The following is a 576,716-nucleotide window of genomic DNA, read 5'->3' as shown; positions in this document are numbered from 1 at the left end:
ATGGACCTCATTAAAAGCCAGCTGAAAAAATGATGTTTACCGGAACGTAATATTACCGGGGCCGTAAATGTTCATCTCACTTAGTATTTTCAAGTTACCCCAAACAATTAAATTAAAAGTTTAATTTCGATAGAATACACTCCTGGAAATGGAAAAACGAACACATTGACACCGGTGTGTCAGACCCACCATACTTGCTCCGGACACTGCGAGAGGGCTGTACAAGCAATGATCACACGCACGGCACAGCGGACGCACCAGGAACCGCGGTGTTGGCCCTCGAATGGCGCTAGCTGCGCAGCATTTGTGCACCGCCGCCGTCAGTGTCAGCCAGTTTGCCGTGGCATGCGGAGCTCCATCGCAGTCTTTAACACTGGTAGCATGCCGCGACAGCGTGGACGTGAACCGTATGTGCAGTTGACGGACTTTGAGCGAGGGCGTATAGTGGGCATGCGGGAGGCCGGGTGGACGTACCGCCGAATTGCTCAACACGTGGGGCGTGAGGTCTCCACAGTACATCGATGTTGTCGCCAGAGGTCGGCGGAAGGTGCACGTGCCCGTCGACCTGGGACCGGACCGCAGCGACGCACGGATGCACGCCAAGACCGTAGGATCCTACGCAGTGCCGTAGGGGACCGCACCGCCACTTCCCAGCAAATTAGGGACACTGTTGCTCCTGGGGTATCGGCGAGGACCATTCGCAACCGTCTCCATGAAGCTGGGCTACGGTCCCGCACACCGTTAGGCCGTCTTCCGCTCACGCCCCAACATCGTGCAGCCCGCCTCCAGTGGTGTCGCGACAGGCGTGAATGGAGGGACGAATGGAGACGTGTCGTCTTCAGCGATGAGAGTCGCTTCTGCCTTGGTGCCAATGATGGTCGTATGCGTGTTTGGCGCCGTGCAGGTGAGCGCCAAAATCAGGACTGCATACGACCGAGGCACACAGGGCCAACACCCGGCATCATGGTGTGGGGAGCGATCTCCTACACTGGCCGTACACCACTGGTGATCGTCGAGGGGACACTGAATAGTGCACGGTACATCCAAACCGTCATCGAACCCATCGTTCTACCATTCCTAGACTGGCAAGGGAACTTGCTGTTCCAACAGGACAATGCACGTCCGCATGTATCCCGTGCCACCCAACGTGCTCTAGAAGGTGTAAGTCAACTACCCTGGCCAGCAAGATCTCCGGATCTGTCCCCCATTGAGCATGTTTGGGACTGGATGAAGCGTCGTCTCACGCGGTCTGCACGTCCAGCACGAACACTGGTCCAACTGAGGCGCCAGGTGGAAATGGCATGGCAAGCCGTTCCACAAGACTACATCCAGCATCTCTACGATCGTCTCCATGGGAGAATAGCAGCCTGCATTGCTGCGAAAGGTGGATATACACTGTACTAGTGCCGACATTGTGCATGCTCTGTTGCCTGTGTCTATGTGCCTGTGGTTCTGTCAGTGTGATCATGTGATGTATCTGACCCCAGGAATGTGTCAATAAAGTTTCCCCTTTCTGGGACAATGAATTCACGGTGTTCTTATTTCAATTTCCAGGAGTGTACATAACTCCTCTAGTTTGTGAACGTTTACTGTGATTGTTCACTTATAACTTTACTTCATTTTTATAAAATATAGCTGTCGACTCGTTTCCCATTCGTTTAGACACATTTTCGAAAATTTCTAAATATTCAAACTTCGCAGCCTGTACTATTCCATCCCAGTCATTACGCAACAAAGCTACACATCAGATAAATCAAGTCCATTTATGAGTATTCGCCAAGCTTGCACGACTTCATTATACATTGACTCGTTGTCTGACGTCGTGTTTGTTATTTGATGACTGAAATAAATTTCTCCACCTTTTTCGTGATTTATTAACGACAGATAACCTGTTCACGACACGTCTTCTCCAGAAAAGTGGTACAAATGACAAACATCTTCACACGAGCCGCATAGTAATTCTTAAATTGCATGTCAATGACAGACTGACGCATAGTGTTTTTACAGGTTAAAAGCTAAACATAGCCAGGCAAATTTGCAGCGCAACAACCACATTTTCAGTGGCGCATTCTCCGCGAGAATTTTCACGAAACAGAAACTTTTTACGTTGGAGGACCGAAGAAACTGGTATAGGCGTGCTTTTTCAAATACAGAGATATGTGAACAGGCAGAATATGGCGCTGCGGTTGGCGGTTCATATGTCGGTTTTTTAAATTATTTTGAAGATTTAGCTCACGAGGCCATTCAAATTCTAAATGGTTACGAAAACACACTTGACCTCTTAGTCACAAATAATCTTAAGCATCACGACGAATACAGGGATTAGTGAACATACAGTCATAGCGAGGCTCAATTCTGTAACAAAGAAATTCACCAAAACTAAACGCGAAATAAGTTTCTGGCGCAGTTGTTAGTTCGGTTACTACTGCTACAATGGCAGGTAATCAAGATTTAAGTGGGTTTGAATGTGACGTTTTGTTGGCGCAAGAGCGATGCGACACAGCATTTCTGAGGTACCGATGAAGTGGGGATTGTCCCGTACGACCATTTCACGAGTGTACCATGAATATCCGGAATCCGATAAAACATCAGATCTCCGACATCGCTGCGGCCGGAAAAGATCCTGTGAGGATAGGACCAACGACGAGTGAAAATAATCGTTCAATGCGAGAGAAGTGCAACCCTTCCGCAAACTGCTGCAGATTTCAATGCTGGGCAATCAACAAGTGTCAGCATGCAAAACATTCAACGAAACATCATCGATATGGGCTTTCGAAGCTGAGAGCCCACTCGGTGTGCGGACATTTGCCACGCCGGACATTTGCCACGCCGGACATTTGCCACGATTTTACGTGCTCCGAAGGGTTGGGTCCCTTGCCTCCCCCTCCTCATCGCTTACTGAGCCTTTCCGCTGGTTTACTTAACATAGAACCAGAATCTCTTTGGATTTTCCGCCACATGTCTTGAGAGAGTTTCGTTGTGGAAACTATTAAATGCATCTCGCATTGAAATCCGTACCAAATTTCGAGCCTCAGTAAAACTTCGCCAATCTTGGAGATTTTGCGTTCGTCTAAATTATACGTGCCTTTTTCGGTGCTCCTGCAGCAGCTTTCTGTCGTGTTTTTTGTACCATGGGTGATCAGTTCCGTCTGATATTAATTTATTTGGTATGAATCTCTCGAGTGCTGTTGATATTATTTCTTTGAACTTAAGCCACATATGGTCTTGACTTACATAGTTTAGAAGGATTGGAGACTGTTTCTTAGAAAGATGTCAACCGAATTTTTAGTTGCTTTTATAAATAGATATATTTCTTTGTTACACAATTGAGCCACGCTAAGACTGTATGTTCACTAATCCCTGTATTCATCGTGATGCTTAAGATTATTTGTGACTAAGAGGTCAAGTGTGTTTTCGTAACCATTTTCAATTTGAATGGCCTCGTGAGCTAAAGCTTCAAAATAATTTAAAAAAGCATTTAGAATAATTACGGAAGTTGTTTTCTATCTACAATAGGGTCTAAAAATGTATTTTTGTCGACATACGGAAGGTAGATTGAAGTCACTGCCAACTATAACTGTATGAGTAGGGTACCTATTTGTGATGAGACTCAAGTTTTCTTTGAACTGTTCAGCAACTGTTTCATCTGTGACCGGGGGTCGGTAAAAGGAGCCAGTGGTTAATTTATTCCGGTTGTCTAATATAACTCTGCCGATAATAAGTCACAGGAACTATCTGCTTCAATGTCGCTTGTTAGCTGGAACAGACATCACATTATTTTGCCTTAAGTTGTGCTTCTTGTTTCTATTGTAGTGCAGGTCATTACAATTACGGCTTTTCCCTCCAACAGCAAGGATGCTTACTCTGTGACACTGTAAATAGCAGATCTAAACAATGTAGAACAACAACGTACGTTACAAGCATAGCATTCTGTTTCACTTCATTTCCTTATTTCTAATATTTTAAAATTGTACGTAGACTTTAGATGACATGTCAATCATAGGTGTTCTAATCTCTATTTAGTAAACGTATTTTCAGTCATGTTTTGAACATTGTCCCGCTACACTTTATTAACTAATGCTTCACCGTAAGGGATATCGCATTTTAGAGACAAAATTAATATGTAGTATGTCGTTCTTCTTTTCAAACATTCACATACGCATTTCTTCTTTCCTTGTTGCCTTTTAGGCATGCAGTTGTAGTAATTAAAGTAGGCACAAATGCAGTGATCAAAAAGAAATGATTACCGTACTTTCGCATTCTCTTTACATCGTTCCTTTCTTGTTGCTCCCATGGCGATGGACTGTTTCTATCGCAATCAGTAAGTGTGAAAGGAAGCTACCATGCAGACAGAGGAATCTATATTTATACTTGGCAGAACTAATTACATACTTACATAATCGTCGGTATTGCTTTCGTTTCCCAAAAGTTATAAAAATTTCGATTTCGGAAAAGAAGCTCTGTATTAGTCCAAGATGTCGAAGAAGAATATCCCTTACGTGCTGGTTGTATCGAGTAAGATGTGGAGACGGCGGTTTGAAAGCGGACAGAAGAAGTACGAGGAAGGGCGTCCCTTACCTGAGGGATCGCTACCTGGAGAAGGGGCAAGTGTGGCAAACGTCCGGCGTGGCAAATGTCCGGCATTCAGCCCACTCATGTACTGCCTGACACAAAGCTTTACGCCTCGCCTGTGCCAGTCAACATGGACATTGGACTGTTGATGACTATAAACATGTTGCCCGGTCGGACGAGTGTCGTTTCAAATTGTATAGTGGGGATGGACCTGTACGGATATGGAGACAATCTCATGGATCCACGGACCCTTCATGTCGGCAGGGGACTGTTCAAGCTGCTGGAGGCTCATTAATGGTGCTGGGCGCGTGGAATTGGAGTGATGTGGGACCCGTGATACGTGTAGCCCTTCGAGTGCTGCACCGGCGCTTGCGGCCGGCCGTGTCATGGCAGCCCTTGGGGCCGCCTAATCTGTCTACCTCCCCTGGCAGCCACTTCCGCGGACCACTCTATACTTCGGAGCTCTCCGCTCGGCCGTCCTCACCCTGGCCTCAGTATTTCTGGAACCACGGCGGTCCTGACATTCTCGCAGTTGGTGTGATCGCCGACGTTACAAATAAACGCACGATATCTGGATACTTATTCCGTAGCTTTGAATCTGGAGATGAATAGCTCGGCTGACCTAATGTACACTGTAACTGCTTACGCTGCTAACATGTAACTCCTCACCAGAGGCTTTCGTTCATTTGCAAGTAGTTCTTGAGAACCGTCATAAGGTCTCAGTATACATCTGTGTTTTATTTGGCATACTGATACTTAATTATCAGATTTTTGTACGCAACTTACGATGTAAACTCTGTAGAATCTGTAACGACCAAATGTTGACGTTATTCTGTACGAGCGCAATAATTCGCCCGTAAACAACCTTCGAGGGAAGCGTGTGGATCCCGAGACACACTTTTGAAGCTAATCACTATATTTTGAGAGCATTAACCCAATAAATTTTCGCCAACGAAACTTCAGAATCAAAAATTCAGTATTTCTGAATTGTTTTTATGTGGGACGCAATTATTATTGCACAGTAGAAATAAACAATGATTTATAACTTTTGTTTAAGAATTAGGTATACTCAAATTTCTAAACTACCTAATTAAACGTCACCTTTGCCGGCCGGAGGGGCCGTGCGGTTCTAGGCGCTACAGTCTGGAGCTGAGCGACCGCTACGGACGCAGGTTCGAATGCTGCCTCGGGCATGGATGTGTGTGATGTCCTTAGGTTAGTTAGGTTTAATTAGTTCTAAGTTCTAGGTGACTGATGACCTCAGAAGTTAAATCGGATAGTGCTCAGAGCCATTTTGAAACGTCACATTTAATTCCTAATGACCTTTTGTGCTTCAGAAATGGGCCAGTGTGTGCAGCTCACCAACGTGTGCTGAGACGCCCTTTCCAAGTGTAGGCCTAGAATTTTTTCACAAATCCAGTGTCCTGGAAAAATAGGACAGCAATCCGTTACTGAATATTACTAGAAAATTGTAGCCTGGATTGCGGTAAAAGATATTTATTTAAGCGGCGACTAGTTTCAGGCGAAGTCCATTTTCAAACAACCATGTCAAAATGAATATGACAACCACATTATAGCTGTTGATAAAACCATAGAATGTCGATAGCTATCCATCTTCTATGGTTTTATTAACAGCTATAATATGGTTCTCACCGTCTTTGTTTTACAAGGTGGTTTGCAAATGAACCCGAAACTAATCGCCGCTTAAATAAATATCTTTTACCGCAACCCAGGCTACAATTCTGTAGTAATAATAATTCTAGAATTTTTTCTTTAATTAATGATATTTGCACTAAGTTCAAGGTTTAACTCTACCAAGCAGTTATGGAAGAATCCATAAATCTGTGCTAAGTTTTTATTTTTGCACCTTCTGTACGAACATTTGAAGCATCCAGTCTGTGCTGGCCGGAGTAGCCGAGCGGTCCTAGGCGCTACAGTCTGGAACCGCGCGACCGCTACGGTCGCAGATTCGAATCCTGCCTCGGGCATGGATGTTTGTGATGTCCTTAGGTTAGTTCGGTTTAAGTAGTTCTAAGTTGTAAGGGACTGATGACCTCAGACGTTAAGTCCCATAGTGCTCAGTCTGTGTTTGTCAGCAAAGATTGTATGTTTCACAAATTCGTACATAAGGTGTTTCTCAGCAAAGTAATTCATCTGGAGAGGCTCTTCAAGCTCATATAATTCCGTGTTTTTTCGCAGTTATATTTCCCATCCTTCTTTCTCATCCGAGCTTTGGACCGGCAATGGCGAAGTTAAAAATATTTTTTTAAATTTTTGTAATTGTTTTTATTTTTCTAGTTTTTAAGTAATTTTTTTCAGATGTGCGGGCTTCATTTCATCTTCCAGCGGTAACAACTTGGCTAAAAGTTCTTCTTTGTGTGGTATGTTTCAAAACATGGGTCAGCGCACAAAGGTAAATTGCATGTTGTGCAGTCATATTTCGTTTCTCGACGCACATTCTGTTTCGAGGAGACTGCCCATCTACGCCATAATCCGCTTTTCTTGGACTGATCTCTTGGAATGACATGCGTAAAGTGCCTCCCAGTAAAGCGAAGAGGATTCTCGTCATCAGACCGTCTTCCTTCCCTATCTCTTCACCGTTCTGTAGCAAATTTTTCCACAAGTTGTCGTACCAGACATAAATGAAAATCTGCTAATGATATTTTGCTCCATGTCACCGATCTGTGAATACTATGAGCAATCAAAACACAAAGGTGCATAGCATGAAAAAAAAAGTTCCATTTACGCGCAGATGCAAATAGCATATCGGAGTGGTCTACTGCTCCCATATTTGCATTGTAATCAACAACACATTGTGGCTTCATTGCTTTCTCGCCAGTTGTCCTGTTTGTCCTTCCTGTGTCACGCATTTCTGTAGTGTTGCAGGGAGTCAGTGTGAACACTTCCCTCTTGTTGCAACACTTGATAGCAAGCATTGCGTCAGTTGACATAAACTCAGATTCTACTCGTTTAAGTTTCTTTTGTAGCTTCGGAAAGTTGCGCCTGTTCCTACGAACAGTACCGCATGCTGCTGTTCTCTGGTTGTGAAGCCAGAGGAACGAGGCTGGACTTGTACACCAATTGTCGACATACAGGGTATGTCCACGTTCAACGTATGGCTTCATTAGTGTTGCCACAATATCACCAGATTTCCCCAAATTATGGACTTCAATTTCTGTTGTTGTGCCTGTGTGTACAATGAAATCCAAGACGTATCCAGTTTTACAGTCGCACAACACAAATGATTTGATTCCAAATCTACTTCATTTCGAAGGAATGTATTGTTTAAAAGATAAGCGACCTTTGAACAATAATAGGCTTTCATCGACACAGAGTTTTCTGTATGGATTAAATGCACTGCGGAACGCCACACGAAATGTATCAATTATTTTCCTAATTTTAAACAAACTGTCATCTCCAGGATTGGCCGAGTCGTCAGTAAAATACAAAATTCTCAAAAGTAACATAAAACGGTCACGGGACATAACTTCGCCAAAAATTGGATTACTCAGAAGTACCTCTCTGGACCAATATTCCTTTATTCTCAACTTTTTAACACGAGTCATGAGAAGCCAAATACCAATGAAGCTATACAGCCGGCCGGAGTGGCTGAGAGGTTCTAGGCGCTACAGTCTGGAACCGCGCAACCGCTACGGTCGCAGGTTCGAATCCTGCCTGGGGCATGGATGTGTGTGATGTCCTTAGGTTAGTTAGGTTTAAGCAGGTTTAAGTCTAGGGGACAGATGACCTCAGAAGTTAAGTTCCACGGTGCTTAGAGCAATTTGAACCATTTTGAAGCTAAACGTTTCCTCAAAACATGTATCTTTCGAGGTGGATACTTGAGAACGAAGACATTCCGACGTATTGTCATGGTGAAAGTGAAAAATCTGTTAGTTTCAAGCGCTATAAATTTCAACAGATCTTCTGATAGATAATGCATGAAAAAGGACCGAACGCTTGAATCAGGCGCTAGTTGGCAATTATGTCCTGAAGATGAGTCATCAAATGCATGAAGTGCTGGTCTGAAATCACGTTTTTGCCAGTCAAATTTCTCATTCTCACTATGGTGTGGCCTTTTATGGATCGATTCGTCTTCACTTTCAGAATCTGAAAAAGAACTGACCTGGTGAGCTCTACTAGGTGAAGTACGTGGCGGTGTATTACTGAGAGATTCTTCGGATGAATCTTCATCGTCTCTAAATTCATTGAAGATGCCACACTCATTGTCATTGTCACTCCTTGTCAGTATCTCCAGTATCTCTTCGTCAGTGCAACGACACCGATGTGCCATTTGTCTGTGGAACTCAAAAGTGGCAGCACTCTAAAATCCTGATGAAACGGCAGATAAATAAACGACACGAGAGAAGCAGAATGCAGAAGATAACATGAACCAGCTACCACGAATATCGAACAGCAACTGCGAAATCCCTAGCAGAGTGTTCCCGAAATAGCAGGGACAGCGGCACAGAACAACAAATAGGGTACATCCATCCCAGGGAGCGCCCTGCACGAAAGAACTTGCGACTGGCCAGCGTGCAGTGGAACCGGCTGCGGTATAAGCCAACTTTAGGACTCAGGTACCGACCTGGCCGCGCGGCGAATGCCGTCTGCAGGGCCCACGGGAAAGCCCACTTCAGCGGCAAATAACGGCCCCGCGGCAAGGTGAAGCACCGCGGCATATCACGTCTGCAGTACTCTTACACGTGACACGTATGCAAGCATCCTACCTGATCACTTTCATCCATTCATGTCCACTGTGCATCCCGACGGACTTGAGAAATTCCAGCAGCACAATGAAACATCCCGCACGTACAGAATTACTACAGAACGGCTAGAGGAACACTGGTTCAAATGGCTCTGAGCACTATGGGACCTAACTTCTGAGGTCATCAGTCCCCTAGAACTTAGAACTACTTAAACCTAACTAACCTAAGGACATCACACACATCCATGCCCGAGGCAGGATGCGAACCTGCGACCGTAGCGGTCGCGCGGTTCCAGACTGTAGCGCCTAGAACCGCTCGGCCAACCCGGCCGGCTAGAGGAACGCTAACGCTCTTCTGAGTTGAAACACTTCCGCTGGTCACCAAACTCCCCAAACGTAAACATTATTGTTCATATCTGTGATGCCTTGCCACGTGTTGTTCAGAAGAAATCTCCACTGTTACGGCTTAACGTCAAGCGCCGGTACAATAGTCGGGAACGTTAGAGAGGACTGTGAGAAGACATCAGACAATCGCATGCTGTCCGACCCCTCTCCAGGACGACAACGTGACAGCAGCGGCCCCATGCGAAGAAGACACAGGCGGCGCTCTCGACTGGTTGCGGCCCAGTTGAAGAGTAGCTTCAAGATTAGCGAGTTATATAGCAGCATTTACACTATTTACTTTGCTTGTACAATCTGTATAACACGGACTTGTATTTGTCTGTACTAAAGAAGATTCATTATTTTGTATGTCGCCCTTTGCTTGCAACACATTGTGTTACACGAAGTATCAATTCCCTCCAGCACTACTTCACACAATAGTCGAGTCGATGCACTTCTACATGGTCGCAGAGGTCCTAACGATATTAGGCAGGTGTTCTTACCTAATCTATCACAATTACATTAATTTTGAAGAAAGTACATATTTTTTAGAAGTCTGAGAACTACGGTTTGAATAATGAAGTATAGTGTATTCAAATGTTATCAAATTTTGTGAAGGAGAGTTCTAGAATGCAGAAGTTTTTACCATCAATCCCTTAACAAAAATAAATAAATGTATAAACTGGAAAAAGGAAATTGTACTTTCAAAAGTGGGGAACAGGAGGTTTCTGTTGACGAAGAAATGTTAGGTAATAAATACTGTGTAAGCATCGTAATTGTATCGTGTTTCTTCAAGTAAAATATTTTTAATAAAACTAACTACACTATTACAATCCGTAGGCAACGTCTCACTTTACTGACGGCTTCAAAAGAGGCCACTCCGTTGGAAGTGCATACTATATACCATGTTTTCAGAAGTCTTGGTTATTCAGATTACCATTAGAGGTAAATGTCAAGAACGCGGAACATGGTGAGACACCCAAAGCCCATCGTTTCTTCTCGCTGTTCCCCACTCGTGGTCCAGTAGCTAGCATCGCTACTCCTTGATCAGGGGGTCCAGGATTCGATTCCCGGCCACATTTGCGATTTTCTCTGCCCGGGGACTTTGTGTTGTCCCCATCTTTAGTGAAGGTGGCTAGATTGGACTGTGTTCACATTGGGAATTTGTACGGGCGCTGATGATCGAGCAGCTGAGTAGCCCACAAACCAAATATCATAATCATTCTTCTCACGTAGTAGGACAACACCACGACATTTCCTATTAAGTGACCCTTCATGTGCTCTAACAGTACTTCATAATTTAGCACGTGTTTGACTGAAAAACCCCACTGTAGGCATGATTACCGCAGCGTTGGCATCGATGCATGCAGAAGGGCATTATTTTAATTTTGCTTTGGTGAAATCATGCAATGGTGTTGTAACTGCGACCAGGACGGTCGCGGGGTGGCACTGACGAAAGGCGCGGCGGGACCCGCGAAGAGGCCCGCGAACAACAGCACAACGGGAGAGGACGGACACGACCAACGGAGGACGGAACGAATACGACAGGACCGAGCAATGGAGTCACAAGGAAACAAACTCGAACACGAACCAGAAAGAAAGCAGTCTAGGTGTAAACCGACGTAAGCGAGATTAGACTGACTGGATGAGCTTTTCCTTTTTTATTTATTGATTTTCAATTCCCCCCGAAGGGGGCTGGCCGGCAGCAGCTTACTACGCTGCTCTACAGCCTACAGACTTTTTTTAAATAAAGGAAGAAGAAAGAAACAAGGAAAAGCAGGCGATAAAATGGCGATTTAAAGTGTAAAATGGCGTAAAATTGCGGAAAATTAAAACAGAAAGCTAAAGGGGTTGGCAATGTAGATAAAAGACACAGGAATCAGACAAGTAACATAGTAGACACACAATTAAAAAAAAAAAACATGGCGACAGTCTGGTTTCTGTTCGCAAGTGATAAAAAGCACACCCAGCGACAGTATGATGGCTGTTCGCTACACTTCCCAAAAGACACAACACGGAGCACGCACTGGAAAAACACTCTGTAAAACACTGTACGAAAAAGGCGGCACAAAGATGGCACAACCGATCCAAGGCAGATGGTGGGGGTGGGGGGACCTGGAGTAGGGGGAAAAACAAGGAGGGAGGAGAGGGAAAAACGAAAAGGGGGAGGGAACCAAGGAGGGAGAGGACTAATAAAGGGGGAGAAGGGCAGACGCGAGAGGGAATGAGAGGAGGCAGAAGAGGGAAATGTAAAAGGACGCGGGGGAGAGAAGGGGGCAAAGAGAGGGGAACTGGATGAGCGAGTGGCCGGTGCTTAAGTACGCTCTCGGGGGCGCCGCTATTGGCCGCTGGGACCATGTGTTCCACTGGTGGCGCCCCCACACTAAGGGCGGGCCACGAGGCGCGCGCCGCCACAGCATACGGTGCAGGGACCTCTATGGGTCTCCGACGTCCATGACGTCTGGCGCGGATTCAAATTCCGCGGCGCGCGGTACCAGAAATGGGATCACTCCCAATGAAGCTGTCGACCGCTTAGCCCTACAAGCTGTGGTAGCAGCATATACCACCCGGACTGCAGTCTCAAGTCCTACATAGATACATGATAGAAGACTAGCAATGACAGTGGGCGAAAACAACAGTACACAAAGGCAAGAAGTACGCAACAGTTCACCCATCGATCTCTCATTCCATGTAATCTTCTACCAATTGAATACCTAGGCTGTCTGATGTCCTCGGAAGGCGGCGCGTGGGTCTCCCCCAGTGATCTGCAAAATAGGTCGAATGAAGGAAGCGAGTAGGAGCAGGGGAGGTAAAGCACTTCGGTACTGCAGTTAAAGTTAAGGATGTTTACTATAAGCAAGAACAAGTTAATAAATGGTTACATAACTTTACGATGATGAGCACGTAGGTGCGCAGCCGAATTCCCGTCGTAAGTAGTACAAAGTCTCAACAGCCAGCCAACACACTCTGAAGTCAAAGCGATGTTTCCAGGCCGCCTGCTCTTGAGGAAATGGGCCAGAAAGCAGAGCGGCGCTCGTAGAGCTGCACATCGTCGGCTGGAGGGCGCTGTGGTCGGCGTAGTTCTTCCGCTCTCGTAGTGCCAACCTACGCTGTGGCATCGGAACTATCGATACCACACGTCCTAAGTCTAGGGGACTGATGACCTCAGATGTTAAGCCCCGTAGTGCTTAGAGCCAAGTACCGAGGCATCTCTAATAGGATAAATTTCGTCAACGTCTTTACAGGCTGCACATCGTAGATACACCTTTCTGCTTTTGAGAGGAAGAATATGCAGACCACCCTTTCTTTGGACACCCTAGACCACAATCTTGTGACACCTGGTTGGCGACATGGTGTCACAGACTTTTCTACATGATGTACAGGTACGCTGTTACCGCAGTTATCCGAATGTAAGACCACTGACGTATCACGGAAATTGACTGCACAAAAGTGTTCCCAAGCATTTGATTTTACAATAATTATACGGTATTGGCCTGTTGCGCGTATGTATAAACTTCGGTCAAATGAAAGGCAGGCAGACGAAAAAAGGTAAGTAAATGTTTTATTATTTCAAAAATAATCGCCATAATCGTTAATATATTTATCCCACTGTGGGACAAGACAGTCAGTTTCTGTACAGAACAATGTTTACGATTCTGTACGGAAAGATGATTGTAAAAACGTGGGCGGGTGTTTTTTCGGCAGGTTGTTTCAACTACGCTCCAAAGGTCTGATTGGGAAGCCTTTACACATCTTCCACGCAGTCCCGATTCCTCCCGATGCGATTTTCGTGTTTCTGGAGCCCCGAAGAAAGATCATCATGGCCGTCGACTAATTTCGGACGAAGAGGTATACACCTGGGTACAACGATTGTTCTGTAGGCAACAGCAAACATGAACGCATTGGCCGTCTTGTCCCACAGAGCTATAAATGTATTAACAGTTATGGCGATTACTTTCGAAATAACTAACAGTTTACCTACTATTTTTACAGATGTCTCGTTTTCATTTGACTGCCCCTGTTATGTACTGTACAACGTGCGTGTCGTCGAAAAAAAAAATTCTGAACATTAAATTTCGTTGAATACCTGTATATGTTATGTAAGAATGTGCTGGCTGTAAGGTTTAAGCTAGAGCCCAATAAATTCAGATTAGATTTAATGATAATGTTTAACGCGAAACATCTTTCCAAAATGTCAACAATTTATGAAACATATTGATTACACTTTATGTATTTAATAGATAGCATACATGAAGTATAAAATGTTATTTGGATAATTAGTTCCCCCTTTTCGTATTAATTCTTCTTTATTTGATAATAAATAATGTGAGACGAACAGTTGTTAGTGCAAGTTAAACATACACGTTATGCATAGCTATAGCTGGAAATAATTGCGTTTAGTAGTTACACCTTTTTCTTACTGAAATAATTACTTTTTTGTGAACATATGTATCACATAATTCTACTATTGTAGTAAAAATGTACCTTCCTCCCTCCCCCCCCCCCCTCAAACATTTCATCTAAACTTCAGCATGTGAAGAAATAACTGAAATATCGCCCTGGCCTGGAGCAACAAACAACTGAGTTTGAATACAGTGCAATGACTGACTCAGGGTGCAGTAATAATTGTCTCCTAAAAGAAAATCTGTTGCCTGCTGGGGCTGACCCATCTTGCTTCGCGATCATTTTACGCGACCCCCGTCGCATCCACACCAGTTTTCCGTGGACTCAGATTCCAGGTAAGCGATGGTGCGTGATGGCTCCAAAGGTTCAAGGCATCCAGCAACATGGAACATTTTTATCCATACTGGTAGCGAAAGAAATAACTAGAGCGTCACATGGTTGTAGTAACTGGTCTGAAACTACTGACAGGCACATACGGTACATTGCAGTCACAACAAGTGAGGCTCACCGTGTAGCCGATCGACGATACTTATTCTACTATATTCAGAACCTGGACTCGGATATTTTAAATACACCAGAGGAAGGGTAACTCACGCCAGCAACAGATCGCACACTAATCTCTTCTTCGGGCAACAAACGGCTGAGTTTGAATAGAGTGCAATGACTGACACGGGGTGCTGTGATAATTGTGTGGCTGTATCCATCAACCGCAACCCAGGTTCTTTAAAGAAGCCAACTCCCATGTGCAAAAGAGCGTCAAATGTTCGACTGTTTTACAAATGAGCAAAGGTCTTAAATATTTGACTTTAAGCTTCTGAAGTCATTACGGGTGAAGACACAAAACCCTAAATATGTTGGCTTTATTAGTTTCAGATTTTTCACTCATAAGCTAATGAAAAAGTCAAAACCAAAACTGTGACAATCCCTTCGTACGTTCAGGCGTCATACAGAAGTTTTGACACACAAACGAAGAGAATTTGGTACACCATAATGTTTTCGTTTCATTATTCTCTGGGGCTGTAAGCGAGAAAAAAATATAAAAGGTTTAAAATCATGTTTAAAGTTTGTTGAAAGTAGTTAAGTGTTCTCTTTATTAAACACTAACTAACTGAATACAGTGTGGGTAATTTGCTCTGCGTTTTAAGGATAGTTTATATAACGTGATGTCCACTGAATCATGTGTCGTACAATGATACGATTATTCAGGTACATTCAGTGGTATATGTAGATACTGTGTACAGAGTGATTGCGAATACAAATAAGTTAGTATCAAATGAGAAATAAATTCATATGTCATGCCTCATAGGGGCAGTTGTACTGCATTATCAGCGAAAATGTAGTAAGCGGTAAAGTTTCTTCTTTATATTATTTTGTGAGGGGAAGGGGGCTACCAGCAAGAAAAAGTTTCACCAAAGTTCTATATTTCATGCAAAGTTTGTTACAAATCGCTAAATTCCCTAATGCTCAAATACTGGATGAACAGAGTCTAAGTAGTTTTGCACGCCTTGATGTACGTACGTTGACTCAAGACGTACTGTACGAGTGTACACAGTAGGGTTGGTGTTCTCGCTGAAATATCTGGTTTTCGATTATACCAATTTTTTCAAACACCAGTCTAACCTGACTGTTCAAACCGCTCAGAATAACCGGTTTTTAAAACAACTGGTTTTCGGTTTTTTATTCGTATTATTTCCTTTAATAAACGGAGAAATCTAACAAAAATTGAAAAAAAAATTGTCTTCCTGAGTTTCAGGACACATAGAATGAACAAGTTAAATTAAATAGGCACATAAAAGAAAACTTAGTCCGTCCACTGTTTGCTTCTTTCCTCAAAACGTGATAAGTGGTTGAATACGGCAAAAAATAGCCAGTATTCTCCTATTTATTCTAATTTTTTGAAATGAAGTTACCTTCCATTAGGAATGTGCGTGCACTCAACGACAGTGATGTGACTTTCAAATGATGGCGCACAGCAACAGGGACGGTTAATGCTGATTGAGGATGACGCTGGAACCGTCGTCCGATGATGTCCCACATATTCTGGACTCGAGACAGATCTTGTGATCGAGTGGGCCAAGTCAACACGTCATGACTCTGCAGAGCATACTGGGTTACGACAGTGATATGTGGGCGAGTGTTATCCTCTACATCTACATCTATATCAACATGATTACTCTGCAATTCACATTTAAGTGCTTGGCAGAGGGTTCATCGAACCACAATCATACTATCTCTCTACCATTCCACTCCCGAACAGCGCGCGGGAAAAACGAACACCCAAACCTTTCTGTTCGAGCTCTGATTTCTCATTATTTTATTTTGATGATCATTCCTACCTATGTAGGCTGGGGTCGACAAAATATTTTCGCATTCGGAAGAGAAAGTTGGTGATTGAAATTTCGTAAATACACTCCTGGAAATTGAAATAAGAACACCTTGAATTCATTGTCCCAGGAAGGGGAAACTTTATTGACACATTCCTGGGGTCAGATACATCACATGATCACACTGACAGAACCACAGGCACATAGACACAGGCAACAGAGCATGCACAATGTCGGCACTAGTACAGTGTATATCCACCTTTCGCAGCAATGCAGGCTGCTATTCTCCCATGGAGACGATCGTAGAGATGCTGGATGTAGTCCTGTGGAACGCCTTGCCATGCCATTTCCACCTGGCGCCTCAGTTGGACCAGCGTTCGTGCTGGACGTGCAGACCGCGTGAGACGACGCTTCATCCAGTCCCAAACATGCTCAATGGGGGACAGATCCGGAGATCTTGCTGGCCAGGGTAGTTGACTTACACCTTCTAGAGCACGTTGGGTGGCACGGGATACATGCGGACGTGCATTGTCCTGTTGGAACAGCAAGTTCGCTTGCCGGTCTAGGAATGGTAGAACGATGGGTTCGATGACGGTTTGGATGTACCGTGCACTATTCAGTGTCCCCTCGACGATCACCAGTGGTGTACGGCCAGTGTAGGAGATCGCTCCTCACACCATGATGCCGGGTGTTGGCCCTGTGTGCCTCGGTCGTATGCAGTCCTGATTGTGGCGCTCACCTGCACGGCGCCAAACACGCATACGACCATCATTGGCACCAAGGCAGAAGCGACTCTCATCGCCGAAGACGACACGTCTCCATTCGTCCCTCCATTCACGCCTGTCGCGACACCACTGGAGGCGGGCTGCACGATGTTGGGGCGTGAGCGGAAGACGGCCTAACGGTGTGCGGGACCGTAGCCCAGCTTCATGGAGACGGTTGCGAATGGTCCTCGCCGATACCCCAGGAGCAACAGTGTCCCTAATTTGCTGGGAAGTGGCGGTGCGGTCCCCTACGGCACTGCGTAGGATCCTACGGTCTTGGCGTGCATCCGTGCGTCGCTGCGGTCCGGTCCCAGGTCGACGGGCACGTGCACCTTCCGCCGACCACTGGCGACAACATCGATATACTGTGGAGACCTCACGCCCCACGTGTTGAGCAATTCGGCGGTACGTCCACCCGGCCTCCCGCATGCCCACTATACGCCCTCGCTCAAAGTCCGTCAACTGCACATACGGTTCACGTCCACGCTGTCGCGGCATGCTACCAGTGTTAAAGACTGCGATGGAGCTCCGTATGCCACGGCAAACTGGCTGACACTGACGGCGGCGGTGCACAAATGCTGCGCAGCTAGCGCCATTCGACGGCCAACACCGCGGTTCCTGGTGTGTCCGCTGTGCCGTGCGTGTGATCATTGCTTGTACAGCCCTCTCGCAGTGTCCGGAGCAAGTATGGTGGGTCTGACACACCGGTGTCAATGTGTTCTTTTTTCCATTTCCAGGAGTGTAGATCTCGCCGCGACGAAAAACGTCTTTGCTTTAATGACTTCCATCCCAACTCGCGTATCATATCTGCCACACTCTCTCCCCTATTACGTGATAATACAAAACGAGCTGCCCTTTTTTGCACCCTTTCGATGTCCTCCGTCAATCCCACCTGGTAAGGATCCCACAACGCGCAGCAAAATTCTAACAGAGGACGAATGAGTGTAGTGTAAGCTGTTTCTTTAGTAGGCTTGTTGCATCTTCTAAGTGTCCTGCCAATGAAACGCAACCTTTGGCTCGCCTTCCCCCACAGTATTATCTATGTGGTCTTTCCAACTGAAGTTGTTCGTAATTTTTACACCCAGGTACTTTGATGAATTGACACCCTTGAGAATTGTACTATTTATCGAGTAATCGAATTCCAACGACTTTCTTTTGAAACTCATGTGGATCACCTCACACTTTTCGTTATTTAGCGTCAACTGCCACCTGCCACACCATACAGCAATCTTTTCTAAATCCTGTTGGAAAACACCCTCTGGAATGCTGTTCACGAATGGCAGCACAACCGCTCAAATACCAAATTAACGTACAAACTTGCAGTCAGGATGCGTGAGATAACCACGGGGGTGCTTCTGCTGTCGCACGAAGTCACACGTAGACCGTAATTTGAGGTGTGGACCCACTGTGTCTAGCACCCAGGCAGGTTGGTTGCAGTCCCCTGAACCGGCCTCCTGTTAAGCAAAACACCGCCATCACTAGCACAGATGCAGAACCAGCTTTCATCAGGAAACACAACAGACCTCTACCCCGCTCACCAATGAACTCTCGCTTGACACCACTCAAGGCGCAAGTTTTAGTAGTTTGGAGTCAGCGGAATGCACCGTATAGGACGCGTAGCTGGGAGCTGTCCTTGAAGTAACCGACGTATAACAGTTCGTTGTATCACAGTGGTGCCAACTGCTGCTCAGATTGCTGCTGCAGATACAGTATAATGCGCCAGAGCCATAAGCCGATCACGACGATGGCCGGTCGACTTGCGCCCACACATTCCCATGGCCACAGCTGCCAGCAATCATGCATAGTGCCTACAGCCTGCCAAGTATTCCTGCATTATCACAGAAGGAACATCCAGTTTCTCGTTTCCCTATTACACGACCTCGTTCAAACTCAGTGAAGTATTGACAACGGCGTCTTTGTCACTTTAAAGGCGATCTGGACTAACATCGTCTCACCACATCCAATATGAAAGGTCAGTGTGGTGTCACCGCCAGACTCCACACTTGCTAAGTGGTAGCCTTTAAATCGGCCGCGGTCCGTTATTATACGTCGGACCCGCGTGTCGCCACTATCAGTGATTGCAGACCGAGCGCCGCCACACGGCAGGTCTAGAGTGTCTTCCTAGCACTCGCCCCAGTTGTACAGCCGACTTTGCTAGCGATGGTTCGCTAACAAAATACGCTCTCATTTGCGAGACGATAGTTAGTATAGCCTTCAGCTACGTCATTTGCTACGACCTAGCAAGGCACCATTACCAGTTACTATTGATGCTGTAAAACATATACCGTCAAGAGCGATGTTCACCATTTATGGATTAAAGTTAAGTATTCCACAGCTACGTCCTTTTTTGCTAGTCTCATTTCCTTGACCTGTTCCAGACCTCACGCCAGCCTGCGTGAGCTAAAACGCGTGCCTTTCGGCTTCCTCTCATAGTGGGTTGGCTCCCTTGCCAATCCACAACAGTAACTAACGCTCACGACCATTACAGCGTGTGTTCAAAGCAAACGTGATTTTCATCCTCATAGTGGTGTCCCGGCTGCAAAATACTAACACAAATTCTTTACAGACGAATGGAAAAAACTGGTAGAAGCTGACCTCGGGGAGGATCAGTTTGGATTCCGTAGAAATGTTGGAACACGTGAGGAAATACTGACCCTACGACTTATCTTTGAAAATAGATTAAGGAAAGGCAAACCTACGTTACTAGCATTTGTAGACTTAGAGAAAGCTTTTGACAATGTTGACTGGAACACTCTCTTTCAAATTCTGAAGGTAGCAGGGGTAAAATACAGGGAGCGAAAGGCTATTTACAATTTGTACAGAAACCAGGTGGCAGATATAAGAGTCGAGGGGCATGAAAAGAAATCAGTGGTTGAGCAAGCAGTAAAGGAACCAAAAGAAAAATTCGGAGTAGGTATTAAAATCCATGGAGACGAAATAAAAACTTTGAGGTTCGCCGATGACATTGTAATTCTGTCAGAGACAGCAAAGGACCTGGAAGAGCAGTTGAATGGAATGGACAGTGTCTTGAAATGAGGATAGAAGATGAATGTCAACAAAAGCAAAACGAAGATAATGGAATGTAGTCGAATTATGACGGGTGATGCTGAGGGAAGTAGATTAGGAAATGAGACACTTAAAGTAGTAAAGGAGTTTTCCTATTTGGGGAGAAAAATACCTGATGTTGGTCGAAGAAGAGGGGATGTAAAATATTGACTGGCAATGGCAACGAAAGCGTTTCTGAAGAAGAGAAATTTGTTAAGATCGAATATAGATTTAAGTGTCAGGTAGCCGTTTCTGAAAGTATTTGTATGGAGTGTAGCCATGTATGGAAGTGAAACATGGACGATAAACAGTTTAGACAAGAAGAGAATAGAAGCATTCGAAATGTGGTGCTACAGAAGAATGCTGAAGATTAGATGGGTAGATCACATAACTAATGAGGAGGTATTGAATAGAATTGGGGAGAAGAGGAGTTTGTGGCACAACTTGACGAGAAGAAGGGACCGGTTGGCAGGACATGTTCTGAGGCATCAATGGATCACAAATTTAGCATTGGAGGGCAGCGTAGAGGGTAAAAATCGAGGTGGGAGACCAAGAGATAAATGCACTAAGCAGATTCAGAAGGATGTAGGTTGCAGTAAGTACTGGGAGATGAAGAAGCTTGCACAGGTTAGAGTAGCATGGAGAGCTGCATCAAACCAGTCTCAGGACTGAAGACCGCAACAACATTGGTGCCTCAAGCGTTACTGCGAAATGTGAGTAGGCATCATCTTTCATTTGTAGAAACACACCTACCACCTTTCATTGATGTCGCGGAACTCATTCTCGGCATTGCAATTTTTCCCGTCAGTGTACCCATAATATCAGAAATAAGACACATGTAGAAACACACCAGGTTTGTGGGTGGACTGACGTGTCACATGTTTTCATTATTGTAAGTCGATTTATCACAACCCGAGTATTCTTTGCCACCACCTAATAAATATTTAATACCGACTATGAGCGATACAAGTGATTTTAAAGATCCACCTGTCCTTCCTGAAATAAATTCCTTTCTTTCAGATAATAATAATAGTAGATATTTTTCGTGGTCATACTGTGTTGGTTGCATGAGCCAAGTCTTTGTACTCCTGTATAGGCGAGGCGGAGTGTTGGGTTGTTGACATGATAAAGACCCCAACTTCTAAACGTGGAACCGACAACAGGTAGGCACGAGGAGACGGTCAGACAGCAGGCCAGATACTCCGCGGAGTATATTCTTCGTCCAGCTGCCAGGATGAGAAGTCTTTCTGCTAGTGGTGGATGGTACAACATAATGCACGGCTCCATATACACTCATGCTCATAAATTAAGGATAATTTCAGAATGTAGTGATACACAACGTGGCACTACACAAAACGGGCGCTAATGGCATAGGCACATAGGGAACACACACGACATAAATCAATAAGTTCGCGGTATTGGTGACAAGTTGAGAAAACCGTCCCGAAACACATGTGATACAAAACGCCACTGTTTCCTGCGGATGTACCCCGACATGATATGCGATATGATTACCATGCACACGTACACAGGCAGCACAGCGGGTTGGCATACTCTGGATCAGGTGGTCGAGCACCTGCCTCCCATTCTTGCACCAGTGCCTGTCGGAGCTCCTGAAGTATCGTAGGGGTTTGAGGACGTACAGTGGAACGTCGACCGAGAGTATACCAGATGTTCTCGATGAGGTTTAGGTCTCGAGAACAGGCAGGCCACTCCATTTCCCTGATATCTTGTTTCAAGGTACTCCTCCACGATGGCAACTCGGTGGGCCGTACGTCATCATCCGTCAGGAGGAAGGTGGGACCCACCGCACCCCTGAAAAGGCGGACATACTGGTCCAAAATGACGTCCCCATGCACCTGACCTGTTACAGTTCCTCTGTCAAAGACATGCACCAATCATAATCCCACTCCATACCATCAAACCGCAACCCCCATGCAGGTTCCTTTCAAGGACATTAAGGGGTGGGTATCTGGTTCCTGGTTCACGCCAAGTGAAAACCCGGTGAGATTCACTGTTCAGACTATACCTGGACTCGTCTGTGAACGTAACCTGGGACCACTGTTCCAATGACCATGTACTGTGTACTTGACACCAGGCTTTACGGGCTCTTCTGTGACCAGGAGTCAGTGGAATGCATCTCGCAGGTCTGCAGGTGAATAAACCATGTCTGTCCAGTCGTCTGTAGACTGTGTGTCTGGAGACAACTGTTTCAGTGGCTGCGGTAAGGTCCCGAGCAAGGCTACCTGCAGTACCCTGTGGCCGTCTGCGGGCACTGATGGTGAGATATCGGTCTTCTTGTGGTGTTGCACACTGTGGACGTCCCGTACTGTGGCGCCTGGACACGTTTCCTGTTTGCTGGAATCGTGGCCATAATCTTGAGATCACACTTTATGGCACAGGGAGAGCCCGTGTTACGACCTGCTGTACTTGACCAGCCTCCAGTCGACCTAGTATTCTATCCCTGATAACTTCAGCAATATGTGTCCTCTGAGTCATTTTCAACACACAGTCACCATTAGCACGTCTGAAAACGTCTGCACACTTTCTAGCTGCACCATAGTCTGACATGCACCCACACATCTCTGCGTTTGTGGACTGCTGCCAGCGCTACCATGCGACGACCGCAGGTCAAATGCACCGGATGGTTATACCCCGAGGTGATTTAAACCCGCAAACCGCCAAGCAGAGCGTTGTTTCACCATGTTTCAGCATTATCCTTAATTTATGAGCATGAGTGTAAAAAGCCGAGAGCTTTGAGCCTGCGCAGAATGTTGGGTCTTTTACGAACTGAGTTAGCCACTCAGGACAAAGTAAGTTTCGGGTTCCCTGGGCGAGTGTCCCCCAAAAGAAAGATATTGTGAGGGGATAGCCAACAGATAGGATCTCTACTTGTACTGTGGGAAAGCCATAATTGCAGTACAAATTCTTTTAACTCTTTGTAAGACGAGGCGCCGCCTTTCAAGCGCCGGACCTAGTGAGGTGAATGATTTCGTATTTTGAAACATACCAAGAAGCGATGGCGTTGGCTGTTTCTAAAACTGTAAGAAGGAGTGGAAGCTTGGACGCAAGCTCCTGAGTACTGCGGCATCAGGAAGACGGACAATTTGCCGGCTTACAAAAATGCGTCTTTGAGTGAGAAATCAACCGTTTGTAATAAGTAATTTCGTTGGGGAAACTGCAACAAAATCCTCCGATCGGCAGACGATGGTTTTTCCGAGGGGGATTGCAGAGGAAAGGCTTGGAGCGAGAATTTGTGGAGTTTCTTTCAGTCTTTGTTCTTTGAGGAGAGCATTTCGGCCTTCGATAATGTGAGAAGGAACAAGAGTCTTGGCTTCGATCTGCAGTGGTGTTCACGTCACCTGCAGCTGCCTTCCTCCAAGTGACGAATTGCGGCAAGATTTCTCAGGACAAGCGAGTGAGGTATGAGGACTGACAGGCATATGTTGGTACATTGTGTTAAGCCGTAAAGGCAGTGGTGCGCGTATTTCAAAGTGATCGGGGACTCGGACATGACGAGACAACTTACGTCATTTTGTGTGGTAGTCCTCTGTCCCTCGGACCAAATACGGGCAATCATTGTACACCCACCGCGGCTAGGCGTCTTCAGGTATGATTCAGCCTTTTCCCTTTTACTTAAACCTCATCTACATCTACATCTACATTTATACTCCGCAAGCCACCCAATGGTGTGTGGAGGAGGGCACTTTACGTGCCACTGTCATTACCTCCTTTTGCTGTTCCAGTCGCGTTTGGTTCGCGTGAAGAATGACTGCCGGAAAGTCTCCGTGCGCGCTCGAATCTCTCTAATTCTACATTCGTGATCTCGTGTGGAGGTATAAGTTGTGGGAAGCAATATATTTGATACCTCATCCAGAAACGCATCCTCTCGAAACCTGGACGGCAAGCTATACCGCGATGCAGAGCGCCTCTCTTGCAGAGTCTGCCACTTGAGTTTGCTAAACATCTCCGTGGCGCTATCACGCATACCAAATAACCCTGAGACGAAACGCGCCGCTCTTCTTTGGATCTTCTCTATTTCCTCTGTCAACCCGACCTGGTACGGACTCCACACTGATGAGCAATACTCAAGTATAGGTCGAACGAGTGTTTTGTAAGCCACCTCCTTTTTTGATGGACTACATTTTCTAAGGACTCTCCCAATGAATCTCAACCTAGCAGCCGCCTTACCAACAATTGATTTTATATGATCATACCACTTCAAATCGTTCCGTACGAATACTCCCAGATATTTTACAGAAGTAACTGCTACCAGTGTTTGTTCCGCTATCATATAATCGTACAATAAAGGATCCTTCTTTCTATGTATTCGCAATACATTTGTCTATGTTAAGGGTTAGTTGCCACTCCCTGCACCAAGTACCTATCCGCTGCAGATCTTCGTGCATTTCGCTACAATTTTCTAATGCTGCAACTTCTCTGTATACTACAGCATCATCCACGGAAAGTCGCATGGAACTTCCGACATTATCTTGGGCGTTACCGGGTTTAATGATCATTAGTTTAGCTCATTGATCATGAGTATTGTTTTTTCACTCCTCCTTGTGTTCATTGGTCATACAAGTATTCTACGTTTTCAACTCTTGTTCGTGTTATCCCTCATGGAGATAATAATAATAAACGTAAAATTCAGTGGAAAGTAATTTATTCTTACTTCTCCTACCATGTTGTCTTCTACATTTTCCCACATCCTCTGTAAGTTCAGTAGCTGTTATGACCCACAACTGAAAGATGGAAGGTCACCGTCCTCATTCCCTGGCTAATCGTGTGAACCGTAATTCCTTTACGCTTTGAGTTAAACTTAATTGGGTCACACATTCTCCAAAGATTTCACAGGATGTTGCACATCAGTGGTGTTAATTTATACAGATGCCCGCCTACTTCCCATAAATAATATCGTACCTGCAAATAAGTCCAAGACGTATTATAAAAGGTACGATAAATGATACAGCTTCAGACTGCAGATATAAAGAGAGCAGGCATCTTTTACATGGCTTAAAGGCGCTACAGTCTGGAACCGCGTGACCGCTACGGTCGCAGGTTCGAATCCTGCCTCGGGCAGGGATGTGTGTGATGTCCTTAGGTTAGTTAGGTTTAAGTAGTTCTAAGTTCTAGAGGACTGACAACCTTAGAAGTTAAGTCCCATAGTGCTCAGAGCCATTTTTTTTATATGGCTTTCCTGAGAAGAATAATTAATTCCCCCAGAAGGGGCAGAATTTGACGAGGCTACGCACGCAAGAATCTTCGATATTGCGGAACTTTTGATTTGCAGTTACACTTAGTGATATGACCAATTTTTGTGTACTTTCAGCAGCCACGCAGCTTTGATTTGCGTGACGATCTGCATCACTGAAACACTGCGTTGCTTGTACAGCGTTGGGTGGTGCATTGTAATGTTTAATTGTGAGTCACTTTTAGCCGTGTATTCTGGTTTATACATTTAGTAGGGCATTTAAATCAAGCATTTATTTGGAATTTTCTATTCCTTTATGTGTAGGGCTACGTGCTCACAGACGAAAGAAAGTGGGGGAGAGCAACTATCACGAAATCTAGCAAACCACGGGGACTGTGCAACCTTAGCTGACGTCCCGGTGTCGTAAATTTCAGACTCTAACATTACTGTTTGGCCAACGGCCTTGCCGCAGTGGTAACACCGGTTCCCATCAGATCACCGAAGTTGGCGCTGTCGGGCTGGGCTAGCACTTGGATGGGTGACCATCCGGTCTGCCGAACGCTGTTGGCAAGCGGGGTGCACTCAGCCCTAGTGAGGCAAACTGAGGAGCTGCTTGACTGAGAAGCAGTGGCTCTGGTCTCGTAAACTGACATACGGACGGGAGAGCTGTGTGCTGGCCACATGCTGCTCCATATCCGTTTCCAGTGACGCCTGTAGGTTGAGGATGACACGGCGGCCGGTCGGTACCGTTGGGTTTTCCAAGGCCTGTTCGGACGGAGTTTTAGTTTTTTAACGTTACTGTTAGAAAAGTAACGTTCGGCGTGTCGTTTCTTCTCGAAGCGGGCGGCAAGCAGGCAACAGAATGGCCCCGCTGACGGCCAGAGCAGATAAAGCCTTTTTCTGACCCTGCGGCTTCGAAGGCGTGCATCGAGAAGTCACGTATACGGCGGGGCACTCTCTACCCAAAAGCGTTTCAAAATATCAAACTAGAACATTTATACAAGCTACAGAAGCTAGACGCGCAAACGGCGAAACTGGAGGCATGTATCTGAGAGAGCAAGTGAATTGCTGAAGAAATTCGAAGGGGTCTCAAAACGACCCAAATCGATTATTACTGGCTAGCAATTCTAAAAGATAGGAGCAGCAGATGAGGAGAGCGTGAACTACTCAAGAAATGTAATGTTGAAGTAGTTCAAAGTGTACTAAATAATACTTATGTCCGAAAGGAGACGCTGCGGCATAGAAGTTTTTCAAAAATAAGTTACTGAGAGCCTGCATGGCACTTCCGAATTAGATAATACAGAAAAAAAATGGTTTGATCAAGTTTCACGTGATCGGAAGGGCGAGCGGCGATGTTCGCGCCAAAAGTATAAAGGAAATTATCATAGTACAGCCGCCACAGGAAGAGTGTGCGTTACGAGCTACAGACTGTGACCACAGGACCCATCTGAGTGCAATACATGCTACCCCAACTTCGGAATGTATAGGGACTAAAATAGTAATGAGTAGGTGGAAGATGATCCGCGTTTAGAGATGGACGATGTGTTAATTTTAACCCCCAGTGATTTAGCTGCGAGCAGTACTGAAAGAAGATGGTGTGTTCACGCATGTGATGAAATACATATTGTGCCGAATGATGGAATTCCAATAGCAGATAGTGTTAACAATGACTGGTCGTTATCGCAGCTGATCACACTCTGTTTATCGCTCAAAGACTATACGTGCATAGTAAAGCTTAAGAGGCAGGAGGCAAAGCCGAGTGGGTCGTTAGCGGATTCATCGTTAGCCAGTGGCAGCGATTAGTGATGTGTGTGTGAAATTTTATGGGACTTAACTGCTAAGGTCATCAGTCCCTAAGCTTACACACTACTTAACCTAAATTATCCTAAGGACAAACACACACACCCATGCCCGAGGGAGAATTCGAACCTCCGCCGGGATCAGCCGCACAGCCCATGACTGCAGCGCCATAGACCGCTCGGCTAATTCCGCGTGGCTGATTAGAGATCGCTCAACCATAAGGTAGCTACAGGGACGATTAAAAAGGGTTCAGGTGCAAATATGGGTTGGAAGACAGAAGATCCGTGTCAATTCTTAGTAGTGTATGTGGTTTCCAGTGAGGATTTGAATATAAGTTTCGGAGCGGTTCATGGCCATAAGAGAATATCATGGAGCCGGGAGGGGCTTCAGTGTAAAAGTGTTTGAGCAGTTGTTCAGCAAGATGGTGGTGGAATCGATTGGAAGAGCGTGCGAATGAAGCAAAACTAAGGATCAGCGCTCAGAGACTGTTGATGATCTATTGTATGTAGATTATTGAAAACTGTATCTACTATACTATTTGTGTACTAGGTGTGAGTGGGTGTAAGGAGTATTTTAAGTTAGCCTGTTATTAATGCCCTTAACGATGTACATAAAATTTTGAAGCAGGGAGAAGTTGCTAGGAAAAACGGCGAGTCTAATGTTTACCAAGCTATGGAGGTATTGTATTACGTGAGAGAAAAAAGTAGTAGTTATTTCGTTGGCTGTGTTGAGAATGTCAGGAGACTAAATGAGCAATCGTTTCTGGGACAATCCACTGAGTTTTGCCGTATGAGGTTTGATGCTGTGCAATGTTTTTCTCCACGTGTGGAAATTGATGAAGTGAGACTTCTCATCTTTCAAGCTGGGCTCTAACCTGAGAGAAGTTAATACGTGCTTAAGCCTTTGGGTTGAGATATTATGGAGAATTTTTACAGTGGTGTTAACAAGAGAATTTTCAAGCGAAATTATTTTGTGGATTAATTGCTTCAGAAGTCTGAGGATTGACAACTGACGTGAAGGGGAAGCAAGTGCATACGGCATATTGATGGAAGTAGCCCACGTCATAATTTTTAACTGCTTTGGAGGTGGATCTTGTGTGTCGGTGGAAATTGTTGAAGGATTATCTTCGCTGACTGTTAAGTACTTAAAATATATCGTTGACCTTTCTTTTTAATGAGTATATCACAGTCGCCACGGAAATGATTAAGAGAACTGGTTAGAAGATAATTGGTTGAGAGAGTGATGGAATGGGATGGATGACTCTCCTTTTCCTGTTTTCGAGAATAAAGTTGATTGAGTTTTTTTCATTGTTCTCGATGATAGGATCTGTGGGTATCCGCTATCGTCTTTCAGCACTAGAATAATGAAGGAATTTTACAATGTAAGTATTAACTAATCGAGAGCAAAGGATGAATTTATTTTTATGTTCTCATGGTGAAGTTATTTTCTTATGAATGTTGTGAATTTTTATGTTTGTCATGGCCATCGGTCTGATTTACGACCCTTACGAGTAAACTGTGTTGATTTGACTAGAATCCTACTGGATGAAACATACGAAAGGCACAACATTGCCACTGGTTGTCGAAGTAGCCCGGCGGAGTCTCACTTTGTATTTCTTTGATATCGCTAGATTTAAGCGGTTCAAAATGATCATTGTACTGAGAACTACAATGCTTTCTGCCACTGATGGTATGATGAGACGGTCTAAGGAGTGCTGCAGTAATAATCTCTTTTCCAAAAGGCAACAAATTTTGTGGCACAAAAGGAGAGTGTGGTTTTGTCGGATATAACTAAATGAACTATAATGTCTTGAGTTTTATTCCTAGAAGTCAAAGCAGTGCGTTACGCTTGTTATCTCAATTTGAACAGTGGGATAAATACAGCTTACTGTTATGTCAGTTTTTAGCAATCATGTATACAAACGCTCGTTCTGCGAGATATCCGTATGTAAAGACTAGAAAGTTGCTAAAGTCACATAGTTTATAGATCTATATCACTGGCATCAATCTGCAGTAGCACTTTGGAGGATATACTTGGTTTCTGTCATTATGAAATACCTCGAAGAAGATGGTAAATTGACAAATAACAAGCAGGGATTCAGAAAATATCGTTCTTGTGAAACACGACTAACTTTTCATCCACACAAAGTAATTAGAGCCACCTCCAAGGAATCTCAAGTTGACTCCATTATTCCACATTTCTAGAAGGCTTTTGACACCGTTCCTCACTATCGACTTCTAATCAAACTGCGTGCATATCGTCTCTGTTCTTTGACTAGGTTCTCGATTTTCTGTCAGAAGAGTCACCATTCAAGGAACTTAACGGAAAGTCATGTAGTGAAAGCGAAGGGATGCCCGAAGAAGCTCCACAAGGAACTGTTTTGGGTCTTCTGGTTTTCTTAATCTGTGTAAACGATTTGCAGCCCTCTTAGGTCGTTTGCCGATGCTGCTGTCTTTTTTCTTCCACTAAAGTTACCATAAGTTGAAAAAGAATTGCAAAATGGTTTAGACAACACATCTGTACGGTGGGGAAAGTGGCAGTTCGCCCTATAAAATACGAAGGTCCTCCGCATGATTACTAAAGAAACAATTGCCCGCCCCGTTAGCGAGCGCGAATCCGCCCGGCGGATTAGTGTCGAGGTCCGGTGTGCCGGCCAGTCTGTTGATGGTTTTTATGGTGGTTTTCCATCTGCCTCGGCGAATGCGGGCTGATTCCCCTTATTCCACCTCAGTTACACTATGCCAGCGATTGCTGCGCAAACACTGTCTCCATGTACGCGTACACCATGATTACTCTACAGCGCAAACATGTGGGGTTACACTCGTCTGGTATGAGACGTTCCTTTGGGGGGGGGGAGGGGAGTCCACTGGGGGCCGAATCGCACCGGTGTGGGGCGGCGGTGGGGTGAGTGGACTGCTGTAGCTTGTTGGTGGGCTGTGAACCACTGAGGGGCTACGGCGGGGACGAAGCCTCTCCGCCGTTTCTAGGTCCCCAGTTCGATACACAATACACTAAAGAAACAATGTTAAATTTCAGTTACACGATAATTCGCACAAATTTAATGGCTGCCGATTTAACAGCACTGCCTGATAAAAAAAGTGAAATACCAACGAGACATGGCCAGTTGCTACTGGAGATTTGTACAGGCATACGAGTACACCATTGGTCGGTTGGTTGATTCGCGGTAAGGGACCCAATAGCGAGGTTATTGGTCCCATCGGTTGGGGTAGGAAGTGATGACGCTTTCTGAATGACCTGACCATCACTTTGCAGGACAATACTCAAGCACGTACAGTGCAAGCTGTTACTGATTTGTTTGACTGATGTAGGGGATACAACGTCATACCAAAGTGTCTTTTCAAAGGATTCATCCTGGCATTTGCCTGAAGCAATTTAGGGAAAACACAGGAGATCTCAATCAGGATGGCCAGCTGAGGGTTTTTACCGTCGTCCTCCCGAGTGGAGACCAATGTGCTAACAACTGCGTCTTCTCGGTCGGTACACCATTAGTAGGTACGAAGGTTGGAACTTTAATAGCGGCAACTATTTATTTACAGCTCGTACGAGATAGATACGTATTTCAAAGTTTTACTGATCTTCAGAGTAGTCACCAGCGTTGCGTATAACCCGTTGTCAGCGATGTGGAAGTCGTAAGATACTCTTAGCAGTGCCAGTTGTATTGACAGTTCGAGCGGCGCGGTCTATTGCCCGACGAATTTGTAGCAGTTCTGAAGCGAATGCCGTGAAGTGTTTCCTCCAGTTTTGAAATCGAGCTGAACTCACTATTTCCTCTAACACACCTCCAGCCGCCCCAAAGATCAATATTCTCATTAATATTTTTTGTTTATCATTTTCAGCAACTGGTTTTGAAGAATTCTAATGTGAAGAAAGAGCACACTAGTTGCGTTTAAACTGTTTTTTAACGGAACTGGTGTGCTATTTCTTCATATCGGAAATCTTGTTATTCTATTCACACAGCCACCCGTCCCCTAGAAAGGCAGTAGGTGGTATAGCACTTAGCAGCCCCATCACTTCTGTCTCTAGGCTGGTCATAGGTTGTGTTCAAAAACTGAACAGCATAGAGGCAGAAGAGATGAGGCCTTCTGCAGGACCTGACCACCAGTTTTCAGGACTATGCTCAAGCACGTACAGTGCAAGCTGTTACTGATTTGCCGCGCAGGATTAGCCGAGCGGTCTTGGGCGCTGCAGTCGTGGACTGTGCGACTGGTCCCGGCAGAGGTTCGAGTACTCCCTCGGGCATGGGTGTGTGTGTTTGTCCTTTGGATAATTTAGGTTAAGTAGTGCGTAAGCTTACGGACTGGTGACCTTAGCAGTTAAGTCCCATAAGATTTCACACACTTTTTTTTGTTACTGATTTGTCTGACTGATTGGGGGGCGGCGGCGGGGGGGGGGGGGGGGGGGGGGGAATACGACGCCATACCGATAGGTGGGCTCATACTGTCAAGTTCTTTGTAAATTTGACTCGACTTTGAAATCAACGAAACAACGTCTTATACCGTCTCACTCCATGCAGTCTCTTTTCGTTTCCTCGTTTCCTTCTGGATACTTCACTTTCTTGTCATGCAGTACCTATGAAACAGAATTAGGAATCATTTCAGCTGGGATCATCACATAGGGAAGGTCGTGAGATAAGCGAACCAAAGACTGCGTTTTACTGGCAGAACACTTAGAAGGTGCAACGAATGAACCAAAAAGCCTGTCTATATGATGATTACCGATGCTCGTCTATTGCTGCCCGATATTAGATAGATAGGACTGACGAGGGACAACGGTAAAATTCAAGCAAGGGCATTTCGTTTTGTGTTATCGCGAAATAGGGGAGATAGTGTCACGGATAAGACAACCGAATTGGGGTGATATCTCTTCAAAGCAAGGGCGTATTTCGTTGCGGCGAGATATTTTCCACGAAATTTTAATCAGCCACATTCTCATGAAATATTTTGTTGAGACCTAGGGCTGTTGACAGAATGTCGGTAGTCAATATTTCCACCAGAAAATGTCGATATACGTCAGCGATAATTACGTCTGCTATATATCGATATATCGATATTAAAATGAAACAACGAGTGCCGATGTTTTTATTTTATATCTTTTTTTTCGCAGTTATCGATAAATATTTCAAATTGTAGCGGAACATAATTTTAGTTTCACTGTGTGAAGGAGTCTTAACGTTTTCAGCTTTCATCACGTCCAGTCTTTCTCTCTGACTGTGTGAAGCAAGTATAGGTGTCACAAAGGAGGAAGTCCGATTCTAGAGGACGGGTGGCGGTGTGAATAGAATAACAAGATTTCCGATGTGAAGAAATAGCACACCAGATCCGTTAAAAACGATTTAAACGCAACTAGTGTGCTGTTTCTTCACACCAGAATTCTTCAAAAACAGTTGCTGAAAATGATGAACATAAATCTAAATGAGAATATTGATCTTTGGGGCGGGTGGAGATGTGTGAGAGGAAATACTGACGTAATCGGCGTTCGGCGGTACCAACAGAAACTGCAGCGTTTAGCTCCGCCACACAGTTTTCCTACATCAGCGTGAAAAAAGGTTTACTTCGACATGTCGTCAATGACATATTAAGAAAATAAGGCATGGAAGGTTAACTGGAATGAAATATTGCATGACCATCCACTACGTACACAATTGTTAATTAACAACGTAACAGTCGACCAAAAACTTATTGTAATACAGACTTTTCATCTGCACAATGTCCCAGTATTAATTTACAGATTTGCAAATTGTTTCTCTTTCAGTTATTGTTCTAAGGGGGATGGACTGGCTGCTAGCTTGCTGATGTGCAGAATTTCTAATAATAAATCAATATTTAAATACACAGTTCTAAAACCGGCAGTATAAATTCAATGTGCAGCCAATAATTTTATAGCACCATATGTCGATACATATTCTTCCGATATATCGATAGGTTCTGTCGATATGTAGCTGACCGATAGGGATATATTTTTTTATATCGATGTATCGGATTCCCGATACATTTAAAAATATCAGCAATCTTACTGATAGGAAGAAATGACAATCGTAATAAATGAAGAGATGTGCTTGCTGATGTGCAGAATTTCTAAAAATAAATCAATATTTAAATATACAGTTCTAAAACCGGCAGTATAAATTCAATGTGCAGCCAATAATTTTAATGCATCATATGTCGATACATCTTCTTCCGATATATCGATAGGTTCTGTCGATATATAGCTGGCCGGTAGGGATATATTTTTTTTATATCGATGTCTCGGATTCCCGATACATTTAAAAATATCAGCAATCTTACTGATAGGAAGAAATGACAATCGTAATAAATGAAGAGATGTGCTTGCTGATGTGCAGAATTTCTAATAATAAATCAATATTTACATATACAGTTCTAAAACCGGCAGTATAAATTCAATGTGCAGCCAATAATTTTATAGCACCGTATGTCGATACATCTTATTCCGATATATCGATAGGTTCTGTCGATATATAGTTGACCGAAAGCGATATATATTTTTATATCGATGTATCGGATTCCCGATACATTTAAAAATATCAGCAACCTTACTGATAGGAAGAAATGACAATCGTAATAAATGAGGAGATGTGCTTGCTGATGTGCAGAATTTCTAAAAATAAATCAATATTTAAATATACAGTTCTAAAACCGGCGGTATAAATTCAATGTGCAGCTGATAATGTTATAGCAGGACATGTCGATACAGCTTCTGTCGATATATCGATAGGTTCTGTCGATATATAGCTGGCCGATAGTGGTATATTTTTTTATATCGATGTATCGGATTCCCGATATAGAGATATTTTTTTCCAAATGCTATTCGAGCTTAGAGCGGTCGAGAAATAATCTGAAAGTGATTGCATAGTCCTTCCACTTCACTGAGTGATCAGCACGTCTGACTGCCATCCAGTGCACCCTGGTTCGAGTCCCGGCCGGGTGGAGATTTTCTCCGCTCGGGGACTGGTAATGTGCTGTCCTCACCATTGTTTCATCATCGTCGACACGCAAGTCGACCAATGTGGGCTTGCCACTTGGCGGCCATACTTTTCCAGAGCGGCTGCTCGCCATCAGTGCCACACGATCAAAGTGTTTCTATAAACCCTCTGCCAAATACGTAAGAGCGAGTTGCAAACAGACATACAGATCTAGATGAGTTTTGAGATATAAAAATTGATATAAACATTCTAGTTTCTGCCATGCTCGCAACGGTGCCGTGGGTATAAGATAAAGAACGCTTGTCCCTATGTTCTACTTACAAGGAGACGGCACGACCATGGGGTCCGGGATTTGTCCGAAAGTTTGTGTGGTGAAAGAGGACCCCTAACACCTCACGTGGTTAAAATATTAGGACGCACATCTCGGAAAATCCCGAGAAAAATTGATCCAAAGTTTCTTAGGTGCCGTATGAGTATAAAATGTTAGTCCATTGCCGAGAAGCGGTCTGGCATACGTGGTTAGCGCTCGGACCGTTACCGCAGAGGTCTTGGGTTCGATCCCTCCTCCGGAACATTTTTTTTTTTCTTCTGTCGCTTGCAAAATTGCAGCGCATTGTTACAGGAGAATCGTGAAATTAATTCCCGCAAATATTATATAAAAATTCATTCTATAAAACACCATCAATTATCGTCACCAATATTCCGAGACGTGATTCAATATGCCTGGTTTCCCTCAAAATTATCAGAATCTTGAAACATTTTCGTAAATGTTAATGGGTCATGTTTTTGTACAGATTTATTGCAAACGGCCAGTGATTGTAAAAAATCCGCTTTTATATGTTGCGCAAGATGTCGCGAAAATTATTGCTTTGTTTATTTTTACAATAATTACCATTGCCGTTCTTGTTTATAATTATTATATGTATAAAAATTGAATGTTTCACAATCGACTTTGCTATTCTGACTAAAAACCCAATGTTTCTCCTCATATACTTTACAATGAGAAGTGGAAAACCCTCCTCCATGAATTGTGTTGTTGGACGAAAATAATTTTTATTCAATAATGTAACTAATTTGTTAAAGATAGTGTAGGTTTGGGAAACTTTCTGAATAATTGGTGGAATAACAAAAGAAAATGAAAGAGAAGAAAAAAAAGTGCGGGAGGAGGAATAGAACCCGAAACCTATGGCATAAAAGTCCGAGCCCTTAACACCGAGGCCAGACGGCGGCTCGGCAGTGCACTAACATTTTATGCTCATAAGGCACCTAAGAAACTTTGGAACGATTTTTCCTGGGATTTTCCGGGCAGTGCGTCCTAATATTTTAAGCAAGTGAGGTGTTAGGGGTCCTCTTTCACCACACAAAATTTCGGACAAATCCCCGACGCCACGGTCGTGCCTTCTCCTTGTTAGCAGCGTAGCCCTAATACAAATTTGGCAAGCACTGTTTTCCCGTACGGTGACTCACCAGCGCGATACCCATAACTAAAGAACTCGTACAAATGTGCTTCCCGCGGCTCGCAGCCGTAAACCGCAACGATCTGCGGTCGCACCACGAGTTCGCGAGCTTCCCCTTCCGGCAAAGTGATGAGTTTTAATTTTTAGACCTTGCGCTTTGCGTGTACGCACATCGGCGTACGCAGACCCTTGCTGGCGTCTGCTGGGCTGCGTAGACTCGTAAACTCGACGAAAGATATGTCCGCTGGCCCTGCGACCCCTTTTTATTGTCATGTCGATTGTGGTGGCCGCGAGAGAGCGACTTCATCCCGCGCCTGTCGCTCTATCTCGCGCTGTATCGCGTGTCTCTCTCAGAGGTCGCGTTTGCCCAAGAACATCGACCCTCCTTTATTACGCGAGTAAAATGCGTGAAATACGGACACTTCTGCGCGTCCTCTTTCGGGCCGTGACGACTGCGCTGTATATTCGGCGGAAGTGTCTGTTTTTACGGGCGGGAGGCGCAGACGGTCTCTCAGAGAGATGGAAACACCGTGGCACGTTCGCAGTTTCTGCCGGCGGTTCGCTGGCGCCAGAATATTGCACGAGGAATGTGCACCTGTCACGCCATTGTTCCCTTTTCGTTATTGCCGGCAGTTTCTCAGAACGCTGTGTGTGAACCGCAGGTGTTACAATGTCAGTACCACAACTGTACAATTACTGTGGTGGTGGAATTGTGGAGTAGACACCTGACACACACAAAAAATAATAATACTATAAATACGTGCTCACGGAGGTCTATTTGCAGACTCATATTCTGGGACTTGGAGTCCTTATCGTTCCTATACCATATATGAAAGAGGATGGCCAAAGAGACAGGGTAGTAACATGTGCTACAGGCATATCTTCGGATTTATTGATGTATCTGACAAGGGAACCTCCCTATCGCACCCCCCTCAGATTTAGTTATAAGTTGGCACAATGGATAGGCCTTGAAAAACAGAACGCAGATCAATCGAGAAAACGGGAAGAAGTTGTGTGGAACTATGAAAAAAATAAACAAAATATACAAACTGAGTAGTCCATGCGCAAGATATGCAACATCAAGGATAATGTGAACAGAGCGCCGTGGTCCCGTGGTTAACGTGAGCAGCTGTGGAACGAGAGGCCCTTGGTTCAAGTCTTCCCTCGAGTGAAAGGTTTAATTTTTTATTTTCAGACAATTATCAAAGTTCAGGCACTCACACATAATCAACTTCGCTCTCCAAAATTCCAGGACATGTTCAGATTTGCTTGGACATATGCAGGATTTGACGGTCTACACACGGAAAAATCTGAAAACGTTAAAAACATATGTTTTGACAGAGCACAGGGAAAACTGTGCAACTGTGAAACTGTTGCATTCATTTGTTGCAGTTTATGTGACAAACTCTTATGTTTTCATCACTTTTTTGGGAGTGATTATCACATCCACAAGAAAACCTAAATCGGGCAAGGTAGAAGTATCTTTTTACCCATTCGCCAAGTGTACAAGTTAGGTGGGTCGACAACATATTCCTGTCATGTGACGAACATGCCCTCACCAGCGTCCTATAGAATATAATATTCCTGTGGAGGAATCGGTTGACCTATGACCTTGCGATCAAATGTTTTCGGTTCCCATTAGAGAGGCACGTCCTTTCGTCTACTAATCGCACGGTTTTGCGATGCGCTCGCAAAACACAGACACTAAACTTATTACGGTGAACAAAGACGTCAATGAACGAAGGGACAGATCATAACTTTGCGAAAATAAAGAAAGTAAACTTTTCACTCGAGGGAAGACTTGAACCAAGGACCTCTCGTTCCGCAGCTGCTCACGTTAACCACGGGACCACGACGCTCCTGAGCTCACATTCTCCCTGATGTTGCCTATCTTGCACATGGACTACTCAGTTTGTATATTTTGCTTGCTTTTTTCATAGTTCCACACAACTTCTTCCTGTTTTCTCGATTGATCTATGTTCAGTTTTTCAAGGCCTATCCACTGTGCCAACTTATAACTAAATCTGAGGGGGGTGCGATGGGGAGGTTCCCATGTGAGTCCATAAAGCGCTAAAAGATTATAATTTAAAATTACAGTCTAATATAAATGACTGAGAGAATTCCACACTTTGTCACTCCCCAGAGCGGCAGGGTGTTTCGCTGCAATCAAGTCTTCCATGTCACAGGGTTCGCTCAGAGTCCTGCCTTACTCACATACATAAAATTCGTCATCACTCGTATCCCACACCTTCGAATTAGTTTGCACCTTGTGTCTCTTGTTCTCGAAGTGATGATGATCTTTCGAGCTCCATATTGGAGAAGGCAGACGAGTAGCAACATACCTTTTGTTGCAGCAGATTCTGTTCAGTTTGGTCGGCTTCTGCCGAAGTTGGAAATGGTGCAGTAATAAGGTCGAGAATTTTTCTGGATTTCAGTCGTTCCGAACAACGGAAGAGTCGTATCTGTTTCTTGTTTCTTCTTTTTCATTCTCTGCTGTTGTCTGTCTCCCTACACCTGGCTGTACTGCTCGCGTGAGTGGGAAGATGTTCTTGAGTGTGGTTGGTGTTAGGGACCGTGTGGCTATGAGGCCTGTCTCATGAGGCGCCAGATCGAATTGATGAGCATGTACTCCACGGCAGACGAACGCAGGGGGACGCTCGCGCATCTCGTGGTCGTGCGGTAGCGTTCTCGCTTCCCACGCCCGGGTTCCCGGGTTCGATTCCCGGCGGGGTCAGGGATTTTCTCTGCCTCGTGATGGCTGGGTGTTGTGTGCTGTCCTTAGGTTAGTTATGTTTAAGTAGTTCTAAGTTCTAGGGGACTTATGACCACAGCAGTTGAGTCCCATAGTGCTCAGAGCCATTTGAACCATTTTTTTTTGGGGACGCTCGGCTGCGCTCCCCATGTGGTGTTTCTTGTTTTGGCGTTGAGGTTGTTCGTGGTGTATAGTTTCTGGCCGGTGTCTATGCAGTGTTAATGATAATGAGGGTATGGCATCGGTGGCCGGGAGATCCCTCGCGGGGCGGTTCGGCCGCCGCTCCACAAGTTCTTTAACGCCACTACGGCGACTTGCGAGTGAATGAGGATGAAATGATGATGAAAGACACACAACACCCAGTCATCTCGAGGCAGAGAAAATCCCTATCCCCGCCGGGAATCGAGCCCGGGACGCCGGCCGAAGTGGCCGTGCGGTTAAAGGCGCTGCAGTCTGGAACCGCAAGACCGCTACGGTCGCAGGTTCGAATCCTGCCTCGGGCATGGATGTGTGTGATGTCCTTAGGTTAGTTAGGTTTCACTAGTTCTAAGTTCTAGGGGACTAATGACCTCAGCAGTTGAGTCCCATAGTGCTCAGAGCCATTTGAACCATTTTTTGAACCCGGGACCCCGTGCGCGGGAAGCGAGAACGCTACCACAAGGCCGCGAGCCGCGGACTATGCAGTGTTGTTTCTAGGTTAAGGCACGATCCATATTTAATCCTAAGTATCTCGATTAAGCACAGAGATTTAAATTGCGTCCTTTCTAGGTGATGTTCAGCTTCCTTCTTACCTCCTTTCTGAGTATGTGGAACGCATACACTTGAGTTTTATCCAGATTGGGTTTAAAATGGTTGTCGTCATAGTACGTAGCATGTTCTTCGAGAGCAAATGTCAAACTTAATTTTACTTCTGCAAACGTCGCTCCCTGAACAGCAATAGTTGTCTCATCCGCATAGATGAAGGGATGGTTTTCGGAGTGGAGCGGCTGATCGTTGATATATATGTTAGATAATACCGGAACCAGCACGCTTCCCCGGGGAAGGCCATTCTTCTGCTTTTTCCATATGCTGTTCTTGTCATTTAGAGTGACAAAAAATAATCTGTCCTGTAACAGACGCTGTCTAAGCTGTGCCAGTCGGTAGTACCTAATTGTTGTGTGCAGCTTCTTTGTTAACCCTCGCATTACCAAGCTGGATGTTCTGACTACCCCAGGTTGATTTTTTCCCTATAAGGGCCACAGATATTAAAATAGGACAATCTTCTACCATTAGCCAAGTAAGTGAATTTAAATATCTCGGAAGCACAATAACTGAAGACTTGAGATGTCACCAGGAGGTGAAAACTCGAATTGCCATAGCGAAGGAGGCATCCAACAGAAAGAGGAGACTCTTATGTGGCAAATTAGATAAAGGACTAAGGAAAAGGCTTGCCAAATGTTTTGTCTGGAGTGTGGCACTATATGGGGCAGAAACATGAACTCTGAAACGAGAGGATGAAGAAAGGTTAGAAGCATTTGTGATGTGGATGTGGAGGAGAATGGAGAGAATAAGCTGGATGGAAAGAGTGAGTAATGAAAGAGTATTGGAAAGGATTGGTGAGAGAAGATGTCTGCTGAAGGTTGTAAGAGAAAGGAAAAAGAACTGGTTGGGACATTCACTGGGAAGGGAGTGCTCGCTAGTAGATGCTTTGGAAGGATTGGTTTGTGGGAGAAGACTGAGAGGAAGAAGGAGATACAAGGTGATAGACAACATAAAGAGAAGAGGAAATTATGCAGACCTGAAGAGGATGGCAGAAGACCGGACAGCCTGGAGAACTACCATGTGAAAACCTGCCTTTAGGCATACCACTGATGACGATTATGAAGCGCCACATGCCTGTGGTTTCATGACTTTGTACTAAAATGATTGACGTTGAATTCACACTCACGACTGTCTGATTTTTTTGGCTTTTTCATTGTTCCTCAAGTCATTTATTGGTGGGACTGTGAGACTACCCCGCTTGGAGTGAAACGTCTTATTTTCTTATTTGTAGAAAAAAGAAGATTTTGGGAAATATATCTGTCATTCATCTTCTTTGTTGAGTTTTGCCATAGATCCAATGTTTGTTATTGTTGCTGGTTACTATTGTAGAGTTGAATTTGACATTCAATGTTAAGCTGACATTACACGAGTCAGTATTTCATCTGCAAGTAAGGATGTCCAAAGGACTTTCTAGCGAAGAGATCATGGAAATTCTGTACAATTATCATGAGAGTCACAATGAAAATGAATGGGATATTGATAATGAACTGAATGAATGTATGGAACCTCTTGACAAAGACCATATCATAGCATCAGATGAAGCTGATGATGAAATATAAGAAGACACTACACATCCACGTGAACAAGTAGAAGAAGAAGAAGAGGATGAAGAAGAAGAAGATGAAGAAGAAGAAGACGACGAAGACACTGGAGATTTGTTTGTTTCTAGAAGTGGACTACAATTTTCTAGTGAACCACCAAAAGGTGGGCGGCGTCGACGTCGCAACGTTTTGAACGTAACACCTGGCCCAGTGAATGATGGAAAAACAATCAAAACAATAACAAAGTCTTTTTTATTATTTATCTCACCGGAAATCGTGAGCATTATTGTAGAGGAAACGAACAGGGAAGACAAACTAGTAATTTCTTTGTGGAATGCGGCTCATTCTTCGAACAAAACGATACGGAGATATGTAAGTGCAACTGAAGTGTATGCTGTATTAACAATTCTAATAGGAGCTGGTTGAACTCATGGACATTGCACAAGTGCTTCCGATCTGTGGGGAGGTAATGTTGCCTTTCGGCAACCATTCTTTCCTGCTGCCATATCAAGAAACCGATTTGACAACAGAAACACAAGAGAACAGAGAATTGAAGAAACCAAGGACAAGCTACAAGCCATCAGGGCAGTGTTCGACAAATTTCAGTCTAACTTGCGCAAGAACTTCTATCCTTATGAATACGTGACTATTGATCAGCGACTAGCAACGTACTGAGGAAGCTGCCCTTTTAGGGTTTATATGAAGAGCAAGCCTGGCAAGTACGGCATTAAAACTTTGGTTTGTGCTGATGTGAAGACATCTTACTTATTGTGGATCCAAATTTAGACAGGAATGGTGGACAATACTCGGGAAGTGAATCAAGGACAGAGAGTTGCTTTGGCTCTGATGGAACCATTTCTGAACAACGGTCATGGTGTTACAACTGATAATTTTTTCACCAGTTTTCCATTGGCTGCTGAACTACCAAAACGAAACACGACATTGGGTGGTACCTTGCGTTCCAATAAGGAAGAGATTCCGAAAGAATTCTTGCCAAACAGAAAGAGAGAAGTTCACTCTTCAATGTTTGGTTTCACAAATGACTCGACCCTAGACTCCTATGTTCCAAAGAAGGGAAAGGCAGTAATATTACTCTCTACTCAGCATAATGAGAGACAAGTGAGTGGTGAAGAAAGTGAACACAAACCCGAAATCATACTGCACTACAACAAAACCAAAGGTGCTGTAGGTAATGAGGACAAAATGACAAGATAATACAGTGGTGTTAGAGAAACGAGGCGGTGGCCACTAAAAATCTTCATGGAAATGACAGACATTGCAGCACTGAATGCATATATTCTGAACACGCAAAGGTTTTCTGAATGGCAGAGGAATAGCCGAAGCCGACGTAAACTCTTCACGACTGAACTGGCATTTGGACTCAGCAAAGGCGACATGGGAGAAAGAGCCAAAAATGTCAATGGTCCTCATAAAGATGTACAAGATGCACTGAAAGCTTGTGGTATTGCAGTTCCTATAGTAGTGATCCAGACCCAGTGTTCCAAATTACCAAAGCCACAACGATGTCATGATTGCAAGAGAAACGAAGATCGGAAAACAAGATTCTGTTGTGTAACGTGCAAGAAACCTGTTTGTAGTATACACAGAGAAGAAACTGTTACTGTGAAGTGCATGCAGCGCAAGAATGTACTTGACTGAAAAGTTGAAAAGTCTTGCGCTATTTTACTGCAGTGACAGTTGAGGTACATAGATTATTAATTTTCTGTTCGTTGAGTGCTGAATTTAGTGAAAGACACACATTTTTTTTTTACTTTGTATCTGTGATCTGATTAAATACTTCTAATAACCTGAAAAGCTGTTTTTCAATACTAAATAAACCCATTCAGTGGAAAAAACGAAGTATGAGAACAAACATTACAATAAAACACAAAACACTTTTGGGGTAGTCCAAATACCCCGCTTGGTAAAATAGAGGTGCAGAAAAGCTTGCTTGGTAACGGAACGGTTAATTTCTTATGGTTCACGGTATCATAAGGACCCTTATGATTGATAAAGACAAGTCCTGTATTGTGGTTTCTTTTATACTCCTCTTCGATGTGCTGAGTTAAATTAACAATCTGACCAATACATCATTTACATGGTCTGAAACCTGACTGTTCTTTAATGATTTTTCTGTCGATGGATTCAGAACTTAAGTTCAAAATAATTCTCTCCAGAAGTGAAACAGGTCTGAAGTTGTTGTGGCTATTCGTTTCTTTGTCTGGTTTAAGCAATGACGCTATATTTCACTTGAGCTAGATCCTTGGGATTATCGTTTCTAAGCGACACAAGTGTTCATCATTTTCACTATTCAGTTCATAGTTGCAGGGCCAAAGTTCCATACTCGCTCTCATCTCATGTCATCTAAACCTGCAACTATAAGGAAGGTAGCATCAAGGTGCTTTCTCGAACATTGCGAAATAGTCGGGTGTACACTGGGCAACGTTGAGGGTCACCACAATCGCTGACTCTTCCATCAACAAACGCTCTACAGCATTTGCAGATGGGACTCTATATTCCGCAAATCACCTTTCTGTGTATACCGGAGGGTACTTTGAATTCCATTTTCACTCCCGCCCCTCTTTTCCTGTTGGTGTGCGGAAAGGACGCGTCAGCTCGAATCTTTCTTCATTTTACCTGAATGATCTTTTTGCGAGGTATACGTAGGGGGAAGTACCATATTAACATTATTCTTATGGGAACGTGCAATCTATGAATTTTAACAGTAAATCAGACCGTGATGGAGAACGCCTTTCTTGTACCGCCTCCTACTGGAGCTGGCTCAGCATCTCCGGGACAGTTTCTACCTTCCTTAAGGAATCAACGTTTTTCTTTGGATCTTCTCTGTTTTGTCTGACGATCCTACACTCCTGGAAATGGAAAAAAGAACACATTGACACCGGTGTGTCAGACCCACCATATTTGCTCCGGACACTGCGAGACGGCTGTACAAGCAATGATCACACGCACGGCACAGCGGACACACCAGGAACCGCGGTGTTGGCCGTCGAATGGCGCTTGCTGCGCAGCATTTGTGCACCGCCGCCGTCAGTGTCAGCCAGTTTGCCGTGGCATACGGAGCTCCATCGCAGTCTTTAACACTGGTAGCATGCCGCGACAGCGTGGACGTGAACCGTATGTGCAGTTGACGGACTTTGAGCGAGGGCGTATAGTGGGCATGCGGGAGGCCGGGTGGACGTACCGCCGAATTGCTCAACACGTGGGGCGTGAGGTCTCCACAGTACATCGATGTTGTCGCCAGTGGTCGGCGGAAGGTGCACGTGCCCGTCGACCTGGGACCGGACCGCAGCGACGCACGGATGCACGCCAAGACCGTAGGATCCTACGCAGTGCCTTAGGGGACCGCACCGCCACTTCCCAGCAAATTAGGGACACTGTTGCTCCTGGGGTATCGGCGAGGACCATTCGCAACCGTCTCCATGAAGCTGGGCTACGGTCCCGCACACCGCTAGGCCGTCTTCCGCTCACGCCCCAACATCGTGCAGCCCGCCTTCAGTGGTGTCGCGACAGGGGTGAATGGAGGGACGAATGGAGACGTGTCGTCTTCAGCGATGAGAGTCGCTTCTGCCTTGGTGCCAATGATGGTCGTATGCGTGTTTGGCGCCGTGCAGGTGAGCGCCACAATCAGGACTGCATACGACCAAGGCACACAGGGCCAACACCCGGCATCATGGTGTGGGGAGCGATCTCCTACATTGGCCGTACACCACTGGTGATCGTCGAGGGGACACTGAATAGTGCACGGTACATCCAAACCGTCATCGAACCCATCGTTCTACCATTCCTAGACCGGCAAGGGAACTTGCTGTTCCAACAGGACAATGCACGTCCGCATGTATCCCGTGCCACCCAACGTGCTCTAGAAGGTGTAAGTCAACTACCCTGGCCAGAAAGATCTCCGGATCTGTCCCCCATTGCGCATGTTTGGGACTGGATGAAGCGTCGTCTCACGCGGTCTGCACGTCCAGCACGAACGCTGGTCCAACTGAGGCGCCAGGTGGAAATGGCATGGCAAGCCGTTCCACAGGACTACATCCAGCATCTCTACGATCGTCTCCATGGGAGAATAGCAGCCTGCATTGCTGCGAAAGGTGGATATACACTGTACTAGTGCCGACATTGTGCATGCTCTGTTGCCTGTGTCTATGTGCCTGTGGTTCTGTCAGTGTGATCATGTGATGTATCTGACCCCAGGAATGTGTCAATAAAGTTTCCCCTTCCTGGGACAATGAATTCACGGTGTTCTTATTTCAATTTCCAGGAGTGTAATTTTGTGAGGGGAAGCTAAAATAGTATGGCATTAAAAGTCTTCCCCTTGCATGGATTGAGTTGTACTTTAACTACAGAAAATGGAAGGTCACATTAACAAATGATAAGACAGGAATAAGATTAAACTCAAAAAGGGAGAACATAAAATATGGTGTGGCACACAGTGTTTGCTGCCAAGTCCACAAAAATGATTTACTTGGGGCACTGGAGGGCTTTGGAAAAACTCTAATGTTTTGCACTGTCACAAACTTATTGATGCAAGATCTAAACTCCCAGCCTGGCAAGCAGTATTCAACTACCTGTCGGATGAAGTTTGTAGATGCACTGTGCTTCCCGAAGATTTTTCCAATTGATGTCACCCTGGTATCAGCTTTTCCCACGATTTGTTTTATGTAATCGCTTCACTAAATTGCTCGCTATGCATACACCCAAATATTCAATAGATTAGGCTCTTTCTAGTAAATCCTGGCTATCATTAAAATTGAGATGAAGAGCGTGCTAAATGGAACGAATTGCGAAAAACGAATTTTGTTCGTGAAAACGGTCGTCTTCAACAAAGTTCATGGGTACATTATTCATTCCCACCTCTCGCCATGTGAGGACACGTCCAGCTTTGTGGAACATGCAACATGACCGTTGATGTGGTCCAGGTGTTATGGAGAGGGGGGGCGTAATATTGCATGGACATACTAACCTCCAAATCTTTGGGCACGGTACATTCACTGATCAATGTTATGGTGACACAGTACTGGTTCAAATGGTTCAAATGGCTCTGAGCACTCTGGGACTTCTGTGGTCATCAGTCCCCTAGAACTTAGAACTACTTAAACCTAACTAACCTAAGGACATCACACACATCCATGCCCGAGGCAGGATTCGAACCTGCGACCGTAGCAGTCCCGCGGTTCCGGACACAGTACTCCCTCCCCGTGTGTTTCAGGGCTGAATTCACCCTGATCTGTTTTTTATGGATGGAAATGATGACCTCATCGAACAGCGTACATGGAGGAACTCTCGGAAAGAGAGTATATACGGCGACGAATTGACTGGCCTGCCCATTCGCCAGACTTAAATACTGTAAAAGCACGTGTGGGACGTGATGGGGAGACGTACAAAGCAGGTGTGGGATGTGAGGGACAGACGTACAAAGCAGGTGTGGGATGTCGGGGAAAGATGTACAATGCAGGTGTGGGATAAGGGGGGCTGACGTACAAAGCAGGTGTGGAATGTGGGGGGGGGAGATGTACAAAGCAGGTGTGGGATGTGGGGGGGAGACGTACAAAGTAGGTGTGGGATGTGGTGGGGAGATGTACAAAGCAGGTGTGGGATGTGGGGGGGGGAGATGTACAAAGCAGGTGTGGCATGTGGGGGGGGGAGACGTACAAAGCAGGCGTGGGATGTTGGGGGGGGAAACGTACAAAGCAGGTGTGGGATGTGGGGGGGGAGACGTACAAAGTAGGTGTGGGATGTGGGGGGGGGGGAATGTACAAAGCAGGTGTGGCATGTGGGGGGGCGAGACGTACAAAGCAAGTGTGGGATGTGGGGGGGGGAGACGTACAAAGCAGGTGTGGGATGTGGGGGGGGGGGGGAGAAGTACAAAGCAGGTGTGGCATGTGGGGGGGAGACGTACAAAGCAGGTGTGGGATATGGGGGGGTGACGTACAAAGCAGGTGTGGAATGTGGGGGGGGGAGATGTACAAAGCAGGTGTGGGATGTGGGGGGGGAGACGTACAAAGTAGGTGTGGGATGTGGTGGGGAGATGTACAAAGCAGGTGTGGGATGTGGTGGGGAGATGTACAAAGCAGGTGTGGCATGTGGGGGGGGAGACATACAAAGCAGGCGTGGGATGTGGGGGGGAGACGTACAAAGCAGGTGTGGGATGTGGGGGGGGAGATGTACAAAGCAGGTGTGGGATATGGGGGGGAGACGTACAAAGTAGGTGTGGGATGTGGTAGGGAGATGTACAAAGCAGGTGTGAGATGTGGGGGGGGGGGGAGATGTACAAAGCAGGTGTGGCATGTGGGGGGGGGGAGATGTACAAAGCAGGCGTGGGATGTGGGGGGGGAGACGTACAAAGCAGGTGTGGGATATGGGGGGTTGACGTACAAAGCAGGTGTGGAATGTGGGGGGGGAGATGTACAAAGCAGGTGTGGGATGTGGGGGGGAGACGTACAAAGTAGGTGTGCGATGTGGTGGGGAGATGTACAAAGCAGGTGTGGGATGTGGGAGGGGAGACATACAAAGCAGGTGTGGGATGCGGGGGGGAGGGGAGGGAGACGTACTGCAGCAGCGCGTCCTCGTGCACCAGCGACCATCCAGCAGTCATCGCATCACTGGTGGTCGAATGGAACGCCCTGCCTCAAGAACTCCGTACCAACCTTGTAGCCAGCATCGGAGCAAGCTGCACAGCTCTCACTGCAGTTCGTGGTGATCACACACCCTGTTGATAACCGTTTAGCGCCTTTTATAATGTCCAGCGGACCATCGTAAATCGAGGTGATTTCAGTGTAATTTTTTGTCTTTGAGTTAAAGTGTCATTTCAGTCTATTTTACTGCGTATTTCTTTCAGTCACCTTCTGAACTATGCTGTAGCAATTCTTTCTATGAATGGTACCAATTTCCACGAGCTATTTTACTAATCAGAGACTCATCATGCGAAAGATACTTTAGACCTTAACTTTTGCACAAAAGTGTAGTAATGCAATGAAAATAGGATTCAGCATTTATGGATAGGCATATGTAACGTTTTTCTTTGGTAATTTTTCAAATAATTCCAAGCAATCTGAAATTGTAAATTTTTGGTTTATCAACGTATTATTGCAGAAATTCAGATTTATGCGTTTCAAATGATTACATACATTTCTTAGCAATATGATCATGAATAAAAACAATGGCAGTTGCAGATACACTACTGACCATTAAAATTGCTACACCACGAATATGACGTCTACAGACGAGAAATTTAGCCGACACGAAGAAGATGCTGTGACATGCAAATGATTAGCTTTTCAGAGCATTGACACAAGGCTGGCGCCGATGGCGACACCTACAACGTGCTGACATGAGGAAAGCTTGCAACCGATTTCTCATATACAAACAGCAGTTGACCGGCATTGCTTGGTGAAACGCTGTTGTGATGACTCGTTTAAGGAGGAGAAATGCGTACCATCACGTTTCCGTTTATGACAAAGGTCGGATTGTAGCCTATCGCTATTGCGGTTTATCGTATGGCGACATTGCTGCTCGCGTTGGTCGAGATCCAATGACTTTTAGCAGAATATGGAATCGGTGGGTTCAGGAGGGTGCTGGATCCCAATGGCCTTGTATCACTAGCAGTAGAGATGACAGGCATCTTATCCGCATGGCTGTAACGGATCTTGCAGCCACGTCTCGATCCTTGAGTCAACTGATGGGGACGCTTGTAAGACAACAACCATCTGCACGAACAGTTCGACGACTTTTGCAGCAGCATGGACTATCAGCTCGGAGACCATGGTTGCGGTTACCCTTGACGCTGCATCACAGACAGGAGCGCCTGCGTTGGTGTACTCAACGACGAACCTGGGTGCACGAATGGCAAAACGTCATTTTTTCCGATGAATCCAGGTTATGTTTACAGCATCATGTTAGTCGCATCCGTGTTTGGCAACATCGCGGTGAACGCACGTTGGAAGTGTGTATTCGTCATCGCCATACTGACGTATGACCCGGCGTGACGGTATGGGGTGGCATTGGTTACACGTCTCGGCCACCTATTGTTCGCATTGACGGCACTTTGAACAGTGGACGTTACATTTCAGATGTGTTACGACCCGTGGCTCTACCCTTCATTCGATCCCTGCAAAACCGTACATTTCAGCAGGATAATGCACGATCGCATGTTGCAGGTCCTGTACGGGCCTTTCTGGATACAGAAAATGTTCGACTGCTGCCCTGACCAGCACATTCTCCAGATCTCTCACCAACTTCTGGTCAATGGTGGCCGAGCAACTGGCTCGTCACAATACGCCAGTCACTACTCTTGATGAACTGTGGTATCGTGTTGAAGATGCATGGGCAGCTGTACCTGTACACGCCATCAAAGCTCTGTTTGACTCAATGCCCACGCGTATCAAGGCTGTTATTACGGCCGGAGGTGGTTGTTCTGGGTACTGATTTCTGAAGATCTATGCACCCACATGTCAGTTCCAGTATAATATATTTTTCCAATGAATACCCATTCATCATCTGCATTTCTTCTTGGTGTAGCAATCTTAATGGCCAGTAGTGTAGTTACTTGAAAATGACCTAAGGCCGAAACTATGCTATAATGTGGTAATAACCTAAAAATTAGCAGTTGCAGGCGGTATGGAATAACTTGAAAAATTCTTAGCAAAGAAAATCATTATAACGAAATCATTCTAATGAACTACTAATAGCAGATAAGTGGCGCAGTTAGTGTAAGTCAGGAGGCAGCGGCTTCTATCAAAATAGCTGCTTCCTTTGTAATTTACTTCATTGAATTTAGGTTCTGTAAGCTCTGAGTAGTGTATTGATAGTTAATGATCTTCCTGTATTTATTTTAATGTTGACCTTGATAAGTTCCGTATCCGTGTTGTTTTCCCTTCTTGACAGCATCCGCAGAACGTTGTGGATTAATGAAGAGGAGACCTAGTTACATGCACAGAACACGCACCTTGAGGATAGTCTGTCATCAAGACATAGCTGGATGTAACGGGAAATTTTTGATTGCAACATACACGAAAAAATGTATACTGGAGCTTCGAACCAATCTTCATTATTTTCGAATCCTACATGCAGAAAAGACATGTGACAGACGTTAGTGATCATGTATACCACGTCACGACTAATCTGAACTGAAGAAATCCAAAACTGTACATAATGAAAATTGTTTCCGATACCAGACTACTATCAAAAAGTCCTACGTACGTCCTTACACAAGGTCCAGTCACATTAACGTACATACCACCTAAGTTCAACGTCAACGTGCAACAACCAGTCACACACGACAGTAGCAGAGGAGGTGGAGCGATTTATCTGACGTCCAAAAGGACATAATAGTTGTGTTTCGAGGCAAGGGTGGAATCATTTCCAAAACGGCAAAGTTTCTAAACTGCCGTGGTTAAATTACACCGCACATGGCAAAATGGCGGTATCAATAACCGGCGGCAAGGCAACTGTGGTGCACGACTGTTGACATTTTTAAAAATATCAGCAATCCTATACATCGACATTAAAAAAAAATCACTGTCGCCTTGCGGTATACAGAAAAAGTATCGATATATTCACATATCGACGGAAAATATATCGATAAACCTGCATAGAAAATGATCGGCTGCACATTGTAAATAATGGTCGGTTTTAGAGCTCTATATTTAAGTACTGATTCATTATTAGATATTCTGTACATCAACAAGCTAGCAGCCTGCCTATCCCCCTTAGAGCAATAATTGGAAAGAAAAGATGCACGTTCAAGCTAGGCGATAACCACTTTGCTAACAATGGGAACTGCATGTAAGTGACACAATAAAAGGTGTCCGATTGGTCCATCGTTCACTTTCGTCACGTATCGTATTTGTCCGGAACACCTCGTGTCGACTTCCGTGTTTTTTTCATTTCTAACAACGCCAGCGACCTAGCGGTTGTGGTGCGGAAATTACATGGTGAAGCTAAACGTGGTACTGTCCGTCGGTAGCGCCGAGAGCCGATTACGTCAGCATTTGCCTCTTACACGTCTCTACCCACCGCAAAGACCAATGTTGTCATTCAGATTTTTGTTCATAGTTTTTGGCACCACTTTTCGAACAATGCGGATGTGAATAAGCAGCTCACTATTTGCGTTAAAACTTATTTTTTGACGTAACTGGTGTATATTTCTTCACACCGGAAATCTTGTTGTTCCGCTCATCCCCCTCCCCCCTCCCACCCCTGCAGAGCAACCAGACTAGTTAAAGAAAAAGATTGGATGTGATGAAAGCTCAAAAAATGCAGAGACTTCTTCACAAAGTGAAAGTAAAACTATGTTCTAGTAAAATTTCAGAAGAACAGCTTCAAATATTTACAAAAATTGTGAAAAAATATAATTAAAATAAATATATCGGCACTCGATATTGCCATTTTGATATCGATTTACTGAACCGCTGTTTCCCCTCCTTCTCTCGCATCACCACGTGAACCGCTTGGCGTCGTGTATTCTTGTCTTCCGGCTTGCCCGTCTCAGGGATGGAGCGAGGGAGAATGGCACGTAGACTTTCGGTAAGCGTGACTATTCAGTTAGTGTCCTGGCGTGGATTTGTATTATTAATTCAATTTTCGTGTTTTTTCTTTTAATTCTACAGGTATGTAGTGTACTGGCATTCAAAGTTCAAAAGATTGGTTTTACGTTAAGAAACTCTAACAACACAGAATATGTCGAAATGCGGTTTATTGATCCTTCTGAAATAAAACTGCAGTCACTCTGTAGCCATTCATCTTGAATAGTGTAATTGTGCTGAATGATTCATGCAACCTCGCAACGGAAACAATAAGCTACTCCGTTGTTGTTTTGTTTGTTGTGTTGTGGTCTTCAGTCCTGAGACTGGTTTGATGCAGCTCTCCATGCTACTCTATCCTGTGCAAGCTTTTTCATCTCCCAGTACCTACTGCAACCTACATCCTTCTGAATCTGTTTAGTGTATTCATCTCTTGGTCTCCCTCTACGATTTTTACCCTCCTCGCTGCCCTCCAATACTAAATTGGTGATCCCTTGATGCCTCAGAACATGTCCTACTCCGTATAGCCGATTATTTCAAAACTGGATTAATGTACCAATTACACAATGTAGCACTTTTCCCTTGAAATGATACGGACAAATCGCCAAGACGAATTATTGATTCACGCACACGTCTCCGTCCAACAAAACAGAATAAAGCAAAAGCGCTCTCTTCTCTGTCCACGGAATAAACGCGACACTTACATCTCACTTCGTCTAACGTGAAAATTCTAAACACTTCAATAAAGGTATCCATGCAGTTCAAAGCCAGACAAATGTCAAAACAAATATTCTACTGTAAATAGAATTATATCCCCTAATTAAATGACCATGTTGCAAAAATTTAATTCCGAGATCATCCAATTTGCAAGCAAGATCCAATTTGATGTTTCGGTACTTATCTCGAGTTCAATAAACTCTTTCTCGAAATTCATGTTAAATGGAGGAACTCAAAGTTTTATTGACTAGGGGACGGCACACTCAGTCACGTTATAGTACGAGTTATAAAATATCGTGGATAATTATCGATATACTTTTAAAAAAGTACCGATATATCGATGTTTAATCAAGAGTCCTACTGTGGTGTACCGCAGACCATAGAAGACAGGAATGAACGACGGCTGCGGAGATTTGTATGGGAGAAAATACGTGCAAGTGTTGGGCAACTGACCGCCTAGATTAAACAAGGGGATATCAACTGTCTCCTCAGTTACCGTTCAACGAACGTTGCTGCATATAAGCCTCCGCAGCAGGCGAGTGTTTCCTTCACCCGTGATGCCTGCTGTTTATCGGAGAAGAAGGCTGGTATTTGCACGCCAGTAACGCACAACTGCACGTCTGCTGAGTAGCGGCAGGTGGCTTTCTCAGATGAATCATGTTTATTCTCCATCGGGCAGATGAGCCTTGGAGTGTACCGCGAGAAACGCCGCCGCAACTCTATACAACATCGGGGGGTTACGTCTTGCGATCGGAGCGTTCTATACTAGTCCCCGTCGAGAGTCTTCATGCTGAAGCCGGTGAATTGCCACTAACCTACCGGCGCGATATACTGCTTTGTCGGTATGGCTGTCGGCTATTGTCAATGCCCGACCACCCGTCTTATCGTTTCTTTTTTGACGACTGTCTCGACCGTCAATACGGGTTGTATGTATCTGCCCTGCTACCCCCTGGAGTTCGCTTTCGTCGCCTCCTTCAGCACCTTGACTTTTCACTCCCTGCAACCTTTAGAGTGGGCAGGAGCCAATCGCCACCTTGGCTCCAGGCTCAGGTTTGCGTTCACCGTCACCTCAGCTCGCTCCCAAAGGAGGCTACCCCAGCTTCGGTATACCGCTCGCGGTTTGTCGTACTTCGAAGTTCATTCATGCGATCTTCATTTATACAGATGGCTCTAAGACCAATGACGGTGTCGGGTGTTCTTTTACTGTCGGGGCATACAGTTTCAAATACCGGCTCCATGGCCATTGTTCGGTCTTCACAGCTCAGCTACTTGCCCTCTACCGGGCTGTTCTTTACATCTGTCGCCACCGACATTCTATTTATGTCATCTGCTCTGATTCCCTGAGCGCCATCCAGAGCCTGTGATCCGTACCTGGTTCACCCTTTCGTGCACCGGATCCAACGCTCTCTTCAGCAGCTGGCGGACGACGGTTCTCCGGTTACCTTTATGTGGGTTCCTGGCCATGTCGGTATCCCTGGGAACGAAGCTGCAGATGCCGCGGCCGAGGCTGCGCTCCTCCAGCCTCCGACAGCTTCTTGTTGTGTGCCTTCCTCTGATTTTACCAGGGTCATTTGTCAGCGCATTTTATCGCTGTGGCATGCCGATTGGTCTACACTTACTGAAAACAAGCTTCGGGCCTCGAAACCTCTCCCCACGGCTTGGACGACCTCTTAACGCCCTTCTCGGCGGGAGGTGGTCGTTTTGGCCCGGTTACGGATTGGACACTGCCGGTTGAACCACCGCCATCTGCTGACAGCTGCGCCGGCGCCTTTCTGCCGATGTGGGCAATTGCTGACGGTACGCCACATTTTAACGTCCTGTCCGAATTTTAATGCACTGCGCATTGATCTTGGCCTGCCATGTACTCTGGATGACATTTTAGTGGATGACCCAGGAGCAGCTGTTCGCGTTATTCGTTTTATCCACTTGACAAACCTGTCTAAGGACATTTGATTATGCTGTTTTCTTTTAATCCCTTGCCTGTTAATGTGCCTTTTATAGTGTTGTCATTTTTAGCTGCTGTTTTAACCTTGTGTCTGGGCGCTAATGACCACTGTAGTTTGCGCCCTAAAACCACAAAAAAAAAAACAATAGTGGGAAGGTTCCAGACTGGAGTGCATTTCGTGGGTGATCTCATCGTTCTGGAAGACACAATGGACGAACACAAGTATGCATGTACCCTTGGGGGACCATTTTCAACCCTACACACAGTTCATTTCTCCTCGTCACGATGGCAGCTACCAGCAGGACAATACAACGTGTCGTTAGAAGAGCACCAGCATGAGTTTACCGTATTCCCTGACATAAAATTTCCCGGACATAAACCCAGTCGAGAATCTGTGGGCGCCCCTCGATCGGACTGTTCGCTGCATGAACCCTCAACAGAGAGACGTAGCTCAGCTGGCCACAGCACTGGAGCTTGCGTGGCTCCACAGCCTGTCGGTATCTTCCAGAACCTCCTCATTCAATCTCTTCCTGCACGTCTAGCAGCGGTCCGCCCTTCGAAACGTGGTTGAAAATGAAACGTGTGTGAAATCTTATGGGACTTAACTGCTAAGGTCATCAGTCCCTAAGCTTACACACTACTTAAATTATCCAAAGAACAAACACACACACCCATGACCGAGGAAGGACTCGAACCTCCGCCGGGATCAGCCACACAGTCCATGACTGCAGCGCCTTAGACCGCTCGGGAAACGTGGTTATTCAGGCTTCTGATAGGCGATCACGTTAATGTGACTAGACAGTGTATCTCCATTACAATAGACCTACGAACCGAGGAACACAACATACACAACATGAACACGTATGATTATCATAAAAACTGTGATTCTTGAGTGTCTCCCGCCGTATTTGGTAATCAAAATATCCACGATGCGAACCGTCGAGGATCGATGCCGTGAAGACCAGAGACACACTCGACTGATGTATCCGAGCAAGTCGGCGGTCGCTGAACATTTTTTGTCGGAAAATCACGCCATGGAGTATGTCCGCACGATGATTCTGGTACAGACGTTGAGATACTGGGACAGCGTTGTTAGAGAGGCCATGGAAATTCGCACCAATGACGACCTCATAAACCGTGACTGTGGCTATAATCTTAGCAAGGCTTGGGAACCAGCGATTGGGTTAATCAAGAGTAAATCGAGCAAACGTATAGTTGTGACGACCACGGCGGACAGAGTCATCACTCTGACGTCATCTCAGACGCCGTTGCAATCTGTTCTACCGCGCGACCGTGTCGCGGACAGCGGAGGGAGCGCGCCGCGGGCGGAGGGTATTTAAATCGGCCGCCGCCGCAACCGAACCCAGTTTCCTCAGAGCAGCCATAGCGTACGGTCTGCGTGCCGGCACGTTCACAGGAGCTCAGTCCGTCAGTTCACCAGATGATGGCGACATGTATGATCGCCGAAATATTGTGCCCGTTGGACACTGTAGACTGGTGTACACCCGTGGATATTTTGATTATCTTAAAAACTAGTGTAATTGAGGAAAAACAGCTTCCGTTGAAGAGGAAACACAGAATTAATATTTTCGTGTTGCACAACTCCAAGCCGAACGAAAATTGTATGTATTGAAACATCCCCATAGAAAAATTTAAAAATGACTGTGCTGGAAAACCTCTTACGTTATTTGATTTTCAAACAGCTGAGCAGAACTGAACTTACCCAGACATTTCCCTCTTTAATTATTCTGATCAACACTAAACTGACTCACAATATTTTTAGCGCAACGCAATCTGACTTTCAATAATCCCTACAAAACAGTGGCCCTGAATAACAATAACCTATACCTCTCATGAATCACTTGCCTCACAAAAATCTTCGTTAGTCGAACTACTGCAATACAGCGAGCGCCAATAATGCCAGCTAAATAAATGATTCTAACTACTGAAAGCACTAAATACTGATAGGCATAGTTAGCAAACGAAAGATTTTGATAGAGAACAAACAATGTATTTACCTTAATAGTGTTCAAAAGTCATTATATATATATATATATATATATATATATATATATATATATGTATATATATATATATCAGTCCATGATATACAGTATTACAAATTTACTCTTTCTGATGGACACGCGTCCAGATTGTTCACTCTCAAAATTCTATCATCTCTCTTTCCACATCCACCACTGCTGGCGGCTCACCTCCAACTGCGCAACGCTACGCGCTGTTCACATCCAACTGCCCAACACTACAATAGCAAATATTCCAACAATGCAAACCAGCCACAGACTGCTCACAGCACAGTCAGTGATTTTCATACAGAGCGCTACGTAGCGTTACCAACATAAAAACCTAAACAGCCTACTTACAGTTTCTTGCAGACACTGGCCTAATCTAGCTTTTGCGGGCCCCAAGATAGCTTGCTCCTGACCACAATTTTAACACTTTATTTTTCATTATTGGTGATACCAAGCAACACAAGATGTACTAGACAAATAATCGAATGTAAAGCATGTGATAGTTTATCGTTTACCAGAAAATAGACCACCTCAATTACGTAGTGTGGAACGTAAACAAAGAACTAATTAGCGATGCAGAAAAGTTCTGTCTCTCTCTCTCTCTCTGTCTCTCTCTCGCTGTGTGTGTGTGTGTGTGTGTGTGTGTGTGTAAGGCACTGCGGAGCCGCGTTGTTAGATGCACGCCACTCTGACCGTGGATGAAATGGGTAACGGACTGCCGGACGGGCAGCAGGCTACGCTGTAACTCCATTCGGTGCTTGTCGGACAACAGACAGGCAGGGAGCTGCGCCCAGTCGTTTTAAGTGGCAATCTTCCCAACTGCGTCAGCTGCTGCGCATTACACTACACTCTGCGGGCGAACTGGCGCTTCGTTGTAGCATCCCAGGCCAAAGGTGGCTCGTTCGCATGCTGTGTTGGTAGCCATGATTCGCGGAACTCTGTCTCAGAGCGCCAAGATTCAACCAACTTTTACCATACACAACATTATAATTGCTGTGGCGGTCTTACACAGCTAACAGCGCACAAAACTGAAAAGAACAACCAGCGTCATAATACTGTAATGTAACGTAATAATTTCTTTCACTGTAAATGAGCTATCTCTATCCAGTAGGGTGGAAACATAGTGAGGTGAAAAGTGATGGGATGCCTCCTCATATCGTGTCGGACCTCCCATTGCCCAGCGTAGTGCAACAGCTCAGCGTGACATCACATGCGCTCAACGAGTCATTGGAAGTCCCCTGCAGAAATACGGAGCCACGCTGCCGGTATAGCCCTCCACAATTGCGAAAGTGTTGCCGGCGCAGGATTTTGTGCACACATTATGTTCCACAAATATCCGACAGGATCCATATCGACGATCTGGGTGGCCAACTCATTCGCTCGAATTGAATCAGCTATTCTGAAAAGGGCACGAGTCACATTTTTTGCCATGTTGAGTAATGCTTGGATTCGGTATCTGTAGAGACAGATACATCGTTTTGTATGAAAACGGCATCAGTCCAATGTCTAACATAGGTAGGGAAAGGCAATGAGTTTGATGGATGTTTTGAAGAGGTTATTAGTCCTGGACTCGTGCCCCTTTCAAAACAACCACGCAGCAGCTATCTGGTGACCATTTTAGTAAACTCCTCAAGCAGCTGGTTGAGTGTAGTTTTATAGTTGATTTGCGTGCAAACATGGACAGTGATACTAATGAATCATCTCGAAAACGCACAAATGGTCAACGAAACCCGGAAGTATATAAACATAATAAGATTAAAAGGTGTAAAGTAAACGGAAATCAACACGTCAGCTATTCTGTCAAAGTCATTACAACCAGATCTACAGGACCCGATTGCAGGTAAGCTTCTAAACTAAACTATATGTAGGTTAAATCTTATTAAACGTCTAATCTAATACAAAATAAGCTTTCAACATAATGGTCAGCAGAACAACAAAAATCAGATTTGCATGGGGAAAACATTCACTTCATCTTCACTAATTAAAACATAAAATAAATATATCAAAATTTTAATGTAGGGTTATTCTGTTTACTGGAATCAATCAATGAATTTTACTCTAATTATTAATCTTCAACCACACAGCATAAATGCACTCTCACCTGTATTTAAGCTCAAATAAATTAAAAATCTACAGTAGGTACTAAATTTATATTTCCAAGGATTTATGCAGATAATACAGTTTGCTAAATACCCATTACAAATACTACAGCCAAAAATAGGAGCTTTTGTTTGATTTCAGATGCAGTATGAAGTGTCTTACAAAATTCAGTGACCTAGACAAGATTAAAATTTTGAAAAATTTCCATGAATTTGGAGCTCAAACGGAGCAAGAAATTTTCCTACAAGACCAGCTTACTGTGTCTGATGTTCATCGCCTTGGACCACGGAAGAATACTCCAAAGGCCAGACTCCACAAAGTTTTGTACAGCATTACTCTTGCAGGTAACAGACAGTATTTGCAAAAAAGCATTCATCAGTTTGTACGGGGTATCCGAAAAGAGAGTGAGAAGACTTGTTGACTTGCTGACTGCAGGGGAATCTCCAAATGAAAATCGAGGAAAATCAGAAAACTCTACAAACAAAGCTGTAGCAGTAGCTCTTTGTGAGAACATAAATTAGCATATTTCCTCTTTCCCCGTAAAGGAAACGCAAATAGAAATATCAAGTATTTGAATGCCAAGCTAACAGTGAGAATCATGCATGCACACATTAAAGTTACTTATTCATTTTATTTGAAGTATTACAAGGATAACTTCGCCTACACATTTGGAAGGCCACAATAAGATGCGTGTGCTACCTGTGAGGTGCTCGGCAAAAACGTAAAAGTAATTTTCTAAATGATAACGCTAAACGTGTTGCAGCCTCACAGCTGTTGCTACATAAGCGTATATCACAAAAGTTCTACAACAAAATGAAGTAAGTAACAGCAAATTGTGTTGAACGAGATGACATCGCATGTACGAGGGCTGGAACTTTAATAGTGGCAACTATTTATTTACAGCCCGTACAAAATTGCTGTTCATTTTTGGAACACAACCTCCGTCCAGCTTAGAGACAGAAGTGATGACACTTTTTGCAGGACCGGACCATCATTTTGCAGGACAATGCTCAAGCACGTACAGTGCAAGCTGTTACTGATTCATTTGACTGATGGGACTGTTAAGTGCTATACCACCTACACTGCACTTCCCTGACTTAAGCCCTTGTACGTTCAACTCGATTTCTAAACTGAAGGAAACACTACACGGCATTCGCTTCATAACTGCTAGAAAATTCGTCGGGCAGTAGACCGCCCCCCTCGAACTGTCAACGTAACTGGCACAGCTAAGAGTATCCTACGACTTCCACATCGCTGGCATCGGGTTATACACAATGCTGGTGACTACTTTAAAGGTCAGCAAAACTTTAAAACACGCATCTCTTCTCTACGAGCTGTAAATACGAGGGCTATCCACAAAGTACATTACGTTTTGGAATTAAAAATAAATAAAGTATTGGAAATTTTTTTTATTATATACAGATGAAAGCCACACTTCAATACTACTTTTCTACATAGTTGCCATTTAAATTAAGGCACTTATCGTAGCGATGGACGAGCTTGGAAATTCCTTCGTCGTAAAATTCGGGCGCCTGCGCCTTCAACCACGTGGTTAATCAGTAACCCGGTAGAAATACGATTTTTGTGGATTTCCTGGAAAGAGGCACTACAATAAACTCTCAAAGGTATTGCCAAACTCTGCACAACCTCAGAAGAGCAATACAAAACAAGCGCAGGGGAAAGTTGGGCTCAAAGATCTTGCTGATTCACGACAACGTCCGGGCCCATACGGCAAATGCCACTCGTGAAGTTCTCGAATCTTTTAAGTGGGAGTTGTTTCCTCATCCGCCGTACAGTCCCGACCTGGCACCGAGCGACTTCCACTTATTCCCAGCAATGAAGAAGTGGTTGGCTATGCAGCGTTTTGATGACGACGCACAGCTTTAAGAAGAGGTAACCACGTGGTTGAAGGCGCAGGCGGCCGAATTTTACGACGAAGGAATTTCCAAGCTCGTCCATCGCTACGATAAGTGCCTTAATTTAAATGGCAACTATGTAGAAAAGTAGTATTTAAGTGTGGTTTTCATCTGTACATAAAAAAAAATTTCCAATACTTTATTTATTTTTAATTCCAAAACGTAATGTACTTTGTGGATAGCCCTCGTAAATAGTTGCCACTATTAAAGTTCCAACCCTCGTATTTAATTTGATTACATGCAGAATTTGCCCTTCCGCACATTACAGTGCAAGACGTATTTTACGTGCAAGTACACCTATGGGTGTACTTGTTTTGAATCTATGATATGAGAAAGGGAACCTCAGTACATCATTTAAATCATGAGGGCTTGGTCTGAAAAGGACCCTACGACGTGTGCTCACTTCTTAGTCGTTACATATGTAATAACATACCTGCCAGCACCAAGGAGCTTCATTTATTTTCAGATTCCTGTTTTGGCCAAAACCGAAACCACACAGTCACATGCTTTATTATGAGTCTGGTTGCAACAGGAAGATTTGACAAAATTGTACAATACTATCCTACATGGGGGCACCCTTTCCTGCCATTTGACGGTGACTTTGGCGTAATTAACAGATATATAAAGCAGAGTGATCGTGTGTACTCGCCTACGTAGTATGCAATGAAAGTAGCTGAGTTAAGTTCAAAATGTAAATTCACTAGCGTACTGCATGAAAAATCGTTCGGTACTGATTAGAAAGGTTGGTCGGCAAAATTTTGCAAAAAGACAACCACGTCGACTGAATCTTTGGGAAATAGGGTGCCAAAATAGGACAAAACTGATTTTAATATATCACAGTATTTAATGTTGCAGTGTGAAAAACATAATCCTGGTGTGTAAAAAGTTTATGAACATATTGATGGGTTAATAGTACACCACTTTACTCTGGCTAAGGCAGGAAACATTTCCTTACCAACAGAGGAGGCTTACCATAATAAGTGCCCAATCAACCATAAGAAAGTTGAAGATATTAAAAATTTGATAAAGTACATTCCGTAGGAGCATTTCTCCTTTTATGGAGAAATATTTGAATCGACGGCACAATAAGGTTGAACTCAATGATCACTGAATATAAAATATAACTTTAAAATGCACATCTTTTTTTATATTTTCTATTGACAACCGAAATTAGTAATGATTTTTTGATGCAATGTTAACGTATTCAAATTCAACATAAAATAAAAACATATTTTCTTAGAAAGTGATATTATTCAAATTTCCTTTTTGGTTTGAAAAGGGCATAAGTCCACTTACTTTAATTTTTTTCTGCGGAAACAAAAAAAGATAATCACTTGCAACTTACGTACACAAAATATGTTCAACATATATATATATATATATATATATATATATATATATATATATATATATATATATATATATATATATATATATATATATATTAATGAAACATTCTTAAAAAAACATAAATCAAAAATCGCTCTGAGCACTATGGGACTTCACTTCTGCGATCATCAGTCCCTTAGAACTTAGAACTACTTAAACCTAACATCACACACATCCATGCCCTAGGCAGGATTCGAACCTGAGACCGTAGCGCCTAGAACCGCTCGGCCACCCCGGCCGGCAACATAAATAAAAAACTTTTTTTAAGAAACAGTTTTAATCGATTTACCGAAAATTGCTTCTTGTGGACTCGTACCTTTTTCAGAAACACTGATTCAATTATCCAGAATATACTTCAAATCAATGGCGAACAATAGGGTCCCAGTGACACGGAACATTATCACCCATCAAAATTACATCAAAATTGTATCCACGTAGGCGAACATAACAATTTCTAGTCAAATGTCGGTTGAGTTGTACCAGAGGACCCAGTGCATTCCACTGCCCGAAGCAGGATTCGAACCTGCGACCGTAGCGGTCGCGTGGTTCCAGACTTTAGCGCCTAGAACCGCTCGGCCACCCCGGCCGGCGTTTTACTTCTGTCTCTTCCGTCATTCATTGGCTGGAGTTCATGTTGCCTCCTTGCTGAACTGTGTATGTTAGCGCATTGATCTCTAATGTAGGAGAGGGGGGGGGGTTGTTTTGAATGCTAAAATTCTTTTATTATGACACTCCAGACGCTAATTTTCTTTTGAGATACACAGTAGAACATTATGTGAGACAATCCACAGCCTCCAAATATCTGAGATGATATAGAATTTATAGACTTTGTATAATGTGAGGGTTGGAACTAAAATAGTGGCAACTATTTATTCACAGCCGATACAAAAGAGCTACATGTTTGCACCTGTTACTGTCCTTCAAAGTAGTCACCAGCGTTGTGTAGAGCCCGTTGCCAGCGATGTGGAAGGCGTTGTATACCGTTAGCAGAGGCTGTTCTCTTATGGTGATTCTCGTATACGACTGTGATGGTGTTATCCTAACGCATTACGTTCCTCCACTGCAGACCGTCAATGCACAGTATTACTGTTCGTTTTTGGAGCAGCACCTGCGACCAGCTTTCCGAATGAAGCGGCGACAATTTCTGCGCAACCCACCCATCATTTTGCACGACAATGCGCGGGCGCATACAGCGCAAGCTGTGGCTGCTCTGTTCGGTCGGTGGGACTGGAAAGTACTGTACCATCCACCATACTCTCCGGACTTAAGTCCTCGTGACTTTTATTGTATTCCGAAGATGAAGGAATCACTTCGTGGCATTCGCTTCAGAACTGTTCCAGAGATTCGACAGGCAGTAGATCAATTAATTCATATCACAGTCATCTGCATCAATTAAGAGGCAGGTAACTGGAGGGATATGTAAGCGAAGGGCAAGCCAACCTTTAATTTTGAAACAGGGCATGCAAGAGAGAGAATCTTGGTTCAAAAAATAGTTCAAGTGGTTCTGAGCACTATGGGACCTAACAGCTGAGGTCATCAGTCCTCTGGAACTTAGAACTACTTAAACATAACTAACCTAAGGACATCACACACATCCATGCCCGAGGCAAGATTCGAACCTGCGACCGTAGCGGTCGCGCGGTTCCGAACTTATGCGCCTAGAACCGCTCGACCACCCCGGCCGCCCGTAATGCAGCGTCTGTGAGGCAATCGTGTGTGAACAGTAATATTCCTGAAATGGACTGGCCTTTCCAAAGTGCTCAACTGAACCCAGTGGAACACGTTTGAGATGCGTTAGAACGTCGACTTCGTTCCAGCTTCCAGCGCCCAACATCGCTACCTTTCCTGATGTGGACTCGTAAGGAAGCATGGAATTCCATTCTTCCGCAAACATTCAGACGCCTCACTGAAATTGTCCATACCACAGCTCATACGGTTGTAGAGACATAGGGTGGGGTGAACACCCCGTATTTATGCACTAATAAGTGGCCGAATATTTTTGATGGATAGTGTACGTCTCAAAGTTCTTCAACAGAAACATTTTATGACCTTCATTTAGTCGCTGGAGTGCTTTGACATTTTTTGTATGTGTATGGATTTTGTTGGTGGTAAGTAGGCTCCAGCTCCTCTGTATGTGTGGAGTGCAAATCGCGACCTGTTTCTCCTATGTAGAACGTGCAGCGTTACTGGCATGCTATTGTATGCATTGCAGTATCTTCATTTGGATAATGAGTACACTCTATATGTAAAAATTACCGAACTATCATTTTAATGGGTCACAGCTGCAAAATACTAACGCGAATTCTTCACAGACGAATGGAAAACTGGTAGAAGCCGACCTCGGGGAAGATCAGTTTGGATTCCGTAGAAATGTTGGAAGACTTGAGGCAATACTGACCCTACCACTTATCTTAGAAGAAAGATTAAGGAAAGGCAAACCTACGTTTGTAGCATTTGTAGACTTAGAGAAAGCTTTTGACAATGTTCACTGGAATACTCTCTTTCAAATTCTGAAGGTGGCAGGGGTAAAATACAGGGAGCGAAAGGCTGTTTACAATTTGTACAAAAACCAGATGGCAGTTATAAGAGTCGAGGGACATGAAAGGGAAGCAGTGGTTGGGAAGGGCGTGAGACAGGGTTGTAGCCTCTCCCCAATGCTATTCAATCTGTATATTGTGCAAGCAGTAAAGGAAACAAAAGAAAAATTCGGAGTAGGTATTAAAATCCATGGAGAAGAAATAAAAACTTTGAGGTTCGCCGATGACATTGTATTTCTGTCAGAGATAGCAAAGGACCTGGAAGAGTAGCTGAACGGAATGGACAGGGTCTTGAAAGGAGGGTTTAAGATGAGCATCAACAGAAGCAAAACGAGAATAATGGAACGTAGTCGAATTAAGTCGGGTGACGCTGATGGAATTAGATTAGGAAATGAGAGACTTAAAGTGATAAAGGAGTTTTGTTATTTGGGGAGCAAAATAACTGATGATGGTCGAAGTAGAGAGGATACCAAATGTAGACTGGCAACGACAAGGAAAGCGTTTCTGAAGAATAAAAATTTATTAACATCGAGTATAGATTCAAATGCCAGGAAGTCGTTTCTGAAAGTATTTGTATGGAGCGTAGCCATAATGGAAGTGAAACATGAACGATAAATAGTTTGAACAAGAAGAGAATAGAAGCTTTGGATATGTGGTGCTACAGAAGAATGTTGAAGATTGGATGGGCAGATCACATAACTAATGAGGAGGTATTGAAAAGAATTCCGGACAAGAGGAGTTTGTGGCACAACTTGAGAAGAAGAAAGGACCGGTTGGTAGGACATGTTCTGAAGCATCAAGGGATCACCAATTTAGTATTGGAGGGCAGCGTGGAGGGTAAAAATCGTGGACGGAGACCAAGAGATGAATACACTAAGCAGATTCAGACGGATGTAGGCTGCAGTAGGTACTGGGAGATGAAGAAGCTTGCACAGGATAGAGTAGCATGGAGAGCTGCTTTAAACCAGTCTCACGACTAAAGACAACTATATTACTTTTTAGTTTTTGTTGGACTTTATTTCCGATCCCTTTATTTGAGCACAAAGTAGTCATAAGTTCTGTATAGGTTAAGAGTTCGACGCTGCAACGGTGCCAGGGTGCCTCGACTGTTTATTGGTGTCGTTGCAAGCTGTTGAGACGTTGCAGGGTGGTCATTAGACAAACAGGTGTGTAGAACCAGATGTTCGGCCATCGTGTAATCATAGAGGACGTGAGACAAAGACGTTTATGTGGTATCTTGTATCGATACCACCCCACTAGCGCTCTACAGGTGGTAACTGAACTACAAGTTTTCATTAGAAGCTGATAGCGGTCGCACGGGACGGGATATGGTGGACCCATCGGTGCCCGACCAATGAGCTGAGCCCCCAGTGGCTCTGGGCTACGAGCGGACTCTGCCGCTGCAGTATACGACGGCCGGCGGCAGGCAGACGACCCACTGGTGCTCGGAGCGATCTCCCAACACGCGATGCTATGCAGGTGGCATCTGTTCATCGCTGCGAGACCGCACTCTGAGCTTAGTGCAGTGAGCTTCATTCATGCTGACATACACTACTGGCCATTAAAATTGCTACACCAAGAAGAAATGCTGATGATACACGGGTATTTATTGGGCAAATATATTACACTAGAACTGACACGTGATTACATTTTCAAGCAATTTGGGTGCATAGATCCTGAGAAATCAGTACCCAGAACAACCACCCCTGGCCGTAATAATGGCCTTGATACGCCTGGGCATTGAGTCAAACAGACCTTGGATGGCGTGTACAGGTACAGCTACCCATGCAGCTTCCACACGAGTAGTGACTGGTGCATTGTGACGAGCCAGTTGCTCGGCCGCCATTGACCAGACGTTTTCAATTCGTGAGAGACCTGGAAATGTGCTGGCCAGGGGAGCAGTCGAACATTTTCTGTATCCAGAAAGGCCCGTACAGGACCTGCAACATGCGGTCGTGCATTATCCTGCTGAAGGGTTTGGCAGGGATCGAATGAAGGGTAGAACTACGGGTCGTAAAACGTCTGAAATGTAACGTCCACCGTTCAAAGTGCCGTCAATGCGAACAATAGGTGACCGAGACGTGTAACCAATGCCACACCATACCATCACGCCGGGTGAAACGACAGCATGGCTATAACGAATACACTCTTCCAATCTGCATTTACCGCGATGTCACCAAACACGGATGCGACCAGCATGATACTGTAAACAGAACCTGGATTCATCCGAAAAAATGACGTTTTGCCATTGGTGCACCCAGGTTCGTCTTGGAGTACACCATCGCAGGCGCTCCTGTCTGTGATGCACCGTCAAGGGTAACCGCAGCCATGGTCTCCGAGCTGATACTCCATGCTGCTGCAAACGTCGTCAAACTGTTCGTGCTCTTGTCTTGCAAACGTCCCCATCTGTTGACTCAGGAATAGAGACTTGGCTGCACGATTCGTTACAGCCATGCGGTTAAGATGCCTATCATCTCGACTGCTAGTGATACGAGGCCGTTGGGATCCAGCACGGCGTTCCGTATTACCCTCCTCAAACCACCGATTCCATATTCTGCTAACAGTCATTGGATCTCGACCAACGCGAGCAGCAATGTCGCGAAACGATAAACCGCAATCGCGATAGGCTACAATCCGACCTTTGAAGTCGGAAACGTGATGGTACGTATTTCTCCTCCTTACACGAGGCATCACAACTACGTTTCACCAGGCAACGCCGGTCAACTGCTGTTTGTGTATGAGAAATCGGTTCAAAACTTTCCTCATGTCATCATGTTGTAGGTGTCGCCACCAGCGTGCTACAAACGCGAAATTTAACCGACGGGAAGAAGATGCTGTGATATGCAAATGATTAGCTTTTCAGAGCATTCACACATGGTTGGCGCCGGTGGCGACACCTACAACGTGCTGACATGAAGAAAGTTTCCAACCTATTTCTCATACACAAACAGCAGTTCACCGTCGTTGCCTGGCGAAACGTTGTTGTGATGCCTCGTGTAAGGAGGAAAAATGCGTTGCCATCACGTTTCCGACTGTAATGAGGTCGCATTGTAGCCTATAGCGATTGTGGTTTATCGTTTCGCGACATTGCTGCTTGCGTTGGTCGAGACGCAATGACTGTTAGCAGAATATGGAATCGTTGGGTTTAGGAGGGTAATCCGGAACGCCGTGCTGAGTCCCAACGGCCTCGCATCACTAGCAGTCGAGATGACAGGCATCTCATCCGCATGGCTGTAACGGATCGTGCAGCCACGTCTCGATCCCTGAGTCAACAGATGGGGACGTTTGCAAGACAACAACCAACTGCACGAACAGTTCGACGACGTTTGCGGCAACATGGACTATTACCTCGGGGACCATGGCTGCGGTTACCCTTGACGCTGCATCACAGACAGGAGCACCGGCGAAGGTGTACTCCAAGACGAACCTGGGTGCACCAATGGCAAAACGTCATTTTTTCGGATGAATCCAGGTTATGTTTACAGCATCATGTTAGTCGCATCCGTGTTTGGCGACATCGTGGTGAACGCACATTGGAAGTGTGTATTCGTCATCGCTATACTGACGCATCACCCGGCGTGACGGTATGAGGTGGCATTGGTTACACGTCTCGGCCACCTATTGTTCGCATTGACGGCAATTTGAACAGTGGACGTTACATTTCAGATGTGTTACGACCTGTGGCTCTACCCGCCATTCGATCCCTGCCAAACCCTACATTTCAGTAGGATAATGCACGACCGCATGTTGCAGGTCCTGTACGGGCCTTTCTGGATACAGAAAATGTTCGACTGCTGCCCTGGCAGATCTCTCCAGATCACTCACCAACTGAAAATATCTGGTCAATGGTGGCCGAGCAATTGGCTCGTCACAATACGCCAGTCACTACTCTTGATGAACTGTGGTATCGTATTGAAGCTGAATTGACAGCTGTACCTGTACACGCCATCCAAGCTCTGTTTGACTCAATGCCCAGGCGTATGAAGGCCATTATTATGGTCAGAGATGGTTAAAAGAAATGGTTAAAATTGCTCTGAGCACCATGCGACTTAACGTCTGAGGTCATCAGTCGCCTAGAACTTAGAACTAATTAAACCTAACGAACCTAAGAACGTCACCCACATCCATGCCCGAGGCAGGATTCGAACCTGCGATCGTGGCAGTCGCTCGGTTCCAGACCGTAGCGCCTTGAACCGCAAGGCCACTTCGGCCGGCAGAGATGGTTGTTCTGGGTACTGATGTCTCAGGATCTATGCACCCCAATTGCGTGAAAATGTAATCACATTTCAGTTCTAGTATAATATATTTGTCCAATGAATACCCGTTTATCACCTACATTTCTTCTTGGTGTAGCAATTTTAGTGGCCAGTAGTGTATCGTAGTACGAGAGCTATGACGGAGCCTGGCACTGCGCCATTTCCTGGGTCTACACGATCAAAAATGGCGTCCTGTCACAACATGGGTTGAGTGGCCATAAATACCGTTCACTCCAGCTAAGCAGTACCCGCTTAACAGTCAGTTCTGAGGCGTACTGTACGTCAGTCGTCTGCCTGATATGGCTCTCCTTGTCTAACTACTGCTAGACGACAATGTTCCAGCCTCGGCAGTGCTGTAAGTGACTCCGACAGTGATCTGGATGTATCGCAGCCGTCAGAGATCGATCATCATCTACATCTACATCTGCATCCATACTCCACAAGCCACCTAACGGTGTGTGGCGGAGGGTACTTTGGAATAGAAGGGAGGACAGATAGAGGTACTCAGTCTCGTATTGTTCACGGAAAGAAAGATTGTCGGTATGCCTCTGTGTGGGCTCTAATCTCTCTGATTTTATCCTCTTGGTCTCTTCGCGAGATATGCTGAGGAGGGAGCAATATACTGCTTGACTCCTCGGTGAAGGTATGTTCTCGAAACTTCAACAAAAGCCCGTACCGAGCTACTGAGCGTCTCTCCTGCAGAGTCTTCCACTGGAGTTTATCTGTCATCTCTGTAACGCTTGCGCGATTACTAAATGATCCCGTAACGAAGCGCGCTGCTCTCCGTTGGATCTTCTCTATCTCTTCTATCAAACCTATCTGGTACGGATCCCTCACTGGTGAACAATACTCAAGCAATACTGTAACATACTTCCTTTGTTTTCGGATTGTATTTCCTTAGGATTCTTCCAATGAATCTCAGTCTGGCACCTGCTTTACCGAAGATCAATTTTATATGGTCATTCCATTTTAAAGCACTCCTAATGCTTACTCCGAGATAATTTATGGATTAACTGCTTCCAGTTGCTGACCTGCTATGTTGTAGCTAAATGATAATGGATCTTTCTTTCTATGTATTCGCAGCACATTACCCTTGTCTACATTGAGATTCAATTGCCATTCCCTGCACCATGCGTCAATTCGCTGCAGATCCTCCTGCATTTCAGTACGATTTTCCACTGTTACAACCTCTCGATATACCACAGCATCATCTGCAAAATGCCTCAGTGAACTTTCGATGTTATCCACAAGGTCATTTATGTATACTGTGAATAGCAACGGTCCTACGACACTCCCCTGTGGTACACCTGAAATCACTCTTACTTCGGAAGACTTCCCTCCATTGAGAATCAAATGCTGCGTTCTGTTATCTAGGAACTCTTCAATCCAATCACACAATTGGTCTGATAGTCCATATGCTCTTACTTTGTTCTCTAAACGACTTTGGGGAACTGTATCGAACGCCTTGCGGAAGTCAAGAAACACGGCATCTACCTGTGAACCCGTGTCTATAGCCGTTTGAGTGTCGTGGACGAAGAGCGCGAGCTGGGTTTCACACGACCGTCTTTTTCGAAACCCATGATGATTCCTACAGAGTAGATTTCTAGTCTCCAGAAAAGTCATTATACTCGAATTAATACGTGTTCCAAAATTCTACAACTGATCGACGTTAGAAATATAGGTCTATAGTTCGGCACATCTGTTCGACGTCCCTTCTTAAAAACGGGGATGACCTGTGCCCTTTTCCACTCCTTTGGAACGCTACGCTCTTCTAGAGACGTACGGTACACCGCTGCAAGAAGGGGGGCAAGTTCCTTCACGTGCTCTGTGTAAAATCGAACTGGTATTCCATCAGGTCCAGCGGCCTTTCCTCTTTTGAGCGATTTTAATTGTTTCTCTATTCCTCTGTCGTCTATTTCGGTATCTACCATTTTGTCATCTGTGCGACAATCTTGAGAAGGAACTACGGTGCACGGCCTTCTGCGCAGGCGGCGCCACAGTCTGCGCGCGTTCACCACAAGCGGCGCTATCGGCATGCGCCAAGCACCAGGAACACATCATATCACGTGGTGGGACCTCATGATCGCCGCCTCTGTTTAAAGACGGAGCTCTCCAGCCAGGAGCTATCGGTTCTACTGGGGTCGCACTTAACGGAGTATTGGTACACCAGCTTGATATACTATAACGACAATTGGCTACATTTTTCTGATACAAGAAGATAACATTTTTTCTTTTGTGAGTTTCTCGTAGTGTGCGTTGCTCCGTAAATTGGCCCTCCATGAAGAATCCTGATAGGCTGGCTTTTGCTGATCTTTGCAAAATGAGAAACCCGAGCGGGCAGTACTAGATTAGATTTTTATCAGCTTTGTAAACGACAGTATGAATCCTACAAGGACTTGGTCACAGACCTTCAGTGTTTTACTCATTGCCATGTGTTTCTGAGGTTCGATGAAATGTGTCAAACATCGTATGAAGGCATAATCAATAAAAGTTCACCACATATCGATGTGCGCGCCTAGGCGGTCCTTCCTTAGAAGAATGCTTAGAACAGTTCAGGCTTTCGTATTCACACAAGAAACAGAAAGCTGTTGGAAGGCTTATTATTAACATCAGAAGTATGTGGGAAAGTGGTCACTTTTAGATACTTCATCATCGATCGTAATTAGTAATCCTATGTTGGACCAAGGTCCCCAACACGAAAACTGTTCCAAAGAAAAGTAGTTACGGTGTCCATTAATAGAAGTTCCACATAAACAAATTTCTAGGAGACATTTAATCTTGGTCTTTATTCCACTTGTGCAGAAAACTCACTTGGATTGGACGCATTCAAACAGTTTGGTTTCCCAGTGACCGGAAATATGCTTTTGGAATTATCTGAGATTCCGTTTCAGGGCACAGAAGATAAAACTGCCACATATTCCGATCCATTCACTCCAGGGTTAGGCAAAGCTACGGACGCGAAAGTGAAAAGGAATTTACAACAGGGGACATAACCACTTGCACGCCTGATCCCATCCATACTACAAGACGCTGTTAAAGCAGAATTAGACAGACTGGAGGAAGTAGAAGTGATTATCGTTGTCTCATGCAGCGATTGGGCTTCTTCCCTGGTTAGCATTAGGAAATGGTTCCCTAAATTTCAACTTGCTGTAAAAATTGAATTCAGTTTGAAATTTTGGGTTAACCTGCAGTTACCTTTACATCTGAAATCTTGAGAGCCGTTAGTGCAAAATTTTCCTTTTGGCTCCACCAATATAGCAGGTTGCATACTGATACTTGGAATGGTTACTAAGGGGACATTCCTTCACGCTACAATTATCTCGAAAACATCATCCTTACGGTCGCGCCCACATGGACCGTCTTCGTAACTTGAAGTCACTGTCCGCAAGTCTACGCGCTGCGGTACTCAAGTGTGATCCTCCCAGGGTGAAAAATCTTACAGCAAGCCGTTGAATACCTTGGTTTCATAATGAGCAAAAAGAGTACATACCTTCATACGCAGAACATCCATGCCCTAGAGAATGTGCATCAATCACAAAACCTTAAGAAACTTTCACGGGAAATACGAGGTACTACAGCCTTCTCATTTCCAGTGTGCCAAACTTTGCCACCTGCTCAACTCTTTGAGGAAGAAAAGGCAGAATTTTCAGTGTTGTCCAGGTGCTCTCTACATCAGGCCCTACAGTCAGCACCTCGTTTTCATCTTGTAAGCAATTTCTTCTCGCCACAATTGTTGCATTCCAATGACGCTCAACACCGCACAATAATATTACTCTCCAACGGAAAAAGTTGCTTTGTCTGTAGCGTTAGGGAGCAAGAAATTGCACATCCACCTCTATGGGGTAAAGCTCCACCTGCTAACAGGCCACAAACGATTGGTCACATTGTTTGGTCCCCGTACCACCCTCCTGGCCAGGGCAGCACAAAGACTGCAACGATAGGTCTTGGTCTTATGATTATTCAATTACTACGTAATCTATAGGCCGACAAATCTCCAAGCTAACGCCGACGCCTTGGCCCGGATCTCAGCAGGCCCAGACACCGATTTAGAAACAGAGGTAGTTTTCATTTTCAACTGGAGTCTGAATATTCTTTTGTTACTGTCCTACAATGTAGCGATGGCCGGGACCCAAACTGGAGAGAACCCTAAAGTCTGGACGATTGCCAAATTTATTTAGAAAGTCTTTCGCTCTGGGATGGTGTTCTCCTTCTGCAAAAGATATGAAAACAACTTGAAGTCGTAATTCCTCCGGCTCTCTGCCCATAGTACTTGAGCTCCTGCATGCTGGTCATTGGGGCATCTCCCATATGAAACTACTGACACAACATTATGCATATTTACCACCCATCGATCCTGAAGTGAGTGTTCTAAGCAGGGAACTGCGCCACCCCAAGATATTTTATCACTTATCATTGTCAGGTCCTTGGGAAAGTCTCCATATCAACTTCACAGTCTCTTTTTGAATAAGATGTGGCTCATACTGGTGGATGCATACTCTAAATTCCATATGTCAGTTCAATTTATACAACAGCGATCAACATGATGAAGCCCCTTGGCTAATGTTTTCCACTGAGGTCCTTCCAAAGGCCATTGTCTTTGATAAAGAGTGTGTCAGTTATCACAGTTGTGTGAGCAGCAGGAGATCATACAGTTTTTTATGGCACCATTCCACATTCAGTCCAGTGGAGAGGCGGAACACATGCCGCTTACTTCGAACAGAAAATGGGGATAGTTTCTAAATCCACACCATTGGAAAATGGCCTTACATCACTTTTAGTCATCTACAGAGCAACGCTGATAGCAGGGTAGAGCCTGGCCGAGTTGCTTCATGGGAGAGAGCCTTGGACTCCCTTCACTCTGCTGTAACATCCAGACTGGCAGCAGCTCCTGGCTACCGTCCGCCAGCAGTAAGGTGGGCCCCCCAGTGTTGGTGCAATCGTTCAGGTGCCATTCAACCTGGCTCCCAGTCATCATCTGGAGAGCACAAGGCCACTGGATGTATGAGGCCACTGCTGAGGGCCTACATTTGAGTTGACACCAGAAACAGCTACACTAAGGATCACCTCTGATAGCCTTACCATATCATACAACCTGTGGCCCTGACCACCTATACAGTGGCCCTACCGAAATCTCAGTCACCAGCAGTGGACTCCTCATGACGATTGGAGCATGGACTGGGCTAATGCATCCCCAAAACTCTCTATTTAAGGACCAGTGGTGGCCGACCAGCTATCCAGAATCTTGTGGAGCAGCCTGAGATCATCGAGGTTGAGTTGCAAGACAGTCCAGATTCAGCAACAATACCTCCACACTTGAGGTGAAGGTGGCACTAACCAGGCCGATTCCAAACCTGCAAACCGTCTCGGTGGGGAACAGAAGCTGTAACCAACTTCGAAAGTGACACCAATTTGTTACAACTGTCAGAGATCGACCACCACCTGTGCCTTCCCCGCTATTAAACTTAATTTCTGCCAAATAATTTCGCATCATGTATTAATAGAATCAAACTGGACGCACTGTAATCACAGCTTGTTCAGTATGGTTCAAATGACTCTAAGCACCATGGAACTAAACATCTGAGGTCATCAGTCCAAAAATGGTTCAAATGGCTCTGAGCACTATGGGACTTAACATCTAAGGTCATCAGTCCCCTAGAACTTAGAACTACTTAAACCTAACTAACCTAAGGACATCACACACATCCATGCCTGAGGCAGGATTCCAATCTGCGACAGTAGCAGCAACGCGGTTCCGGACTGAAGTGCGTAGAACCACTCAGCAACAGCGGCCGGCTCACAGCTTATTACTGTAGAGCAGCTGTAGGTAGTGATAGGTTGATAGTAATGTTATATATGTGGTTTCTGATATGTCTGCGTAAGCAGAAGAAACTAACGATCAAAGTCCGAAAACAATTTATTGGATTGTTAAATTAACCAAACAAATTCTCCAAGTATAACACCAACACAAAACAGTGATCCATCATCGAATCATAACTACATACAAGAATAATATAGAAAACAACTGAAATAATTTCCTACTAGTCTCTGCCAGAGACTTCTCCGATATACCAAGCCTAATCCAGAGATCAGCGAGAAGATCCAAGCTGGGCTGCCGGGGCGGCAGCTATCTATGTCTGTTGGCGGTCGATGAACTGCCAATGTGCGGCCGAGCGCCGGCCTTTATAGCGCTTCAGTGGATGAATACGTCGGAACTATTATCGATCATGTGGTTCGATGTGTGAAAATAGTTCCAGGATCTACAGTGACCTCTTCCTTATGTTTATGTGGGCCTGTAGTGGCCCCTGGCAGCCACTGGTGTCTTTGCTGTGTTGTTGTTGTTGTTGTTGTTGTTGTGGCCGTTCATAAATATTGCCTGTCGGTTGTGTAGTGCTTCGGTTTGCCTGCGAAGTGGGCAACCCGCGGCTGCAGGCTGTCAGTTTGGTTGCTGATACTCTAGGCGCCATGATGTCTGGTAGAGAAGGCCACAGCAGAATCTGTTCTTCCGACATGCCCAAAAGGACAGACACTACATATTTAACTAAGGCGATGACCGCCAATGATCCGTTCAATGTCGATGCACACCAAGCTCGAACTGTTGAGGGAATCGGCGAGGTGTTGCGAGTAATAAGGCTAATGAGCAGGGGCACTACATCAGTAGTCTGTGGTATAAACTAAGAATTTGGGTCTGAGGGTAAGCGTTCTGGGTACTCAGTGCGGTTGTAGTGACCACTGTTTCTGGGTGGCATAACGGTCAGCGCATGTGCGTAGTAAGCAGGAGAGGTGGGCTCCAATCTCTGTCTGGCACAGAGTCTTAACTTACTCCGTTAGTATAAGCCAATGTCCATTGGCAGCTAATGTCTTTTATTCCTTAGAGTCTTGATATTAATTTGTCTAAACCTTATGAAGCCTACAGAACCTGTATCATGTTTTACACAAGCTACATTCCTTGTCTAAATTAATTACTTTTGGTGGGTTCACTCTGCTAATTGAGTTTTTCAGAGAAGGGACACGACGCCCCCTCACAGCTTTGTTTCCGCCAGAACCTCGTCTGTTATTTCCCATCTGTGAGAACCAGTTGTGAATTATAAAGGAATAGCTAACTCATTCGGTACAGTAATTGTCCACTAAAGCGAATGTTTACGTTTCGGATCGTCGTACGTTACACAGTATTAATCTACCATGAACTTTAAAATTCAACAACATCTAGAAGGCTGTAAAAAGCACCTTTTTGCTTTTCTGGTACCCCTTGTTTTCCTTCTGACCGTCAAAAAACATCCAAAACCATTTTTCTCCTTAAAGAGAACTGACGTTTTCTCTGTTGAAACAATTTTCATTAACAAAAGTTTTTATCTATTTACCGTCTTACTCATGCACAGAGTGGACATCTTTTGGTTTATTTCGTCCAAGTATCGTAAAATGCACATCTTCATTGGTTTCTTACGTTTCGTGTTGCTTGTTTATTTATTTATTTATTTATTGCTCTTTGGGACCAAATTAATGGTCGTGGAACGAGTCAATACATGACATAATAAATCGATAGTAGAAACAGATAAAATGAAATATAAGAAACGTATTCAGGCGACAGATCATAAGTTTAAATAAAGAAAATCAACAATGTAACACTGTAATTTGCTTAATTTTTCAGCTCTTCCAGGAGCTCCTGGACAGAATACAGGGAGTGAGCCATGAGGAAACTCTTCAGTTTAGACTTAAAAGCGTTTGGGCTACTGCTAAGATTTTTGAGTTCTTGTGGTAGCTTATTGAAAATGGATGCAGCAGAATAGTGCACTCCTATGTGCACAAGAGTCAAGGAAGTGCATTCCACATGCAGATTTGATTTCTGCCTAGTATTAACTGAGTGTAAGTTGCTAACTCTTGGGAATAAGCTAATATTGCTAACAACAAACGAAATTAAAGAAAATATATACTGTGAGGGCAATGCCAGAATTCCCAGACTATTGAATAGGGGTCGACAAGAGGATCTCGAACTTACACCACATATAGCTCGAGCAGCCCGTTTTTGAGCCAAAAATACCCTTTTTGAATCAGAAGAATTACCCCAAAAAATAATACCATTTGACATACGCGTATGAAAATATGCGAAGTCGACTACTTTTGGTGTTGAACTGTCACTTATTTCAGCTACTGTTCTAATGGTAAGCAGGCCGCAGTGGCCATGCGATTCTAGGCGCTGCAGTCCAGAACCGCGGGACTGCTACGGTCGCAGGTTTGAATCCTGCCTCAGGCATTGATGTGTGTGATGTCCTTAGGTTAGTTAGGTTTAAGTAGTTCTAAGTTCTAGGGGACTGATGACCTAAGATGTTAAGTCCCATAGTGCTCAGAGCCATTTGAATCATTTTTTTTCTAATGGTAAATAAAGCAGCATTTACTTTCTGAACAAGATCCTGAACATGGGCTTTCCACAACAGCTTACTATCTATCCGAACGCCTAGGAACTTGAACTGTTCCATCTCGCTTATAATATGCCCATTCTGTCTGATCAAAATATCGGTTCTTGTTGAATTGTGAGTTAGAAACTGTAAAAACTGAGCATCAAATTATTTTCCACAAGCCACGAACTTATGTCATGAACTACATTATTTGATAATGTTTCAATATTACACACAAGATCCTTCACTACCAAGCTGGTGTCATCAGCAAACAGAAATATTTTTGAATCACCTGTAATACTAGAAGACATATCATTTATATAAATAAGAAACAGCAGTGGCCCCAGCACTGAGCCTTGGGGAACGCCCCACTTAACAGTGCCCCATTGGGACTGAACATCACTACCACTCTCAATATTGCGGAGAATTACCTTCTGCTTTCTGTTCTTAAAGTAAGAGGCGAGCCAATTGTAAGCTACTCCCCTTACTCCATAATGGTCCAACTTCTGCAGTAATATTTTGTGATCAACACAGTCAAAAGCCTTCGTTAAATCAAAGAAAACACCTAACGTTCGCAACCTTTACTTTAATCCGTCCAAAACCTCACAGAGAAAAGAGAATATAGCATTTTCAGTTGTTAAACCATTTATAAAACCAAACTCTACATTTGACAGCAAATTACGTGAATTTAAATGCTCCAGTAACCTTGTATATACAACCTTCTCGATAACTTTAGGAAACACCGATGGCATAGAAATAGGTCTATAATTGTCAACATTATCCCTGTCTCCCTTTTTATAAAGTGGCTTCACTACCGAGTACTTTAATCGACCAGGAAACTGACCACTCCTAAAGGAAAAGTTACAGATATGGCTAAGTACTGCGCTAACATACATAGAACAATACTTCAGTATTCTGCTAGTTATCCCGTCATATCCATGAGAGTTCTTGGTCTTTAGTGATTTAATTATTAACTGAATCTTCCTCTTATCAGTATCATGGAGGAGCATTTCAGGTAACAGTCTCGGAACACTTTTTTCTACAAGCTCTATATGATTCCCTGTTGGGACTAGGTTTCTATTTAGTTTACCTGCTATATTCAGAAAGTGATTATTAAATACTGTACATATATGCGACTTATCAGTAACATGGACATTCCCACTATGCACTGATTCTATATCCTCGACCTGTCTCTGCAGACCAGCCACTTCCTTTACGACTGACCATATGGTTTTAATTTTATCCTGAGACTTAGCTATTCTATCTGCATACCACAAACTTTTTGCCTTCCTGTGGCAGAATACTCGTAGGATAACTACCAAGTCCTCTGAAATCACTTGCAGTATGTCACGTAAACAGTGCAAAGAACGAAATAGACATTAAGAAAACAGAAAAGCACAAAATAAGCTACTAAGGCATGAGTGAACACGCTAACAAAAATCTCGAAGATAGCGAACGACATCACTTACACACATTTCTGCGCAAGCGTAGTCTCAGAATGTTCAGGAATTTGGAACTCTACACTCGGCACAAATCAAGCGATCACTGACGTCACCGCCCCACTCCCCATGCCGTTGGTGGCTACGGTACACTGGTACGCGACGCTAACGCTCAAAATGCGGTCGATATGGGCAAAGAAATGACCCATGTAAAATGTGAAACAAGAATCCGCAGGACATTGTAACCGGACTCCGATTGCAGCAATAAACAGTAACTACACTACTTTAGTTTTTCGCGTACGAACACTTGTTGTGAAATTACACGTCTGCCACGAAGCCTAACACACGAGCAGAAGGTCGCTGAGGCGTGCGGGCGGCCACTACAAATGGCCAAATTCCTTCGCCCTGCTGCCGGTATGTGGCAGCCTGGACGGAAGCAGCCCAGTGGACAATGTGAGCAAGCTATGCGGCGGGGCGCTGCACGGGTTGCATATTCATAGGCGCAGACTTCGCGCCATTAATTCTCCCAATAAAATCCGTTTAGCTGCGGAGTGCTTGTTCCGCCGCGCAAATCTCATTCCCTGCCGCCCGCTCTCTCGCTGCCGAGGATTAGGCGCGAGAACGCAGCGCGCCTCGTGTAGACCGACTCTCTGACCCGCCTACTCCAACCATCTCCCTCCCCCATCCTCGCTCCATTCTCGTCGCCCTTCTACCCCTCTCTCACACCCTCCGGCCTTACGCTCAACCTTTGGTGAAACAGTCGCTTGCAGAAGCTCTGAGGTGCGTTCTGGAAATGTGATAAGGACGCCAAGTTAATGAGGTTGCTGTGTGTATTATTGCCAGTCGTAATTGTGTCCCACAGCTCTGCTCTAATATTTGAATGTATGACAGTTATGGTCGCATTAATTAGCGCACGGAGCATACGTTTGCACGACCCGGCTGCTGCAGCCAGTCACTCGCAAAGCGAGTAACACAAAAAGTCGGACTCATATTCGTCCCTGCATGCTTACCAGATATATGAAGGCTACCGTTCTGCTGACGACATACAGTGTGAGCACTGACTGCTTTAGATGTTTGTCTGGAGTTTTCATAGCATTACGACTGACGCGGGCTTTACACAAGGACCTACACTATTTCAGTGTTCATCCTTGCTGTAACTGCAGCCAGCCAGAAGCTTTGCACTATAGCGCCACCGCTTTTCAAATTAGCGTGTACAACCTCCAGCCAAGTGAGCAGAAAGCTTGCACCAGATGTGTCGACCAAAATCAAAAAGGGGCAGAGCTGTCATAACGAGAGTCTCTGCCCTGTCACTAAAGTGAGTCTCGTTGCCAAACGAATAGTCTCACTACCGGCTGCTGTGATATGTGGCAAATTAGGAACACAATTTATGAAACATACAAAGTACGCAGACGGTTAAAACAAGTACATGCGGAGTTAATTAGACACTAAGTGAATACAATCAGATGAAACATGGTCTATGTACTGCCTGACAATTATTGAATTATTTGAAATAAAATCGTCATAACTTCCGAATCGTTTGCATTAGGACGTTCAAACTAAACGATTGGCTGCGGGGCATGATGCGATTTAGTATTCGCATATTTTTGGTTTTGTTTAGCGACGAAGTGCACTCTCATTTGGGTGGGTTTGTCACTAAGCAAAATTGGGGCATTTGGGGGGCTCAGAATCCGCATTTCGCGATCGAGAAGTCTCTTCATCCTCAGTGGGTGACTGTGTGGTGTGAAATGTCCAGTCACGGAATAATCGGTGCAAAATTCCTTGACGGCACGGTCACTACCGAACAGTATGTGTAGATTTTAGTGGATGATTTCATCCGCATTACCCAAAGTGACCCAGATTTTAACAACATGTTGTTCATGCAAGACGGAACTATATTGAAAACGAGGTGTACAGCAATAACCCCAGAACCGTTGCTGAGCTGAAAACAGCCATTCAGAGGTCATCGACAGCATCGATGTTCCGAGACTTCAGCGGGTCATGCAGAATTTCGCTATTCGCCTGCGCCACATCATCACCAATGACGGCAGGCATATCAAACATGTCATAACCTACATCCAAATATCTGTAGTGACGTTCACATGTTGAATAAAGAGCGTGAACGCCATAGTTTGTAACTAATTTACGTATTTTTCATACAGTTCGATAACTGTCAACCTGTAAGACCAGAAACGTAGCCAATTGTCGTCGTACAAATGATTCCAGAGGTGCAGGCCCAGTATAAGTTACCACTCCAGGCAGGAGAGCACCGTTAAACAATCAGCGATCACTAGATTCTGCCACTTGGCATGACATGTGGACCAGGGGCGTTAAGCATATGCTGACAGTGCTGCTTACAGTGAATTCGATTTGGCTCTAAGGAATTAAAGACACTAGCTGCCAATGGACATTGACTTATACTAACGGAGTAAGTTAAGACTCTGTGCCAGACAGAGATTGGAGCCCACCTCTCCTGCTTACTACGCACATGCGCTGACCGTTATGCCACCCAGAAACAGTGGTCACTACAACCGCACTGAGTACCCAGAACGCTTACCCTCAGACCCAAATTCTTAGTTTATACCACAGACTACTGATGTAGTGCCCCTGCTCATTAGCCTTATTACTCGCAACACCTCGCCGATTCCCTCAACAGTTCGAGCTTGGTGTGCATCGACATTGAACGGATCATTGGCGGTCATCGCCTTAGTTAAATATGTGGTGTCTGTCCTTTTGGGCATGTCGGAAGAACAGAAACTGCTGTGGCCTTCTCCACCAGACATCATGGCGCCTAGAGTATCAGCAACCAAACTGACAGCCTGCAGCCGCGGGTTGCCCACTTCGCAGGCACACCGAAGCACTACACAACCGACAGGCAATATTGATGAACGGCCACAACAACAACAACAACAACAACAACACAGCAAAGACACCAGTGGCTGCCAGGGGCCACTACAGGCCCACATAAACATAAGGAAGAGGTCACTGTAGATCCTGGAACTATTTTCACACATCGAACCACATGATCGATAATAGTTCCGACGTATTCATCCACCGAAGCGCTATAAAGGCCGGCGCTCGGCCGCACATTGGCAGTTCATCGACCGCCAACAGACGTAGATAGCTGCCGCCCCGGCAGCCGAGCTTGGATCTTCTCGCTGATCTCTGGATTAGGCTTGGTATATCGGAGAAGTCTCTGGCAGAGACTAGTAGGAAATTATTTCAGTTGTTTTCTATATTATTCTTGTATGTAGTTATGATTCGATGATGGATCACTGTTTTGTGTTGGTGTTATACTTGGAGAATTTGTTTGGTTAATTCAACAATCCAATAAATTGTTTTTGGACTTTGATCGTTAGTTTCTTCTGCTTACGCAGACATATCAGAAACCACATATATAACATTACTATCAACCTATCACTACCTACAGCTGCTCTACAGTAATAAGCTGTGAGCCGGCCGCTGTTGCTGAGTGGTTCTACGCACTTCAGTCCGGAACCGCGTTGCTGCTACTGTCGCAGATTGGAATCCTGCCTCAGGCATGGATGTGTGTGATGTCCTTAGGTTAGTTAGGTTTAAGTAGCTCTAAGTTCTAGGGGACTGATGACCTTAGATGTTAAGTCCCATAGTGCTCAGAGCCATTTGAACCATTTTTGGACTGATGACCTCAGATGTTTAGTTCCATGGTGCTTAGAGTCATTTGAACGATACTGAATAAGCTGTGATTACAGTGCGTCCAGTTTGATTCTATTAATATATGATGCGAAATTATTTGGCAGAAATTAAGTTTAATAGCAGGGAAGGCCCATCTGGCACACGGTTTCAAACTGCCAGGAAGTTTCAAGTCAGCACGCACTCCACTGGAGAGCAAAAATCGATTGTCGACTGTTGAATGTGTTTGGTTGCATATACACAGCCTGACAAAAGACGGTAAAATCCCATAAGGTGAGGACAAGGTGAAACAAAATGTCAGTTATTGTTATTTCAGTGACACAAAATCTGGTCAAATTTACAAAAAAATTGGTAGTATGAGCTCACTTGCAGCCCCTCTGACCTGGCGGCGTGCACTGATTCGGTTGGGAGGAGTGCCACAAAGCCGTTGCACTCTCTTCTGAGACAAGCTCGCCCACAGCTGTTGTAACTGGTCCTGCAAATACCATAAACTGAATCTGGAACGAGGTTGACAGCCGAGCTGGAGCCAGATTTTCTATCAGGGACACATCTGAGCACCTTGTTAGCCACTGGAATAGCTTAACGTCATAGAGACAGTTCGCAGAGAAACATTCCATGTGTGGACGAGCATTGTACTGCTGAAAAATGGCACCACGATTTTGTCACATGAGAGGTAACTTACGACGACGGAAAATGTCCTTTTCTCGCTTGATATATTGTGAACTATGAATGAAGGGCAACAGGCAGATTCCATATTTCTACATTTCTGGAAAGCGTTTGACACAGTGAGCCAGTGCAGGCTGTTAAAGAAGGTACGGTCATGTGGAATAGGTTCACAGATATGTGAGTCACTCGAAGACTTCTTAAGTTACAGAGCCCAGTATATTGTTTTCGATTTCGAGTGTTTACCAGAGATAAGGGTATCCTCAGGAGTGGCCCAGGGAAGTGTGATAGGCCCGCTATTATTCTTAGTATACATAAATGATTCGGCGACATGGTGTACAGCAGTCAGCGATTGTTTACTGGCGATACTATGGTGTGCGGTAAGGTGTCGATATTGAGTGACTCTGCGACGATACAAGATGACTTTCACAAAATTTCTGTTGATGTGGTGAATGGCAGCTAGCTTTAAATGTACAAAAATGAGAGTTAATGCGGATGAGAGGGTAAAACAAACCCATAATGTTCTGGTACACCATTGGTAGTGTCCTGCTTGATACAATCACGTCGCTTAAATATTTGTGCATAAAACTGCAAAGCGATATGAAATGGAACGAGTATGCCAGGATTGTGGTAGGTAAAGTGAATGAGCGACTTCGGTTTATTGGGAGAATTCTAGGAAGGTGTGGTTCATTTGTAAACGAGACCGCATATAGGACGCCAGTGCGACCTGTTCTCGAGTACTGCTGGAATGAAACTTCCTGGCAGAATAAAACTGTGTGCTGGACCGAGACTCGAACTCGGGACCTTTGCCTTTCGCAGACAAGTGCTCTACCAACTGAGCTACCCAAGCACGAGTCACGTCCCGTCCTCACAGCTTTACTTCTGCCAGGAAGTTTCATATCAGCGCACACTCCTCTGCAGAGTGAAAATCTCATTCTGGAAACATCCCCCAGGCTGTGGCTAAGCCATGTCTCCGCAATATCCTTTCTTTCAGGAGTGCTAGTTCTGCAGGTTCGCAGGAGAGCTTCTGTAAAGTTTGGAAGGTAGGAGACGAGGTACTGGCAGAAGTAAAGCTGTTAGGACGGGGCGTCAGTCTTGCTTGGGTAGCTCAGTTGCTAGAGCACTTGCCTGCGAAAGGCAAAGGTTCCGAGTTGGAGTCTCGGTCCGGCACACAGTTTTAATCTGCCAGGAGGTTTCATATCAGCGCACACCCCGCTGCAGAGTGAAAATTTCATTCTGGCTACTGCTGGAATGTTTGGAATCTTTACCAGGTCAGATTATAGGAGGACGTCGAAGTGGTTCAGAGGCGGGCTGCTAGATTTGTTATTGGTAGGTTCTAATAACACATATGTGTTACAGAGATGTTTCGGGAACTCAAATGGGAATCCTTGGAGGGAAAGAGATATTCTATTCGAGGAACACTGCTGAGAAAATTGAGATAACCGGTATCTGAAGCAGACTGGAGAACGATTCTGTTGCCTCCAATTTGAATCGCGCCTAAGGACCACAAAGATAAGATATGGTAAAATAGGTCTCATAGGGAGGCATGTAGATGCTTCTGTTTTCTCTCATTATATTTGTGAGTGGAACAGAAAAGGAAATGACTAGTAGTGGTACGGGATACCCTCCGCCAAGCGCCGTAAGGTGGGCTGTGGTCTATTGATGTATATATAGGAAATGCCTGAGTAGAGTCGTCAGAGTTTACTCAGCCACCACCAGGCGTGATCTGAAATCATATCTGATGCCTCCCAGAAAGTTAATCAGTTTTGGGGCTATATAAAAATAAAGTGATTGGACTGTATACAAAATCTAGTTTACTGACAACATTTATTTTCCAAAAAACAAAGACAGACATGATCTATGCTAAACATGTTATGATAGGTTATCATAAACAACTAACAGGTGGTATAAGACCACTATGGACAAGGATCCTGGGTGGCAGAAGTGAGTCAAGTACACTGGCCCTAATAACGTGGATAATGCGATCTGAGTTTATCTTACACTCAGCAGACTTTTATCGATAATCTACAGTAGTCTATATCGGTGCAGCTGAAAACAAGTGGCGATTGTGATTTGTACGCTCTGACAGGACCTGTTTGCTTCATGCAGCGATGTAACTTGCAGCTGGCGAGATGTGCGCAGCAGAGGCGAGGCGTTAAGGCGACACTTGTAAAACGATCGCGACTACGAAAGAAATGCAAAATCACATAGTCTAGCGATCAGGCAGACGGATCGAAATTTACTCTCTACCGGAGCCCGGATATCATGGTAGATTTCAGTTCAAAATGGTTCAAATGGCTCTGAGCACTATGGGACTCAACTGCTGTGGTCATAAGTCCCCTAGAACTTAGAACTACTTAAACCTAACTAACCTAAAGACATCACACACATCCATGCCCGAGGCAGGATTCGAACCTGCGACCGTAGCGGTCGCGCGGTTCCAGACTGTAGCGCCCAGAACGTTGGAGGAATGGTACCTCTGCCCAGGTCGTTGTCATGTTCGCCGACGATGGTCATCCAGGGTACTGGAGAACAGCGATTCATTGCTTACCACAATGCAACGCTGTTCATCAGCTGTCTATGCTTCGCAATTGTGGCACCACTCCAAAAGCAGCCTTTTTGTTTTGGTGCTAATTCCATAGTCTTGTTGCTGGTAGTCCCCGATCAGTGGTGTGAGATTACGCAGAATGATGCACAGAGTCTGTAACTTATTCTCAGATGGCAGATGTGGATGTGAAGGGGTTACGATGTGCTTCCTGGTCAACATGGTGATTCAACATTGTGGGGGCCAGTCGTGATGGACTGGAACCTTGGTGACGTGTCTGCTTTGCCTCTCGTTGTCATGCATCCTAACGTCTGTTCACCATCACATCAGAACGCTCTACAAATCTAGATATTGTACGATTCGACCAATCGATGAAATGGAGGCCCACAATGAATCCCTTTTCAAACTCCGTCATGCGTTGATGACACTGTCTAATGAGTACATAGCATCTGCGTGTCCTTCACGGTGATCATTCAACATCTGACTCTGTTCATGCCTGATGACGACAGTAAGCACTATCAACACCAATGAACTCTGTGGCCATTCTGTCTGTCAAGACAAATGCAACTCTCATCATTTTCATACGAGTCTATGTTATGTATGTGTATGACACTACATTGGCGTCCATCCGTTTCTCCCGAGTGCTTCACTTTTTTATATCAGGCAGTGTGTTCTCAGGGATAAATGAGTGTAGATGATATGAAATGTTTCACTGATACTCTTCGTACTCTTTCAGTTTTTCAGCATTATGGAGAATTTAGCATACGACCTCTTCCAAGAACATCCACTTTGCGTTGCTCATCACTAATCTCTGCAATCATCACTATCCCTTAATGCTGTTCATATATTTCTGTAAATATGAGCGCCAAACCGCACAGACAGTACTCGGCAGACACGTAATTTTGGCGTGAACACATGAAAAAAAAAGAAAGGAAAGAACGATACTAAGTGGCAAGTGAGTTTCGGTACAGGAATAATACGCCAGTGGCGCTGAGGACACTCACTCACAACGAGTAGGACCAGAAGCAAGAAAGTAGCTGATATAAAGTGCGCTTTAGAAAGATAATATTGGATTGCTTCCTTTGTCACGAAAATCATTTCAATTGTTGTTTGGTGTTGTTGAAATTAACTCTATATGTGCTATGCTCTCTATCCAACTATGCTCTTTTTGGTTGTTTGAAGAAACTGCAATGTTCGATAGAACAGGGTACACATATATGTGGTGATTGTGTATTGCAGCACCAGGATTCGTCTGATGTCGACATTCCTTTCTCCATTGTAGTTTCAATATTTTGTTGATGTAGGACAATGATTATGTTAATAGGGGGCACTCAAATGAGTGATATCTAAGATTACGCTATATTGGACAATATGTTGCCACTGGATTTTGTGTGTGTGTGTGTGTGTGTGTGTGTGTGTGTGTGTGTGTGTCAGAGCGAGAGAGAGAGAGAGAGAGAGAGAGAGAGAGAGGTGGGGGGTGTGGGGTGGGGGTGGGGCGGGGGAAAGCAGGGGGCAGAGAGCGTCCTGCGTAGTGTCCCTCCTGACGTCGCACTACATCAGCAACGTAAGAAGACGCTATTGGTCGATCCCAGAAGGCAAGTTATAAGTAGGCAACAAAACGGAGGGCTCTGATTGGCCCAAAGCACAAGGAAGCACTTTCCAACCATAGCAGTCGGGAAGAGACGGCGGAGGTGAGCGGTTCTGTGTCGGGCTTAGATCCCTCTGCTCACAGTAGAATATGGCTTATCAGTTAAATCGTAGCACTGTTTAGAGTTTGTTAAATGCGACTGTCATTGTTTCGGCGAGATGCACTACGCGACTGTAAGACCGTTGTAATCTGCATACTGCATAGACAGGTGATTAGTTGTTATATGAACATGTTTTGTAAATAACTACAAAGGAAATTACTAGAACTAAAACTTGCTTCTCTTCAAAAAACGTTCGAGCTGTTATTCCACCATTAACTCGTCTCAGATTTCACATCATTCTGCACTATTACAGCCATTCATGCAGATCCAGAGTCTGGCGAGTCCACGACCATCGTTTGCACTGTGCAGAGGGGACATCATCAGCTCCAAGACGCAAGTCAGTGTATCTGCGGTACACACAGCAAGATACGATGGTTGGACGTGTCTCTACCAGCAACCTTGTCGAGTTCAGATGATTTGTCACCAACAGGCGAGTGTTGAAAACTCTTATTCCATGAAGTGCTCATTACAGATCTGTTACAGTTGTAGCACATATATTTTGGCGACTTGTTTCGAACCGACTGGATCATTCTCAATCCAGATCCACTGATGTTTCACTGAAAGTGCCTGATCTTAATGACAACCATTTAAAATTGCCAATACATGCATCACAATGGCAGTACATAAATGTCACAATGAACAAATACTCACTATACAAATCCGAAGCAAACGCAATCGAACATCATTTTCCATAGCGCTTGGTGCACAACTTTTGGCGCGCCTTTCTCTGATGCTGCAGCAAGGAATGCTGTCACAATGACGCCATGCTGTAAGTATGTGTCGTGCCACGCGTCGTAGCACTGCCCTCATGGCTACTTGTCTTGCTCTCAACAAGGCCATATCCTGAATCAGTGTACATGATGCGCCTGTACGATCACACACAGTTCCAATGTACAATGTCTGACCTTTCTGGCGCTAGTCGCGTGGGGCTAGTGAGACGCAGCATGACGCTGAGTATGGCCCTCCTGAACCCATCGATTCAATATTCGTATGACAGTCGTGTTATCCTGACCAATGCGAGAAACAATATCACAGAAGGATAAACTGCAGCCTCTATAAGCCGCAATCCTCTCGCTATCGAATTGCGGCATGTGATGGACGACAATCCTCTCTCTTAGATGAGACATGACACGAGGAGATTTTCACTCTGAAAATCTCATTCTGGAAACATCCCCCAGGCTGTGGCTAAGCCATGTCTCCGCAGTATCCTTTCTTTCAGGAGTGCTAGTTATGCAAGATTCGCAGGAGAGCTTCTGTAAAGTTTGGAAGGTAGGAGACGAGATACTGGCACAAGTAAAGCTGTGAGGACGGGGCGTGAGTTGTGCTTGCGTAGCTCAGTTGGTAGAGCACTTGCCCGCGAAGGGTAAAGGTCCCGAGTTCGAGTCTCGGTCTGGCACACAGTTTTAATCTGCCAGGAAGTTTCATATCAGCGCACACTCCGCTGCAGAATGAAAATCTCATTCTGGAAATATCCCCCAGGCTGTGGCTAAGCCATGTCTCCGCAGTATCCTTTCTTTCAGGAGTGCTAGTTATGCAAGGTTCGCAGGAGAGCTTCTGTAAAGTTTGGAAGGTAGGAGACGAGATACTGGCAGAAGTAAAGCTGTAAGGACCGGGCGTGAGTCGTGTCTCGGTAGCTCAGATGGTAAAGCACTTCACCGCGAAAGGCATAGTTCCCGAGTTCGAGTCTCGGTCGGGCACACAGTTTTAATCTGCCAGGAAGTTTCATAACACGATGTATTACAAGTAACCGAGCCTCAAAGGCGATTTTTCAAAACGTAACTCATTATGTAATCTATCTCTACTTACCGAATGTAAATGGCTTTTCTCGTACCTGCTATTTCCAGTTCCACTGAAATGTAACTTATCATTTGCATATTCAAGCATATAGTCCATTTACTGTGAATCTGACGATTGTTACGTGCCGTCTTAGTGGTGATGCAGTCCTAATTGCTAACATCTTAAGTGCATGCTACCGGCTATTTGTAGATTTTTCTTTTACTTTCAGCAAGTAAATTTCAGATAAAGGCAACTACTTGCTAGATTCAAGTTTCTTTTTTTCTTTTTTTTTTTGACATTCCGTGGAGGAAAAGGTACAGCGCTACTATGAGCCCGTAGAATCCACAGTCATCTGATTTTTTTCTGTGTCAAGGAGAATGCAGACAAATGACAAAATTCAAGACGGAGTTTTGCGACACAAATGTAAGTTGGTACTCGTGTTTCTACCTCTGAAAGATTATTTCTATTAAAAATTCGCGCCAATCGCGTAAGGGTGGCGCCAGAAACATCAGTATGAGGATGAAAGTCAGATTTGCTTTAAATACACGCTGTAACTGTCGTGAGCGTTAGTTACCCTTTAGACTGGACGTGGAGAGTTGATGTTAGCACCTCACTCACTTTGAACGAGGTTCCGTAATAGGGCTACGAGAAGCTAGATGTTCCTTCTCTGATATCAGAAATATGTGGCAGGCATGTAGGCACTGTAAATGATTGAGCGGTGATCGCGAGAATGTACAGTCGCAAGAAGACCAGGCTGCTGACAGCCACGTGGCACTACCAAGACCATCGTGTTCGGCGTTCGGCTGTGGGGTATCGTACTGCATCTGCAGCAACAATCTGAGCAACAACTCTTATCATATTGACACAACGAACATTTACAAATCGGTTCCTTCAATGACAGCTCCGAACCAGACGCTCTGTAGCGTGCTTTACACTGGCCCCATTCCACCATCACCATTTTAGTGGTATCAGGGCAGAACCTATTGCAGTGCAGGGTGGAGGTCTGTTGTATTTTCTGATGAAAGCTGGTTCTGTTTCTATGCCATTGATGGTCGTGTGTCAGTTAGATGGATACCAGTTGAAGGCCTGCAACCAACCTGTCTGCATGCTAGATCTACACTTGGAGTTATAGTCTGGGGCACGATTTCGTATGACAGCAGGAGCACTCTCGTGGTTATCTCAGGCACCCTGACTACAAATTTGTACGTCAGTCTGGTACTGGACGTGTTTGACGCATTCATGAACAGCAGCGTAGGGTGCGTTTTCCAACAGGATAACGCTCGCCCACATACCGCTGTTGTAGCTCAACATGCTCCACATTGTGCCGACATGTTGTCTCGGCCTACTCAGTCACCAGATCTGTCTCTGATCTAGCACATGTGGGACATCGTCGGACGACAATAGCAGCATCATTCATAAACAACATTAACTGTCCCTGTATTTATTGAACAAGTGCAACAGGCATGGAACTCAATCCCACAGATTGCTACCCAGCACCTGTACAAAAAAATGCATGCGCCTTCAACATTCTGTTGGTATTAATGTACCACCATTTCACATTTGCAATGCCATATCTCATGCGTACATTAACCAGTGATCTTGCAACGTTAATCATTTAAATGTGTTAGCTAAACTAAAGTATTCCCGAAATTTCATTAATATATATGATATATTGTGGTGTGCGTACTGTAAGACCTTCGGTACACACACCATCAGATTATTTGACTTGTCGCTCTAGCGAGGTAGCCGAGTGTCAGCAATATGTCTCGTGGTCTTATAGTAGCGTGTTTATCTTCTGCCGTCAGCTCAGACGATATAAATGATACTTGCACGCTTAGAGTAGCAGATTGACGGTGACCAACTTTAAACAGAATTTGATTATTTTTCACACACACACTTATTAAAATAACAACAAGCATAAAATTACTTAACTTGGTTCTGGATGCTATTTACAATTGACAATCTGAAGTTCCTTTGGTCTTGGTACGTTAATCTTATTCTCACATATCTCTGATACTTGACAAAGCATCTATACATTTATCTTCATGGCTATGTACAGGAATATGGTAATCTTACTAAGCGCAGACAGAAACTTGTCTATAGACTGGTACAGACTAATGTAGACTGGTACAGACTGGTGCAGACAAATGCAGACTGACTAATCGCAGGTCTGTACACTCGTTATAATACCTCGCGCGTTCAGGTATCACTGCACGAGTGTGATCCGTGAGGAGAAAAGGTTCTACATTAGCAGCAATCTCATTGGCTGCGTTACATATTAATACGCGGATTGGCGGAAGCAGAATTTAGTCCGTCTCTAAGACAGCGCCATCTCGTAGTGCAGAGACGTTGGAGCGCTGCGCCTGCACTTTTGGGCTTAGCGGGGCGAGCTCTAGTGGGAAAGTTGTGTATGCGCTGACTACGCGGAACTGTGTACACAACAGATCTTTTCTAGTGTTGCGATTTTTTTACCGTCAGTGTAGTTCTGAGATTCATGGGAAGATTTGCTACAAGTCAAGATCTATTGTATCTTATCTATTGTTGCTCGTGATTACTTTTGGTACTCGTAATTTTACGCCGACATTACGTACAGGTGACGGTAAACCATTTCGTTTAGTCTTCTAGGAACGGGAAAACCCAGAGAGTATTTTACCCCTTTCCCCATCTAGCGTTTACGAACGCGCGAAGTCTGACGTGCAGTATTGCGAACCCGCCTTCTGGACGTTTGCGTTACTAGACGCTGCTCGCAGTCGTTTATTCTGCGCGTGTCCGCTCCCTGCTTTTTCCGCGGCACACACGTGTTGCAGCGAGCGGACCATACGTCTTTGTGACAAGGCCGCTCCGCAGGCAGCTGCCGCTGTGTAAACTGCGGCTGCACTCATCTGCGACTGGTCGGAACGGACGATTAACGCTCCGGAACTCACACGCAAATGTAGCCTCCAATATTTTGTCTGTCAAGATGTCCAGCCGCGCGCAAAAGCGGTAGAGTGAGGGGTACATTTCCTACACACACGTGTAACGACGTGCTTCAGCTTGTAACAATCCAGCTCGCAAAGCTATAAATATTCTTGTGTCCAAAACCGTGGCACGAATCACCGTTGTTGTCAAAATTTTTTTCGTTTCAGTCGAACTTAATTGAAGCTTAAGGACCTAGACGATGACAATTAATCGCTGCTGTTTGAATGCTGAACACAAATTTTCCTTACGCATTTAACACACGACAAACTTCAATAAAAAGTAGTTTCAGTCAGAGCAACGTAAAAGGGTGTGGCAATCTACGGGAAGTTTCCGTATGAACTTGCGAAAATTGAACAAGACATTCACTGAAATTTTTGCTGTAGGGAACCTGGGATCGGAGAAGCCAGTTTCAGGGGATAATAGGAATAAAACCACAGTACTGTGTACTTTTTATTTACACTGGTTACAGTTAACAGCCAATACCATCATTGCCTCAATGAACGTACAATTTTGACCGTAGCTAACAAAATGTGCTGAAACTGGAGGCCACCAACCTCAGTGCAAAGATGACATTGGCGAACGAGATTCTGACGCACCCTGACAAATATCACTAGTGTATTCGAATCACAATTCTGCCATCTAAGTCTGGTGATGCTGAGGGAATTAGATCAGGAAATAAGACACTTAAATTAGTATAGGAGTTTTGCTATTTGGGGAGCAAAACAAATGATGATGGTCTAAGTAGAGAGGATATAAAATGTAGACTGGCAATGGCAAGGAAAGCGTTTCTGAAGAAGAGAAATTTGTTAACATCGAGTACAGAGAGTGTCAGGAAGTCGTTTCTGAAAGTATTTGTATGGAGTGTAGCCATGTATGCAAGTGAATCGTGGTCAAGAAGAGAATAGAAGCTTTCGAAATGTGGTGCTACAGAAGAATGCTGAAGATTAGATGGGTAAATCACATAACTAATGAGGAGGTATTGAATAGATTTGGGGAGAAGAGGAGTTTATGGCACAACTTGGATTAGAAGAAGGGACATGTTCTGAGGCATCAAGGGATCACAAATTTAGCATTGGAGGGCAGCGTGGAGGGTAAAAATCGTAGAGGGAGACCAAGAGATGAATACGCTAAGCAGATTCAGAAGGATGTAGGCTGCAGTAGGTACTGGGAGATGAAGAAGCTTGCACAGGATAGAGTAGCATGGAGAGCGGCATCAAACCAGTCTAAGGACTGAAGACCACAACAACAACAACAACAATGCCATCTCCATATGCTATGGGGTCTCATACAGGAATGACTTTAGATTTCTCCGTAGAAAGTAACCAAAGGAGATCCAGGTCAGGTGACCTCACAGGCCATGGACCTCTTTCAATCCAGCGACCAGGGAATACTTCCTAGTAATCAGGCTCATCCTCTTAGTTTCCTTGCAGGAAATAAGAAATGTACATGTAAATAAAGAACATGGTACGTGTAAACTGGTATGCATGTTAGTTTTAAATAAGCTGGAAAACAGTAATGCTATACAAAGTGGCAGACGAGATCATTTCCATATCTGCATAAGATGGCTTCTCTGACCCCAGGTTCCCCACCTCAAATTGTTCGGTGGAGCATTGTCTATGTCCTGTTACATTTTTGCACGCTCTTCCGGAAACACCCTGTGTAAGTGGTTTACGTGGCTAATATCCTGTATGAACTCTAGTGTGGAAGCAATCCTAACTGTATGAAATAAAGGCAACAACCGCACTCCCTCGACTTGTACTACACTTTGGTCGTTGTTGATTTAATGTTAGTGTAAACAAACGCCGGATGTCTCACTCGGTGATTTGTTGTCTGGCGCAGTGCACAACACACCATACATGCACAGGCTGGTCCGATTAGCCGTGGTGTGGCCTCAATACTGCCTTACCAGCGGTTTCTGAGGCAACTCACCAGATGTGTTAGGCTGTTACCAGTAAAACCCTGATTGTTTAAAGAATCGAACTCCCACGTGTAGCTGGCCGGGGTGTCCGAGCGATTCTAGGCGCTACAGTCTTGAACCGCGCGACCGCTATGGTCGCAGGCTCGAATCCTGCCTCGGGCATGGATGTGTGTGATGTCCTTAGGTTTGTTAGGTTTAAGTAGTTGTAATTTCTAGGGGACTGATGACTTCAGTAGTTAAGTCCCATAGTGCTCAGAGCCATTTGAACCATTTTTTCCCACGTGTAAAAGAGCTTCGAACGTCCTGTTAGTTTATATAAGACTTAATGTGTTAAATACAGTGTGTTTCCGTGATTATGTTACAAACTTTCAGGGTTGGTGGAGAAGGATAGCCTCGGTCCAGAAACGACCAGGTCGAAAGGTATAAGCGAAAATAGTTCTGATACGTCTGACAGTGGAATTCATGTACTGGTGCTATTGTTAATAATATTATAGGATAGGTGGTAGTATGGATCGAAATAAAAGGAAAAATCGTGTAAATTTAGACCATAAACTGCGTACGTTTGGAGGTATGGGGACATATTCAGTTGAAGAGATGTGTTTCACAGTAGCGAAGGAGAACAAGTGCTTACAACTCCTAAGGTAAGCACTTTGAAGTCCATGTTTTTTGTTGTGGTGGTTGATACTGCCATACTAAAGTGCGCGTCATTTACGACGGCGGCCGAGTTTAGGTTCGTTCTGCGCATCTGACATCACAAAACACAGCCAGCCAATGAACAGAGAACGTCGTTGCCAGAGCTCGACTGCAGCGCAGAGCATGGACGAGTGTCTTCAGGTTTAGGAACGTTCCGTCATTAATAGAGTAATTGAACAAAAGCAATGTCTTGATAGCAGACTTTCTATAAAAGAAAGTTTGGAAAAAGTATTCTTTATACCAGCTGCTTCATATTCTATTAATTAATTAAACCAAACAAGCAATAAGCCTTCTAATTCAGGCGATAGCAAGGAAATTCATTCTCACCAACCGCTTTTTCGCAATAAAGAACAGCGGTAATTGTTTATTTCCTATTGTACTTCGACGAAACGTGAGTAATTCATAGTCATAACAACAGTGTTTGTTGGTATTTTGCGTGAATTTTTAAATTAGGGTAGACTGGGTACGGTTGTGCCAGGGTACGGTTGTGACAGTCGCCATATTAGCCAAACAAAAAAGAAAAACGTGGAAAGTGGGAGGGAGACAAAAGCGGCGTGCCTGTCTGGACTTGTGTCACAGTATTGCGTCAGCCGTCGCGCGACAATAACGCTAGCAGCGGTCTACATTACTTTTCAACAGTCAAAAAAAAGTTTCTTGATTCCATTTCCTTTAATGATTGTTGCTATATGTGTACTGATAAAGTAACGAGAGTTTCTTCTCGTTAAACGTTAAACATTAGTAGTTTAATATCAGTGATTACTTCGCACGTAGAAAATTTTGTATTGCCTTTGCGATGTTTTTCTTGTGGAGGAGTGCGTTGGGTACGGTTGTGACATATTTTCTGGGTACGATTGTGACATGTTTCAAGCGTATGGTTGTGACATATTTTCTGGGTACCGTTGTGACACGAAGATAATTATTTTTTCTAGATGCCCAGAAAGAGGTTGGGGAAGATTGATAGACGGCAGTGTGGCATTACAAAATATGAAGACGCTTATAAAGAAGTGAAAAACGGGAGTTCTATACGCAGAGCCGCGGAAATGCACGAAGTTAATCGCATGTCTTTGCTACGTTACATTCGTAAACGCGATGGAGTCACTGCAGGCCAGAATGAAGACAGCGTCAGCATGGGATATGTTACACATAATAAAGTGTTCTTTGAGGAGCAGGAACAGCAGCTGGCACTTTATATAACACGATGCGCAGAAATATATTTTGTCCTTTCTCCGAAAGAGGTGCGGAAGCTAGCTTTCGAACTTAGTACTAAATACAATCTGAAGCGACTTGCTACTTGGCTCGAGAATGAGATGGCTGGCGAGGAATGGTTTCGTTCATTCATGAATAGAAATCCTTCACTCTCTGTTCGCGTAATTCAAGCAACTAGCCTTTCAAGAGCAACGAGCTTTAATAAAACAAATGGAAAAGCTTTTTATGACAATTTGCAAACTGTTATGGACAGACAGAAATATGAACCACAGGATATATACAATGCCGACGAAACAGGCGTCACTACTGTCCATAAACCTGACAAGGTAGTAGCAAGACGTGGGGTACGCCAAGTGGGAGCTCCTACTTCAGCTGAGCGAGGCGCATTAGTCACAGTTGCTTTTGCAGTAAATGCCTTGGGGAATACTATGCCTCCTCTATTTATATTTCCACGGGTTCGTTATCGTGATCATTTTGTTAGGGATGGGCCTGTAGGATCAATTGGGACTGCAAATCCTTCAGAATGGATTCAAGATGAATCGTTCTTAGTATTTCTCCAACATTTTTAATAAATTCTCTAATGCTTCTCAAACGCATAAAGTGTTGCTATTGCTGGATAACCATTCCTCACACATCCACTTCAACACACTGGATTTCTGTAAAGAAAATGGAATCACATTGCTTTCACTTCCTCCACACTGTTCGCACAAACTTCAACCCTTGGATAGATCTGTGTTCGGACCCTTCAAGAAAGCTATAAATACTGCTTGTGATGGCTGGATGCGGAGTCACCCTGGAAAAACAGTGACAATCTACGATATACCAGGTATTATCAAAACTGCTATGCCTCTGGCTTTCACACAATCGAACATTCAGGCTGGTTTTTGCAAAACTGGTATTCACCCCTACAATCGTAATGTATTTCAAGAAACTGACTTTGCATCTTCCTTTGTTATGGACAGAGCAAACCCTGACACAGAAAAGAACACTTGTGCAACACCATCTCTTGAAATGCACACACCGAACCCTGAGACTGGGAAAAAAAATGCTGGAGTTAACAATGAAATACCACAGTTTTTAACACAAGAATTTGGCTTTTCACCATCGTCTGAAATAGAAAGTCCTGACTCTGGAGAGAACAATTCTGAACGCGATGATGAATTGGAGCCACTTTCAGCTTCTTTATTATGCGAATCTTCAATCCCAAGTTCAAGTAGTATTGAGCTAACTGCGTCATTCTCAGCCACTCCACCTGTTTTCTCGCCTGAAATTGTTCGGCCTTTTCCTAAGGCTCCGCAAAGAAGAAAAAGAGGTTCCAGAAATAAAAAGTCAACCATTTATACAGACACGCCTGAAAAAGATGCAGTTAGGCAAGAATATGACGAAAAAGAAAAACGATTGAAGGCTCAGCAGGTAAAGAAACATCTTACTGAATCGAGAGGAATAAATAAAGGAAAAGGAAAAAACAAAGCAAAGAAAAGGAAGATACCACCATCGTCATCGGATGAAGAAGATTATTTCTGTCTGGTTTGCTTAGGCCCATATTCAAAAAGTAGGCCTGGCGAAAAATGGATAAAATGTCAAGGAAAATGTGTGCTCTGGTCCCACTTGGAGTGCGCAGGTGGTAGTCGGTTTCACATTTGTCATAATTGTGATGATACAGACTAGAGCTCAGTGTCGCACTTTTGCACTTTTCGAACTAAGAATCAACCTTATATTTCTACTGTTCTTTGTTTTTTTGTGATCATATTTACACAAATGCTTAGATTTTCCTTGAATAAGACATTTTAAAATTTTTGTTTCACTGGTTTTTATAATGCCTATTTATTTATATGTTTTGCATTTCAAAACACTTATTATATTGTATAGTTTGATATTTTAGTTAAATTCTTTTGCTGATTGTAATATGATGACTGTTATAATAGCAGCTATAGATGCTAGAGTTCATTATTAATTACAAGCTATTAAAGTGTTCCAAGATTATATTTCTTTTGTTGCATAAAAGTTAAATTTTTACAGTAGAAGATTATGTTGCTATTATGTTAGATATTAGTTGCAATAAAACTGATTTTATATTATTTTGATGCAGTATTTAATGTGTCACTACCGACCCCAAGTACTGTCACAACGGCCCTGGGGTATGGTCGGTTGTGACATTTTTCATTTTTTTTCTAATTTGCTCCTATGAGATAACCATTGTAACTAGCGACAAAATTTTAATATTTTCATTTAGACAAATGTACACTGTACTATAAAAAACATTTTTACTCCATCTAACTCGCATAGTAACAACAATATAGGGAATCAAATGAAAATTGTCACAACCATAGCCAGTCTACCCTGCTTCAGGATATGCGTTAGCGTAACGGTTAAAGTGCTTGGCTGCTAACCGAAAGGTTCCGAGTTCAAATTTTGTTCGGTGCTTAATATTTTCTTTATTTAAAAAGAATATCGAAGTGTCTTACTTCATGAATTTTATTGGTTTGAATGTAATTTTTTGAAATTTCTAGTGGCAACTAGTGACAACCTCTGTTGTTCCTTATCTATATAAACGATTTAGGAGACAATCTGAGCACAAGTCTTCGGTTGTTTGCTGATAGCGCTGTCGTTTACCACCCAGCAAAGTCATCAAAAGATCAAACGAATTGAAAAACGACTTAGAAATGATATCTGAATGGTGCGAAAATTAGCGATTGAGCCTAAATAATGGAAAGTGTGGGGTCAAGCACTTGCGTGCTAAAAGGAATCCGTTGAACTTCGGTTACACGATAGATCTGTCAAATCTAAAGTCCGTAAATGCAACTAAATACCTAGTAATTACAATTACGAACAAGTTAAATTGGAAAGAATACATAGAAATTGTTGTGGGTAAGGTAAACGAAAGACTGCGTTTTATTGGCAGATCAGAAGATGCAACAGATCTACTAGAGAGACTGCTTACACTACGCTTGACCATCCTCTTTTGGAGAACTGCTGCGCCGTGAGGGGTCCGTACCTGATACACTAATGACCATTAAAATTGCTACACCGACAGCAAGAAGATGCTGTGATATGCAAATGATTAGCTTTTAAGAGCATTCACACAAGGTTGGCGCCGGTGGCGACACGTACAACGTGCTGACATGAGGAAAGTTTCCAACCGATTTCTCATACAAAAACAGCAGTTGACCGGCATTGCCTGGTGAAACGTTGTTGTGATGCCTCGTGTAAAGAGGAGAAATGCGTACCATCACGTTTCCGACTTTGATAAAGGTCGGATTGTAGCCTATCTCGATTGCGGTTTATCTAATATATCCGCCGTCCGCAGATAGGAAAAACTCAGAGTGTGAGTTATAGCGGTTTAATTTACTAATGTCTTTCTTCAAAATTTACAAAACGATATTCGTGAGGTAGGACTGATCCTCCAAGCCTACCAATAACTAAATCAGAGATTCTTCCAAACTTAAACTGTCTGTAGTAACCATACAACTTCACCAAACCAAGCACCGGGCGTCTCGTGAAGAGCGGCGCGGAGTCCACGTTGCTGTCACCTGAGTCCGAGGACGAGTAGAGGCCCTGCGAGGATGGCTCCGGTACGCTGGCGGCGGCGGACGATGACGCGGCGGCTGCGATGACACCAGTGGGCTCGCTCGGCGTGAACTGCCCCTCCAGGCTTTTTTTTTCCTTTATTGATTTTCAATTCCCCCCGAAGGGGGCGGGCTGGCAGCAGCTTAGTACGGTGCTCTACTGCCTACAGACTTTTTTAAAAACGGAAGGAGAAAAGAAACAAGAAACAGGCGTTAAAACGGTGACTTAAAGTGTAAAATGGCGAAAAAATGCGAAAAGTTAAAACAGAAAGCAAAGGGGTTGGCAGTGTTAATAAAATACACAGGAATCAGACAAGTAACATAGGAGAGACACAATTAAAAAAAATATGGCGACAGTCTGGTTTCTGTTCGCAAGAGATAAAAAAATCACACCCAGCGACAGTATGATGGCCATTTGCAACACTTCCCAAAAGACACACAACACGCAACACGCACTGTAAAACACTCACTGTAAAACACTCCACGAAAATGGTGGCACAAAGATGACACTCCCGACCCAAGGGGAGATGTGGGGGGAGGGGGGGGGAGACCTGTAGGAGGAGGAAAACCAAGGAGGGAGGAGACGAAAAAACGAAAAGGTGGGGGGGGCAAGGAGGGAGCGGACTCATAAGGGGGGAGAGGGGCAGGGCAGACGCGAGAGGGAATGAGAAAGGCAGAGGAGGGAAATGCAAAAGGACTCGGGGAGGAGAAGGGGGCAAAGAGAGGGGAGATGGGGAAAAAAGAGGATGGAAGGGGGAGAGAGGGAGCCCGGGAAATGGACAGAGGAAAGGAGGGGGAGTGAGGATCAGAGTTGATAGGAGGGATAAGTTCCCGTGGTCTAGGGTCAGTCTGCTTTCCGCAGCACTGCGGCGAGGACGTCTTGTTTACGTCCCGTCCGCGCGGTGGCGAGTGCCCGTAGTTGTTTACTACTGCGTTGTCGCTAGTTTAGAGTCCATCACTACCGACGCAACATGGCACATTCATACAGACAAACCACCATCAAGATCAGTTTTCAACCCGATCATGCACGACCGCGAGCTTTTGAAGTGGAACGTTTTCTCCGTGACGACGTTAAAATTGAACCGCGAGACATAATTGGTATCCATCTCTCTATCACGAGCAGTGTTGTCTACGTCAAGTTAGTAAGTGACGAGGTGTGCAACAGAATCGTGTGCGCACATGCGAACGATCTTAAATTCAAACATTCTGATGGCCATATTGGGGCGGTCTCTATCGATCACGCGGGGCTTGGCCTCCGTACGATACGCGTCTTCGAACTCCCTTTCGAAGTTCCACCGGACGTAGTCACCGCAGCTTTCCAGCCCTACGGCAGAGTGATCAGCCATATGGCCGAAAAATGGACCACCTTTACAACTTACCCCGTTCTTAATGGGCTACGACAGATCAAAATTGAACTGACCAAACATGTACCGTCATATCTTGTCATCGGCGGATGTAGGGCGATCATTATGTATGACGGCCAGCCACGCACTTGCTCTGGTTGTGGCCAAGAAGGGCACGTCCAATCGGATTGTCTCCGACGACGGCTTACTCAAATGCCGACAGGTGAATCTATAACTCCTTCTACAGTGACGACCCTTCCACTCAATTACGCCAAAGTTGCACGAGCAGCAACCCTTTCCGATGCTGACCACACTAGGCCGATAGCCGCCCCCGATAGCGAGAACATGATGGATTCTGCAGTATGGGATCCGGCCTCTACAACAGCGCCCCCAACTGAAGATACTCACCGACCGACCTTGCAAGAAGGCGTGGATGCCAGGATGGACATTGACCCACGGGTTGTGCCGACAGCGGCTTTTCTACCAGACTCCGGAGCAGCTGAAGAAATCCACCCACATTCAGATACGTCTGACGTGGACTGTGCACACTCCGAAGACAGTACCGGAGGTACAGAGGCCGCTGTACCATCAAACTCAGCAGATCGCCGTGGTGACGGCTTCAGTCCCTCCGACCCCACAGAACAGCAGGATCACAAGCAGACAGCCGCTGCCGATTCCCAGCCAGCAGAGCCGATGGAGTCAGCGCCGAGTGCCGCAGCAGCCACTAACAGCCACCAACAGCCGATGGTATTTAATGGCGACTGGGCGGACGACTGTGAGGAGAATTCCTTATCCATCGTGTCGGACGACACGCGGGGAAATTTACCCCACCAGTGTTGATCCTTTTCCGCCATCAGATACAGTGACGAGACGGCATTACATGGGTATTGATGGCCAACACGGGTGCTATGGATAGACCTCAAACTTATCGCGTTGCAACTATAAACATCAACGCTATACGGACGCGCGCTAAGTTATCCTTGGTTCAAGATATGTTGAACTCTGCTTCCATCGATATAGCCCTTCTCCAGGAAGTGTATGTCGACGACTTCCCAGGCATGTGCGGTTACGGTGCTTGCGTCTCTCCAGCTTCCCCTACAGGCAGCGGTGTCGCTGTACTTCTTCGGGAAGGGATAGTGGTGGACGATATCCTGTTTCTGCCTGGGGCAAGAGGAATGACACTCACGGTACTGGGTGTCCGCCTGATCAATATCTACGCACCTTCCGGGACGGACAAACGTCGCGAACGTTCACGATTCTTTGCGGAAGACGTCGCCCCGCTCTTCCAAGGCCGCCACGACCATCTGGTGTTTGGAGGTGACTACAATTGCATACTGGCGCCCAGAGACCAACTCCCACGACATAATCCGTGCCCGGAACTCGAGACGCTAATTCGAGACCTACAAATGGTGGACACTTGGGAAAATCTTCACGGCCAACGACCGGGATTCACACACTTCACAAGTCACTCTTCCAGTCGTATCGACCGGATTTGTCTCACGCTCTCTCGCCGCTGGAACACAGGATGCGGAACTGTGGCCTGCAGCCTTCTCGGACCACTCAGCTTACATTTGTGCCGTCACCTTGCAGCGGCAACAAGTTTGGAGAAGCCGCAGCTCGTGGAAATTAAACATCGCTCACCTGTCGTACCCGGATTGCCGCCAAGCCGTTGAGGATACGTGGCATTCGTGTGAAAATCGCCTCCGTGCATATCCCACAACGATCCGCTGGTGGTTGGACTGCGCCAAACCGGCACTGGGGCGAACGTTGATAACCTACGGTCGTGACCACGATACTTGGCGAAGACATACACTCGACTTTTACTCCAGGGTACTGCGCGACTGCGATGCTATGGCGCCGTCTCCGGAACGGCAAACGGCAGTCCTCCGTGCTAAGGCATATCGCTCATATGCGACGCCACCTAGAGGGGGTAGTCATCCGCTCGAGGACGCAGGATCAGATACCGAGCGAACGCCCGTCAATGTTCCACGTCCTTCGTGAACGTAAACGACGCCAACGAGCGCTGATACGCTTCATCGACACGGAGGACGGTCGTCGCCTCACCACGCAACAAGACATAAACACAGCGTTCTACAATCATTATTCCCAGCTCTATTCCGCTCAGACCCCTGATCCGACAGCACTGGAGGACGTCTTTCAGGCGATTTACGGCACCGTCACCCTGGTAATGGAAGCGGCCTTGATGGAAGAAATGACAGAAGAAGAAGTGATCGACGCCATTCGCAAAGGAGCTGTCAACAAGTCTCCGGGTCCTGATGGCCTCCTCTTGGAATTTTACCGGACTTTTCAATATTTATTAGCCTCCCGATGGACGGACATCTGTCGCGAATTACTATCCCCGGAAGTGCCGCTCCCTGCGGCCCTTGTGGAAGGGATGATTATTGCTATTCACAAACCGTCCGGTGGCTCACGACTGCAGGACTACCGCCCGTTGACGCTATTGAACTGCGACTTTAAGATCTTTTCTCGACTGCTGGCGGCGCGGATACGCCAGACCTTACGAAATGTTATCTCACCCGATCAAACGTCATTAGGAGGCGACAATAATATTCAAACAGCAATCAGTGAATATCGTGACTTGATCTCACAGGCGAGGGCATGTCGTCTGAAGGGTGCACTGGCGGCAATCGATTTTAGTCAGGCTTTCGACCGAGTGGACCACGACTATTTGGAAGCGCTCCTCCACCATATGCGGTACCCATAGCCATTCGTCACTGTCGTCATGCGACTACTCTGTGGCGCGACGTCCAAGGTGATCGTCAACGGCCGACCTACGCAGCCCCTCACCATTTCTCGATCGATACGCCAAGGCTGCCCTCTGTCCGCTTTACTTTAAGCTGTGGCCATGGAACCACTTCTCTGCGGCCTGCGTCAACGGCTAACGGGTATGACGTTACGAGGCCACGCTTTCCGATGTAAAGCGTACGCTGACGACCTGGTGATTGTCATCCGCAACGGTGACGACACCGCTAACGCACTGAATTGGATAGCGAAATATAGCATGGCCACTGGTAGTCGTATCAACGTCGCAAAATCGGTGGCGATGAACATCGGGGTCGGATTGTCTGAGAACAGTGTCACCCCCTTACAGCTCGGAGATAGTTTGAAATGTCTCGGCATTGATTTCACAGACGATATACGACGGACCGCTGCTCACAACTTCCGACGGCTTTTACGAAATGTTCGGACTGGAATTGCCAACAACCGCCTACGAGCCCTGGATATCGTCCAAAGAACCCAGTATGTTAACACACATTTAGCGTCACGCATTCCGCACGTCGCCCAAATATGACCAATACCGGTGATGTTAGCTCGCCGTATACTTGCGGATTTTGGGTCCTTCGTGACTTCAGGAATGCTTTTCAAGATCAAATATGAGACTCTCACCCTTCCCCCGGATCGGAGAGGGCTTGGCCTTTATCACGTTCATGACAGAGCGGTCGCCCTATTTGTGAGCACGTTAGTCAAACTATGGCACCGCCGTCCGGACAGTCTGACCAGTTTGTTAATAGAAGAACTAGCACCGCCCTCCCTGTTGCCACCTGTGCCGATACACCACGTCCCCTCCTCGCTCTGCTACATCGGTGTCTTTTACCTCGAACTCAGTTACGTTCGACTTGCCTTACCAGCGACTCACCTGGCAACGGCAAAGGCGGCTTATAGGGTCCTGCAAAGTGGACGACCCGATAACGTCGAGGAGAGGAAGCACCCGACCGTCAACTGGCGAGTAGTGTGGAGGACAATTCACCACGTAACACTGGACACTGACGTCACGGCGATGTGGTATATCACTGTCAACGGTAAGCAGGTGACCACTCTGTAGCAGTATTTCCCCCATTTCTTCTTTTTGTCCCCGGTGCGAAAAAGTCTTCGCAGTTTTAGTTTTCCCATCCGGTGCAAGATGTAGCACTGGTTAATGGTGGTATGGATGCCACCCCTCAGTTTTCTTTCATGGTTTCCTTAGCCCCACACTTTTCTCTCTTTCTTTATGCCTTTTTCTACAACTATTAGCATGGTTTTAGTTATGTGCGTCCCCAACTCGACGCAACGAGTGCACTTACCACTTTTCAGTTCCTTACCGTTAAAAAAAATAAATAAATAAATAAAAATAAAAAAATAAAAAAATTGAAACTAAATGAATAAATAAAATAAAAAAAATCACAATAATACACCAACTGCATCCTTTGTCACCCCACTACCTGATACCTTCTCTTTTACAAAAAAAAGGGGGTAGCGGCTTTGATTCATAATCAAAACGTCTTCGGTCCCGGGTTCGATCCCCGCCACTGCCTTAATTTTGATAAATAATCACCATTGGCGGCCGAAGACTCCCGGCATAAGAAGTCAACCTCATTCTGCCAACGGCCTTGTCAAAGAGGACGGAGGAGCGGATAGAGGTTCAGGGCACTCTCTTGTCCTAGGGGTGGGAAATTGCCCCTAAAGGCGGAAGAATCAGCAATGATCAACGACTTGAGGATGCAGAAGGCAATGGAAACCACAGCATTAAAGACACGTAACGTGTATCCACAGGACATGTGGCCTGTAGTTGAAGAAGTGTCATGATGATCTCTCCATTGGCAAAAGATTCCGGAATAGTGCCCCATTCGGATCTCCGGGAGGGGACTGCCAAGGGGGAGGTTACCATGAGAAAAAGATTGAATAATCAACGAAAGGATAACGATCTCCGAGTCGGGGCGTGGAGTGTCAGAAGCTTGAACGTGGTAGGGAAACTAGAAAATCTGAAAAGGGAAATGCAAAGGCTCAATCTAGATATAGTAGGGGTCAGTGAAGTGAAGTGGAAGGAAGACAAAGATATCTGGTCAGATGAGTATCGGGTAATATCAACAGCAGCAGAAAATGGTATAACAGGTGTAGGATTCGTTATGAATAGGAAGGTAGGGCAGAGGGTGTGTTACTCTGAGAAGTTCAGTGACCGGGTTATTCTAATCAGAATCGACAGCAGACCAACACCGACAACGATAGTTCAGGTATACATGCTGACGTCGCAAGCTGAAGATGAACAGATAGAGAAACTGTATGAGGATATTGAAAGGGTAATGCAGTATGTAAAGGGGGACGAAAATCTAATAGTCATGGGCGACTGGAATGCAGTTGTAGGGGAAGGAGTAGAAGAAAATGTTACAGGAGAATATGGGCTTAGGACAAGGAATGAAAGAGGAGAAACACTAATTGAGTTCTGTAACAAGTTTCAGCTAGTAATAGCGAATACCCTGTTCAAGAATCACAAGAGGAGGAGGTATACTTGAAAAAGGCCGGGAGATACGGGAAGATTTCAATTAGATTACATCATGGTCAGACAGAGATTCCGAAATCATATACTGGATTGTAAGGCGTACCCAGGAGAAGATATAGACTCAGATCACAATATAGTAGTGATGAAGAGTAGGCTGAAGTTCAAGACATTAGTCAGGAAGAATCAATACGAAAGAAGTGGGATACGGAAGTACTAAGGAATGACGAGATACGTTTGAAGTTCTCTAACGCTATAGATACAGCAATAAGGAATGGCGCAGTACAGTTGAAGAGGAATGGACATCTCTAAAAAGGGCCATCACAGAAGTTGGGAAGGAAAACATAGGTACAAAGAAGGTAGCTGCAAAGAAACCATGGGTAACAGAAGAAATACTTCAGTTGATTGATGTAAGGAGAAAGTACAAACATGTTCCGGGAAAATCAGGAATACAGAAATACAAGTCGCTGAGGAATGAAATAAATAGGAATTGCAGGGAAGCTAAGACGAAATGACTGCAGGAAAAATGTGAAGACATCGAAAAAGATATGATTATCGGAAGGACAGACTCAGCATACAGGAAAGTCAAAACAACCTTTGGTGACATTAAAAGCAACGGTGGTAACATTAAGAGTGCAACGGGAATTCCCCTGTTAAATGCAGAGGAGAGAGAAGATAGGTGGAAAGAATACATTGAAAGCCTCTATGAGGGTGAAGATTTGTCTGATGTGATAGTAGAAGAAACAGGAGTCGATTTAGAAGAGTAGGGCATCCAGTATTAGAATCGGAAGAGCTTTGGAGGACTTACGGTCAAATAAGGCAGAAGGGATAGATAACATTCCATCAGAATGTCTAAAATCATTGGGGGAAGTGTCAACAAAACGACTATTCACGTTGGTGCGTAGAATATATGAGTCTGGCGATATACCATCTGACTTTCGGAAAAGCATCATCCACACCAATTCCGAAGACGGCAAGAGCTGACAAGTGCGAGAATTATCGCACAATCAGTTTAACAGCTCATGCATCGAAGCTGCTTACAAGAATAATATACAGAAGAATGGCAAAGAAAATTGAGAATGTGCTAGGTGACGATGAGTTTAGCTTTAGGAAAAGTAAAGGGACGAGAGAGGCAATTCTGACGTTACGGCTAATAATGGAATCAAGGCTAAAGAAAAATCAAGACACTTTCATAGGATTTGTCGACCTGGAAAAAGCGTTCGACAATATAAAATGGTGCAAGCTGTTCGAGATTCTGAAAAAAGTAGGGGTAAGCTATAGGGAGAGACGGGTCATATACAATATGTACAACAACCAAGAGGGAATAATAAGAGTGGACGATCAAGAACGAAGTGCTCGTATTAAGAAGGGTGTAAGACAAGGCTGTAGCCTTTCGCCCCTACTCTTCAATCTGTACATCGAGGATGCAATGATGGAAATAAAAGAAAGGTTGAGGTGTGGAATTAAAATACAAGGTGAAAGGATATCAATGATACGATTAGCTGATGACATTGCTATCCTGAGTGAAAGTGAAGAAGAATTAAATGATCTGCTGAACGGAATGAACAGTCTAATGAGTACACAGTATGGTTTGAGAGTAAATCGGAGAAAGACGAAGGTAATGAGAAGTAGTAGAAATGAGAACAGCGAGAAACTTAACATCAGGATTGATGGTCACGAAGTCAATGAAGTTAAGGAATTCTGCTACCTAGGCAGTAAAATAACCAATGACGGACGGAGCAAGGAGGACATCAAAAGCAGACTCGCTATGGCAAAAAAGGCATTTCTGGCCAAGAGAAGTCTATTAATATCAAATACCGGCCTTAATTTGAGGAAGAAATTTCTGAGGATTTACGTCTGGAGTACAGCATTGTATGGTAGTGAAACATGGACTGTGGGAAAACCGGAAAAGAAGAGAATCGAAGCATTTAAGATATGGTGCTGTAGATGAATGTTGAAAATTAGGTGGACTGATAAGGTAAGGAATGAGGAGGTTCTACGGAGAATCGGAGAGGAAAGGAATATGTGGAAAACACGGATAAGGAGAAGCGACAGGATGATAGGACATCTGCTAAGACATGAGGGAATGACTTCCATGGTACTAGAGGGAGCTGTAGAGGGCAAAAACTGTAGAGGAAGACAGAGATTGGAATACGTCAAGCAAATAATTGAGGATGTAGGTTCCAAGTGCTACTCTGAGATGAAGAGGTTAAAAAAAAAAAAAAAAAAAGGAGGGATAACCCCTCCAGGCTCCTATGCCAGCCTAAATACTACTTGGCGCATGGATATGGCTGGCCCTCTTTGCAGTCACGTGTCGAGCGGAAGGAAAGGTCCACGGCTGTAGCGACCTCTTGCGGCGCCGTGGACGCCTCCTGGTAGTCTCTGGGACGCGTCTATGTTTCCGGGACGACCCGTCAGGCTGACCCCTACTCGGTCCGGGGCCCGCTGTACCGGTCTGATCGCGGGAAGCGAGAGTTGCAGGCGCTTAGTCTGGACAGTATTATCGTATCGCGACATTGCTGCTCGCGTTGGTCGAGATCCAGTGACTGTTAGCAGAATATGGAATCGGGTGGGTTCAGGAGGGTAATACGGAACGCTGTACTGGATCCCAACGGCCTCGTATCACTAGCAGTCGAGATGATAACCATCTTCTCCGCATGGCTGTAACGGATCGTGCAGCCACGCCTCGATCCCTGAGTCAACAGATGGGGACGTTTGCAAGACAAGAACCATTTGCACGAACAGTTCGACGGCGTTTGCAGCAGCATGGACTATCAGCTCGGACACCATGGCTGCGGTTACCCTTGTCGCTGCATCACAGACGGAAGCGCCTGCGATGGTGTACTCAACGACTAACCTTGCTGCACGAATGGCAAAACGTCATTTTTTGGGATGAATCCACGTTCTGTTTACAGCATCATGATGGTTGCATCCTTGTTTGGCGACATCGCGGTGAACGCCCATTGGAAGCGTGTATTCATCTCCAGACTGGCGTATCACCTGGCGTGATGGTATGGGGTGCCATTGGTTACACGTCTCGGTCGCCTCTTGTTCGCATTGACGGCACTTTGAACAGTGGACGTTACATTTCCGATGTATTACGACCGGTGGCTCTACCCTTCATTCAATCCCTGCGAAACCCTACATTTCAGCAGGATAATGCACGACCGTGAGTTGCAGGTCCTGTACGGGCCTTTCTGGATACAGAAAATGTTCGACCGCTGCCCCGGCCAGCACATTCTCCAGATCTCTCACCAATTGAAAACGTCTGGTCAATGGTGGCCAAGCAACTGTCTCGTCACAATACGCCAGTCGCTACTCTTGATGAATTGTGGTATCGTGTTGAAGCTGCATGGGCAGCTGTACCTTCACACACCATCCAAGCTTTTTTTTATTCAATGCCCAGGCGTATCAAGGCCGTTATTACGGGCAGAGGTGGTTGTTCTGGGTACTGATTTCTCAGGATCTATGCACCCAAATTGTATGAAAATGTAATCACATGCCAGTTGTAGTATAATATATTTGTCCAATGAATACTCGTTTATCATCTGCATTTCTTCTTGGTGTAGCAATTTTAATGGCCAGTAGTATACATTTGACGAAGTACATTGAGAAAGTTCAAAGAAGGGCAGCACGTTTTGTATTCTTGAGAAGTAGCTGATAGAGTGTTACGGTCATGATCCAGGATTTGGGCTGGACATCATTAAGACATAAGTGTTTTTCTTCACGTCGGAATCTTCTCACGAGCGACCGCTACAGTCGCAGGTTCGAATCCTGCCTCGGGCATGGTTGTGTCTGATGTCCTTAGGTTAGTTAGGTTTACTTAGTTCTAAGTTCTAGGCGACTGATGACCTCAGAAGTTAAGTCGCATAGTGCTCAGAGCCATTTGAACCATTTTTTTGAATCTTATCACGAAATTTAAATCACCAAATTTCTCCTCCGAATGGGAAAATATTTTGTTGCCGCTGACTTATATAGGGAGGAACGATTATCTTAATAAAATAAGAGAAAACATAGCCCGTACGCAAAGAAATATGTGTTCGTTTCTTTCGCGCGCTCTTTGGGAGTAGAACAATAGAGAATTATTGTAAAGGTGGCTCGATGAACCTACTGTCAGGGACTTAAGTGTAATTTGCACAGTATCCATGTAGATGTATATGGAAATGTAACTAAGCTCTTTATTGTTTCAAAAATGATCGCCGTAAGTATTAATATATTTATCCCACTGTGATACACGACGGTCAGTTCCATCACGGTAAAAAGTTTAAGGTTGGCTACAGAATCATGACTGTAGCCAGGCACGCACCTCTTCGTCCGAAGCAAATCGAAGCCACAAATGTTTTTCTTCCGGGCTCCAAAAGTATGGAAATCGCATTGGGAGAGATCGGGTTTGTATGGAGGATGTGTAAAAACTTCCCCGTGAAACCTCTACAACCTACTCGAAATTACCTCAGCAACATGTGGACGGGTTGTTTCGACTGTGCTGCAGGAGCTCCACTGGAAAGTCTATACACATCCTCCATAGAGTCCCGATCACCCCCAGGCTTTTGGAGCCCTGAAGAAAGACACTCATGGCCGTCGATTTGCTGCGGACGAAGAGGTGCATGTCTGACTACTATAACTATCCCTCTTTTAGCGTTCAGTGCTTCCATATGTAAACACAGTATAAAACTGTGGCACCGTAAACTCAAGCGTCCAAGAAACTGGTACACCTGCCTAATATCGTAAAGAGCCCCCGCGAGCACGTGGAAGTGCTTCTGAAGTAGTGCTGTAGGGAACTGACACCGTGAATCCTGCATGGCGATCTAAAACCCGTATGAGTACGAGGGGATGGAGGTATCTTCTGAACAGCACGTTGCAAGACATCCCAGATTTACTCAACAATATTCATGTCTGGGAAGTCTGGTGGCCGCGGAAGTGTTTAAACTCAGAAGAGTATTCCTGGAGCCTCTATGTAGCAATTCTGAACGTGTGAGATGTCGCATTGTTCTACTGGACTTGCCCAAGTCCGTCGAAATGCACAATGGACATGAACGCATGCAGGTGATCAGACAGGACGCTTACGTACGGTCGTGGACAAAACGAGCGAGACCCCTCGCCTTTTCGTTATGCTGACCCGCACAGCTATAAATTCTGCTACACAGCATAACAGGCAAGGCGACGAAGTGCTACCAACATACTATGCACAGGCGTGAAATTGAAAAACTATCAGAAATTTGTCAGATTTTTTTCGATCATGTGTAAGACTATACTAATGCTCATTAGTGTGTTAAACACAACACGTAAATATAAGATATAAATGAAAGAAGAAACGCTAATTAGTGTTAACTGTACTAATAAAAATGAATTTCAGATTATCGAGATAACATAAATATTTTAGTAAGACAAACTACCCCAGATCGTTACGAATTAGCAAAATATTATGCGCATTCGGCCGCGAAATGGCCTGTGTCAACGTTCAGACCCGTCATACTGGATTACCGTTGCTGACCTACCATGAAAGTGTGCAAATTTAGCAATGTGTGAAGATTCATAATGAAATTCAATTAAAAATCATTCAGTACGACACTTCAGTCAATTCAGTTATTGACAGAAGCGGAAAAAGTAGGCAGTAACAAGTATGAAATTCTACAAGAGTTTCATATCGACATCCACAGGGCGCCGGTACAGAATAAAGGTAGCAATAAAACGTATTGGGGGCGCGAGAATTTCTTAATACTCCTTTACTGATAGTCTATCTGCCTCCATGGAGATTAGAACCGAAAACAAACCAGACCTCCCTTGCATTAGCAAACACCTTTCACTACGCTAGCAGACAACCCAGGCAAAAAGCCCTCTATCATTACCTCAGACATGAATAAGCCGGCAATTTTGCAATAAAATGGCAAAATGATCCGCAGTTTCTGTTGCATAGAGCTTTCTGGACTCAAAAACATGAATTGTCTACCTTTATGTCACCGTTTATGTGACAATCATTCGGGATGTTTATCGAAATAACAAAAAACTGTTATTAGCGAGTAAATTTAGTAGGATAATTCTGCACCACCACAGGAAATAAACTGCGACGTAGCTGCCAGACGTATTCTACAATGTTTCGAATTCCCCATTAGACGTGCCACAGCCAGAAAACGTTAAGGTAGCTAGCAATGGTAATGATCCCACGTCTAAAACGCGGTGGCCTTAATAGTGGGATCTGAATTGCCACGTGTATAGGCAAATGTATTTTATTTGCATTCTAGTAAACGTGATTAGGATCTAAAGCGTAGCTACGATTAATATGCTGCTTTATCGACTGCAACTGGAACATTTCGAATAAAGAGTAGGGGAAAGTATTATGCGGTCTGAAACGTCCCCTTTTGAACAATTCTACAGGACTGTGCTTAAACTGACACACAATATTTTGCTAGCGCAACGCAATCTGACTTTCAAACTTCCCTACAAAAGAATGGCCCTGACTAACATTAAACTATACCTTTCACAAATCACTTACCTCACAAAAATCTTCGCTGCTCAAGCTACTGCAATACAGCGAGCGCCACTACTGCCAGCTAAATAAAAGATTCAAACTATGGAAGGCACTAACTACTGATAGGGATAGTTAGCAAATGAAAGATATTAATAGAGAACAAACAATGTATTTACCTTGATATCATCATATATAAATATAGCAGTTCATGACAAATTTCAAAACTCTGCCATCTCTCTCCCCACATCCACCACTGCTGGCGGCTCACCTCCAACTGCGCAATGCTACGAGCTGTTCACATCCAGCTGCCGCTGCCCAACACTACAATGGCAGACAACAATGCAAACTAGCCACAGACTGCACACAGCACAGCCAGTGATTTTCATACAGAGGTGGCGTTACCAATAAAAAAAACCTAAACAGCCTACTTACATAGCCCCCATGCTCCCCACAAAAATTTTTACAAATTGGATTGGGCAGTGGCCAATACAGATTTGAAAAAAATTTTTCATAATTACAATAACAAAGAAATCAAATGCACACACTTATTGATACAATGTTGGTCAAAAGCTAAAAATTTCTCACAGTCCATAAAGACAGTCCTCATTCTTCATCACAGTAAAAATGCAGAGTTTTCCTCAAAGTCTGAGCAGTAAAAGAAAATGCACACAGAAGTAGTGGATTTCCATGCAGTCTTGAAGTAGTGTTGTCCTTCCAACGGAAAAACAGTGCTGACTCTTGACATGCAGACAGGTAATGCTCCACAACAGAGCAAACCCACAGCAGAGTCATTCGACGTTTTGAAGAATATTGGTAGGTAGGTCATCACAGAACAGACCCACTGTAGTCCTGGTAGAGATTACGGTATTGGTGGGCCACCAGAGGTGCAGACCCACTGCAGGCCTTGTAGAAATAATGGTACTGGTGAGTCAGCAAAGGTGTAGACCCACTGTAGTCCTTGTAGAAATGGCCAGCAGCCATCTGTTGCGACTGTGCAGGTGCACAATCACCATCGAAGAGTCTTGCAGAGAATATAGCAAGTCCATAAACCACCACTTGTGCACTCACAACGTTTTTGGAATTGTCCTTAGAACCAGCAATGCTGTTATCCAGTCCCTTGCAGAATTATTAACACATGTGCAAACACGAACAGTCCCTACTTCTCACATATTGTCCATATAATATGACCAACAGAAACGTGTGCAGTGAAATGTAACTTAATTTGAAGAACTGGTGTCTGTACAATTATAAATTTACAACACGAAAATACAATTACAAAGGTACAAAATACAGCATTAAAGAACATAACAATACAGATAACATTTGTAGTAACATAGGCTTTACAAAAGAATAGAAATAAACACATACATCAGTGGAATTATGACATGAGTACATACATAAAGGATCACAATAACTTTTGAAACATCAACTTCACACATGAGCATTGAACAGAACAGAATTAATAATGTCTAACATCTTTACAAAGTAAATAACATATTATTAATGCCAATTATATTCGAGGATAACAGTATTCCTCATCATAGTGAATGTAGCTTAATATTAAAAGAAGAAAAAATTCTTTGAAACTACACAGAGACAGGAAGAAAACAAATACTCAAGGGTACACAAACACATAGTGGAATAACACCAATAGGAAAGGACAGGGTTCGTTTTCAGTGTAACATTTGGTACTGCAGTCCAACCCAAAACTTCATATATCTTTCCTCTTATTTCATCCTTTGTTTCCACCAAAAAAATTCTATCTAAGCATGCTTTCTGTATATATATGTTCACACATTTCTTACCTCAACATTTATTTCCAAGAAAATCCTACCTAAACCTGTTTTCTCAATGCATTTCTTCCAATTCATCGCAACTCATTCTCTTAGAGGCTACCCCCTCTTAAGCTAACTTAAATCTACTGAGCTCAGATGCTAAACTAAGGGACGAGGCAATGCAGCAGCACATAACACAATTAATATAAACAGCAATAAAAAAATGGAAAATCGCAAAGCAAGCTACAGTAAATATAAATTACCAAGCAATGCAACATTACAACTAATATGAGCCAATGTACAGTAGCAAGAAAAATAAGTCAGTAGTAAAATTAGCTTAACAGTTAAAATTCAGTAGCACTATGCCTGGCAAACAGCAGCAGCAAATATAAAAAATATAAAAAATATAAAACTTATATCTATACATGACAAAGCTCAAGCAGAAAAAATATTACAGCAAAAACGACAATGCAGATAAGGGAAATGTATATTCACATCTTAATATCTATGTAATTAAAGTGGTGCACCACAACAACTGATTGTAAAAAGAAATATTACCATGTACTTGAAAAGAAAATTATGTGTTACTGTTACTAGTTCCTTCTTATTGTTCTTTCCTTTCCAAGTGCTCCTTTTTTAAAGAATGTGGATCATAAAATAATTATTTAATAGATCTGTTGACAGAAAGTGTTCACATTAGCAAATGCATTTCATTTTATAAAAGCAATGCTGCAACACAGCTGGAAACCAGATATCAAATGAAATAAGCAATTACGCAAACCAAAGCATAAAAACATCATTCAATAGCTATGTGGCATTTCGTAAGTCAGTAGCTCTCAATTCCCGTAGAAAGACACTTGTCATTATCAGGTTTGCAGATGTAAGAATATTTCCGAGGATAGTGGCCTCCCCTTTTTTTTTGTTCTACCTGTGCCGCTGAAAAGGGCTCGCAATAATGGCTTTTTCTCCAGGCATCTGACACAGCTGGGTGCCCGCAACGCATTACGTGCAGGTGGTCACTTAACTTTCGTACGGAAATATTTACGACAGCAGTTTCTGCTACCGTTGCAGTCTCATATAAAAATATTTCACAGGTCAAGAATTAGCGTTGCAAATCTGTAGAAACAAAATCCTATAAATATAAGTGTCCAAAAAAAATATTCGTCAGCATTGTGATACAGTCACACATTTCATAACTCTTAAAGTACGTTTCTTGGTTTCCAACATCCTTTTCATAAATCAGAGTCCCTAAACACTACTCATTATTCCTTACCTCATTATACATATACATATTCGTCGACACTTCTTCAATATTTCATCGAGAGAAATACGTAGCATAATAAACATTCCTCAACAACATAATACACATCGTCGTCGTAATAATAACATCATAAAACTTCAGTCAAATCTCAAAATCGTCGTAACTTCCTCCAATAATTTCTAAGCCTAAAAAGAATTCTCTGCTCATTTAAATAGTGTCATCTACCTCAAACGTACTTTAAAAATCATGATCTCATACCAAATACATCATTCAAAGCTCTCATAGTATCACAATGGTTCCAAAAAATATGAACAGTTTACAAAGTACAGACAAAATACAGTTTCATAAGTGTGAAGTTATCCAACTGTGTAATTGCGTAAACATGTGTGACTGATGTAGTAAAATAAATGTTTGTCTCTCTCAGTTAAATGATCAGATAGCTGTGTAATTTGTGTGTTAGAGAAATATGGTACCGATGTGTAAAGTTCTATAAGCAAATACCATATTAGCTAGGGTTCCTTGTGCTTGCCAAACACATGGTACACAAAGTAGGCGTGTACCCCCCTGAGGATTAATGTAATTATACCCTCAGGTGTTACAGATTACACCAATGGAATGAAATATATCACGGAAAACTTTCTTTGTAATTCAAAAATCTTTAAAAATAAATGTTTTAAATATAAAATTGATCACTCAAATACGTGTACTGTAGCGCTAAATATGCGTCTTGCTGTAAGATAATCTCTGTGGAAGTGTCGTAGTTATCGTCCTCCGAAAGCTAAGTTCTGCAGAAGACAATGTACTTACCTCATGATAAACGAAAGTGAAATGCTTTGCGTATAGATATCTTAGTTATTACGCTTATTGTTGTGGTGAAGAACGTACTGTGCTGTAACGTATTGTTGTGCTATGGAAAACCCTGTCTCATTGTAGCTATACTACAAAAGTTACTACTAAAACATGTTTTACTTTCCAGAATAAAACAGAAAAACTGTGCAGATATAAAACAGAAACACCGCAAAAGCAACATTGTATATTGTCACTCATTAGTAGCGTCGTGATAAAATCGTGTAGCTATCACATAAACTAACCACTGTGTCATCTGGTATTTCACAGAAAGCACCTCAAATCCAGGATCCACTCTCAAGCAAACCAAAATGTTGCATGAAAATTTCATTAGCAGTGCTGGTATGTTCTAAGTATGTGAGCCTTATAGTTGTTGCATAATCGTGCAACTAACAAGCAAGAATGTACACACACAATAACACTGTGTCTCCTGTTCACAATAACAATGCATTCGTAATTTCTGTTTAAATAAGTACTCTTGTTTCTTGGCTGGATATTTAACTTCAAACATTGTTGCATGGTAACAGTTTCTAAAGCATACTAGTAACGTGAAGTGAAACGTTTTATGGCAAAGACAAAGTTAAAAGGCAGATTATCTGTCAATAAATGGTTTTACATGAGAAATGTGGTGTAAACCTTTACTCTTCCTAGTACTCAGAGTTTGAACTTGAATGCAATTGTCATATGGTATTCGTCGGTAAAGAATACTGGAATTTTTTTCTCAAGGTTAGCGCCTATGTTGTTTTTCTCTGAGCCAGCCGGCGCACGCGGCTGCCTGCGGTGCGAGTCATTGTCTGTTCCTTTGTTGGCGCGCGTCGTTATTGGGATTAGGAGACCTAGCTTCTACAAATTCACGTTGCCCAGATGGCCCAGCTCTGTTAGAAACCCGCCAGTTCTGATGAAATTCACGTCTGTCGTTTTGTCGGTAGTTTACATAGTTTCTTTCGTGTCGGTCATGTGGTAGAGAATTTCTCCCTGAATCGTAACTGCGCGCTGAACTGTTGCGTCTGAAATTATTCTGTCTCCCTTGATAATAATAGTTCTGATTACCATATTGTCTGTTTCTATGGTTATCTCTGTCATATTCATTACTACGGAAATGCGATCTTTCTCTGTAACTATTACTCTGCCAATGGTTGTCATATGGGTGGTGTCTGTTTTGGTCACGATTTGCGTTGTAAGAATAGGCTTGTCGTGTCCAGTTATTGTTTCTGTCGTCACGGAATTGTGACGGATGTGACCTGTAATTGTTGTGTCCTTGTTTTCGCGTTCCGCGATTATCAGCGTCAATTTCTAGTTCTTGTAACAGTCCCTGAAAAGCTTCAATGTCGTCTTTGCAACGTCCTGCCAAAATAATATGTCGTAAATGTTCAGGTAATTTGATTAAGCAAATGCGGATGAGTTCTGAGGGGCTGTATGGGTTTGACAGGTACTGATTCTTGTGCAACATGTCTTCAAAATATTTCACAAGACTGGAGAATTCAGATTGTTCGAAATGTTTCATCATTATGATACCATGTTTTACGCGGTCTTGTGTGGCTTGAGACCAATACGCTGAGAGGAAGGCATGGTAAAATTCTCCTTCACTGTGGCAATCGTGCATGACCGATCGCATTCTTACAGCTGGTTCATTCTCTAAGTAGCCACACATAAATTCTAATCTGTGTTCCAACGACCAGTTGGGAGGAAAACAATGAGAGAATTGATGGAGCCATGCTTGTGGATGAATGTCGTTGCCAGAATTCTTAAATGTTTTGAATTTACGTGCAGTAATGAACAGCTTATAGTCAAAATCGTCATGTCGGCGAGTCGCATATCGGTCATTGTTACGTCGTTTCGGCGGTTCCATTTCAAAATTCGGTGCACCTTGCCAATTTCTTTCATAACTTCCGAAATGCCCTATGTTATTATTTTGTGGCTTTTCCGTGTTTCTAAGTCCCTCTTCCCGTGTTGGAGCGCGAGTGTCCTCTGAAATACGTAATTCTTGTATTACCTGTGTCAGCTGATCTTGTACTTCCCGGATTTCTCTTTGGTGTTGTGTATTAATTTGATTCAGATTTTGTTTCAGTTTCCTAATTTGTTCGCTCTCTTCTGTGTTATTAAAGACTACCGGTTTTGTGTCATTCAGATTATCATCTACCTTCGTAGATAAATTATTTAGCTGATCCGAAAGTTCAACTACTTTCTCTGATAATGAACACATTTCCTCAGTGTGTTTTTCTGAACCAAGCTTCAGAGTGTCCATTTGTGTTGAAATCGAATCTACTGTGTCCTTTAAGTTTTCCTGAGTTTTTGCAAGTTGTGTAACCGAATCGGTAGATGCAACTGAGTCAATTTTAGCCCACAAGGTCTCATGATTTTCATGAACAATGGCTTGCAGTTCTTTTATGGCTGCTTCGTGATTCTGTAATGCATTTTCATGCCGCGAAAAAATAGGTTGAAAATGCTCACAAATTTGTGTTTTTACGTCATTACAGACTTTTTGACATTTCGATTCAATGTTATGTAACTCAGTGGTTAAATCTTCACGTGTTTGTTCAAGTGTAGTGTCTAACTTTTTGAGATTTTGTTCCATTGTGTCTAACTTTTGAAGCTTTTGCTGTGTTTGTCTCTGATTTTGTTCCATTGTGTCTAACTTTTGAAGCTTTTGCTGTGTTTGTCCCATTTGTTGTATTAACTGTAATAACAATGCATTGGTGTCTGAAACATGTTCCTCAGTGCTTTTCGGCAGTGAATTTGCACCGGAAACATTCACATTTTGACAAGCAGAAAATGTGTCTTGACTTATTTGAGAAAACGGTGAGGATCCAAAACCTGAATCTACAGTATTTGCGAAATCGTGTCGTGTCATTTCGGCTTCCTGAGGCGAGCTATTGCCGACCGATCGATCGATAATGCTTCCCTCTTCACTAATTGTTTCACTGTCCACGCCATTGTTTGCCGCCCGCTCCATTTCCCTATGCACAATTATCAAATTACTACTTTGAACATCAGTTAATTCATTACTCTGCGGCGCTAACACACTGCTTTCGTCTTCACTGTCATTTCTCAGTTTACTTTGGAGCCTAGTATTACGTTTTTCACACGCCATAATTGTCACAATATTTCACACGATAACACAGAAAAGCACAATTTGAAGAGCAAAATAAAATAACATAGCAATGGAAATAATGTCTACTTAATTGCCAGCGGAGCTGCGAAATACTTGGTGCAGATCTACATGCATGCCACAACTGTTTTACTGTACAACAATGAAAAACTACAACTACAAAGGAAATTCTCTCTATGATTACGCGCTATCAATAAACAAAATCTACACTACTTACACAAACTACAAGAAAAAAAATCAGAAGATTCCAGTGAGGTATCCCCTGGCAGGGTCGCCATATGAAACGTCCCCTTTTGAACAATTCTACAGGACTGTGCTTAAACTGACACACAATATTTTGCTAGCGCAACGCAATCTGACTTTCAAAATTCCCTACAAAAGAATGGCCCTGACTAACATTAAACTATACCTTTCACAAATCACTTACCTCACAAAAATCTTCGCTGCTCAAGCTACTGCAATACAGCGAGCGCCACTACTGCCAGCTAAATAAAAGATTCAAACTATGGAAGGCACTAACTACTGATAGGGATAGTTAGCAAATGAAAGATATTAATAGAGAACAAACAATGTATTTACCTTGATATCATCATATATAAATATAGCAGTTCATGACAAATTTCAAAACTCTGCCATCTCTCTCCCCACATCCACCACTGCTGGCGGCTCACCTCCAACTGCGCAATGCTACGCGCTGTTCACATCCAGCTGCCGCTGCCCAACTCTACAATGGCAGACAACAATGCAAACTAGCCACAGACTGCACACAGCACAGCCAGTGATTTTCATACAGAGGTGGCGTTACCAATAAAAAAAACCTAAACAGCCTACTTACAGGTCCTCATCTTCAGTAACTGTGGTAGCTATTTTCGTTGTTAGGATTTCGTCACGTAAATCGGTAAAAATGGAACCTTACTAGTCTCACTTTCTTGACCGTCTATCTGTCTACCCAACCCTTAAATCCCGTTTACCTCGAGTACGAGTAGACATAATAAATGGAAATGTGTCGCACTTCCTGCGGTATACGGTCCCTTGGCGGTGTAAAAAAGTGAGCTTCTATGTGAACGCAATCTAAACATACGGCCGTTTACGTAAATAAAATTTACGCGAAAGGTAAAAAAATTGGCTCTAAGAACTATGCCACCAAACTGCTTAGGTCATGAGTCCCCTAGATCTAGAACTAGTTCAACCTACTTAATCTAACACACATCCAAGCCCCGGGGAAGGATTCGAACTGACGGCGCAAGGAGACGCGCGGTCCGCGCTATGACGCCGTTGAGCGCACGGGTGACCCGCGCCGGCAAGGTGTTAATATCATCTGGTGTTGCTCAAAAGTTATTCACTTCTGGTGAATGATTTTCTGCGCAGTTCATATTTGATGTTAAGGATGAGGAATGACGCCCAATTCGTTTCCCCTTGTCTTTATTCATGATATTAGATTCGCAATCTGAGCATACGTACTACCCATAACCACATTTTAGATCCAAGTCATAGTCACAAATGTGCGAATACAACACATTGGCTTATACTTGAAGTATTTCGTTTCCCACGAAGTGGTGGCAGACGATGCTGTGGCGTCTTCGAAGCGAACTTGCGTAGTATGTTGGTAGCACTTTGTCGCCTTGCCTGTTATGCTGTGTAGCAGACTTTAAAGCTGTGCGGATCAGCATAACGAAAGGGCGAGGGGTCTTGCTCGTTTTGTCTACGAGTCGTATCTAGACGTATCAGGGGCCCCACATCACTCAAACTGCACAGGCCCCACACCACTACAGAGCCTCCACTAGCTTGAACAGCCCCGTGCTGCCACGCAGGGTCCATGGACGTCTCCATACTCCTACACGTCAATCATCTCGATACAATTCATAAAAGAACATGTACACGAAAATTTCAGTAGCATCTGAGTTATTATGGAACACACTTTTCGAATGAACATTTCTTTACACAAAGACAACTAGAGATCCACCCGAGGTTGGCATAGGTAGCACTAACGAGGAGAAAATGGCAAATGCCATAATCTGATTACCCAGAAACTTCGCTCAGTGGAAGAGTGATAAAAATAAGACATGTCTCGGCTTATCAGTAGATACGCGACCATTTCTCAAATAAAAAAAAAAACACCGTCAAAGTTTTGGAGGTCTTCTAGAGGTATTTTGTGTGCCTTTAAAGTCATGATATCATAGTGGGTCCGGAGGGAAATAGGGCCAGACACTGATACATTATCGCCCTTCCCAAAGCGCTAAGAAAAGAACCTTGAAATTTGGAGAGGATGTGAATACTGTAGGCGTCGTTTAAGCCGGGATTGCTCAAAATCCACTCCTAAGGATGTGAAATATGGGATTAAAAGCTTTTTGAACTGTTAAGACAGTTTTGAAGCTAGACATACGAAAACTGATTGCTATTTGATTTCTCAGTCAGAAATAAAGGAATACGTGTTTTAGCATTTGTAAATTCAAGCACTGAGGGAGTAAAAAAGTGGATGAAAATTTTTTGAAAATAAATTATTAAAGAACTACGAAAGCATTTTCAAAGCTATATCTACGAAAATTGGTATTTGACTAAACATTTAGACATTTAAAAAATATGTGTTTCAGTGTTTCCGGAAATTCATCCTCTGAAGAGAGTAAAAAGAGGATGGAAGGTGTTATGAAAAAATTTCATTGTTCAAATGCTCTGAGCACTGAGGTCATCAGTCCCCTAGAACTTAGAACTACTTAAACCCACCTAACCTAAGGACAGCACACACATCCATGCCCGAGGCAGGATTCGGACCTGCGACCGTAGCAGTCGCGCGGCTCCAGACTGAAGCACCTAGAACCGCTCGGCCACACCGGCCGGCATTTTTAAGAAACTATTTCGATGTATTAAAATTTTTTTGAAGCTAAATCTATTGACACTGAAATTTCACTTTTCGATTAAATATAAAGAAATACACTATGTGATCAAAAGTATCTGGACACCACCAAAAACATATGTTTTTCATATTAGGTGCATTGTGCTGCCACATACTGCCAGGTACTCCGTATCAGCGATCTCAGTAGTCATTAGACATCATGAGAGAGCAGAGTGGGACGCTCCGCGGAACTGTCGGACTTCGAACGTGGTCAGGTGATTGGGTATCATTTGTGTCATTAGTCTGTACGCGAGATTTCCGCACTCCTAAACATCCCTAGGTCCACTGTTTCCGATGTGATAGAGAAATGGAAACGTAAAAAGACATAAAAGCATAAAAGCGTACAGGACAACCTCGTCTGTTGACTGACAGAGACCGCCGACAGTTGAAGAGGGTCGTAATGTGTAATAAGCAGACATCTATCCAGACCATAACACAGGAAATCCAAACTGCATCAGTATCCACTTCAAGTACTATGACAGTTAGGCGGGAGGTGCGAAAACTTGGGTATCATGGTGGAGCGGCTGCTCATAAGCCACGCATCATGCCGGTAAATGCCAAACAACGCCTCGCTTGGTGTAACGAGCGTAAACACTGGACGATTGAACAGTGGAGAACGTTGTGTCGAGTGATGAATCACGGTACATAATGTGGCGATCCGATGGCAGGGTGTGGGTATGGTGAATGCCCGGTGAACGTCATCTGCCAACGTGTGTGTGCCAACACTAAAATTCTGAGGCGGTGGTGTTATGGTGTGGTCACGTTTTTCATGGAGAGGCCTTGCACCCCTTGTTGTTTTGCGTTGCACTATCACAGCACAGACCAACATTGATGTTTTAAGCACCTCCGTGCTTTCCACTGTTGAAGAGCAATTCGGAAATGGCGATTGCCTCTTTCAACACGATCGAGCACCTGTTCATAATGCACAGCCTATGGCGGAGTGGTTACACGACGATAACATCTCTGTAATGGACTGGCCTGCACAGGGTCCTGACCTGAATCTTATAGAACAGCTTTGGGATGTTTTGGAACGCCGACTTGGTGCCAGGCCTCCCCGATCGACATCGATACCTCTCCTCAGTGCAGCACTCAGTGAAGAATGGGCTGCCATTCCCCAAGAAACCATCCAGCACCTGATTGACTGTATGTCAACGATAGTGGAAGCTGTCTTCAGAGCTAAGGGTGGGCCAACACCGTATTGAATTCCAGTATCAGTGCGGTTATTGCAATAGGCTCAACTATACAAGAGTTATTTCGTCATTATTCTATCATGAATGACGCAGTGAGGTACACTAAACAGTTGAAAGTACTACCGTCTTTGCCAGTAACGGTGTTAAATGCTTAACTCTTGTAGTTCTTGTTTCAGATCTCACTGGACTGTAGTTCTCTATCGCTCGTCAGCCGCGTTCATATTGTCTTGTTCGTATGCACTGTGAAATTTTGTAAAGAGGCGCTTCGTGTTCTCTAGCGAAGCATAGGCTCGAAAAACGTTGAAATGGAGCTAGAAATAAATTAAGGTTAATGACTTCGATACGTTTGTGGGAAAAAGCATCTGTCGCTTTCGATAAGACAGATTTGAAAATTTACACATTTTTGCGCGGAGGGAAAAACAGAACACAAGTAATCCGTGTACTTTTGAAAAGTGGACAAAACAGATTTACTTTACACGTATCTCACGCAGGGTAAGACATCCTATGTTTGTGAAAGGGTTCTTGCTGCCCGTTCTACTATACGTTAATGCAGCAAATGTAATCTTGCCAGCGTGTTGCACTAAAAATAGCTGTTATTGTTAACAGCGGTTACTGATTTCACTGAAGCGCTCTTTTCCGTTATACTAGCGAACCAGGCAACGCTTCGCAATTGCTGGATGCGTATGAGAATTGGTTATACGTCCTAATTTCCTTCTCCTTCAGCGCCCCCCTCCCTCTCCATCTCTCTGTTCGTCTCCTTTTGCCCTCTCTCTCAGTCCATCAGCTTCTCCCCTCTTTCTCTATCCGTCTCCACTTGCCCTCTCTCCCCATCTCCTCCTCCTCCCCTCTCTATGTCCATTCTCCGCCCTCTCTCTCCATCTCCTCCTTCCCCCACCCATCCTTCCAACCTTGAGCGTTGTTTATTGCTACTGTTCCCTTGACTGGGAACTGAAAGTTGCTTAAAATGAACGGGTAAATTGGTTGGGTTCACTGGTGTGCTGGGCATGAAAGATAGGCCTCTCCAATTGCTGGGTCTGTGAGGACAGTTCCTTTAATGACAGTATTTCGCATAGTTTTAATCTTTGTACAGGCAGGATTACTAGGTTTTGGTCTGTAGTAGCATCATAAGCAGATGAGCAATAAATATAACTTCCTTTTTTTCCATCAAAACCGATTGCAAATAAACTACGAGAAAGATTATGAAACTACACATTTTGACAGCACAGCATAGTATTTTCTTTCTCTGAGACAGTTTTTACAGAACATCTGTACATGTTGTTGTTGTGGTCTTCAGTCCAGAGACTGGTTTGATGCAGCTTTCCATGCTACTCTATCCTGTGCAAGGTACTTCATCGCCAGTCCCTACTGCAACCTACATCCTTCTGAATCTGTTTAGTGTATTCATCTCTTGGTCTCCCTCTTCAATTTTTACCGGCCACGTTGCCCTCCAATACTAACCTTTTGATCTCTTGACGCCTCAGAACATGTCCTACCAACCTATCCCTTCTTCAAGTTGTGCCACAAATTTCTCTTCTCCCCAGTTCTATTCAATACCTCCTCATTAGTTACATGAACTGCCCATCTAATCTTCAGCATTATTCTGTAGCACCACATTTCGAAAGCTTGTATTCTCTTCTTGTCTAAGCTATTTATCGCCTATATTTCACTTCCATACATGGCTACGCTCCATACAAATGCTTTCAGAAATGACTTGCTGACACTTAAATCTATACTCGATGTTAACAAATTTCTCCTCTTCAGAAATACTTTCCTTGCAATTGCCAGTCTACATATTATATCCTCTCTACTTCGACCGTCATCGGTTATTTTGCTCCGCAAATAGCAATACCCATTAACTACTTTAAGCGTCTCATTTCCTGATCTAATTACCTCAGTATCATCGGATTTAATTCGACTACATTCAATTATCCTCGTTTTGCTTTTCTTGATGTTCATCTTATATCCTCCTTTCAAGAAACTGTCCATTCCGTTCAACTGCTCTTCCAGGTCCTTTATTGTCTCTGACAGAATTACAATGTCATCGGCGAACCTCAAAGTTTTTATTTCTTCTCCGTGGATTTTAAATCCTACTCCATATTTTTGTTTTGTTTCCTTTACTGCTTGCTCAATATACAGGGTTATTACAAATGATTGAAGCGATTTCACAGCTCTACAATAACTTTATTATTTGAGATATTTTCACAATGCTTTGCACACACATACAAAAACTCAAAAAGGTTTTTTAGGCATTCACAAATGTTCGATATGTGCCCCCTTAGTGATTCGGCAGACATCAAGCCGATAATCAAGTTCCTCCCACACTCAGCGCAGCATGTCCCCATCAATGAATTCGAAAGCATCGTTGAAGCGAGCTCGCACTTCTGGCACGTTTTTTGGTAGAGGAGGTTTAAACACTGAATCTTTCACATAACTCCACAGAAAGAAATCGCATGGGGTTAAGTTGGAAGAGCGTGGAGGCCATGACATGAATTGCTCATCATGATCTCCACCACGACCGATCCATAGGTTTTCCAATCTCCTGTTTAAGAAATGCCGAACATCATGATGGAAGTGCGGTGGAGCACCATCCTGTTGAAAGATGAAAATAGCTCCCTGCTTGCTTTATCCGTCGACTTCCACGGGCTACGCGTGAAACTTGCCCACACGCGTTCAACCGTTTCTTCGCTCACTGCAGGCCGACCCGTTGATTTCCCATTACAGAGGCACCCAGAAGCTTTAAACTGCGCATACCATCGCCGAATGGAGTTAGCAGTTGGTGGATCTTTGTTGAACATCGTCCTGAAGTGTCGTTGCACTATTATGACTGACTGATGTGAGTGCATTTCAAGCACGACATACGCTTTCTCGGCTCCTGTCGCCATTTTGTCTCACTGCGCTCTCGAGGGCTCTGGTGGCAGAAAACTGAAGTGCGGCTTCAGCCGAACAAAACTTTATGAGTTTTTCTACGTATCTGTAGTGTGTCGTGACCATATGTCAATGAATGGAGCTACAGTGAATTTATGAAATCGCTTCAATCATTTGTAATAGCCCTGTACAGATTGAATAACATCGGGAAGAGCCAACAACCCTCTCTCACTCCCTTTCCAACCACTGCTTCCCTTTCATGTCCCTCGACTCTAGTAACTACCATCTGGTTTTTGTACAAATTGTAAATAGCCTTTCGCTCCCTGTATTTTACCCCTGCCACCTTCAGAATTTGAAAGGGACTATTCCAGTCAACATTGTCAAAAGCTCTCTCTAAGTCTACAAATGCTAGAAACTTAGGTTTGCCTTGATTAACCTATTTTCTAAGATAAGTCGTAGAGTCAGTATTGCCTCACGTGTTCCAACGTTTCTACGGAATCCAAACTGATCTTCCCCGAGGGCGGTTTCTGCCAGTTTTTCCATTCGTCTGTAAAGGATTCGCGTTAGTATTTTGCAGCAGTGACTTATTAAACTGATAATTCGGTAATTGTCACATCTGTCAATCTCTTCCAAAAATATATATAACCTATGTCCGTTTGAAATTTTGTTAGGAAATCTAACTAAAATCTGTTAAAAATCGATCAGACCCTTAGAGACAATTTTGCTAAAGCGTTCATAAACGTCTCAACAACGTTTCGTGACTTCCATTAACAGCGTTTTATGTATGCACTGTCCACGTCCGTACAAATGTATGTTGGAGTATGATGCAAAAACTTAAGTAAAGTAGTAAGTAAGTATGTAAGTAGGTAACTTCTGGAGATCTTTGGAAACAACGTTTTTCTTTTATATGCTACCCTGGGCCGACAAAACACGTGGGATGCCTAATATATCATGTCGGACCACCTTTTGCTCGGCGTAGTGCAGGATGTCGACGTGGCACGGACTCCACAAGTCGTTGTAAGCCCCACGCAGAAATAGTGAGTCATCTTGACAATCTAGCCGTCCGTGTGGGATATGCACGTACACAGATGGATGGAGATAGTATCGCGTGCACAACGTATAAAAAGGTCGATGCATTGTCGGAGCTGTTATTTGCGATCAGGCGATTCATGTGAAACGGTTTCCGATGTGATGATGGCCGTACGACGAGAATTAACGGACTTTGAAAGCGGAATGGTAGTTCGAGCTATACGCATGGGATATTCCGTTTTGGAATTCGTTAGGGGACTGAATATCCCTAGATCCACAGTCTCTGTGCCGAGAATACCAAATTTCGGGCATTACCTCTCACAACGAAGAACGCAGCGACCGACGGACTTCACTGAGCGACAGAGAACAACGGCGTTTGCTTACAGTTTTCTGTGATAACAGATAGTCAGTACTGCATAAAATAACCGCAGATATCAATGTGGAAAGTCCGACGAGCGTATCCATTAGGACAGTGCGGCGAAATCTGCCGTTAATTGGCTATGGCAGCAGACGACCGACGGAAGAGCATTTGCCAACAGCAGGACGTCGCCTGCAGCACGTCTCCTGGGTTCGTGACCATATCGGTTGGACCCTAGATGACTGGAAAACCGCGGTCTGGTCAGATGAGTCCCGATTTCTGTTGGTAAAAGCTGATGACAGGGTTCGAGTGTGGCGCCGATCCCTCGAAGCCATGGACCCAAGATGTCAACAAAGTAATGTGCAAGGTGGTGGCGGCTCTATAATGGTGTGGGCTGTGTCTATATGAAATGGACTGAATTCTCTGGTCCAATTGAATCTATTATTGACTGGAAATCCTTATTTTTGGCTGCTTCTGGACAGTTTTGAGCCATTCACGTACTGCATGTTCCCAAACAACGATGTCATGCCATCGGACCACTATTGTCCTCGGTTGGTTTGAAGAGCGTTCTGATCAATTTGGGCTATTCCGTCTGGCATGAACCTCATCGAACGATTATCTCACATAATCGAGTTCGTAATTATGGTCAGGAAAAGAGGCAACATGGCTCGATATTTCCGCAGGGGACTTGCAACGACTTGTGGAGTTCATGCAACGTCGATTTGCTGCACTACGCCAAAGATAAGAAGTTCCGATATAATATTAGGAGGCTCTCATGACTTTTTCACTTCAGTGTCTATATTTTTTATATCACATTAATCTGAAGTAAATGGTTAACAACTTTTAGAGGCTTCCGTTATATCCTACACTACAGATCATTAAAACTGCTGCTCCAAGAAGAAATGCAGATGATAAACGGGTATTCATTGGACAAATATATTATACTACAACTGACATTTGTTTACATTTTCACGCACTTTGGGTGCACAGATCCTGAGAAATCAGTACCCAGAACAACCACCTCTGGCCATAATAACGGCCTTGATACTCTTGGGCATTGAGTCAAACAGAGCTTGGATGGCGTGTACAGTTACAGCTGCCCATGCAACTTCAACACGATACCACAGTTCATCAAGAGTAGTGAGTGGCGTATTGTGACGAGCCAGTTGCTCACCCACCATTGATCAGTCGTTTTCAGTTGGTGAGAGATCTGGAGAATGTGCTGGCCAGGGCAGCAGTCGAACATTTTCTGTATCCAGAAAGGCCCGTACAGGACCGTACATGCGGTCATGCATTATCCTGCTGAAATGTAGGGTTTCGCAGGGATCGAATGAAGGGTAGAGCCACGAGTCGTAACACATCTGAAATGTAACGTCCACTGTTCAAAGTGCCGTCAATGCGAACAAGAGGTGACCTAGACGTGTAACCAGCGGCACCCCATACCATCGCGCCGGGTGATACGGCAGGATGGCGACGACGAATACACGCTGCGTTCTCCGCGATGTCGCCAAACACGGATGCGACCATCATGATGCTGTAAACAGAACCTGGATTCATCCGGAAAAATGACGTTTTGCCATTCGTGCACTCAGGTTCGTCGCTGAGTACACCATCGCAGGCGCTCCTGTCTGTGACGCAGCGTCAAGGGAAACCGCAGCCATGGTCTCCGAGCTGATAGTCCATGCTGCTGTGAACGCCGTCGAACTGTTCGTGCAGATGGTTCTTGTCTTGCAAACATCCCCATCTGTTGACTCAGGGATTGAGACGTGGCTGCACGATCCGTTACAGCCATGCGGATAAGATGCCTGTCATCTCGACTGTTAGTGATACGAGGCTGTTGGGATCCAGCACGGCGTTCCGTATTACCCTTCTGAACCCACCGATTCCCAGTCATTGGATCTCGACCAACGCGAGCAGCAATGTCGCGATACGATAAACTGCAATCGCGATAGGCTACAATCCGGCCCTTATCAAAGTCGGAAACGTGATGGTACGCATTTCTCCTCCTTACACGAGGCATCACAACAACGTTTCACCAGGCAACGCCGGTCAACTGCTGTTTGTGTGTGAGAAATCGGTTGGAAACTTTCTTCATGTCAGCACGTTGTAGATGTCGCCACCGGCGTCATTCTTGTGTGAATGCTCTGAAAATCTAATCATTTGTATATCACAACATCTTCTTCCTGTCATTTAAAAATCGGGTCTGTAGCACATATTCGTTGTGTAGCAATTTTAATGGCCAGTAGTGTATTCTGTCTGGGTATTTATTAGAGCACAGTGAAAATCTGAAGTAAATCGTTCGAGAACCTTTCGAGACTTTACGAATCAACGTTAAACAACGTCATGTCTTTACATAATAGTGTAGTCCGCAGCCCTTGGTCTCGCGGTAGAGTTCTCGCTTCCTGCACGCGGGGTCCCGGGTTCGATTCCCGGCGGGGTCAGGTATTTTCCCTGCCTCGAGATAACTGGGTGTTGTGTTGTCTTAATCATCATCATTTATCCCCATTACCGTCGGAGGTAGGCAATGGCAAACCACCTCCGCTGCGACCTTGCCTAGTCGGCGGTGCGGGTCTGCCGCATCGTTCCCTACGCTCCTCGGAGTATGGGACCTCATCATCATCATAGATTACTTCTGCCCAACATTACCAACAATCATTTGCGTGAGGCAGTCGCACTGAGCACTCTCCAGCGTATAGTACACTGAAGGGCCAAAGAAACTGGTACACCTGCCTAATATAGCGTAGGGTCCCCGCGAGCACGCAGAAGTGCCGCAACACGACGTGGCATGGACTCGACTAATGTCACAAGTAGGGCTGAAGGGAACTGTCACAATGGATCCTGCACGGCACTCCATAAATCCGTAACAATACGAGGGGGTGGAGATCTCTTCTGAACAGCAAGGCATTCCAGGTATGTACTGTCACAATGGATCCTGCACGGCACTCCATAAATCCGTAACAATACGAGGGGGTGGAGATCTCTTCTGAACAGCAAGGCATTCCAGGTATGCTCAATAATGTTCATGTCTGTTGAGTTTGGTGGCCAGCGGAAGTGTTTAAACTGGAAAGAATGTTCCTGGGGCCATTGCGTAGCAATTCCGGACTTGTGGCATGCCGCATTGTCCTGCTGTAATTGCCCAAGTCCGTCGGGATGGACAATGGACATGAATGGATGCAAATGATCAGGCAGGATGCTTATGTAATTGTCATATATCGGAGTCGTATCTAGACGTATCTGCAAACCTGAAGACTGAAATCAACGTTTTGCTCAATGCCACCTTCCTGAATTCGACGACTATTTATACGGATGGCGCGAAGACCTTCGACGGCGACAAAGTAGGATGCGAAATACACAACCCTACAGAAAAATTATCGAACGCTATATTTCTTACTTGAGGACGCAACTATCTACTATGTGGAAGGTGTCGCAATTAGGGAAACAATAGAATACGGCAGATCTTGTATAACAAGCTGTATTGTGATACTACACAATTCACTAAGTGACTAATAGCCTAAAAAAGGGAACAAAAGTATGTTGCCTATAATTGTAGATATTATTAAGGAAGTCGCTTTCAACAAGGAAGCAAGAATAGTAAAACAGTTTTTTTGGATTCAGGGATGCAGTGACATCATTCATAATGAAACAGCAGATAGCTTAGAGAAGCGAGCAATTAAATCTTGACCTTAATCAATGTAAAAGCGAGAAACAACTGGAAGGTATGAGGGATTCAACCAAGGTTTCAGAAACACTATGACCAGCTGCAACCATGAAAGCATTATCTTCTTATTTTCCCAATTGCAAATGAATCGGACGATTCATAATAGCGATTACGCGTGTGCGCTTAATCTATGTCCATCTGTTGCGGATGGGATTAATGGGATCTTCATTACGCGATCTATCTAACGAAGAAAGAGACGTAAACTATCTGTTATTTTCATATACCAGATACAAGTCAACAAAAATCTTTTATTCGATCACCGGTTAAAGCAGAGGTTTCTCTTCCAATATCGGATACAATGTTGCTGTCAGACCAAAAGAGTGAAACAGTATTCCATGTGAAGAAAATTCACTTAACTATGTGTGGTCTAAGTATCTAGATATAATGTGCAATTGATGAGTGGATATTTTGTATGATCCTTCATTATTTTTATTATGGGGTAAATGTTTTATGAGTAGTTTCTAGTGGTGTTACATTTCAACCATTTGGTGGCACCCATTTTTTTTTAAATGGTGCTTAACGAAGTGCATAGTAGAATAACTATTAAAAAGGGTACTACGTAAATGTGAAGGAGGGCTGTACGGCGGTGGCCAAAAAGCAATAAAGAATAGGAAAAGGCGTTCATGAGCGTACAGCAGTAAGGAAAATGAACAAAACAGTGAATAAACGCTATCGTGAACATGACATTCTCCCAACATCCCAACTGTGCTTATCCGCTGCACCTCTGTAGAAGAAACTGATTAATGTGTTTTATTCCGTCTGATCAGACACCAGATCCACATATACACCTACATGGATACTCTGCAAATCACTTTTAAGTGCCTGGCAGAGGGTTCATCGAACTACGTTCACAATTCAATTCTCTATTATTCCGTAAGAGCTCTGATTTCCCTTATTTTATCGTGGTGATCGTTTCTCCCTATGTTTTCCCATTCGGAGTAGAAAGTTGGTGGTTGGAATTTCTTGAGAAGATTCCGTCACAAAGAAAAACGCCTTGTTTTAATGATGTCCAGCGCAAATCCTATATCATTTCAGTGAAATTCTTTCCCATATTTCGCGTTAATAGAAAACGTGCTGCCCTTTCCTTTGTACTCCGTCAATCCTGTCTGGAAAATATCCCACACTGCGCAACAGTATTCTAAAAGAGGACGGACAAGCGTAGTGTAAGCAGTCTCCTTAGCCGATCTGCTACATTTTCTGAGTGACCTGTCAATAAAACGCAGTCTTTGGTTAGCCTTCCCCTCAACATTTTTGTGTGTTCCTTCCTATTCAAGTTGTTCGTAATTGTAATTCCTAGGTATTTTGTTGAATTTATGGCCTTTAGATTTGAATGATTTGTCGTTTAACCAAAGTGTAACAGATTCCTTTTACCACTCATGTGGATGACGTCACACTTTTCGTTATTTAGGATCAACTGCCAATTTTTGCGCCATTCAGATATATTTTCTAAATACTTTTACAATTTGTTCTGATCTTCTGATGCCTTTTCTAGCCGATAAACGTCAGTGTCATGTGCAAACAACCTAAGACGTGTGCTCAGATTGTCTCCCAGATCGTGTATATAGGTAAGGAACAGCAAAGGGCTTACCTTGGCGAACGCCAGAAATCACTTCTGTTTTTCTGTTTTACTCGATGACTTTCCTTCAGTTACTATGAACTGTGACCTCTCTGACAGGAAATCACAAATCCAGTCACATGTTGTTGTTGTGGTCTTCAGTCCTGAGACTGGTTTGATGCAGCTCTCCATGCTACTCTATCCTGTGCAAGCTTCTTCATCTCCCAGTACCTACTGCAACCTACATCCTTCTGAATCTCCTTAATGTATTCATCTCTTGGTCTCCCTCTACAATTTTTACCCTCCACGCTGCCCTCCAATACTAAATTGGTGATCTCTTGATGCCTCAGAACATGTCCTACCAACCTGTCCCTTCTTCTGGTCAAGTTGTGCCACAAAATTCTCTTCTCCCTAATCCTATTCAATACTTCCTCATTAGTTATGTGATCTACCCATCTAATCTTCAGCATTCTTCTGTAGCACCACATTTCGAAAGCTTCTATTCTCTTCTTGTCCAAACTATTTATCGTCCATGTTTCACTTCCATACATGGCTACACTCCATACAAATACTTTCAGAAATGACTTCCTGACACTTAAATCTATACTCGATGTTAACAAATTTCTCTTCTTCAGAAACGCTTTCCTTGCCATTGCCAGTCTACATTTTATATCCTCTCTACTTCGACCATCATCAGTTATTTTGCTCCCCAAATAGCAAAACTCCTTTACTACTTTAAGTGTCTGATTTCCTAATCTAATTCCCTCAGTATCACCCGACTTAATTCGACTACATTCCATTATCCTCGTTTTGCTTTTGTTGATGTTCATCTTATATCCCCCTTTCAAGACACTGTCCATTCCGTTCAACTGCTCTTCCAAGTCCTTTGCTGTCTCTGACAGAATTACAATGTCATCGGCGAACCTCAAAGTTTTTATTTCTTCTCCATGGATTTTAATACCTATTCCTAATTTTTCTTTTGTTTCCTTTACTGCTTGCTCAATATACAGTTTGAATAACATCGGGGAGAGGCTACAACCCTGTCTCACTCCCTTCCCAACCACTGCTTCCCTTTCATGTCCCTCGACTCTTATAACTGCCATCTGGTTTCTGTACAAATTGTAAATAGCCTTTGGCTCCCTGTATTTTACCCCTGCCACTTTTAGAATTTGAAAGAGAGTATTCCAGTCAACATTGTCAAAAGCTTTCTCTGAGTCTACAAATACTAGAAACGTACGTTTGCCTTTCCTTAATCTTTCTCCTAAGACAAGTCGTAAGGCCAGTATTGCCTCACGTGTTCCAGTATTTCTACGGAATCCAAACTGATCGTCCCCGAGGTCGGCATCTACTAGTTTTTCCATTCGTCTGTAAAGAATTAGTGTTAGTATTTTGCAGCTGTGGCTTATTAAACTGATTGTTCGGTAATTTTCACATCTGTCAACACCTGCTTTCTTTGGGATTGGAATTATTATATTCTTCTTGAAGTCTGAGGGTATTTCGCCTATTTCATACATCTTGCTCACCAGATGGTAGAGTTTTGTCAGGACTGGCTCTCCCAAGGCCGTCAGTAGTTCCAATGGAATGTTGTCTACTCCGGGGGCCTTGTTTCGACTCAGTCACATAACTGAGACGATATTCCTAATTTCAGTACAAGCCGCTTGTGTGGTACTGTATCAAAAGCCTTCCGGAAATCCAGAAATACGGAATCAATCTGAAATCCCTTGTCAATGGGACTCAACACTTCATGGGAATGAAGAGCCAGTTGTGCTTTACAAGAACGATGTTTTCTAAATCCACGATGACTGTGTGTCAAGTGCGTCAATAAACTGTTTTCTTCGAGGTAATTCATAATGTTTGAACACAATACATGTTCCAAAATCCTACTGCATATCAACGTTAATGATATGGGCTGTAATTTAGTTGATTACTACTACTACCTACCCTGAATATCGGTGTGACCTGTGCAACTTTCCAGTCTTTGGATACGGATCGTTCGTCGAGCCAACGGCTGGGTATGATGGTTCAGTATGGAACTAATGCATCAGCATTCTCTTAAAGGAACCTAATTGGTATACAGTCTGGAACAGAAGACTAGTTTTTATCAAGTGATTTAAGTTGCTTCAGGTCTCCGAGGATACTTACTTCTACGTTACTCATGTTGGCAGCTGTTCTACATTCGAATTCTGGAATATTTAGTTCGTCTTCTTTTGTGAAGGCATTTAGGAAGGCTGTGTTTAGTAACTCTGCTTTGGCAGCACTGTCTTCGATAGTATCTGTATTGCTATCGCGCAGAGAAGTCATTGATTGTTTCTTGCCGCTAACATACGTCACATACGACCAGTATCTCTTAGGATTTTCTGCCAGGTTTTGAGAAAGTTTGGTTGTGGAAACTATTATAAGCATCTCGCATTGAAGTCCGCCCTAAATTTCGAGCTTCTGTAAAAGATCGCCAATCTTGGGGATTTTGCGTCTGTCTAAATTTGGCATGTTTGTTTCGTTGTTTCTGCAACAGTGTTCTAACCCGTTTCCTGTACCAAGGAGGATCAGATCCGGCGTTTGTTAATTTATTTGGTATAAATCTGTCAATTGCTGCCGATAATATTTCTTTGAATTCAAGCCACATATGGTATACACTTAAATTTGGAAGAAGTGGAGATTGTCTAGCAGAAAGGCGTCAGGTGAATTTTTATCTGATTTTTGGAATAGGCATATTCTTCGTTTATTTTTGAAGGATTTATGGGTTACAATATTCAGTCTCGCTACGACAACCCTGTGTCCACTAATCTCTGTATCTGTTTTGACGCTAGTTATTAACTCAGGGTTATTTGTTGCTAAGAGGTCAACAGTGGTTTCACAACCGTTTACTATTCGCATGGGTTCATGAACTAACTGCTCGAAATAACGTCCAGAGAATGCATTTCGCACAATTTCGGATGATATTTTATGCCAACCTCCGGAATTAAACATGTATTTTCGCCAACATATCGAGGGTAACTTAAAGTCGCCACCAACTATAATCGTATGAGTCACGTACGTGTTTGAAATCAAACTCAAGTTTTCTTTCAGCAACTTTATCATCTGAATTGGGAGATCGGTAAAAGGATGCAATTATTATTTTATTCCGGTTGCCAACAATGACATCTGCCCATACTAACTCACACTTCAATTTCGCGACAAGAAAAACTACTTTTAACAGCGACTAACACGCCACCGCCAACTGTGTTTAGTCTATCCCTTCGGAACACCGTTAGGTTCTTCGCAAAAATTTCGGCTGAGCTTATCTCCGGCTTTAGCCAGCTTGCAGTGGCTATAACGATTTGAGCATTAGTGCTTTCTATTAGCTCTTGGAGCTCTGTTACTTTCCCAACACAGCTACGACAACTTACAACTGTTATACTGATGGTTCCTATATCTACGTTCTTCCTGTGTTAGGCCTGCACCCTTTGTGACTGAAGCCGTTCTTGTGTTTTCCGAAGACCCTCTAGCCTAAAATACCGCCCAGTCCACGCCACACAGCCCTGCTACCCGTGTAGCTGCCTCCTGCGTACAATGGACACCTGACCTATTCAACGGAACCCGAAACCCAGCCACCCTTTGACGCAAGTCGTGGAATCTGCAGTCTACACGGTCGCAGAACCTTCTGAGCATCTGATTCAGACCCTCCACTCAGATCTGTACCAGAGGTCCGCAATCGGTCCTGTCGACTATGCTGCAAATGGTCAGCTCTGCTTTCATCTTGCAAGCTAAACTGGCAGCCTTTACCACGTCTGTTGCCCGATCGAAACCAGAGAAAATCTCTTCTGATCCAAAATGACACACATCATTGCTACTGACGTGAGCCACCACCTGTAACTGGCTCCACCCTGTGCTCTTCATGGCATTTGGGAGGACCCATTCCACGTCTGGAATGACTCCACCGGGTATGCACTTGATTTTCTTTTCCTTCTTGGCAGCCAGGTCCGCAAGGGGCCCCATAACGCACCTAACGTTGGGGCTCCCAACTATCAATAATCCCACCCTCTGTGATTGATCAGATCTTGCCGGCTGAGGGGCTTCCTCTGAAACAGGACAGGCGATGGCATCTGGCTCAGCGACGATGTCAGCCACAGACAGCATCTGGAACCTATTTGTCAGACAAACCAGGGAGGCCTTACGTGTGGCCGATTGGGAAGTCTTTCGCTGTGCACCAGGGCGATCTCCCACTCGACTATAAGTGAGCAGTCAACCTCAGCGCGAGCAGTAACTGGGCTGGCCATCGGTGAAGACCGATCAAAGAACTAAGACCTGCTGGATGTCCGTTGGATCCCCACGGCCGGCCCACAACAGTGGTGCCTATCCACTGAAGCCTCAAGCTGTGTAACTGAAGTCATCACAGCCTGGAGCTGAGAGCAAAGTGTCACCAACTTGGCTCGCATTGGCACACAACAATCGCAGTCCTTGTCCATAGTAAAATATTATATCCATTGATATGCACAAAAGTGTAACTGGCCTAGAGAATCGTTGGATGCAATACAGTATACTTGAGGTTTCAGTGTGAAGAACTTCATTGTGTGTTCAGCATTCGGTTTTACGAAAATTAAAGCGGAGCTTTAGCTAGGTTTTGGAAGAAGAACAGTTGTACCAACAAATATCACAGTTTGTTATCCGCCATAAACTGTTGTCAGTTAACTCCTGTGTTGACCACTTCGCAATACGCTATCGAAGGACTATGTATTATCAGCCGATCGGAGAAATGGATGTGAAGAGGAGTAATGTAGCCCACTGGATACTATCATTGTGGCACTGTTGCAGAAGAAAACATATGAACTAGTGAAATGTGAAAATTTCCATACTTGAAGAAACTAAGGAGTTGGCTATCTTTCAAAGTACCTGAACAGGATTAATTGAGCTGTAGTTATAGGAGTAAGAGGACGGAAGACATGAGCAGGGAAATCTTTATTTTTATATTTAATTGTAGATATGGGAACAGTATGCTAATTACGTTTAGGAAATCGGAAGACTGGAGAAGGTTACCTGCTATTATCAAAAATGTATATCGAAATCGAAGTTGTGGAAATTGACAGAAACTCAGATGTAATGGGTAACGCAAGAATTACACGAAAATAGTGAGGGACGGAGAGGCCATAAGCTGTGCGTCCTCTATATCACGAGACAATTGAGCTTTATGGAGTATTTCAGAACCGGAGGTGAATTGTTCGGCTGTCAGCGGGTGTTAGACAGTACACCGGTTGTGGAAGGCGAAACGCCGATACAATCTGTCCATTAGCAGATCTCGGATCTTTTCTCTTATAACCTCATTACTTTTCAACGTTTCCTCTAGTAGTCTTCAAAGATTCTTTCGCTCCTCTATACCGTCACTTGACGGTCTGCAACGAAAGATGGCACAAAAGGCACCAAAACCGACTTTTATTGGTATCGGCCACCCAAACTTTTTAAGCGGCACAAACCTCTGATGGAACTCTCTTGTGTGCAAGGACGAATTTGTACGCTGGGCCAGCTGGCAAAATGCAGTTCAAATCCAGCTTCCCGTGAGGTCTTCGCCAGGTGGAGTTGGTAGATCGTAAAATCATGACCGCTCCTTCACACTTGTAGGTCACATGGATGCCCCGTGTCCTGCACATCTACGTCCACACTCTGGAAAGCTCTGTGAAGTGGACTGCGGGGGACATTTTCCCCCGTAGCACTTACTAGTTACGTTCCCATTTCATTCACTTGCAGAGCACTGAAAGCGTGACTGCTTGAATACCTCTGTGCGCCCTTTAATTGAGCTAATCTTATCTCCGCGATCCCCATGGGAGCAATACGTGCGACACTGAAGTCTACAAAGAGCGGATGATGGAAGTTGGGGTGCCTATCATGAGGAGCATGAAGTATTTTCCACACCAGTAGTCACACTGTGTACTCCTACATTCCCTGTTACTGGTTTCTGCTACTTTGCAAGCAGCCCTGACATCTGTGTTTCTGCATTAATGTTGGACCATGCCTCTTTAGGCAGTTTGTAGTTTTAGTATGTTCCGAAGAAGGCGTGGTTATACGCGCCGAAACCTAGGTCAGCCTCCGGTTTTAATTTGCAGTCGAAGCGGATTTTTTATAATCATTAAATTATTCACGGTTGCTGACGCTCTGCAATGTTAAAAGATCTCTGTAATCCAAGTATATGAATGAGTTGACTGATTACAGCTGTGACTCACAGGTGTTATGGAATATTACGATTTTAAGTTGTCTAGATATTACATTTCTGAACGTGTAAAGCAAACTGCCAATTTTTTCACAGCACGGAAGTCTTATCAAGATCTGACTGAATACTTTTGTAACGCTACTGCAGATAACTTCATAATCTGCAAAGAGTCCAAGGCTACTATTAATATGCCCTACCGCATCAATAAAATACAACATGTTTAGCAACGAAAACGAAGTTTCTTGTGACGACGGTATTCTATAAACCAGTCAGGGTAAAACATCGAGCTTTCCACGATTACCTCCATCATATTCGTCAGGAGCAATTGACAGTCTAGCTCCATGCACTGCGGAAGTATGCAGATCTTCTGGTACTTCCGGCTGGCAAGGGAAATATAACTATTGCTCTCAATGCCACTGAATATCACGGCAAAATGGCATAGTTGTCGGAAGATAGCTCGTTCAAATATCTAAAATGGTAACTAACCTACAAAATTCTACCACGCAGCTTCCTCTTTCATTTCTTACCCCCATTCCATATTGACCTACTAAGTTTCCTTCTCTTTCTTTTCGTACTATCGAATTCCAGTCACCCATGACTATTAAATTTCCGTGTCCCTTCACTATCTGAATAATTTCTTTTATGTCATCATACATTTCATCAATCTCTTCGTCATGTGCGGAGCTAGTTGGCATGTAAACTTGTACTACTGTGGTAGGTGTGGGCTTCGTGTCTATCTTGGCCACAATAATGCGTTCACTATGCATTTTGTAGTAGCTTGCCCACACTCCTATTTTTTATTCATTATTAAACCTACCCCTGGATTACCCCTATTTGATTTTGTATTTGTAACCCTGTATTCATCTGACCAGAAGTCTTCTTCCTCCTGCCACCGAACTTCACTAATTCCCACTATGTCTAATTTTAACCTATCCATTTCCCTTTTTAAATTTTCTATCCTACCTACCCAGTTAAGGGATCTGACATTCCACGCTCCGATCTGTAGAACGCCAGTTTTCTTTCTCCTGATAACGTCCTCCTGAGTATTCCCCCCTCCCCCCCTCCCCCCAGAGATCCTAATGGGGGACTATGTTGCCTCCAGAGAATATTTTACCCAAGAGGACGCCATCATCATTTAACCATTCAGTAAAGCTGCATGCCCTCGGGAAAAATTATGGTTAGTGTTACAAGGCCAGATCAGTTAATCATCTAGACTGTTGCCCCTGCAACTAATGAAAAGGCTGCTGCCACTCTTCAGGAACCACACATTTGTCTGGTCTCTCAACAGATACCCCTCCATTGTGATTGCACCTACTGTACGGCTATCTGTATCGTTGAGGCACACAAGCCTCCCCACCAATGGCAATGTCCATGGTTCATGGGGAGAGGGGAGAGGGGGGAGCCTATACAAAATGATAAGGGTTGTTATCAGGAGAAAATAATTTTTAAAAATTTGCTTGGGCAATTTATACTTCTAAAGAGTTCTTGGCGGCCCAGGTTCTGTCTTCCCGTGGTCCAATATATGTATATATATATATATATATATATATATATATATATATATATATATATAATGTGTTTGTGTGTGTGTGTGTGTGTGTGTGTGAGACAATGTGTTATTACGACCAAAGAAATAATAGATCAGTGAAGCTATAAAGTCAGTGAGGAAATGTTATGCTGGTTGCGAATGTGTATAGGAGTTATGAAGACCATGCTCAACTACACTCCTGGAAATGGAAAAAAGAACACATTGACACCGGTGTGTCAGACCCACCATACTTGCTCCGGACACTGCGAGAGGGCTGTACAAGCAATGATCACACGCACGGCACAGCGGACACACCAGGAACCGCGGTGTTGGCCGTCGAATGGCGCTAGCTGCGCAGCATTTGTGCACCGCCGCCGTCAGTGTCAACCAGTTTGCCGTGGCATACGGAGCTCCATCGCAGTCTTTAACACTGGTAGCATGTCGCGACAGCGTGGACGTGAACCGTATGTGCAGTTGACGGACTTTGAGCGAGGGCGTATAGTGGGCATGCGGGAGGCCGGGTGGACGCACCGCCGAATTGCTCAACACGTCGGGCGTGAGGTCTCCACAGTACATCGATGTTGTCGCCAGTGGTCGGCGGAAGGTGCACGTGCCCGTCGACCTGGGACCGGACCGCAGCGACGCACGGATGCACGCCAAGACCGTAGGATCCTACGCAGTGCCGTAGGGGACCGCACCGCCACTTCCCAGCAAATTAGGGACACTGTTGCTCCTGGGGTATCGGCGAGGACCATTCGCAACCGTCTCCATGAAGCTGGGCTACGGTCCCGCACACCGTTAGGCCGTCTTCCGCTCACGCCCCAACATCGTGCAGCCCGCCTCCAGTGGTGTCGCGACAGGCGTGAATGGAGGGACGAATGGAAACGTGTCGTCTTCAGCGATGAGAGTCGCTTCTGCCTTGGTGCCAATGATGGTCGTATGCGTGTTTGGCGCCGTGCAGGTGAGCGCCACAATCAGGACTACATACGACCGAGGCACACAGGGCCAACACCCGGCATCATGGTGTGGGGAGCGATCTCCTACACTGACCGTACACCACTGGTGATCGTCGAGGGGACACTGAATAGTGCACGGTACATCCAAACCGTCATCGAACCCATCGTTCTACCATTCCTAGACCGGCAAGGGAACTTGCTGTTCCAACAGGGCAATGCACGTCCGCATGTATCCCGTGCCACTCAACGTGCTCTAGAAGGTGTAAGTCAACTACCCTGGCCAGCAAGATCTCCGGATCTGTCCCCCATTGAGCATGTTTGGGGCTGGATGAAGCGTCGTCTCACGCGGTCTGCACGTCCAGCACGAACGCTGGTCCAACTGAGGCGCCAGGTGGAAATGGCATGGCAAACCGTTCCACAGGACTACATCCACCATCTCTACGATCGTCTCCATGGGAGAATAGCAGCCTGCATTGCTGCGAAAGGTGGATATACACTGTACTAGTGCCGACATTGTGCATGCTCTGTTGCCTGTGTCTATGTGCCTGTGGTTCTGTCAGTGTGATCATGTGATGTATCTGACCCCAGGAATGTGTCAATAAAGTTTCCCCTTCCTGGGACAATGAATTCACGGTGTTCTTATTTCAATTTCCAGGAGTGTATAATTAAGGTACCAAAGGTACTATTAGGATAGTAAAGACCAGCGTCTGTACTGACGATAAAATAAAATACTCGACCATATAGTATTAAGTTACAAGCACTGTAATTTTTAGTAAGGCGAACATGATTGATCAGGAATATATTGTAAGGTAGATGAGAAGGAGTTCTCACCATCACTGTGTTTTGTGAAACTGGTTGTGGAATCAGCACTAAAGCGAAACACTTGGCTGGACTTGTAGAAGCAAGATGTCTTTAGGGCCATAGTGACCGTTATGTTAGGCTGATCGTGGCCATAAAAAGATCAGCTTTAATTGCTGGAGAGAAAAAGCCTTTTATAAGTTTACAGTAGAATCTTAATACGAGTAAATGTATTCATATAGGTCTCCTGCTCAGTTAAAGTGTATTTTACAAGGACTAACATTTGGAACTAAGTAAAGCAGTAGCTGAAATTAACTTCTTGCCTGTGATTAACAGTTGGGCTAAATGGACGTGGCTAGACACAAGCGTAACACATGTCTATTAATATGTACTTAATGATCGGAAAGTACTAAATTATAGCGAGGGTCACGTGACTACTTTCTAAGTATGTGAATGACTGTTTGTGTAAAGGAGGATTTTATGCTATTTTTGAGGCAACAATTAGGAAAATGCTTTGGGTTTATTTAATGTTATAGGGATAGTAACTTTAGTTACGATCCTGCAACAGTAATGCAATAGTTATAGTTTAAAATATCTGAAAAGATGTTAATCAAGGACGTAATTAGGCAGCAGACACAGACGTCAAAGCGCTCTCAGACGAGAACTACTGTAAATATTAATTGACGTGATATAGGACCTATTCACTACATAGTTACGTGCAATGAAAATGTGCATGGACCCTCTATTGACACGTATTAGCCATGTACTAAGGCTAGCCACATCTGAGTAATTAAATAACTAATCACTGCGGCACACTAATAAGTAACTGTTATTCTCGCAGACGAATGTTGTGTTAATAACCAATAAATCACCCAGCGAGAGGTTGTGGATATGTAAATTAATTATTTTGCCTGTGGAATGCCAGTGAAACATAATGCCAGAATATCAAAACCAATTGGGATTACTGTATATATAATGTAAATTGGTTGATAGAGAGCGTCAACACCCGAAATTGGGGTGCAGTTAAGGGCCTGCCGAACAGCAATTAAATGAGCATATTCACTGATTATTTTGCCACTAAGTTTTAATGAGAATAAGCAAGCAACTGCGACAGTCTTCCTGTCTACGTAGCATTAAGCAATTACGTCAGTAGTAAATTACATTCGGGGATCTTACAGGAAGGATCAAACTCATTTTGATGTATAATTTTGAAAGACACTGACATTTTGAATAATGCACTTACATGTTTATTTACATGCTGCAATAAAAAGGACAATGTGACAGTACGTACAGGCTTACACATAAAAACTGACCGCCGGCCGGCCGCCACAGAGAGAAGTCCGAGTCGTTCACTTAAGGTGGCCAATAAAAATGACCGCCCCTGACAACTCTAAGTCCGGCCATCTGCACAATCTGGCAACGCTGTAAGATGGGGAAGTGTCAAGAGGAAGTGTTGTCTACTTTCTGGATGTTGGCGCATTGTGTGAGCCCATTGTCTAATGGAAACCGTCGTGCATTGTAAACTTACGGTCGCCTGTTGGCGTCCAGCTCCATTTACTTTTTTTTTTTTTTTACATTTCGGTCCTCGTCTGAAGTTATGAGTGTAATTGATCATCGAACACAATTCGCTTCACATTCTACCCACCAGCAATAACAAGAACTTCCACAAACAAATCCGCAGGACAGCTCATGGTTACGATGTGATCACAACAGCTTACGCTCGAGGGTTTCCTCGCGCTGCAGCGGCTACCGGCCACCGGCCAGACGCCACCCGCCGCCTGAAATCCGGCGCCGCCCAGGTGAACGCGGCGCGACGCTGTCAGTGTATGTGTCAACTGTCATTTTCGAATTTGAAACTCTAGTTATCATCTTACGGTTAAGCATTGGATTTTGCATACCTGAAAATCATGAACTGCGGTTAAGCATTGTAAAATTGAGTCGCAAGTGGAAAAAGGTGTAACATCTGCAACACAATATATACTTTTGGTATAACAGAGGGGTGAATGCAGAGGAGACAGCTAGAAAGATTTGAACTGTGTATGGAGCGAGTGCTTTTCGGAAAAATACGCCAGAAAAAGATATTCTGCTTCAACAAAGATCGTTCTGGCATGAATGATTTTCCACATTAAGGAAGTCTCGACTACTGATATATGTGATGGATTACCATTTAACCATCATGCGACATTTGCATTCAACAGGTATAAAGTTCAGAAGTCTGGTGTAGGAGTACTGCTTGCTCTAATCCGAAACAACAAAAATCACCGGAGTGACTATTATTGAACGTCATCAGGTCGCTCATTGAGCATTCCTATGCAGTACTGTTACTGGTAACGAGTTATGATGCCTTTATCGTTAACTTCCTAAGAAGAAACGAAAGGCTGAGCCCCACCAAAAGACATAAACTCGAACAAAGGGTAGTGTGAACGTAATAGTTTATATCTGATGGCACCAAAAATGTGTTTTGCGCTACGAATTCTGCTCCAAGGGGTGTGTGCATCACAGCAGGAATTTGTTGGCAGCAACTGAGACACCTTTTGGCCGCAGTGTAAGAAAATCGACCGACGAAACTACGTCACCTGTGCCACTGCATGATAACGCACTCTATTGATTTGAGAAACAAAACTATCCAGGAGATTGATAGGAAAGTCTTCTTTCAGGCACTTGTATTGATAGGGAAGTCCTCTCTCAAGCAGTTGTCCCTCTCGTCATATACTCGTAGAATTTTACGTTTCCCACTCTTGATCGATCAACCGTCAAGGCAATTCATTTCTAGACGAAAATATTCTTCAAACTGCACTGATTTAATGACATCGTTAGAAGCAGTAGGTTTCTACGGGCGTGGAATTTGTAAACTACTTTAGCACTGTGAGATTGTTTTAGATATCGCGAAAGAAAATTCTACTGCTGATTAATTTCTCTTTGATGATTACTGTTGCGTTCAGTAAAATAATGGAAAACGCAGTTAAAATATTTACTGTACTAACACAAATTAAATTCCGCTTACTGCAGAAACATCACGACTGCAGTCTATCATAATAAAGCATTAAGTATCTGTAAGACGATTGAGCCTATTTTAACAATAATTAGTAGGATATTACCGACTTTTGACCTCAAAAAGGTCTGTATATACCTCATTTCCTGTACCATTCGCAAGTATTATGAAAATGTGGCAGTTCATAGATAAGATTATGTGTTCACAACAAAAAATATGTCGGCTGAAAACAAAAGTGGCATTATGAATTTTGCATTACCATAAGGTTTTCTCTCTAAGAGGTACTAAACGTAGCAAGACGAATTTTGCTTGAGCGTTGTCTTACGATTCCCTTATTGAGTTAGTATCTGCCTGCTTGTAGCTCTGATCAAAGGAATAAAAAATCTGGCTTTCAGCGAGTCTCCAAAGGCGAACGAAAGCAGCTTGCACCTGGTAGCCAAGCATGATACCTGAGCACTGGTTTTTCCTAAAGTGGGTAGACATCATTTTGAGGTTGAATTGCAGGCAAATGTCAGTCAGACGTGTACCGTTGGTGTAAGTGTTTCGGTGTGATGAATCTGTACCAATGATTTTTCTGTAGGTTTTTTCTGTCCCAAATAGAGAGTTTAAGTCTCCCATTAGTATTTTCACGTCTCTTGGTGAATTTTGTTCAGTTTTTTCCAGTGCGTTACAGAATTTTTTGACATTTTCGGTGTTTTTCTTATTTTCGATGTCGGTTGTTCAAATGGATCAAATGGCTCTGAGCACTATGGGACTTAACTCCTGAGGTTATCAGTCCCCTAGAACTTAGAACTACTTAAACCTAACTAACCTAAGGACATCACACACATCCATGGCCGAGGCAGGATTCGAATTTGCATCCGTAGCGGTCGTGCTGTTGATGTTGGTGGGGGCATGTGCATTGATGAGTGTCTATTTTTTGGGGGGCTCTGAATGAGCATAGTCATAAGAGGAAACGAAATATAGGCTTCCAAGACATAATATTTCCATGTGTGCTACTACTGCGTACATGAAAGCTCTGCAAATAGCTTTTGCGTCTTAGATACATTTTGGTATCATCTCACATTACTTTGTGAGAAAGTTCATGATCACTGAGGCATTGATATTAGTGATAAAATTGGCTATGACGTGGCATGCGTCCTGAGTAAAAGCCGCAGCGGTTAACACACTGCCGGCCGGAGTGGCCGTGCGCTTCTAGGCGCTACAGTGTGGAGCCGAGCGACCGCTACGGTCGCAGGTTCGAATCCTGCCTCGGGAATGGATGTGTGTGATGTCCTTAGGTTAGTTAGGTTTAATTAGTTCTAAGTTCTAGGCGACTGATGACCTCAGAAGTTAAGTCGCATAGTGCTCAGAGCCATTTGTTAACACACTCGTGCGGCTGACACGGTCAAATGCCTTGTCGAAATCGAGAAAAAGCAAGGCCTCCGAGACATTAGTGGAATTCGAGAAAAGCAAGGCCTCCGACATATTAGTGGTCGCAACCACCGAAGTGACATCTCGACATTTGATAACATAAGTAGTATCGTTCGTCCAGACGTACAACTTTGGTGAATGGCAAAGATTTTGTCGGGCAACAGACAGAGAGAGACGGGTGTTAAGAACTCGAGCGACAGTATTATACTCGAAGTTTAGGAGAGTAATCGAACGTAGTGAATCAGGTTTAGGTGAACACCTGGTTTTCGGGATGGGGACCATTTCACCTCCCTTGAAAGGAGGAGGAAGTGAGTCCTCCCTATCACTTAATTGACCATCGATGTTAGTGTGTCACCTGTGAAATACCAAAAAGGAACATAATTTGTTAGGAATATCACCCAATACAGGTAACTTGCGTGACTGAGACCAGGCAACAACATCTTCGTGGAAATTAGCCAGAAACACGTCATTCAATTCAACGTTGACGACGCAATCCAGCAAAGGGGAAAATTCGTCATGAAAATTTTCAGCCAGAACGTGGGCATCATTCAGTTCAGTAAAGTGGTTAAAAATCAAATAGAAAATGTCACGGTGGGACGTTGACACTCGACCGTCAGCGTTTGCGAGGGATGCAATGCAAACGCGTTTCCCGTGCGCCCGCATACGGATAAGATGATATAGCGAAGTCAGCTCATCCTGTAAAATGGAAACTCCTGTATAGGAGCTTGCCTAGCGCTGTCGTAAAGTTGACATAATACGGAGTTATAATTCTTAGGTCTGCCGGACGTCAGTCGTCCTTGCGGCACCAAAAGGCATGAGAGCTTTACGAATTTATGGCTTGGAGTGCAGTGTGCACCATTTCATAACAGTTAAGTACCGTTTCATACAATATTACCATGGGAATTTTCTTGCAGATAGGCTTTATTGAACATCCAGGGAAGACGATACAGCCGAGCGATTCTAGGCACTACAGTCTGGAACCGCGCGACCGCTGCGGTCGCAGGTTCGAATCCTGCCTCGGACATGGATGTGTGTGATATCTTTAGGTTAGTTACGTTTAAGTAGTTCTAAGTTCTAGGGGACTGATGACCTCAGAAGTTAAGTCCCATAGCGCTCAGAGCCATTTGAACCATTTTTGAAGACGATACAATTTTACCAGCTTCTGCATATAATTAAATGTGAATGCTACAACACAACGATCAGTGAAACACGCATGTATCATGTGAACCTTAAAAAGTTTCCCGCACAAGGAATCAGAAAGCTGAAAGCGAGTGCTAAAGGTGGCAGTAAAATAAGTGTATCGGACAAGTGTAGGAAATCGACAAACGCATGGGTGCAAGGAGCGTACCATGTCATCGAGTTTTACTGAATCTACAATTAGGATACTGATCCATCAGCCGGACAACACAATTAAAACCACCTCACAATAGAATCTATGTGTGGGATTAACGAAGTACGTGAATGATTTCGTCTTTGTAGAAACTGGAACGTTCCGTACTACGACCAGAGCCAGAAGTGTCATAGAGAAGAAGTGTATCCTATACCCCTAACATTATCTGGCTAGCATTTAGAAATCTCGTAATGAAATTACTTCTCAGTAAAACAAGGCAGTGCCCGCAGAAAGTTCGGAAGCCACATCAGCGAAGATCGAGACCACAGTAATTAAAAACAGGTCAAATAATACTTACTGATAGAAATACGTTTGCACCAGATTCATATATAAACTACCGCAAAATGGGGAGCCGGAGCTGAGCACCAATCCTGTTAATATTCAAAATAAGGAAAGTATATGCTTGCATAGAAAAATGAAGTGGAACAGAAACCAAAAAATTACAAAACCGTCATCGAACGGAGCTATGTGCCCGTATCCGTGCCAGAATCAACGGATGAGACGGAGAGAGAAGAAGTGTGAACGTCTCCCCGATTTTCCAACTATTTTTCTCCTTCCGTGATGCGACTGTCTCAGGCCGGATGCGTTGTTTACTGCGGCTGCTCGGAATCGTCGCTACCCCAAGCGGTTCTGTGGGTGGGTCATGCAGAAAATCAGTTTCACACTGAGAGAGGGAGACCACTTGTTGACGGACACAGGCTCGCGTATGGAGATTTGTTAAGTAACAACTGGGCCTCGTGCCCTTGGGAATCGATCAACTTATGCTCATCAAGAGCTTGTGACGTGGAGGCTGTGACTGAAGGTGCAGAAGTAGTTTTGGAAGCTGTGACAACAAAAGAGGTATTAGGTCTGCCCGATATTACAGAGAAGGCGTCCATCTTGTCTGTACGACGCAACTTTCCTGCAAGAACGGGTATACAGAGTAAAAGGCATATTACTATAAACAAAAATAGGTCTTCTTCTTTGCGTCTTTGGGTCGATTCCACAGTACCAAGTCTTGTAGGCGATGCATCTCGGTCGGCAAAAGATTCTAGTCCAGGTAACGATGCGTTCTCACAGCAGACAATTGCGAGTGTAAACCACCCACTGCCAGCTGCTCCACTTGTGACATTTAGTGAAAAGTTAACTCGACACCCACGGAAAATAATTGGTCCATTAAGAATAACAGATTGTGCAGTCCCATTCCCTCCAAGTTTATTTTCAAGGCTGATTATACACTGGCATGCGGTGGCTACGTAGACGATACACCCGTCGACGAGGCATAGTGCTTCAATGCTGTTGCAGATAGAGCTCAGAGCGGAATGGTTCCGCTGGCATGCACTGCCCGCTTATATAGACAGCGCATGACCTTTATTACGTAACGCGCTGATAACGGACTTAGGCACCAGCAGGCGAGAGATGTAGCGTACGCGCGCTGTGGTCGTGAGCGCTAGAACCCGCTGGTGCGCCGGCCTAGCTCCGAGCCAAGCGGGTTGCGTAACCGCCAGGCTAGGCGCTCAGCGGGCAGTGCGACACTATGTTTTGTAATTTTTTTTCAAATTGTTGCATCCTTGAGCCCCCGATTAGATCTGGGGAACACAGGTGGGACCCTGAAACAAATTCCTTAACAGGAGGCGCCGACGAGGAGGCGTGGATGACGGCAGAATCCCAAGATGACTTATAAGTAACAACTCGATCAGGTGAAGAAGCACCCATGGCATCACAAACTGAGGCCAGAGAAGAGGGTCCTTCAATGGAGGGCTATCTGAAGGGCGAACAAAAGGCTCCTCAATTGCATCATCGTCTTGTTTTGAATAACTAGGGCCGGCGAGGGCGTGCCAAAGATGGGTCACTAAAACATGTTGAGAGAAACGAGGCTGACCGTTAAAAACGATTATCATAACTTTTTACGTGTTGATGGTCCTACGTTTGATACATTACTGGAATTGGTTCTCCCATAAATGGGATTCCCCATGCACAGGCACTTACCCACCCTCTGAAACCCCTTCCTCTATCTAGAAAAACTTCTGTGGATACGCGGATCCCCATCAGCGAAAAACAAAATAACGCCCTGAGAGATGCAGCTCCATCAAGTCAGCCCTTATCTATTGCGCTTCGATACCTTGCAACACGCAATTCTTTCGAAGACTTGAAATCTACAAGTGCAGTTTGACCTAACAGTATTTGAAACATAGTTGTGAAAACGTGTGAGCCGCGCGGGGTAGCCGTGCGGTCTTGGGCGTCGTGTCGCGGTTCGCGCGGCTCCTCGCGTCGGAGGTTCGAGTCCTCACTCGGGCATGGGTCACAGCGTTGTCCTTAGCGTAAGTTAGTTTAGGTTAGATTAAGTAGTGTGTAAGCCTAGGCACCAATGACCGCAGCAGTTTGATCCCGTAGCCCTTACCAAAAATTTCAATTTTCAAAACGTGTCATGGAATACAGGGTGATTCAAAAAGAATACCACAACTTTAAAAATGTGTATTTAATGAAAGAAACATAATGCAACCTTCTGTTATACATCATTACAAAGAGTATTTAAAAAGGTTTTTTTTCACTCAAAAACAAGTTCAGAGATGTTCAATATGGCCCCCTCCAGACACTCGAGCAATATCAACCCGATACTCCAACTCGTTCCACACTCTCTGTAGCATATCAGGCGTAACAGTTTGGATAGCTGCTGTTATTTCTCGTTTCAAGTCATCAATGGTGGCTGGGAGAGGTGGCCGAAACACCATATCCTTAACATACCCCCATAAGAAAAAATCGCAGGGGGTAAGATCAGGGCTTCTTGGAGGCCAGTGATGAAGTGCTCTGTCACGGGCTGCCTGGCGGCCGATCCATCGCCTCGGGTAGTTGACGTTCAGGTAGTTACGGACAGATAAGTGCCAATGTGGTGGCGCTCCATCCTGCTGAAATATGAATTGTCGTGCTTCTTGTTCGAGCTGAGGGAACAGCCAATTCTCTAACATCTCCAGACACTGTAGTCCAGTTACAGTAGCACCTTCGAAGAAAAAGGGACCAAAAACTTTATTGGCTGAAATGGCACAGAAAACGTTCACCTTAGGCGAGTCACGTTCATACTGAGTTGTTTCCCGCGGATTCTCAGTGCCCCATGTACAGACATTGTGACGGTTGACTTTCCCGTTAGTGTGGAAAGTTGCTTCATCACTAAACACAATCTTTGAAACGAGAGATTCATCTGTTTCCATTTGAGCAAGGATAAAATCACAGAATTCGATTCTTTTAATCTTATCAGCTGCAGACAGTGCTTGAACCAATTTCAGACGATAAGGTTTCTTAACTAACCTTTTTCGTAGGACTCTTCATACAGTTGATTGTGGAATTTGCAGTTCTCTGCTAGCTCTGCGAGTCGATTTTCCTGGGCTGCGAACAAATGCTTGCTGGATGCGTGCTACATTTTCATCACTCGTTCTCGGCCGTCCAGAACTTTTCCCTTTGCACAAACACCCATTTTCTGTTAAGTGTTAATACCAACGTTTAATACACCACCTATCAGGAGGTTTAACACCATACTTCGTTCGAGATGCACGCTGAACAACTGTCGTCGATTCACTTCTGCCGTACTCAATAACACAAAAAGCTTTCTGTTGAGCGGTCGCCATCTTAGCATCAACTGACGCTGACGCCTAGTCAACAGCGCCTCAAGCGAACAAATGTACAACTAAATGAAACTTTATAGCTCCCTTAATTCGCCGACAGATAGTGCTTAGCTCTGCCTTTGGTCGTTGCAGAGTTTTAAATTCCTAAAGTTGTGGTATTCTTTTTGAATCACCCTGTAATGTGTGCACTATAGGATTATACAGCGTGATTATAATTAAAGTTGAACTCTCAAAACGCTGTAGAAGTAACACCACTGGTCAGAATGACGTTAAATTGCAACGGAGTATTATCGGGGAGGGGGGATAACGTATGGCAGAAGAAAAAAAAAATAGTGTGAAAATTGATCAATAGATGGGGCTGTATGTGTCAGAATACGTAAATGAGAACAGCTGTCATGCGCACGACCCATTGAAGTTGGTATAAACACGCCGGGTACACGGCTTTTTCTCCTTTCACGTCTGTGACGTTCGCCATGACTGTCTCAATGCAGGATCGCGCTCTGCTTGAAAAGCTATATTACGAGAAAGATGACTGTGCACACGTCGTTCCGCAGAAGTTCCGGACGCTGAAGTATCAGAAAAAAAGGCGGTTGTCGGCTGACTGCCGTGGGTCTGGAGAAAATGATTCGAAAAGACGGGTCCTTTCGGTGTGCAGCCTGGTAGAGGGAGGACGTCAGTGCAAGCAGTGGAGGACACGAGTGGTGGTGTGCAAACTTGTAGTGCACGGGAAATTGCCCGAACGTTGGACATACCCGTGAGCACGGCGCGTAAAATCCTACGAAACATCCTTCTGTGCGATCCATTCTAAATTACCCATGTGCACAAGTTGCTTCCTGTTGGCCTGCCAGCGAGAGAGGCCTTTGCTTTAGAATTTCTTGCTTGCATGGAAGTGGACAATGAACGACCGTGAAATATTTGTGGACAGACGAAGCCCACTTCCATCTGACAGGATATGTCAATAAACAGAATTGTCCATTATGGGCAATGGAAAATACATATGCAAATCAACCCGTACCACTTCATCCAGAAAAGTTTTACGGCATCATTTATCATAGGGCCATATTTTTTCGAAGAGACAGTTTCTTCTGCTCCTGTTACCTCTATCATCACTGGTAAGCGCTATGAGTGTCTTTTGCGCAATCACGTCATTCCAGCTCTCCAACAGCGTTGATGTGGGGATGAAATCATTTTTATGCAAGATGGCGCACCTCCGCGCATTGCAAATCCAGTTAAGCAGCCGCTGAAGCGCCATTTCGGAACTGCTAGAATTATCAGCCGCCATTTCCCTACAGCCTGGCCGTCCCGATCACTAGAGCTTAATCCGTGTGACTTCTGGCAGTGAGGCTATCTGAAAAGTGTTGTGTTCAGTGTTCCAATTGCAAACTTAGCTGCAGTGAAGGACGCATTACGCAACACATTCTGAACGTGACCCTGGAAGCACTTCGATCAGTTGTGGAACATGCTGTTCCTCGATTTGAACTTGTTACAGTAAACGTTGTACAGCATACTGAACACGTTTTGCGCCAGTCACACGGAAATTAATAATCTGATTTGATTTTGATTAATGCTTTTTATGCGGCTTTTGGCATCGGGACAGTCAAAAACTGATGTGGGTGATGCTCTTTATGCGGTTTTTGGCCTCTGAACAATCTATTGTACATTTTATACCTATTAATTTTTCTTCTGCCATACGTTTCCCCCTTCTTCGGTAATATTCCATTGCAATTTGACGTTATTCTGACCGATAGTGTTATTTCTACAGCGCTTTGAAATTTTATCTGTAACTATAATCAACCTGTATTTGGGTCAATATTGTTTACACAGAGCGAAATATCTATATATAGTTTTATTCGTAACTTTGAATTATTCATTTGTATTTAAACAATATCTGTCTTCATGATTGTTCGCTGCATTTTTGGATCAACAGACGATATGATCCATCATTCTTAACACTTCTGCATTCCTGCTCGTCTACCGTAACATTCCACACAGCCCACAATGATTTTTATGTTACAATGCACTCTAATAATAATGGTTTTTCGTCGTATTCTCATTTTTCCACACAACTACAATAAACCTAACCTAACCTACCCTGAACCCATTGGTCCGTGTAGCACATGATAAACTATCGAAGATATTGTAAATACTGCCCACAGACGGCGCAATATTTCCAGACAGCACAATATACACTCCTGGAAATGGAAAACAGAACACATTGACACCGGTGTGTCAGACCCACCATACTTGCTCCGGACACTGCGAGAGGGCTGTACAAGCAATGATCACACGCACGGCACAGCGGACACACCAGGAACCGCGGTGTTGGCCGTCGAATGGCGCTAGCTGCGCAGCATTTGTGCACCGCCGCCGTCAGTGTCAGCCAGTTTGCCGTGGCATACGGAGCTCCATCGCAGTCTTTAACACTGGTAGCATGCCGCGACAGCGTGGACGTGAACCGTATGTGCAGTTGACGGACTTTGAGCGAGGGCGTATAGTGGGCATGCGGGAGGCCGGATGGACGTACCGCCGAATTGCTCAACACGTGGGGCGTGAGGTCTCCACAGTACATAGATGTTGTCGCCAGTGGTCGGCGGAAGGTGCACGTGCCCGTCGATCTGGGACCGGACCGCAGCGACGCACGGATGCACGCCAAGACCGTAGGATCCTACGCAGTGCCGTAGGGGACCGCACCGCCACTTCCCAGCAAATTAGGGATACTGTTGCTCCTGGGGTATCGGCAACCGTCTCCATGAAGCTGGGCTACGGTCCCGCACACCGTTAGGCCGTCTTCCGCTCACGCCCCAACATCGTGCAGCCCGCCTCCAGTGGTGTCGCGACAGGCGTGAATGGAGGGACGAATGGAGACGTGTCGTCTTCAGCGATAAGAGTCGCTTCTGCCTTGGTGCCAATGATGGTCGTATGCGTGTTTGGCGGCGTGCAGGTGAGCGCCACAATCAGGACTGCATACGACCGAGGCACACAGGGCCAACACCCGGCATCATGGTGTGGGGAGCGATCTCCTACACTGGCCGTACACCACTGGTGATCGTCGAGGGGACACTGAATAGTGCACGGTACATCCAAATCGTCATCGAACCCATCGTTCTACCATTCCTAGACCGGCAAGGGAACTTGCTGATCCAACAGGACAATGCACGTCCGCATGTATCCCGTGCCACCCAACGTGCTCTAGAAGGTGTAAGTCAACTACCCTGGCCAGCAAGATCTCCGGATCTGTCCCCCATTGAGCATGTTTGGGACTGGATGAAGCGTCGTCTCACGCGGTCTGCACGTCCAGCACGAACGCTGGTCCAACTGAGGCGCCAGGTGGAAATGGCATGGCAAGCCGTTCCACAGGACTACATCCAGCATCTCTACGATCGTCTCCATGGGAGAATAGCAGCCTGCATTGCTGCGAAAGGTGGATATACACTGTACTAGTGCCGACATTGTGCATGCTCTGTTGCCTGTGTCTATGTGCCTGTGGTTCTGTCAGTGTGATCATGTGATGTATCTGACCCCAGGAATGTGTCAATAAAGTTTCCCCTTCCTGGGACAATGAATTCACGGTGTTCTTATTTCAATTTCCAGGAGTGTATTTCAAAAGTTTGTGATGATTTCAAATATTACTGCGCACCTCTCAAATTCATCCATACGCGTTCAAGATAACTTTGCACCAGGAAATGTTATGTACTACACTACTGGCCATTAAAATTGCTACACCAAGAAGAAATGCAGATGATAAACGGTTATTCATTGGACAAATATGTTATACTAGAACTGACATGTGATTACATTTTCACGCAATTTGGGTGCATAGATCCTGAGAAATCAGTACCCAGAACAACCACCTCTGGCCGTAATAACGGCTTTGATACGCCTCGGCATTGAGTCAAACAGAGAGCTTGGATGGCCTGTACAGGTACAGATGCTCATGCAGCTTCAACACGATACCACAGTTCATCAGGAGTAGTGACTGGCGTATTGTGACGAGCCAGTTGCTCGACCACCATTGACCAGACATGTTCAGTTGGTGAGAGATCTGGAGAATGTGCTCGCCAGGGCAGCAGTCGAACATTTTCTGTATCCAGAAAGGTCCGTACAGGACCTGCAACATGCGGTCGTGCATTATCCTGCTGAAATGTAGGCTTTCGATGGGATCGAATGAATGGTAGAGCCACGGGTCTTAACACATCTGAAATGTAACGTCCACTGTTCAAAGTGCCGTCAATGCAAACAAGAGGTGACCGAGACGTGTAACCAATGGCACCCCGTACCAGGGCCGCACCAGGTGCATGCACCGGTGCATCGCACAGTGCAGAGTGCAGAAGACGGCTGCGCTATGTTGACGACGGTGCAGACCCCCCACTCCTCGACTTTGCGCAACAGCGCTGCCTCTCACTTCCTTAGCTTGTGTCGCTCGCGCCGCCTGTCTCGGCCTGTTTCAAAGCTTTTACCCTGTTGTCTTCGTCATTGCCAAATACTAATGTACACTAGGTGGAGAGCTTAGTTTGGTGTACCGGTACAAAAGAGATTTATATAATAACTGTAATGGTAACAATTTTAAATTTGGTTTCAACACAAATGTATCTTCCTATGTGCTGTTTGTTTTATTTGCAATTATGCTACTAAGATCTGGAACAAGAGACTGGCTGACAGCAATTCTGAGAGAATTTTTTAAATTACAATTAGAAATACTCGCACGCAATCTAGTTTTTGTACGAGACAAAACAGATAAAAACCTTTCACATACACAAGTGGAACCAAACACAGAGATAATCTTCGCTCCTTCTCTGTGTAACGTGAGAAATTCTTCCTTCGGCAAATTCTGGTAGAAATGGAGCAAACCTTTTGTATTGTAAAACACATCCTTTCGGTGAACATCACTTTGCAAATCAATTAGTTCGAAATGTAAATCTGAAGGTGCACTTACAATATCCATCGAAAAAGGTTTCAGAAAAACATGGAGAATTGGCTGCAGGTAGGTAATCTCCTGAAACAATAACAAAGTCAATGTTAATAAATGAAAATAATGTAAGCCGTTGTTTCGAAGTACTAAAATGCGATAGATTTTAATAAACATGTAATGTGTACTATTGGTTTTAATGTAATGTTACACTTGCATATGTAATGCAATCTCCTTTATTTAGCTGTATGTCATATACCGGCACATTACCTGGAATCGGTCGTTAAACGCATTTTCAAGGGATCGTAGCGCCTCGACGTATTTTTCAAAGCGCGCTCCTTCCTGCACAGTTTTGATTAGAGCGGTTATAAAAATCAGGCTGTTTTAATAAAGGTGCAATTTATATCTCGCTTACCTAGTTCAGGAAAGTGCTGCGTATTTTTCTCTGAAAGGTTGTTTTTGAGGAGCTTCAGTTTATACTGGAAAGCGTTTATTTTGCTGACCATATCGTTGATGAGATTGTTTTCTTTTTGGAGTTTCAGACTTAAATCATTTAGGAGAGCCATAATGTCTGCTAAAAAATCCTAAATCAGCTACCCATTCAGGGTCATGAAAAAGTGGCTCCGTACGTCCTTTGCTCTCCAGAAACTGAGCCACAGTGTGGCGTAGTCGGGAAATCACTTTCCCTTTGCTCAGCCAGCGCACTTCAGCGTGGTAGGGAATATCTGGACACTCCTCTTCAAAGGAAATCTAAAATTCTTTGAATTGAAGATGAGTGAGTCCATGAGAACGAAAGTAGTTCATGATACGCACCAGTACCTTCATCCCATCTTGAAGACCGATAACTTTCGCACAAAGAGCCTCTTGGTGTGCAAAACAATGAACGGAAGGTAAATTCGGCATGTTAAGTTTTTCCGCAGTAGGCCACTAAACCCTTTTGCTTTACCGCACATTGCTGGTGCCCCGTCTGTGGTTACGGAAAACAGCTTTTCCCAAGGGAGTCCTATTCCTTCAACTGCCATTTCAACAGCTGCTAAAATATCCGCCCCTGTAGCAGTGTCCTTCAACGAAATCATATCCAGGTGCTCTTCCGTTACATGTAGGTCGTCGTCCACGCCACGCAAAAATATTGCTAAATGAGTCGTGTCGTTAATATCCGTGGACTCATCAAGTGCGATGGAAGTTTTCAATTTTGGCTGCCAGTTGTTCATGCAAATTCTCAGCAATGTCGTTGATTCTACGATGTATTGTCATTCTGGAAAGTGGTATTCTGCTGTACGCGGGAGCTAATGTGGCATTAATTGTCTCTACTACGTCCAACACAATGTTTTTTATTAATGGCCCGTCCATAAATGGCCTCCCAGCTCTCGCTAAACGTAGAGCAACTTTGTAACTAGCTCTGAGAGTCCTTTCGCAACACCCATCATCTTCTTCACCCTAAAGTAGAGCAAAAAAGATATGTTAGAAATAATTTATGCGAAAACGAAAACTAAGGAATCCAAACAAATGTTATTTCGTTTCGCATGACCTTTAACCAAAATATACATGCTAAAGTACTTGCAACAAACCTCGTTTGTAGATACAGAATTCTCTCCTGCAAGAGTTTGCAACTTCCGCAATTCTTCCTCTCTGGCATCCCCTGTTATATCACTATACTTTTCTGAATGCAATTTGCAGTAGTGCCTTTCAATAGACGATTTTCTGACACACGTAATTAGTGTACCGCAGATTAGACATTTGGCTTTGTCGTCACAACGCACAAAAAAGTAGGAGAGTTCCCATTCCGGTTTAAATGGACTTTCGGCAATTTTCCCTTTTTTCGGAGCAGATGGTTCCATTATTCCGGTAATTGTCTTGCGCTTACATATTCCAATGTTGACTAAGCCGTCTGGCAGCGCATTCGGCAGCGCACAGCGTCGGCCTCACCTAGCAAGCCGAGTTGAGGCGAAGTATGCCGAGTTGAACCGATGCACTGTCCAGGCACTCGCTGCACCTCGATTTGCACGCGTTGCGGTTTTCCGTGTGTGTGCGGCCCTGCCCTATACCATCACGCCGGGTGATACGCCAGTATGGCGATGACGAATACACGCTTCCAATGTGTGTTCACTGCGGTGGCGCCAAACACGGATGCGACCATTATGATTCTGTAAACAGAACCTGGATTCATCAGAAAAAATGACGTTTTGCCATTCGCGCACTCAGGTTCGTCGTTGAGTCCACCATCGCAGGCGCTCCTGTCTGTGATGCAGCGTCAAAGCTAACCGCAGCCACGGTCTCCGAGCTGATAGTCCCTGCTGCTGCAAACGTCGTCGAACTGTTCGTGCAGATGGTTGTTGTCTTGCAAACGTCTGTTGACTCAGGGATCGAGACGTGGCTGCACGATCAGTTACAGCCATGCGGATAAGATGCCTGTCATCTCGATTGCCAGTGATACGAGGCCGTTGGGATCCAGCACGGCGTTCCGTATTACCCTCCTGAACCCACCGATTCCATATTCTGCTAACAGTCACTGGATCTCAACCAACGCGAGTAGCAATGTCGCGATACGATAAACCGCAATCGCGATAGGCTACAATCCGACCTTTGTCAAAGTCGGAAAGGTGAAGGTACGCATTTCTCCTCCTTACACGAGGCATCACAACAACGTTTCACCAGGCAACGCCGGTCAACTGCTGTTTGTGTATGAGAAATCGGTTGGAAACTTTCCTCATGTCAGCACGTTGTAGGTGTCGCCACCGGCGCTACCCTTGTGTGAATGTCGTGGAAAGCTAATCATTTGCATATCACAGCATCTTCTTCCTGTCGGTTAAATTTCGCGTCTGTAGCACATCGTCTTCGTGGTGTAGCAATTTTAATGGCCAGTAGTGTATTATTGACTGTCTAGGGGACATTTTAAGGGGACTGTCTGTGTTACTTGGATGACGGAGGTGAGTATTGATCACTGACCAGACGGACGGAAACGCCCTTTACTGAAATCTGTAAAACCAGTTTCTCAATAAAATCTTGAAAACTGCAGAAACGCTCTCCTGATCATTTTTTGAAGAATTTAGGTTCTTCCGCAAAAAGTGATATGCGAGGACTGTAGTCTTAAACGTCTGAGTTGTGTTTAAAATTCCCACTATTTCTGGGATTTACGCGATTAGTTCCAGAGGCAGACAAAGGAAGCGCGGATGCCTGCAAACCAGCGATGAGCCACTGTCGCCCCTCGGCTGTTTCCGCAGCGCCATCGCCCCAGGCGCTCTTTTATGTGCACTTTGCCGAGGTGGAGGGGGGAGGGGGTTGTTAGTTGGGGGCGGACGGATGCCTGCCACGGGGAAAGTGGCTGCTGTCACCGCGCTTTAGCCGGGTAGCGAGCCAGCGCTGGTGCTGTCGTTTACTGCGCAGACGCTGGAGGTGCTCTTCATTTTCTGGTCCTCAGCTGCTGAGAAGCCGTCGATTTTGTGGGTGCCAGTCAGTGATCACACTTCTAGTGGTGGTGTTTACTTTCTGAAATCGGAATGTGGATTATAAATAGCCGGCATTAGATAAATGTATTTGAAACACGTAACTACAGAGTTTCAAAAATAATTCTCATATTGAGAGTCTGAGGTGGAATTGTGTGTGTGTGTGTGTGTGTGTGTGTGTGTGTGTGTGTGTGTATGCGTGTGTGTAGGCACGGTGAGATACGGGGCATAATTAAGACTTATGATGTTCGTTGATCCTGCATGAAATTCAGACACAAATTTGGTTCAAAATGGTTCAAATGGCTCTGAGCACTATGAGACTTAACATCTGAGGTCATCAGTCCCCTAGAACTTAGTACTACTTAAACCTAAGTAACCTAAGAACATCACACACATCCATGCCCGAGGCAAAATTCGAACTTGCGACCGCCGGCCGTTGTGGCCGTGCGGTTCTAGCCGCTTTAGTGTGGATCTGCGCGACCGCTACGGTCGCAGGTTCGAATCCTGCCTCGGGCATGGATGTGTTAGGTTAGTAAGGTTTAAGTAGTTCTAATTTCTAGGGGACTGATGACCTCAGATGTTAAGTCCCATAGTGCTCAGAGCCATTTGAACCATTTTGAACCTGCGGCCGTAGCGGTCGCGCGGTTCCAGACTGAAGCGCCTTGAGCCGCTCGGCCACACCGGCCGGCACACAAATTTGTTTCCATAGTATAAGCTCATCGTACAAAACGTTATTAACATCTAAACCTCCAGATGTCAGACACTCAGATCGGAACCGAAGCCTGTGTGTCGATAGGGTATCAACTAAAACACCGATGAGTATACGGTAGTTAAAAGAAACACCAGATTTACGGAGTGCAGGAAAAGCGTATCTGTGAGTAATTGTTAGGTAGATCTCGCAGGGGTGAGTTTGATGCCGGCACTGTAGCTCAGCGTGTTCGGTCGGAAGGATGGATGCTCTCTACTAACGAAAGGATCTACGCTGAACTTGAATGGGTGTCATGTGACGTCCGCCCCGACCAAATGCAATGAACAAAAAAGAAAGAAAAAAAACCAGAAAATAAGTTGGTAGAGCGTGAAGTTGACGTACCAAACGTCCTACGTTCAGACCTCACTGACGGCAATTTTTTTTTTTTTTTTTAATGTTTAGGAGTGAAATTATTAGTTGGCAGAACATTTTCCTGTCACGTAAAACGACTTTTCGCAGTTTGTAGCAATGTTCTTTTGGTAGTTTGCTTTCGCTCCGTTAGCTGAATGTAGCAAAACTATAGAGTACATTTGGTTGGCCGGTTGCCTGATTTTGGAGAGAGGGGACCAAACAGCGACGTCATTGGTCCCATCGGATTAGTGAAGAATAGGGTAGGAAATTGGTCGTGTTCTTTCAAAGGAAAATCCCGGCATTTGGCCGAAGTGATCTAGGGGAATCACGGAAGACCTGAATTAGGATGGTCGGACGTGGATTTGAATCGTCGTCCTCGCGAATGCGAGTCCAGTGTGCTAACCACTGCGCCACCTCGCTCGATACATTTGCATTGATAGGTGTGGTGTTCTGTCGGACATGTCTGACACACGTGTCTATACAAATGTGCTCTATAGGTCTGCTACTTTCAGCTAACGAAGCGATAGCAGACTGCAAAAGAACATTGCTACAAACTCCAAAAAGTCGTTTTACGTATCAGAGTGTGCACAAAAAAAAAGGGGGGGTGGGAAGGATTTCAACTCATCCAATTCCTTATCGATGGAAAGCGAGATATAAGATAATATTTTCCCATATAACAGTTTCACGCATTAACAGTAAAAGAAGTTGTCGGCAACGGTTTTTTTACGAAACAATTCGACGAACAATGAAAAATAAATAAATAATTAAATGTGGGCGTGATTCTACCCAGCGATCCACCGATTTCCGAGGTTTCTTTGTATTTTGTATTCGTCCTCCAAAGAACTTATTTAAGACAATCAATTAAAACTAAAACAAAAGAAGTCATTTCGACAAAAACAAAAGGGTTAAATCAGAAAAGACGTATATAAAGAAGTATGACTTTATTGACATCTTCAACTTTTTCTAGTCCTGTCTTCCTCAGTTGCATGTAACATTACGGTATATTGATAATTTTTACTTATGGACCGTCTGACAGCAACTGAATAAAACACAATTTTAGTGCCATGCGCGTTTCGCCTTTATTTTCTGCAAGGCGTCATCACTTGGAATATGTACATATGTTAGCTATTTAATTTACATTTTTGTCACTGTGCCTATAGGTTATAAACAGTTCTGGTTGTTGGTATTTCCTATTAAGTAGTAATGTTTTGAATTCTACTTACAGGTTGCGTGGACAATTTCTTACATATTACGCTCCTGTTGCATTTTATGTGTTGTTCTTCTTCTTATGAACGCCAATTTGCGTTTTTTTCCACATTCGACAGCACTGAACGCTTGTTTTAATGCAATGTTTTGGTTTCTGTTGCCGACTGTCAAATGTTTTTGCCAAAGATCGAATGTAATTGCCAACCCTATGAGTGTAACTATTGAAGTATTTGTGGTCTGTTCGTGTATGCATATGTGTGTACGTTTCTGTGTGTGTGTGTGTGTGTGTGTGTGTGTGTGTGTGTGTCTGTATGTTTTGGTGTGATATTAATTTTTTTTTGTGCTGTGTGTGTGTGTGTTTTGTTGTGATATATATTTTTTGTGCTGTGTGTGTGTGTGTGTGTGTGTGTGTGTGTGTGTGTGTGTGTGTTTGTGTCTGTATAATGATGTTGTATAATATTTTTTTGGCTGTGTGTGTGTGCGTGTGTGTGTGTGTGTGTGTGTGTGTGTGTGTGTGTCCAGATGGTGTGGGGAAGATTCTTTTGGTTTTATGTTATCATTCCCTTTACTAAGTGTAGTAGGGAGCCTGTGCTGATGTGAGTTTGTTCATTTATCACATGTTTCTTTTCTGCTATGGCTTTCTGGATGTGGAAGTTTTCTTGCATTTGTATAAGATGTTTGTCATGGTTGCTTATTCTCATTATTTTAATTTCTTGTTCCATGTTTGTAGGATGATGGTTATAGTGTTTTAAATGCTCTGCAAATGTGGAATGGTTTGTTTCATACTTCCAGCATCTGATATGTTCTTTATATCTTGTTTCAAAATTCCTGCATGTCATGCCTATGTATACTGCATCACAACTTTGACATCCAAGTTTATATATTCCTAATTGTTGGAATTTGTCCCTCGTGGTAGCTGGCTGGCTTAGGTGTGATTGAAGGGTTTGCCCAGGCTTGTATGCTATTCTGAAACCCTGTCTCTTTAGGATGTTTGCAACTCTGTGTGTTAGCTTATGTGTGTAGGTCATGGTGTACCATCTGGTTCTTTTCTGTGTGGTGTTGTCATTGTGTGTGTTTGTTGAGAGTGTTTGTAAGTTTTCAGCTTCTGAGTTCATTTGTATTCTGGGAATCTTGTGTTTGTTTTGTATTTGTGTTTTTATTTTTTGATTGAGCCTGTGTACCACATGTGTGTCATACCCATTGTTCCTAGCTATTTGTATGATTGTACTCATTTCTTGTTCATAGTTTCTCTTGCTGAGAGGGATTCTGTTTAATCTATGTAACATGTGTCTTAGTGCTGCAAGTTTTTGGCTGTGGGGGTGGTTGGATGTGGAATGTATTATTGTGTCTGTGGCTGTTGGTTTTCTAAAGATGTGAAATGTATGTTTGCCATTTTCTTTTTGAATTGTAGTGTCAAGAAAATTTATATGATTTTCTTTTTCCTTTTCAAGTGTGAATTTTATGTTCTGATGAGCTTTGTTTATTTCTGAATGGAGTTCATCAATTTTTTCACTTGGCTCATCTACCAAACAAATAATGTCATCCTCATATCTGTACCAATATATGATTTTTAAACTTTCCTTTGTGGTTATCTTTTGAAATATCTGATTTTCTAGGTGACTGATGAAAATGTTTGCTAGTGTTCCTGATATTGGGGATCCCATAGGCAGTCCATCAGTTTGTAGATAATATTCTTTCTCAAACTGAAAGTAGTTTGTTCAGTTGTCAGTCTGAGCATATCTGTTATTTCCTTTATTGCGTCTGTGGTGAGGTTGTTGTGGGATGAGACATTTTGTTCTATGATTTCTGTGGTGTCACCACCAGACACCACACTTGCTAGGTGGTAGCCTTTAAATCGGCCGCGGTCCGGTAGTATACGTCGGACCCGTGTGTCGCCACTGTCAGTGATTGCAGACCGAGCGCCGCCACACGGCAGGTCTAGTGAGACTTCCTAGCACTCGCCCCAGTTGTATAGCCGACTTTGCTAGCGATGGTTCACTGACAAATTGCCGAGACGATAGTTAGCATAGCCTTCAGCTACGTCATTAGCTACGACCTAGCAAGGCGCCATTATCATTTGCTATTTATCTTGTGATGCATGTATCGTCAAGAGCTATGTTCACCACTTATGGATTAAAGTTAAGTATTCCAGCAGCTTCGTACTTTATTTGCTAGTCTCAATTACTTTACTTGTCCCAGACCTCACGCCAGCCAGCGCGAGCTTAAACGCGTGTCTTTCGACTTCCTTTCATAGTGACTTGGCTGTCTTGCCAAGTCACAACAGTTTGGCGCTGAGGATTGGCGACGAGCTAAATCGCGTTCGTAACTATACAGACTGATTTACTTGTGTAATGGCTTCGCCACAACCTCCAGATGTACTGTCCGAATTTTATCGCTTACAGAATCAGCAGACGCAGGCCTTACTGGATGCCCTTGGACAGCTCGTCCAGGGTCAACGTGCACTGCAAAACGATGCGGCCGCCGCCGCTCCATCGCTTCTGCAGCCACAACACGCAGTTGCGCCAACTTTTCGTCCTTTTGATGCGGCACTGGAAAGCTGGACGGAGTGGTCACGCCAGTTTGGATTCCATCTCGCCGCCTACAGAATTCAAGGTACCAAGTGGCAGCCTTTCTTATTATCGTGCGTCGGCGTGTACATGTACCGTGTGATAGTCAAATTGTTTCCCCAACGCGACGTAGCAACTCTGTCCTACGACGAAATTTTGTCTGCATTGGATGCATATTTCAAAGAATCAGTCAATGTCGTTGCAAAAAGGTATACCTTCTCTCGTACAAAACATACGGCCGGTCAGACTAATAGGGAGTGGGTTGCAACTTTGCAAGGCCTTACTAGGGATTGTGCTTTTGAGTGTCAATGTGGACTCCCTTATTCAGATACTATGGTAGGTGATGCAATTGCACAGAACGTTTCTGATGATCGTATATGGGAACAGATTTTGAAACTAGTCAATCCCTCCCTTCAACAAGTGATGGACATATTGCATCGGCAAGACCCACTTGACTTTGCTCAGGAATCATTTGAAATTTCGCCATCCGTGTGTCAGGTTAACCAGCCCACCAGGCGCGCTGCACGGAACAGTAAACAGCCCTCGCGCCCGTCCGCGCAGCTGCCGCAAAGCTCTCCTCCACGTGTGCCGCGCAAGCACGCAAATGCAGTGCTAAAATCATGCCTGCGGTGTGCTACTAGACATTCGCGTGAGAATTGCCCATCATGCCAAGCTATTTGCTTTTTCTGTAATAAAAAAGTACATGTTCAAAGTGTTTGCCAGAAAAAGCTCGGAACGGACGCTCAAAACCATTCCAGGCCCTTTGCTTCGCGCCGGAATCGGAATAGAACCAAGGATACACAGACTCGCGACACTTCGCCTATGGAAATTCATGTAGTTCATGCCACTCCGCCCAGTGCTGCTCTCTCTAACAGTTGCCGTGTTCGTCCCACAAATAGTGTGCGTCGACATCGCCGGAAATCCCGTCCAGTCCCAAGTGATTCTGTACCAGTGTCAGTTCACGTTGCACGAGACAGTCGCTCTTGTCGTCAGCAGGACCATAAACTTTTTGTAGACTTGGCCATTCCAGCTCGATACCGGAGCTGCAGTTCACTGATCAATCACGACACGTACAAACAGCTGGGCACACCTCTGTTGCGTGCCGCCAATGTTAAGCTAACTAGCTAATCAGGTCACGGGCTCCCTGTGTTAGGACAGTGCAGCCTTCTTGCAACATACAAGGGACAAACAAAACTTGTGTCATTTTACGTCCTTTGTTCTTCTTCTGCAGTGAACTTGTTTGGTTTAGATTTATTTCAGTTGTTTAACTTGTCTATAGTAAATCAGGTCCTATCAGTGAACCAGACTGTGCCTTCAGCCAGTGTTTCTCATCTATGTGAAGAATTTGCAGACATTTTTGCACCGGGCTTCGGTTGCGCTAAGAACTATAAAGCACATTTGGAACTGAAAATCAACGCGCAACCGAAATTATTCAGGGCGCGCAATGTTCCCCACGCATTGCATGATGAGGTCCCAAGAACATTACACGATTTGGAATCACAAGGTGTAATTGAGCGTGTGCAGGCTTCTCTCTGGGCATCACTCTCAGTAATTTTGCCAAAACCTTCCGGAAAATTGAGACTTTGTGTGGATTTCAAGGCAACAGTGAATCCACAACTAGTGATTGCAACTTTTCCTTTACCCCACCCGGAAGATTTTTTTGACAAACTGTGCCCGGGTAAATATTTTTCGAAGTTGGACCTAGCACATGCGTACTTGCAAACACCGGTGGACGAAGAATCCCAGCGCGTTTTGGTGGTTAACACGCATCTTGGTTTGTATCGATTCAAACGACTGCCCTTTGGGTGTGCATCTGCCCCTGCATTGTTTCAGCAATATTTGCAAACAGTTTGTGCGTCGGTTCCTACTGCAGCAAACTATCTGGACGATATTGTGATCTCCGGAAAGACGGAAGAACATTTAGCCAATCTCAGAACATTATTTCAGGTCTTGCGACAACATGGTCTTCGCTTGCGGAAGAACAAATGTGTGTTTTTTGCTCGTGACTTACCCTACCTGGGCCATGTACTCAATGCCCAAGGCATACATCCGAGTCCAGAGCACCTCCGTGCCATACAAGACTTGCCTTCGCCGCAGAATTTGAAGCAGCTACAGAGTGTGCTGGGTAAAATCAATTACTATAACAGATATGTGCGCCACGCCTCTTCCATTCCAGCTCCACTTCATCGCTTACGCCGTAAAGGTGTTCCGTTCGTCTGGACGACGGAATGCGAACGCGCCATTCTCCAGTTGAAATCGGCGTTGCTTTCTAATACTTGCCTTACGCCATTCGATCCCCAGAAACCCCTTTTGTTGATGGTAGATGCGTCGGATTTCTGGATCGGTGCTGTGCTTGCACCCAAAGATGGATCACACGATCGCCTTATTGCCTTTGCGTCCAAATTGCTCTCGTCTGCACAAAGAAATTATTCACAGATCGAGAAAGAAGCTTTGGCTCTCGTATTTGGTGTTACTAAGTTTCATGATTTATTGTATGGTCGTCACTTTACCATCATAACAGACCACAAACCTTTGACATCCCTTTTTCATCCGAACAAGCCTGTACCTCCACGTACAGCGCAGAAATTCATTCGCTGGTCAATTTTCCTCTCGCAGTACCGCTACGATATCTTGTATCGGTCCACTGCTAAGCTCGGAAACGCCGATGCGTTGTCCCGTTTGCCTGTTGCTGAGGATAGAGCATTCGATTCCTCCGAACTTGCTTGCATGTTCATTGATTCGGAAACCGATGACGTAGTCGAATCGTTTCCGATTGATTTTCGTCGTGTAGCTACAGCAACAGCTGCCGACCCTGTCCTTGCTACCGTTTTGCATTTTGTTGCTACGCTATGGCCCTTGTCAAAGTTACGGATCGGGGATCCGTTGGTTCGCCGATTTTTTGCTCACAAGGAGAGACTTTTTGTACGACGTAGTGTTTTGCTGTTGCGTTCTGATAATGATCAGTCCAGGGTCGTGGTCCCACGTTCGTTACAGTCCTCTGTCTTACGGCTTCTCCACCAAGGACATTGGGGTATAGTGCGAACGAAACAACTTGCTCGTCAGCACTGCACTTGGTTCGGAATCGATGCCACGATTACGCATATGTGCTCTTCTTGCATGGCGTGTGCCGAACAACAATCCGCACTATCGCGGAAATTCTTTGCATGGCCAAAAGCCACTTCCCCTTGGCGACGCTTATACATCGATTTTGCTGGTCCATTCTGGAATGCTCGATGGTTGGTTGTGGTAGATTCATTCAGTAATTTTCCTTTTGTTGTCTGGATGTCTTCCACGACGTCATCTGCCACCATCCAAGCGTTATCTGCTATCTTTTGCATTGAAGGTCTTCGACAGACTATTGTTTCCGACAATGGCCCACAATTCATGTCCGCAGAATTTCAGTCATTAAGCAAGGCCGATGGTATTCAACATCTGACGTCCGCGCCGTTTTCGCCACAGTCAAACGGTGCCGCTGAACGATTGGTCAGGACTTTCAACTCCCAGATGTTGAAACTGAAAGAGTCGCATTCTCGGGAGGACGCGTTATTGCTCTTTTTGTCCTCGTATCGCTCTCAGCCCCGAGATGGTCGCTCGCCGGCTGAGTTGCTCCACGGTCGTCCTCATCGAACATTGATGTCTTTGCTACATCCGCCGCATCAGGTTCCTGTGCAGCGGCAGACACCTGCTTTTGTCCCAGGCGACATTGTCTACTATCGCAACTATCGAGGTTCACGGCGTTGGCTCGCAGGGCGCATTCTTCGCTGCCTCGGCCGCGCTATGTATCTGGTTTTGGGAGCCTCTGGTGAGGTGCGTCGGCATCTCAATCAGCTGCGCCTCTATCGTCGCACGGGTTCTGCCGCTCCCCGTCTGCTTTCAGCGACGGTGCCGTCCGGTCAGCGCCCTGGGGACCCATCTACTGGCTCGCCTCATCCCCAGGTGTTACCGACGCTGCCTTCCATTTTGCCCCATGGCGACGCGCCGCCACCGCCGCCGCGCCGCCGCCTGTTCTCCCGCCGGCGACGCCCGCAGTGGACGCGTCGCTGCAACCGCCGGTCGCCTCCCTGGGTCACGCGCCGCCGATCGCTTCCCGTGACCAGCTGTCCTCCGACATGGAACTCTTGCCCGCTCCCGACCACATGGCGTCTTCGCCCGTCGGGTGCCCCGACCAGATGGAGGTCGACCCTACGGTCTTTCCTGTCTCTTTGCGGGCACATACACCGCATGTTGGCGTGCACCCTGGACTAGGTTTTCAGGCGTTTCCTAGCTCCCCTCGGACCGAATGGCAGGGTGCGGGTGGCACAGCCTCGCCTGTTGTTAGGCTCCACACCTCGTCGCATACGTCAACATGGGGTCCTCCCCACGGCGGGCGGAAGCCTTATCACACAAGAGTGCGCCGATTTGCGTGGGAGGAATGTGGTGTCACCGCCAGACACTACACTTGCTAGGTGGTAGCCTTTAAATCGGCCGCGGTCCGGTAGTATACGTCGAACCCGCGTGTAGCCACTGTCAGTGATTGCAGACCGAGCGCCGCCACACGGCAGGTCTAGAGAGACTTCCTAGCACTCGCCCCAGTTGTACAGCCGACTTTGCTAGCGATGGTTCACTGACAAATTACGCTCTCATTTGCCGAGACGATAGTTAGCATAGCCTTCAGCTACGTCATTAGCTACGACCTAGCAAGGCGCCATTATCATTTGCTATTTATCTTGTGATGCATGTACCGTCAAGAGCTATGTTCACCACTTATGGATTAAAGTTAAGTATTCCAGCAGCTTCGTACTTTATTTGCTAGTCTCAATTACTTTACCTGTCCCAGACCTCACGCCAGCCAGCGCGAGCTTAAACGCGTGCCTTTCGACTTCCTCTCATAGTGACTTGGCTGTCTTGCCAAGTCACAACAGTTTGGCGCTGAGGATTGGCGACGAGCTAAATCGCGTTCGTAACTATACAGACTGATTTACTTGTGTAATGGCTTCGCCACAATCTCCAGATGTACTGTCCGAATTTTATCGCTTACAGAATCAGCAGACGCAGGCCTTACTGGATGCCCTTGGCTGTCTTGCCAAGTCACAACAATTTCTATTGTTTCTGTGATAGGGATGGAGGTATACATATTTTCTATATCGAATGAAATCAGTGATGCTGTGTGTGGTACCTGTATGTTCTGTATGTTTTCTATTAGGTTTCCTGTGTTTATCACTGTTCTGTTGTTTTCTACTTTATAGTGTTTTGTAACTAACTTTTGGAGGTGTTTGGCTATGCGGTATGTTGGAGCTTTCTTGAAGCTGACAACAGCTCTAATTGGCATTCCGTCTTTATGTACCTTTGGTTGACTACGGAGTGTTGGTGCTTGTGGGTTTTTCTGCGTTAAGTAGTATTTCTGTTTGTCTGTGAGTGTGTGTTCAATGTTTTTCATTGTTCGATTCACATTTACCTGGAATCGCGTAGTTGGATCTGACTTCAGTTTTTGTATGGCATTGGTGATAATGTATTACTGGGTTTTTGTGATGTATTGCTCTTTATCCATGAGTACTGTTACATTTCCCTTGTCTGGTCTTGTTATTAAAATGTTATCGTTTGTTAACTTTTGTTTTAAACTTTTCATAGTGGCTGCTTCTGTTTGGTTGTTCTTATTGTGTGTCTGCTGTGTTTGTTTTATTATGCCTTTTATTTCTTCTTTTACTAGTTCTCTTGTCAGCCTTATGTTTATTTCACAATTATTTAGTTGTTCTTCACGTGTACGGATGTGTTCAGTTTCTACTATGAGATTTTCTATGTAATGATTGTTTACTTTGCTATTGGTGAAGTGTTTCAAACCTTTTTTTCCAAGAGCATTTTTTCATTTTCGTGTAGTTCTGCCTCTGTTAGGTTAACTAAGCGTGGATGAAATGTGTGTTGGTGTTCATGTGGTTTCACTTTAAAATGTAAATGTATTTTTGCGTCTTGTTTACTGGTAGTTTCATTATCTTCTGTTTATGTTTGTTTTGTAAATGTTTCATTGCTGTGTATGTGTTGTGTTCAGTTTTTTCTACTAGTGCCATGAAAACTGCGGCGTTTCCCAGGTTTTTTGCCAATTCTAGATGAGTGTCATAGAGCATCATGTTTAGGTGCTGCTTTTCCGAATAGAGCATCTTAATTTCATGTAGTAACCAATATCGTTCTGCAAATGATTTCGACTTTTGTGCCACTGTAGAACTGATTTTAACCTTTACATTAATGTAACTTGGAATTAAATCGTTCTTTTTGCATGTTTTGTTGAATTTTATGTGCTGTATCGTCTTATGGAGTTTCAGATGTATTTCTTGAACCTGTTGTACACGCTGACAGGGAATGTTTGACATAGCTGTATCGACATCTTCAACTTTTTGTAGTCCGGTCTTCCTCAGTTGCGTGTAATATTACGGTATATTGATAATTTTTACTTATGGACCGTCTGACAGCAACTGAATAAAACACAATTTTAGTACCATACGCGTTTCGCCTTTATTTTGTGCAAGGCATCATCACTGGGTGGAATATGTACATATGTTAGCTATTTAATTTACATTTTTGTCACTTTGCCTATAGGTTATAAACAGTTCTGGTGGTTGGTATTTCCTATTAAGTAGTAATGTTTTGAACTGTACTTGCAGGTTGCGTGGACAATTTCTTACATATTACGCTCCTGTTGCATTTTATGTGTTGTTCTTCTTCTTATGAACGCCAATCTGCTGTTTTTTTCCACATTCGACAGCACTGAACGCTTGTTTTAATGCAATGTTTTGGTTTCTGTTGCCGACTGTCAAATGTTTTTGCCAAAGATCGAATGTAATTGCCAACCCTATGAGTATAACTATTGAAGCATCTGTGGTCTGTTCGTGTATGCATATGTGTGTCCGTTTCTGTGTGTGTGTGTCTGTGTGTTTTGGTGTGATATTAATCTTTTTTTGCTGTGTGTGTGTGTTTTGTTGTGATATATATTTTTTGTGCTGTGTGTGTGTGTGTGTGTGTGTGTGTGTGTGTGTGTGTGCGTGCGTGCGTGTGTTTGTGTCTGTATAATGATGTGGTATAATTTTTTTTTTGGCTGTGTGTGTGTGTGTGTGTGTGTGTGTGTGTGTGTGTGTTTGTGTGTGTGTGTGTGTGTGTGTGTCCAGATGGTGTGGGGAAGATTCTTTTGGTTTTATGTTATCATTTCCTTTACTAAGTGTAGTAGGGAGCCTGTGTTGATGTGAGTTTGTTCATTTGTCACATGTTTCTTTTCTGCTATGGCTTTCTGGATGTGGAAGTTTTCTTGCATTTGTATAAGATGTTTGTCATGGTTGCTTATTCTCATTATTTTAATTTCTTGTTCCATGTTTGTAGGATGATGGTTATAGTGTTTTAAATGCTCTGCAAATGTGGAATGGTTCGTTTCATACTTCCAGCATCTGATATGTTCTTTGTATCTTGTTTCAAAATTCCTGCATGTCATGCCTATGTATACTGCATCACAATTTTAACATTCAAGTTTATGTATTCCTGATTGTTGGAATTTTTCCCTCGTGGTAGCTGGCTGGCTTAGGTGTGATTGAAGGGTTTGCCCAGGCTTATATACTATTCTGAAACCCTGTCTCTTTTGGATGTTTGCAACTCTGTGTGTTAGTTTATGTGTGTAGGTCATGGTGTACCATCTGGTTCTGTTCTGTGTGGTGTTGTCATTGTGTATGGCACTAAAATTGTGTTTGATTCAGTTGCTGTCAGACGGTCCATAAGTAAAAATTATCAATATACCGTAAAAGTATGACTTTAATTTTAACGTGCCCATACCTTTTTTCCTCCGTCACTTCTACATGGTGTAACATTTAAATCCACTCAAGAGTGTCCACAGAAAAGGGGGGATTTAAACTCATCCAACTCCTAATCGATGAAAAACGAAATATAGCATATTAGAAAAAAGCTCTCGATATCGTTGCATCCTGAGCCACGTCCAATGGGCTGTGGCCATATTTTGGGAAAAGGCACTCGGATCAGCGTCATATCCACTCACCATCAAGTAGTAGACATAATGTCCAACAAGCCACATGATGGCATTGTTCTTCGATCGGGGAAAGAAGGTTGAATCGGGACGCACGAGAATCTCCCCCGAGATAGCCGACTCCGACGTCCTGAGAAGAAAAGCCAGTTGTCGGCGAAGCCATCTCCAGTGGCCATGACCGCAGGAGATCAACCGATGATATAATGTATCAGTTTCATGGTAGCGACTGCAGCGGTCCGTTACACTGAGGCCAATACGAAAAAGTCGCACGTTGGTAGGTACAATACCATGAACAACTTGGTACCACGTGGACGCCACTTCCGCCGGGAAAATCGGGAGGCTAACGTTAGACCAAACAATCTTCCAGTTATTTTCTGGCGACAGGGCTACCTCACAGGGAATACTATGAGGAATTTGCCAGCTGCATAACAGAATTTTTAGGGAGAGATTAGCTTGGGAAATGATATTTACTCCTAAATAACTGACTTCAAAAAATTCCTTAACGTGCCTTAGTTTATAACTAATCCTACCAATATCTACTGGAGGTGTTAAACTCGCCAGTCGAATACAGTCATGAAGGCGAGTTGTATGTGACTGTGGGGCGCGTAGAGTGTTAAAACGGTGCGACGGATGAATAAGGCAGAAGCCTTACCTCGAATGTCAGAGAGGCCCAAACACCCCAGCAGACGGGGGCGCGCCATGGCCCCATAACCCACGCGAAATACAGAGTTGCGCCAGATAAACCTGTCAGTTAAACTTTGCAACTTGCGGTACATCATCGCAGGAAGTGGAAAGATTTGTGTGATAAAATAAGCCTTACTTAACACATACGTTTCCATGGCCCGGAACTTATGAAGAATTGAGAGAGAGCGACGCTCGTGTTCAGTGCTTGGTCCCTGAATCTTATCCGTGACAGACTTCCAGTTTATCGTTGCCATCTTTAGAGGACAACTGTCAATTATAACACCTAACGATCGATATCGAGTGACCTTCAAAGTCCATGGAATTTCAACAGCATCAAATCCCCGTAAACTGAGTAAGCGACATTTCTGGTCATCAATCCGCGCTCCCCTAATAGAACAAAAAGCATCCAAAAGTTCAAAAATGGTTCAAATGGCTCTGAGCATTATGCGACTTAATTTCTGAGGTCATCAGTCGCCTAGAACTTAGAACTAATTAAGCCTAACTAACGTAAGGACATCACACACATCCATGCCCGAGGCAGGATTCGAACCTGCGACCGTAGCGGTCGCTCGGCTCCAGACTGTAGCGCCTAGAACCGCAAGGCCATTCCGGCCGGCTCCAAAACTTTCTTCAGCAGTGGTATATCATCATGGGTACGGAGAAGAACCATAACGTCATCAGCGTACGGTAAACCTTTCTCCCAACAGCAACCATCCACCCAAACGAGCAGCTATAGATTTCAATAAGGGTTACAGAAACAGAACGTAGAGCGACATAGATCATGGACTCCGTTGACGGACACCCTGACACACCGCGATGTGGGAAGTAAGACGGGCATTTACGTCAATGGACGCCCGAATAGCAGTAATTAGAGAGCTAAACAGCAGTCGTGCAGCATCGTTAAAACCAACAGTCATCAATACTCACATAATAAATCCATGATTAATGCCGTCGAATGCTTTGTGAAAATCAATGAAAAGCAAAGCGCTTGGCACCGGAATGGTGGAAGCAATCGCAATGAGATCTCGACATTCAGCAATGGGAGTCAGGAGAGTCCGACCCGGAAGACAACTTTGATGACTCGCGATGATGGTAGCCAACAGCACCGATAGTCTGCTATTTACCGTTCGCGCCAATATTTTATAATCATAGTTGAAGAGGGTTATCGGGCGTAACTGATCCACACGCAAACGTCCCTGCTTTTTGGGAATCAGGACAATTTTAGCAACCCCTAAAGCTGGGCGGGGTAATGCCTCCGTGGAATAGTTCATTCACCATAGAAGTTATCGTATCTCCTATCAGGAGCCAAAATCGAATATAAAATTCTTTGGGAAGACCATCGAAGCCAGGCGATTTGTGGGAGGGAGAACGAGCCACAATATCAAGCATATCATCGCGATGAAATACAGAGAAAAACTCTTCCTGGAGAGCTGGCGTAACAAAACTATCAAGGAGGGAGGTAAAATCAACAGACGGTGGACCGTCTGAATCCATTTCAGTATGAAGTTCGGAAAAGTACTGGTAAAGTTCACGCATGGTATCAGATTGGGAGGACCAATCACGCCCATCTAGAGAACGAATAGTAGTAAGACGAACTTTGAGATCGCTTGTGAAGCCGGAGAAGATGATAGAGAGAGGGCAAGTGGTCCTGTACGATTTAACGAGGCTGGAAACGCAATCGGACACCATCCATTTGCCTGTTGTAGAAGTTTTGCCTTCAACAAGACTCTCAAGGGGGAATCGCGAGCATTATCATAAAGATCGCCAGGGACAGCATAATAAATTTATCTAGTTCGTCTTATTTCAGCTGCTTTTTCAGCGCTAAAGTGCTTGAATGTATTTCGAATCCGATGTTTAGAAAAGGTAACCCACCATTCTAGAATTGAGGGATAACGCGCCTGGGACTGGATTGTCCGCCGCCATACGTCTGCGATGATGCCTTCCAGAGAGGGGTCCGTGAGATGCAGAGTGTTTAGCTTCCATAAAGGGCGCGAGAGATGGAGCCGCTGCGGGATGTGGTTAAAAGTCACTGAAACAGCACAGTGATCAGTGAAACTGGCAGGAATTACATCAATCGATAGAAGCTGGCTGCAGACGGGGGCAGATAAATAAAAGCGGTCCAATCGGCTACTTGAAGTGGCTGTAAGAAACGTAAACCGCACCAATATAGGGTATCTGCAAACCCAAGCATCTCAGAGATGCAAAGACGTCACCATATCAAAGTTTACGACAATATGCATAATTGGGAGTCTGATCTACACGACGTAAGACGCAGTTAAAATCGCCCATCAACAAAACCTTCCGCGGGTTCTGTCGGGGTAAATAAACAACTTCTTCCTTCTAAAACCGCGCGCGGTCGGATGAACGACCGGATCCAAATGGAGCGTAAAGAAAAATTGAGGTGAGGTCATAAAAACTACAAGGCCAACATCTAACGTTTCGAAGTCCGTCAGCGGGATTCCATCTCGATAAAGCAAAGCCATACCTGTAGAAGTTTCAGGAGCGACACTGTAAAACATAGTATCCAGGAAGACAAAACACATCAAATGATACCTCTTGTAAGCACACTATATCAGCTTGGGAATCGTAAATAAACTGGCGTAGTGCAGCAAGCCGTAATTGGGAACATATCCTATTGACATTGAGGGTGAGAAATGTATATGCCTGCATCCGTTAGCACATGTAAGGGCAATGAAACAACACTAAGGAAAATGCATGCACCACGCCCTTCTCTCCTCAACGTCCGGATGCGGTGGAAAGAAGGTATTCTTCTAATTGTCTCCACCGGAAGCCGAGGAATTCTCGTTTTTCTTTTTATGACGCGCCGCTGCAAGTGCAGGTTGAAAACGCTGTTTCACACCACTCCGTGAAGACATACGCTCTTGATGTGGAAGGGTTGGGGGCACGTCAAGCTCCGGTTTGACAGAGGAGCCATCGCCACTGCACTCATCTGTAATCGGGGAGCACAACTCAGAGCCATTTGCAGCAACAGCAGGTACAGAAGAGAAAGGTAATGCAGTGCCGGTGTCGGATTGCATCACCTGATCATCAGGATGAGAACCCGTAGAATCCCGGTGCCCCACCGTCTCAGCGTGGAGGAGGGGTGGTATTCCACTGGAACACTGCAAAGACTGGCCAGCAGACAACGTCTCTGCGGGAACATCTGAACATACGGGACCGAGCGAGGTAGCGCAATGGCTAGCACACTGGACTCGCATACGGGAGGACGACGGTTCAATCCCGCGTCCGGCCATCCTGATTTAGGTTTTCCGTGATTTCCCTAAATCACTCCAGGCAAATGCCGGGATGGTTCCTTTGAAAGGTCACGGCCGACTTCCTTCCCTGTCCTTTCCTAATCCGATGAGACCGATGACCTCGCTGTCTGGTCTCCTCCCCCAAAAATAACAACAACAACATCTGAACTCACGGGAACCGTTGCGTATAGAGGTGAAGTGGGGGATGCAGATACAACAAACATTTCAACATCAACAGAAGCAGCTACATCATCTCTGGTAATACTGCAATCACAATTAACGTCAGTAGACAACTCATTACCGCCAGATGGTGCACCCTCTGTCAACGCCGTATCAAAAGGAGGAGACCGCAGAGGGGCGCTCTCGAAATCTGTATCGTCCTCAGTCCGCTGGCGTTATACTTGCGCTGCAGCAGCCGTCGTCCCCTCACGGACAGAGGCAGCACGGTGGAAATTCTTGAGGAGTAGGGGTCAATGTTGCCCCAGCATCGCTTAAAGCTGGAGACTGACTGTCTGTAGACTGCTAAGACATTATGTCTGTTAACGTTAAAGGAAGACGTCAAAACAGTAGTACGGCGCGGACAATCGGATCTGAAATGACCACCTTCGTTACAAAGAAAACAGATTCCTTCTTGCCCTGCATACGTAACATGAATCCGGTAACCACAAACAGTTAAGTAAGCACTCTGTCTTCAGGCCACGAGTGGCCTACCGCGACCATCCGACCGCCGTGTCATCCTCGGTGGAGGATGCGGATAGGAGGGGCATGGGGTCAGCACACCGCTCTCCCGGTCGTAAGATGGTTTTCTTGATCGAAGCCGCTACTGTTCGGTCGAGTAGCTCCTCAATTGGCATCACGAGGCTGAGTGCACCCCGAAAAATGGCAACTGCGCATGGCGCCCTGGATGGTCACCCAGCCAAGTGCCGACCACGCCCGACAGCGCTTAACGTCAGTGATCTCACGGGAACCGGAGAATCCACTGCAGCAACGCCGTTGCGTACAAACAGTTCAGTGGGAAGGAATATTCTTTTTAACGCACATGTCCACAGTCCGGATACCATTATACTACTGGAAGCGATGTTGTGCTGACCAGCGTTCCCATCGGATATGCCGTATTACTCAAAACGAAAGCAACGCTGTTTTAAGAAATGAATCGTCCACCTAAGGAGGAAGGTTATAAACTCTAACCGGAGTATACTCGAGTGCCGCATTTTCAAGGAGGACTTGACTAACGCAACAATCTCGATGTGTAAACAACACTTTAGAACCAACCCGAGAGAGAAGCCGTCCTACTTGAACGGGACCATAAAAGTTCACAAAGAACGCATACAAATCAGAATCAAAGTAAGCAGTATCTACCTGATAACGTGTAACACGGATAACATCAGCCAACCAATCGTGAATTTCTAAAGAGCCGGGCTGAACACGACACGTACTCTTGTCAAAACTGAAACGAACAGTAGGTCGACGAGGAACAGACTTTGGAGACTCGACAGACACCACGGCGCGGGCAGGAAACACCGCCGCCAAGAGGAAAACGACAACAAACTCCGCTACGCAACTACGATGCGACTCCAGTCGATACACCATCAAGACCTAGTAGCTTCGACACCAGCGGCGCTGCGGCACAGGCGGAAGTTAACCACGCTCGACGCGCAGGGCGACACTGAGGGTTTGAACGCGGGGTCTTTCAAATGACGACCTCACGCTCCACATGCTTACCTATGCGAGATTTTCATCTCTTTCACTCACAATTACGCATTTCCTCTGCTCCGTAATTCTGGTGTTACTTTTAATAACCGTTTACGCATGTTTCACCGGACGACAGCAGACAGCACGATCTAAAGTGGTGCTTTGGTTGATCTCTATCGACATACAACATTTGGAACCGATCCGAGTTCTGCCATTCGGAGGTTTGTGTGTAAGCCCCTTAAAAGAGCATCTTTGCCACTGTGGAGTGCTGTAGATTGTGTAGATTTAAAATCAGGTGGTCATGTGAATCTCATCCTATGATGTATGTCTACATCTACATCTACATTTATACTCCGCAAGCCAGCCAACGGTGTGTGGCGGAGGGAACTTGACGTGCCACTATCATTACCTCCCTCTGCTGTTCCAGTCGCGTATGGTTCGCGGGAAGAACAACTGCCGGAAAGCCTCCGTGCGCGCACAAATCTCTCTAATTTTACATTCGTGATCTCCTCGGGAGGTACAAGTAGGGGAAGTAATATATTCGATACCTCATCCAGAAACGCACCCTCTCGAAACCTGGACAGCAAGCTACACCGCGATGCAGAGCGCCTCTCTTGCAGAGTCTACTACTTGAGTTTGCTAAACATCTCCGTAACGCTATCACTCTTACCAAATAACCCTGTGACGAAACGCGCCGCTCTTCTTTGGACATTCTCTAGCTCCTCTGTCAACCCGACCTGGTACGGATCCCACACTGATGAGCAATACTCAAGTATAGGTCGAACGAGTGTTTTGTAAGCTACCTGCTTTGTTGATGGACTACATTTTCTAAGGACTCTCCCAATGAATCTCAACCTGACACCCGCCTTACCAACAATTAATTTTATATGATCATTCCACTTCCAATTGTTCCGTACGCATACTCCTAGATATTTTACAGAAGTAACTGCTACCAGTGTTTGTTCCGCTATCGTATAATCATACAATAAAGAATCCTTCTTTCTATGTATTCGCAATACATTACATTTGTCTATGTTAAGGGTCAGTTTCCTCTCCCTGTACCAAGTGCCTATCCGCTGCAGATCTTCCTGCATTTCGCTGCAATTTTCTAATGCAGCAACTTCTCTGTGTACTACAGCATCATCCGCGAAAAGCCGCATGGAACTTCTGACATTATATACTAGGTCATTTACACATATTGTGAAAAGCAATGGTCCCATAACACTCCCCTGTGGCACGCCAGAGGTTACTTTAACGTCTGTAGACGTCTCTCCATTGAGAACAACATGCTGTGTTCTGTTTGCTAAAAACTCTTCAATCCAGCCACACAGCTGGTCTGATATTCCGTAGGCTCTTACTTTGTTTCTCAGACGACAGTGCGGAACTGAATCGAACGCCTTCCGGAAGTCAAGGAAAATGGCATCTACCTGTGAGCCTGTATCTAATATTTTCTGGGTCTCATGAACAAATAAAGCGAGTTGGGTCTCACACTATCGCTGTTTCCGGAATCCATGTTGATTCCTACAGAGTAGATACTGCGTTTCCGGGAATGACATGATACGCGAGCAAAAAACATGTTCTTAAATTCTACAACAGATAGATGTCAGAGATATAGGCCTATAGTTTTGCGCATCTGCTCGACGACCCTTCTTGAAAACTGGAACTACCTATGCTCTTTTCCAATCATTTGGAACCTCCCGTTCCTCTAGAGTGGTAGTGAAGTGGCGTGTGTGTGACAGTCGGTTGAATGGGCCCAACCCAGTAAGGCGGCTCGACAAGGCGACGTGGGCTGTTGTGGTCGAGCGGTTCTAGGCGCTTCAGTCCGGAACCGCGGAACCGCTACGGTCGCAAGTTCGAATACTGCCTTGGTCCTGGATTTGTGTGATGTCCTTAGGTAGGTTAGGTTTAAGTAGTTCTAAGTTCTAGGGGACTGATGACCTCAGATGTTAAGTCGCATTGTGCTGAGAGCCATTTGAACCATTTTAGGCGACGTGGAAGAATGGCCGTAAGGAGCTGTCGAGTTTGGACGTATTCGTGGTCACGACATAAATAATTGCTCGATTTATTGATGCATCAACATAGACTGTACAAGGTTTCTACAACGAAAGGTGCACCACTAAGCTTAAGAGCAGTGATCGTAAAAGAGCCTAGCCACCAGGGAACCGAGATTAGTGTCACGCCTTGTGAATGGCAACCACTTACAAACCCGACAAGAATTACGACTCTAAATGAACACAGGGCTGTCTCAACCAGTGTCTGAGTGAACATGGTGAAGATATCTGTATACCATGCAATTTCGCAGCTGGGTAAATCGCAAAAGGCCGTTGGCCGCAGCACGTCATATGTTGCACATCCTCAGTGGGCCAGATAACGCAGAAACTGGACAGCAGAGTTCATGTACCAGTACTATCGTTGTTAAGATTGTAGAGTAGTCAACTTTCAGAGGTATTCATGTGGGTCAAACTAAGAAAAAAATGTCCTGTAAATGTGGGCTCTGATGTGCATACGTTAAGTGTTATGAGAACTTGTTCACCTTCGATACTGAGTACCCGCGATAAATCTCCGGCACTGCCAGGGATTTATCTTTGGTATAAGAGCTGGAACTGGGTGCACTATCATCTTATCGAGGCCAATTGAGGAGATACTTGAGCGAGAAGCTGCTTGTTCAATATGCTTCTACTGCAAGCTCTCTGATTTCCACATTTTCTGAGAAGGTAGTATGGACCAAAACAAGAAAAAACAGTCCAGTAAATAAAGACTCTAAAATGCATACCGTAAGAGGTATGGGCGCTTCGTTAGCAGAAGATGCATGTTGCACGGTAGTGGAGTGCTCATAACTCTTGAGGTATGCATTTCAGACCCCGCGTTTACTAGACATTGTATCCTTGTTTTGGTCCATATTAACGCATCTGAAAGTTGTCTTCCCTCAAATCTTAGCAACAACAGTACCATTGTCAGATGTATCACAACGCTCTTCGTTTACATTTTACGATTCGGTCGTTGCCAAATCAGGGCCCCTTTAAACAGTTTTATACACTTACTCTTGTCCGTCATCCTTGAAAGTTGTAACATCATGACGGAATCACCCTGTATGATAGTCAAACACGCTGTAGATTCAGCAGCTGAAAGTATCCGTTAGCTACGAGGCAAATTGTCCGCCTCCGTAACTGACCGGTCTACAGCACCCGCGATAAATCTCCGGTACTGCCAGGGATTTATCTTTGGTGGAAGAGCTGGAACTGGGTGCACTATCATCTTATTGAGGCCAATTGAGGAGATGCTTGAGCGAGAAGCTGATTGTTCAATATGACAAAAGCTCCAAAAGAACTGGCAGTGTGGTGTAGTAAACCCACGCCCCTCCAATCCCCACATGACGCTGTATGGAGGAGGACGTCACTGTGGCTGGTCGGCTTTGCCGTGGCTCCTTGAGCCAGGCCACGGAGTCCATTTTAAATGGCAGTCTAATCAAGTAAATATTAAGGTGCGATTGTAGACATACAGCAGGTAATATAACTGAGGAAGCAACTGTTTTCTTCAAGATAGCAGTTTCAGTTTCTAATTTACTAGCTTAAATATCGCTGGCGTAAATGCAAACATTGCTAACTGGTACAGCGGTTGTTTTTATGTAGTTAATGTAACACACAAGTTAAGTTTGTATAATTTGGTTGTTCTCTATTATCGAATACGTTCACTCACTCCACATCCTTTCTGATGTGGTATGTAGAACACGATGACTTAATAAATGAATGAGAAAACGTGAATCTGCTATTTCGCGGATCATGAAATTCGTGCTAATGCTGTACCCAATGGGCACAGAGATTTTTTTTCCACGCGGTACAGCAGTGGTCTTTAGGTCGCCTGCTCGACAGGCGGGTATTCGTTTCTACAAAACCACAAACACTTCACGCTAATGTTTAGGATCATAAATCATCTCTTATGTTAGTACCATGTTCCAACTCTATATTCAGCTTTGACCGTAAAGTTGACGTAAACTTATTGTGGTGCGGCTGTTTCAATTGACGGCAAAGGACAACTCTTCGTGTCGATTATTTGGTAAATTTTCTATACGTGGGACACAGTGAACAGTGTCAGCTTCCCATATCTACGACAGCGTGTTGTACAGGTGGTTAAAAGCTGCTGTTAAGAAGTAATGAGATATAGTAACGACTGGTCAGTGTACTGTTTTGTTAGAGAATAATTTTGACAGGATATAACTTCTAAATAACACTTCATGAAAGTTTCCGTCTTCGGGCGTTGCTGTATCGTATATGAAACCTAGCGCGACTCGGTTGCGGGTATACAAGCACCGACATGTATGTCAATGGTTAGTTAGCTTTCGAACGAAAACTTTTTGATCGGCCTTTATAATTTTCGCTCTTATACACTGAAGAGCCAAAGAAACTGGTATAGGCATGTGTATTCAAATACAGAGATATGTAAACAGGCAAAATACGGCACTGCGGTCGCCAAAGCCTATATAAGGCAACAAGTGTCTGGCACAGTTTTTAGATCGGTTACTGCTGCTACAATGGCAGGTTATCAAGATTTAAGTGAGTTTGAACGTGATGTTGGAGTCGGCACACGAGCGATGGAACAGAGCATCTCCAGGGTAGCGATGAAGTGATGATTTCCTGACCATTTCACGAGTGTACTGTGAATATCAAGAATCCGGTGGAACATCAAATCTCTGACGTCTCTGCGACTCGGAAATGATCCTGCAAGAACGGGACCAACGACGACTGAAGAGAAACGTTTAACCTGACAGAAGTGCAACCCTTCTGCAAATTGCTGCAGATTTCAATGCTTGGTCTTCAACAAGTGTCAGAGTGCGAACCATTCAATGAAATAATAATCGATGTGGGTTTTCGGAGCCGAAGGCCCACTCGTGTATCGCTGATGACCGCATGACACAAAGCTTTACGCCTCGCCTGGGCCCGTCAACACGGACATTGGACTGTTGATTACTGGAAACATGTTGCCTAGTCGGACGAGTCTCGTTTCAAATTGTGTCGTACTGATGGATGTGTACGGGTATAGAGACAACCTGATGAATCCATGGACCCTGCATGTCAGCGGGGGACTGTTCAAGCTGGTCGAGGTACTGTAATGGTGTGGGACGTAGGAAACTGGAGTGATATGTGATCCCTGATATGTCTAGATACGACTCTGACAAGTGACAAGTACGGAAGAATCCTGTCTGTTCACCTTCATCCATTCATGTCCATTGAGCATTCCTATACACATGGCAATTCCAGCAGGACAATGTGATACCCCACACTTCCAGTATTGCCACAGAGTGGCTTTAGGAACACTCTTCTGAGTTGAAACACTTCCGCTGGCACCGAACTCCCCAGACACGAACATTATTGAGCATATCTGGGATGCCCTACTACGTACTGTTCAAAAGAGATCTCCACCCCTCGTACTCTTACGGATTTATGGACATCCCTAAAGGATTCATGGTCTCAGTTCCCTTCAGCGCTACTTCAGACATTAGTCGAGTCCATGCCACGTCATGTTGCGGCACTTCTGCTTGCTCACGGGGGCCCTACACTATATTAGGCACATGTACCAGTTTCTTTGGCTCTTCAGTGTACATTGCATAGTGAAGATTGGGCACATCACTTGTTAGTAATAGAGTAGAAGGAGCCATCTACTAGAGACTTACCTGTAGCCCGAAAACAAGAACATTAAATCACTTTTGTTGTTTCTAGCCATTTGCGTATGCTGTCATTGAGCGTGTGGAAGAACGAAGTTATTCCGTGGAATACGACATTGAATTTTGTTTTAAACTTGGATTTCATGTGATGTAGTTTAAGATTATAATCTTGTTTATAGTGTTTCACATGCAGTAACTTTAGCCAGGTCGGAGTTCAGTGTATAAACATTCAGAAACTTATGATTCTTGCATCTACATATTGAAAATAACTCATGAGTATTATTTGTTTAGGAGCAGCAAGGAAACAGGGAAATGAATTTTATACGTAAAATTGCGATAACACAGATTGATTCGGAAAAGGACGAAGTCCTGTGAGCACTTAGTGAAAAAGAATTGAAGTATAACAGTATTATCTAGTGCAATGACGTACCACCTCGTGATACTGATATTGCTTCAATTTGTCTGCATTCAACGAAATAAATAAATAACAGCTGAAATCACCACTGTACACATACTCACACTAAATAGCTCTTAAACAAAATAGCATTATTTATTTTCTGAGACATTGTAAACAATCTTGTATTCAAACACATTTAAAATCAGTCCAGAAACAATTATGTTTAAAGTGTAAACCATAAAGGTTTTGATGTGTTATTATCAGAAACATAACTCGAGAATGACAGGCAGACAGCACGCACGCACAAACGCGCATTCACTCAATCACTCACTCACTCTCTCTCTCTCTCTCTCTCTCTCTCTCTCTCTCTCTCTCTCTCTCTCATCACACACACACACACACATACACACACACACACACACACACACGCGTAAGTAGAATATGCAACGTTCACATTGTTGCAGATAGGTTCATTTTATATTAGTATTTTAGTAGCATAAAAACGCCAAAGAAATTCGTTCTCTTCAAAACAATTTTTGACTTACAGAAACTGCAATCATTTCTATACGTGTAGCGCATCAGTAGCGTTCACATTTTCACTCTGCCTTTCATCTTTATGAGTTTCTGTGTAACCGATATTAGCATCAAGAATGTTTTGAACAGTAATAACGTTAATTGTCTTCACTGCCTGATTATTTTCCTATTAGGATGCAGAAGAGTCAGATTTCGCACTTGATGAAACGTTTTCTTGTGAGAAATGAGGAAGATGATTTGCTTTTCTGTTTTGTCAAAGGATGGTCCCTTGAAAGGAAAGTACTTCTGTTTATTACTGATTTAATGTAGGCCGACCACACTTGCTCAGCTTCGAGCTTACAAGTGCGCTGTGTATCAGATATCCCACATTGGTCTCAAACATCACCACCTGACGGGTTTAGGTAAACCACAGTGAGGATGTGATTCTGAAGGGCTTGTTTGCTTGCTTTAGAGTAAAATCGACGAGGGGAACACTTGATTGGTTGGCGTAACCATTAACTAGCTGAGCCCTCTAGCATCGCCACACAGCGCAGTAACGAGTGTCAGTTTTCAAACATTGACGACGCGAGAAAAGTTAGATTTATCTAGACAACGATCTATAAGGAGGTAGCTAATGTCTTCTTCTTCAGACAAGACGTACGGCGTGGATAATACGGTGTAAAAAGAAGGAATTATCTGAGTGGAGAGAAATCGGCAGATTTCATTTGCACGTTCAGACAAAATAACTGTTACAATTTCAGATAAAATAGATGACGTATTCAGGAGAAAGAGCTTCACAAATTTAGCAAGTCAATAACGCCTTGATACAATCATTGGCCCTTACGCAAGTAGTTATTCGAGTTGTTGGATGTCTTCTGGAGGGATATCATGCCAAATACTATCCAGTTGGCACGTTAGATAGTCAAAATCTCAAGCAGGTTGGAGGGGTTGTCCATAATGTTCCAAACGTCCTCAGCTGGGGAGAAATCCGACTACCTTACTGGACGAGGTACGGTTTGGCAAGCAGGGGGCAAGCGGTGGAAACTCTCGCTGTGTGCGGACGGGAAATGTAAGCCCAGGATTGCTTCCCATGAGAGGCAAGTAAACGGAGAGTGGAAGATCGTCGACACACAACTGTTTTGTAAGGGTGCTGCGGATGACAATCAAACGGCTTCTGCTGTGACAAGCAATGACATCCCTGACTGTGAGTTCCTGTCGTCTGGCAATACGGCGGGCAACAGTCAGTCTGGTAATCACACCACTGTCAGGGATGTCTCCAGACAAATATTCGCTGGTATCGGGGTTCACTTCGAAGAGGGACTCCTCCCTGGAGACATCTACTCGAGTCAGTGAGATTCCAGGCTGAAGATATCTTGTCTCCGTGCTCGCCAAGCCTTACCTTGGCCATCAAGGTCGTCGGAACTCTCTGCAGTTGCGAAGCTAAAGTGCGTTATGGCCAGGGGCTTCCGACCGTCGAGATTTTGATGATCTAACACGCCCATTAGAGAGAATTCGGCACGATTCCCTCTGGAGGACAACCATTAACTCTCTCCATCGATGCCAACTGCTTGCACAGGGGGCAGAGATGGACCGACATGTTACTGTCAAGGGAACCTCCCCATCGCACCCCCCTCAGATCTAGTTATAACTTGGCACAGTGGATAGGCCTTGAAAAAACTGAATACAGATGAATCGAGAAAACAGGAAGAAATTGTGTGGAACTATGAAAAAAATAAGCAAAATATACAAACTGAGTAGTCCATGCGTAAGATAAACAACATTAAGGATAGCGTGAGCTCAGGAGCGCCGTGGTTCCGTGGTTAGCGTGAGCAGCTGCGGAACGAGAGGTCTTCGGTTCAAGTCTTCCCTCGAGTGAAAAGTTTACTTTCTTTATTTTCGCAAAGATATGATCTTTCCGTTCGTTCATTGACGCCTCTGTTCACTGTAATAAGTTTAGTGTCTGTGTTTTGCTACCGCACAGCAAAACCGTGCGATTAGTAGACGAAAGGACGTGCCTCTCCAATGGGAACCGAAAACACTTGATTGCAAGGCCATAGGTCAACCGATTCCTCCACAGGAAAACACGTCTGATATATTCTATACGACACTGCTGACGGTATGTGTGTCACATGACAGGAATATGTTGTCGACCCACCTAACTTGTACACTTGGCGAATGGGTAAAAAGATTCTTCTACCTTGCCCGATTTAGGTTTCCTTGTGGATGTGATAATCACTCCCAAAAAAGTGATGAAAACATAAGAGTTTGTCACATAAACTGCAACAAATGAATGCAACAGTTGCACAGTCGCACAGTTTTCCCTGAGCTCTGTCAAAACATATGTTTTTAACGTTTTCAAACTTTTCCGCGTGTAGACCGTCAAATCCTCCATATGTCCAAGCAAATCTGAACATGTCTTGGAATTTTGGAGAGCGAAGTTCATTATGTAAAAAATTAAACTTTTCACTCGAGGGAAGACTTGAATCAAAGACGTCTCGTTTCGCAGCTGCTCACGCTAACCACGGGACCACGGCGCTCCTGAGCTCACACCCTCCTTGATGTTGCATATCTTGCGCATGAACTACTCAGTTTGTATATTTTGCTCATTTTTTTCATAGTTCCACACAACTTCTTCCTGTTTTCTCGATTGATCTGTGTTCAGTTTTTCAAGGCCTATCCACTGTGCCAACTTATAACTAAATCTGAGGGGGTGTGTGATGGGGAGTTTACCTTGTGAGGTGCTCACTCTGTGAAGCTCTTTCTGCTGAATAAATGACGCAACTTTTCTGAAATCGTTATCGTATGTTTATGTGTACATGTACATTAACTCCACTGATTTCTGTCCCACTCGGATAGTTATTTCTTGGTGCGTTGTTTATAACTTTTTTTCTGTTGGAGAGTGTTTCGTGGCCTTCAGAGATGGTATGCCAATTTACCATCCACGACAGGTGCGGATGATGTGAGCTCGATTGCGTCTTAAAGCGCGTGAAATATTTTCCGGTCCGGTATCATTGTGCCCATTTCACGCAGTATGCCGTCCTCGGTCGACCCGCGATGGAATGCGTTCCGTTTGTGAGTGGCTGGACGAACACTGTAGCTGCCGCGGGGCCGTTGCCTCGGCCGCAGCCGCGACGGCTTGGTGTCGGCCCCTAGCCGTACGGCAGTTCCCGAGCGCCGCGACGCAACTCGCAGCCGGTGGGGGCGGCGTCCGGCATGCGGCAGTACGTCCTGCCTCGCACGTCCTCTTCGGGGATGCGCTCGTCCAGGGGCTGCACGCCCGATGCCGCCATCTGGTCGCGAACCTGTGTGCACACAAACCGGTGCGATTACTCTGACCGCATTACACAGAATCTTTGTTCGATTAACCATAACTGACACTCTGGTAGAAGACTATCAGTTTGGCTTTCTGGAAAATAAGAGCACAAAAGAGATAGTTCTCACGTTACGATTCATAATGCAAGCAAGACTTGCGAAAAAAAAAAAAAATAAGAATAGTTGGTAGGATTTCTCGACATGGAAAAAGCGTTCCGAAAACGTCAGTGTTGCAAAATGTGAATGTTGTGTACATAGTTCCACGTAGTCAGCGCGTACACTACTTTACTACTAGAGCACGCCCCGCTAAGCACAACCTCGCAGGCGCAGCACTCGTCCATCTCCGCACTACGAGATGGCGCTGCCTTAGAGATGGACCAAATTCTGCTTCCGCCTATCCGCGTATTAATATGTAACACAGCCAATGAGATTGCTGCTAATGTAGAACCTTTTCTCCATGCGGATCACACTCGCAGAGTGATACCTGAACGCGCGAGGTATTATAACGAGTGTACAGACGTCTGATTAGTCAGTCTACGTTTATCTGCACCAGTCTGTACCAGTCTGCATTAGTCTGTACCAGTCTATAGTCAAGTTTCAGTCAGCACTTAATAAGATTACCATATTGATGGACATAGCCATGAAGATAAATGAATACACACTTTGTCAAGTATCAGAGATATGTGAGAATAAGATTAACGTACCAAGACCAAAAGAACTTCAGATTGTCAATTGTAAATAGCATCCAGAATCAAGTTACGTAAGGTTTATGCTTGTTACTACTTTAATAAATGTGCGTGAATATTAATCAAGTTCTGTTTAAAGTTGGTCACCGTCAAGCTGCTACTCTAAGTGTGCAAGTGGCATTTCTATCGTCTGACCTAACGGCAGAAGATAAACACGCCACGATAAGACCACGAGACATATTGCTGACGCTCGCCTACTTCGTTAGAGCGACAAGTCAAATATTCTGATGGTGTGTGTACTGGAGGTCTTACAGTACGCACACCACAGTGAATTTTAAAATTTTCCTGGCGAATTGACTGTTCAAACAAATTTCGGGCTTGCAGCTGGTCGTCGTTCAATAATTCGCACGCTATTTCAACTGGGCACCTGCCAGTCATGTTCAGGTGAGCCGTCGCAGACTAGCGAAAACGTTCTCTGTTCCGCAATACATAGCGTACTGTAACTACAGGGTGTTTCAAAAATGACCGGTATATTTGAAACGGCAATAAAAACTAAACGAGCAGCGATAGAAATTCACCGTTTGTTGCAATATGCTTGGGACAACAGTACATTTTGAGGCAGACAAACTTTCGAAATTACAGTAGTTACAATTTTCAACAACAGATGGCACTGCAAATGATGTGAAAGATATAGAAGACAACGCAGCCTGTGGGTGCGCCATTCTGTACGTCATCTTTCTGCTGTAAGCGTGTGCTGTTCACAACGTGCAAGTGTGCTGCAGACAACATGGTTTATTCCTTAGAACAGAGGATTTTTCTGGTGTTGGAATTCCACCGCCTAGAACACAGTGTTGTTGCAACAAGACGAAGTTTTCAATGGAGGTTTAATGTAACCAAAGGACCAAAAAGCGATACAATAAAGGATCTGTTTGAAAAATATCAACGGACTGGGAACGTGACGGATGAACGTGCTGGAAAGGTAGGGCGACCGTGTACCGCAACCACAGAGGGCAACGCGCAGCTAGTGCAGCAGGTGATCCAACAGCGGCCTCGGGTTTCCGTTCGCCGTGTTGCAGCTGCGGTCCAAATGACGCCAACGTCCACGTATCGTCTCATGCGCCAGAGTTTACACCTCTATCCATACCAAATTCAAACACGGCAACCCCTCAGCGCCGCTATCATTGCTGCACGAGAGACATTCGCTAACGATATAGTGCACAGGATTGATGACGGCGATATGCATGTGGGCAGCATTTGGTTTACTGACGAAGCTTATTTTTACCTGGACGGCTTCGTCAATAAACAGAACTGGCGCATATGGGGAACCGAAAAGCCCAATGTTGCAGTCCCATCGTCCCTGCATCCTCAAAAAGTACTGGTCTGGGCCGCCATTTCTTCCAAAGGAATCATTGGCCCATTTTTCAGATCCGAAACGATTACTGCATCACGCTATCTGGACATTCTTCGTGAATTTGTGGCGGTACAAACTGCCTTAGACGACACTGCGAACACCTCGTGGTTTATGCAAGATGGTGCCCGGCCACATTGCACGGCCGACGTCTTTAATTTCCTGAATGAATATTTCGATGATCGTGTGATTGCTTTGGGTTATCCGAAACATACAGGAGGCGGCGTGGATTCGCCTGCCTATTCGCCAGACATGAACCCCTGTGACTTCTTTCTGTGGGGACACTTGAAAGACCAGGTGTACCGCCAGAATCCAGAAACAATTGAACAGCTGAAGCAGTACATCTCATCTGCATGTGAAGCCATTCCGCCAGACACGTTGTCAAAGGTTTCGGGTAATTTCATTCAGAGACTACGTCATATTATTGCTACGTATGGTGGATATGTGGAAAATATCGTACTATAGAGTTTCCCAGACCACAGCGCCATCTGTTGTTGACAATTGTAACTACTGTAATTTCGAAAGTTTGTCTGCCTAAAATGTACTGTTGTCCCAAGCATATTGCAACAAACGGTGTATTTCTATCGCTGCTCGTTTAGTTTTTATTGCCGTTTCAAATATACCGGTCATTTTTGAAACACCCTGTATTATGCGCATGCGTCGAAAACTTGATAGATGAACCACACTGCCCGCCGGCAGCGCCCTCGCTGGTGGAATAGCGGAACTCAGTCGCCCTCTGCGTTGCTGTTTGCAACGGCCATCGACACACTCTGTCGTGTTTGATTTGAGCAAATCGTGGAGATGATGGGATTCCATGCATTTTCCAGCTGGTAGCCGCTGTCACGGTTTAACAGATTTTTCGCCAGTCGTATTGCTACGGATTCTTTAATAATGGAGTGCCAGAAAGACGTTGCTGTGGACAAAATCATTGTTTTCTCATACTCCATTGAATGTCCAGTAGAAATACAATGTTCAGCAATAGCGGACTTGCTTGGCTGCAAAAGGCGGGTGTAACGTTGATGGTCAGTGCAGCGTTCTTTCACGGTGCGTGTGGTTTGACCTATGTCAGCCGTACCACATTGGCACGGTTTCTTGTAAATTCCGGCCTTTAGTGGTAACAGATTGTCCTTAACTGATCCCACAAGGTCCGCAACCTTTGATGGTGGGCGGAAAAGCACTTTTACCTGAAATTTTCGGAGGATTCTTGCTATTTTCTACATCTACATCCATACTCCGCGAGCCACCTGACGGTGTGTGGCAGAGGGTACCTTGAGTACCTCTATCGGTTCTCCCTTCTATTCCAGGCTAAACGAAGTGTTGCCAACGAAAGAAAGAAAAGCTAAAGATTGTTCCGACATGTTGTCCTCTTTATTCACTTCCGGCTTCTTAATTTTAACTGTTAGTGCCCTGTTAATCTGCTGGATGGAATGAATGCCCATTTTCGCTGAATACTGTCTTTAGATGGGCGAGTTCTTGAGGTAAGCTATCTAGATCTGAGACATTATGAGCTCTATCAACAAGTTTTTTAAGCGGCGGGCAGTGTGGTTCATCTACCAAGTTTTCGACGCATGCGCAGAAGAGTTACAGTACGCTATGTATTGCGGAAAGGAGAACGTTTTCGCCAGTCTGTGACGGCTCACCTGAAGATGACTGGCAGGTGCCCAGTTGAAGTATCGTGCCAAGTATTGAACGACGACCGGCTGCAAGCCCGAAATTTGTTTGAACAGTGTTGCAAAATGTTAGAAATTATTGGAAAAATACGACGAGTATGTTATAGGGAAAAACAGATAATACACAGAGGTGACAAAAGTCAGGGATACCGATATGAACACAAACAGTTAGCGGTAGTATCGCGAACACGAGGTATAAATGGTTAATGCTTTGGTGGAGCTGTCACTTGTACTCAGGTGATTCATGTGCAAAGCTTTCTGAAGTGATTACTACCACACATTGAACGCGGACTGGTAGTTGGAGGTAGACGCATGGGACTTTCAATTTCGGAAATCGTTATGAAATTCAGTATTCCGAGATCCACAGTGTCAACAGTGCGCCGATAATATAAGATTTCTGGCATTACATCTCACGACCGACAACGCAGTGGCAATCGGCCTACACTGAACGATTGCCAGCACCGGTGTTTGCAGAAGGTTGTCAGTGCTTACAGACAAGCAATACTGCGTGAGACAACAGCAAAAATCAGTGTGGGACGTCTGGCGAACGTATCCGTTAGGAGTGTCTAGCAAAATTTGGCAGCAGACGACCGACGCGAGTGCCTTTGCTGATAGCACGACATCGCCTGCAGCACCTCTTCTGGGCTCTTGACGGTATCAGTTGGACTGTAAACTGTGGCCTGGTCACATGAGTCCCGAATTCAGTTGCTAAGAGCTGATGGTAGGGTTCAAATGCGGGGCACGCCCTACGAAGTCACGGGCTCGAGTTGTCAACAAACAACTGGACAAGGCGGTGGTGTCTCCATAATGGTGTGGACTCTGTTTACATGAAGTGGACTGGGTCCTCTGTTCAAACTGAACCTGTCATTGGCTGGAAACGGTTATCTTCAGCTACTTGCACTCCATTTGCTGTCAGTCGTGGAGTTCATGTTCCCAAACATGTCACTCAGTCACTGCTGTTCGCAATTGATTTGAGGAACATTCTGAACAAGTCTAGCAAATGACTTGGCCACACAGATCGCCTGACACGAATCTCAACGTACATTTATGGGACATAATCGAGAGATTACTTCGTGCAGCCGCGCGGGATTAGCCGAGCGGTCTTGGGCGAAGGTTCGAGTCCTCCCTCAGGCACGGGTGTGTGTGTGTTTGTCCTTAGGATAATTTAGGTTAAGTAGTGTGTAAGCTTAGGGACTGATGATCTTAGCAGTTAAGTCCCATAAGATTTCACACACATTTGAACATTTTTGTTACGTCGTGCAGAACATCCTACACCGGCAACACTCTTGCAGTTACAGACCGCTGTAGAGGCTGCATTGCTCAGTATTTCTACAGGGGACTATCAATGACTTGTTGAGTCCATGCTGCTTGGAGTTGTTCCAACACGCCGGGAGAAAAGGAGGTCCGGCACCATAATAAGAGGTGTCCCATGACTTTTGTCACCTCGGTGTATACAGAATGTACAAGAACCAAGAGGGATCAATATCAATAGAAAACCAAGGACGAACTGTGGTCTAAATATGATGCGAGACTGGGACGTACTGTTTCACTACTATTATACAATATTAAACTAGTATCGATCAACGGCCTAAACCAGTTCTTTCAATTGGACGCCACTACGGCGACTTACGTGTCCATAAGATACCAAAGTTATCCTTTCAGGGAAACAGGGCTTGTGGTTTAATATGGAATCCGAAAGCACGTGAATGCCGGGTACTGTGAGTCTGAAAAATTTTCGTGGTTCAACAGGGACTCGAATTCGTGACCTGTCTGTTTCCAGTCACACACTTCAACATTTTATTCATTCTGTTGCCTTGTCAAGGATTGGTATCTTCTCAATAAATTTAGCATTTTTACTTTATACGATCTCTGTCCTACTTGGAGTGCTTAATTTACATATAAATACATTACTGGCCATTTAAATTGCTACACCACGAAGATGACGGGCTACAGACGCCAAATTTAACCGACAGGAAGAAGGTGCTGTGATATGAAAATGATTAGCTTTTCAGAGCATTCACACAAGGCTGGCGTCGCTGGCGACACCTACAACGCGCTGACATGAGGAAAGTTTCCAACCGATTTCTCATACACAAACAGCAGTTGACCGGCGTTCCTTGGTGAAACGTTGTTGTGATGCCTCATCTAAGGAGGAGAAATGCTTACCATCACGTTTCCGACTTTGCTAAAGGTCGGATTGTAGCCTATCACGATTGCGGTTTATCGTATCGCGACATTTCTGTTCGCGTTGGTCGAGATCCAATAACTGTTAGCAGAATATGGAATCGGTGGGTTCAGGAGCGTAATACGGAACGCCGTGCTGGATCCCAACGGCCTCGTATCACTAGCAGTCGAGATGACAGGCATCTTATGCGCATGGCTGTAACGGATCGTGCAGCCACGTCTCGATCCCTGTGTCAACAGATGGGGACGTTTCCAAGACAACAACCATCTGCACGAACACTTAGACGACTTTTTCAGCATCATGGACTATCAGCTCGGAGACCATGGCTGTGGTTACCCTTGACGCTGCATCACAGACAGGAGCGCCTGCGATGTTGTACTCAACGACGAACCTGAGTGCACGAATGGCAAAACGTCGTTTTTTCAGATGAATCCAGGTTCTGTTTACAGCATCATGATGGTCACATCCGTGTTTGGCGACATCGCGGTGAACGCACATTGGAAGTGTGTATTCGTCATCGCCATAGTGGCGTATCACCCGGCGTGATGGTATGGGGTGCCATTGCTTACACGTCTCGGTCACCTCTTGTTCCCATTGACGACACTTTGAACAGTGGACGTTACATTTCAGATGTGTCACGACCCGTGGCTCTACCCTTCATTCTATCCCTGCGAAACCCTACATTTCAGCAGGATAATGCACGACCGCATGTTACAGGTCCTGTACGGACCTTTCTGGATACAGAAAATGTTCGACTGCTGCCCTGGCCAGCACATTCTCCAGATCTCTCACCAACTGAAAACGTCTGGTCAATAGTGGCCGAGCAACTGGCTCGTCACAATACGCCAGTCACTACTTCTGCTGAACTGTGGTATCGTGTTGAAGTTGCGTGGGCAGCTGTGCCTGTACACGCCATCCACGCTCTGTTTGACTCAATCCCCAGGCCTATCAAGGCCGTTATTATGGCCAGAGATGGTTGTTCTGGGTATTGATTTCTCACGATCTATGCACCCAAATTGCGTGAAAATGTAATCACATGTCAGTTCTAGTATAATATATTTGTCCAATGAATACCCGTTTATCACTTGCATTTCTTCTTGGTGTAGCAATTTTAATGGCCAGTAGTGTAGCAGTAGACCAGCAAGTCCAACTTTCGCCGCTACTGTTCGGTCTATGTCTGAGAGAAGGAATGACGACATTGAAACAAAGGCTCAAGGGTAGGAATAAAATTCAGAGTGAAAGCATGTGAATGATAAGGATCACATATGATATTGAAAACCTCAGTGATCGTGAAGAAAAATTAGAAGAGGTGTTGAATTTAAAGAACAGCCTACTTACAACAGAATATAGACTGAGAATAAATATAAAGACGAAAATAATTCTGCTACGTTGGAAGCGACATGACGAACCAAGCAAGGAGAACATAAGAAACAGATTAACACAGGCAAAGATGGCATTGTAAGCCAAGAGAAGTCTGCTAATATCAAATACCGGCCTTAATGCGAGGAAGAATGTACTAACAATGTGCGTCCGGAGCACAGCACTGTATGGTAGGAAAGCCGAAAAACGAGAGAATCTAAATGTTTTGGAAGTGGTGCTATAGAAGGATGTTGGAAATTAGGTACACTGGTAACATGGGAAATAAGAAAGTTATACGAAGATTCGGTGAGAAAGGAACAAACGGAAAACATATAAGAAGGAGGGACAGGGTGACATCGAACTGGAAATTCATGGTACTTGATAGACCTGTAGAAGGTAAAAACTGTAGGGAAAGACAGACTGGAACGCATCCAGTAAGTAATTGACGATCTATGGTGTAAGTGCTACTCTGACATGTTGAGGTTGGTACAGAAAAGTCATAGAACCACATAGGAGACCCAAATAATAAAAAAGTGAGGTTCTATTAATTGAAGAGCAAGCCGGTGTTTCCGATTGGTGTGCATGACCTGGTTAAATTCAGCACTACCACAGGAGATGAGGTCAACAAGAAAGCGGCCTCAAGAAATGCAGAGGTTGGTGAATTTATGGAAGTGTAACTGATCAGCAGATGCAGTGAACTACGGAGTAAATCAGAGTTCTCGACTGGCGCTTTACGTCCGATTATCAGTACTAATGCTGCGTTCCTAACAAAAATTGCAGCATGAAGAAGAAGTTGTGCGCCATAAACGAAAGTTCGTAGGCGTGTTTCTACAGCTGAGGTCTATTCAAATTTCGCGCCAGTCGTATTAGAGTGGAGCTAGGAGCGCTGCTGTAAGGATGCAAATCAGGTTTGCTTTAAATGCCGGGTGATCAAAAAGTCAGTATAAATTAGAACAAAAGAAAACAAAGTTCACAAAATGTCCGACAGATGGCACTGGACAGCAAAACGTCAGTGACTGCGCATGACAATCGTGTATAAAAGGAGCTGTAATGAGAGAGAGAATCAGATGCGCCAGCAGTCGCAGCATGTTGACGTTACCTGAAAAGGCGCTTTTAGTGAAGCTGTATTATCAGAATGGGGAATGCGCTAGTTCAGCGTTACGATTCTATCGCCATAGAAAGGGGATTCGAACGGGTAAAGGTCCGTTGACAAATGCAGCTGTGGCGAGAATGATTTCGAAGTTTGAAGCCACGGGTTGTTTAGACGATAGACCCCGTAGTGACTGACCAAGCGCAAGGCTGCTGAGACAGTTCAGGAAGAAATGGAGACTGTAGCGGGTTCGTCTATGCACGGGGAAGTCAGCGCTCATGCAGTCACACGTCGCACCGGCATTCCATACACTACAGTTTCGTTGGCACTTAGGCGTACCCTCCGATGCTATCCGTACAAAATCCATCGGCATCATTACCTGCTGCCTGGGGATTTAGTGAAGTTGAGGGCATTTGCGGTGTGGGGGTTTCGAAAAATGGCGGAAGATGACGATTGGTTGAGTAACGTGTTGTGGACCGACGAAACTCATTTCACGCTCCGAGGATCTGTCAACGCCCACAACTGCAGAAATTGGGCTACCGAAAATCGTAGAATTGTCGTGGAAACTCCATTGCACGACGAGAAAGTCACGGTATGGGTTGGATTTACCACATCTACCGTTATCGGGCCTTTTTTCTTCGAGGAAATGCGTGATTCTGGTTTTGTAACTGCTACCGTGACGGGTAAGAGGTACGCTGATATGTTACAGAAACGCATCATCCCCAGCCTGGCTGATAAACACCTGCTGGAACGTCCGATGTTTATGCAGGATGGCGCTCCACCCCATATTGCTAGACGCGTGAAAGATCTCTTGCGAGCGTCGTTTGGTGATGATCGTGTGCTCAGCCGCCACTTTCGTCATGCTTGGCCTCTCAGATCCGTGCGATTATTGGCTTTGGGGTTACCTGAAGTCGTAAGTGTATCGTGATCGACGCCAATGCCTCACCATAACTCCGGACATGCTTTACAGTGCTGTTCACAACATTATTCCTCGACTACAGCTATTGTTGAAGAATGATGGTGGACATATTGAGCATTTCCTGTAAAGAACATCATCTTTGCTTTGTCTTACTTTCTTATGCTAGTTATTGCTATTCTCATCAGATGAAGCGCCATTTGTCGGACATTTTTTTAACATTTGTATTTTTTTGGTTCTAATAAAACCCCATGTCCTTCCAAACCTGTGTGTCGATTTGTACCTCTCTATCTAGATTATTCCGTCATTTATTCAGTTTTCAAATTTATACTGACTTTTTGATCACCCGGTGTACCCTGTAACAGTCGCGAGCGTTAGTTTCTATTGAGATTGGACGTGGTGAGCTGATGTCAGACAAGAATGCATTTAAGGCGGTCGACAAAGAAGCCATTATCAACGCCTCACTGACTTTGAACGAGGTTGTGTAATAGGACTACGAGAAGCTGGATGTTCCTTCTGCTATACTGCAGGAAGGCTTGGCACGATTTTAGTCACTGTACGTTATTGCTGGCAGCGGTGGTCACGAGAATGTATGGTCTGTTGGACCTACAACTGGAGTTATCGTCTGGGGTGCGTTTTAGAATGGCAGCGTGAGCACTTTCGTGGTAATCACACGCACCCTGATTGCAAAATTGTACGCCAGTCATGTTGTTCGACCTGTTTTGCTGCCATTCATGAACATCATTAGGGGGGTGTTTACTAACAGGATAACGCTCACTTACATACCGCTGTTGTAAGCCAATATGATCTACGGGATGTCAGCATGCTGCCTTGGCCTGCTAGATCACCAGATCTGCCTCCAATCCAACACATATGGGACATTATCGAAAACAACCCCAGCGTCATCTAGAAACAGCATTAACCGTCATTTTGTTGACAGACCAAGTGCAACAAGCAAACTGAGATCTGGCACCTGTACAACAGAATGCATCCACGTCTCCACGCATGCATACAACATTCTTACTGTTACATCGATTATTAGTGGACTAGCACTTCACATTTGTAGTGGCTTATCTCGCGCTTACATTAACCTGTGACCTTGCAATTTCAATCACTTAAATCTGTTACCTCTAAATTAATTATTTATGGGTGATGCGATTTTTTCCCGTTGGTGTAGGTGTATAATGTTTTCAGCTTCAGACAGTAGTTAATAATTCCTGCCATTTGGCATAATTACTTTTTTTTATTATGCTGCAAGAGTGATTGAGAATAATAATACAGCATGCACAATGATGAGCGAGAGCATTATGAGCACTGCCCATCCGGTGGCTGAATGCCTCCATCTGGTGTTGCGGGCAGGTGACGCAGTACTGAAAGAATGTAAGCCGAAGAGGGATGAATGGGGAGCCACTATAGCAAAGATATGGGCCGCAAGAGGTTCGCCGATGACATTGTAATTCTGTCAGAGACGGCAAGGGACTTGGAAGAGCAGTTGAACGGAATGGACAGTGTCGTGAAAGGAGGGTATAAGATGAACATCAACAGAAGCAAAACGAGGATAATGGAACGTAGTCGAATTAAGTCGGGCGATGCTGAGGGAATTAGATTAGAAAGTGAGACACTTAAAGTAGTAAAGAAGTTTTGCTATTTGGGGAGCAAAATAACTAATGATGGTCGAAGTAGAGGGGATATAAAATGTAGACTGTCAACGGCAAGGAAAGCGTTTCTGAAGAGCAGAAATTTGTTAACATCGAGTATAGATTTAAGTGTCAGGAAGTCGTTTCCGAAAGTATTTGTATGGAGTGTAGCCATGTATGGAAGTGAAACACGGACGATAAATAGACAAGAAGAGAAAAGAAGCTTCCGAAATGTGGTACTACAGAAGAATGCTGAAGATTAGATGGGTAGATCACATAATTAATGAGGAGGTATTGAATAGAATTGGGGAGAAGAGGAGTTTCTGGCACAACTTGACAAGAAGAAGGGATCGGTTGGTAGGACATGTTCTGAGGCATCAAGGGATCACCAATTTAGTACTGGAGGGTAGCGTGGAGGGTAAAAATCGTAGACGGAGACCAAGAGATGAATACACTAAGCAGATTCAGAAGGATGTAGGCTGCAGTAGGTACTGGGAGATGAAGAAGCTTGCGCAGGATAGAGTAGCATGGAGTGCTGCATCAAACCAGTCTCAAGACTGAAGACCACAACAACAACAACTAAGAGGTTTTGGAAAAGGCACATAGTTGTGGGCGCGCCCGGGTTCCCAGGTTCGATTCACGGCGGGGTCAGGGATTTTCTCTGCCTCGAGATGACTGGGTGTTGTGTGATGTCCTTAGGTTAGTTAGGTTTGTTCTGAGTCCTAGGGGACTGATGGCCATAGATGTTAAGTCCCATAGTGCTCAGAGCCATTTTTCAACATAGTTGTGGCGCTGCGGCTGGAAATGAGAACCTCTGAAATGACGAAACTGGACACCTGTTTGTCGTGTGCACCTATTGTCGTGAGCATCTAGGGAAAGTGGTTGAAAGATGGCGAAATAACGAGTAGGCCGTATGGTACTGGACTACAACGTCTCATAGCTGTGTAATCCAGGACAGGCAGCGATCTGTGGCAGATCTGGAGACAGAGTACAATGCTGGTGCACGCACGAGTGTACCGGAGTACACCGTCCAAAAGGCAGTGAACATGGAGCTCCAGACCACACGACTGCTACGTGTTCCTGTGTTGACCCATCGACATCGTCAGTTACGGTTGCAGTGGGCACAGCTTCACTGACTTTTCACAGTTGGTCGATAGAAACGTGTCGCCTGTCGAATGAATTGCATTTCTTGTCACACCAGTTCAATGGTTAGGTCCTTACACGACGTCATCCAGGCGAATGGCTACGCGAAACATGCAGCGCGTCACAGATGCCGCCCAGTGAGGGCAGAATTATGCTATGGGGTACTCCGAGATGGGCTTCCCCCGTGGGATTTGTGGCGGTAGTCGAAGGCATCATAACAGCGGTGAACTACGTGAGCATTATTGCGGGCAACCTGCATCGCTTTCTGCTTGAAGTCTCCCCCTACAGCGATGACGTCTTCCAGGATAACTGTCCCTATTGTAAGGTCAGCATCGTGCTGTAGTGGTTCGGGGGCATTATAGTGAACTCACATCGATTTCTTGACCAGTAAATGTGACTGATCTGCACGCATTGGAACACATACCGGGCGCCAGCTACGTGCCTTTAAACCACCATTTGCGGGAACTGCTTGACTCAGAGGGCCCTAGACACGGGTTCCCAGGTAGATGCGTGTTTCTTGACTTCCGCAAGGCGTTCGATACAGTTCCCCACAGTCGTTTAATGAACAAAGTAAGAGCATATGGACTATCGGACCAATTGTGTGATTGGATTGGAGAGCACTTAGATAACAGAACGCAGCACGTCATTCTCAATGGAGAGAAGTCTTCCGAATTAAGAGTGATTTCACGTGTGCCGCAGGGGAGTGTCGTAGGACCGTTGCCATTCACAATATACATAAATGACCTTGTGGATACCATCGGAACTTCACTGAGGCTTTTTTCGGATGATGCTGTAGTATATAGAGAGGTTGTATTAATGGAAAATTGTACTGAAATGCAGGAGGATCTGCAACGATTTGACGCATGGTGCAGGGAATGGCAATTGAATCAATGTAGACAAGTGTGGAAGACTCTGCAGGAGAGACGCTCAGTAGCTCGGTACGGGCTTTCGTTGAAATTTCGAGAACATACCTTCACCGAAGAGTCAAGCAGTATATTGCTCCCTCCTACGTATATCTCGCGAAGAGACCATGAGGATAGAGAGAGTAGAGCCCTAGAGCCCACACAGAGGCATAACGACAATCCTTCTTTCCACGAGCAATACGAGACTGGAATAGAAGGGAGGACCGATAGAGGTACTCAAGGTACCCTCAGCCACACACCGTCAGGTGGCTTTCGGAGTATGGACGTAGATGTAGATGCAGATGTAGACCTTTGCGTAGACATCTCGTGCCACATACTGCTGGAATCTTGCCAAGGGCTTGTAGAATCTCTGCCAAGCACAGTACCTGTTGTACAGTATTTGAAAAGTGGTACAACACATTATTAAATTGGTGGTTATAATGTTTTGGCTCATCGGTGTATGTAACGTATGAATGTTGGAATTTGTTGATAATTGATTTTGGATGAGCATGTAAATATTTGTGTAATCGTCCAGTAAATCACATAGAAGGTGTTACGGCGTAAAGTCAAGCGGTGGCACGCCAGTCGAGAACAATAGAGAAGGCTGTGAGAAGAAGTCAGCCAATTGCACGCTGACCGGACCTCCCTCCAGGACGACAACGCGACAGCAGAGGACATAAGCTCCGCGACCGACTAGTGACGGCCCAGTTGAATAGCAGCTTCAAGAGTGGCGACTTGGATAGAAGCGTCAACGCTCGTTACTTCGCTTGTACACTCTATGTAGCACAGAACTGGATTGTGCATACTGAACAAGACTTAATATTTCGTATGTCGCCCTTTGCTTGCTACACGTCTGTGTGATTGCGAATTTAAGTATTGTATCTTTTCTTTTTGTAATAAAACTCGTTAATACGATTTGTTTGAATGTGTGTCAAGCGAGCCGAGTACGCAGATTTCCCAGACACTGCACAAGGTGTGATGTGCTTATTGTGAAGTAGCAAGGAGTCTGGAAGCAAAATCCTTATTTACGTCCTTAAGACCAATAAAGAAGGAGCTATTTTTGTTTAAATGCTTTTTTGGAAAATACAAAGTTCTAAAAGTGCTTAAAGTAATGTCTGAGTTGCGGAATAGTCAAGGGGAAGTTACCGTGCCGTATATGAAAAGCATTGAAGCTGACTGTCTACAGCCGGCTGCGGTGGTCTAGTGGTTCGGGCGCTCAGTCCGGAACCGCGCGACTGCTACGGTCGCAGGTTCGAATCCTGCCTCGGGCATGGATGTGTGTGATGTCCTTAGGTTAGTTAGGTTTAAGTAGTTCTAAGTTCTAGGGGACTGATGACCACAGAAGTTAAGTCCCATAGTGCTCAGAGCCATTTGAACCATTTGACTGGCTACAGTGCGTGCCGGCCAATGAGCGAGGACAACGTTCGCGCTTTCCGGAAGGGAGGGAGGTTTGCTCGCGCTATTCTTGACGTGTCTAGTAGTATCTTTAGTGGAGTGAGGACTCACGTTTTAGTGTTATAGTAATTTTGTAAAAAAAGTTGTAATTTGCATTCGCTGAGAAGTGGAGTGGGTTCGGAAAACGATGAGATCAGATGTAAACAACGTTGGCGTACGTTTCCAGAGTTTTAGATAATTTTTTGACTTCGTTCCGATGAGCTGAAATTTCAATGTGGCATGCTACGCAGCTGTAGTTCCGAAACATCAGATTGCTAAATAGTGGCTAACTTTATAGTAATGAGTGAGCGTATAAAACTAATAAACATCATGTGAACTTTCCAGCTGTCTCTTGGCTGGTTGAAGTTGCAATTCTTTGGACAGCAGGTCGCGGGCTCTATGCTTACGCTTATTGCTGGTGAGAGAATGTGCTGTGAGGCTGAGCCAAATAGAATAAACGAAGATATAGTATTCATTTTGACATTACGAACCTTGTTTTAGGGCGAATATGATAACAGCATGTGTATTTCAAAAGTGAGATTACAAAACGGAAATATTAGCCAAGAACTTGTATCATTTAGTAGCTTCCGTTAGGTCCGGCACAATGAAAGCTCTTTCAAGCCGTACGGCAGAACGTTTTGTGCGTCCTGAAGATGAATATAGCGCTTCCTGTTTCTGAAACAGCTTTTCCAAGTTGAACCATATTCAACGCCGTTCCAGAGCGGGGAGTGCCTCTGAGAAGCTCACGAAGTAAGCCATTACATTCCAGCACCAAGTGCTGCCCTCTCTTCTGTATCTTCACAATGAGCATTATGTGGACGCTCTCATCTGCCAGGAAGACATCAGCCGTGTTTACAGGGCTGCGCGTGTTCGTTCCTGGTTTGGCGAAAAATCGGCCACCGTATCTCACCTCTGTTGGCCAGCTAAATCACTCGACCTTAACCCCATAGGAAACGTCTGGTACAGGAGATGAAACATAGCACTTGACATCAGTGACATCAATGAGTTGTTTCAGATGCATATGGAATATCTGATGAATTGAACCCGTTATCGATGTTTGGGGCGTGTTGTGCGGTTACTGAGTGACGTCTCCTGGCAGTCAATAATTTTGAAATGTGTGTTTAATTGACCTTTTAACTACGAATATTTTCATCACCTCGTGCTTCATTTCGAACACCTTCTAAAGGGTGACCAAATCAGGTGCCACACAGCACTGAATGTGTCTGCATGCTCTTGTCATGGAGTCCAGATCTCAGTTTGGTTATTATCAGCCAGTCGGTGTCGTCCGCACCGGAAACCGACGCAATCCTTGACAGACTGCAGTAGTCTCTGAAAGTACCTACCAGTCGGCGGTTTTGTATGCGTCGAGTGATCTGGATCCCGTGAATGGCTCTTTATCGAACGTACACTTGATCACTAACTACTAGTTGGTAGACTAGCATGATGAATCTGTACTCAGGTCTTACACCTAATTCTGCACAAGTGTTACACGGCCAAGGATTCAGAATTACAGTTCTTTGGCTGCATCAGATGCTCAGGGCGAAGGTTTCAACTTTAAATTTTTCAGGACGGGGTAATGTTACCGGTTTGATGTAATTGTTTCAGCGAGTTTGAAAACGAGTCATAGCTAAAAACTGAATTTGGCAAGAAGTACCCAAATCATTGTATCTCAAAAGACTATCCACTTAGTATTTTAAGGCAGAAAAATTGATACCCAAACAGTAACTATATTTCTACTGTATATGTTAAGTACATCTTTTCATGTTATTAATCCTAGAACACTAAAAGAGGAAAAAATGTTATATTCCCAATAAACCAACGTAAATTTTACCACCTCATAATTTACCAAAGAGAGTCACAATTTATAGTTTCTACACTAGTCAACTGCGGTTATAAGGTATCCAGTGGCATGTCACATACAAAATAAGCACAAAATATCCTGTTTTACATCCCATTACTGACAATACCAGATTGGTGGGAACCGCGAATTGGTACTAACTGCAATCGTCAGTTTTACGAGGGTTCATTGATCTAGGGTTAATATGGATATTCAGCGATCTGAAGTAGCGTACTCCCTCATATGATTCAATCCAAACTATCCAATCAGTTACGAAATACAGGGCGATTCAAAAAGAATACCACAATTTTAAAAATTTGTATTTAATGAAAGAAACATAATATAACCTTCTGTTATACATCATTACAAAGAGTATTTAAAAAGGTTTTTTTTCACTCAAAAACAAGTTCAGAGATGTTCAATATGGCCCCCTCCAGACACTCGAGCAATATCAACCAAATACTCCAACTCGTTCCACACTCTCTGTAGCATATCAGGCGTAACAGTTTGGATAGCTGCTGTTATTTCTCGTTTCAAATCATCAATGGTGGCTGGGAGAGGTGGCCGAAACACCATATCCTTAACATACCCCCCTTAAGAAAAAATCGCAGGGGGTAAGATCAGGGCTTCTTGGAGGCCGTCCAGAACTTTTCCCTTTGCACAAACACCCATTCTCTGTAAACTGTTTATACCAACGTTTAATACGCCACCTATCAGGAGGTTTAACACCATACTTCGTTCGAAATGCACGCTGAACAACTGTCGTCGATTCACTTCTGCCGTACTCAATAAGACAAAAAGCTTTCTGTTGAGCGGTCGCCATCTTAGCATCAACTGACGCTGATGCCTAGTCAACAGCGCCTCAAGCGAACAAATGTACAACTAAATAAAACTTTATAGCTCCCTTAATTCGCCGAAAGATAGTGCTTAGCTCTGCCTTTCGTCGTTGCAGAGTTTTAAATTCCTATAGTTGTGGTATTCTTTTTGAATCACCCTGTATAGCTCCAAAATAATCACATCATACTCTCTGATGATAACTTAAAACTGAATATTAAAAATCTGAAACGGAAATGAAAGCCAAAAAGCTTGAGAAAACTTTGTTGCATAAAAAACAATACATTGCCGGTGCAGGGCGTGCACGAACTGACCTCTCGATTGTGTCTCATAAATATTAGATGGGATTCATAACGGGCGATATGGGTGGCTAAATCATTCACTCAGTTGTCCACCATGTTCTTCAGGCCCATCGCTAACAACTGTCACGCGGTCATAAAAGTTCCATCGTTGTTTGGGAACATAAAGTCCATAAATGGCTGCAAATGGTTTCCGAGTAGCCGAACGTAACCATTTGCAGTCGACTATCGGTTGAGTTGGACTAGAGGCTCCAGTCCATTACATACAAACACAGCCTACACCATTATGGAGCCACCACCAGCTTGCACAGTGCCTTTTTTTGTCATCAGTCTTCTGACTGGTTTGATGCGGCCAACCATGAATTCCTCTCCTGTGCCAACCTTTCCATCTCAGAGTAGCACTTGTAACTACGTCCTTAATTATTTGCTGCATGTATTCCAATCTCTGTCTTCCTCTACAGATTTTGCCCTCTACAGCTCCCTCTAGTACCATGGAAGTCATTCCATGATGCATTAACAGATGTCCTATCATCCTGTTCCTTCTCCTTGTCAGTATTTCCACGTACCCCTTTCCTCTTCGATTCAGCGCAGAATCTCCTCATTCCTAATCTTATCAGTCCACCTATTTTTCAACATTCGGCTGTAGCACCACTACTCAAATGCTTCGATTCTGTTCTTTTCCGGTTTTCTCACAGTCCATATTTCACTACCGTACAACGCTGTGCTCCAAACGTACATTCTCAGAAATTTCTTCCTCAAATTAAGGCCTGTGTTTGATACTAGTAGACTTCTTTTGACCATGAATGCCCTATTTGCCAGTGCTGGTCTGCTTTTAATGCCCTCCTTGCTCCGTCAGCCAAGCAGGGCTCTGGGTGGACGTCTGTTCCCTAGCTGCTGGTGGGACGGCCATGGAGCCTCTTAACTCTTCAAAAACTGATCCCAGTGGATTGGGTGGGCCACTGGTGAGCACTGTTAAACTGTGAAGGTACCTCTTCTGAGCATACTCCTCAAAAATGCAGAATCTCTTATAGTAACAGGGTATAGGTGTGTCACTATGTTTTTGTGATAGATAAAAGAGCCGAGGGAACCTTTGCTAAGGTAAAATGCTTTTTTATTCCAGTCTCTGATCACAAATGAATTCCTTAGACGATGACCGGTTTCAGTCTGTTATGACCATCCTCAGATCTTTTTTACACCATGTCCTAAAGTGATACGGCCATAATGGCCCCATTCTACATCCAGAAAGGTTTAGATTGTATTAAAAGTAGTTTGAAGACATTTAAACGGCTACATAATGGCACATTGTTGAATGAAACGGCTGGTCAATTATAGAGACTTCTACAAGCAGCTGCATTGGGTGACTACCCTATTGCTGTTGAATTGTATAAAGCTTTAAATTCCAGCCGCAGTGTGGTAACGTGTGAAGTCGTCATGGATGAGGACATCAGCGTTTCACAACCGTAATGGGCAGACGACAGTGTTATGGAAGTTCAAAATCTGAAGAATTGAGTGGATGGGCAGTTTAAACCAACACTTACATTCATTCTGACTTTCAATACGCAAGACCTGCCCAGGCACATTAAGGCAGGTTTCTTACGATTACCGGTTCGCCTTTTTTTTCCAAATCCCATGCGATGCTTCAAGTGTGAAAGGTTCGGTCATACAACCGTTGCGTGTAATGGTCGTGTTAGCTGAGGGAACGGTGGTCAAGCGGCTCATGAACTAGGTGTGGAATGTTCATCTCCATCAGTGAGTGTTATTTGCTCTAATTCACGTCCAGTCTGGAGTAGAGAGTGTCCCTACTATAAGGAAGAAAAGAAAATTCAAGAACTTAAAGTTAGACGTCGCGTGTCATATGCCGAAGCAAAGAAGCTGTTTAAATCAATGCAGAGTACAATACGTTATCTGAATCACCGTGTACGTTGACAACTGAAGTCACCGTATTTAGCGTCGCCCTGCAGTTCAGCAAAGCCGCAGACAATCATTGCTAGAGATCTGTGTAGTGGATAAGAAGCCTGAACCCAGATTCGTAGACGGGTAGACTGCTCGAGTACCCCCTCTCGGTCTCCCCCCTTCCCCCCACTAACCCTCCAGCAATGACTGAGGTCGCCACACAGTAGAGATGGGTAGTTCACGAACGAACGGAACGGTTCACCAAGATGAACGAAAGGACCGAGGAACGAATTCGAAGAAACTATCGGTTCATAGTTCACTTCGGCCGCGGCGGTCTACTTATACTTCCCGGGAACGAGGAGCGATCGGTTCATAGTTCACTTCGGTCGCGGTGGTCTACTTATAGTTCCTGGGAACGAGGAACGATCGGTTCATAGTTCACTAGTTCACTTCTGTCGCGGCGGTCACTTCCGCAGTTCTCGTTCCAGCCTCGGTCGCGTGCTCGTCTCAGTCTCGGTCTCCCTCGGCCGCACTCGTCGTTCTTCGCATGACCACCTGTCTCAGTTCCACTGCCGACTGCTCCTAGTTAGTTCAGTATCCAGTTGTTCGTTTCGGTCACTGCGATCGTCTATTTTACATGTGTTCCAAACTGTTCTTGCACTTGTTTCTGGCTATTCAGCGTCCACAACCGGTAATCAAAAAGTATTTTATAATTAGGTAAATTACATAAAAATTACGTAGTATGTAATAGGTACGTCTTTTCAGGTAACAAAAGGGCATATTACGTCACTTCATTATATCGATGAACAGCAGAAGACATACTTATAACAAGGCAAGTTTTTTTTGTTATTCATATATTTTTTGGTTTCATTGACTTGTTTTAGCAGCTAACTTTCAATAATTTGCTTAATTTTTAGTGTAAGAAAACTCGTATAAAACGATTTTCGTGTATCTCTCATATACAAAACATTACATTTAGGAAGGCTCTAATTATTTTTAAGTTGGGTTGTTTCCAATTTGCATTACCTGGTAGTTTGGTTTCTTTGAAAAAAAAAGTGGGTTGTGGATCATTTTGGTTCAGTAGGAAATGCGGTGCATCTCCATTTGAAAAGACACAGATTGCCATAAAATCGTATTTACTTATTATCTCAAAAATATTTGTTCAGACGGAGCTTTCAAACCAAAAGCTTTATTACTGCGAACTTAATTATTATTATTATTATTATTATTGCTGCATTAACTTTAATAACAGCCACCAACAGGTTTACACGACTACATGAGCTGTAGCCCATGCGCGTCGCGTGAGATTTTCATGTTCTCTTCTCCAGCTCTCTACACATCGTCATCGATTGTATCGCAATTGTTTCTTGCATTAGCTTGTGATTTCTTCACCGCCTAATTATTACATGTTTGTCTGTTTGTTGTATCTGATCGTAAAGGGCAACACATCGCCCGTAATTGGCGAGCAGTCTGTACGCGGGGCCGGTTTTCCGTGCGTCACCCTATATTATTTTCCCTGCGATCAGCCACACAAGTCTACGGTTGGCTAAACGAGAGGTTCTGCAGAATCACAGAAAGTACTGCTAAAAGTGTATAAGTATTCTGTAATGAATAAAATATACTCCAGGGGGGAGGTAAGTGCCCCTTCTTGGTGCCTTCCATCCCTCAGTCACCTACACTACTAGTTTTCAGTTTTTCATAAGAACCATATACCAAGCACAAATGAACGGTGAACGAGTAAAAATGAACGGTTCCCAAAAAAGAACGATCAGCAGTGAACTAGTTCCCAAGGATGAACGAGTTTGCCCATCTATAGCACACAGGGAGCGCAGAGGCCCCCGCTCCCCGCTGTTGCCGCTGGGACGCTCACCCGCTCGGCCTCCCGGAAGACCCTGATGAGGTTCCTGCCGGCCAGCTTCTGCAGGTCTGCCTCGGTCCAGCCGCCGCGCGCCATCAGCTCGGCCAGCAGATGCGGGTAGCGCGACGAGTCCTCCAGGCCCAGCGGCGTGCTGCAACATCGCATGCACCCCTCTGTAGTGTCTGCTGCCAGTAAAGCCCACACTTGATCTATCATTTAGTGATGCTGATGGCAGCTGTTCAAAAGCAATAGACTCATTCGGTCGCACTTTTACATAATATTTGAATTAGTCATTTACTCTTTTGAGTGAAGCCAGTATGTGGAAGCAAGCGAATGAAAACATTCGACATAGCCCACTACAGTTTTGCTTACTGACTGCGCTTTTCATACTTTCATTCTGTCAGTTGAACCATGCACTTGCTCTTTCAACTGAGACCACTCTTTACTGAAACTTCCTGGCAGATTAAAACTGAGTGCCCGCGAAAGGCAAAGGTCCCGAGTTCGAGTCTTGGTCTGGCACACAGTTTTAATCTGCCAGGAAACTTCATATCAGCGCACACTCCGCTGTAAAGTGAAAATTTCATTCTAGATACACCCCCCGGCTGTGGCTAAGCCATGTCTCCGCAATATCCTTTCTTCCAGGAGTGCTAGTTCTGCAAGGTTCGCAGGAGAGCTTCTGTGAAGTCTGGAAGGTAGGAGACGAGGTACTGGCGTAAGTACAGCTGCAAGGACGGGGCGCGAGTCGTGCTTGGGTAGCTCAGTCAGTAGAGCACTTGCCCGCGAAAGGCAAATGTCCCGAGTTCGAATCTCGATCCAGCACACAGTTTTAATCTGCCAGGAAGTTTCATATCAGCGCACACTCCGCTGTAGAGTGAAAATATCATTCTACCACTCTTTAGTGTTTTAGCTGACTCAGATTAGATTAGATTAGATTCAGTTTTCGTTCCATAGACCCAAAAAATTGGATGATTCTCGCGGGTGTGGAACGTGTCAGAAAATATAGCATAAAAACATAAAACATTTGAATATAATACATACTACCATGATCATTTGTCAGGAGATTGTCGAAATACGTGAATACAATGCGGTAAACTGGAACATCTAATATTTAGAGAATTAACTTGCTGTCAGAATGAAGCACTGTTATGCACTATTAATAAATTTATGATACACAAAATACCTAATCTTGACTGTTGTGACCAAGTGCTGCCAAAACTGAAATCTAACAGATATGTTTACTTAAGCTGTCTTAACAGTCTCTGTAAAGATATTCATCTATGGAGTAGAAGGAGTTGGCTATCAAAAAGTCTTTCAAACTCTGTTTAAACCGTGCTTTATCGAAAACCAAGTTTTTAGTGGTTGCTAGCAATTTATTGAAAATGTGTGTTCCTGAATATTGGATCCCTTTTTGGACAAAGGTAATTGATTTTAAGTCTTTATGTAGATTGTTCTTGTTCCTACTTTTGATACTATGTATTGAGTTATTGGTTGGGAACTGAGATGTATTACTTGCAACAAATTTCATTAAGGAATGAATATACTGAGAAGCTATGGTTGAAATACAGGTTTCTACATGATGTTCTTGAATTTACACCACAAGTGATTCTCATCACACGCTTTTGTACATTAAAAACTTTTGCTCGGTTTGATGAGTTGCCCCAGAATAGGATCCCATATGACACAATAGAATGAAAGTAAGAAAAGTATGCAAGTTTTTCTATATTTATATCTCCTACATCTGGCATTATTCTCATGGCAAATACAGACTTGTTTAGGCGCTTTACCAATTCTGTGGTATGCCCTTCCCAACTGAATGTATTATCGAGTTGTAATCCCAGAAATTTAACACTGTCAATTTAACACTGTCAACCTCTTCGATCTGCATGTCTTCATATGTTACACACATGCTGGAACGGTCTCTTACAGTTTCTGAACTGCATGTAGTGGGTCTTCCCAAAGTTTAATGACAGTGAATTAGCTTTAAATCACTTATTAATGTCAGTGAAAATTTGATTAGCAGCTGTTTCTAAATCTGTACTTGACTTGCTACTTATTTCAATGATTGTATCATCTACAAACAAAAGAAACTTAGCATCTGTCAATGTAACAGGCGAGAGGTCATTAACGCACACAAGAAAAAGCAATGGACCCAAGATGGAACTTTGAGTAACACCACATGTAATTAATTACCAGTCAGATGAAGTCTGACTGCTTACTGCGCAGGTATTTCACAATGACACTCTTTGTTTCCTGTTATATAGGTAAGACTCAAACCATTTTGCAGCATTTCTTGTGACACCATAACAATTTACTTAAGAGAATGCTGTGGTTGACACAGTCAAAGGCTTTTGAAAGGCCACAGAAAATGCCAGCTCCCTCTAATTTCTTATCTAATGAATTAAGTACCTTCTCATTGAAAGTTTAAATAGCTTTCTCTATATCAGAACCCTCAGCTACCCTTCATCTTCCTGAATAAAACCAGACTGTATTACTTTCGTTAGTTGAAGTAAAACAGAAGTATATAACCACTGTAAACATGTCTTGAGAAGGCAACAGCACCCCCAGAGACATATGAAGACATCTCAGAGAATAAGCCAAAGTTAAAATAAACAATATATATTTCAGCCAGAACATTATGACCACCGACCTGGGACATCTATCCAAGCGACAGCACTGTCACCTGGAGAAAAATGGCTGCTAGTCAGACAAACCCGCGGTGCATGCAGAATAAGTGAGCGTGCTGTCAGTGTGTACACTGGGAGAGGCACGTGCGATCTAACTGATTTTGACCGAGAGCAGATTCTGATGGACCGGAGGCTCGACACGAGCATTTCGGAAACTGCACGGCTTGTTGTGTGTTCGAGGAGTGCCGTGGTGAGTATCTTCAACATGTGGCGAAACCAAGGTGAAACCACTTGCAGACATCGTGGGGACGGATGGCCACCCCTCATTACAGATCTCCGACATCGTAGGTTGGGCAGATACAGGACAGGTGAAACTAATATCACACTTTGATGTTGGGCACTGAACACTCCTAACTATGGGCCTCAGCAGCTGACGACCCATGCATGTGGCGATGTTAACACCACGATATGAAGTGCAAATCCCCATCTGAGGTTCGAGTCCTCCCTCGGGCATGGGTATGTGTGTCGTCCTTAGCGTAAGTTAAAGTTAGATTAAATAGTGTGTAAGCTTGGGTACCGATGGCGACAGCAGTTTGGTCCCGTAAGACCTTAGCACAAATTTCCGATTTGAAGTGCAAATCGGGAAGTACACTGCGATAAGCGACTTTGGCAAAGGGCAGATTATTATTACGCAGAGCCTGTGAACATCTCGAAAGCGGCGAATCTGATCGAATGTTCACGTGCTACTGTCGTGATACATCTACAGAAATAGATGGAAGGACAGTGAAATTGCTAAATGGTTGTACGTCGAGGACTCTTCACAGAACGTGGCATTCGCAAGATGGTATGCTCTGTAAAGTAGGACAGATGGTGATCTGTGGCATCTCTGTCGCAGGATCGCAGTGCTGATGCACGCGCAAGTGTTCCGGAACACTCTGTTCATTGTTGAACATGGAGCTCCACCACTCCAACCTGTTCATATGTTGACCAAACGACATCGTCAGTTACGATGTCAGTTGGCATGGGACCATCGGTATTCGACCGTCGATCAATGGAAACGTGCCGCATCATCGAACGTCTCAACGACCGCCGTCATCGAGCCGAACGACGGCTCGAAACGTGCAGCGCGCCACGGACGCAGGCCGGTGGGAGCAGTATCACGCTGTGGGAGACACTCTCCTGCGCTTGCATGGGTCCTGTGGTAGTAATCTAAGAATAGCTGACAGTTGCGAACCACCTGCATTGCTTCATGCCTCATGCCTCCTCGACGGCGCTGTCATCTTTCAGCAGTATAATTGTCTGTGTTTCGGAGCCATAACCGTGCGACAGTAGTTTGAGGAGCACTATAGTAAGCACACGTTGATGTATAGGCGGACAAATTCGCCTGACGTGAATCCTATGGACTCTATCTGGGTCGCTATCGGCCGCCATCACCAACTACGCAAATCAGCGGCCCGTTATCTACGCGAATTACGTGACGTGTGCGCAGACATCTAATGGAACAAACCTCCACAAAACTACTAACAAACTGCCGGATCCCTGATACACAGAGTCAGTGATGTGTTTCGCTCCAAAGAGGCACAAGAAAGCTACTAAGCAGGTGCTCATAATGTTTTGGCTCATCAGTGTAAATGATTAGAGCTGCAGTTCTGTGTTACAGGTAGAACGGCTACAAGAGTGCATTGGCGTGGTCCGTGTCTAAGGTTGTCACCAGACCTTCTGTCCACCCCGATAGCTCAGCGCTCAGCGTGACGGATTGCCGTCCTACGGGCCCGGGTTCGATTCCCGGCTGGGCCGGGGATTCTCTCCGCTCAGGGACTGGGTCTTGTGTTGTCTTTATTATCATTTCATCCGCATCCGGCTCGCAGGTCGCCCAATGTGGCGTCAAATGTAATGAGACCTGCACCAAGGCGGCCGGACCTGCCCCGTAAGGGGCCTCTCGGCCAATGACGCCAAACGCTCATTTCCATTTACCAGACCTTCTAGGGCATATAAGGGAAGCGAAAAGCTTCAGATGCCGGGTGATCACTGTGAAGGACGCGGAGAGGCCTCATATTCACTCGAGACTGAATTTCAGCTCTCGACAGAGCTCGAAAGGGGGCTCATTCTGGGTCTGTATCTGGTCAGCTGGTCTAATCTTGCAGTACTCAGGTTTGTGGGACATTCGAACGTGACAGTGGACTGATGACAGTGGACTGATGACGGGCTGCGTGGGAACACGAGAGCAGGTATACTTGTCGTGGAGCTTCGGGTCAACCACATCTGACCAAAAGTACGACAGCATCGCCATAATGCCCGCCAAGTACATCGAAACCCCTAGACATCTCCACCTGCCATCGCAGAGCAAATAATGGGATTCCTGTTTCTCCCGCACCATAGTGCGGAAACTAGGAGCAGTCTTACTAGGGAATTACCGTCCACGCGTAGGCTGCCGTATCAAAATAGCAAAACTGGCTTCCTTTTGAGTGCTGCCATGAACAGGACGCATGGAATGCTGACGAAGAGCATCGCATTTTGTTCAGCGATGAATTACGATTCTCCGATATCCCAGATAACGAACTTCAGCGAGAATGACGGCGACCTGGGGATACGACCCATCCTGGCATACTTTTGGGGGGTTTAAAGCGATGATGCTCCTGGCGGCATGGTGTGCGGAGCCATCAGGTAAAACATTCGGTCACGGCTGGTAGATACTGAAGGACGTCTAATGGCACAGGACCACATCGAGGACATTCTGGGTTCTCATGTGTTACCCCTCAAGTAATTTTTCAGTGACATAGTGCTTGTACACACGTGTGTCTGCGTGAACCCGACAGAACAGGTGTGAGAGCAGTTCGGACGTCAACTCCAGCACAGTACGAGAATAAAGTCCGCTCCCGGTATCTGAGTAGTCAGCGCGAAAGAATGTCAATCCCATGTGCCCGGGTTCGATTCCCGGCTGAGTCGGAGATTTTCTCCGCTCAGGGACTGGGTATTGCGTTGTCGTAATCATCATCATATAATTCCTATCGACGCGCAAGTCACCGAGATGGCATCAAATCGATAGACTTGCACCCGGCGAACGATCCACCCGACGGGAGGCCCTAGTCACACGACCACTGCTACTACCAAAATACAGAATATCAACGACCAGCTACAAATGTCGTTGGTCAGCTTGCATCTGGGGAGAGTGCAATGGCTGTATGATCCCATCCCCAACCGCATAAGTGCATGCATCCAGGACAGAGGGGGTGCAACGTCACAGTAATAAGTGGGCTCTTGCTGCCAAGTTCTTTCTAAATTAGACTCGACTCCGTAGCCACTGAAATAGCGGCACACACCGTCTCTCAGCCCGTGAAGTGACATCTAGTTTCCTCCTACCCTTGTGAATGTTTCATATTTGTTGTCAGATAGTGAACAATAAATAGCATTATAACCCACTAGTAAGTCATTGCGCAATTAGCTGTAATGTGATTCCTCGATTTATAATCTTAAGTATTGGTACAACTGGAAGTAACTTGGTTTTGAAGAAGCGTGAACTCACATGTTGATTCCATCGTAGCCAGCTCCGAGGCCCACGTGGTCGATCCCCGCCACCGACCGAATGTGCTCGATGTGCGCTGTGGACACGACAGGTATAAAACAAATTGTGACGAATTCTGTAGCGCTACCGTAAGTCGGACAAACTGCTTGTAAAAAGACAGCAAGTTAGTCCTCAATAAATGAAAAAGGAAATTATTCACTTGCCCAACAATTTGTTCCTTAGCGAATAAATACATATGCTTATTACATTTATTTTTATTAGACAATGGCACATGAGACTTTTATAGTAATACAGCACCGTGATGTCTGCACTGTAAATAATACCACAGAATACGACCATGTGAAGAAAATTGTTACGAAATTAATATTCAGATCGCTGAAGGAGCACTGTTTTCAGGTTGGCTGCAAGCTCCGGAGAGACAATTGTAAGAGGCGCAGCCTACGAACTGAAAGCCTGCTTATGTACGAGGGCAGTTCAATAAGTAATGCAACACATTTTTTTCTCGGCCAATTTTGGTTGAAAAAACCGGAAATTTCTTGTGGAATATTTTCAAACATTCCCGCTTCGTCTCGTATAGTTTCATTCACTTCCAACAGGTGGCAGCGCTGTACGGAGCTGTTAAAATGGCGTCTGTAACGAATGTGCGTTGCAAGCAACGGGCAGTGATCGAGTTTCTTTTGGCGGAAAACCAGGGCATCTCAGATATTCATAGGCGCTTGCAGAATGTCTACGGTGATCTGGCAGTGGACAAAAGCACGGTGAGTCGTTGGGCAAAGCGTATGTCATCATCGCCGCAAGGTCAAGCAAGACTGACTGATCTCCCGCGTGCGGGCCGGCCGTGCACAGCTGTGACTCCTGCAATGGCGGAGCGTGCGAACACACTCGTTCGAGATGATCGACGGATCACCATCAAACAACTCAGTGCTCAACTTGACATCTCTGTTGGTAGTGCTGTCACAATTGTTCACCAGTTGGGATATTCAAAGGTTTGTTCCCGCTGGGTCCCTCGTTGTCTAACCGAACACCATAAAGAGCAAAGGAGAACCATCTGTGCGGAATTGCTTGCTCGTCTTGTGGCTGAGGGTGACAATTTCTTGTCAAAGATTGTTACAGGCGATGAAACATGGGTTCACCACTTCGAACCTGAAACAAAACGGCTATCAATGGAGTGGCGCCACACCCACTCCCCTACCAAGAAAAAGTTTAAAGCCATACCCTCAGCCGGTAAAGTCATGGTTACAGTCTTCTGGGACGCTGAAGGGGTTATTCTGTTCGATGTCCTTCCCCATGGTCAAACGATCAACTCTGAAGTGTATTGTGCTACTCTTCAGAAATTGAAGAAACGACTTCAGCGTGTTCGTAGGCACAAAAATCTGAACGAACTTTTCCTTCTTCATGACAACGCAAGACCTCACACAAGTCTGCGCACCCGAGAGGAGCTCACAAAACTTCAGTGGACTGTTCTTCCTCATGCACCCTACAGCCCCGATCTCGCACCGTCGGATTTCCATATGTTTGGCCCAATGAAGGACGCAATCCGTGGGAGGCACTACGCGGATGATGAAGAAGTTATTGATGCAGTACGACGTTGGCTCCGACATTGACCAGTGGAATGGTACCGTGCAGACATACAGGCCCTCATTTCAAGGTGGCGTAAGGCCGTAGCATTGAATGGAGATTACGTTGAAAAATAGTGTTGTGTAGCTAAAAGATTGGGGAATAACCTGGTGTATTTCAATGCTGAATAAAACAGCCCCTGTTTCAGAAAAAAAATGTGTTGCATTACTTATTGAATTGTCCTCGTAAAATAATGAAGTTCAAGTTCTGTGGTAGTTTATTGCTGACGGTCTTTCTGTTTTCCAAACGTGATGTAGCACTATATTTTATAAAAAAGAAAATTAAAAATAAAATGCCTATTATCGTCAACATCAGCGGACATGTTAATATGGCGTAATTAATAAGCGGGACACTTATATGTAATTAATTCCCGAATGGATGTTTGCCGCTCACGATCTGTTTTCAGAGGAAATAGTTGCCTGCAGGGAAGCACTTAACACCATCATCGATGTTGTTGGGGGGGGGGGGGGGGGGGGTTGGGTTGTTTTAGGAAGGAGACCAGACAGCAAGATCATCGGTCTCATCGGATTAGGGAAGGATGAGGAAGGAAGTCGGCCGTGCCCTTTCAAAGGAACCATCCCGGCATTTGGCTGGAGCGATTTAGGGAAATCACGGAAAACCTAAATCAGGATGGCCGGACGCGGGATTGAACCGTCGTCCTCATCGATGTTGTGGTGACGAATCTTGTAATGCATTCTGTGCTCCAATTAGTGCCATACTGCAGGAACATATGTGGTGTATAATGACAGGTAGCGCATCTGAGAACTATCAGTATGTGTGATGCAATACTAGAACAAGAGACTATGGTTTGGTAAAACAAATATACTGCGGGCTCATAACCAATTGAAACGATAGCTATTATTTATACGTAGATTTATCTGAGACATCTGTAAGATAATCAGTTTTATTACTACAATTTAATCGTGTTGCAAGTAATGTAATTACTGTAATATTTGTTTTACCAAACCATAGTCTCTTGTTCTAGTACTGCATCACACATACTGCTGGTTCTCGTTTATCTGATTGCATCAGCAGTTGTACTGTTTACTTTTGTTTACAGTTTGTAAACCAGAGAGAAGATAGCAAATAAATAAAAGTAAAAGAAATTCTCTTCAACTTCCGGAGACAACAATTGCTACGAAGGGGTCGCTGACCTTATTTGACCATACTCTTCGTAATTGTCGTCTTGCCAGGACTAACGTACGTCGTCCTACATTACCTATTGTTGCTTGCCACCCATCATACATGTTTCGAAACTGAATATGTGATCGAACGCGGAACCTTGAATTTCGCTGGTAATGTTCCTGCCGACTGAGCTATCCAAACACAATTCACGATCTACATCTACATCTATATGGATACTCTGCAAATCACACTTAAGCGCCTGGCAGAGATTACATCAAACCACCTTCACAATAACTCTCTTTTATTCCGCTCCCGAACAGCGCGCGGGAAAAAACAAGAAACTATATCTTTCCGGGCGAGCTCTGATTTTCCTTATTTTTATTATGAAGAGTGTTTCTCCCTGTGTATGTCGGCGTCAACAAAATATTTTCACATTCAGAGGAGAAAATTGGTGATCGCAATTTCGTGAGAAGATTCCGCCGCAATGCAAAACGCCTTTGTTTTGGTGTCCACTCCAAATTCCGTGTTATGTCCGTGACACTCCTTCCCTATTTCGCGATAATACAAAACGTGCTGCTCGTATTTGAACTTTCTCGAAGTACTCCATTAATCTCATCTGGTAAGGATCCCACATTGTGCGTATTACTCCAAAAGAGGACGGACAAGCGTAGTGTAGGCAGTTTCTTCAGTAGATCTGTTACATTTTCTAAGAGTTCTGCCCATAAAACAGTCTTTGGTTTGCTTTGCCCACAACATTTCCTAAGTGTTCTTTCTAATTTAAATTGTTCGTAATTGTAGTTCGTAGGTATTTATTTGAATTTAAGGCGTTTAAATTTGATTGATGTACAGTGTAAACGTAGTTTAGCGGACTGCTTTTAGTATTCGTGTGGATGACCTCACATTTCCTCTTTCCTACTTTCAAAAGTTCACAAAATATCTCCTCTATAACTTTCGGGACTAGCACACCTGGAACAAAGGATGTAGTGGAGAAAAACTATAGTCACGAACTGGGTGTTTCTGGTCCCGAAAGGTATTCAGCTGAGGTTCTGTGAAGCTTGGAAAGTAGCAGAGAGGTGTTGGTGGGATTAAAGATGTGAGGGTGAGTTGCAATGGACTGCTCAGTTGGTAAGAACACTGCAAGCGATGAACAAGGTTTAGTGTTCGAGGCCCAGACGACACACTGTTTGAATTTCTCGAGAAATTTCAGAACAGCACAAACTCTGCTGTAGGGTGAAATAGTTATCCTTGAATATTACGCATTGCCACCGTCCTACGCACTTGCTACACCTAACCTTAAAAAAATGTTCAAATGTGTGTGAAATCTTATGCGACCAAACTGCTAGGATCATCAGTCCCTAAGCTTACACACTGCTTAACCTAAACTATCCTAAGGACAAACACACACACCCATGGCCGAGGGAGGACTCGAACCTCCGCCGGGACCAGCCGCAAAGTACATGACTGCAGCGCCCTACACCGCTCGGCTAATCCCGCGCGGCACATATCCACACTGCAAGCATTTGCACTCAGAGGAAGTAAGGGATTTCTCCTATTTCTCCCTCACTTTCCTTATTTTGCGGACTATAATACGCTACGAACCGTAAAATGCACATTACCTTTCAAGCAGTTTTTTTAAATAAATTTTTGCCATTATTATTACTATACTGAAGTCGAACAGACCTTTAAAATCTCTGAAATTCGTCATCAGAATTTTCGTCTTTTTCTTCTTCCTCTTCGTCGTCATCGTTGTCCTCTTCGTATGTAATATAGTCCTCGCTGCCATCGACAGTGTTACAAATCCAGCACTTCTTGAAATATTTGACAATAACGTCTTCTGTCACTCTAAATCACGACTGTTTTATTCACTGACACACTTGTTTGACTGCAGGTCGTTTTAAAGCTCCCTTCGGCGCGAATTCATGTTAGGTTTCATCCATCATCCATTTGTTCCATTTCTCTCTCATATACACTTTAAACGGTTTATTTATAGACGTATCAAGAGGTTGCTATTGTGAAGTAAGTCTTCCCATAAGAACAGTAAGCTCTGTATTTCCCCGTCTCAATTTTTCTGTCACAGAATTTTTCAAATGATTACAAAACTGATCTAGCACAAGAAAAACTTCAATAAAGCTCCTTTCCTTCTCTCCCACTTTCTGTTAATCCATAATTGAATGCCAGTCTCATCCACACAACCCCTGTCATGTACATAAACAACATCGTCTGGCCATGTTTCAGAAGATTTTGGCATTGTTTTGCCCTTGAAAATGATCGTCGGATTGAGTTTAGTACCGTCTGCACAACACGAAAGGATATCAGTGTAGTGCATTCATTCATGTCCAATCGTTTTTATTGTTACAGTTTTAGCACCTTTCATGGCAATAGCTCTGTTACTAGGCGCATAAAATGTCAGAGGAGGCTGAAATGGCTCTGAGCACTATGGGACTTAACTTTTGAGGTCATCAGTCCCCTAGAACTTTGAAGTACTTAAACCGAACTAACCTAAGGACATCACACACATCCAGGCCCAAGGTAGGATTAGAACCTGCGACCGTAGCGGTCGCGTGGTTCCAGACTGTAGCGCCTAGAACCGCTCGGCCACCCCTGCCGGCAAATGTCAGAGGAGTTTCATCCATATTCACTATCTGACATAATTCTTTCAATGTTGAATAGTGAAGCAGTGGAAAGATAATAGTTTCTCTTCATATTTTTGCGGCATTTTCTGAGACATTTTGTTTCTGGTTCGCATGCTAAGTCCATGAAACTTCATAAACCTGTAGCACCAATCAGTTATAAACTTAAAGTCTGTTAAGTTCCACAACAGCGCTAGCTTACGAGCGTGTATTTGAATCACTTTTGTATTAGTTCCAATGTCTTTTCGCAGTAGCCTTGAATCCATGTCAGTATGTCATCTTCTGGTTTTGGCCATTTTGCATTCAGTTCTCTATTTGCACATTTAGTCTTCCTCTTTTCCATTTCTTTCTTGCTAGCCCGCCAGTCAAAAACGTTTTTTTTTCTGCTGGTGGAAGCTGAAATGACGCTAGTTGCTCTGTTTCCATGTTCTGCATACGCTATTACTTTCATTTTGTAGCCCGTATATGAACACCTTTAATTTTTTTCAATACGAAACTAGCTAACTAAAATATAGTACTGTTACCAATAATACAAATCACATTCAAGTTCACTGGCACCGCGGACTGCAGTGACGCACCAAAGGCTAGACAGTGTTCTACGTTCGTGATGGTGGGAGGGGAGGGAGACAGTATTGGCAAGCTTGTGAATCTCCGCAACTCATGCTCGTCGCATCGGTGCACTGCTACTGTCAGTTGAATCCTATGTTGCGAAATGGAGATAGGATCCTCGCGGCATCGAATGTATGGCCTTTTATAAATACTGGAGTGATTTTAAATAAAACACTGGACTTACATTAATTTGGAGTATAAGACGCACCTGAATTTTGGAAGCAGTTTTCCGAAAAAAAGTGGGTCTTATAGTCCTTAAAATACTGAATTTCCAAACCTATCTCGAGAACCCGGTATCAGTTGCAAGATGACCATTTAATGGCTTCCAGAGACAATTTAAATTTTTCAGTTTTCTAATAATCCATTCATTAAGGGGTGTAACTTTAATTAAAAGTTGAACACAATAAGATAAGATTACCGTTAGAACTTGTGTTTCTCTTGAAGCAACATAAGTGACAGCGGATAATACCTCGAGTATATTCACCCGGTATTTGAGGATGGGAGTACTTAATGACTCGCAATAGACTTTAAACATAATTCCAAACCCTTGCAAAACTTTTTCTTTCTGACACCCTCCACAAATTATGGAGGGGTAAAGTTATAGATTACTACCTTTTTGCTCTTTATGCAGTCAGACATCGGCGTAAGGCAATTTCCAACTTCTTTACTACCGACTCTATTCGCAACATAAGTGATAGAAAGTAACTGCACAATTGTATCACTGCATGACGCATGTTTCAAGACGTATGAGGTCGTAAACACTTATATGCGTGAAAAACTAACTGCTGCTTAAAATGGAGCGTAAATTATCCAGATTATGTTCATCCAGTGTTTCATAATGGGAGCTCTTAGCGACTTTCAACAAACTTCAACCATAATTTCAACTTTTTCTCGCTTGCACGCATAATCGTATATTTACCATCTTAACTCATTTGTAGAGTAATCAGACATACGAACTTGTTTTATACGTGGAAGCTCGATTCCTCAAGGTTAGAGAAGTTTATTGGTGGACGACTATCGTCCATGTGCTCTTTTGTGGACAACGCATCAGAAAAAAAAAATTCTTACTATCGTACTCCATGCCACAGCCACATACTCTAAGTCATTTTCAGCAGCAGGAACACGATTTTGTAATGTTTTACCTCAGTATATCAGAGAAATGAATAATTTTACCTGCAAAAAAAAAAAAAAAAAAAACAGCTTATGACCTCTCTTCTAAACCAACATTAATATCTGTCTTTGTTTGTGTACGCAACGGTTATCTCATTAAAAATGACTGAACTTTTATCATTTCCGCAGTCCACAGATGATGCAGCCTATATATATATTTCTTTCTTTCAGACCTCGCTATTACATAATATCTCACTTATACAGCCAGTATACACTATCTTGAACTGTAAATATTATTGTTGTTAGTATTGTTACTATTATTATTACAGTTTATAATATTATAATTACTAGTAATTAGCTACAATGTAAAAAGAACTGTATGTATAAAACCCTGGTCCCTGTGATAGAGCGCCAGAAACACACGGATTGGCTCACGTCAGTGACAAAGGACAATCGGACTGAATACCGATTTGAAGACTACTACTCAGACATGCCGTTTTCTGAACCAGAGATTTCTCCATTAATTATACAATATATACATTCGACTCATGGTTCCTATGGCTATGGATCTCCGTTACAGATAATCCTAATACAGTACATCCTTTGGATGTAGTATCCAGAAAAATATTCTTTTGTGAAATTAGCTAAGAGCAAAAGGAAGAATATACTGCTGAATCTAAGTGTACATACTTTGTGTGGTGTCACCGCTAGACACCACACTTGCTAGGTGGTAGCCTTTAAATCGGCCGCGGTCCGTTAGTATACGTCGGACCCGCGTGTCGCCACTATCAGTGATTGCAGACCGAGCGCCGCCGCACGGCAGGTCTAGAGAGACTTCCTAGCACTCGCCCCAGTTGTACAACCGACTTTGCTAGCGATGGTTCACTGGCAAAATACGCTCTCATTTGCCGAGACGATAGTTAGCATAGCCTTCAGCTACGTCATTTGCTACGACCTAGCAAGGCGCCATTACCAGTTACTATTGATACTGAGTCATGTACAGTCAAGAGCGACGCTCATAATTAATGGATTAAAGTTAAGTATTCCACCAGCTACGTCCGTTTTTCTAAAGTCTAATTTCCTTGACCTGTTCCAGACCTCACGCCAGCCTGCGTGAGCTAAAACGCGTGCCTTTCGGCTTCCTCTAGTAACGGTGTTGGCTCTCCTACCAACCCACAACACTTTGCACCTTAAGCTATCTCTAACTATAGTGAGCTGACAAAAGCTGTGGGACATCTCCTAATGTCGTGTCGGACCTCCGTTTCCCTGCGTAGTGCGGCACCTCGAAGTGGTACGGACTCAACAAGTTTTTGAAAATCCCCAGCAGGGATATTGAGCTATGCTGCCGTCCATATTCGCGAAAGTGTTGCCAGTTCAGAATTTTGTGTACCAGCCGACCTTTAGATTCTGTCCCATAGATTTTGATGTTAGGCGATCTGGTTGAGCAGAGCACTGGCTCACTTGTCCAGAATGTTCGTCAAATCAGTCGCGAACAGTTGTGGCCCTGTGACATGACGTATTGTCCCCCACTAGAATCCCATGGTTTTACGGGAACAAGAAGTCCATGAATGGCTGCCGGTGGTCTCCAAGTAGCCGAACATAACCATTTACAGTCGATGATGCATGTTAACACAGCCCACACCATAAGGCAACCACCAGATACCACAGTGCCTTGTTGACAACATGCGTTCATGGCTTCGTGGGGTCTGCGCCAACACTCAAACTCTGTAATCAGCTCTCACCATCTGAGATATGAACTCATCTGAATAGGCCACGGTTTTCCAGTCGTTTAGGTCCGAACCGAGGTGGTCACTAGCCTAGGAGAGGCTCTGCAGGTGATGTGCTGTTATCATTGGTACTCTCGTCGGTCGTCTGCTGCCATAGCAATTAGCGCCAAATTTCGCCAAACTGTCCTAACGCATACGTTAGTCGTACGTCCCACATTGCTTGCGGTCGTTACTTCACGCAGTGTTGCTTGTCTGTTGGTCCTGGCAACTCTGCACAAATGCCGCTGCTCTCGTTCGTTATGTGAATGCCGTCGGCCAAACCGCTGTCCATGGTGAGACGTATTGCCCGAAATTTGCTATTCTAGATATACTCATTCCAACTGTGGCTCTCGGGATATTGAATTCCCTAACTATTTCCGAAATGGAATGCCCCATACGTCCAACGGCAAGTACAATTTCGCGTTCAAATTCTGTTAATTTCAGTTGTACGGTCATAATGACCTCGGAAACCTTTTCATACCAGCCACCTGAGTACAGGTGACAGCTCCGCCACTGCAGTGCCCTTTTACACCTTGTGCACGCAGTACTACCACCATCTATATACTGGTATATACCGGGTAATCAAAAATTCAGTATAAATTTGAAAATTGAATAAATCACGGAATAATGTAGATAGAGAGGTACAAATTGACACACACGCTTGGAATGACACGGAGTTTTATTAAAACAAAAACAAAAAAAACAAAAAAAAATAAAAAAATACAAAAGTTCAAAAATGTCCAACAGATGGCGCTTCATCTGATCAGAATAGCAATAATTGGCATAACAAAGCAAGACAAAACAAAGATGATGTTCTTTACAGGAAATGCTCAATATGTCCACCATCATTCCTCAACAATAGCTGTAGTCGAGGAATAATGTTGTGAACAGCACTTTAAAGCATGTCCAGAGTTATGGTGAGGCATTGGCGTCGTATGTTGTCCTTCAGCATCCCTAAAGATGTCGGTCGATCACGATACACTTGCGACTTCAGGTAACCCCAAAGCCAATAATCGCACGGACTGAGGTCTGGGGCCCTGGGAGGCCAAGCATGACGAAAGTGGCGGCTGAGCACACGATCATCACCAAACGACGCGCGCAAGAGATCTTTCACGCGTCTAGCAATATGGGGTGGAGCGCCATCCTGCATAAACATCGCACGTTCCAGCAGGTGTTTATCAGCCAGGCTGGGGATGATGCGATTCTGTAACATATCGGCGTACCTCTCACCCGTCACGGTAAACAGTTACTGACGTTTTGCTGTCCAGCGCCATCTGTCGGACATTTTGTGAACTTTTTTTTTGTTCTAATAAAACCCCATGTCATTCCAAGCATGTGTGGCAATTTGTACCTCTCTATCTGCATTATTCCAGGGTTTATTAAGTTTTCAAATTTATACTGACTTTTTGATTACCCGGTACAATTGCTATCGCCTGACTTTTGTCATCTCACAGTACTTTAGTTCCAAAGCACTGAAGGAAACAACATTTTCGTAAGCATACTGTAAAATAGGAGATTATCAACTCAAAATTGGAAGGTAATACGTTTTCGGTTACCCAGTGTAACTATCAGTTAAGAAATATGTGTTTGTCTCTGTTCCACTTCTCCTCCTAAACCAGTGGACCGATTTCAACCAAACTTGGTACACACGTCCTTTACTTTCAGTCAACAATCGCTGTCGGGGTAAGAAGCACACGCATATCATATTTCAGGAGAAACATGAAAACTGCCGCGTCAATCGGGACGTTTAAATTTATTACCCTCTGCGCAACTAACTCTATCCGCAAGAACTTCCGTAAAAAGTATTCACATATGCCGCTAAATGCATCTACAAAATTATGTCATTGTACCACGCATAGTTAAGGAGATCTGTCTTCTGATTTGATGCGACCAGCCACGAATTTCTCTCCTGTGACAACTTTTTCATCTCAGAGTAGTCTTCCTCTACAGTTTTTGCCCTCTACAGCTCACTCTAGTACCATGGATGTGATTCCCTGATGTCTTAACAGATGTCCTATCTCCCATATCGTTATCAGTGTTTTCCATATATTCCTTTCCTCTCCGATTCTGCGCAGAATCTCCGCATTCCTTTTCTTATCAGTCCAATAATTTTCAATTCTCGCCTGTAGCACCACATCTCAAATGCTTCGATTCTCTTCTGTTCCGTTTTCTTCCACAGTCCATGTTTCACTACCATAGAACGCTATTTTTCCAGACATATATTCCCAGAAATTTCTTCCTCAAATTAAGGCCTAAATTTGATACTAGTAGATTTCTCTTGGCCACAAATGCCCTTTTTGCCAGGGGTAGTCTATTTCTGATGTCCAGCTTGCTCCTTCCGTCATTAGCTATTTTGCTGCCTAGGTAATAGAATTCCTCCGTAACTTCATCTACTTCATGAGCATCAATCCTAGCTATTCTCATTTCTGAAACTTATCATTAGTTTCGTCTGCCTTCGATTTACTCTAAATTCCTATTGTGTACTCATTAGATTGTTTATTCCATTCAACATGTCATAATTCAAGAGATATGACGCCATAAACACTGAGAAGCGTGAAAAAATGGCTCGTCATGCATGAAATTTTAATACATTTATTCATTCCTACTGAGATACTCTTACAGTCGAGTTAACGTAAGGAAATCACAGACACCTGGCACCTTTTTTGACAGTTTTTAATTGAGAACCGTAAACAGCTGCGGATGAAACTATTAGCCGTCTATAGAACTATGAAGAGGCGTTACCATAGAGACGTATACAAAATAGCATTATAGACACACGAAACTACTGCGCCCAGCGCGCAGAAACTATTTTTCCTGATTTGCATACTGTACTTATACACTTGTACATTATTCATATTTCTTTGTACGATTGCGTCATAATTTCAAAGGTGAATACAGATAAATGAAATTTTTTCTATATTACATTAAAACGCATTTCAGTTTTAGTCTTAGTTTCTAATTGAACATAGGTAAAATGGGTACATGGCCAATGCCGAGTACGTCAGAAGTTACTCTATAAAGCTAACTTTCGAACGTCAGTAATAAAGTAATGACGTTACAAGAGACTGTATCATTATTATCTCGTCATTACGGTAAATCTGGAGTAAAATTTATGCTGCGTGAGTTGAGTGTTCGACTTAAGTATACGTTCACTGTGTTGCACTTCACTCAAGGCAAGTGACGTATACTTAGAAGGATAAAGAAATAACTTGTCGACTAGACAGTGGCCAATTAACAGCCTTACCTGCAACATCCTGGAGCGATGCAGATTCGCTGCAGCTGACGAAATGTGGGTAGAAGGCAACCATCACGATTCCTCCGTTGGCTGCCTGGAAACAGAGCACAACTGAAAAGACTTAAGTCATTGAATGTCGTAGTCAAAACTGTTACTAATGAGAAATTGTACCACATTTGTTAAACTGTATCCATGACACGTCGGTGGATCGAGCGCCGGGCGAAATACATGTGAAGAAGGTCGTCAGACCTCATGCTAACAGTGTTCTATGAAAGTCCAAGTTACCCCAGTTATGAAATATTTTTGCAAGGTGGTATTCCATAAGTGTAACACGTTTAACGAAAGACACTTATATATAGTATCAATGGCTTTCGAAATTAACTAGTTTCTTCCTATATTGACTATCTTACGGTAATGGAGAAAAAGTCGTTTTATAGTATTAATTTCCGATTTATCAAATGCACTTGCCTTAATATTGGCTGAAAGAGGCAAATATCAGTATTAATGTTATACATCACTAACGCACTTTTAGTAACCAGATACATCAGTATTCCTGCCTCGTGATGACTGGGTGTTGTGTGATGTCCTTAGGTTAGTTAGGTTTAAGTAGTTCTAAGTTCTAGGGGACTGATGACCATAGATGTTAAGTCCCATAGTGCTCAGAGCCATTTGAACCATTTTTGAACATCAGTATTCCCACTGGAGAGCCGGTGTACACATTGCTCGTACAGGTCTTGCAAGAGGTGTATATGCTTGTTTTCAGTAGGAGTAAAGATGTATCTAATTACCAAAAGTGTGTCACAGACGTATAAATATTGATGGCTACCTACTTAAGCCAATACTAATACAATTATGTTTAGCAAATAAAGTTGTCCAGGAAAATACAGGGTGTTTCAAAAATGACCGTTGTATTTGAAACGGTAATAAAAACTAAACGAGCAGCGATAGAAATACACCGTTTGTTGCAATATGCTTGGGACAACAGTACATTTTCAGGCAGACACTTTCGAAATTACAGTAGTTACAATTGTCAATAACAGATGGCGCTGCGGTCTGGGAAACTCTATAGTACGATATTTTCCACATATCCACCATGCGTAGCAATAATATGGCGTAGTCTCTGAATGAAATTACCCGAAACCTTTGACAACGTGTCTGGCGGAATGGCTTCACATGCAGATGAGATGTACTGCTTCAGCAGTTCAATTGTTTCTGGATTCTGGCGGTACACCTGGTCTTTCAAGTGTCCCCACAGAAAGAAGTCACAGGGGTTCATGTCTGGCGAATAGGGAGGCCAATCCACGCCGCCTCCTGTATGTTTCGGATAGCCCAAAGCAATCACACGATCATCGAAATATTCATTCAGGAAATTAAAGACGTCGGCCGTGCGATGTGGCCGGGCACCATCTTGCATAAACCACGAGGTGTTCGCAGTGTCGTCTAAGGCAGTTTGTACCGCCACAAATTCACGAAGAATGTCCAGATAGCGTGATGCAGTAATCGTTCCGGATCTGAAAAATGGGCCAATGATTCCTTTGGAAGAAATGGCGGCCCAGACCAGTACTTTTTGAGGATGCAGGGACGATGGGACTGCAACATGGGGCTTTTCGGTTCCCCACATGCGCCAGTTCTGTTTATTGACGAAGCCGTCCAGGTAAAAATAAGCTTCGTCAGTAAACCAAATGCTGCCCACATGCATATCGCCGTCATCAATCCTGTGCACTATATCGTTAGCGAATGTCTCTCGTGCAGCAATGGTAGCGGCGCTGAGGGGTTGCCGCGTTTGAATTTTGTATGGATAGAGGTGTAAACTCTGGCGCACGAGACGATACGTGGACGTTGGCGTCATTTGGACCGCAGCTGCAACACGGCGAACGGAAACCCGAGGCCGCTGCTGGATCACCTGCTGCACTAGCTGCGCGTTGCCCTCTGTGGTTGCCGTACGCGGTCGCCCTACCTTTCCAGCACGTTCCCAGTCCGTTGAAATTTTGCAAACAGATCCTTTATTGTATCGCTTTTCTGTCCTTTGGTTACATTAAACCTCCGTTGAAAACTTCGTCTTGTTGCAACAACACTGTGTTCTGGGCGGTGGAATTCCAACACCAGAAAAATCCTCTGTTCTAAGGAATAAACCATGTTGTCCACAGCACACTTGCACGTTGTGAACAGCACATGCTTACAGCAGAAAGACGACGTACAGAATGGCGCACCCACAGACTGCGTTGTCTTCTATATCTTTCACATCACTTGCAGCGCCATCTGTTGTTGAAAATTGTAACTACTGTAATTTCGAAAGTTTGTCCGCCTGAAAATGTACTGTTGTCCCAAGCATATTGCAACAAACGGTGTATTTCTATCGCTGCTCGTTTAGTTTTTATTGCCGTTTCAAATATACCGGTCATTTTTGAAACACCCTGTACATAACGCAACTTCTGGCAGGCAACTGGAATGCTGACGATGTAAGTTGTGTTGCCTATCATAAGGTACATGAAGTATTCTTTGGGCCACTTTTATTTTGTCCACCATGTACATAAGAAAAGAACAGTCACTTGTAATTGCTACTTGTATTACATTAAGTAATATAAAATCCATCTCCATTAGTCGCACTCTTTGAATCAGTAATCTAATGTCTCTTGGGGAACTTTACAACTAGATTTGGGAAGACTATGACTCGCGATTGTCATCTACTGTCTGGGGCCCACTCGCGCCCAACTATTATAACGCATTCAATACTTCTGCTCTGCGGTTCGATGCGGCACAAGCACTACTACGACTCCTTTACTCGTTATCCAGTCGATGAGTTGAAACAGTGTGTAGATGGGATTTGAACTTCACTTCTTGTCTTTTGCGATCCAGCAAAGAAAGCTGTACGTACGAACATAAGAAGCTGTTCGGCAGAAGAGAAGCTGTATATTAGGCCGTAGAGCGTACTGAATTGATTCTATCATATTCTGTGCCTTCGAATACTCTGGATCGAAGTTGTGTCACAATGAACTTTCAATCCCAATCGAACACTGACAACAATAAATTTTGCATTTACAAGTGAAAATAATCTTCACAGAACGTGCGATCACGTCGATTCTTGTGGAAGATGAAAATCTAAGATCCCCGCTAGAGTTTAATCAGAACATATGTGAATTATGATTCGTCTCTTGAACGATCTTCTAGTATATACACAGGAATTCAAAAGAGAGGTGTTCGTCACCTAAAAGAATATGGCTGCTCACTCTAAACAGTCAATGAGCGCCATATGACGAAGCTAAATAACTAGAAATAAATGTATTAATTAACATTCAAAATGTTATTTACACCGAAGCGTCAAAGAAACTTGTATAGGCATGCGTATTCATATACAGAGATACGTAAACAGACAGAATACGGCGCTGTGGTCGGCAACGCCTATGTAAGAAAACAAGTGTCTGACGGAATTGTTACATGGGTTGCTGCTGATACAATGGCAGGTTATCAAGATTTAAGTGAGTCTGAATGTGGTGTTATAGTCGGCGCATGTGCGATTCGACGCAGCATCTCCGAGGTAGCGATGTAGTGGGGATTTTCCCATACGACCATTTCACAAGTGTACCGTGGTTATCAATAATCCGATAAAACATCAAATCTCCGATATTGTTGCGACCGGAAAAAGATCCTACAAGAACGGGAACAACGGCAAGTTAAGAGAATCGATCAACGTGACAGAAGTGCAACCCTCCGAAAATTGTTGTAGATTTCAATGCCCGGCTATAAACAAGTATCAGCGAGAGAAAGATTCAACGGAACATCATCGATATGGGCTTTCGGAACCGAAGGCCCACTCGTGGACCCTTGATGACTCCGCAACACAAAGCTTTACGCCTATCCTGGGCCCGTCAACACCGACACTGGACTGCTGATGAGTGGAAACTTGTTGCCTGGTCGGATGAGTCTCATTTCGAATTGTATCGAGTGGATGGAAGTGTACGGGTATGAATCAATTTGACCCTGCATGTCAGCAGGGGACTGTTCAAGCTGGTGGATAGTCTGTAATGGTGTGGGGCGTGCCAGTTGCAGTGATATGTGACCTCTAGATCACCTGCATCCATTCATGTCCATTGTGCATTCCGACAGAACTGGGCAATTCCAGCAGGACAATGCGAGGCCTCGAACGTCGAGAATTACTGCAGAGTGGCTCCAGGAATACTCTTCTGAGTTTAAATAGTTCCGCTGGCCACAAAACATCCCAGAAACGAACATTATTTAGCACATCTGCGATGCCTTGCAACGTGCTGTTCGGATGAGATCACAGCCCCCTCGTATTCTTACGGATTTATGTTCAAATGTGCGTGAAATCTTATAGGACTTAACTGCTAAGGTCATCAGTCCCTCAGCTTACACACTACTTAACCTAAATTATCCTAAGGAGAAACACACACACCCATGCCCGAGGGAGGACTCGAACCTCCGCCGGGACCAGCCTCACAGTCCGTGACACGGATTTATGGATAGCCCTTCAGGATTCTTTGTATCAGTTTCCTCCAGCACTACTGTGGACGTTAGAGCATGCCACATCTTTTGCGTCAGTCCTGCGTACTCGCGGGGCCGTACACGATTTTAGGGAGGTGTGCCAGTTTCTTTGGCTATTTAGTGTATTAAAATATGGCATTACAGCACGAATGTGGCGCACTGCTATTAAAAGGAGATAGGCTTGAATCCTGTCGACAACGCGTTGATTAGAGACAGTGTGGCGCTATTGCTCAGTCGTCAGTGTGAAGGAAGTAGGCTGAAGTGAGTAGGGCGTGAGTAAAGACGACGTCGCTTAGTCACCACAGAAAGGTAACGCCTTATACCGGTGTCCGGCACTGGCAGCTGAACTTCATGTCTAGTGTTGTTGCAATGTTGCAGCAATAGTATTAACGTGCAGCTGTATGCGTTCGCAATACTTGCACGAGCCTATCGAAAAAATGTGATTCAGGCCAATGAGTTCTAGACGAGCTTGCGCTTTCGCTCCCCCACTGGAAAAAAAAAAATCAGCTAGTATGTAGAGTCGTACCACAGCAATCTTTAGCAGTTTTTGTTTGTTCATTGCGTGTTGATTCTCAGTGAAGTAGTCTATTACTCAATTGGAGATAAGACAGGAAGAATAAAACAAGAATCACAGAACACGTAAATAAAAATGGATGGTAAGGTAAATCAAGATTACCCTAACAGCATTAGGAAATAGCTTCTCTCTAATTTCAGTTTCAACATTCGACCTCAGGGATCCATACTTTGACAATGAGTAAAAATGGTCTTATTCATTTCAAATTACTCCTGTTACCCTGGACTGAATAGAAGATTGACTCTTTACGCCTATTTAAAGCTTGCGGTCAGGTGCTTTGAGACGCAGACGTAGTAGCCTATCATAGCCCTTCGGCCATATCCTGTATACACGTCTGCCCACAACGGATTTACTTTCTCAGTGACACAAACGGAATAACGCCTGACTCTTTGAGAGCTTCGGTGGACCCCTTTGCGGCCGCTTTCGTTTGGTCTTTGCTTCTATTTGTTTAGTGTCGCCCTTTGATCGTGCAGTGGGCTTTCTGCGGTCTTTGTGTGCCCGGGCGTTCTGTAAGAGCCAGAGTTAACGCCAGTCCTGACTTTACTTTTTTGTTACTTTCTGCAAATCTGAAGCAGCGTGACTTTTGCCGTAACGCAGGACATTTTCAAAATACGCTGTCTGACGTCAAAAGTGAAGCACTCCCTAGTGGTGAATGAAACGGAATGAAACTTCACAGGTTCTGAGGGTGTGTGATGTTATTTCAGTGATTACAATGTCGAGTCAAGTTTACAAAGAACTTGGCAGTATGGATCCACGTACTGTATCAGTGTGATGTTGCACCATCGCTTTGTGGACGCAGCCACTGATTCTCTTGAGGAAGGTGTTAAAAAGCCGTTGTTTTTATGATAAGGGAAGCTGGCCCACAACTGTTGTATCCCGGAAACTGGCAGTGGGGCGGAAATGATGTCCCACTTACTCCCATACATATTCCGTAGGCGACAGATTTCGGGATCTTGTTGGAAATGGAGAGGGATATGCAAAATAGTTTATTAAAAGTATTTATATTCAAAATGCAAATACTTATTTATTTATTTCAAATGTTGATGAAAAAAGGTTTCAAAAAAGAGAATTCAAATACAAAGTGCAAAATACATTGCTGTTCAAAATTAAAGCAACAATTGGAATTTTGCAAGTTTGTGTTTATTTTACCACAAAACAGTATTAACACTTGATGGTAAAGTAGAAACAAGGTAGAGAATACAGAACGTAAACAACTGCAACATGCATAGCGGTAGACAAAAAAGTTTTCCTTTTTTCCAGTTTAACGGATTTGCGCACACATTATGATTGCTGGTCAATATGCTCAGTACGGGGTGTGCTCAACTCTGGCAGCAATACAGGCATGAAAACGACGTGGCATTCTGTGAATGATACCATCAGTCTCAACTGAGGTAATAACACCCGTTCCTCCTGAAGAGCTGCTCGCGAGTCTTGGAAAGTGGTTGGTGGATGTTGACGCGATGCAAACCGTCACCCTAATGCGTCCCAGACAGGATTGAAAAAGGGAGAGCGAGCAGGCCACGCCACGGGTGCAATATCTTCCGTTTCCAAGTAAACATTAATCACCTGTACTCTATGAAATCGAGCACTATCGTCCATCAATTCGATGTCTGGGTCCACAGCACATCTCAAAAACCGCACATGATGTCCCAAGATTTCGTCACGATACGTGACAGCTGTTAAACCTTGGCTATTCGCCCGTATAATTTTGTGATGAGGTGTTCGTGTGGTTAACGCAATCCATACCCATACCATTAGTGGTTCTCTTCGATATAGATCTCTTGACACAGTGTTTGGGTCCCGAAACGGAGTTCCAAGTTCCCTCCGGATTCGAATTCGTCGAGAACCACTCCCCAGACCATATCGGAGCTTCTCTCTGTGAAGTCACGTCAGAAGTACAAATACAGCATGTCTCCGACAATAAAGGCTACTCTGCCGAAGCCTTCTGTATACCGTTCGCCTCGATACAGCACGTGCAGTGGATGCTGCGCGGTCAGATGCCAGTTGCCGTGCAGTCGTAAAGCGGCACCGTCGTGCCCTTACAGCCAAATAACGGTTCTCTCTTTCTCACAGGTGCTCGGCTCGGCCCTGGTCTTCGGAATACAGTTTCGGTCTCTATAAACTGTCACCACAACCGAGAAGCAACAGAACGATTCACGTTAAGCCATCGGGCCATATCAGTTTGCGGTTGTTCTGCTTCCATTCTTCCTATGGCCCTCCACCGCATAGAGAGTCGGATAGGCGTCTTCTCTGTGACATGCTGCACTGTCTATGACTGTGTACACAGCGGTTGAGGACGAGGGACTAACCGGCAAACACTACCCTGTTTGATACGTTCCCTGACGTCATCGATGGCATGGTTGTCCGTTGACCGGAATGTCACCTTCCGTGCACAACGGGATCGTAAGGATATGTTTTGACAGTTTGTAAGATTATATCTTGAATTAGACACAGAACGGGAAAATAGCGGTTTGTTGTTTTGGTTTTGGACACCAGTATACGTAATTTCAAAATGCCTCTATTCAAATGAAATACCTTTTGCTAGGAGACATTTTACACGCCATTTATTTCACACCAACCATTATTCAAATGTTTCCTCTTTCACGTTCCGGCTGTGCGGCCTCGTTTTAATTCCACAAAAGGAAAATTGTCGTTCAACAGGAACAGAACTTGGGAAACGAGTATTATATTTAAGGAAATTTTTTTGACAGTTGGATATCTGTTGAAGGTACGTAAAGTACTGTCTCCATCTTTTAAATATTTAAGTGTTTCCAGGTATATTGTAGTGACACTGCCTACAAAAGAATCAATGTACTCGACAAACTTATAATAAGATTCAACTTTTCCTTTTTTTTTTATAAAGGCTGAATGTGTCGTACGGTTTGGGTCAAACTATAGATTTTGAGTATCGATATCAAAAGAAGAACGGAATATTAAATTGGGTAAAAGTATGAGGAGCAGAAAGAATGACTAACGAGGAAGTAACATCAAGACGAAGGACTGATGCGGTGTTGACAAATTTGAAAGAAGATCGGTTAGCTGAGTGTGCCAGAATAGTTAAAATTCCGTGTCTCAGTTTGTTTTATTCTCATTCAAGTTCATATCCACAGCACAATTTCTCCTTGTGTATAGGTGTACGAGGGGTAGATGTGAAGCTTTAATTAGCGCTCTGACAACATGTATTTATCTAATTAAAATTTTGTTTTTTTGCCGGTTCATATATGCAGTCGTATCACACACTGAAATCCCCACACCAAAGTACCGTAGCACGCCGCTGGAGGGCCAGTGTGAAATGGCACAGCACATGGATAAAGTGGAGTATCGCACAATAACACATTTTTTGTATTTTTAGGGGAGCAACGATACAACAATCTATTCTGAGCCTATGGACGTGAACAGGAAGTATAGACCATAACATCATGAAGTAGTGGTTAGGTGGCGTAGGCACTTCCACTATGGTCAAACAAGTCTGAGTGACAAAGAATGGAGACGAATAATAAGAAGATAGGGACCCCTAGAAAACAAATTTTCTTCTGAACAATTCTTGCATTGCTTATCAGCCTGTGTGACCCATAACTACTCTAAATGAGACTGCGCACATAATACTGAATGACGAACGGCAGGGTTTGCTACTAATTTTTCTAGTCATTGTGAAAACATCTCAGGAATTTAAAAAACCTCCAGCAGCACGGAGTGCAACAAGAAAAATAATTTTTTCTCCAGCATACATGTCGTGTAATGATCACAACAGTAACATTATTTAATATTTGATCTATGAAGAGTTGTACACATGACTGTCGTCTTGTATAACTTCGCAAATTTAATAGGTGGGATATAGAATGAAAAAGAGGAAGTGATATTTCTGGTACACTGTGTAACCACAGTGTGTAAGGGGTTGCTCATGTTTAACAACAGAATGCAAAACACTGTGCTGAATGATTAAGATAATGCAGAAAGGCAAAAACTTTTATTGACTTGGGGGGAAAAAAAATCACAAAGGAAGTCCCTCAGGGTTTAATGTTGGGTCCGCTCTTGTTCCTTATAAATGTGAGTGGCCATCCACTTAACATTCAACAAGCAAAACTGAAAGTTTTTGCAGGTGATACTAGTATTATAATCAATCCCATTAGAGGGAAAGCAGCAGAAGAGTTGGTAAATAACATTTACCAAAGAGTTATTAAATTGTTCTCTGGCAAAGGACTCTCCCTAACTTTTGGAAGAACACACTGTATTGAGTTCTGTACAACAAACAGGGCCATATCAATAAATGATGCAGCACATGAGCAGGAGTGAGTAAGTCATGTAGAATGCTCCAAATTTTTGGCTGTACATACTGATGGAAAATTGAAGTGGAAGAAGCATATTACTGAGCTTCTCAAACAATTTCAGTTATTTTTGCTGCTTGTATAATTGCTGATATAAACTCCTAACATATTTTCCAAATTTACTTTCAATACGGGATTACAAAATAATTTTGTGGGGTAACTCATCACTTAGAGGGAATACATATTTCACAAAAACGAGCAGTAAGATTAAAACGTGGCGTTTTAACTGCACCCTCACAATACATATATTCGCTCGTTAAATTTGTTATAAACAATCCATCACAATACTGATGTCCACGCCTGCAACACCAGAGGAGAAAGTACCCTTATTAGTCTTTGTTAAAACTGGCAATGGCTCAGAAAGGAGTTCAACTTGTGGGAACAAAAATTTTTGAGCCATTGCCCAAGAAAATATCTGACAGCTAGCGGAGCAAGTTTTAAATCTAATTTCAAATCATTTCCCCTGAAGAACTCCTTCTATTCCACTGATTAATTTCTACTCCACAACTAGAAGCCAGTAATGAAGATGTGATTGTTAAGTAGAACTAAAAATAATGATATGTTAAAACTAATCATGTGTGCATGTCTTGTAGGCAGATTCTTTCCAGATCATTTCCATAAAAGAATCGTTAAAACGATCTACGGAAAATGTAGCTAACTAACGAAGCAGGGAAGAGTATAAGATATACTTTATCATAGAAACTAGACTTACGTTCAGAAAAAAAAAAACCTTGAACGACTCGAGATAGCACGTCCATATTCACAGAACATGGACATCAGTATGTTCTACAGAAACGATAAGCATTTGAACCACGTCGACCCGTGGGTGCAAGGTCAACATCAATATCCAGGTGCAACATTACCTATCGCCAAGACGTTCCTGCGGCTCTCGCTGTCGCTATGAATCGAAGGTAACGGATCAGTGTGACTGGAAGACGCAGTCGTGCGGCTGAGGAAGGAGGTTCGTGACGGCGAGGGGCAGCTGACAGCAGAGCTCTAGGCAGCAATTCAACAAGTCACGCGCGAGGGGAAGAAAACCCAAAAGAACAAAGTCCACCGCTAGCATGTTCGCATGTCGGCAGCAAGGAGTCATCGACAAACCGCGCCAGGACAGATCATAAAGACAGGAAACACCATGACACACCCAGCAAGGAACAGGAGGCAAGGCTGTGACAAGCTAGAACTCCACCATCCTCGGGCCAAGAATAAGGCCTGTCAATACAACGTCGACGTCAGAGTCAGCGTCAGCATGACTTGAACAGACGTGCAAGAAGCCTCGCAGGTGTATGCGCGAACCATACCATCAAATCAGTGAGTTTGAAAGAAGGAGTATTATTGGCATGAGAGAATGTGATGCATCCATCTGGGAAACTGCTGCTCGTGTGGGACGAAGTGTTTCGGCAGTGCGACGGGTGTGTGCAGAATGGTCCACAGAAGGCCTTAGAACAAGACCACTCGCGAATGGCATTTCAGGACAAATCTGCGTCCTCCTCGGCTCTGTCGCAACAGTGGAAGAGTGCAAAACATAGTGCACTATCTGGGGTAGAAGCCGTCGCCGTTCATTACGTCATAAGTTACATGCGTGTCGTCCGCTCCTCTGCCTACCTTTGACGAAAGTGCAGAAAGACGATGACCGGCAATGGCGTATGGAACGACATCGCTGGGGACAGGAATGACATCATATAGTGTTTTCGGACGAACCCACTTCATGTTTAACCTTCCTGGCAGATTAAAACTGTGTGCCCGACCGAGACTCGAACTCGGGACCTTTGCCTTTCTGAGCTACCGAAGCACGACTCACGCCCGGTACTCACAGCTTTACATCTGCCAGTATCTCGTCTCCTACCTTCCAAACTTTACAGAAGCTCTTCTGCGAACCTTGCAGAACTAGCACTCCTGAAAGAAAGGATACTGCGGAGACATGGCTTAGCCACAGCCTGGGGGATGTTTCCAGAATGAGATTTTCACTCTTGGAAGGTAGGAGACGAGATACTGGCAGAAGTAAAGCTGTGAGTACCGAGCGTGAGTCGTGCTTCGGTAGCTTAGATGGTAGAGCACTTGCCCGCGAAAGGCAAAGGTCCCGAGTTCGAGTCTCGGTCGGGCACACAGTTTTAATCTGCCAGGAAGTTTCATATCAGCGCTCACTCCGCTGCAGAGTGAAAAATCTCATTCCACTTTATGATTGTTTGAAAATGATGGTCGCATTTTGGTTCACCGCAGACAAGAGAGCGGCATCATTGACACAAGACATACAGCACCAAATCAAGACCTTATGGTGTGGAATGCTACTGGGTACAAGTATAACTCACAACTGGTATGTGTTGAGGGCACTGCGACCACCGTGACCTACGTGAATGGCATCCAGCGACCCATAGCCATACCCTTTATACACAACGTCCCAGACGCCATTTTTCAGCAATACAGTGCACGAGTACATATTGCTATACGAACGTGTGACTTCTTGGTGTCAGATGATGTCAGCCTTTTGCTCCGGATCGCCAAGCACCAGACTTGTCGCCAATCGAAAATGCGTGGGATATGGTGAAACGACGGGTGCAGCACTGTGACTCAGTGCCAACCACCACAGACGAATTTTGGAACCAGGTGAACGTAACATGAATGGCTTTACCAAGGACGCCATTCGCGCCTTATACGCATCGATGCTATCACGTGTGGAATAAGCTATCACGGTCCATGGCTAACGCTGTGGCAACATGACGCATCCTGAACTGAGGTGACTGCAATGCTAATCATTTCTACAGAACATACCAATGCACGTGACCTGTGAATGTGAACGTCCTATATCCAATCCGTCAAGGTACCTCTGCAAGAAGAATGCAACAAAAACTAAGAAGAAAGAGAAATATGAAGCAAAACTTGGTGCAATTTTGTAAGAGAGTGAGGAGTTGGTAGTGGAGTTAGTACGAGGTGGGCACTCACCAGCAGTCTGAGCACGTGGTCGGGCACGTTGCGCGAGCTGTTGCAGAGCGCATGCGCGGCCGAGTGCGAGAAGATGACGGGCGCGCGGCTGGTCCGCAGCGCGTCCAACATGGTGGGCACCGACGCGTGCGACACGTCCACCATGACGCCCAGGCGGTTCATCTCGCGCACCACCAGCTGCAGCACGAGGCGCCTGCACAAGTCTGACAGAAAACAGCTAACACATTTGTCAGAGAGTATCCAGGAAAATATTTTCGTTCATTTACCACTGTCACTTCCTCCCTTTCCTACTATACTCAGCTCTGCAAAACTTGAGGACGAGGTAGATAAAGTAACGTATCATATTAGTTACTCAGTGGACGCGAATGAATGTGTGACAGCATGCTGCCATGGGTCTCCCAGTCGTGCACGTAAAGCTAGACATCACATGATGTAACCGCAGCGAGACAATAGCACCAAATGGGGCTGGCCCCGCAACACGAGGCAGCTGAAGGAACGCGAAAAGACAGTGTTTATCAATCAGAGAGCAGTGACAGCGAGCTGCGGTGGTGTTCTTTGAAAAATGGCCTGGACACAACATTTGGATGGCTTCACAAGAGGAAGAATCATCGAGAAATTGGAAGAAGGACAAAATGGGAAGATTGTAGCCCAGGTGTTTGGTTTTGCTCACAGGATTCTTTCACGTGCAAGGGGAGCATCCGAAACCACCGTTACTGTTACCCGAAGGAGAGAAAGTGAACCATGGCCAACTACATTAACAGATGGCCGCTATGATATACCATGGGCAACAAGACACCAGCGTCGAATGGCGAGTGCAGTTGCAACCACATTTAACGGTGTACAAGGCCTGCAATCTCACGCTCCACAATGAAATGGCGACTGTATAGCGGTGGTCTCTTGACCGACGACGAGTACGTTGTGTTCCGTTGACACCCACACATTGGCGTATCCGATACGCCGTATCGCATATTCTTCTCGGATGAGAAGCTCTCCTGAGTAGCTATTCTGGACGTTCAGATTTCGAGAGGTGGGAACACGCAGTGCGTAATGTTGCCTGGGTGTTCTCACTTCCATATCTTTTGAGACGGTACACTCACAGGTCAACACTGCTGTGACGCTCTACTCCTTCCCCACGTGCTTCTTTTCAGGGATGTATTCGTCCCTGACTTCACTTTTATGGCTGATAATCCGCGATTGTGTCGATAACAGCAAGTGGAGGAGCTGTAAACACCCCACCAACAATGTGACCAGCATGGCAGCACGTTGCAGTTTACCATTACACATCCTATTAAGAACCAAGTCCCACCTTTTTAATGTCTAGGGGATCTTCACAAATCATCGCGACTTCAGTGAAATTACTGTCTTTGATTAATAGTGACATTTCTGTTCGTCTCATTGCGAACTTCTTTCGGTTACCTCATGTACCTTACAATACTCTACTGTAGCAGTTCTTTCTATGTATGGTCCGAGTTTAATCGATCTATGTTTCTTGACTGCGGCACATTATGTAAGCGTTACTTTCGTCCTTACGTTTTGCACACCAGTGTAGCTACGAACTGTGATCCCTCGAATTTCACCTCCGTGTTCCTATCGTGACACTGTGAGTCACAATGCCTCTCAAGCAGCATATTCCCCTGCAGCTACTCCAGCTATATAAGCATACTCTTGACGCTTTGGTACTTACTAATTAAACCTTCGACGAGACTCGCTGCTCTTCTTTGTATCTTCTCTAGTTCCCTTATCAGTTCTACCTGTTAGAGGACCCTGGTCGAGAGTCATACTTAAGTATCGGTGGCACGAGGATTTTGTTAGTGACATCCTTTTTTGGGTGGACTACAGCTCCAGAGGTTTCTTGTATTGAATCTCAGTCTTGCGTATGCATTTCCTGTGATTGCTCTCGGGTCATCACTCCACTTTCAGTTGTTCCACACGATAACACCAAATATTTAATACGTGTGACATCTTCCTGAGATTGTTCAGCAGTCACGTAACTGCAAAAGCAACAAAATAACAGAACTTTCCACATATCTACGTGCATTACGTTGCATGTGTTTACGTTCAGAATAAACTGCCAATCCATGAACTGAGCGTCGAGCTTCTTCTGCATTCCGCTACTATTTTGCAACGTTCTCTGGTGTCCACATACAGTCTCATGGCGCTTTTGACGTTATGAACTTAGTCTTCTCTCTCTCTCTCTCTCTCTCTCACACACACACACACAAATACACACACAGACACTCACTTTTCAGGGTTTCTCTCCTAAGAGTCGTCAGGCACATTTTCTCTGGTGTCTCGTCAGATACTTGCAATTTAGTTTTTGCGATATCTAGGCATAGTCAGTCTAAGCAAATAATGCTCATCTCGTGTTTCATGCGACGCCTGATGTCGACGATAAACGTCGGTTTGTTTCCTGTTATAAACAAAATGAATTTAAACCGGAGTTTTTGTGCGCTTTGGGTAGAGCAGTCACAGATTAGTCTAGTGCAATATTCGTTTCGTTGATATGTATTAACACGGACAGTAAAACGCGGGAAATAACCTGGGAGCACTCTATTAACCCGGCAGGTAAATTTCCGCCTTAAAAATCATTTTGCTTGCAACGGGATTCAAACTTCCGCTTTCCGTCGACGTTGAGAGTCGAATGAACGACCTGATGACCGATATTTATTTGGGCTGACTCCAGCTACGTACTGCTAAAGCTAAATCCAAAACATATGTCGTACCGCAAGAGAAAATGCGTTCAAGACTTAGGACAGACACGTTACTTAGGCGATATATAGGGTGTTCCAAAAATACATTCACAAACTCTGCGGACATGTTCCTTGCACCAAACAATAACAGAAGTTCATTAGACATGTTTCTGAAAATCCTTCGTTTTCGAGTTCTTCATGAAAGTTTACATTTAACGGCTTTCCATGTACGACGCAACAACTTCACTTATCTATGTCGTCATGTGTTCATTGAATCCCAGGTGGCCCTGTGTTGTAGACTTATTTACACTCCTCACCCCTCTGTCTTCAAAGTGTCCATTGGGTACATGTACCAGCTGAAAATGCTCATTTCCTACATGGCAGTGTATTCACTTTGGGAGCAGGCAGACATGGGCCGATAGCAGTCGTCCCGCTACAGTGCAGGCTAGATCTCAGCTTCAGTTTAACGTGAGGGCTGGTATTGTAGGTGACTATGTGGTATGGCCAAACGTTTTCCCAGCATGTCTTACAGGTGCTGTCTACAGCAATTTTATTCAGAATATTCCACAACAGCAACTAGAAGAAGTGCCTCTGCGAATAAGAGGACACATGTGGTCTGTGCATGATGGAGCTGCAGCACATTTCAGCCTGTTCGAGATGCACCGACTGGTATCCACCATGACAGATGGATAGGGAGAGGAGGACCAGTTCTGCGATCTGCTCGTTCTCCGACATCAGTCCTTTGGATCATTACGTCTGGGGGTACTTTACACAACTGGTATATGCACCAGCCAGACTACCACAATATAGAAACTGCTCATCGGCATGTCATAGAAACTCGCGTAACCGTTCGAAATCACCAGAGGATGTTTCAAAGGCTACGACATTTCCTGACTATAAAAGTTCATCTATGTTTAGAACTAACTGGAGACACGTCTCGAGCATTTATTGTGGGTTTATGTGTTGATGAGCGCCAATAACCTATAAACTAACACTAATAACTCGAAAAACAAAGGACTTTCGTACATTTGTTTATATAGACTTTTTTCTTGTTTTGGTATGAGGTGTTTTTGAAACACCTTGTATTTATACAATAATGTTTTAGCGCAACAGAGCGAACAACGGCTTGTCAATAAATAATTTGGCATTGTTTCCTATTAACACTTTGTGCTTTTTCTGAGACGCTTCCTGGGAACAGCTACTACAGAAACAGATCTGCCTTGCGTTGTGCTATTGATCAGGGCAAGGTGAGGCAATGCTGCTAAAATATTGAGTAAAAGCAATTGATAAAGAGCTATATAATATGATTTAAATATAGGTTTTCAAAATGTTTAATGTTAAAATCAGCTCTACAGATATCAACCGACGACTACGCGATGGCTATTTGATATCTTACTGACACTTTTGAGATGGAGTACGCAACACAGAATGCTCACTGCGTGTGTGTGTGTGTGTGTGTAACTTGCTGTCATATTTCTGACTTTGGGAAAGGTCGAATCATTAGAACGAGGGACATAGGAGCATCGTGTAAGTAGAGGTCCATCCAGGAAGACTACGAGATGGAAAGGTTATGATTATTCTCCAGGCAACAGGTGAAATCCGGGCAGAGGCTGTAAGCAGAGTGTCACTACTATCCACCAGGAGAAGATTGCTGGAAGCTGGGTTGAGATATAAGAGCTGCTACGCGTTCTTGCTGTTGACATCACTGAACAGATAACAGAGGCTTGCATAGGGTAGAGCCAGCGCCAACGGCGACATTGACTCTTCAAGGTGTTCAGCAATCAGACCCGACTCTGTTCATGGCAGTCCAGTAGACGACGAAGTGTCTTTAACTGGTCACAGGAAGCAGCCATTCTACAGTCCCATGCCTCTCCAACTCCTGGATCATGGCCTAGGGACTATCGGATCTGGCAGGAAGACTCATTTCGTAATTATTGAAGGGGAGCCGAATGGTCACGAATATGGAAAGATGGTGTAAACCATTATCACAGCCTCTACACCCAGAGTTCCATATGGCATATTCTAGTAGGATGATGGGAAATCCCATACTGCAGATCACACCACAAGTGCATTGATGAATGTACGGGTCCTTCACTGTCCTGGCCAGCATTCTGATTTGTTAGCAATAGATCATGTAAGATATGCGAAGGGCAGACGTACGCATTCATACTATCGTCCAGCCAGTAATATTGATGAACAGACACAGGTTGTTTTTCAGAAACGATAACAAGTTCCCCAAGTTGACGTTCCTGAGCTGTTTGCTTCCATATGATAGTGAATGCAAGAGTATATTTATGCACGTGCTGGTCACATCTCATGCTGATTTCAAAGATTGACATCAGTTCTGAATGGAATGAGAGTTCAGTCATTTAATACGCGTTATGTGATTATAACCGGCACAAAGTTTGAAAAATAAAATGGGCTGGTGATTCATGGAGTAACATTTTCTGTTTTTGTCAGTATTTGTATTATTTAGCAAGGGAAAAAGTGTTTTACCCTTTTCCTGTTGAGATCACTACTAGTCAACTGCAGGTTGCCTCGTCCCCTAGCTTGTGGCACTTGCTCAGAGCTCGCTGATTGAACAATAATGATTTATTATTTAATACTTATTAAACGTTTAATGGCAAATTAAACTGTCACCTGTTGTTAGTTATACAGAAAGCGTTCACTAATATTGTTGTTTTAAGGGTTTTATCTTTCTTTCAACGGTTAGAATTTTATTTTATGATTGGAATTTCTGCATTAAGCCATTTTCAAGCATTATATTTTGAAACCTAGATGTATCTTAGGTCTAAAGTAAACCTATATGTAAAAACCTTAGGTCTGAAAATGGCTTAATCGCAAAGTAGAATTCTACATCTGAAAGTAAGGTGGCATCCTTTAAAAAAATTATAGAAACTGTGAAACCATACTGCAAGAAAATAATTCACTAATATTGTGACACAGACATAAAGTGCGATTTTCATAAGCAGATTGTATATGAACGGTACTGCAGGAAATAATATCAGGCAGGAGACGATTCTGCTGAAGAATAAATTAGTTACTGGAATATTACATGTAAAATTTCATCATGGCGTTAACTTACCTTCCCAAAGCTCGAGAGGCCTCCCAGGATTGGTATCCTCCCAGGCTCGTCAACTATGGAGCAGTCTGCCCTAACAAAGAGTCGGAATTACTTCTGGGCCCAGAAGTTACCATCTACACAATGCAGAATAAGAAAAATTATGATTTCACATACACTGGGCATACCGCCTAATGGGAGCACAGCTGTAAAGAAAATTGTTTCTTTTTTTTTTGTTCTCTTCAGCCTCATACTATATAAATCACTAGGTAATCCGTTTAAAAAATTAAAGAAATTAAATACGGGGAAGAGTAAAATACTAAATTACGAACTCAAACAAATTTTTATATACAACTAACGGGCACTAGTGTATATTAGTTGCAGCTTGTCTAAAGGAAGTGTGAAGCAGTTGTGAATTTTGTGAGTAGGCAGACGGCATCTACTACTCTTGCATTGAATGTTTAGCTTACCTGTGGTATGCGCATTGTAAGACCTTCAGTACACACACCATCAGATTATTTGACTTGTCGCTCTAAGTAGGTGAGTGTCAGCAATATGTCTCGTGGTCTTATTGTGGCGTGTTTATCTTGTGACATTAGGTCAAACGATAGAAATGCCACTTGCACACTTAGAGTAGCAGATTGATGGGGACCAACTTTAAACAGAACTTGATTAATTTTCACACACATTTATTAAAATAAGAACAAGCATAGACATTAATTAACTTGGTTCTGGATGCTATTTACAATTGACAATCTGAATTTCTTTGTATTGGTACATTCTCACATATATCTCTGATACTTGCCAAAAGTGTCTACACATTTATCTTCAGGGCTATGAACAGGAATATGGTAATCGTATTAGATGCAGACTGAAGCTTGACTATAGACTGGTACAGACAAATGTAGAACTCGTACAGACTGTTGCAGACAAATGCAGACTGATTAATCGGAGGTCTGTACACTCATTATAATACCTTGTGTGTTCAGGTATCACTGCGCGAGTGTGATCCGCGAGGAGAAAAGGTTCTATGTTAGCAGCAATCTCATTGGCTGCGTTACATATTAATACCGCGGATCGGCGGAAGCAGAATTTGGTCCGTCTCTATGGCAGCGCCATGTCGTAGTGCGGAGACGGACGAGCGCTGCGCCTGCGCTGTTATGCTTAGCGGGGCGCGCTCTAGTGGGAAAGTTGTGTACGTGCTGACTATGCGGAACTATGTACACAACATTACCTAAACCAGCAATTGTGGTTTTCTCTCATTGCTAGTTTTTCCTTATGAAATGGTTGATACCCGATTTTTAAATTTAGTGGCTCATTTATACTCCCGTGCACCCGGATGGTCTTGCTAATGAGGGTCACACGTTGGTAGACGCCGCACCGCATCGAGCCTCGGAGTGGCAGGACAGCACAGCACAGAACAGTCTGCAGTGCTGCCGGAAGTGGCGACGTCGATTTGAGTCAGCATTGGAGGTCGCTCTGGACATGGGCTCACAAGTCGTGGGTAGGCACTGGGGTCTTGAATGGCGTCAGAGTGACTGGACCAAGAAACTGCCACGAATGCAGTTATGCAGTTGGAAGTACTCAACTGAACTGACCGCATCATCTGCAAGGCGGCTTTGGGGTCACTATGAGGAAGCGATTGACAATTTTGTATAGATCACCATGTTTATACGGATTGCTTGCGTAAGAGCAAGCAAAAATATAACAGGGCATAGAGATTGCTCCACTGATCAATTTGAGGCAGGGAAGGTGGGGTCGGAGAAGCCAGCTTAAGAAGATATGGAAGTAAATTTATCTACCGCTTTATCTAGCATTACAGTTTTCCAGCATATTTACAACTAACATGCATACAAGTCTGTATGTACCGTGCTGTTTATTTACATGTACATTGTCTATTTCCTTCAAGGAAACAAGGAGAACGAGCCCGTTTACTAGGAAGTGTGAATGGCCACCTGTACTTGAGGTTCGTGCAAAGACTTCTACCTGAGTTGTTGGACCACGCACCCTGGTCTGTTCGTGGGAGGATGTGGATACAACACGGCGGTGCATCGCCTAACTTCAGTGTGGAAGTCCTCAACCACGTCAATGCTGTTATCTCCTCAGGCCTGCGACGTCACCTGGCATCACTCCCCTCGATTATTTGCTCTGGGGCTATCTAAAGTCACCTGCTTACGAGACCCCAGTGCATACGGAGATGGAATTAGCTGCCAGAATTGTAGCTGCCTGTGATGTGATTCGAGACCACAAGGGTTTATTTGTCAGGGAGCGTCAGACTCTTGTTCGCCGATGTCGTCCTTGCATTGAAGCCTTCAGTTTCAGCACATTTTGTAACATACACTACAAATGGTAAGTTAATTGTGTCAATCATGGTACTTGCTGTTAACTGTAACCAATTTAAATATAAAGTACTCAGTAATGTGATTTTATTCGTATTACCTCCTTAAGCTGGCTTCTCCGACTCCAGGTTCCCTACTTCAAATTGTTCAGTGGACCATCCTCTATGCCCTGTCAAATTTTTGCATGCTCTTACGGAAACACCCCGTACATGTGCCATAATTGTAGTTGGTGCACATTTCCTGTTTTGACCGACCGATATAGAGAGCAGTGTTGTGCGTGTACATTGATGAGGTTGGCTTGGTATTGTTTGTTGTTGGGAAGAAGCACGGCGAGGTTGTGATGAATATCATTGGGCGTTTTTGCACAGTATGGCCATGGTGCTATCTGAATATGCCATTATTGTTTTGAATATGAACACACAGTGAGGCAGTAGCTATGTATTAGGCCGGCAGGGGTGGCCGAGCTGTTCTAGGCGACAGAGTCTGGAACGTCGCGACCGCTACGGTCGCAGGTTCGAATCCTGCCTCGGGCATGGATGTGTATGAAGTCCTTAGGTTACTTAGGTTTAGGTAGGTCTTTGTTATAGGGGACTGATGACCTCAGACGTTAAGTCCCATAGTGCTCAGAGCCATTTTTGAGCTATGTATTAGCGATAAGTCGCTGTACCTGCTGCTTGTTACTGCATTTGCTTGACGTTTTTATAGTACGTTATATATGCTTATACACTGTGTTGTCCTGTCGTCTGTCGAGGATGTGAGGGTGATGGTAATAGTGGACTGTAGATCATTCTAGTGAGGCATTAAACGAATTGGTGTTGTATTTCGTTATCGTCTTGTGAAGTCATTTGTGGGCAGAAGTAAAATGTAATAAGGATGAGTTTCTAGTTTATACTGTTATTGCCTACTCTGGAGATCAGATTATTTTATTACTGAGAGGTCAGTAATTTTTGTGCTTTTTCTTGTTTGTGATTTGATATCTGAAGTTAATTATTGCAAGAGGTTGAGAGCAAGGGTTCGCTGTATTCGTATATGATCTGGTACTGTAAAATTTCTTGTAATGAGAATAAAACAAACACTGATTAAAATCCCACCCCCATCGAAACAACGCTCCCACCACCCAAAATCAATTTAAAAACTAAAAATTTTGAAGTTTTTTCACCTGGTCTTTGTAATTAAAGACCAGCTACTCACGTAGATCGAGAGTGAGCTGTAATTACCGTGCGGCAGCGAAACTCAATAAATATGCTAATGAGTTAATGCAGAACCGATTTAAGTTGAAAAAAAAAAATGATTCAAATTTTGGTCGCCAAGTGAAAATTTGGTGCTGTGAATGGAAGAGGGATGTAAAGAAATGTGGACAGGAAAGGTCAAACTACAAGAAAGGCGTGATATTGGGTTTATTATTAACCACCGCTTACACAATTTGTTCAATATGAGCCCAGTGACGTCGACGAGGCGCTACATCCGTAAGACGACGTCATCAACCTTTGCTCGCAGCAGCTCCGGTGGAATCTGACAAACGTGTTCCTATACACTGGCCTTCAGATCCAGTAGAGACCGAATGCGTCCTTCGTTCTTGTAGACATCCCTTGAACCAAAAGTCACATGGATGCTGATCAGCTGTCTTGCAAGCCACGCGTCTGGAAAACCTCTGGAGATAACACGTTCGTGGAAGGTTGCACTGCACGAGCGACCTGAGGTGTTGTCCCATGTTGCGTAAAAACAGTGATTTCCACACAGCTGCGCTCTTCCAAAACAGGAATCACATGCTGTAGAAGATGGTCTCAATGAAATGTGTACGTGAAGTTACACCTGACAGCCCTCGCCGGTATATTCTCTTCAAAGAAGTACATACTGAGGATAAAGATGCTTCTGAATCTGTGGTGTCACCGCCAGACACCACACTTGCTAGGTGGTAGCCTTTAAATCGGCCGCGGTCCATTAGTACATGTCGGACCCGCGTGTCGCCACTTTCAGTGATAGCAGACCGAGCGCCACCACACGGCAGGTCTAGAGAGACGTACTAGCACTCGCCCCAGTCATACGGACGACGTAGCTAGCGATACACAGACGAAGCCTCGCTCATTTGCAGAGCAGATAGTTAGAATAGCCTTCAGCTAAGTCAATGTCTACGACCTAGCAAGGCGCCATTAGTAACATTGCATTTATCTACAGAGTCTCCCTTGTATAGTCAAGAACGATGTATACAAATGATGGATTAAAGTTAAGTATTCCAGCAGCTATGTACTTTTCTTTGTAGCATTCATTACGTATCCTGTTCCAGACCTATCTCTTGTCTGCGTGAGCTAAACGCGTGCCTTCCGTCTACTTCCGTGGCGTGGCTGTCTTGCTACGCCACGACAGAATCCATATCACACACTCACAAAAGGCGAGTGCAATGGCTCTTTGCGTTCAACATGCTGTTTGGCAGTACCCCGAATCCGGCTGTTTTGTGTATTCACTGTACGTCATACTGCAAAATGTGCCTCATCACTACATAGAATATAGCCTGGCCTCATATCATCGACGTCGATCCGTCCCAGAAACCGAAAACTCAGAACGTTGCTGCGGATCATGCGGTTTCAGTTGCTGCACTGTCTGCATCTTGCACAGGTACCAGTGTAATACAGAATGCAAAACTTCCAGCAGTGTTGACCATGGGATGGACAACTCTCTCGACACTGCACGAGCACTGGCAGTGCGTGCGGTAAGTGCTGCGCGTCTAGTTACAGCAACAGCAGTCTCTTTAATAACTTCCACGCCTTCCTCTACCAGGTGCCAGAACCAATTCTAGAATATCTTCTTTAAATCATTTAATGACATGGTACCTCTCCTCAGATCTGTCAATCGGCGATACTCTCTCAGTGCAGCACTTTAATTGCTGCCAATTCACATAAAATAGTTTCACTAACAGCGAACGACTTTGATAGCCGTACTGTTCGCTCGCGTTGTGACATGTAAAATGACAGCGTTGATGTCATACCTTTATACAAATAATGTACAGTGCCAGATTTTCAGTTGGTGGCAACAATTTTCAGCAGGAAGCGGTATTACACTAACGCATTAGCATATCTACCAAGTTTCGGTGCCATACGATAATTACTGACAACAGTGCACCTCTGTGAATAGACGCACTTCAATTGCAACCACCCGGAATTTGCTGTTTATGAGTTCCAGGCTATGTACCACTGTTAGCTGGAGCGTTTAGTTCATTCAATCAGTACGCAGATACGTACCATCTTAAGTGGTCCTCTTGGCTTGGTTTATCAAAGTGCTGCACACATTCTTTTGGCGAATCATTATACAGGGTGTTACAAAAAGGTACGGCCAAATTTTCAGGAAACATTCCTCACACACAAATAAAGAAAAGATGTTATGTGGACATGTGTCCGGAAACGTTTAATTTCCACGTTAGTGCTCATTTTAGTTTCGTCCACCTACGCTCAATGGAGCACATTATCATGATCTCATTCAGGATACTCTACCTGTGCTGCTAGAACATGTGCCTTTACAAGTACGACACAACATGTGGTTCATGCACGATGGAGCTCCTGCACATTTCAGTTGAAGTGTTCGTACGCTTCTCAACAACAGATTCGGTGTCCGATGGATTGGTAGAGGCGGACCAATTCCGTGGCCTCCACGCTCTCCTGACCTCAACCCTCTTGACTTTCATTTATGGGGGCATTTGAAAGCTCTTGTCTACGCAACCCCGGTACCAAATGTAGAGACTCTTCGTGCTCGTATTGTGGACGGCTGTGATACAATACGCCACACTCCAGGGCTGCATCAGCGCATCAGGGATTCCATGCGACGGAGGGTGGATACATGTATCCTCGCTAACGGAGGACATTTTGAACATTTCCTGTAACAAAGTGTTTGAAGCCACGCTGGTACGTTCCGTTGCTGTGTGTTTCCATTCCATGATTTCTGTGATTTGAAGAAAAGTAATAAAATGAGCTCTAACATGGAAAGTAAGCGTTTCCGGACACATGTCCACATAACATATTTTGTTTCTTTGTGTGTGAGGAATGTTTCCTGAAAGTTTGGCCGTACCTTTCTGTAACACCGTGTATAGCGTATTCACGGACGAAAACTGACAAGAGCGAAACCATGCAATGATAGGAGCAAAAAGATTCCAGTAAATATCGTTACACGAACGAACAGTCAACAAGATGGTTGTGAATGTGTGCTTGCGAGCTGCCATTGACGTTTGAGTGAAATATTGCCCTAGTTATCACAAATTACACCGCCGGAAAAAATTAGTACACTTGGAAAGGCAACATCGATTGTGATCCGATGACGGCATATGCCACCTGGGTGATAGTAGATGTACTGATAATCGTTTCAGCGGCGTCCGTCAAAAGATAGCGTAGTGGCATAGTTACCAGAGTGGCATCTGTGTCTACACTTTAGTAGCGGATGCTCAAACCAGAAGGCTCAGTGTAGTGTAAACGTATGAAGCAAGCTAGCAACCACTAAATAGAGAAGTACTCGTGATTCCTACAGCCAAATGAGGGCGTTTGAAACGGATCAAATTGTAGCTTTCCGAGTGGCGGGAAGGTCCTTTCGGAGAATTGCTACACACGTTGTACGAACTGCCTCTGTTGTGGAACGATGCTGGTATCAGTGGTCACGTGAACATTCTCACACCTGTAGATGGGGTTCCGGACGTCCACGCATCACAGACGCCCTCTAGGAACGTCGGATTGCAAGGATAGCAGTGGCAGATCGCACAGCTACCACGGAACAGATAAGAGGGCTTGTGAGCCCAGACGTGTCAACACGAACTGCTGTGAACCGGTTATTGGCAGTGTGACTACGGGCACACGCAGCTCCAGCCCGTCCTCCACACACGCCACAACGTCGACGTGTCACGGCTCGACTCGTGCCGACATAGGATCCCCTGGAAGGTGGACTGGCACGCCGTGGGCTTCAGCAGTAAAAGCAGATTCTGCCTGTGCGAAGGCACTTAGGATGTACATCTACATCTACATCTACATTGATACTCCGCAAGCCACCCAACGGTGTGTTGCGGAGGGCACTTTACGTGCCACTGTCATTACCTCCCTTTCCTGTTCCAGTCGCGTATGGTTCGCGGGAAGAACGACTGTCTGAAAGCCTCCGTGCGCGCTCTAATCTCTTTAATTTTACATTCGTGATCTCCTCGGGAAGTATAAGTAGGGGGAAGCAATATATTCGATACCTCATCCAGAAACGCACCCTCTCGAAACCTGGCGAGCAAGCTACACCGCGATGCAGAGCGCCTCTCTTGCAGAGTCTGCCACTTGAGTTTATTAAACATCTCCGTAACGCTATCACCCTTACCAAATAACCCAGTGACGAAACGCGCCGCTCTTCTTTGGATCTTCTCTATCTCCTCCGTCAACCCGACCTGGTACGGATCCCACACTGATGAGCAATACTCAAGTATAGGTCGAACGAGTGTTTTGTAAGCCACCTCCTTTGTTGATGGACTACATTTTCTAAGCACTCTCCCAATGAATCTCAACCTGGTACCCGCCTTACCAACAATTAGTTTTGTATGATCATTCCACTTCAAATCGTTCCGTACGCATACTCCCAGATATTTTACAGAAGTAACTGTTACCAGTGTTTGTTCCGCTATCATATAATCATACAATAAAGGATCCTTCTTTCTATGTATTCGCAATACATTACATTTGTCTATGTTAAGGGTCAGTTGCCACTCCCTGCACCAAGTGCCTATCCGCTGCAGATCTTCCTGTATTTCGCTACAATTTTCTAATGCAGCAACTTCTCTGTATACTACAGCATCATCCGCGAAAAGCCGCATGGAACTTCCGACACTATCTACTAAGTCATTTATATATATTGTGAAAAGCAATGGTCCCATAACACTCCCCTGTGGGACGCCAGAGGTTAGTTTAACGTCTGTAGACGTCTCTCCATTGATAACAACATGCTGTGTTCTGTTTGCTAAAAACTCTTCAATCCAGCCACACAGCTGGTCTGATATTCCGTAGGCTCTTACTTTGTTTATCAGGCGACAGTGCGGAACTGTATCGAACGCCTTCCGGAAGTCAAGAACAATAGCATCTACCTGGGAGCCTGTATCTAATATTTTCTGGGTCTCATGAACAAATAAGGCGAGTTGGGTCTCACACTATCGCTGTTTCCGGAATCCATGTTGATTCCTACAGAGTAGATTCTGGGTTTCCAGAAATGACATGATACGCGAGCAAAAAACATGTTCTAAAATTCTACAAGAGATCGACGTAAGAGATATAGGTCTATAGTTTTGCGCATCTGCTCGACGACCCTTCTTGAAGACTGGGACTATCTGTGCTCTTTTTCAATCATTTGGAACCCTCCGTTCCTCTAGAGACTTGCGGTACACGGCTGTTAGAAGGGGGGCAAGTTCTTTCGCGTACTCTGTGTAGAATCGAATTGGTATCCCGTCAGGTCCAGTGGACTTTCCTCTATTGAGTGATTCCAGTTGCTTTTCTATTCCTTGGACACTTATTTCGATGTCAGCCATTTTTTCGTTTGTGCGAGGATTTAGAGAAGGAACTGCAGTGCGGTGTAAATGTATCGAGCGCCGGCTCGCAGAGCGCATTCGTCCAAAACACACCAGACCCACTCAGATAGCCTTATGGTCTGGGGTGCGATATGCTACCACTCTCGTTCACCTTTGGTGTTTCCGGAAGGGACGCTAGCCAGCGCTCGGTATGTGCCCAATGTTGTCAGACCCGCTCTTTTGCCGTTCTTGCAACAGGAAGGTGATGTGTTGTTCCAACAGGATAATGCCGTCCCATGGACACTGCCCGAGAGACTCTACGTGTTTTACAAGACGTGCGGCAACTTGCCTGACCAGCGCGGCAACTTGCCTCCAGTCCAGCCCGTTTGGGGTATGATGGGACGAGGAGTGACTATTTCCTCTCGTCAACCTACAATTCTTACGGAACTACTTGAACAGAACGAACAGGCATGGGATAATGTATTCCAATACAGCATTCGCTATCTGTATGATCTATTGGATGCTCTATTCGGCGCCTGCGTTGCCGCCCATGGAGGCTACACCACGTACTAATGTGTGTGTTTCAGCAGGGGACAATATGTGGTAGCCCAGAACCACCTGTGCTACTGTTCTGCAAATGTAATCGTTTCATGTACTCCATATGCACTGTTGCAACAACAAATTACGACTGAATTGGCAACTTCTAAAAGGGTGTACTATTTTTTTCGGGTAGTGTGTGTGAGCTGCTCTATTAAGGTGTCGAGTAATATGGCTCAGATTTCATTCTTGGCCTACCTTCATAAGAAATGGAGTACTTCTGCAGTACCTTAGAATTTGCAGTCTGTCATAATACGCTCATACCTGTTGAAGCAGGTGTTCTATGTGACTTCCTCGGTTTTGGACGCAACACTGTACCTGTCTCGGCAATGAGTTATGGATTCTTTGAACCAACCCCGCATTATTCATAAATCTTGACAGGACTGTAGAATACACTGATCCAGTACTTCAGCCTTATCGACGGGAGTTCTGCATACGTAACTCCTTTTACTGCATACAGAAAAATTCAGGGAATCGGGATCAGCTGATCTTGGACGCTAAGGTACAGGCCCTGCTCGACCCAGCCGCCTTGGATTATATCGGCATGTTTGGTGAAGTCTAACGTCAGTAACAAAACGTGCTGGTGCCCTATGATACACATACAACATTCCCAAACCAAGCATCGTGAGTGAAATATGACCCGTGTTAGATGACAACCTAATCGGAAAGTTTGAATGTGAAGTAAATCTGCGCTAACCAGGACAATATTTCCAGTGAAGTCAACGGCGGCTGATAACCATACATTCGCAATTGTCACTCAAACGGATAGTTTGTGGAACCATGGTTACCGGATCGTTGTTGGTTCTCTTGTTGTTTGCTTTCACTCTGATCCGTGTCGCGAATAGACTATTGCACCAGGCTTTCGCGTGCGCTTATCTTTGCCTAGAGGAGGTTCACGGCGGCTCCTAAGAGTTCCCCGGCGAGCTCTCTCTCTCGTGGACACTCCACCACACGTGGTGTCTAGTTGGGAACCTCGTGGGGTGCACGGAGCACCTGCGGTCCGGAGTTGGCAGCTGTGATTTCGGCCCTGGCGTTTGGGCCGCGTTCCGCCGTAGTAAGTGATATCAGACGAAGAGGGGCCTTCATCACTGAGGCCTGAGGACTGGCACTGCAAACAGCAGTTTGTGCCACAATGCTCCACGTGCCACCACGGGACCGCAAGCTGCATGTTTGTCTCTCCTGTAATACATAATGAGGAGCATGAAGTTGTTGCGTTTAGCAGTGCAGCAGCGCTATTGTAATTGCAAATACGACACTTTTTACCAGCCGAGTGTCTTGCAAGGCGCGCTAACTTGCGTAATGCTCTTTGACTGGACGGACCTCTGAGAGAAGCCGACGCTCGCTAATTATCATCTCGCTATTTAAATCATTTCATTTGTTTGACAAGGTTCAGCCTCCCATGCTAAAACTTCCTTCTAGGTCCGCGATTGCTGTTTATTGCATTGGTCCTTTGTGAGACAAGTGGATAAGGACATAAAATCTTACGTTCAGTACATTTTGCATTTGTAGACAGCGTAAAGTTTTGGTGAGTCTTTTAACGCTCCTCATTTGTTCTTCAGGACCATCCTTATGGAGTTGCCCCAGCCTGGTCTCTCTGAGTATTAATGGCATTGTTTATTTAACACCGGTATCGTCGGTCTTGCTAAATTGTATTACCTTATTGTAGCTGTCTGTTGTATCACCTATTATAAGGAATTTTATTACTTGTCTTTTCTTATATTATGAAATAGAGTGGTATTGAAGGAAAGGGTAATTCCTAAATTTAGCTCCCGGAGTGTGAGATTCAGCTATTTGTTCCCACGCTATATTGCGCGTGTTAATTGTGTTGTGTTTGTAATTTTAGGTTTTTATACGTTTTTAGAAACAGTTAATTCGGACTACTTGGCTGCGTTATTGTGGAATGTCACGACTTCTACCACCTGGTGCGAACCGCCTGCAACACCATTACAGGTGCTGCATACATAGAAGCTTCACCTTCCAATTTCTGATTACAGTTGTTGTAAGTGTCTTTTCTTAAAACATTCTTTAATTTGTTGTAAATATGACTGGATATACCCAGTTAAGGTTCGGTTGGGTATTACTGTGAGTTTTTGTACATTATATCAAGCCCTACTAAAAGCTTTTAAGGGTTGTTTGATTTTATTTATGTAATTTTACCCAGAAAAGCTCACAGATGTAAAGAATACTTGGTAAATTTCATCATACGTAAATCTTTGACTTTCAATGCTCTTAATTTAGCAATTGTTAACTAAATCTCTTTGTTTTGGGGGCCATCCGTTTAAGTTTGCTGATTTATGTGGAACCTTGTAATCTTAATAAATTTTCAACTCAAATGTGGATTAACGACAGATATTCAATCCCGATTCGCCCAGGCCTAGCTTTTCTTCTTTACAGAGAAGTATTCAGATGTCTCTCACCCATGTCAGTTTTCACTGTTAATTGTGAATCCCACAGGGTGAACCCGACTCCAGTGACCAAATGTGAAAGGTTGTTCAGGGATATTTCCTGAGTGTATTGGTATTCAGGACCCATGGTCAGCGCTGCATCATTACAGGGCAGTAATATAATTATGATTTATATGGTTCCGCAACAGTGGGACTACAGTATACAAGGAATGCACAGCACAAAACATGGGGTAATGGAACACAAGATCAGATGGGTGAATGACATAACTAATGACGAAGTATTGGATCAAACTACGTAAAAAAGAAATTTACGGTACAGCTTGACTAAAAGATACACATCCTATGGTGTAAAGGGGTCGTCAGTTTGGTAACAGAAGGAAGTGTAGAGGTAAAAATCATAGAGGGACATAAAGGACTGAATAAAGTTTAAATGTATGTAGGTTGCAGTAGTTAAACAGATATGAAAACGCTTGAAGAGCACAGACTAGCGTAAAGTGCAGCATCAATCGAGCCTTCAGACTGAGTTCCCCAACAACAACCATGCCGCAACTCGTAGACAGTTTTGTCACATAGTTGACGTGATTGCACGAACAGCTCAGCATATCGTCGCTGCGCTGCCATTCCACTGGATTCAGTGAACTTATTCACGAAGTACATTTCATCCTGCTGCTCTTCCATGGAATTAAGTGAACCCATACATAAGGCGCATATTGGGAAATTCTTCATTAATAAAACCATCCATAACGCTGTGTAAATCTTTGATGATGTACAAGCTACGCTGCCAGAAAAACAAACCCATGTTAGATCCGAGCAGGACCAAATGAAAGCTTGAAGGTCAGCACTAAAGTGGGTATTACTGTTGTCAACAGCAAGTACTCCAGATGAATGGAACAAGTTTATATCCAAACAAGACACTCAGTGCATACAGTTGAGATTTGCAATGTTGTGGAGATGCAAAAATAAAAAAGGCTCAGAAATTAAATGAAATCCAACTACTGCATAACGAACCACCAGACATGTCAGATCTCTTGAACCAAAGTCTCAGAAAATATCGCTGAACAAGTTTCAGATTTTTTAAAATTTTGGATGTCTGAAGGAACAGACGTTTCTAACGATCACCAGCTGTGTTAAATATTACGAAACTTATTCACAGATTGGAAATTCATTTGATGTCAGCTGTGCTAGGTATAGATATGATCTATTAGTGACACATGAAAATTTTTGTTGGACCAGGAGTGAGTTCGAATCCTGGTCTGACACGAATTTTCTTGTGTCACTAATAGATTATCTCTATACCTATCAAGGCGATGTCAAATGGATTCATACACTGTGAATAAGTTTCGCAATCTCTTGAAACTTCGTCTATCGACTTTGAGTTCACCATGTACAGAAGTTGGTTTGAGCTTGTTATTTACTTTTGTAGACAACAAGCTCTCGACGATACAGGTTAATGTTGACCTGCGACTGTGTTTACGAAATATGTTATATATCACATTTGAAAGCTTGCTGCATTACATAAGTTTTACTCGTTGGAAACAGATTTTTGTCGACCTCTAGCTCCTTGGGATATGGCTCAGCATTTCCCTGAAGATGAAAGACTTGTGAAGGGATGGGAAAATCTTTCATATCTATCTGACAGTAGTGTTAGGGCCCACATTGACTTTTGGAGATAAAACATCAGATGCACAGTCTACCCTAAACGGGAAGTTTTACTATTCCCATCTTTTTATTGAAAAGACGATCTTACGATGACTTTACGTCAAAATTTCTAACGATACCATTTCTGTGACCTTAGTGATCAAATATTCCGTCAAATATATTTGACAAAGATCTTTGAAGTAGCGCTAGAAGGGGTATTACACTGTCATCATATTTTTCGCCAAAGTTCCAAGATGGCTGACAACAACAACTTGTTATTAACCGCAGCAGTAGCATGTACCACAATTGCACTGCATGCACATGTGGAAGAGAAGCGGGGGAAAAAAAGAAAACGTATCTGGGTGAAGCCGTGGGTTTTACGACGACACGATAAAAGCATTCAACAAAACTTGTTACGTGAGCTTATAGTGGAGGACGTCAAGTCGTACGTCAATCAGTTAAAAGTGGATGAGCATACATATCTGTATGTGCCCAGTGAAGTGTATCCTCATATCACAAAGCAGAATATTCATTTAAGGACTGCTACATATGCAGAAGACAGGCTTACTGTAACACTGCGATTCCTTGCTACAGGAGAGGGTTAGATTAGGTTAGGTTAGATTAGGTTAAGTTGGGTTACGTCAGGTCAGGTCTCCAATCTTCTTCATCTGTTTTTGTATTCAGGGTGCCTCGTGTTGTAAAGCGCCTCATCAGCTTCATACATCTCTATTAATTTTGTAGTTGTCGGCACACACCAATTGTATTTATCGGCACTGTTTATAAAAACACTACAGACGACAGAACGCTGCAGCGATGCCAGCGCTCCATGTGGTTACATGTCACATTGCGGTGAACAGAAGACAAGTGACTTCTTTGATCAAATCTACAGCGAGGCCCTAGATTTGATCAAATATTGGACGACATTGGACAAAGTTCCCTATTACACCATCAAACTTCTTTGACAAAGATTTTTGACATAGATATTTGACAAAGAAATTCGGCAGTGTAATACCGGCCTTAGGCTGGAAACAAACACTCAGAGAATGGTGAGAGCTAGTAATTTCATCGTCGAGCTTTCGTGCAGCGCGCGCCGCGCCGTGATGGGGTGGCGCGTGGCGCGGTGCGGCGCTCACCAAGGCGTGTTGCAGGCGTGCGTGAGCGTGAGGTAGCGCGCGCCGAGCGCGTGCAGGCCGCGCAGCACGGCCAGGCTGCTGCCCAGGGCGTGGCCCCCCTCCACGCCCACCAGGCACGCCAGCACGCCCGCCGAGTGCGCCTCCTCTATGCCTGCAACAGGACACACACGCACCGCGCTCAGCGTCACTCAGTCTGCGTGACCGGTTTCTCACACAGATGAGCGAGCACAGGCTGTAATTTCACAGTTTGTTACCAACCAGAGAAGCATATTCCAGATCTGGCCAGAGTGACAGCACTTTCGTTTTTTACATCTGGGCCATAGGGTTGGTTGGTTGGTTTAACAGAGGAAGGGAGGGGGCGGGGGGTGGGGAGGGCCAAACTGCGAGGTCATCGGTCCCTTGTTCCCGGTAAAATAATTACACGAGGGAAACAAGAAAAGAAAGGAGACGTACAGCACAGTAACAGGGGAAAGGAAAAACTAGAAGAACGACAGAAGGACAGCCTTTTTTTTTTTACAGCTTTATTGTAACATACAAAACCCACTATCTAGGTGACAAAAATGGGTATTACTTCTAAATAATTGCTACTTTTTACAAACAGTGATTTCTACTTTACTGATTTCTGCTTTACTATTTACAACATTCAGCCACTTAGCCGCTCTGGGTGACCAGGAGCGTTGCCCGTCCGTAGCCACGAGGAGGCGGACCGACTACTATCGCAAAGCCACTGCCATGTTGTATTTTTATTTTGTCATCCCTCCATCACCCTTGATGAAACGCTGTTTACAAATACATTTCTACATCTACAAAAAAAATTTTTTTTAGCCAATAATTGTTGTGTTGGCAGAAGAGCCAACACCGTGTTACTAGAGGAGACCGAAATGCACAAGTTTCAGCTCACGCAGGCTGGCGTGAAGAGGGAAGAACTATACTGACATTAGGTCTGGAACGTGACAAGGAATGAGAATTCAGAAAGCGGACATAATTAGTTTGATACTTAACTTTAATCCATTAATGATGAACGTCGCTCTTGACAGTACATGATTCACAATATTATCTGTTCAGAATACATTCATAGTAACTGAATATGGTGACTTGCTAGGTCGTAGCAAATGACGTAGCTGAAAGCTATGCTGAACTGTCGTCTCTGCAAATGAGAGCGTATGTAGACAGCGAACCATCGCTAGCAAAGTCGGCTGTACAACTGGGGCGAGTGCCAGGGAGTCTCTCTAGTCTAGACCTGCCGTGTGGCGGCTCTCCGTCTGCAATCACTGACAGTGGCGACACGCGGGTCCGACGTATACTAACGGACCGCGGCCGATTTAAAGGCTACCACCTAGCAAGTGTGGTGTCTGGTGATGACACCACAATAATAACGTGCGCTTCTGCTTAGTGTCTATCCACTACTAACTTCCCACAAAATAATAATAAAAATGGTTCAAAAAACGGTTCAAATGGCTCTGAGCACTATGCGACTTAACTTCTGAGGTCATCAGTCGCCTAGAACTTAGAACTAATTAAACCTAACTAACCTAAGGACACCACACACATCCATGCCCGACGCAGGATTCCAACCTGCGACTTAGCGGTTGCTCGGTTCCAGACTGTAGCGCCTAGAACCTCACAGCCACTCCGGCCGGAGATAATGGTATTTATAAAAATAGAAAACATCATGTTATGTACATAATCATAGAATTATAATACATGGAAAATAATGTTTGAGAAGTCGTCTAATATACATATATATGCATTTGTCTAGCCATGTTTATTGTCTTTATAGGAAAGTGGCTGGAGGATATGAAGGCAACACAGCCTAGGAAACACCCTTAGGCATCCCTCCTCTCTATGTCTCCATAGAGTGGGTAGCCCATCTACTTCTTCCACCTTGCCCTCAATACCATCCCCATGCATTGTAGTTTCCCCCCTGGAGTGGGCGGACAGCCATGCCCCACCGACGGACTTCCAGATGGTGGGACCAAGTCCGCCATTCCACCCTCCATGGGCCATTAATTATTGGTCTTCTAAAGTCCTGTTGCACAATACTCGTCAGCCCGGCTGACGAGTAAGGCTTTTCTTTATTAACTTAGTGTCTATTCAAAAATTAATCCCGCGAATTTAGAAACGTTATCGACCAGATCTTGCAATACTTCGTGTAAGGCAGGGTTCGTCAGTATTTCTACTATTTGTTTCTCTCTTAATTCCTCCCTCGCTTCTGAGGCAACTGGATCAAAGTCTGGGCACTCGAAGGCAACGTGCTCAGGCGTCACCTCTGTGGCGCCACAGACACATTCAGGTGTTGGCCAGCTACCTTACCTGTGAAAGGACGTCGGATAGGGGCCGTGTCCTGATAGAAAGTGTACTATACCTTGAGTTACTATCATGTGCCTTAACTTAAATCTTTCCCGTACACTGGGAAGGAAGTCAAAGACCCACCTACCAGTGTCGGAGTTTTCCAACTGCTCCTGCCATAATTGCATTGTTCTTTGTTCTTTGTTTGATGCCTTTTATGTTGTATAGGTAAGTTCCCATTATTCTTCTTACCCTCTCATAGTCTCTCTTATGTAACCAATAAGCTGGTGCATGCTGTCTGACTTTCAGATCAGGGGGACAAAGTCCCACGATCACACAAAGAGCGTCTGCAGGAGTGGTGTGGAATGCACCCACACACCGTAGGATGATATTCCTTTGTATGCGCTTAATTTGCATTGCAGGCTTCACCTGAACAAGTCTGCGGGCCCAGGCACTGGAGCCATACCCCACAAAGGGCACAAGGATGCAGTTGTTATACATTTGTGTTGCTCCCGGTGGCAGATGAAATCGTCGTTGTGCAATGCTTATAAGCTTGATGAATAGTGTTATTGCTTTAGAGGCTACATATCCAATATGTGGAGCATAGCTCCATGTTTCATCGATGAGAACGCCCAAGTACCTAGCGGATTTTGTTCTGACTACCATACGGTTTTCTAATCTTATAACCGGATCTCGTGCCAGGAAGGACAACCAACACTACTATGCAGAACGAGATTTTCACTCTGCAGCGGAGTGTGCGCTGATATGAAACTTCCTGGCAGATTTAAACTGTGTGCCGGACCGAGACTCGAACTCGGGACCTTTGCCTATCTCGGGCAAGCGCTCTACCAACTGAGCTACCCAAGCACGACTCACGCCCCGTCCTCACAGCTTTACTTGTGCCAGTACCTCGTCTCCTACCTTCCAAACTTAACAGAAGCTCTCCTGCGAACCTTGCAGAACTAGCACTCCTGAAACAAAGGATATTGCGGAGACATGGCTTAGCCACAGCCTGGAGGATGTTTCCAGAATGAGATTTTCACTCTACACCGGAGTGTGCGCTGATATAAGTAAAGCTGCGAGGACGGGGCGTGAGTCGTGCTTGGGTAGCTCCGTTGGTAGAGCACTTGCCTGCGAAAGGCAAAGGTCCCGAGTTCGGTACGGCACACAGTATTAATTTGCCACGAAGTTTCATATCAGTGCACACTCCGCTGCAGAGTGAAAATCTCACTCTGGAAACATCCCCCAGGCTGTAACTAAGCCATGTCTCCGCAATATCCTTTCTTTCAGGAGCGTTAGTTCTGCAAGGTTCGCAGGAGGACTTCTGTAAAGTTTGGAAGGTAGGAGGCGAGGTACTGGCGGAAGTAAAGCTACGAGGACGGGGCGTGAGTCGTGCTTGGGTAGTTCGGTTGGCAGAGCACTTGCCCGCGAAAGCCAAAGGTCCCGAGTTCGAGTCTCGGTCCGGCACACAGTTTTAATCTGCCAGGAAGTTTCAATATTACTGTGGACAAAACAGGAAAAGAAAACCGCAGAGAGAAGCAAGTAACAGGTAGATTGGGTAAAAAAAAGAGCAGATGACCGTGGCTGGCCGACCATGAGAATAAAAAGGAAAAGCCAGTCACTCTGCCACACATTAAAATATCCACCCTAAAAGCATTACAGTGCAGAACACAAAGGGACAACGGACATGCGCTAAAACTTATATAGTATGATAAAACACACTGTCACATATAAAACATAAAACCAAATTAGCCAATGAGGTGTTGTCAGCTAAAATTAATGGCAACGAATCCGGTATCTACATCTACATCCATACTCCGCAATCCACGTGACGGTGTGTGGCGGTGGGTACTTTGAGTACCTCTATCGTTTCTCCCTTCTATTCCAGTCTCGTATTGTTCGTGGAAAGAAAGATTGTCGGTATGCCTCTGTGTGGGCTCTAATCTCTTTGATTTTATCCTCATGGTCTCTTCGCGAGATAAACGTAGGAGGGAGCAATATACTGCTTGACTCCTCGGTGAAGGTATGTTCTCGAAACTTCAACAAAAGCCCGTACCGAGCTACTGAGCTTCTGTCCTGTGGAGTTTTCCACTGGAGTCTATCGTCTCCGTAACGCTTTTCTGATTTCTAAATGATCCTGTAACGAAGCGCGCTGGTTCTTCTCTATCTCTTCTATCAACCCTATCTAAAAATGGTTCAAATGGCACTGAGCACTATGGGACTTAACATCTGTGGTCATCAGTCCCCTAGAACTTAGAACTACTTAAACCTAACTAACCTAAGGACATCGCACACATCCATGCCCGAGGCAGGATTCGAACCTGCGACCGTAGCAGTTCCTTAGGATTCTTCCAATGAATCTCAGTCTGTCATCTGCTTTACTGACGATCAAATTTATATGATCATTCCATTTTAAATTACTGCTAATGCCTACTTCCAGATACTTCATGGAATTAACTGCTTCCAGTTGCTGACTTGCTATATTGTAGCTAAATGATCAAGGATATTTCTTTCTATGTATTCGCAGGACATTACACTTGTCTACATTGAGATGCAGTTGCCATTCCCTGCACCATAAGTCAATTCGTTGCAGATCCTCCTGCGTTTCAGTACAATTTTCCATTGTTACAACCTCTGAACTGAACTGAAGAGTCCGTCTCAGGGCAGCCAAAGACGGACAGCTCACCAAGATATGGGCCACTGTCAGCCGGGCGCGGCACCGACACTGAGGTTGGTTATCACGGTGCAGGAGATAGCCGTGTGTCACCCAAGTGTACACAAAGGAAGAGCCTTGCAGACAAACAAACATTACACGAAGCAAAATGTAACGTGATGAGGGCTGCGCGAGAGGCATTAAACGAATTCGAAACTAAAGTTCTGTGTACTGGCGTGGTAGAAACTCCTAAGAAATTTTGGTCTTATACCATAGCGGTAGGTGGATCAAAACAAAATGTAGAGACGCTATGTGACTAAAATGGTACTGAAACAGAGGATGACAGACTAATGGCCGAAATACTAAATGTTATTTTCCAACAGAAGAAGACTGCACTGTAGTTCCTTCTCTAGATTGTATGACAGAGGGATAGAAAAACAATTAAAATCGCTTAAAAGGCCGCTGGATGTGATGGGGTACCATTTCGATTTAAAACAGAGTACGTGAAGGAACTTGCCTCCCTTCTTGTAGCGGTGTACCGTAGGTCTCCAGAAAAGCGTAGCGTTCCAAAAACTGGAAAAGGGCACAAGTCATCCCCGTTTTCAAGAAGGACCGTCGAACAGTTGTAGAATTTGGAACGCGTATTATGTTCGAGTATATTGACTTTTCTGGAGACTAGAAATCTACTGTGTAGGCACCAGCATGGGTTTCGAAAAAGACGATCGTGTGAAACCCAGCTCGCGCTATTCGTCCACGAGACTCAGAGGGACGGGTTCCCAGGTAGATGCCGTGTTTCTTGACTTCCGCAAGGCGTTTGATACGGTTACCAACAGTCATTTAATGAATAAAGTAAGAGCATTAGCATTATCAGACCAATTGTGTGATTGAATTGAAGAGTCATTCTCAATGGAGAGAAGTCTTCCGAAGTAAGAGTGATTTCAGGTGTGCCGCAGGGGAGTGTCGTACGACCGTTGTTATTCATAATATTCCCTACCAGCCATTAAAATTGCTACACCAAGAAGAAATACAGATCATAAACGGGTATTCATTGGACAAATATATTATACTAGAACTGACATGTAATTACAAAAATGGTTCAAATGGCTCTAAGCACTATGCGACTTAACTTCTGAGGTCATCAGTCGCCTAGAACATTAAACCTAACTAACCTAAAGACATCACACACATCCATGCCCGAGGCAGGATTCGAACCTGGGACCGTAGCGGTCGCCCGGCTCCAGACTGTACTGCCTAGAACCGCACGGTCACTCCGACCGGCCATGTGATTACATTTTCACGAAATTTGGGTGCATAGATCCTGACAAATCAGTACCCAGAACAACCACCTCTGGCCGCAATAACGGCCTTGATACACCTGGGCATTGAATCAAACAGAGCTTGGATGGCGTGTACAGGTACAGCTGCCCATGCAGCTTCAACACGATACCACACTTCATCAAGAGTAGTGACTTGCGTATTGTGACGAGCCAGTTGCTCGGCCACCATTGGCCAGACGTTTTCAGTTGGTGAGAGATCTGAAGAATGTGCTGGCCAGGGCAGCAGTTGTACATTTTCTGTATCCAGAAAGGCCCGTACAGGACTTGCAACATGCGATCGTGCATTATCCTGGTGAAATGTAGGGTTTCGCAGGGATGGAACGAATGGTAGAGCCACGGATCGTAACACATCTGAAATGTAACGTCCACTGTTCAAAGTGCCGTCAATGCGAACAAGAGGTGACCGAAGCGTGTAACCAATGGCACCCCATACCATCACGCCGGGTGATACGCCAGTATGGCGATGACGAATACACGCTTCCAATGTGCGTTCACCACGATGTCGCCAAACACGGATGTGAACATCACGATACTGTAAACAGAACCTGGATTCATCCGAAAAAATTACGTTTTGCCATTCGTGCACCCAGGTTCGTCGTTGAGTACAGCATTGCAGGCGCTCCTGTCTGTGATGCAGCGTCAAAAGTAACAGCAGCCATAGTCTCCGAGCTGATAGTCCATGTCGCTGGAAACGTCGTCGAACCGTTCGTGGAGATGGTAGTTGTCTTGCAAACGTCCCCATCTGTTGACTCAGGGATCGAGACGTGGCTGCACGATACGTTACAGCCATGCGGATAAGATGCCTGTCATCTCGACTGCTAGTAATACGAGGCCGTTGGGATCCAGCACGGCGTTCCGTATTACCCTCCTGAGCCCACCGATTCCATACTCTGCTAACAGTCATTGGATCTCGACCAGCGCGATCAGCAATGTCGGGATATTGATAAACCGCAATCGCGATAGGCTACAATCCGACCTTTATCAAAGTCTGAAACGTGATGGTACGCATTTCTCCTCCTCACACGAGGCATCAACAACGTTTCATCAGGCAACGGCGGTCAACTGCTGTTTGTGTATGAGAAATCGATTGGAAACTTTCCTCGTGTCAGCACGCTGTAGGTGTCGCTGCCGGCGCCAACTTTGTGTGAATGCTCTGATGCTAATCATTTGTATATCACCGCATCTTCTTCCTGTCGGTTAAATTTCGAGTCTGCAGCACGTCATCTTCGTGGTGTAGCAATTTTAATGGCCAGTGGTGTATATAAATGACCTTGTGGATAACATCGGGTATTACCTGAGGATTTTTGCAAACGATTCTGTAGTATATCGAGAGGTTGTAACAATGGAAAATTGTACTGAAAAGCAGGAGGATCTGCAACGAATTGACGCATAGTGTAGGGAATGGCAATTGAATCTCTATGTATAAAAGTGTAATGTGCTGCGAATACACAGAAGAAAAGATCCTTTATCATTTAGCTACAATATAGTAGGTCAGCAACTGGAAGCAGTTAATTCCATAAAATATCTGGGAGTAGGCATTAGGGGTGATTTAAAATGGAATGACAATATAAAATTAATCGTCGGAAATGCAGATGCCAGACTGAGTTTCATTGGCAGAATCCTAAGCAAATGCAGTCCGAAAACAAAGGATGTAGGTTACAATACACTTGCCCGCCCACTGCTTGAATACTGCTCACCAGTGTGGGATCCGTACCAGATAGGGTTGATGGAAGAGATAGAGAAGATACAATGGAGAGCAACACGCGTCGTTCCAGGATCATGTAGTAATCGCGAAAGCGTTACGGAGATGATAAACTCCAGTGGAAGACTCTGCAAGAGAGATGCTCTGTAGCTCGGTACTTGCTTTTGTTTAAGTTTCGAGAACGTACCTTCACCGAGGGGTCAAGCAGTATATTGCTCCCTCCTAAGTATATCTCGCGAAGAGACCATGAGGATAAAATCAGAGAGATTAGAGCCCACACAGAGGCATACCGACAATCTTTCTTTCCACGAACAATACGAGACTGGAATAGAAGGGAGAACTGATAGAGGTACTCAAGGTACCCTCCGCCACATTGCGGATTGCGGATTACGGATGTAGATGTAGATGTAGAAGCATGGTCGATGTGAAGCTGGCGGAGTCTCTGTCTAAGGGGCTGCAGTCATGGACTGTGTGGCTGGTCCCGGCGGAGGTTCGAGTCCTCCTTCGGGCATGGATGTGTGTGTTTGTCCTTAGGATAATTTAAGTTAAGTAGTGTGTACGCTTAGGGGCTGATGACCTTTGCAGTTTAGTCCCATAAGATTTCACACATATTTGAACATTTTTTAGAGTCTCTGCGAGAGGCCCTCATGGACGACTGCCTCTCATTCATTGTCTCCTTAATGGCAAGCAGTTCGTTGTGCATGCTGATGTTATGCCATTTCGTCTCCCAAAGCTGCAGAACCTTGCAGCGTGGTACTGAACGCAGGACAGATGGAGAGAAGCCGATCTCCATTGTCGGTTTCCGCGTAGCCTGTTTTGCCAGCCTGTCGGCAAGTTCGTTGCCTGGGATTTCGATGTGACCTGGGGTCCAGACAAACACCACTGAATGACTGGATCGTTCCAGGGCATAGATGGACTCCTGGATGGTCGCTACCAAAGGATAACGAGGGTAGCATTGGTTGAGAGATTGTAGGCTGCTCAAGGAGTCAGTACACAGAAGAAACGACTCCCCAGGGCCTGAACGGATGTACTCAAGAGCACGAGATATAACCACCAAGTCAGTCGTGAAAACACTGCAGCCATCGGGCAAGGAATGCTGTTCAATATATCCTCCATGGTCATACGCGAGGCCGACGTGAGCATCAGACATCGAACCGTCAGTGTAAACCATTTTGTGGCCTCGGTACTTCTCAAGAATCGAGAGGAAGTAGCAGCGGAGAGCCGCGGGGTTAACTGAGTCCTTAGGGCCATGTGAAAAGTCCAAGCGAAGCCGCAGCCTAGGTGTGCACCATGGAGGTGTACGTGAATGACCTCAATTACAGGTGGTAAAGGCAAAGACTCCAGAAAGAAGGATCGGACATGAACTGCAAATGGAAGCCCTGACCTAAGCCACCGATGCGGGAGATGAACCACCGTGGGTGGGAAAAGGAGACGGTGATTCGGATACGCCGGAGAACTACGAACGTGTGCCACGTAACTGGCCAGCAGTTATGCACGCCTAACCTGCAATGGACGGACTCCGGCCTCCAGAAGGACGCTGGTCACCGGACTCGTCCTAAAAGCTCCTGTCGCTAGGCGAACGCCACAGTGGTGCACTGGGTCAAGTAAACGTAACGCTGAGGTCACCGCCGAACCATAAACCAGATTCCCATAGTCAAGGCGGGATTGAACAAGGGCTCTGTAGAGCTGCAGCAGCGTAGAGTGATCTGCACCCCAGTGATGCGCAGGGAGAGGAGGTATACCGTGCAGCAGTTATTCAGCAGTAGCAAGAAGTACCTTGGTCACGTAACTAGGTACACTCACATTGTAATTCACACATTTTTGCCACACGGCGTGAGCATGAAAACAGATCACGAGAAGTGATAAAGTAAAATACATTTGTAGGAAGCCATGACAGCTTGCTGTTAAGATCATTAGCTTTTGCTGACAAAGCGAATTGTGGTAGTGCCGACAAAGAATGTGACGGATGGTGCAAGCAGATGTTGATGAACCAATGTTACGTAAGTCAATGGTGTGCAAATTTCAGAAGGAATGACACGATGCTGTGTGCAAGAGGAGCCAGCTATTTGCCCTGAAGAAGAATAAGTAAACTCCACACACTGTACATTTCGTTAGTGCTATTGATAAATATATTATCAAACAGGAGTTTCGGCAACATTGTGAACAATGAAAGGATATGTAAAGTCATCTGTCAAAGCTTGACAACTTTTGTCGCATAGAGTGGGGATTCCAGATTAACAAATAAGCTCTTACATAAAGTGTTCCCCCCTCTACGAGATTTGATTTGAACATACTTACGATAAGAGCACATTACATTAGGTTTCTGAAAAAAAAAAGAAAGAAACAAGAAAGAAGACAGCGATAAGAGACCGGAACTAAAACGGCCACTGGTTTATTTGGACAAACTTTTTACTCATACAAACTCCACTCTGAATAAACGTGGAACTATGACAGTGTGCGAAGAGTATTGTCAATCAATAGTTCCATGTGACCTTTCATTGTTGCGAATGAAGAGTTTCGTTTCGTGTTCACTTCTCCTTAAAGACTATAACAGTGAAGCTTCTACCAAAATTAAAATATGTATAGACAAGTAAAAATGAACTTTTGGCGCTAATTATGCGGCACAAAATTTCCAGAAAAGGAAGCTTGCCATCCGTGTCGACCTCCATTCGTCGAACTTGGTGCTGGAGAAAAGGCAATGAAAACGATCCAAGGAAGCGTTAAAGCATTTAGCCCATGTTGCCACGCGATAAACATATAGTCGGTGTACCGTCAAGAACAGACAGTTTTTAAAGAAGCTGTCCCAGCGCCGTGTCTTCAAATTCTTCCGTAAATGAATTGACTATAACGGATAACAGACATCTCATATCCAGCCCGCTAGTTCATTCAAAGTATTTAACACTGAATAAAATATAAGTCGACGCCATGATCGATATCTCTCCGGCTAGCGGCCAAATTTGGCGCCTTTTATTTAGCACCAAGATTTTCAAAGTGTCTTTCCTGGCCATTTTTGGAACATACCTGTCGAGTTAAATAAATGTGCCATCAATGCTGCGCTTACTGGGACGAAAGTAATGGTGGGGGACAGTTTATTGAGGTGACTAGCTGATCTGTCAATTTACAATTATTACCTTTAGCTGGCCGATTTAAGTTTAATTCTCCAAGGATAAGTCATTTCTAAGAAATTATTTCTAGCGATTGGATTCGTTATAACCTGCCCATTACTTCCTTCAGTTGGCAATATCCTGCTAATTTGTACATTTAAAGTAGGTCTTTTTCAACAGTGGAGGACAGCTGAAGTGTATCGCAACTTTTTCGGGATGGAAGTGCTGCAATGTTTGAACAAAGATTTAAGAAACCTTTTGGCTATGTCGTCAGCCGCAAGTTTCTGCAGCTCTATAGAAACATTTTCTCGACAAAAGCACTCACATATCTGTATTACATGTCTTTGTACAGTGAGCAGGTATTATCAGGGAAGTGCAGCCACAAAGATAAATTCAGCAACGAGTCTAACCAATTATTCTGCAAGGTTACGCTCCTCCATAAGCAATGACACCTGCTGGCAGCGGATAAACGGTTCGCCCAGTACAAGTACAGTTATTCTACTATAGATGACATTACAGTATATGTCACTCATGGTCGTCAAAACCAAAATTTTATATAATTTATTCGTTAAAATGTTATACTAGTGCTCCAGTTACTAATGGTAGAAATTAATTAATAAATCCATCAATTGTAATGGGTATTACAATAACGAAAATTATTACACGTACGCGAGCTGTAATAATACACATAGTATCAGAGCATTGTGCAAAATGGTCTGAAGCTACTCTTAAACTTTCCTGAAAGTTCATACTCACATTGTAATTTCGCTGAAGAACAGAATATCGTTTCTTAGACTACGTCTTCTGAAACGTTTTTAGACAAGGTAATATATTTAACCAGAATTCTTAAAAGTGGAATTTTGTGTGTCTTTCTGTCACCAAGGATGCAACACTTTCATAGTTTTTATCACAGGATTCTGCACAATTACATCACCTAACAGTTACTTCTGAAATGTGTGAAATATAATCCTTTAGGTATCAAAACATGTATCGCCTATGTATGGGTTTTCCATGTTGTCGTATACTATCTGAAAATGTCATCGACGATTTCAAATCAAATTTCTTACAAATGGTTCAAATGGTACTGAGCACTATGGGACTTAACATCTGAGGTCATCAGTCCCCTAGAACTTAGAACAACTTAAACCTAACTAACCTAAGGGCATCACAGGCATCCATGCCCGAGGCAGGATTCGAACCTGAGACCGTAGCGGTCGCGCGTTTCCCGACTGAAGCTCCTATAACCGCTCGGCCACACCGGTCGGCAAATTTCTTATAGAAAGAGCCACTGAACTGCAAAACTACTAGTTTAGGTACGTGGATGATGTGCTATATTTGAATCACTGAGTTGCAAATTTAATTCAGATGTGAGGATCAAATGCTGTGTTTGTGGAACGGTACGTTATCACAATATGAAAACTCCCAACATAATAAAATTCAGTTCACAATGGAGATGGGAGGATTTTCTATAAATTTCTTGTATCTTAATATACACATTAGCATAAGAACACACTTATTCAGCATTTACATAAAAGCCATAGTTGTTCCCAGCACAGTCAAAACCATGCAGCTCTGCATTCGGTGGTGCAGCGCCTCATGCCTGTTTCATTATCTGAATCTGCCTTGCACACGGTATTACATACCATCAAACATATCGCTTCTGCCGATGGCTGCAGCTCTGAACTGATTGGTAATACACTACGAAAAGAGAAAAAGCGTTAGATTACACCACTTCTCAAATCTGGCAAACAGGAACCAGTCAGAAGTTGCAAAAACTGGAGCATCATCTCATTTCTTTGAAAAATTTCAGGTAATCTCGCAATTAGAGACCTGCATACCAATACAATATCAAAATTTTTATTCAATATTAAAGACAGACTGCAATTGTTGCCACATAGTGATGTGTAAAACATCGTATGCAAGCACTGTGGAGAAGTATATAACGACCAGTTGAGCAGAACTGTTGCAATAAGGTTATCTGAACATAAGAGAAGCTGAAAATCAAGAACAAAAGATTCAACCTTTGCCGATCACTTTTTAACAGAAAACAACTCATATGAAGGTCTACATTCCGTTAAGAACAGCAAAAAGATGACCCTACTGGAGATACTGGAAATGAACAAAAATATGACACGAACTGCCAGCTCAGTATTATACGATCAAACTTAATTCCGCTTTTCCATTTGTTAAATTAAGTAGATTGCAAAGTCCGCATTTCACCATTTTTGTATTCCCTGCGTAAATAATATCTAAGTAAGATGCACCCCACTTGTTTTTGAGACTTTTTTGGCCAACTGAAGACGGCCTAAGAAGCCGAAAGCTGCTTTGTGACTACATAAATCTAATTTTGCAGATTTGCAGACATTATGATGTGTTTCCTTTTTAATATTACGCAGTTGAATTTTTTGTCGAAGTAAGTGCGTTAATGACTTTCTTTTTCTGGAACTACAGTCATGTACAATGTTGGGAAAGATATTTCCCCCATTTGACTGGATATAGGCTGATGTTCCATATTTCGTCCTTAGGCCATTTCAAATGTTACAATGCCATAAACCGCCCGACTTGTCTTAATCGTAGTCGAAGAATATGTATCAGATTACATAAACCAGTAGTCTCGTATGTAACGGTGAGAACATATCTGCGATGCATAAAAAGACTGGAAACTTGAATGGCTGGCAAATGTAGTGAAACTGTGACGTAAATGAGACGTCCAAAACACAGATGTAAGCTTTATTTCACTTTAATACAGTGAAATGAAGTTTACAAAAGTGTTTTGAATGTCTAATTTACAACACAGCGTCATTAAATTTGCCTGTCATGTACATTTCCAGAGTTTTTATGCATAAGGCCGACATTTAGACAGTGAAATAAACGCACTATATACAACGACATTACGGAAATAATTTTTCGGAAAGTAATGGGTTAACTTGCTCTCTTGAGAAACACGTAGTACAACCAGGAGCTTACAGATGTGTACGGCGACTCTATTAAAATGTGCACAATTATCATCACCACCATCATTCATATGATACACATACACAGTACTTTTATAACATGTAATGAATGTCATTGCAAGAAACAAAAATAAAAAGAGGAGGTTTAAACACTGAATCTTTCACATAACCCCACAGAAAGAAATCGCATGGGGTTAAGTCGGGGGAGCGTGGAGGCCTGACATGAATTGCTGATCATGATCTCCACCACGACCGATGCATCGGTTTTCCAATCTCCTGTTTAAGAAATGCCGAACATCATGATGGAAGTGCGGTGGAGCATCATCCTGTTGAAAGATGAAGTCGGCGCTGTCGGTCTCCAGTTGTGGCATGAGCCAATTTTCCAGCACGTCCAGGTACAAGTGTCCTGTAACGTTTTTTTCGCAGAAGAAAAAGGGGCCGTAAACTTTAAACCGTGAGATTGCACAAAACACGTTAACTTTTGGTGAATTGCGAATTTGCTGCACGAATGCGTGAGGATTCTCTACCGCCCAGATTCGCACATCGTGTCTGTTCACTTCACCATTAAGAAAAAATGTTGCTTCATCACTGAAAACGAGTTTCGCACTGAACGCATCCTCTTCCATGAGCTGTTGCAAACGCGCCGAAAATTCAAAGCGTTTGACTTTGTCATCGGGTGTCAGGGCTTGCAGCAATTGTAAACGGTAAGGCTTCTGCTTTAGCCTTTGCCGTAAGATTTTCCAAACCGTTGGCTGTGGTACGTTTAGCTCCCTGCTTGCTTTATTCGTCGACTTCCGCGGGCTACGCGTGAAACTTGCCCGCACGCGTTCAACCGTTTCTTCGCTCACTGCAGGCCGACCCGTTGATTTCCCCTTACAGAGGCATCCAGAAGCTTTAAACTGCGCATACCATCGCCGAATGGAGTTAGCAGTTGGTGGATCTTTGTTGAACTTCGTCCTGAAGTGTCGTTGCACTGTTATGACTGACTGATGTGAGTGCATTTCAAGCACGACATACGCTTTCTCGGCTCCTGTCGCCATTTTGTCTCACTGCGCTCTCGAGCGCTCTGGCGGCAGAAACCTGAAGTGCGGCTTCAGCCGAACAAAACTTTGAGTTTTTCTACGTATCTGTAGTATGTCGTGACAATATGTCAATGAATGGAGCTACAGTGAATTTATGAAATCGCTTCAATCATTTGTAATAGCCCTGTATATCTAGTAGATCGTTTCACAACATCACAGTCACAACTCGGTGACTCAACGATACTCCATTTACAGAATGAGTGAAACACCGACTGTATCCATTGTGGATTCTACTTGATTAGACTCACAGTCTCCCGCCAAGTCCGATACTCACAGCATCACAGTTATATTACTCGAACTATTCTCGTTCCTGGTAATTTCTGACAGTTCTTGCTCCAGAGATCTCTTACTTCCGCATTACTTATAGCTAGCTCTTCAGCTTACAGTAGTGATGGGTACCTCGAACGAAGCCTATTTCTTCGTAAGACATGCATGTCGTGATGGGTGGGTGGCTCTTTATTCCCTTGTGAATTGTGGTAATCTCTAAGAAGGGCCTTAGTTCTGCGAAACTCTGGTAGGTGGATATTGCTTAGCTGGGAAAGCCAGGAAATAGGAGTTGGTCTGATTGTACCAGTGATTATGCACATCGTGTTGCTGAGCTGCGCATCGATGAGGGTGGTACGGCAAATATTACACCACGCTGAAGCACAATATTCTGCGGCAGTAAAAAACAGCGCGAGAGCCGAGATACGCAAAATCCATTGAAGCCTCCCAGGTTGTGCCAACAGTCTCTGAATGATGTTGTGACTTTTTATCTTCGCTGATGTGCTTTCCTGATTTTTATGAGATAGAGTGCGGAAGAGTGTAAAGCTTCTTTGTTGCTAAGGTGAAATGCACAAACCTCTCTCTTACTGGTACTAGAGATGGGCCTCCATTTTTTGAAATGTGAATTAAGGGGGCGCTAATGCTCTGTCAGTGTTCCCTTTGACTGACAAAACTCTTTTGATTGACAAGTCACACCGATATCGTCTCCATAACAATATTTCCTTGAAGATGTTTTTGCAAGGTCGGAAATATAAAGACTGGACGGCAGAGGTGATAGAATTGAGCCCTTATTGAGCTTTCATTTTCACGCAAGCTTGTAACCTCCTCTCAAAAAAAATTAAAAGAATGATAATGGACCATAAACCACACAATAATATCAATTAAATAATGAACCATGAACGAAATGTAACCTCCTAACAGAAATAATAATATCTGGTAAATTTTATAAGGACAGCAGCGCTGACCTTCGGCCCTGTATTATGAATAACAAAAGCAAAATTCTTACCTCAATAAAAACTGCAACTATATCTGCTCTTATTTATCGACACAGCTTCGTGCAATGCTGGCGTATATTTTTTTTTTTTTTTGATTCTTGGAAGGAATGCATAGGAAATATTCTTTAAATTGAAATGAATGCTTTTTCTTCAAAAGAGTGGAAAAATTCTTTAAATTGAAATGAATATTTTTCTTTAAAAGAGTTACTTTATAAAAAAATTATTATTGGGGCATTTTTTCTGAACAAATTAAATTACAATTAACATACATTATTAAATATGCGCAATGCTGCTTCTTTACCTTCTACAACAATACTCATCCTCCAGAGTCCTGAGCAGAGTCGCGAGCAGAGCACACAGCCGACGCATGCCGACACCCGCAGACTATTACTGTCCACTCGCTACTAAAGCCGACCGACTACTACTGCAGACTCGCGCAGACAAGCGCAGACTAGCGCAGACTCGCGACAAGCAACAACTAACAATAAACCACTCTCTGGTCAAAGATTCTGTCATGCTTCGCCCATCGCCGGCGAAGCATACACCTTACAAGCTGTTGTTCAGCATTTAATTATCTTCAGTAATTTGTAAATCATCCCTTCCATCCAGACAGTATCATATGCTGCTCTAAGGTAGATAAACACCACAGATGTTTTTAATTTCTTCTGGAAACCAGCCTCCATGAAACTTGCCAGAGCTAGTAACTGGCCGTTGCAGTTTCGGTGAGGCCTAAACCCTACTTGTTCTATAGGAATGTGTTCTAAAATACACTCAGTAATTCTATCGTAAATGAGTTTCTCCAAAAGGTTATACGTGCAGCTAAGCAGGGAAATTGCTCGAAAGTACTGGGAATAAATCCGGTGATTTACTACGTTTTAAGTTTGCCACAATTTTTGTATTTTTCAGTTGCTTGGGAAGTGTTCCTGTGCTCAAAATAATAGATAAGAACCGAGCCAGCCAGTGTTTGCCATTTTGTTCAAGAATAGATACAAATTCTGGATGTGTACTGTCAGACTCCACAGCATTACCACTTTTAACGTCTGCTAAGCCTACCTCTAATTCATCTGTGGTGAATGAGGAATAGAATTTGAATCGCTTGAAGACTGAGCTTTTAGATCTTTTAGCTCCTTTTTGATCCTGGAGGTACGCTGTTTATCCCTGGGCGATCAGGACGTTTTTATCATATGGTTAGCAATATGATTGGCTGAAATATCAGGCTTGTGTTCAGATTTATTAAATGAGCCACTCAATTTGCGGAACAAGGACCAAGCATTCATACCTGAATGTTCCAAATTCAAGATTTCCACTATCTCAGAGCAGCGCACTTTCTTTGCATTTTCAATACTGTGAATAAGTTCATCTGCAATATCACTGTCTCCAATTCGGTTAAACTGTTCATATAGGAGTCCACATCTCTCTTCTCACCCTGGAATGTATTCTCTCCTACATCCAGATGCAAAAATAGCTGCAACAAAACGGTTAAAGAGCTGGGATTCTGGTGCAATGAAACAAATATTTCTCTCCAGGTGGTCCGAGAAACCCTGTCAGTTTACCTTTCTAAATTTCCATCCCAGTCCTGGTACTCGCTTAACCAGTGGGATGGATAAGCCAATATTGGGGAATAAAAGATCTCTGTTGGCTATGTGGAATGTCTGACAAGACTTTTCTTGGTGTAGAAACTGGTTGTTCTTTACAAACATCGGAGACAAAAAGTGGTCTTGGTTATAGCCTCTCTGCCATGCAACTAATCTAAGGTTCTTATTCTTAGCCCAATCAACAAGTGCATGACCATAGAAGTTGTTCGGTGCATACTTCCACTGCTTGTAATGGCTGTATGTGTTGGATGGATAGTAATTGGTAGAATATTTGACTGCCACTCTACATTAGGTGTTTTGTATTTATCTTGGCCAGTAAACTCTTCAAGCCTTATCGAAACATTACGAAATTTGCTGAGACTGTATCCTCTTCTAGCACCTTCTGAAATCGCAGTCCATAGGTCAAACAGTTCCAGTTCTGCTCATCAACATTCTCTTGCTCCTTCCACTGCCTCCTATGTCGGCAATGTGACGCATTTCGCATTCTCATTGTCAGCAAAATTGATCAGGTGTACAAGTTGTCACAGCCTGTGCAAAGTTATTTTCCATGATAACCTTTCGCATTTGAGCTGCGAAGTAACAACACGCCCTACTTTGAATCGTAACGAAAATATATCTCAAGTTATTTTTCGCTTTGCTCAGGAGTCATTTTTAGCATTTCGTGTAATTGTAATAATGCTTACTGTAGCGACAGTTCTTATTTAAGAATGCATGAGACATACGTGCCACTGTCTTTGCCTCCCTTTCTTGTTCCAGTCGCGTATGGTTCGCGGGAAGAACGACTGCCGGAAAGCCTCCGTGCGCGCTCGCATCTCTCTCATTTTACATTCGTGACCTCCTCGGGAGGTATAAGTAGGGGGAAGCAAAATATTCGACACCTCGTCCAGAAACGCACCCTCTCGAAACCTGGACAGCAAGCTACAACGCGATGCAGATCGCTTCTCTTGCACAGTCTGCCACTTGAGTTTGCTTAACATCTCCGTAACACTATGACGCTTATCTTTGGATCTTCTCTATCTCCTCTGTCAACCCGGCCTGGTACGGATCAAACACTGATGAGCAACACTCAAGTATAGGTCGAACGAGTGTTTTGTAAGCCACCTCCTTTGTTGATGAACTACATCTTCTAAGCGCTCTCCCAATAAATTTCAACCTGGCACCGCCGGCCGGAGTGGCCGAGCGGTTAAAGGCGCTACAGTCTGGAACCGCACGACCGTTACCGTCACCGGTTCGAATCCTGCCTCGGGCATGGATGTGTGTGACGTCCTTAGGTTAGTTAGGTTTAAGTAGTTCTAAGTTCTAGGGGACTTATGACCACAGCAGTTGATTCCCATACTGCTCAGAGCCATTTGAACCATCAACCTGGCACTCGCCTTACCAACAATTAATTTTATATGATCATTCCACTTCAAATCGTTCCGTAAGCATACTCCCAGATATTTTGCAGAAGTAACTGCTACCAGTGTTTGTTCCGCTATCATATAATCATACAATAAAGGATCCTTCTTTCTATGTATTCGCAATACATTACATTTGTCTATGTTAAGGGACAGTTGCCACAGACCGTTGGGTGGCTTGCGGGTTATAAATGTAGATGCAGATCTTACGTTTCTCAGTTCCTAATTTAAGAAACTGCTGTTTCAGAATTCTCTCACAATTGCGTTTGCATATGTTACTGAAGTGACGCTGCGTAAATCTCCTGTGTTTCGGTAAAAGAAACAAATTTTGAGATGGCAACAACAGAAATATGTAGGTTTTACTCAACATTCGCCTTTCATGTTTTTTCTCTGAAAGTGGCAAATGCTTAACAAGTAAATCGAAAATAACACGGTGCGATTTCAGCGGAATTCTTTTTGGACACTAACCAAGGCAGAGGTGGCAGATCTTCTTGAATGGTCACTATGCAGTTGTGGGCATGAAGGGGCTCCCCTTAATATTTACAGAAAGGCATTGCCCCTACAGCGCCAGCCGGTAACCCCCACCACTACCGCTCTCCTTACGCTTGCCCTACCTACCGACTGTTCATGTAATGGTCGCGTATGTATTCTTCAGTAGCCGTCACACACATCTGGGGTCTAACGACGCAACAGCAAATCGTAATTTCACAATAGTAAAAGCTAACTGCCGGTGTTGGCTAGTAGTTGGAAATTTTGGCTAGTCTCATTCCGGCTGACCACTTCAAATTTTTCTCTAGTGTGGAAGTGGGTGCATTCAACCTTGAGCAACCAACTGGAAGATTACTATGAGTGTACGTGAAGAATCATCACTCAGACTAGATTTGTTCTCGTCTGAGAAGAGCGTGCGACCCCACACCTTGCTGGTCCATTCTCTAAGCTACATAAAAGCAGTGGAATGGAAGTAGCTTTACATCGAATGGCTTGCACCAGACTAGATGACGCACGACTTCTGTTTCGGACGAGGAAACTGAAAATATCATAATGTCAGACGGCATAAATTCGAACAAACGGTCAGCATTATCATTCGTAACTTAAACAGTAGACGATGTATCAACAGACACAACTGTGGAAAACAACACTCTCACTGGGGAAGGTGGCTTTATGGCCACTGCATGCGAAGCGGCGTGGGCATATAACATGAGATATGCTTTATGTTCTCTCGTTAAATGGGCACTTCATTCAGAGGCACGCACAGACGTATAGCGTGTGACAGTTCTCCGCTTGTAAGAATAGTAACTAGTTCGCCTTTCCGATTAGTACATATCGCCACATATTACATCTTCGCGCTTTCCTTGTGTAATACACAGTGCATGCTGCTGTAATACGCTGCCTGACAAAAAAGTGAAGCTTCCAGAGGGCATGGACGGATGTACACGTACACATCTTTGACGGTTAACTAAATGATTAGAGTTGCAGTTCCCTGTGACAGTGTTGGTCGTGTTTACTGTTGTTACCAGGCCTGGTAGGTTACATAATTAGCGTGAATGGGTCCGACGTTCAGTGATCACTGTGAAGGACACGTAGATGCCTTGTACTGGTGGGAGATGGCATTATCAGCACATGGCAGAGTTTGAGAGGGTCTTCACCTTTGGTCTCCACTTGCCCAGCCGATCGAATCGTGCAGCATCAAGATTATTGTGGCATTCGGATGTGACAGTGGCCCGATGTTGGACTGCATGCGAAAGTGAGGACAGGCAGACTTGCCACCGAGGTCCCCGTCGACCACGTCTGATCACCACAACGGAGGATCACCGTACAGTGCACCAAACACGTAATATCATTTTCACCTCTGCACCTCACATTCAAGTACAGGTAATGGACTCGGCACCAAACTCTGTGCCATCCCACACCATTGGATCGAGATTAGATCGAGTATACCGTGATCAAAGACTCGGAGATCAGTACGCACTTGCAACATTATGCTTCGCCACGCCATAGAAACTGAGCTGATGGTGAGTATCACATTGCGTGTCTATCAGTTGTGGTTGCAACTGCGGCCACTGTTTGACGTGGGTCTTTTCTTCTCTGTTGCACAATGTAGCGGTCATCTGCTGCTGTCATTGACTGTGGACGACTACCCCTCTGTCCTTCGGGCACCATTGTCAGTGAGTCCGAACGCACCCCAACAATGCTGTGAGCGATGCCAAACTCCTGAGCTATAATCGTCACACTTCATCCTCCCCCCAATTTCCCGATAATTCTTCCTCGTGTCAAGTTATCCGAATGTTGTCACTCAGCCATATGACCGAAGCCTGCGCAAACACCGATACTGCAGACCAATAACTCTACATGCACGCCCAATACGTTTCCGTGAGAAAATCAAATACTTCGGTGTCTGGCTGGGCCGGAAATTTCTCTGGGGGGGGGACCACATACAACACATGACCAACCGAGGAAGCGCGAGGCTCAAACAGCTCTACCCTATGCTCAACAGGCGTAGGACACTGAACAGAAGAGGTCCATGTACATGACACTTATTCGACCCCCAATGGCGTACGCAGCTCCTGTCTGGGGATACGCTGCACCCACACGCCTGCGCCGTCTGCAGCTCATACAAAACAAAGTACTCAAAATCATAAGCAATGCTCCACGATACACACGCATCGCGGACATTCACTGGGAATACCGACTTGAGACTCTCAAGGAGGTAATCCACAAACTCACCACAAGACTATACAGAAACTCCAGTCATTCGCAGAACCCGTTTATTCTGAATATGGGGAACTACGATCACAACCATAGATGGAAACATAAAAGACCAAAAGACATACTTGTAAGGACCTAACATCTATGGCCGAGCACACATGAACACAACGGTACAGGTGAGCCCCTGTTAATCAGACGCCATCGCTGGATATCCAGCTGGAACACACTGGCGAATAACTGGCACCACGCAGGGAAGCCGTAGCGTACACTACATGCAAACAAGCTCCACACATCCCCCACACAGTGAGATGATCTATGGCCGATCTTCCACTACTGTATAACGATCTTGATTGTTCCAGGAATGCAGCGGCTGCAGCAACTGGGATACATCGCCATCGCTTGCCACGGTAATGATGCATGATACCCATACTAACAAATCCAACCTTGCATGAACTATCGCAGCTAGTAAGCCACTACCACCCATCCCACTGTCGCAGAGGTTTTTGTCCACAGCACGAGCCTTGGCACTTTTTTTCCCTCTACTCTTCAAATGGCTACCCCCATTCGCGTTTCGTCCACTATCTATCACCTGATGGACCGTGTTAATGCGTAGTCTTACCCAGACCCACGGATAACATCACAGCCCAGCATCCTCTGATCCACTTATTAGATAACTAACATGTTGACGCAGGTGACGGTAGAACTTTTGGTCTGGTCACCACATTGGTGTGGGCGTGAAGGGGCCCCATCTCTATGTTTGTAGTGAAGAACGGCACCATAGTGCACCCCGACTGCTGGCTGATAGAGACACGCGGTCTTTTCCCAGTCTATCAGCTGCATTGTGTTCCGGGTCCATGTCCAATAGGCACTATAGTCGTACTGACCTCACGCCATGAAATGCGGAAATTTCTGTGCGCGATTGGGAGACCTCTGAAAAAATTTTCTCGTACTTTGCTTCATCTCCACCTAGTAGTTAATATGTAATGATACTTCAATGACTCGTATCTCGTGCTTCAGCTTTGCAAGACAGTGTATGTAGGTCGACTCGTAAGATGGTCGAAAGGCATCTGTCGGATGTTTCAATTAGGAGTTGAGTTGCCATGGAATATGGATCGGATTCATATGTGAAGGGCTTATTTAAATAGTGGTGCAAGTCCATTAGCTCCACTCTTCTGTCTATAATGCTTCTGAAATTAATGGTCCAAACAAACAGAAAGAAAGGTTCATCTCTAGCAAGAAGCCATATGCTTGAATATTTCTGGTATCTCAACAGCAGATTTTTCAGCGCTCATTTAACTTTAGGACTCTGTATCTCAGAATGAACAAAAATGGACTTGTACCACTATTGAAATAAGCCCTTCACGTGTTTCTAGGGAGCAGAACGTAGTTGTCGTCACATAGGTGGCTCAGCAATACACGTTTCTAATGAATACTTTCCGTAGCGAAGAGATTGGCTGTGATGGAGAATATTTTCTGCGGTAGGCAACTATTAGCAAAGGCCACGGCGTTCGTAAAACAGGCATCGACCGAATATTTATGACAGTAAAAGGTCGGGGAAGCCGCAGTGGGCATCTGCACTAAGATGCATTGTTCTCCAACCTCTGCCAGCATGAGAAGACACTTATTGCAAACTCTCTCTCTCTCTCTCTCTCTCTCTCTCTCTCACGCACAAACACACACGCACGCACGAATGCACACACACACACACACACACACACACACACACACACACACACACACACATACGCACACACACAAGCATGATACGGCTACTTCTCGCAGTGTAGCTCGCGTCGCACTATTTACAACTTTCGGGCACATTGGCTGTCTCTTCCGTATTAGAAAACTAACAGTTTAACGCTGTGACAAAGAAACATGACGAGCTTTCGGAGTAACGTGACAAAAAAACTGATGCCACATCTCATAACCTTCTTCTTACCAGAAAATCTGTATAGCGTTGCTACTAATCGGGCCTCTCTGGCCCGTGTTGTTTAAACTGACACTATTCCGACTACTTATGATGTGAACGACTTTTGAGGAATAAATACTTTTAGAATAATTTCATTTATTTATAGTTTACATTAAAAAAACTCAATTTTCATACTTTTAGTAGTGGCTTTTATTCGTATTGCGAATTTGGCAGGGTCTACAGACAATATCAGAATGTTCCGAGCATACAGGTTTGGTGCACTTATAACTAATTTGAGTTTACTATCTTTCCTCTCTACACAGTATGAGTATCTTCTCCTTTTCTTAGCTGGTGGTTTCACTGTCTTTCCTGGATCCTACTTTACCCCTGCTAGTTGCTTTCCCAAATTGACGCCTCATTTTTTTATCAAGCATTATCCAAGTTACGTATGCATTCATTACACTTACATCGATCATATTGAAGAAAACCACCAATGGGCAGTCCTTGTTCTTTCCTTCACACTATAGCATCGCATCTTCTGGTCAACGCCGCCCTTTCTGGCATTGTCCGTCATTGTAACTTCAGGCGTCTTCACTTATCATGATCACAATGTTGGTTGGTCGTGAACAGGACGGCAAGAACTTTGTTTTTCATAGGAACGTAAGAGGCTGTCATCACATCTGGTTGAAAACCAATTAGTGTAGAGTATACTTCACGTCCTCTATGTGAAATAAAATAGGCAGGTAGTTCAGCTTTATTTTCTCGGGTAGTACCGACTAGTGTCAGAGCTTTTAACAAAGAAATAATGAGCTAAATCGAGGGATGTAAAAAAATTATGACATGTGATATTAGCTCCAGACTTTTGAAGTTCAATCACCGGGGTTCTCATAACACACTCTGCCAGTCCCACTGCTCTGGTTTCTTCCTCCTTCTGTCATCTTCCAGCAGTAGCTTGTTCCACAGTCACACACTGCTCAGAACTTTATTCTGTACCAACCACGTTTTGGTGGGATGTATTGTCGAAATGGACAGCAACCTCGAAATGTGACCAACTGCTGATCCACGGCCATGCATCATCGTGGAATGTAAGCATCCCAAACAGTAATTTTCCACATCTCAAAAACTTCCCGGATTAGTTCCAATCTGCCACTTGACCTATGTTTAGATCGGGTTGCTGCATTGTCAAAGCGCATCACCCTCAGAATGGCACGGAAGCGGTTGCGAGACATAGTTTCATTGAGCAGTGGTCGTCCATTCTCAACACTCCAAAGTTAACTGATATCTCCATTTCTTGACTTGTAAACTCCCATCAGGATCAGAACATAAAGAAAGCTTTTCATTTCATTCATATCCATATTGACCCAGTCCTCGTAAACGATTGAGCGTTCCTTGTTGGTCCACATACACGCTTTGTGAATGAGGGGTACACGAATGAACAACATAAAACAAGATTCTTCATTATCACAGTTCCTAATCGAATAACTTGCAGGCCCCTGGTCTTCTTTCAACACAACCTCTTTGCTCCACCGGCCAGTAATTCCAGCTTCAGGAGCTGTAGCCCATATTTCATTACCATTACGAGAAAACAATAAATTACACTCAACAGAATTTGCTCAAAATTATCGTTCTCCATCTTCGTAAAAGGATTGTTCATTGATCACTGTCTTTGTGTAGTTCTGAGTTTTCAGCGACATCTGTCTCATTATCATGATCTCTGGAAGAATCACATTCACTATATGGGTTTCCAGAATCATAAGACTGCTCCAACAATTCCCCTATCGCTTAAACTGGTGGTCCTCCGTAACATTTTCGGTTTGTAGGAAAGACAAGTGTTATTAAATAATGCACCAAAATAAACATGTGCTTATTACAAGGAGGACTGTTAACCATTGAAAGAATAAGAGCGCGAGTCAAAAGTGGCACATGACGTTACAGAGGAAACGTGCACCAACACTTTAACACAAAGCCATAAGTAAATTTTTATAATTTTTCCATAATGATGGCTAACTTGAAAAATTAGGAAAACACATAAAACTTAATAAAAATAAAATTTATAGTTACTAACAGAGAAGATATTAAACATCGCGGACGAGCTTCTGAGGTCCGAAGATAGGTAGAGGGTTAAACCAGAAAAAGGGAAACAGTCTGCTCAAAAAATGGTTCAAATGGCTCTGAGCACCACGGGACTTAACATCTTAGGTCATCAGTCCACTAGAACTTAGAACTACTTAAACCTAACTAACCTAAGGACATCACACACATCCATGCCCGAGGCAGGATTCGAACCTGCGACCATAGCAGTCCCGCGGTTCCTGACTGCAGCGCCTAGAACCGCACGGCCACCGCGGCCGGCAAACAGTCTGCAGTGGCCCTGAGAGGAAGCAATCTTTGTCACTGCAGAAGAAAGGCATCGGAAGCTACAATGCCGGGACCAAATGTGAGTAGCGTTAACATAAGCTTGACAAAATTAATCCCTTTCGTTTAATTCCCTCTTCCTGCTAGTCAAGAGCTGAATAACTGTAATCGACATAACATGTGGAATAATCGGGTCTACTGCCGGATGTTTGTGTCGCTCTGGCACAATATTTCGGCCACGTAACTCGTTGTCTTCTTCAGGTGCTACCTGAGACTGCTGTGTCGGAGGATCTTGTCCAGTATTTATGCCCAGAGGGCGCTGGACGCTCTCTTTGCCGTCCGCGCCCGCTTGGCGCTGCTTGTAATGTGTTGTCTCTTCCCAGGTGCTCCCTCGGACGTCCGCGCCCGACTTGGACGCCATCTGTGGCAACTGAGGCCTGTCCTGTGTCGGGCGTTCCGTTCGCGGTCCGCGCCCGCCTGGCGCTGCTCGTGAAGTGTTGGTACTTCCCTGGTGCTCCGACGGTCGCCCGTGCTCGGCTCGTCCATCATATGCAGTCGTGACGGCTGTCAGAGGCCCGTCCTGCGTCGGGAGTTGCGTTCGCGGTACGCGCCCGCCTGGCGCTGCTCCTACGGTTTTACTAATTCTTGAGGAGTTTCTTGGTTCATTTCGTTCAGCCCCGATAAGCTCCAGAGACCCGTGGTCTAGGGGTAGCGTCTTTGATTCATAAACAAAACGTATTCGGTCCCGTGTTCGATCCCCGCCGCTGCCTAATTTTTGATAAATAATCAGCATTGGCAGCCGAAGACTTCCGGCATAAGAAGTCAGCCTCATTATGACAACGGCCTTATCAAAGAGGGCGGAGGAGCGGATAGAGGTTCAGGGCACTCTCTTGTCCTAGGGGTGGGAAATTGCCCCTAAAGGCGGAAGAATCAGCAAAGATCAACAACATGAGGATGCAGAAGGCAATGGAAACCACTGCATTAAAGACACGTAACGTGTATCCACAGGACATGTGGCCTGTAATTGAAGAAGTGTCATGATGATCTCTCCATTGGCAAAAGATTCCGGAATAGTCCCCCATTCGGATCTCTGGGAGGGGACTGCCAAGGGGGAGGTTACCATGAGAAAAAGATTGAATAATCAACGAAAGGATAACGTTCTACGAGTCGGGGCGTGGTATGTCAGAAGCTTGAACGTAGTAGGGAAACAAGAAAATCTGAAAAGGGAAATGCAAAGGCTCAATCTACACTCCTGGAAATGGAAAAAACAACACATTGACACCGGTGTGTCAGACCCACGATACTTGCTCCGGACACTGCGAGAGGGCTGTACAAGCAATGATCACACGCACGGCACAGCGGACACACCAGGAACCGCGGTGTTGGCCGTCGAATGGCGCTAGCTGCGCAGCATTTGTGCACCGCCGCCGTCAGTGTCAGCCAGTTTGCCGTGGCATACGGAGCTCCATCGCAGTCTTTAACACTGGTAGCATGCCGCGACAGCGTGGACGTGAACCGTATGTGCAGTTGACGGACTTTGAGCGAGGGCATATAGTGGGCATGCGGGAGGCCGGGTGGATGTACCGCCGAATTGCTCAACACGTGGGGCGTGAGGTCTCCACAGTACATCGATGTTGTCGCCAGTGGTCGGCGGAAGGTGCACGTGCCCGTCGACCTGGGACCGGATCGCAGCGACGCACGGATGCACGCCAAGACCGTAGGATCCTACGCAGTGCCGTAGGGGACCGCACCGCCACTTCCCAGCAAATTAGGGACACTGTTGCTCCTGGGGTATCGGCGAGGAGCATTCGCAACCGTCTCCATGAAGCTGGGCTACGGTCCCGCACACCGTTAGGCCGTCTTCCGCTCACGCCCCAACATCGTGCAGCCCGCCTCCAGTGGTGTCGCGACAGGCGTGAATGGAGGGACGAATGGAGACGTGTCGTCTTCAGCGATGAGAGTCGCTTCTGCCTTGGTGCCAATGATGGTCGTATGCGTGTTTGGCGCCGTGCAGGTGAGCGCCACAATCAGGACTGCATACGACCGAGGCACACAGGGCCAACACCCGGCATCATGGTGTGGGGAGCGATCTCCTACACTGGCCGTACACCACTGGTGATCGTCGAGGGGACACTGAATAGTGCACGGTACATCCAAACCGTCATCGAACCCATCGTTCTACCATTTCTAGACTGACAAAGGAACTTGCTGTTCCAACAGGACAATGCACGTCCGCATGTATCCCGTGCCACCCAACGTGCTCTAGAAGGTGTAAGTCAACTACCCTGGCCAGCAAGATCTCCGGATCTGTCCCCCATTGAGCATGTTTGGGACTGGATGAAGCGTCGTCTCACGCGGTCTGCACGTCCAGCACGAACGCTGGTCCCTGAGGCGCCAGGTGGAAATGGCATGGCAAGCCGTTCCACAGGACTACATCCAGCATCTCTACGATCGTCTCCATGGGAGAATAGCAGCCTGCATTGCTGCGAGAGGTGGATATACACTGTACTAGTGCCGACATTGTGCTTGCTCTGTTGCCTGTGTCTATGTGTCTGTGGTTCTGTCAGTGTGATCATGTGATGTATCTGACCCCAGGAATGTGTCAATAAAGTTTCCCCTTCCTGGGACAATGAATTCACGGTGTTCTTATTTCAATTTCCAGGAGTGTAGATATAGTAGGGGTCAGTGAAGTGAAGTGGAAGGAAGACAAGGATTTCTGGTCAGATGAGTATCGAGTAATATCAACAGCAGTAGAAAATGGTACAACAGGTGTAGGATTCGTTATGAATAGGAAAGTAGGGCAGAGGTTGTGTTACTGTGAACAGTTCAGTGACCGGGTTGTTCTAATCAGAATCGACAGCAGACCAACACCGACAACGATAGTTCAGGTATACATGCCGACGTCGCAAACTCAAGATGAACAGATAGAGAAAGTGTATGAGGATATTGAAAGGGTAATGCAGTATGTAACTGGAGACGAAAATCTAATAGTCATGGGCGACTGGAATGCAGTTGTAGGGGAAGGAGTAGAAGAAAAGGTTACAGGAGAATATGGGCTTGGGACAAGGAATGAAAGAGGAGAAAGACTGATTGAGTTCTGTAACAAGTTTCAGCTAGTAATTACGAATACTCAGTTCAAGAATCACAAGAGGAGGAGGTATACTTGGAAAAGGCCGGGAGATACGGGAATATTTCAATTAGATTACATCGTGGTCAGACAGAGATTCCAAAATCAGATACTGGATTGTAAGGCGTACCCAGGAGCAGATATAGACTCAGATCACAATATAGTAGTGATGAAGAGTAGGCTGAAGTTCAAGACATTAGTCAGGAAGAATCAATACGCAAAGAAGTGGGATACGGAAGTACTAACGAATGACGAGATACGTTTGAAGTTCTCTAACGCTATAGATACAGCAATAAGGAATAGCGCAGTAGGCAGTACAGTTGAAGAGGAATGGACATCTCTAAAAAGGGCCATCACAGAAGTTGGGAAGGAAAACATATGTACAAAGAAGGTAGCTGCGAAGAAACCGTGGGTAACAGAAGAAATACTTCAGCTGATTGATGAAAGGAGGAAGTACAAACATGTTCCGGGAAAATCAGGAATACAGAAAGACAAGGCGCTGAGGAATGAAATAAATAGGAATTGCAGGGAAGCTAAGACGAAATGGCTGCAGGAAAAACGTGAAGACATCGAAAAAGATATGATTGTCGGAAGGACAGACTCAGCATACAGGAAAGTCAAAACAACCTTTGGTGACATTAAAAGCAACGGTGGTAACATTAAGAGTGCAACGGGAATTCCACTGTTAAATGCAGAGGAGAGAGCAGATAGGTGGAAAGAATACATTGAAAGCCTCTATGAGGGTGAAGATTTGTCTGATGTGATAGAAGAAGAAACAGGAGTCGATTTAGAAGCGATAGGGGATCCAGTATTAGACTCGGAATTAAAAAGAGCTTTGGAGGACTTACGGTCAAATAAGGCAGAAGGGATAGATAACATTCCATCAGAATTTCTAAAATCATTGGGGGAAGTGGCAACAAAACGACTACTCACGTTAGTGTGTAGAATATATGAGTCTGGCAATATACCATCTGACTCTCGGGAAAGCATCATCCACACAATTCCGAAGACGGCAAGAGCTGACAAGTGCGAGAATTATCGCACAATCAGCTTAACAGCTCATGCATCGAAGCTGCTTACAAGAATAATATACAGAAGAATGGAAAAGAAAATTGAGAATGCGCTAGGTGAAGATCAGTTTGGCTTTAGGAAAAGTAAAGGGACGAGAGAGGCAATTCTGACGTTACGGCTAATAATGGAAGCAAGGCTAAAGAAAAATCAAGACACTTTCATAGGATTTGTCGACTTGGAAAAAGCGTTCGACAATATAAAATGGTGCAAGCTGTTCGAGATTCTGAAAAAAGTAGGGGTAAGTTGTAGGGAGAGACAGGTCATATACAATATGTACAACAACCAAGAGGGAATGATAAGAGTGGACGATCAAGAACGAAGTGCTCGTATTAAGAAGGGTGTAAGACTAGGCTGTAGCCTTTCGCCCCTACTCTTAAATCTGTACATCGAGGAAGCAATCATGGAAATAAAAGAAAGGTTCAGGAGCGGAATTAAAATACAAGGTGAAAGGATATCAATGATACGATTCGCTGATGACATTGCTATCCTGAGTGAAAGTGAAGAAGAATTAAATGATCTGCTGAACGGAATGAACAGTCTAATGAGTACACAGTATGGTTTGAGAGTAAATCGGAGAAAGACGAAGGTAATGAGGAGTAGTAGAAATGAGAACAGCGAGAAACTTAACATCAGGATTGATGGTCACGAAGTCAATGAAGTTAAGGAATTCTGCTACCTAGGCAGTAAAATAACCAATGACGGACGGAGCAAGGAGGACATCAAAAGCAGACTCGCTATGGCGAAAAAGGCATTTCTGGCCAAGAGAATTCTACTAATATCAAATACCGGGCTTAATTTGAGGAAGAAATTTCTGAGGATGTACGTCTGGAGTACAGCATTGTGTGGTAGTGAAACATGGACTGTGGGAAAACCGGAACAGAAGAGAATCGAAGCATTTGAGATGTGGTGCTATAGACGAATGTTGAAAATTAGGTGGACTGACAAGGTTCTACGCAGAATCGGAGAGGAAAGGAATATTTGGAAAACACTGATAAGGAGAAGGGACAGGATGATAGGACATCTGCTAAGACATGAGGGAATGACTTCCATGGTACTAGAGGGAGCTGTAGAGGGCAAAAACTGTAGAGGAAGACAGAGATTGGAATACGTCAAGCAAATAATTGAGGACATAGGTTGCAAGTGCTACTCTGAGATGAAGAGGTTAATTCGTGGCGGGCCGCATCAAACCAGTCAGTAGACTGATGACCAAAAAAAATGTCTCGGTTTATTAGGTTGTCTGTGACCTTGATCTCGAGGCCTCCTTTATGACACTGTCCCAAAATCTTGGCGTCTGTACCACAATTTTGGTGTTGTTATGGTCCATTGAGTGGCCCAGCTCCAGACAGTTTTCGCTATGGCAGATTTTGTTGCCTGTCCGAGTCTGGTGTGCCTCTGGTGTTCTTTACACCTGACGTCCACCGTCCTGGTTCTCTCGCCAATGTATGACTTTCTACAGTGGCACAGGATGTTGTCAATGCGTGGTTTACGTAGCCCCAGGTCGTCCTTCAAACTCCCAATTTTGGAGGGTGGAGATACTCTTTATATCATATTTTGAAAGAATTCTGCTGATCTTTGCAGAAATAGGTCCAGCATATGGCAGGTATGCCACTTGATTCATCGTAGTGCTGGGTCCAAATAAATTACCTAGAAAGAGAACTTTCGTTCTTTATCGTTTGTGTCTGCATTTATGCTCGACATACACATCGTGTTATGAATAAACTACACTGCCTGACAAAAAAGATGTTGTAGGATGTCAGTCTAACTTAGACCACGCACACATCATCGGCGGGTATGTAAAAGCTTGGAGTTGCGAATGTCCGGGATGGGTAGAATGGCTACCAGACTGCATTAGTGCCAGTTGTGTTTAGTGCTGTGACCAGGCCTGGCAGGGTATATAAGGGACGTGAACAGCGTAAGATGTAGAGTGGCCGCTGTGATGGACACAGAGATTCCGAGTACTCGTCTTAGGCAGCCTTATCAAAACTTGAAAGAATCTGAAGGGGACTCACTGTGGGTGTCCATTTGGCCAGCTGAACGAACCGTGCAGTGTCCAGTTTTGTGCCTTCGGGTGTGACAGTGGCTCGATGTCGAACAGCATGGAAACTTGAGACCAGGTATACTCATCGCGATGTTTCTGGTCGACCAGGTCTCAGATAAGTGAGACTCGTCACGTTGTGCACCAGGTACATTGTAACCCCTTCCGTCTGCGCCTATCATCGAAGAATAAGTAATGGACTCTCTGGATCGTCCGCTCTCATCTCGTCCTACTGGTCAGAAACTTGCAGCAGCTGCTGAGCCTTGCGCGGCTCGCCGTCACGCCGTTTATTGCTCGTCATCTTGGCTTTATCGTTCTGTCGCCTAGTTTTTTTTATTCGATTTACTAGCGTCACTAAGTTGCTGGTTTGCTTGCCCGTGAGTGGCAGCAGCAGCGCTTGTCGATAAGTGCACTGTCGTACTATCTCTGGAGCGGCCGCTAGTACACTCCTGGAAATTGAAATAAGAACACCTTCATGGAGACGGTTGCGAATGGTCCTCGCCGATACCCCAGGAGCAACAGTGTCCCTAATTTGCTGGGAAGTGGCGGTGCGGTCCCCTACGGCACTGCGTAGAATCCTACGGTCTTGGCGTGCATCCGTGCGTCGCTGCGGTCCGGTCCCAGGTCGACGGGCACGTGCACCTTCCGCCGACCACTGGCGACAACATCGATGTACTGTGGAGACCTCACGCCCCACGTGTTGAGCAATTCGGCGGTACGTCCAGTCGGCCTCCCGCATGCCCACTATACGCCCTCGCTCAAAGTCCGTCAACTGCACATACGGTTCACGTCCACGCTGTCGCGGCATGCTACCAGTGTTAGAGACTGCGATGGAGCTCCGTATGCCACGACAAACTGGCTGACACTGACGGCGGCGGTGCACAAATGCTGCGCAGCTAGCGCCATTCGACGGCCAACACCGCGGTTCCTGGTGTGTCCGCTGTGCCGTGCGTGTGATCATTGCTTGTACAGCCCTCTCGCAGTGTCCGGAGCAAGTATGGTGGGTCTGACACACCGGTGTCAATGTGTTCTTTTTTCCATTTCCAGGAGTGTATTTTCGGGTAGTCGTCTGTGAGAGTTTAGTCGGGGGATGGAGCTCCAGTGAGGTCTGCACAGCCAGTACTAGCCGACCGCTTGCGACACAAGCCGGCCGAAGTGGCCGTGCGGTTAAAGGCGCTGCAGTCTGGAACGGCAAGACCGCTACGGTCGCAGGTTCGAATCCTGCCTCGGGCATGGATGTTTGTGATGTCCTTAGGTTAGTTAGGTTTAACTAGTTCTAAGTTCTAGGGGACTAATGACCTCAGCAGTTGAGTCCCATAGTGCTCAGAGCCATTTTTGAGCTTGCGACACACATGCACTGTCCGACGGAGGGAGACTGGAGCGGGAACGAGTGTTGTTTGGTCGGTCGTCTCATCGGGCGACGTGTATTTGGTCTTTTGACCGTTTCTGGGCCTCGTCTGTTGGTCTTCTTGCCGGACGTGGGTGGGTTCCTTCAGTGTGCAGAGATGTCGGGTGCCCAATGGGCAAGTGTTCGCTCTGCATGGGTGGGTCCAAGCCAGTGTGCCCGGGTCGCCGTGTCTGCGAGTTCCGAACGGACATCGAGTTGAGTCGGCTTGGAGCTGCTGTGAGCTCCGGACAGCCAAGACTCACACGACCGTTGCTGACACACACAACTTGAGTGGGGACGACCTATGTTGGTCGTTCGGTCGGTCGTCTCGTCTGACGACGTGTATTTGGTCGCCAGCCGCTTACGGAAACTCTGTGTGTGTCGACTTGTCACTCCTTGAGGTTACACAGCGATCGGTTTTAGGATTCTCGGAGTTCTTGGTGCAAGTGTTTACATGGAGCTGTGTGTAGCTTCTGTGATTTCCACTGAGCAGATGAATGACATCTGCGTACTAGAGTAGGCAGTCGGTCGGTTCGGACAGAGCAGCGAGTAGGTGTTTCCTCCCCGTGTTGATGCTGTCCAGCACGGCGTGTTGTTCGACAGCCTTTGGTGTTGGTCATGTTTTTCGGTGGATATTCTGCCTCGGCTGTTTTTAGATGCCAAATTTGAAGATGTAGTGTTGTTGGTATATTCGTCCTCCGCTGATATATTCCATTGTCGTGTCGTTGATCGGGGAAGGGAATTGGTTAGGTTGTTGGTCGGTACTTCAGCCGTCCCTGGGTCGGGCTGCCATCTGATTACTTAATCTTATACTTGGCTGCCTATCTTAACTAACCTTACGTTAGAGTTACCTCCTGAGGCTGACCCTTGGAACACTTCTGAGCACCACTGATGTGTTGTTTTTTTTTTTTTTTTTTTAATTGTGAGTTGTAGTCTCAATTACTGTGCGAGGCCTTCAGCCGTCTATTAATTTAGCTTGTTTTAATGTTAAGATAAGGCCTTCAGCCGTCTTAAATTAAAACCTTGAAGATTCTTGCTTAAAATAAATTTTATTTTAAAAATGGGGATTTTGGTCATTGGAAATTATTATTATTTTTATCCAGGCCTTAAGCCTTGAGTTGTTCTATGTTCACTATGTGGCCTTCAGACGAACTTTTACATGAAATATTTTAAGATTAGGCCTTGTGCCGTCTTAAATTAAAATTTGTAAAGTCACTTGTGTAAAACCTCTTAAAACTGTCTTCTCTGAAATCCTTGTTATCCAGGCCTTAAGCCACCAGTTTTCCTATGTCCAGTGTATGTGGCCTTCAGAATTTGTGAAAAAGTTTCGTAACTAAGACCTTTATCCGTGTGTATTCCTTAAGGCAATGTTTGGGCCTTCAGCCATGTTGTTTTTAAATTCTTGTAAGCGCATGTGTGATTAAGTGTTTTTAGCATCCCGTGGATTTTCTGAATGAATAAATCGAAAGTTGTTATTATTCCTTTCAACTTACCGCTGCTAATTTTTTTCTGACCTAATAACCGTCATCAAGTGCTACGAACAGTGGAAAAGACTGAGACAACGTAGGGAGTAAGGAAGTAGGTCTTCCCTACTCTACGCTGGCCATGGACTCATAGAAAATAATAGTATATATTTTGTTTCTGTCTTTCTTTTATCTGTCTTCTGTAATCCTCTCGACTGCTACGGTTGCAGGTTCGAATCCTGCCTCGGGCATGGATGTGTGTGGTGTCCTTAGGTTAGGTAGGTTTAAGTAGTTCTAAGTTCTAGGGGACTGATGGCCACAGACGTTAAGTCCCATAGTGCTCAGAGCCATTTTTTTGTAATCCTCTACATACATACCTCCACCGCGGTTTCTGTCTGTACGTTCGAGCTAGTCTCAGCAGTGGTGTCGGAGATTTGATGTTTTGTCAGACTCCTCGTGAAATGGATGTACGGGAAAATCCCACTCATCGCTACGTTGGAGATACTGTGCCGACTATAACACTACGTTCAGACTCACATAAATCTTGATAACCTGCCATCGTAGCAGTAGTAACCGATCTAACAACTGCGCCGTCTTCTGCCTGTTTACATGTCTCTGTATTTGAATACGCATGCGTACACCAGTTTCTCTGGCGCTTCAGTGTTCGGGCGGAGGCAGCACAGAAGACTTTATCATCCCTCCAATACCTTAAAGCTGTTTCCCTGCATCTCACAGAGGTTTGCTATATTACGTTATAGACGAAGCCTAAAAAAAAAGAAATACCTTTGTTGTGAAAGCTTTCCTTATTACTTCTCTCGCGTCTTTCATATACCCAGCGACCGCTTTTTATAAGACATCGTCCTTCTCTAGGAACTGATTCAAGGATATCTCTTCGCTTTGCCACGTTCGTCGAAAAAGAATATTTTTGTACATAATTCAAACTTCAAAGCAAACGTTTAGCGTCACAAGGGCTCTGTTTTAAGAGTACGTTGCACGTCTCTCACTCAGTGTCCGTCGTCAATTTGAGAACTTTGTCCCTCGAGTAGAAGCAAAAAACAAGAAATGGGATTACGTGTGCTCACTTACGCTGTTCGTCTTACCTATCATTCAATGATCTTTGTTGACTCAATATGAGCTCCTTACACAGATACAGAGTATTCTACTAGAGGAAGTGTTGTATCAACACATTGTATAGCGTCCCCAGTGAAATAATAATAAAACACTTAAAAAACAGCATTTATAAAGAAGAGACATATATATATATATATATATATATATATATATATATATATATATATATATTATAATGTACCCGTAAAATAATAATTTCTCTGTGTAAGTTTCGAGTGCAAAGAAATATAACAAAATGATCTAAAGAGAGGACAAGATAGGCTCTTTTGTTAATTTTTTAGTCGCCTTCACTTCTTCTCTTGTCTTGATTGCGTGTAGACGGACATCTTGCGTGTGCTGGCTAATTAAGCATATTTGTAGTAATTAAGAAGATAATGTATTGATTTAATATTATTGTGCACTTTTAATTTGTAAGAGGTGATCCAGATTTCATGTCCGCCTTCCTTTGAATTAACCTGCATTCGAGTAATTTACAGTGCAACAATCGCAGCGGCCGATGCAGCCAACGACGCCATTACGTGGCGATATTGACTTATAAAAAATTAGCGAACAACTCGCTCGCTATTAACGTAATATTCATTTTTCTCCACAGCCGCCTGACGTTGCAGAAAATACGTAGCTTTAAGATTCTTATTTTAAGTACAACAGCCGAGAGTCAGAGCCAGGACTCCGACTACAATGCAATGGTTAATGGAGGTAAGAAAAAATACTGTCGCGCGTGTGTGGGCCGCAATTGTAATTAATAACTAAAGATTTTTGCTTTAGAGTGAACTGACAAGCCAAGGAAATTAATATGAAAAGTTTATTCCATTGTTCAACTTATATGCTCATGTCTTAAGATTCAGCGAGTCTAACATTCATTAACGTAACAAATAATTTAAGATTAATATTGTTAAAAAGGAGAACTTCACAAAAGCATTTAATTGTAAATCAAAATTGAATGAAATATCAGTTTAATTAAGGCCCTCCACGTAAGTCGGCAACAATCAACATAATAATAATATATTAAATTACGACGGCCGATGGACGCGAGATACTAGTAGACAGACTTATAATTTACAGCGGCACAACCCATGAACAAAAGTTACTCAGTGTCCAAGAATTTAGAATCGAGCTTTCGAACATGCTCATGTACTGCTTTGTCAAGAGGTTGCTGACTGCGAGGACCGATGTGCTTCTCTTATGGAGCTGTGGTGTGGCGCACTGTTGGTCACAGGTGCAGCATTGTTGCGAGCAGATGAGCGAAATGAGCAAGGAAATGCATCGTGCGGAATGCTACAAACTGACTGTTCACGCAGCACAAAAAAACTGGATACCAACGGGGAGTTGCAGTTTTTGTAGCAATCTCCTTGCTCTTACTGCCCAGTAATACTGGCCCCGCTAAGAGAAAGAGTCGGGGGGGGGAGTGGGATGAGAGGGAGCGGGGTGTGAGTGAGGCGGTGTGGCACTCATTTCACTATGTGAGTTCACCAGGCAAAGTATTAATCTGTCTCTCTCAAAAGAGCACAACGGTGGCTTTGGAGCGCCGTTGAAGTAACAGAACTGGCACCACGCCGTCATGAAACCTCACGTCAGAGACGTTAAGTCATGCGAGTGCGGTGGTACGTGTATGCCGTTCTGTTGAGTGGAATCTGCGCAAGTAACATGGGTTGACGTTCAGAGGTGCCAGAAAAAATTAAAGAGATGTCTTATTTGTAGGTGCAGATATTATGATGATTGGTATCGAAATACACTGCTGGCCATTTAAATTGCTACACCAAGAAGAAATGCAGATGATAAACTGGTATTCATTGGACAAATATATTATACTAGAACTGACATGTGATTACATTTTAACCCAATTTGAGTGCATAGATCCTGAGAAATCAGTGAAAAGAACAACCACCTCTGGCCGTAATAACGACCTGCATACGCCTGGGCAATGTGTCAAACAGAGCTTGATTGGCGTGTACAAGTACAGCTGCCCATGCGGCTTCAACACGATACCACAGTTCATCAAGAGTAGTGATTGGTGTATTGTGACGATCCAGTTGCTCGGCCACCATTGACCAGACGTTTTCAGTTGGTGAGAGATCTGGAGGATGTGCTGGCCGGGGCAGCAGTCGAACATTTTCTGTATCCAGAAAGGCCCGTACAGGATCCAAAACATGCGGTCGTGCATTAACCTGCTGAAATGTAGGGTTTCACAGGGATCGAATGAAGGGTAGAGCCACGGGCCGTAACACATCTGAAATGTAACGTCCACTGTTCAAAGTGCCTTCAATGCGAACAAGAGGTGACCGAGACGTGTAACCAATGGCACCTCATACCATCACGACGGGTGATACGCCAGTATGGCGATGACGAGTACACGCTTCCAATGTGCGTTCACCGCGATGTCGCCAAACACGGATGCGACCGTCATGATGCTGTAAACAGAACCTGGATTCATCCGAAAAAATGACATTTTGCCATTCGTGCACCCAGGTTCGTCGTTGCGTACACCATCGCAGGCGCTCCTGTCTGTGATGCAGCTTCAAGGGTAACCGCAGCCATGGTCTCCGAGCTGATAGTCCATGCTACTGCAAACGTCGTCGAAGTGTTCGTGCAGGTGGTTGTTGTCTTGCAATCGTCCCCATCTGTTGACTCAGGAATTAAGACGTGGCTGCACGATCCGTAACAGCCACGCGGATATGATGCCTGTCATCTCAGATGCTAGTGATACGAGGGCGTTGGGATACAGCACGGCGTTCCGTATTACCTTCCTGAACCCACCGATTCCATATTCTGCTAACAGTCGTTGGATCTCGACCAACGAGAGCAGCAATGTCGCGATACGATGAACCGCAATCGTGATAGGATACAATGAAAGTCGGAAACGTGATGGTACGCATTTCTCCTCCTTACACGAGACATCACAACAACGTTTCACCAGGCAACGCCGGTCAACTGCTGTTTGTGTATGAGAAATCGGTTGGAAACTTTCCTCATGTCAGCACGTTGTAGGTGTCGCCACCGGCGCCAACCTTGTGTGAATGCTCTGAGAAGCTAATCATTTGCATATCACAGTATCTTCTTCCTGTCGGTTAAATTTCGCGTCTGCAGCACGTCATCTTCGTCGTGTACAATTTTAATGGCCAGTGGTTTATGTACGCACTTCAACATGTTAGTGGGTTTTTCTCTGTGTCAAACAGTCTTCCTGCCGATACGTCACATAATTTATTACCTGGTGTTTTCCGCACGGTCGTAACTGCACCCCTGAGTGCGAGGTCGCAAGTTCAATCTTTAGTGAGGCTCATTCGAAGTGCTTAAAATGGCTATGAGCACTATGGGACTTAACATCTGAGGTCATCAGTCTCCTAGAACTTAGAACTATTTAAACCTAACTAACCTAAGGACATCACACACATCCATGCCCGAGGCAGGATTCGAACTTGCGACCGTAGCGGTCGCGCGGTTCCAAACTAAAGCGCCTAGAACCGCTCGGCCACGCCGGCTGGCGGCTCATTCGAAAGTGTTGTGTTAACAGTAATTAAGATAGGAAAAGTTTTAGCTGGTAACGACTCAGCACGTGCATAAGGAGGGCGACAGAAACTTAGTGTTCGGGAGGTGCAGAGAGGGACCTTCTGTGCGATGTATGTGTTACATTTCACGATATGGACATGGTCAACATTCAAGAAACGTTCAAAACAAACCATTAACTTGCACCATAAAAACCGAATGAAAAATGCAGCGCCGCAGTGACCAAAAAGGTTCGCACCATCAGGATCGGAGGCTAACTCCTTGGGAGCTACGTATCGTGGGTGCGGCGTTCATCTAGGCATCCGCTCTGAAAGAATGCTCATAGGATCATGTTGGTGTAATGGGGTGATGAGAATTGATGAAATGTGTCCCCGATTTTTATTGACGGTTATTTAGGTATATCTGGCGATAGATCTCCCACTTCAAAAAAGAAGCTTACTATGCAGGTTTTCTACAGTAGACTAGGTGATCTTTATGCAAAAAAGGTTAAGTGAAGAAGCTTACACGTTGTACCTTCCGATTTCAAAGTTTAGTTCAATCTTTTATAATTTTCAAATCGATTTATTATGGGTAACGGCAAACGATTGGCTTGCTCCACATAAAGAAGAAATTGCGAATAAACATAACAAGAAGCTCTCTTGCTTGACGAGTAAGATTAATGTAGACAAGTCAACTAGTTACAATAGAGCAACAACCGCACCAAAAAAAAAATTATGAACGGGTAATTAATAAAACAAATATTATTTCCTTAGCTTCTGAAAGTGCACTATTAGCCGAAGGTCTTCAATATAATGTTTGACCTAGGATTACAGAAACAAAAATCATGGAACATATAATAATAGATCTTAAAGTCGGTTTAGAGGGGGCGAAAACTGCCAGAAATAGGCAACACGTATAGCCGTTTAGTTTTGAATAATTTTAGAAAATAATATAAAGAGCAGTCAAAAGGATGGTAACACACATAAGACAATAAAATGTATCAATCAGAAGTTAATACATAACGATGCCATAATTACGAAAGCTGATAAAGGGAATTCGATAGTTATTTCCACTAAAACGGAATATATAAATGAAACAGAAGCGTTCTTCGATCAAAATGCGATTGTCCTACTTGATACAGATACTACTCCCGTGGTGCAGAAAGAAATAAGGATTGGGCTTCAGAACACTAAAAAGTTAATAGGCGAGTTCCGTAAAAAGTGGCTTATCAATATAAATACCAAACCACCTAAGATGAAAAGTCAGTTTAAGATTCACAAATGTAATCATCCGATCCGCCCAATCGTAGATAGTACCGGGAGCGCCTATCACAAGTTAGCTAGATTTCTGCATCAGAAAATAAAAGATAATTATGTGTTTGCAAAGAATTACGCCGTTAAAAATTCTACAGAGTTAGCCAAACGGTTGGAACGCGTAATGTGCTCTGAAAACTCTAACTTGGTGTCTTCCGATATAACAAGTGTATACACCAGTGTTCCGGTGGACCAAACCCTCCAGATTTTAAGAAGTAACTTGCACCAATATAAGAAAATGTCGGAGAACGAAACAGATGAGTTAGTGAATCTTCTGCGTGTTGTGTTGACACATAATTATACACTCCTGGAAATGGAAAAAAGAACACATTGACACCGGTGTGTCAGACCCACCATACTTGCTCCGGACACTGCGAGAGGGCTGTACAAGCAATGATCACACGCACGGCACAGCGGACACACCAGGAACCGCGGTGTTGGCCGTCGAATGGCGCTAGCTGCGCAGCATTTGTGCGCCGCCGCCGTCAGTGTCAGCCAGTTTGCCGTGGCATACGGAGCTCCATCGCAGTCTTTAACACTGGTAGCATGCCCCGACAGCGTGGACGTGAACCGTATGTGCAGTTGACGGACTTTGAGCGAGGGCGTATAGTGGGCATGCGGGAGGCCGGGTGGACGTACCGCCGAATTGCTCAACACGTGGGGCGTGAGGTCTCCACAGTACATCGATGTTGTCGCCAGTGGTCGGCGGAAGGTGCACGTGCCCGTCGACCTGGGACCGGACCGCAGCGACGCACGGATGCACGCCAAGACCGTAGGATCCTACGCAGTGCCGTAGGGGACCGCACCGCCACTTCCCAGCAAATTAGGGACACTGTTGCTCTTGGGGTATCGGCGAGGACCATTCGCAACCGTCTCCATGAAGCTGAGCTACGGTCCCGCACACCGTTAGGCCGTCTTCCGCTCACGCCCCAACATCGTGCAGCCCGCCTCCAGTGGTGTCGCGACAGGCGTGAATGGAGGGACGAATGGAGACGTGTCGTCTTCAGCGATGAGAGTCGCTTCTGCCTTGGTGCCAATGATGGTCGTATGCGTGTTTGGCGCCGTGCAGGTGAGCGCCACAATCAGGACTGCATACGACCGAGGCACACAGGGCCAACACCCGGCATCATGGTGTGGGGAGCGATCTCCTACACTGGCCGTACACCACTGGTGATCGTCGAGGGGACACTGAATAGTGCACGGTACATCCAAACCGTCATCGAACCCATCGTTCTACCATTCCTAGACCGGCAAGGGAACTTGCTGTTCCAACAGGACAATGCACGTCCGCATGTATCCCGTGCCACCCAACGTGCTCTAGAAGGTGTAAGTCAACTACCCTGGCCAGCAAGATCTCCGGATGTGTCCCCCATTGAGCATGTTTGGGACTGGATGAAGCGTCGTCTCACGCGGTCTGCACGTCCAGCACGAACGCTGGTCCAACTGAGGCGCCAGGTGGAAATGGCATGGCAAGCCGTTCCACAGGACTACATCCAGCATCTCTACGATCGTCTCCATGGGAGAATAGCAGCCTGCATTGCTGCGAAAGGTGGATATACACTGTACTAGTGCCGACATTGTGCATGCTCTGTTGCCTGTGTCTATGTGCCTGTGGTTCTGTCAGTGTGATGATGTGATGTATCTGACCCCAGGAATGTGTCAATAAAGTTTCCCCTTCCTGGGACAATGAATTCACGGTGTTCTTATTTCAATTTCCAGGAGTGTATTTAACGTAAAACTATATTCCCAACCGTCTGGACTGGCAATGGGAAGCCCGCTGCTTGGCATTCTGTCTGAATTTTTTCTAAATTACTTAGAATGTCGTTTTCTCGCCAGTAACGTAGACATCATGAATAATATAACCTTTTGCGCAAGATACATAGACGATATACTTCTTCTTATTGACGGTAACCAAAACGACATAGACCAAGTTTTCCTAACATTTAACGAGCTCCATGAGAAGATTAATTTTACATGTGAAAATGAATCCTCTAACAGATCGTTAAATTATTTAGATCTTACCCTCACTATAGTAGATAGCCACACTCAGTTCAGCATTTTTCGTAAAAGTACATACTCTGATAATATCATACCGGCCGATTCCGCCCATCCGCTACTCATAAGTTAGCTTTTTATCATTCCAGTATACATCATGCCCTGACAATTACCCTGTCTCCAGATACTTTAGAATCTGAATTAGTAACGCGTGAGGAAATTGCTAGAAATAATGCTTACAAAGTTGACTTGGTGAGGCAAATGTACAACAAGAAACTAAATAAAATAACACGTCCTCCACATTAGATGATGGGGGAGAAGGTGAACCTGCTGCCATTTTATCTATTCCCTTCATAGGCAGGGTTTCTTAGAATACTTAAGAATTATGTTTTTAAGGTAGCATTTCCAAACAATAATAATCTGAAAAAAAAATTTGGTCAATACACAGCAAGCATCACATGACAAACATTTCGCTATGGGGTTTATAAAATCACCTGCGGGCATTGCCCGAATTATTATATGGGTCAAAAAGGCAGAGCCATTACTACTAGCTATAAGGAGCACATTCCAACCAAAAGTGCTGACGGCACACGAGGTTCCTCCTTCGACGAACACCTGATCCAAATGACACATGCGCCTAATCCCCTAACCAGCACTGTCCTAAAGGTAATATATTAGACATCCCAGAAGAACTGGAGATTTTTAATCATCTGCAATTTGATAAGGATAACCTAATTAATGATTAACTTCAATTAAAAAACACGAAATTTTTGAATGTTTTATGCCATTATTTAGATTATAATTGAGTCATGGTAAGAATTGCTGTTTTGAAGAGCGCGCCGCAGCGCGTAGTGTGAAGCAGTCGCCCTCCGTTTCTGGCGGTGGCGCCGCTGTGGAAATCGCAGCTTTGGTGTGCACTCTGGTGGGAAAGGGGAAACGTTGCCTGTTCACGTCCATTTAAGGGGCGCTATTAGCTCGCCAGTCAGTCAGTCTGGATCAGTCTCTCGTCCGCATTTGCTAGGCAGTTAGTGTCTGTTTTTCGTTCGGAGTGCTACTATGTCTGTCGTTCGGATCAACCTTTAAAGCCGGCAAAATGAGAGTCTTTCCACTCCGCCAGTAAGAGAACTCAGCGAGTGGTCGCCCAGTCGGGGCTGAGTTTGTGCATCTGAGTCTGCGCGTTAGGTCGCCAGTCTGCTCGAGTTTGCTCAGGCAATGGTCATTGGCGGATGGATCGATCGGTTGGTAGGTCGCCCACTGAGACACAAGATGACTTTTGCGTCTTGAGCGTCGGCGCATGTGAGATCGCCACGTGAGTCCAGTGGGCCGCGGCGTATAGCGAGGGGTAGTGACTTCGCGCTCGACACGAGAGCAACAGGAGTCAACCCACGACATCAGTCTGGCCGGTGCGAGCTGCGACGCCGTGAGACGGAAGATCGGCGTGCCTTCCTGCGTCTGTTAAAGCGGCTGGCAGCGGACGGTTCGGGAGAGCGATTTGAGGTTCTGCGCCAGGTCTTCTCGAGAAATCGCAGTTTATTACAAGTTAAGTGGTTGGTGATATGTTGTTTGATTTACTCTTGTTAAATTCTACTTGTTTTCTTGGTGAGGTCACCGTCCGTTTTGATTTGGGGTCGTCCCACCATTCTTCTCCGTTTGCCCACCCGCGGGAAGGAGGTTGTTTATAAACTGGGTGGTCCGTTTTTCCCTTGTGGAGTAGGGGCGGGTTGGAGCAACCTGCCGTTCGGGTTGTTCGGTAATCTCCCTATTAGTACCGTACGTTAGTAGCTGCCTCTGTCATGTTTGTCGGATTTGGTGTGTTAACGAATTTATTGCTTGGAGTGTAACGGCCTAATACCTGAAATATGTTTTGATCTTTCGAAACTTTGATATTATTGCGTATGATCTTGAGAGGGGGTATCTGTATACTGTAGAGCATCTTAACTATTGTTTGGCCAACCTTGTAGAATTTTATATAAGATTGCATTTCATGGGGTGTTATTTAAATGATCATTTTATTATATAAAGTTGCCACACTTTCACCGTAAGACTTTTCTTAGAAGTTAAAATCAAGTTGCACCTTCAGCGGCAGGGTTAATATTTTAATTGTTAGTGTTTTGTGCCATTTCCATCCCTCCTACGGGGGGCATAGTTTGTGTGCTTGTGTAAATTGTTAAAACTCTTAGTTCAAAGTTATCTGGTGTGTTGCAGATCTGCACCAGTGCAGTCTTTCAGATTATGTGGTGAGCGGTCGTAAATACGGCCGTGTCAAAAGGGAGTGGCAAGGTTCTCTGCCCGAAAGCTCATACAGTCAAAACTTGTTTTTCTGACTCTGAATAAATTGTAACTTTGATATTTAGAGGGTGCTTTCTGATTATAATTTTAAATCTGTTTCTTTTAAAAAATGCTTTTAGGGACTATTGAAGTGAATAAAATTCCCATTTGTTAAAAGGAATTTGGTTATGATTTCATCAGTTACTCCCTGGCAACTACTTCCATGCTTACATAGTGTGATTAAATGTGTTAATGTTCTTGATGAATCGTTAGTAAATAAAATAAATTCTTAAGAACATTCTTTGAAAATAAATCACGGTTCAATAATGACCACATAATGGTTGATTGGCAGGAGCCGAGCAGTATTTCGGTGGCGGCGTGACATAGATGGTCGGTGTTTGATGTACTTTATTTTAGACAAGCCTTAAGGTTGTGGCTAGCATATTCATGTAAGTGCTTACTAGCTGACGAGTGATAAAATTTAGCCTCAGGTGACAAGATGAATTTTAGATGGTCCATCTTGACCTTTTGGAATTTAATTCCCTTTACATTGTTTGTAGTTGCAATCCAAAAATGGCTCTGAGCACTATGGAACTTAACATCTTAGGTTATTAGTCCCCCAGAACTTAGAACTACTTAAACCTAACTAACCTAAGGACGTCACACACATCCATGCCCGAGGCAGGATTTGAACATGCGACCGTAGCAGTCCCGCGGTTCCGGACTGAAGCGCCTAGAACCGCACGGCTGCCACGGCCGGCAGTTGCAATCCAGAGAAGACTTCTTCCTTGTCCATTTATGGCATGAACATGAGTATATTAATATCTATCTTTTATTTCTTTTTGATTCTTCCCTGTGAAGAACATGGCGTTTTCCCATGTCAAGTGTCCATAAAATTTTCCTGTGTGTCTTTTCGGGTCAAGCACGTTTTATCATATCTGTTTAACAATAGCCTTAAATATAAGAGGCGATAATTCTCTTTTGTAGGGCGTAGTGAAATTGACCTCTGTCGGTCGATAGTGTATGAGGGCGATGAAAGGGCGTTGCACGTCCGTTGACGCAATTACCATATTTTTTACACGTAAAATATAATTTGACCTATGTTGGTCATTTGCTATTACATGGCGATGAAGTGGCGATGTTCGTTCACTCACGCGTTATTTTTAGTAATAAGATAAAAAAAAAATCTTGATAATATTCATCATTTAGTGCGTGTCAGCAATAAGAAGTACATCTACATCAACTGATAAAAACACTTACTAGACCATCTGTTCAAAATGGTTCAAAAGGCTCTGAGCACTTTGCGACTTAACTTCTGAGGTCATCAGTCGCCTAGAACTTAGAACTAATTAAACCTAACTAACCTAAGGACGTCACACAGATCCATGCCCGAAGTAGGATTCGAACCTGCGACCGTAGCGGTCGCTCGGTTCCAGACTGTAGCGCCTAGAACCGCACGGCCACTCCGGCCGGCCTAAACCATCTGTGTACAGGTTAACTGAGATTATTAAATTATGGTGTTTGCATACTACAGTTTCGCTGTTTAATCTCATATGTCATCTTTCATTAATAACGATGGGTGCGTTATGCAGCATTCGTTGTGAAAGGGCCGATATATTCTAATAGTGTAGTCGGGGTAGTATGTTCGAACTTATATAAATCCATGCATAGTTTGTTACATTTTAGTCATAACCCTTCGAACTTATGTAAATCCATGCATAGTTTGTTACATTTTAGTCATAACCTGGTGCAGAGGCTTTATGTTTAAGATTTTCAACCTTTCTATAAGTTATTCGTTTTAAGATATAACTGCGTTGGGCTTTTATCTTTGACAGTCATGGTCTCAGTTAGACATGCGCAATGTTCCCCTCCATGTTGATTTTCGGCGCGATATCTAGTCCTTCTTACTTTCACGTGAGCTCCCAAGGCCCACCACACGGCGTTCATGGAGACGAGGCGCTCGCCAGAGCTTGAGTTAAGTCTTCGTGTTGACTTAGTACTTATGTGCCGCATTTTTAAAATGTGACTACGCCTATTCAGGCTGTTTCCTAGACCATGCCCTTTAAGACAAATTATAGATTCAGGTATTTCTTCTGAAGAAGGCTCAACTATTTGGGCTGAAACTTAGGTAAAGGTTGGTTTCATTACCGCAATCGAGGTTGATAGTTTCATATACATTGGAATGTGATAGTATGCAACCGAATGGAAAACTTTTTGTTGTGGAGCTTGTCAAAAAACTGATTTTCATTTAAGGTGTAGCTGCCGATAGTGCGATAATATGTTTTATAGGCATGGAAGAAATAAAAATCCAGAAGCTGAATTTGTACAGTGGTTCCAGGTGGTATGAACTGTAATGTCACACACTTTTCGGGAGGAATAGCTTGCTCTAAAGGAGTAAGAATCAAGCAAAAGCAACTCATTTTCAGCAGCTATCGACCAAGTGCTCACACCATAGTTGTAGACATCTTACTCGCATTTGCTGTGACGTAAAAATTTCCTGCTGCCCTTGCAACAACACGTACACGAGAATGAATCGTTGGGGGGAGAGCAGCCCAATTTCTCGCAGCACTGCATTAAGGCACTGATGTTGCTTGATCTTGACGCACATCTCTTGGTACCCTCAATTTCCTGAGCTCATCTCATACGCATTTCCTCTTCAGATCCCTATTGATTGGAGTTGAAAACAAATTCCTTATTGAGCGATAAGTTTTTTTTTTACCTCATCTACACATTTTCAGGCCGATTCCACAGTTTGCTGTGCATCGTCAAGCTTGTTTGAAATTTCGTTATGTCACGTCTTCCATATCTGCAACACTGTTTTAAGTTATGCAACAATCCACTGCTTCCCTCGAAATCATTGTAATTTGTTGCGCATACCGTATTAGGTCACTATCATGCACATCTTGTAAATTGTATCGAGTATCCTTGAAACGTTCAAAGAACAGTTTCTGTAACAAGTGCGCCTTGTCTTCCCTTGAATATCCGTCGTCTTTCTTATGCAGTGCACGGTCGTACTGCTGCGGACTTATTCGAAATCTGTTTTCCCTTTTTACTATGCTCTACGCTGCGGATTTGTGGCTCTCTGTCCGACAAGGATCATGCGCGTGGCTCGACACCTGTTTCAGTATCAGTTTCGCTTGTTACGCATGTATCGTCATCAGAGTACTTCTCGTGTATGTTGTCCGCATAGTAGAGTGTATATGACACCTTGCATGCCACGGACTGATCTTGCAGAAACGCTAATGTGTCATCTGCCAATTCTTTCTCTCTCTCCAAAAAGGCCTTGGATAGCAACTGTTGTTGTCGATATGATGAAATGTCGGCTTTGTTTATACTGTCATTGCTCTGATTTATGTCAATACCATTAGCACTGTAGCGACTTGCTAGTTGACGGGGTACTAGCAGTAGTGGACAGCCCGGGTGGCTGACTAGTGGGATAAGGATATCATTTAGAACAAAGCGGGAATTATATCAAAATGTTAGAAGTAGTCACAATCAAGCTACAGCAGCCCATTACAAACAGTATAGTAAGTTGTTCAAAAATGTTATTAGGAAGGCAAAGAGTATGTTGTATGCAAATAGAATAGCTAATTCACAGGATAAAATTTAAACCATATGGTCAGTTGCGAAGGAAGTGTGTGGTCAGCAGCACAAGGACGATGATATACAGTCAGTTCGCAGTAAAAATACTTCTGTTACTAATAAATCAGATATAGGTACAGTATTTAACAATAATTTTCTGAGCATTGCTGGTGAATTAAACAAAAATTTAGTTTCTACAGCAAATCATATAACTTTCTTGGCGAATGCCTTTCCGAGATTGATGTCTGAAATACTCCTCTGTGATAGACAAGAGGGAGATTGAGTCAATAATTAAATCACTGAAGACTAAGGACTCTCATGGTTATGATGGAGTGCCTATCAGAATATTAAAGTACTGTGCTGCACATGTTAGCCCTGTATTTAGCCATACTTGTAATTTTTCCTTTAGGAATGCTCAGTTTCCTGAACGATTACTCAGTAGTAAAGCCGCTTTATAAAAAGGAGAAAGCGATAATTTAGACAGTTTTAGATCTATTTCTATGCCATCAGTGTTTGCAAAAGTCATTGAAAAGGCTGTGTATGTAAGGATAATTGATCATTTTATATCATACGATTTGCTATCAAATGTACATTTCGGCTTTACAAGTCGTTTAACAACTGAAAATGCTATACTCTCTCTTCTCTGTGAGGTACTGGATGGGCTAAACCGAAAGTTTCGAACGCTAGGAGTATTTTTTGATTTAACTAAGGCATTTGATTGTGTTGATCACAAAATATTGCTCCAGAAGTTGGACCATTACGGAATACAGGGAGTAGCTCACAATTGGTTCACCTCTTACTTTAGCAACAGGCAGCAAAAGGTCATTATTCACAATGTTGATAACGGCTGTGATATGGGATCTGACTGGGGGTACGGTCAAGTGGGGGATGCCCCAGGGATCAGTGTTGTGGCCGCTCCTGTTTCTTATTTATATAAATGATATGCGCTCTAGTATTATGGGTAACTCTAAAATATTTCTGTTTGCTGATGACAATAGCTTGGTAGTAAAGGATGTGGTGTGCAACATTAATTCGGTTTCAAATATTGCCGTACATGACCTCTGTTCATGGCTTGTAGAAAATAAACTAACGTTAAATCACAGTACGAGTCAGTTTTTACAGTTTCTAACACACAATACATCAAAACCTGACTTTTTTTTCACAGAACGGGCATCTGATTAGTGAAACTGAATTGTTCAAATTGCTAGGTGTTCAGATAGATAGTAAGCTGTCGTGGAAAGCCCACGTTCAGGATCTTGTTGAAAGACTTAATACTGCCATTTTTACTATTCGAACGGTATCAGAATGGAGTGATACTTCCACACGAAAATTAGTCTACTTTGCTTATTTTCACTCACTTATGTCGTATGGCATTATATTTTGGGGTAATTCTTCCCATTCTACAAGGATATTTTTGGCTCAGAAACGGGCGGTTTGGGTAATAAGTGGTGTGAGTTCACGAACCTCTTGTCGACCTCTGTTCACGAGTTTGGGTATTTTGACATTGGCCTCTCAATATTTGTATTCCTTATTGTCGTTTCTTGTTACCAATATTAGTTTATTCCAAAGAATAAGCAGCTTTCACTCGGCTAATACACGGCAGAAATCAAACCTGCATTTGGATCGGACTTCCTTAACTCTTGTGCAAAAAGGTGTGCAGTGTACTGGTGTATCTATTTTCAATAAGCTGCCACTCGAATTCAAAAATCTTAGCAGTAATCCACGAGCTTTCAAATCGAAACTGAAGAGTTTCCTCATGGGTCACTCCTTCTATTCTGTCGAGGAGTTCCTTGAAAAATTAAGCTGATTCTTATTGTATTGCTGACAGCGTTTGCTTAAACTTATGGACTGACTTTTTTCAGGTTCATGAACATTTATTTTTATCTGTTATTATTTTATGTTGTAATTTCATGTACTGACACGTTCCATGACCTTGGAGATTTGCTCCTCAATTTGGTCGTACGGAATTTCATGTGTAAATAAATAAATAAATAAACTAAGCAGTTCAACTACAACCCCCATAGCCTCATGCTGTGTTCATCATTGGATACCTCCATTCCCACCTCCCTTTGCCATTAGCAGCCAATGCAGACAATGTAGTCAATGTAGACAATAAGTGGGGCGTCGCATGCCATAAATGTCATTGGCGTTTTGCGACCTCGCACTTACCGGGTACCTCGTAAGTGGACTACGCCTGACAGTATAGACTAACTGCTTTGCGTCCACGCATCCACACTTTAGCACCTGACCTGTTACCCAGGGGAAAATAAGAATTAACGGCCTGCTCTTGCCACATGTACATGCAGGTACTAACGAACTTACAACCTACTACCCCTAATAGCTATAATTATTAGTCTGCAAATGAAGGAAATACTGACGTAATGGTGTTCAGTACTGCCCTCAGACACTGAGAAAAATATCTGCCCTTCTAGTACCCTGTATATTGGGGCGGCATAGCTCATGTAGCAGCAAAGCTCACGGCGTGCAAATTAGCCAGACTATATTCATCCAATATTTGAGAATGAGAGCGCTTAGGGTGTTCCAACAAGCTTTCCACACAATTTCAAACCTTTTCTAGAGCTTTGCACGCTGACACCCCACACAAAATATGGAAGGAAAAATTTTATCGCTTACTTCATTTTTGCTGTTCGTGCAGTGAAACTTCAGCACCAGGCATGGTATTTTAATTTACTTTTTTTACCGTTTTATTTCTTTACATGTGTTATACACATAGGGGTTTGGTTCTCTAAAGAATCTGGGAGGTGGGGGTTGTCAAGGCTAGAGATGGTGTTTTCCTCTATTGTTCTATCCACTGTGCTTATTTCCCACATAGTGGGGGGACACAAAAATAAGTAGAATTTCTTTCTAGAAAGCATATAATTTATTGTTTTCAAATACAACCTTAATCTCCTTCGAAGTACTCTCCATTAGCATCAATACACTTGTCCAAACGTTCATTCCAGTCTTCGAAGCACCTGTTAAATTCGTCCTCTTTGATACCTGCTAGCACTTTCATGACATTGCATTTTACGTGTTCCACATCCACAAAACGCTTCCCTCTCAAGTCTCTTTTCATCCTCGGGAACAGGAAGAAGTCCGAGGAGGCTAAATCAGGCGAATAGGACGCGTGGGTCAAAGTAGTCGTCTTCGTTGAGGCCAAAAACTGGCGAACGCTGAGAGCTGCGTGCTCGGGAGCGTTGTCGTGATGCAGGAACCACACGCCAGAATCCCACAAAACCGGACGTTTTCGCGACAAACTTCTACGATGCCGTTTCATAACGTCCAAATAGAATTGTTGGTTTACTGTCTGGTTTCCAGGGACAAATTCAGAGTGTACGATCCCTTTGATGTCAAAAAAAAAACAAAAAAAACAGATCAACATCGTTTCACATTCGATTTCACTTGTCGAGCTTTTTTTGGTCGAGGTGAGCCAGGTGACTTCCATTGTGATTACTTTCTGGATCGTACCCATAGCAACATGAGTCATCACCTGTAATGATTTTGTTGAAAAAATATGTGGATCATCTTTGAACCCATCCTTCATTTCGAGACAGGCTTGAACGCGATGATCCCTTTGATCTCCAGTATGAAGATTCGGCACGAATTTTGCTGCCACTCTCCACATCCCAAAATCGATGGTCAAGTTACGCTGAATTGAGCTCCAGGACAACCCGGACAAGTTCTCGAGTTGGTCGATTGTCCTGCGTCGATCTTCACTGATGAGCTCACGGATTTTGTCGATGTTGTCTTCACCTCGAGCAGCTGATGGTTGACTGGAACGAGGCTGATCTTCAACCACCATTTCTCCCTTTTTAAACCGAGAAAACCATTCGTACACTTGCGTTTTACTGAGAGCATGGTTTTTGTAGGCTGTCTGAATCATCACAACAGTTTCTGCTGCGTTCCTGCCGAGCAAGAAACAAAACTTCACTGCCGCTCGTTGTTTGTAAGAACAAGCCATTTCCTCGTGTCACGTCTGCACTGTACGCACACTCGAAGAACTGCCAAAGAAACCACACTTCTCACTGTTGGGTGACGCTGCGTGGCAGAATGACTCAGCAGAGCTCCTCCTACAGCCCTCTGGCGGCGCAACCTGTTACTACAAGTACACGATGTGCATCATAACGATTCTGGTTACTTTTGGGTCGCCCCTCATATACGCTTGCTAATCCCACCTCAGTGAACATCATTCGTTGAGTACTATGCCAGACCACTGCTATATATGTGCTGGCATAAGCTGTCGCCAGCACACCAGTGGGCAAAGATGTAGCAAGAAGATCTGTAATATGCGCTGGGTCAAGCGCGCCTATCAGGAGAGAAGGCAGAGACAGACTCGCAAGCAACACGCCGCCAACGCCCTGTAGACCGCAAGTATTTAGATAGCCGCCGCTGAGCAGAGAGCCTCAGTCTCAGGACTGTCACAGTCACTAGCTCATTCACTACCCTAGTTGGCGTTTGTCAGTTCACATCACTGGCTACGAGGGTGTATAGCGACTGGAGTAGTGTTTACAGCGGGACATGTAGTTCACCATCATTGAGGCTAATGTGGACTAGTATTTTAGGACTTGTACCACAATACATGGACGCACTCAAAGATAAGTAGGTTCCTGTTGATGTAAATAGAGAACACTGTTAATACATCTGTGTAGTTTTGTCGCAGAAAGAAAGGGACTGCCCACCAAACAACATCCTCTCCCTTGATTCCTATGGTACAAGACTCAACAGTGGCGACAAGAATACAACAATATATGTGACACACATAGCTCGAGGCAGTCGGTCAGCACCTGACGATGAAGGTAAGTAATATCTGCGACAGCTCTGTTTTAACTCAGACACGACATAAATGAAACAAAGACAAACATATTTTTCTGATGAAGGGGAATATCCCAAAGCGGCTACATAACTCATCTCGATTTTCCTGACAGACTGCGACTTTTTTATCGCTGCCGAAAAACGAATTACCGCCAGATATTCCACCTTATCAGTAAACTATTCCATTTTCTTTTGGCTGCTCCTAGCTTCTAATGTGCATAGGTAGGTGAACAATTTTTCAAGCTCTTATATTGCTACAATCCTTCACGAATAAACTTTTATTATAACAGTATCTATGAAAAGTTTGACGTTTCATCTGTCATCGTGTACCAAATAATTTCTAAATTGATTTTATGTATCATCAATACACCTCTACATGTGAATCATTTGTAGCATGAAGAATATCGAGTGTATATTCAATTTCCTGCCAAGTTCTTTGTAACATTTCCTCTGTTATTGTTGCAACCGCATTAGGGATACGATGGCGCAACGTAGGAATATCGTCCACTTTGGTCGCATACACGAGGTCCTTCACGAATCTCCACATGAAGAAATCAAAGGCGCATTGTCGGGTGAACGTGGTGGCCAGGCAATGTGTCCTCCGCGTCCGATCCAATGACTCTGAAATTTCCTATCCAGGAACTTGTGAACAGCCGTTGACCAATGAGGCTGAGCTCCTCTTGGGTTGCAAGTCTTGTATCTGAGGGTACACAAACTGCTCCAACATGTCCAGATACACTGACCCATTCACTGTTTGTTCAGCAAAGAAGAATGGTCCAACAATCCTGTCGTGCATTGGTCCCCACCAGGCGTTTAGTTTAGGGCTATCACGAACATGTTCAGTGAGAACGTGTCGATTTTCATCATCATCATCATCTTGGACAGTTTCCAGCCACTGGCTGGGTCTGTCGGGAACACAAGCCTCTCCATCGTGTTCTGTCTTTCCACCATTCCCCCTCTTCCACCTTCGTCCAGTTCTCTCCTCTTCTCATAACACATTCCTTCACTCCCTTCACCCATCTATCTCTTGGTCTTCCTCTGGGCCTCTTCCCCTCCAGTTGCAGATCAAACATCCTCTTTGGAATTCTTCCCTCATCCATTCTCTTCATGTGTCCATACCACTGCAGCCTTGATTTTTCTATCCTGTCCTGTACTGGTTCCTCCTTTAGTCTTTCCCTCACATACAAATTTCGCAATCTGTCTCGTCTTGTTACACCCAACCTGCTCCTCTGGAACTTCATTTCACTAGCCTGTATTCTACTTTTGTCGCTTTTGTGCATTACCCATGTCTCAATTCCGTATATCAATATGGGGACAAAGTAGGTTCGGTATATAATTCCCTTGGATTTCTGTGGCACCTCCTTGCTCCAAATAAGCCCCCTAATGCATTTGTAGAACTGCCCTGCTTTTCTGCACCTTTCATTTATTTCCATTGCGTTTCCCCCCTTACTTTCAATCACGCTTCCCAGGTACTTGAAGTTCTCTACCACTTGTAGTTTTTCCCCTCCACAAGTTATATCCACATTTGGCCTATTCTTCTTCCTTGTTGTGACGATTATTTCACTTTTCTTTGCAGAGAAATGCATTCCATATTGTGCTGCCGTTGCCTCCCATGCATCTAACTGCTCTTGCACCTCCTTCACGCAATTTCCCCATAACATCAGGTCATCGGCAAAAAGCACTGCTTTCATTTTATGATCTCCAATTGCATCTGATACTTGCTGTAGAATTTCATCCATAACAATAATAAACAATAATGGCGAAAGTGCACTTCCCTGTCGCAGCCCATTTTCCAGCTTGAACCATGCAGTACGTTCCCTCCCCACTTTCACACAACTCTCACTTCCCTCATATATTTTTCTCACTTTTCGTGTTTTCTCTTCATCTATCCCTTTTGCGTTCAGCACATCCCAGAGCTTGTCCCTACAGATACTGTCATACGCCTTCTCAATATCCAAAAAGGCCATGATTAAGTCCTTCACGCACTCATAGTGCCTTTCCTGCAGTTGCCTTACCGCAAATATGAGGTCCGTTGTTGATCTTCCCGGTCTGAAACCGTACTGCTCCTCTTGCAGTCTACTTTCAATACTGCTTTTTATTCTCTTCTCCAGCATCTATTCATAGATTTTTCCACAGTGGCATAGCAGGGTGATTCCTCTGTAGTTCTCACATCTCCTTTTATCCCCTTTCTTGAAGATCGGGACTATAATTCCTTTCTTCCAATCCTCAGGAATTCTGTTCTCCTTCCACACCACCCTCAGCACTCTGTATAGCCACTGGGTTCCTACTTCTCCTGCTGCTCGTATCATATCCACTGCTACTTCGTCCCAACCTGGTGCCTTGCCCCCTTTCATCCTCTTTATGGCTTCTTCCACTTCATTCCAAGTTAGATCATCAATTTCCCCACTATTATAATCGTCTGCTGCCTTAGGCTCTCCATCGCTGTTAGTTACCCGCTTGGTGGCATTCAACAGATCTTCAAAGTACTCCTTCCAAATCTTTTTGAGCTCATGCATTTCCTTCACAACTCTTCCATTATTATCCATGATCCTCAGGCACTCGCTTCTGTCGTTCCTCTTATTTCTTACCATGGTGTAAAGTACTTTTTTGTTCCCTTCACTGTCCTCTTCTAACATTCTTGTCCATTTTTCCATCCACATCTTCTTCTCCGCCCTTACTATGCTTTTGTGCCGCTTTCTTGCTTTCCTTATATTTTACCCTAGCTTCCTCTGTTCGGGTCTGGAACCATTCTCTGAAGGCTTTCTTCTTTCGAAGTACTGCCTCTTTACATATGTTGTTCCACCATGTTCCACCATGTTGTTCCACCATGTCGATTTTGCGAACCCAAAATAGGAACAGTATGCCTATTAACTTTTCCTGATAGATGAAAGGTTGCCTCATCTGAGAATAAATATCTTTCCAGAAAGCTGGCATCCATATCAATACGCTGCAGCATATACGTAGCAAATTGTTGTTTGCGTGGTTTGTTGTTCGACGTCAGATGTTGTAGGATTTGCACTTTGTAAGTACACGTACGAAGACGCTGGTGAACTACACGATGCAATATTGATAGAGGTGCATCATGTTGCCTAGATGCTTGACGAATTGACACGTGGGCTTCTGAGAAACGTTTGTCTGATATCCTCCACTGCCTCTTCTGAAACTCTGTAACGTGCACTTCCAGAATGTTTCAGAACACTTTCTGTTACCAGAAACTTCCTATACCATTCCTTAATTGTTTTCACATCAGTTGCATGACATTCATACATATGACGATAATTTCTTTGCACAGTAATCGGCGACTTTGTTTCTGCAAACCGTACTACTGATGGCATGCGCTGCTGTGGAGTCGCCATGTTCACTTCACGCGACAGTACTGCATTCTGGCGACAATACTTGGCACTTATGACGCGGGAATATTAATTCTTTGAGATGCTCTACAATGTGGTGCATTTTACATTGTATCTGGTTTTCCTCTCCTGGGTCCTTGAAATCAGGGAGGTTTGAGTGGGACACCCTGTATTTGTTCTACTAGAGTGTATTATCAGGGACGGTAAGATACGATGGATAACGAGTACACCAGCAGCAACTGAGCAGCGCTGCTGCATGGCGACGACAGTGAGTGCGGGGCGAGGTGATGCTGTCACCGGTGAAGTAGTGGCTATTCTTCGTGTTTCACTGTCCCTGTTAATGCATATCAGTAGAACAAATATCGCAGTAGACAGTATGGGACCGCTCTATCAATTGAAAACGTGCGATTCAGCTTTAAAATCATTTTGGTTATAGCAGAAGCAAGGCTTTCCGTCGACACCGGGAAACTCATGAAAGACGTGATGAGTAGTATTTGTTGGGTTGCGACCTGTGCCTTTGGAACGATCAAACACTGGAGTGAAAATACCCTCTCAATAGTTTCCAATTGGGAACTCCTCGGTCCCACTCCCAGATCGCTGGGATTTGGATGAAAGGAATGGAGCTTAACAATGGAATGGACTTCAAGTATAGTGTCATGGGGGGAAAATAATATTAAGGAAACAGAACAAATAGAACATATCTGGGACATTATTGGCACATGATCTGAAACCCTTTAAACGCCAGTTATCTTCTAGACTTTCACACAGCTCTTTCTCTGAAATTCAATCGATTGAAGTCCTTTATAAAATACATACCTCCCTGCTGCGAAGTAGGGGTGAGTGTTGAACCCATAGGAACACAAGACTTTTTTTGTCGGTACTTCAGTGTAGAAGCTGATTCTAGAATCAGATGAAACAGTACGCATTACCGGTTTCTGCCATATTCTACAGTATTTGCTGTTGTTAGACAGCATTTGTTGATATTTTGTGTTGTACACAGTTAAGTCCTGAATTATATATTAAAACTATTTTAAATATACTGTTAAATCTACAAGTATAGAATTTTATGATGAGTAAAATGTCATACATTTTTTTAAAACTATTTACAAAATATTTGGACACTTAAGCCATAGCTCGTCGGTCGTGCACGATCCTGTACCTTGAAAAAGATGAAGATATTTTACCATAGAGCAAGTTATATTTGCAAATGAACTGAGCTTCTTTAAGGTCTTAACAATTTTAATTCTTTTTAAAATGGATTCATTCGATAGTTTCCAATAGCCTCTATTTTAAAATGCATTTAACTTGTAATTGGTCTTTGATAATACACTCCTGGAAATGGAAAAAAGAACACATTGACACCGGTGTGTCAGACCCACCATACTTGCTCCGGACACTGCGAGAGGGCTGTACAAGCAATGATCACACGCACGGCACAGCGGACACACCAGGAACCGCGGTGTTGGCCGTCGAATGGCGCTAGCTGCGCAGCATTTGTGCACCGCCGCCGTCAGTGTCAGCCAGTTTACCGTGGCATACGGAGCTTCATCGCAGTCTCTAACACTGGTAGCATGCCGCGACAGCGTGGACGTGAACCGTATGTGCAGTTGACGGACTTTGAGCGAGGGCGTATAGTGGGCATGCGGGAGGCCGGGTGGACGTACCGCCGAATTGCTCAACACGTGGGGCGTGAGGTCTCCACAGTACATAGATGTTGTCGCCAGTGGTCGGCGGAAGGTGCACGTGCCCGTCGACCTGGGACCGGACCGCAGCGACGCACGGATGCACGCCAAGACCGTAGGATCCTACGCAGTGCCGTAGGGGACCGCACCGCCACTTCCCAGCAAATTAGGGACACTGTTGCTCCTGGGGTATCGGCGAGGACCATTCGCAACCGTCTCCATGAAGCTGGGCTACGGTCCCGCACTCCGTTAGGCCGTCTTCCGCTCACGCCCCAACATCGTGCAGCCCGCCTCCAGTGGTGTCGCGACAGGCGTGAATGGAGGGACGAATGGAGACGTATCGTCTTCAGCGATGAGAGTCGCTTCTGCCTTGGTGCCAATGATGGTCGTATTCGTGTTTGGCGCCGTGCGGGTGAGCGCCACATTCAGGACTGCATACGACCGAGGCACACAGGACCAACACCCGGCATCATGGTGTGGGGAGCGATCTCCTACACTGGCCGTACACCACTGGTGATCGTCGAGGGGACACTGAATAGTGCACGGTACATCCAAATCGTCATCGAACCCATCGTTCTACCATTCCTAGACCGGCAAGGGAACTTGCTGATCCAACAGGACAATGCACGTCCGCATGTATCCCGTGCCACCCAACGTGCTCTAGAAGGTGTAAGTCAACTACCCTGGCCAGCAAGATCTCCGGATCTGTCCCCCATTGAGCATGTTTGGGACTGGATGAAGCGTCGTCTCACGCGGTCTGTACGTCCAGCACGAACGCTGGTCCAACTGAGGCGCCAGGTGGAAATGGCATGGCAAGCCGTTCCACAGGACTACATCCAGCATCTCTACGATCGTCTCCATGGGAGAATAGCAGCCTGCATTGCTGCGAAAGGTGGATAGACACTGTACTAGTGCCGACATTGTGCATGCTCTGTTGCCTGTGTCTATGTGCCTGTGGTTCTGTCAGTGTGATCATGTGATGTATCTGACCCCAGGAATGTGTCAATAAAGTTTCCCCTTCCTGGGGCAATGAATTCACGGTGTTCTTATTTCAATTTCCAGGAGTGTACTTCTGCTTAATTTGATTTCACTTACTGATTATTGGTGTCTTGTAGAGTAATGATGTAACGACAGACATGATGTTAGGGAGAACTCTGCTAACAGCCGGTAAAACTGTTATTTGTTAAAAAGAAAATGGGTTTTGCTGCCATAAGCCGCATGATCAGGTACAACTACGTTAAAAGATCATAGGCGTTCCCCTCGCTTCTACTCACAATTTACTATTCAGAGAGTATCGTCAATTGACTACGACGAGTGAAAGGTAAAGGAGACTTAATCCATTCTTTGACAGTCTTCTTTTCCTTTCAGTCGCCATAGTATTGACGGTATTTATTGAACAGTAAATTTTGACTAGGAAAGGTGGGTATGAGTACGGGCAGAAGTAAAGCTGTGAGTAGCGGGCGTGAGTCGTGCTTCGGTAGCTCAGTTGGTAGAGCACTTGCCCGAGAAAGGCAAAGATCCCGAGTTCGAGTCTCGGTGGGGCACGCAGTTTTAATCTGCCAGGAAGTTTCATATCAGCGCATACTCCGCTGCAGAGTGAAAATCTCATTCTGGATCTTTTGATGTTGTTGCACCTGATGACGCGGCGTTAGTACGAGAAACCGGTTTTCTTTTCTAATAAATAACAATTTTACCAGCTGTCAGCGTAGTTCTTCCTAACATCATGCCTTTCAACATCTGGGGCTGCCCGGAATATAAAATAGTTTGTAACAGGGAGATTATTCAGTACAATATTGACATTATTTTATCGACTAGAACGATTTAAATCTCAATCGAACATTTGTTCCTGGATACATGACCATGTTGTACCTTGGAACACGCTTTCACATTTGGAAAAACCTTAATATTTTGGAGTAACTTCCGTATTTTGACAGAATGACTGCATTACGTACAAAGCGAATGCCGTAATTTAAAAATGGCCTTACAAAATACGAGTATATCAAACTTCTGCTACAGGGTTGGCTAGAGTCGGAGGTCTTGAAAGTATTCCACAGTACAACGCTCTCCCCCTTTCGTGGACGTTACCAAATAAATCCGGCACGTTGATTTTTGTTGTTGTGGAAAAGGCTTTTTGCTTACTTGCATTTCATGATAAACGTCTAGAGTTTCTAAAGTTTTTTTTAAGTACAACTTGTGATTAAGCATTACTTCGTTATGCAGCGCAAACGAAGACCTGTTCACGAAATACGCTGTCATTTCTGTACGATACTTAGCTTCCAAAGACGAATGTGATTTACTGTCTGGTACATGTACATAGTCATAAGACGTTTGAACCGTGAATTTACTTTCAAAATCTCTTTCTTAAAGAATTTATTTACTGGTGATTCATCAAGAACATTAACACATTTAATCACACTATGTGAGCGTGGAAGTAGTTACCAATTGGTAACTGATGAACAAACTACAATTTTTTTTTCCAATAACTGGAAATTTTATTCCTAAAACCCCCTTTTTTTTTAGAAAGAGATTTAAAATTATAATCAAGTTACAAGTTATCCAGAGGCAGAAGCAACAAATTTTTGACAGTATGAGCTTTCGGGCTGAGATCCTTGCCACTCCCTTTTGGCACGGCCGCAGTCACGACCGCTCACAACAACCTCTGAAAGACTACACTGATGCAAATCTGCAACACACCAGATTACTTTAAACTAAAAATTTTAACAACTCACACAAGCACATAAACTATGCACACCGTAGGAGGGATGGAAATGGTACGAACACTAACATTAAAAGATTAACTTGCCACAGAAGGTACAACTTGAGTTGAAAAAAAAAACTCTTACAGTGGAAGGGTGGCAACTTTATATACTAAAATAACCATTTAAATAAAAACCCATGAGCTGCAGTGTTACATAAAATGTACAAATATGCTCTACATTACACATATACCGCATCTCAAGATGATAGCGAAGATAAAAACATATTTTAGAAATTCGGCCTTTACACTTTAGGCAATAAATTCGTTAACACCGAATCTGACAAACATGATAGAGGCAGCTGTTAACGTATGGCAGACCGACAGACCGACAGACAGACACTAACTGCCTAACAAATGTGGACGGGAGACAGACGAATAAGCTGGGGACGCGAGACTGACCAAGAAAACAAGTAGAATTTAACAAGTAAATGACATCAACATATCACGAATCACTTAACTTCTAATAACTGCGATGTCTGGCAAAGACTGGCGCAGCAGCCCCCAAACGCTCTCCCGAACCGTCCGCTGCCAGCCGCTTCAACGGACGCAGGAAGACGCGCCGATTTCCCGTCTCACGGCGTCGCAGCTCGCGCCGACCAGACCGATGTCGTGGGTTGACTCCTGTTGCTCTCGTGTTGGCCGCGAAGTCACTACCCCTTGCTATATGGAGCGGGCCACTGGACTGACATGGCGACCTCACATGCGCCGACGCTCAAGACGGACAAGTCATCTTGTGTCTCAGTGCGCGACCGACCAACCGATCGATCCAACCGCCAGTGACCATTGCCTGAAAAAACTCGAGCAGACTGGCGGCCTAACAGATACTAGCACTCCGGACAACAGACATACCAACTGACCAGACTCACTCCGACTGACATACTGATCGACTGCCCGGTTTTTTTTTTTTTCTTTATTGATTTTCAATTCCCCCGAAGGGGGCGGGATGGCAGCAGCTTAGTACGCTGCTTTACAGCCTACATTTTTTAAAAACGGAAGAAGAAAAGAAACAAGAAGAACAGGCGATAAAACGGTGACTTAAAGTGTAAAATGGCGGAAAAATGCGGAAAGTTAAAACAGAAAGCAAAGGGGTTGGCAATGTTAATAAAATACACAGGAATCAGACAAGTAACGTAGTAGACACACAATTAAAAAAACATGGCGACAGTCTGGTTTCTGTTCGCAAGAGATAAAAAAATTACACCCAGCGACAGTATGATGGCCGTTCACAACACTTCCCAAAAGACACACAACATGGAACAATCACTGTAAAACACTGCACGAAAACGGCGGCACAAAGAGGACACTCCCGAGCCAAAGGCAGATGGGGGGGGGGAGACCTGGAGGAGGGGGAAAAACAAGGAGGGAGGAGAGGAAAAAACTAAAGGGGGGGAAGCAAAGGAGTGAGAGGACTCTTAAGGAGGGAGAGGGGCAGGGCAGACGCGAGAGGGAATGGGAAAAGGCAGGGGAGGGAAATGCAAAAGGACTCAGAGGAGAGAAGGGGGGCAGAGAGAGGGAAGGTGGGGAAAAAAGAGGATGGAAGGGGGGGAGAGAGAGCCTGGGAAAGGACAGAGGAAAGGAGGGGGAGTGAGGATCGGAGTTGATTGGAGGGATAAATGAAGGGAGAAGGCATCATCCGGGAGGGGGAGTTGATGGACGCCACCTTGGGAAAGGAGATGATGGGTGTAGAGATGGAGGGTAGGCGGGACACAACAGTGAAGATGTGGCAGGGGGTGGGGATGGGAGAGGAGAGGAGCAACCAGGGGGTGAGGGGGATCAAGGCGGCTGGAGGTGTAGAGTATGTGGATATGTTCGAGGAATAGGAGCAGATGGGGGAAAGGAATGAGGTCATAGAGGATCCGTGTGGGGGATGGGAGGCGTATACAGAAGACGAGGCGGAGTGCATGACGCTCAAGGATCTGGAGGGACTCGTAGAATTTGGGGAGGGGGGCGGGGACTGCCCTGCTTATAGCACTCCTTAAATGCACGTGCCGGCTACCTTTCCCACCAGAGGGAGACACCAAAGCTGCGATTGCCACAGCGGCACCACCGCCAGAAACGGAGGGCCACTGCTTCACACTACGCGCTGCGGCGCACTCTTCAAAACAGCAAATTTTTACCACGGCTCAATGTTGTAGAACATAAATTATGAATGTGAGCATTTCAGTACAAAAATTTCGAAAGAAGACTACGTTCAACAGCGGCAGTCGGCAGGTGGCCAGTAGAATAGTTATGCCGTCAACTGAACTGCGTATAAACTGGATTTCCCACGGCGTATCGCTTTCCTGGAGGTTAATTAAGTAATTTTAGATGTTCTACCGAAGCAACGCCTCAAACTGAAACTGTTTTCATAAGGAATAATTGGGAGGCGCGTGCAGCGGTAACAGCCAGTCGCCGGCAGCAGTTGGTGCTGTCGCGAAGTTAGGCGCGCCTGCGCCGGTGCGCGGATGCGGACGATTTCAGCTGCCGATGTTCCCACGGTCAGAAGCCGCGCTCAACAGCCCTCTCTCTTTTTGTATTTCTGCGGTTTGTGAACGAGGAGCACAGCGGCAGCAATAAAGTGGGCTGCGGTTCGAAAATAGTTCGGTTTACCGCTAACTGAATTTGCTCTTCGTCGTAATGAAACAACAATTTTGTAATTAATTACAGCTGCAGCCGGAATTTCTCTTTGTTATTTTAGCTTTTGAAATTCCAGTGCGACGGGAAACACAATTGTACGATCCCTATCTTTCCGCTCTTTACAAATGGATCCAATATATAAGGAAACTCCACATATAAATTCCGCAGCTATCAATTAACTTTTCTACGTAGTTCTGAAGTTACGGTAGTAATGTAACTGATAATGAACAGCAACAATAAAGCGAAAATTTGTTCATTACTCGTTCCTCTGTATGTACCCGTATCTGACACTAGATCTCCCAAAATTCAATTGTGGAAATGGGGAAAAATAATTACATCTCGTAACGGATAATATCTCGGAATGACGATACTATGGAACCAAAGTCAAGACATTCTGAGAGCCAAGGATAAAAGCGGTCAAACAGATGCAGTATTTCTTGAGTCCAGAAAAGAATGCACTCAGTACCACACTTAACTTATTTATAGAAAACACGATCATATATGATACAACCAAAATTTGAGACTGGAGTGAGGATTTATTTGTAGGGAGGACACAGCACGCTATCTTGGACAGAGAGTCCTCGACAGAAGTAGTAATGACTTTATATATGGTACAGGGAAGTGTTGGGATCCGTGCTGTTTATATTGTATATTAATGATCTTGTAGACAAATTAATAGTAATCTAAGACTGTTTGAAAATGATGCAGTTATCTATAATACGCTATTGTCAGAAAGAAGCTGTACAAATAATCAGTCAGATCTTGATAAGATTTCAAAGTTGCACAAACTGTAGCTTTAAATGTTCGTAACTGTGATACTGTGCAAGTTACAAATTGAATAAACATACACTGAAGAGACAAAGAAACTGGTACATATCCCTAATATCGTGTAGGACCCTGCGAGCACGCAACATGGCGTGGCATGGACTCGACTAATGTCTGAAATAGTGTTGGAGGGAAATGACACTACGAATCATGCAGGGCTGTCAATAAATCGTAAGAGTACGAGGGGTTGGAGATCTCTTCTGAACAGCGCGTTGCAAGGCATCACAGATGTGCTCAATAACGTTCATGTCTGGGGAGTTTGCTGGCCAGCAGAAGTGTTTAAACTCAGAAGAGTGTTCCTGGAGCCACTCTGTAGCAGTTCCGGACGTGTGGGGTGTCGCATTTTCAGCTGGAATTGCCCAAGTCCATGGGAATGCACAATGGACACGAACGGATGCGGGTGATTAGACAGGAGCTTACGTACGTGTCACCTGTCAGAGTCGTATCTACACGTATCAGGACTCCCATAACACTCCAATTGCACACACCCCACGCCATTACAGAGCCTCCACCAGCGTGAACAGTCCCCGGCTGACATACAGGGTCCATGGATTCATGAGGTTGTCACCATACCCGTACTCGTCCATCCGTTCGCTATAATCTGAAACGGGACCCATTGGACCAGGCGACAAGTTTCCAGTCACCAACAGTCCAATGTTGGTGCTGACGGGCGCAGGCGAGACGTAAAGCTTTGGGTCATGCAGTCATCAAAGATGCACGAATGGGTCTTCGGCTCCGAAGGCTTATATGGATGGTTAGCACGTTGACACTTCTTGATGGCCCAATGCTGAAATGTCACTTTGAACGATTCTCTTCAGTCGTCGGTGGTCCTGTACCTGCGGGATCTTTTTCCGGCCGCAGCGATGTCTGAGATTCGATGTTTTACCGGATTCCTGATATTCACGGTGCACTCGTGAAATGGTCGTACGGGAAAATCCCCACTTCTTCGATATCTAAGGGGTGCTGTGTTTGACCGCTAGTGCTCCGACTACTACACCACGTTCAAACTCGCTTAAATGTTGATAATCTGTCATTGTGGCAGCAGTAAGCTATCTAACAACTGCGCCAGATATTTGTTGCCTTACATAGGCGTTGCCGACCGCAGGGCCGTATTCTGACTGTTTACATATCTCTTTATTTGTATACGCATGCTTATACCAGTTTTTTTGGCGCCTCAGTGTACTATCCTGTGACTATAAAATCTACACAGCCTGTTAGTGCAGGCAGTGTGGCGTAGTGGTTACCGTTTCTGTCTGACGTACTGCGGATCTCCAGATCAAATCTTACAAACAGCAGTATTGTTTATTATGTAGTATTTACGATTTTTGGAAGGTTCTTGAAATATTTTGCATTTTTAATATTCGATCGATGTGGTGCTGAAAACAAATGCCTCGACTTTTTCTTTTTTTGTGAAAACTCTTAAAGATGGAGAATCGGATTCGTGTTTAACGTCCCGTCCACAACGAGGTCATTAGAAGTGGAGCACAAGCTCCCGTTTGGGAAGGATGGGGAGGGAAAGCGGCCCTGCCCTTTCGAAGGAACCGTCCCGGCATTTGCCTTAAGTGATTTAAGGAAATCACAGAAAAACTTAATAAGAATGGCCGGTCGCAGGTTTGAATCACAGTCCTCCTGAATGCCAGTCCAGTGTCCTAAAGCCACTGCGATACCTCACTCCGTAAAACTCTCAAGCTTTTTAAATATAACAAACTTTATTAGTATTCTACACCCTTCGTTTCATGACTACGTATTTATTTCTCAACATAGTCATCCTGTGGATGAAGACATTTCTCCCAACGAGAGATCAGTTGTTGACACCGCCGCTGTAGAATATTTGACTTTGCTGACGGAACCACAAACTCACCTCTGCTTGCACCTTTCATCAGTATCAAAATTAAGTCGTCGAACGCGTCCTTTAAATTTGGAAACAGATGAAATTAGGGTGGGCCAAGTCGAGACTTTATGGAGGATGAAACTTCCTGGCAGATTAAAACTGTGTGCCGGACCGAGACTCGAACTCGGGACCTTTGCCTTTCGCGGGCAAGTGCTCTACCAACTGAGCTCCCCAAGCACGACTCACGCCCCGTCTCCACAGGTTTCGCAGGAGAGCTTCTGCGAAGTTTGGAAGGTAGGACACGTGGTACTGGCGGAATTAAAGCTATGGGGACGGGTCGTGAGTCGTGCTTGGGTAGCTCAGTTGGTAGAGCACTTGCCTGCGAATGGCAAAGGTCCCGAGCTCGAGTCTCGGTCCGGCACACAGTTTTAATCCGCCAGGAAGTTTTATGGAGGATGTTCGATGACAGTGAACCCAAGGCGTCAGACTGTCGCAACGCCCATGTGTGGTCTGGCATTTTCTTGCTGAGGATGCTACATGTCTTGTAAAACGTTTTCTGCAGCTGGAAAGTCGTTTACAGCACGCTGTCTCTAATACACGGAGGTAGTTAAACAACACACCGCCATGTTACAAGCTAAAATACGGAGCTCTCTAGCGGGATAGTGCTGTAAATTTATAGACGTGACGAATAAAAATGTAGAATGTTAATAACGTTTCATTTATTTAAAAAGCTTGAAGAGTTTATACATAAAAATTTCAGAGACATTACTTTTCTACACACCTTTTCGTATTCTGGAAAAACTGATACTTGTGTAAATACAGGCAGTCAGGAATACTCGATGTTTGTACGAGGGCTGTCCGGAAATTAAGGTCCGATCGCTCGCGAAATGGAAAAAACCGTGAAATTCCGATGAAGCTTTGCATTGATTGGTTGTAAGGTGTCTATGGTATGCCCATTGATCGTGACACGTCACTCTTTCCACTTCTGAGCGCATAGTGAGCACGTAAAGATACCTAGAAATTAGTGTCTCCTGCCAAGTATGTGGGCCTCGTGAGAGATTTCGCGTGATTTTATGCAGCCCGCACTACGTAATTGTCATGCATTTCCTTCTTCGTGGCAGTTCTTGGCCGTACACTGCAGGGGCAATGACGACGCTCCTGCAGCGTGTTCGATGTCTGATCACCCACCAGACAGCTCGGACTTGGCTCCCTCTGAATTTCATCGCTGCTCACATGAACCGCTGGCTGTGAACACAACATTTTGGCACGGACAACAAGGTGCAAATCAGTGTAGAAAATTGGCAGAAATCAAAGGCGGCTATCTTCTATGACGAGAATATTGGAAAGTTGGTATAATGCTACGACAAATGTCTTAGTCAGAGGGGCGACTATTTAGAGAAGTAGCTGTAAGCTTTAGCAGACTGTTGCAAATAAAACATTTCTGATTTTCACTGTGGTTTCCATTGCGCGGCCAATCGGATCTTACATTCCGAAAGGTCCTCAGATAAACAGCTGCATGTCCCATCCAGGAGCTCATTTCCGTTCTGGCTGTAAGATGGCGTTCGTAATAAACCTGCTTTGACTGATAACAAGGAAACAACTTCATCTCATATTTTAAGGAGAAAAAAGCACACTATCAAACTATCAGCTCCAGAAGTCGACTCCACACGAAAATTTGGGCCATAATTTTGATACTACTCAGTTATGGCATGCTGACTTACGGTTTTTGAACATTCGCACACACCAGTTGTCGCGCGTTCCTGCCCGCTGCAGCCGCCTAATGCCCGAGCTTGAAATAATGCATAGCGGAGTGACAAACAGCACCCTCCTATTTCCGGGATCTTGAAGCTGAGGGAAGACAGGAGGACAACATTTCTGCCGAACGTGCTCTGAAATTTTGTTCGAGAACACGCTGTTTTACGCGAAAAGCGTACGTTATATTTCATCCTCACGTAATTATTATGAAACTGAATTAATTATTTTCGATTTAATCGGCCTCGTATGATTAGCAGTCGAGATGGCAGGCATCTTATCCGCATGACTTAACGGATCGTGCAGCCACGTCTCGATCCCTGAGTCAACAGATGGGGACGTTTGCCAGACGACCACCATCTGCACGAACAGTTCGACGACGTTTGCAGCAGCATGGACTATTAGCTCGGAGACCATGGCTGCGGTTACCCTTGACGCTGCATCACAGACAGGAGCGCCTGCGATGGTGTACTCAGCGACGAACCTAGGTGCACGAATGGCAAAACGTCATTTTTTTCGGATGAATCCAGGTTCTGTATACAGCATTGTGATGGTCGCATCCGTGTTTGGCGACATCGCGGTGAACGCACATTGGAAGCGTGTACTCGTCATGGCCATACTGGCGTATCACCCGGCGTGATGGTATGGGAAGCCATTGGTCACACGTCTCGGTCACCTCTTGTTCGCATTGACGGCACTTTGAACAGTGGACGTTACATTTCGGATATGTTACGACCCGTGGCTCTACCCTTCATTCGATCCCTGCGAAACCCTACATTTCAGCAGGATAATGCACCACCGCATGTTGTGGGTCCTATACGGGCCTTCTGGATACAGAAAATGTTCGACTGCTGCCCTGGCCAGCACATTCTCCAGATCTCTCACCAATTGAAAACGTCTGGTCAATGGCGGCCGAGCAACTGGCTCGTCACAATGCGCCAGTCACTACTCGATGAACTGTGGTATCGTGTTGAAGCTGCATTGGCACCTGTACCTTTACGCGCCATCCAAGCTCTGTTTCACTCAATGCCCAGGCGTATCAAGGCCGTTATTACGGCCAGAGATAGTTGTTCTGGGTACTGATTTCTCAGGAGCTATGCATCCAAATTTCATGAAAGTGTAATCACATGTCAGTTATAGTGTAATATATTTGTCTAATGAATACCCGTTTATCATCTGCATTTCTTCTTGGTGTAGCAGTTCTAATGGTCATTAGTGTATTTTCCTTATAATGGTGTTTATATTGTTGGGACAGCGTATTTATATGTGAGTAAGCGCTCTTGAACGGCCTGATAAATTTGTTTTCCTGATATCCCAAAGCTATATTTTTGTTGCTGAAACTTCAACTGTCCACATCCACATATGATTGGCCCACCACAGGGGTGTTATCGTTCCGCTATTCTTTGCGGAACACCTTCCAATCGACATTGAACTAAGAGGAAGGCTACGTTAACGATAGCGCTTGTGCAGGGATTCTTGCAAAGTCCCCACTCGCTATCCCTCAGTGCAAATGACTACCACGCGACGTGAGAGCAATTTTACGGACCAAGCCGTACGTGCAGGACTCTCGTAAACGGAAGCACTGGAGGCAGCGAAGTAATGTGGAACCGCCCACCCCTTGGGCGACAGATACCTTTCAAGCTAGAGAGGGGAGGAGAGGACGTAGCGCTCCAGACATAGCACACCCTAGGTAAAAAACAATGACGCATCAGAAATGGGGAGGAAATTGGTTGATGTTATGAACATGTACAGACAAACAATAAAGTTCCAGAAAAATTGGATGATTTATTCAAGAGAAAATGCTTCACAAATTGAGCAAGCCAATAACACGTTGGCCGTTATTCGGCTTGCATCGGTTGATGGAGTTGTTGGATGTTCCTCCTGAGGCATATTGTGCCAAATTCTGTCCAACTGGCGGCTTAGAACGTAAAAATCTCGAGCTGGTTTTAGGACCCGGCCCATAATGTTCCAATTGGGGACAGATACAGCGACCTTGCAGGCTCTGGTAGGTTTTGGCAAGCACGAAGACAAGCAATAGAAACTCCCGCCGTGTGCAGACTGAATTGTAAGCCCAGAATGGCTTGCCATGAAGGGCAACAGAATGGGGCGTAGAATATCGTCGAAGCCCCGCTGTGCTGTAGAGGTGCCGCGGATAACAACCGAAACGTCCTGCTGTGAATACAAGTGCACACCAGACCGTTACTTCTGTTTGTTGGACCGTATTGCGAGCGACAGTCATCAGTCTCCTGGTGAGTAGTGCAACCTACATCCTCAGTTATTTGCTGAATATGCTCCGATCTATGACTTCCTCCACAGTTTTTACCCTCTACAGCATCCTCTATCGCCATGGAAGCTATTCCCTGATGTCTTAACAGATGCCCTACCATCCTGTCCCTTCTTATTGTCAGTGTTTTCCATATATTCCTTTCCTTGCCAATTCTCCGGAGAACCTTCTCAGTCCACCTAATTTTCAACATTCTTCTGTAGCAGCACATTTCAAATCATTCAATTCTTTTTCTTCCGTTTTCCTCAGAACCCAGTTTCACTACCATAGAATGCCGAGCTCCAACCGTACATTCTCATAAATTCCTTCGTCAAAATAATGTCTGTGTTTGCTACTAGTAGGCTTCTCTTGGCCAGAAATACCATTTTTGCCAATGCTAGTCTGCTTTATATATCCTTCTTGCTCCGCCCGTCATGGCCTATTTTCTGCCTACGTATCAGAATTCCTTTACTTCATGTACCTCGCTATCACCAATCCCTAGGTTAAGTTTCTCCTCATTCCTGCTATTTCTCATTACTTTCGTCTTTCTTCGATTTACTCTCAGTCCGTACACCGTATAAACAGTATAAACTGTTCATTCCATTCAGCAAATCCTGTAATTCTTCTTTAGTTTCAGTGAGGATGTCAATGTTATCCTGTCATTAAGGGATTTCAATTATACTATCATCAAGGGATATCAATGTTATCCTATCATTGATATCACTTCACCTTGCACTTTAATTCCACTCTTGAACCTTTCTTTTATTTTGTCGTTGCTTCTTCGATGTATAGATTGAACAGTAGGGGCGAAAGACTATATCCTCGTCTTACACCTTCTTTAATCTGAGCACTTCTTGGTCTTCTACTCTTATTGTTCTCTCTTGGTTCTTGTACATATTACATATTACCCCTGTTCATCTCAGAATTTCGAACATCTTGCATTATTTGAGACTGTCGAATGCTTTCTCCAGGTGAACGTGTATCGGTTTTTCTTCAGTCTTGCTTCCATTATCAGCCGCAACGTCAGAACTGCCTGTATGTTGCCTTTACCTTTCCTAAAGCCAAATTGAATTTTCTTTTCCATTCTTGTGTGTATTATTCTTGAGCTGTTAACCTGATTGTGCGATAAGTCTCGCTACTGTCAGCTCTTGCTATCTTCGAAATTGTGGGGACGATGTTTTTTTTCCGAAATTCAGACCGCACATCGCCAGGCTCATGCATTCTACACACCAACGTGAATAATCGAATTATTACTACTTCCCCAAATGCTTTTATAAATTCTGATGGAATGATATCAATTCTGTCTGCCTTATTAGCTCTTAAGCCCTCCAAAGCTCTTTTAAATGCTGGTTGTAATACTTCTCTTCTATAACGACTCCTGATTTTTATTCTTCCCCCTCATAGAGGCTTTCAAAGTATTCTTCTCGGCATTTAGCAGTGGAATTCCCATTGCACGTTATCACCCTTGCTTTTAATTTCATCGAAGGTTGATTTGACTTTTCTATATGCTGTGTCAGTTATTTTGACAATCACTTCTTTTTCGATTTCTTCACATTTTTCATGCAGCTATTTCACCTTAGCACAGATGCGCTTCCTATTTTTTTCACTCCTAAGTATTGTATTTCTGTATTCCTGAATTTTCCAGAACATTTTTGTGCTTCCTTCGCTCATAGATCAACTGCAGTGTTTCTTCTTTTATCCAATGTCCCTTCGCTGTTAATTTTATGTACCTATGTTTTTCTTTCCATTTTCTGTGAGTGCCCTTTTCGGAGACATCCATTACTCTTAAACTGAACTGCCTACTTAGCTAATCGTTATCGAAGTACGCGCCAATAACCAGGAGTGATGGTCTGGGTGCCGTTTCTTTCCATAGCAGGATATTTTAGTTGTCATCCGATGCATATGTACAGCACAGCGGTACGTCGGCAATATTCTACAGCCCGTTCATGGCTAGCCATTCTGGACTTATATTTCAGCATGATAATGCCTGACCGTACACGGCTAGAATTTCTAATGTTTGTCTCCGAGCTTGCCAAATCCTACCTTGCCCAGCAAGCCGCCGGATCTCTCAGCGACTGAGAACGATTGGAACGTTACGGGCAGGGCCCTCTAACTACTTTGGGGCTTTGACGGTGTAACGCGCCAGCTGGACAGACTTTGGCACGGTACCCGCAGGTGGACATCCAACAACTCTGTTACTCAGTGCCAAGCCGAGGGCCCGACGGTCAAAGGTGTACCTTCACGTTATTGACTTGTTCAACGTGTGAAGAGTTTTCTCTTGAATAGATCAAGTAATTTTTCTGTAATTGTTATCATTTGTTTGTGTGTACATGTATATAGATACAGGGTGAAAAGTATTTAAACCGACAAACTCTGGGAGGTTGCAGGGGACATCAAAACAAATATTTTTCCCTAATGTCATTTTTTCCTATGAGGAAAATTTAAACTGGCGGAGGCCGTATTACGCTCTTCAGTTGTTAGAGGGCGTATTACGATCTTCAGTTGTTAGAGAGCGCATTACGCGCTTCAGTTGCAGGCAACTGGTGTCCACCAGTGTAGTACTGCATTGTCTCTGTTTACTAATGGAGCGATACACCTGGAGTGAGTTCACTGATATGGTTGGTGCGTACTACGTAGCGCACCACAAGGGACTAGCTGCACAGCGGGTTTATCAACAACAATATCCTAATCGCTGTATCCCGCATCATACGACCTTTGCTGTTGTGTACCAACGTCTGCGGGAGACCGGGTCATTTAGCAGATTACCTGGACAGGGACGCCATCGTACGGTAAGAACGGTGCAATTTGATGAAGCTGTCTTGCGGCATGTGAGAGCGGGACCCTTCAATCAGCACTCGTGCAATTCCACGTAACATGGGGACGAATCAGACGAATGTAAGAACAGTCCTTCGAGATCAGTTGTTACGTCCATTTCACGTACAGCGTATCCACAACCTGGAACCATTTGATTATCCACCCAGAGCACAGTTTTCGCAGTGGTACCCGGAACTGAGTGAAATGCATCCTACATTTCCATCCTCTGTGTTGTTTACCGATGAAGCAACGTTCGGGCGTCATGGAGTCTTCAAAATGCACAATTCTCATGTTTGGAGTGAGAATAACCCACATGCCAAAGTTACTAGCGCTCATCAAGTGAGGTTCTTCGTTAATGTGTGGGTCGGTGTTGTTGGGGGCTGTTTAATTGGGCCGTATCTGCTACCTAGGCGATTAAATGGCAGGCACTATTGCAATTTTCTTGCCAGAGCATTGCCATAATTGCTGGAAGACGTCCACCTCCCCACAAGACAACACATGTGGTTCCAACATGACGGGGTGCCGGCACATTTCAGTCGTCGTGTGCGTCGATTCCTGGACCGACGGTTCCCAGAAACGTGGATTGGCAGAAGTGGTCCTGTACCATGGCCTGCTGGGTCCCCAGATATGTCCCCTCTGGATTTTTTTGAGTGGGGAGAGATGCGCAACCTTGTTTACGCACCTCCTGTTGCATCTGAAGAGGATCTGGTTGCCCGGATAGTAGCAGCAGCAGTGGGAACAATTCAGGATACTCCTGGGGTTTTTGCCCGTGTCAGACAGAACATGATCCGACAGTGTAACCTTTGTTTACGTGTCAATGGAGGCATATTTGAAAATCTACTGTAATTGACAATTGGTTGCGTTAATGTGTTGTCTCTTGGTCATAAAAAAATGGAAAAGTGTTTCTTGGTTTAATTAATTTGCCGCCAGAGAAATCTTTCTCTACCGGTTTAAATACTCCTCATAGGAAAAAATGACATTAGGGAAAAATATTTGTTTTGATGTCCCCTACAACCTCCCCGAGTTTTTCGGTTTAAATATTTTTCACCCCGTATAGCCGGCCAGGGGGGCCGAGCGGTTCTAGGCGCAGGTTCGAATCCTGCCTCGGGCATGGTTGTGTGTGATGTCCTTAGGTTAGTTAGGTTTAAGTAGTTCTAAGTTCTAGGGGTATGATGACCTCAGAAGTTATGTCCCATAGTGCTCAGAGCCATTTGAACCATTTGTATATACATATACCGATTTCCGTCCCATTTGGATACCTGCTTCGTGGTGACTCACTTTATACTCTTATGTTGTAGTAGTCACCCCGTCAAAAGAACCCACAGATGGTCTAAGACACCGTCGCGTGACTCCCACCGACGCCAGAAGTCGCGGCAGTGAAACGGTGTGCATGTGCCAGCCGCCTGCATAGAATTAGCGAAGTAAGGTTCTTCGACGTGGAGATGTCGCAGAAAGACAAAAGGAGCCATCGAGCTTGGACGCGACCATGATCACATAGTATCAAAGTGGGCTGTCCAATGTATCTTGAAGGAATGGTTCAGCAATCGCAGACATCTAACACTGAGACGTGCACGGCTTGCGTTTATCCCATTTATTGTTTCTCATCTTCTATTACGGTGCTGCCGCCTCGTTTATGCCATTTACTGGTGTCACTAACTTCCTGCCTTACATTCCCTTGAGTGACAGCAGCAGCGCGTATCGATAAGTGCACTGTCATACCATCTCTGGAGCGACCGGTAGTATTTCCGGGTCGTCGTGTGGCAGTCAGTTCGGGATGGACCAGCAGTGCAGTCGGGACGCAGCAGCAAGGAAGTCGGGAGACGGAGCGCTGGTGAGTCGCCGACAGCCAGTGCTCGCTGACCGCTGGCGACACACATCAACTGTCCGACGGAGCGAGATTGGAGCAAGACGAACGTTGGTTGGTCGTTCGGTTGGTCGTCTCATTGACCGACGTATATTTGGTCCTTTCACCGTTTCCGGGTTCTGGCAGTCGGTCGGTTGGCGTGGAGCAGAGAGGAATTCTTCGCGGAACGTAGTTCGGCCGGGGCGCTGGCGGTCTCTGACCGGTGTCGGAGTGTGTGAGGCTGTCCCATTGCTACGAGGTACGTGGCTCACCAACCCTGGACACGAAAATTGATTTAATCTACCAGCAAGTCAAGACTGTACACACTGTGTCATTCAGAGTTCGTTGTCGGCTGTTGGAAGTGCACCAGCGGAATCTTCTGCCTTGTGGCCGTTAACGTTCCGGTTACCTGTCCTGGCCGTTGACGTAAATTTCAGGCACTGTAGCGTCCTTATCATGTTGTTGCTGTCCAGCACGGTGTGTATGTAGTTTGACAGCTCCACGTATGATTGGTTGTGGGCGCCAATATCTTCTACGTTGTTCCGTTGAGCTCGCTGTTGTGAACTGGTCGGGTGAAGTGGAAGTTATCTTGTCGGTGGGTCCAATGACTGTTAGTCGGTTGGGTTGTCATCGGGTCGTGAATGGTTGGCACGACTGCCTGTCTCACCTAAGCGAGCGTTAGTGTTTGAATTCCAGGCCGGCCCTCGAACATCTGAGCGCCCTTGAGTGTACGTTTTTTAATTTGTTCTTGTTGTTTGTACTTGTATGTCTTGTAGCCTATATTTTTTTTAAATTTAAGGTTGTTTTGCCCTTAAGGCGTAAGATTCTTTAGGCCTTCAGCCTAATTCTAAGAACTGTTTCACGTAGGACCTTTGGAATTTTAAGGTTTTAGTGTTGTTTAATTTTAAGTGTTGGGCTTTCATCCGATTTTGAGTTTGTTTTGCTCTTAAGGCCTTCAGCCTAGTCCAAACAACTTTTTCACGTAAGGCCTTTGGCATTTTAAAAATTTTAATGTTGTTGAATTTTAAGTGTTTGGCCTTCAGCCGATTTGAATTTGAGTTTGTTTTGCTCTTAAGGACTTCAGCCTAAATTGAAAAACTGTTTCACGTGAGGCTTTTGGTTTAAAAAAAATTAATGTTATGGAGTTTTAAGTGTTAGGCCTTCAGCCGATTTGAATTTAACTTGTTTGCTCTTGAAGTGTCTGATTCTTTGGGCCTTCAGCCAAACCAAAGAACTTTTTCGAGATAAGGCTTTGCCATTTAAATTTCTGTTTTGGTTGAGATTTGCCTAATTAAGAACTGTTTTATGTAAGGCCTTATTAAAAAAAAATTTTTAATGTTGTTTAGCCTTAAGTGTTGGGCTTTCAGCCAATTTTGAATTCAAATTGTTTGCTCTGAAAATCTCAGATTCTTTGGGCCTTCAGCCTAAATAAAGAACTGTTGTAAGATAAGGCTTGCCTTTTAAATTTCTGATTATGCTTGCGTTTTAAGTTATTGGGCTTCAGCCGTTTTTAAATTAAAGTGGCTTTCAGCCAGTAATTAAGTCCCAAACTTTAAAGCTGTGTGTTTAAAGAAATTTTTTTGGGAGCTCTTGTGATGTTTGATTAAATAATAAAGTTTTATGTTCAAGTGTAACTGACAGCCCCTTATTGTTGCCCCTTTCCACAATTTAAACTACCTGTCCTGTCCTGTGGGTTAAGCAGGGCGTCTCAAAGACGTTGTGAGAACAGTGGTTATAAGAAGGATCCTGACGGTTCCAACTTAACTAGTTTCTGAGCGGAAATCATGCACGTAACAGTAAATTGAAGGGGGGTGCCCCGAAAACGGCGACTGCGCACAGCGGTAAATGAAGTCACGTCTTTAATGGGCCAAACAGACAAACGGGTGAGAGAGAGATAGACTGTGATCCGACGACCGCGATTTCGCCCCCCTTTCAGACAGTGCAAGTAATCAAGTGCACAGCCTTAGGCTTATGACTAGTTTTTTGTCCGTGGATTTGCACGCGTACGCACATGTCAAATGTATTTCACATAAATTAAACATATTTCACACGTATTTGTACATTCTCTAGCGAATTTCCCCGTCCAGTTTCGTTTTCAAACAGCTCAATATTTATGATTCCGTATCACCTGAACTATGTGTCGTACAGTGATATACTTTTGGTAATATACTCAGTGTTATATCTGAATGCCGTCTGCAAAATGTGTCTCGAATACAGTTATTAGTAAAGAAGTAATAAACTAAAATGTCACGCTTCATGTGGCAGTTTTAATGCATGAGCAGCGAAAATCTAGCCAGCGATACTGCCTTGCCTGCTGCCTTACTTCTTGTGGCGCGGTTCTGCTATCTCCTCCGTTTTAAACCTGGACTACTGGTTTTAGTGCCCTATTTGTTTACAAATTAACATGAACGATGGGGAGTGACTATAAGGCAGTTGTTAAAAATAATCTTAATCAAATGGTTCAAATGGCTTTGAGCGCTATGGGACTTAACATCTGAGGTCATCAGTCCCCTGGAACTTCGAACTACTTAAACCTAACTAACCTAAGGACATCACACACATCCATCCCCGAGGCAGGATTCGAACCTGCGACCGTAGCGGTCGCACGGTTCCAGACTGAAGCGCCTGGAACCGCATGGCCACTGCGGCCGGCCAATCTTAATCGCTTGAGTCACGAAATCGATCGTGTGACTTTTAGTAAAATGTATACTGCAGCCAGTGCGGATCATTTCATTCAAAATGTGGAAATTTCTCTGCGGTTGCCCGCAATTTAATATGGAATGGATAAGTGATAAACATTTCTCCTTCATGATTGTGTGGGGGCTTTCAACGAGAAAATTTGTTGTAAAGGTTTCAAAGTATGTGTAAAGCTTGTTTCAAGGCACTAAGCATTCTGAATTCCAAATACTGGACGAATAAAAAGTGTATATTTGTGCGTCGTGGCTACACTGCTCTCACACTCCCACCCGCACCCCTGTGGTAGAGAGCTGCTTCTCATTCCTACAGCAATTCTTTCCTTACACTAAGTGATATGTGTATCAAGCGTGGTTGAAATCAGTCTTCTGATTTAGGAGGAGACATGAAACATTTAAACATACATATACACATACATCTAGTTTCGTAATATGTCCGGATTTGAACTTTTTATCGCAGTATGAAACTGGCATTATCAGTATTAAACAATAAATAATTCATTGGAATCGCTAGTGTTACCAAAAAATATGCTGAAATATGATTTATAAGTTTTCTTCCTGCAATAATTACATATTTAAGAGAAGAGGCGGTAAAGATTTAATATTTACATAACAGTTATTTGTACCTTTGATCCTCATTGTAATCTGGTAATGCTCTTTCACTTCCAAATCTGTACAATCCCTCGACTGCCTGTGTTATTGTTTCTGTGGGAACATCTCGTAAATACTTTCATTTATTGCTCAACAGCTGTAAATCCAACGTCATAGTACTATAAGGAATGCAAATTGTATCTTATTTTTTAGCGGAATGGAGCTCAAAACAGCTAGCTACATCCAGAAAGCAAAATTGTAACGTAAACCACTAAGCCGCTTGAAGGCGAGGATGGGAGCCCGTAAACACGTCGTGGGAGAAAATAGATGTGTCTCACACGCGTATTTATTTTACCTTTTTATGCCGTGAACATTCACAGTTTCTAAACGTCCGACATGGATGACATATGGTTGACCATTATTTCAAGAAAAAACTAATAGTTTCCTGAGTATATGAAACTTCCTGGCAGATTAAAACTGTGTGCGGACGGAGAATCGAACTCGGGACCTTTGCCTTTCAGGGCAAGTGCTCTACCAACTTTTTTTTTTTTTAATCTCATTTTGTTCGCTTTTGTTCGTTGCATCTGCTCGGGGCGGACGTCGTGAGATATCCGTTTAAGTTCGTTGTTGATCGATTAACTCAGTTTTTTTTTATTACAGATGGCACGTAACCCTCTGACCGAATACGCTGAGTTACCGTGCCGGCTAAATCAGGATGGTCGGACGCAGGTTTGAACCGTCGTCCTCTCGAATGCGAGTCCAGTGTGCTAACCATTGCGCTACCCAGCTCGGTACCAACTGAGCTACCCAAGCACGACCCACGCCCGGTACTCACAGCTTTACTTCTGCCAGTACCTCGTCTCCTACCTTCCAAACTTTACAGAAGCTCTCCTGCGAACCTTGCAGAACTAGCACTCCCGAAAGAAAGGATATTGCGGAGACATGGCTTAGCCACAGCCTGGGGGATGTTTCCAGAATGAGATTTTCACTCTGCAGCGGAGTGTGCGCTGATATGAAACTTCCTGGCAGATTAGTGCTAGTTGTGCAAGGTTCGCAGGAGAGCTTCTGTAAAGTTTGGAAGGTAGGAGACGAGGTACTGGCCGTAGTAAAGCTGTGAGGGCGGGGCGTGAATCGTGCATGGGTAGCTCAGTTGGTAGAGCACTTACCCGCGAAAGGCAAAGGTCCCGAGTTCGATTCTCGGTCCGGCACACAGCTTTAATCTGCCAGGAAGTTTCATATGAGCGCGCACACCGCTGCAAAATCTCATTCTGGAAACTTCCTGAGTATATAGTAGGATCTAGTTCGTAAGGAAATACTCAGTTTTTTTTTTTACAGCTATTGCTCCCCCTCGTTTCTGCACAATGTTTGACCTTTGGATGCTTGTGTAGTACAAGAATCAGCTTGATCTTGTGTGACAAAATCGCCGCGCGTATGCTAGTAAGCGTCTTACGGTTTGAGATAGAGAACAGAGTCACTGAACGTACCTCTGGCGCTGGTGACGAGGGCCAGGTCCCTGGGGTAGCGCTCCACCAGCCTGCGGATGACGTCCACCTGTTCCAGCACCAGCGTCACGGCGTCCAAGTGCTGCGCCGAGCAGGGTACGTAGGCCGACCAGAACTGCAACACACCCGTACACCTCCATCGTCACCTGCTAAGTGACGCTCCCCATTATGGGGGACACACCACTCCTCCATGCGTCTGCGGAGGGGAGAAATATCCAAACTATGTACTTCTACTACACCTCGCAATACGTATCACGTAAAACTGCTTGCTAGCAGTCTTCGGGCTCTTGTTCATCTGTTCCCAAGCAGCCTCCAAAACTCGTTCGTATTCAGCGACATAGAAACCTAAAAGTTACTGTACTAGTTCGTCAACCGCGCCAACGTACACTGAAGCGACAAAGTAACTGGTATAGGCATGCGTTTTCAAATAGATACGTAAACAGGCAGAACACGGCATTGCGGTCGGTGTTCCTGTGTAACCACAAGCGCCAGCACGAAGATGTAGAACCCAAGAGCAGAGAAGGCTGTGAGACGATATCAGCCAATAGATCGCTGACTAGGACCATACCACGACAGGAACGGTCTGTACAAGAGTACAATATAAGCGCTGCTCCTGGAAGCCTCGTTTGCACAGTACTAGACTGGCACCAGGATAGCACTACGATAGCAGTTACTAGTCATCCGTATCCATTGCTTGTATGGACATAGTATATAGAGAAAGACACTGCCTGTTTGCCTGTCGCCCATCGCTTGCGACACTTTCTTGTAATACAAAGTTAAGTATTGTCTATCTTCTGTAATAAAGAATGTTAATGTGATTTGCTTGAATTGTTATATAGCATTCCGAGACCGCACCATCCTTTAGGCACCCTATACGAGACGCGTGGGCAAGACCTCACAGTCGGCAACGCCTATATAAGACAACAAGTGTCTGGTCACTTGTTGATCGGTTACTGGTGCTACAATGGCAGGTTATCAAGATTTCAGTGAGCTTGAACTTGGTGTTACAGTCGGCGATGGGACACAGCATCTCCAAAGTAGCGATGAAGTAGCGATTTTATCGTACGACCATTTCTCAAGTGTACCGTAAATATCAGGAATCCAGTAAAATATTAAATCTTCGACATCTCTGCGGCCAGAAAAAAAACCTGCAAGGACGGGACCAACCGACTAAATAGAATCGTTCAACGTGACAGAACAGAAACCCTTCCGGAAACTGCTGCAGATTTTAATGCTGGCCCATCAACAAGTCACAATGTGCGAACCTTCAACGAACCATCATCGATATCGGCTTTCGGAGCCGAAGGCCCACTCGTGTACCCTTGATCACTGCACGACACAAAGCTCTACGCCTCACCTGGACCCGTCAACAAAATGGTTCAAACGGCTCTGAGCACTATGGGATTTAACATCTGAGGTCATCAGTTCCCTAGAACTTAGAACTACTTAAATCTAACTAACCTAAGGACATAACACGCATCCATGCCCGAGGCAGGATTCAAACCTGCGACTGTAGCAGTCGCATGATTCCAGACTGAAGCGCCTAGAACGGCTTGGCCACAGCAGCCGGCTGGCCCGTCAACACTGACATTGGACTGTTGATGACTCGAAACTTGTCATGAATCCATGGGCCCTGCATGTCAGCTGAGATTGTTCTAGCTGGTGGAGGCCCTGTAATGGTGTGAGGCGTGTGCAGTTGGAGTGATATGGGAGCCCTGATACATCTAGTTACGACTCAGACAGTTGACATGCATCCAATGACGTCCATTGTGCATTCCGACGAACTTGGGAAATTCCAGCAGGACAATGAGACGGCTCCAGGAGCACTTCTGAGTTTAAACATTTCCTGTGGCCACCAAACTCTCCAGACATCATTGAGCATATCTGCGATTCCTTGCAACATGCTGTTCAGAGGAGAGGTCTACCCTCTCGTACTCTTGCGGATTTATGAACAGCCCTGTAGGATTCATGGTGTCAATTGCCTCCAGCACTACTTCAGACATTGAGTCCATGCCACTGTCGTGTTGTGGCACTTCTGCGTGCTTGCTGGGGCCCTACACAGCATTAGGCAGGTGTACCAGTTTCTTTTGGCTCTCCAGTGTATAGCTCCGTGCGCTGCTAATATACTCCTCCTGGTACTTGTATGGCAGGGGAAGACCAAAAGTCAGTTAACTGTCCATATCCCCATGTGCTACTCTGCAGAAAATGGAACACTCAACTTGCAAATGTATGTCAATATGTACCTTCTACGAATACATGTCTGAGTGTACATCTACGGCTACACAGATACTTCCCAAGGCACCGTACGGCGCGTGGTGGAGGGTACCCTGCACCACTACCAATCATTTCCTTTCCTATTCCAATCGCAAATAGAGCGAAGGCAAAACGACTATCTATATGCCTCCGTATAATTCCTAGTATTCTTATCCTTGTAGTTCTTACGCGTAACGTTTGCTGGCGGTAGTAGGATCGTTCTGCAGTCACCCTGAAATTCCGGTTCTCTAAACTTTCTCAATACTATTCCTTGGACAGAACGCCGCCTTTCCTCCAGCGATTTGAGTTCCCGAAGCATCTCAGCAACACTTACGCGTTGTTCGAACCTACCAGTAACAAATCTACCAACTCCCCTTTGAATTACTTCGATGTCCTCCTTTAATCTGACCTGGTACGGTTCCCAAACGCTCGAGCAGTACTCAACCCACCACAGTCCTATATGCGGTCTCGTTACAGATGAACCACACCTTCCTAAAATTCTCTCAATAAACCGAAGTTGACCATTCGCCTCCCCCAAGACAGTCTTCACATTCTCTTTCCATTTCATTATCGCTTTGTTGTGTTAGACCCAGATATTTAAATGACGTGGCTGTGTCAAGTGGGACACTACTAATGGTGTATCCGAACATCACGGGGTTTGTTTTTCCCATATATCTGCGTAAACTTACGTTCTTCTACTATTAGAGGTAGCTGCCATTCATCGTTGCTGTTTTATCTGTGTCAAGCAGGAAACTACTAACGCGATTTCCGAACAATAGGGTTTGTTTTTCCTACACATCTGCGTTAACTTACATTTTTCTACGTTTAGAGGTAGCTGCCATTCATCACTGTTGTTTTATCTATACGTATGGCTGTATACACAAACCTGGTTGTTGTAAACTATTCTCCTTAGTTTCTGTATGGTACTAACAGACTTGCAAGATATTGACTTCTCTATCCGCAGCTTTTGGAACGATTGTCACACGACTTACAAAGAATATTTTATTGTTAATTCAGGTATATAGTCACTAGTGTTGACTGAATTGGGAGTATCCCACGTGTTTACCATCGGCGATTTATGATTTCTTACTGTGTTAGCAGTAGATTTTTGTAGTCTACTACGACGATCTATACAAAGTCCCATCCACTTTCATCTTTCTTACACGTTTCCGTATATCTGATTGTAAACCTTGTTTATTTAGCATCAGTGCTTCGTTAATCCTGTGTTATGTCGTACAATGGTGCAACTAAAAATGAAGTCGCCCATATACAGGGTTATTACAAATGATTGAAGCGATTTCACAGCTCTACAATAACTTTATTATTTGAGATATTTTCATAATGCTTTGCACACACATACAAAAACTCAAAGTTTTTTTACGCATTCACAAATGTTCGACATGTGCCCCTTTAGTGATTAGGCAGACATCAAGCCGATAATCAAGTTCCTCCGACACTCAGCGCAGCATGTCCCCATCAATGAGTTCGAAAGCATCGTTGATGCGAGCTCGCAGTTCTGGCACGTTTCGTGGTAGAGGAGGTTTAAACACTGAATCTTTCACATAACCCCACAGAAAGAAGTCGCATGGGGTTAAGACGGGAGAGCGTGGAGGCCATGACATGAATTGCTGATCATGATCTCGACCACGACCGATCCATCGGTTTTCCAATCACCTGTTTAAGAAATGCCGAACATCATAATGGAAGTGCGGTGGAGCACCATCCTGTTGAAAGATGAAGTCGGCGCTGTCGGTCTCCAGTTGTGGCACGAGCCAATTTTCCAGCATGTCCAGATACACGTGTCCTGTAACGTTTTTTTTTTTTTTTTTTGCAGAAGAAAAAGGGGCCGTAAACTTTAAACCGTGAGATTCCACAAAACACGTTAACTTTTGGTGAATTGAGAATTTGCTGCACGAATGCGTGAGGATTCTCTACGGCCCAGATTCGCACATTGTGTCTGTTCACTTCACCATTAAGAAACAATGTTGCTTCATCACTGAAAACAAGTTTCGCACTGAACGCATCCTCTTCCATGAACTGTTGCAACCGCGCCGAAAATTCACAGCGTTTGACTTTGTCATCGGGTGTCAGGGCTTGTAGCAATTGTAAACGGTAAGGCTTCTGCTTTAGCCTTTTCCGTACGATTTTCCAAACCGTCGGCTGTCGTACGTCTAGCTCCCTGCTTGCTTTATTCGTCGACTTCCGCGGCTACGCGTGAAACTTGCCCGCACGCGTTCAACCGTTTCTTCGCTCACTGCAGGCCGACCCGTTGATTTCCCCTTACAGAGGCATCCAGAAGCTTTAAACTGCGCATACCATCGCCGAATGGAGTTAGCAGTTGGTGGATCTTTGTTGAACTTCGTCCTGAAGTGTCGTTGCACTGTTATGACTGACTGATGTGAGTGCATTTCAAGCACGACATACGCTTTCTCGGCTCCTGTCGCCATTTTGTCTCACTGCGCTCTCGAGCGCTCTGGCGGCAGAAACCTGAAGTGCGGCTTCAGCCGAACAAAACTTTATGAGTTTTTCTACGTATCTGTAGTGTGTCGTGACCATATGTCAATGAATGGGGCTACAGTGAATTTATGAAATCGCTTCAATCATTTGTAATAGCCCTGTATATTCAAAACCAACTGTACTGCCGCGCGGGGTAGCCGCGCGCTCCGAGGCGCCTTGACACGGTCCGCGCGGCTCCCTCGTCGGAGGTTCGAGTCCTCCCTCGGACAAGGGAGTGTGTGTTGTCCATAGCGTAAGTTAGTTTAAGTAGTGTGTAAGCTTAGGGACCGATGACCTAAGCAGTTAGGTCCCATTAGATCTTACCACAAATTACCAACTGTACTACAGCATTTCCTGTGTTGATTTGGCTATATGGGCACATTCTGAAAGCCAATAAATTAAAAAAAAAAGTGCTGAACGCTTTGAGATAATCAACGCTGTCTGCGGACGCCAAGTACCCAACATGGGTCACCTAAAAAATGCACCCCTTTTATTTCGCTAACCATTCGAAACAGTCTGCTGATGGGAAGACGAGGTGTAGCGGCTTTAGCGCATTGTGAATTCACAGTACACATCAGGCACAACACTTATACTGGGCTAACACTGCACGTCGCTGTCTGTTGACGTCACAGTCACTTGAGAGGACTAATTACCGTGACATCATGGACACTGTAGAGTTCATTTACTGGCACTTGGTTGCGGTGCAGTTAGATCGCAAGATTGCCACTTCTGTATCTTTTTTGAGTATATTCTTTGTGAGGTTACTTGTCGTAGATTGGCTAGTTGTTGCCAGTAAACTGAGCACAATGTAAAAGTTGAATTTCGTAACCTAGAGCTTCTGGTTTAGAGAAAGTCATATTTAAGAGCCACCAAGAACGTCCGATGAAATATACCTCTTTTTCACTATCAGTTTCAATCAGTCGCCACAGTAACAACATAGTATAAAGGATAATCCCAGTAATTTTTTGTTACCTGATGAAAATTGATTGACCGACACTGACAATGAATAAAGTTCTGTTTCAATAGAAGCGCTCAGTGGTTTTAAAATGTGACTTTTCTTCCTAATATTTACATGCTGTTGGACAGCATCTGTTGGAAATAGTTTGGGTTTGGTCCAAAGGTAAGAGTCATTTTGAAGACAGGAAGTCTTCACATTAGTCCACTATCGATGCAGCTCGAGAAAACTGTCGAAGGACGTATTTCCGGAACAAGGTACATGTTTTTAGTGGACTTGGTAATTAAATTCTATGGTTATACGGTAGTGTACGGACAAAATATTCTATGGGAAATTTTCGAGGAAAATAGAGAAATACAGTATTCTATATTTACCACACTATATTTTCTGAAATTCTATAGCATCCAAAGAAAGGATAGCCTGCACTTTAGGCTCAAATCTCTGTAACGGAATTGCTTGTGGCCGGATCCGTTTGTTCATTCCGGAGTGCGTTTCGTCCCTCATTCTGAATAGGGCGTCCGTTTCCTGGTATAACAATAGAGCATGGACGCTTGCTAATTCCGATATTCGTAGCGAGCTCCTTTGATCGGCCGGCTGTCGGTTGGCGCCCTTTGTTCGCAAGTCGTGCCACCAGCGGTCCTTTGTCCCCTTGCCCTAGCACCGCTATTCTCGTGTTAACCGCACGGAGCTGTCATTTGCATACGGACTCGTACTCGCTCTGCTATAAAGTGCCACACACAGCCGTGTGTCAAATAAAAAGTCATCTGGTACGATTTGCTTCGCATCGACGGACGTTCGCAAAGAATAAATAAGTGTCATAAACAATTTTTAATAAATCTAGATGACGCACTAGGAAAACTGAAAGAAATTTATACCTAGATACAATAATGAAGGGATTAGGAAGGTGTTAGCGAAGTGTAAGGACTGCCAAAAGAATAAACCCTCGACACAACGGCTGCAACTATCTATGTTTCCGACTGTTATGAAGAAATCAAAGCACCTCGCGATCTGCGACCTTGTAGGTCCCTCCCCAGGTCAAAAAAAGGTTTTTGTTACGGTTTTGCTGGTATGGAAATACGTGAAACGCACGCCAGTGCGCAAAGCAACAGCAGTTTCGAAAGCATTCGAGAGGGATTTCTTGACACAGGAAGGTCATGTGAAAGTGTTATTTCGGATAGCGGTCCACAGTTTCGATCGCAACGATACGATGGGTGGAAACATTAAAAAGGCACAGGATTAGAACTATTTTCGTAGATATCCTGAGATAAGGAGATGATAGAGCTGCTTTAGCTGAAATAGAGGAAACCATATTAAGAATTATATGTGAAGAACGTTTGATCAAAGTAGGTAAGTACAAAACAAAAGTATTGGTCTACAACAAAGAAGATCAACTTGAAGATGAAGTGCATATCAGATATGCACTACGTGTTGAACTCATTTATTTGTCAAGGAACTCTAATCACTAAAGACTGCAACGACAAAGAAGAAGTTAGCAGCTGATTTTCTGTAAAAAAAAAGGGTTCTTTAATTCTGTCTCTAAATGTAACAGTTGAGATGTTTCTGAAAGCTCATGTCTAGGGTGAGATGTGGACTTCCTGAACTGACTCTCTTGTCATACCGTGCTACAGGAGCATTCTCAGATTGAAATCGATTGAAGGGGCCAGAATTGACGACGTCTTTACAATGACAGGTGAGATACGAATTTTTGGAAATCTGTTGCAAAAAATAAAATGCGAATGATTGGTCATCTATTGAGAAATGAGGAACTCGTATTCTAACATTAGATGGGAATACATCAACGGAAAAGCCCTAGAATTTTCAGTTTTCAGGTAAGACTCCTGAAAGTAGTCGTAGTGGGAAGCCGTGCATGGGCGCGTTTGTTCCCATATTTATCTGTTCTCACTTACAGGTACAACTGTGTGTGCTGCCACTAGAGAATTAGAAATACACGAACAAAAGTACGCGGGAAAATTTAACGGAAAACAATTCCTTAAAGCAAAAGTACACATGGTAACTCGCAGCCTGTGTCTCCACACAGAAAGAAAGATCAAGCGTAGAGAGTCCTTTTCAGCTAGCAAAGTACTATTTTATAACAACAGGACGGTGCCAAAGATGTTCTTCCTTCCGTGTATTCTTACTGGATACCTTCACCTCTCGTGGAACGTGAAGTCTCATCTCTCACGTTTTTCTAAAAGTGTCGAGTGCTGGATCATATAATACCATCATCACAATATACATTTTCGGGTAAGACTTGTTTGCCTGTTTCGAAACCAAGAAATGTGCAGCTGGTTACACCATCTTCTTCGTGATCATCCTAATCTCCTTCTACCATTCGTCCTGCAGTTATGAGTTTTCGTAGCTGTTCGACATTGAGCCATATGAAGTAAGTGGGCATGCTACTCCCTTCTGTATTATTGGGCATTTTCTACTATTCCTTGAACATGGAGCTCCTCTCTCTACTCACTGTTCTTCTCGTGATCTTCAAATTTATATCCTACCACAGATCTTAAAAGTCTCACTGCTGCAGCTTCAATTGTGTGTATTTGTTTCTTCGTTGAGATCCACTTGGCAGCTCAGCTGACATATTGTGGAATATTTCAGGAAGACGTGGGGAGGGGGGAGCGAGGGTTGTTTGGGGGAAGAGACCAAACAGTGAGGTCATCGGTCTCATCGGATTAGGGAAGGAAGGGGAAGGAAGTCGTCCGTGCCATTTCAGAGGAACCATCCCAGCATTTGCCTGGAGCGATGTAGGGAAATCACGGAAAACCTAAATCAGAATGGCCGGACGCGGGATTGAACCGTCGTCCTCCCGAATGCGAGCCCAGTGTGCTACCACTGCGTCACCTCGCTCGGTAAGACGAGGGGAGTTCAAGGACTTAATAAAAGTTATTAAAAGCAAGAAAAACAAATCTTACTAAACAGTGAAAGGGAGAACTATTACAATTAGTGGAGGTGGAGACGAGGATGTAGCTATTAGCTCACAGCTTTTCATGTCTACTACATTGTTGTTGCTGTTGTTGTCTTCAGTCCTGAGAGTCGTTTGATGCAGCTACATTGTTAGACGATAGAAAACCAAGGCGAAAGAGACATTAAAATAGGATCAGATTACTGAATAAATATCATGATATTCGCTGACAACCAAATAATTTTACAAGACAGTGTTCAGGCTCTCGCAATGGCAATACGTTACGGGGACAATAAATGGAAGGAGCCATACCAAATATTTCACACAGGGAAACTAACGCTGTAAATTTTGAAGTTCCGCACTTGTGTTAGAAGGTTATTTTTAGAACAAGTTTTCCATTTTAACTTCTTCAAACTACCAGCTTGAAAATAACACATGCATTAAATAAAATAAATATCAGATTGTGAACACTAGGCAACAAAGTGACGAAAGAAATCAAAATAACATTTCATACAGGATGGTCGGAGACAGTGTGGGAAGCTTGTAAGGATGTTGTACGGTAGGGTGTACTGAGAAATAGTGATTAACAAAAAATTCTATACGCTGCGCCGTTTCCGAGTTAATTAGCATTCAAGTCAGCCAATCCGACCGTTGTGCGCGCAAATTCAAGCGGCACGCCAGGTGCAATTAGTGTCAATTGGATAGCGGACGAGACTTTTCTACCTTTGCCGGGGCTTCGATACTTACAACCGTCCCATGTCAATCTTTTTGTGTTGCTCTCCTGTTCGGTTTTAGGAAACGAAACAAAGAACACGTTTGGTGACACCAGCTCTGGTGGGCTGCTGGAATTTGTGCACGCTCGGCTATCTCCAATGCTAATTACTTTGGAAATTGAGTAACGTGTCAGGCTTTTTTCTGAAGAATTATTTCTGAGCACGACCTAGTCTGCAACAGCTTTAAAAGTTTTTCAGACTCTTTCTGACCGCCCTGTACAGTAATGGATACAGCTGTTTTGACGTACGGCTCAGGTTCGTGAAAAATAAGGTAGCAAGAAGGACCAAGTACACTGGCGACTGCAATGAAATTTATAAGACGTATGAAAGATTTCATCTTGATAGATCATACAAGAAATGAAAAAAGAGCTCAGTAGAGAATTTATTCACTTAACGAACTAATACAATAAAAGAGAATAAAATGGATAGAACGTATCCATAGAACAGCAGAAAGGACACAAACGATGCAAATATTGAACAACAAACCAGAAGGAAAGGGATATCTCTGAAGACAACGAAAAAGATGCCTAGAATGAGATCGGAAAAGGCAAGGAGTCTACTTCTTGGAGTGAGCAAGAAGAAGAATGAAAAGGAAAAATAAGGAGAAGATAATGAAGAAGAAACCACTTTAACTAAAACATTATTCAACGTTTATTGTGCATTATGATAATGAACGTTACCCTCTGACTGTATTCAACAAAGACTAAATTTGCTCTTTGTCATTGCCGTATTCAATGTCAAAGCGTTCCCTAGCTTTCCCCAGACTTTGATATGAACTACACAAACACTACATTACAACCCAGACGCACGTAACAAAATTTATAATCTCTAGACGCATTTAACAAAACATGTAGTATCTACTTATAATCGTTCCACGTAACAGAAATCGTATTTGCTTACAAACCTGTCGTGTGACCTATACCATCACGTTAATACGTGATGAACTGTCGCACGTTGAGAAAGACATCTTCCAGTTACTCTGGCAGTGTTTCCCTTAACAGTGTTAAGTATATGGTTGGAGTCAGTCGTCGGTGGAGTCTGTATGGACCAATCACATTATCGCCCAAAAAATGGTTCAAATGGCTCTGAGCACTATGGGACTTAACTTCTGAGGTCATCAGTCCCCTAGAACTTGGAACTACTTAAACCTACCTAACCTAAGGACATCACACACATCCATGCCCGAGACAGGATTCGAACCTGCGACCGTAGCAGCCGCGTGGTTCCAGACTGTAGCGCCTAGAACCGCTCGGCCACCACGGCCGGCCATTATCGCCCACCAACCTACACTAAACGCTGAGGACGGTGCGCTCCTGATGAGCACGAACAAATGTGGCAAAACGTGCCCACGTATGTTGATTGTAGCTGTTGAATGTCTCATCCGTAAAAACTGTAAATAGTGGGAATTCAGGTTAAATGGCACATTTCTGCAAAAACCGCTGGTGCAAGTCAATGCGATACAGAAAATCATCTGGGTTAAGGGCCTGAACTTTCATAAGGCAATAAGGGTGCAAATCTTCTTCATTCCACACACGCCAGACCGCGGAATGGCTTACAACCACTTCCCGAGCAACATTCAGCGAGCTTGTTGAGGGCGCGTTTTGCAGCAGTGCTAACGCCTCCTCCACAAATTCTCTGTCACAAAATGAATGCATGAGGTTTCGGTTTGATCTTAACTACACGTCTGCCACTGCCACCCCTCGTCAGTGGACAGCTCGCCTCAGGGGCGGCCGTCTCTCTCAGGGAGATGTGGATGGCAGCAAACGTGCACGTACCTGGCAGTGGACGGTTTGGAAACTGCTAAACATACAGCCGTTGAACAGCGACAACATTTCCATCTCCCATCATATATGGACAGTGCTTGTGTGCCCTTTCCTCCTTCTTAAAGGCTCCATTGCCCGTCCTCTCCGAACATTAGCAAACACAAGAGTGTCCCCATTTGTTGACACACTGCCGCGGGGTGTACCAGACTCTGCAGTGCGCACAGAAGCCGCCCTCTGTGCGTCGTCATATCAAACAGGCTTTGCCCCGCCACACGCAAAGCGTTCGTGCCCCAGAAAACACCGGAAAAAACTGCGTGGTGTTATCCCGCCCGGAACACGTTCAACCATTTCGAGATGGATGGCGGGTTGCATGCCCACCTCCCTGGCGGCGCGCGACGCTATTAAATGACGCCTAGGCCGAACGCTAAGGGATGCCGACATGGGTTGTTACGTGAAAGTTGCTTCTTGTGACCCACTCTTGCCAGCCCCCTCATTTGTTACGTGCATTGTAGGAACAACCTGCATACAAGGAAGTGCAGCACCAATAGTCACAGTTTTGTCTGCGGCACATGAGACTGTTACGGAAACGCTGAAACAACTAAACTGACAGGTACTTGAAGATAAATGTAAGTTGTCCCATGGCAACCGACTTGCCAACTTTGAAGAATTAGTACTACGTGAGGAATCTAGAAATATGCTACAGACTCTGTCGCACCGCTTCTATAGGGAAAGCACGTTAAACTACACTGCCTGACAAAAGAAACTGAGGCACCCAGAAGGGAAGCAATAAACGATTCATAACTTCATGCCCCCCCCCCCCTCCCCTCCATGAACCATGGACCTTGCCGTTGGTGGGGAGGCTTGCGTGCCTCAGCGATACAAATAGCCGTACCGTAGGTACAACCACAACGGAGGGGTATCTGTTGAGCGGCCAGACAAACGTGTGGTTCCTGAAGAGGGGCAGCAGCCTTTTCAGTAGTTGCAAGGGCAACAGTCTGGATGATTGACTGATCTGGCCTTGTAACAACAACCAAAACGGCCTTGCTGTGCTGGTACTGCGAACGGCTGAAAGCCAGGGGAAACTACAGCCGTAATTTTTCCCGAGGGCATGCAGCTTTACTGTATGATTAAATGATGATGGCGTCCTCTTGGGTAAAATATTCCGGAGGTAAAATAGTCCCACATTCGGATCTCCGGGCGGGGACTACTCATGAGGATGTCGTTATCAGGAGAAAGAAAACTGGCGTTCTACGGATCGGAGCGTGGAATGTCAGATCCCTTAATCGGGCAGGTAGGTTAGAAAATTTAAAAATGGAAATGGATAGGTTAAAGTTAGATATAGTGGGAATTAGTGAAGTTCGGTGGCAGGAGGAACAAGACTTCTGTTCAGGTGACTACAAGGTTATAAACACAAAATCAAATGGGGGTAATGCAGGAGTAGGTTTAATAATGAATAGGAAAATAGGAATGCGGGTAAGCTACTACAAACAGCATAGTGAACGCATTATTGTGGTCAAGATAGATACGAAGACTACACCTACTACAGTAGTACATGTTCATATGCCAACTAGCTCTGCAGATGACGAAGAAATTGAAGAAATGTATGATGGAATAAAAGAAATTATTCAGATAGTGAAGGGAGACGAAAATTTAATAGTCATGGGTGACTGGAATTAGAGTGCAGGAAAACGGAGAGAAGGAAACGTAATAGGTGAATATGGATTGGGGCTAAGAAATGAAAGAGGAAGCCGCCTCGTAGAATTTTGCACAGAGCACAACTTAATCATAGCTAACACTTGGGTTAAGAATCATGAAAGAAGGTTGTATACATGGAAGAACCCTGGAGCCGGCCGAAGTGACCGCGCGGTTCTGGCGCTGCAATCTGGAACCGCGAGACCGCTACGGTCGCAGGTTCGAATCCTGCCTCGGGCATGGACGTGTGTGATGTCCTTAGGTTAGTTAGGTTTAACTAGTTCTAAGTTCTAGGGGACTAATGACCTCAGCAGTTGAGTCCCATAGTGCTCAGAGCCATTTGAACCAAGAACCCTGAAGATACTAAAAGGTATCAGATAGATTATATAATGGTAAGACAGAGATTTAGGAACCAGGTTTTAAATTGTAAGACATTTCCAGGGGCAGATGTGGACTCTGACCACAATCTATTGGTTATGACCTGTAGATTAAAACTGAAGAAACTGCAAAAAGGTGGGAATTTAAGGAGATGGGACCTGGATAAACTGACTAAACCGGAAGTTGTACAGAGTTTCAGGGAGAGCATAAGGGAACAATTGACAGGAATGGGGGAAAGAAATACAGTAGAAGAAGAATGGGTAGCTTCGAGGGATGAAGTAGTGAAGGCAGCAGAGGATCTAGTAGGTAAAAAGTCGAGGGCTAGTAGAAATCCTTGGGTAACAGAAGAGATATTGAATTTGATGAAAGGAGAAAATATAAAAATGCCGTAAATGAAGCAAGCAAAAAGGAACACAAACGTCTCAAAAATGAGATCCACAGGAAATGTAAAATGGCTAAGCAGGGATGGCTAGTGCACAAATGTAAGGATGTAGAGGCTTATCTCACTAGGGGTAAGATAGATACTGCCTACAGGAAAATTAAAGAGACCTTTGGAGAAAAGAGAACCACTTGTATGAATATCAAGAGCTCAGATGGAAACCCAGTTCTAAGCAAAGAAGGGAAAGCAGAAACGTGGAAGGAGTATATAGAGGGTCTATACAAGGGCGATGTACTTGAGGACAAAATTATGGAAATGGAAGAGGATTTGGATGAAGATGAAATGGGAGATACGATACTGCGTGAAGAGTTTGACAGAGCACTGAAAGACCTGAGTCGAAACAAGGCCCCCGGAGTAGACAACATTCCATTGGAACTACTGACGGCCTTGGGAGAGCCAGTCCTGACTAAACTCTACCATCTGGTGAGCAAGATGTACGAGACAGGCGAAATACCCTCAGACTTCTAGAAGAATATAATAATTCTAATCCCAAAGAAAACAAGTGTTGACAGATGTGAAAATTACCGAACAATCAGTTCAATAAGTCCCAGCTGCAAAATACTAACGCGAATTCTTTACAGACGAATAGAAAAACTAGTAGAAGCCGACCTCGGGGAAGATCAGTTTGGATTCCGTAGAAATACTGGAACACGTGAGGCAATACTGACCTTACGACTTACCTTAGGAGAAAGATTAAGGAAAGGCAAACGTACGTTTCTAGGATTTGTAGACTTAGAGAAAGCTTTTGACAATGTTGACTGGAATACTCTTTCAAATTCTAAAGGTGGCAGGGGTAAAATACAGGGAGCGAAAGGCTATTTGCAATTTGTACAGAAACCAGATAGCAGTTATAAGTGTCGAGGGACATGAAAGGGACAGGGTTGTAGCCTGTCCCCGATGTTATTCAATCTGTATATTGAGGAAGCAGTAAAGGAAACAAAAGAAAAATTCGGAGTAGGCATTAAAATCCATGGAGAAGAAATAAAAATTTTGATGTTCGCCGATGACATTGTAATTCTGTCAGAGACAGCAAAGGACTTGGAAGAGCAGTTGAATGGAATGGACAGTGTCCTGAAAGGAGGATATAAGATGAACATCAACAAAAGCAAAACGAGGATAATGGAATGTAGTCGAATTAAGTCGGGTGATGCTGAGGGAATTAGATTAGGAAATGAGACACTTAAAGTAGTAAAGGAGTTTACTATTTGGGGAGCAAAATAACTGATGATGGTCGAAGTAGAGAGGATATAAAATGTAGACTGGCAATGGCAAGGAAAGCGTTTCTCAAGAAGAGAAATTTGTTCACATCGAGTATAGTTTTAGTGTCAGGAAGTCGTTTCTGAAAGTATTTGTATGGAGTGTAGCCATGTATGGAAGTGAAACATGGACGATAAACAGTTTGGACAAGAAGAGAATAGAAGCTTTCGAAATGTGGTGCTACAGAAGAATGCTGAAGATTAGATGGGTAGATCACATTACTGATGAGGAAGTATTTAATAGGATTGGGGAGAAGAGGAGTTTGTGGCACAACTTGACCAGAAGAAGGGATCGGTTGGTAGGACATGTTCTGAGGCTTCAAGGGATCACAAATTTAGTACTGGAGGGCAGCGTGGAGGGTAAAAATCATAGAGGGAGACCAAGAGATGAATACACTAAGCAGATTCAGAAGGATGTAGGTTGCAGTAGGTACTGGGAGATGAAGCAGCTTGCACAGGATAGAGTAGCATGGAGAGCTGCGTCAAACGAGTCTCAGGACTGAAGGCAACAACAACAACAACAACAACAACAACAACAACTTCATGGGTTGAGGGGGTATGTGATGTTATTACAGTGAATACAATATTGACCTAAATTTAAAGATAATGTGGCAGTATGTGTCCAGAGGTTGCACCCACTCCGCCTACGGCCTGGAACCATTCACTGATTTGGTTGGGAAGAGTCTCGTAAGTCGGTGAATCCTCTGATGGGGCAAAACGGCCCGCAGCTGTTTGTGCCGTGTACTCCTGCGATTTGATTGTTCCGGTGTAGTATGTTCGATCTCTTTCGATTCCCTTGCGGTGCGCGGGTTGGTGCGCCCTCTGGGACTCCGTGCGGGAAGCCGAAAGCGAGTCTCGGGTACAGAAAGAGACGAGCGGGACTGGGCGGAGCGACGCCGGAAGATCGCGGAAGTCGCGTCCGCAAGTTGTGTGAGTGTGGCAGTCGCATTGGGGCCGGCCGAGCAGCGGAACTGGAGTTGCTGCAGTGACTCGCTGTCGTTCGTTCTGTTTACGAGTTCAACCTTCCTCACGCTGTGACTACGGGCTGGTGTTATTCTGGCCATTACCTTATTAGCGGCATTTGGATTAATATTGTTAAAGGTGAGCTGTTAGTTTGGTGCATCTTCATCTGGTGGAGTTACAGCGAATCTTCTTTCTGTCGTATTCCGGCTTGCGCCGCTGAGCAGTGAGTGGTCCCACGTCGCGTGTCGAAATACTGACTTGTGCCCTGGTTAATTTACGTATGAAATGGAGTGCCTATGTGGGCGTGTTTGCTTTAATTGTTGATGAAGTGTTTCACAATACCCTTACTTGAGTGTCTTTAAATTGCATTTCAGTTTGTTGCTGAACTTATGTCAGTTAAGGGACGCTGAAATTGTCACGCTAGTCAAGTAAAGTTTAAGTCTACTGTGACACCACTGTTTACCTGTTGGATTGAAATTAATTCAATCTTAACCACAGCTGGAATAATTCAAGTCTAATTGTAAGTGCCGTGTGTGTTTCTTTTTTTGGTCCTTTTCTCTTACTCACTGCTGTTGAGTGTTAAACTGTTTTGGAAACCCCTTTGACGTCATTTCACAGTGTGGTTTTAGAAAGAGTTCTGTGGGTACTGTTGTTAACGGCCCCTGTTGCAACGGCGTTTCTGGCCCACGCATCTATCGCACGCCAGAGGTTTAGTGCCAACCGCTAACAGTAGGGTAGCTTGTTATCAATCCTTTTCGAACCACCGTCTAGCCTATTGATGGATTTATGTGATAACATTCAAATGGAGGCACTGTCTTGTTAACTTGTCTGAACTGAATGTGCGTGCCTTGTAAAACAGTTCATTACTGATTCTGAGTAGTTTAATTAGTGGTAGGGCACTCGTTGTTCTGGACCAGACTGTACTTGGCATTAATTGCATTGTGTTGGTAAATCGGTGTGCTATGTAAGATTGTAACGCAAGCGCCATTGTGGGTAATATTTAGCATTTAACTATATGAGTTGGTTCTGTGAATCATTGTGGCACACAAGTTCTGTAGTGGGCAGATATTTCTATACGTCTGTGAAATAATTTCCTGTAAGCCAGCCGGCCGGTGTGGCCGTGCGGTTCTAGGCGCTACAGTCTGGAACCGCGAGACCGCTATGGTCGCAGGTTCGAATCCTGCCTCGGGCATGGATGTGTGTGATGTCTTTAGGTTAGTTAGGTTTAAGTAGTTCTAAGTTCTAGGGGACTGATGACCTCAGAAGTTGAGTCCCATAGTGCTGAGAGCCATTTGAACCATTTGAACGTGTAAGCCATTGTGCCCATTAGGTTATGTAAGGCTTAAATACAGTGACTAGTTTGGTAATTTTCTGTAATAACATTTTACAAGCATTAAAACTTTGGGAAAGGTTTAAATCTCATATTTGCAGATTGTTTGATATTAGATAACTTGTTGATGATTCAAGTTAAATCAGCTAATGTACATTTAAACTGAACAAGTTATGTGTAAGTATATTGTTACCAGTACCTCGGATGAATTTTCTTGTGTAATAAATTAAATTTTATATTCTATCCTCACTTTGTTGCTCAGCCTTCCACTCCAGCAGCCCCTGTATCCTGCTCCCAACCATACCACTGTTGTAACCGGTCCTCGATATCGCCGTGCTGGGACATCCGAGCTAGTCCAAACACGTCTTATCGGGAACGCATCTGGGGTATTGCAGGCCACAGGATACCACACCATGATGTATACTGGTCATAGAGACAAGTGCCATGTGTGGATGAGCATTGCCCTGTTGAAAAGTGGCTCCAGGATACTGTCGCATGAGAGGTAACACATGAGGGAACAGGATGCCCGTGGCGCACCATTGGGCATCCCCAAAACGGAAGGACAATGGGACCTGCCCACAGATGGCCGCCATACTCACCAACGACGGCCATCCGGGCTACTGCAGAACACCATCGCTGAAAGCAAACAGGAGCAATTCATCAGCAGTCTATGCTTCCCGGACGTGGCGTCACTCCAAACGCACCCGCTTGTGTTGTGGTGTCAACGGCAGGCTACGCATGGGAGAGTAATTCCCTATTCCGGCTGTGGCTAGCCTCCGCGCCAATGGTGCGGGACGATTGCGAATGTTGCAGGGAGTGCATTACTTGTTATCGGATGGCGGGCGCAAATGTAAAGGGGGTGCGATATGCCTGGTGCGATATTCGGCGATCATCCCTTGTGGCAGTCAGACGTCGTCGACTGCAGCCTTCACGACCCGTATGCCTGCTGCCCCGCACCGACCCAAGCCGTCCAACATCGGGCACAGGTCACAATCGATCGCCCCAGAGACCTCGACATTGCACGATCTGACCGTCCGGCAGAATAGAGACCCTCAAATAGCCCCCTTTCAAACTCTGTCAGCTGGTGATAAAGCGAACAACACTAACGCTCTCTGGTGGCTGTTTTACATACGACAGAGAACTGCAACTCTAATCATTTATATACCCCCCGTGATGTGTACGTCTACAAAGATACATCGACATCCGACATGTATTTTCGTTAGACAGTGTAATTACAGAGCGCACAGAGGGATTTTACACTACTGGTCATTAAAATTGCTACACCAAAAAGAAATACAGATGATAAACGGGTATTCATTGGAAAAATATATTATACTAGAACTGACATTTGATTACATTTTCAAGCAATTTGGGTGCATAGATCCTGAGAAATCAGTACCCAGAACAACCAACTCTGGTCTTAATAACGGCCTTGATACGCCTGGGCATTGAGTCAAACAGAGCTTCGATGGCGTGTACAGGTACATCTGCCCATGCAGCTTCAGCACGATACCACAGTTCATCAAGAGTAGTGACTGGAGTATTGTGACGAGCCAGTTGCTCGGCCACCATTGACCAGACATTTTCAGTTAGTGAGAGATCTGGAGAATGTGCTGGCCAGGGCAGAAGTCGAACATTTTCTGTATCCAGAAAGGCCCGTACGGGACCTAGAACATGCGGTCGTGCATTATCCTGCTGAAATGTAGGGTTTCGTAGGGATCGATGGAAGGGTAGAGCCACGGGTCGTAACACATCTGAAAATTAACGTCCACTGTTCAAAGTGCCGTCAATACGAACAAGAGGTGCCCGAGACGTGTAAGCAATGGCACCCCATACCATCACGCAGGGTGATACGCCAGTATGGCGATGACGAATACACGCTTCCAATGTGCATTCACCGCGATGTCGCCAAACACGGATGCGACCATCATGATGCTGTAAACAGAACCTGGATTCATCCGAAAAAATGACGTTTTGCCCTTCGTGCACCCAAGTTCGTCGTTGAGAGCACCATCGCAGGCGCTCCTGTCTGTGATACAGCGTCAAGGGTAACCGCAGCCATGGTCTCCGAGCTGTTAGTGCATGCTTCTGCATACGTCGTCGAACTGTTAGTGCAGATGGTTGTTGTCTTACAAACACCGCCATATGTTGACTCAGGGATCGAGACGTGGCTGCACGATCCGTTACAGCCATGCGGGTAAGATGCCTGTCATCTCGACTGCTAGTGATACGAGGCAGTTGGGATCCAGCACGGCGTTGCGTAGTACCCTCCTGAACCCACCGACTCCATATTCTGATAACAGTCATTGGATCTCGACCAACGCGGGCAGCAATGTCTCGATACGACAAATCGCAATCGCTATAGGCTACAATCCGACCATTATCAAAGTCAGAAAAGTGATTGTACGCATTTCGCCTCCTTACTCGAGGCATCACAAAAACGTTTGACCAGGCAACGCCGGTCAACTGCTGTTTGTGTATGAGAAATCGGTTGGAAACTTTCCTCATGTCAGCACGTTGTAGGTGTCGGTACCGGCGCCAACCTCGTGTGAATGCTCTGAAAAACTAATAATTTGCATATCACAGCCTCTTCTTCCTGTCGGTTAAATTTCGCGTCTGTAGCACGTCATCTTTGTGGCGTAGCAATTTTAATGGCCAGTAGTGTACTAGCCATTCTTCCGGTATTCTGTAACGAAACAAACCGAAACAAACCTCACAACGTGGTACGATGAGGAATCACCTCTTCCATGCACTTCAAAATGGCTTTCAACGTAGACCTATGGACGTAGATGTAGAACACACAACACTGGAACTGTGTAATGGAAAACTTTCCTATTTAGTCGGCGTTACTCGAGGTAGGGTACCCAGTAAATGTTGTACATTCTTCACACTTCATGTAATCCGTTAATTTTGTGATCCCTAATAAGACTTTTGCCTACTCGCAGTACTGACAGAAACTTAGGAAAAAAATTACGAATTGATGATGTGACAATTTACTGGAAAAGTTTTACCGAAATATCGAACGGCATTTGTATTTACGCATCCGGTACCAATTTTGGGGCGGCTTCCCTCGATTAGCAAACTCACTGTACCTCGTTGGCTGGATCTTCTGGTCCTGTGATCGATGTGTGCGTGGAGTAACAGATAAATGTTGTACAAGTTGATTGAGGTTCCCCTCGACGAAATCTGTTGCCCGCTGTTCTTGTAAATATAGAGTCTGTTTGCTCGAAGAGGCAGTGGAATTTATTCCTCCGCAGTCACCACCTCAAGAAATTGTAAATTAACGCACATACAAATTTTCATACAGTAAGTAGCCAGTAGCTGAGTAAGAATTTGGAAAAGTAAATTAAATTTCAGGGAGAAGAAACAGAAACTTTGAGATTTTCCAACGATATTATAATTCTGTCAGAGTCCGTAAAGAACGTTGACCATTGGAGCAAAATGGACGTACTCATTTCAAGGAAAGAGATTATCAGACGAGTATCACCAAAAGTAAAATATGGGTAATACGGTACATTCTTATTGAATTAGTCATTGCCGCGGAAATAGATTAGATTAGGAGATTGCTAGGACGACGCACAAACGAAAAAGGATATAAATGCGGACTCTTAAGAGGAACGAAAGCTTTTCTGAGAATAAGATAAATTTGTTAACGTCGAATTTAAATGAAACTGTTTACAGATTTTATCTCAAGGTATTTCTCTGCAGTGTAACCTTACACCGAAGCGAAACGTGGATGAGACACAGTACGAGCAAAAGATACACATGACGGACAAAAATGGTGAAGATTAAATAGGTAGGTGGAGTAACAAATGACGAGGGCTCAATCGAATCCAGGAGAAAATAAATTTATGGCACAACTTGGCTTACAGAGAGGGTAGATTGTTAGAGAAACATACTAAATCGTCAAGGAATAGTTAATTTGGTAATTAAGGGAAGTGTGGGGAGCAATAATTTCTGACAGGACAGCTGTGGGCTGCAGTAGTTACACACACATAGAGAGGCTAACGTGGGAATGAATTGCGCGAAGAGCCATTGACAGTGGCTGCCAGAAACAGTGTAGCAAAGTTTAAAACCTGCCATTTGACCATCTATTTTCCCATAACCAAAGCAACTGAGTCATGCTAACTGCCAGTAAATTAGCATACTACACAAGGGCTCTCGCATTTATTTCGACAAAACTTATTTATATAACCGAAGATACATGTTTTGACGATCCAAGACCCTGGCAATCATCATAGGCTCCACCACTTGCTCCTTCTGTCTCCATGACTTATACCCTACCATTTATGGTCGTCCCATTCAGCTCGCCCCCACCCTGAGATACCTTGGCCAAACCGACGACCGTCACACCTGGACACCTCATCGTCGAGCAGAAAGCCCTCTTGAAACTTCTGCCGGACATGGGGATTGCATCCTTCCACCATCCTCCACACCTACAAATCCCTCACGTGTCCTGTCCTCTATTATACCAACGTTCACTGGATCTCCTTTCCTCCCCCATCCTCCAAATCCAAGAACGCCACATATCCCCCCTCCATCCCCCACACGACTCCTCCATGACCTCATTCCCTTCCCCCACCTCCGCCCTTTTGTAGAAAGTATCTGCATCCTTTACACTGTCTGCAGGGTTGATACCCCCACCCCCTCGTGCCTTCCTTCACACCCCACCCACTGCCACGCCTCTATCGCTGTATCGCTCCCTCTCTCCACCTCCACACCCTTTATCGCCTTCATCAGGCCATTTTCTGGCATCTCATCCTCCTGGATGATGAACTTGGCCATGGCCTCTATCCTTCCTACAATTGTAGCCTGTCCTTGTTGCCCCCTCCGGAGGGCCCCACTTTTCCTCTCTCCTTTTTTCTCCAGAGTGGTATTTCCCCCTCCCCCCCTGAGTCTCTGCAGCCCCTCCACAGCTATTTCACTCGCCCACCATACCTCCCCAGCCCCTTTTGGCGCGCCCCTCACCCTATCTCCCCTTCCCCCCCCCTCTCGCGCTGCCCATTCCCCCCTTTCTTCCCTTCTCCCTCGTATCCATACCCCTGGGAGATCCTCTCATCTGGTTCTTCATCATTGGTGTGCTACGTCAGTGTTGTGTTCGGTACTCCTCTACAGTGACGTCAAGTGCTGTGATTTTAATCATGTGCTGGACTTGTACATAGTGTTGCTGTCCGTGATTGTTATAAGCTACACCGCCCATAGCAGCTTTTATGCTCCGGTCGTACTTGGCGTTGTGTTCTTTCGATCGTCACAGTGTGTGTGTTTTTTTTTGTACACTTTTTTAGCTTTTTCTCTCCCTTTTTACAGTCATCCCCTTTTGCATGCTATCTTCCATTATGTTTCCCATTTTTTGAATCTCTGTTGCCCCATTTTTTTCTCCTTTATGTTGTTTTAAATGTCTCCCTGTTCTGTCTCTCGGCTGAAGAGCAGTGCCTATGCTGCTGCCAGCCTGCCCCGGATGGGGAATTGAAGTTCAATAAAGAAAAAAAAAAATATTCTTGTTTGACGATGACTTGGGGTCTACTCAAGTCTAATGATTTGTAATACATTTAACGCTCAATAATGTACTAAGGCCGAAATCTAGATTGCGCAATAAAACCTGTTGTACAGTCAAATAGCGTTTATATCTTGCAGAAAGCACGTAAGAGTGTCGGCTTTCGGACCGAATACTTTCCTGGATAACGTTTCCAAGGGGCATGTCTGTTGCATGACATAGCCTGTCGGGAACACATTTTAATCGGTAGAATTATGACAAGTCGTGATTTTAACACAGACTGGACATTCATCATTGTGGACTGATTTTATCAATTGATGAGGGCTGAGAACTTTGCCTGGCCACGCCAATTGCCACTCTGTGGCATTTTGTAACAACTCTTTATTCTACATAACACTGTATGTACTTACAAAAGCCTGTTGTGTGCGTCTCTAATCGAGTTAAACAAGTGACACTACAGCGGAGTACTCGACATTTCATACATTTTTATACTGCAATAGTTTTAACGCCTGTATTTAAACACTTGTTGGACTATATGTCAATTACGTATATTTTAGCTGTCGTTTCCCCAGTTTTAAAATTGTCTGGAATTGCCTATTTCACTCACACAATTTCGGCTGAGGTCAACTACATTTCTCTGAGAGCTTAATTATTTATCGCTGGTACAATATTCTACACGTCCTTCGAGTTTGTAGACATACTTTTTTCCATTACTCTGAAACTTTTACTGACCTCAGATGGCGTCGTGGATAAATTCGGAGGGCCCATGGGCCAATATCATCGCTTCTAAGCAATTACTGATTAATGTCTCCAGCTATACATGTCGCATCGAGTGAATTCAACGAGCTGGGAAGCGGATCAGAAGTCCTGCAACCCAGCCGCCTAGGAGCGCGATTTTAACTCTAGTGTGCTGCGCTTTATCGCTTTCCCAAGCCATAATAACGCTCATACAGTTAACGAGCAAAAGTAAAGCCGGCAACTGGGACCTCGGGAAACCCCACAGCCGCAAATACCCGACTCCTTCAATGAAAGACTAAGTCGTCGCTAAGGGCCTACTTAAATTGAAACTACTGGTACGTTTTTCCCGTTTTCTTTTCTTTTCTTTTTTGATTTTCTTTTCCTTTTTACATTTTAGGCGAGAAATATAGCGCAGCGTATTTTTCGGCTATTTTATTTAGGCTAATTCAACTGAAACTGTTATTTTCAAAAAGAGATGATGATTTGTGTTGCTGCTTTCACAGAATGAACGCACTCTCGTGGACTCAGAGGTGATACCTACAAAGAGAGTTAAGGTGTAAGACGATGTTAAAGGAAGTAGGGTTTTATGAATGAAATTTGCTGTAATGTTCTACAATTGGTCAAAACTAGGAAAAAAGTAATTATAACCAATTGTGTTGAAACCAGTGTCTTTAGATATACGGGTCAGTTTGTTCTGTCTTTCCAATTTCTGTTACGTAGAAATAGAAATTACAGGCAGCGCTGCATGTGATTACCACACAAAGAAATGGTTCAAATGGCTTTGAGCACTATGCGACTTAACTTCCGAGGTCATCAGTCGCCCAGAACTTAGAACTAATTAAACCTAAGGACATCACACACATCCATGCCCGAGGTAGGATTCGAACCTGCGACCATAGCGGTCCCTTAGTTCCAGACTGTAGCGCCTGGAACCGCACGGCCACTCCGGCCGGCGATTACCACACATCCTGGGGCATTTTTCAGTCTTCCTTCGCATTCTCTCTGTCACACGATCTATAGAAAATGGCGTGGTGCCCCCTTCTGTATAAATCACAGTCGTTGTCTTTGTGCAAGGGTGACGTTCCCAAGTAGTGGTAGTAATTCACAGTTCAGAAATCTATGATACAGAGCAGCTGTTACTCTGCTTGGAAAAGATTTTGGCCCTATGAAACTGTCACCAACAGTTCATTCCCATACATTGATACTGAAGCAATCTACCGTGCTAATTTATTGCGCAGTCTCTTGTTACGCGGCTTACACCATAGAAAACTATGCGTTACTCGTCGTAAGTAAAACGATCCATATCTCAACAGGTAAACAGGTATTGATTTTCGGATAAGTAATTATAGGAACTTTGCCTCTAGTTTTGACCAATACTACCTCCTATAGGGATAAGTGATATTTTTTTAACATTCCATTTCTAGAAATTCAATAGATTTTAATGGAATTTATCGCACTTTTGTAGCTCTGGCATTTTTTATAGACCGCCATTACGATCTGCAGACGTTATGCGCTCGGTATTAGAGCCACCATGTTACTTATGGTGCAGTCTCGTCTTACTATTGCTGTCTCGTGAAGTCCCAGGACCGCGTTCTGCATCTAGCATGGGAGAGGTTTTTAACGTGGCTTTACTATACTGAGGAGCCAAAGAAATTCGTACACCTGCCTAACATCGTATAGGGACCAAGCGAGCACGCAGAAATGCTGCAACACGATGTGGCATGGGCTCGATTAATGTCTGAAGTAGTGCTGGAGGGAATTAACACCATGAATTCTGCAGGGCTGTCCATAAATCCGTAAGAGTCCGAGGGGGTTGCAAGGCATCCCAGGTATGCTCAATAATGTTCATGTGTCGGGAATTTTGTGGCCAGCGGAAGTGCTTAAACAGAAGAATGTTCCTGGAGCAACTCTGCAGCAATTCTGGACATGTGGGGTGTCCCATTGTCCTGGTAGAATTGCCCAACGTTGTCGGAACGCACGATGGACGTGAATGCATGCAGGTGATCAGACAGGATGCTTACGTACGTGTCACCTGTCAGAGTAGTATCTAGACGTATCAGGGGTCCCATATCATTCCAACTGCACACACCCCACACCATTACAGAACATTCACCAACTTGAACAGTCCCCTGCTGACATGCAGGGTCCATGGAGTCATGAGGTCGTCTTCATATCCGTAGACGCCCATACGCTCGATAGAATTTGAAACGAGACTCGCCCGACCAGGCAACATATTTCCGGTCATCAACAGTACAATGTCGCTGTTTACGGGCGCAGGTCATGGACTGTACGGCTGATCCCGGCGGAGGTTCAAGTCCTCCGTCGGGCATGGGTGTGTGTGTGTGTGTGTTTGTCCTTAGGATAATTTAGGTTAAGTAGTGTGTAAGCTGAGGGACTGATGACCTTAGCAGTTCAGTCCCATAAGATTTCACACACATTTGAAATTTTTTTTCGGGCGCAGCCGAGGCGTAAGGCTTTGTGTCGTGCAGTCATCAAGGTTACACATATCGAGGATGTTTCATTGATGCCCCAGCACTGAAATCTGCAGCAATTTGCGGAAGTGCTGCACTTCTGTCACGTTGAAGGATTGTCTTCCATTGTCGTTGGTCCCGTTCTTGTAGGATCTTTATTCGGTCGCAGCGATGTCCGTGATTTGATGTTTTACCGGATTCCTGATATTCACGGTACACTCGTGAAATCGTCGTACGGGAAAATCCCCATGTCATCACTTCCTCGAAGACGCCGTGTCCCATTGCTCGTGGGCCGACTACAGCACCATGTTCAAATTCACTTAACTCTTGATAACCTGCCGTTGTAGCAGCAGTAACGCATCTAACAACTGCACCACACATGTTGTCTAGGGACAGTTGACTTCCGCAGTTTGGTCCCATAGTAACTTACCACAAATATCCGATTTCTACATGTTGTCTTATGTAGGCGTTGCCGAGCGCAGTGCCGTTTTCGGTCTGTTTACTTACCTCTGTTTTTGAATACGCATGCCTATACCAGTTTATTTGGCGCTTCACACCTGCACACCATTAAAATTACATTACTGTAGGCTTATAAAATGATGATGCGTAAGTAGTGATCTTGCTGTTTGGCTGAAGGACCAAGTTCTACCAAAAACCCAAATGTAAATCTTTGGACCAGAGTAATGAGCGATCACTTTGAGGTATATACCAGGATTTAAAAAAGTATTTTACCCTAAAGTCATTCTGACGTTACACGTTGTGTCAGTATCGTCTTCTGGCCATAGCTAAACATTCTGAAGAATGTTATGTTTTGTTTAATAAACTAGACACGGAGAACTGCAAACACTTCTTGAAATAGGTCGCAGTCACTCGCAATTTACTGTTTCATAATTTGAATAGTATTGGAAGACACAAAAATGCTCTGACAAGGTTCTGCAAGTGTGAAGAGAAACAGTCAGTTGTTGCTAAACATCTCACGTGGAACGAGGACTTACAGCGGGGGGCCAGGCATCAGTGCCCTTGGTGATGCATCGTCTTACGATATCCACAATTATTCTACGCATGCGCAGCCTGCAGGCAAAGACAGTGACAAAGTAACAACAGGTGAGCTGCTTCAAGGTGTTACCTCGAATCATAAGGATCATCCCAAGTCTCTAAGGGTGACACTTGACCGTCCCGTTACATACAGAGCATACCTTGATAATGTTGTTGTTGTGGTCTTCAGTTCAGAGACCGGTTTGATGCAGCTCTCCATGCTATTCTATCCTGTGCAAGCTTCTTCATCTCCCAGTACCTACTGCAATCTACATCCTTCTGAATCTGTTTAGTGTATTCATCTCTTGGTCTGCCTCTACGATTTTTACCCTCCACGCTGCCCACCAATACTAAATTGGTGATTCCTTGATGCCTCAGAATATGCCCTACCAGCCGATCCCTTCTTCTAGTCGTGCCGGAAATTTCTCTTCTTTCCAATTCTATTCAATACCTCCTCATTAGTTAAAGTGATCTACCCACCTAATCTTCAGCATTCTTCTGTAGCACCTTGATAATAACACAGTCAAAATATCACCTCGTAATAACGTAAACCAGAAGCTCTGTGAAACTACATGTGGAGCAACGATTGAAATTCTTCGTATCTCATCACTGGCTCTAGTATTCTCCGCTGCTGAATATTGTGGCACAGTCTTAATCAAGAGTTGTCGTTTCAAGCTGGTTGATAGAAGAGTTGATCACTACCATGAGATTGATCTCTTGGACCATCAAATCCACGCATACATATTGTGTTCCGGTGATGTGTAAGTTGTTACCTCTGGAGATGCGTAAAGAAGAGGGTCTCCTATATGAATTTAGAAATGATAGTGGAAAATCCATGACCACCAGTCCACGAAGATCTCCCACAATCAAACAGCAGACGTTTAGCGTCCGTTATACTGACAGGCCTGCCTCTCGTGGCAGCTAGCGGTCAATTCCGCATTACCTAGGCGTGTCAGGATACACTTTAACTGACGTTGTAGCTTGTTGCACGGGGCGGCCCATACACATGCACAGGCACCACAGATCCGTATACTATACCATACGATTTAGAACAGAGCCATTTGTGCAACATGGCGTTACTCTTTGCCCATTAATCTTCATCACACTCAGAAGATACATACTCACGGGCATGAAGGGAGCAGAAAGAGGAAACCTAGGTGTCCTTTTTTTACATACTAGCTGAATACGTGACGTTGCCAATGTGACGCTAGAACGCAGTCCTTGCTATGAATTTTTTCACTTACTTAACACATGAAACTGTATACCATGTATTGTCTAGTGTAAATACACTCCTGGAAATTGAAATAAGAACACCGTGAATTCATTGTCCCAGGAAGGGGAAACTTTATTGACACATTCCTGGGGTCAGATACGTCACATGATCACACTGACAGAACCACAGGCACATAGACACAGGCAACAGAGCATGCACAATGTCGGCACTAGTACAGTGTATATCCACCTTTCGCAGCAATGCAGGCTGCTATTCTCCCATGGAGACGATCGTAGAGATGCTGGATGTAGTCCTGTGGAACGGCTTGCCATGCCATTTCCACCTGGCGCCTTAGTTGGACCAGCGTTCGTGCTGGACGTGCAGACCGCGTGAGACGACGCTTCATCCAGTCCCAAACATGCTCAATGGGGGACAGATCCGGAGATCTTGCTGGCCAGGGTAGTTGACTTACACCTTCTAGAGCACGTTGGGTGGCACGGGATACATGCGGACGTGCATTGTCCTGTTGGAACAGCAAGTTCCCTTGCCGGTCTAGGAATGGTAGAACGATGGGTTCGATGACGGTTTGGATGTACCGTGCACTATTCAGTGTCCCCTCGACGATCACCAGTGGTGTACGGCCAGTGTAGGAGATCGCTCCCCACACCATGATGCCGAGTGTTGGCCCTGTGTGCCTCGGTCGTATGCAGTCCTGATTGTGGCGCTCACCTGCACGGCGCCAAACACGCATACGACCATCATTGGCACCGAGGCAGAAGCGACTCTCATCGCTGAAGACGACACGTCTCCATTCGTCCCTCCATTCACGCCTGTCGCGACACCACTGGAGGCGGGCTGCACGATGTTGGGGCATGAGCGGAAGACGGCCTAACGGTGTGCGGGACCGTAGCCCAGCTTCATGGAGACGGTTGCGAATGGTCCTCGCCGATACCCCAGGAGCAACAGTGTCCCTAATTTGCTGGGAAGTGGCGGTGCGGTCCCCTACGGCACTGCGTAGGATCCTACGGTCTTGGCGTGCATCCGTGCGTCGCTGCGGTCCGGTCCCAGGTCGACGGGCACATGCACCTTCCGCCGACCACTGGCGACAACATCGATGTACTGTGGAGACCTCACGCTCCACGTGTTGAGCAATTCGGCGGTACGTCCACCCGGCCTCCCGCATGCCCACTATACGCCCTCGCTCAAAGTCCGTCAACTGCACATACGGTTCACGTCCACGCCGTCGCGGCATGCTACCAGTGTTAAAGACTGCGATGGAGCTCCGTATGCCACGGCAAACTGGCTGACACTGACGGCGGCGGTGCACAAATGCTGCGCAGCTAGCGCCATTCGACGGCCAACACCGCGGTTCCTGGTGTGTCCGCTGTGCCGTGCGTGTGGTCATTGCTTGTACAGCTCTCTCGCAGTGTCCGGAGCAAGTATGGTGGGTCTGACACACTGGTGTCAATGTGTTCTTTTTTCCATTTCCAGGAGTGTTTGTATTATAAATACTACGTTTAAATAATGTAACATTTAACACTGGCAAGTCAGGGCATATTTAGTTAACGTTGAAGTCAGAGAGATTGTTTTGTCGTGCTGCTGGGCGCGGGAGCGCGCCAGCGGGCAGTCGTAGCAGTGACGCCGTGCTCGGAGTAAGACGTACAGTCGAGTGCTGCTAGTCCTAGCTGTGTTACATCTAACGGCTAGTGTGTGGATCTAAGTACGACGGGAAAGTAATGGTCGGCATATCTGGAAGCATGGCCGGGCAAGTTATTATGGATTAATGGGCATAGTGCTGAAGAAACTAAGGCTTAAATATGAAGCGCACTGTGAGCCCAAGTCGCAACAGTAAAATCCCGCTGCCACATTGTTTCGCCGCCGAGGACTTCCGTCGATCCACCGACAACGAGGGAAGTAAGATCTACGTAATTTTCGTAGGATAAAATTGTAGAAGGCTTGCCAGTAACTGTGCTTTCCTCTGAAGTTGAACAATTAATAACAAGCACTTTATAATCGAAGTGTTGCAGTTAAATTCCACCCGACAATAACACCAAGTAGGTTCCTTCCGATCCTTAGCTACTGAACCGGGTGTCACGCCATTATCAAGAGAAAATATGGTAATTATCAAATTATTTGCATAGACGGTGAAGAGTAAATTTCAGACTGTTTTGAACGATTGGTTATCGTAGTTAATTGTTGCACTTAATAAGCTTAAGCCAACAGTAATAACTTAATAATAGACTGAAGTAATAAATTTGATTATTAAGATTTATTTCAATGCATATTCAGCTGAAGTTAGTTCAAGGATATTTCATGAAACTATAAAGCTTATTCCACCTGACAATCGCCCAATTAATGAATTATTATCATTCAAAACATAGTTAATCAATTATTGGCAATATATTTCATTATCAGTAGATTAAACTGTGTAAAGTACATAGTTTTAAAGACAGAATGACAGTCTGTTATTCAAAATCTCGACAGATAATTATCTGTGTTGTCAGCATTGCACTTAGCTGACAAATTATGAACACAATAATTATCAAAATACTTACTGAAAGTTAACCGTTAAGGTTTAAGTGTAGTTAGATTGTTATGACATTATTTTATATGTCATTATTTTATATGAGCCTGACACAGCACTTACGTAAAAGTTCCCGTTCCACCTGCTGCGCTACAAATTGGTAAACTTTAATTTTGACACAATTATTCACGTACTTAACAGTAATGTCGCTCATCAGTTGAGCTGGCGACCGATTTTTTAATGCTTTTACAATACATTTCTTTCGGCAAAATTTCCACTCGCAAAATTTATTTCCAAATTATTTCCATTCTTTCATTTACCGATCGTTATTGAATGAAATTACTCATTCAGTAACGATCACGTTATAACGTCTCCTGTTTCCCGCGGAATAATCATTATTTACTTCGGATTCGGATGCCTTATCCCGACACGGGTCAAAATTCATAATTCACGGTCATTGTTAACTTGTAATTTAGCAAATCCCGGGAAGCAGGGAGGAGTTACAACTGGGTGTGTACTTATTCCAATTGATCCATATACGGTACTCCTTCCTCCTCTCCCTGTCCATGCTCTTCTCTCCCCCCCTCCATCCATCTCCTCCTACACTCTACTCTCTGTCCATCTGCTCTTCCTTCTATCTGCTCCTCCTCCCTCTGTCCATTCTGCTCCTTCCTCCTCTGTCCATCTCCTCCTCTCCCCTCTGTCAATCTCCTCCTCAGCTCCATAAATCCATCTCCTCCTCAGTCTCTCTCTGTCCATTCTTTCTCTCCACGTCCTCCCTCCCCCTTGTCTCTCCATGTTATCACCCCTATCCCAATGGGAGCTGTAGATGTATCAATTTTGGTTCGCCAGGATTTAGGCTGAAACTCACATGGAAGTACAGAGGAAACTACATCTGCCGGCCGTTGTGGCCTTGCGGTTCTAGGCGCTTCAATTTGGAACCGCGTGACCGCTACGGTCGCAGGTTCGAATCCAGCCTCGAGCATGGATGTGTATGATGTCCTTAGGTTAGTTAGCTTTAAGTAGTTCTAAGTTATAGGGGACCGATGACCACAGATGTTAAGTCCCACAGTGATCAGAGCCATTTGAACACGAAATTCGGAGTTCGGGTTAAATAAAAACACGACAGTGAAGCAATCTATTTTTGGAAGAGAAGAAAATAGAGAATGTGAATAACTTTACATATCTTTGTTGTTTTGCGGCACGTAATGGAAGTGCCTAATGGCTCAAATTGCTCTGATCACTGTGCCACTTAACTTCTGAGGTCATCAGTCGCCTAGAACTTAGAACTACTTTATCCGAACTAACCTAGGGACATCACACACATCCATTCCCGAGGCAGGATTCCAACCTGCGACCGTAGCGGTCGACCGGCTCCAGACTGTAGCGCCTAGAACCGCTCAGCCACTTCGGCCGGCATGGAAGTGTCACTCTTGATATTCTGAGCGGGGTAACCAAAGGCTCCAAGTTCTCCAATCTTGCGCAAGAACCTGTGATTGCCAAAATTGTGAAATGACGATGTATTCGGTACCACTGGCGGCAGCCATTCACGTGACGATTGTGTTGTGCAACGGCGGGCGGCGTGCGCTCACCTGGGCTGCGACCATCCCCTGGCGGAGGCGCGGCAGGTCGGTGTGCGACCAGGCGCTGTGGGACCAGGGTGGCACTGCGCGCAGGTCCTCGTGGAAGGGAAAGTCGCGCAGCTGGTTCTTCAGGAACTTGCGGATGTTCCACGGAAGGTCGTTGTGTCTGAAAAACACCCATAACACACTCACTGCTTTCGTAGCTTCTCCTCGAGGTTCTGAAGCTATGTGATACGCTAGTCTTGATGATGAAAGCAACGCATAGGAAAAATCAAGACAGTCTCGTACGATATGTCAATTTAGAAAAAAAAAATGGTGCAACATCTTTCAAATCCTCAGGAAAATAGGTACAAACTAAAGAAAAAGATCTATAATACCCACCATCAGATGGTTCAAATGGCTCTGAGCACTATGGGACTTAACATCTGAGGTCATCAGTATCCTAGAACTTAGAACTACTTAAACCTGACTAACCTAATGACATCACACACATCCATGCCCGAGGTAGGATTCGAGCCTGCGACCGTAGCGGTCACGCGGTTCCAGACTGAAGCGCCTGGACAGCACGGCCACACCGGCCGGCCTACTCAGCGTCCAGTGACATAATGTGACCACCCGTCAAAAGTCTGAAGAGCTACGAGGGCAGTTCAATAAGTAATGCCACAAATTTTTTTTCTGAAACAGGGGTTGTTTTATTCAGCATTGAAATACACCAGGTTATTTCCCAATCTTTTAGCTCCACAACACTATTTTTCAACGTAATCTCCATTCAATGCTACGGCCTTATGCCACCTTGAAATGAGGGCCTGTATGCCTGCACGGTACCATTCCACTGGTCGATGTCGGAGCCAACGTCGTACTGCATCAATAACTTCTTCATCATCCGCATAGTGCCTCCCACGGATTGCGTCCTTCATTGGGCCAAACATATGGAAATCCGACGGTGCGAGATCGGGGCTGTGGGGTGCATGAGGAAGAACAGTCCACTGAAGTTTTGTGAGCTCCTCTCGGGTACGAAGACTTGTGTGAGGTCTTGCGTTGTCATGAAGAAGGAGAAGTTCGTTCAGATTTTTGTGCCTACGAACACGCTGAAGTCGTTTCTTCAATTTCTGAAGAGTAGCACAATACACTTCAGAGTTGATCGTTTGACTATGGGGAAGGACATCGAACAGAATAACCTCTTCAGCGTCCCAGAAGACTGTAACCATGACTTTACCGGCTGAGGGTATGGCTTTAAACTTTTTCTTGGTAGGGGAGTGGGTGTGGCGCCACTCCATTGATTGCCGTTTTGTTTCAGGTTCGAAGTGATGAACCCATGTTTCATCGCCTGTAACAATCTTTGACAAGAAATTGTCACCCTCAGCCACATGACGAGCAAGCAATTCCGCACAGATGGTTCTCCTTTGCTCTTTATGGTGTTCGGTTAGACAACGAGGGACCCAGCGGGAACAAACCTTTGAATATCCCAACTGGTGAACAATTGTGACAGCACTACCAACAGAGATGTCAAGTTGAGCACTGAGTTGTTTGATGGTGATCCGTCGATCATCTCGAACGAGTGTGTTCGCACGCTCCGCCATTGCAGGAGTCACAGCTGTGCACGGCCAGCCCGCACGCGGGAGATCAGACAGTCTTGCTTGACCTTGCGGCGATGATGACACACGCTTTGCCAAACGACTCACCGTGCCTTTGTCCACTGCCAGATCACCGTAGACATTCTGCAAGCGCCTATGAATATCTGAGATGGCCTGGTTTTCCGCCAAAAGAAACTCGATCACTGCCCGTTGTTTGCAACGCACATCCATTACAGACGCCATTTTAACAGCTCCGTACAGCGCTGCCACCTGTCAGAAGTGAATGAAACTATACGAGACGAAGCGGGAATGTTTGAAAATATTCCACAAGAAATTTGCGGTTTTTTCAACCAAAAGTGGCCGAGAAAAAAAATGTGTTGCATTACTTATTGAACTGCCCTCGTACCTATTACAGCGGGGCCGGTTCTGACACGTGCAGGAAGAGACTCCACAGAGGTTCTGGAAGTTACCGACAGGGATGTGGAGCCGCTCCGACTCGAGTGCCTCGGCCAGCTTCGCTAGGTTTCTCGGCTGTGAATCCACAGCACGAACGGCCCGATCGAGATGGTCTCACAGATCCTCGATTCGGTTTAAATCCGGGGAGTTTGGTGGCCAGAGGAGCACACTAAAGTCATCCTGGCGCTCTTCTAATCACGCACGCACAATGCGTGTTGTGTGACACGTCTCATCGCGCTGCCGGTAGATGCCATCGTGTCAAGGAGAAACAAACTGCTTGTGGGGGTGGGCACGATGCACAGTGATAGAAGCATGCTTGTGTTGATTTACTGTGCCTTCTAGATTGACAAGATCACCCGAGGTATGCCACAAAAAAAACTTCCCACACCATAACGCACCCTCATCAAGCCTGGACCCTTCCGAAAATTGTTGCAGGGTCTACAGACGTTTCTTTCCGATGACCAATAAAAGGAGAGCCACCTCAAAATGACATCTGTCGCGGCTCACTATACGTCCAGTTGAGGTACTGCTGTGCAAATCCCGGCCTTCGTGGCCGGTGAACAGCAGTCAGCAGGGCGGCGTGAACCAGGCACCTTCCACGGATGCTCATATATACAGCAACATTCGCTGTATGGTTATTGAGGGGACTTTGTTGGTAGCCGTTCAGTTCATCTGGGTGGCCTTTTTTTTTTGTCACCAGTCTTTTGTTGACTGGTTTGATGCTGCCCGCCACGACTTTCTCTCCTGTGCTAACCACTTCATCTCAGACTAGCACTTGCAACCTAACTACTCAATTATTTGCTGAATGTATTTCAGTCTACATCTACATTCATACCCCGCAAGCCACCCAACGGTGTGTGGCGAAGGGCACTTTACGTGCCACTGTCATTACCTTCCTTTCCTGTTCCAGTCGCGTGTGGTTCGCGGGAAGAACGACTGCCGGAAAGCCTCCGTGCACACAAGAATCTCTCTATTTCTTTTTTAATTATTTATTGTTCCGTGGGACCAAATTAAGGAGAAGTCTCCATGGTCATGGAACGAGTCAATACATGAAATTATAACACGATATTAGAAACAGATAAAATGAAATATAAAAAAACATATTCAGGTGACAAGTCGTAAGTTTAAATGAAGAAAATCAACAATGTAACACTGGAATTTGCGTAATTTTTTAGCTCTTCCAGGAGCTCCTCGACAGAATAGGAGTGAGCCATGAGGAAACTCTTCAGTTTAGACTTAAAAGAGTTTGGGCTACTGCTAAGATTTTTGAGTTCTTGTGGTAGCTTATTGAAAATGGATGCAGCAGAATACTGCACTCCTTTCTGCACAAGAGTCAAGGAAGTGCATTCTACATGCAGATTTAATTTCTGCCTAGTATTAACTGAGTGAAAGCTGCTAACTCTTGGGAATAGGCTAATATTGCTAACAACAAACGACATTAAAGAAAATATATACTGTGAGGGCAATGTCAGAATTCCCAGATTTTTGAATAGGGGTCGACAAGAGGTTCTCGAACTTACACCACATATAGCTCGAACAGCCCGTTTTTGAGCCAAAAATACCCTTTTTGAATCAGAGGAATTACCCCAAAATATAATACCATACGACATATGCGTATGTAAATATGCGAAGTAGACTACTTTTCGTGTTGAAGTGTCACTTATTTCAGATACTGTTCTAATGGTAAATAAAGCAGCATTTAGCTTCTGAACAAGATCCTGGACATGGGCTTTCCACAACAGCTTACTATCTATCCGAACGCCTAGGAACTTGAACTGTTCCGTCTCGCTTATAATATGCCTATTCTGTCTGATCAAAATATCGGTGCTTGTTGAATTGTGAGTTAGAAACTGTAAAAACTGAGTCTTACTGTGATTTAGCATCAAATTGTTTTCCACAAGCCACGAACTTATTTCATGAACTACATTATTTGTTACTGTTTCAATATTACGCACAAGCTCCTTCACTATCAAGCTGGTGTAATCAGCAAACAGAAATATTCTTATATCACCTGTAATACTAGAAGGCATATCATTTATATAAATAAGAAACAGCAGTGGAACCAGCACCGACCCTTGGGGAACGCCCACTTAACAGTGCCTCATTGGGACTGAACATCAAAGCCTTCGTTAAATCAAAGAAAACACCTAGCGTTCGCAACCTTTTATTTAATCCGTCCAAAACCTCACAGAGAAAAGAGAATATAGCATTTTCAGTTGTTAAACCATTTCTAAAACCAAACTGAACATTTGACAGCAAATGATGTGAATTTAAATGCTCCAGTAACCTCGTATATACAACCTTCTCGATAACTTTAGCAAACACCGATGGCATAGAAATAGGTCTAAAATTGTCAACATTATCAATGTCTCCCTTTTTATAAAGTGGCTTCACTACCGAGTACTTTAATCGGTCAGGAAACCGACCACTCCTAAAGGAAAAGTTACAGATATGGCTGAGAACTGGGCTAACATACATAGAACAATACTTCAGTGTTCTGCTAGATACCCCATCATATCCATGAGAGTTCTTGGTCTTTAGTGATTTAATTATTAACTCAATCTCCCTCTTGTCAGTATCATGGAGGAGCATTTCAGGTAACAGTCTCGGAACACTTTTTTCTAAGAGCGCTATATGATTCCCTGTTGGGACAAGGTTTCTATTTAGTTCACCTGCTATATTCAGAAAGTGATTATTAAATACTGTACATATATGCGACTTATCAGTAACACGGACATTCCACTACGCACTGATTCTATATCCTCGACCTGTCTCTGCAGACCAGCAACTTCCTTTACGACTGACCATATGGTTTTAATTTTATCCTGAGACTTAGCTATTCTATCTGCATACCACATACTTTTTGCCTTCCTAATAACATTTTTAAGCACCTTACAATACTGTTTGTAATGGGCTGCTGCATTTAGATTTTGACTGTTTCTAACGTTTTGATATAATTGCCACTTTGTTCTACAAGATATTCTTATCCCTCTAGTCAGCCACCCAGGCTGCCTGTTTGTGCTAGTACCCTGTTTTAAACGTTCTAACGGAAAGAAACTTTCAAAGAGCATGAGAAAAGTCTTGAGATAAGCAGTATATTTATCGTCTACTGTATCGGCGCTATAAACATCTTGCCACTCTTGTTCCTTGATAAAGTTTACAAAGGTCTCTACAGCAACTGGATCAGCTTTCCTGAACAGCTGATGACTATATTTAACACGTGTTGCAGCACTAAAACCTTTTAGAGTTAAAATTTGTACATCATGATCTGAAAGGCCATTCACCTTTTTGCTAACAGAATGCCCTTCTAGTAATGAGGAATGAACAAAAATGTTGTCTATGGTTCTTCTACTGTTCCCTTGCACTCTCGTTCGAAAGAATACGGTTTGCATAAGATTATATGAATTAAAGAGATCTACCAGCATCCTCTTCCTTGCACAATCACTTATACAATTAATATTGTAGTCACCACATATAACTAACTTTTTGTATTTCCTATAAAGTGAACCAAGAACCTCCTCTAGCTTTAGCAAAAATGTTGTGAAATCGGAGTCTGGGGATCTATAAATAACAACAGTTATAAGTTTAGCTCCGTTAAATTTAACCACACCTGCACAACACTCAAACACCTTTTCAGTGCAGTACTTTGAAACATCAATTGACTCAAATGGGATGCCGTTTTTCACATACATGGCTACTCCCCCACACCGCCAAGAGCTTTTACATTCGTTATCTCCACGGGAAGTATAAGTAGGGGGAAGCAATTTATTCGATACCTCATCCAGAAACGCACCCTCTCGAAACCTGGACAGCAAGCTACACCGCGATGCAGAGCGCCTCTCTTGCAGAGTCTGCCACTTGAGTTTGCTAAACATCTCCGTAACGCTATCACGCTTACCAAATAACCCGGTGACGAAACGCGCCGCTCTTCTTTGGATCTTCTCCTCTATCAACCCGACCTGGTATGGATCCCACACTGACGAGCAATACTCGAGTATAGGTCGAACGAGTGTTTTGTAAACCACTTCCATTGTTGATGGACTACATTTTCTAAGAACTCTCCCAATGAATCTCAACCTGGCACCCGCCTCACCAACAATTAATTTTATATGTTCATTCCACTTCAAATCCGTTCCGTACTCATACTCCCAGATATTTTACAGAAGTAAGTGCTACCAGTGTTTGTTCCGCTATGATATAATCATACAATAAAGGATCCTTCTTTCTATGTATTCCCAATACATTAGATTTGTCTATGTTAAGGGTCAGTTGCCACTATCTGCACCAAGTGTCGACCCTCTGCAAATCTTCCTGCATTTCGCTGCAATTTTCTAATGCTGCAACGTCTCTGTATACTACAGCATCATCTGCGAAAAGCCGCATGGAACTTCCAACACTATCTACTAGGTCATTTACATATATTGTGAAAACCAATGGTCCCATAAGACTCCCCTGTGACACGCCAGAGGTTACTTTAACGTCTGTAGACGTCTCTCCATTGAGAACAACATGCTGTGTTCTGTTTGCTAAAAACTCTTCAATCCAGCCACACAGCTGGTCCGATATTCCGTAGGCTCTCACTTTGTTTATCAGGCGACAGTGCGGAACTGTATCGAACGCCTTCCGGAAGTCAAGGAAAATGGCATCTACCTGGGAGCCTGTATATAATATTTTCTGGATCTCATGAACAAATAAAGCGAGTTGGGTCTCACACGATCGCTGTTTCCGGAATCCATGTTGATTCCTACAGAGTAGATCTGGATTTCCAGAAACGACGTGCTACGCGAGCAAAAACATGTTCTAAATTTCTCCAACAGATCGACGTCAGAGATATAGGTCTATAGTTTTGCGCATCTGCTCGACGATCCTTCTTGAAAACTCGTACTACCTGTGGTCTTTCCAATCATTTGAAACCTTCCGTTCCTCTAGAGACTTGCGGTACACGGCTGTTAGAAGCGGAGCACGTTCTTTCGCGTACTCTGTGTAGAATCGAATTGGTATCCCGTGAGGTCCAGTGGACTTTCCTCTGTTGAGTGATTTCAGTTGCTTTTTCTATTCCTTGGACACTTATTCCGATGTCAGCCATTTTTTCGTTTGTGCGAGGATTTAGAGAAGGAACTGCAGTGCGGTCTTCCCCTGTAAACAGCTGTGGAAAAAGGTGTTTAGTATTTCAGCTTTACGCGTGTCATCCTCTGTCTTCTGCTACAGCTTTTACCCTCTACACCTCCCTCTAGTACCTTGGAGGTCATTCCCTCATCTCTTAACAGATGCATCACCCTATCCCTCCACCTTATCAGTTTTTTCCACATATTCCATTCCTCTTCGATTCTGCGTAGAACCTCCTCATTCCTTACCTTATCAGTTCACTTAATTTTCAACATTCGTCTGTAGAACCACATCTCAAATACTTCGATTCTCGTCTGTTCCGGTTTTCCCACAGTCCATGTTTCACTACCATACAATGCTGTACTCCACACGTACATTCTCAGAAATTTCTTCCTCAAATTGAGGCCGCTATTTGATATTAGTGGAATTCTCTTGGCCAGGAGTGCCTTTTTTCCCATAGCTAGCCTGGTTTTGATGTCCTCCTTCCTTCGTCCGTCATTGGTTATTTTACTGCCTAGGTAGCAGAATTCCTTAACTTCATTGACTTCGTGACCATCAATCCTGATGTTAAGTTTCTCGCTGTTCTCATTTCTACTACTTCTCATTACCTTCGTCATTCTCCGATTTACTCTCAAACCATACTGTGTACTCATTAGACTGTTCATTCCGTTCAGCAGATCATTTAATTCTTCTTCACTTTCACTCAGGATAGCAATGTCATCAGCGAATCGTATCATTGATTTTCTTTCACCTTGTATTTTAATTCCACTCCTGAACCTTTCTTTTATTTCCATCATTGCTTCCTCGATGTACAGATTGAACAGTAGAGGCGAAAGGTTACATCCTTGTCTTACACCCTTTTTAATGCGAGCACTTCGTTCTTGGTCGTCCACTCTTATTATTCCCCCTTGGCTGTTGTACATCGGTCTCTCCCTATATCTTACTCCTACTTTTCTCAGAATTTCGAACATCTTGCACCATTTTACATTGTCGAAACCTTTTTCCTGGTCGACAAATCCTCTGAATGTGTCTTGATTCTTTTTTAGGCTTGCTTCCATTATTAACCTCAACGTCAGAATTGCCTCTCTTGTGCATTTACTTTTCCTAAGTCCAAACTGATAGTCATCTGCCGCATTCTCAACTTTCTTTTCCATTCTTCTGTATATTATTCTTGTAAGCAACTTGGACGCATGAGCTGTTAAGCTGACTGTGCGATAATTCTCGCACTTGTCAGCTCTTGCCGTCTTCGGGATTGTGTGGATGATGCTTTACCGAAAGTCAGATGGTATATCGCCAGAGTCATATATTCTGCACACCGACATGAGTAGTCGTTTTGTTGCCACTTGGCCCAGTGATTTTAGAAATTGTGATGGAATGTTATCTATCCCTTCTACCTTATCTGACGTTAAGTCCTCCACAGCTCTTTTAAAATCTGATTCTAATACTGGATCCCGTATGTTTTCTAAATCGACTCCAGTTTCTTCTTCTATCACATATCACACCAGACAAATCTTCCCCCTCATAAAGGCTTTCAATGTGTTCTATCCACCTATCCGCTCTCTCCACTGCACTTAACACTGATTTCTCTGCCTCGTGATGACTGGGTGTTGTGTGATGTCCTTAGGTTAGTTAGGTTTAAGTAGTTCTAAGTTCTAGGGGACTGATGACCATAGATGTTAAGTCCCATAGTGCTCAGAGCCATTTGAACCATTTGAACTTAACACTGAAATTCCCATTGCACTCTTAATGTTACCACCCTTGCTTTTAATGTCACCGATGGTTGTTTTGACTTTCCTGTAGGCTGAGTCTGCCCTTCCGAGAATGATTTCTTTCTCGATGTCTTCACATTTTTCCTCCAGCCATTTCGTCTTAGCTTCCCTGCACTTCCTATTTCTTTCATTCCTCAGCAACTTGTATTCAATATTCCTGAGTTTTCCGTTTTTGTACTTCCTCCTTTCACCAATCAACTGAACTATTTCTTCTGTTACCCATGGTTTCTTCGCAGTTACCTTCTTTGTACCTGTGTTTTCCTTCCCAACTTCTGCGATGGCCCTTTTTGTATATGTCCATTCCTCTTCAACTGTACTGACTACTGAGCTATTACGTTACTACTGAGCTATTCCTTATAGCTGTATCTATAGCCTTGGAGAACTTCAAGCGTATCTCGTCATTCCTTAGTAACTCCGTATCCAACTTCTTTGCGTATTGATTCTTCCTGACTAATGTCTCAGTCTTCGGCCTACTCTTCATCACTACTATATTGTGATCTGAGTCTATATCTGCTCCTGGGTACGCCTTACAATCCAGTATCTGATTTCGGAATCTCTGCCTGACCATGATGTAATCTAATTGAAATCTTCCCGTATCTCCCGGCCTTTTCCATGTATACCTCCTCCTCTTGTGATTCTTGAACAGGGTATTCGCTATTACTAGGTGAAACTTGTTACAGAACTCAATTAGTCTTTCTCCTCTTTTATTCCTTGTCCCAAGCCCATATTCTCCTGTAACCTTTTCTTCTACTCCTTCCCCTACAACTGCATTCCAGTCGCCCATGACTATTAGATTTTCATCCCCATTTACATGCTGTATTACCCTTTCAATATCCTCAAACACTTTCTCTATCTGTTCATCTTCAGTTTGCGGAGACCTATTGATCGGTTACACGTCTACACAGTGTGTCGCAGTTTCCTTAGGACTGCTTATATGAAATTCCAAACTGCAATGCTATCTGAGGGTGAGTTGCGGCATTACGAGCCTTGAAGTTTCAACAACAGCCGTGTAGAAGGTCAAAGAGCTACAGATGGCGTCCTGGCAACGAATATAACAGTTGGTGGAGCAGCGAGTGAATATCAGGTTTTGTGCTAAGTTTTGGTTTATGGGAGAGAATTCTTTGAAATCGTCCCAAATACCGAGAAGTGGGTACCTGGTCTCCCCTCCACGACAATACCCCAGCCCTGATGATCATGGGTGAGTTTTAGGCAAGCAGATAGATCACAGTCTTGGATCACCAGCCGTGTTCGCCGAATTTCGCCCCGCCAACATCTGGTTCAAAAATGGCTCTGAGCACTATGGGACTTAACTTCTGAGGTCATCAGTCCCCTAGAACTTAGAACTACTTAAGCCTAACTAACCTAAGGACATCAGACAACACCCAGTCATCACGAGGCAGAGAAAATCCCTGACCCCGCCAGGAATCGAACCCGGGAACCCGGCTACAATGAGTATTTCAAAATAATTTTAAAACAATTTCAGCCGTGTTTTCGTTCAGGGAAAGACTGTTTTGAACAAATACACTGATTTTGTGAACATAACTTACGACTTTTATTTTTGATAGCCATATTCTTAAAGGAACTGGAACACACTGTGTACTGGCCCGTACGCATCTCCACAACCGTAGATAACCCTGTCATCCATGGTATGTGGAGCTCCGAAACTGCGTTGGGGCCAGTTTTGGAGAACACCTTTTTGCCATGCACGGTGTACTTTAACCACAGCGGCACGGGAACAGTTTACAGACTTAGAAGTTTCGGGAATGCCTTAACCTGTGATCCGAAAACCAATGATAATGCCCTTTTGGACATCAGATAAATCGCTTCATTCCCACGACCGCACTGTTTGCCGCGTATCCCGCACACGCTTTACATACCCCCCACTGTTAGTGCTGCCACATGCCATCTGTGAGTGGTTACTACAATTTGAGGTGGAACATAGGCGATTGCTCCATTCATGCATGTGATTGGACCGTGTGCAAAAACCAGGAGGGAATGCCAAGAGTGAAGTGCTCGAATTCGAACAGGTTTAAAACAGGGACATACTCTTTGGTCCATGTTGTAGAACCTGTACACCGATTTACAGAGCATCTGATAATGGCAAAATTCTGAAATTGGTTCATCGTGAATAATATACAAAACAAAAACTATTTAAAGAGCCGTAGTGTAGTTCACTGATGTTCGTAATAATCATGTCATTAGAGAGCACATATTGCACTGCGTGACTCCCCCCCCCCCCCCCAAAAAAAAGCAATGGAGCAAATGTGAAGCTTCTTATGGCGGTCTATAATACGCTTTCTTTTATGTGAATCTAAATTCGATCACTAGGCTGAAATATCGACCATGATGCATCATGTATGCCTTGGTATACCATCCTAAAGGTACAATACTTTCCCCTGTATAAGACGATAGCATGTGACGTGGGGTGTATTAATCAAAAACCAGAGTTTGTCAAGGCAATGTGTGTTGAATGTTATCGATACACCACGGCTCTTTAAATAGTTTTTGTTTTGTATATCATTCACGATGAACCAATTTCAGAATTTTGCCATCATCACATGCTCTGTAAATACATAAGCGTTGTGCCCTTATTTTAGAATTATTAGTTTCTCCTTAGATGTACGTTGGAGACGTATATCTGACTTTAGACAGTTTTCATGTATGCTATTTTTCTCTTGACAGTTTGCATGGTAGTGTATCACCGATATTACATGTTACAGAGTTACCACTGTGAGTAAGTGATTTATGGAAATTTAGTTGTTCATTTATTATTTTTATAGATTTGGTTCTAATTATGTTTCTTTTCTGGAATTTGTTTTCGTTTTGGTTGAAGTTTTCATGTTATATTATTTATTTTTCGTAATGATTTGGTTATTGTCTCTGATTTGTGATGTTTTCTTAGCGCTACATCTTTATTGTATACTCTTCGTGTTCTTATCGCTGTTATGGATATGTAGGGTATCTTATTTATTTTTCTTGCCATGTAATGTGAATAGAATCTTGTATGTATTTTGTGCTTTAGGTCGGTTTGCTCATTTAGTAAGTTTGTGGGGTTGCTGTGTGCATGTGAATATATATCTCTATATCCTCAATTATGTTTATAATTGTTCCCTTTTGCGTAATATTTTTGTAGAGGATCCCTAGTGCTTCGTTTATGGGTTTTACGTCGTATTTTTCTGTTTGTAGGTGTTGAAGAAATGTCGATAGGTTATTTTCATTCCCTCTGGGTGCCCTTTATATCCAATGTTGAAGTTTCTACTGGTTTGTCTCATGTAGAATTTGTGGCATGTGTAACACGAAATTTTGTAAACACCGATATTGTTGTATATGGAAATTTTCAAGCTGCCTTTGAGGATTTTGTGTTTGAGGCTGTATGTGTTCTGATATGCAAAGGCGATGTCGGTTATGTTGAATAATTTGTTAATTTTGTTTGAGGAGTATCCTAGATAAATTTTGATTATGCATCTTCTTGTTATTGCGAGACATGGGATTCTGTTTTGTAACCATTTGTAAGCATTTTCTACACATTTATGTTCTGTATAATATATTAAAGCAATTTGGAAGCTACTGTGTATTTTTCAGTTGCCGAATTTCATAATGAGTAAAATTCTATGTGTTTAAAACAGGTTATGTAACAGTGAACTGTTAAGCCATGCTTCGTTGGCCATGCACCATCTTGCATCTTGAAACAGAAAGTTTGCTAACATGAAACATGTGATATTGGCAAATGAACTGAATTTCTTACTGTATCAAAAATCTATCCGTCTAGAAAATGGAAACTTTGAATAGCTTCTACTGCAAAAGATGTTTGACTCCTAACTAATTTTTAGTAATACTACAACTTATTCTGTTTTCACTTACTGATTGTTAGTGTGTAGTAAATAATTAATATACCATGTAGACTACTAAATTGTTGTGTACATAGTTCTGCATAGTCAGCGTGTACACAACTTTCCCACTGGAGTGCGCCCCGCTAATCACAACAGCGCAGGCGCAGTGCTCGTCCTTCTCCGCACTACGAGATGGCGCTGCCATAGAGACGGACCAAATTCTGCTTCCACCGATCCGCATATTAATATGTAACGCAGCCAAAGAGATTACTGCTAACGTAGAACCTTTTCACCTCGCAGATCACACTCGTGCAGTGATACATGAATGCGCGAGGTATTGTAATGAGTGTACAGACCTCTGATTAGTCAGTCTGCATTTGTCTGCACCAGTCTGAACCAGTCTGCATTAGTCTGTACCAGTCTAAATTGAACTGTACCAGTCTACACTCAAGTTTCAGTCTGCTCCTAATAAGACTACCATACTCCTGTACATAGCCATGAAGATAAATGTATAGACACTTTTGTCAAGTATCAGGGATATGTGAGAATAAGATTAACGTACCAATACCAAAGGAACTTCAGATTGTCAATTGTAAATAGCATCCAGAACCAAGTTAAGTAATTTTTATGCTTGTTATTATTTTAATAAATGTGTGTGAAAATTAATCAAGTTCTGTTTAAAGTGGGTCACCATCAATCTGCTACTCTAAGCGTGCTAGTGGCATTTCTATCGTCTGACCTAACGGCAGAAGATAAACACGACACGATAAGACCACGAGACATATTGCTGACACTCGCCTACTTCGTTAGAGCGACCAGTCCAATAATCTGATGGTGTGTGTACTGAAGGTCTTACAGTACTCACACCACATAAATACACTACAGACAGGATTTTCCCGATTGAAACAATCTGAATAGAATATTTTGTTGCTAGTTGCATGATCATGTTGTATCTTGGAACAGGTTTCCACATTTGGAAAAACTTTACTTTTCTGGAGTATTTTTATAATTTCAGGAAAAGACTGAGGCACAAATAATGTTAGCGCTATCGTTTATTTTAAATGGAATAAGAAAATGTATTAAATTTCCATCACAGGTCTGGCTAAAGGCGAAAGTGCAAAAAGTTTTCGAAGGGCTAACACTCCCCCTTACTTAAAAATAATTTTCTATTTAATTTTTCATTCGGCTATTTTGTAATACGTTTTAACCCTTCCATCCACAAGTCAACAAGGTTGAATGACAATAAAGGGTGTTTGGTCTATCTGCGAGCAGCTTTATTCTGCTGTGCTCACATCCATCACTGCCCACACCAAGCTATCCCAGACATCCATTACATTTTATGTCAACAAGCTACTGAAAGTGAAGATGGACAGCCCATGGAAGACTGCAAAAGAACTGTATCAGAGGCATTCACTGAACAATATGAGTAAGTATCGGCTTTAGAATTTCCTTGACCCTGTTTCGTAGTTTTTCCTGTCCTTTCTTCTTCCTTGTAATTTTGGATATAATGTGTGCCTGTAGTAGCAGTAAGTGAGCGAGATGTCTAAACAGGTTCCATTTCAGAAAGTTATTCAGCATCTGCGGGTCCAGGTATCTCAGCTACACGCAGATAAATTATAGAAACGCTTTCAGCAATGGATAAACTAAGGGAGAAAAAAGAGATTGGTTACATCCTAGTGTACCTGTACTTGATATCAACACCGCTTCGTTGGTATCCAAACTTTACGCTACATCAGGCGAAGATAATGACAATTTGGATACTGCTGCCAGATTGGAAAATCGAAGTAGTGACCTATTTTAAGCGTAGATAAACTGACATTAACTGGGTATGCTAGGGAATAAGTAATGTGCTGTGAGTAACTAAGGTATGTACAGTTCCTCGACGACTTGAGAAAAGGGTTAGTAGAAAGATATAGGATGAAAATACACTCTAAGGAAATAAAGGAAGAAAAAGAAAACGAAGCGCTACGAGTGAATTATCCGAATGCGACGGAAATTGGTAAATGTTATGTACATGTACAAGCAAACAAATGACTATAATTTCAGAAGTGCTGAATAATGATTTGTTCAAGTGAAAGAGCCTCACAAACTGAGAAAGTTAATAACGTGTTGGCATTGATTGATACAGTTGTTGGCTGTCCTTGTGAGGGATATAGTGCCAAACTCTGTCCAATTGGTGTGTTAAATCGTCAAGATCCTCAAATGTTTGAAGGGTCTATCCATAACGCTCCCAATGTACTCAATTGGAGAGAGATCCGGCGACCTTGTTGGTCAACTTAGGGTTTGGCAAGCATGAAGACAAGCAGTAGAAACTCTAGCAGTGTGCGTGCGGACATTATCCATACGTATACCGAGAATGGGCCGTACAGTATCGTCCAAGTACCGCTGTGCTGTAAGGGTGTCACAGATGACAACCGATCGGGTCCTGCCATGAAAAGAAATGGCATCCGAGACCATCATTTCTGTTTGTTGGGCCGTATGAGGAAGGATGTTACCCCACAACTATCTGGGTAGTCTCCAGACAAGTCTTCGCTGGTCTTCAGGACTCAGTTTGAAGCGGGACTCATTACTGAAGACAATTCTACTCACGTCAATGAGATTCTAGGCGGAAGATGTGTCAGTAGATGCTGCGGACACCAGTGGAATACCAACCTGAGTGTCACCCACCATATGGCTCGACACACAAGAGAAGTAATCTGGGGTCCATTTCATTTCATAGCAGGACCCCTTTGGTTGCCATCATCGGTGCCCTTACAGCACAGTGGTACGTCAATGACATTCTACACCCGTCATGGCAATCCATCCTGAAATTACATTTCAACAAGATAATGACCGTCTGGTCACGGCGAAAGCTCCCTGCTTCCGTGCTTGGCAAGCCCTACCTCGGCCAGAAAAGTTGCCGGATCTATCTCCAGTTGAGAACGTTTGGAGCAATACGGGTTGGGGGTACAACAATCTCGGGATTCTGACGATCCAGCTCACCAGTTATACAAAATGTGACATGATATCCCTCAGAACCAGTACCAACAACTCTATCGATCAATGCAAAGCTGAATAACTGCATGCATAAGCGCCAGAGGTGGACTAACATGTTAGAGACTTGCTCATTTTGTGAAGATCTTTCTCTTGAATAAATCATCCAGTTTTTCTGAAGTTGGAATCTTTTGTATGTATGAACACTTACATCACATCTAACGATTTTGACAATTCCTTCGTGGTGCGTTGTTTTCTTCTTTTCTTTTGTTTTAGAGTTTGCGTCAGACACCTGCCGTGAGTAGCTTAATGGAATAGCGGAAAATTTTATAAACAGCAGTAGCAAAATTAGCGTCAGCAGATATGAACACGTCATAATGCCAATAAGGCTATAATATAGAAAGATGTGCAGAGAACATTTGATCAGTTTTTTACGCGGTTTACCACTGGAAACGTCAGGGTACGCATGGAAGGCCCGAAGTATTTTAATAAAGCAGTAGACACGTGGCAGCATTAGTTGAAATTGATGCATTCACCAAACTACAGGTAAAACCAGGCTAGCCGCGCGGTCTAACGCGCTGCTTCCCGAGTGGGAAGGCATGCCGGTCCCTGGCACGAATCCACCCGACAGATTGGTGTCGAGGTCCGGTGTGCCGACCAGCCTGTGGATGGTTTTTCAGGCAGTTTTCCATATACCTTGGCGAGTGCGGGCTAGATCTCCTGATTCCACCTCAGTTACAATGTGTCGGCGATTGATGTTCAGACACCTTTTCCATGTAAGTGTACACCTTAAATATACTACCATACAAACATTTGGGGTTACACTCGACTGGTATGAGACGTTCCTGCCAGTTGGGGTGGGGGTGGGGGTCCACTTGGGGCCAAACTGCCCAACAACCCTGGTTTCGGTGTGGGGCGGTGGTGGCGTGGGTGGACTACCGTGGCTTGGTGTAGGGTTGTGAACCACTGAGGACTACGGTGGGGCGAAGTCTCTCCGTCATTTCCAAGTCCCCAGTTTAAAACAAGGGATATTCAATACACACGTCGTACGTTTTAAATGTGGTCGTCCAGATCATATTAAGCGTAATTGCAGTGAACAACAATATCAAGCATGTAAATGGTCTGGGCACTCACAGCAGGTACACACAAACGTGTACAGCAACAGGTATGTTGGTCGCAAGGTGACCTTCATACTCCTCCGTTAAACAAGTTAGGGAGGTTGATGTGGCAATTGCACATGAGCCCCAATAATAGTTCGCATGGGACACCTCTATGCAGAACCAGTGGCGGACTTTTTGTCCGTCTAGTTACCTAGCCACGTATAGTCGAATTAAGTCGGGTGATGGTGAGGGAATTAGATTAGGAAATAAGACACATAAAGTAGTAAAGGAGTTTTGCTATTTGGGGAGCAGAATAACTGATGATGGTCGAAGTAGAGAAGATATAAAATGTAGACTGGCAATGGCAAGGAAAGCGTTTGTTAACATCGAGTATAGATTTAAGTCTCAGGAAGTTGTTTCTGAAAGTATTTGTATGGAGTGTAGCCATGTATGGAAGTGAAACATGGACGATAAATAGTTTGGACAAGAAGAGAATAGAATCTTTCGAAATGTGGTGCTACAGAAGAACGCTGAAGATTAGATGGGTACATCACATAACTAATGAGGAGGTATGGCTGGCTCTGAGCACTATGGGACTTAACATCTATGGTCATCAGTCCCCTAGAACCTAGAACTACTTAAACCTAACTAACCTAAGGACAGCACACAACACCCAGCCATCACGAGGCAGAGAAAATCCCTGACCCCGCCGGGAATCGAACCCCGGAACCCGGGCTTGGGAAGCGAGAACGCTACCGCACGACCACGGGATGCGGGCTGAGGAGGTATTGAATAGAATTGGGGAGAAGAGGAGTTTGTGGCACAACTTGACAAGAAGAAGGGACCGGTTGGTAGGACATGTTCTGAGGCATCAGGGGGTCACAAATTTAGCATTGGAGGGCAGCGTGGAGGGTAAAGATCGTAGAGGGAGACCAAGAGATGAATACACTAAGCAGATTCGGAAGGATGTAGGTTTCAGTAAGTACTGGGAGATGAAGAAGCATGCGCAGGATAGAGTAGCATGCAGAGCGGCATCAAACCAGTCTCAGGACTGAGGACCACAACAACAACAATCCAGCTACATGAGAGAAAAATTGTCAAGCTTTTATTAGACACAGGGTCACAGTTATCTGTGGCAAGTAAGGGCCTACTTCATCAAGTATAATACATTCATCACGCTGGAGGCTAAACGGTGTGGGTGGGATAATGTTCGTTCACATGATTCGGCTAAGCTGGGATTCCAAGTGAAGGGAAGTAGCCCCCATTGTACAAGTTCTCCCAATAGTTCGCCGCAGCTACGATGTCGTATTTGGCTTAGATTTCCTGCTTGCATATCACGCCAAATTCGATTTAAAACTGCGCGTAGAAGAGCTGAATGGGACACAGTTTCATTTCTGTTTCACGAACAGAAAGAGCACATTACACAAAGATTGCCGTTCAACTAGAAGCAGTCATCTAAATTGTGGCCAAGTTCCCTCAACATCCAACATCATATCATCCTAGACGCCTATTGCAATAGTTTCAACGAGAAACTGGAAAGTCTCATGATAAAAGGACCCTGACTCCCGCGCTGTAAAGACTGACAGTTGCAACTAACAATGCAGAAGCTACAACTATAACGACACGGAAACGCCCCACGTGGTCGTTACAACGGTGAGTACATGCAACCTTCAACCACGGACTCGACCCAATTCCCCGTTAGCAATAGAGAGTGAATCTTTGAGAATTTCAGGGACTTGAGCTAGCGAAATGTCGAATAAATGATTAAACAAACTTCGAACGAAGATCCGAAGCCGAAAACCAACAGTAAGTGGCTACGAAAGCCTCAAACATTTTGTACTCTACCTCTATGGGGAACAGTTCTCACGGGTGTATCAATGTCTTGATCAAATATGAAAGAAGGCAGCCCATTTTATGTCCTCCCTGCTCACTCTATCACTATGGTGGGATGGAAGAACCACGCCAAAGTTCCTGAAATCTAAGCGCCTACTCACCGCCGCCCAGGCAAATCGTGTCTACAACTGGATCGAGTGAGTCTTCTATTCATGAGTGAATGCGTGCCACATGGAGGGACTTGTCAAGAACTGATGATCAACTTTTTCACATTTTCTATCGACTCAGTACCAGCATGCATCGAGACGATTAGGACAATGTCGTTAGCTGCATTCATAGGTCCATGCAGAAACGAGGTTCTATCAGGTCTGGCTAGCACCTGGGTGGGTAACTGCCCAGGACTGTCGCGTGCTGTTGGGAAGCAGGATGCACTCAGCCCTTGTCAGGCCAGTTGAGGAGCTACTTGACTGATAAGAGGCGGCTCTGATCACGAAAGCTGATAACGGCTGGGGAGGCAGTGTGCTGACCAAATGCCCCTCTTTATACACATCCACTGACACATATCAGCTGAGGATGACACGGTAGTCAGCTGGCACTGCTGGGCCTTCCGAGGCCTACTAAGACGGCGTTTAGTTACTACATGAACCATAGTGATGATTCCTGATGACAACATAGGCATTGAGGTAAAGAGGACTTGAAGAGACCGTATTCTAACACTGAAACCTGTTGCATTTCAATAACCCACTTAACACAGTTGATGGTTTTGTGAGCACTATACAAAACCTACAATAACAACTAGTAAGTAAAGTAGTATGGCACAAATGCCTCGCAGAACCTGAAGGGCAGGTTCAAACTGCTAATTGAAAAGGTTTTTCCCATCTATTGCACCTTCCTATTGCAATATATGAGAGTTAAGTGGGTACTATTTATCTGTTAAATGTAAGTGACTGTAATGCAAATATATATATATATGAGTGTGTGTGTGTGTGTGTGTGTGTGTGTGTGTGTGTGTGTGTGTGTGTGTGTGTGTGTGTGTGTGTGTGTGTGTGCCTTTGTCTCTGGGTGGGTGGTTGGGTGGGTGAGAGAGAGAGAGAGAGGTATGATGGGAGAAGGGAGAGAGTGAAACACATTGCCAGTACTTAGCCTACACCTCTCGCATACCTCCAAGGAGTCCGCCGAGTTTGACATTCCCATCCGACTAATGGTCAAACTGGAACAGTATCCCATGCCATCACTTCATGAAACACTGTGGAGGGATTTGGAAATGAATCCAGGACGTTGGTGCAAGGACTGGTGGTCAAGGACTTCACGCCGCCACCCTTTACAATTTCGATGCCCCAAACGCAAGTTGAAAATTGTCTACATCGTAGCTATGCGGTTACCCATCCAAGTATAGGCCACATCCAGCGCTACTTAACGATGGTGATCTGAAAGGAAACAGTTTATCTCAGCACCGCCATTGACACAATAACAACATGGATGTATGGACAGTGGACGTATAAACTGGTGAAGCATTTGACCTCTCTGCTTCTGTTTTCAGAAAGACCAATGCATGCAGAAAAGCTTGTGGACATATAATCGAGAAGTTTACGAAACTAAACCTCAGACCAGTTGACATTCTGGTCAGTTTTTATGTTCTTTCCTTGTTTATCAAAGTGTCGCTCAGTGACTTTCTGGAACGTATCAGCTCTGTTTTCCCACAGAACATCACCAAGCTGTCTCGTGCATGTCTTACCATAAGCTACTATAAAATGTGGAATGATGATTACTACAAACACCTGGAAGCCGTTGCCAAGGGTAGCCAACGCAACCCAGTGGTACCCAGTTTCTTCTTGGAGCATTTCGAAAGTCAGCACTAAGTTTGGCAGCTTGTAAACCATAGATGTACATGTACGCTGATGACATCTTCGGCTTTCTTTTTTTTAGATATACTGATTACGAGGAACAGTGAGCACCTGGAACACATAAGTTATCGAAAATCGAGAAACATGCATTGATACCGGCACAAACTTTCAAATCATGACCAGAAACTGGAACGGGTATGACTAAAACGCTCATAACACACGTAAAGAATGTGCAAACCCAGCACCTTGGTAGCAAGATCAAACAACTGAATTCCGTTCCAAATAACATTGGGTACTTCAACAGTTTTACAAGAAATGTCTTGGCGAAGTGAAATGTCGGAAGAGGAAATATTGGGCATGGCGTTATTGCAACATATCCAGAGGGTGAAGGACGGCAAAAATATACCACGAAAGCTTGAATAATTTTTAGTACGAGCGGAGTTGAGAAACTGAATTGCCAGAATTTCTTCATACATAAACATTATTTTCTCGGAGCAGAAACACTTGCAGCATACAAATGTGTCTTCAATAATTTCCTTTCCACAAACGACGTATAGCTACAACAATATTTTATTTATCAATACCTTGAAATAGCCCCCTGTCAATACTTATAGCGACTGGATTTTCGTCAAGCAAGGTTGTCGGATATTAATCATTAATTATAACTACGTTGCACTCATAACAAAAACTCATAATAGATGAAGGGATTAGGCGTGGCAGCGGCATAAATGTTAGAAAATTACGTAACTATAATTTGTTTTCACAAAATGGCGTTTCAACCACGGCTATTAACATCCATGGTGATACACTTCGCCTGCTCCTGACTTTAACCCAAGGAAGGTGATGGTGTACTGTCTGGCCCAGGAAGCTTCTGACTCGAACCTAATGGCAGGAGTGGATCAGACAGTCAATTTGAACATCGATTAATTAAAGCTTTTTGTGGCGATGTGGGCTAACAGGAAGGTCCAAACCTCAGTCATAATAATGGACGACCCAAATTTGACACATTAGTCCAAATGTATTCTGCATTTAAGATCTATCATCATACAGGAAATTTAGTATTAAGCATAGAAATCGGGTGGGGAGAGAGCACTAGCGTTCAATAAGAGATCCCACATGTAATCATCCATAAAATAAAAATTACAAAATGTTATCAAGACCTCCACTGTACGGTTGAGACAAGTGAGAGATCAAAAAGGCAGCAGTGAGAAGCAACAAACTTTCAGGTTAGCCACTATTTTGTATTATCAACTCATGAAATCATTCCTGCAAAAGGCTATGTCCATCTTATAAACATATTCTCAAGAAACTCTTCAGATCTGTTTAGTTGTCATCATCTGGCTGGCAAACCGCCAGCTACCTCCCTTCTTTTCTTCTTCAAACCATATCTAACTGTCACAACCATCTTGGTAACAGCCAATAATTACATTTTGAAAGGCATTGCCTTAAAATAAAACTGGCCCTGAATTACTCTCGTAGAGAGGAAATTATGACACGTAATTTCCGTGTAGCAACACAGTAACACGTGTAGTAGCACCCAGTGATTCCGAATTCGAATCGAGAGCTTGCGACATTGTGTTTACTTACGGAATAGCAAATGGCAACGGGCAGCGGGCATTAAGGTTGTATCAGCATTCAATGTTTGGCACAGTGTTTCGCCGAGTGTCTGAGACATGGTCGTTACATGAAGCAGGAAATCATGAAGGACGTACCCGAAATGTTCAGGCACAAGACTTGGAGGAAAATGTGATTAACACTGTGGTAGGTGAAGGCCATGTCAGTACCAGACAGATGGTCCATCAGTACAGGGTAAGACAGACGACCGTGTGGAACATTCTCCATGACAGTTGTTACCTTGCATACTTTTCACATCGGGAGCAGTTTTTTCACTTTCTTCAACAAGATACCACGATTCTGGGATTTCTGCCATCGATCCTATTCTCAGATGAGGCCACCTTTATGCGGAATGGTATCTTAAACTTTCATAAGAATCATCTGTGGGACAGTATGGAGAAGTCCCATGGTATGGTGTCGGCGGGTCATCAGCCGAAATGTGTGGACCGAGATAATTAGCGACTGTATTTTTGGATCATTCTTCTTTCCACGTCGCCTAACAGGCCGGAACTATTGGCCTTTCTTGCAGATGGCTTTGCCTTCCGTGCTGGAAGAAGTGCCACTGATATTCGCAGGTTTGTGTGGCTGCTACATGATTGTGCTATAGTGATCCAACCCACTTCGCCGAACGCATTTCGGTCGTATCTTCTCTGGTAGTCTCTGCAACAATGTGTGACTGAATAAATGGTCTGTAATATGAAAACATAAGTTCATTAGACCTTTTTTCTACTTGATGAAAATGATCAGTATGCTTTGCAAACATCCCATCAGCCAAATTAAAATTTATTACTTCAAATGGAATAATTTTAATAACATCATTAGCAACAATCTTTCCTTTAGCTTTGAAAATTTGGTTACTAAATCCCAGCACACTTCCAGGACTATATTTTATATCCATATATAAGTTAACATCACTCTCAGTGACGACTATATTTAAAATTTCATCTGCTCTAATGTGATTATTAGGCTTTTTCGAATGAATAAATTTTTCCAATTTCTTCAAACTATAGTGACCAGTCGGAATTTCTATTGTTTCTTCATCACAATATACTTTATTATCTTTCAATGTAATGTTTGGAATTAAAAAAGCTGAATAAGAACCTACCAGTGCAACATTACTAAGGCTGTCTCATATAGGTACAGTCAATCTTTTTTTGAGAACAGATGACTTGCCACGGAGTTGAAATAATCTGCCCATTTACTACTAAAAAATTTATTTAATTAAATTAATACTGACTGGAAACCATAAATAAGAATTCCTGAGAAGAAATCAGAAAATAAACATGGCAAACTTTTACCAAATTCAATTCAATGTGCAATCATAGGACCAAGTGGTTGCAGAAAAACAACATTAATGGTCGATAATTATATTCTAGCACCAGGATGGTTGAACTGGAATAAAATTAATCAATTGAACATTTATTCTAAAAGTTTAGACCAACCGAAATTTCTACTTGTATTGAAAATATTGATGAAATTATTCCATTAGGTCAATGTCAAGAAAATTCAGTAATGTTATTTGATGACTTCATTCTTGAAAATCAAGACATAGTTTGAGAATATTTTACTAGAGGAAGACATGAAGGACTATATTGTTTTATATAGCTTCAGAAATACTGAAACAATTCGTCAGATATAATCTTAGTTTTTTAAGTATCTTTAGACAAAGTGATACAAACTTCAATCATATTTATCATGAGTTTGTTGGTAGCAATTTAAAGTTTGATGATTTTAAAGAAATGTGTAGTAAATGATGGAATGATCAATTTGGATTTATGCCATAGACATGACTAGAAAGGGGAACAAAGGTAAGTTCAGAAATGAAATATTTCATAACAACATAAATGTTAAATATAAACATTAAAAAATGTTTAATTGATGTTTTTTCATCTCTACTAAGTGTTCACTAAATATGACAAAGAAGTTGTTGAAAACGCTAGGCGAAATAGAAGAGTATAATAACAGTTAAAAGAAGAGTTTAAAAATGGAAGAAACAACCATGAACAGAGTATGAAAATTGTAAAAAAGAACATTAACTGATTATCAAGGCAGTTGAAAAAGTTAAACAAGATGTCGACAGATTAGGTGATAATGTTTTGAAAACTATTGAAGAAAATAGAGAAGATGGGAAGCAAATGGTTCCTTTAAACTTCCTGGCAGATTAAAACTGTGTGCTGGGCCAGGACTTGAACTCGGGACCTTTGCCTTTTGCAGGCAAGTGCTCTACCAACTGAGCTACCCAAGCATGACTCTCACTATATGCTCACAGCTTTACTTCTGCCAGTATCTTGTCGCCTACCTGTCGAGTTCGAGTCTCAGCCTGGCACACAGTTTTAATCTGCCAGGAAGTTTCATATCGGTGCACACTCCGCTGCAGAGTGAAAATCTCATTCTGGAAATGTTCCCTTCTTCTCATTATCAGTTACAGGAATTTAATGATGTACCACCAATTAAAGGATATGATAGTCCGCAGAGTGACTATACTTTAACTGAATCAGAAATATAGGATTTATTAATGAAGTATGGAGAAGAGAGAGAGAGAAAAACAATGATAAAAGTTACAAAAATAAATGTAAGTGAAAGAATCTTTGAATACATTAATCATGGAGAAGATAACGTTTTTGGATTAAGACCTGTTAGTTCATTTAAATTCGTTGGCAAATTACCAGTAAAATTTAATGGAAATAAATTAACTACTTGCGATGGGACATATGAAGGTACAGTTAGATAATGAATCATTTAACTAAAAACAGATAACTATGGAAGACAGAAATACATTATTTACATGTTCTGATGTATCGAATTTATGCAGATATATTATACAGTTCAGGCATATTATATTCTGATAATAATTCAAATAAAACAAAATCCAGTAGAGGAAATAAATACAAATATTTAATAAAGGAAATTATTCATGATTTTTTCCAACACTGAGACAAAAAAAATCAGATGATTCATTGCAAAGTGAAGTAGAAAAACTTGATAAGAGCTTGGTAAAAAATATTCAGAAAAACTAATCGAATATGTCTGGGTGAATCATGTCTGTCAATTAATTGAGAGATTAGTTGCAATTCATGAGAACAATTAGCTGGAAATAAGAATTATCATAATGAATAAGTGGGAATAACGCAAATGTTGGCAAATAAATTAACTATTTTCATCATCAACAATCCAAAAGGAATTCCTTGTTTGGTCAAATTTTTGAATAATCTTCCTTATACATTTTGGAAAAGTGATAGACATGGTAAAGGATTAGCAAATTGGGTTTTAAGTAATGTACCAATACCATAAATGCATGTACCAGGGTACAGATTTAGTGGGCCTTTCACTAAGCTAGAAGAAAGATTAGCACAAAGAGATCAAGGAATTAATCAATTAGATGAAGCTTGCAAACTATTACATTACCTATCACAATCATAAAGATTTAGGAAAAAGACATGAAGCTGATAAAGAACTTCAATTAGCTGCAAAAGGAAGAATGCATGCAAGTGTTGCAACATCAGGCAAAAAAGTTGCAGCCACTGCAGCTACAGGCATTATTTATGGAAAGAGAAAATTAGGTATGGGCTTAGGTGTGGCTAACAATGCTTGGGGGGTGTAAAAAATATTAACAACTTTTCAGTCAATTATACTCTGCTAGCTAGTGGCAAGACTAAACAAAAATCAATTAAATTTAAAAAGAATAATGATCAATTAAATAGCATTGAACAATTTTAACTGATGAATGGAAAAGAAAAGTAGAGGAAAACTGGCGGTAATTTACTCATTAAACTAGGTATTCCAGTTGTGAAAAAAATTATTGAATATCTAACAAAAAAGAAAGAAGATACTGAATTAATACAACATGAATGTGAATTTCTTCCATTACTATTAGCTGCATTACCATATCTAGCAATTATTGGTTCACTTTCTGGTGGATCTGCAGCAATTGCAAATGCAGTAATAAAGAATAAAAAGCTAAAGTGGAATTAGCAGAACACAAAAGACATAATGAAGCAATGGAAAAGAAAGGTGCAGGATGTAGAAGAAATTTCAAAAAAGTAAACAACTTCTATTCTACTGCATTTAGCAATTTCTATATAGAAGAATTAGTTAAACAATTAAAAATCAAACACTTTCATAGTGTCTTTTTTTTTAGAAGAATGGCCAAGTCAAGCTACAAAATACAAATCTGATATAGTTAATTTAAATACATCTGACTACACAGGATTTGGTATTATATGAATAAAGATATAAAATTTGTTTTTGATTCATTTTTGGTAATATACCCATTAAACTAGCTAATTTTTGGGAAAAAAGATCTGTACTATAATGCTGGGGAATACAAAAATTTGATGAAATAATATGTTGTCTATTTGCGTTAAAATTGCTGTCAGATAATTACAAGTTTCATCATTTTTTGACTTTGTTAAATGGAAATTTTTGGATATAAACTCATAAAGGATTTTCAGGCATCAGAGCCAAAAATTGATAACTAATTAATTTCAAAATTTGAATAAAAAGTCAAGGATTTTAAATCATTAATAGATCCAAAAATAAATAATCTAATCAAACAATTTCATAATGAATTTAATGCTATTTTTAAAGAAACTAGAGGTTCTATTGGCTTTAAAGGTAGACAAATTGCGAATGTAAATGACCCAATTGATGCAAAGAATGTAGTAAACAGACATTATTCACAGAATGAATTATCAACTGTTGTTACAAAACCAGAATATAGAAGTATTCTAACACAGTTAAATAATTATATCACTAAAACTGGTCTATGAAATGACTTTACCAAAAAATAAGTAGAAAAACTTTTCAGATTATTTCTCAAAAACAGATATAGCTCCATACTTACATATGAGTTAAGTAATCTTGAAGATAAATTACATGATAAACAAATAATTGAATTTGCCTTTATGTCTGGAGGGTAACTAAAAACACACAATTTCGAGGATAGGTTTATTTTTTTTAAAAAATTTTCTTATTCTCGAAATATAAATAAAGGACTAACTTTTAATCATTTTAATATTACAGTAAGGGTTTATGATAATCTTTATGAAATACCTCTTTTTAATCATTCAATAATTGTAAACAAATCAAGTTTCCTGACTGTAAGTTTGAAGGAGCCAGTTAAAACTGTTCCAGTTAATGTAAAGTTCATTATATTTGGTGAAGTAATTTGAATCTTATTACATTTTTGTTCTATTTAAATAGATAATCATAATAACACCAACTGTTTGATGTGTAAAAAGAACCTACTGAGTCTCATAATCCTCACAAACTCACCACTAAAAGTAGAAGACAAAGAACTTAAGGTCTTTGTACAGAATGTAAAAGTAAAAAGAGTAAATTCGCAAAAAAATCGATGAGTGAGCAAATCTCTCACCCTTAATATTCGTGAAGAAACCATTAATAAAATGATGAGAAAACATTTTAAGTGGAGAAACCTGATTTCTCTTGGTGTAGACGATCTATGGAAAGCCAATCTAGTCAAAATGGATTACAGGAAATTGAAAGGAATTTCTAAGATAAATCGAGGATATAAATATTTATTGACTGTTAACAATGACTCTTCTAAATTTGCTTGGGATGTCCCAGTTAAAGATAAAATTGGGAAGAATATAATTGACGATTTTGAGAAAATATCCGTCGCTATAAAGCCAAAAAATTTACAAACAGATAGTAGCAAAGAATTCTACAATAAAGAATTTAAAGAATTGATAAAGAAATATAGCATTAATCAATATTCAACTTTTAGTGAATTAAAGGCATCTGTTGAAAGATTTAACAGAGCACTCAAAGAGAAGATGTGGAAAAGATTTGCTCTTCAAGTATATTATAAGTAGGTTGAGTTGGTTAAAAATTTAGTTGATGAACACGATAGCACAAAACATTCAACTTTAAATATGAAACCAATAGAAGTTACTGAGAAAAATTTGAGACTCCTCTGGGAGGCGGGTGTAGATTCCCCTACATTTAAAAATGGAGATAAGGATCAGTAAACTTACAGGAGTTCCTGAAAAAGGATACACATCCAACTGGTCAACAGAAATTTTTCAAATTGAAGATGTTATTCATTCTAATTCAGTACATATAAATTGAAAGATGTGGAAGGAAATTTTTATGACAAAGAGCTACAGAAAACAAAATATCCAGGTATACATCTTGTTGAAAAAGTATTGAGAAAGAAAGGAGAAAAGTGTATGTTAAATGGTTAGGATTTGATAATTCACACAACAGTTAGATTGATAAAACTAATGTAATTATTTAATACTCAGTTTTAATATTCATTATTTCTCTTATAAAAATATCATCATTTAAACTTGAATCAAAATGATATCCTTGAGAAATTATTGGTAATCTTTCTTTCGTTAAATTATATAAATTTATTAAGTTGGGATTTCTGATTCTCAAAGTTATTTCCATTTCTGGATAATCTGCTCGAAATTCATTCAATATAGAATTTTAGGGACTATTTTGAGTTCTTATAACATAATATGGAAATTCCCCAAAATTATTTTTCTTGATTAAAATAATTTCAATATGTTTATCTCGATTAATGGTTGGAGGAGTGACATGATTGTCATTAATTTCATTTTTCTCTTGAATTATATTTCTGGCAACATTTAACATATTTTCATACTTCCAACTTTATTTTCTAAACAATTTTATTTTGTAGTTTATATTGGCCATATTTTCTTTTCTAGAAGATAATAAAGACCAGATTCATTAATGAATATTGTATTTGGTTGAATATTTAAAGGTGCAGTATTGAATGGCATCCCTTGATTTAATAAATTTTCTAAAGAAATATGATCATCTTCATCAACATTAATTCTGATGGTTTGTTGTGGATTATCATATTCTAAAACTTCAGCAACATCTTTTACCTTAAATTATGGATTATTATTTTCATCAATAATCACAGATGCTTGCTTACCATTGTATGCATGCTCGTTGTTAATGAGGTCTATAATTGGCTCCATTTATACAGTATAAAAATATATTACATAAAGTAAAATTCTATAGTGGGCACATTCAAAATTTCTTCATAAATATATTTTCTTTTCTCATTTATTTCATCAACAATATCGTTCGATTGGCCACATAATTTCTCAACAAAGTAAGACAGGCAGTTCAAGTGCACATTGTATATTTCTTTTCTCTTTTCTACTGTGTGTAAAACAAAATAGGTGTTAAGCATATTCTCTACTAATTTGTAATCAGTACATTTGTATTTTCTGACACAAAATATTTTGACGACTTTAGGTTTTCCGCTATTATAACTGTATAATCTTCCTGAAATATGATTTTCAGATACTACACCAGTAATTTTGAAATACTTTTCCTTGGCATATTGCTTAGATGTGGCAATGTAAATAATCTGCTCTTTCTTCATCTCTACTACATCAGATATTACATCTTTTAAGTGAAGGTGTTCTTTTTCCTTTTATTTTATTTAATCATCTTTTGCTTGTATTTCTATTGCTAGCTGTTCAATAATTTTTTGAGGTTGAATGATACCATTTTGTTATGTATTGGTAACATAATCAAGAAACATTTGTTCAAGAGGAATGTAGTAATATTTAATTTCATTAGCAACCTTTGTTCTTAAAAACATTACAAGCTTCTTGAAATTTCATACAGATAGTAATGTTCAAGTATTTTGAACAAAGTTATTAGGTGTTAATTGTTTAATTTTATTTTGAATATACAGGATGTACATAAAGTCTGGGAACACTTTCAATTATTTATTTCACTAGAACCAAACACTGTACACATATCATACATATGTCATTTTGAAGAGATACCCTAAAAATTTTTCTTCATGTACACTGCCTTGGCACAGTTTGGTAATTTGCCGACAGTCTGTGCTAGTCTCAAACATGGTGAGTTCAGGTGAGGAGCTAGCTGTGCTACAGAAGGGGACAGCTGTTTCACGAAATAGCCTCCCTGATCACCAAATCTGAGTCTGTGTGACTCTTTTCTGTGGGGACATATTAATGATCTGGTGTATATACTGCCTCTACCATGTGATGTAGCACAGCTCTGGGAGAGAATACGGGAAGTGACTGCCACAGTCGATGGTGCCATGCTGGTACCAGTATGGCAAGAATTCTATTACTGTATTGGCACTCATGGTTCGCATATCGAATGTCTGAAAAATAAACTTTCAGAGTTTCTCTTCAAAGTGCAATGTCTCCACAGTGTTTAGTTCTTGTGCAATAGATAATTGAAAGTGTTTGCAGACTTGATGTATTCTCTGTATTTATATTCTAAAGCAATTGGATTAGCATATTTGATTTTTTGTGTTAAAAATTGTGATTCTTTATAGATTTCATGAAACCTCCTTTTACGCTTTTCATGTTTTCAGGTTTGACGCTCATTGACCCTGTAATTCCATACTCAATAAGACACAAAATTTCGTTTGTAATCAACACATTGTTCACTTCAAATAATGGAACCCAAATATCTTTAAACCAATTACCTAAATTTAATCCACAATTTTTATGGATAATAAATTCAAACATATTCATTACAGATAATTCGCGCCAGTAGTGGGTATATTAGCTGTTGATTTCGAAGGAATTGTCTCCATTTATATAGAATGAAATATTAATAATCTTAAAATTTTTAATATTACAAATTTGATTAATGTATGGGATTAATTTAAATTTGTGATTTTTGTTGACACAAATAATAAATCGCGAGAGAGACAAGTTGAATTTAATATTTGCAATGAATGTTTTAAACCATCCTTAACTATAGATGATTTGAAAATGATGATGATGATTGGTTTGTGGGGCACTCAACTGCTCGGTTGTCAGTGCCTGTACAAATTCCCAACTTTTCCTCAGTCCAGGCTCTCCACTTTCATTAATGATGATGAAATGATGAGGACAACACAAACACCCAGTCATCTTGAGGCAGGTGAAAATCTATGACCCTGCTGGGTATTGAACGAGGGACCCTGTGCTTCTATGCCTAACTGTTTAATCTAGAATAACATCAGTTTAGTTCCTGTGTAGATGATATATGGCCTTAATGAATTTAAACATTGTACTTCAAAATGAAAATCTTAACCTTTTGCATAGTTATCTATGAATGTGTGATAACTGTCTTTGTTTTCAGATATCATCCAGCAACAGAATTCTTCATTTGTCTTAAATTTGTAAACAGTTTCTACATTCAAATTGTGAACAATTATGAGATTTGGAATATGTGTTCCAGTTTCTTGTTGAGCTTCATAAAGAAACATTGTGTATCTCTCAGAATAGGTACAATTCACTCTCCTATGGAATCCTTTTTGACAACATTTAAACTCTTTACCTACAACTATTTTATGGCACTCAAAGCATTGGTAAACATAAAAATCTTTGAATCCTCCATTAACACAGCAACCATCTTTATTACAATTTGAGTTACCTTGCACTATAGAATCCTCACCAAATTTTCTTTCACAGACACCTACTTTTTACAATTTGTATTGCATGTGACTTTTACGATTTCCAATTTTAACTGCTTGTTTACAATTCCTACAAAGTTCAAAGCCACATTTAAGTTCTTTATATCTCAAAGAAATCTTTTTGCATCCTTCACATTTGTAAGTTGTATAACAAACTTCTTGATGATTTTTTAAGCATTCTTCATTATAACAGTATCTCTTGCACTTTTTACAATGAATCTTGTTGTCTATACTTTCATGTTCTGCCTTTTGCATAATATGCAAACTTTTCTCTCCATTTTACATCTGTGTTGATCCTTGTAGCTATATGGCTTGTTACAGTTATCACAGAAATATGATGATCCTTAGAAAGCTATCATATAGTTAATTACTTCAAAATGCTTGTGATCTTTATACAGATATATCTTTATTTCTTTCTCAGGACCACTACAAATAACTGAATTGAAATTCTCAGCACATACAACATTTATTTGGAAATCAAACGTTGTTCAACATTTTTAATGTGAGCTTCAGTAAACGCTTCTTCATTGTGTTTACCCAACATAATATGTCTTTTCTATTTATCTCCTACTCTGATTTTCTTAATCCCATTTGTAGTTAGTTCTCTGTCCAAAATGTTATTTGTAAGGTATTTAATGCCACAATTACTGCTCTAGGACAACACAAATTATCATTGCTATTAATTCTTGTGATACATCTTTTAGTCTTTTTGTCTTTACCTACATTTAACATTTTCTTACCTTGACCATTTTGGCCCCTAGGAACAGTTGACATCTGAATGTTAAATGAAGTCTTTGCTATATCAATAGTCTTATCAAATTTTAAGATATCTCTCATTTTATTGCATACAACCTGACCAGATACATGAGTATTATCTGATGCTTTATATCCTGTGAAAATTGGATAAAATATTTTAGGATTGTTGGTTGTTATATTCAACTTATCCCCTTTCCTGAAATTAGTTCTATTTTTACCTACATCAAAAATAGAATTGAGTGCTTTCGTTATATTATCTGTTTTATCTCAGACAGTACTGAGTTTGGAAATATTGACATCGTTAAAAAGGATTTCGTAGTCAACAGACCAAGCTTTGAATTTTTCATTAAATCTCGATCTTATTTCTTTAATCTCAAATAAATGCTTTTTAGATGGCTCAGTCTCTATTTCTTGCTCAAATAGTTTGCTACTGAATGGATAAATTTGATCTGGCCTCACTGTTTTTTCCTCTCTCAGTGGTCAAGATTTTTGAATAACATCATTATCAAATCCCGAAAAATAATTTATATTAGGTACTCGTTTTAGCCTTGCTCTAGTCTTTCCAAATAATAGTAGATGAAATTTAAACTCCTGTAACCCAATAGCATAACCTAACTCTGATTTCTTTAATTTACTGTGTCTAGCAATAACACGATTTCTAGCTGTAGCTTTTGTGGTGTCACCGCCAGACACCACACTTGCTAGGTGGTAGCTTTAAATCAGCCGCGGTCCATTAGTACATGTCGGAGCCGCGTGTCGCCACTGTCAGTGATCGCAGACCGAGCGCCACCACACGGCAGATCTCGAGAGACTTACTAGCACTCGCCCCAGTTGTACGGAAGGGCTAGCTAGCGATGCAACACTGACGAAGCCTCGCTTATTTGCAGAGAAGATAGTTAGAATAGCCTTCAGCTAAGTTAATGGCTACGACCTAGCAAGGCGCCATAGCAATTGATAGTTATCGTATGGAGCATGTCTCATCAAGAACGATACCTCACGCCATCCTGCGTGAGCTTCTAGCGTGCATTTTGGCCTTCTCTAGCAATATAATAGCTTTGACTTCACGTACTTTCAAATTATCGAGAGTTATTGTAGAAGAAGGTAAATTATTTGGAACGAATAAATTAATTAAATCATCTTTTGTATATCAGCTATAAACTTGTAAATTATTCCTTCTTCAATAATCACGAAGCTGAGTGACTATAAGCTCTCTCAGAGAGGCTTCCATTTATTTAAGGACAGAAAACATTAGCTTTTAAAAAATGTAGTGATTTCATTTTCAGTTATTTTGATGTGTCTGTTGGTCTAAACGTTAATTGAGACCACTTTTAACTGTTTCTTTTCCACACTATTTCCAAATTATTTCCTTCTTTCACATATCTTCTAGTTGACAAGTCGTGCATCTACTTTAGAGATTGTCCCTAGATGCATGACTTAAGTGAAAGCAACCAAACTCATTAATTTCTTACATTTTTTACAATGTGGTTCATTTTGTTAACTCATGTGGATTATAAAAACAAAGAAAACCTTTCATTTCTTTAAATTTTTCTTATTATTCTTGTAATTAGGTATAAACTGTTTAAAACGTTCTTTTTTATTTTTGTTATATGTATTTCTTCTAAGCATTTTATAACATGCTTTACACATATGTGAATGTTTACCCTTTGTATATTTATGTGAATGAAAGTTATCAATTGACTTTTCCACTTCGCATTTGTTACACTTCTTCAACACTTCCATTCAATGAGACAATTTTTTCATTGGAGTAATTAAAATTATTCGTTAATAAATGAATCCGCTTTCTTGTTGCTGTGGTATAGATAGTTGTATAGTTAAAGTATTTACACTCTTAATTTTCTTCCTGTCACTAATATTTTTACTGTGTATTTTTTTTGCTCATTTAAGAGTTTGTAGTACAATACACCCTTCATGAAAAACAAATTGCATTCTACAATGACACGCTTTTAAAGAAGTTACAGATCTAAATTTTAGATGGAATTCCAGGTGCCAAACATCTGTTGCCTGAAAAAATTAACAGAGTGCTTCAGAATTTCAGCAGCTGTCAGCACAGCAACAGAAAGTGCTATAGACTTTCAATTTATCTACTATATTTTTATTCTATATAAATGGATATTCTACTGAAGAAGCTAAATGAGGCAAGCAATTATGATTTGTTTAAAAAGATTAGTGAGCTATAAGTAAATGAATTGTGTAACATTACTGATTGTGAACGTTTAAAAACTAGATATGGGGAGAAAATTTGTACGGAGCTTGAAAATAAATTTAAATTATTTTTCCAGACACGTTTAATAAAATAATAAGTAACTGAGACCTTAAATTTTTTGAAGATGATAATATTAAACTAAAGTATAAAGAAATGAAGAGAAATAAAAATATTGATAACGAATTTCACAGTCTGGAGTTCATTGCTTGAATAAATTTTTTATTGATTTAATTTTTTTATATTTTATTTTATTTTTGTGGGTGGGTTGCGTTTTGCTCAGTAAATTATCCCCCAGCACACCCAGCCTACCCAGTTACTACTCCGACCACAGTGCCTTATTCTGCCTATTTACATATCTCTGTATTTGAATATGCATTTCTATAACAGTTTCTTTGGCGCTTCAGTATGTATATATACACTGTGATTATAATTAAAGATAAACTTTCAAACCGCTGAAGAAACAACACCACTGCTCAGAATGACGTCAAATTGCAATGGAATATTATCGGAGAAGGGGTAAAACGTATGGCAGAAGAAAAATAAATAGTTACAAAGTGCAGCAATAGATTGCGCTGTAAGGATCATAATTCAATAGTGGTCGACTATAATTGACAAATGAATCATACAGCAATCACTCAGGTGTACGTTTGACGTTAAACAAACTGTACTGCTCAGTGTATTCAGTGTGGATGGGTGTACAGGTGTGATACTGTTAGTTACGTAAGCCCATCCACCACGGCAAAGGAATATCAGATCAGATGGGAAAAATCGGTTTTTAATTGTCCTGAGGCCAAAAACCGCAAAAAATCAGCAATTAAAATAAAATCGTTTTATTAATTTCCGTGTGACTGCCGCAAAACATGTGCTCTCCACCTCTTTCTGTAGCAAGTTGAAATCGAAAAACTGCATGCTCCAAAACTGATCGAAGTGTTTCCGGGGTCACGTTCAGAATGTGTTGCGCAATGCGTGTCTTCAATGCAGTTGAGTTTGCAGTCTGAACACTGAGTACAACATCTGTCAGATGGTCCCACAGCCAGAAGTCACAAGGATGAAGATCAGGAGATCGGTTCGGCGAGGCTGTAGGGAAATGGTGACTGATAATTCTAGGATTTCCGAAAAGGCGCTTCAGCAGTTGCTTAACTGGGTTTTCAATGTGGGGAGGTGCGCCTTCTTGCATAAAAATGATTCCATTCCAACATCCACGCTGTTGGAGAGCTGGAATGACGTGGTTACGCAAAAGACACTCATAGCGCTTACCCAGTGATGGTACAGGTAACAGGACCGGAAGCACCCGTCTCTTCGAAAAAATGTGGCCTAATGATAAATAATGCCGTAAACCCGCACCACACAGCGATCTTTTCAGTATGAAGTGGTACTGGCTGATTTGCGTGTGGATTTTCCGTTGCCCATATTTGCCAATTCTGTGCATTGACATATCCTGTCAGATGGAAGTGGCCTTCGTCTGTACAAGAAATCTTCCAAGGCCGATCATTGTCCACTTCCATGCGAGCAAGGAATTCTAAAGCATAGGTCTCGCTTGCTGACAGGTCAACAGGAAGCAACTGATGCCCATGCGTAATTTTGAATGGATAGCAAAGAAGGATGTTTCGTAGAATATTACGCACCGTGTTCACGGGTATGTCCAATGTTTGGGCAATTCTCCGTGTACTACAAGTTTGCATACCACCACTCGTCTCCTCCTGTATTTCTGTGGCCATTGCTTCCGCTGACGTCAAATCAATTCGTTTCTTCCCTTTACCAGCTTTCACACCAAGAGAACCCGTCTTTTCGAATTTCCGAATCATTTTCTCCAGACCCATGGCAGTCATCGCCTTTTTTCGAACACTTCAGTGCCCGGAACTTTTGCAGAGCGACGTATGCACAGTCATCATTCTTGTAATAAAGCTTTACAAGTAGATTGCTATCCTGCATTGAGCCAGTCATGGCGAACGTCGCAGACGCGAAAGAAGGAGAAGCCGTGTCCTCTGAGTGTTGCAAGTAAAATGCCTAACTCCTTGAATAGATGCACTTGAACACTACATATTATTCTTGCTACTCGCTTTTGTGAAGATCACTACTTTCCTTCTAGACGATGAGTCATTCCAGGAAATTATTTGATAAGACATTGTTGAGTGCAAATGCACAAAATATCTTAGGAGATTGAGTCGTTTGTTTCTAAGGCTAGGAATTACACGAAGAACTGAAGTATTGGAACTTAGTAATACTTTGAAACATATCACTAGCAATTTAATATGTTGCTTTCTCTCTAATGAAATTTGTGATTACGCTTGTATTATCTGCAAAAAATACGAATTCTGCTTCATCATTATCAGTTGGAAAGTGATATACATTCATGTATATTGAAAGTCGTCATAAATAATCCATCCTATTCGTACTTTGAGAAGTATAGCGATATTAACGTCAATAGAAGAATAAGTGATTCTTACTACTTATTACAAAAGCAGATAATGGCTCAGAAAGGAGTTAAGTATCCGTCAACAAAAAAATTTTTGATCGTGTTCCCAGTAACATGAAATGTCCGATTCGTAGTAAAACAAGTTTTCAATCTAACCTGAAGATATTTTTCCCAGATAACTCCTTCTGTTCCGTGAATGAGTTTCTATTTAGGAACTGTAAGACGGTGAAGAAAGCGATTAAGGCTAAAAAATATATGTTCATTAACGTTAACACTAATCTTGCAAACATATTCAGTAAATTACTTCGGCATAATTTGGAGAAAAAACATTAAAATAATCAGTGGAATATGTAACTAATTAACTGCAGTTGTCTCAGGTCCAGTGGACAATAGTCATCTGTCTTTGGAAAAGGTATTTCTTTCTGCAGATGTCTGCTTTCACTGCGACCCAACATGTTAAGTCGGCCGGCCAGGGTCGCCGAGCGGTTCTAGGCGCTACAGCCTGGAACCGCGCGACCGCTACGGTCGCAGGTTCGAATCTTGCCTCGGGCATGGATGTGGGTGATGTCCTTAGGTTAGTTAGGTTTAAGTAGTTCTAAGTTCTAGGGGACTGATGACCTTAGAAGTTAAGTCCCATAGTGCTCAGAACCATTTGAACCATTTTTTGTAAAGTCGAATCGGTGAAGGACTGCGGCAATTTTCTCTGCCTCTGGTGGCCTCGAGCTTCAGGCAGATCCTGATAGCTCAGGTGCCAAGTGGCAAAGGCCTCAGCTCTTCTTTGTACAAGGTGGCAGGTGGTGTGTCTGCCCCTTCCCACCCAGTCTGGCAGCAACGCCACAGACGTGTCGCAGAAGTACAACAGGTTTACGAAAGCTACTGTTACTAAGTTACACAAGCGGTCAAAATAGAACTCGATTCGCCAAATAATTTTCACACAAAAAAATTACGTTAATAGATAAAGTTATTTGTGAAGTCGCTAACCAAGCTTACAGTAGCATCATGTAATTGCAAATGATAAGCTACCAATATACCGAAACGAGCAGAGGGTCTCACGTAGCATGAAGGAAGTAGAGAAAATGAAGATAATGACAACAACAGAGAGAAAGTTTCTTTGGAATAATTATGGCCGCGTGGTCTAAAAGCGCCTTGCCACGGTTCGCACGGCTGCCGCCCCGTGGCAGGTTCGAGTCTTCCTTCGGGCACGGCTGTGTGTTTGTTGTCCTTAGCCTAAGATAGTTTAAGTTATATTAAGTAGTGTGTAAGCCTACGGACCGATGACCTCAGCAGTTTGGTCGCATAGGAACTTACGCCCACAATTAATTATATTAAAACAGTTACTACATAAAACTTCTTTACGTTTTACAAAACTGAATAAAAAGCACCCACTGAAGATAGAGAAAGGTGTTGAAACATCTTTGTATTTACACTACTGGCCATTAAATTTCCTACACCACGAAGATGACGTGCTACAGGCCCAAGATTTAACCTACAGGAAGAAGATGCTGTGATATGCAAATGATTAGCTTTTCACAGCATTTACAAAAGGTTGGCGCCAGTGGCGACACCTATAATGTGCTGACATGAGGAAAGTTTCCAACCGATTTCTCATACACAAACAGCAGTTGACCGGCGTTGCCTGGTGAAACGTTGTTGTGATGCCTCGTGTAAGGAGGAGAAATGCGTACCATCACGTTTCCGACTTTGATAAAGGTCGCATTGTAGCCTATCGCGACTGCGGTTTGTCGTATCGCGACATTCCTGCTCGCGTTGGTCAAGATCCAATGACTGTTAGCAGAATATGGAATCGGTGGGTTCAGGAGGGTAATACGGAACGCCGTGCTGGATCCCAACGGCCTCGCATCACTAGCAGTCGAGATGACAGGCATCTTACCCGCATGGCTGTAACGGATCGTACAGCCAGGTCTCGATCTCTGAGTCTACAGATGGGGACGTTTGCAAGACAACAACCACCTGCACGAACAGTTCGACGACGTTTGCAGCAGCATGGACTATCAGCTCGGAGACCATGGCTGCGGTTACCCTTGACGCTGCATCACAGACAGGAGCGCCTGCGATAGTGCACTCTACGACGAACTTGGGTGCACGAAGGGCAAAACGTCATTTTTTCGGATGAATCCAGGTTCTGTTTACAGCATCATGATGATCGCATCCGTGTTTGGCGACATCGCGGTGAACGCACATTGGAAGCGTCTATTCGTCATCGCCATACTGGCGTATCACCCGTCGAGATGGTATATGGTGCCACTGGTTAAACGTCTCTGTCACCTCTTGTCCGCATTGACGGCAATTTGAACAATGGACGTTACATTTCAGATGTGTTACGACCCGTGGCTCTACCCTTCATTCGATCCCTGCGATACCGTACATTTCAGCAGGATAATGCACCACCGCATGTTGCAGGTCCTGTACGGGCCTTTCTAGATACAGAAAATGTTCGACTGCCGCCCTGTACCTATGCACCCAAGCTGCGTGAAAATGTAATCACATGTCAGTTCTAGTATAATATGTTTGTCCAATGAATACCTGTTTACCATCTGCATTTCTTCTTGGTGTTCCAATTTTAATTGCCAGTTGTGTACATATAAAAAAAACAGTGGTTTGTGTAGCAGGCGGATCTGAAATGCTGTCTGCAAACGCTGCTACTGCAGTAGCTTACAAACCGTTTGACGACTAACGCGACTAAGGTGTACGAGTGGCGTGGCCTTTAAGAGCTTGCTGCTGCTGCCCTGGAGAGGGGCCTAGCGCGCAGCCGCTGGAAGCGTCCTCACCCGTCGACGAGCGGAGCGTCGGCCAGCAGACGTCGCACGGCGTCGAGGCGGGCGTCGGGTCGCGCGGCCAGCAGGCAGGCTGGCGCCAGCCACAGCGCCACACACGCGCCAGCGCTGCGCATCCTCTGGCGCCAGCGGCCACTCCTGCACACCACACACCAGTCATCGTCGCGTCGAGACTAAACTACGTGTTCAATAGCATCTCTACGGACAGAAACTACATCGAAGGGGCATTCTGCATTTAACAGTTGACTGTGCCACTATGGCTGCAGTGCATTAGGACTTTGCTTTTATGAGACAGATCTGATGATGGTCATTAAAGACCGAAACCGGTAATCTGTTAAACAGAAAAGTTTGTGACCATAGACGTAAATTAAAGGAAACTTATTACATATACGGGTCACTGTGTTTTTTCGCGACGATGTCGCAGCTTGTGAAATTTCACACACCAACAACTACGTTCCGGTTTTCTCAGTACAGCAAGGCAGACTCGGGCTCGATCCGAGTCGTCCGCTTTAGCTACTGACGTAGTAAACATGCGACTATAGCGTCATATCAATGGCGAAATTTTCAAACACCAGAGTTTGTTACACTAGGAAAAAATTAGTTCGAACTACAACATTTATGATCAATCACATATTAATTAAACAATTACGGAATGAAAGCGAATCGAGTACCTTAAAAACAAGGACATCGTGACAAACAGTATCCATTCAAAAATATTTGTCGTAGATGAATGGTAGTAAGCATCTAAAAGCACATTTTACTCATAAAGCTTAGAGGAAGACTGCGACGCACAGTTTCGATAATACGTATTTTACAGAAGCAAATCGAAAAGAGTTTAGCAAGAAGCACAGTACATCCTTTCGGGAAAGAAAGTGAGTAGATTATTGCACGAGGGTTGTCCAGAAAGTAATGCACCGCATTTTTTTCTTCAACAGTTCTTTATTGAACATAATGAGAATTACACACATGAAAGAATGGTGTTTTATCTACACACCCTATTTTTCCAATCAATCTCCATCCCGAATGAGATTTTCACTCTGCAGCGGAGTGTGCGCTGATATGAACTTCCTGGAAGATTAGACCTACGTGACGGACCGAGACTCGAACTCGGGACCTTTGCCTTTCGCAGGCAAGTGCTCTACCAACTGAGCTACCAAAGCATGACTCACGCCCCATTCTGAAAACAGCCCCCAGGCTGTGGCTAAGCCATGTCTCCGCAATATCCTTTCTTTCAGGAGTGATAGTTCTCCAAGGTTCACAGGAGAGCTTCTGTAAAGTTTGGAAGGTAGGAGACGAGGTACTGGCAGAAGTAAAACTGTGAGGAAGGGGCGTGAGTCGTGCTTGGGTAGCTCAGTTGGTAGAGCACTTGCCCGCGAAAGGCAAAGATCCCGAGTTAGAGTCTCGGTCCAGCACACAGTTTTAATCTGCCAGGAAGCTTCATATCAGCGCACACTCCGCTGCAGAGTGAAAATCTCATTCTGGAAACATGCTCCAGGCTGTGGCTAAGCCATGTCTCCGCAATATCCTTTCTTTCAGGAGAGCTAGTTCTGCAAGGTTCGCAGGAGAACTTCTGTTAAGTTTGGAAGGCAGGAGACGAGATACTGGCAGAAGTAAAGCCGTGTGGAGGGGGCGTGAGTCAAGCTTGGGTAGCTCAGTTGGCAGAGCTCTTGCCCGCGAAAGGCAAAGGTCCCGAGTTCGAGTCTCGGTCCGGCACACAGTTTTAATTTGCCAGGAAGTTTCAATCTCCATCCCGTTCCACGGCCTTCCTCCAGCGCCAAACAAGGGCGTGTATGGCCGGTCTGTACCTGTCCGTGTCCTGGTGGCGAAGCCAGTGCTTCACTGTGTGAATCACCTCCCCATCATCCTCGTCTCCCACGAATGGCGTCTGCCCTCGCGAATGACAACATAAGCTCGATCCAACATGACAGGTTTGACAGCTGTGGATGGTCTCCTCGGCCGCTGCAAATCGTGGAGCTCCGCCGAACCGCCTTCTGATGACCTCACTCTCCGTGCCCCGCGACTAGCTGTACTTCTGTCGACAGCAGATACTCCATAGAGTATCCACAAGCGTTTGTGAATATTCCACACAGTTTCTCTCTCTGCAGTGAGAAATTCAATGATGGCACATTTCTTGGACCGTTCATCATCTACAGACGCCACTTTGATACTGTCCTACAGCTACGCTATCTGTCGGAAGTGACAGAAACTTGGCGCACTCACTCAGAAGACTTGACGTTTCGCATTCGTAGCATTGTTTTCGGCTGAAAAAAAAAATGCCGTGCATTACTTTCTGGACAACCTCCGTAATAACAGCTGTAGTAGTAACCACAATAAATGGTACCAACGAAAAATATTTGTCGTAAATAAATGGTAGGAAAGAACTTAACTCCGTCCAAACAGGCCTCGGAAGGTCCAAAAGTACCAAAAGCGACAGCCGTGTCATTCTCATGGATTTTGAGTGACATGTCATCTGCACACCGCTCTACCGGCAGTTGTCAGTTTTCGTGACCAGAGGAGCTACTTTTCAGTCCTCAGTTGGCTTCACAAGAGATGACTGCACGCGGGTTGCCAACAGCGCACGGCAGACCAGGACGGTCACCCATCCAAGTGCTAGCTATGTCCGACAGCAGTTAACCAATAAATGATAGCTAGTGTTCGGTGTTGTTCGGTAATGGCGGGAAGTGGAGGTGGAGGAAGATAGGGTTTACTGTCCCGTCGACATCGAGGTCATTAGAGACGGAGCAAAATTTCGAATTGTGTCAAGGGTGAGGAAGGAAATAGGCCGTGTCCATTGAAAGGAACCGTCCCGGTATTCACCTGGAGCGATTTGGGGAAATCACAGGAAACCTAAATCAGGGTGGCCGGACGTGGGTTTGAACCGTCGTCCTACCGAATGCGAGTCCGGTGTGGTAACGATTGCGGCATCACCCTCGGTAATTGGTTATGTTGAAAAATACACTTTAGTTATGCAGCTCAAATGGAGGCTACGATACGAGTTATTTAACAGTAGTAAATGGAAACGGCTCTAAAAAGAGAACTATTCATCGAAATGAAACGAACGACATATCGTAAAAAAGGCGCTTTATCTTTAGTGGGGAAACGATAAATTATACTAATTAAAAAAATATGTCGTAAAGAAAAGAAGACTCATAAATCGAGTAAATATTATTTCCTCCAAAATAGTAGAGGCAATATTTTGCTTCTCATACGTATCAGAGATTAAAAATAAAATTTCTCCCGTAACCAATACGACAGAAAATAGTACTATAAAAAACACGCAATTCAAAATGCGCAGCGAAGAGTGAAATAACAGCAGCCATTATTATTACGTTGTTGTTCAAAGTCGACGGTAAGCACGCAAATTGCAGTTGACCCGCTGACCTTTACTACCTCCATAATGATGTAGGGGCCCGCGCGGACAAGCGCTTAGGCGCAGCAGAAATGGGAACTTTGGGCTACGAGCGAAGCAACAGATGTATTTACGACCGCTATCTCCGTAGTCTGTTCACGGTTCTGTAAACCTTCGTAACGGTAATGTACAAAAATAGATTTCTTAGGTATGTGTGAGAAGTGTTAATGCCATTAGAGCATTGTTCGTGATACAAGTTCATTAATGAATTTGATTAAAAGCATAAGATATTTTTCCATCGGTGACAAGGCCAATGTAGTTGAAAGGATGAAATTGTGCCCAATCGAAACAGAGGTTTTGGGATTAGACAGAGCAACCTTCGAAAAACGAATGCCTCGAAAAGGAAACTAAATCCGGATTTGTAAAGCAGCTTCCCCTGAAAACTATTAACGTGGGCCTGTACAAAGGAGACTGCTCACAAAGCATATGTGCGTCCCATTTTAGAATACTGCTCAAGCGTATGGGACCCACACTAAGTACTCGTATTACCAATAGGGGTATTGAACATATGTAAATATGGGAAGCGCGAATAGGCATGGGTTTGTTCGACTAGATGAAGAGCGTAACGAAAATGCCTGACAAGGGATGTCGATTATCGAGCGAATACCTACTCACAATGTTTCAAGAAACAATACTGAGCGAAGAATCAAGAGATATTCTTTAGCTTTCTACCTATCGCTCCGCTGGGAGTTGCGAACACAGGATTTAATAATTTGCGCAACCTCAAGGTCATTAAATCAGTCATTACTCCTGCGGTCCGTACGAAAGTGAAATGAAAGGCAACAGTAATATGTGATACAATGTGAAGTACCCACGGCATGTACTTCACAGGGATTTGCGAGATATGGATTGACACGTAGAGGGCGCTGTAATAAGGGGTCATTATGAAGTCCATGAGTCATTCGAAAACATCGGTACAGGTGAATGGCCAAATGATTCAATATTTGAAAGACACGCCCTGAAAGAATTTTTTTTTTACAATGTTTATAAACGTTATATGCGTCCACACTTCGCGCACGGCACACATCTAATAGGTAGTCCAATTCTTCCCATCCCCTACGTAGCATATCAACAGTGACGCTAAGAACAGCTGCTGCGATACATTGTAGCAAGTGTTCGAGATACTGCGGTGGAGATGTGATGCAAACACTATCCTTAAAAGGACCCCAGAAGAAAAGATCGGAAGGCATAAAGCCCGGCGATCATAGTGGTGTGGCGTTACCTCCTGTCTCGAAAGGAGTAATTTGCTGTGCTGCCCTGCATGATAGAATAACGGTGACATGGTGGCAACCCACGCTGGAGGTAAATACACTACTGGCAATTAAAATTGCTACACCACGAAGATGACGTGCTACAGACTCCAAATTTAACCTACAAGAAGAAGATGCTGTGATATGTAAATGATTAGCTTTTCAGAGCATTCACACAAGGTTGGCGCCGGTGGCAACTCCTACAACGTGCTTACATTAAAGTTTCCAACCGATTTCTCATACACAAACAGCACTTGACCGGCGTTGCCTGGTGAAACGTTGTTGTGATACGTCGTGTACGGAGGAGAAATGCGTACCATCACGTTTCCGACTTTGATAAAGGTCGGATTGTACCCTATCGCGACATTGCTGCTCGCGTTGGTCAAGATCCAATGACTGTTAGCAGAATATGGAATCGGTGGGTTCAGGAGGGTAATACGGAACGCCGTGCTGGATCCCAACGGAGTCGTATCACTAGCAGTCGAGATGACAAGCATCTTACACGCATGGCTGTAACGGAGAGTACAGCCACGTCTCGATTCCTGAGTCTACAGATGGGGACGTTTGCAAGACAACAACCATCTGCACAAACATTTCGACGACCTTTGCAGCAACGTGGACTATCAGCTCGGAGACAATTGCTGCGGTTACCCTTGACGCTGTATCACAGACAGGAGCGCCTGCGATGGTGTCCTTAACGACGAACCTTGGTGAACAAATGGCAAAACTTCATTTTTTGGATGAATTCAGGTTCTGTTTACAGCATCGTAATGGTCGCATCCGTGTTTGGCGACATCGCGGTGAACGCACATTAGAAGCGTGTATTCGTCATCGCCGTACTGGCCTATCACCCGTCGTGATGGTATGGGTTGCCATTGGTTAAACGTCTCGGTCACCTCTTGTTCGCATTGATGGCACTTTGAACAGTGAACGTTACATTTCAGATGTGTTACGACCCGTGGCTGTACCCTTCATTTGATCCCTGCGAAACCGTACATTTCAGCAGGATAATGCACCACCGCATGTTGCAGGTCCTGTACGGGCCTTTCTATATACAGAAAATGTTCGACTGCTGCCCTGGCCAGCACATTCTCCAGATCTCTCACCAATGGGAAACGCCAGGTCAATGGTGGCCGAGCAACTGGCTCGTCACAATACGCCAGTCACTACTCTTGATGAACTGTGTTATCGTGTTGAAGCTGCATGGGCAGCTGTACCTGTACACGCCATCCAAGCTCTGTTTCACTCAATGCCCAGGCGTATCAAGTCCGTTATTACGGCCAGAGTTGGTTGTTCTGGGTACTGATTTCTCAGGATCTATGTATTGTGTGAAAATGTAATCACATGTCAGTTCTAGTATAATATGAATGAATACCCGTTTATCATCTGCATTTCTTCTTGGTGTAGCAATTTTAATGGCCAGTAGTGTAATTTCTGCGTAGCTAGCACAATGCAGTGGAGTTCGTAGATCTTTCGATGATTTTAACTAAAAGTTTACCTTCTTATGATTTCCCCCCCCCCCCCCTCCTCCCCCCTTTCTGCAACTTTTCTTAAAAGTTTGCGTTGTACCAGGACAGTGAGCAGGCTGACAGGCGCCATTGCTCGTAAGCTGTAACCGATCATATCCCCATAATGCACACCATAAATGGTTACATATAGCAGGAAAATGATCGGCTAAAAGATTTTAGTGAGATTCTGCCCCTTAACTGACAAGCAGTTAACGAAAGAACACGAACAGAGTGCAGTCACTTGCCTCCGAACAATCCGCCAACAACCTCGCCAGTTTTTCCTCTGAATCACATGTAAAATACACGATAAATCAAGTAAAGGGTGAGGATGGAAAATGGTAAATCTGATAAAGTAACGAATTCTACAAATTATATTGATGTGAGCAACATTTAATCAGCAAAGTGTACAGGGTTTCTCACTTACCTCTGCTCAGTTTGAGCACCCACGAACAAGAGGCAAGATAGTAAGACGATCACAAATGAATAGGTCTCATCTATTTCAGTCGCTTTAGATTCACAACCTATACAGCTTCCGGAAGTATCGATGCATAAAAATATTTTTCGTTCTGTAGTGAATATAGTCTTGCGTTACGCTACATCGGAGAACTACCAACAAGGGAGTGGCAACCCCACGGGCACCTCTGATATGCGGGCAGTCTATATGGCCCCTGCACGCCTTAGCGTCTCGAGCTCTCGCAGCGGAGTCACCAAGCGGCGGTACCAGCGCTGGCAGAGACCACCGCTTCCGAGACACCTATCCGTGTTCGCACAGCACGTGACAAGAAAATAGTACCACGAATATTCCGCCGCCGGCAGGCGGGTGCACGGACTACACGATCCAGTTTTTCCGGCTTCGAGATCCTCTCCGAGCGGATGCTACTCTCCTCATCGTCTCATGACGTTCTCGAAGTCCGTCGTAGAACAAACACCACTCTTCTCAAATTCCATCGTTGTTTCAGCTGTAGACTTAGGATGCATTAAGGATAGACTTTTCTGTGCCTGTGCTGGAGCCAATCAGGATGACATTCTCGGAACTCGTATTATTTCCCTGAAAGTGTAATTTTCTACGAAGCCCCTACTGGTGTTACTACAGGTTAAAAACAGTCAAGCGACTTTCAAATAGCAGTTGCGTCAAGATTCTGTACCGGTACCTTGTGAGATGCTGTGTTTTGTGTGTTTTGTTCTTAGCGTCGAAGCAGGCCTATTTTTGTTGTCAATAAACTTGTTGAAGCTTGGTCACTGTCTTCCCAGTGTCCCCGTGGGGAATTCTGCAAATAATTTATCTTTCTCTCATTTCGTATCACACATCATCAGTTAGCTGAGAAGTAACTAGACAGAGAAAGAGAGAAAATAATAAGCAACTTTAAGATTTTGAACATGGCTGCGTTTGAGCAACTGTGCATGCAAGAGCTTCAATGGACTGGGAATAACAGCCAATCAGGTGCAAAATACGGGTTTATTAAACCTCGACCATCGTTTCGACAGTTTCAATACTTCTTCAGAAGATATTGTACGTAGAATCTTGTTATCTACATCCAATGTGAGGGTCATTGACTCTGTGTAGTACAGGTACATGCCATCCGTTTAATCACCATTTAAAATACAGGATTTGAAAGCAGTAGCTCTCTACTGCGGAGTTTTATAAGTCATACATTTGACATTGGATCCACGATATGGCGTGCATACGATAAGTAAAAAACGTGGAATTTGATCCTGCAGAGCGTAAGTGTAGCAAGTACAGATGTAGTGACATCCGCAGTACCCCCAGTGGCCACTCAGCGCGACCGGCCTGTCCAGCGACGTAGTGACATCGTATTCGTGTTCTCTTATGCACCAAAAGTTTGTAAGTGTGCAGGGGCGTCATCTTGTTGAAAGACGAAATCCCTGGCGTCAGTATCAAATTGTGCTTGAGCCACAGTTACACGAGGGTTGCCCAGAAAGTATGCATCGCATTTTTTTTCTCGACCGAAAACAATGTAACGAATGCGAAACGTTACGTATGTATTATCTGAACTCTCCCGAGTGAGCGCGCCAAATTTCCGTCATCTCCGACAGATAGCGTAGCTGCAGGACAGTTTTGCAAAGTCTTTGGAGCATCTGCTGCCGACAGAAGTACAGTTACTGGCTGGGCACGGAGGGTGAGGTCATCAGAAGGCTGAGCTCCACGATTTGCGGAGGTCGGGGAGAACATCCACCGCTTTCACACCTAATAGCCCTGACCTAGCCCCCCTCTGACTTCCACTTGTTTGGGTCATTACACGATGCCATTCGTGGAAGACATTTTGAGGACTATGAGGAGGTGATTGACACACTGAAGCACTGGCTCCGCCGCCAGAACAAGTATTGGTACCGACAGGGCAATCACCCCCTTGTTTCGCGCTGGGAGAAGGTCATAGAACGGGATGGAGAATACATGGAAAATAGGATGTGTAGATAAAACACCATTCTTTCGTGTATATTGTTCTCATTATGTTCAATAAAGAATTGTTGAAGGAAAGAAATACGGTGCATTACTTTCTGGGCAACCCTCGTAGCACGAGGCGATAGGTAATACCTTCGACAGCTCTTTCAGTGTAGAAAATGGGTATAGACTGTCTTCTCGGATACGATACAAAACATGTTAACAATCTCGAAATACCGGACGTGTTTAAAAGTTGTATGTGGATTCTCCGTCCCCCATGTGCGTATTTTTTTTTTTTTTTTTTTTTTTTTTGCGGTTCACCTTTCCCTAAAGATGAAAAGCCGCTTCGTCACTGAAGAGTTGGTTCTGCGTACAGTTGTGAAGGACATTCCACACTGTAGACTGAGGGACATTCAGTTTTGCAGTAAATCGATAGCAGAGGTTGACAATAGCGCTTCAGTTGTAAATTTATTTTATTATAACACGACCGGTTTCGGGCTCTCATAAGCCCATCCTCAGGTGCCGTAACTGTGCTGTGGGCCCCGAGAGCCGTGATGGACGTGTAGTAGGCGCGGTGTGCTTGGTGCGCTACCTGTAGCACACCGTTCCTGGTACACGTCCGCCGCGGCGCTCTGGGACCACAGCACAGTTGCGACACCTGAGAATGGGCTTGTGAGAGCCCGAAACCGGTCGTGTTATAATAAAAGAAATTTACAACTGAAGAGGTATTTTGAACTTCTAGTATAATGCTCAGTTGCGGATGTTCGTCCAACAGGACTGTTTGTGCTAAATCGATAGGTGGACTTTGTAGGATGTTGCAACATCACGTTCGCTGTCTGACCTGATGCGCTCTCACGGCACTAACTTTTTGCGCCGCACTGACAACCATTCTTATACAAATTCATGTTCAGCTTCACTATACTGCTGTAAACTGCTGCAGTCTTGCGAAATTTTCCCACGGAAAGCTCTTTGCACACTCACTTCCGACTGATGATGAACAAATTCCAGAACACGTAATGCTTTCTCTGGCTGGCTGGCGGCCGTTTTCAGCAACTGCACTAACAGCTGGAGGCGGTTTTCCAATCTAACTTGTCTACATCACCTACAAAAGAACTTAAAACTTTGAGTATCTGTCTTTCCCGTGCTGTATCCTTTGCTAAATTATGTTTAACCATTTATGAAAATTTCAAGGACTTTATTATTACCATGTATAAGGGTGCTGCTGGAACCACAATGGTTTCATCGCCAGCCCCCCCCCCCCCCCCCCTACAAAACGCCCTTGCCCAGTTCTTCCGAACTGAGAACTATCTTACTGGGTTTGACGTTGGCTGCCCATACTGCGTAACCGGGTTCACATGAAAAAAAAATCTCTACCATCATAGAGGGTTTCAGTTCCAGATTTCTAGCTTTGCCGGGTAGCACTTAACGACTACCAAGGGCCGACACGACAGTCGGACTTTTTTAGCATTTTACATGTGTCGTACATGAAGATCAGAACTCAAAATTTTTTTCCTAAAGCAATCCGATGAAATTCAAAAATCTCAAGTGAATCGACTTTGAAGTTTTCCGATCACGTTAGATATGGTAAAATGAGGCAGAATTTCTGTTCGGCAAGCAGTGTGGCCCTGTGGTAGAGTGCTTGTTCGCTGAGGGGGAGGGGGGGGGGGGAGCTCCATTTAAGGTCTACGAGACTGGTAATCGCTAGATCGAGTCTCGTTGTGATCATAATGTTTTTCGTTTTTTTCCGTTCAGTTCAACTACCTATTTCATCAAATCTATGCTAATTAACACATCAAATTATAGTTTGAAACAAGACACGTCTTCTTATTTCTAACTGTTATTATTGTTGTGGTTTTCAGTCCTGAGACTGGCTTGATGCAGCTCTCCATGCTACTCTATCCTGCGCAAGCCTCTTCATTTCCCAGTACCTACTGCAACATACATCCTTCTGAATCTGTTTAGTGTATCCATCTCTTGGTCTCCCTCTACGATTTTTACCCTCCACGCTGCCCTCCAATACGAAATTGGTGACCCCTTGATGCCTCAGAATATTCCCTACCAACCGATTCCTTCTTCTAGTCAAGTTGTGCCACAAATTTCTCTTCTCCCCAATCCTATTCAATACCTCCTCATTAGTTATGTGATCTACCCATCTAATCTTCATCATTCTTCTGTAGCACCACATTTCGAAAGCTTCTATTCTCTTCTTGTACAAACTATTTATCGTCCATGTTTCACTTCCATACATGGCTATACTCCATACAAACACTTTCAGAAATGACTTCCTGACACTTAAATCTATACTCGATGTTAACAAATTCCTCTTCTTCAGAAACGCTTTTCCTTGCCATTGACAGTCTACCTTTTATATCCTCTCTACTTCGACCATCATCAGTTATTTTGCTCCCCAAATAGCAAAACTCCTTTACTACTTTAAGTGTCCCATTTCGTAATCTAATTCCCGCAGCATCATCCGACTTAATTCGACTACATTCCATTATCCTCGTTTTGCTTTTGTTGATGTTCATCTTATATCCTCCTTTCAAGACACTATCCATTCCGTTCAACTGCTCTTCTAAGTCCTTTGCTGTCTCTGACAGTATTACAATGCCATCGGCAAACCTCAAAGATTTTATTTCTTCTCCATGGATTTTAGTACCTACTCCGAATTCTTCTTTTGTTTCCTTTATTGCTTGCTCAATATACAGATTGAATAACATCGGGGAGGGGCTACAACCCTGTCTCACTCCCTTCCCAACCACTGCTTCCCCTTCATGTCTCTCGACTCTTATAACTGCCATCTGGTTTCTGTACAAATTGTAAATAGCTTTTCGCTCCCTGTATTTCACCCCTGCCACCTTCAGAAATTGAAAGAGTGTATTCCAGTCAACATTGTCAAAAGCTTGCTCTAAGTCTACAAATGCTAGAAAGGTAGGTTTGCCTTTCCTTAATCTAGCTTCTAAGATAAGTCGTAGGGTCAGTATTGCCTCACGTGTTCCAACATTTCTACGGAATCCAAACTGATCTTCCCCGAGGTCGACTTCTACTAGTATTTCCATTCGCCTGTACAGAATTCGCGTTAGTATTTTGCAGCTGTGGCTTATTAAATTGATTGTTCGGTAATTTTCACATCTGTCAACACTTGCTTTCTTTGGGATTGGAATTATTACATTCTTCTTGAAGTCTGAGGGTATTTCGCCTGTCTCATACATCTTGCTCTAACTATACTGACGAAAAAGAATCACAACACCAAGAAGGAGTTGTACGACATAAACGGAAGTTGGTAGGCGTGTTTCTACATCTCAAAGGTTATGTCTATTCAGATTTCGCGCCAATCGCGAGAGAGTGGCGCTAATACCGCCGCTATGAGGATGCAAGTCAGGTTCCCTTTAAACACATCCCCTAACCGTCGTGAGCGTTAGTTACCTTTGAGATCGGAGGTGTTGAGACGATGTTAGTCAAGAATCTTTTCTGGGTGACAAAAACGCCATTATTGTGCGAGGTAGTATAATAGGGCTACGAGAAGATGGTTGTCCCTTCTGTGATAATGCAGAAATATCTGGCAAGATTGCAGCCACTGCACGTAATTGCTGGCAGCGATGATTACAAGAATGTACAGTCGCAGGATGTCCGGGTTGCGGGACCCCGCGTGGCTCTACCGTGAGGGAAGACCATCGCGTGCGGTGTATGGCTCTGGCTCATTGTACGTCTGTATGATCAGCATCGGGCGCCTCAGTGACATAACGAACTGTCACAAACTGGTTGTTTCAAGGACAGCTCCGATCAGACACCCTTTAGTCTGCAGTCCACTGACCCCAAATCTACATCTACATCTACATTCCGCAAGTCACCTGACGGTGTGTGGCGGAGGGTACCTTCAGTACCTCTATCGGTTCTCCCTTCTATTCCAGTCTTGTATTGTTCGTGGAGAGAAAGATTGTCGGTATGCCTCTGTGTGGGCTCTAATCTCTCTGATTTTATCCTCATGGTCTCTTCGCGAGATATGCGTAGGAGGGAGCAATATACTGCTTGACTCCTCAGTGAAGGTATGTTCTCGAAACTTCAACAAAAGCCCGTACCGAGCTACTGAGCGTCTCTCCTGCAGAGTCTTCCAGTGGAGTTTATCTATCATCTCCGTAACGCTTTCGCGATTACTAAATAATCCTGTATCGAAGCGCGCTGCTCTCCGTTGGATCTTCTCTATCTCTTCTAGCAACCCTATCTGGTACGGATCCCACACTGGTGAGCAATATTCAAGCAGTGGACGAACGACTGTACTGTAACCTACTACCTTTGTTTTCGGATTGCATTTCCTTAGGATTCTTCCAATGAATCTCAGTTTGGCATCTCCTTTACCGACGATCAACTTTATATGATCATTCCATTTTAAATCACTCCTAATGTCTACTTCCAGATAATTTATGGAATTAACTGCTTCCAGTTCTTGACCTGCTACATTGTAGCTAAATGATAATGGATCTTTCTTTCTTTGTATTCGCAGCACATTGCACTTGTCTGCATTGAGATTCAATTGTCATTCCCTGCACCAATTCGCATGTATATTGTGAATAGCCACGGTCCTACGACATTCCCCTGCGGCGCACCTGAAATCACTCTTACATCGGAAGACTTCTCTCCATTGAGAATGACATGCTGCGTTCTGTTATCTAGGAACTCTTCAATCCAATCACACAATTAGTCTGATAGTCCACATGCTCTTACTTTATTCATTAAACGACTGTGGAGAACTTTACCGAACGCCTTGCGGAAGTCAGGAAACACGACATCTACCTGGGAACCCGTGTCTATGGCCCTCTGAGTCTCGTGGACGAATAGCACGAGCTGGGTTTCACACGATCGTCTTTTTCGAAACCCATGCTGATTCCTACAGAGTAGATTTCTAGTCTCCAGAAAAGTCATCATACTCCAACATAATACGTGTTCCAAAATTCTACAACTGATCGACGTTAGAGATATGGGTCTATAGTTCTGCACATCTGTTCGACGTCCCTTCTTGAAAACGTGGATGACCTGTGCCCTTTTCCAATCCTTTGGAAGGCTACGCTCTTCTAGAGACCTACGGTACAGTGCTGCAAGAAGGGTGGCAAGTTCCTTCGCGTACTCTGTGTAAAATCGAACTGGTAACCCATCAGGTCCAGCGGCCTTTCCTCTTTTGAGCGATTTTAATTGTTTCTCTATCCCTCTGTCGTCTATTTCGATATCTACCATTTTTTCATCTGTCATTTGCGACTTCAGTGGTGCCAAACGAGAGAAGAATGAAGGAATTTTGTGTTTTATGATGCAAGCTGGTTCTGTCTCGGTGCCAGTGATCGCCATGTGTTGGTTAGTAGACCAGTTGAAGGCCTGCAACCAACCTGGCTGCGTGCTAGGCACACTGGACTTCCACCTGGAGTTTCGGGTGTGATTTCGTATCACAGCAGGAGCACTCTTGTCGTTTTTCCATGCACCATGACTGCAAATCTGTGCGTCAGTGTGGTGGTCGACCTGTCGTGCTGCCATCAGCATTCCAGAGGGTGTTTGCCAATAGGATAACACTCGCTCACATACCGCTTTGTCACCCATCATGCTCTACAGCACTGGTTCCCAACCTTTTTGTAACCATTACCCATGAAAGATATCGGATGATATCCAATACCCCGAACGGCGTTTCGGACATAACTAAACACTAGATTGAAAATAATTAACACTTGCCTGTGGAAATGACAAGTAGTTTTCAACTCTTAGTTAATTTTTAAACAAGAAATACTGTTATTTCGGTTATTCGCTTTTATTTTCATTGGCACCGTAGTGGAAGGTACAGATTTACACCTGTATGCTGCGAATGGGAAATGTGCTCTTAAGAGTTCTTCCAATAATAATAGCTACTAATCACCGATCCAATAATAACAGCTGGTAATCACCGAACTTCCGCTGAGGTAATATCTGTTCCGTTTCAAGGAAATCTGTTTGTAGTGTGTTGCCTTTACGAGGCACAACAAATAGTGCTTTCGCACGAGCTCTATTGTCTGAAAACATTCCGTCAGTCAGAGTTTGATCTTAGAACCCAGATATTTAGTTGCCACTTTTCTACATCAGAAAAATAGTTCTTATTAGAATGTATTAATGACAGCTACCACTGCATGGACAGCAAAAGAAACAAACAAGTTGAAATGCTCTAGAGGCTTCTGACTCTGTAGTGAGTCCTGGCCCTTTAACATGAAAATATTTTAAACTTTGAGGATTACTCCGGGACGCATGGGGAGATGCACGTTGTATAATACTGGGAAAGACAAGAAAGCAAATAATCGAGTTAGGAAAGAGACTAGAATCGGAATTGTGATAGAGACAGAAAAAGGTGGAGGTGGAGTAGACAGCAGCCAGGAAGGTCGATGTTACATAGCAAAAGGCAATTCTCGTACGGGTTCCAAGAAATAACCGAAGACTGAGAAAAGCTAACGGAAGGTAGGTAGGTAGGTGGCAATAGAAAATAATCAGGAGCCGCAAGGATTCGTACCGCTCAAAGTCGTAGTGCACAGAAATATCTAGAGGAGACTTTGATCCAGCAGTATATCTCAAGTGACAGATAATGATGCTATGTTAAGTATTACAATGTACCACAATAGTGATTAGTTTCCAAAAAATCTTTTTGAGTGGTCATTACATCATTAATGAATCCATTTTTGTTTTACCCCTCAGAAAGTTTCATCTTACCCCTTAGGCCGGGAACCACTGTTCTACAGTGTGTCGGCATGTTGCCTTGGCCTGCTTGATCGCCACATTCTGCCTCCAATCGAGCACATATGGGACAGCTCCAGCGTCATCCACAAACAACATTAAACGTCCTTGTACTGGCTGGCCAAGTGCTACAGACTTTGAACACCATCTCACAAACTGACATTCGGCACCTGCACTACACACTACATGCACGTTTGCATGCTTTCATCCAACTTTCTGGCGGTTACACCGGTTACTATTGTACGAGCACTTCACATTTGCAATAGTTTATCTCGCACTTATATTAACCTGTGATCTTGCAATATTAATCACTTAAATATGTCACCTATAAATATGTATTCATTACTCTATATTAATTATGTGTTGGTGTTGCAATGTTTCTCCATCAGTGTATATTGCACACGAAAATCCAATTATATTGCAAACAAAAATTCTTAATTACCGATCTGTTATAAGAGATTGTTAATCAAGACCGAATATTTAAAAAAATACAAATTATATTTTTCTTATTTTCTGTGTTTTACGCTTTACATAAATACTCACAGAAAACGTACCTTTGTTTAAAAATTTAATTCCACCTGAAATCGAATGCCCCCCTCCCCTCCCCCCTCCCCCTCCAGCGTAGCAAGCAAGCAGTCCACCACACAGCCGCACTGTTTTCCAAGAAAAAACAATTATCCTTATTTTAGCTTATTAATCATTGTCGGAGAATTTCAAAGTCGATTTTCTCGAGAATTTATGAGAGTTGCTTCGAACTGCTTTGCAAGGGCTATATTTGAGTTCTGAACTCCACGTAGTCCTACCATAAATATAAAAATTACAAAAATGCTACTGCCTAGTGGTCCTCTTTGTAAGCCACGGTGCCATGACAAGTTACGATGCCTTAAAGTAATAATCAGTTATGAACTTTTCGAAATGCAAAAGTAAATAACGACTATAAAGTCGGCAGGTTCTCATGTTCAGGGGAATACGATGCGCACCCTTTACTTACCACTGTACTTCGCGCTGCTTTGTAACGTAGCTGGCCGCGACAACACAGTGGTACGACCACGCAACCATTAGATAACACTCGAAGAACGCCCGACTGCGTGTAGACGATCCAGGAAGCTGCCAGCCTAATGACGCCCAGCTGCGTAGAAGTCACGGGCGCAGGACGAGCGCTGCTTGCTCCTCTTCGCTACACGCATTCAGCGCTCTAATTCTCTTACAAAACCGTCCCAAAGTGAATGGGGTAACAAATCTAACAGAAGTGTTGTGTAAAGTGCTCCTGGAAACAGTTTCCTACCTCAAAATACTTAGCAGGCAACCTTGATCTAGATTGACAATAACGCAGTATAGTGTTCCTTTATATTTTGTTATGATACGTTGCTGTCCGACAGCTAACTACTTCCCTGTATGTGTAGTCTGATGTGAGATTTTTAAAACATACGTCTCTTTTCTGTGTGGTATGACTACCTAAATTTGAGAGTATATCATTAAAGGAATGTAAAAATGAAGAACTTATTCGAATTTCGATGTAACAACTGCAGCTTACGGTATACATTAAATTATTTCGCTTAACACATCAATCTCACTAGCAACTGATTAGCTGCTCATCCGATACTCGTTAAGTTTATGCCATTACTAGGTAATTATATCCCAGTATACTGACAAGGGAAGTAGAGAAGGCGAGAAAAGACATGAAGAGTAGGAAAGCTACAGGGGATGACGACATACCAGTGTATTTGCTTAAAGAATTCGGGAATGAAAGTCTGTAAGTTCTGACACAACTCATAAACAAAATCTATGAAACTGGAGAATGGCCTGAAGTCTTTTTGGACGTCACAATTGTTACTCTTGAGAAGAAAAAGCAAGCCAAGAAGTGTAGTGATTATAGAACAATTAGTCTGATATCGCATGTGGCAAAGATCATTGCAAGAATACTAAATAGTAGATTGGAAAACAAAATTGAAGAAGTGATGGGAGAAGACCAGTTTGGCTTCAGGAAAGGAAAATGGACCAGAGACGCCATTGGCTTGATGAGGATATTGTCAGAGAGAGTTTTGGCCGTTAACGAAGAAGTTTGCGCTTGTTTTATATACTGGCAGAAGGCCTTCGACGGAGTCAGTTGGAATATATTGATGAACATCCTTAAGGAAGTAGGAATCAACTGGAGAGATCGGAGACTTATTAGAAACTTGTACCTGGGACAAAGGGTAAAGGTACGACTGAACTACGGAGAAACGAAGAGTGTGGAAATAGGAAGGGGAGTGAGACAAAGATGTTGTCTGTCGCCAAGTCTCTTCAACCTGTATGGAGAAATGCTGGCGAGAGAAGCGCTGAAAGGATGCGGAAACTTCAAAGTAGGAGGACGTCTCATCAACACCATAAAGTATGCAGGCGACCTGGTAGTGCTCGCCAAAAATCAGAGACAGCTGCAACATATGATGAACAATTTGGTGGAAACGGGAGGAGAATACGGCATGGAAATCAACAATGAAAAATCAAAAGTGACGCGCATATCAAAACGAGAGAGAGACTTGAAAATAACTGTCGACAATCGGGAACTGGAAAATGTGAATCAGTTCAAGTACCTGGGAAGTTTTCTCACAAAGGATGTCCACTGCACCAACGAAATCCGAGCAAGAATCGCCATGGCAAAAGCAGCTTTCAGCAAGGACTCTGCTGACCAGCAAGTTGAGTTTGGCATCGAGGAAAACACTGATAAAGTGCTATATTTGGAGCATTGCACTGTATGGAGCAGAGACATGGACCATGAGAAAGAAGGGGAAAAAATACTTAGAGAGCTTTGAAATGTGGTGGTGGAGGAGAATGGAAAAGATAAAGTGGACAGATCGCATAAAAATGACGATGTACGGCGAAGAGTGGGAGAGAAAAGAAGTATTCTGCGTGCAATTCTTCAGAGAAAGGCCAACTGGACATGTACTTAGACACGAGGGACTCATACATGATGTCATCGAAGGGAAACTCAGAGGAAACGCAGGACGAGGAAGAAGAAGAATTCAACATCTGGACGACACGAAAGATGGAAGGAGATACAACAGACTGAAGGAAGAAGCTGAAGACGGGGAACAGTCGAATCAGAAATTCTCCGTATGAAGACATGGACCTGCCACTAGGCAGCATACTAAATAATAAAAATAATAATAGGTAATTAAGTTCACAGAGATTAAGAGCACTGATAAAGATAATTTGAGGCAAAACAGCGTTCAGCGGCTAAGAAATGAATTCATGTTTTTGTCACGTAGCAGAAATTTATTTATTAGAGCACGAAATTTTTATTCAATTTGGACTTACACTTTATATCAGAATGAAACGATACCTTCGATAACAGATAGATTGTTTCGCTTGCATTTAGCTGGGAAAAATGTGTTTGCAATTACGGCATCTTTGGTCAAAGCCTGTCGTTAGAAGAGCTCGAAAATAAACAGCTACCAATGCAGTCCAATTTGGTTAATTGTTTACAGTGTCTTGGCATCAGTAAATTAATGTATTCATACATACACCGTCATCATACGGGCAGTAGATTTCCAGTTAACTGTTCAAGATTAAGGTATACCATAATGCAATTGATTACAGATCTTGGTGAGAATGATACACGTTTAGCGTGGTTTTTAATTTACTGAATTAATTAAAATGTGCACTTCTGAACAGAAACATTCGTTAAATATTAATAGGTGCGGCAGCTGCAAAGAATGTGAATGAATACTTATCACAACCATTTTTTTGTGTCTCATTCGTAACCTTTATTTGAGACATTATCATTTCTCGTATTTTTATTTCGTCTCCCGATCGTCTCTGAACAGCTTAGCCTGTATTCAACAGTTACGATTATGCCTGCATGCTATTTGAGAGTATTTAAATAAAAATGGAATCAAATTTGAAATTAGCTGAAATTCCAAGAAATAACTCACGTTAGTTAACAATCCCCGAGCCGCTCCAACAGCCCATTAAACCAGAAAAGGTCAGTGACTGAAAGGGTTTGGCATGCCTTCTTTTCGGCGCCTACCACGACCAATCACATGAAGTGATTTTGTTTATCTTTCTATGAGTACACCTCAGTACTGCCCAGGTTTTCGACGACTATAGTTTTTAGCTAGTGTTGCACCGTATTTCATTTGTAATGTTTGCGTGTATACATACCATCGTTTATGTAGGTGAGTTTCCTGAAGTTTGTTGTAAATATGGTTTCTTGTAACGAAGGAAAAACAGTCTTGAAACGGAGCTAGGATGAAAAGACGGCTATGTGAAATTATAAACATATTACGCTTTTATTTTGAAACGGCAATAGAGCCATACATTCATTCATTTACATAGAGCATGTGGTTATCATCTTCATACAATATTCTTATTATGCACTTCTCCAGTATAAGTACCAAGCTTCGTTGATCAAGAATATCGTGCAGCAGGATAGAGAAACAATGCCACGAAATGAAGTATACGAAAAATGGCAGAAGCTCTGAATATTTCTGGAGTAAGATCGAAGACAGTAACAAATGTCAAAGAGGCTACATGTGGTGTCACCGCCAGACACCACAATTGCTAGGTGGTAGCCTTTAAATCGGCCGCGGTCCGGTAGTATACGTCGGACCAGCGTGTCGCCACTATCAGTGATTGCAGACCGGACGGCGCCACACGGCAGGTCTAGAGAGACTTCCTAGCACTCGCCCCAGTTGTATAACCGACTTTGCTAGCGATGGTTCACTGACAAAATACGCCCTCATTTGCCGAGACGATAGTTAGCATAGCCTTCAGCTACGTCATTTGCTACGACCTAGCAAGGCGCCATTACCAGTTATTATTGATACTGTGAATAATGTACCGTCCAGAGCGACGTTCACCATTAACGGATTAAAGTATTCCACCATCTACGTCTGTTTTTCTAAACTCTAATTTCCTTGTCCTGTTCCAGACCTCACGCCAGCCTGCGTGAGCTAAAACGCGTGCCTTTCGGCCTCCTTCTAGTAACACGGTGTTGGCTCTCCTGCCAACCCACAACACTACATATTCAGCTAGAAGCTCTGTTTTCAAGGCGCCCGGAAAAAAGAAAGAAATTGTACCACGTGACAGACGTTTACAGGTGTGATAAAAACGCAGTTTGGCATCGTTTGTTCTTCTTGTCATGTTTCTCATATGTTCCTTTCTTTGCCGATTCTCTAACGGTCCTTTTAATTCCATGTAGGCTTTCACGGCCGGCGTCTTCATCAGTAAACACTTCCGGGCTAAGTTGCCGTGGTCGATCTGTAGAACGTCTTCTCCCTGACGTTTCGTTCTCAACTACGGAGAACATCTTCCGAGGTGAGTCAACGACTGGCTGCTAGGAGCTGGGGCCGCCGCTTATATGGATATCGTAGGGGGCGCCACCGCACGTCACGTGGCGTCGATGTGCAGCTATCTCTGGCTATCATCTGTTCTCTCGATTGCAGGCAATCGATTGTCACGTGATTGATGCAACGTCGACCGCCATATCTTATCCAATTTTAATCCTTCTTCTTTACGATTAAAATTGTATTGATGTTTGTGGATTTCAATTGCCTCTCTATACATACGTGTATAATAGTGCGACGTCCTCGCTAGCACGCTTGTTTCGCCAAATTTTATTTCCTGATCTCCATCCTTAAAAACATGTTCCGCTACTGCCGATTTGTGAATATGTCCCAAACGACAGTTTCTTTTGTGCTCCGTCAATCGTGTATTGATGCTTCTTTTTGTAGTTCCTATGCAAACCCTGCCACAACTACACGGAATTTTATATACCCGTGGGGTGGCTAGGGGGTGACGAGCATCTTTTCATTCCTTATCAGTCCACCTACTTTTGAGTATGATTATACAGCATCACATCAGTTTTCTTCCTTTCCGATTTTTCCTCAGTCCGTGATTCATAACATACAATGCTGTGCTCCAAACGTACATTTCTTCCTCAAATCGAAGCCAATGTTGACACCGTCAATTGTTATTTTGCTTCCAAGGTACCAGAATTCCTCCCCTTCGTCTGTTTAGTAGTCCTCAATTCTGATATTTAATTTATTCCTTATCTGACTTATGCCACTTCTCATTGCTTTCGTCTTCCTTCGGTTTACTCTCAATCCATATTCTGTAAGCATTAGACCGTCCATTCCATTCAACGCGTCTTGTAATTCTTCTTCACTTTCATTGAGAAAAGCAATGCCATTAGCGTGTTTTATCATTGATAGCTTTTCACCCCGAATTTTAATCCCACACCCCAGTTTCTTTTAGTTCTGTCATTGATTCTTTCATGCATAGATTGAACAGTAGAGGCGAATTTTAATCCCTGTCACATGACCATTTTTAATCCGACGACTCCGTCGTTGGTCTTCCGTTACCATTTTTCCATTTTTTCCTCTCGGTTCTTGTACACATTGTGTAACGCCCGTCTTTCCATACAGCTCTCTCTTACTTTTCTCGGAATTTCGAACATCTTGTAGTACCTTACATTGTTCAACTATTTTCTAAATCAACGATTCCTATGAACAGGTCTTGATTTGTCTTCAGCTTTGCTTCCATTATCAAGCGCATCGCCAGGACTGCCTTCTCGTGCCTTTACCTTTCCTGAAGCTAAATTAATCGTCACCTGACAGTTTTCAAATTTTTTCCATTCTGCTTTATATCATTTTTGTTAGCAGCTTACACGCTCGAGCTGTTAAGCTGATTACGCTGAAATTCTCTCATTTGATCGCCTCTTGCTATCATCGGGTTTGTGTGGAAGATGTTTTCCGAAAGTCTGACGGTATATCTCCAGTCTTACAGATTATGCACGCCAACTTGAATAGTTGCTTGGCTGACGCTTCTCTCTATAATTTTAGAAGTTACGGAGGGGTGTTATGCATGCGAGGCATGTTATCTACCCCTTCTGTCTTATTTCATCGCAAGTATGGCATAGTTCCCTTGAATTCTTACTAATACTGGACCATGTACGTCTTCCAAACCACTACAACTTTTCCTTCTATAACACTATCACACGGTCCCTATTCCTCGTAAGGTCCTTCGGTGCGTTCCTTGCACCTTGTTGAGGCTGTTGCTTTTAATTTCACCTAAGATTGTTTTGACCGTTCTACAAGCTGAATTAGACCTTCCAATGTCCATTTCGTTTTGATTTGTTGACATTTTTCCCTGCAGCCGTTTCCACTCAGCTTCCCCGCACCTTCTGTTTATTTATTTCCTACCTAAATCATATTTCTGTGTTCCCCTCTTTTCTTGAATATTTCTATACGTCTTTTTTTACAGACAAATTGAAGTATTTCTCCTGTTACCCAAGGTTTCGTAGCAACTACCTTTCTTTTATCTATGTCTATCGTACAACTCCTCCGATTGGCCCTTTTAGAGACGTCCATTCCCCTTCAACTGAACTGCGTATTATGGTATTGATTAACTCAGTATCTACAGCATAAGAGAACATCAAACGTATTTCATCAGTTCTCGGTACTTCAGTATACCACTACTTTCTAGATTGATTATTCTTGACGAGTCTCTTAAACTTTACACTGTACCATTCAAAGATACAGTATCGACAGCAATAGATAGATTCATACCGCTTAAGTTAATAAGAGACGGGACTGATCCACCATGGTACACAAAACACGTCAGAATACTATTGCAGAAGCAATGAAAAAAGCATGCCAAATTCAGAGGAACGCAAAATCCACAAAATCCAAGTTTCAAGGCAGCTCGAAATTTAGTGCGGACGTCAATGCGAGATGCTTTTAATAGTTTCCACGATGAAACATTGTCTCAAAATATGATAGAAAACCCAAAGAGATTCTGGTCTTATGTAAAGTACACAAGTGGCAAAAAACAGTCAATACCGTCACTGCACGATAACGAAGGAAATGTTACCGATGATGGTGCCACTAAAGCTTAGTTCCTAAACACGGTTTTCCGTGAGTCCTTCACGAAAGAAGACGAAGTAAATATTCCAGAATTCGAAACCAGAACAGCTGTTGGCGTGATTGACATAAAAGAAGATATCTTAGGTGTTGCGAAACAACTCAAATCACTTAAGAAAAGCAAGCATACCAGTCAGGTTCCTTTCAGAGTATGCAGGCACAATAGCGCCTTTCTTAGTAATCATATGCAACCGCTCACTTGACGATACGTCTGTTCCTAAAGACTGGGAAGTAGCACAGGTCACACCAATAATCAAGAAAGGAAATAGGAGTAACCCATTGAATTACAGACCCATAACACTGACCTCGGTTTGCAGTAGGACTTAGGAGCATAGACTGTACTCGAACGTTATGAATCACCTTTATTAATACATAACCAACACGGATTCAGAGAGCATCGTTCTTGTTCTTTATTCCCATGAAGTAATGAGTGCTGTCGACAAGGGAACGCAGATCGATTGCATGGATTTGCAGAAGGCTTTTGATACAGTTCCTCACAAGCGACTATTAATCAAATTGCGTGCATATGGGGTATCGCCTCAATTGTGTGACTGGATTCGTGATTTCTTCTCAGAGAGGTCACAGTTCGTAGTGATAGACGGTAAATCATCGAGCAGAACAGATCTGGCGTTCTGCAAGGTAGTGAGTGTCATGGGCCCTCTGCTGTGCCTGATTTACATAAACGATCTAGGTGATAATCTGAGCAGCCCCATTAGATTTTTTGCAGATGATGCTATAATTTACCGTCTAGTAAAATCATCAAACGATCAATTCCAATTACAAAATGAGCTAGAGAGAATTTCTGTATGGTGCGAAAAGTGGCAATTGGCACTAAACAAAGAAAAGTGCGTGGTAATCCTAATGGGTACTAAAAGAAATCCGATAAATTTTGGGTATACGATAAATCGCACAAATCTAAGGGCGGTCAATTCGACTAAATACCTAGGTATAACAATTATGAGGAACTTAAATTGAAAACGCTACATAGATAATATTGTGGGGAAGGCGAAACAAAGACTGCGCTTTGTTGGCAGAACTCTTAGAAGATGCGACAAATCCACTAAAGAGGCAGCCTACATAACACTTGTCCGTCCTCTGCTGGAATACTGCTGTGGGATCCTTACCAGGTAGGATTGACGGAGAACATCGAAAGAGCGCAAAGAAGGGCAGCTCGTTAAGTGTTATCACTTAATATGGGTGAGAGTGTCACTTATATGATACGCGAAATAGGGGTGGCAGTCACTGAAACAAAGGCGGTTTTCTTTGCGACGGGATCTATTTACGAAATTTAAATTGCCAACTTTCTCTTCCTAAAGCGAAAATATTTTGTTAACACCCACCTCCGTAGGGAGAAATGATCATCATAATAAAGTAAGAGAAATCAGAGCTAGAAAGGTAGGATTTAGGTGTTTCTTTTTCTCACGCGCTATTCGCGAGTGGAATGGTAGAGAAGTAGTATGAAAATGGTTCTACGAACCCTCTGCCAGGCACTTAAGTGTGAATTGCAGAGTAACCATGTAGATGTAGATTACTAAATTCCGTTCTGAGCCTATACTTACTCCCGCACACGCCTTCAGTCCAATATCGGATTTATGAATGGCTGTGTTACCCAGATGTAATGCATCTGTAATCTGCCTCTCACTATGGATCATTTCCAAGTATACCTCCTCCTCTAATGATTCTTGAACAGTGTATTCGCTATTTCTAGTTGACATTCTTTACAGAACTCGGGTAGTCTTTCTTCTCTCATTTCTAATACCGAGCCTTATTTTCTCGTAACTCCGTCTTCTATTCCTTCCCATACTGCAGCGTTCCAATCACCCATGGTTATTTGTCTTGTGGCACGACATGTGTATTTGAACTGTTGTCTTCGCGTAGATTTGCTTTCGATTCTAATGAAAAAAATCCTACTACTGAACGAGTCTCTGTAACTCGTTCTACCTTCCTGTTCATAACTAATCCCACTACTTTAGAGCCATTTTCTGTTGCTAATGATATTACCCCGTATATTCACATCTTTTACACCCATAAATCCACTAAATATTTATCCGTTTATGCGTTATCAGATACTGTAGCCCTGTAGGTACGATGAGTACAATTTCGTTATTTTCTATCCCTTCTGGTGTTGCAATTTTAATGGCAGCAGTTTATTTCTGTAGAAAGGGGAAATGTGTAAGAAACGATGCACAAGTGCCTGCAAAATAAAGCTTAAAATCACATTAAAACTGCATTTAATAATTATTAATCATACCAGTGCTCTTATTTTACAGCAGAAGTCCACTATTTACGCCGCCATTGATTGATTTAAGATCTGTGTTATTTTGCTTAAGCTCAGGTAAGGTTTTGATTGATGAGCATATTTTCTATATTTACTGTTTTAATAGCTATTGGTCCTGTTTGGTAACATCACCAATAGCAGATACAATGTTAATGGAAGCTTTCAGAACAGAGGGACATCTGTCTTTTTCGTTACAATAAGAACTGCGTCAGAGGGTGACTTATTTCAGAGATTTCACGACATGTGGCTATGGGTACTCTTACTGCTAGCCAGAATGCATTACACGTTCTTGCCCTCTCCGAAGAAATACTAAATTACAAAGTGTGTCTGTGTGGCGAGGCGTGCAGCCACCTCAGTTTGCCGAGATCAGAATTTTTACCCTGGCAGTATCTCTATTTTCCAACACTATACATAAGAGATAAGTTTCTATAGTAGATAATAACTCCGAATTTCATTGACTACAGCTGTCTTTAAGAATACAGGCAATAATTCCAAACTTGTGTACAAATGTACACCTTTGAAAAGAGGACAAAACTGTTGCTTAGATCAGTAAACGACACACAATTGTACATTAGTTTTCAGTAAATTTCTGCTGCTCATTGTGTTAAACATGAAATAACGCAGAATGAATTTTTAATGGAAATAACTGAACTAAGATTACGTACATTAGTGTGGAGTCGAGGAAAGGCCTGTAGAAAACGCTTTTCTTTTCGTGTGTTAATTGTTAAGTTTAATCCTCGTATGTTTTGAGCAATGGGCCGTTTTTCAATACGTAGCGAGAATCGTTAAGACTGGAGAGGATGGGGATGACAACTAGGATATCTGAGATCCGCTACAGTCACGCTCGCTGTCCGATAGCTCACGTCTCTTTGGTTTGGCGTTTCGTTAGTGGTAGTTAGTTCGCTTGTTGATTTTTGTTGGCTGTCTTATCTTTTGCTAATAGTCCTGTGTTTTGCTGTTGGTCTTGTCCGTTGCCAGTGATCTTGTCTTTTGCCAGTGGTCATTATTTTATTGGTGGTCTTGTCTTTTACAGTGTTCTTGCCTTTTGCTGTTAGTCTTGTCTTTTGCCAGTGGTCTTATCTTTTGCCAATGGCCTTGTCTTTTGCCAGTGATCTTATCTATTCCCAATGATCTTGTCTACTACCAGTGGTCTTGTCTACTGGCGGTGGTCTTGTCTACTGCTGGTTGTCTTCTCTACTGCCAGTGTTATTTTTCTTTGCTGGTAGTTTTGTCTTGTCACAGTGGTTTTGTCTTTTGCCTGTAGTCTTGTTTTCTGCCAGTGGGAACATTTGCCAATGGTTCCGTGTATTGCTGTTGGTCTTATGTTTTGTTGGTGATATTGTGCTTTGTTGGGGCCTTGTGGTTTTTTTTGTGATCTTGTCTATTGTGAATGGTCTTGGCTTTTGCTGATAATTTTGTCTTTTCTCTTACAGGGGTTTTTGTCTGTTGTTGGTGGTCTTGTCTTTTGCCTGCAGTCTCTTCTTTCACTGGAAGTCTTGAATTTTGCTAGTGGTCATATTTTTTGCTGGTGCCTTCTCAAAAGCAACTCTGCCGCTCCTTTCTCGGTGCAAGCATTCACAGTACTCTAACATTTTGCCAGTGACGGTTTCAATATTGCAGTGTGTACTGTGACATTACTTTGATAATTTTCCAGAATTCAACACTTGAACTGTTCCCAGCTACCACTGTGATACAGCAGTCCGACGTAAAAATATTTAGGTACAGTTTTGGTGATGTTCTTTCGATAAATTGCATGGGGAATTCGATATATACACCTTTGCGTGTAATGATTGACTCTGAGAAATGTACATATAGTTGTTTCTGATTTTCAGGACCGACAGAATTTTTAAAAGATCTATTGTATCGATCTTACATCATCTAAGCGATAGCTAAATTTTTCATTGTCGGGCCACAATCGCAATTTGAGATTAAGAATGAGTGAACAGTTATCACTCATTCTTCTAAAGAGAATCTGCTGTCTATACATCTTTCACTGTAATTCAACAGAATCGTAAGTTATAATAATGTGTTATCCTATAACAGTGTGTAGTGCCTAGTTGTGATTATGCAGATAAGCTAAAGGAATTAACACATCATACATTAACCTGAAGCCCATATTTATATAGAGACTGGAAGATTATGAATAAGGAATACTACACTCAGTGTCTTAACACATGATAATTAATTTACAACTTAGCTAGCCTATTATGTGTATTAATTCATTACTATATGAGGAACTTACACATGGTTTTCAGGAAAATTGGGTTAAGATGGCAACGTTTCTCAGGCAGATGTTATTAATGGAATGTGACATGCACAAGTAATTTCTTTTACGTGTTGCTTGCAATGAATCCATATAATGTAATATGAATCGATAAAGCATGCGTTAATGTGCTTAACACATTATTCGTCCCATGGATAAATAATATGTGCCATGAAATAATAAGTGTGCCGGTGGGGAAGGGAGACGATTTAATATAGTTTATGTATATTTCCACGAGAAATCAGTTCTGATACATTTAAGCGCTGATAGGTTACTTATTTGCTACGAGATGTCAGTGTCAATGGTGTTTAGTAACGGATTATGTGCTGTACCATTTTGAACAGAGAGTAAGGGATAATGAATGGAAAATGAAAATATTTACTAGTTGGAGGAAAATAAAGCTTTCTAATTGGAAAATAATATGAATTTCTAACAGAATATGTGAATAACACATCTTTAAGTATTGGAAAAATACAAAACACAGAAAATGTGTTGAATGATGAAGTTCAGTACCAAAGCCATGGATAGCCACAGTCTCAAATTAAAGCACATATCGCTGGGCGAAAGAAACATTTATGGTGTTCGACATGGAGACACTGATTAACAAGGCCATCACTGTAATAATCTCACAGAAACAGGAGAAAACTGTGAAGCAGTCTGGGGTGAGATCAGAAGATGGAACACCGAAGAGGGAGTAAGAGAAGAAACAAACCAAATACAATAGGTTGTGTATCACACGAAGATAACAGCAAGAGTGAGCTAGCGAGCCCTGTGTGGTCATGGCGACAGAACGAAAATGTGATTACGGTTTCTGCCCTGGTGCAAAAAAATTAAAGTTAAGGTATCCATTTATTATTTTGTACGTAATATACGTGGACTTTGCTGTTCCTTGCGAGCTTTGAGAAGTATCAGTGTGTGTGTGTGTGTGTGTGTGTGTGTGTGTGTGTTTTCGGTACCGTCAGTAGCCTTTTGCATTTAATGGTTGGAAACTGGCAACAGCTATGTCACCTGTCAGCGCCACACTTTAATCGATTGGAGAACAGATGCATTAATTCCATGCAACTGTGAAATAAATATCATCGGAATATGGCAGGCTACACTCATTCGCATCCAGCTTGTGTACGGAGCAGTAGCTGTCTCTTGGCCGAAGCCCTTTGGGTTCGAATGCCGTGGCTCGAAATACACATAATACAAGTCTCAAAGAAGCTCTACATCTAAGGTGAGCACATCGAAAGTCCATGGCGGTGTTGACAGCAAAATTCATAGCTGAAGTGGTACCATAACTGCACTGACTTCTTCTAATCTCCATCAAGTTCCAGTACAAGCCGTGCTGGTGTCAATACCTCCTCGATGGACATCTTGTGCAGTTAGTACTGCCAGTGTCCATCTCTATTATGAAAACTGCTGCACTTGACAATCTCATTAGCAACTGTAAACACATTACTTAAAAATTTCATTGCCCGTATTTCTTAATGTTCCATGCAATGGTACATTCCGTCCTATCTGGAAACGCAGCCTCATAGCCTTGTTTTGTTGTTGTCCGAGATGCATCACTTCTGAATCACAAACCTTTATTTGCTTTGTGCTGCAGAAGATATTTTGTGTCCGCCAGCGTGGTCCCTTCTTGATTCAGTAACTCTGCCGTTTCACACCTGGATGTTCGCATTGGCGTACCGTGAGCAAGTTGTGTGTTGCAGTTAGGCAATTAAGCACACGTTCTTTTTCACTTAAATTGTAGTGTGACATTCCATGAATATGTCATCACTAAATTCACTCAACAATGAATATGAATTGATCTTACATACAAATAAGCTTCTAAAGTATGACAGAAAGTATTAAAGGAGTATTATAGCTTCAAAAGCAGTAAAATCGGTGATGCATGTAATAAAATAGTAAGAGTTTCCTTAAAATAAAGAACATCTGTTAAGAACCTTCAACATCGCAGCGCGTCAGCAATCGTTGGCTTTTTTTCAATGACAACGGGATAGTTATCAGAATGAGATTTTCACTCTGCAGCGGAGTGTGCGCTGATATGAAACTTCCTGGCAGATTAAAACTGTGTACCGGCCCGAGACTCGAACTCGGGAACTTTGCCTTTCGCGGGCAAGTGCTCTACAAAATGAGCTACCCAAGCACGACACGCCCGGCCCTCACAGCTTTACTTCTGCCAATACCTCGTCTCCTACCTTCCAAACTACAGAAGCTCTCCTGCGAACCCTGCAGAACTAGCACGCCTGAAAAAAGTTATTCTTAACAAAGACCCCACTATTACTCTCCAAAAAGAAATTAGAACTGGGATCCAAAACACTAAAAATTTGATAGGAGAGTTCCGAAAGAAGGGACTGATAAACATTAAACTCAAGCCCCCTAAATTGAGAAGTCAGCTTAAAGTGCATAAGTTAAATTACCCAATTCGCCATATCGTTGACAGTACGGGAAGTGCCTACCACAAGCTGTCGAAATACTTGCATACTAAGATTAAAGAAAATTTCGTTTTTAGTAAAAACTATTCTGTTAAAAATTCCATTCATTTAGATACCAGTTTGCGCGAGGTATCTTGTTCTGAAGATTCTAAACTTGTATCGTTTGACGAAACAAGTTTATACACTAATGTACCGGTCGACCACACACTGCAAATACGAGAGTGCAATTTACGTCACCATAAAAAACTTTTGGATAAAGAGGTCAATGAGTTGATGATGCTGCTACGGATCGTTTTAAAAGACAACTACTTTACATTTAATGGGAGATTTTACTTACAACCAGCAGGTTTGGCTATGGGGAGCCACCTAGCTGGGATTTATCAGAAAAATTTTTATGAACTACTTAGAGTCTGATTTTTTTGCCAGTGACAGAGAGATTCTCAGTAGAATAAAATTTTACAAAAGATATGTTGACGACATTCTATTAATCATTGATGGTTCTCAAAATGATGTAGACCATATTTTTTCGATTTTTAATGAGCTTCACCGTAATATCAGTTTTACAATTGAGCGAGAATCCGATACTAGGTCATTTAATTTTTTGGAGCTCACTTTAACTGTGGTTGATAACCGCATTGAATTTAATATTTTTCAGAAAAATACATTTTCCGACAATATTATACCTGCAGACTCGGCCCAACCGTACGCCCATAAGATGGCCTTTTTTCATTTTAATATTCATCGAGTTACAGCTATCCATCTTGCACTAGATGCGGTAGAAACTGAACTGGTCACGCTTGAGAATATTGCTATAAATAATGGCTATAGGCCTCAGTTGGTAAGACAGACGTATAGCAAGAAAATAAATAAAAATAATATTACGTCTTCCACCCTAGGGGATGCGTTAGATGACAAACAAGTGGCAGCGATATCTATCCCTTACATCTTTAAGCATCTGCAACATGCTAAAGACAATATCATTAACGACCAACTCCTACTAAGAACCAGAAAATTTTTTGAAGGTTTCGCACTTTTAATTTGTTCTTCATACTTGTAAATCTGATGATCTGGGGATTATCACAAGCGTGCGCTGATTGGCGAGCGCAGTTGGTCAAGCCGTTCATCTTCTTTCTTTTTATCCTCATTTTCCTTTTACGATGAAGGTGATTTTAGCCCATTCAACACCTCACGTTTTATCCCCATATCTTTATTACCACGACGTCTTTAGATTACGTCCCCTCAACCCCCCCCCCCCCCTTACCCCAGGCTAACTACTGGCTTTAGGTATAGTTTTTAAGAGTTCTTCCGGTTGTCATAGGCAGCTTCATATATGTTTCTTTCCTAGCATAAGCAACCGTGTGCGGTTATTTTTAGGTTTCATCTCCTATTTAGCTCGTCACTTATTCTATCCATTCCATTTTTTGATCCACGTTGATCCATGGTTGGGAATATATGGGCTATTTAGCTCCGACCCATGTATAAACTTTCTCGTATTCGTATGCGCATTCAAGTAACTTCCCTTGTCTTGCGCATGTGCATAGGTAGCGGGTCGGGTTTGTAAGTGAGCGACCATTTGCAGCTGCAGTTTATGGCGAGTCATGGCCCATCGAACATAGGCCGGTGTGAGGTGGAGCGTACACTATTAAGTTAAGTAGTGGTTTTGACTTTGTACATATGTACTGTTTGTGTTTCCTTTTCTTTTTCGTTTATAAATGTATAGCTATGGTGTTCTTTTAATCATTGACAAAGGTCTTCTTAGCCACTTGTGAGTTTTATTGTTGTTCTGAAGAAGGTGTAGTTATCTACGCCGAAACCTGGGTTAACACTAGGTGCTTTTTTTGCAATCGAGGCGGATTTTTAGTTTTTTAACATCTATTAAGTTTCTGACGATTTTTTTTCAGCGACTGCATCTTACTTTTCGCGTCTGGAACATTAGTTGCTGGAAATAATGAACTACTAGGCTTATGTAGTTTATCTTATGCGTAAAAATGACTGCTGGTACACTGTCTTCCATTTTTTACCGCAGCGAGCAGTAGTTCCCCCTGTTGTTATGCATAAGTCTACAACCCAGTAATGACACATGAGAACTGGTGAAGGAACGTGCCACGAACACGGCTTAACCGCTTCGGCTCTCCGTGCACCCTCCTTGGGAAACGTCTATATGTACACTGTCTAAATCCTAAAGCCTAACGTAATGCTCGCGACATCTCTTACATTCCCGCAGCAGGGAGAATGAGACAAAGAGGGATCGAGGCCAATGTTGTTATCGTGGTGTGCTTGTAATATTTACATGGATGTCAGAAAGAACAGACACTGTTGACAATGCACAGCTGTACGAAATAATTCTATATTAATTCGCTGAATGCAACTGCCTTGACATCGCCTATATCACGTATAGTTCTACTGCCCAATAGTGCCGGCGTCGAGTCCTGGCCAGGCGCAAATTTTCGTGCTTCACTATTCGCCGTCAGATCTATACCTAATACAGCTGGAATGCGAGTTCACCAAATAAATTTCGAATTCTGAAGTCTTAACCCTAGGATGCATGGTGCCGAAAACACACATGAATGCATATGCAGAGCCTCCAAGGCCCTGACCTAATTTAAAATTTTCCTCTTTTCATACAATCATCTTTTGGAGTTAAATTTATGTCTGTCAAATTTATTGTCATATTAAAAGATTTCTAAGATACAGTAACAGAATCTGGTGGGCCTGATTAACGTTTTATTAATTTTTTTAAAAAAACTCTAAGAGTGAATTTTTATTAGTTACATCCATTTACCTACACCATATACAAATAATTTCATTAATTCACTTATAATTTGCAGTTTACATTTCATAACATTTGTTACAACCAATTTCTTCTATTAAAACATACTCATTATTCACAATATTATGTATATAGGCAATATTTTGACAAAAAGTTATTATTCATTGTTCACATAGAATTGCATTTTTCTTAGTTTTCAACATGTGACAAACAAGAAGCACAAAGAACGCCACTATGTTCCTTACAGATGTTGGTCTTGCACTTAATGCATGTCATAACACTTTTCCTGTGTTTGTTATATGGACAGTAATTGCATCTTCTTCGTTTTCCTGAAACAGGTAGTTGGTTCGGCAATATGAAATCTTTTTGAATATCACATCTTTGCATGGCATCAACGATTTTCTTTGGAAGATTAGGGATCTGAATACGAAGTTCCATTAGTGGTCTTACCATTTCCTCTGCTAAATCTCTTAGGAACAAACGCCTTTTATCACTTCTTCCACTATGGTATGTCAGATGTTTGGCGGAAAATAAAATTTCACTGTTCATTGCTGCGACGTCCATCATATTCATCCATAATGCAAATGGCCATCTTCTTGTTTGTCTCTTGCAAGTGTAATAACGATTTTTCTCGTCCATTTTATCTACTTCACCCTTCGTAGAGCTATAGAACTTTATTATATGTGGTTCCTTTTTTGCATGAGTTTCATCGATGTTTCTGTCGTGATGCATTGTGCTAATGAGAACTACTGACTTTTACTTTTTGGGAACCTAACTCACCATTGTAATGTCACCTCTAAATGCAAACAAAGAGGAATGAATCGCTCTTGAGGCAGATGGTTTCATCTCATTAGGAATTTCTGGTTTATTTTGTTTGTTTATTTTGTTTGATTGTTCCCACCACTGTGATTCCCTTATGAAGCATCTCTTCTGTCAGCTGCACACTAGTGAAGAAGTTGTCAGCAGTAATATTTTTTGATGATCCTTCAATGCTTTCAGCATGATCTTTCACCACATTCAATCCAAGATTTTTCTCAGTAGGTTCATGGGGCTTCCTTCCGGTGTAAACAATTCCGTCTAAAGCATATGCAGATGTAGCATCACATAACCAAAATACTTTTATGCCATACTTGGCTGGTTTAGAGAGCTTATACTGGATGAAGCTGCATATTTCACGGAATGGGACTAGCTGTTCGTCAACTGTGAGCTAATCATTGGGAATCATTCTATTTCTACATTTGTCAAGAAATAGTTTCCATACATAGCGAACAGCTGCAAGTTTGTCATCTGCAGATCGAGCTTCACGGGTACGCCTGCCATCAAATCTAATCATTCTCCTTATATCCTCGAATCTATTTACTGACATGGTGGCCTTATATGTAGGACTTGCCTTTTCATCCAAGAATAATTCTCTAATAGGGACATCCCAACTCTTCTCAACACCAGAAAGCAGTAAAAGACCAAGAAAACCTCCATTTCAGCAAGCGAAACGTTTTTCCACGTTTTACCATGTAAAGCAGCCACTCTTCTGCCTTCAATATTTGTGCAGTTGATTTCCTCTGGTAATTGCTTGGAGATGAAATATTCCAAGGCATCCTTAGGTTTACAGGCTTTCAAACCACGGGCTGGACCAGATGCCTTTTTTACGATATTATGGACAGGCCCACGAAAAGTTGCAGGAGGATCTAATTTCCAAATCGTTCCATTCCGACTAATGTATGCGTGGTCTTGTATACCTTTTTGTGGTGGTTCTTCATTTTCAGACTCTGATGAAGTGATATTATCGGAAGGGCTGTCATCTGCCTCAATATTCACATCTGCAGGTTCATTGGCTGATTCTTCACTACTTTCACCTTCAAAAATATTTCCTTCCTTGCAAGAATCATCTTCGTCAAACCACTGAGCCACAACACTTTCAAAATTAGCTGCATTTGTACGTACTGACTCTCTTGCTTTGCGTGTCGAAGCCAGAGCTAAAGGCGTGTCTCCCGAACAGCAGCTTGTGCAGCACTAAACGACTCATACTCGTAACAATATGGGCCTTCCAGCAAGAAACAAACAACAGTAACAATGAGGCTGACAAGAGCAGCACAGGATAACAATACTATGCAATAATAAAACATTTGATAGCAAAAAGATCAATAATATGCTGACATCGCCAATATGTGAAAGTAGTGTGTATTATTTTTTAGTTATAGTATTACTACTACAGCTGCTGCTGCTGTTGGTACTCCTGTTGCTGGAAATACCACTACAGCTATTGTTAAATGAATAACTGCTCCCAAACAAATGTTGAAAATATAGGCTAAAGAACATTTATAAATGTGTGAGGGCTTCTGAAGCCCTGCTTATGCATTCACGGTGTATGGGTAAACGTATTGGATTATACAAATAAGTTAAAAAGTTGTCTCGCTCAGACTAGATAGGAGGAATGTCACAGTGTTAGTGAAAGAGTACTGGAAAGCAGTTTGAAATCAAACAAAAAATTACAGATTTTAAAAAAAAATGAAGACATACAAGGGCCTCGGTGGCCCTGTATATGCATCCTAGGGTTAAGTTTTCCACAAGAGTCACGTAAAAATTCTGAAATTCACAAATAGTGTAGGAATCCACAGTTTCTCTAAGCATATGGAAGATGTATTCTTGACGTTCAAGTTTTTTCTTGAAACGGGCGAAAATTTTGCGGGCGGAAAGGCTTCCTGCTTTAGAACTGGCAGTGACGTTGCTGTGTACAGGAGAGCTGAAAACAAAGATGAAGGCAACATTGCCAAGCTTCTACTGGTGTATTGGTGGCGCGAAAGTCCGTAGCTGGCAATCGGACGATAGTTTTGTATCCTCCTTGCTCTTTATCGGTTAATGTCAGTATTTCAGTGGATTCGTTTGAGTTTCTTGGACAGAACTGAAACCTAGTATAGCGAACGCAGAGCTTCAGTCAGAATAAGTACGCACCGCCATCTGCTTGGACAGGCGGCAACCGCGGACTCTGCAGCCTTTATTTCCGGGTGTGGACTGCCGCCGCTGGACAATGGGTTCCCAGCGTCCAGTTACCGGCCCTCTGTGGGCTGCCGCATGGCGGCTGGCGCGTCAGAGACACGGACGCGCCACAATGGCAGCCCATCAGGGGGATCTTCCGTCCCACCGCTATTGTGTAGTCTCTGGGAAATAGCACGCTATGGACTTGGAAACGTGAAAGGAACGTATTTTCTATCCCTTGCTACTGGACTTGATGTGTTTGCCGAAGAATTTGTCTTATATTCTAAGAAAATAATGAAGTCACGCTCAAAATGATCACTGCGGAATGTAAAAGTATTTTGATCTGAATAATGCCACGTTCGAGTACTAGTTGACCATCAGTTACCTCTTAGGAAAGATAAAGGCATGAGACAGGAATGACACTGTGCATGGTAATGGAAACAGAATGTGGGGAGAAACAAAACACGCGCATTGGATTAGTCGACCTAGGAAAAACGTTCGACAAATTGAAATGGTGCAAGAAGTTAGAAATTCTAAGAAAAATAGGAGTAAGGTACAGGGAGAGACAAGTAATGAGCGATAACTACATGAACTGAGAACTAACAAGAAGATTGGAAGGTCAAGAAGGAAATGCTCGGATTGAAAAGGGTGTGAGACACGGATTTCTTGCCGCTACTGTTCACTCTCTTCTTGGAGGAACCTATATCAGAAATAAAAGTTCGAGAGTGGGATCCAATGTGACGAACTATCAATGATGAGATTCGCCAATAACATTTGTAAGTAGGCTGTTTAGGTTCTTATATTGGTAACGCCACCGCCACGTAGCGCTCTGTATGAAAATCACTGACTATGCTGTGTGCAGTCTGTGGCTGGGTGGCACTGTTGGAATTTGCTATTGTAGTGTTGGGCAGCTGGATGTTAACAGCGTGTAGCGTTGCGCAGTTGGAGGTGAGCCGCCAGCAGTGATGGATGTGGGGAAGTGAGATGGCGGATTTTTGAGAGCGGATGATCTGGACGTGTGTCCATCAGGAACAGTACGTTTGTAAGAATGGATGTCATGAACTGCTGTATATATTATGGCTTTTGAATACTATTAAACTGGCAGTAGTGGCGCTCGCTGTATTGCAGTAGTTCGAGTATCGAAGATTTTTGTGAGGAAAGTGATTTGTGAAACGTATAGGTTAATGTTAGTCAGGGCCATTCTTTTGTGGGGATTTTTGAAAGTCAGACTGCGTGGCGCTAAAAATATTGTGTGTCAGTTTTAGCACAATCATGTATAATTGTTCAAAGGGGACGTTTCATATGTCGACCCTTAGCCGAGGATACCTCACTGGAATCTTATGATTTTTTCTTGTAATTTGTGTAACTAGTGTAGCTTTTGTTTATTGCCAGCGCTTAATTGTAGAGAGAATCTCCTTTGTAGTTGCAGTCTTTCATTGTTGTACAGTAAAACAGTTGTGGCATGCATGTAGATTTGCACCAAGTATTTCGCAGCTGCGCTTGCAATTAAGTAGATATTATTTTCAGTGCTATGTTAATGTCTTTTCTTATTTTGCTCTTCAAATTGTACTTTTCTGTGTTATCGTGTGAAAAACGTGATAATTATGGCGTGTGAAAAACGTAACACTAGGCTCCAAAGTAAACTGAGAAATAATAGTGACGACGAGCGTAGCTTATCAGCACCACTGTGTAATGAATTAACAGACATTCAAAGTAGTAATTTGGTAATTATGCAAAGGGAAATGGAGCGGGCGGCAAATAATGGCGTAGACAGTGAAACAAATAGTGAACAGGGAAGCATTATCGATCGATCGGTCGGCAACAGCTCGCCTCAGGAATCCGAAATGACAGGGCACAACTCGCAAATACTGTAGATTCAGGTTTTCGGTCCTCACCATTTTCTCAAATAAGTCAAGACACATTTTCTGCTTGTCAAAATGTGAATGTTGCCGCTGCAAATTCACTGCCGAATAGCACTGAGGAGCATGTTTCAGACACCAGAGCATTGTTATTACAGTTAATGCAACAAATGCCACAAACGCTACAAAAGTTAACACAACACTTGAACAAAATCAGAAACAAATGGGATAAAATCTTCAAAAGTTAGACGCAATGGAACAAAATCTTCACACCACGCTTGAACAAACACTTGAAGATTTAATTACTGAGTTACATAAAATCGAATCGAAATGTCAAAAAGTCTGTAATGACGTAAAAACACAAATTTGTGAGCATTTCCAACCTATTTTTTTCGCGGCGTGAAAATCATGAGACCTTGCAAGCTAAAATTGACTCAGTTGCATCTACCGATTCGGTTACACAACTTGCATAAACTCAGGAAAACATAAAGGACACAGTAGATACGATTTCAACACAAATGGACACTCTGAAACGTGATTCAGAAAAACACACTGAGGAAATAAGTACACTATCGGAGAAAGTAGCCGAACTTTCGGATCAGTTCACTAACTTATCTACAAAGGTAGATGATGATCTGAATGACACAAGACCTATAGCCATCACTGACACAGAAGAGTATGAACAAATTAAGAAATTCAAACGAAATCAGAAACAAATTAATACGCAACACAAAAGAGAAATCCGGGAAGTACAAGATCAGCTCGCACAAGTAATACAAAAATTACATATTTCAGAGGACACTCGCGCGCCAACACTGGAAGAGGGACTTAGAAATACGGAAAAGCCGCAAAATAATAACACAGGGCATTTCGGAAATTATGAAAGAAATTGGCAAGGTGCACCGAATTTTGAGATGGAACCGCCGACACGACGTAACAGTGACCGATTTGCGACTCGCGGACACGATGATTTTGGCTATAAGCTGTTTATTACTACACGTAAATTCAAAACATTTAAGAATTCCAGCAACGACATTCATCCACAACTGTGGCTTCATCAATTCTCTCATTGTCTTCCTCCCAACTGGTCATTAGAGCACAGATTAGAATTTATGTGTGGCTATTTAGAGAATGAACCAGCTGTAAGAATGCGATTGGTCATTCACGATTGCCAGAGTGAAGGAGAATTTTATCATGCCTTCCTCTCAGCATATTGATCTCAAGCTACACAAGACAGAGTAAAACATAGCATCATAATGATGAAACATTTCCAACAATCTGAATTTTCCAGTCTTGTAAAATATTTTGAAGACATGTTGCACAAGAATCAGTACTTGTCAAACCCATACAGCCCCTCAGAACTCATCCGCATTTGCTTAATCAAATTGCCTGAACATTTACGACATATTATTTTGGTTGGACGTTGCAAAGAGGACATTGAAGCTTTTCAGGGACTGTTACAAGAATTGGAAATTGACACTGACAATCGCGGAACGCGAAAACAGGAGCACAACAATTACAGGTCACATCCGTCACAATTCCTCGATGACAGAAATAATAATTGGACACGACAAGGCTATTCTTTCAACGTAAATCGTGACCAAAACAGACACCACCCGTATGACAACCGTTGGCAGAATAGTAGTTACAGAGACAGATCGCATTTCCGTAGTAATGAATATGACAGAGACAATCATAGAAACAGAAAATATAGCAGCCAGAACTATTATTGTCACGGGAGACAGAATAACTTCAGACGCAACAGTCCACCATGCAGTGATAGTTCAGGGGGAAATTCTCCACCCCTTAACCGACAAAAAAGAAACTACAGGAACTACCGACATAACGACAGACGATATAATCGTAATGACAGACCTGAATTTCATCAGAACTGGCGGGATTCAAACAGGGCTGGGCCCTCTTGGCAAGGTGAATTAGTAGAAGTTAGGTCTTCTAATCCCAATAACGACGCACGCCAACAAAGAGATAGCAGACAATGACTCGCACCGCAGGCAGCCATGTGCGTCGGCTGGCTCAGAGAAAAATAGCATAGACGCTAATCTTGAGAAAAATTTGAGTATTCTTTACCGATGTACCATATACAACATGATAATTCCGTTAGTTTATTCGACAGCTACACGACTATATCACGACGCTACTAATGTGTGACACAATTTACATTGTTGCTTTTGCGGTGTATCTGTTTTATATCTGCACAGTTTTTATGTATTATTCTGGAAAGTAAAACATGTTTTAGTAGTAACATTTTTGGTATAGCTACAATGAGGCAGTCTTCTCCATAGCACAACAATACGTTACAGTACAGTACTTTCTTCATCACGGCAATAACCATAATAACTACGATATCTAGACCCAAAGCATTTCACTTTTGTTCATGATGAGGTGAGTACATTGACTTCAGCAGAACTTTGCTTACAGAGGACGATAACTACGACACTTCTACAGAATTATCTTAGAGCAAGACGCACATTTAGCGCTACAGGACACGCATTTGAGTGATTAATTTTGTACTTAAAACATTAATTTTTAAAGATTTTTGAATTACAAAGAAAGTTTGCCGTGATACATTTCATTCCATTGCTGTAATCTGTAACACCTGAGGGTATAATTACATTAATCCTCAGGGGGGTACACGCTTACGTTGTGTATCATGTGTTTGGAAAGCACAAGAAGCCCTAGCAAATATGGTATTTGCTTATACTACTTTACATATCGGTACCATATTTCTCTAACACATAAATTACACAGCTATCTTATCATTTAACAGAGAAACAAACTTTTTTTTTACTACATCAGTGACAGATGTTTACGTAATTACACCATTGGATAACTTCACACTTATGAAATTGTATTTGTCTTTACTTTGTGAACTGTTCAAATTTTTTTGGAACCATTGTGATACTATGAGAGCTTTGAATGTCGTATTTGGTATGGGTATGATTTTTAAAGTACGTTTGAGGTAGATGACACTTTTGAAATGAGCAGAGAATTTTCTTTAGGTTTTGATATTATTGGAGGGAGCTACGACGATTTTGAGATTTGGATGAGTTTTTATGATGTTATTATTACGATGAAAATGTGTATTATGCTGTTGAGGTATGTTTATGATCAATAAGCTTATGCTATATAAGGAATTTGATTATGCTATGTATTTATTATGATGAAATATTGGTGTCGACGAATATGAACATGTGTAATAAGGTAATGAATAATGATTAGTGGTTAGGGACTCTGACTTGTGAAAAAGGATGTTGGAAACCAAGAATCGTACTTTAAGAGTTATGAAATGTGTGTAAATGCGTGAATGAATCACAATGCCGACGAATATTTTTTGGACACTGTTATATTTATAGGATTTTGTTTCTACAGATTTGCAACATAAATTCTCGACCTGTGAAATTTTTATGTGAGACTGTCACTGTAGTGCAAACTGGTGTCGTAAATATTTCGGTAACAAAGTTAAGTGACCACCTTCACGTAATGCATCATGGGCATCCAGCTGCACGACAGTCGCCTGGAAAAAAGCCATTAGTGTGTGCCTTTCAGAGGTACAGGTGGAGAAAAGAAGGAGGCCATTATTCTCGCTATTGACCTTTCTTTGTAGAAAGCATTGCAAATACGAAACGCTCAAACTTGAAAACATATGATTACACTGTGGAGTTCTTAATTTATGATATTTACTGAAATGAAATGATGAGAAACATTTCACGTCGATTGTCTTGCTAGTTGAAAGATTCTTTACAGCATTATGAAATGCCATATGGCTAGTGAATGACGTTATACGCCTTGCTTTGACTATTTTGTTTAATATCTAGTTTCTAGCTGCACTGCAGCGTTGGTTAAAATAAAATTTTATAGATGTACTAATATAAATATTTTATGCCTACAGAACCAGTAAATAATTTGATGATGTACTTAAAAAAAAACGAAGGAGCACAAAAAGACATTTCCCTTCACAGGAATTGCATACAGAATTTTCTTTTCAAGTACTTGGTAATTTCTTTTGTAGATTAAATTGTGATGCATCATTCTAGTGTTAAGATGTGACATAGCTATTACACATGGCCATCTTTGCTGTACTATTTTTTCTGCTTGTGGGTTTGTCATGTTTAGGTATAAGTTATTGCATTTTCGGCTACTGTTTGCCAGCCATAGTTCTACTGAATTTTACATTGTATTAAGCTAGTTTTACTACCGATTTATTTTTCTTGTTGCTGCTCATTGCCTCATATTAGTTGTATGTGCTTTGCTAATTTCTATAATGCTGCTTGCTTTGCCAATTTCCATTTTTTTGTCATTGCTGTTTGTGTTAATTGTTTTGTGCTGCTGCATTGCCTCGTCCCTTAGTTTAGCATCTGAGCTCAGTAGATTTAAGTTAGCTTAAGATGGGGTAGGCTATATAAGAGAACGAGTTGTGATGAATTGGAAGAAATGCATTGAGAAGCTATAAGATAATGGTCTGGCCAAAAAAAAAATTTGAAAGAGGATATGAACAAAAAAGTAGGGTTTAGGGACAACAGGTTTAGGTAGGATTTTCTTGGAAATAAATGATGAGGCAAGATAGTGGAAAATAAATAATGAGGTATGAAATATGTGAACATATAAATACAGAAAGCATGCTTGGATAGGATTTTTTAGTGTAAACAAATGTTGAAATAAGACGAAAGATCTATGGAATGAAGTTTTGGGTTGGACTGCAGTACCAAATGTTACACTGAAAACAAACCCTGCCCTTTCCTCCTATGTCATTCTACTGTGTGTTTGTGTACTCTTGTGTATTTGTTTTTTTCCTGTCTTTATGTGTTTAGTTAATATGATTTATGTTGTAGAATTTTTCTAGTACTAAGCTATATTCACTATGATGAGGAATACTGTTATCCTCAAATATAATTTGCATTTATAATATGTTATTTTCTTTTTAAAGATGTTTAGACATTATTTATTCTGTTCTGTTTTAATGCTCATGTGTAAAGTTGATGTTTCAAAAGCTATTCTGATATTTTATGTATTTACTTACATCATAATTACTGTAACATTGATGTATATGTTATTTCGATTCTTTTGTAAAGCCAATAATACTACAAATGTTAGCTGTATCGTTATGCTCTTTAATGATGTATTTTGTACCTTTTTTATTGTATGTTATAAAATTGTAATAGACATCAGTTCATCAAATTAAGTAACTTGTAAGCATTCATTTCACTGCACATATTTCTGTTGGTCATAATATATGCACAGTATGTGAGAAGTTGGCACTGTTAGTGTTTGCACGTGTGTTAATAATTCAGCAAGGGACTGGATAACAGCATTGTTGGTTCTAAGGACATTTCAAAAAAAATTTTTGTGAGTGCACAAGTATTGGTTTATGGACTTGCTATATTGTCCGCAAGACACTTCGATGGTGATTGTGCAGCTGCACAGTCGCAACAGATGGGTGTTGGCCGTCTCTACAAGGACTACAGTGGGTCTGCATCTTTGATGGCCCACCAATACCATTATTTCTACAAGGACTACAGTGGGTCTGCATCTTTGATGGCCCACCAATACCATTATTTCTACAAGGACTGCAGTGGGTCTGCACCTCTGGTGGCCCACCACTACCATACTCTCTACCAGGACTACAGTGGGTCTGCTCTGTGATGACCTACCTACCAATATTCTTCAAAACTTCGACTGACTCTGCTGTGGGTTTGCTCTGTTGTGGCCCATTACCTGTCTGCATGTCAAGAGTCAGCACTGACTTTTCGTTGGAAGGACAACACTACTTCTTCAAGACTGCATGGAAATTCACTACTTCCGTGTTCATTTTCTTTTACTGCTCAGACTTTGAGAAAAACACTGCACTTTTACTATGATGGATGATCAGGACTGTCTTTATGGACTGTGAGAAAATTTTAGCTTTTGACCAACATTGTATCAATAAGTGTGTGCATTTGATTTCTTTGTTATTGTAATTGTGAAAAAATTTTAACAAACATGTATTGGTCAGTGCCCAAAACAATTTGTAAATTTTTTTGTGGGGAGCATGGGGGCTATGTAAGTAGGCTGTTTAGGTTCTTATATTGGTAACGCCACCACCACGTAGCGCTCTGTATGAAAATCACTGACTGTGCTGTGTGCAGTCTGTGGCTGGGTGGCATTGTTGGAATTTGCTATTGTAGTGTTGGGCAGCTGGATGTTAACAGCGCGTAGCGTTGCGCAGTTGGAGGTGAGCTGCCAGCAGTGGTGGATGTGGGGAAGTGAGATGGCGAATTTTTGAGAGCGGATGATCTGGACGTGTGTCCATCAGAAACAGTACGTTTGTAAGAATGGATGTCATGAACTGCTATATATATTATGACTTTTGAACACTATTAAACTGGCAGTAGTGGTGCTCGCTGTATTGCAGTAGTTCGAGTAACGAAGATTTTTGTGAGGTAAGTGATTTGTGAAACGTATAGGTTAATGTTAGTCGGGGCCATTTTTTGTAGGGATTTTTGAAAGTCAGATTGCGTTGCGCTAAAACTATTGTGTGTCAGTTTAAGCACAGTCATGTATAATTGTTCAAAGGGGACGTCTCACATTGCTATTCTCAGTGAAAGTGAAGAAGACGTACAGGATCTGTTGGATGGAAGTAACAGTCTAGTAAATCCAGAATACGCATTGTGAGCAAAACAGGATAAAGGTAATGAAATGTAGCAGAAATAAGAAGAGGAATAAACTTAACCTCAAAGTTGTAGATCACGAAGTAGACGAAGTTAAGGAATTCTACTATCTTGGAAGCAAAATAAAGTATGAGGACGATATAAAAAGCAGACACAGGCAACAAGTGCATTCCTGGCCAAGATAAGTCTACTCGTATCGAATATAATTGGCCTCATTTTGAGAAAGAAATTTCTGAGAACTTACGTTTGGGGCACAGCATTGTATGGTAGTGAATCACGGACAGTGGCAAAATCGGAACTTGAGGGAATCGAAGCGTTTGAGATATGGTGCTACAAGTGAGTGATGGAAATTAGATAGACTGTGTAGGATCGCCGAAGAAAGGAACATTTGACAAGATGAAGCGGCAGGACAGTAGGAAATGAGTTAAGACATCGGGGAACAACATCCACCGTACTAGAGGGAGCTGTGAGAAAAAAGACAGAGACTGTAATACACGCAACAAATAATTTGGGGTGTAGGAGGTGATGAAAAGGTTAGAGTTTAGCGAAGGAGAGGAATCAGTGGCGTTCAGCTTGAAATCGGTCAGATGAATGATGACGAAAACACACAGAACGTGACATACAAAGTATGTGATCAAAAGTATCTGGACACTTGTTAGTGGACATTAACTTCCCCTTCATGAAAACTTCAATTTTGCTGGAAGACTTTCAGTGAGGTGTCTGCATGTCTGAACGTTAGCCGCATCAAGCGGGGGACGTTCCCTGTTGCTGTGTACCACATTTTACTTCGTGTTTGTGAGGAACACTGAAGCTGCACTCTTCATCTTTGTCGCACTGGTGTAAAATGCGACATGAACTGAGCTAAGTGGAAAATCCGTCTAATTAGCGGGATTCTTTACTTGTATTTACATATATAATCAGACTTCCGATATTTCCTTTTTGTGTGCCGAATAAAATCTCGTGTTTCAGATAAAACCGCTTCGAAAGCTTACGTCCAAAACTTGATGGAAAATTTAATCATGTTTTCCATGTTGAGTGTATCAAAACAGTACGTCTGTCGTATCGTTTCCGAAACAATTATTTTGTCCTATAGAACTCGTTACAATTATTTGAGGTACTGTCCCAGCTCAAAGAATCATTCACGTCAAATTTCAGTGTATGTGAACGTAAATGAAGATAGATTTTGTGGTGTCACCGCCAGACACCACACTTGCTAGGTAGGTGCCTCTAAATCGGCCGCGGTCCGGTAGTATACGTCGAACCCGCGTGTCGCCACTATCGGTGATTGCAGACCGAGCGCCGCCACACGGCAGGTCTAGAGATACTTACTAGCACTCGCCCCAGTTGTACAGCCGACTTTGCTAGTGATGGTTCACTGCCTACTTACGTTCTCATTTGCCGAGACGGTAGTTTACCATAGCCTTCAGCTACGTCATTTGCTAAGACCTAGCCAGGCGCCATATTCAGTTACTATTGATATTGTGAATCATGTACCGTAAAGACCGACATTCATCATTAATGGATTAAAGTTAAGTATTCCATCAGCTACGTCCGTTTTTCTAAATTCTAATTTTCTTGTCATGTTCCAGACCTCACGCCAGCCTGCGTGAGCTAAAACGCGTGCATTTCGGCCTCCTTTAGTAAAACGGTGTTGGCCCTCTTGCCAACCACAACAGATTTTTTTTTAAAAATTTCGGAAGTTGTTTTCAGACTGTTGTAATCATATATTTTACATAATTTTCGTTAAGCTACGATTTTGTGCATAGTCTGTATAGTATGTGATTTACTGTTTGTGATTTACTGTTAAATATTGTTGTGCTATTGTGGCCGTGGGCCAGGGACGCTCGACGGCAATGTTATTAGCACCTAAGCAACTGCAAATAACAAACATTATTTTTCTCTTGTAACCTGAATGTATACCGTATGGATTCATTGTAAATTGTAGAATTATGCAAACTATTCTGAGTTACCGCTTTATCATGTTCATGGAGAAAGAAAGTCTCCTCCATAGAAACCAACATGATGCCATAAACAGAGATCTTGTGAAAGACACCTCGATCTCTTCGTCCATAAAGCACAGCGCGCTGTAGACAAAGGACCACAGGCGGAAGATGTGTTCCCTGACTTCACAAAGGCATTTGATACATTTCCGAACCGTCGTTTATCGAACAAAATACGACCCTATCAAGTAAGAGACCAAATATGTGACTGGGTAAAGGGTTTTCTAAGAGATAAGATTAAAGACATTATTCTTAACGGTCTGGAACTGACAAACGTAAAGGCCATTTCAGGACACCAAGGGAGTGCTGCAAGGTCATTACTGTTTACAATATGCACTGGTATGTCAAATCATTATGACCACTTCTTATCGCAGTGTTGGACGTCATCTGGTGGTGTTGCGGGCAAGTAATGTTGTAACAAGGAATAACATACAAACACGGACGGGGAATCAGCCTAGCGAAGATATGGGCTTGCAAATGGGGAAATCCATTGAGATAAGCGATTTTGACAAAAGGCAGTTTATTATTACGCAGAGTGAACGAGTATCTCAGAAACGGCGCAGCTGATCGAATGTCCACGTGCTACTGTTGTGAGCATCAACAGAAAGAGGTATGAGGACAGTGAATCTCACACTAGGCACTAAATCGTTATACGCCCATGACTTTTCGCAGATCGTGGGGTTCAGAGGCCTGTCTGCTCTGTAAAGCAGCATAGATGGTGATCTGTGGCATCTCTGCCGAAGGAGCACAATAGTGGTGCACGCATAAGTGTTTCGGAGCACAGCGTTCATCGTACTTTGTTGAATAGGAAGCTCCGCAGCAGACCACTCCTAAGTGTTCAAATGCTGACCCTATGACATCGTCAATTACGATTGCAGTGGACATGGGACTAATGCAGACTGATGCAGACTGGTACAGACTGGTGCAGACTGGTGCAGACTGAGTAATCGGAGGTCTGTACACTTGATATAATACCTCACATGGTTCAGGTATCACTGCGCGAGTGTGATCCACGAGGAGAAAAGGTTCTACATTAGCAGCAATCTCACAGGCTGCATTACGTATTAATACACGGATCGGTGGAAGTAGAATTTGGTCCGTCCCTAAGACAGCGCCATCTCGTAGTGCGGAGACGGACGAGCGCTGCGCCTGCGCTGTTGTGCTTAGCGGGGCGCGCTCTAGTGGGAAAGTTGTGTATGCGCTGACTACGCGGAACTATGTACACAACAATAATGAACGTAAATAAATTGGAGAGTCTGCTCCTAAATAGGTGACGAGATCCATTATTATTTGATTACACTATGAAGAAAAATCGCTGGAGACAGTAACCGCTGCGATATACCTAGGCGTAACAGTCTGGACGGACGTAAGTGGAATGACTACATAAAACAGATGGTAAGAAAAGCGGGATGCTAGAAAGAGATTCATTGGAAGAATTTTGAGCAAGTGTAATTTATACACGAAATAATCGGCCTACAAAACAATTGTTAGACCAACTCTCGACTATTGTTCGTCATTGTTGATGAGGGTTCCTTACCGAGTAGGATTAACTGAAGAGAGAAAGAAGTTCGAACACAGGGCGGCAAGTTTAGTCAGTTTAGTTCAGTAAGCGCTAGACATTGCGGGGACACTCAACATATTCCTGTGGATTACGCAGAAAGTCAGTAATGAAATACCGATACCATACATTTGAAGAAGGGTTGGGCAAGACTTTCGAAAGTTCAGCAGACACTCTTTATTACACAGTAAGGGTGCAGACACAATTATCACTTAACGGTTCATAAAATCATTCCACGTCTCGTCGTCGCAAAGGTATAGACACATACACTACTGGCCATTAAAATTGCTACACCAAGAAGAAATGCAGATGATAAACGGGTATTCATTGGACAAATATATTATACTAGAACTGACATGTGATTACATTTTCACGCAATTTGGGTGCATAGATCCTGACAAATCAGTACCGAGATCAAACACCTCTGGCCGTAATAACGGCCTCGATACGCGTGGGCATTGAGTCAAACAGAGCGTGGATGGCGTGTGCAAGTACAGCTGCCCATGCAGCTTCAATACGGTACCACAGTTAATGAAGAGTAGTGACTGGAGTATTGTGACGAGCCAGTTGCTCGGCCACCATTGACCAGACATTTTCAGTTGGTGAGAGATCTGGAGAATGGGCTGGCTAGGGCAGCAGTCGAACATTTTCTGTATCCAGAAAGGCCCGTACAGGACCTGCAACATACGGTCGTGCATGATCCTGCTGAAATGTAGGGTTTCGCAGGGATCGAATGAAGGGTAGAGACACAGGTTGTAACACATCTGAAATGTTACGTCCACTGTTCAAAGTGCCGTCAATGCGTACAATAGGTGACCGAGACATGTAACTAATGGCACCCCATACCATGACGCCGGGTGATACGCCAGTATGGCGATGACGAATACACAATTCCAATGTGCGTTCACCGCGATGTCGCCAAACACGGATGCGACCATTATGATGCTGTAAACAGAACCTGGATTCATCCGAAAAAATGACGTCTTGCCATTCGTGCACCCAGGTTCGTCGTCGAGTAGACCATGGCAGGCTCTCCTGTCTGTGATGCAGCGACAAGGGTAACCGCAGCCATGGTCTCCGAGCTGATAGTCCATGCTGCTGCAAACGTCGTTGAACTGTTCGTGCAGATGGTTGTTGTCTTGCAAGCGTCCCTATCTCTTGACTGAGGGATCGAGACGTGGCTGCACGATCCGTTACAGCAATGCGAATAAGTTGCCTGTCATCTCAACTGCTAGTGATACGAGGCCGTTAGGATCCAGTACAGCGTTCCGTATTATCCTCCTGAACCCACCGATTCCATATTCTGCTTACAGTCATTGTGTCTCCACCAACGCAAGCAGCAATGTCGCGATACGATAAACCGCAATCGAGATAGGCTACAATCCGACCTTTATCAAAGTCGGAAACGTGATGGTACGCATTTCTCCTCCTTACACGAGGCATCACAACAAAGTTTCACCAGGCCATGCCAGTCAACTGAGTTTGTGTATGAGAAATCGGTCGGAAACTTTCCTCATGTCAGCACGTTGTAAGTGTCGCCGCCGGCGTCACCCTTGTGTGAATGCTCTGAAAAGCTAATCATTTGCATATCACAGCATCTGGTTCCTGTCGGTTAAATTTCGAGTCAGTAGCACGTCGTCATCGTGGTGTAGCAATTTTAATGGCCAGTAGAGTATATTCCAAAATCTCGCAAGTCGGTCACCATCCGTATATTCAAAATCCAAAGAGTTATTCAAGTGAGATCCAATAATCGGACCATTTACGTATTCACAACCTCAGTGAGGTAGATAATAGAGCACGGCACAGTACGTAGTGAGTTTGTGCTGGCAAGGCGTCACGTTTTGCTTCCTGCGCGAAGTCAGAGGCCAGGCCCACGTGAGCATCCGCGGCATCGTGTAGGGCAGGCTGCCGACCTCACAGTCTGAGGACTCGTATGCTGTGGGAGACATATTACTTCCTCCGACATACGTCTCGCGAAAGACCACGAAGACGAGATATGAGAAATTAAAGCTCATACGAATTTCGTCGACAGTCATTCTCTACATATGTCATTCGTGAATGGAACAGAGCAGGGAAGTGGCAGGGGCAGAGAGGTAGGGAGGCTGGAATGATAGGAGTGCCGGAGGTGCCTTCCGCCACAAGCAGACTTGCGGAATGTATACGTAAATTTCTAACATCCATCTCTGCATTAATTACCCGTCAACGTTCTGTCTTCGAGTAGTTTCCGCATTAAATTTCAATGTCATAATCCCATATATCATTACTAGTGTTATACACTGATCGTTAATGGCCTTGGTTTAAGGAGCATTGGATTATTAGTTTCGAAGACACTGTTTTTTTATCAGTAAAAATCCAAATCAGTTGTACTCTTCTTGACGGCAAAAAGAAAGTGAAGTACCCAGAAGGAAAGAGGAAATTAAACGAAGCTTCGTGGATCGATAGAGCGTATGATGTTATTTCAATAGAACTTGGTAGTAGGAATCCATTTATGTGCATAAGTCTGTAACCCCTCTGGCCTGAATACGTGCGTTGATTCGATTCGGAAGAGACAAAATGGCCCACCACTGTTACAACTTAATAAACGTAGCAGGCCGTAATGCGATTTTTATTTAATCGTGCGATTAGCTAATTTCGACCAAGCGTCATTTTCAAGCCCATTTGTGACAACTGTATCTCAAGTCGTTTTCACATCACACTTAATTACAAATAAAAAGTAGCCAAATGACGGAATATGGCTGCTTTTTACTCGTAATTAAGAGTGATTTGAAAATGATATGAAATACAGATGTTACAAATGTGCTTGAGAAAGGTGCTTAGCAGAAATTAGCTAATCGCATGATTAAATAAACTTCGCCTTACAGCCCACTAGGGACAGTGTTACGTTTTTTAAGCCTCTGAGGGTTGTGGTTCTCAGCAACTAAAAAATTTTACTCTTGTAACTGATCTCAGATAACATGGATAAATCCGAGCTGATCCCAGACATGTTCTATCAGGACAGACCTGGCGATCTTACTGGCCATTTTTTTCTTTATTAAAACAATAATATAAGCACAAAAACAAAATAATGAAGTACTGGAACTGTTTCAACACGAATTGTATCCTACAATAGACTGAAGAACACATTTCAATATAGTGCCATGTAGTGCCATTTCTAAGCTTACAAAACAGCCCAAAAATATTAAACGGACAAGAGCATCTTCAGTCCTATATAATTGACTGTCTTAAATAGAATTGTAGAATTGCAGTTCTGTCAATTGATTCACAACCGTCCAAACTCTTCACAGAAAGTCATCTGGAGAATACAAACGGATAACAAAGACTTGCACAGGCAACATAAATTAAGGAAAACATCAAATGAAGTTATTAACACCATTGAGAAGTCGGGAGCAGTCCTAGGAACAGGTGTAACCCCTTATTAGTTGTGTATTTTGTTCGCTACATAGTCTTGCATGTAATTTGTGTCCTTCCTGGCGTCGAATTTGGGAGTCACTCAACATCCCTCTAGGCAGTTTGCAGAGACTCTCGTGTCATGCGTGGATGAGCAATGTCCTGTTGAAAAAATAGCACTAAAATATTGTCGCATGAGAAGTAAGCCACGAAGACACAGGATGTCTGTGATGTTCCATTGTGTTATTAAAGTTCTCTCACTTACTTCCGTGCGTGGGATGAAGTCACTGATATGAAGTCATACCCCATGGCTTCCCACAGCTTGAGGCCAGCAGTGACACCGCTGTTCCCCTAAACATTGGCAGAATGAGATCTCCAACCCCCCCCCCCCCCCCCAGATACTCGCCGACAATGGGATACTGGGGTGGTGCTCAAGTGTGTTCAATGTTGATCATAACGCGACTTCGCCCATTAGAAGTCTGTCCATTCGAGTGACGGCATCACTCCAAACGCAGCCATTTGTGGTTCAAATGGCTCTGAGCACTATGGGACTTAACTGCTGAGGTCATCAGTCCCCTAGAACTCAGAACTTCTTAAACCTAACTAACCTAAGGACATCACACACATCCATGCCCGAGGCAGAATTCTAACCTGCGACCGTAGCGCTCGCGTGGTTCCAGACTGTAGCGCCTAGAACTTCTCGGCCACTGCGGCCGGCTCTGCATAATGCACGGGTCGACCAGCCAACCGAATGGAGAACCACAGTGAGACCGCTGTCAAAGTTTATGACGCTGTCTCACAAGTGTGTACGGCATCTCCGTGTCGTCCACAACTATCACTCAACATATCGCTCCTCGTGCGCCTTATAAACCCCAACAGGCTCAATAACAACATTCAACATGTACAACACTAATCCACTTCGATAGCTGTTTACCTGTCACAGAAACTAACAACTGCAATCATCTACATACCCGTAGATGATGCGTCCGTGTGTATGAAGCTACACTGACGTGCGCCAGCGTCTTCTAAAAAAATGGTTCAAATGGCTCTGTGCACTATGGGAATTAACATCTGAAGTCATCAATCCCCTAGAACTTAGAACTACTTAAACCTAACTATCCTAAGGACGTCACCCACATCCATGCCCGAGGCAGGATTCGAACCTGCGACCGTAGCGGTCGCGCGGTTCCCGCGTCTTCTGGCTCTTCATCTTTTTTTTTTTGGGGGGGGGGGGGGAAGGGGGGGTGGCAGTGTATTATCGTGTCACCTTATCGTTCTCCTCAACTGCCCTAAACACTGATTCTATGACTTCGCAATTAATTATGCTATTTTCTTTACGATGTTACACCGTTAATAACATATTCCGGGCTATTATGCTGTGGTCGAAGGGATTTCAGTTTAAAACCCGACGCTTCGTCCCCATCTGCGGAGGACATTTTCAAGGGCGATCGTAGCTTTCTTAAACGTCCGATTCACTCTCTGGCTCGCTACTTTGAATCGGACATTCAACAAAGCTACGATCCCACTTGAAAATGTTCTTCGCAGATGGGGACGAAACATCGGGTTTTAGACTGAAATCCCTTCGCCCACGGCATAATCGTGCGGAATATTTTATTAATTACGACAATTCCGGCCGTGAAAGTTTACATTTTACGATTTATGATGTTTGTTATTATCTTATACTTAATACGTTTGCTATGTAGAAATGTAGTTCGGTTACGGAGGGAGAGTTTCATTCTTGGTAAAACAAATGCAGTTGATTAGTTATGATATAATGAAGAAAATCAAATGACGTGGGTGACGTTCTCCATTTCTTAAAAGTTGCAGTTTGGTCCTTGTGCAGTGTAAGAAGTGAACCGCATCAGCACTACCAATATTGGCATGTTTCACGTAGAAGATGAACATGTTTCTTTTCCATAGCCCACAAAGGAAATGATGACAGGAAGATATATCGACTAGTTCTTTTCATTTTTTTCTTTCTTTATTTTGTGAATTGTCAACGTGTAAGTGAAGTGAAGTAAATAAATGAAATTGGGACTTCAGTATCAAGAACGAATCGATGTTGTAAAGAAATATTTGTGAACCCAAGACAGCAGTAAATTAACTGCGAAGCACAGCACATTGATAACGAAACACAAAGACAGTGAGATGAAGGGAAGTAGGACTTGGGGTGCGATACCTCCTGCGTAATGTTCGTTCGACGAAATTCTTCCTAGTTAAGCAGGAACGCAACCATAAACTACCAGACTTATAACTAATATCAGCATTGATTAGAAGCCATCTTTATATGAAAAATACCTATCGAATGTCAGAAAGTTAATAGCTTTTCAACAATAGCCACTCATCCAATGTTACTGAAACGATTTTTTGTTGCAGAGGCAACTTGGTGGTTATTTAACAGACCCTGATTTGATCTTATTTCCAGTCGAGGATAGAAGTACATCTGCAAGAGAAATTATTTTCGGTTCGACTCTCTCAAAACCAAATGTGAGGTAATTCACAGTTTAACATAACACCAACGCTCTCAAAACGTTTCGGGTTGATTGTTCCACAATATATATGCGTTTCAATTGTGGGCGTCCATCCTCACCGATTGGCTGCAACGCTGACATTACGGGTGATTCATGGCCGCGACTGTGTCGGGGGCGACGCTGAATTGGCTATGATGAATAGCTGAACAGTAGGCTGGTGTCGAGCAATTAGTTACAATTACTCGCGGTGGCAAGCGGCCGTTCTGGCTCTATTGTCCTACGAGCCTCAGAAACGGCTGAATTAGCTGCTCGTTCCTATTCACTCGTGGAAAATATTATTCCCACCAACATTCAGCTCAAACGTTCTGTTAGGAAATCAAACTGTAGTCCCTTTGTCTTCTCGTGTATGATCGCTCAATTCACAGCACTACAAAAGAAAATCAGTGTCTGACCAGTAATCTCTGTCATTTGAAAACTAAGCTTTCACTGTGAAGCCGAGTAGCCTGTGAGACACAGGAAGAAATGAGGTCGGAATTTAAAGTCGTGTAAGTGTACAGATCGTCAGGGATTACAGGAAACTGGTCGTAAGGTGTGCAAAAGAACCACCCCGAAGTTCCGCATGCGACTCACTATTCTGTAAACAAAGAGGAATTTTTCCATTTTTTCCTATCATTTAGGAATATTTGGGGCAAATGTAACATAAAGATGTAAGTTACTCATAGAAAAACGAGAGTAAAATCGGTAAGTAGGCCAGAGAAATGACTGGTGACACCCAGTGGAAATCACGCTGATATCGTGTAACATACAGCGTGGGGCTAACAAAAGAGCCCCCGAGAACAGAGTTCCAAGGTACAAAATAACAAAGAAGAGGACAGGAAATACCTGACTATGGCGGACCTTTAGAGTGACCACCATTCATGTCTTGGCCCTTTTGGACGCTGGTCACCATTTGTTGCTGAAGGTGGGTCGAAACTGGAACAGCTTATTCGAAGTGTTCTGCTGCAGTTTTTGAAGACTATGAGGATTGTTGAAATATACCTCAAACCTGAGAACTGTCCACACAAAGTAATCGTACACTGACAGACCGGATAACCTGGCTGACCATCAAGGGCCGCAACCAGACTGACCTCTGCTGACAACTCTGTTAGGGGTGAATACTGTGTAAATGTGCTCCAAGGTTCGGCCGGCTGTATGAGCAATTGCTCCATCCTGTTGGAAGTAACTGTAGGTCTTTCCCCTTGCCGTTAATGCTGCCACAAATGCACGTCCAATCGTATTCACTCGTTCGACCACTTTTATTTGCCCCACTCTGTAGCATATAGTCTTGAAAATACACTTAATTCATCTAGGAAGAGAATACGCAACTGACATCACGTACGGTATATCCAGGAGAAGCCACGCATTGATTATTAGAGCCCTCTTAATTGAGAATAGCACTTGCAACCTATGTTCTCAATTATTCCAAACCCTATCATCCTCTAGAGTTTTTACGTTTAACGGCTCGCTCTAGCACCATTCCCTGATGTCTGAACAGATGTCCTTCCATCCAGCCTCTTCTTCTTGTCAGTGTTTTCCATAAATTCCTTTCCTCGCCCATTCCCCAGAGAACCTCCTCCTTCCTTACCTTATCAGTCTACCTAATTTTCAACATTCTTCTGTACGACATCTTAAATTCTTAGATTCTCTTCTTTTGTGGTTTTTCCTCAATCCATGTTTCACAACCATACGATGCTCTGCTGCAGACGTAAATTCTCAGAAATTTCTTCCTATGTTTGATATTAGTAGACGTCTCTTGGCTAGGAATGCTCTTTTGCCAGTGCTAGTCTACTTTTTATGTCTTCTATGCTCCGTTCGTCATGCGTTATTTTGCTGCCTAGGTAGCCAAATTCCTTAACTTCTACTTCGTGATCACCAATCCTGATTTAAATTTTTGAGGTTCTGTTTCTGCTGCTTATCATTATTTTCTTCTTTCTTAGATTCACTCGCAGTGCATATTCTGCACTCACTAGTGTGTACGTCCCATTCAACAGATCCTGTAATTCTTCTCCACTTTCACTCAGCGTAGCAATGTGTCCAGTGTGCCCTTTTAAGAAAGGCCATAGGACAGATCCACACAATTATAAACCTATATCGTTGACGTCAATCTGTTGTAGACTTATGGAACATGTTTAATGCTCAAGAATTATGAAGTTTTTGGAGAATGAACATTTCTATAAAAACCAACACGTATCCAGCAAACAGAGATCCTGTGAAACTCAGCTCACTCTGTTCCTCCAAGAGATCCACAGTGCAGTGGACAACGGCGCTCAGGTTGATGCCGTGATCCTTGATTTCAGCAAAGCATTTGACACCGTCCTGCACTGCCGTTAATGAAAAAAAAACGAGCTTACGGAATATCGGAGCAGACTTGCGACTGGATTCAAGACGTTCTTGCGCATAGAACTCAACACGTGGCTCTTAAGAGAACAAAATCGGCAGATGTAAGGGTAATATCCGCAATACCACAGAGAAGTGTGATAGGACCGTTGCTGTTTACAATATATCTAATAGAAAGCGTCGGATACTCTTTCGGGCTATTCGTTGTTATAAATTAGCAATGCTAGAAAATAGTAAGAATTTGCAGAACGCCCTGCAGAGAGCTGATAAATGGTGCAGGCTCTGGCAGCTGACCCACAACGTAAATAAATGTAACATATTGGTCATGCATAGCACAGAAATCCACTAGTGTACAGCTATACTATTGATGAAAAACAGCTGGAGACAGCGTCTGCCGTAAAATATCAAGAGGTAACTATCCAGAGCGACGACATAAAACAGATAATGGGGAAAACAGATACAAGACACAGATTAATCGGAGTAATTTTAAGGAACTGTAACTCATCCACGAAAGCAGTGGCTTTTAAGGCGTTTCTTCGCCCGATTCTTTTCATCTATCTGAGAGCCCTATAAGGTGGGACTGGTAAACGAGATAGAGAAGGTCCACCGAAGAGCGGTGCTTTATGTCACGGTATCGTTTAGCTGGCGAGAGAGCGTTACGGAGATGCTAAACAAACTCCACTCGCAGACGTTACAAGAGAGGCGTTGTGCATCACGGAGAGATTTACTATTGAAATTTCGAGACAGAACTTTCCAGGAGCAGTCGGATAACATCTTACTTCCCCCTACGTAAATCTCGCGTGTTGATCACGAGGAGAAAATTCGAGAAATTAGAGCCAATACAGAGGCTTACCGACTACCATTCTTCCCACGCACCATTAGCGAGTGGAACAGGGTTCGAGGGAAGAGATAGTGCTACCGAAAGTATCCTCCACCAAAGACCATTAGGTGGCTTGCGGAGTATAATGTAGATGTACACGTTTAAGTGGATGACTTTCGTCTAGAGAGTTCGTGTGACGTTCGTTGCCTAACCTTCTGTCGATAGTTGTTTAAGCAGCTGGGCAAATTCAGAATAATTTCCCAATATATTTTCTCCTTTAGGAAGTTTGTCATAAACTACCGTTTGGTACATGAAAATAACAGTAGCATTCATAAATAAAGCACTAGGAATAATTTATCTCCAAAAGTCACTACCTATCCTGAAACTCGCACAAAATGGGGCTAATTATTAGCTATGATAATAATAATAATAGTAACAATAATAATATCGAACGCTTCCGGAATGATTCGAAGATGCTAATAATGAGTTCATTGGTGAATACGTTTTTTCTCAACACCGAACCATCCCAATATTTATGCAAGCTACAATGCATACACGTAATATTTCGCGTTTGAAGTCAGGTATATATTGGATTAAAGAAAATCTCGCATTTGGTGGTCGGCATGCAAAATCACATCTGATGCATTTCGAAAACACATGTATGAGAACGAGGAGCTGCCAACATCTGTCACATAGTGCAGCGCGTCGGAATGTACAGAGAAACGTGCATCACCCAGCACTACCGCAACAGGCGTCGTACCTCACCGAGAAGATTGCTGGGACATCGCACCCACACCCACCACGGAACTATGGTTCGAATACTCGTCAGGTTCCTTTCTTATTTTTTAGACATCCATTCCATAGTTATCATCGTAGGCAGGACATCTTTTGTCACGTGACAATAGCCTATCACATGACAGTGCGATCCGTTGAATTGCATGCATGTGTCTACTAACCGGGCAGTTCACAACCATCATGAATTTGAAAGCAATACTTTATCTGCAGATTCTAAAAATAACCCCAAAAAATTTTGATCGTGCGTAAAATTTATGAATAATTCAATACCTTCTCTCGCTGCCAGAACGATAGAGGACTACAGCACCATTCCCCCTTTCAATTGCCGAACAAAGGAAAGGATGGCTGACATAGTGTTTAGTGTATCTGGGATTGTAAAACAGTTAAGATCCTTAGACGCCAGAAAGGCATCTGGCCCAGGCGATATCCCCGTAAGATTTTATGTTGACATGCTACAAATATAGCACCATTCTTATCTGTCATCTATCAGAGATCATTGGGATCGGCGGAAAGTTCCACGGGACTGGAAGAAGGCCCAGGTCATAGCAATCTGTAAAAAGGGTAGAAAATGGGATGCACATAATTACTGGCCAATTTCACTGACATCAATTTGTTGTAGAATCATGGGACATATTTTGTGTTCAGACATAATGACCTTTCTAGACTCTGAGAAGCTCATCTGCAGAAACCAGCACGGTTTTAGGAAACAGCGGTCATGCGAGACACAGCTGGCCATCTTTGTGCATGATATACAACAGGCTCTAGATACCGGCTCCCAGGTTTATGCCATATTTCTCGACTTTCGAAACGCGTTCGACTCAGTTCCGCACTGTCGCTTGCTACAAAAAGTGCGCGCTTACGGTCTATCCAATGACATATGCGGTGGGATAGAAAGTTTTCTAACAGACAGGGAGCAGTATGTCGTCCTGAACGGGGTAACCTAAACAGAAACAAGAGTAACTTCAGGTGTGCCGCAGGGCAGCGTAATAGGTCCTCTGCTTTTTACGATTTACATAAACGGTCTGGTTGATGGTATTGACAGCGGCCTTAGACTGTTTGCCGATGATTATGTAGTCTACAGGATAGTAGTCTCACACGAAAATTGTGAACAAATCAATGAGGATTTGCAGAAAATAAATGCCTGGTGTAATGGCTGGTGGTTATCTCTGAATATTAGAAAGTGTAACCTACTGCGTATAACAAGGCGAAAATCCCCATTAATGTATGAGCACAAAATAAATGATCAGTATTTGGAAGCGGTAAGAACAGTCAAGTATCTGGGTGTGACTATTCGAAATGATCTCAAATGGAATGATCAGATTACACAAGTAACGGGTAAGGCGAACTCTAGATTGCTGTTTATTCGTAGAATCCTGAAGCGATGCAGTCCTTCAACAAAGGAAATAGCTTACTTCGTCCAGTCTTGGAGTATTGTTCGTCAGTATGGGACCCCTACCAGTTGGGTCTGATTGAGGATATTTGGAAGGTCCAAAGATGAGCGGCAAGATTCGTGACTGGTACATTTGGCCATCGCGAGAGCGTTACAGATCTCATAGAAAGTTTGAAGTACAATAAGAGCAGTTTTGAGTAAGACCTATTGTGGTAAAACACAACAGAGTAGTAAATTAATTACTTCCCACATTTAAGAACTTGAAAAAAATTCTAAAATATCTGCAAAACATACGATGTTTCATTGTTAGTTGATATAAATACATAAGAAATACCTGTAACACTCAAATCAATTAATATGACATCACATACGACTGCACTATAAAAGAAAACGTGAGTTAATTTTCTCATATACACAATTGTCAAAGCAGTGCCTGAAAACTCTCAAGTTCGTTCACCAATGGTAGATTGAAATGCCTAACATCAACTGACATTTTAAGAGCTAGGCCAAATAATTTAGTATCGTAAAACTGCAATGACCAAGGTTATAGTTGCATAAATATATGTGTTAGCTAAGGAAGCAAAGAGATAGATTGAATATTAGTATGTAATTTCGGCTGTTCTTGATGTAACTCACAACACACCCTCAAAGTATATATTCCCACATTTAAAAAAAGTTCTCAATACCGTTTTAGGAGGATAAATATAATGCGTCGTGCTATCCACTAGAAAAAATATGAACGGTGCTATTCATTGCCAATTATTACTATTATTACAAATGACACAGGCCTACTGAAGGCTAACACTTTGCAGGTGGAAGGTTCCCTAAAAGCTTTATAAACTGTATTTGTGCGATATTATTCCTCAGAATGTTTTCAAAAATACGTCAGCAGATCGAGAAGAGTGACGTTCATGTGGGTTACCTGAAGTGGGTACTGAATCTATGCTGTTGCATTTCTGGAAACCATGGCTCATGAAAGTAGAATCCTCGAACCAACTACTATACCATCAAAAACACACACACACATCATCCAGTTATCTTATTAGAGAAGGAATGGATACTATTACCAAAATAGTACTTACACAACACAAGGAAAAATGGTTCAAATGGCTCTGAGCACTATGGGACTTAACAGCTGTGGTCATCAGTCCCCTAGAACTTAGAACTACTTACACCTAACTAACCTAAGGACATCACACACATCCATGCCAGAGGCAGGATTCGAACCTGCGACCGTAGCAGTCGCACGGTTCCAGACTGCGCGCCTAGAACCGCGAGACCATCGCGGCCGGCAAAACACAAGGAAACACAGCTTGTAAACCCACGGCCAAAAATGGTAACCGTGGGAAATATAACAATTCCAAAGACAATGTCCGAGTGGATATTTCGGAAGAACTACTTATCACATGTTGTGAGACGTCTCACTCTTTGTAAGCACTAATTAAGCATTGACACACCTAAACCGTCTGTTTCACTCGTTACAATACTTTTTATAGTAATATAAATTAAATCGCTACGAAGATTCGATTTCGTACGACTTGCAGACACGAAGAATCATACTAACACGCCTTATGCAAGACATAGAATGACCACCCTCCATTGCTATAACTGCAAAAGAAACGCCGCAACATATTTTTAAGTGATGTAATTCTTTGTACGAGTGACATACAAATATGTGTAAGTCGTCGTGTTCTAAAACAATAGTTGATTACAACCGGAAACGACGTTAGACGTTATACCAGTGATGATGCTACCTGAGTTGGACTATACGCTCAATATCCGTTCTGCACATGTCTGCCTCTTACATTTCCATGTACACTGAAGAGCCAATGAACTGGTACACTTGCCTTATAACTTGTAGGACCCCCGCAAGCACGTAGCAGTGACACAACATGATATGGAATGCAGTCGACTAATGTCTGAAGTAGTTCAGAAATGGCCCTGAGCACTATGGGACTTAACTTCTGAGGTCATCAGTCCCCTAGAACTTAGAACTACTTAAACCTAACTAACCTAAGGACATCACACACATCCATGCCCGAGGCAGGATTCGAACCTGCGACCGTAGCGGTCGCGCGGTTTCAGACTGTAGCGCCTAGAACCGCTCGGCCATCCCGGCCGGCCGTCTGAAGTAGTGCTGGAGGGTATTGGTACCATGAATTGTGTACGGGTGTCCATTAATCAGTAGGAGTGCGAGAGTATGGAGACATCTTCTGAACAGCACGATGCAAGGCATCGCAAACATGGTCAGTAATGTTCATGTCTGAAGAGGTCGGCGGCCAGCGGAAGTGTTTAAACTCAGAAGAGTGTTCCTGGAGCCACTCTGTAGCAATTCTGGACGTGTGGTTGTCGCATTTTCCTTCTGGAATTGCCCAAGTCTGTCGGAATGCGCAACGAACACGAATAGATGAAGATAATAAGAGAGAATACTTACGTACCTGTCGCCTGTCATATGTAGACGTATCAGGGGTCCCATAGCACTCCAACTGCTCATGCCCCACACCATTAGAGAGCCGCCACCAGCTTGAAAATTCCCCTGGTGACACACAGGGGCCATGTATTCGTGAGGTTGTCTCCATAGCCGTACACGTCCATCCGCTCGCTACAATTTGAAACGAGACTCGATCGATCAGACATCATGTTTCCAAACATCAACAGTCTCATGTCGGTGTTCATGGTCCCAGGCGAGGCGCAGAGTTGTGTGTCGTGCAGTCATCAAGGGTACACGAGAGAGCCCTCGGCTCCAAAAGCCCATATCTATGTACTTCTGTTGAATGGTTCGCACGCTGACACTTGTTGATGCCCAGCACTGAAATCAGCAGCAATTTGCGGAAGGGCTCCACTTCTGTCACGTGAACGATTCTAATCGTTGATCCCGTTCTTGCAGTATCCTTTTCTGGCCGCAGAGATGTTGTAGGTTTGAGGTTTCACCGGATTCCTGATATTCAAGGTACACTCGTTGTGGTATCGATAGTTCCGATGCCGCAGCGTAGGTTGTCACTACGAGAGCGGAAGAACTACGCCGACCACAGCGCCCTCCAGCCGACGATGAGCAGCTCTACGAGCGCCGCTCTGATTTCTGGCCCATTTCGTCAAGAGGAGACGACCTGGAAACATCGCTTTAACTTCAGAGTGTGTTGGCGTGCTATTGAGACTTTGTACTACTTACGACGGGAATACAGCTTCGCACCTACGTGCTCATCATTGCAAAGTTATGAGACCATTTAATAACTTGTTTTTGCCTATAGCAAACATCTTTAAATTTACACGCAGTACCAAAGTGCTTTACCTCTCCTGCTCCTACTCGCTTCCTTCTCTCGGCCTATTTTGCAGATCACAATCGCAGAGCCACGCGCCGCCTCCCAGGCGGGATACAAAACTCGTGAAATGGTCGTAACGGGAAAATCCCCACTTCGTCGCTACCTCTGAGATGTTGCCCCTCATCACTCGTGCGCCGACTATAGGACCAGTTCAGACTCACTTAAGTCTTGATAACCTGCCATTGTAGCAGCATTAACCGATCTAACAACTGCGCCAGACACTTGTTGTCTCATATAGGCGTTGCCGACCGCAGCGCCGTATTCTGCCTGTTTACATATCTCTGCATTTAATTACGGATGCCTGTACCAATTTCTCTGGTCTTCAGTGTGTAATCTCCCTTCTCCTTTCTAATTCCATCTAATGTTCACATTAGTCTTTATGAATATTTGAGAGGAGCGAAGATTACAATAATCTTTCTAGTTACTTAGCTCGTCATGTAGAGTTGGCTCCAGTTCTTCTTGTCTAGTGGTCTGATTCTTGAAGATGAAAATGTCAAAATTTTGGTCCTCATGGTTAAATTTACATAAATAAATTTGAAGATAGTTGTTGCATAATTTTTGTTTTACGTTAATAAATTTTCTCACGTTTTAATATATCGTACAGTCTTTTGAATTTTCGCATTAACAAAGCCGAAATTACATTGTTCGCACAAGATACAAAAATACGTCCGATGACATCAGAGGCGTGCTTACGACCCTCACATTGTGAGGAAATAACTGTATTCCAAAGGGTTTACAATTTTTCTGAACAAAAGAATTTCTGTTACATTATTACTTTAGATTACCATTTCATAAATGAATCCAGAAAGAAGCATAGTAACCCGTACAGTATTGTGTAATTAAAAATAGAAATTTTAAGTGAGCCAATAGTTCGTAATTTCCAAAGTTTTTTGGAAAAATAATTTTAAATGTACACTCAGGTCAAGCAGTTATCGTTTATAACATCAAGAGTAAAACATTTTATGAAGTAATTCATTTTCATAAATTTTAGCTTCAAATGTAACATACTGTGTACAAAATTTTATGAAAGTTTTCAGGAAAGCAACAGAGATAATATTGAGCTGTCAAAAATTCGAAAAATAATAGTGGTATCGACTACTGATAGTATTGTTGGGGAAACGTAACGATAGAGCAGGATGTCCCGTTAGAAGTGTATATTTACAGGGTTATTACAAATGATTGAAGCGATGTCACAGCTCTACAATAACTTTATTATTTGAGATATTTTCACAATGCTTTGCACACACATACAAAAACTCAAAAAGCTTTTTTAGGCATTCACAAATGTTCGATATGTGCCCCATTAGTGATTCGGCAGACGTCAAGCCGATAATCAAGTTCCTCCCACGGCGCAGCATGTCCCCATCAATGAGTTCGAAAGCATCGTTGATGCGAACTCGCAGTTCTGGCACGTTTCTTGGTAGAGGAGGTTTAAACACTGAATCTTTCACATAGCCCCACAGAAAGAAATCGCATGGGGTTAAGTCGGGAGAGAGTGGAGGCCATGACATGAATTGCTGATCATGACCTCCACCACGACCGATCCATCGGTTTTCCAATCTCCTGTTTAAGAAATGCCGAACATCATGATGGAAGTGCGGTGGAGCACCATCCTGTTGAAAGATGAAGTCGGCGCTGTCGGTCTCCAGTTGTGGCATGAGCCAATTTTCCAGCATGTCCAGATACACGTGTCCTGTAACGTTTTTTTCGCAGAAGAAAAAGGGGCCGTAAACTTTAAACCGTGAGATTGCACAAAACACTTTAACTTTTGGTGAATTGCGAATTTACTGCACGAATGCGTGAGGATTCTCTACCGCCCAGATTCGCACATTGTGTCTGTTCACTTCACCATTAAAAAAAAATGTTGCTTCATCACTGAAAACAAGTTTCGCACTGAACGCATCCTCTTCCATGAGTTGTTGCAACCGCGCCGAAAATTCAAAGCATTTGACTTTGTCATCGGGTGTCAGGGCTTGTAGCAATTGTAAACGGTAAGGCTTCTGCTTTAGCCTTTTCCGTAAGATTTTCCAAACCGTCGGCTGTGGTACGATTAGCTCCCTGCTTGCTTTATTCGTCGACTTCCGCGGGCTACGCGTGAAACTTGCCCGCACGCGTTCAACCGTTTCTTCGCTCACTGCTGGCCGACCCGTTGATTTCCCCTTACAGAGGCATCCAGAAAGCTTTAAACTGCGCATACCATCGCCGAGTGAGGTTAGCAATTGGTGGATCTTTGATGAACTTCGTCCTGAAGTGTCGTTGCACTGTTATGACTGACTGACGTGAGTGCATTTCAAACACGACATACGCTGTCTCGGCTCCTGTCGCCATTTTGTCTCACTGCGCTCTCGAGCGCTCTGGCGGCAGAAACCTGAAGTGCGGCTTCAGCCGAACAAAACTTTATGAGTTTTTCTGCGAATCTGTAGTGTGTCGCGACCAAATGTCAATGAATGGAGCTACAGTGAATTTATGAAATCGCTTCAATCATTTGTAATAGCCCTGTATATTTGTGGGTTACACGACCATTATCGATCTGAACTAGAAATCACAACGCAAACTGCTGCACCACACGCAGCGGCTGTGGTACCGGAGACCTGACGACTCCTCACTCAGCGCCATGCTTGCTGCAATCTGCTGGTGCAACCTGAGACGACAGCTCAGGTCCAGAACGCCCTTCTTGGTATGAGCCAACGTTGAGAACCTGAGAACCGACGACCTGGCACCGTGCCTGATGGGGCAGCCAGAGAACAGGCAGGTCTCCCGTCTAGCAGCAACAGTTGTGCCACGTCTACTGGAGACCTGAGCGCCAGGAAGCGATTTCACTTTCCAGACCTTGCATGCACTTCAATTTACGTATTGCACGATTGGGTTCCTGGATGCAGGTAGCTAGCAATCGACCACTGGCAGTTAGATCGTCGTAGTGACCATGTCTTCGAAATTATTACTCCTCTTCTTCAATTGATGTACAGACAACGTATGCTGAATAAGTACATGAAGCCTGTAAGCGGGGAGATGGAAAACAGGAATTGAATAAATAAATACAAAGGACGGTGCACTATGTGATGGTACTTCGAGAAAGCAACCAGTCTAGTACATACGGCCATACCACAGCTGACCACGCGCATTTTCGTCCTAAACACAGTACACGGAATTCTTAACACCACATGCCTGACACTCGATGTCCAATGCCTAACACCAGCTGCCTGATGACTGACGCCCAACACCAGATGGCCGTGCGGTTCTAGGCGCTGCAGTCTGGAACCGAGCGACCGCTATGGTCGCAGGTTCGAATCCTGCCTCGGGCATGGATGTGTGTGATGTCCTTAGGTTAGTTAGGTTTAATTAGTTCTCAGATATGGGCGACTGATGACCTCAGAAGTTAAGTCGCATAGCGCTCAGAGCCATTTTGAACCCAACACCAGACGCCTGTCGCCTGCTGCTTGGTGTAGTAACTAGACGTTAAAACTGTAAGACGTAGATAGGTATTTGGTAGCCGCTAGATAATACAGTGTATACAATACATCACTTTTGTAAGATACATGTCTCATCTAGGGCGGTAGTCAAACATACATAGCTGCTGCAATAGCTAGATTCTTTCAGAAAACTATTAAGTTGACGTTTCTGCTGGCATACATCGCAGATTATCTACTCGTTCAGGCAGGAAGTGGAAGAGTGACGTTCTGTTAATGGTGGAGGCAACACCTCACTCTGGCGTACAGGAACAACAAATTGTAACCAGAGATGCAGCAAGATATGTGTAAAGCAGGCAGAGAAGCAAGGCATCTGATGCCACTACAAGGAAGAAGAACCACCTACGTAATTTCAAGTTAATGATTACGTGATCTGTAGCTTGTAAGGTTCGAGATATAGATGCAGGCATATATTCGTTACGTTTTTTATACCATGACACCCATGCAGTCTGTGGTTTTCTTAGTGTGAGACTGCTTTAGACAACGCATGTATTCTACATAATTATCCTATTATTATACATATTATCCATCAGCCAGTAGAGTGTCTCTCTGCGTCTTACGTTTTTAATGTTTAACGAAATTATCGTGCTGTGTTACTTATTTTAGCGTGTGTTATTCGGGACATTTCCCACATTTTTCAATATTTGTGCATATTGTGAGACCTTAACTTTTCCATCATGTAATCATACAGTAAAGCTGCATGCCCTCGGGAAAAATTACGGCCTCTTGGGTAAAATATTCCGGAGGTAAAATAGTCCCCCATTCGGATCTCCGGGCGGGGACTACTCAAGAGGATGTCGTTATCAGGAGAAAGAAAACTGGCGTTCTACGGATCGGAGCGTGGAATGTCAGATCCCTTAATCGGGCAGGTAGGTTAGAAAATTTAAAAACGGAAATGGATAGGTTGAAGTTAGATATAGTGGGAATTAGTGAAGTTCGGTGGCAGGAGGAACAAGACTTCTGGTCAGGTGACTACAGGGTTATAAACACAAAATCAAATAGGGGTAATGCAGGAGTAGGTTTAATAATGAATAGGAAAATAGGAATGCGGGTAAGCTACTACAAACAGCATAGTGAACGCATTATTGTGGCCAAGATAGATACGAAGCCCACACCTACTACAGTAGTACAAGTTTATATGCCAACTAGCTCTGCAGATGACGAAGAAATTGAAGAAATGTATGATGAAATAAAAGAAATTACTCAGAGTGTGAAGGGAGACGAAAATTTAATAGTCATGGGTGACTGGAATTCGAGTGTAGGAAAAGGGAGAGAAGGAAACATAGTAGGTGAATATGGATTGGGGGACAGAAATGAAAGAGGAAGCCGCCTGGTAGAATTTTGCACAGAGCACAACATAATCATAACTAACACTTGGTTTAAGAATCATGAAAGAAGGTTGTATACATGGAAGAACCCTGGAGATATTAAAAGGTATCAGATAGATTATATAATGGTAAGACAGAGATTTAGGAACCAGGTTTTAAATTGTAAGACATTTCCAGGGGCAGATGTGGACTCTGACCACAATCTATTGGTTATGACCTGTAGATTAAAACTGAAGAAACTGCAAAAAGGTGGGAATTTAAGGAGATGGGACCTGGATAAACTAAAAGAACCAGAGGTTGTACAGAGCTTCAGGGAGAGCATAAGGGAGCAATTGACAGGAATGGGGGAAATAAATACAGTAGAAGAAGAATGGGTAGCTTTGAGGGATGAAGTAGTGAAGGCAGCAGAGGATAAAGTAGGTAAAAAGACGAGGGCTAGTAGAAATCCTTGGGTAACAGAAGAAATATTGAATTTAATTGATGAAAGGAGAAAATATAAAAATGCAGTAAGTGAAACAGGCAAAAGGAATACAAACGTCTCAAAAATGAGATCGACAGGAAGTGCAAAATGGCTAAGCAGGGATGGCTAGAGGACAAATGTAAGGATGTAGAGGCCTATCTCACTAGGGGTAAGATAGATACCGCCTACAGGAAAATTAAAGAGACCTTTGGAGATAAGAGAACGACTTGTATGAACATCAAGAGCTCAGATGGAAACCCAGTTCTAAGCAAAGAAGGGAAAGCAGAAAGGTGGAAGGAGTATATAGAGGGTCTATACAAGGGCGATGTACTTGAGGACAATATTATGGAAATGGAAGAGGATGTAGATGAAGATGAAATGGGAGATATGATACTGCGTGAAGAGTTTGACAGAGCACTGAAAGACCTGAGTCGAAACAAAGCCCCCGGAGTAGACAATATTCCATTGGAACTACTCACGGCCGTGGGAGAGCCAGTCCTGACAAAACTCTACCATCTGGTGAGGAAGATGTATGAGACAGGCGAAATACCCTCAGGCTTCAAGAAGAATATAATAATTCCAATCCCAAAGAAAGCACGTGTTGACAGATGTGAAAATTACCGAACTATCAGCTTAATAAGTCACAGCTGCAAAATACTAACACGAATTCTTTACAGACGAATGGAAAAACTAGTAGAAGCCAACCTCGGGGAAGATCAGTTTGGATTCCGTAGAAACACTGGAACACGTGAGGCAATACTGACCTTACGACTTACCTTAGAAGAAAGATTAAGGAAAGGCAAACCTACGTTTCTAGCATTTGTAGACATAGAGAAAGCTTTTGACAATGTTGACTGGAATACTCTCTTTCAAATTCTAAAGGTGGCAGGGGTAAAATACAGGGAGCGAAAGGCTATTTACAATTTGTACAGAAACCAGATGGCAGTTGTAAGAGTCGAGGGGCTTGAAAGGGAAGCAGCGGTTGGGAAGGGAGTAAGACAGGGTTGTAGCCTCTCCCCGATGTTGTTCAATCTGTATATTGAGCAAGTAGTAAAGGAAACAAAAGAAAAATTTGGAGTAGGTATTAAAATTCATGGATAAGAAATAAAAACTTTGAGGTTCGCCGATGACATTGTAATTCTGTCAGAGACAGCAAAGGACTTGGAAGAGCAGTTGAATGGAATGGACAGTGTCTTGAAAGGAGGATATAAGATGAACAACAAAAGCAAAACAAGGATAATGGAATGTAGTCTAATTAAGTCGGGTGATGCTGAGGGAATTAGATTAGGAAATGAGGCACTTAAAGTAGTAAAGGAGTTTTGCTATTTGGGGAGCAAAATAACTGATGATGGTCGAAGTAGAGAGGATATAAAATGTAGGCTGGCAATGGCAAGGAAAGCGTTTCTGAAGAGGAGAAATTTGTTAACATCCAGTATTGATTTAAGTGTCAGGAAGTCATTTCTGAAAGTGTTCGTATGGAGTGTAGCCATGTACGGAAGTGAAACATGGACGATAAATAGTTTGGACAAGAAGAGAATAGAAGCTTTCGAAATGTGGTGCTACAGAAGAATGTTGAAGATTAGATGGGTAGATCACATAACTAATGAGGAAGTATTGAACAGGATTGGGGAGAAGAGAAGTTTGTGGCACAACTTGACCAGAAGAAGGGATCGGTTGGTAGGACATGTTCTGAGGCATCAAGGGACCACCAAATTAGCGTTGGAGGGCAGCGTGGAGGGTAAAAATCGTAGAGGGAGACCAAGAGATGAATACACTAAGCAGATTCAGAAGGATGTAGGTTGCAGTAGGTACTGGGAGATGAAAAAGCTTGCACAGGATAGAGTAGCATGGAGAGCTGCATCAAACCAGTCTCAGGACTGAAGACCACAACAACAACAACATTAACTTTTCCCGGCGAATCGAATGTTCAAATAACTTATGGGTTTGTTGCCGGGTGACGTCATCGGACACCGCTGATATTTCGACAGGAGCACACCCTGCCATTCTCAAGGCACAAATGCAAGGAAGAAAAAATGTGCAAGCAAATTTAATACCTCGCTTCATAGAGGAGAAACAAGGAAGATACCACACACAGAACAAGTGTCAACACAACAAAAGATAACCAACATCAGTATTATCGATGGTTACCATTAATCAACAGGTGAGGTAGCACTAATTTTGTCCCTCTGTTTTTTGAGGAGAGACAGAGCCGGATTCCAAGCAGCATTTAAACAAAATCCACCATCTCTGTTAATAAGGTTGCTTGATTGATTTCAACAGCTTCCTTAATAACACTATCCCAATAACACCAGATTTCAGTAGAAGATGAGAGAACTTTAGTACGTGCACACCCAGTTGCGAGTTAACAGGTTTAGAAACGCATTTTCTCTGCTGAGTTAAGCGAGGGCGGGAGCTCGGTCGTACCTCCGTGAAGTATGCGCCACCGCCTGTTTTTCTCGTGGGCCTCGGCCTGCTTGATGACACTCCTTAGCGGGGCGGCTGTGTAGCAGTCGGTGATGGTTCAAATGGCTCTGAGCACTATGGGACTTAACATCTATGGTCATCAGTCCCCTAGAACTTAGAACTACTTAAACCTACCTAACCTAAGGACATCACACAACACCCAGTCATCACGAGGCAGAGAAAATCCCTGACCCCGCCGGGAATCGAACCCGGGAACCCGGGCGCGGGAAGCGAGAACGCTACCGCCCGACCACGAGCTGCGGACAGCAGTCGGTGAGTGAGACGGCACGGTTAGTACGTATCCTGTAAACACCGAGCAGCATAAACCACTAGACAACCACGTGACGAACCCCGCTACGACTGCCAATGTGAAACTGACCATTGATTCGGTGGCGATCCGTTACAGTCGCCAGAAAGGAGGAGGTAAAAAAGTGGACTTAGGGTGTCAGCGACTTTCCCGTTGCTGTTGATAACAGTTCGTATGACGAATCACGGGAAGTCGTCAGACGAATCATGAGTCAGATGTAGGTAGCGAATGAGATTCTCGTTTGTAATTTTCTATTGTTCGTAAATAAAGTTAGCTGGTGTTTTGTTATGTTAGGTTTGAAATTCAACGAAATAGCTAGAATTTTCGGTGAAGTCGGAAATAAGACATACGAATGGGTTATTGCAATGAAGAACGGATATCTCGGGCTATGTTACACACCGATCTATTATGGCAATCGTATCTTCGTATTGAGATGCGTTGGGTTCGTCAACTCACAAATTTTCACATTCCAACTTAACCAAGGTCTAAGGATACGCTATGGGTCAGTTTCTCAGCATATCCTTTTTTTTCATTCATGAAAGGAATACGGAAAGTAGTGAGACACCTTAAAATTCATAATAAGCAGAGAACTAAAAATTATACTATCACTCTTCACATCGAAAACAAATGTAATCAATTCATATCTTCTGCTGAAAGAGGTCATTACATTCAGCGACTCTCAACTGCAACCACATGCTGTCACTCTATTGACCCTGATCAATACCAGCGAACTGCAAATATCACCACGCAACGCTGCAAGCGCTGATACGGTAAGTGCAATTTTCTGTTGGCAGATATTAATGCGTTTTATTCGCAGGATCTTGCTTCGGGCTCTAATAGTTGAAGTACAGGGGCTGGAGCAAAGTTATGGATTTACGAGGTGGTACCTGACACAGTACCAGAAGCCACAAATAACAAGCGACGTAAATTCTTAGTAAATGGGGGCTACACGAATCGTACTTTCAAATCATCCTCGGCCTAGAAAACCAATAGGGGTTCAGAGAGGGATCAGTTACCGCATGCTGTGGAGCAGATATTACTGTGGTAACCGTGGTTGAAAGTATCCCAAATATCGCTTTACTCGTGAAGCACTAAATTTTGATGGAAACCGGCCTCTTGTGAATCCACGCGTAACAGAACACAGTACTGTGAAGTGAATGGCACGCTGGAAAGACACTATAGAGGCCCAGCTGGCGCTGCTCCACGCTTATACCGTGGGATCAAAAAGTCAGAATAAATTTGAAAACTGAATAAATCACGGAACAATGTAGATAGAGAGGTACAAATTGACACACATGCTTGGAGTGACGTGGGGTTTTATTTAGAACCGAAAAATTACAAAAGTTCAAAAACTGTCCTACAGATGGCGCTTCATTTGATGAGAATAGCAATAATTAGCATCACAAAGTAAGACAAAGCAAAGATGATGTTCTTTACAGGAAATGCTCAATATGTCCACCAACATTCCTCAGCAATAGCTGTATTCGAGGAATAATGTTGTGAACAGCACTGTAAAGCATGACCGGAATTATGGTGAGGCATTGACGTCGGATGTTGTCTTTCAGCATCCCTAGAGATGTCGGTCGATCACGATACACATGCGACTTCAGGTAACCCCAAAGCCAATAATGGCACGAACTGAGGTCTGGGGACCTGGCAGGCCAAGCATGATGAAAGTGGCGGCTGAGCACACGATCATCACCACACGATGCGCGCGAGAGAACTTTCACGCGTCTAGCAATATGGGGTGGAGCGCATCCGGAATAAAAATCGCACGTTCCAGCAGGTGTTTATCAGCCGGGCTGGGGATGATGCGATTCTGTATCGGCGTACCTCTCACCCGTCACGGTAGCAGTTAAAAAACCAGTGTCACCCATTTCCTCGAAGAAAAAAGGCCCGATAAAGGTAGATGTGGTAAATCCAACCCATACCGTGACTTTCTCGTCGTGCAACGGAGTTTCCACGACAGTTCTAGGATTTTCGGTAGCCCAAATTCTGCAGTTGTGGGCGTTGACAGACCGTCGGGGCGTGAAACGAGCTTCGTCGGTCCACAACACGTTACTCAACCAATCATCATCTTCCGCCATATTTTGAAACGCCCACACCGCAAATGCCCTCCGCTTCACTAAATCGCCAGGTGACAGTTCCTGATGCCGATGGATTTTGTACGGATAGCATCGGAGGGTACGCCTCAGTGCCAACCAAACAGTAGTGTATGGAATGCCGGTGGGACGCGCGACTGCGCGAGCGCTGGCTTCCCCGTGCATAGACGAACCCGCTACAGTCTCCATTTCTTCCTGAACTGTCTCAGCAGCATTACGCCTTGTGCTCGGTCGGCCACTACGGGGTCTATCGTCTAAACAACCCGTGACTTCGAACTTCGAAATCATTCTCACCACAGCTGCATTTGTCAACGGAGCTTTACCCGTTCGAATCCCCTTCCTATGGCGATATGATCGTAACGCTGAACTAGCACATTCCCCATTCTTATAATGCAGCTTCACTAAAAGCGCCTTTTCAGGTAACGTCAACATGCTGCGACTGCTGGCGCATCTGATTGTCTGTCTAATTACAGCTCCTTTTATACACGATTGTCATGCGCAGTCACTGACGTTTTGCTGTCCAGCGCCATCTGTCGGACATTTTGTGAACTTTTTTTTTTGTTCTAATAAAACCCCATGTCATTCCAAGCATGTGTGTCAATTTTTACGTCTCTATCTACATTATTCAGTGGTTTATTAAGTTTTCGACCTTGTACTGACTTTTTGATCAGCCGGTATGTCCGTCAGTCGCCGGTGGAGACCTCGCCATGCATATGCTTCCCACAGGTCGCCCCAGGCGGGCGGCCCGCACTGATACAGTTGGCGGCCGATTTAACGTTGCGTGCGCGGCGACACGACACCCGGCATATCTGCACCAGTCGCAGGCTGTGACACGCCTCTTCCTCGTGTGGAGCAGACGCCCAGGCGACGCAGCAGGCACCACCGAGTTGAGACGAGACACATCCATTGGGTTCAGAGCGACGGCAGCCGGTGCCGACAGTGGGGGCAGGACGATGTGACAGGTGGGCGCCGTAGAGTAGGGCCGGAATGCTTGGAGATGTGGGGATGCCTGCGAAAGGTGGGCTCATGCAGCGCCCGACGAAAGCACTGGAGAGGAGGGTATCGTCGCCATCTCGACATCGTCATCAGCTGGCAGGTCCGAGTGTGGAGGCGGCAGGGCTGGACATACCGGCGACGACGGTTCATATGACGGTGGAGAGGCGGCTGGTGGAGGGAGCCCGACTGGAACAACAGGCTGCAGCAACGGTCGAACGGCAGGAGACAGACCGGCACCCAGCGCCGGGAAGCTGGAAACCCACGATGGCACAACCCGCAAGGCAGGCGACGAGGGGTTGGAGGTGGAGGGCAGCCGGCAGGGGCTGCACCCGCTACCCACTAGTTTCTGGCGGCTAGCAGAGGCGCATCTGGTCGAGGTGGCGTGCCACCAGCCCATCGGCCGTACGGACGTCACACAGGTGGCGCCCCTGGCGGCTGATCCACTTGGGTCGGGATGCAAACCCTCGCGCCCACACTGGAAATCCCAGGGCGAAGCGGCTGGACAAACCAGATCGCGGCAGGTGCGACGCAGGCCACGATAGGTGGAGTAGTGTACGTGGTCGCCGACCGTGAAGCAACTCAGGTGGACTCCACTACCCCAAAGGCGTGAAGCGATAAGTGCTCAGACAAAGCAGAAGGGAGTCGTCTGGCAAAGAATCCACAACAAACATTTTCATTTGGGTGGAATGACAGACCCGTAACATGACGAATGCCATGATGGGAACAAAACAATTGAACGGTGTGAGAAACGAATTGGTGCCCATTATCGGAAACTAAAGTACATAGCAACCCCTCAACAGAAAAAAAACCTTAAAAGCATACGAATTGTGACCTCAGCTGACTTCGACGCACTCTGGAGAACTTTAGGATACCGCGAAAACCCATCCATAACCAATAGCCTATAGGAATTCAAAAAGAGAGCCGCGTAGTCTACATGGACCCGTTTCCATGGCTGGTGTGGGGCTGCCAGGGAAGACAGAGACACCCTGAGAGCAGCTTGTTGTCGAGCACACTGCTCACAAGCTGCGACAAAACAGGCAATGTCGTCATCAATCCCTGGCCAAGAAACATGTCGCCTAACTAACAGTTTACTGCGAAACATCGGCAACTGCCCTGGTGGAGAATGCGTAGAACCTCTCATCGTAACGTGGCGGGAATGACTACTCTGGGGGAGAGGTCTTCCATTGACAACAGCAACACACTGTCGAAAACAAGAGAGCCGATACCGTAAGGAAAAATAATTGTGCATGGGTCCGAAACTCGGCCTGGAGGTTTATCTGACCAGCCCTGTTGAACAGACCGAACCACCTGCTGGAAAACTTGGTCGGCGGCAACGGCAGCTGCTATGCGCGAGCTCGTAATTGGGAAGACCTCGACTGCGGCCTGCGTTTCAGTGTCACGATGGAAACAAAGCAATTTATTACGATTAAAGTCGGGATTTGGAATCACAGGAAGACAGGAGAAGGAATCCGCATTAGCATGTTTAAATGTGGGTCGAAAGTGGGTTTCGTAATTGTAGCGAGACAAGAGTAGCGCCCAGCGTTGTAGGCGGTGAGCTGCCTTGTCAGGCAAGGAAGTGTGAGGGTTAAACAAGGAAACCAAGCTTTTTATCGCCAGTAATAAGGTGAAACTTGGAGCCATACAGTAAAACGTGAAATTTCTTGAGAGCATAGACAATGACAAGAGCCTCTTCTTGCACCTGATAGTAACGCTGCAGGGCTGGAGGGAGACATTTAGGGGAAAAAGCAACTGGTCAGTCCGAGACATCGGCATGCCAGCGCGCGAGGGCCGCATCGAGGCCATACTGTGAGGCGTCAGTCGCCAAACTTACGTGGTGGTCCGAAGACACCATTCTCTCAGCGACCTCACCGGCACCGAAACTAAATACTGAATTAAGTCTTCCGAAGTTGGTTCACCGCGGAAGATCGTAACACTGTACCGAACGTCGAAATGGCAGATATTGAGATAACTGTTCGTGGAATTGAAAAGCAGCTCAGGACTAGATGAGACACAACATTCTATAAAGATTATGCGAAAGAACTTGCTCCCTTCTAGCAGTAATGTATCGCAGATCGCTTGAGAAACGAAAGATACGTAACGACTGGAAAAAAGCGCAGGTCATTCCCGTTTTTAAGAAAGGTCGTAAGACAGATCAACACGATTATAGACCTATATCGTTGACATCAATCTGTTGTAGAATAACGGAACATGTTTTATGCTCAACAATTACGACGGTTTTGGAAAATGAACATCTCCTCTATAAAAATGAACATGGAGTTCGCAAACAGAAATCCTGCGAAACTCATTTCGCTCTAACAAGTTTGTTTGTGTGGTCATCCTCCGCAGCTAGCATATAAATACTTTTTTTGTAAATAAAACTGCCTTTTCCTGCTGCTAGTTACTATTTATCCCATACGCGTTTCGCCTTCTCCTGTTCTAAGGCACCATCAGTGGCATCTCTAAAGATACAGTTTTGTTAGTTTTAGATTATTAAACAGTTCACTTCGCAATTTTTTGTAAAAAAATTAATTACTTACGATTTGCTGATATGCGTTTCCTCACATATGGTCTGGAAGTCGCACTACCTCTTTTATCAAATGGTTCAAATGGCTCTGAGCACTATGCGACTTAACTTCTGAGGTCATCAGTCCCCCAGAACTTAGAACTAATTAAACCTAACTAACCTAAGGACATCACACACATTCATGCCCGATGCAGGATTCGAACCTGCGACCGTAGCGGTCGCTAGGCTCTAGACTGTAGCGCCTAGAACCGCTCGGCCACTCCGGCCGGCTCACTTTTACCACTGCCATATAATGACATCTTTGTGTTCTCTCCTTCCACAATCTGTTCACCATGTCTCTCACTCTTTTTTGTGGTGGACTCTTGTTCTTTTGTCACTCGATACAACTATTTCGTCTTACACTGTTTTTCACAACGTAAATATTGCGACTCCATTACGTGTTTCATTTTCTTTGGTATGTTTACGTATTTGTTGCCAACCTAACGAGGTAAATGTTCGAGACTGACTTGTATTTATGATGTTTATACCGTGTGTGTGAGAGTGGGGGATAGAGCCGACGAGCTTTTTTTTTTTTGGGGGGGGGGGGGCGGTTTGCCGGTGTAGTAGCTGGTAGCGAGTGGTTGAAAACTTTGTATTCTGTAGAGGTGTTCATGGATGAGTGTTGGGTTCTGTTATTATTGTATTGGACAGTATTATTATATTAATACTTTTTCAGAACGTTATTCTATTATTTTATCTATTAGTGTAAATAATGAATTGCTTGGCATGTGTACTTGGTCATTCATTTTATGCATGTAGTAATTTTCTTGCATGGTTAGGGGGTGTTTTTTATTGTTAATTCGAATTGTTTTGATGTCATCTTCTCTACTGGTTGGTTTGTGGTCATTTTCTCTTAGGTGATGTGCAGATGTGGAGTGGTTTGTCCCATATTTCCAGGCTCCCATGTGTTCTTTGCATCTGTTCTTTGCATCTGTTTGCCCTACGTATGTGCCTTCACACATGTAGTTGATATATACCTGCTTTCTGGTATATGTCTCTGTTTTTTGTCAGTTTTGGGGTGTATTTTTGTATAGAATGGTCTGTTGTGTATGCTATGTTTATTCCCTGTCTTGTAAAAATGTTGGTGATTTTATGGGTGAGTTTGTGTTTGTATGTCATTGTGTACCATCTTGTGTTTTCTTTCATCTTTTTCTGATTATCCTGTGTAGTTGTTATGGGACTGCGTGTTTGTGTTTGGTTCTGTTGTGTTGTTGTCTGTGGTTTGGAGCTTTCTGCTTTTATTTTACTTTTAATTCTGTTGTTTAGCTTTGTGACTGTGTTATTGCCGGCCGTGGTGGCCGAGCGGTTCTAGGCGCTAGCGTCTGGAACCGCGCGACCGCTACGGTCACAGGTTCGAATCCTGCCTCGGGCATGGATGTGTGTGATGTCCTTAGGTTAGTTAGGTTTAAGTAGTTGTAAGTTCTAGGGGACTGATGACCTTAGAAGTTAAGTCCCGTAGTGCTCAGAGCCATTTGAACCATCTTGAACTGTGTTATTATTGTAACCATTATTTTGTGCTATCTGCATTATTATTTCCAGTTCTTTTTGGTAGCTTTCTTTGGTGAGTGGTACTGTATTATGTCTATGGAGTTTGTGTCGAAATGCTGCTTGCTTTTGTGCGTGTGGGTGGTTCGAGGATTAGGGAATGATAATATCTGTTGCTATAGGTTTACGGAAAATTTCAGACATATGCTTATTATTTTGTTTTTTGATTGTTATAACCAGAAAGTTAATTTGGTTGTTCTGTTCTCTTTCAGTTGTGAATCTTATATTATAATGTATCTTGTTGATGTCAGTATGTAGTTTTTCAATTTTTGTTTGTGGTTCATCTATTAAGCAAAGGATGTCATTCATATACCTGAGCCAATACAATATGTTGTATTCTTTTGCTACTATTTTTGTGAAAATGATCTGTTCAATGTGGTTTACAAAAATATTTGCTAAGGCTCCTGAAAATGGGGACCCCATTGGTAATCCATCTGCTCGTAAATAAAATTCATTATTGAGTTGGATGTAATTTTGTTCTGTTATGCGCTTTATTAGTGTGCATATTTCCTTAATCTGCTCATCAGGGAGTTGACTATAAGTTTTCATGTTCTTATCTATAATTTCTATTGTTTCCGATACTGGTATGTTGTAATACATGTTTTCTATATCAAATGAGAGGAGTGTTGCTGTGTCTGTGATTTTTATATCTTTTATTTGTTGTATTAGCTGTGTACTGTTTTTACTGGTTTTGTCTTCTTGTACTTCTAACTTTTCAGACAGTGGTTCATGGTGTGGGTTCCTGTAACCATGTCCTAGTTCCTGAACCACGGGTAACGTATGAGTGGCCAAGTAAGTGGTCCCGACAGTCGGGATACCAGTTACTTTGGAATAAGGCTGGGCATCTCGGACATATTCTGAGTCGTGGTCACCTTTGTGCTCATACGGCAAAGACTACCAAATCCACCGGTTAGGCCCTCAACCGTTAGGGGTAAAACTCAATGGGACTCGGGGCAAGTAAGGCTAGCAACCTGCTTCCCTGGTACTTTAAATATGATGCTGGCAACAATCAGAGCAAGATGCCTCGGACCTTTGGAGGTGACGGAGTCCCACCTCTTACTGGCAAACCAGGGACTCCTGAGATACGACTTGGCAAACGAATGGTAATGAGATTGGGAGCTATTAATATCAATGGGGGCTACTCTGGGAAGAAGGTAGAGCTGGCAGAGGCTGCAAGTAAGATGGGGCTGGACGTTTTAGCTGTTAGTGACATTCGGGTAAGAGGTGAGAAAGATGAGGAAGTAGGAGAATACAAGGTCTACCTGTCAGGAGTCAAAGCAGGAATAGCACAATGCGGTGTAGGGCTTTACATCAGGAAAGAAATGGAACCCAGCGTAGTTGCAATAAAGTATGTAAACGAACGAGTGATGTGGATAGATTTGACAGTGTCTAGCAAGAAAATTAGGATTGTGTCAGTATATTCGCATTGTGAAGGGACAGATCAAGATAAGATGGATAGTTTTTATGAGGCACTCAGTGATGTAGTTGTTAGAGTAAAGGACAAGGACAGTGTTCTGCTCATGGGTGATTTTAATGCCAGGATTGGAAATCGAACAGAAGGGTATGAAAAGGTTATGGGTAAATTTGGAGAGGATATGGAGGCCAACAGGAACGGGCAGCAACTCTTGGATTTCTGTGCCAGTATGGGCTTAGTAATCACAAACTCCTTTTTTAAACATAAGAACATTCACCGGTATTCTTCGGAAGGCAGGGTAACCAGATCTGTCATTGACTATATAATAACAGATCAAGAATTCAGGAAGGCTGTGAGGGACACTAGTTAGTTGAATGTAGTCAATTACAGGCATTGGAAAAGGAATGGACAAGGTACAGGGACACAATACTAGAAGTGGCTAAAGAATGTCTTGGAACAGTAGTGTGTGAAAGTAGGATGAAGCAAACAGCTTGGTGAAATGACACAGTCAAGGCAGCCTGTAAAAGGAAAAAGAAGGCGTATCAAAAATGGCTACATACTAGAACTTAGGTAGACAGAGAAAGTTATGTTGAAGAAAGAAACAAAGCCAAACAGATAATTGCAGCATCCAAGAAGAAATTTTGGGAAGACTTTGGAAACAGGTTGGAGACTATGGGTCAAGCTGCTGGAAAACCATTCTAGGGTGTAATTATCAGTCTTCGAAAGGGAGGTAAGAAGGAAATGACAAGTATTTTTGACAGGTCAGGAAAACTGCTGGTGAATCCTGTGGATGCCTTGGGCAGATGGAGGGAATATTTTGAAGAGTTGCTCAATGTAGGTGAAAATACCATCAGTAATGTTTCAGATTTCGAGGTAGAATGGGATAGGAATGATGATGGAAATAGGATCACATTTGAGGAAGTGGAGAAAATGGTCAATAGATTGCAGTGCAATAAAGCAGCTGGGGTGGATGAAATTAAGTCGGAACTCATCAAATACAGTGGAATGTCACGTCTTAAATGGCTACACAGGATAACTGAAATGGCCTGGGAGTCGGGACAGGTTCCATCAGACTGGACAAAAGCAGTAATCACACCAATCTTTAAACATGGAAACAGAAAAGAGTGTAACAACTATAGAGGTATCTCTTTAATCAGCGTTGTGGGTAAAATCTTCTCAGGTATTGTTGAAAGGAAAGTGCGAGTATTAGTTGAGGACCAATTGGATGAAAATCAGTGTGGGTTTAGGCTGTCAGGACCAGATCTTTAGTTTACGGCAAATAATGGAGAAGTGTTATGAGTGGAACAGGGAATTGTATCTATGCTTTATAGATCTAGAAAAGGCATATGACCGGGTTCCTAGGAGGAAGTTATTGTCTGTTCTACGAGATTATGGAATAGGAGGCAATCTTTTGCAAGCAATTAAAGGTCTTTACATGGATAGTCAGGAAGCAGTCACAGTTGACGGTAAATTGAGTTCATGGTTCAGAGTAATTTCAGGGGTAAGACAAGGCTGCAACCTGTCTCCACCGTTGTTCATATTATTTGCGGATCATACGTTGAAAACAATAGACTGGTTGGGTGAGATTAAGATATGTGAACACAAAATAAGCAGTCTTGCATATGCGGATGACTTAGTTGTGATGGCAGATTCGATTGAAAGTTTGCAAAGTAATATTTCAGAGCTAGATCAGAAATGTAAGGACTATGGTATGAAGATTAGCATCTCCAAAACGAAAGTAATGTCAGTGGGAAAGAAATATAAACGGATTGTGCCAAATAGGAGGAACAAAGTTAGAACAGGTGGACGGTTTCAAGTACTTAGGATGCATATTCTCACAGGATGGCAACATAGTGAAAGAACTGGAAGCGAGGTGTAGCAAAGCTAATGCAGTGAGCGCTCAGCTACGATCTACTCTCTTCTGCAACAAGGAAGTCAGTACCAAGACTAAGCTATCTGTGCACCGTTCAATATTTCGACCAACTTTGTTGTATGGGAGCGAAAGCTGGGTGGATTCAGGTTACATTATCAACATGGTTGATGTTACGGATATGAAAGTAGCTAGGATGATTGCAGGTACTAGTAGATGGGAACAATGGCAGGAGGGTGTCCACAATGAGGAAATCAAAGAAAAACTGGGAATGAACTCTATAGATGTAGCAGTCAGGGCGAACAGGCTTAGATGGTGGGGTCATGTTACACGCATGGGAGAAGCAAGATTACCCAAGAGACTCGTGGGTTCAGCAGTAGAGGGTAGGAGGAGTCGGGGCAGACCAAGGAGAAGGTACCTGGATTCGGTTAAGAATGATTTTGAAGTAACAGGTTTAACATCAGAAGAGGCACCAATGTTAGCACTGAATAGGGGATCATGGAGGAATTTTATAAGGGGGCTATGCTCCAGACTGAACGCTGAAAGGCATAATCAGTCTTAAATGATGATGATGATGATGATGATGATGATGAGTAATTTTAACATGTATCCTGCAAGCTTGTAAGTGGGAGATTTTCTGAAATCCCGTATTGGCCTCACAGGAAGACTCAGTTTCAGGATTTTTGGTTAGCTCCGAAGCCAAGCTGGTAGAGGAGATAAAGAAGATCAAACCAAGAGCGGCGCGTTTCGTCACGGGATCGTTTAGCTGGCGAGAGAGCGTTACGGTGATGCTAAACAAACTTCACTCGCAGACGTTACGAGAGAGGCGTTGTGCATCACGGAGAGAGTTACTATTGAAATTTCGAGACAGAACTTTCCAGGAGGAGTTGGACAACATCTTCCCACGCACTATTCGCGAGTGGAACAGGGTTGGGGGGATCAGATAGTGGTACCGAAAGCACCCTCCGCCACAGACCATTAGCTGGCTCGCTGAGTATAATGTAGATGTAGATGTAGAGAACACAGCTAAACAAGGGGCCGAGAACAGTTTGGACGTAAACGTTTAAAAAGCACGTTCGCAATCCGAGCTGCAGAAAAAAGGGACATTCTTGCACAAAAAGGCATACAATGGATGAGCCAAGGTGCCCGCTCGCGGCAGGACTTTGCGGTAGCGCGCTGTCTTGCTTAGGTGGACCTTTATGTCCTTCTTGATCGCGAGGTGAGGCGTAGACGTCACAGTGGAGATGCGGGCCGAGAGGGGGCGAACCCCATCCCGAGACCTCGAACCCCAAACAAACAGAAGGTAGAAGAAAACCGAGATTTCGCGAGGTTACACCGTAAGCCCGCGGGCTGTAAGACAGAAAACGCAGCGCATAGATTTTGCAAGTGAATGGCGGTGGAGAAGACGATGACAAAAACATCATCCAGATAATTAATGCACGCCGGGACAGGCATAGGTAATTGCTCTAAAAATCGTCGGAAAATAGCAGGGGCGCTAGCCACACCTAACAGAAAATATTAATAGAGACCAAAAGGAGTGTTCAAGACCAGAACTCGCCAAGACTCTTCGTCCACAGGAACCTGCAGATACACTTCAGACAAATCAATTTAGGAACGTACCGGCCACCCAATAATTTATTCACGATCGACTGCGCGTTTACAGGAGTGCAGAAGTCTCCATAAGGCGTAGTTTCCCCGACGGTTTCCAAACTAAAATCAGCGGACGTCTCCGCTGATTGTAGTTTGGAGACCATTCACTACGCATAACACGTTGCAGTAGACCTAGAGATTGAGAGATTGCAGCCTATCCAAGTCTGCTTTCTCTTGACCTCTCAGGGTGAAAGGAATAGGAAGCCCACGACCAAAATGAGGCCAAGCTATTTATTGCAAAGAAATATGAGCACAAAATTAGTAGCACACCCTAAAAATGGCTCAAATGGCTCTAAGCACTATGAGACTTAACATCTGAGGTCATCAGTCCCCTAGAAATCAGAACTTAGAACTAACCTAAGGACATCACACACAACCATGCCCGAGGCAGGATTAGAACCTGCGCCAGGAGCGGTCACGCTGTTACAGACTGAAGCGAACACACCCAATTCATTGCAAAAATAAATCCGAAAACTCCTCACACAATCTTTCAGTGTTTCCAGCTGAGAATATGGTACGTGATCGGACACAAGGTGAACCGCGTTGGTGATAGAAAACCAAATGCCTGACGTGCGCTCATCCCGAACAATTTCTCAACACCATCACCAGTAACCATCAACAACGTAATGGGACAATCCAGTGACGTGTGAGAGTAAGATGGCGTAAATTGTCCCAGTAGTGCAATGTTCCGGTTTTTTTATTTTTTTTAATAACGGACCAGCTTCCGCGTGGCCATTGTCAACGGTGGCGAGCCTAAACTGACATAGGTTTGAGAATTCAGTAACGTCACTGGAGCACCGGTGTCGCCTCGTCGCCTGGTGACTTATCTCGCTACACAACGTGGAAGGTCACCAAATTTGGAGTCACACAGCTTCGTCCATGTTCATATCCTGAGGAACTGTCGGCGAACGTTACACGGAGGCGATGTGGCCCTCCTTCCGTCAAGCATTACAAGTAGACCAGTGCTCATGGTACGCCGAACGTTCGTACTGGACGAAACAGAAAGGCAGAGAGGAAAAGAGAGAATTCTGAGGAGGTTGCGGCTGCTTTGGGTGAGCTCGGCACTGGGCCGCCATGTTTACCGCCATTACTGCCGCTTGCTCGTGCGAGCTGTCCGTCACCATAGCGGGCACATCGTGTGACACTACTGCCACATCATTACACGCTTCAAATTTGGCACCCGCTGCTCGAGAAGATTGTGCTATTCGCAAAACGTCATTCAGCCGACGGGTAGGTTTGCACAGAGTAAAGCCTTCTGGCGCACGTTCTTGTCCGGAGATAAGCAGATAATTGATTTGTGTACCATGGAGTCTGTAAAAGAGATATTACGGGTGAGCCGTGGTAAAAATTGCTGTTTTGAAGAGCGCGACGCAGCGCGTAGTGTGAAGCAGTCGCCCTCCGTTTCTGGCGGTGGCGCCGCTGTGGCAGTCGCAGCTTTGATGTCTCCCTCTGGAGGAAAAAGGGTAAGGTCGCCTGTTCACGTGCATTTAAAGGGCGCTATGAGCTCGCCAGTGGCAGGTGGTCAGCCGGAGTGAGGCTGGGTCAGTCTCGCGTCACCAGTCGCTGGTCTGTCTCTCGTTCGCATTTGTGCGGCAGTTAGTGTCTGTCTGTCGTCGGAGTGCGAGTATGTCTGTCGTTTGGATCAAACTTTAAAGCCGGCAAAATGAGAGTCTTTCCACTCCGTCAGTAAGAGAACTCAGCTAGTGGTCGCCCGGTCGCGGCTGAGTTCCTGCGTCTGAGTGTGCGCGTTAGGTCGCCAGTCTGCTCGAGTTGCTCGGGCAACGGTCATTGTCGGTTGGATCGATCGGTTGGTCGGTCGCGCACTGAGACACAAGATGGCTTGTCCGCCTTGAGCGTCGGCGCATGTGAGGTCCCCACGTGAGTCCAGTGGGCCGCGCGGTATAGAAAAGGGTAGTGGCTTCGTGGTCGGCACGAGCGCAACAGGAGTCAAACCACGACATCGGTCTGGCCGGTGCGAGCTGCGACGCCGTGAGACGGGAGATGGGCGCGCCTTCCTGTGTCCGTTGAAGCGGCTGGCAGCGGACGGTTCGGGAGAGCGTTGGGGGTGCTGCGCCAGGTCTTCTCGAGAAATCGCAGTTTATTGGAAGTTGATTGCAGATATGTTGTTTCATTTACTTGTTAAATTCTGCTTCTTTTCTTGGTGAGGTCACCAGCCGCTATGTTTTGGGGTCGTCCCACCATTCTTCTCCGAATGCCCACCCGCGGAAAGGTGATTATTTTATGAATTGGGTGGTCCGTTTTTCCCTTGTGGAGTAGGGGCGGGTTAGAGCAATCTGCGGTTCGGGTTGTTCAGTAATCCCCCTGTCAATCTGCCATACGTTAATAACTGCCTCTGTCATGTTTGTCGGATTCGGTGTTAACGAATTTATTGCTTAAGGTGTAAAGGCCGAATTCCTGAAATATGTTTTTATCTTGCCTATCATCTTGAGAGGCGGTATATGTGTAATGTAGAGCATGTTTGTACATTTTATGTAAGACTGCATGATTCAGTGTTAACGAATTTATTGCTTAAGGTGTAAAGGCCGAATTCCTGAAATATGTTTTTATCTTTCCTATCATCTTGAGGGGCGGTATATGTGTAATGTAGAGCATGTTTGTACATTTTATGTAAGACTGCATTTCATGGGTTTTTATTTAAATGGTCATTTAAGTATATAAAGTTGCCACCCTTCCACCGTAAGTCTTGTTTTAAAAACAAGTTGCACTTTCGTCGGCAAGTAATATTTTTAATGTGAGTATTTTGTACCATTTCCATCCCTCCTACGGGGTGCATAGGTAATGTTTATGCGTTTGTGTGAGTTGTTAACATTTTTAGTTTAAAGTAATTTGGTGTGTTGCAGATCTGCACCAGTGTAGTCTTTCAGAGGTTGTTGTGAGCGGTCGTGACTACGGCCGTGTTAAAAGGGAGCGGCAAGGTTCTCAGCCAGAAAGCTCATACTGTAAAAAAAAATTTTTACTTCTGCCTCTGAATAAATTGTAACTTGATATTTAGAGGCTTTCCGATTATAATTTTTAAATCTGTTTGTTTTTTGAAAAAAGAAAGGGTTTTTAGGAATAAAATTTCCATTTGTTGAAAAATTTGTTTCCATCAGTTACCCACTCGCAACTACTTCCGCCCTCACATAGTGTGATTAAATGTGTTAATGTTCTTGATGAATCGCTAGTAAATAAATTAAATTCTTAAGAAAAAAATTTGAAAGTAAATCCACGGTTCAACGGGCATCGGTAACGAATTGACACTTTTGGCCAAAACCGTGAAGTTCGACTGCCCAGGCTTTGTATGACTGGACTGGTTTCTTGCGGCATCGGTAGAATTAAACTCACGTCACCGTGACATGCGTTGCTTTGTGGTAGTCGTTGGACAATAAACTGCACATGTGATCAAAAGTAAGAGCTGCTGGTTCTTGTAAAGGGGCTAGCTGACACAGTAAGTCATACACCTTAGCTGGAATTCACGAAAGGAAGACGGCCTTGCTCAGTTTCCAGTCTGTCACACCGAAAGCCAAACAATGTTGTTTGAGTTATTTTTTTTCGTAATCGTCCCAATCCTCGGTTTAATAATCAAACAGAGGCAATGCGGGTGGATGGATCTGTTAATGAAAGCCGACAAGGTGGTCACAGCCGAAATAAGTTTTTCAATCAGGACCAGCAGAATGAACCTGATGAAAAAATGGTTCAAATGTCTCTAAGCACTGTAGGACTTAACATCTGAGGTCATCAATCCCCTACACTTGGAACTACTGAAACCTAACTCATCTAAGGACATCACACAGAGCCATGCCCGACGCAGGATTCGAACCTGCGTACCAGCAGCGCAGTTCCGAACTGAAGCGCCTAGAACCGCTCGGCCACAACAGCCGGCGAACCTGATGAAACCGTACGTACATATTGCAGACGCGGAAACCGTTCCAAACTCGTCGCTAATTGGGTTGTAACTAGGTAGTAAATGAGACCGATCCAAAGTAACCCAAATATGCCTTTACCCGTGAAGCACTCAACTACAATGGAAAGCAGACTTACGTGAATCCACATATAACGCAACGCAGTACTCAGAAGTGAACGACTCAGCGCATATACGAGGGCAGTTCAATAAGTAATGCAACACATTTTTTTTCTCGGCCAATTTTGGTTGAAAAAACCTGACATTTCTTGTGGAATATTTTCAAACATTCCCGCTTCGTCTCGTTTAGTTTCATTGACTTCTGACAGGTGGCAGCGCTGTACGGAGCTGTTAAAATGGCGTCTGTAACGGATGTGCGTTGCAAACAACGGGCAGTGATCGAGTTTCTTTTGGCGGAAAACCAGGGCATCTCAGATATTCATAGGCGCTTGCAGAATGTCTACGGTGATCTGGCAGTGGACAAAGGCACGGTGAGTCGTTGGGCAAAGCGTGTGTCATCATCGCCGCAAGGTCAAGCAAGACTGTCTGATCTCCCGCGTGCGGGCCGGCCGTGCACAGCTGTGACTCCTGCAATGGCGGAGCGTGCGAACACACTCGTTCGAGATGATCGACGGATCACCATCAAACAACTCAGTGCTCAACTTGACATCTCTGTTGGTAGTGCTGTCACAATTGTTCACCAGTTGGGATATTCAAAGGTTTGTTCCCGCTGGGTCCCTCGTTGTCTAACCGAACACCATAAAGAGCAAAGGAGAACCATCTGTGCGGAATTGCTTGCTCGTCATGTGGCTGAGGGTGACAATTTCTTGTCAAAGATTGTTACAGGCGATGAAACATGGGTTCATCACTTCGAACCTGAAACAAAACGGCAATCAATGGAGTGGCGCCACACCCACTCCCCTACCAAGAAAAAGTTTAAAGCCATACCCTCAGCCGGTAAAGTCATGGTTACAGTCTTCTGGGACGCTGAAGGGGTTATTCTGTTCGATGTCCTTCCCCATGGTCAAACGATCAACTGTGAAGTGTATTGTGCTACTCTTCAGAAATTGAAGAAACGACTTCAGCGTGTTCGTAGGCACAAAAATCAGAACGAACTTCTCCTTCTTCATGACAACGCAAGACCTCACACAAGTCTTCGCACCCGAGAGGAGCTCACAAAATTTCAGTGGACAGTTCTTCCTCATGCACCCTACAGCCCCGATCTCGCACCGTCGGATTTCCATATGTTTGGCCCAATGAAGGACGCAATCCGTGGGACGCACTACGCGGATGATGAAGAAGTTATTGATGCAGTACGACGTTGGCTCCGACATCGACCAGTGGAATGGTACCGTGCAGGCATACAGGCCCTCATTTCAAGATGGCGTAAGGCCGTAGCATTGAATGGAGATTACGTTGAAAAATAGTGTTGTGTAGCTAAAAGTTTGGGGAATAACCTGGTGTATTTCAATGCTGAACAAAACAACCCCTGTTTCAGAAAAAAAAATGTGTTGCATTACTTATTGAACTGCCCTCGTAGATGCCCAGTTGGCGCTGCTCCGTACACTGAAGAGTTAAAGAAAGTGGTAAACCCCCCCCCCCCCCCCCAATTTCGTATAGGGCTCTCGCGAGCATGACGTGGCATGGAATCGACTATATCTGAAGTAATGCTGGAAGGAACTGACACCGTGAATCCTCCAGAAACTCAAAAGAGTGTTCTAGGAGCCATTCTGTTGCAATTATGGACGTGTTGGGTGCCACATTGTCTTGCTGGAATTTCCCAAGTTCGTCGGAATGCATAATGGACGTTAATGGATGCAGATGATCAGACACGATGCTTACGTATGTGACACGTATCAGAGTCGTATCTAGACGTATCAGGGGTCCCATATCACTCCAACTGTAACCGCCACACACATTTACAGAGCGTCCATCAGGTTCAACAGTCCCCTAATGCAGGATCTATGGATTCATGAGGTTTTCTCCATACCCGTACTCGTCCATTTGCTCGATACAATTTGAAACGAGGCTCGTCCGACCAGACAACAGGTTTCCAGTCATCAGCAGACCAATGTCGGTTTTGACGGGCCCAGCCGAGGGGTAAAGCTTTGTGTCGCGTAGTCGTCTAGGGTACACGAGTGGAACTTTGGCTCCGAAAGCTCATATCTATGATGTTTGGTTGAATGTTTCGCACGTTGACACTTGTTGAAGGCCCAGTTTTGAAATCTGCAGCAGTTTGCGGAACCGTTGCACTTCTATGACACTGAACGATTCTCTTCAATCGTCTTTGAGCCCGTTCCTGCGGTATCTTTTTCCGGCCGCAGCGATGTCGGAGATTTGATGTATTACCGGATTCCTGATATTCACGGTTCACTCGTGAAATGGTCGCACGCGAAAAGCGCCACTTCATCAGAGATGCTGTGTCCCATCGCTCGTGCGCCGACCATAGCACCATAGTCAGACTCATTTAAATCTTGATAACCTGCCATTGTAGCAGCAGTAACAGATGTAACAACTGCGCCAGACAGTTGTTGTCTTACATAGGCGTTGCGGACAGCAGCGCCCTATTCTGCATGTTTACATAGCTCTGTATTTATTTGAATACGCATGTGTATACCAGTTTCTTTGGCGCTTTCAGTGTAAATGCGTGAGTTACCGGCAGACGGCACGGTGGAGACCCCACCGCACTCACGCTACCTAGAGAGTCTGTATATAGAGAGAGTGGCCATAGGTGAAGTTTCCCGTGATTGGTTGTTTAGCTTTGGCGCCATTTTTCTGCCAAACGTCTCTCGCGCTTCCTATGTTCGCCGTGCTTTTGAGTTGAAGTTCAGAGGACTTTTGGAAACGATTAAAAGGTATTTGAATTATTGAGAGACTTGTTATGCGTTGTGCATGCATGTTAGTTGTATATCGTTTTTAGTTCGTAATTAGCATTTGCGATCTTAAATACGAGTTGAAATAACTGATGAAGTCGGTAGGCCTAAATGTTTGAAGTAAACACGTTAGTAATTTGCTCAGAGAACTCTGATTTTAAGGTGTCAGTTTTTTAAAATGTTTTTAGTCACGCAAAACAGGTAGGCCTATCACAATTTACTGCATTTTTAAGCTCTCATTTCTTTAACAGTTCGTGCATACCGGTAGCATCACAAGCTTTTCTGAAGCCAATATCTGACAGTCCTTGCCGGAAACGGAAAGTTCCTGTAATTTTTGTGCCATGCTCATTCGACTTTATAGCGTCAAACTTTATTTCGTTCCGAATCAGATCACTAGGCATTATTTTGGTTCCAGTATTATTGCCCGACAGTTGACGCAGGCAAGTTGTAAGCACTTTTTCCGCAGTTGTCGTGGTTGCTGAAACATTACTCGTAGTAAATAATTCTAGGTAATCTTGAAGACAGATTTTAATAGGCCTACTTACTGTGGGGTAGAAGGGATACGGTAGTTTTCTTGTTATATTTGGTCTTTATTACAGTAGCCTACATTTAACATTACCTGGATTTTGTAATCTTTTTCGTTTGTTATCTACCAGAGGTATATATATATATATATATATATATATATATATATATATATATATATATATATATATATATATATATATATATGAAAGAAAGTCGTAAGCAGTTGTTTACTTGTGACATGCAAAAAGTTTGAAGACGTGACAAGAAGTACTGATACGTCTCACACTTTTTGCATGTCACAAGTAAACAACTGCTTACGACTTTCATTCATCTGACGTAATACAAGTACGTTAAATCTTTAGCGTTATGCACTTCCGATACAAAACAAATGCTATACACTATATTTTTTTATTGACGTTACTTGTATTGCAATATGTCTAGTAAACGAACTTTAAAGGAGATAAATGCAAGTAACGAATAATTTTTAGAGCCACTGTATTAAATTTTCCTGTGCTTTACGTAGTAGGCTACTGTGAGTATAGTGTAGCTGTAAAGAAAGGCATTTAACGAATGAATTCGCGATATTGTCTGGTGCTTCTGATTCGGTAAGCGTGTACTCCACTACTCCACTATTGGCCGTTCAAAAGTCTCGCCCGCAGTTTGGCAGAAAAATGGCCGCCGTATCGTCCGGATGGCCACCCTCTCCCTATACAGGCTCTCTGTCGCTCCCCACTGTCGGCCTCCATCTGCCGGCCTGCGCTGATACTGCTGGTGGCAGATCCAGACACGCGCGTTCGGAGACACCACGCTCGGCGCATGCGGTCTAGTAGCAGGATATAACAACTACCTTGAATGCAAAACACCATTTCAAAAATAAAATGTTCAATCGGTTGTTTCAATAACTTCCATACTATGACAATTCGCAAAACATTTGCGCAGTTCGCTCTCCAGCTCTATAGAGAACAGTGGCTCGAGGGCTAGCAGACGATACGAAAAGAAATGTGCGAAGAACTGTAGTTGCCGAGGGCACGAACTACGGTCTTGTACGGGAAATTCTGCAGGTGTACTTAACATTATCGACATCAATTACAGTATGTTTAAGGCCAGTATTACATCGTGGACCTAAGGCGTACACCTCTGCACCCTCACCCCAAGCGTACATGTCTGGAACTGCAGACCAGTTCATCTCGCCCAATTACACGATGCAAGCGAGATAGTCCTCTCCTGATTTCTTGTAGAGTCATTCATTTAATTTAAAAATTTCCGAGAGTTCATGGTTACTACTTCTTTTTTTTCTGTTGCGTATTAATAAATTGTTGTACTCTTATGAAACCTACCTCACGTTGTAACCATTCTGAATTATGGGCTCCACTTTTCGTTTTATATTGTGATATTTTGTAGTGCTGGCATATGTTGAACTATATTTACGTTTATGCAGCAGTTACAGCAAACGGCTCTGAGCACTATGGGACTTAACTTCTAAGGTCATCAGTCACCTAGAACTTAGAACTACTTAAACCTTTCTAACCTAAGGATATCACACACATCCATGCCCGAGGCAGGATTCGAGCCTGCGACCGTAGCGGTCGCGCGGTTCCAGACTGTAGCGCCTAGAACCGCTCGGCCATCACGGCTGGCGCAGTTACAGCAATTTGCACATGGACGGCGCAGCAACTTTTGGGGCTGTTGCACTGGCTGTGTCTGTAACCCTCAGGATTAGGTCAGCATGGCAACAACAAAAACCCAGTCATTCTTGGGTTGAAACCCGGCTAGTAAGAAGGGACGAAAGCAGTGCCATGTATTACCTATTAAGAAAGAAACAGAGGCCCAAAGATCTGCAGGAATTTCGGAACTTCGTGACAATGGACGACGCATCTTTCGACAAGCTGCTGCCGACATACTGGTAGGAATTCACTCAAGTGACGCAATAATATTGGAAGCAATTCCACTTAGTCGGAAGTAAGAATTAAACCATTTGTGTACTCTTTCTGCGATCATAATCTGTCGCTGATTACTGCCAGTTTCTCCTTCCTGGTATTTTTAAAACAAAACGTAACCTTTCATTGGTTGCTGTACTATACACAGAAATCGAAAAATCACGCATGGTAACCCTATATGCATATTTACTGAGAAGTAAACGACTGCTGACCTCTCCTCGCTACACGCCTTAATTAGGAAAAAAGAATACTTTTCGGATACAATTTTTATAAAATAATGTGTGCTGATAAAAAATACTTCTTTACTGCGTTTACGAAAAGGTAATCACTGAAAAATGAGCAAAATTTCCAACATGAAAACCTGAAGCTAGCTCCTGACCACAGATGTCAACGATAACAGTAGGCAAAATCGAAACATCAACACGTAGAAAGCATGCTCGGAGCACTCCGTTCTGTGCGTGCATAAGTAACTGCTATCTAAGTGCACATGCACGAACTCGCGGGAGTTTACAACTGGTGTCTGTTTCCCGTGAGGATAATGTGTCAGGTATTTGTCTTAGTTCCACCCGTTGTACACCCAGATGGTTGTCGTGCAGGGCCCGTTTCGTTCGTTCTGCCATGGAATTCTAAGGAGCGCTGACGCACAGCAGTTCGTAACATGTATTTGACTCCAGTAACAGGGTCCTCCATCAGCAGGTGGCGGCAGTATACTGCCGATGTTCTTCTTTTGCACAACAACTCCATACAACACATCAGCCTCTCCAGCACTGGCGAAATTGCACAAACTTGCAGGAAAGTCTTCATCCGTCCATCACATATACGCTTCAGTGGCACGCATCTTGGAAAATGCGCCTGTGCCTGAGGAGACGGGTTTCTACCACACAGGTATACAGTGGGCTGATAACAGTCGTGAGATAGCGATATGCACGTGTTCAGGCAGCGGCAGCACCACACGGGTACACAAGATGTAAAAGGGGGGTGCATTGGCGGCGACGTCATTTGTTTGCAGGTGTGAAAAGGTTTCCGACATGACCACGCCCGCACGACGGGAATTAACTGACATTCAGCTCGGAGTGATAGTTTGACCTAGACACACGAGAAATTCCATTTCGAAAATCATTAGACCGAGATCCACAGTTTCAAGACTGCGTAGAGAAAACCAAATTTCAGGCACTAACTCTCGCCACGGACATCGCAGCAGTAGCCGACGGCCTTCACTTAACGGCCGAGTGCAGCGGCGATTTCGTAGAGCTTTCTTTGCTAAGAGACAAGCAACACGGCGAAGAGTAACAGCAGGAATCGACGTGGGACGCAGAACGAACGAACCCGGTAGGACAGTGCTGCGAAATCTGGCGTTCATGGGCTATGGCAGCAGACGACCGACGCGAGTGCCTGTGCTAACAGCACCGCCTGTCATGGGCTTAGGACCATATCGGTTGGACCCTGTTGTTGTTGGTGTGCTCTTCAGTCCTGAGACTGGATTGATGCAGCTCTCCATGCTACTCTATCCTGTGCAAGCTTCTTCATCTCCCAGTATTTACTGCAAGCTACTTCCTTCTGAATCTGCTTAGTTTATTCATCTCGTGGTCTCCCTCTACGATTTTTACGTACCACGCTGCCCTCTAAAGCTAAATTTGTGAAGCGTTGATGCCTCAGAATATGTCCTACCAACCGGTCCCTTCTTCTTGTCAAGTTGTGCCACAAACTCTTCTTCTCCGCAATTCTATTCAATACCTCATCATTAGTTATGTGATCTACCCATCTAATCTTCAGCATTCTTCTGTAGCACCACATTTCGAAAGCTTCTATTCTCTTCTTGCCCAAACTATTTATCGTCCACGTTTCACTTTCATACATGGCTACACTCCATACAAATACTTTCAGAAACGACTTCCTGACAAATCTATACTCGATGTTAACAAATTTCTCTTCTTCAGAAACACTTTCCTTGCCATTGCCAGTCTACATTTTATATCCTATCTACTTCGACCATCATCAGTTATTTTTCTCCCCAAATAACAAAACTCCTTTACTAGTTTAAGTGTCTCATTTCCTAATCTAATTCCCTCAGCATCAACCGACTTAATTCGACTACATTCCATTATCCTCGTTCTGCTTTTGTTGATGTTCATCTTATATCCTCCTTTCAACACACTGTCCATTCCGTTCAACTGCTCTTCCAAGTCCTTTGCTGTCTCTGACAGAATTACAATGTCATCGGCGAACCTCGAAGTTTTTATTTCTTCTCCATGGATTTGAATACCTTCTCCGAATTTTTCTTTTGTTTCCTTTACTGCTTGCTCAATATACAGGTCGGGGAGAGGCTACAACCCTGTCTCACTCCCTTCCTGACCGCTGCTTCCCTTTAATGCCCCTAGACTCTCCCTTCCCAACCGCTGCTTCCCTTTCAAGCCCCTCGACTCTTACAACTGCCATCTGGTTTCTGTACAAATTGTAAATAGCCTTTCGCTCCCTGTATTTTACCCCTGCCACCTTTAGAATTTGAAAGAGAGTATTCCAGTCAACATTGTGAAAAGCTTTCTCTAAGTCTATAAATGCCAGAAACGTACGTTTGCCTTTCCTTAATCTATTTTCTAAGATAAGTCGGATAAGTTGGACCCTAGACGACTGGAAAACCGTGAGCTGGTCAGATGAGTCCTGATTTCAGTTGGTAAGAGCTAACGGTAGGGTTCGACTGTGGCGTCGAGTTCACGAAGCCATGAACCCAGATTGTCACGAAGGCTGTGCAAGCTGGTGGTGACTCCTTAATGGTTGGAGTTGTGTTCACATGGGATGGACTCAGTCCTCTGGTCCAAATGAATCAATCACTGAGTGGAAATGGTTATGTTCGACTACTTGGAGACCATTTGCAGTCATTCATGGACTTCTTGTTGCCAAACAACGATGTCACATTATTGAGCCACAATTGTATGCGATTTGTTTGACGAACATTCTGGACAGTTCGAGCGAATGTTTTGGCCACTCAGATCGCACGACACGAGTCCCATAAAACATTTATGGGTCATAATCGAGAGGTCATTTCGTGCACAAAAACCTGCATCTGCAACAGTTTTGCGTTTAAGGACGGCTATTTATTTCTTGATGAGACTTAAAATCACTTGTTGAGTTCATACTATGTCGAGTTTCTGCACTACGCCGATATTTGGAGGTACCCCATGCCTTTTGTCACCTCAGTGTAAGTGCTCTTGTTTCAACGTGAAAAAAAAGTAGATAAGATGCTGATTGTATTGAGAAATGACATTTACTTCTCTTGTAAAATTAAAATAAAAGATAGAAGGCATTACTGTCTGATCGACCCAGGTATTTACGTATAAGGCCAGATTCACAGAGAAAGAGGTAATGAATTACCACAATAACCATTAACGGAGAGCTGCAAACCTTGAAGCAGCTGAGGTAACAACCCATAATTTTCGCTTTAGTATCAATGTGTTGGCAAGGACTGTGGGTGACCGACTCACAAAACCACGGACATTACCGGGCCAATCAACAGTAGCAACAAACAACCCACGCTGTTGGAGAACGCTGGCTTTGCAGAGAGAGACAAAAGGGGCAGTATATGCACGATGGGGCTCCTCCCCATTTTCTATGCCTATTGTGTAATAACACAAACGTGTAATTTATTTGAGGAGGACCAATATCATGGCGCACTCGTTCAGCCCGGCTTAATACCTTAGATTCCTATCCATGGGGACATTTAAAGCCTTTTGTGTATTCAACGTGTAACGTCACAATAGGTTTCGTTACATAGTTAAAATCAGTGTTATGTTGCTATCAGCTGATAGACATTTACATAATTAATGAACAGTGAAATAATCTCAGCCCCAAATTACATGCATGTAGAAACAGTTATGGATCAAAGTCTTTTATTCTCATTAGAACATGCACGTCCTATGTCCCTATTTACATTTCCCCACCTCTCCTTAAAGTATGTAGTCAGGTGTGAATGTTTTGAGTGCGGTAGCAGACGAACCAGAGATGTAGTGGGTCTCAGAATCTTCTACCAACTTTAACACAGTCAGTGGAAGGCAAAGAGCAGGAACAGGATGGTTCGACCAGAGGTGCGAAAGCGTAAAAAAAAAAAAAAAAAAAACGTTTTCTTACCAGAGGCTGGTCGTGGGCCTCTCCCACCACCTCGCGCTGCTCGAGAGAAAGAGCCGCGCAACGATTACGGGGAGTTTTTTGGAAGACAGGTGAGCGACCAGACGTTCCTTCAGAACGCTGCGTCGAAATCAGGACAAAGGTATTCGAATGTTTAAATATGTTTAATGTTAACAATTAATTTATCAGAGGCTTTTTCGCGATTGATTAATTAAGAACCATTTATTGATTTTTGTTCAATTTATCCGATTTAAGAATAATCATATCCGTTCGAGATTTCCGTTACGACCCGCCACGTGGTGCTTAGTTTCAAACTGCAACCGCCGAGAAAGTTAATAGAGGGAGTTGTAGCCAGTTTTTGCGATTGCTGAACATTTATGCTAGCGTGTGTCGATGTTTAACAACTTATTGAAAATTTAGTGACGAGTGTAGCTTTTCTAAGGTGAATCGTTTCGTATTCAAGCACTTCGCGCTGGAGATACCAGCCACGAGTCCTGCGCGATGCCAGCCACTGTACATAGAAAATCTGCGTAGAGGAACAGTTACGATATTTGCATTTCAGTAATAACTTAATGCATGTGCATGTATCAGTATAGTAGTAGTGACCACGTGCTCTCCAAGATTTTCCTTCCCCCCACAGGACGATGCAAATCAAAGGCAACACGCCTTGCAATTCAAAGGAGAAATAATCTATGTGCATAGTTAAATAATCTTTGTCCATAGTTAAATGAAAATTCAAAGCAGAATTAGTGAAATGTGTATTCAAAAGATTGTTAAGAAGTAACTTCGTAAATTTGTATAATGTTGGTTAAAATAAAATTAACTTTGTTTTTCGAAGTAATATCCGTTATCGGTTTGCTCATTTAAACCATACCTAAGAAAATCACGCCCTTTACTAAAATTATTGGCACAAGACTAGATTCGTGCAGGATGTAGTTTTCTCTGAGCATCGCCAAAATTACAATTGCGTTATCCGCCGCGACTACAAATTCAGTCGATAAAATTGTATTCTGAACTTTGATGGGCCTAAACATCAATTCTAAAGCGGGCGGAATGGTCAGGGAAGGTTACGCTGCCGAGAGAGAAAAAGTGTGCATAAGATCCTTCCCCACAGCAGGCTTATATAAAAATGAATAAAAGTAATTCCTGCTGATAAAATTAAGTAAACTCTCTTCTCAGCCTGCCACAGACAGGGAGAATTAACGACATTTACGATTTAAATACCAGTCGCTAGGAGCTTGCAAACGCACTTGAACAACATCCACACGGTAGAAGAGCATGCGTCCCATGCTTATGACCGAACTAGAGCTAGCAGTTCATAGAGAAGAGCGGACGTATTTATAAGAATGTGCTGTAACCAAAGTCAACAAATCTCTTGTGTCAACAATGGGATTGGCTATCATACGACACAATGGCCGTCATCTCAAGAGTTATTTCCGGAGTATGTTAAACAGGCAATTTTTTTGTAGTTTTGGTCAATATTATTTCCTTTTAGAGTTGTTGTTATTGTTGTTGTAGTCTTCAGTTCAAGAACTGGTCTGATGCAACTCTCCACGCTACTCTATCGTCTGAAAGCCTCGTTATCTACTGTAACCTACATCCTACTGAATCTGCTTAGTGCATTCATCTCTTGGTCTTCCTCTACGATTTTTACTCTCCACGCTTCCCTCCCCCCCCCCCCCAATACCAAGTTGGTGATCCCTTGATGCATCAGAACGTGTCCTGCCAACCGATTCCTTCTCCTAGTCAAGTTGTTACACAAAATCCTCTCCTCCCCAATTCCATTCAGTACCTCCTCAATAGTTATGTGATCTACTCATCTAATCTTCAGCATTCTTCTGTAGCACCACGATTCAAAAGCCCTTTGAGAGTATGGGACACTTTAAAGAATACATTGTTCATTGATAATGTTTGAAAATTCGCTGTTATATTCGGGATAGCACTGTTTAGCGAAAAGATTCGTTGATACTGGAAACAATAAAAAGATTGAAACTTCCTGGCAGATTAAAACTGTGTGCCCGACCGAGACTAGAACTCGGGACTTTGCCTTTCGCGCGCAAGTGCTCTACCATCCGAGCTACCGAAGCACGACTCACGCCCGGTACTCACAGCTTTACTTCTGCCAGTACCTCGTCTCCTACCTTCCAAACCTTACAGAAGCTCTCCTGCGAATCTTGCAGAACTAACACTCCTGAAAGAAAGGATATTGCGGAGACATGGCTTAGCCACAGCCTGGGGGATGTTTCCAGAATGAGATTTTCACTCTGCAGCGGAGTGTGCGCTGATATGAAACTTCCTGGCAGATTAAAACTGTGTGCCCGACCAAGACTCGAACTCGGGACCTTTGCCTTTCGCGGGCAAGTGCTCTACCATTTGAGCTACCGAATGTCTCCGCAATATCCTTTCTTTCAGGAGTGCTAGTTCTGCAAGATTCGCAGGAGAGCTTCTGTAAGGTTTGGAAGGTAGGAGACGAGGTACTGGCAGAAGTAAAGCTGTGAGTACCGGGCGTGAGTCGTGCTTCGGTAGCTCAGATGGTAGAGCACTTGCCCGCGAAAGGGAAAGATCCCGAGTTCGAGTCTCGGTCGGGCACACAGTTTTAATCTGCCAGGAAGTTTCATATCAGCGCACACTCCGCTGCAGAGTGAAAATCTCATTCTGGAATAAAAAGATTACACATTAGGCTATACTTTCGCTTTTTATCGAATTTTTAAGTAGTCTGCTGTTGCTACTGGTCATTATGCTATTAAAAGACCGGCCTGCTCAGAAAACAAAATAAACATGTCGAAATGTGTTGGGTCCTGTTCGGTAGTTTTGCAGAGTATTACAGGACTTTATTTAGTTTACTTCCATGCCTTGCGCGCTGAGTCGCTGAAACTGTTCTGCCGTGTTGCAACGTTGCATGCTCGCTGCCGCCATGAGCAGCGTAATTAAATAACAAATGCACCGCCGCTGCTGCTGGTGCCTGTGGATGCGAGACGACAAATTGCACCAGCGCTTCCCTCAACTAGAAAGCCGGGATACGGGCACTGTACCAACTCGCACGCCGTACATAAAAACAGTTTCATTGACGCGCAGTGCTCCGGGAATTTGTCATATCCAACAATAAGTTAGTAGCATGAGGACATTAACGCTTCCTGTCGCATTTACAACGATTTGGTTCAGTCACTTGCTTTACTAAATTATCAGTAGTTCATATTTTATTTCATTGGTTTACTTTAAGGGATAGTTGGGAAATTGTGCACAGCGGGTAATAGTATGCATCCAGTACTTGAAGCTTGCGGCAAACTTGACGAATTACGACTAATGCCGCCCTAATTCCTGTAAGCAACAAACAGGAACAAAAAGTTGTGGGCCATTTGTGTCGTGGAATGCGTATTTATGAGCGAAATAAAATAAGCCGGTTTCTTGTTATTTTCAGCACGCAGAAGACAAGAAAGTAAGCTTACGGCTATGACTGAATTACTTTCATCATTTACATGCTGTAATTCGGGAATTTCTGACATATTCAATAAGAAGTTAGCAGCGTACTGAGCTACTGATGCTCTGAAAGAGAACAGGTGCGCTCCCTCGTGAAAAACAAGGCGAAAGAAGCTGAAATGAAGAAGTAAATAAGAAATCAAATGAAATAATGGACTCGGTTGAAGAACAAGAATGGAATAACTGTACGTTGGAGCTTTACTGAGCAGACATAGAAAAGAAGAAAACGAACATCAGTCGCCAAGAGGAAACACTGTAGTCACCGGAAGCCCCGAATGCATTTGTGATGACGACGATAAAGATGACTGTGATAATCAGTTTACCAGCGCATTGAGATCATTAAATACACGTGGTAGAGAACGTAATGAGTTACATTGCCTCTGTGTATACTAAGAACTGTTGTAACCAAATGCTGAGTGCATTGTTTAGAATCATGCTGCACGTGTTGGAGAAGACATCCCACGACAATATTAGCGACGACCGTCTATCAAAGAACTGAACGTTCTAAAAATTGTTGAAATATAAGTATAAATGAAGGACTTATTTCAATAGTGATACAAGTCCATTACCTCCACTTTTCTGCCTATAATGCTTCTGAAATTAATGATCGAAACAAACAGAAAGAAAGGTTCATCTCTTGCAAGAAGCCATATGCTTGAATATTTCTGGTATCTCAACTGCAGATTCTTCTGCGCTCATTTAACTTTAGCACTCTGTATCTCATAATGAAGAAAAATGAACTTGTACCACTATTGAAATAAGCCCTTCAAATATGATTACGCATTTCACGTTCCTCTTTAAATACATTAAAATATTGTAGTTTCCTAACAGAAACTGGCAGATCATATAAGTAGCGACCATTTTCGTTCATGTATACGGTATGCCCAAAACGTTTGGAGGCAGGTTTTATTTCTGACGTACAAGCGACGTCGGTGTAGTATATATGGCGGCAGATTGAAGTAACAGTTGAGAGAAGGCAGTGTTAAGTGGTGGATTCAAGCCATTGTATCAACGTCGTTGTCTCACAGATCGCAATGGAGGAACATCACTAAACCAGGTATTCTCCAAGAATGACGAAAGAGAAATTCGGGCATTAGCTGCAATCGGGCACTGACATAAATCCAATGGTGACAGGTGAATATTGGTGCCGGACTGGGACTAGGAACTACATTTCCCCTTACCGCGAGTGGTCACCTCAACCACTTTGGCTAATCGTGCATGCTTCCCGTCCAGTTCCAATTCCCCAATGTCGCAGAGTACATACCTAGTGTCCCCTGTCCACTATCCCCACTGATCGCAGCCTCACTTGTTTAACACAAGACATAGACCGAAGAGTTCATTTCGCACTGAAGCTAATATTTACCGTCAAGACACATATATTTATATGCGTGGTGTCTGTTGTTTCGGATATGTCTGAATGAACAGACACCATTCATTCTGTAGCCGTTATACATGACGTATGGGAAATTATGATATCAACTGCAATTGGACATTGAAACAAATCCTATGGCGACAAGTGAAAATGTGTGCCAAACGGGACTCTAACCCGAATTTCCTACTTAAAGCGAGCGGTCATTCTACTTTGGCTATCCAGCCCTCACCTAATTCTGAAACGTTCCCTTTGAACAATTATACAGGACTGTGCTTAAACTGACACACAATATTTTGTTCGCGCAACGCAATCTGACTTTCAATAATCCCTACAAAAGAATGGGCCCTGACTAACATTAAACTATACCTTTCACAAATCACTTACCTCACAAAAATCTTCGCTACTCAAGCTACTGCAATACAGCGAGCGCCACTACTGCCAGCTAAATAAAAGATTCAAAGTACTGAAGGCACTAACTACTGATGGGCATAGTTAGCAAATGAAAGATTTTGATAGAGAACAACCAATGTATTTACCTCAATAGTCATAATATATATAGCAGTTCATGACAAATTACAAAACTCCGCCATCTCTCTCCCCACATCCACCACTGCTGGCGGCTCACCTCCAACTGCGCAACGCTTTGTGCTGTTCACATCCAGCTGCCGCTGTCCAACACTACAATGGCAGACAACAATGCAAACTAGCCACAGATTGCACACAGCACAGCCAGTGATTTTCATACAGAGGTGGCGTTACCAATAAAAAAACCTAAAAAGCCTACTTACATAGCCCCCATGCTCCCCACAAAAAATTTTACAAATTGTTTTGGACAGTGGCCAATAATGATTTGATAAAATGTTTCATAATTACAATAATAAAGATATCAAATGCACACACTTATTGATACAATGTTGGTCAAAAGCTAAAATTTTCTCACAGTCCATAAAGACAGTCCTAATCGTTCATCACAGTAAAATAGCAGTGTTTTTCTCAAAGTCTGAGCAGTAAAAGAAAATGCACACGGAAGTAGTGGATTTCCATGCAGTCTTGAAGAAGTAGTGTTGTCCTTCCAACAGAAAGACAGTGCTGACTCTTGACATGCTGACAGATAATGGGCCACAACAGAGGAAACCCACAGCAGAGTCATTCGACGTTTTGAAGAATATTGGTAGGTAGGTCATCACAGAGCAGACCCACAGTAGTGCTGGTAGAGATTATGGTATTGGTGGGCCACCAGAGGTGCAGACCCACTGTAGTCCTTGTAGAAATAATGGTATTGGTGGGTCATCAAAGATGCAGACCCACTGTAGTCTTTGTAGAGACGGCCAGCAGCCATCCGTTGCGACTGTGCAGGTGCACAATCACCATTGAAGATTCTTGCGGAGAAAATAGCAAGTCCATAAACCACCACTTGTGCACGCACAGAAAATTTTTTTTGAAATGTCCTTAGAACCAGCAATGCTGTTATCCAGTCCCTTGCTGAATTATTAACACACGTGCAAACACTATCAGTCCCTACTTCTCACATATTGTCCATATACTATGACCAGCAGAAACGTGTGCAGTGAAATGTAACTTAATTTGAAGAACTGGTGTCAATTACAATATTATAACATGAGAATACACTAACAAAGGTACAAAATACATCATTAAAGAACATAACAATACAGATAACATTTGTAGTAAAACAGACTTTACAAAAGAATAGAAATAAACATGTACATCAGTGTTACAGGAATTATAAGTAAATATATAAAACATCAGAATAACTTTTGAAACATCAACTTCACACATGAGCATTAAAACAAAACAGAATAAATAATGTATAAACATCTTTACAAAGAAAATAACATATTATAAATGCAAATTATATTTGAGGATAACAGTATTCCTCATCATAGTGAATGTAGCTTAGTACTAGAAAAATTCTACAACATAAGTCTTATCAGATAAACACATAAAGACAGGAAAAACACAAATACACAAGGGTACACAAACATATAGCGGAATAACAGAAAGGGAAAGGACAGGGTTTGTTTTACTGCAGTATTTTGTAAACAAAACTTTCTTTACTTCTTGGAGATCTCCCTTCATTCATCATTATTCCCAAAAGTCCTATCTATACCTGCTTTCTGTATTCTATTCATATTTCTTTCCAAGTAATTATTTCTCAGTGTACAATACTCATTTTGGCCCAAATATTTTTCATATAACTTCTCAATGCATTCTTTCCCTATTGTCCATAGTCAGTTTCTTATATAGTCTATCCCCTCTTAAGCTAACTTAAATCTACTGAGCTCAGATGCTAAACTAAGGAACGAGGCAATGCAGCAGCACACAACAATTAACACAAACAGCAATGATCGAAAATACAAATGGCGAAGCAAGCAGCATAAATTACAACTAATATAAGGCAATTAGCAGCAAACAAGAAAAATAAATCAGTAGTAAACTGGCTTAGCAGAGTAACACAAATTAAAATTCAGTAGCACTATGCCTGGCAAACAGCAGCAGAAAATGAAATAACTTATACCTAAACATGACATAGCTCAAGCAGAAAAAATAGTACACTAAAATAACAATGCAGATAAGGGAATTGTATAATCACATCTTAATGTCTAAGTAATTAAAGTGGTGCACCACAAGAAGTTATTCTACCAAAAAAGTTACCAAGTACTTGAAAAGAAAATTATGAATGCAGTTCCTGTGAAGGTAAATGTCTTTTTGTGCTCCCTCATTTTTTTTGAAAAAAATTATTATTTACTCGATCTGTAGACAGAAAATATTTATATTAGTACACCTATAAAATTTTATTTTAACCAATGCTGCAGTGCAGCTAGGAACTAAATATTAAACAAAATAGGCAAAGCAAGGCGTCAAACGTCATTCACTAGCCATATGGCATTTCATAATGCAGTAAACAATCTTTCAACTAGCAAGACAATAGACATAAAATGTTTCTCATCATTTCATTTCAGTAAATATCATAAATTAAGAACTCTACAGTGTAATCATGTTTTCAAGTTTGAGGGTGTCGTATTTACGATGCTTTCTACAAAGGAATGTCAATAGCGAGGATAATGGCCTCGCCTTTTTTGTCTACCACCTAATAGCTTTTTCTCAAGGCGGCTGGCACACCTGGCCGTTCACAACGAATTACGTGCAGGTGGTCACTTAACTTTCTTACGGAAATATTTACGACAGCAGTTTCCGCTACAGTGGCAGTCTCATATAAAAAATTTCACGGGTCGATAATTTGCGTTGCAAATGTGTAGAAACAAAATCTTATCAATATAACAGTGTCCAAAAAATTTTCGCTGGCATTGTGATACATTCACGCATTTACATACATTTCATAACTCTTAAAGTACGATTCTTGGTTTCCAACAACCTTTTTCACAAATCAGCGTCCCTAACCACTACTCATTATTTCTTACCTTATTACACATATATGTATTCGTAGACATTCTTCAGTATTTCATTATAATAAATACATAGCATAATCAAATTCCTCATATAGCATCATCTCACTGATCATAAACATACCTCAACAGCATAATACACATCGCTGTCATAATAATAACATCATAACACCTCAGTCAAATCTCAAAAACGTCGTAGCTTTCTGCAATAATGTCAAAACCTAAAAAAAAATCTCTGCTCATGTCAAAAGGGTCAGCTGCCTCAAACGTACTTTAAAAATCGTGATTGCATACCAAATACACCATTCAAAGCTCTTATAGTATCACAATGGTTCCGAAAAAATATGAACAGTTTACAAAGTACAGAAAAAATACAGTTTCATAAGTGTGAAGTTATCCAATTGTGTAATTGCGTAAACATCTGTCACTGATGTAGTAAAACAAACATGTTTATCTCTGTCAAATAATCAGATAGCTGTGTAATTCTGTGTTAGAGAAATATGGTACCGATGTGTAAAGTTGTATAAGCAAATATCATATTAGCTAGGGCTCCTTGTGCTTGCCAAACACATGGTACACAAAGTAGGCGTGTACTCCCCTGAGGATTCATGTAATTATACCCTCAGGTATTACAGATTATTGCAATTGAATAAAATGTATCACGGAAAACTTTTTTTGTAATTCAAAAACCTTTAAAAATAAATGTTTTAAGTATAAAATTAATCACTCAAATACATGTACTGTAGCGCTAAACTGTGCGTCTTGTTGTAAGATAATCTCTGTGGAAGTGTCGTAGTTGTCGTCCTCCGAAAGCTAAGTTCTGCAGAAGTCAATGTACTTACCTCATGATAAACAAAGGTGAAATGCTTTGCGTATAGATATCTTAGTTACTACGCTTATTGCCATGATGAAGAAACTACTGTGCTGTAACATATTGTTGTGCTACAGAAAAGGCAGTCTCATTGTAGCTATACCACAAAAGTTACTACTAAAACATATTTTACTTTCCAGAAGAATTCAAAAAAACTGTGCAGATATAAAGCAGATACAGCACAAAAGCAACAATGTAAATTGTGTCACACATTAGTAGCGTCGTGATATAATTGTGTAGCTGTCAAAGAAACCAAGTACTAAGTCATTTTTAATCTCACACAAACTACTTCAAATAAAGAATGTCTTTTTAAGTAAACCAAAATGTTACATGAAAATCTCATTAGCAGTGCCGATATATGTTCTAAGTGTGTGAGCCTGATAGTTGTTACGTAATCGTGCAACTAACAAGCAAGAATGTACAAATACAACACTGTGTCGTCTGTTCACTATAACAATGCAATCGTAATTTATGTTTAAAAATGTTCCCTAGGTTCTAGACTGGATATTTAACTTCAAACATTGTTGCATGTTAACAGTTTCTTAAGTCTGACAAAGCATACTAGAAATGTGAAGTGAAAAGTTTTATGGCAAAGACAAAGTTAAAAAGCAGATTATCTCTCAATAAACGGTTTTACATGTGAAATGTGGTGTAAATCTTTACTCTTCCTAGGACGCAGAGTTTCAACTTTAACGCAATTATCATGCGGTATACGTCGTTAAACAATACTGGAATTTTTTTTTAAGGTTAGCGTCTATGTCATTTTTCTCTGAGCCAGCAGGCGCAAGCGGCTGCCTGCGGTGCGAGTCATTGTCTGTCCCTTTGTTGGCGCGCATCGTTATTGGGATTAGGAGACCTAGCTTCTACAAATTCACGTTGTCGAAAGTGCCCTGCTCTGTTTGAATCCCGCCAGTTCTGATGAAATTCAGGTCTGTCGTTATGATTATCTCGTCTGTCGTCATGTCGGTAGATTTCATAATTTCTTTCTTGTCGGTCATGTGGTGGAGAATTTCTTCCTGAATCGTAACTGCGCGCTGAACTGTTGCGTCTGAAGTTATTCTGTCTCCCGTGATAATAATAGTTCTGGTTGCCATATTGTCTGTTTCTATGATTGTCTCTGTCATATTCATTACTACGGAAATGTGATCTTTCTTTGTAATTATTACTACTCTGCCAACGGTTGTCATACGAGTGGTGTCTGTTTTGGTCACGATATGTGTTGTGAGAATAGGCTTGTCGTGTCCAGTTATTGCTTCTGTCGTCACGGAATTGTGACGGATGTGACCTGTAGTGATTGTTTTCCTGTTTTCACATCCCGCGACTGTCTGTGTCAATTTCCAGTTCTTGTAACAGTCCCTGAAAAGCTTCGATGTCGTCTTTGCAACGTCCTGCTAAAATAATATGTCGTAAATGTTCAGGCAATTTGAGTAAGCAAATGCATGTGAGTTCTGAGGGGCTGTATGGGTTTGAAAGATACTGATTCTTATGCAACATGTCTTCAAAATATTTGACAAAACTGGAAAATTCAGATTGTTCGAAATGTTTCATCATTATGATGCCATGTTTTACTCGGTCTTGTGTGGCTTGAGACCAATATGCTGAGAGGAAGGCATGGTAAAATTCTCCTTCACTGTGGCAATCGTGAATGACCGATCGCATTCTTACAGCTGGTTCATTCTCCAAGTAGCCACACATAAATTCTAATCTGTGTTCTAACGACCAGTTGGGAGGAAAACAATGAGAGAATTGATGGAGCCATGCTTGTGGATGAATGTCGTTGCCAGAATTTTTAAATGTTTTGAATTTACGTGTAGTAATGAACAGCTTATAGTCAAAATCATCATGTCGGCGAGTCCCATAGCGGTCATTGTTACGTCTTTTCGGCGGTTCCATTTCAAAATCCAGTGCTCCTTGCCAATTTCTTTCATAATTTCCGAAGTGTCCTGTGTTATTATTTTGTGGTTGTTCCGTATTTCTATGTCCCTCTTCCTGTACTGGAGCACGAGTGTCCTCTGAAATATGAAATTTTTGTATTACTTGTGCCAACTGATCTTGTACTTCCCGGATTTCTCTTTTGTACTGTGTATTGATTTGATTTTGATTTTGTTTGAATTTTCTAATTTGTTCATACTCTTCTGTGTCAGTGAAGGCTACAGGTCTTGTGTCATTCAGATCATCATCTACCTTTGTAGATAAGTTAGTGACCTGATCCGAAAGTTCGGCTACTTTCTCCGATAGTGAACACATTTCCTCAGTGTGTTTTTCTGAAACAAGTTTCAGAGTGTCCATTTGTGTTGAAATCGAATCTACTGTGTCCTTCAAGATTTCCTGAGTTTTGCAAGTTGCGTAACCGAATCGGTAGATGCAACTGAGTCAATTTTAGCCCACAAGGTCTCATGATTTTCATGAACAATGGTTTGCAGTTCTTTTATGGCTGCTTCGTGAATCTGTAATGCATTTTCATGCCGCGAAAAAATAGGTTGAAAATGCTCACAAATTTGTGTTTTTACGTCATTACAGACTTTTTGACATTTCGATTCGATGTTATGTAACTCAGTAGTTAAATCTTCACGTGTTTGTTCAAGCGTGGTGTCTAACTTTTTAAGATTTTGTTCCATTGTGTCTAACTTTTGAAGCTTTTGCTGTGTTTGTCTCTGATTTTGTTCCATTGTGTCTAACTTTTGCAGATTTTGTTCCCGTCTGTCTAACTTTTGTAGCTTTTGCTGTGTTTGACTCTGATTTTGTTTCATTTGTTACATTAATTGCAATAATAATGTATTAGTGTCTGGAATCTGTTCCTCTATGCTTTTCGGCAGTGCATTTGCACCGGCAACATTCACATTTTGACAAGCAGAAAATGTGTCTTGACTTATTTGAGAAAACGGTGAGGACCCAAAACCTGAATCTACAGTATTTGCAAGATTGTGTCCTGTCATTTCGTATTCCTGAGGCGAGCTGTTGCCGACCGATCGATCGATAATGCTTCCCTGTTCACTACTTGTTTCACTGTCTACACCATTATTTGCCATCCGCTCCATTTCCCTATGCACAATTACCAAATTACTACTTTGAACATCACTTAATTCATTACTCGGTGGCGCTAACACACTGCTTTCGTCTTCACTGTCATTTCTCAGTTTACTTTGGAGCCTAGTATTACGTTTTTCACACGCCATAATTGTCACAATATTTCACACGATAACACAGAAAAGCACAATTTGAAGAGCAAAAATAAGAGAACACATTAACATAGCACTGAAAATAATATGTAGTTAATTGCAAGCGCAGCTGCGAAATACTTGGTGCAAATCTACATGCATGCCACAACTGTTTTACTATACAACAATGAAAAACTGCAACTACAAAGGAGATTTTCTCTACAATTACGCGCTAGCAATAAACAAAAGCTACACTAATTACACAAACTACAAGAAAAAATCAGAAGATTCCAGTGAGGTACCCTCGGCTAAGGGTCGACATATGAAACGTCCCCTTTGAACAATTATACAGGACTGTGCTTAAACTGACACACAATATTTTGTTCGCGCAACGCAATCTGACTTTCAATAATCCCTACAAAAGAATGGGCCCTGACTAACATTAAACTATACCTTTCACAAATCACTTACCTCACAAAAATCTTCGCTACTCAAGCTACTGCAATACAGCGAGCGCCACTACTGCCAGCTAAATAAAAGATTCAAAGTACTGAAGGCACTAACTACTGATAGGCATAGTTAGCAAATGAAAGATTTTGACAGAGAACAACCAATGTATTTACCTCAATAGTCATAATATATATACCAGTTCATGACAAATTACAAAACTCCGCCATCTCTCTCCCCACATCCACCACTGCTGGCGGCTCACCTCCAACTGCGCAACGCTACGCGCTGTTCACATCCAGCTGCCGCTGCCCAACACTACAATGGCAGACAACAATGCAAACTAGCCACAGATTGCACACAGCACAGCCAGTGATTTTCATACAGAGGTGGCGTTACCAATAAAAAAACCTAAACAGCCTACTTACAATTCCCACAGGAGATCGAACGAAGATTACATTTTTTCGCGTAAAGACATATTTTAGGTGCATGTTCGAAAGGACACACACCTCATATACAGTTTCTCCAGAATACTTTAAAGAAGATAAAAATGTATACAAAGTTTATCCCACACCTCCTCGCTCTTGAACAAAAACAATGATGTTTGTACGCCTGCTGCGAGCTGATTGAAATCCAAAACGCGGACATTTTTCTCCACAAAGAATGATCGCGCTTGATGAAATTTGAGGTTGTCAGCACGAACCTACCAGAAAACGACAAAGTGCAGGAATTCACCTGAAAAGTCAATACTTTGACGACATAACCGGCATTCAAGCCAATGTGACGCGCGAGCTGAAGAACTTCGCGAAGCAGGACTTTCCTGACAATTTCACATGGTTGTATGAAAGATCTGTGCGCTGTACGCAACTAGAGGCGAGACTATGTAGCACACCTGGAGGATTACAACGACCGTCTAAACTTTTCTCTTTTTTTATGAATACAGTATCAGGATTCTAATATATGTTTCCATTCTCAAGTAAACTATCCCCTAACGACTATAATGTTAAATTTGAAATTCAGCTGTGTGGACGTCTCTAAGGCTGGCGGCCCATGCAGTGAATTATGTCTTCCTAATGTAAATCAGGCATGCTATATCACCGCATACAATTTTCATGTGGGAAAGTGAATCGTGGCCTATTTCATCTTTATGTTATTTGCAGTTGAACTTCATAATAGTGTTTTTACATTTAAACTGATATAGTAAAAGCAGAAAAATTGCAGCAACGTTACATGCACTTAGCTTTATTATACTTATAGTTAATTCGTCAAAACATTATTTTTTCCGTAAGTGTGCACTATTTCCCTCTTTCCTTCATATCGACGTGGACGGATGGTGATCGTATGGCGATCAAGATTGTAGGTGTAAACGCAATGTGTATTCCGGGAGCTCTTAAAAGAATTTCCTTAAAGCGTTAACAATGTTACTAAATAAATACGTGTGATACAACAGTCAAACACCCATTAGAATTAAAAATCAACACAGGTTTAGCTCAAGAAGTAGATATGAAATCTTTTCAGCTGCACCAGGGAAGACCGCTATGTCCCTCCTACTCCAAATTACTCTCTACCTTGCACCTTGCACCTTGTGCACCTTGCGCTACCTTGAAAGGGTTGCCGCAGACGTCCTAAGTCAGCACTTTGGAGGAGACGAAACGTATGAGCCGGTAACTGACTGAGGCGCTTCGGAGAAAAGCAATCAGAGAAAAGGAGGTGGCGAGATATTTCAACGATTTTAAATTTTGGTAAATATTTTAAATTTGATCGTAAAAACAAACTGAGAAAGCATTATTAACGAGCTGCTGAATCAGAGCAGCCAAAACAAAATCGTTCCCGCTAGAATTGCGCTCTACAAAGACTACGGTCCGGTAGTTTTAGCACACTACACAAATGACGTAGTAAATGGTGGGGTTACCGATAGTATTGGTAACATTGTTAGTCAAAAAATCATAAAGGAATTTGTGAGCGAGGAAGTGGGTAACATCGATAGAGAAAAAAGCGTAAATTAATTTGTGAGAGAGGAACTGGGAGCCGACTTTTTTTCGCATAATTAGAACCACACACCATTCAGTATTAGCCCATTGTGATTCTGTATCCCTACACACCATGAATTGCACTTTATAAGCAATAAAAATTAGTTGATCGTGTGACTTCCGCCCTTTTATGTAAAATAAGCGATTACTTTTGATGCTAATGCACTTTACATGCGCAAACAAAAGATTATTTATGTAGTTTCGCTGTTATTTTTTACACAATAGAACATTCTTCGTCATGATCAAAGGCAAGTTTCCTGTTATTATTGATAAAGGCGAAAGTTGTTTGTACATAAGTATGTGTTATCTAAGTTCGACGTAGTGTTGAAGCGATATTTGATGTATATTAGTTTTTTTATTTTAAATTTTTGTTGTTGCAATTGTGTTTTCTAGCGCTATTTTATAAGTCTGTACTATTTTAATCATTTTTTACTGCAATATCACCCTATTTCATATTACAGGTCAATAATTTTCGAATCACTTCTAAATTACACGTGGAAAATTTCAATTTTGCAATAAATACTGCTTACTTTTAAGTAAAAGACAGGAGAATAACTACGTACAAGAAAAAAATTCCATAGGTTTGCCTCCCTTTATCCTCGTATATCCTCAACGCTTCCGACTTCTGGGGAAATCTAGGAAGACGCTCATCGTAAGCGTAAGGAAAGCAATCGTTATGATGTAACGCCTGATTGATATGCAACACAGCTAATGTAAGGTGCTACGGATTCCATGTTAACTGACCAAAGCTACTAGCATAATTACCGCACTCTACGCTTACATACGATAGTATAGGATAGTTTGCAACTCTTGTTGACACACTTCATAAAGCGGAGTGTCGTGTGGCAGTTCGTTATAGAAATTCGAAGAGAAACAACGCTGGAAGAATCAGCAATGATTTGAAGAAGTGTATGGCAGTAATGAACCATCACACGACACACTGACTGGTTGGCGAGATACTTCCAATGTGGGAAAAAAACTGAAAGTTAGTATTGCAGTCATGGATCCGTTTTCAGTATCTTGGATGACGTTGTGAACATGACAAAATTCGCCGCCACTGGGAGCCGCGACAGCTTATTCAGAAAGCCTGACGAACAGGGGCAGCTGCAGAAATGTTGGGCCTGTGTCGGGCTAATCCAGATGACTTTCAGCCGCCTAATCGCCATGGACGAGTTCTAGGTATCACTACGATCCCGAAAAAAAGAGAAAAGCAAGCAGTGAAATCTTGCTTATGTATCGACCAACTCCAATGACCCATCATCGCAAGAAGGTGACGCTGAATGCTATTTGGTGCTAACAGATTTTTCTTTTAGGGTACACACCACTGCAGTAGCACACTGCCGAAACCACATGCCGGATTTACGGGAGGCTGACAGTCGAAGCGTCGCAGAAAGTTACCCAGGCGCGTGCCTCTGGACCAAGACGACGACCCACATCTTTTCCCCACGGGACACAGTCGCACGTGCTTTTTTTTTGGGGGGGGGGGCTATCATATTTCGATTCTCTTTCCTTATTCTCCTGACATGGCACCCAGTGGCTTCTTCCTGTCCCCTTGGACAAAGAACCTGTAGTACAGCAGGCATTTCCAAAACGATGACAAGACGATTTTCAAGGCGGAACGTGTCCTGAACAGTCTAAGTACAGACGGCTACAACAAACGTCTGGCCGGCCGAAGTGGCCGTGCGGTTACAGGCGCTGCAGTCTGGAACCGCAAGTCCGCTACGGTCGCAGGTTCGAATCCTGCCTCGGGCATGGATGTTTGTGATGTCCTTAGGTTAGTTGGGTTTAACTAGTTCTAAGTTGTAGGGGACTAATGATCTCAGCAGTTGAGTCCCATAGTGCTCAGAGCCATTTGAACCATTTTGAACAAACGTCTTCGCCAAGTCATCCGTCGTTGGGAAAAATGTGTCCCATTGAAGGACGAATATCGTAGACAAGAGCTAAAACTACTACTAAGTGTCACAGTCGGAGGTTCGTGTTATTCGAGTTGGTAATTGAAACATTATCACTATGACTCGTTTAGATATACTTCCAAGCTCCACTTGATTTTGTAAGGTTTCGTGTCTTTTAGTTTTATGTCAAGGAGGGTACTGCCGAGAGGGAGGGAGGGGTCTTGGGGATGGGGGGGGGGGGGGAGAGGAAGCGGAGTGGTACGAGAAGAAGATTGAGAAACCAGCGAAACGTTAACATTCAACGAATGGGAGTGTGGAACCCACATTAAAGTGGGTGGAGAATGTTCTAATACGGTGTAATATATCACAAGACCTATAATATCAGAGGTTTCAGCGTGGCGTTTTGCTGCCGTAGCCTGGTGGCAGCCATTTGGTAACAGCGTCTTCGCTTGCTGTTGGCTAAGCTAAGATCCTTTATACAGTGTGTTTCGAAAGTCATGTCTCACAGGTCAAGTCTATATCGAGCCATAGCACGAAGTCGCATTCAATAATGTGACAGGAATCATCATTCGAAGCAAAAAGGATCTAGTAAACATGAGATCAAAAGCGCTGACCTATAACAGATATGAGTAATTCTTCAGTAGAAGATATGTATCTCGCAATAGTGAAGATCAACATGTGCTCGTATCTCTTAAGATGTGCGCTTCAGAGTCCATGTTTACTGAATTTTTGTTTCTCGTTTGGTCCACACTATGACTTTTCAGAATATGTAAAGCAAAGAGTTTAATGCAGAAGAAATTAGTTTCACAGTAACGAAAATCAAGAATTGCTCTAGCTTTTAGGGTATGCATTTTAGAGCCCGTTTTTATTAGACATTTTTGCTTCGAATGATCGTTCCTGCCATTTTCCTAAATGCGACCTTGTCCTGTGACCCAAGATTACTGAATCACCAATGTACACTTTCTCCTATCGGACATGAATTCTTAATCATCCTTATATAGTAGCACGAACTTCCTTTCCTGTGACTGGCTACAACGCTCGACCCAGAAGCTCCCCTGTTTCGGCAGAAACGGCGATTTCATTGCTGATGGAGAGTTTGAAAGACATAAGGGATCTAGAATTATGTCGACGTATATAGTCAATAATCCATCGTAACGTGCATGGTAGATGATACATCGTACAAATATTATCGATTTTATGTCCTACTATACTCGCATTCTGAGCAAGAGAAACTGACTGTCTACATGCTTCTGTACACAACAGAATTCCCCAAAAAACTACACAGCCTTTCCCAACGATTTCTATTTAAGCAGCCGCAGTTATCAGTCGTGTGTGAACAGCTGCAGCGCAGAAACTGACAGCTGCTGTAAAATAGTATTAATTGTTTACTAAAGAAAATATCTGGGCGACGGACAAAGTAAACGGTCGCGATTGTGGTACAATAGCCAATTGCCAAGAAAAATAACATTATTTAATGTGTAGTGATAGGACGCAAATGTTGATAAAACACAGAATGAATTTTGACTCAACTATCACAAAGGACGCACATATTACTAGGAAGTGTGGTTACCAATTTTTGGATTACGTACCAGCATGTGATACGTGTGACTTTAATCAATAAGTGTAGAAATAATTTTGTTTGAACACAGTGCTGTGCCAAGACTTACAGACTATAATGAAACATAGCACCTCTTAAAGTACCTGATGTACTTTTTACTTCAGTTTAGTTCCTCACTTTGCTGAAATTTTAACTTAACAGCATTGCAACATCTCATCGAGGTCGGGAGCTGGTGCTTTCATCTTCTGCCAGAGGAACATCATCAGAATATATCATGGCGTCCTCTAGAGAAACATTGCGAGATGTGACGGATTTGCATCTCCAACCATAAACCTCGCGTGTATGGTCCGTATGCTACAACCAGACACCGGGGTACTTGTTAAAGAAAGGGAGTGTTTTGGCATCAGAATTTTGAATGTGTTACGGAAGCTAGAAAATTTGAAAGGGAACCGAAACGACTGTATCAGATATTGTAGAGGTCTGAGTGGTGAAATGGGGGAGATAAGGACTTCAGTTTAATGTAATATAGGATAACAGCAACAGTAACGGGACTAGTATTCATTAAAATTAGGAAGGAGGGGTAAAGAGCAAATTCCTGTGAACTGTTCAGTGATACTAATCTTGTGAGAATCGACAGTAAACCAACCCCAAAAACAACAGTCCAGGTAAATATGACGACGTCACAGGTATCAGATGAAGAGATAGAGAGAGGGGATATGAGGGCACTAAACGGTTAACGTTGTTCATAAAGTGGGATGAAAATGATGGACAATTGTAACACAGTTATAGGGAAAGGAATGGAACACAGTTACGGGAGAATACCGGCTCGATAACAGGAATGAGAGAGATGAAAGACTCATTGAGTCTGAATTAATTTCAGACAGTAATAACACATACACTAATGTCACAGTATTATAAGGAATATTTGAATAAAAAAAAAAACGTTTAGATGCTGGAACATACCAGCTAGATCATATAGTGTTATATACAAAAAGCCGAAATAAGAAATTAGATTGAAAGGCGGACCCAGGAGGAGTCTAACTGAGAATACAATTTAGGAATGATAAACAGCAGGCTGGAATTTAAGAGAATCCTAAGGAAGACTCAGTGCGTGTAGAAGTGCGACACTGAAGAAGTGGGGAATGATGATGTGCGTTTGAAACTTTCAGAGGGGGAGAAATACATCAACAGGTCAGTTAGAGATGCAAAGAGAAAAACGTCCAGGAAAAGAAAGGAATACCACAAATTTGAAGCATGTGGAAGTAAAATCAAGAGTATGTAAAGCAAAGTTGAAGGGAAATGTCTCTAGGAAAAAATGTAAAAAAATCGGGGAGGATGGTCTTTGGAGATTCGGCATATAGCAAAATTAAAATAACTTTCTCGTAATTTAAAAGCAAGGGTGGCAACACCGAGAGTGCAATTGGAATTCCACTGTTGCAGTCCACGCAGGATAAGGTGGCCGATGTTCTGTGACCAGTTTTCGTCCAAAGCGCTGGGCGAATTCATTTCTTTGTCGGAAGGTGAGACCGAAAGTGTTTGCCACATTTCGGCTTGTCGGCAATGACGACATCGAGGCGCACGCCATGCAATATTTTTGAAAATGATTTTACGGAAACTATTCAGTAAAAATATTCATTTTTGCATGACTCGTAGCTTTACATGGCAGGTTCATGATAATGCGCCCATAATTTTGTTAATGGTCAAAGTTATTGTGGTATTTACAAGGAAGTAAGACACTGCGAGAAATTCGAAAAAGTTTTCAACAAAAATAGGGATCCCTATGATTTTGCGTTTGATGCATATTCCATAATCTGTTGCTGTGTACGAAATTTAGGTAACATATCGAATTTTTCTTTAGACTTGGGTGAAGATCTCAATCCGTCACCAGTCTCGAGAAAACTGATCTGATGTAACACACTCATTTGTGGTCCTGCCGTGCCAGCGATAAAACCAAAGTGAAATATACACAATATTCCTTATACTTCTTGCGCGATTTGAGATATCGAAAATAGATTTTGGAAAATGATAGCATGGAAACAGGAAAGTATTTCGCCATATGTTTATTATGCTCAACTTCGTAATCTGCCGCGTTATTCCAGTAACTACAGACTATTTTATTGAAATAATTTAATTTTTAAGGGGAATCGGTATCTGGTGAAACGAGAAATGCTATGGTTTTGTGAACAACATAACTGAAGACATTACACGTTTATTTTGTATCGAGAATGATCTTTTTTATGAGCTACTGACTCTGCTTTTCCTCAGTTCCTCACTTAATAAACCACTGTCGCTCACAATTGAGTTTGCACAACATATCACTGACGTGACATTTTGTAAACTCCGTTGTGTTTCGGCAAAAGAAGCAAATTTTCACATGGCAACAAGAGAAATGTGTAGGTTTCACTCAAAATACATCAATCATGACGCTTCTTTAAAAGTTACAAATTGTTAACAAGCTGCATTTTCAACAGAAATTCTTTTTAGATACTAACCAAAGCAGAGGGGACAGATCTTTTTAACTGGTCACCTTGCGAGTGTCAGCGCGAAGGGGCTCCACCTAATGTGAGCTTCAGTTTAGAACGGCACTTCCCCTCCAGCGCTCACCATCTCCCCTACAGTGCCTGCTCCTAACCGACACCACTATCACTCTCTCCATGCTTGTCCTGCCGACTGCGCATCTACGACCGCGGTGTTTTGCGCTGACTCCAACAGCAGTGTAATGGCGGTACTGACTTTAAAGACTCCACATTCAGATGAGAGAGCAGATAGGTGGAAAGAGTACATCTACATTGTGAATTTCTAAGAAAGTGTAGGACTGTTTCTGGATGTGGTGGAATAATAAATAGATGTCAGTTTGAAAGACATAAGGGATCTAGAATTATGTCGACGTATATAGTCAATAATCCATCGTAACGTGCATGGTAGATGATACATCGTACAAATATTATCGATTTTATGTCCTACTATACTCGCATTCTGAGCAAGAGAAACTGACTGTCTACATGCTTCTGTACACAACAGAACTTCCCAAAAAACTACACAGCCTTTCCCAACGATTTCTATTTAAGCAGACTATTCGACATACAATTCAAGTATGTCCTCTGAGAACTTCCCCTGACGACCCTTGCGTTCATGGTGATGATGGAGGGACCAACAGACCATATTCGAGGCTTGGATATTACACTGAAGAGCAAAAGAAACTGGTACACCTGCCTAATATTGTGTAGGGCGCCCGCGAGAACGCAGATGTGCCGCAGCACGAAGTGGCCTGAACTCGAACAGCGTCTGAAGTAGTGCTGGAGAGAACTGACACCATGAATGCTGCAGGACTATCCATAAATCCTAACGGTACGACAGGGTTAAAAACAGCACGTTGCAAGGCATCCCAGGCTCAATTCTGTTCATGTCTGGGGAGTTTGGTGGCCGGTGGAAGTGTTTAAACTCAGAAGTGTGTTCCTGGAGCCACTCTGTAGTATTCTGGACACGTGGGGTGTCGCATTGTCCTGCTGGACTGGCCCAAGTCTGTCGGAATGCACAATGGACATGAATGGATGAAGGTGATCAGACAGGATGCTCATGTACTTGTCACTGTCACAGTCGTATCTGGACGTATCAGGAGACCCATATCACTCCAATTCCACACACCCCACACCTTTAGAAGCCTCCAACAGCTTGAACAATCCCCTGCTGACAAGCTGGGTCCATGGATTCATGAGGTTATCTCCGTACCGCTACACGACCATCCGCCCGATACAATTTGAAACGAGACTCGTCCGATCAAGCAATATGTTTCCAGTCATCAATAGTCCAATGTCGATGTTGACGGGCGGAGGCGAGGTGTAAAGCTGTGTGTCGTGGAGTCGTCAAGGGAACACGAGTGGACCTTCGCCTCCGAAAGCCCATATCGGTGATGTTCCGTTGAATGGTTCGCACGCTGACACTTGTTGATGGCCCAGCAATTCTGTCACGCTGAACGATTGTCTTCAGTCGTCATCGGTCGCGTTCTTGCAGGATCTTTTTTCCGGGCGCACCGATGCGGGTGATCGGATGTTTTACCGGATTCCTACACACGTAAAATGGTCGTACCCCAAAATCCCCACTTCATCGCTGCCTCGGAGATGGTGTGTCCCTTCGGTCCAGACTCACTTAAACCTTGATAACCTGCCATTGTAGCAGCAGTAACCTACCTAACAACTGCGACAGACGTTAACGAGCGCGGCGCCATATTCTGCCTGTTTATATATCTCTGTATTTCAGTAAACATGACTATACCAGTTTCTTTGGTTCTTCAGTGTAGTTTATAGTTTGAGTAAACTGTAATATTACTTTTGTGATGTAGCCATGCGCTAAATAAATAAAATCTGTTTCAGTTCCCGAGCATTTCTGTTACACTTTAGTATGAGATATATCGACATGCTACGATCTGAGACATGAGGTTGTGATTTTTTTTTATGTCTGTCGTCATGTTTGCATGATAAGTGTGGTGTCACCGCCAGACACCACACTCGCTAGGTGGTAGCCTTTAAATCGGCCGCGGTCCGTTAGTACACGTCGGACGCGAGTGTTGCCACTATCAGTGATTGCAGACCGAGCGCCGCCACACGGCAGATCTAGTCTAGAGAGACTCCCTAGCACTCGCCCCAGTTGTACTGCCGACTTTGCTAGCGATGGTTCACTGACTACATACGCTCTCACAGTTTACATAGCCTTCAGCTACGTCCTTTGCTACGACCTTGCAAAGCGCCATATTCAGTTACTATAATTACTATCTTCAAGAATGTATTCTGAACAGATAATATTGTGAATCATGTACCGTCAAGAGCGACGTTCATCATTAATGGATTGAAGTTATGTGTCAAACTAATTACGTCCGCTTTCTGAATTCTAATTCCTTGTCATGTTCCAGACCTCACGTCAGGATAGTTCTTCCCTCCTCACGCCAGCCTGCGTGAGCTAAAACGCGTGCATTTCGGCCCCCACTAGTAACACGGTGTTGGCTCTTCTGCTAATACAAAAATAAGGATTCTAAATATAGCTAAAATACGTTGGAATACTGGTTTCACTAGCATCTTGTGTGTCCTTCCTTCACAGAAACACAGGGGTTTCCAAGAATCCTTCTTCTGTTCGCTTTCCATAATATACACTTTATGTGATCGTCCCATTTCATATCGCTCCTAAATAATGACGTGAAGTGATGTGGGCTAGATATTCATCGCTAACCTTGGTGCCTGATACTATCGGTTTCTTTCTCTTTGCAATAGTCATCGTACATTTTTCCATGTTGAAAGAGGGCTTCCATGCATTAAACCAAGTGGGTATTCTGTCCGGCTATTTCTGCATTTTGTTATGAACTTCCAATGAGGATAGTTTCCTTGTGGGCACTACGTCATCGGCGAATAATTTAATTCAGTGTTAGAGTCAGAATTTGAGAGCGTTTTGGAATACTCGCAAACAACTAAAGCGAAAGGGATAAATAACATTATGTAAATTGAAGGTAGAGTGGGAGAAACTGAAGGAAAAGAAAGCAACTATTGATGTCAGCTGCATCGGAACTTTATGCAGAACCAGTAGCAATGACTGAAAATGTGCGCCGGAACAGGATTAGAACCCGGTATCGCCTGCCTACCAGGCAGTTGCGTTAAAAACTGCGCCATCCGCATACAGCGTTTATCGCACTTCCGCTGAATACCTCGTCATTCCTCCCGGGCGAACTACGAGGGCTATTCGGAAAGTAAGGAACCATAGGTCGCGAAATGAAAACCACAGTAAAAGTCAAAACTGTTTTATTTGCATCAGTTAGCTACAACTTCCAGCTACTTATCTCCATAGTCGCCGATCCGACTTAGACGTTGTACCAACTTTCAAATACCCTCGTTCTAGAAGGCAGCCGTCAGTGCTTTAAGCCAATTCTCTACGCTGGCCTACAGCTCGTTGTCTGTGCCAAAATGTTGTCACCATAGCCAGCGGTTCATGTGAGCAGAGATGAAACTCAGAGGGAGACAATTACGGGCTGTATTGTGGGTAATCAAACATTTCCATTTGAAAACGATGCAGGAGCATCTTCATTGCCCCTACAGAATGCGGCTGAGAATTGTCTTGAAGAAGTAACAGCACAACAGTTATGTAATGTTGGCTGCATAGCTTCAGGCGAAATTTCTCACCAGGCCCTCGTACTTGGTGGGAGACACTATTGTGCTCCCTGTGTGCTCAGAACTAAAAAGAACGACGTAACGCGATAGACGGGCATACTAGAGACACTGCCCATCACACTTGTGCAAAACGTGATCGGATTTTCACTGAGGTTCCCATTTCACGACCGATCGTTCCTTACTTTCCGAATAACCCTCGTACATCCCCACCCAGCGCCCCTTACCCACAGTCCCCGTACATGCTTTGAGAATCCCGCAGGAGGCCGAATGTAACTGTGCATCTGCACTGAAGGTAGTGGATTCATTGCCCATCGAGGTGAATCAACTGTATGAACGCATTCATATAATAAATTACATTCTTACGCAGTTGCTAAAATCATTGGACGAAGTAGCAACCAAACGTGTATTCAAGTCAATACGTAGAAACTATGAGACCAGAGCCGCGTCATAGCAATTTCGGCAGATTAATCATCCACAAAAACCGGACGATATGAAAGATAGTTGCCAAAACAATGGACAATTAGCTTAGCAACTGACGCATTCGAGTTGCTAACAAGAATAATATACAGAAAAATGAAAAACAAAATTGAGGGTAGGTTAGATTTCGAACGATATGGCTTTGCAAAAAGGTAATGACACCACAGAGATGTTGTAATAACTAAACAAGGCATGGCTTCAGAAAAATCTAGAAACATTAATAGGAATTGCCGACCTAGATAAGGCGTTCGATAATATAAAATTGTGTAAGCTGTTTGAAGTTCCCAGAAAAATAGCTGTAAGCTTTAGGAAAAGACGTTGTTAGTAAGTATTAGATTGATATGGAGAAATTGGCGTAGAAGAGGAATTCGTAGTGTGCCCCGTAGTGTGTTCACTCTGCAGCGGAGTGTGCGCTGATATGAAACTTCCTGGCAAATTAAAAGTGTGTGCCCGACCGAGACTCGAACTCGGGACCTTTGCCTTTCGCGGGCAAGTGCTCTGCCATCTGAGCTACCGAAGCTCTTCTGCAAACCTAGCAGAACTAGCATTCCTGGAAGAAAGGATATTGCGGAGACATGGCTTAGCCATAGCCTAGGGGATGTTTTCCAGAATGAGATTTTCACTCTGCACGCTCCGCTGGAGAGTGAAAATCTCATTCTGGAAACATCCCCCAGGCTGTGGCTAAGCCATGTCCCCGCAATATCTTTTCTCCCAGGAGTGCTAGTTCTGCAAGTTTCGCACGAGAGCTTCTGTAAAGTTTGGAAGATAGGAGACGAGGTACTGGCCGAATTGATGCTGTGAGGACGGGTCGTGGGTCGTGCTTGGGTAGCTCCGCTGGTAGAGCACTTGCCCGCGAAAGGCAAAGGTCCCGAGTTCGAATCTCGGTCCGGCACAGAGTTTTAATCTGTCAGGAAGCCTCATTGTCTGGTTTCTTCACATGGACTGATCAGAAGAGAAATGAAACCAAAAACATACAAAAAAATATTGTCTTGTTTCTTCACATGGACTGATTCTGCTGAAATCATCTTATGTTAAAGGTGCTAAATGTTAGACCGTTATTTTATTGCTTAAAACGACTCGTGCAAGACTGACACATAATAAATGAATACCTATAGGGACTGGACAAAAATGTGAAATACCACGAGAAATGCATGTTTGAACATCAATTCACGTACTAGCCAAGACTCCAGTTGGTGCTGAGCGACGTGACGCAGAGGTTAGCACACTGGTGTCGCATTCCGGAGTACGACGGTTCAGAAAAAAGAAAAAAACGAACTGCGCTACGAAATGGTGTCCACAGTTATGTACCTCACAGACAGTTATTTTTAACTGCGGTGTATTGCGCACGCCGTTTGTCACATCATAAATGCATATCAACTATTCTTTCTACCAATGAACTCGAACCTGTGAATGAAGAACATTTATGACCTGCCTACATCAATCTAAAAATTTCGACAACGATTCGGAGTAAAGAATGTAGAAGAAAACATTTATAACTTCTTCACGAGAGGAATTTCTTTATGATAATCACTTTATTTTTTCTTTATTTTTTATTTTATTTTATTTTTATTTTTACAACACACGGTCCATAGAGGCAGGCGCATGGTTTGTTTGGATGTTAAAATGACGACTGCCATTACACATGTTTGCCCTGAATATCCTACATTGTGTCATTTCGAACAGTAGAACACTCTCAATAAGTAGCAGGGTTTCAGACAGTGCAATGCGGCACGCAGGCTGAATGGAATGTAAAAGTCCACATCGCCGATATTCAGTGGATTTATTGCCACGAACACAATTTGGACTTTAAGAAAATCGCCTGCATATTCATGACATCTTCTTTGGTAGATAATTAACGTCCACGAGTTTCCTTTTTCTTTTTTTAATCTGGGCTCCTATAGATCAGGTAAATAACTACGTCTGAATTGAGATCCGGTTTTTTCAATAAATTGTCAATCGATCAAACAGCTGTTGTTTCCGGACTTTTACCGCTTAGCTGCAGTTTTATTTTTTGATATTCTCCGGAGATCATAATTTCATGTTCTAAAATCTTTATCTCTTTCAGATCAGTTCTGATTTCTTGAAAGCACTTGCAGCAGACAGACTTTTTTCAAGTTGATACGTTCAGAAATTCTCTTCCATGTCTAGTTTTTATTCATCGATGCTAACTGTCCGTTTTAATTATTCATTTACCAATTGCTTCGATATCTTTCACATAGAAAATCGTTGTAGTGTCTTACAAGTACCTTGCAAATCTCAGCATAGATTTCGAAAATAGCGACAGCCTTGAATAACTCGGCATTTAAATAAGTGCTGTATTTCTTGATTAATAAACGCACTATCATACAATATGACAATAAGTTTTTTTAATTTGTAAAAGAGTTAGTAAGTAACTGGTTACTCCTAATACGACCATGTAGATGGTTTTAGACCATCATCTGAACAACAGGAGGTGTGCTTCGGGGAACATTTCTTCAACAGCTAATATTCACGCTATTAAATATTAGCAGTACTGTGAATGTGATTACAGTTTCTCTACAGACGAACAGACACCATAAAGTTCCTACGGAATCAGTAACGTAACTAAAAAACCAATACTTAGGCCAATAACTGGCTGCTGACGTTACCAATAAAAGTCTGTCACATAATGTGTAAATGTTCACGAAAAATATTGAACTGAAGTAAAAGAAAACAGAAACAGTATGAGCTATACCGTGGGTTCAAATAAGACGTAGTCCTGACGCTAATGGGGTTCCTTAGGAAAATCTTACTGTGCTCATTAGTAACGCTTATCGTGTTGAAGAGTAATGAACGCTTCCAAAGGGGAGAAGTAGGGGCTGCACGGTTTGTAAAGAGTTTCTATAATCTTCAGAACAATGTCACATAGATAGTTAATGGTCTCAAACGCGCACACTACAAGCAAGACTTCCTGCTTGAGTTCAAAAACATTCCCAGAGGTTCGTGAAGCTGTTGGTAACAAACAGCCTATAAAATATTAATTTGCCACAAACCACAACGTACAAAAATGCAAGACACCACGCTTTATACAGAAGGGAGGAGGTAATCGTGCTTTCTTCGTTTCACCGTCTACAGCAACAGAAGACGACGTTGATACTGAGTAGCACACACTGATATCTCATACCGTATGTTACATCGCAGGAGTGAGAGAAGGTGCAGAACCAGACTACAGTCTTCAGAATATGAGAACAACCAGAGCCTTGCATTTGGATTTTTAGTATGCGACAGTAAAATGTATGTAGAGTCCTGGAACTGCACTTGTTTTCTTGAAAACAGGGATGCATTCTTTCGGATCAGACGATTAAATAAATCTAAATTTTGAGTTCCAAAAGTGTATGGGCGTGCTGGAAATTAATGCCTGAGAAACTCTTAGAGCTCTTTAAGTTGAACAAGCGTTATTAACATTCTGTCTCTTTATTCTTCATGTATACATATTTGCATCCCTCTGCCGCCAGGCTCCGAACTCTAGCGTGTAACGTAACTATGTCGGTGTGTGAGAAACAGCGTGCTGTAATCGAGTTTCGATTTCGAAGAATGCGTCCACACGTGGAGCACCGGCTCCTTCAGCATGAGAGTGCCAGATCACACATGAGCCCTGCGACATCTGCAACAATGCGAAGCCTCGGGTTCCCCTGTTGCTGCCATCGATCACCCTCCATGCAGTCCCGATTTAGCCGCATCCGATTTCCATCTGTTTCCAGAATTTAAAGAACGCGTTCGAGGACCATGAATGATGATGAAGTGGTGCAAGAAGAGGTGAAGTTGGTGCTCCGTCAACAAAATCGAACATTTTATAGTGACGGTATCAACAACACGTCTCTCGTTGGGAGACTATATAGAGAAATAAATACGTAGACTTGAAGAATGAAGATGCAGAATAATAATAACACCTGTTGTAATCGTAAGTTGCCGAGATTCGTCATAAAAAATTCGGAGGCATTGCTTTCCGAACACGTGCCTTAAAAGGTCTGCTAAACCCACGTTTTCTTGTGTACATACGGTAGTTCAGTATCTTCATAAAACTATTACAAAATTAAATCGAAATTTTCTTCGTTTTGTAACCTGAGTTTCCTCCCAGTGTTTTTTGCCTAGAAACCATTCATTCGCTAAGAGAGAATAATATTGATTTCCACAACGAAATTAAACAGAAACAAAGAAACAATGTTCTGCAAAGAAAGTATAAAAGTAAGAAATCAATCTTCGTGACGGAAAATTCTTTAGCATTCTTATATTTTACTGCAGCTATGTCAAATCCATTCCGTAAATGTCTGAAAAATTTCTACGTAATTTACTTCCGCCTGAGCTTCCTTTCCGGTACACCCTTCTTTGCTACCGTGTTTAAGCAATTACCTTTTCTTTCGTAATCTTTTATCTTTGTATGGCAATTTTTATCGGCCCTCCGCCTCTCCCCTCTGGCCTTTCCTTTCTCTCGCTATGTCGCCTCCATCGCAGCTACCATTTTGCTTGTAAATCAACTGGAGTATTCGTCTTCATAGACGATCTGAAAAAGAAATTTTTGAGAATGGGCTTTTGGAGCACAGCATTGTGTGGTAGTGTCACATAGTAGGAAAACAAGAATAGAGGTGAATAGAAGCATTTGAGACGTGGTGTTACAAAAGAATGTTGAAAATTAGGTGGCTGATAAGATAAAGAATCAGGAGGTTCTCTTCAGAATCGGAGAAGAAAATAACGTATGAAAAACACTGACAAGAGGAAGAGTCAGGATGACAGGACATAAGATAAGACTACAGGGGATAGCCTCCGTGGTACTAGAGGGGGCTGTAGAGATTAAAAACTGTAGGGCAAGAATAAGCTGGAATACATCGAACAGTAAGCGACTCAAAAGCGACGATTGTCTTCTAGACATGGTGTCCACCGTCAGCTTCCTTTGTGAATTACGCTAATACGATGCCGTGCTGGTAGTAACTGCAGTAGTAAAAAAACTGACTCCACGAGGTTTCGACGCTAGGCTTCATGGCGTTAACATTATGCGATATCAAAATCTACGTAGGAGCTGTTGTCCCGGAATTGTACTTGTTTTCTTGAAGATACAAATGTATTTGTTCCTATCAGCCTATTTAACAAACACAAATTTTTAATTGCTATGACGTACATTTCTGTAATAAATAGCAAAAGCCGATATTGCTTTCTGATGAGACGGTGGCGCAGCTGCTTCACAAAACTGGTACGAAGCGGAGCACACAAAGTAAAAAAAATAAATCATACTTCCAAATCAAAGTCATTTGAGACATGCACTAGTTCGTTTACATCAACATGTAAGGCGCTAGGGGTATGTGGCCCTGCTAAGGAAGCGACACGAGAAGGAAAGGCGGTGGGTCAGGGTTTAGCGTCCAGTCGACGATGAGGTCATTAAAGGCGGAGCACCGATCGGAACTGCGGGAGGACAGGAAATGATGGAAATGGGCCTATCCGTTTTCAAAGAAACCATCCCAGCAAGTGCCTTAGGCAGTTCGGCGAAATCATGGAAGACTTGAATCTGGATAGCTGGGAGAGGATTCGAACCGTCGACTATAGGAATGCGCGTGCTGAGCATCATCACGGCGCTAACTTGCCCAGTAGACAGTGGGGTCCCAGTTGCTAGAAGCATACAGAACACGTGTGTAAACATTCAAACGTAAAGCCACATCACTTATTATTGATTTCTCCGTGTTAGGCTTACTGAAATGTAACTAAAGAGAATTTTAGACCAGACTCGTTTCGCTTTTATTTATAGAGCATCGTTTGTGGTTATTCTATAAATTGGATATGAATGTTCGTACATGTTTGGTTTTAGATTACAAAGAGCGCTTTGTTTATAAAGTTGGTGAGCAAGTTGCTGTTCCTGCCTCTTGTTTTCATGTTCTACAAACCATTGCTTCTTCCCTCTTTGTCAGCAGAGGATAATATTGAAAGACTTCGTTTGTCTTATACACTTTTCAGTTTTTGCCTTTCTGCACTTTTGTCTTACGCCGCATTTGCGTTATTTACACTTCTCCTCGATTTAGGAAATCTAACTGAATTTTTGTGTGTGCAACCTGTGAAACTACATTTTTTAAATTAATTAATGTGCGTGGGTGCTTGTGTGTGTGTGTGTGTGTGTGTGTGTGTGTGTGTGTGTGTGTGTGTGTGATGATCGGCAAAGATGTGAGAGGAGATTTGGAAGGAGAAAGAAAATGTTCAAATGTGTGTGAAATCTTATGGGACTTTTACACACTATTTATCCTAAATTACCCTAAGGACAAACACACACACCCATGCCCGAGGGAGGACTCGAACCTCCGCCGGGACCAGCCGCACAGTCCATGACTGCAACGCCTTAGAAGGAGAAGGGTGGTGACGGCGGGTTGTGGTACGATTTTTTTTGGGGGGTGGGGGGGGGAGGTGGCTGGTGATTATAGGAAAGAAACTGGGAGGAAATGGTATCGGTAAATGGAACCTGTGGATATATATGTACACTTAACGTTGCATTAAGTGGTCAATCAGTTTAGAGTGTGATTTCCAGTGTAGCTTCTTTTCTATTGCGGTCTTTTGAATGTTGTAACTTTCTTGTAAGGTGAGGAACTGTTTCTTGTTGAGGGAAGAAGCTCTGGTTTGGAGATTAGGTAGACTAGGGCAGAAACACAGTAAGTAAGCTGTACACCTAATTCATGAACAAAATTCTGTTTTAATCTAAGACAACCAAAAGTGTACAAAAATATGTATCCAGTTTACAGAATAACGACACTAGATGGTTTATAAATAAAAGCAAACGCATCCGGTGTAAAACTCACTTTAATTAAATTGCATTAATCTTAAAACTGAGAAACCAGTGGTAAATGATTTTAACAACTGTTGCGGAAAATGGCCATGTAAACAATGAGTAGCTCATTACCGGAAGCCAACTTATCTAATCACATTTCATTCGTTTCATCATTGATATGAAGTAATTTTAGAATACACGGACATCATAATCTGTGAAAAGTATTCCATATAGACATGCTCAGCATGTTGAAAATATTCTTCGTCAACAGGATATGAATAATACACAATACAGGAATAAATGAGTAAATACAACGACCAGCCATTGTAAATAACATTTGCAACAATAACAGTTTCGAACTGTAAAGGGCATGTCAGACGGCGTTATTTTTCCACCACACAACCGAACCAACGTTTTAGAGGACATCACCACGGAATATGATTCAACATGAATATATTTTACAATCAAGTTCATACTGTCCATGTATTCCCTAAACGGCGTAAGGTATGGTTCCTTGAAACGAACACTTTTATCAGAAAAAATCTATCTGTATGTCTTCTAAATTAGGTGATCTAACTTACTCTTAACGCCCTCGCCCCATTACTTAATATACATGATTCGAATCATCAAATATTTTGTTGACCGAAATGATTTTCATGCTGTTTGTCCTCAGTGGAACATGAGGTAGCAAGAAGATTTTTTCCAATTAACTTACTCAATGCGTACTGTGAATAACGTAAATATGCGAGCGGAATTTTTAAAACACCTCTTGTAGGCAGCATTAAATTAACGATCCTTTTCCAATGATTACAGATTTTTCGATGATTCTCCAATGGTTCACATACATCCTGTAACATAAAATGTGTGAATATGCACTGATTTATTTCATTAGCGTCCCAAATATAGCGCTCGGATATTTACTACAGTTCACAATGATGGTTGCAGCACGAGAGTGATAACGGCGTCAGTAAATTTGTTCTAGAGACTCATACTTCATGCCACTGTCACGGACTATCATCTGACATCTATAGCGAATGAAATCTGATTTGAACAGGGTACGCATATATGACTGTCAGTCTTTCTTCCAAGGTCTGGAAGAACCTAAAAACGACTGCAGATACAAAATTTAAGCTAAAATTCAGGGGAGAAACTTTGGAACATTTTAAAATTAAAATGTTAGTGAGAAAAGACGATGGGCTCTCTCCATTACTTTTTAGCTGTGTCACAAGTAATACAAGAGCGGCGAAAACAGAAATCAGATCTTAAAACTGCATAGCCAAGCAATTTAGAAAGAACCAATGACACTCAATCAGCACAGAAAACATACAAATCCCTGAAGAATCAACGGAAACAGTAGGTCTCTGGCAATCGTTAATAAAAACAACGTGACACCCAAAATTCAAAAAACTAAATAAGGAAAAGTATTGACAGTTTCAAAGTTCAAATATTTTGGCGAAAACATTGGAATAGACTAGCTACGATATTCGTTGTCATAACATGTAAACAGACACCAAAAAGATATTTAAAAAAATATGTATAACAAGATACAAAAATCGAGGCAGTAAAACACAGTAATAAAGCCATATGCTAAAACGGAGTCAAAAATTCTATAAGCATATTAGAAGAATGAAACAAGCCAAGTTAACAAAACAACAGGTTGTTGTAGCCTATGAAATTCGCAATAAAGGTAAAATTGAAAGAGTGGATTCTGTCGAGAGTATAAAAGGAAACAACTTGTTGTACCAGGCATAAAAACTGTTTGTAGAAAATTCACGGCTCGACAGAAAGCTTGGCATAAAAACGCAAAAAATGTGGAAAACTTTAGTTTTGAGGGAGGAAAAATGGTCTTTCTGAGAGAACCAATGTAATATGGTGACAAACAAAATCTGAAAATACCTTGAAAGTGCCCACTCTTGTACGTCGCATGGTCTAGTGAGTTCTAGACGTGAGTAATAATAATAACGGTAATGATAAAAATTATAATTACACTGGGATCCATATGATCCTGCTGTGCGCAGCGATCGTTGAATATAGACAACCGAGAAAAAACTAGCAATCGATCGGGAAATCCGTCATTTTACTAGAGCAGATCAAAGCTATTACATAGTCATCTTCAGTGCTATAGATTTCGTAGTTTTTAGTACCGATAATGACTGTATAATAGTTGAAATCTTGATCTGTTGTAATAAAACGACGAATTTCGTGATCTTTCGCTGTTCTTCTCTACATTGTGAATAATAATAATAATAACACGTATATAACCTACGACAGAGAATAGCAAATTTAATTATATGGCATGGGTATAAACAAATCAGTGTACTCACAAAAGTTTTATTTCGCAGCTGCCTGAAAACCCATCGCCTGAAGACGAAGGGCCACCTAGGAATGTCACGTTAGCTCACGAATCGGCGCAGTTGTGAAACCATGTGACGCCTACAATCGGCCGCGCGTCGCGTCTGCAACCCGTCAGTGCTGTGTTGGTTGCCTATGCAGCGGGCGCTCACGACTGGGTGCGACGTGGCGCGCTGTCCGCGCGCTACTGAAGGCTGAGCGGCGACTGCTCGGAGACCGAGGCAGAGGGCACGCCAGGCGAATCCAGCGCGCCGCCTGGCTCTGCCGCCTACGCACACCAGCGGGCGCTGACTCCGCCTGCACCCCAGTTGCACAATGGCCCACTGCGCAACTGAATCGTTCTCAATCCAGCACATGCCTCCCAAAAACGCCACCCTGTAATTAATAAAGAACGGAATCACCTTTTTTTTCCTTATTACTCAGTTCTTTGGTAAAGGCTTTCCAGCGAGTTCTGATAATCATTTACAACAGACCTATCCACTTAACTAATATCTTGAACTAAGTAACATGTATCCTCATCTACTAACCATCCAACAGAAATCCTACAATAGAGATAAAACTACTAATCAGCCTAACAAGGGTTCCGCCGTACTCCACACCTACAAAACGTTGATCTGCTCTTGCTTCGGCCACATCAATGTTGCCTGGATATGCATTCCATCCTAGTTCAATCATTGCCTCAAATTCCTTGAGCGCTGTGCACTCTATCTTCCTGAATCCCCTACATGCATCTTTTATCATCTCATAAAATTCCCAGCCTTCCTCACTCACATTCAACACTTCTGTGTATCATAAACCACCCGCAGACTGGATTGCAATAACTCCATCGCTTTCTTTCTCATCGCCAATCCTAATATGCAGCTGTGCCTATACCATCACATGCCATAGCCACAACAGCTACAGACACTCCATACCCCATTTCAACGCATCTTCAGCCGACTCCTCCATCCAGACGATGAAAGCATTATCTATCAGAAAGCTGTACTTAGTAATTCAAGCAGTATATTTGAGGGACATGATTTTTCATGGAGAGAAGCTCCGATCTTAGGTCCACTACTGTTCCTCATATGTGGAAACGATCTTCTGTCTAGTACACAACAAGCAGAATCACTTCTTTTTTGCAGATTATACTAGTTATCAATACAAGCATACTTGCTGAATCAGATGGAATGCTGAACAAAGTTCTTAAAAGTATGATTTACTGGCTTTCCGCTAATGGTCTGACCCTCAGTTTAAAAAGACACAACATACTCAGTTCTGCACATCTAGAGGTACAACACCTATGGTAAGGGTAAACGTAGTGAGGAAATAATCAATACGGTGGAAAGATCAAAATTATTGGGAATCCATATTAATGAGAATTTAAATGGCAAGAAACACATTTTGGAACTCCTAAAACAACTTAGTTCAACCACATGGGCGCTTTCAATCATTGCAAATATTGGGGACAGGCAAATCAGTAACTTGACACATTTCGCGTATTTTCATTCAATAATGTCGTATGGAATAATGTTCTGGGTTAACTCATCTTTAAGAAAGAATGTCTTCATTGCGCAAAAACATGTTGTAAGAATAATAAGTGTTGCTCACCCACAATCATTTTGTAAACATTTATTTAAGACTTTGGGCATTCGGACAACTGCTTCACGGTATATTTAGCCCCTCATGAAGATTTTCTGTAAATAGCCCGCCACAGTTCAAAAGGAAAATGAGGTACGTAAATACATCACCAAAAGTAAAATGACATTCATTACTCCACATTAAGGTTGTATTTAGCATAAAAAGGGATGCACACTGCTGCGAAAAAAATTTTTGATCACTTACCCAGTGGTATAAAAAGTTTGACGGACAGCGAAATAAAATTTGATAACGACATCAGAGAGTTTCTCCTTGACAACTTCTTCTATTCCGTAGAAGAATTTCAATTACGGTAATGAGTAAAAGGTGGTGGATAGGAATTACTAACTCACATATGCATATGTACAAATTAATATGCGAAGTGAATGTAAAATGATTCGCTACACATCCATGGAACATGTAACTAACTAACTAACCTCGCAACTATAACTATAACCCCTTCTTCCGTTTTAAGAAACCACCTTCATTTCCACAGATACTGCCCAACAAACCCCTACCCTTCAACACAGCAAAAGACCCAACGTTTCTCCTTCCCAAAACCGTTTACCCCTTGCAGGTGCTTCATCTTTAAGCGTTATTTGAAGAAGTTCGTCTCCTTTAGATTTAAGGAATATTTCTGAGTGATTTTCTTGCGCGAATGTGGCTCTTTTCGTAAGGAAATGTTTCATATCGTCTATGAAAAAGTAATAAAACGTGTATGAACTGTGACTTCAGATCAACGATATCGGTGAAATCAGCCTCTGGTTGAAAGGAATCGGAGGAAATCTAATGTTTTATAACAAAAGCTAAGCGAGGAGGGAAGCTTCTCTCAGCAAACTGTTCAATTTTCTCTTGTTTCCATCGATCTGAGCAGACGTATTTTATGTAAGTCTCTCTACAGCTGTTATTAGTTCTGATTTATAGTAAAATATGTTAAAAACGGGTTATATTTATCTTTCATTCTTAAGTTAATGTACTTCCCGTAATTATTAAGTGAGACTTGAACTATGAGTTTTTGTAATATTTGTTTCAGAAAAGCTAGCGAGCTCAGCAGAGCACGGAAAAGAGATACAATGTGTCGAATGCAATTCGTGTTCAGCCACTGATTTCATTCTGCTATAGGCAAAGCGCGTCCCTGGGATTATTTTCGGATCATTTGACAGTGACTTTCGATCGTTTTGAGCAAGCAGAAATTGAATAGGGTTTTGCTATCACCTCTGAACTCAGATTCTGTTGCTGTCACTTCTGCCAGATACAGACTCCACAGAACTGATGGTGATGTTAAATCACTATGGCTCGTAAATGGTAAAAACTTCAGGAGCTAATTTCATGTTGGAACAATGTACTCTTTTGCACCTGCGTATAAGACACGATAGGGAGAATGCGGTCCTCCATCAACAACGACCGCTACTCCCTGGCTCGTTGACAAAGAAACTAAACACATTTGCTGATGGAATTTTTACAAATTCTATCATCTTATTCAAATACCAGAGCCAAGAGAGCCTCACGCATTCAGTGAAAGTGAAGTACTCCTTAAACAACTTCACTGTCTCTGCAACATTTCTTAAAAGTATTTTTGGTTCTTGTCTATAACCTTTAGATTTAGATTTTATTTTTTAAAAAGTTCAAAGTTTTTTAAATACAGTCAAAAACTCCACATTTATGTACATTTAAAAATATGCGTAAAATTTTGGCACCTTTTAATCACATTTGTTTCGTCTTTATATATATTGTGCTGAATAAAAGCAGAACAATAATTAAAATACAGGATGTTGAATAAAGATTCATCCTATTTCACAACATAGCGAACTGTGGTACATTTTGCTACAAAGTTTGTATTTTTAAAATTATTGACCTTATTCTCTGGATAATAATTTGCCAAACCTCACCATGCCAGATGCGGGCTCTAGCTGTAATTTATTGGCTATGATCTACAGATCAAAACTGTAGAAAAGGAGGTGGTATCTGGATCAATTGAAAAAAAACGTAGAGTTGTTGAGAGTTCCAAAGGGAGCACTGACTAAAAGAGGGCATAGGAATACTATAGAAGACGGATGGACAGCTCTTACAGATGAAATAGAGAAGGCAGTAGAGTATCAAATAAGCAAAAAGACAAAGTCCAGGGTACTCTTTGCATAACACAGGAGCTATTAAGTTTAGCTGACAACAGGAGAAAGTATTAAAAAATATTCAGTAAACGATGCAGGTGAGAGGGAATAGAGACATCTAAAAAATGAGATCGACAAAAATGCAATATGTCTAACCAAGAGATACTCGGGAAAACATGTAAGGCTGTAGAAGAATGATACGAATTATAGATGCCACCAGTATGAAAATTAAACGGACTTGAAGAAATGAGAAGCATATATATGTGGGTACCAAGAGCTTAGATGGCAAGCCAGGACTAAGCAAAGACTGAAAAGCTGAAAAGTGGAAGAAGTACATCGAAGAGCTATGGAAGGGAAATGATCTTTAAGGTAATATTACAGAAAATAAAGAGGAAATAGGTGGGGATGAGATGGGAGGAATAATATCGCAAGAAGAATTTGAAAGAGCACTGGGAGATATAATTCGAAATATAGGTCACATGAGCAGACGACATTCCTTCAGAATTAAAGAGATCGTTGTAGGCAACATATATGAGACAGGCTATACTCGCTTGGAAATCAAGAAGAGTGCAATAATTCTGATTGCAAAGGAGACAGGCGCTGACGGGCGTGAATACTAGCGGTCCATCAGTTTAGCTAATCATGGTTGTAAAATGTTGACAAATCATTGGCAGAAAAATGGAAAGATCCGGTAGGAACACATGAGACAATTTGACCCTACGACGAGCCTTATATGATAGATTGAAGAAAAGTATGTAGTATTTGTAGATTAAGAGAAAGCTTTTGACAATGTTGATTGGAACACGTTCTCTTAAAATATAAAGGTAACATATTTAAAATACAGGGAGCGAAAATCTTACATGTATGTAAGAGTTGAAGGACACAAAAGGGAAGCAGTACATTAGAAGAGACTGAAGCAGAGTCGTAAACAACCCGATGTTATTCATTCTGTACATAAAGCGAGCTGTAAAGGAAACTAAGGAGAAATTAGAAAAGGGAATTAAGGTTATGAGAGACAAATTAAAAGCTATGAGGTTTTGTCGGAGACACTGGAATTCTATCACAGACATAAAGTAGTTGCTAGAGCAGTTGAACGGAATGGATAGTGTCTTGAAAAGAGGTTATGATACAAAAAAGTAAATCAGTGCTACTGGAACATAGCGAAGTTAAATCAGGCGCTGCTGAGAGAATTAGATAAGGAAATGAGACATCAGCTGTAGTAGAGGAGTCTTGCTATAACTGATGATAAATGTTAAGAATTCTTTTCTTATGATATTTGATTGGGACGAAGAGCTGCATCAAACCAGTCCTCGGACTGAAGCCAACAACAAAATCTTTTACATGCTTGCCCTTAAAGCAATGTGGTACATTTCACAGTAACTTTTAGAATCAAAGAGTGCATACATTCTTGAAAATGTTTAATGGGTCCTCCACCGCACCCACAACAATCTTTCAATTTCGCATATATTTCGTGCTCTTATTATAATATTAGGTGAAGATTTCAACTTACTGGCTACAGACTGAGATACTCAAGTAATTAAGGCGGATAGTAAGAACATGCAGTCATATGAGAGTGTTCTAAATACTTTATTCCAAAACTGCCTTGAGCAGCAAATCAGAGAAATAACTTGTGAAGGCAACATCTTAGATCTCCTTGTTACTAAAACGTCCGAACTCTTCCATTCAGTACTGTATATATGTAAAGAAAGGTAGGAACATACTTCTCCTTAGCAAGAGCGACATACAACAGATTTCAGATTACCTGAACGTTCAAAGTGAAGTATACATCTTGAGAGCCGAAAATGTTGGGCAACAATGGACTAAGTTCAAGAGCGTCATACAATGCACTTTAGAAAGATATGTGTAGATAGAGACTGTGGAGTATCGGAAAGGCCCCCCATGGTTAGACGGCAGCTTTAAAAAGCTGATACGAAAGCAGAGATAGTTTTCCTGTAAATATAAATGTAGAAAAGGCCCCACAAGCAAACAAAATCCCAAGAAAATCGAAATTATCGTCAAGAAAGCCACACGTGAATTGTTCAACAAATTGGGAAGTAAAGTCCTAACTACGGACTTGACATGACACACTAAAAATTTTTGGTGTTATGTTAAATCAGTAAATGGACCGAAGCTATCTGTCCAGACACTCTGTGACCACAGTGGCATCGTGACGGAGGGCGACAAAGAGGTCAAAATACTAAGCGCCTAAGGCGGCTCTCTGAGGAAGATCGTAATGTGTTTCTTCCTTTAAATCGTCGCACGAACGTCAAAATGACTGATGTTGAAGTAGGTGAGCACAGAGTAGACAAGCAACTAACATCAGTCAGTATAGGAATAGCCAGCGGACCTAATGGTATACCAATTCGATTCAAAGTAGAGTATGCATAAGAACCTGCTCCTCTCTTACTAGCAGTGTATCGAATGCTGGAGGAGCGAAGCGTTCATAGTGATTGTAAAAACGTTCCCATTTTGAAGAAGCGTCTTCGAACAGACGCACAAAACAATAGGCCTACTTCCCTGATGTAGGTCTGTTGTAGAATTTTGGAACATGTTTCTCTCTCACGTATTACGAGAATTATGGAGATAGAAACCTCCTCTGTAATTACCAATGGTTCCGAAAACAAAATAGCCGGCCGCGGTGGTCTCGCGGTTCTAGGCGCTCAGTCCGGAGCCGCGCGACCGCTACGGTCGCAGGTTCGAATCCTGCCTCGGGCATGGTTGTGTGTGATGTCCTTAAGTTAGTTAGGTCTAAGTAGTTCTAAGTTCTAGGGGACTGATGACCAAAGATGTTAAGTCCCATAGTGCTCAGAGCCATTTTTGAAAACAAAATAATTATTTTGAACAAGTAGTTAAGGAGCCCACTTGAAGTGTAAAGAGTAGCGTCAACATACTTGATCTCTTAGGAGCAAATAATCCCGACCAGATAGGGAGCACCATGACAGATACAGGGACTAGTGACCACAATGTTGTTTTAGCTAGACTGAATGCTGTAACATCCAAACCCACCGAAAATGAACACAAAATACATCTACTTAAAAAAGGCAGATAGGTTCGCTTGAGGGCTTCCTAACAGACCGTATGACCGTTCTGACTATGTATGTATAGATCAGATGTGGTTTTAATTCAAAGAAATAGATCGATGACACTGGAGAAATATATACCAAATAAATTAATAAGAGATGGTACTTATTCCCAGCAACGAAAAAAGGATGGCAAATATAAAATAACGCAAAAAGCTCTAAACGTAGTGTCAACTTCAATGCGAGATGCTCTTAATACTCACCACAACTAAACTCTGTAGTGAAACCTGTCACAAAGCTCAAAAATACTCTGGTACTGCGTAAAGTACGCCAGCGGAAAGACACAATCGAACATTCACTGCGCGGTAACAATGGTGATGTTATTGATGACAGTGCCACAAAGTCAGAGTTACTAAACACGACTTTCCGAAATTTCCCCACAAAAGAAGTCAATATTCCACAATTCGAATCAAGAATAACTGCCAACATGAGTAACGTAGAAGTAGAAATCTCCGGTGTAGCGAAGCAGATTAAAGCACTGAGGAAAGGTAAGGATTTCGCTCCAGATTGTTTACCAGTCAGGTTGCTTTCAGACTCTGCTGATACAATGGCTCCACACTTAGCAATCATATACAACCACTCGCACATTGAAAGATACGTAGCCAAAGACTGGAAAGCTGCACAAATCATACCAATACCCAAGAAAGGAAATAGGAGTAATCAACTGAATTACAAATCCATATCTCTAATGTCGATTTTTAGTGGCATTTTGAAAAATATACTGCGCTCTAACATTACGAATCACTTCAAAGAAAATGATTTATTGACAAATAGCCAACATGGATTCAGAAAATATTGTTCTTGTGAAACACAGTGGCTCTTTATTCTCTCGAAATAATGAGCGCTATTGGCAGGGGACGTAAAATTGATTCCATGTTTTTAGATTTCCAGAAGGCTTTTGACACCGTTTCTCACAAGCGACTTCTAGTTGAATTGCTTGTCTATGGAGTATCGTCTCAGTTGTTGGAGTGGATTTCAAGTTAGAAAGGTCACAGTTCGTAATAATTGACGGAAAGTCATCCAGTAAAAACAAAGGGAATTTCTGCCGCTTCCGAAGAAAGTATTGTACACTCTCTGTTATTCCTGATCTAAATAAACGATTTAGGAGACAATCTGAGCAGTCCTCTTACATTGTTCGTAGATGATGCTGTTATTTACTGCCCTATTAAGTCTTAAGATGTTCAAAATTATTTTGACAAGATATGTGTGTGGTGCAAAAAATGGCAATTGACTGCAAATCCCGAAAAGTGTGAAGTCATCCACATGAGCACTAAAAAGAATCCGCGAAACTGTATTTCCGTGATAAATCACACAAATCTAAATGCTGTAAACTGAACGAAATACTTAGAGATTACAATTACGAATAACTTAAATTGGAACTGTCACTTAGGTAATGTTATGGGGATAGCAAACCAAAGACTGCGATTTACTGGCGGGCGATTTAGAAAATGTAACAAGTCTAATAAAGTGGCTGCTTACACTACGCTCGACCGTCTTCTCCTGGTGTATTGGCGTGGTGTGGGATCCGAATCAGATATGACTCACGGAGCATATCGAAAATGTCCAAAGAAGGGCAGCTCGTTTTGTATCATCGCGAAATAGGGGAGAGAATGAAATGGATATGATACACCAACTGAGGCGGCAGTAGTTAAAGCAAAGGTGTTTTTCGCTGTGGCAGAACCTTCTCATGAAATTTCAACCACCAGCTTTCTCCTCGGAATGTGAAAATATTTTGTTTTCATCCATCTCATAGGGAGAAATTATCATCATAATCAAATAAGATAAATCAGAGCTCACACAGAAAGATTTAAAAGTTCGTTTTTCGTAAGCAGTATTCGAGAGTGGAACGGTAGAGAAGTGGCTTAAAGGTGGTTCGATGAGCCCACTGCCAAGCATTTAACTTTGGGTTGCAGGGTAATGGTATAGTTGTACATGCAGAAGGCGTTCGACACACTTAACTTTGGGTTGCAGAGTAATGATATAGATGTAGATGCAGAAGGCGTTCGACACACTTAACTTTGGGTTGCAGAGTAATGATATAGATGTAGATGCAGAAGGCGTTCGACACACTTCCGCACTGCTGCGTGATAAACAAAGTAAGAGCGCACTAATATGAAACCAGCTGTATGATGGAACTGAAGATTTTGTAGCAAACAAAACACAGCATGTCATTTCCAACGGAGAGGAATCTTCAGACGTAAACGTAATTACAGGCGTACCCCAAGGCAGTGTTATAGAACCATGACTTTTCACAATATACTTGTTGTTGTTGTTGTTGTTGTTGTTGTTGTGGTCTTCAGTCCTGAGACTGGTTTGATGCAGCTCTCCATGCTACTCTATCCTGTGCAAGCTTCTTCATCTCCCAGTACGTACTGCAACCTACATCCTTCTGAATCTGCTTAGTGTATTGATCTCTTGGTCTCCCTCTACGATTTTTACCCTCCACACTGCCCTCCAATGCAAAATTTGTGATCCCTTGATGCCTCAAAACATGTCCTACCAACCGATCTCTTCTTCCAGTCACGTTGTGCCACAAACTCCTCTTCTCCCCAATCCTATTCAATACCTCCTCATTAGTTACGTGATCTACCCACCTTATCTTCAGCATTCTTCTGTAGCACCACATTTCGAAAGCTTCTATTCTCTTCTTGTCCAAACTGGTTATCGTCCACGTTTCACTTCCATACATGGCTACACTCCATACAAATACTTTCAGAAACGACTTCCTGACACTTAAATCTGTACTCGACGTTAACAAATTTCTCTTCTTCAGAAACGATTTCCTTGCCATTGCCAGTCTACATTTTATATCCTCTCTACTTCGACCATCATCAGTTATTTTACTCCCTAAATAGCAAAACTCCTTTACTACTTTAAGTGTCTCATTTCCTAATCTAATCCCCTCAGCATCACCCGATTTAATTTGACTACATTCCATTATCCTCGTTTTGCTTTTGTTGATGTTCATCTTATATCCTCCTTTCAAGACACTGTCCATTCCGTTCAACTGCTCTTCCAAGTCCTTTGCTGTCTCTGACAGATTAACAATGTCATCGGCAAACCTCAAAGTTTTTATTTTTTCTCTATGGATTTTAATACCTACTCCGAATTTTTCTTTTGTTTCCTTTACTGCTTGCGCAATATACAGATTGAATAACATCGGGGAGAGGCTACAACCCTGTCTCACTCCTTTCCCAACCACTGCTTCCCTTTCATGCCCCTCGACTCTTATAACTGCCATCTGGTTTCTGTACAAATTGTAAATAGCCTTTCGCTCCCTGTATTTTACCCCTGCCATCTTCAGAATTTGAAAGAGAGTATTCCAGTTAACGTTGTCAAAAGCTTTCTCTAAGTCTACAAATGCTAGAAACGTAGGTTTGCCTTTTCCTCATCTTTCTTCTAAGATAAGTCGTAAGGTTAGTATTGCCTCACGTGTTCCAACATTTCTACGGAATCCAAACTGATCTTCCCCGAGGTCCGCTTCTACCAGTTTTTCCATTCGTCTGTAAAGAATTCGCGTTAGTATTTTGCAGCTGTGACTTATTAAATTGATAGTTCGGTAATTTTCACATCTGTGAACACCTGCTTTCTTTGGGATTGGAATTATTATATTCTTCTTGAAGTCTGTGGGTATTTCGCCTGTCTCATACATCTTGCTCACCAGATGGTAGAGTTTTGTCGTGACTGGCTCTCCCAAGGCCATCAGTAGTTCTAATGGAATGTTGTCTACTCCCGGAGCCTTGTTTCGACTCAGGTCTTTCAGTGCTCTGTCAAACTCTTCACGCAGTATCTTATCTCCCATTTCATCTTCATCTACATCCTCTTCCATTTCCATAATATTGTCCTCAAGTACATCGCCCTTGTATAAACCCTCTATATACTCCTTCCACCTTTCTGCCTTCCCTTCTTTGCTTAGAACTGGCTTGCCATCTGAGCTCTTGATATTCATACAAAGGTCTCTTTAATTTTCCTGTAGGCAGTATCTATCTTACCCCTAGTGAGACAAGCCTCTACATCCTTACATTTGTCCTCTAGCCATCCCTGGTTAGCCATTTTGCACTTCCTGTCGATCTCATTTTTGAGACGTTTGTACTCCTTTTTGCCTGCTTCATTTACTGCATTTCATATTTTCACCTTTCATCAATTAAATTCAATATTTCTTCTGTTACCCAAGGATTTCTATTAGCCCTCGTCTTTTTACCTACTTGATCCTCTGCTGCCTTCACTACTTCATCCCTCAAAGCTACCCATTCTTCTTCTACTGTATTTCTTTCCCCCATTCCTGTCAATTGTTCCCTTATGCTCTCCCTGAAACTCTGTACAACCTCTGGTTCTTTCAGTTTATCCAGGTCCCATCTCATTAAATTCCCGCCTTTTTGCAGTTTCTTCAGTTTCAATCTGCAGTTCATAACCAATACATTGTGGTCAGAATCCACATCTGCCCCTGGAAATGTCTTACAATTTAAAACCTGGTTCCTAAATCTCTGTCTTACCATTATGTAATCTATCTGATACCTTTTAGTATCTCCAGGATTCTTCCAGGTATACAACCTTCTTTCATGATTCTTGAACCAAGTGTTAGCTATGATTAAGTTATGCTCTGTGCAAAATTCAACAAGGTGGCTTCCTGTTTCATTTCTTCCCCCCAATCCATATTCACGTACTATGTTTCCTTCTCTCCCTTTTCCTACTGACTATTAAATTTTCGTCTCCCTTCACTACCTGAATAATTTCTTTTATCTCGTCATACATTTCATCAATTTCTTCATCATCTGCGGAGCTAGTTGGCATATAAACTTGTACTACTGTGGTAGGCATGGACTTTGTGTCTATCTTGGCCACAATAATGCGTTCACTATGCTGTTTGTAGTAGCTAACCCGCACTCCTACTTTTTTATTCATTATAAAACCTACTCCTGCATTACCCCTATTTGATTTTATATTTATGACCCTGTAATCACCTGACCAACAGTCTTGTTCCCCCTGTCACCGAACTTCACTAATTCCCACTATATCTAAATTTAACCTATCCATATCCCTTTTTAAATTTTCTAACCTACCTGCCCGATTAAGGGATCTGACATTCCACGCTACGATCCGTAGAATGCCAGTTTTCTTTCTCCTGATAACGACGTCCTCTTGAGTAGTCCCCGCCCGGATATCCGAATGGGGGACTATTTTACCTCCGGAATATTTTACCCAAGAGGACGCCATCATCATTTAATCACACAGTAAAGCTGCATGTCCTCGGGAAAAATTACGGCTGTAGTTTCCCCTTGTTTTCAGCCGTTCGCAGTACCAGCACAGCAAGGCCGTTTTGGTTAATGTTACAAGACCAGATCAGTCAATCATCCAGACTGTTGCCCCTGCAACTACTGAAAAGGCTGCTGCCCCTCTTCAGGAACCACATGTTTGTCTGGCCTCTCAACAGATACCCCTCCGTTGTGGTTGCACCTACGGTACGGCCATCTGTATCGCTGAGGCACGCAAGCCTCCCCACCAACGGCAAGGTCCATGGTTCATGGGGGGACAATATACTTATATAATTGAATTATAAACTAATGTCTAAGTTCCATGGGGCTTCTCGTGGAGGATGATGTAACCAGAGAAGTGGCAACCTTAGAAAACTGTACAGACGGATAGGGAGGCCTAAAAAGACCGATCCTTGTTGCAGAGGTTTTCAATTGACGCACAACATACACAAATACACCGAAGAGCCAAGGAAACTGATACATCTGATTAATGTAGTGCAGAGCCCACACGAGCACGCGTAAGTGCCGCAACACGACATGGCATGGATTCGACTAATGTCTGAAGTAGTGCTGGAGGGACCTGACACCATGAATCAAGCAGGGCTGTCCATAAATCCGTAAGAGTAGGGAGAAATGATCATCACGATAAAATAAGAGAAATCAGGGCTTGTTTTTCCAGCGTGCCGTTCGAGAGTGGAACGGTGGAGAGACAGCTTGAAGGTGGGTCATTGAACTCTCTGCCAGGCACTTTATTGTGAATAGTAGAGTAATCACGTAGATGTAGATGTAGATGTAGACGAGAGGAGATATCTTCTGAACAGCACGTTGCAAAGTATCCCAGCTATGCTCAATAATGTTCATGTTTGGCGAGTATTAAGGTCAGCAAAAGTGTTTAAACTCACTCTGTAGCATCATGGACGTGTGGGGCGTCGCATTCTCCTGCTGTAATTGCCCAAGTCTGTCGGAATGCATAATCGATATGAATGGTGACCCGACACCATGCTCATGTACGTTTCAGGTATCAGAGTCGTATCTAGACGCATCAGGGGTCCCACATAACTCCAATTGTACACGCCCCACACCACACACTATTGGAGATCCTCCACCAGCCTGTAAAGTTCTCTGCTATGCAGGATCCCTGGATTCATGAGGTTGTCTCCATACCCGTATACGTCCATCCTCTCGATACAATTTGAAACGAGACTCGTCCGACCAGGCAATATGTTTCCAGTCATCAACAGTCGAATGTCGGCTTTGACGGGTCCAAGCGAGGTGAAAAGCTTTGCGTCGTGTAGCCTTCAAGGGTACACGAGTGGGCCTTCGGCTCCGAAAGTCCATATCAATGATGTTTCGTTGAATGTGTGGTGTCACCGTCAGACACCACACTTGCTAGGTGGTAGCCTTTAAATCGGCCGCGGTCCGTTAGTATACGTCGGACCCGCGTGTCGCCACTATCAGTGATTGCAGACCGAGCGCCGCCACACGGCAGGTCTAGAGAGACGTACTAGCACTCGCCCCAGTTGTACAGCCGACTTTGCTAGCGATGGTTCACTGACAAATTACGCTCTCATTTGCCGAGACGATAGTTAGCATAGCCTTCAGCTTCGTCATTTGCTACGACCTAGCAAGGCGCCATTACCAGTTACTATTGATGCTGTAAAACATGTACAGTCAAGAGCGATGTTCACCAATTATGGATTAAGTATTCCAGAAGCTACGTACGTTTTTTGCTAGTCTAATTTCCTTGATCTTTTCCAGACCTCACGCCAGCCTGCGTGAGCTAAAACGCGTGCCTTTCGGCTTCCTCTCATAGTGGGTTGGCGCTCTTGCCAATCCACAACAGAATGGTTCTCACGCTGACATTTTTTTGATGTCCCAGCATTGAAATCTGCAGCAATTTGCGGAAGGGTTGCACTTATGTCTCGTTGAACGATTCTCTTCATTCGCCGTTGGTCCCGTTCTTGCAGGATCGGTTTCCGGCCTTAGCGATGTCTGAGATTCGATGTTTTACCGGATTCCTGATATTCACCGTTCACTCGTGAAATTGCCGTGCGGGAAAATCCCCACTTCATCGTTACGTTGGTGATGCTGTGTCCCATCGCTCGTGCGCCAACTATAACACCACGTTCAAAATCACTTAAATTTTGGTAACCTACCATTTTAACAAATGTAACCAATCTAACAACTGCGCCAGAGACTTGTTGTCTTATATAGGCTTTGCCGAGCGCAGCGCCGTATTCTTCCTGTTTACGTATCTCAGTATTTGAATACGCATGCCTATACCAGTTTCTTTAGCGGTTCAGTGTATAACGTACTGCGCACAAATAGCCTGGAAACGCTATTATTATTTGTTTACACGACTGCGGAATAATCACTGGAGGCAGTTACATCCGTAAAATATGTGGTAGTATGCGAACGGGGCGATTTAAAGTGGAACGACCACATAAAACTAACAGCAGGTGAGGAGATGCCACACAGAGGTTCACACGCAGACTTATCATCGACCGCTCTTCCTCGTGAGTATTTGCGACTGGAAAATGATAGGGGGCAACTGATATAGCACAGAAAGAACCCTTCGGAGGCACAACATAAGGTGGCTAGCAGAGTATACACGTAGACCAAGAGTGGTTGATGTCCTTAGTCCAAGTACTACGTCGTGATAGATGTATCAGTTGTGGAGGATCCAAGACGAAGGAATGTAGTGACTGCTTCAGACAGCGCCACACGGACTCAGCGACCGGAGTGATGGTAGGGGGTGCCATTCGTTACACAACAAGATCACTTCTGATTCAGATTTCTCATAATTTGAAGAGCAGCCGTTATATTTCTGCTGTAGTATAGCCGGTAGCTGTACTCCATCTTGGAGGTCCCTTTTACTTTACCTTACAATAAGCCAACGAAAGACTGCCTGTTGCCCGTGGTCGATACAGAGTGTGTTCGAGCCTTACCCTGGCCAGCACACGCGACAGATGTGTTACCCCTTGTAAACATCTGGTCATGGGTTGCCGGATGACTGGCTTGCATCATTCGCCGGCCTGTGTCATTGATGAAAGCTGACACACAGACGAAGCAGCGTGGAATGGTGTCTGTTATACAAGCTCAGGTCGGCTTTTGTTGCTGCTGGGGTTGATAGTACGAATGGCGGTTAAGGCTGAAACACCCGGTTTTCCGTTATATCCGTTTTACTCCACGCTACTTCAACCTGACTATTAAAACTACTCAAAGCAACCGGTTTCTGAAATAACCGATTTATGGTTTTTTATCTCAGTAATAAACATAGAAATCGAACAAAGATTGATATATATGACTCTTTCAGTTTCAAGATAGATAGAATCAAAATATGAAACAAGCAAGTAATAAAAAACTTAGTCCGTCCACCGTTCGCTGATTTTCGCGAAAAGTGATAAGTAGTTGAATACCACCAAAAAATCACGAGTACTCACCTATTGATTCTGCGTTTTCGAAATGCTGCTCAAAAATCATGTGGAAATTTGGGATTGTCGTGACTGTGCCGTGTTGTAATGTTTTGTGGTTCCTGGCTGGGTGAGGAAAGGCTGGTATGATAGGTCGGTTGCAGATTTGCTCTCACTACAACACAAAATGCACACGTGGTTAAAATACACTTTATTACAGGAATCAATTGAGTTCTTAACTTCAATGATATCCAGTCTGAAGTTCTGTGCTTAACAGAAATCAAATAACACGTACTAATTCTTGAAACATGTCCGTGTCCATGTTGTTGTTGTGGTCTTCAGTCCTCAGACTGGTTTGATGCAGGTCTTCATGCTACTCTATCCTGTGCAAGCTTCTTCATCTCCCAGTACGTACTGCAGCCTACATCCTTCTGAATCTGCTTAGTATATTCATCTCTTGGTCTCCCTCTGCGAATTTTACCCTCCACGCTGTCCTCCAATACTAAATTGGTGATCCCTTCATGCCTCAGAACATGTCCTACCAACCGGTCCCTTCTTATAGTCAAGTTGTGCCACAAACTTCTCTTCTCCCCAATCCTATTCAATACTTCCTCATTAGTTATGTGATCTACCCATCTAATCTTCAGCATTCTTCTGTAGCACCACATTTCTAAAGCTTCTATTCTCTTCTTGTCCAAACTATTTATCGTCCATGTTTCACTTCCATACATGGCTACACTGCATACAAATACTTTCAAAAATGACTTCCTGACATTTAAATCTATACTCAATGTTAAAAAATTTTTCTTCTTCAGAAACACTTTCCTTGCCATTGCCAGTCTACATTTTATACCTTCTCTACTTCGACAATCATTAGTTATTTTGCTCCCCAAATAGCAAAACTCCTTTACTACTTTAAGTGTCTCATTTCCTAATCTAATTCCCTCAGCATCACCCGACTTCATTCGACAACATTCCATTATCCTCGTTTTGCTTTTGTTGATGTTCATCTTATATCATCCTTTCAAGACACTGTCCATTCCGTTCAACTGTTCTTCCAAGTCCTTTGCTGTCTCTGACAGAATTACAATGTCATCGGCGAACATTAAAGTTTTTATTTCTTCTCTATGGATTTTAATACCTACTCCGAATTTTTCTTTTGTTTCTTTCACTACTTGCTCAATATAGAGATTGAATAACATAGGGGAGAGGCTAAAACCCTGTCTCACTCCGTTCCCAACCACTGCTTCCCTTTCGTGCCCCTCGACTCTTATAACTGCCCTCTGGTTTCTGTACAAATTGTAAATAGCCTTTCGCTCCCTGTATTTTAACCCTGACACCTTCAGAATTTGAAAGAGAGTATTGCAGTCAACATTGTCAAAAGCTGGCTAAGGTGAGAAGCGAGGACTATCACTGCGGAAGACTAGAGCACAGTGTGACGTATTGAGGTGCAATGCGAACTGAGTCGCGATGCGGGAGCACTGAGGTACTGAGATAGACTGAGCCAGCTCGATCGGTGGCGGCGGTCTGTGTGCACACTGCCCAGGAGGCGTTATCGGCGAGTAGCCTGGGGGTGTGCCTTGATCTTCTCTTGTCATAGGCGCACCTAGTTCATCACCTGCTACACAGTGTTTCCTAGTGCTGACCGGTGTGCCGGCGAAAGTATACGTCAGCACGTTACTGCCCAACCCCCCCCCCCCCCAATCCCCTACCACGAAACGCGACGCGAACGACAACGGGTGAGGGAGGGGGATGGCGGCCAGGAAGCTGGACGTACAGACGAGCCGAGAATAAAAATTACTCCTTTTTTAAAAAGAGGTTGATTTAAAAATGAAAAATTTTCTATAGTTAATTAATATTTCGCTCTTTTTACGTGAGTGTTGGTAAAAAAAGAGAAACATCTGTTGTAACCGAGACCAAATAAATACGGAAAAATACTGGTTATTCAGAACTAAAATAGCGGTATCGGTTTCAACCTGTCTCTTTTTCCCACCCCTTGGCTGCTCTGTGTAGAACACTTCGCACCCTACAGTTCTCCAACTCAACAACAAATTTGTTATCGTGCCAAGTTTTGCTATTTTAAGGGATAGATGGACAAGAATTTGAACACCAACTTTCTGAATGCATGTCCTTCGAGTCCCATTCGCCTGCGTCAAACTTTTCGCGGCACTTTTCAACTTCTCTATCCACTCAAAGTTTTTCTACATGTTGAGCTATTTTCCCCTTGAAGTACTGCAAATAGGCGAACAAATGTGGATATTGGCTCTTTTTTCCCAGAACGCGGCCACGTGTACACAGTCACTGATGCTTGCTATTGATGAATGATATCTGAATAATCACTGGTACGACTGCAGCAGGGCCGCCTTCACATGCTCATTTGCAAACGGTGTTGTGGCAAATATAACGATATGTTCGATAAAAAGCGCGAAAGTATTTCTTATACTCTCGTACAACCCCATGCCCCTCGGAAGTTTCCTCACTCATTTACTATATTGTTCCTGATATTGACAAACGACACTGTGTATTTCAAATCTGCAGTTTTGCTATGTCCTCCAGAAAATGCTAGTACACAGGTGCAGCTGAGTTTAGGCTAGACTCCGACAGACGACGCGCAAGGCCAGACTTATTTTATGCTTCCACATTACGTCACACAAATAGTTCCCAAGTGGACATCACGAAATCACGAGTATAAGCGGACATACGGCTCAACTCACAAGGAAACATCACCAATATGATCAGCGCACACTCCGCTGCAGAGAGAAAATCTGGAAACATCACCAACTTTACCTTACATTTTAAGAAGAAAAAGCACTCTTCCATTATACCAGTCCCAGAGACCGACCACACGCGAAATTTTGGGCCATAACACTGATGTTACCCAGTTATGGCCTTCTGAAAGTGCTACTTTTAAACTTTTGCCCCTACCTGTAGTTTGTCAATGACTCCGCCCCTCTACAGCCGCCCAGGGCCGCCAGAACGTGGGGCACAATACAGCTGAGTGCAACCAAAGACTTTCCTGTTCGCGGGATGGTTAAGGTGAGGGAAGAAAATCTTGTTCGAGAACAAGTTATTCTACGCGCAAGATGTGAAGTAATGTGAACACGTAATACGTCAACATCGTGCACATGCAGGGTGAACATTAATAAAACTGACAAACAGCAGGGACTGACTTCTCACAGGCACTGGAGGAAAAAAGGTCCTATGAACATGAGTCCGGCAATGCACGGTAGATGGGTCTGACGATTGAAAGTTCCTCTGACCACGTGCCGCGTGTTCGTGGTGTGTTCCAGGGTGAATGATTGACGCAGCGCACTATAAGCAGCAGACTGGTCCGGTATTCGTGTCGGGAACAAGCAGAGATCGTGTTCGTGCACGGCCAAGCGTATGGAAGTGGTCTAGACTCTGGAGGCAGCACGGATGTACCAAAGCAAGTACACTCACAGACCCCAAACACATCACACAACATTTCAAGCTGTTTTTAGGTGTTTCCGTGATCACAAGTCCCTCTCAGACTGACGAATGTGCAAGAAGGACCGGGTTCTACAGAAAATTGTGACGAATCCTAGTACAAGTTCCAGGCAAGTGGCCCGCCAACATGATGTAAAGAAAAGTACGATTATGTGTGCCCTGCATGACAACCGCTACTATCCATATCACCTGAATTTTATTCTTCTGCGGAAATCTGTAAAGCGTTGTGTGTGCTGAACCAGCTCCTGATGTGCAGAACGTTCAACACGACGCCTGTGACGCTATTCGGATGGAGGTCGAAACGTGTGAAAGAGTGCGGAAACCTATATGTGATATGTGGAATCGTGCATTTCACCTCATGGAGGCTGCTTTGAACATCGTGACGTGGATGCTGTGCAGCTCTATGCCGTGTCCTGAGACGATTTGTTGTCTCGTTGCCTGCACAATGTCCATTCCCTGATACACGTTCATAGGTCATTTTTCCTTTATTTCCAGTTTGTTGGTTATATTAATGTTCACCTCATCCATTTTTAGTATTATTTTAACAATATTTTTGTACTGATATTTTGCAGCTACATCTCTTTTTCTTTTACCTTTATCCGCACCTACATGATGTCGACCTAGTTATTATCGGATTTGGCACTTTTAATGTTAGAGGGTTCTCTTCCTTTTGCCACCCATTTACCACCCTCGCTCACCCTCTCCGGACGAAATTTGGATACCACTAAATAGCTGCGTGTACTGTTACCCGTGTGATGTGAATGTGTGCGAACGTCTTCCAAATATTTGTGAATCGTGTAACCGACTCGGGTCGGCGTTATCAGTTCGGTATTCACCTATTCGGACGTGGGAAACGGCCTAAACACCAGATACAGGCTGGCTGGTACATCGGCCCTCGTCGTTAATCCGTAGGGGACGGAGGCGGCTGCCCGAATTCCGAAAACGGCGTGCTAATGCGCGGCTGTCCAATCCGCAATTATGCAGCTATGTATACGTCTCAAAATAAAAATTAATAAACCCAAGCAACTGATGAATTATTGTGAAACGAAATTATCGATTGAAGGCTGCTCATTGAAGAATATAGCATCTCTAGCAAACGCATTTCTCTTTAACAATGCCAATTTAAAATCGAAAGAAAATAAACAACCGTAATACTAATAATTCGGTAGCTTTACGGCATTCCTGTAATGACGCACTAACTCGTTTAATTCATTTACGCCTCATTTGTGAAATCGCAACATTAAAATGTTCGAAGCAGAGAGATCTCTGGCACAAGCTACAGGTTACAAACTAGGACTTTTGATATTTATAAAAATATTGGGAATCCGATAAATCGATATTTAAAAAGTGTCATTATCGGACCTCGTTACTACGACAAAAAGTATCTACTTCTCGATATATCGGGATATAGAAATATCGGCTGCGAATTGCAAACATACTGTACATCAACAAGCAAGCAGCCTGCCTGTCCCCTTTAGAGTAAGAACTGAAAGGAAGCACTTAATTCGAAAACCCTTAAGTTCGTAAAGGGACTCTGTGCAAATGAAAAGCTTGTATTACAATAATTTTTTGGTCGACTGTTGTGTTTGTAATTAACAACTGTGCACATGGTGCATTTTTATGCAATATTTCATTCCAGTTAACCTCTCATACCTTATTTTCTTAATTTGTCATTGGCTACATGTCGAAATAAACGCTTTTTTACGCTAATGTAGGAAAGTTGCGTGGCGGCTAAACGTTGCAGTTTGTGTTGGTAGCACCGAGCGCCGATTACGTCAGCATTTCCTCTCACATGTCTCCACCAGCTGCAAAGACCATCTTCACATTCAGATTTTTGTTCATCATTTTCAGTAACTATTTTTGAAGAATGCCAATGTGAAAGAATAAAACAATAGTTGCTCCATGTTTCTTCACATCGGAAATCTTGCTATCCCATTCACAAAGCCACCCCGCCCCCATCCCCCAAACCGGCACGTGCTACATTTCTTCTTTTGTGCCACTTATACTCGCTTCACACAGTTAAAGAGAAAGACTGGACGTGACGAAAGCTCAAAAATAGTAAAACTCCTTCACACATTGAAAGTAAAATTGCGTTCTTCTACAATTTCAAAAGAACAATTTCAAATATATACCGAAAGTTGGGAAGAAAATATAATGTAAAATAAAAATATCGGTACTCGATATTACCATTTTGATATCAACATATCTATATATTGGGGAAGAAAGTACCGAGGTTATATATCGATATTTTCTCGTGGAATTATCAATATGTCGATGTATACACATTTTATCATCAGCCATATTAGAAACTGCCCACTTTGAGGCAGTAAACAAACCAAGTTACCAATATGAAAACATTCTTTCACAAGACTCTCACTCCACTGTACAGTTTTTTGTCCTCCGGCAGTAAGCAGCTGCAGTGGAGTGAATAAGGAAAAAAAAAAGAGCGTGCACAAAAGTTGAAAAGCTGTACTCTGTGAAGGTCATAACTAGGTACTATGGGAATTGTGGTGCGAACATCATGTGGTGTCGATTTCTGGGGCTGATATCATACTTTTCACTCCTTAAAATATGTAGTGGTGTTGGTAACATTTCCTTGTGAGTGATTATCAAGAGAGTATCAGGACAGTACCTGAAGACGGCATCAGGACTGTCTCTCCAGTGGCTGCCAAGAATAGCCAAGATGGACGTTCAAGTGACTGAAGTTATCATTCATTCGATTCAGGACGTGGCCAGAGTTAGAGACATGTCACTGCAAGTAAACACGTGCAATCTTCCTGCTACAATAAAGTATTTGTAACGTTTCTTCCAGTAACTTGTTGTAGGGCGGTATCCGTATTTTAGAGTGTTTGTATAGTTCGATGCAGCGCTCCTTCGGACCTGCATGCATGTCCAAAAGAACATTCCATCGAACTATACAGTCACTGCCATACTGTATTTAATCCCAATGCATGAGTTTCCAAAAGAGCATTCCATCGAACTACACAGACACTGCTAGACTGTATTCAATCCCAAAGCAATACAATATTATGAGCAAAACACTGTCTCTCCATGTGTGGGAATCATAAGATTTGTATGCGAGCACTTTAAGACGCAGGCAACACGGCGTATGGAACTTTGGGTCTCGTATGGCAGCAATTTGAAAATGCCTTTCATTACCGGAAGTTGTTGCTAATCTGTGTTGCCATAATTGGTGTTGGTGTGGCCTAACATTACTTCGCCATATGATGAGGCTACAGGGTTGTTGCGTGCAAGCAGATCCCCTCATAACAAAGAGTTTCGGGGGGCAGGGAGTCCTTTTTCTGCCATGTTATGTTTTTCGGCAAATACACTTGGTGAATACAACACACACGGTAAAATGTCTGCAGTAGCTGCCCTCAGCAAAGTGTATTCTCTTTCTAACTAAAGCGCAGTAGAAAACATCAACACTGGGAGAAACGTACTTTTCTGTGTGACTCCTCGGGGCCATGGTTGCAAACGTTATCGGTGAAACCGGCCATAAAGCGGACCCCGTGGGCTGCTATCTGACAGAGTTCGTCGAAAAACTGAAGCGTGTCCGTGTGCAGTGCCCGCCATGGCACATTTTCAATAGACACAGGATCGCCTATCACGTCAGAGCCGCAGAGCACCCGGGGGTTTGCTTTCGGAACGACACAACATTGCCCGTCTGTAATTTCCGTTGTGGAGCAATGGCAGCGACCACAAAGGTGGAAAAGAGTCGATCGTGTGGTTTGTAAACGATAGCTGTAATGGCTGGCCACCTGAAATATACTATATCCTTCCATTTAAAAGCAGCGGTTCTCATTCTGTGAAACAGTTCCCCACGCTTTTCTCTTCAAACATTTTTCTGTCCCAAAGTACACTGCTCCTTTCTAACAAGGGAACCTCCCCATCGCACCTCCCTCAGATTTAGTTATAAGTTGGCACAGTGGATAGGCCTTGAAAAACTGAACACAGATCGATCGAGAAAACAGGAAGAAGTTGTGTGGAACTATGAAAAAATAAGCAAAATATACAAACCGAGTAGTCCATGTGCAAGATAGGCAATATCTAGGAAAACGTGGAGCGCCGTGGTCGCGTGGTTTGCGTGAGCAGCTGCGGAACGAAAAGTCCTTGGTTCAAGCCTTCCCTCGAGTAAAAATTTTAATTTTTTATTTTCGGTTTACATGACAAACTCTTATGTTTTCATCACTTTTTTGGGAGTGACTATCACATCCACAAGAAAACCTAAATCGGGCAAGGTAGAAGAATCTTTTTACCCATTCGCGAAGTGTATAAGTTAGGTGGGTCGACAACATATTCCTGTCGTGTGACGCACATGCCGTCACCAGTGTCGTATAGAATATATCAGACGTGTTTTCCTGTGGAGGAATCGGTTGACCTATGACCTTGCTATCAAATGTTTTCGGTTCCCATTGGAGAGGCACGTCCTTTCGTCTACTAATCGCACAGTACTGCGGTGCGGTCGCAAAACACAGACACTAAACGTATTACAGTGAACAGAGACGTCAATGAACGAACGGACAGACTTGAACCCAGGACCTTTCGTTTCGCAGCTGCTCACGCTACCCACGGGACCACGGCGCTCCTGAGTTCACAATATCCTCGATGTTGCCTATCTTGCGCATGGGCTATTCAGTTTGTATATTTTGCTTATTTTTTCATAGTTCCACACATATTCTTCCTGTTTTCTCGATTGATCTGTGTTCAGTTTTTCAAGACCTATCCACTGTGCCATCTTATAACTAAATGTGAGGGGGGTCCGATGGGGAGGTTCCCTTGTAAGGAGTTTCACGTAACTGATATTTCCAGGTCGACAACTTCCACGAGTCTGCAAACGGATAATCAGCACAAACTGCTTAGCTTAGAGGCATATTTCTAACAAATACGAGCGCTGTATGGCATTTTTATGAATGCTTTGTATTTCATTGGCATATTTTAGCGATTGAAGTAGTGTTGTATAATTGAACTACTTGCTTATTGCTTCTATTAACACAGTGCTTACTGCAATTTCATACCAATCAACATTTGATGCTGATGCTGCTGATGACGTCTTCAGTCCGGGGACTGGTTTGTTGCAGCTCTACACGCTACTTTGTCCCGTGCAAGTCCCTTCATCTTTGAATTACTATTTCACCCTACATGCATTGGAACCTGCTTGCTGCCATGAAGTCGTGTTCTCCACACACGTTCTTCCATTACCAAATTTACAATTCCTTGATGCACCAGGTCGTGTCCTTGAAGCAGATTCCATTTTCTAGTAATGTTGTGCCACATATTTCTTTTTATCCGATTTCGATTCAGTGCCTCCTGATTGTTGAATCTACTCATCTAACTTTCAGCATTCTTCTGTACCATTACACTTCAAAAGCTTCCATGTCCTCCAAGCTCTCTTCGTCTGAACTGTCCTCCACGTTTAGTAAAGGCTACACCACAAATACGTTCATAAAAGACTTCCAAACATTTATACTCGATTCTAACAAATTTTTCTTGTTCGAAAATAATATTCGAGCTGTTATGAGCCTTCATTTTATAGTCTCTCTACTCCAGCCATCATCAGTTGCTTTACCCCTCAAACAGCAAAATTCACCTACTACTTTTATTGTGTCTTTTTCTAATCTATTTACCTCAGCATAGCCTGATTTCGTTATCCTAATTTTGGTTTTGTTGGGGCTCAGCTTACAACTTGTTTTCCAGACTCGACTTAATTCCGTTTAAGTGCTCTTTTAAATCCTTTACCGTCTCTAAGAAAAATACAATGTCGTCGGCAAACTTCAAAGTTTTTATTTGTTCTCCCTGAACTTGAATCCTCTCCATGGTTTCCTTTCAAGCCTGCTCAATGAACGGATTGAATAACAATAACGTTTATAAAAGCTTTTCTTTAACCAATTAGTAACTACAAGAATTGCAACATGATAATGATTTCGCAAACGATGGCTTATGGTGATTTGTTATATTAGCAAAAAATATTTGCAGAATTACAATTTTTACTACATTCAAGTTCAGACAGTAAAGAAGGAATGCTTGTTGAAAATAATTTAAATTAAAGGGTGGGTCTGAATAAATGATATTTGAGTCCCAACTGTTGCTTGACTCTCTTGCACGTTGTTAATGCTAAGCGGATGTCTCCTTTGTGTTGAAAGTGTTTGTCGTATTGACAGTTAAACGAAAAAGGAAGCGAAATTAAGGTAAGGTGAAACGGGAGCTGTCTATGCGTCTGTTATGCAAATATCGTCTTTGTACGCATCATTTCTCTTAGAGGTTTCAATTACATCCGTTCTTCGGCAGTGCTGTGAATACAGAGTTTTTTATTTTTTATTTTCCCTACTGATGACTACGGCTAACTGTTATATTTCGGTCAATGCTACATCACCTTCGTTCCACGCAGCACTTGAGCCCCAGACAGTTTCTAAGTCGCCAGTCTTAATCTCTGCTCTCGTACCCTCGCAGCACAGCCCGCTACGGCCGCTAGTATTTCCTCATGATGAAGATCGCCTCGGGTTACTGACCGATTATGAGAGCACCAATTGTAAAGCCATTTAACTACGAAAACTATTGTACTGCCAGACTTTGAGCAGCAAAACAAGTGTTGAAAGAGACCTCAAAACACACCATAATGACTCCTTGAAACGCACCAACGATGGCCACGTAGAGGCTTTGTGCCGTATTCTGTACCGTATTTTTGATATCTTTATTCCTTTATTATACTAACAATTAAACAGGAAATTTTCATAATTCGATTCATCCAGCTTTGTGATAGAGATATTAGCTGTTTGCACCTTGTGTTGGGATATCTGTATTTGCAATGCATGTAAAGTCTGTGCTTATTGTCCTGTGAGGTTCGTTTTCGTTCTGTCCTTAAACTGTTAATCCTACAGGAAAGTAAGTTGAAATTCAATTACTTTCATTGCATCTGTAGAGAAGAAGAAGTGTGTGAATATAGCTTCTCTGTCTGCAATATTAGTTCGATTTAATCACGAGATTTATGTGGAATCTGAAATCTTTTTCTTTTGGTAAAGCACCTGGGAAAGTAACCGACAGTGGTAAATTGAAGCCTCACTTGCAGACCAGCATTCAACCAACCAATAGATAGTAACTGCCAGCATGTACAGGAATTCTTTTTTTTACGTCCCCGTGACAGTGAAACAATAGTTTTAAGCACACAGGACGAAAAATTAATTCCCAGGAAATATCACGCTAACACCACGAAACACCTTCTGTATCATTGCCTTGGTAAGTGTCTCAGTTTGGCAAGGAAGAAAGTCCTTAAGTTTCTTCAGCAACACCATATCCAGTTAACAAACTGTGATATGTTTCACCCGCTATTCCATTTAGTCCCAGAAATGTTCTACCGGGTCAACATCTGCCAATTTAGCACACCAAGCGAGTGGCACAGACTGCCACAGTGTTCGTCAAACCACGGAGGTATATTTAGAGCTCTGCGGACATGTCTGTTGTCATCTTGGAAAATCGGAAAGTCCAGAGAGAACTCACCATGAAGATGTAGGGAAAAAAGGGCAGCATTTGGGGACACAGAATGTTGAAATAAGCATTGTGGCACAAGTCGAGGGTGACTTTACGGCGTTTAGAGAACCAAAATGAGAAAAATTCATCGTGAATGCACACGTCTCAGGGGCTCACAGAATGGCAGGAACCCACAATTCATAAATGTAAACTCTGACGTTACCTAATGGTTGCTGTGGAGTGTGGTTGCTCTCCAAAATAGCAGTCCATACAAGTAAACCAGTTACGCCTTTGCCTGCAGTTACTCGTACCTAATGTAATGCGGCTATGCACAGCTCTGTTTGAAAATAATAGCTCCATGTAGTCATAGTGTTGAGCCGCACACGTCTGCTTTCATGCGTCGCAGCTAATTAGATGTAGCTGTGATCCTACCGTCAAATATTCTGGAATTGTGAATTAATAAGATACACAGAAATACAAAATAAAAATTAAATGAATAATTTAATAACAAGGGTTGTATTCTAAACTACTTAACTGAAGTACATAACCGTGAATTATGTTGAAAAATGTTTATTCAAGGCCGGCTGCGGTGGCCGAGCTATTCTAGGCGCTTCAGACCGGAACCATGTGACTGCTACGCTCGCAGCTTCGAATCCTGCCTCGGGCATGGATGTGTGTGACGTCCTTAGGTTAGTTAGGTTTAAGTTCTAAGTTCTAGGGGACTGATGGCCTCAGATGTTAAGTCCCATAGTTCTCAGAGCCATTTGAACCATTTTTAAAATACTAAAACCTTTTTAAAACAATCTTAACGAACTGTAACATGCTATAGTGGCGGCTGCAGGCCATTTGATTTGGTTTATTCAAGAAAGGACATCTCAAATAAATGGGAAGTGGTCCTCGATATCCATTTAAAATTGAGACAGAAAATTCTCTTACCAAATGCTGGGATCGTGCCTTCTCAGCGTTACGAGAATGGTAACAAAATCTCGAGAGTAAATACTCATAAAAAACTCGCGAAAACTAAGTTCATTTCGTGATCACAATACATGAAAAATTCACTTGTTTAAAGCAGTCCTGCGTTCAGTATGATAATTCACATATTAACACACACGATACTAAGAATAGTAACTCATTCTATGTCTATTCTCATATCCGCAAATCAAGCGGCAAAAGTTAGACTCCTAGTCTCGCGCACATTCAAACCTCTCAAAATATAAAGTACATCATAAAGTTAGAGTATTTAGCTCTTTCACCGTCCAGAAACAATAAGCTATACTACTGAATCACACACGTTGCTCTAGACAAGTCTGCCTTCTTCCACAAGTCGCCACGATGTGGCCAGAATGATTCCCTTCAGCTCTTCACTCGAAATTCAGTCTCCACTTACTCCCGTAGCGTTCCATTACTGTCTGCTTCTAGATTGGCTGAAGGCCATCCATACCAAAAATATATCGTCCTTACGTTCCACAGACATGATTTGGTTCAAACTGACCAATTCATGAACCAAAATAATACAAGATGTTTCCATAAGAAAGTGCAACAAAAATGTAACAGGGCATAGAGGATGCTCCATTGAACAATTGGGGTCGGATAAGGCACCTTGAGGAGATATGGAAGTAAACTTGTCTACCGATTTGTCTAGAATTAGTGTTTTCTAGCTTATTTACAACCAACGTTTGCACACGTTTACACATACTATGCTGTTTATTTACATGTACATTCTTTATTTCATTCAAGGAAACGAGGAGGACCGTCCTGATTACCAGAAAATCATGATGCAGCTTTTTTTTACTTCACTTGTCATCAGGTGGCTCTGTTGTATCGTATTTACATTGTCCCATGACAGAGCATGCTGTGAGTCAATGACAGACCCGTTCGTTGCTCAGTAGTTTTCAGAGACGTACAGTACAATACGATGCAACAGTACCACTACAGTATCGTCTGGTCGCCGGATAGGAAGGGGATGTCCTGTTTCACGGTCTGCGAGGGCACCTGAACTGAGTCCCCTGGATTACTTAGAAATTGCATTAGCTGTCAGAAGTGTAGCTGCCTATGACGTGATTCGAAACACGCCAGTGATATTTGTGAGGATGAGTCAGAGCCTTCTTCGCCGATGTTATGCTTGCACTGAGGCTGACGGCCGTCAGCACATTTTGTAAGATACAGTACAAATGGTACATTCATAGTGTCAATGATGGAATTTGCAGTTAACTAATGTAAATAAAAAAGTACAAAGGAATGTGATTTTATGCCTATTATCGCCTTAAGCTGGCTTGTCTGACCCAAGTTTCAAATGGTTCAAATGGCTCTGAGAACTATGGGACTTAACATCTTAGGTCATCAGTCCCCTAGAACTTAGAACTACTTAAACCTAACTAACCTAAGGACATCACACACATCCATGCCCGAGGCAGGATTCGAACCTGCGACCGTAGCAGTCCCGCGGTTCCGGACTGCAGCGCCTAGAACCACAAGACCACCGCGGCCGGCTGACCCAAGTTTCCCTACCTCAAACTGTTTAGTGGAGCTTCATCTATGTCATTTTAAATTTCCGCATGCTTTTACGGAAACACCCTGTGTATTAAAACAATATTAAAATAAATAAATGTCATGAACATTCGGTTACTCTCAGATAAACATAAGTGATAATTATTTCAGAAGTAAAAAAGCTAGCATTCATTCGCAAGTGTGCTCACGATAAATGACAACAAATTGCCTTTAAATATTTTTACACAAATGTTTATGACTTCTTGGCAGAAGCGTCTTTTGGTTCGCGTTTCAATTGTTGTGTCCGCTATCACATACGATTGGCCATTTATAAATTAGTGCAATTTTTTGATAGCACTCACAATCAACTTTTAAGTAAAGTTACAGGCAAACTAATGAACTGTTCGTTAAATAACCACACAGGTATGACAATATGAGGTATTGATGCCGCCTTCAGTTACTGTGTAATTGTGGCAGACACGACAGTCTGACAAACACCTGCATAATGAAACAGATATAAAGGACGTTGTAAATCAATATACAAAATAAATTCCGATGAGTGGCTTTCAGGGATGATAACTACCGTGCAATGCTGTCATCTGAGATATCGTTTGTTAAAATAGCTTGAAGCGATTAAAAGTTGTTAATTCAGAGGTTCGTTGTGAAGATGTTTACCAAGCGAGGTGCCGCAGTGGTAGCACACTGGACTCGCATTCGGGAGGACGACGGTTCAATGCAGCGTCCGGCCATCCTGATTTAGGTTTACCGTGATTTCCCTAAATCGCTCCAGGCAAATGCTGGGATCGTTCCTTTGAAAGGGCACGGCCGACTTCCTTCCCCATCCTTCCCTAATCCGATGAGACCGATGACCTTGATGTTTGGTCTCTTCCCCCAAACAATCCAATGAAAATGTTTATTCACTGTGAAATCCCAGCTTCTGCAGTTTTTAAAGATATTGGGGTATGGTTATGTCGTTGGATATGCCCCATTTTTCTGAGATCGCAGATGTATTCAGATTTACACTAATATCTGATTTTTAATTATTATACACTGTGAAACAGCTGTAAGACGCCATGTGTCAGCTTGTCTCAAAGTCCGCCACAACTGGTCATTCCGCATTCTGCTAAGCGAGCGACCGCTGTGCAGCTGCGCTCTGTTGGGATTTATCCACGTTTGGTCTTCATGCCGGGCTGCTCCGGACCCCCAGTTCTACTAGCGTCCAGCAGTACATCAAATACACCTCACCTCGTAGCAGTTCTGGGCGGCCGATTAGCTAGCCTACAGACGCGTAACGCTACAAGACAAACATCACTTTCAACACGAGGTTACGATTGTTTGAATGACACATGTATGTTTTTCCACGGATATGAAAACAGAGGTATAATTGGTGGCGGCAGATGAGCCGGTGGGTTTCTGGCGCCAGGCGATATCGATTCTTACTTCCATCTTTGATCGTTGACCCTGTGCCTTGTTCTCTTTGCGTCTTTGAGGCAGGCCATTTGTAGTAACGCGCGTGCGCAAGTTGGGGAGAGTGGGTCCGCCCATGAGCCGAGTCAGTCTGTGACGTGACGTGCTTTCGATGTTGTCGTTGTGGGGAGTTGGCGACACTATGTCACGTGGCACGGCCGTATGCCGTGAGGACCAGTTGAGTTGGAGCTACGAAGAAGCATGAGCCGCTGCCGGAAAGTATTAAGGTTGTATTGACACGGCTGGCCAGGGGCGACCAGGATTTGCTAATACCTCGAGAGCTGTGTGGATGGATGGCGTGTGAATTTCACATGAAGAAGAAAAAAATTAATCGCCAAGCTTTCGTGGTGGGTTCCTCCTTCTACATACAGTGAATATTATTGTGTACTTAAGGACTGCTGACTGTTGCAGTTGCTCGTGCTAGTGGCCAGCAACATATTCACTGCAGTGGTGGCGAGGCGAGTTATGTTCTGAGACGGCCACGAAATTATGTTACAAAAGTGGCTAGAAACAGCGCCACGCATTTGTAAGTTTGGATTTGATGCTTAGTGGCACGCTGAAGGTAGCTGGTTCACTTGAACGTCATTTCTTAATTTAGTTACAGATTTAGAATTTTCTGGTTTTACGAATTAGTGGTAGTTTTTGTTTCTTAATAATTTCTTGTGTGTATGGAAGGCAAGTGGCCATGATAAATATAGGTCACATTGTGTTTTATTGTCGGATAGAGGAAGTGTGTAGTTTGGTCTGTGGCCATAGGGGCCGTGCTTATTGCATTAGCGACCTATTGAAGTGACATTAGTTTTCTATTGCAATTTCAAATACGTATCTGAAGGTTGATTGTCACGTTAAGTACTGCACGTTTGATTTATGCGGTGTCAGCCACTCAGCAAAGACAGGTTATCTTGTAAGGAGGACCTTAAGTCATTGGGTGAGGACTGACACATCTTTCCACGTAGTATCTAGATTTTTTTTTTATCAAAGGAAACTAAGCTCCTTAATTCTGTTCATTGGTTAACTTGTAATATGTTTATATTAAGGTATTGCCTTTCTGTATATATGTATATCTATATATTTGTAACTTGTATATACTACAGTGTGTCTGCCGCTCATGTTTTCCTGTTTTCAGAAACGTGTGTAGTCGTCGACGCGAGCAAACCTCGCCCCTCGAGCTTGCAGTGTGACGGAAATCTCAACATTTGAACTCAGGTCGTCCGGACCCCGTTAATGCGCGATTTCTCTATTCCATTCAACGAGAGGCTTGTTTTGGGCAGATTTCCTACTGCCCAAAGTAGAGTATAAGTTCACCATTTGGATTGTGTGTTTGTGAAATCGTAACAGATTAAAGTTCGCTCGCGTCAATCACATGTTCATCAAATTGACGTTTCGCCTTAAGCTTGCAAAAAGTCTAGAATCTTCTGGACGTTGCGTGTTGTAGAATGCTAAGTGTAAACAGAAGAATTAATAGTACCCTTCAGGTCAGATAACATCAAATTAATTTTACCTTTATAGTAAGTGTAAAACTGAGTGAGAAAGGCGATAGCTGACATTGGACATTTGGTTACCTATATCATCTATTATTTTGGTTGTTGTTACCAGCACGTAAAGGGGCTTTTGTCACAAGTGTGACGGTTAATATTGTAAATACTAATTGTGGATAGGGCCTTGATATGCAAATGTTGTTAATTGATTATTACTGATGGTGAATTCATGTGTATGTATATTCAATAAAGAAGTGTTGCAACTACAAATTGGTTGTGTTACTGGTATACAAGGTTAGAGTGTGCAATCGCCACACCAGCAGACCTGTTTTCACTTTTTTAAACCGCATACCTTCTGAAATTCGTATACTTTGAAGGTTGAAAGCGGCGCCATGTGTCTGCGGTAACTCACAGAGCAAGGGTTGAGTACTGCAAGCTTCCGGAAAGGTCAGCCAAACCGCATTACGGCATTACAGCAGAAACGATGCCACCGTTTCCATTATTTGACGTGTAAGTATTCCAGAAGGTATAATTTTTAGAGATGTGAAACCAAATCTGCCAACACTATTTGTACCTCTAGTTTTCATTTCAGTAGAAAAAAAACATACATGTGCCCTTTAAGGAAAACGAAACTTTGTGTTGAAAGTGATGTTTGTGTACATTTATGGATGGTGCCTTCCTAGCAGTTATGTAAGCTCTGACGTAGGTACACCTCTGCTAAATTGTATTTTTCACTTTTTATCTCATTTCGGAAAAATATGTGGTGGACAAGATAGGGGTTGGGTTGTTTGGTGGAAGGGACCAAACCGCGAGGTCATCGGTCTCGTCGGATTAGCGAAGGATGGAGTAGGAAGTAGACCGTGCCCTTTCCAGGGAACCATCCCGGCATTTGCCTGGAGCGGTTTAGGGAAATCAGGGAAAACCTAGATCCGGATGGCCGGACGCGGGATTGAACCGTCGTCCTCCCGAATGCGAGTCCAGCATGACAAGTTAGGTAAGACACCTTGTATATCTAATTAAAATATCAGTCACTTAAAATTTACTTGCAAAGATTAATTAAGGAAGTGATTGAGGACTTGTCCAAACGACAACGAAGGCGCCATGAGCGGACAGACGGGAAAGCCATAGGACGGTCCGGCACTCAGTCTACGACTTGTTTTCAGGCAGACAACGCGTTTCTTCTGCGAGTAGTTACTTCATTTAATTAAAAATGAGTCAAAGTTTAGCTTTGTCTCGGGAAATGATTACATGCAGTCTCGTATTGCCATCAATATTTCGTGGAAACAGATTTTGTGTGCTGAATTGAGAATATCGTGGTGCTCAGTAGGTTATAATTATATTCCGTCATCGTTACTACAGTTAATACTTTCAGACTGTCTCTCAGGTAGGATCGACTGCGAAAAGACTAAAGCCATTCCAAAATTCACTGTTTAGTGAGCGCACGTTAGGAACCAAAATTTAGAAGAAACGAGTTAAGCAGTCCCTCTCCTGATGATCTAGGGGAGATTCAGGTGGAAGCTGCTAGAACTTTCCCACTCAAAATTATGAACGTAGCCTTCCACCTTCAACCGTCCGCAAAATACAACTTGCAAGGTTAGCGTGTGCGACGGCGTAATGTGTCATCGCAGAAACAATTCTTTCCACTTCAGTGTAAGTTAGAAGGGATGACCGCTGCACCGTGAATGTGTTGGCCCAATTTATGGCTAAACCACCTGTGCCCCGAAATAAACCTTCCACGAACTGCAGGTTAAGCACATCATACCGCCAACTATGCACTCGTCGCAAAAATCGTGGCTCCCATAGCAATCTTGCTAGCTACCGTCCAGTTTCTGAGTCGTTTGGCCCTTTTAAGATTTGCAGCTTCACTTGTCGCTGTGAACAGTGGCGTTTCGCGTCGTACCCGACTCCAAGTGTTAACTGCATGCAATTGCCTTTACAATATTAGCTTGTAAAGTAAATGATATGGATATGCCTTCACTAACAGCGTTGCAGAGCAGACGGATCCATCTCACAAAATTCCAAGAAAGGGTTGACCACGTTATTTCCACAATTAAAACTCGTAGGTTAAGAGAAGAGGGAAACATATTTTAATACTGCAAACTACACCTACCTATTTGAAAAAGCCTTTATCAGCCTCTTCAATGCGATACATCTGAAATGTAAACAACATAAGACATTCCGACTATTAAATAATTTGCTTGGAATTCATTTATCTGCATATTACACAAAGTATTTTTTTTTTTATACAGTCAGGGATC

The 576,716-nt window shown here is 43.4% G+C and overlaps 1 protein-coding gene across 1 annotated transcript; it reads right to left on the bottom strand.

Moving 5' to 3' along the window:
- Nucleotides 1–187,793: 187,793 nt before the first annotated feature.
- LOC124805402 (dipeptidase 1-like) lies at nucleotides 187,794–412,697 on the bottom strand. The gene is made up of 10 exons (XM_047265964.1): nucleotides 412,576–412,697; nucleotides 372,847–373,003; nucleotides 340,559–340,691; nucleotides 260,051–260,201; nucleotides 245,461–245,530; nucleotides 239,686–239,862; nucleotides 227,356–227,440; nucleotides 215,255–215,330; nucleotides 209,120–209,258; nucleotides 187,794–187,946 (listed from the first exon to the last, which is right to left on the bottom strand). The coding sequence occupies exons 1-10, from the start codon at nucleotides 412,695–412,697 to the stop codon at nucleotides 187,794–187,796; spliced, it is 1,263 nt and encodes a 420-aa protein (XP_047121920.1).
- Between the last annotated feature and the right edge of the window lie 164,019 nt (nucleotides 412,698–576,716).

This window comes from Schistocerca piceifrons, chromosome 7 (genome assembly GCF_021461385.2).
Source record: "Schistocerca piceifrons isolate TAMUIC-IGC-003096 chromosome 7, iqSchPice1.1, whole genome shotgun sequence".
In the NCBI taxonomy this organism is placed as follows: domain Eukaryota; kingdom Metazoa; phylum Arthropoda; class Insecta; order Orthoptera; family Acrididae; genus Schistocerca; species Schistocerca piceifrons.
This window is presented reverse-complemented; position numbering and strand designations above follow the sequence as displayed.

Coding starts and splice junctions, on each gene's coding strand:
- LOC124805402 (XM_047265964.1), bottom strand. CDS start 412,697: ATGCGCAGCGCTGGCGCGTGTGTGGCGCTGTGGCTGGCGCCAGCCTGC. Junction 373,004..412,575: donor GACGCTCCGCTCGTCGACGG/GTGAGGACGCTT, acceptor GGTGTTTTTCAG/ACACAACGACCTTCCGTGGA. Junction 215,331..227,355: donor ATCGCTCCAGGATGTTGCAG/GTAAGGCTGTTA, acceptor TCGTGTCCACAG/CGCACATCGAGCACATTCGG.